Source organism: Bos indicus, chromosome 21 (assembly GCF_029378745.1).
Source record: "Bos indicus isolate NIAB-ARS_2022 breed Sahiwal x Tharparkar chromosome 21, NIAB-ARS_B.indTharparkar_mat_pri_1.0, whole genome shotgun sequence".
Lineage (NCBI taxonomy): Eukaryota > Metazoa > Chordata > Mammalia > Artiodactyla > Bovidae > Bos > Bos indicus.
In genome coordinates, this window is record NC_091780.1 from 33,299,609 (window position 1) to 33,817,235 (window position 517,627).

The 517,627-nt window shown below is 47.8% G+C and overlaps 12 protein-coding genes, 3 long non-coding RNA genes and 2 pseudogenes across 31 annotated transcripts; 8 read left to right on the top strand and 9 right to left on the bottom strand.

Moving 5' to 3' along the window:
• Nucleotides 1-1,121: 1,121 nt before the first annotated feature.
• On the top strand, nt 1,122-13,346 carry LOC139178210 (uncharacterized). 2 transcript variants are annotated; one of them, XR_011562633.1, is made up of 4 exons: nt 1,122-1,271; nt 4,368-4,545; nt 5,686-5,742; nt 6,067-13,346. It is a non-coding gene; the product is annotated as an uncharacterized lncRNA (long non-coding RNA). The 2 variants fall into 2 exon arrangements; XR_011562632.1 differs by having other exon boundaries at nt 5,686-13,346.
• On the bottom strand, nt 9,751-39,898 carry CIMAP1C (ciliary microtubule associated protein 1C). The gene is made up of 5 exons (XM_070775358.1): nt 38,965-39,898; nt 37,883-37,993; nt 36,674-36,787; nt 35,057-36,042; nt 9,751-11,818 (listed from the first exon to the last, which is right to left on the bottom strand). Exons 1-4 carry the CDS (start codon nt 39,083-39,085, stop codon nt 35,564-35,566), a joined length of 825 nt encoding a protein of 274 aa, XP_070631459.1. The 5' UTR covers nt 39,086-39,898; the 3' UTR covers nt 9,751-11,818; nt 35,057-35,563.
• A 10,382-nt stretch (nt 39,899-50,280) lies between these two features.
• CSPG4 (chondroitin sulfate proteoglycan 4) lies at nt 50,281-86,041 on the top strand. The gene is made up of 10 exons (XM_019983581.2): nt 50,281-50,508; nt 69,387-69,550; nt 71,251-74,778; nt 75,931-76,413; nt 76,735-76,911; nt 78,550-78,748; nt 78,828-78,962; nt 79,062-79,228; nt 82,837-83,020; nt 83,297-86,041. Exons 1-10 carry the CDS (start codon nt 50,421-50,423, stop codon nt 85,129-85,131), a joined length of 6,960 nt encoding a protein of 2,319 aa, XP_019839140.2. The 5' UTR covers nt 50,281-50,420; the 3' UTR covers nt 85,132-86,041.
• Nucleotides 86,042-96,714: 10,673 nt separating this feature from the next.
• SNX33 (sorting nexin 33) lies at nt 96,715-111,198 on the bottom strand. The gene is made up of 2 exons (XM_019983523.2): nt 108,143-111,198; nt 96,715-101,618 (listed from the first exon to the last, which is right to left on the bottom strand). The coding sequence occupies exons 1-2, from the start codon at nt 109,602-109,604 to the stop codon at nt 101,365-101,367; spliced, it is 1,716 nt and encodes a 571-aa protein (XP_019839082.1). The 5' UTR covers nt 109,605-111,198; the 3' UTR covers nt 96,715-101,364.
• A 10,833-nt stretch (nt 111,199-122,031) lies between these two features.
• On the top strand, nt 122,032-123,167 carry IMP3 (IMP U3 small nucleolar ribonucleoprotein 3). Its single transcript, XM_019983901.2, has one exon. It carries the CDS (start codon nt 122,124-122,126, stop codon nt 122,676-122,678), a length of 555 nt encoding a protein of 184 aa, XP_019839460.2. The 5' UTR covers nt 122,032-122,123; the 3' UTR covers nt 122,679-123,167.
• Nucleotides 123,168-132,417: 9,250 nt separating this feature from the next.
• Nucleotides 132,418-141,209, bottom strand: LOC139178211 (uncharacterized). Its single transcript, XR_011562634.1, has 2 exons — nt 141,090-141,209; nt 132,418-135,273 (listed from the first exon to the last, which is right to left on the bottom strand). It is a non-coding gene; the product is annotated as an uncharacterized lncRNA (long non-coding RNA).
• A 290-nt stretch (nt 141,210-141,499) lies between these two features.
• SNUPN (snurportin 1) lies at nt 141,500-159,224 on the top strand. Of its 4 annotated transcripts, none has more exons than XM_019983787.2 (10): nt 141,763-141,854; nt 143,988-144,030; nt 144,530-144,692; nt 146,288-146,435; nt 150,936-151,040; nt 151,274-151,370; nt 152,829-152,926; nt 155,282-155,359; nt 156,878-156,958; nt 158,637-159,224. In XM_019983787.2, exons 3-10 carry the CDS (start codon nt 144,535-144,537, stop codon nt 158,958-158,960), a joined length of 1,089 nt encoding a protein of 362 aa, XP_019839346.2. In that variant the 5' UTR covers nt 141,763-141,854; nt 143,988-144,030; nt 144,530-144,534; the 3' UTR covers nt 158,961-159,224. The 4 variants fall into 4 exon arrangements, with proteins under 4 accessions (XP_019839344.2, XP_019839343.2, XP_019839346.2 ...); XM_019983786.2 differs by having other exon boundaries at nt 141,854-141,950; XM_019983785.2 differs by lacking the exons at nt 141,763-141,854; nt 143,988-144,030 and adding an exon at nt 141,500-141,643.
• A 13,704-nt stretch (nt 159,225-172,928) lies between these two features.
• Nucleotides 172,929-242,562, top strand: PTPN9 (protein tyrosine phosphatase non-receptor type 9). 3 transcript variants are annotated; one of them, XM_019983752.2, is made up of 13 exons: nt 172,929-173,684; nt 204,730-204,873; nt 207,182-207,271; nt 207,991-208,115; nt 213,207-213,312; nt 222,229-222,339; nt 224,117-224,445; nt 228,294-228,387; nt 233,375-233,441; nt 238,292-238,370; nt 240,126-240,276; nt 240,696-240,903; nt 241,714-242,562. In XM_019983752.2, the coding sequence occupies exons 1-13, from the start codon at nt 173,622-173,624 to the stop codon at nt 241,926-241,928; spliced, it is 1,782 nt and encodes a 593-aa protein (XP_019839311.2). In that variant the 5' UTR covers nt 172,929-173,621; the 3' UTR covers nt 241,929-242,562. The 3 variants fall into 3 exon arrangements, with proteins under 3 accessions (XP_019839311.2, XP_070631462.1, XP_070631463.1); XM_070775361.1 differs by lacking the exon at nt 172,929-173,684 and adding an exon at nt 182,632-182,652; XM_070775362.1 differs by lacking the exon at nt 172,929-173,684 and adding an exon at nt 191,734-193,829.
• Nucleotides 240,263-255,886, bottom strand: LOC139178212 (uncharacterized). Its single transcript, XR_011562635.1, has 2 exons — nt 255,504-255,886; nt 240,263-240,942 (listed from the first exon to the last, which is right to left on the bottom strand). It is a non-coding gene; the product is annotated as an uncharacterized lncRNA (long non-coding RNA).
• Nucleotides 251,803-319,899, top strand: SIN3A (SIN3 transcription regulator family member A). 2 transcript variants are annotated; one of them, XM_070775360.1, is made up of 21 exons: nt 251,803-251,875; nt 273,259-273,480; nt 278,500-278,676; nt 282,667-282,773; nt 283,445-283,727; nt 284,746-284,997; nt 285,572-285,724; nt 285,859-286,017; nt 287,860-287,949; nt 289,891-290,009; nt 290,595-290,805; nt 291,145-291,261; nt 294,443-294,681; nt 296,008-296,191; nt 297,263-297,836; nt 299,999-300,168; nt 304,011-304,184; nt 309,813-309,905; nt 310,833-310,927; nt 314,897-315,104; nt 317,345-319,899. In XM_070775360.1, exons 2-21 carry the CDS (start codon nt 273,292-273,294, stop codon nt 317,573-317,575), a joined length of 3,825 nt encoding a protein of 1,274 aa, XP_070631461.1. In that variant the 5' UTR covers nt 251,803-251,875; nt 273,259-273,291; the 3' UTR covers nt 317,576-319,899. The 2 variants fall into 2 exon arrangements, with proteins under 2 accessions (XP_070631461.1, XP_070631460.1); XM_070775359.1 differs by lacking the exon at nt 251,803-251,875 and adding an exon at nt 255,986-256,188.
• A 639-nt stretch (nt 319,900-320,538) lies between these two features.
• MAN2C1 (mannosidase alpha class 2C member 1) lies at nt 320,539-332,233 on the top strand. 3 transcript variants are annotated; one of them, XM_019983477.2, is made up of 26 exons: nt 320,539-320,782; nt 321,037-321,162; nt 321,816-321,939; nt 323,271-323,341; nt 324,409-324,586; nt 324,893-325,082; nt 326,161-326,267; nt 326,423-326,533; nt 326,896-326,988; nt 327,117-327,233; nt 327,461-327,556; nt 327,650-327,795; nt 328,154-328,277; nt 328,603-328,724; nt 328,854-328,939; nt 329,061-329,235; nt 329,415-329,524; nt 329,666-329,798; nt 330,015-330,119; nt 330,229-330,385; nt 330,475-330,618; nt 330,983-331,092; nt 331,195-331,274; nt 331,393-331,541; nt 331,622-331,731; nt 331,805-332,233. In XM_019983477.2, the coding sequence occupies exons 1-26, from the start codon at nt 320,682-320,684 to the stop codon at nt 331,929-331,931; spliced, it is 3,192 nt and encodes a 1,063-aa protein (XP_019839036.2). In that variant the 5' UTR covers nt 320,539-320,681; the 3' UTR covers nt 331,932-332,233. The 3 variants fall into 3 exon arrangements, with proteins under 3 accessions (XP_019839036.2, XP_019839034.2, XP_019839035.2); XM_019983475.2 differs by having other exon boundaries at nt 320,624-320,782; nt 329,061-329,216; nt 329,427-329,524; nt 329,704-329,798; XM_019983476.2 differs by lacking the exon at nt 320,539-320,782 and having other exon boundaries at nt 321,031-321,139; nt 329,061-329,216; nt 329,427-329,524; nt 329,704-329,798.
• Nucleotides 332,234-332,662: 429 nt separating this feature from the next.
• NEIL1 (nei like DNA glycosylase 1) lies at nt 332,663-339,506 on the bottom strand. Of its 7 annotated transcripts, XM_070775364.1 has the most exons (11): nt 339,404-339,506; nt 339,057-339,314; nt 337,120-337,576; nt 335,077-335,196; nt 334,923-334,986; nt 334,542-334,641; nt 334,037-334,164; nt 333,684-333,711; nt 333,438-333,499; nt 333,107-333,305; nt 332,663-332,937 (listed from the first exon to the last, which is right to left on the bottom strand). In XM_070775364.1, exons 3-11 carry the CDS (start codon nt 337,551-337,553, stop codon nt 332,867-332,869), a joined length of 1,206 nt encoding a protein of 401 aa, XP_070631465.1. In that variant the 5' UTR covers nt 337,554-337,576; nt 339,057-339,314; nt 339,404-339,506; the 3' UTR covers nt 332,663-332,866. The 7 variants fall into 7 exon arrangements, with proteins under 7 accessions (XP_070631465.1, XP_019839040.2, XP_019839037.2 ...); XM_019983481.2 differs by lacking the exon at nt 339,404-339,506 and having other exon boundaries at nt 339,057-339,382; XM_019983478.2 differs by lacking the exons at nt 339,057-339,314; nt 339,404-339,506 and adding an exon at nt 338,865-339,014.
• A 10,066-nt stretch (nt 339,507-349,572) lies between these two features.
• Nucleotides 349,573-355,108, bottom strand: COMMD4 (COMM domain containing 4). Its single transcript, XM_019983928.2, has 8 exons — nt 355,018-355,108; nt 351,583-351,654; nt 351,293-351,358; nt 351,060-351,099; nt 350,657-350,776; nt 350,411-350,491; nt 349,939-350,115; nt 349,573-349,853 (listed from the first exon to the last, which is right to left on the bottom strand). The coding sequence occupies exons 1-8, from the start codon at nt 355,018-355,020 to the stop codon at nt 349,813-349,815; spliced, it is 600 nt and encodes a 199-aa protein (XP_019839487.1). The 5' UTR covers nt 355,021-355,108; the 3' UTR covers nt 349,573-349,812.
• A 26,386-nt stretch (nt 355,109-381,494) lies between these two features.
• Nucleotides 381,495-390,876, bottom strand: LOC109575198 (stress-induced-phosphoprotein 1-like; annotated as a pseudogene).
• Nucleotides 390,877-395,237: 4,361 nt separating this feature from the next.
• On the top strand, nt 395,238-397,938 carry LOC109575273 (taste receptor cell protein 1-like). The gene is made up of 7 exons (XM_019983268.2): nt 395,238-395,294; nt 395,733-395,927; nt 396,035-396,093; nt 396,235-396,380; nt 396,712-396,788; nt 396,949-396,992; nt 397,451-397,938. The coding sequence occupies exons 1-7, from the start codon at nt 395,238-395,240 to the stop codon at nt 397,479-397,481; spliced, it is 609 nt and encodes a 202-aa protein (XP_019838827.2). The 3' UTR covers nt 397,482-397,938.
• An 11,441-nt stretch (nt 397,939-409,379) lies between these two features.
• On the bottom strand, nt 409,380-420,778 carry C21H15orf39 (chromosome 21 C15orf39 homolog). 2 transcript variants are annotated; one of them, XM_019983841.2, is made up of 3 exons: nt 420,598-420,777; nt 412,677-415,532; nt 409,380-410,782 (listed from the first exon to the last, which is right to left on the bottom strand). In XM_019983841.2, the coding sequence occupies exons 2-3, from the start codon at nt 415,480-415,482 to the stop codon at nt 410,415-410,417; spliced, it is 3,174 nt and encodes a 1,057-aa protein (XP_019839400.2). In that variant the 5' UTR covers nt 415,483-415,532; nt 420,598-420,777; the 3' UTR covers nt 409,380-410,414. The 2 variants fall into 2 exon arrangements, with proteins under 2 accessions (XP_019839400.2, XP_019839401.2); XM_019983842.2 differs by having other exon boundaries at nt 410,562-410,782; nt 412,625-415,532; nt 420,598-420,778.
• A 92,028-nt stretch (nt 420,779-512,806) lies between these two features.
• Nucleotides 512,807-514,858, bottom strand: LOC109575199 (14-3-3 protein epsilon pseudogene; annotated as a pseudogene).
• Nucleotides 514,859-517,627: the final 2,769 nt, after the last annotated feature.

Sequence of the window (517,627 nt, forward strand, 5' to 3'; positions counted from 1 at the left end):
CTCAGTGGGCCCTTTTGATTGAGGTGCAGGAGCAGGGCCCCTGGGCCCAGAAGAGGTAAAACTGGGTGGCGAGAGGGAAAGAATAGGGGATTAGATTGGATTTTCTCCATTTGGAGGCAATGTTAGCTCCACTGTGCACTGCTCTCATCATTATTTTTTATCCAGAAGTTGATACATTGGCTGGAGTGGGGACTAGGTGGGGATCAGGTTCAGGGGCCCGGACCCCCAGGGAGCTAGCCAGGCTTTTCAAGGAGAGACCACAGCAGGGGGTGGGATGGTAGGGAGAGGAGGTAAGAAAATCCACAAATCTGAGACAAGGAGGCACTGATGTCCTTTCTCAGCTTTTTACACACATGCACACATGTGCCCAAGACTTATTCATGGAATCAACACATGCACACATGTGTGTATATGGGCAGAGAGACATGCAAACATTTTCACACATGCCCCCAAAGCCTTTGCTTACACTGTGCTCCCCACCTAGGATACTCTTCCCTTGTCTCTGAGTCCTCTTGTTTCATTTCTTGGGCCGCCTCCATTCCTAGTGTCTGGAGCCAGAGAGGGGTGTTTGGATTAGGCCTGGGGGTACTGGGCCCTGGGTGTGTGTAAGAGAGAAAGGAAGGGGGTCCTAGGGCAGGCGGAGCTCAGGGATGAGGACCATGCCAGGACTGGCAGTGGGGCTGGGAGGTGTCCCACCGCTGCCAGAAGGGAAGTGCAGAGGCTGCCGGCAGGGCACTGAGAAGGGTCTGCTGTTTGCAGAAAGGGACACCGAAGGTGGACCTGAAAATCTTCCTTCCGCCCCCGCCCCCCGGTGGAAGTCTTCCAGGATCACCCCGGGTCGGGTGCTCTCTCCTCCCTTCTAGCTCCGAGAACCGTGATGGTATGCTGAACCTACTGGATACTGCGCTCAAGAAATCTTAAATCTATCTCCCCGGAGCAGCTAACCTCCTGGAACAGCTCCAGACCTAGGACTGTACTTTTAAAACCCAAGCCCTTTGGCGACGGGGAGGCAGCCTTCAGCACCTAGCAACGGAGAAACCAGGCCGAGTGTGATTGGTCAGTTCCAGCTCAAAGGCGGGACGTCGTGAACCGATTGGGTGGCGATGCTTATAAAAGGGAGATGCCAGTGATCGCGAAGAAGCAAGTTCATGGAGGTCTGCTGTCCTGAGAGCCAGAGAACCAGAGAACCAGCCAGAAGGAGGAAGGACAGTCTGCAGTTCAGAATTCCCGCTCCTGCCAGGGCAGGTCAGAGAGCAGCACTCCAGGTGGAGGTAGGTGTCCAGTTTCAGATCCTAACGTTGGTGTTCCAGGAAGATGGTCTCAATTCTTAGTCTGCTCATGAAGGCAGCACTATTGGCAATAAACAGGTGTCTGGCACCCAAACGGTTACGCCTGAATTAACCAGAACAGCCCCAGAAGCATTCCCCGGGGACTTCCCTGGCAGTCCAGTGGCCCAATACAGGGGACAGGAGTTCAATCCCTGGTCAGGGAACTAGACCCTGCATGCTTCAACTAAGAGCCCACGTGCCCCTTCCTCAGGTTTTCCTAGCAGTTGCAGAGCCTTGCGATTGCTACCCTGAAGAGTTCTCATGTCTCAGCTGCACACCTCCAGGAGCCTTACTCATGTTGTTTTCCACTAATTGCATCCCCCCAGAGCCCAACTCCACAGACTGTAACGTGAATGGTGCCCCCTGGAGCTGGGTGCCCCCTGGTGGCACTGGGTGCTCAGTGCAGCCCAGCTGATGGTGGGCTCCAGAGGGAGGCTTTAGTCTCAGCTGAGCAGTCTCCCTCCTGGCGGTCATGGGTAGGGGCTGAATAAAGACTGCCAGCTTAGGTGCCTGTACAAGACAGCCCAGACCCTGCCAGCCCCAAACCTCTCTTCCCAGCCTTTCCCCCTCAGCAGTCACCAGCCATCTGGCTGGACAGGCCCATGGATGGCATGTCTGCAGCACCCTGGTGGCAGCCAGGCAGTTCATAACTACAAGATGCCCATTTACTTCAGGGCAATATTTACATTTTCCAAAACCAGGCAAAGGGGTTTGTAATGTAACAATAAGGGGAGCATAGAGGCTGTTCCATATACTAGTGACACCATTTTAGGAGTACCCTCTGTGGGTCAGACACCATGTAGCATTTCTGATTCTCACAAAAATCTTGAGAAAGAAATATAAATCATTCCCATTTCACATATGAGGAAACTGAGGCTCCAAGAGGCTCAGGAACTTGCCAGGCCACACTGCGTCATAGCAGAACAGGATTGGAGGGTGTCCTGCCTGACACCAGGGCTTTCCACATGCCTTCTTCTAGCCCAGCCCCCAGTAACTTTCTGTCCTCAAGGGCTATAAAGGCAGCAGTAACTTAGGTCAGAAGTAGCTTTGGCCAGTCCAGTGTGATGAGAGGGCTTCCCTGTAAGGGTCCCCTCCCTGAGGCTATGGGCATCCTTTCCTGCAGCAGACAGGAGCTGCCTTTGTGCCACATGCTTATGTGACCGCCTATACCTGTGACTGTATGTACATGTGCTACATGAAACAGTCATGTGCTCTGGTCCCTAACAGGCTGGCCTCAAGTCTCACTCATTCACACAGTAGCATGGCCCCTGGGGAGTCACGTCCCAGCTCTGCCACTTACACCCTGTGTGACCTTGTGCTGTGCTTAGTCACTCAGTCATGTCCGACTCTTTGCAACCCCATGGACTGTAGCCCACCAGGCTCCTCTGTCCATAGGGATTCTCCAAGCAAGAATACTGGAGTGGGTTGCCATGCCCTCCTCCAGGGGATCTTCCCAACCCATGGATCAAACCTAGGTCTCCTGCATTGCAGGTGGATTCTTTACCATCTTAGCCACCAGGAAAGCCCAAGAACACTGGAGTGGGTAGCCTATCCCTTCTTCAGGGGATCTTCCCAACCCAGGAATCAAACCAGGGTCTCCTGCATTGCAGGCAGATTCTTTATCAGCTGAGCTACCAGGGAAGCCCCCTGTGTGATCTTAGTGGGCTACTTAACCTCTCTGTGCCCCTGAGTCTCCATCTGTACAGTGGGGATAATAATAGCACCTTCTTCAGAGGTAAAAGAGTCTAATGCAGTGCCTGGTGCATGGTGGATGCCATAAGGGTGTTAGCTAGTCTATTTTTCAGCAAAGGTTTACTGAGTGCTTACTATGTACCTGGGAGTCTGATAGGTGCTAGGACCACCCCCAGCTGCCTGCTCAACCCCTGTACCTGGGTGTCCACCATGTTCAGACCAGGTCTGCCCTCTTTCTGGGTGCCCATCTAAGAACTTAGCACCCCCAGCTATCCAGTCACCCAAACCAGTAACCTGCAAGCCCCCTTGTCACCTTGCTCTCCATCATCCCCTCATTCAACTAAGTTCTATCAACTCTATCTCCTAAATCACCATGAATCCATCCACTTCTCTGCAACCCACCAGACTCCCCCTCCCCCAGTAACAGTAATAGGTGCTACTGGCACCTCACCCAGATCCCTTCCACCAGTGTATCCCCGCCATCCTCACCCCCACCCCCCACCCTCTGAGCACTGCTGTGAGTTCTGGCTGTCAACAGCTCACAGCTGTCCTTCTCTAGAGCATTGCCCTCAGCCAAGGGAGACCGACCTTATCGGGAAATGCTTGAAGGTTTACAACCCACAGCCAATGGCTGACAGATCCAGGAACAAAAGCCCACCCCCCTGCCCCCAGCCCCTTTGCCTCCTGACAACTCTGATGCTATTCAAGCTCCAGGGCTCCCCTGGGATCAGGCAGAGAGCAGACTTCAACTGACCCCTCATCCTTGCCTAGCTTCCTCCCCGTCCTGTCCCACTCTCTTGGCATCACTTGAAAGCACTCGTTTAATAAACCTCTAGCCCTCGGACCTCCTTTTCCTGCTCTGCTTTTCAGGAACCCTGTCTAAGAGACCCTCTCCCTTGCTAGGTTAGTCACAGTGACATGTTCTGGCCCTGGAGGAAAACTTGAAGGACAGGTGGGGCTCTGGCTGGGGCAGGGGACAGTGGGGTCCTAAGAAGGGAAAGCAGATAAGCTCTGGCCCTCCCCACCCATCCTGAATCGGCTGGCCTGAAGGAGTGGCCAGCACCCACCTGGCCTCCGAGACGCTGTGATTAACTTTTGTGCCAGAAGGAGAATGGGGACCTGGGGCTTTCCCTCCTCCTTTTTGTCTTTTCACTTCTCTTTTGCTTTCTTCAAAAGCTGAGCCCAAGTTAATCAGATAAATTCTCGCCAGTCGCACCAACCATTTTTCTAAGGTTCAATCTCCCCAGAGTGACTCATAATTACTCCAGACTGAGACATTAAAGCAAAAGGGGAAAGAAGAGGGGGAGAAAAAGATGTTTTTAATTAAAAAATTAATTTTTCCAACAGACCCATGGATGGCTGCCTGGCTGTGGTGCTTCACTGCCTCCGAGACAATCCCCTTCCATCCGTCTTTTCCTCATTAAATCTCAAGGAAGGGGAGGGGGGCCTGGAGAGGGCAGCCCCTCCCCGAACAAAGCTTTCTCTCCCTCCAGCAGAAGCATCCAACCCTCTGCCGTCCTGAAAAGTAAGTGGTTAGACTGCAGGAATCTAGGTGAGAACTGCAGACGCGGGGTGCAAGCTTGGAGTCAGACTCGGGCCCCATTCACTCCCTTAGGACGTGTACAATGTGGCAGCGCTCCCTGGCACCTCCCTCTTCAAGTAAGGTCCTTAGACCAGCAGCATTGACATCACCTGTTAGAAACCAGAATCTTAGATCACCTGAATCCAAATCTGTGTTTTAGTAAGATCTCTGGTGACTCATGTGCACACTGCATTTTAAGAAACACTGTCCAAGTGGCTCTGAGCCTCAGTCAGCTCCTCTGGAAAATGGGGAGAATAAGGACCTCCGCCTTGCAGTTTAGTTTGCAAGGATTATGGAGGCGTAGAAGAAAACAGTTCAGCAAACCGTAAAGCGGGAACCTCAGAAAACATTCACTACATAAAACCTTGAGCCTTTTTGTCGTTAGGTGTCAAAGCTCACATCTGGCAGCCTTTCAGAAACTTGATTTGGTGAGCCAGAGGCCTTCCCACTCACTCGGGTACTTCATTCCCCGTATCTGGGGCCCAACCAGGAGTTTCTTAAAGCAACGAAAGAGTTTGTAATCAGGGAACTCTTGACCAGAGGAAATAAAGTCACTCACTGTCTGAAGCATCATCTAGGTGCCTTCCCTGCTCACAGCAAGCCGGGAGCTACTGGGGGTGAGTAGGCTGGGGTGAGGGCAGCTCAAATCCCAATGTCACCAGGATGCAAGCACCCACTCTAGACAGACATCAATAGCCAGAGCCTCTGACTTTTATTAATTAAATTTTACTGGAGTATAGATTATGCTTCCCTGGTGGCTCAGTAATAAAGAATCCTCCTGCAATGCAGGAGCTGCAGAAGTGGTTTTGACCCCTGGGTTGGGAAGATCCCCTGGAGGAGGACATGGCACCCCACTCCAGTATTCTTGCCTGGAGAATCCCATGGGCAAAGGAGCCTGGCAGGCTGCAGTCCCATGGGTTGCAAGGAGGTGGACATGCCTGAAATGACTATCCACGCATGCGCTGGAGTATAGTTGCTTTACTATGTTATGGTGGTTCCTACTGTACAACAAAGTGAATCAGTTACACATATATGTGTGTGTGTGTGTATACATATATTATATATATATATCCTCTTTTTCAGATTTCCTTCCGATTTAGGTCGCCACAGAGCAGCCAGTGGAGTTCCCTGTGCTACACGGTAGGTTCTCATTAGTTATCCATTTTATATGTAGTATCAATAGTGTCAATATATTGATTTTTACATTCTCATTCCCTTCTGGGGTCTTTCCTGAAGACATAATCTAAAGTGTGGACAAAACCTTGGGTCATCAGATTACCTCTTAATTAAGAGTGACTGGAAATAACACTGAAGGAAAGACTGAGTAAATGGTAGTAAGCACCTTTGAAATATTAAAGAACTACTAATGACAAGAAGACGTGTTTATAATGTAATGTAGGATATAGAACAGCTATAAACATACCTGTGTTTTAAAAAATTGTTCATATGTTTGTGTGTCTGCAGGTGTGTGTGTCTAGGCTTCTGGCCAGACAATGCTATAGTTCTGGTTTCCAGGGCCTCTGTAAATCCAAGTCCCCTACGCCAGGGGATCCTGTGAGCAAGGCTCTGCGCCAGTAGAAGAGGACTGAGGGAGGAAGAGAAAATAATAGAGGAGAAGCACTGAGGCCACAGCAGACAGAGCCAGAGTTCAGGGCTCATCTCCAGCACCTGCAGAGTACTGCAAGACCCAGAGAAGGAAATTAGAGAATGAGGCAGGCATGGACCACACTGCAGGGGTGTGAAGGAAGGCTGAAGCTCCACGATGGAGCTCACTCCAAGACATAGGATGCAGGGCAGAGCATCTCCAGGCCTGGATCCTGGAGCTGGGGCCAAACCTGCAGCAGCAAGCCTGGAACTGACACTATGTCACAATATTCAAAGGTCTTTGTTGGCTACATTTAGGGAGAAAGGCGCTAGAGTTATATTAACAGTGGACCTTCAGTTAGGATGCTTCTCTAAACTTGGGCTCTGTGGGCCTACCACTAACTCCCTCCACTTTTATGCAAAACTTTAACAGTGACAGAGTAAACTTAAAAATAAAAAAAAATAATAAAGAATGTACAACCCAGCAAAGCCAGAGGAAGCTGACCCAGCAAAGCCGCATGCTGGTTTAGGGATGGAATTCGCAATACCTACAAGATCACCAAGGGATAGAGCCTTAAGCAGGATATAAAAGAAGGGTAAAACCAACATTTTAGACAATAAGAAAAAAATAAGACCTGGTTTTGCACTCAGGACTTCAGGGGATTAAAGGAGCAACTACAAAACCAACAGTTGCCAGGAAAAATACAGAGAAAAACTGCCCCCTCAGGATGTGCTTATAGAGCAAATTTTCAAAATGCATAAAGAACATTGATGTTAAAGCAAAATCAACAGTTAGAAGATGAACTTATTGCAGAGAAAATAACTAATATAATAATCTTTAAATGGCTTAGCATTGTTACCAAACTGAACTTGGGGCAACTGGCCTGTTGCACAGTAAAGCCGATCTACTGATCCCAGGTTGTGGTGAAGGAAAACTTGACATTTATTGCAGGGGCCAAGCAAGGAGGTTGGGCAGCTTGTGCTCAAAAGACCTGAACTCCTGCATGGCTTTCAGGGAAGGGTTTTTTAAGACAGTGCAAGGGAGAGTCACAGGTGTGTGATCAGCTCATACACAATTCTCTAATTGCTTGATGGTGAGGTGACAGGGTGATGTTTCTGGAATCTCAGTCATCATCCTTCTGGTTTCAATGGACCTGGGGTCTACATGCTGGTGGTCAGCGTGCAATTAACTTCTTCCACCTGGGGGGTTTTATTTGCAAAATAAATTAAAGATATGGCTGAGAATATTCATCTATAGCCCTGGGGAGGAACGAAAGGCACTTGACTTTGTCTTGTGGCTTAACTATTATTACTTTTGTCTTGCTTGACTGCTTTCCTTTGCTTCTGCATTTTCTCACTTTTCTGATTAAATTTTTTCTTTGAAACTCCATGAAGACATAGGACGTGCATGTGTGGTAAGTAGCTTCAGTCGTGTCCAACTCTTCACGACCCTGTGGACTGTAGCCCTCCAGGCTCCTCTGTCCATGGGATTTTCCAGGCAAGAATACTGGAATGTGTTGCCATTTCCTCCTCCAGGGGATCTTCCTGACCCAAGGATCGAACCAGCATCTCATGGGTCTCCTGCATTGGCAGGTGGTTCTTTACCACAAGCGCCATCTGGGAAGTGCTTGAAGACCTAGGAGCCTAAAGCTTTACTACAAACAGGAGGCAGGGGACATGATGAGGGAGGGGGTTTGTCCCCAAGAAGGCCAACACACAGGGTCCTGCTCAGTTTCAACAAAAGCCTGTTTAGAAACCTTTAAAAAATGGAAGAAAAGACAGCATCTGCCAAAAGGAACAAAAATAAGCATAAATATAACAAGAGTAGATAGATGTAAAAATAACCCATTGAAAATCTTAGAAGTGAAATGATATACTCATTGGGGGAAAACCCTCCAAACTTGGATAAATTCTAAACTACACCTGGCCAAAGAGAAACTTAGTGAATTGGAAGCTAGTGCTAAGGAATTTAAGTAGAACACAGCATAGAAAGGTAAAGATATAAACAGTCCATTAAGAAAAATGGAAAGTAAATTGAGTTGCTGTTGTTCAGTTGCTAAGTCATGTCCCACTCGTTGTAACCCCATGGACGGCAGCATGCCATTTGTTGGGAGGATCCAACAAATGCCTAATAGGAGAAGAGAATCAAGGGATGGAAGAGAAGTAATAGTCAGAAATATAAAAGCAGATTATTTACTAGAATTAAAGGAAAAGATAAGTTCTCAGGGTGAAGTGAACATGGAATGTCTGGCATCATAAATACAGCTGAATCACAGCTAGACACACGGTAGTGCAGCTGCAGAACACCAAAGATAAGGATTAAAATGTAGAGGCTTCCAGAGAGCAAAGACCTTTCGCCTATCAAAGTACTGACAACAAGACATACAGACCTCTCATCAGTAAGAGGCCAGAAATCCCTGGAGCAAATGCTTCAAAGTACTGAGTATAAAAAAAAAATGGAGGTTAAAATTCCATGTGCAGCTAAATAATCACTCGAGATTAAAACAAAATAAAACTTTTGTCAGACTTACAAAGACTAGAAAATTTATACCCAAGGACCTCCACTGAAAGAAGTTCTAAAGGATGTACTTCAGCAAAATGATAAGTGGACCTAATGGAAAAGGTAGGCTGTACAAACATAAGAATGAGTCCAGAAATTAGTATACATATATGTATATATGCACATACACATGTGCATATACATATATATTAGGGTTTCCTGTGTATAAGCATGCATACATACATACATATACACTAACTGAAATGTTGACCATAAAGGCTTCCCCAGTGGCTCAGCAATAAAGAATCCACCTGCAATGCAGGAGACACAGGTTTGATCCCTGGGTTGGGAAGATCCCCTGAAGAAGGAAATGGCAACCCACTCCAATATTCTTGCCTGGAGAAACCCATAGACAGAGGAGCCTGGCAAGTTACAGTCCATGCTTCTGCTGCTGCTGCTGCTGCTACGTTGCTTCGGTCATGTCTGACTGTGTGCAACCCCATAGACGCAGCCCACCAGGCTCCCCCATCCCTGGGGGATCGCAAAAAGAGTCGGACGTGACTGAGCAACTAAACAACAAAATTTGACCATAAAATGATAATAATAATAATAGCTACAGTTATCTTTTTTAAAAAAAGACGTAATATTTTAGACAATGAAATTGAGTACTTGTCCAGAGGATAATAAAGATACTGAATAACCCATGAACTTTGTTTTAAAAAAATAAGTAAATATGTATATTGAAAATGTAAGAGTGCCACTAAAGATTATAAATACAATTTATAGGTTGTGATATGCAACTAAAGCAATATTTAGAAGTAAATGTATAATCTTAAATGAATTCATTAAAACATGGAAAAATTTTAAACACCTTAAGTTCTTAAATTCCAAAACAGAGGTAAAAAAAAAAAAAAGTAAAAGGAAGAAAACAATAAAGAAAAGATTTTTTAAAATTATTTTAATAGGAAACAAAAGCAACAGAGAGATACAACAGTCAAATTATTTCATCACATCTGCTCTGCAGAGTTACATCTTTACATGCTATAAAAACTTTCTAAATTTGTTTTTAAAAGTTATCACTTAGCTGGCTTAAAACTCAACATTCAAAAAACTAAGATCATGGCATCCAGTCCCATCACTTCATGGTGAACAGATGGGGGAAAAGTGGGAACAGTGACAGATTTTATTTTCCTGGGCTCCAAAATCACTGCAGACAATGACTGCAGCCACGAAATTAAAAAAACACTTAGTCCTTGGAAGAAAAGCTATGAAAAACCTAGACAATATATTAAAAAACAGAGACATCACTTTGACAACAAAGGTCTGTATAGTCAAAGCTTTTTTTCCCAGTAGTCATGTATGGATGTGAGAATTGGCCCACAAAGAAGTCTAAGCACCAAAGAATTGATGCCTTCAAATTGTGGTCCTGGAGAAGACTCTTGAGAGTCCCTTGGACTGCAAGGAAATCAAACCAGGCAATCCTAAAGGAAATCAACCCTGAATATTCATTGGAAAAACTGATGCTGAAGCTGAAGCTCCAATACTTTGGCCACCTGATGTGAAGTGCCTCATTGGAAAAGGCCCTGATGCTGGGAAAGATAGAGGGCAACAGGAGAAGGGGGCAAAAGAGGATGAGATGGTTGGATGACATCACTGACTCAGTGGACATGAGTTTGAGCAAACTCCAGGAGATGGTGAAGGACAGAGAAGCCTGGCATGTTGCAGTCCATGGGGTGGCAAAGAGTTTGACATGACTTAGCGACCGAAAACAACATACAATTTGCTTGGGTAATCCCATTATAGCTGATCTTTTTCTTTTCGGGTGGTTTGATGATGGACTTTAAATGCAGGCCTGAATGTTTTGACCAGGAAATGGGGGTAGAAATCTTTGCCAGATGCTTTCAGGTTTCCTACCTCATTTGCATCCTCTGAACACCCAGTGAAGTGGGGAGGGCGGGGCTGTCACTGAGGGTCAGAGAGGCAGAGATTGTGGATGGTGTTGAGTGGCACAGCCAGAAACAGAACCCACATCCCCACCCCACTCCCACAACCCCAGTTTTTCGTGTCTCCCCAAGTCACCTCCTAGTTGCAGGGGGACTATGAAGTATCTTTCCTTGAAGCCTCCTCCCTGAGGCTGATTCAGACCAATCTTGTGCCTATAACCTCATTCAAGATGCCAGAGGTGGGACTTCCCTGGTGGTCCAGTGATTAAGAATCTGCCTTCCAATGCAAGGGATGTGGGTTTGAGCCCTGGTCGGGGAACTAAAGTTTCACATGCCAGGGGACAACTAAGCCTGATCTCCGCATTTAAAGAGATGCCCTAGTGCTACAAGGAAGACCTATCACAGCCAAAACATAAAACAGATTAAAATTTTTTTTAATATTTTTTTAAATAGCAAAAGAAAAAAAAAACAGATGCCAGAGATGAGAGAAAGCCAATGTCCCTGGGGAACACTGCCAAGCAGTCCAGGCTCCCCTCACTCTCCCTTGGGGAGAACAACAGATCTTAGAACAGGAGGCTATGCATCTACAGAGCAGTCTCTAGCACTGGTGTTTGAGGTTCACCTTTGCAGGCAGACAGTGAGGAGGGGCTGCCTAACAAGACCAGAGTCAGCGTTTTCCAGGTGGGGAGAAAAAAAGCTCTTGTGAAGAAAATTATCGTTCTTTGGATCTGCTTAAGATGGGGCCCAGCCGTTCTTTAGTTAATCTCTCCACATACTTAGAAAGAAAGTTAAATCACTGACGACTTCTCAGTAGAATGACTTGGCCCAATATTGTGGTTATAAAACTCTAGACTGGTAAATTTCCTCGTCTGTGAAATGTCCTTCCCCAGAGAGCTTCCGGAGCACAGCAGACATGCAGCAATGTGAGAGTGGGCACAGTTAGATCCAGCCTGAGATGGGGGCCAGAGGTGGGCTCTGGGTTCCCTGCCCAGCCTGCTCAGGGAGCCCTCTCCCTGGGTGGGCTGCTCCGTGTTTATTGCATCAGGATTGGCATCTGGTTCTCCCACAAGCTCTGACCTAATGGGCTGGACTCTAAGACAACCTTGGGGCGAGTCACCAGCCACTGGCCTGGCGCTAGTACCATGTTTCCCGGGAGGAGAAAAAAGGATGTCCTCATTGCCCGGGGTCCCTGTGGAGTGAAGGAAAGACAGAAATTAGCATGCCCACCCAATTCCGTCACACTGTCACGCTCTTGAAAGAAAATACTCTGTAATTTGCTTTGAAATCTTAAAGAAAGAAAAATACTAAGTCACAGAGTATTCAAGGCTGAAAGGAACCTCAGACAACAACTGGCCCAACCCCCTGACTGTTCGGAGAAGGAAACTGAGGCCCAGGGTCACACGATGAGGATTCGGGGGACCTGAGTCCGCAGCCCCCCAGGGTTGGCCTCCGTGGCCTGCTGCTCTCACACCAGGGCCCTTGCAGCAAGGGGGGGCCAAATCTCCACCGCCCGGAGGGGAAGCCTGAGGAGCAAGAGAGAGAGGAAGCGAAAGGGGAGGACAGAACACAGGGTGGCAGGAAGCAGAGAGAATTTGCTCAGCCTAACCGTACTTGATCAATCGCCAGCGGGGCGTGCGGAGCGGCTGCTGGAACCACAGCTCCCCGGAGCCCCATCACTCAGCGATATGGTAATAAAGTGGCCGGGGCTGGAAAAATGCTATGAGACTCCAGAGAGCTCAGTCGCATCCCGCCGGATTATAACCCTGTTATCGACACCCCTGAGGCTTGTTCTGTCTCCTTCAGCACCAGCTCTGGAGATGAAAGCTCCAGCGGGATGCAGTCTGACCCAAGCATCCAGGGCTGGGAGCAAAAGGAGGTAGGTGGCAGGAAAGACTGACTCCTCCAGGGCCACACCTGCCATCGATGTCCCCTCTTCCTGAATCCCAACTCCTGTGTCCACTGAGGCCTCTGCAGGGCACTGGGCTGTGTGCCGTGGGGGACTGAGGGAGGAGAAACTGGGGTCAGGCTTGAGGGTCCTAGAGTGCTGGAAGCATAGTCATCACCTGCCCAAAGCTTAGCAGATAACAGAGATTGTGTGGTTCAGCTGTTGATACTCTGAAGACAGACAGGGCCCTGGGGGTTTCAGAGCGGAAGACAAGCTTCCTGAGGGAGTTGCAGCTACATCAGGCTGCAAGGGTCATAATTCTACTACTGAACGAACTATCGCCACAGGTGCCTGCAGACCACCACCCTCCTCCCCATCCTCCCACACACGGGTCTGAGAGCATCCTGAACACCAGGCACTCACTGTCATCCTACGTAACCCTCCCCAGCATGTCAATACTTCCAGGAGAAAGTCAAAATCCCACTGTGTCATAATAATATTCAGCCATGAACAGAAATGAAATTCTGATATGTGCTACAGCATGGGCGAATCTTGAAATCATTATGCCAAGTGAAAGAAGCCAGACACAAAAGGACAAATATTGTATGATTCTGCTTGTAAGCGGTACCTAGCATAGGCAAATTTGTAGAGACAGAAAGTAGAACCGTGGTTGTCAGGGGCTGGAGGTGGGGGAGAGGGGAGGGGAATTATTGCTCCGTGGGGACAGAGTTTCTGTTTGGGAAGATGAATTTCTTGAAATGGATGTGGTGATGGTTGTACAACATTGCGAATGTACCTAATGCCAATAAATTGTACACTTAAAATGGTGAAATGGCAAACTTCACATTATACATTTTACTACAACTTTTTAAAAATTCTTACCCCTGAAACTAATGTTATCTGTCAATTATACCTCAATTTTTAAAACACCTATCACACACTGCCGTGCAAGGCGCCGCCGCTTCCCCCTAGTTTCAAGAGGGCACATCCCTAGAATGAGGGGAGAACCAGAAGTCTTGCTGAGCACAGGGAGGCACACAGCTCATCCCCTGAATGACTTCTGTCCTGGCCTCTGCAACCTGGTGCTGCCTCCTTTAGGTACTATGCCCTGTCCTGTCTCTGTGCCTTTGCACAGGCTGTTCCTTGGCTTGGAATTCCAGCCCCCACTTCACTCTCTGGCTAATGCCAGCTGATTCTTCAGGGCACCACAGATGTGCCACCCTCTCTGTGAATTCTCCCCCACCAGCCACAAGCAGAGTTACAGCAGTCCTCCTCTGGGCAACCATATCTCCTCAGATGCCTGCATCAGGGAGCCTCTGCTGCTGAATTTGTGGGCCCACCGGGGCTTCCCAGGTGGCTCAGTGGTAAAGAATCCTCCTGCCAATGCAGGAGACACAGGAGATGCAGGTTCGATCCCTAGGTCAGGAAGATCCCCTGGAGGAGGAAATGGCAACCCACTCCAGTGTTCTTGCCTGGGAAATCCCAAGGACAGGCTACGGTCCATGGGGTCGCAAAGAGTCAGACACGACTGAGCAACTGAGCACAAGCAGGGAAATAATACCATCCTCCTGAAGTGAAGCTGGGCAAGGCAGCCCAAGACATCACAGCAAAGACTCCGGTGTCACTTCCTGTGGGAATTCTTAATTAAAGCAACAACAACAAGCCACATTGCTGATCAGAGGTAGAATCTGGGTTACTTCCCCGGCATTTTCCATTTGAATGTAAGCCATGGGTCAAAAGTGGTAGAGCCATTGCTAGGGTCAAGCTTATTATTAACTTCCCAAGAGAATGTAGTGATATTTTGGTCCACCAGCAACAGAGAATAGAATAAAAAAGAAGACAGGACTTAGAGAAAAATCAAAAGAGCAGCTAAAAGCTGGCGCTATCCATCTCTCTAGGAGAACTTTTAAGTGGCCCCCAACTAGAAGAACTTAAAACATGGATTTTAGCTTAAAACTCTTATGATCTATAAAAATGATACTCTACCAATCAAGATTTGATTTCCTATTCTATCCTGGTACAGAGGATGCTGAATTTACTTAAAATCATATTCACTACATGGATAGACAATAGATACATACATACCTAGACAGACAGAGATATGGAGACATAGAGCCGTAGACATCAGTTCAGTTCAGTTCAGTTCAGTTGCTCAGTCATGTCCGACTCTTTGCAACCCCATGAATCGCAGCACGCCAGGCCTCCTTGTCCATCATCAACTCCCGGAGTTCACCCAGACTCACATCCATTGAGTCAGTGATGCCATCCAGCCATCTCATCCTCTGTCGTCCCCTTCTCCTCCTGCCCCCAATCCCTCCCAGCATCAGAGTCTTTTCCAACGAGTCAACTCTTTGCATGAGGTTGCCAAAGTACTGGAGTTTCAGCTTTAGCATCATTCCTTCCAAAGAAATCCCAGGGCTGATCTCCTTCAGAATGGACTGGTTGGATCTCCTTGCAGTCCAAGGGACTCTCAAGAGTCTTCTCCAACACCACAGTTCAAAAGCATCAATTCTTCAGTGCTCAGCTTTCTTCACAGTCCAACTCTCACATCCATACATGACCACTGGAAAAACCATAGCCTTGACTAGATGGACCTTTGTTGGCAAAGTAATGTCTCTGCTTTTGAATATGCTATCTAGGTTGGTCATAACTTTCCTTCCAAGGAGTAAGCGTCTTTTAATTTCATGGCTGCAGTCACCATCTGCAGTGACCATAGACATACATGTAAGTAAAAATACTTAGGTTATTTGAATCCTTGTATTTACAAGAATGTACGATGTGACTTGTAAAGCAGCACATCTTCTACATCAGCAAGTCTAGGACTGTGTCTATGTCCTCTGTTTCCTCATCTAGACTGTGAACTTTTTTTTTTTAACATTTATTTATTTATTATTTACTTGGTTGTGCTGGGTCTTATCTGGCTGAGTCATTGTAGCACGCGGGATATTTAGTTGCAGCCTGCAGACTCTTAGTTGTGGCAAGCGGGATCTAGTTCCCCAACCAGGGATCAAACCCAGGCATCCTGCATTGGGAGCGTGGACCCTTAGCCACTGGGCCACCAGGGAAGTCCCTAGACGGTGAACTCCTTGAGGATAGGTCTCTCTGTTTGCGGTCTCAGCCCAGCAGAGTTTGGCGCATAAACCAAAATAAATAAATGTCTGCTTTGTAATTGAATGAGTCAGTCTGTTTCTCCAGCACCCAGCATAGGCCATGATTCTCAGCCAAAGCCTAGTACGTACTGGGGGGAAAAAAGGAAGGAAGGACCACTGATACAGTGTCCCCGCTGTAGACTGACCTACCTCCTAGCGTTAAGCGCTTGGAGAAGCAGAAGTGTCACTGCAGACAGAGAGCCAGGTGGCCCTGCTCACTAGTCTGCCCCCGTGGGGAAGACGGCAGGAAGGCGAGGAGGCCCAGCAGAGTTGCCTCCATCACTGAGAGGCCAGACCGCCTGGGCTGTGGGGTCACGAAGGCTGAGGCAGGAGCTGCATGGAACTCTCCGTGAACTGCAAGTAGCTCAAAGTCCACAGTTTAGGATGATGAAATCCAAGCGAAATTTCAAGATGAGACTGTTCGCTGTAGCAGTGTGTGTAATAGCAAAAACCAAAACAAACGCAAATAAAAACTGAACGATCCAAATACCCTTTGAAAGGAAAATGGGTACGTGGGGATAGAATCACTCTGTGAAGCACTAAACTGTAATAAAATGGGAGAAGTCACAGCTACATACAGTCAAGTGAATAAATCTTAGCAACACTTAACAATGTTGAGTGAAGAAGTAAATCTCAGAAGATCACATATAACGTGATGGATGCCTTTCTATAAGGTTCACAACTAAAATCAAAAGCATATTGCTCACTCATCCCAAGAAAAAAATGTTTCTATTTCTTTAATGTTGAAGCTACATGAGATGATGGATGTTCACTAAGCCTACTGTGGTCATCATTTCATGATGTGTGTAAATCAAATCATTATGTTCTACACCTTAAACTTACACAGTGCTGTATGTCAATTATCTCTCAATAAAAACAAAAGAACAATGATATTATTTCAGTATCCACAGGTATGTGACTGTGGTATCCAAGCTGCGAGCTCACCAAAAATTCCAATTTTTCCTCCTTTGTAGGTACCTCCCCTCTTGAAATTAGGGAGAGCCATGGGAAGAGCTTTGGCCAGTGAAATGTCACCAAAGTGTTCAATGTCAGTTTAGGACAGAAACACCTAAGTATGGGTGCTTAGTTCTTACTCTCTTCCCCTGCCAAAGCAAACCCCAGATCTTAGTGTTGAATAGCAATCTCATAGGATGGTGGCTGCGCCGTGCCTGGGGTCCGTGTCTGCAGTGTCCTTGGCTAATCTACACTGGCCATGTGGCATGAGTAAGAAATAAAATTTTGTTGGGTAAAGCTACTGAGATGAGGGATTATTTGTTACTGCAGCATAACCTGGTTCATCCTGATTGATACCATAATAAAATTATATTTAAAGTCAAGATGGTGTTAAACACAAAATTGAGCATTGTGATTACCCTCTGAGAGGGAGGCAGGGGAATAAGATAAGGGAGGAAGAGCACAAGATTAGAGCAAATATTGTTAAAGCTATAGATCTTAGGTTGAGTTCTGAGTTCACACCTGTTCACTATATTATTGTAAACAAAAATAGGTCATTGTAAGACTTCCCTGGTAATCCAGTGGCTAAGCCTCCACGCTCCCAGTGCAGGGGGCCTGGGTTCAATCCCTGGTCAGGGAGCTAGATCTCACATGCCACAGCTAAGAATTTCCATGCTGTAACTAAAAATCCCACATGCCCCAACTAAAGATTCCACATGCCATAATGGAGATTGAAGATCCCACAAGTGCAAATAAGACACAGCACAGTCAGATAAATAAATAAATATATTTTTTAATAGAAAAGCTTTTTTTAAAAATAAACCATTGTAAACAAACTGCTTAATTAAAGGGGCCCTGTATAGGCCAATAAGGAGTGTGTCATAACCAGGGGTTGTGATTACCCAGCTCCGTGTATCTGAGGCCCATTTAAAACTGAAAAGAAAAGAGAGTGTCACTCAGATATGAGCCAGAAACCCAGCCACTCTACCTGCCACAGGGTGCTTGCATCTCACCTTGTAGAATACGTGTTAGTCACTCAGTCGTGTCCGGCTCTTTGCAACCCCATGGACTGTAGCCTGCCAGGCTTCTCTGTCCATGGAATTCTCCAGGCAAGAATACTGGAGTGGATTGCCATTTCCTTCTCCAGAGGAACTTCCCAACCCAGGGATCGAACCCTGGTCTCCTGCATCGCAGGCAGATTCTTTACCACACCTTGTAGCATAACAGCCAACAAAGTGTGGAAGGAGGGCAGGGAATGAGCTCAGGTGTGCCATTTCCCCCTAATTCCCTGAGGTCCAGGGCCTGAGACGTCACTCTCCACAACCCCTCCTCCAGACTCCCCCAAGGAAACTGTCAGGCCAGCTGGTTGGGGAGGTGGGAGACAGGAGCATCACAGAGCCTTTGTTCCTGCCAGCTCCACAAACCAGCCCAAAGCCTCATTTCAATATATTTGCATGAAATGGTTTAATCCCGGGGTTGCCCCCTCCTTACCCCCATCCCCCACTCTGGAGTGCCCGCAGGCCCCTGGACCAGCCCCAGGCCCCCTTGGATGATGTCATGTTTACCAGGAAGAATTTTTGCTTTTTATGCACCCCAGATATCATAAATCTTACATAACTTTTTCTCCCTCAACCTTGATGCTAAATTCACTGCATTCGATGGGGAGTCACCGGGGAGTTTTCAGCCGGAGAGGGTGTGGTGGGATTTGCAACTTGAAAGCTGCTCTAGTTACCAGTGAGGGACAAGGGTGGAGGCAGGAGGACCACTCGGGGAACAAACAAGGCATCGGAAGCTGGGGTGGGGCGTCCGAGGAAGCACAGCAGTGGGAGGCCCCAGGACAGTCTCCAGAGCCTCTCAGACGGGGGGATCAAGAACTTGGCAGGGAGTCAGACGGGCACAGCCTGACTCCATGGTCACTGGGGAAGACAAGGGAGGGGACCTGCCACCCACCTGCTCCCGACACCACTCGGGGTGCAGAGAGGGAGAGAAATGTCCTGGGAAATGCCTGCGTGGGGCTGTGGCCTCTGGAGGAGCCTGGGCTGGAAGTGGGGGTGAAGCAGGGCCAGCCATTTATCTTTGAACTTTTAAAACTAGTCGCATATATTAATTTAACCAAACAAAATCAAATGAAAACATAATGAGTCAGAATGCCTCAGTCACATGTTCCAATACATGCGAGCTTCCAGGAGTTCACAGCCCTAGAAATTATGCACCAACTTGAACAAGTGGGTGCAGGTTTTTTTTCTGAAAGAGTCTCTATATTTTATTGAATTCTCTAAAGAGCCTGTGACCTGGGAATACTAATGACCATTTATGTAACACCATACTTCAGGCTCTACACTATATATATATATATATATATATTCGTTTAATCTTCACAGCAGCCCTGTGAGAGACAGTCTGTTGTCATCCCCATTTTACATTTGTAGGGACTGAGGCGCAAAAAGACAAAGCAAGAGGAAGTTTGCTCAGGTTAGTGAGACTGGAGCCTCCAGAGTGTCAGCCACTAGGACCCGGTCTGGTTCAACTCTGAACCTGCCCAGATGGACAAGTCAGGCCCCAGGGAGCAAAGGCCCCAGGTCCTGAGCACAGACAAAGCTGGGAAGCCAGGACATGCGGACCTCTGTACTCACAGCCCTTCTTGGGATCAAGTTCAGGAGAAATAGGACAGCGGACCCTCGCTGTCATCCTGGCCCACGGCAGGGAAGGCGGTTTCGCGCCAGGGTCATCTCAGGAGCGGGTATGGGGGAGGGAAGCCCCCCAGCCATCGCAGAGGCTAGCCCAGCCTGATCAACCCCTTGCAGGGACAGGGACCCTCCTTCCCCCATAACCAGGCCCTGTATCTCCCTGGCCTCTCCTCACACTTCGGCTCGCAGCCCCACCTGCAGCTGAGGATGAGCACCAGGCTATCCACGGTTGGGGGTGCAGTGGGGTACCTCCAGCCTCACTTTCCCTGTCTCTCCTCTCTGTTGTCCAGCCCCAGCAGGGGTCGGCCCCTGGGGCTTGTCCTCTAAAGCCTCGTCCTGGATCTAGCCCCCTCCCCTCAGCCAGGCTGGAGGCCACCCCCAGGGAACTGTGGCAGAGGCAGGGCCCAGAGCAGAGGCAGGGTGGGGCTGTCCCAGGAAGTGGTGAGGGCCCTGCCCTAGGAGGCACGTGAGCAGAGGCTGGACCACCCCCCCCCCGCCCCCTGCCCCAGTCGTCTCTGAGAGGCATCTGGACCAGCGGTCACACCCAGATCTCCAGTTCTCCCGTTCTAAGGCCCCATGATGACGTTCTAGGGGCATGGTGACACTTACAGGCTATCACAAAATCAGGTACAATGGGCTCCAACCAGATGGACCTCAGAGTAGGGGTCCAGCTTGATTCTGCAGAGGGTCAGTGGCTTGTCCAAGGTGCCACAGCATCTTGAGGTGCCCTAGGGTAAGGGCAGCCCTGGGGGCGGAGGGATAGGCTGGGAGGAGGGGCCGCTGACTTGAGTAGGATGAGGTGAGTGGCCTCCCAGAGAATGGAAGGCACACGAGGGTCCCTCAAGGTAGACAGGACATCTCTAGGCAGCACAGGAGATGGATGGAGTCAGACATCCTCATTGCGGGGAGAGGTGTTTCAGGGGGGACTTTGAGAATTTGAGCCCTAGGAGGAGAGGCCCCTGTTGACACCCCCACACCAGCCCACCTAGGACAGACGCATCCTGGTGCCCCACCTGAGCCTGACGGTGGGAGGGTTGGGGGGGTACTAGGTTATCCTAACAGCGTGCAGTTGGGGTGGCAGGCCAGGGCCTCCCCACACCCACCCTCAGTCAGGGGCCCTCAACTCCGAGCTCTCTCTGCTCCCCACCGTCTTCCCAGAACAGGGCCCTGGCTCCCACCCATCCCCGCCACCTCCCCCCGCACCTCTGGGCCCAGCAGGCAGCGCCAACACAGGAGGGGTTGCCCCAGCCGCGGCTCCTGAGTGGATTTTCCCGGGTGCCAGCGTCAGGCGAGAGGGAACGAGCTATTTTTAGCGGACTCTCCGCAGCAGCGAGCAGTCTCAGAAGTGCCCGCATGTCGCTCCCACACTGCTCTCAGGTTTTAGCTCCTGCAGGCACTGATTCTTGCACCCAGCACGCTCCGATTGCCAGGGTGACCTGAGCAGCTGCTGTGCGTCTCCTCATGAGCCGAGTCCACAGGCAGACGACGTGAGAGCAGCCGGGGTAGGCCTCCCACCACCAGCCCCACAGCGCCGCCCCCGACCCTGTGTGCCCCCCTCAGGCACCCGTCACCTTCCAGGAACGTGGGCGCTGAGGGTGGACTTCACTGGACCTCGCTGACTTGATTTGCATAGCATGCCTGGTGCTTCCCAGGATGTGAGGACCACTCCAGGAGCCCATCCTGCCTCCGTCCTTGCAGAAAGACACGCCGTGGAGGGGGTGGACATAGGTCACCCCTTTGAAGAGGCACTCATTTGAAAAGGGGCCCCCCCTCCCCTTGACGGAGATCAGACACTGGAATGTTTTCAGCGGGGGTTCAGCAGGTACAGGAGTGAACCGATCTGCTTTGCATGTAAATGGTTCCTGCCATTCTTCAATTCCACAGACGGTTGGATGCACGCTGTGTTGATAGGTCTCCTCGGTTTTGTTTTGTGTTTTTTTAAGAGAACTTTAAAATTCAGAATCTGTTGTGGAATCTCCCAGGTTTTAAATGTTGGCAACCAGGTCAAATCTTAAAAGAACACTGTGCGGTTTAAACAAAGCTCATTCCGGAACCACACCCGATTCACAGGCCAGGAGGTGGGAGTGGTGTTAACAGTGGGGCCAGCTTTCCAAGGCCTACCTTGGTCCAAGATGTCTGCATGGGAGGCCCCTCCGTACCAAGGGGGAGCAGACCTCAGGACCCCAGATCGTTAAGGACAGGGTAGCATCCTTTAGGGCCCATTCAGCACTTTTCAAACTGCAGTCCAGGGAGACTAATTCTTAGAACTGTTCAAAGATGTTCCTTATTGATGAGCAAACACTCTGGGAATCTCTGGCTTAAATAAAGCAAAACAGACTTCTTTACTACAGGACTTGTCTGAGGCTTTTACGCGCAACAAAATGCCTTGTGCATTTTGAGGGGCCTGAACATAGGCAGAGCTTCTCAAAAGAGTTCCACACGGACCCCATTTTCAAGGCAAACACATTAACTCCGGAAAGACACTGTTGTTGCGTGGAACGTGGTTCTAGAAGTAGGGCTCGCCACACTAACCTAGGCAGTCCACAAACCAACATCCCAGGGTGGCTGCAGCCTGTGAAGGGGGTGGAGAGGGGCATCGGAGAAGCTGAGCCCAGCAGGCAGCGGTCAGGAGTGTGGCTTTGTCCTCGGGACATGGAGCCACCAAGGGTAGTAGGCAGACAGGGATGTGGTTGATGGAGTGCTCCCGTCGTGTGCAGACCAGACTGAAGAAGGGAGACTAGGCCAGAGACAAGGAAGCCAGTGCAGAGGGGAAGGGTCCCAGGGACGTTTTGCAAGTGGAACAAATGGTCAGGACTAGGTGGCTGAACGGTGGAGAGTCCACCTGTCAATGCGGCAGATGCAAGAGACATCGCTTCGATCCCTGGGTCGGGAAGAGCCCCTGGAGAAGGAAATGGCAACCTGTTCCAGTATTCTGGCCTGGAGAATCCCATGGACAGAGGAACCTAGTGGGCTACAGTCCATGGGGTCGCAAAGAGTTGGACACGACTGAGCGTGTGACACACACACGCAGGTGCCTGAAGGGCTGTGGGGAGTGCTGGGGAGGGAGGAGGTGAAGACAAGGCCAGGCGGCAGGCCGAAAAGGCAGAGCCCAGACAGAGGCTGTGAGCCAAAGGAAGCGTGAAGCTCAGCGCGCAGGCTGGGAATAGTTCCCCTTGCCCTGCCTTGCCCATCTCTTCAGGAAGCCGGGTTCAGGTAAACCTCAGCCACCCAGGGTTCCCATGGCAACCTGGAGACAAAATCAGCTGAGCACCTGAGCAAGCAGAAGGTGGAGAAGGGGTGGGGAGGAGCTGCTGACCTGATCAGGGTACTGTGGGCTCCTGGGGTTCAGAACCTGCCACCCGTTCCCCCAGGCAGCTGGAAGTGGCCAAGGGGTGGCCAGGAAAGAAAGGCTCCTACCCGCCAAGGCTCCTGATCTGAGAGCCAAGTTAGGAGGGCTGTGCGGTTTCTTGCTGCTGCAGTAAATCCAACCCCACTCTGGGTCCAGGCCTGTGTCCATCATCTTCCAGCTGCCCTGGGCACTGCCTCTGAGAGAGAAGGCAGGGCGACTCCCATGACTGTGTCTCCTGCCGCCCTCAGAGCCATAAGGCTAATTTTAGCCCTGACATCAGGCTGTAGCCAGGGTGTTGGGTGGAGAGGGCTGTGTGTCTGCCCAGTTCTAAATTCAGGCCCTGGGAACCCAGCAGGAGGGCCTGATGGCTGGCCATCCCTACCCTCAAACAAGCAAAGCAGCTCAGCCCAACAAGCCCTTCTAATACTCCCACCCCACCCCCATACCCCCCACCTCTTTCTCCACACCCGGGCCATGCCCTCAGCCCTCCAGGAGCTGACCTTGCCCACTTTGGGGTCAACTCCCAAAGTCTGGGCTCTCTCACCAACCAAGTCAAACTGGTTCACAGTCAGCTCCCCAGCCTCTGCTCCCCCATGCAGAGCAGACATGCTACACCATCTATGACAACAAAGATATGGTGCTTCCAGCAACCCCAGAACCATGTGCTAAAATCCCAGTTTGTGGCTCAGATCAGATATCACCCGCTCCATGAGGTAGACCCACGCCTCAGTCAAAGCTGAGTTCTCCCTCCTCATACACCCCAAGCTACTTGTGTCGCTTGGACAGACTGTCTCCCACACGAGACTCTCAGCCCCTGAGAGCAGGGACTGAGTCTTGTTCCTCTCTGCCCCACCCCACCCCCGTAAGCCCAGCATGGTGCTTGGCACACAGTAGGCATTGCTGGGACCAGATCAAGGAGGCCGGGGTGGGGGCTGCGAGTGTGGCCTCTGAGCCAGAGGGGACACGGCCAAGCCCAGCTCAGACACTAGCTTGTCCTGTGGTCATGGTCCCCTGTCCCCACTCCCACCCTCTTCTAAGGAAGACAGCCCCACTCCCAGGTCCGTTCTGGGTCACCGTGGAGCGACCATGCCTATGAACATCGGACCTCTGAGGCCACACTGTGGGCTGACCATTGGCCTGGTGGGAAATGACTGGACCAGACTGTCCCCCTAAGTAACTTGACCTGGGAACTTCCTCGTGTCTTAGTCCATTCACAGCAGAGGCAGAAGCGAAGAGCATGTGTCTAGAGCAGCCAGGAGGTAGATCCAGAGCCTTGGTGGAGATGCAGGAGGTAAAGGTGAAGAGCGGGCAAGGAAGAGAAGGAACACTTCTGTCCCAGGCCCAGCCTCAGCCCTCCCCCCGCAGGTGCCCCCACCCACCCACTCAGTGGCACCTGGCCCCGCCCCAACCCTGCTCTTTGCTGAGGCCACTCTGCCTGGCAGGTTGGTGATGCCATTTCTAGTGCCTGCAAGCCCCATCAACAGGCTCTGCACGCAGCCCAGGTGGTGGGTGACTGCCCAGCTCCCTCTTGCCCTGGGTGGGAGGGGGGCTCTCGCTCAGGGCAGGGAAGCCCGACCTCGCCTCTCCCTGGAAGAAGAGGCTCAGGGACCCCAAAAGGAACGCAGCCCGGAGAACACTGTACCCTCCCCTGGAGGTCAGTGGCTTCTCTGCTGTGGGGCAGTGGGCTCTCAAACACAGCTGTGGGCCCCCGCCCAAAGGAAAAGACACCCTCAGCTGTGCAGGCCACAGAGCTCAGGGTCTCCAAGTCCATGTTCCCACTCTGGGAGGAGAGACAGGGAGGGGCCCCGGACCTCCACCTGCCAGCCCACAGAGATGGGTGCAGACAAAGCCCCATCTGGCAAGGTCTATGACGTCTCCAGGGGGCGCCAGAGAGCTCCCAGCCCGCCAGCAGTGGCCTCTGCGGTCTAAATCTGCAGCAAGGCCCCTGCTGTTTAGCTTCCTAGGCTGGGGGCCGTGGTCATGCTGGGCTAAGTCCGGATATGAGCAGCCACCACTGGCCACACAGTCCTCTTTCTGGGCCTCAGTTGCCCCTTGTGCGAGGGCAGGACCCAAGGTGGCCCCTCTGCTCCCAGTCTGGACGCTCTCCCAGTCAGGTTTGGAGCTTCTCCGAGTCCATCCAAGGGCACCAGGGCTGGGCACACACCAGGCCAAGCAGAGATGTGTCCCCTCCCTCCCCTCAAGCCAGGCGATGCTGGAGGAGGGGAAGATCAGAGAGGCCCAGAGGCCCAGAATGGAGCTGGCCCAGGAATGACCACCCCCGCCGTGCCCCACCCCCACCACGGGCGGCAATCCCGGAGGAGCCACTTCTGCAGGAGAAGGGACCCAGGTGGCAGCCGGCAGTCATAAAGCCATCTCAAAAAAGGCTCCTGGCAGCCAAGCGTAAGTGCCCGTGCCACTGTGAGTAGCAGAGCCGGTAAATTACCACTGAGGGCTGCACACACACCCCCTCTGTATTTATATCTGCCTTGGTGCCTGAAAATGGATATTTATGCATTTTCAATATTCAGGGCAAACGCTCCATCACTCAGCGCTGCGTGGCTGCAGCACATTACACCGGTCCCGCCGAGATATTCCTCTTCCACCTGGCTTGCCAGCTCAGGAGCTTCCAGGTCAAGCCTGGACCCCAAGCACTTGCAGAGCCCCCACCCCATTTGCAGGCCTGTTGTGCCCCAAGGGGAAGTGGAGGGAACAAAGGGCCAAGCCAGCCTCTCCTGCTAGCCCCAGGGCTCACTTTACAGACCAGCAGCCAAAGCTCAGAGAGGTTGGGTGGCCTGGGCAAGGTCACACAGCATCCCCTCTAAGCTATGGTTACTGTCCCCAGGTGGAATGACTCCCTCGTCACCAAGGAAAGTGGCGGCATTGGGCTGTCTCTGCTGATCTCCCTCTCTTTGCATCCTTTGCTTGAGATCTGTCTCATCCTGGCTCTGATACTCTCTCCAGATTCCACTGTGTCTCTGCACCTGCCTGGCGCTCACCAGCTCGGTCTCAGTCTCTCTCGCCTCTTTCTCTGACTCCTTTCTCAGTGCCTCCACCTCCGTCATCTCCGGGCCCTGTGTCTCTCTGTCTCAGCCCACCCACACTCCACACACACCCCCTTTCTCTGCCTCAGAGCCTCTGTCTTTGTCCAGCCCTGCCTCCCGACTTTGTCTTGGGTCTGAGATCAGGGCAACAGGGCAGGGAGCTGTCCCGTTGTCCAGGAGGGGCCTCCTTGGGGAGTCACGTCTCCCCCACACTGGCCCTGTAAAGGCGAGCCCCACACCCCCTGAGCTGGAAGACCCACAGAGCAGAGTGGAGCTGTAGTGGGAGGTTCCGGAAGCACGGAATGAGACTCACTGGAAACAAGGGAAAGATGGGGTGAATTCCCCGTGTTGGGCCCTGCGAGGTTTCCGATCTGCCGTCCACTGTGACTTTAAAGGGCCCACCTAGTTTGTGACTGAGGTTGAGTGATGGGGTCCCTGGGTCTGCCCTTAGCTGAAAGGGTTAACACACCTGCCCAGCTCCCCGCTTCCCCTTCACCCCACCAGCTGCTCCTTTTCCTGTCTCCCTCTCTTTCTCTCTCTCCATCCATCCATCCCTTTCTCCCTCTGTCAGGAATGATAAGAATTAATTAAATGTGTCCTCAGCTCCTGTCTCCTCACTTCCCTCAGGGAATTTAACCAGTGCCAGCACCTCAGGCCTTGTTAGATTCCAAGAAGAACATAACCGCTGGTGTACTCTGTTACATGTATGTGTGCACGTGGCAGTCCCTGCCCACAGACACACACGCGGGGGCATGCAGTGTGCTACTGCATGTTTCAGAGCGTCCGGTCTGCTGGTTCATCGACACGTACACGACTGTGTACAGCTGCATATGAGCTCCTGAATCTGGAGACACATGTCAGGATGTTGGTGTGAATACACATACGAGTCTCTTGGTGTGGGCGTGGCATGCGTGCATCATGCGTCTTCACATTTAGGTCCGCTCTATTGAATCTATCCACTTGTGCTGTGAGTCTGGGTAGACCTCATTACCATGCAAGTCTGTTTGGAGGTAGGCATACATGCCTCTGTATTCTGGGTGTGGCTGTGTGTGTGTGTGTGTGTGTGCACGCAAGCACACAAATCCCTATGTGTGCACATCTAATGGCATGCGTGCACTGGCGCATGAGCATGTCTGGGGGCACATGGGCCATGCGTGTGCAGTGTACACACACCCACACACCCTGGCTGCCCTGCACGCACACCTCCTTCCTGGCTCCCTGGGGGCCGGCAGCCGTGTCCCCTGCAGGAGCCATTGTGCTGCGTCTCAGGGGTGATGTCGTGGCAGTATGGGTGGCAGGAGCCTGAAGGTAGGAAGGTGGAAGTGGTGCAGGGGAAGGCGCTCGCTAATGAGGCCACCCTCATTGCCAGCCTGGGAGCTGCTGCCACTAATTATCACCTCAGTAAGCAGCTCCCCAGGGAAGGGCTGCTGACGGAGCCCTGCTCTCTCCCTCCCCCCGAGACCTCTTTCCCCACCTCCTGCAGTCCTGAGATGCTGCAGGAGCCCTGGGCACCAATAGAAGGGCAGAGAGGAGGGCCAGTGCTTAGTCCACCAGGAGACCCAGGATGCCCGCCTGCCTGCCCACCAGCCTGCTGCCAGGAGCTCACATTTCAGGGTACTCCTCTGTGTTAGGGCACAGTCACCAAAAGGCCTCTGGGAATCCAAATGTGCTCCTGGATAAAGGAAAGTCTACACACCCTGACCCTCACAGACACCAAGCATGCCCCTGTAACACGAGCACTAGACTGGGAGTCTACTGGGTCGGCTGATAACCCCGGTGCTGTGTGACTTTAGGCAAGTTCCCATACCTCTCTGGGTCTTGGTTTCCTTGTCTGTTAAGGAGGGGAAGAAGACTTGCAATGCAGGGGACACGGGTTTGGTCCCTGGTCAGGACCCCACATGCCACAGGGCAACTAAGCCTGCAGTGGGCAACTAGGAGCCTGCGCGCTCTGGTGCCCTCATGCCACTACTGGAGAGTCCATGTGCTGCAAGGAAAAATCCCGCGTGCGACCCGCATGCTGCAGTGAGGACCCTGCAGGCCACGACTAAGACCCGACACGGCCAAATAAATAAATATTTTTTTAAAAGAACGGTGAGACACAAGACGTTTCAGACAGTACAGAGATGGGCATCTGCTCTGTGTTTATTTTCATGTGTGTGTTCTCATGCGTATGTGTGTTTGTGTGTGCTTAGCACATCAGACCCCTGATTTCACAAATATTGCTTAAGAGAAGGCAGTGAGCCAGTTTAAAGAAAAATGTTCAGTAAATGAGAAGAAAACCTGGCATCTGAGTACGACAAAGTCCTAATGGAAGTTGACAAGTGCCTGTGGTCCCAGGCCAGAGGGTCTCTGAGGCCCTTCCCTCTCCAAGAAGCGGTGGGTTCAGACCCCCCGGCCCCCTAGAATGAGAAACACACAGACCAGGCCCTGGTTTCCACCTTGTCCTCATCAGCACCAAGATATACCATCACCAGGAGCGGCAGGAGAAGTTGCTATGAAGTAAGTGGGGTGGTCCTTCCTGGCCACAGGCCCCCATATGACCTCAGAGGACACAGACAGTGTCCACACACATGACCCCTGGTGTGATTCAGGCCAGATGAGGCCAGGGCACAGGACTGACCCAGACTGAAGGCAGATGTGGCCGGAGTCTTAACAGAGATGGCTCAGGCTGGGCCTGGCGTGTCCGGGGGGTCAGCAGCCACACCTCCCTTAGAGGCTAGGGGGAGGTTCTGAGCTCCCCTGGGCAGGCGAATAAGCTCTTCCACCTGTGCTGCCCAGGGGAGAGCCGCCTGTCCCACAGCCCCAATGTCTCTGTCCTCCAAGTGGCCGGGTATGAATCACAGGGATTTACAGCCCAGCCTCGAGTGGGATTTATGGGTCTGTCTCAAGCCCGGCCAGCGGGGAGTGGCCGCCCGTCAGTCCCCCATTGCAGCTGATTGATGAGGATGTTTCCTGCCAAGAAAAATCCCCTCTGTGGCAGGCAGCCGAGAGAAAGGCTTCCAGGCCCAGGGGCCAGCCCCTCACCCCATACCTGTCCCCAGTCTGGTCCCTCTCCTGCGCTTACAGCTCACACCTTCCCACGATCCCCCCAGCCCCACACGCTGACAGCCTAACAGTAGGTGCACCCAAGGGCCCCAGCTTCCAGGGAGCATTCCACCTTCCCAGACCTGCCACTTGCTCATCCCTGGGAACAGTGTGCTTTGAACAAATCCATCCCAGGGCTCGAGGCTGGACATGCCAAATTCCAGAATGAATTTCTGAAGGAATCCAGAACACACACACACACACACACACACACACACACACTTCACAGATGAAGAACCAGAAGTCCAGAGAGGGACGGGCCTTGCCCAGAGTCACACAGCAGCACAATGGTGTAGCTGAGACCTGAGCCCACAAGACCCTGGACTAGTCAAGTCAGTGTCTGATCCCAGCTGATTGTCCTATAGCCTCAGGGATAGTTTTCACCTCCAGATAAGGGCTCCTCTTCTCCAGAGAATTCACAGCCCTGAGTTTGAATTCCTGTTCTATCACTTTGTATCTGAGAGTCACCATTTCTCTGTGGCTGCTTCCTCACCTGAAAAGTGAGGCTCAAAAATAGTCCTGACCTCTTGGGGTCATTATGAGGTTCAAGTGCTACAATATAGGTGAAGTCCCAGGGCAGAGCTGGATTCCTGGCAGTGCTTGATAGGTGTTGGAAATTGTCCTCCTTCATCTCTGACGTCTCAAAAGGCCCCCTGCTCCCTGATTTGTTAGGGGGTGGGGGTAGGGCAGTTTAGGGCAGGTGGAGCAAGAGGAAAAGGAGAGGATATATGTAGGGCTACAGAACAGGAGTGACACCCTTTCCTGCTAAAGGAAATCCTGGAAGGCTGCCTGGAAGAGGTGACATCAAGCAGAGGATGCAGAGCTCTACCTCTCTTGCTCTGAGGCTATCTGGGGACTTCCTGAACACCACAGGGCTAAGGGGAAGTACCCTGCCCTGAAAGCCAATCCCAGCCCTAGACCAGCCCCAGCACAAGCTGCTTCCTTGAGTGATCTTGGGGCAAGTCCCTCTCCTCTGTAGGCACCTGCAAAACAGGGCCAGGCAGGACCAGACCACACTCTCTAGAAGGCATCTTCCAGTTCTGACCTTTAGACAAGCCCATCCAGACCCATCCCATGCAGTACCCAAATCTTGCCACTGGGTGGCAGCAGGGAGCAAAGCCAGAATCTGGCCTCCCCGTGGCTGCTGCTGACCAGTCCCTCCCCGCAGAACCAGATGTTCTTTGCTTCCCCACGCCCTCAGCTGACTCTCCCGCGAACCAGAGCTGAGGGATCACCCGCATCCAGACATGCGCTGCAGAGCAGCCTGCATTCTCAACTTCTCAGATGAGAAAACTGAGGCCAGAAGAGGGAAGGATCTGTTCAAGGTCACACATCACACAGGGCTGAGCCAGGTCTCTAACCCTTTTTCCCAGCCCCCGATCCCTAGCAGAAGCCATGTGAAGGGAGGACTGGAGTCAGAGAGGCTTGGGCTGGAATCCTGGTGCCCCCACCCCTAGCTGTGCATTATCACGAGACAGGCTCCCCACCCTGTCTGATCCTCAGCTTATGTAGATGCGTGGTGCCTGGCAAGAACTGAACACACGAAGCTACTTCTTTGTTTCCAGTATATTTGACACCCCACGAGAGCAGACACGTGTCTATCTGACTCACCTTGGCGTTCCCAGAGCCTGGCATGGGGAGGATGTTCAGAGAACAACAGCTGCCCAGAGGCTCTCTCCCTCCTGGCCCTGTCTGGCACTTAGTATAAGGGTTTCCCCCTCCTCAAGTCCCTTCTACCCTCTGGGAGATAGCCCTTTCCCTTCCCCCTCCCCTTGGCAGCCCACACCCACCCAGGCCCTGAAGCGATGGCCCCTGGCCCCCCACCTTTTCTCCCCATGTCTCTCAGCCCCCGCTGTTCTCTGTCCCTGCCTCTCCTTCAGTCCCTCTCTCCTGCTGAGTCCCTGCTCTGCACCATACTCTGTGTTTACAAGAAAACCATGACAGTTTTTTATTTCTCTCTTTTGTCTCCCGTCCTCCCCTGAAGGGAAACGTGCTTCCACTCTCCCAGGAAAAAATGAAGCCTCCAGAAGAGAAACCGCAAACAAAGGACAGTAGGCCCCGTGGGTGCCCCCCAGCCCCACCCATGGGCCACATGCACACACGCCTATCCAATCCTCCTCTTATGCGGGGCTCCAAGAACGGCTCTGTTATTTTGGGGGTAATTGAAAGTGTCAATCTTTATTCTAGAGGATAAACTAGGCAGAGAGACTTGTAGAGCAAGAGGCAGAGAGAAGAGAGCGGAGGGAGGCAGAAAGACAGGGGAGAAGAGCCAGATGGAAGAACGTGGACTCCACAAGGAAAGAGGAGAAGCCGGAAGGAACAGGTCGGCAGCAGATTCTGCCTCCAGCGAACTTGGAGAGGCAGCGTCTGACCCCTCCGGGAAGCCAGGGGCATTTGTCCATCAACTAGCTTCCCGTCCCCACCCCGGCCAAGAACCAGGAACAGGAGGGGTGGGGGCAGGGAGAAGGGGTCTGACTTGTCTTGGTCAGTGAGGGCTCACCAACCAGGTGACTGGAGGGCTGAGAGCCAGGCAGCGGCTCCTCAGCCTCCCACCCTGGGCTGGGAATCACGCCCCATGCCATCCTGAGCCCAGAGACCCTCCTGAGCTCCCTGCCTGCAGCCCACCCTACCCAATCTGCACCTGGGCATGTTGAGTGGCGGGGAGAGGGGGGTTCTCATGGTGTATCTGCTCTGATTCTCCTGGGCAGTGGGCTGTGAAGGAGCCTGGGGGCAGGTGAGTACGTGCGTGAGATAAGGAGGTGCTTGGAGAGAGCAGGGTGTGGGACGGTAAGCGTGCATGTGTCTAGTGTGTGTGTGTCTGGGTGTTTAAGTGGGTTTGGTGTCGGGGCATGTGTGCGAAGTAGGGTGTGTGGTCTGAGCATGTGCGTGCATGCGTGTGCACGTGTGAGCAGTGCTGTAAGGAGCGTCTGTGCCTTGTCCCCACGCATGTGTGGGTGAAAGACAAGTGTGTGCACACAACCCCTACCTGTGAGCCTGTGAGCGGTGTGGCAGAGTGTTCCCACGAGCAGGGCCCCTCTTTGACTCCTGGCCCAGGGCCACCATCCCCCCAGCTCCTGGGAGCCAGAGTAACCTCTGGCCCTCAAGGTCCCTCCAGCAACAACAGAAGGACGGCCACCTACCCACTCCGCACCAACCTGGTCACATGACTGCAGTTTCACCACCAAGCCCAGGCAGGGGTGGGCCCCCCAACCCCCTGGAGAGATGGGCAGAAGCTCTGGTAGGCGTCCTGCCGTGCACATGACCCTCACCTACCTTCCTATGTCTGCCCACACCTGGAGAGCACTTTCTCATCCTCCCACCCAGCCACCCTCTGAACTCCTGGAAGGCATGGCTGGGACTCTGAGGCACAGTCAGAGCTTGGCACAGGGCAGGAGCTCAGCAAATGTTTGCTGAATGAATGAATGACTGTGTCTGTGTGATCTGGGACCTAACTACCTGAGGACACAGGCTGAAGTCCTGCAAGGGTCAGACCAGGGCTTCCACCCAGGTCAAGCGTGGCCCCCAAGTTGTTCAGAAGGGGTGCGCTCAGCACCCAGACAGGCCTGAGAGGCAATGCCCACTGACCTTCTCCAGGTCATCTACCTGGTCACCACCACAGGGGAGACAAGGCCAAGAGCTGGGGACCGCTTTGTCGAAAGGTTTGGCTCAAGCTAAATGACCCTCTCACTTTGTGGGCTGAGGCACCAGGGAAGCCCCATTTATCTTCTCTGGAGGCCACAGCCCGTTATTGGCGGGGCCATCTCTTTCATACATCTTCATCCCCCTGGGGCTTCCCTGGCAGTCCAATGGTGCTTCCCTGGCAGTCCAATGGTTAAGACTCTGCGTTGCCAATGCAGGGGGCACAGCTTCAATCTCCTGGTCAGGGAACTAGGATCCTACATGCTCCATGGTGCAGCCAAAAAAAGAAGGAAAAAATCTACATGCGCCAAAGATTCATACTGAATCCTCCAGCCTGCTACCCTTGCTTGGGAACCACAAACCAAGGGTTAGTTCTAGCTCTGGGGCGAACACCCAGCCCCGGCCCATCCTTATCTGGTAGCAGCTGGGGCCACTAGACTGAAGGTCTGCCCCAGACCGAGCCCCAGCGGCAAAAACTAACATTTATTCCTAATATAATATAATATATTAAGACTATGTAAGTCCTAAAATAACTCATCCCAAACTGAGCCCTGACTCTGCTTACCAAACCCGATCACACTCTGAGTCCTGACCCTGTAACACATTGAGCCCTGACCCTGATCACATACTGAGCCCTGATCCTGGTCACACAGTGAGCCGTGACCTTGGTCATGAACTGAGCCTGGACCTTTATTTAGAGACAGGCCATTATTTTTTCATCTGGCCAAAGCTATTTCCCTGGCTCTGGGCCTCAGTTTTCTTCTTTTTTCTAATGGAGAGCCTTGGGATAAACTGATCATTAAATCAGAAAAGCCCTACTCAGAGGTTGGCCTGTAGTTTCCCTGACCTGGTGACACTGGAGAGCATCAGCCACTGCCACCTGCCAGCCCCCACCCCCAACCAACACATTCAGCCCAAGCATCACTAATTTTTGCAGCCACCATGATAAATGGCATTGTCGGCAAAACGACGTCTTTCTAATCTGCTGCAAGACAGATGGGTCCCCGAGCTCACTGGCTGTCTCTCGAGCCTGCCCAGACCAGACTTGTGGAGGAGTCGGGAGGACAGGACAGACACAGTACCCGAGGCCTGCATGCCGGGGAGGGAAGGGGAGGACATTTCAGGTCCAGAGTCAGGAATGACCCCAGTGGGGTTTTCTACAAGCCTCCCTTTTAAAATATTCAGTTGTTTGTTTCTTTTTAATATTCCAAAGATAGTCTCTACTCCTTTCTACCTAAAGTTAGTTCTTCAATACCATTTTCATTTTCAGTTAAAACTTGAATATTGGACTTCCCTGGTGGATCAATGGTAAAGAATCCTCCTGCCAAAGCAGGAGACGCAGGTTCGATCCCTGGTACAGGAAGATCCTACATGCTGCAGAGCAACTAAGCCCGTGCACCACAACTACTAAGCCAGTCCTCTAGGGTCCAAGAACCACAACTACTGAGCCCACGTGCCGTGACTAATGAGCCCACGTGCCCTAGAGCCCGTGCTCCACAGCAGTAGAAGCCACCGCAGCGAGAAGCCCGTGCAGCATGAGAGTAGCCCCCACTCACGGCAGCTAGAGACAAGAGCCCATGCGGCAACAAAGACCCAGCACAGCCAAAAGTGAATAGTAACGTTTAAAAATAAAGATAAAACTTGAATATTGCTCAAATTCACAGGGATGAACCATCAGACACTGGTTCCTAGTGGCCCCTTGCTCCTGCCTCCCTCTGCTTCGGGGACAGTGGCTGCAGAGGAACATGCCTCTGCCTGAACCATCAGGTCTGGGGCAGATTCAGCCTCCCCTCGTCCTTCCCTAAGCCCCCCCACCTCCCTCCACAGATCCTGCTGCCCTTTCCTCACTTTCAGGGGCTGCAGAGCAGCAGGGGCAGTACTCCCCACATCTCCTGTGGCCAGGGGAGCTAGGAGAGGGGCTTGTCCCAGGGGTGAGGGCAAGCAGAACAGAGAATCTGGATACCAAGAATTAAGGAAGGACAAACACCAGCCCCCAAGACCCCAGCCTCCTCAGAGACCAGCAGGAGAGCAGGCACCAGGCAATTCAAAAGCAGCCAAGCCAGAAGGGGTGGGGGCTCTGGGCACTGCCTGGACTCATGAGTGAGGCAACACTGCCCCCTACTGGTCAGTTCACAGCTCTCTCCTCTCCTCTGCCACCAGACACTAGAGGGCTAAGCGGTTGGGGTGGGGACACAGAGGTGACTCTCCAAAGACAGCATGTGACATATAGACCCTCCCCACAGCAGCTTTCCGTCCCCCCTACGCTGATCCCTAGCCTCCAGGCTCTGCCCGTCTTGCCCAACCTGCTCTCACTGCCCAAGGAATTCTGAAAAGACCATATCTCCTCCAGCCCCATCACCCTGAGGACAAACCCCAAGTCCCCTTCAAGCTGCCCACCATCTGGTCTCATTACAGGCCAGCCTCCAAGAGCCCAGGTGCCCGCCCTCTGCGCCTGCCCTGGTTCCCTGCTCTTGTACCCTTTGGTCCCACCCGCGTGCCATCCTCTTCATCTTTACCTCCACCAAGAATACCCTCCATGCTACTCACTGTCTCATTCCTGGGATTCCTCCCCCAGGGAAACTTCCCTCCCCCATCCCCAACCCGCACGGCCCCTCCTTCCTGGGCTCACATCCACTCACCCTGCTCCTCACTCCGCTCTCAGATGCGGGTCACCATCAGGGATCAGAATCAAACAGTTCAGGAGCTGGAGGGAAACTGGCCATTCTCTAGGTGCCTCCTCCCCGCTCACCAAGGTCCAGTGAGGTGTGGGAGCTGCACAAGGCCAGACAGCACACTAGGGGCAGATGCGGGGCTGGAACTCAGCTCCCCGGAGCCTCTACCCGGGGCTCCTTGGAGGACACAGAGCTGCCTCTCCTGGTGAGCCACAGCAGAACATCTCCTGGACAAGGACCCCTCCCACACCTCCCAGCATCCCCAGCTCCTCACCCAGGGCAGGGCCCAAAGAGAGCAGCTGTGTTTGCAAAACCAAGGAATAAATAAATGAAAATATTTATCTAACGCCTTCTTTGTGCTGGACACAGCAGGCACCAGCTCTGCTACTTAAAATCTGGGTAAGTTGCTCAATTCGGTATAGAAAAAATAACTTCTGGGGACAGGGTGGGGGGAGGAGTGCACCAGGAGGGGCCTCAGTCACGAATGTCGACGATCAGCGGGCATAGGTGGGGCGAGTGCTTGATGCCCATGGTGAAAGCAGGCGGGCGGGGCTTGTGTGCCCTGACCTGCTGGACATTGTGGGAGCCGGGGCCAGGCCGAGGTGTGTGGTCCACCGGGTAGCCAAAGCGTTTGGCCATGCTATAGACAGGGCTGCGGTTCTGATAGACGGACGGCTCTGGCCGGGTGTGTGCGGCCGGTCCGGGGCCTCTTGACATATTCTTGTAGAACCAGTTCTTGTCCAAGGGGGCCAAGCTATAGCAAGGAGCAGCTTTGTTGGCCGGGAGGTTGGGCCCCAGCAGGATTGGCATCTGGTACCGGTTGGGGCCCGGATTGGGGTCCATCACTCGGTATGGGCACCGGAAGCCAAAGGAGTACCCAGGAGCCCTGCGTTCCCCAGGGAGGTGGGTCTTCTCCAGGTGGTAATGGCAGGGGGCCGGGGTGGGGCTCAGACCTGAATGTAGGTGAATGAAGGGAAGGGGTCTCAGGGCCGAAACCAGGCTGAATCTCCTGGTGACCAATTAACTAGTCTAGGGAGAGGGAAAGGTCTTGGTGAGCCTGGTGTGACTTTACTATAACCATCTTAGCATCAGGCGGGAACATCACCTCCCTGCATGAGGCTCTGGGACGAGGGTGGGTAGGGACTTCGCCGTCCTGGCATCAGGATTATGACACTGTCTTCATAATATAAAAACCCCAGCATCATCAGAACGTCACCCTTGGCTGTCATTGACCCCATGACAGCACCAAGAAAATATGCTGGAATCACTAGTCTGCGAGCTCATTAGCATAACACAAGCCCTGTGATATTTTTACCGTATCACCCTGCAACATACATGGAACATCGGCCTTCAGATATTAAGTACTGTGACCCAGACACGGTGACATGGGTGTCTTGAAGTGACCTTGCAGGGAGGTGCCAGCATCTGCAGACACACCTGGCGAAGGGAGTCATGACCCCTTTGCTCCTGCTTGTGTCCTAAGCGTGGACCCCCAGCCTCAAACCTCCCACCCCCCAACCTCCCAACCCCAACCTCCCACCCCCAACCTCCCATCCCCGACCTCCCTCTTCCGGCCCATCTTACGCAGGTTAGAGATGTGCTCTGCCATGGGAACCTGAGGACAGCTGGCCATCCCAAACCGAGTTATCTTAGGATCCAAGAAATAGCAAGGCCCGGGGCTACGTATGTCCATGATCCCTGCAAGGCAGCCAAGGAAAGAGCCGGTCACCCCAGAGGCTGCCCCAGGGTGAGTCTGGCCTCTGTCTCCAGGCAAGATCCCCCTCCCCCAGAAAAGGACCGAGGGCGCCTTCCTAATGCCTTGGGCTCTTGGGGATTTGGGGAGCCTTTACTTCCTCATCTGTAAAATGGATCTTTTAACACATGACCTAACATTCTCTAGAACTTGTTCAGAGGAACAGATAAAGTAACAGCTGCCAGGGACTGGTGCCAAGGGGACAATAACAGGCGTGTGTGTGTGTGTGTGTGTGTGTGTGTGTGTAAGTCGCTTCAGTTGTGTCCAACTCTTGGCGACCCCATGGACTGTAGCCTTCCAGGCTTCTCTGTCCATGGGATTCTCCAGGCAAAAATACTGAAGTGGGCTGCCATACCCTCCTCCAGGGAATCTTCCCAACCCAGGGATCGAACCCATGTCTCCTGAGGCTCCTGCATTGCAGGTAGAATCTTTGCTGCTGAGCCACCAGGAAAGCCCATGGTGGCTATTATTAGTATGAAGAAAGGACGCAGCCCCAAAAAGAGGGGGCTCCCCTGCTGAGAAGGGTATGTCACCCCAGCGAGGTGCCTGGATCTCAGATCCCCAGCCACCCTCTCACCAGCTATGGCCATCAGCCTCAGCTCTTCACCGGCCCTTGGGTCCCTGCCTTCCAGGGGGTTCTAAGCCTCCTGGGAGGCCCTCAGTCCACCACACCACCCCCTTCCCTCCACCCCATCCTCCAGTTATTCCTGCTTTGGCAAGTGAGACCACAGCAGTCAAAGCTGAAGGGTGCCAGCCGAAGACCAGTCAGAAAGGAGACCCTGCCAGCTGGATGCAACAGGTCACTTCACAGCTCCCTCAGGAGGGCCAGCTGGGAGGTGCCTTCAGAGGGACGGGTAACTTGGCCCCCTGCTGACTTCCTTCTGGACCTAGCAGGCCACCTGGGTGTCCCACTCAGGGCAGGCCTGGGCTCCCAGGGGCCTGTGGCTACAGGTGATGACTCCTCCCCTCTCACACCGCCCCAAACATCCAATAGTAATAATCCTACGCCCGCAGGGACAACGGGTGTGGCAAGCACTCACGCTTCTCCGGGTGCCAGGCATGCAGGGTATAGGCCGGCTCCTGGAACATGGAGACGTCATGGTCTATGTAGCCCGTGCAGGATGGCCGGAGGTACTTGGCAGGCCCCGGACCTGTGAGCATGGAGAGAGAAGCCCTCAGCCTGGGCCTGCGAGATCAGAGGCAGGGAAAGCCCTGAATACAGTGTGCTTAAGACCACTGCAGGGACTTCCCTGGTGGTCCAGTGGCCAAGACTCTGCGCGCCCAGTGCAGGGGGCCTGGGTTCAGTCCCTGGTCAGGGAGCTAGATCCTGCATACGGCAACCAAGAGTTCACATGCAACGACTAAATATCTCACGTGCCGCAACTAAGACCTGGTGCAGCCAAATAAATTAATATTAAAAAAAAAAAAAGAACACTGGGGTCTTTGCTCCTGCTAATGTCTCACTGCCACAAATCCCACTATTGAGACGCTTCCTTTGGGGAAAGCCAATGTTCCTAGATAAAATGCAATTTCTCTTGGACAGGCAATGCATAATAAGAAAAGTAATAAAGTTACAAGTAACTGAGAACTTATTCTGTGCCGAGCACTATACTAAGCATTTTCTAGGGGTTATCTCAGTTAAGCCTCTCAAGAGGCTTAGAAATAGCAATTCACACAAAGTCACACAAGCTGGTACTGTGAAAATTCTAAGACAGCAGCCAACAGAGCCCAAACATTTAATCACATACTAAACAACCCCAAGTACAGCAACAGTCAGTCATCAACAATGTAGTAAGAATTCATTTGTCTGCTTTCGGTTGAGAGTAAGATTCAGGGGAAGTGAGGAAAGCTAATATGGACTAAAGATGCCACTGAATCCCTAGTCTTTTTCCAAAACTGACCTCACTTCAAACCCCTTCCCACCCAAATTCCCAGCAACCCTCCCCAAATTCCCAGCAGTTAATTCTGCTTGTGGAGTTTAGCTTAGAAGTGCAGATCTTCTGTGGTTTTGAGAAGAGCCTGAAGGGGTTTTGCAGGAGGCAGGGCTGCAAGGTTAGCACAACTTCAGCCTCTCTTCAGAGAGAGGAATGAGCCCAAGTCCAGGTCAGGGGCCCGCTCTCACCTTTGAGCATCGCCAGGACCACAGGGGTCTGCTTTATCTCGTGCCCTGAGGACATTGGCACCTTTTTCTCTGGCTGCTGCCCATAGAACACAGGGTTCTTGACACCCTTGGGCAGTTTCATGTCTGGGGCCAAGCAGGGAGCAAGAGCAGCTACTGAAAGATGTGGAGCACCGGGCGAGGAGCTGGGCCTGGGTGAGACCTGTTCCGGGCACCCCTGCCCAAGCCCCTGTGTCCACTCTCTCTCCCCGACGCCACAGGCGGCGTGAGGACTGAGAAGCAAAGCAGTCCTCCTACTTCAGCAGCTGAGGCTGTCTGGGGTGCAGCCAGCTGCAGGGCCCCGCAGGCAGGAGCGAAGGATGACCTCACTGCAGAACTTGGACTGTGAAACCCAGAGTGTTTATTTCCTCCAGTTGCCGTGGCGCCTGGACTGTGGTGTAGAAATTCTATGCTGGCAGTTCAGCTGTGGAACCCTGAGAACTCAACCCCACTGTCCCTGTTCCCAACCTGGCTAAGTAGCCTGAGGGGCCCCAGGACCCTGGATCAGGAAGCAGAAAGGGAGAGTGGAGTGACAGATCCAGCTGTTAACTCCGGGTTTGTTGTTATTCAGTCTCTCAGTCGTGTCTGACTCTTTGCAACCCCATGGACTGCAGCACACAGGCTTCCCTGTCCTTCACCGTCTCCCGGAGCTTGCTCAAACTCATGTCCATCAAGTCGGTGATGCCATCCAACCATCTCATCCTCTGTCATCCCCTTGTCCTCTTGCCCTCTATCTTTCCCAGCATCAGGGTCTTTTCCAATGAGTCAGCTCTTCATGTCAGATAGCCAAAGTATTGGAGCTTCAGCTTCAGCATCAGTCCTTCCAATGAATACTCAGGGTTGATTTCCTTTAGGACGGACTGGTTTGATCTCCTTGCAATCCAAGGGACTCTCACTCCTGCTGGGTGCCCTGGAGGTGGTGAAAGAGTGGACAGGTCATGGGTGAAGGATTCTTGCTACCTGCACAGCCCCCTGGAGTGGTCGTCTACTCTCCGCCCCTCCCACCTATCCCCCAGATTCTGGACATGTCCCACCCCCTTCTATCGCAGTCTATTTTCTTCTCAGCAAAGTATCAAGCCAATTACTTTACAGTAAGGTGTGACTGTCTGATAACTTCTCAGATTCCTATCCCAGGGATGGTGTCTTTAGAGATCTGTGTCTAGGAATATTTGGCTGCTGCTGACATCTCGGGCAGGGGATGGGTGCAAATGAGGATGGAGGCTGGGGCTGAGGCCTCAAGAAGCTGCTTCCTGGGGCTTCCCTGGTGGCTCAGCGATAAAGAATCCGCCTGCCAACTCAGGAGATGCGGGTTTGATCCCTGGTCCGGGAAGATGCCACACACCTCAAAGCAACTGAGCCCATGCACCACAACTACTGAGCCTGTACTCTAGAGCGTGGGAACTACAACGATTGAGCCCACGTGCCGCAGCTACTGAAGCCCATGCACCCCAGAGCCTGTGCTGCGTGACAAGAGAAGCCACCGCCACGAGAAGCCCGCGCACTGCAACTACAGAGTAAGCCCCCCACGCTGCAACTAGAGAAAAGCTCGCGTGCTTCAATGCATAGCCAAAAAATAAATAAAATTATTTTTTTAAAAGAGAAGAAGCTACTTCCTGTGCTTGTGGTCAAGAGCATCCCCTGAGTGGTGGGGCTGCAAGAGAAAACATTGACGAATAGGGAAGATGTTTAGCTGCCATGTGATTGATGGATGAGCCCCAGGGCTGAGGAAATGCTCGACACCCCCTCACCCCAAAAAAACAGGAGGCTCAGGGGCCCTGGGGCCTGCCTCACCTACCAGTTCATAGCTCAGACCAGAGATATGATCTAGAGTGGTTTCCATCTTGGGCACAGACGACCACTGGCTTTAGAGAGGGTGTCTGTCGTAGCCCCGGTACACAGATAACACAGTTGAGGACTCGAAAGGGCACAAGACTTGCCCAAAGCTTCCCATCACATTAGTAGCAGAGACGGAACCAGAACACAAGCCCCAGAGCTCTCTTTGGATCACAGCCTCTGATCTAATGGAAACCAAACCACGCTCTGAACTCATTCCAACCAGCAGGCACAATGAGAACTCAGAGCAGACCAGCCAGGTGTGCCGCATGCCTCAGTCCCCGACTTGTGGGTGCCCACACCCAGCACAGCAGTTCCTTCCTGTGTCTTTCTCATCACCCGAGGGCAGCAAAGCCTTTGATTTCTGGAGGGGAAGAGCTGGGCAAGGCTGGGATTGGCCCAGCCTCAGTTGGCCTCAGGCCACAGGCGGTGCCGCCTCCTCACCCTCATCCTTGCCAGCTTTTCCTGTTGGAAGTTGCGGCCTTCTGGGCCCAAGTCCTGATGGTCCCCTCGTACTAATAGGGGCCAGATGTTGGGCTGCAGCCTTCACCATCCTGGGCTGGTGGAGAGTGGTGGTCTCCAAGTGTCTCAGGCCCAAGGAGCCTTTCTGACCCCGCTACACACGCTGCTGCTGTCTGCCATCCTTGTGCCTGGTTCTTTTAGGGAAACTGAGACACTCTCCACCCTGGAAGGTCACCCCATTTCTGCTCCAAAGGCTCCCTTCCCTCCAACTTTAACTGAAACTTAGTTGACCCTGGAGACAGCCCTCGGTTGTCTTCAAAGCTACTGCTGTGTCCCTCCGAGCTCAAAGTGGAGCAGATCACTGATCTCCTGGGTATCCACCCAGGCAGTGTCACCTCCCTGACAAGGGCATGGCTCCATGAAGACCCCAGTATCCAGGGTGTCCCTCCTCCTCTCTCAGGATTCCCATCTGTCCTGATTTACAAACCTGGCAGCCTTGGCTCATGGTCTTCTTCCCCACCCCCAACTCCTGCCATTACCCTGGTCACTTAGGCCTCCCCAGGGACCACTCACCACTCCCTGGGCCTCCCAGTTTCCAGACCTCCTTCTCCCAGAGTCTCCAAATGCCTTCTCTCCACTCCCTCCCAGCCACCCTCCCCAGCACATTCTGGGTTTCTCACCCTCCTATCAGGAACACCATCCCCTGTTCTCACCATTTACCACGTCTGACGTGCCCTCCTGCAAGACCTGCTGGGAACAGACTCATGGCCCCCAGACCCTGGACTTGAGTCCATGCCACCCAGCCACCCACCTCCGTGCTGGTCAGCTTGCAGATCTCCCCAGAGATCATTTCAAACATGGCTTATTCCCCTCCTGGTACCTGGCCCTCCCTGCAGCCCCCTGCTCTGCGTCTTGCTCACAGAGCGCACAGAGGCCGTCAGACTGACCTTGGATTCAAAGCCTCCCTCCCACACTGTCAGAACCACCAGCTTCCATTGGCACCTGCTCCTGCTTCCCTCCTGGGGCTTAGGAGGGAAGACCCTCTCCCATCTCCTCTGCGTCTCGAGAATATTTCACTGTCCACTTCCATCCCCTCCTTGCTTTAACCTGTCATCTGGCCCTTCCCATCATGCTCTATATACTCTGCATCCCTCCCATCTATTAAAAACCATCTAGCGCAGGGAGCTATATTCAATATCCTATGATAAACCACAGCGGAAAAGAATATTTTTTGAAAAAAATAATGTCTATTTGTGTATAACTGTTTCACTTTGCTCTACAGCAGAGATTGGCACACATTGGAAATCAACCACACTTGAATAAAAAAAATTTTTTTAATTACTGCTATAAACAAAAAGATAAATTTTTTATAGAAAAAAAGATAATTAAAAAAATAAAAAGTATCTCCCTGGTCGCACACACTCTCCCCAGTCAACTTCCCCTAAGAGGCATTTTCCCTGCTGTCTCATTCTCACCTCCCTTTAACACTGACTCCCTACAAGCTGGCTTCAGACCCATCGCTCCACCTCACCTGTGACCTGCATGTGGAAGCTGCCGCCAGTGGCTGCTTCTCACCCTCGTCAGATTGGCCTCCCAGGAGCACTGGACCACAGTGAGCCACCACTCCCTCCTTCTTGCAATACCTCTTCCTGGTTCCAAGATGTTCTGGTCTTCCTCCCATATCCCCACTGCCCCTTCACAATCTCTGGCTCTTCTTCCTCAACCTGACATTTCAATGCTGGCACATGCTCATTAATTGCAAAGGGAAAAATAAGAAAATACAGGGAGAATCCTGGCAGGCATCACCTCAACCAACTGTTGTAAGTTAACATCACCGACAATGGGACAAAATAGATGCTGTGTACCTCCTGAGAGGATGGACTGAGAAGGACACAGAATCAAGACTTCCCTGGTGGTCCAGTGGCTAAGATCCCACACTCCCAATGCAAGGGTCCCGGGTTCCATCCCTGGTCAGGGAACTAGATTCCATGCACCACAGCTGAGAGCTTGCATGTTGCAACTAAAGCTCCTTCATGCCACAACAAATACTCGCACAACCAAATAAAACGCTTTTTAAAAAAGGACATAGGATCACTTCTGGGGTGTTTCCCACCGAAGGTACATAACCTGAATCTACAAAGAAATCAGATAAACTCAAATCAACATGCTTGTTACAAAATAACAGGTCTATACTTGCCCAAAATGACAATATCATGAAAGACAAAGAAATACTGAAGAGCTTTTCTACAGTAATGGAAACTCAAGAAACAGGACAACTAAGTGTAACGTAGGAGCCAGGATTTTCTTTTGCTATCAAGGATATTATTGGGGAATTGACAAAACCAGAAAAAAAAAGTCTGGCTAGTTTAAAGTATAATACCAACCTTAATTTCCTGATTTGGGTCATTGCACTCTGGTTCAGAAAGAGAAGGTCCTTGTTCCCAGGAAATACACAGTGTAGCATTTAAGTATAAGTAGCATTATGTCTGGAGAAGGCAATGGCACCCCACTCCAGTACTCTTGCCTGGAAACTCCCATGGATGGAGGAGCCTGGTAGGCTGCAGTCCATGGAGTCTTGAAGAGTTGGACATGACTGAGTGACTTCACTTTCACTTTTCACTTTCATGCATTGGAGAAGGAAATGGCAACCCACTCCAGTGTTCTTGCCTGGAGAATCCCAGGGAAAAGGGAGCCTGGTGGGCTGCTGTCTATGGGGTCGCACAGAGTCAGACACGACTGAAGCGACTTAGCAGCAGCAGCATTATGTCTGTGACTTACTCTCAAAAAATTCTTATAGGCAAAAAATATGTCTATACATAGAAAATAATTTAAAATGTGATAAAATATTACCATTTGGGAAATCTTGGTGAAGAGTATGTGGGAAATATTTGTAATGTCCTTCCTACTTTTCTGTAAGTCTGAAATAATGTAAAAAAAAAAATTTTTTTTTAGAAAAAAATGTCCGTGTCTCAGAGTTCAGTCTTGGGAACTTCCTCTCCCTTTCCACCATTCTCCTCTTTCTGGGAACTCTCGTCTCCTCTGTTGCTTCATTCCCATTATCTTTATCCCAACAATTCCCAAATATATATATATCTCTGGCTCAGCCCTTCTTAGGAGTTTAAATCCATGTATCTGACAGCCTGCACAGTGTCACTTGAAATTCTCAAAACATCTAAAAATTAACATGCTCAGAGCTCTTCTCATGAGATGCCCCCTGACCCCATTTATCTCAATGAATGATGCCATAACCCATCTAAGTATCCAAGCAAGAAATCTGGGCTTGTCCTGGACATCCTTGCCCTCACTCCCCACATCCAATAATCATCAAGTCACTTAGGGAGACTATGAGTTCCCAAAGGCAGGGCTCCTGTCACTTACCCTTGTGCTCTAGTCCCCAACAAAGTGTCCTGACATATGGTAAGTGCTTAAGAAGTGTTTGTGGAATAAATGAATGAGTCGATCCATTGATTGATCAAGAAAAAGATCACTCCTCATGGGAACAGAGTCCTACTTTCTGAACCCAGACACAGGCCCAGTCTTGCTGAATAGACTACAATTTACATTCATGGAAGTTTGTACCAGTCATCTCTTACTGTGTAACAAATTATCCTCAAAGCTTAAGAACTTAAAAGAGCGATAAACATTTATCATCACACACAGTTTCTGTGGGTCAGGAGTTTAGAAGTGGCTTAGCTGGATGGTTCTGGCTACAGATGTCTCCAGAAGTGGCCGTCAGGAGCTACAGTCATCCGAAAGTGTGACAGGGGCTGGCAGATACAGTTCCAAGATGGCTCACTCACATTGAATGGTGAGTTGGTGCTCACTGTTGACAAAAGGCCTCAGTTCTTCTCCATAGGCGCTCTCTGCAGGCTGCTCAACTGTCCTCAGGTCTTGGTGGCTGGCTTTCCCCAGAGCAAGTAATCAGAAGAGAAGAAGGCAGAGGTCGCCATGTCTTTTGTGACTTAGCCTGGAAATCATACTCCATCATTTCTGCAAAGTCCTGTTGGCCATTCCCTGGCAGCTCACATGGTAAAGAATCCGCCTACAATGCAAGAGACCTGGGTTTGATTCCTGGGTCGGGAAGATTCCTTGGAGAAGGGAATGGAAATCCACTCCAGTGTTATCACCTGGAAAATCCCAAGGACAGAGGAGCCTGGTGGGCTATATAGTCCAGGCTGTCGCAAAGAGTAGGACACGACTGAGCGACTGACATGTTCATTGGCCATTCAGGTCAGCCCTATTCAGTGTGGGCAGTGACTCCACAGGGTTGCGAATGTCAGAAGATGAGAGCCATCTTGGAGGCTGGCTTCCACGGAGTTGTCACTGTACAAGGACCCCGAGCTAATGGGACCAACAGGGGCTGAAATCCAAGCTATACACCCTTAGGTGAAGCGGGACACGCACGAAGCCCCACACAGGCTGCAGACAGCCCTGTCAGCTCACTCCAGCCGCCTCTTGGTTGTGAGTCTTACCTCTCCTTCAAAGGATTCCTGGGAGATGGGCAGAGAACACAACCCTGGCATCAGGAGTTGCCCTCATCATAACCAACAGGTGCCACCCTTCACAGTTTATAAAGCCGCTGCGCCCTGTTGGAGGGCGTCATCCAAGCACCATAGCGGTTCTAGTTTACAGATGAGGGTGTAGGTGCTGAGAGGTGAAGTGACTCGCCTGAGGCCACACAGAAAAGGCTTGGCAGGACCAGACCTCTGGCTCCTAACCCCACATTCTTTCCACTGCCCTGCCCAGCTGCCAGCTCAGACCCATGTCTCCTAACACCCACTGAAGCCTCATCCCCGGTCCTAAGCAGGTATTTCTCACCCTTCTTTTGGGAGCCCCACCCCAGCCCCCAAAAGGATCTGCCCCACACCAGACCCTGAGCAAATACGTTCACGAATATTTTCCATCCAAACGAGGACTCCCAGAGGCTCTCTCTGCAGCCAAGCTGAATATGCACAGATGGAGCAGAGCAGGGGTTAACAGCCTGAGCCAATATTTAGAAATAGCACAACCCCAGGAGGAGTCAGCTGCGGCCAGCTGGTCACAGCCACTGAAGCCACGAGCCTTTGTGGACGTGGTGTGGAAGATGAATGCTGCTCCTGGGAACAGAGGCCCTGAGAGGGTCCTCGACCTCCCCAACCCCCATCTCCCCAGGACAGCTTGGACCCAGGGAGAGCCTGCCCCTGGCCAGGAGAAACCCTGCCACAGGCCTCCCATCCACAGCCCACAGCCGGCTCCCAAGGGCAGCAAACAACTTTTCAGCTCCTGAACTGTGTAATTGTTGGGAATAGCAGGCCCCACCCCTCCCGTCCTGGCTGCCTTGCGCTTGGAGGAGCCCCATGGATGCCTCCAGCCAGGAGCGGGAGCAAGGCCACTCCTAGCCGACCCAGGAGCCCAGGCCTGGGGCCCACCACTATGGAGCTCCTTGTCATGTGACTGTGGGGTCACAGAATTGACAGCAAAAGCCCCGACTGCACAGTAGTGGCCTGGGTTCTAGATCTTTCATGGTGGAAGGCCACTTCCCTGAGGTGAGGACCTGGGCAACAGGAGCTGGGGCTCTGCCCCACTGGGGCACAAGCACCCGCCATTTACCCCCAATCTGGCTTTGGCCACAGGCTCCCTGGGTGGGGCCCAGGCAGTCAGGGTACAAAACACAGAGGCACTCAGAGTGCCAGGCCCCACCCAAGGCATGGCACGGCCACGACCACAGCCAGAGCAGGCACTCTTCATCCAAGCAGCGTAAGGATGGGCGTGACCGGGAGGACCCGGCCAGCACGCCTGACTGAACTCTGCAGCGGAGAAGCCCGTGACGCGAGGCTCTATCATCTGTCCTCCCGGAGGTCCACCATTTGGAGAAACTGAGGCGGCATTTTGACTTCTCCTTCAGCCCTCAGCCGTGGGCATCCTTCTTCATCCAAGTGTGTCCTGGGCCTTCCTCTTCCCCCATCCTGGGTGTCCTGTCCTGTGCTTTGCTGGGAAGAAATCTACCGAGAGGACAGGAAGTATTGTGTCAACTCTGTGCCCTGGGGAGGCGGCGGGGAGGCAGCGGCACTAGGAGAATACAGAGGGCGTCTGTGAAAAGGGAGCTCAGGGTGGGAAGGAAGGCTGGGAGGACTTCCTGGAGGACGGTGAGACCGCCCCAGAGAGGCAGGGGCGGTCAGGGATGGCCACCAGGGACCCCTGGCCAACCCAAGCCAGAGAAAGTCAGAAGGCAGAGGAAGAAGTTTGAGGATGCTAAGGAGGTCCTGGTGGGCTCTACTCAAGATGAGGATGTAGGGGTCTTAGTGGGGGGCACGCTGAGGAGGCTGGTGGGGAGGGGGGAAAATTCAGGAGCAGGCACTGCCCAACAGTGGCCTTTGTTCTGAGATGAAAAGAGGCGGTCAGGGATCAGTTTCAAGACAAAAGGCCTCACCTTTCCCCCAGTCTTCCTGGTATGATGCCGCTCAGCAGCAATCCGGGGCTCAAGTCCCAGGCTACAGGCTGAACAAAGGCCCGGCAGGTACGCTCCAGTGCCCCAGCATCCCTTTACCGCTAGAGCCTCAGTTTTCTCATCAGTGAAAAGGGAACACTGTCCCCCAACACACACGCTTCCCAGGGTTGTCAAGAGACCAGGTGAATGTTTTGTAAACTGAGAAGCCCGAGCAGGGAAGTGACATTGGGTTATTACTGCCCTGCCGGTTGCCATTATTTTTCCAGGCCTGTGTTTCTCTCCCCAGCTAGCAACCAGGCAGGGGGAGGCTGCAAGCTAATCCCGACTTGAATCTAAGCTGTGGGTGGGAGGCTCCACAGACAGACTAATAACTCCTGGTAGTTGTGGGTAAATCTGAGTGGGCGGGGATCAGGAGGAGATGGGAGAAGAGGGGGAGGGGGAAGGATCGGCAGATGGGGTGGCTGGAAATCTCCACCCATATTTTTGATTCATAAAGAAGCAAGAGTCCTCTCCTCCTTTCTTTTTTTTCATTCCTAAGAAGAAAGCTCTTTTCCTCCAAATGTTGTCTTCTCAGCAGCCCCAGCAACTTGGGGCCCATACTTGGCCAGTAATTAGTCCCTAACAAGGACCGGGTGCCTTGCTGACTTGGAGAGAAGGAAAAACAAGGGACAAGTATGGAATTGATGGCTTTACTGCCACCAAGACCAGCTGAGAACAGCCCAGCCACCCCAGGCCTCCTAGGGTGAACTGGATGGGAGCTGTTAGGTTTGCCAAAATTCCCCCAGAACAGCAGCAACTGGCTTCTAAGTCAATCCCAGCATGCATTTATTGGGTACCTACTGTGTGCAGCTGCCTCTGGAAGTTACATGCAAAACTGTGAGACCCAGGGAGGATGTGCAGCAGGCCTACAGGGCAAGGAGGGAAAAAAAGACATGCATTCATTGAGCACCTGCTGTATACCCCAGGCTAGGCACTTGAGGTACATTAAAGCCTTTAATCCTCACAAAGCCAATTTTACAAAGAAGGAAACCACAGAGAAGTGAAGTGATTTGCTCAAGTCGAACAGCTAAGCAGGAGAGCTGGGATTTGAACCCAGAGCCCCAGTCACCACTGTGCTGTGGGCTTGGGGCCAAAGACCTGGCTCTACCTCCTAGCAGCTGTGTTTCAGTTAAAGTGTTTATCGCTCAGTCGTGTTCAATTCTTTGTGATCCCATGGACTGTAGCCCACCAGGCTCCTCTGGCCATGGTATTCTCCAGGCAAGAATACTGGAGTGGGTTGCCATTCCCTTCTATAGGGAATCCTCCCAACCCAGGAATGAAAACTGGGTCTCCTGCATTGCAAGCAGATTCTTTATCGTCTGAGCCACCAGGGAAGCTGTGTAGACTTGCTCAAGTCCCTTAACCTCCCTCTGCCTCAGTTTCTTCATTTGCAGAACGGGGCACAATTTTGTTGCAAACTTTGAAGGGCTGTACACACACACATTAGGACCTTCACTGGGCAAGGGGAGGGGTTGAGGAGAGAGTGAGTGGTGGGATGGGGTTTGGGGTGGGCTAAAGCAGGCAAGGGTAACAGATTCTGATGGAGGAAGAGAGGGGAGACACTCCAGGGGTTCTCTTCCACCCACTCGCTGGACAAAGAAACCGAGGCCAGGCGATGCCAATGCTGGGATTAGACAGAGGGCAAGCAGAGCCTCTTGACGCCAGAAGCTCTACAGTAACATTGCCCTTTCTCCTGTTTGGGACAGGGCTGAGATTGTTGCCTGGGAGGGAGCCAAGGGCAGCAGGGCCCCAGCCTGAAACTGTTAGGTAGGTGCTAAATCCAGGGCCAGATTTCCAGGAGGCAGCCCCAGAGGAAGTTGAAACACCAGATTCAGGAGGCCTTGGGTTCTGGTCCCATAAAGACCAGGTACCTACTGTCCAACTGGGGGCCTCTTGAGAACCACTTCCAGCTCTCAGCCAGTCTTCTCCTCCATGAAACGGGGGCAGGAGTGGTTGACAGCCACTTGGCAGATCCCATGGAGTTGAGAATCCCTCCTGCCTTGTGGGAGAACCTAAAACATCTCTCCTTTACTGACTGAGTCATTGAGGCAGAAAAGGTCAAAGAGGCAATGTCAGTGGGCACAGAGCTGTACAGAACTTCAGGCTGGTGCTTCTCTGACCAAATGGCATTCTGAAGACACCTCAGAGGCAAAGCAGCCCCAGAGCAGTCCGTGGGGTGGAGAGCATCTGTCTTTCCTCCCGGGCCTGGCGAGAGGACGCCCCCCACCCACAATCCTTGCAAGAGAAGAGGGCAGAGAAGCGAGGGGACCAGCCCAGCTCACATCTCCTCCCAGAGGAGTTCTCCGGGGAACCCTTGAGTCGGAGCCCCGGGGAATCCGGGCTCCTCTGGGATTTTGTTCTGAATCTCTAAGGTGGAGCCTGGGTCTGACCGAGCTGTAAGGATCCTCTCACCCTCGACGGGGAGGAGAACCAGCACGGGCCCTTTAAGACGGCTGAGGGTGGGGGGGGCCGCCGGGAGAGCCCCGGCCTGAAACCGGAGCGCGGGTCGGCGCCTGCCCCGCCCCAGCGTTAAGTAGGCGGCGGGACGCCCGGGAGCGCCAGCCCGCGCCAGTTCTCTCAACTCGAAGACTCTGGCGTCCAAGCTCCAGGCTCCGGACTCCACTCCTCACAAGTTCCCGCTGCCCAGCCCGCCGCCGCGATGCGCTGGGGTCCCCGGCTCCCGCTCCCAGCCCTCGCCCTGGCCCTGGCTCTGACCTTCGCTGTGTTGGTGGGACCAGCATCCACAGGTGAGTGAGGGGCCGGAGACCCCAGCCCAGACTGGCGGAGTGGTGGAGGGTTTCTTAGGCAGAGAAAAGGGACAGGAAGACCCAGGAGTGGCCCCCAGACGGGGAAATGAAGGGGCTGCTCTTCTGCCATCCCCGGCCAGGGGAGGCAGGATCCCCAGCGACGTCTCTCCATCTGGGGGTCCAGTGGACTCTGGTTATCTGAGGTTGGCTCCTGGGTCGCTTGCCTAGGGCGTGGCTCTGTGCAGGATTGTCCTCTAGACCCAGAGGGGACGCCCCGGTGCCACCTGGGCTCCCCGTGTCCAGCAGGCTCTCTCTGACCGAGTCAGGGCCCAAAGGACGCCTGGTGACAGGGCGTCCCCCACCTCCAACACCCAGGCCAGGAACGGGAAGTGCTGCAAGGTGGGCATTGGGGAGGAAGCCACCCTCCCCACCCCGTGTGGGACCCCGAATGCACCCCAGCTGCCACCTCCTCCAGCATCCTTGGGTATCCTCCAGCTGCGCCCCACTCTGCTCCTGCTCCCCTTTGCCGGGTGCATTCTCTGTCTTCACCACCACCCCCTCCTCCCCTTTCTGTCTTCTCTCTCCTCACTGAGAAAGCCTAGCTGGTGACAGGACCACCCACTCTTCAGCCTCCTAGAGGCAGGGCTGGCGCCCCTCAGATATCCTGTGCCCCTCAGACAGCCCTGGGCGACCCTCTGCACACCTCCCTGTCCCAGCCATTGGTGCTTGACTCCAGCAGAAATGGAATGCCTTCTGAGAGGTGCTAGGACATATCCAGTCTCTATTCCAATGCCAGAAATCCCACCATTATGGCATTCTTCCCTTAGTGAAGGCATGGTCTAGTTATGCCATAAGAACTGTGGCCTCAGGGCCCATCAGTCATTAATACCCATGTATGTATGAATCAGTGCTTCAGCCTACATCTTTTGGGACCATTCCCAAGAACAACTTTGAGCTGAAGAAGGGCCTGAGTCTCCCTTCCAAGTTCCCTAGGCCACACTCCTCTCCCCATCAGATGGGGAAGCCAGTTCAAATGGACAGTAATCATGCGGTACCCAAAAGGGAAATGAGTCAGGGGAGAGCCCCCCACTGGAGTGAGTCAGAGCTGGATCCCCAGGCTCCCTGTTCCCATCTCCAGGGACCCCATCCTTCAAGGTCTCAGGGGGTGGGTGATAGGCTGAGCCTCTAGAGAGATGGGAAGGGGGCATCTAGGCTGCTAGAGAGATGGGTACACACCCAGCCCCCAGCCTCTAGTCAAAGGAGCGACTCCAGGACCCACCTCCTTGGGCTTCAACTGAGAGCCATTCCCAAATTCCTTCCCAGCATCAACAATGTGCAGACATTGTGCTGGGCAGTCGGGAGCGCACAGAAATAGAGACTGGACTTGGACTCATTCAGAAGGCAGAAAAGCAAATTAAAACGCAACAGCAACTCCTATCGTGTCTGCAAAGATCCAGACGAGGAGTGTGGTGAAAAGAAATTCAGAGGCAAACTAGGGCGGGACAGAGGGTGATCCTTGAGCTAAGCCTTGGAGGATGGGAAGCGGGTCAGGGAGCACAGGCTCAGAGATGGGTATGAGCAGAGATAAGGAGGCCAGTAGCCTGGATGGAAGGCATATATATTTTGAGCACAAGCCAGTAAGAGCCATTGGGGTGGGGCACGGAAACCTGAAATGGCAAAATGCAGCTCACAGCCTAAGCCCTGCTGGCAGTAGGGAGCCAGTGCAGGTTTTAGAGAGGAGAGCAGCCCGTGGGGTTAAAAACATCAAGCAACCCCTTCCTCTAGGAGGGATTTGGAAGTGGTGAGGGGGTGGGCAAGCTAGTACCCTCTCCCCCTCCCAGTCTGAGCTCCCCTCCAGCAGCCCACCTCTGTCCCCAGGCCTGGCTTAGCTCCCTGTCCTGGTCTCTGTGATAGGGGCAGCCCCTACCCGCAGAAGGTATCACTCCCACCCCTCTTGGACACCAAAAGCCTCCGAGTCTCAGGTACCAGAGTGAGGCACACTGGGATGCTTTCCCCACACTCGTCAACATTCCAGAGCATCCAGGTCATGGGGCCTGAGAGTCAAGCACCTTTGGAGACCACCTGGGCCAACCTTCCAATTGTACACACAGGGAAACTAAGGGCCCAGGGAGGAAGCAAAGTGGTCTAACCCACAAAGAAGCCCAGCTGCCCAGGAGGAAACCCCCAGTCCCACTTTGTGGGAGCTCCCCACCTGCGTAGTCAGCTAGGCTTGGGCCCATATGCCAGTGTGCATGATAAGTGTGGGGTCCATTGCCTTCTAAGCCCTATGGGAGTCCTGGCAGAGCCACAAGCATTGGGAGATTGAGTTGGAGCTGATGTGGTTTCAGTAGGGGGGCATAGCACAAGCAAAACTGGGAGGTCAGAGTGGCCACAGAGCATACAAGGCTAGCGGCTTCTGCACCTCTTCCCTGCCTGGTATAGCTGACTTTGAAAGGCAGAAGATGAGGGGCACAAGTGGGACTCAGGAGGGAGTGCCAGGTGGAGAGGGTTCTTGTACCATCTGGGTGGGGGCCCTGAACTGATGGGGGTGTCTTAGAGAGCAGGGCTAGGGTTGGGGCAGGGGAGCATCAGAAGCAAGGAACTGAGCCAGGGTAGACTGTTGCCTCTAAGAATGGTCTGAGGGACCATCTCTGACTGGAGACAGAGACAGCCTCTGAGTCGTGCGTGTGTGTGTGTGTGTGTGTGTGTGTGTGTGTGTGTGTGTGTGTGTGTGTGTACACTGGGGCTCCAGCACTCTAGAGTGGGGCAGGGACCAGTGCCCTCGGCCCAGCCCACCCGGACTCTGCAAGTGCTGTTCCAGAACCAAGTATAACTGAGCCCCCCTTACCAACATTTGCCCGCCTGCCTGCATAGCCAAGACAAGAAGAGCCTTTCAGTGCTGCCCGCCTGGGGGGCCCAAGGAGGGGGCTGCGCCAGGTGGGCCAGGCGGCCAATGAAGGGCGGGAGGGGAGTAGGGTTTGCAGAACGCTCAGAGGAAGTGTATAGGGAACTGGGCGTGCTGCCCAGGAGGGGGCGGGCGGGGCGGGGGTGGGGAGGGGGGTACTGGAAACAGCCCTCACACACACACACACACACACACACACACACACACACACACAGGCACACACAGCTGTGGGCCCGTGCGCAACCATGTACAAAACCAGCTCCCAGACCTGGGCTGGGTGGAGCCTTCAGGGAAAGAGGCGAGGACAAGATGGGGGGCAGGGGGTGCTGAGCTGCACTGGGGCTCCTCTTCAGTGCCAGGAGCAAGTAAATAAGGAGGCCTTTGGGTCTGGGGTTTGGGTCTCCTCCCTTCCAGGTCCCTCAGCTCTTTCAGTACCGCTCCCCGACTCCCGCCCCATCTAGCTGCCCTTTTGCTTCTAACATGCGCTGACCCAGCATGTACCCGGTACTGTAGAGCCTTTAACAGTTAAGATTCCTTCTCCAGGGACTTCCCTGGTGGTCCAGTGGTTAAGACTCTGCACTTACAATGAAAAAGGCATAGGTTTGATCCCTGGTTGGGGAACTAAGATCCCACATGCTTTGAGATGAGACGAAGAAAATATAATTAAAGACTCCTTCTCCAGTGGGTTTAGGGTGTGTTTCAAAAGAACACTAGTACTATTATTACTGAATATATGTGAGTAATTTTTGAATGAACTGAATTCATATGAACAATTTTGAACTTGGATTCTCCCTGGGGTAGGGTCTTGTGGCTCTTTCTGCTTCTCAGAAGGGTCCACAACTCCAAACACGGTCCATAACTCCAGAGAAAGCCCCTGAGTGAGCACTGGCCATGTTGTCCTGCAGCCCTATGGCAGCTCTGCAAGTCACCAAACATTCTCATTTTACAGATATGGAAACTGAGACTCTGAGAACATCAGGAACTAGCCTCAGGCCACTCTTTGGGCACACGGGCTATGGTGTTCTCACTCACCCCAACAAAAGTCACCTTTCCCAGCTCAGGCCAGGTGTGCAGCCCCCCACCAGAGGAGAGAGAGACATGTCTTTAGGAGAAAGTCCCCTGAGGACCCCAGATCTCTGTGTCCATCTCCACAGACCCCTCCAGCAAGTGCCCCTCACCTTTCTAAACCCTCCCCACTTCCTCACGGCACAAGCAGATCCTCTTCAAGAATGCCTACCACCGCACCCCCAACAGCTGGGATGGCAAATGAAGCCACATTTGCCTCAGATGCAGGGGAGTGCCCTGGGGCTGCCGTCACGGTGGCTTGGTGGCATTGCTCACCCATGTTCTGGACAGTGCTTCTCCTGTTGACCATTCCTTCTTCCCACTCAGCTCCTGCCCACACCCCTGCCGCTCCCAGCCTGCCAAAGCACCAGCTCTCCCAGTGCTGATGGGTATCAGCCAGGCGTCCCGCCACTGCTCAGGCTAAACTGTTTCAGTGTGTGTCTCTCGTGGTTTAAGTGTCCTGGCGGTCAGTGAGGTGGCTTCCCCTCCCAGACCTCACTGCAGAGACTCCCCAGCCCAGGCCAGCTCCCCGAGGATGTTCATAGGGAAATCAGGACCCAGAGAGGGGCTGCTGTTTTCTGAGTCAGACAGCAAGTGCTTAGCAGGATGAGTGGTAGGCCTCTTGGCTCCTTGTCCTTGTATCCTGGTTTGGATGTGGCCTCCCCCATATGGCCAGCAGCTTCCAGAGGGCGGACCTCCCCTCTGCTTTTCTCTGAGGTCGCCACGATCTTGCAGAGCCCAGGACGGGGCCCACAGGGGCGTAGAGATCACTGAGCCAACCAGGGATTTTCAGACTGTGTCCGAGGTGCTCCGGGACTCTACATTCCCATATCTGGGAATACAGGATGCTTGTGCCACCCTGATTCATGCATAGCAGTCCCATGAACATGTGTTTATAGATGGAGGTTTTGTGTAAGATACAGTTTTGATAAAGCGTTCTGTGGCTTTGTAAAAAAGGCTTGCTCCTGCTGCTGCTTCTAAGTCACATCAGTCGTGTCCAACTCTGTGTGACCCCATAGATGGCAGCCCACCAGGCTCCCCCGTCCCTGGGATTCTCCAGGCAAGAACACTGGAGTGGGTTGCCATTTCCTTCTCCAGTGCATGGAAGTGAAAAGTGAAGGTGAAGTCACTTGGTCGTGTCTGACTCTTTGCGACCCCATGGACTGCAGCCTACCAGGCTCCTCCGTCCATGGGATTTTCCAGGCAAAAGTACTGGAGTGGGGTGCCATTGTCTTCTCCTTAAAAACTAATTAATTGCTTTGAGTTAAAACATTCTGAGAGCAGGGGAGAGCCAGGTCAAAAACAAGAGAGGACTTCCCGACTTACAAAGAATCGAAATCAAGATTACAGCACCCGCCATGGTGCCACCTGCCTGCAGGACCCAGGGCTGTGGCTGGGCCCTCTCTCTCCCCAGTAGATCAGCTGGGATCCACGTTCAAGGATTATGCCGTGTCCCATCGTCTGGCTGGTGCACTAGACCATCAGATAACAATCCGTAATCCCTGGGACCCTTCCACCGCTGCCCATGCTGTTGCCTACAACTGGTCTCTCTTTTTCTCTCCATCCTTCAAGGTTCAGCTCCAGCACCATCCCCTGCTTGGGCTGCCTTTTCCCACTGATTATTGAGGGCTGCAGCCTAGTCTACCACCCTTCTGGGGCCCCACCCTCCATCTCTGTGGGGTGACAGGCCTTTCTCCCCCTACTCTTACCTGGCCCCTGCCCTTGTTCTGTGACCTCCATCAGTGTGACACCTAGTAGGTATGTGTGCATGTGTATGTGTGCATGCTTGCACACACGTGCACACACACACAGAGTGCTTTCAACAGCCTGGCTAAGGGCCTAACAAGGAGAGTGTCCAGCCCCCAAGCCAGCAGCCTGGGGGAAGCCCCCAGCTCAGGATACAGCCCCCAGCTCCACCACCCAGCCAGGGCCCCTAGCCTGGGCCCTCCTGCTCTCTGGGAAGATCGAGGGGGCGGAGAGAAGGAGACCAACTTCCGTTCCCACCTAAGAGCAGCCCCTCCTCCCCGTATTTCAAGAGGGGGCAGCTATAAATATCAGTGGGCCCAGGATGTTGATTCCCACGACACCAGCCCCTCCCTGCCTCTTCCCTGTGTACAGCAACTGGGGCCGGCGCAGCTCTCCTACAGCTGGAGGCCAGCCAGGCCAGTCTCAGGCCCAGACACACTCATACACACACACACACACATTCTCACCGTAGTGAGGGAAGGAACCAATCACCCTTTTTGGGCGTCTTGGAGCAGCTCAGAGTAAGCTTCCCTCCCGCCCGCCTCACAGTCCTGACTCAGGCCCCACCTCTCCCTCCTCTTGAGTCCTCAGCTCTGCAGGGCTGGGGGAGGCAGGAGGCCAGGCTCACCTGGTCAAGAACACAGTAGAAGACAGCTCAGAATTCAGTTCCCACCCAGCCACTCGATGCAAGTGACCAGGCCTTTCTGAGCCTCAGAAAAGGCTCTAAAATGGCATAAATAATTCCTGCCTCCTGCATGCTGAGGATTTGTCTGGAGTAAATGCTCAGTAGGTGCCTGCTCCTGAGGTTGCTAATATTCCATTATTACCATCTTCTTCTGGAGTGGGGCAGGCGCATCATTGGAGCAGGGCGGGAGTGCGGGGTTCCTGCTTAGAAATCTTTGAGAAAGTTTCCAAAGCAGGGGACTGGATGAGGTGGCCCTAGGAGAGGGTCTGTCTGGGGCAAAGTGATGTGGAAAATGGAGCTGTCAAGCCAGCCTCTGACTGCCAGCCAGCCCAGGACCCCTCAAAAGGAGGGGAGTGGGAAGGCTACATCTGATTGACTCACTGGGCTGAGGTCCACACACCTCTCCTGTGTGAGGAGAAGCAGAAAAGCCCCTCCGAGCTCCACCCCAAAGCCTAATGGCCCCTTAGATAGAGACAATTGAGCCAAGATGCAGCACAACCAATCTGTTGAATGAGTGACCAAATGACTCCCGTCCCAGGAGTAGATGGATGGGGATGGAGAGAAGGAGCAGGCAGCAAGACCTTTATAGGGTGGGGATCCTGGAAGCCTGTCTTCTCCCTGGTCTCTGCCCACCCTTCTCGGGCTCCTGTGATGGTAGGGGCTGGAGGCCAGGGCCCGGTGACATGAGATGGTTCCCCCGGAGCTCCTGGGGGGCTATTACTGCCACTCAGCAAGCAGCAGTGGCTGAATCTGTATCAAGAGGATCTAGAATGAAGAACTGAGGATTCTCTCTGCCCTGCCTAGGCTGCTTGGACCCACCAGAGGTATAGGTGATGCCTGAGTCTGTGGATGTGTGAGATCAGAGTTGGTAGAGATGAGAGAGGGTCTCAGGAAATAGCTTCAGACTGGGGTGAGCAGCCTAGGGGAGTGCCAACTGGACAGATTCTCTGGGTAAAGAGCCTTGGCCCCCGCAAGCCATGATCCCAGTGTGGGGCATCCTCTGCCTTCATCCCCTGAATAGACTGTTGGGCAAAGACTGGCCAGCTCCCTGGTAGTGTGCTAATAGAGTCCAGGCTCCTGTCCCCAGCTCAGGCTCCATCTCTGAGCATCTGGCCCTTATACTTCCAGACACTCATCTGGAGCCCAGCTGAGCCCTTCCAGGGAGAAGGTACTCAAACAGGGGCCTGCCCCTCCAACTATTGACAGCCCTGGGATAGGAGAGATGTTGGAGGAACTTGAGCCAAATGTGTAATGTCAGCCCTTGGGATACCTGGCCCTGCTGTGTGGCCTTGAGCAAACCTCTGTCTGTCTCTGGGTCTCTGGGTCAGATGTCCATTCTCCAAGGTCAGCTCTAAAATTCTGAGCTCAAGCCTCTTCGGAGCAGGAGAATTATCTCTGCTTCTATCTGGAGAGAGCCGGCTTTTTGTCTGGGTCCACACAGCAAGGCAGGCTGGGCTTAGAACAGGACTGAGAGGCGGCCCGGGTTGCCAGAGCTCCCTGGCATGGAGAAACCGTTTCTCTAAGTTGGCACAGAGCCCTGGGGTTCTCCTGGGATGAGAGCAACGGCTCCTCTCCACCCCCGGTTCCCATCTTCCAGCCCCCTGGCCCCAGCCCCACCCCACCAAAAATAAACCCAGACCACCCCATCCTGTACCAGCCAGACCCACCCAGCCCCTCCAGAGCCAGTTGAGTCATTGCTCAGAGCTGCTCCTTTTTTAACTGTCTGAGTCACCGGTTGTGGCTATAACTCCATGACACATGACCAGGGCTATAGACACCCCCTAGCCCCCAGCAGCCCAACCAAGGGAGGGGCCTGAATAGAAGCCGGCTGCAGGTGTGAGCCTGGGCCACCGCCTCAGCTTGGAACCCCTCCAAGCCCAGGGAACTCCCCACCCAGCACCTCAGAACCCAGACCTGTCCCCAGCAGTCCTGGAACAACCCCGCTCCCCTGTTCAGGACAGCCCTTCAGAGACCTTGGCCTCAAAGCCCTTCAGCATCAGCTCTGCCCCCACAGCTTTGCTTTGCCTCCAAAGAGACCCTGGGGCCTCTCAGCTGTAGACTGCCAGGCACACAGGGTCTCCAGCCCTGGGGGTGGTGGGAGCGGGCAGAGGCCTGGCCTTCTGGGGTACAGGCCACAGAGATGCCTGATTCCTGCCCTTCCTGACCTGGATCCGACGTGCACTGACCAGTCTGCCCAGAGCACCGTGAAGATTTTCTGTGGAACAGAACCCGCACTTCAGTTCTTCCCCTGCTCCCCCCGTCTCCCCTCTATTCACCATGTCAGCTGGCCTGCGGCTTGGCCCCCCACCCCCGCCTCTCCCCAAGGCTGTCTCTCCATCTCACTCCCCACCGCTGCCTGGCCCTCTCTGGCTGCCCCATCTCTGTGGCCCCGGCCTGTTCTCTTTCCATCACCCAGTCACAGTGGCAGATGGCACCCCCACCCTCCGCAGGCCCTTCTCCGCCTCCTAGACTCCTAGACATCACACACCCTCACCTCCAGCCATTCCCACCACGGACTCTGGGCCCCAGGGACCCATGCTGCGAGAAAATTTCCTTCCTCATTACCCAAGCCCCCACCGTCTCACCCCAGAGCACAGGCTACATCCTGTCCCAGGGAATGTTAGGATCCCTCAGACAGTTTGCTTGGAGGCTGAGAAAGGGGGGCAGGGGGCCTGGGAATGGCTCCACCCCCGGCCCCTGCCTGCACACAGGCCTGTACAGCCTCAAACACCATCCATCTCCTGTCTGTGGCTATGGCCTCCAGCTATAAATAGGGGCTCAGGGTCTATTTTCTTTCAAAACAAGCACCAGACTGTCACCACAGGCCCAGAAAAGCACTCCCCGGCTGGGGCAGTGCCCCACTGCGCCCCAGTCATTGTGTCCCACCCTACCCCACCCTGCCCCAACCTGCAGGCACCGGGCCCCGGAGGGCAGGGGAGAGCTGGAAGCAAGCCTGGAGGTAAGACAGGTTGGAGGGGCCGAGCTGGGGCAAGCCTCCTAGGTGCAGCCCCTCCCGGCTGGGTGAGCCAGGGAACACGGCCCCCTCCTGCCCTGCCAGGCCTTCTCCTCCCTTTCTCGCCACCTCCCATCACCAGTCTTGTCCCTGAGACTCACAGTGTTAACAGAGAGAGGTGACAGTCACACAGCTCCTCAAGCTGCGGTGGAGTCTCTTTGTACCCCAAATGCGGGAGAAGGCGCTATGGGCTGCGGGGAAGGGTGGGGAGCCTGTCTTTCCTGAAGGAGCGTGAGGGCATTTCACAGGCAAAAGGGAAAGGAGAGCTTGCTGGGCAGAAGGCCCAGCCTGAGCAAAGGCCGGAGTGCAGACCTGTCAGGTATGGAGGGAAAACAGCCCAGGTCTGGTGAGGCTGGCACCTTTGGGTGTTTGGAGGAGTGAACAGGGGAGCCTGGTGGGGTGGGAACAAGGTCATCCAGCATCTTCAGTGCCACACCAGAGGACTGGGGGCTTGGTAGGAGGCACTGGGGAGCCATAGAAGGCATCCAGGCAAGCGAGGATGATGGAGCGACTCAGTTTAGGCTAACTGTGGCTGCGATTAACAAAGGGAGGCAGGAAATTCATTAAGCCAGGCGAGGGATGGTGACCATCTGTCTTGCGGAATGGCACAGGGAAGCAGGATGGGAGACACATTTGAAGGACGATGAATGGGCTGAATGGATGGGAAGTTCATTCAAGGTCAGGAGGAGGGAGAGGGTCAGAGGAACTTTCAGATTTCTGCCCAGCAGTGGGTGCCCGTGGGCCCTTCACTGGGTGGTGAGCAGGTTGGAGGATAGATGATGCTGAGTCTGGCTTGAACAAGTGTGCTTGGGTTTGGGGGCCTCCCCATGGGTGTTCCTGGTGTAAATGTCCAGGGAGCATTGGCAGGCAGGCCCAGAGCCCTGGAGACTTGGTGCTGGAGACAGAGATAGGCATACCAGAGCAAAGAGGCAGTGCCCGAACCCTGGGGAGAAGTGGGGGGCTGGAGAGAGGGGGCCAGGGATGGAGCACAGCTCAGTGGGTGCTGGCAGACTGGAGGGGTCTACAAAGCTGGCAGGTGAGAGTGCCAGGAACTATTCCAAGAGGAGTCAGGCCTGCCCAGCGGTGGGGCAGGGGGTGTCAGTCTGGGGATCTTGGTGGATCCTGGTTAGCACAGAGGCCTCTGGCCAGGGCACTGAGGTTTCCTGGTCCACCCTCTGAGGCCACACACTCCTGCGGGCACAGCACCAGTGCCAGGGACTTGCTTCTCGGCCTGTCTGCTGTCAGACAGCAGTGCTGATGGGAAAGCCATCCTGTGGGCACCATCACTGTCCCTGCATGCCCCTGGGTGCCGATGTTTCCTCCGCTGGTGCACGTGTGCATGGCAGATGAGCTGACCTGCGGATGTAGGCGCTGGGTCCTGCCCTCCAGAGCCTCCACTCTAGCCAGGCCTGTGGCCACTCAGGCTGGAGGCGGCCGTGCTCTGCCTGCTGTAGTGATCACACCTCTCCACCAGCCACTTTCTGCTGGCCTGGGCTGGCCAGAGGCCAAGGGTGTGTGTATAGGTTTGTGGGTGATCCCTGATCCAAGCCTCTGCTTCCCCCAGTCTCCTGGATGTGGGGCTTCTGTCTGTGGGGTCACCCCACCCCTCTATCGTATATTTCAGGTGGGGGGACTGAGGCACCGATGGTGGTGGCTTCTTCGAGACACTCGGCCTGTTAAACATAATCTGAGTCAAATGGGGCCAGGCCTCTGTCCAAACCCACAGTCACTGCTTCCAGAATCCCCATCCTAGCTTGCACACTCACTGTCTCCAAGATCTGCCTGCCAGGCTGGGGGAAGCCCTGAGACATCTCTCCGGCAGCCCTGCCCTCAGTGGTTTCTCAGCCCAGAATGGGGAGACTCGGAGATGAGCAACAGGCGTCCAGGCTCTGGCTTCTGGCCACAACAGGGGCTGGCCCGCCAGAGAGCCCCATCTCACCCTGGGCAGAGCCCACACCCCTGCCTCTCCACCCTCTTCTCTGACCTCCAAGACCCCAGTGGGCATGAGTAGCACTTATCACTGGTTTCTGGAACGTGCCGCCTTCAGCCAGCCTTGAAGAAGGTCCTTCCCTGGTCCGGTCGGCCCCAAGCCAGCCACACTGGGAAAGGCCGGCTGCCAAACCACCCATGGCAAGCAGATGCTCCCCGCCCCACTCACTCCCTCCCACCTCCACCCCCAACCCTGAGAGAGGGAGCCCCCAAGGACAGGAAGGGAAGGGAAAAAGTGTGTTTTGCCCAGGCAGGGGGCCAGCTCTCACACCCTCCTCCCCCTGGGGCCAGAAGCCGATGCTCCACTTCCGATTCACAGACAGTAACTAACCCCACTCCCCTCCGTGCCTCTGTGGGCACACACCCCTCCCTGAATCCACAGCACCCAGCTCTGGAGCCACACGCACAGGGGCTTGAGTCCCAGCCCGGCCACAGCCCATCTTGACACCCTAACACAGACGACTGCCGTCTTCGAGCTTCAGTTTCCTCACCTGTAAAATGGGAGCAACCTCACAAGGACCCTATTGGGGGCTGGGGGCTGCAGGCCCAACGCCAGGCGAGGGTCCTTCCCTCTCTTTCTTCCCAGCCCAGGCCTACTGAGATGAGGATCCCACCTTGCTTCTGCAGCCAAGAAAGCCAGAGGGATGGGGATGTGGGAAAGGGCATGGAAATCCACCCAGCCGCCCTAGAAGGAGGCAAATTACAAGGCAAGGAAAAGCCGCTGGGAATTGCTCCGCACCACGGCCGCCCCACCCTGGGGAGCAGAAGAGTCTCCACAAAGACTTCATTGAGGGCCCTGCTTCCTCTCCACCCCAGCCCTCCAGCCTGGGTGGACGCTGGGCTGCTGCTTCCAGCAAAACCTCTCATTTTCCCTCCCACTTCCTCTGTGCCCCACGTGGGCCCCGGGGTTGGAACACGTGACTGGGCGCCCAGGGCACCAGCCCTGCCCCAGTTGGTGCCTGTGGACCAAGCTCTGCATCTCCCACCCCCACCCATCCCCTGCTTCCTCTCCAGGGGTGCTCACCTTCCACAGGGGGTCTGTGAATTGGAAATGCTCCCCAGCGAATGCCGAATGCCGCTCAGCACGGGTGGCCTCCGGATGCTTGATTAGATGATAGCCAAGGCCAGTGATCAGGGTCAGAGATCAGCCAATAGCTAAGGAAACTGTTGTCCCGCCTTGGCCTTTCGGGCCTTGCAAGAAACCAGAAAGGCAACTGAAGTGGTTAAGTCCCCGAGAGGGAGTCTCAGAGCTCAAGAGTTCTTGGAGTGAGGAAGGGCGGGGTCGTCTTGACCCCAGTGAGGTCTCTGTAGTGTTGAGATGGGGAGGTGGGCAGGAGGACCCAGCATTCCTGCACTCTATGGAGACGGCTATTGTCTCTCCCAAGAAGGCTGCTTTTTTAACTCCCATGAAAGCAAAAGTGAAAGTTGCTCCGTGGTGCCTGACTCTTTGTGACCCCATGGACTGTAGCCCACCAGGCTCCTCTGTCCATGGGATTCTCCAGGCAAGAATACTGGAGCAGATAGCTGTTCCCTTCTCCAGGGGATCTTCCCAACCCAGGGACTGCACCCAGGTCTCCCGCATTCCAGGTGGATTCTCTACCATGAGCCGCCAGGGAAGACACCACGGAAGTTGACTCCTATAAGCTATTGTTCCTACAGCCGAGGCTTGCGGGGCAGGAGAGGCGCGGGTGGTTGGCGGGCCACTGGGGTGGCTCTGGGTCACTCTCTGGTCTGGAATCAGGGCAGCAGAGCCAGTGCCATGAGGTGAGTGAGCATCTCCTGCTCACTGCAGGTGAGTGAGCATCTCCTAGGCGCCAGCCCCGGCAGGTGCTAAGCCACCTAGCCTTGGCTCTATGACCCCAGTGTCATCACCATGGGCAGGTTACATTGTCCTTTTGGTCTCATCTGAAGTCATCCCTCTAACTTTCCCCCCTTGTTATCTTCAGTGGAAACAGCCTGGGTGGAAGGTCATAGCTCGGTTTGGGAGGGCTGAGGCTTGGGGGACTGTGGGATGTGATGAGGGAAGGTCGGGCACCTGAGTAGATGCGGTGGCAGCTTCTCCCTCACCTGGGAGCCCTAGGAGCAGGTGTAGCCAGGGAGTCATGGTCCAACATCCGGAGCCAGACTGGGCCCACGCCGCCGAATCCTCACCTGCCCACACGCCTGCCCTCAACCCGCCATGATGCATGGCGCTGACTTGCACTCAGGCACACTCATGCCCACATGCAGCCCGCTGAGGTCGTTCGGGGGTCTGCCGTGCTCTGTGGGGTCGAGTTCTCATCCCCACACTTTCACTTTCCCAGCTCTGAAATGGTAGGGGGTGGTGGCGGGAACATCAGCCTCGCTGCCAATCCTGGGGGCGGAAACTCTGGTTCTGAATCAGAGGGAACTTTCCACCCAACCCGGGCCTCCCCAGAGGTTCCCTGGCTTGGGAACAGTGCTAGTAAAGTAAAAATGAGCCCCTTGGAGGCGCGAGAGGAGGGGATCAGGCATGAGGTCCAGAGAGCCTGGGTGACGGGGCAGAGCACCCGGCCCATCCCTGCTCACACACAGGGCCGCATTCAGCCCGCAGGTGGGCCACACACACACCCCAGCGAGGGGAGACAGAGAGCCCTTCAGCCCTGCCTTGGCGCTCTCTGCAGCCCCTCAGACTCCCTCAGAGGGATTCTCCCAGCCTCACCGCTGCCTACCCAGGATCTGGTTAGAAACAGGATCTGTCACCCCTGGGGCCAAACCCAGAGAAGTCCTGGAGGAGAAGCCCAGCTTCACCCCAGAGCAGGACCCCTCCTCCCCCAGCTGGCTGGGGTCTCCCTGCCTCCTCACCCTCCCTGCTCCTGTCCCACATCCTGCCTGCTCTCTCTTGGTTTTTATTCCTCCATCTCCTACCTCAGGCCTCCATCTGGATTCTGAATTCAGTCTTTGCAGAGGAGAGGGGGGTCTTTATTTTTTAAGCTCACTTTTAATACCTTCCTCAGGCTTTCTGTGTCTCTCGACTTAGTTCCCCTTTTCCATTCCCATCGCTACGTTGTTATATTGGTGAATGAATGATGAGTGAATGAATGTATGGGCTCCCACTTTTCTCCCCGCCCACCTCTCACCTCCTGCTCCATCTCAGTGTCACTAGCTGAACCTCCCCTACATCCACTGGTTTAGGTCTCCCACCACCCACCCTTGACTGCAGGGCCAGGCATTCCCCACTGGCCATCCTGCCCAGCAGCTCTGGGCTCCCGAACTTTCTCCCTTATAAAGTCAGGCGGCAGCAGACACCCAGGAATGCTGCTGCTGCCCATGACGCATGCCGCTGCGGGGCTGCCTGGCTGCCCCCAGGCGACCGGGAATGTGATGGAAACGGGGCACAAAGAAATTGATTGCCCAGGGTGGGTGGGGTGGGGGTGCCCAGGCAGACAGGGCTCTGATAGGCGGCAAGGCCCGGAGCTACAGGCTTTCTGCTTCTGTCAAATTGCTTCTCCTCTGAAGCTTCAGTTGTCTGTCTGATAAGTGGAAGCCAAGTGCCCTCCTCCAAGCAAGGGCCACAGAGAGCCTTGATATTGTGCACCCATCACCAAGGGATGGGGGTCCCAGGGCTGGGTGGGGGAGGGGGACAGGTCTGGCTCTCTGGACTGTCCTAGAGCAAGGGTGGTGCCCCGAGTTACAGCCAGGATGGGAAGGGGAAGAGGGGCCTGAAGACCAAGAGAAGGAGAGAAGTAGATGAGCAGAGGCAGAGAAAGGGAGTCGTGGGACAGAGACAGGGAGAGACAAACTTGGCCAGCCCCAGGGGTTCCGAGGAGCTGGGTCTGCAGCAGCCCCAGGACTGGAAAGGTACCTTTGCTTGAGCCCCTGGCCCTGGCCTGGGGGGTGGTTGGGGAGCCTGAGAGAGACTGAGAGGCCAAAATCCTGCTGCCAGGCGGAGGGTTGAACGCCACAATGCAAGTAAGCCTCATGTTTGGGGTCCCCCAGGGACTGGGACCCGGTCCTCACTCATAAACATCCCAGGAGTGGCCCAGGGAGCCAGGAGATGCCAGCATGAGCCATGCTCTGCCAGGGGGTGGCTTGTTGGGGGACCTTGACCTAGGCTTCATCTCCGTGTGTAAGGAAGGGGCGCGGCGGGGATGGAGACAGACTCCTTCTGTGCCCCCAGCCCTCGTCTCAGGAAGAGGGATGGAGGCGCCCGCCCTGGACCCAGACAGCAGCGCCCTGTTCGTGGGCAGGAAGGGCGGGAAGCTGCGGGATTCTCCACCTTCGGCAAACCTCTCGGGCGGATGGGTGCTGGGCGGGAGGGGTGGCAGCCCTCCAGGAATACACTGCCCCTTTCATGGAGCCCAGAGCAGCCAAGTCACGGCAGGCGGGCACCGAGGGGCAGGACAGGCCTGGGCACAATCATTGCTCTGTCCTGGCAGCTCCCGGCCCACACGCGCACACATGCACAAACACACCGCCTTACGCAAACCCAAAACACACTCCCAGCAGCCACCCACACACTCGCACACACAGGCGAGTACACAGCTACGCAGCCCAGGACACCCACCTGTGTGCCTTCTTCCAGGCAGAGAAACTCATACCTGGGGCACTCATCCTGCCCCTCCTGCTTGTCCCTCAGGCCCTCTAGGCATCCTGATCCCCCCATGCCAAAAGCTTGGAGCTGCCCAAGCAGCCCATACCATTGACCTTCTGCACATTCACCTTTGAGAGCAGACCTCAGGCCAGAAAGGGACTTCCAGGACTAATCCCTACAGACAGGAGGGGGAGAGAGTGGGAAGGGGTGCCCATTTTACAGAGTGGTGACACTGAGGCCTGAATTGGGCCCCTTCTGGCCCAGAGGAGAGCCCACATGGCTGCTGCAGGCCTAAACTGGTGTTTTGATGAATCACGGGTCTTCTTGACCCAGGAACGTCAAGGCCAGGCCTCCAGGCTGTAATGAGGCCTCCTCTCTCCCCCGCACTGCCCTGACATCCCTATCAGGCTGCCAAGCCTGGTGTGGCCCCTACTGCTTTCCTCTCTACTCCTCTGTCTTCAGCATTTCCAGAACCTGTACATCCCCGCCAGCCTCTTGGCCTTGCTTCCCTCTGAGAGTGCCCATTTCCCTCCCTCTCCGCGCCTCTACATAACCCTCACCTCCCCCAGGAAGCCCTCCAGGATTGATGCCTAGCTCATGCCGTCTTTATCCTGCCTGCCTTCTCCATTTGAAGGCCCTCTCCAACTGTTCCCCTGGCCCACCGCCCAGGACAGGGACTCTTGGTTCTTACCACTGCCACCCATCAGAAACAGAGAGGCAGCAGCAGAAGACCAGGAGATGGAGGGAATGGCACTGTCAGAGTTTCCAAAACCCCAGCCAGCAAGGCCTCAGAGGCCTCTGTTGGGGTGAGGGGGCTTCCCGGCCTGTGCGCTCCCGGCTGTACAAGGCAGCCTGTGTGAGCCCTTCCCGCGTGGCCCCACAGGAAACAGCAGGGCCCAGCCCCTCAATGGGCCCATTCAGACCCCAGCTCTCTCTGGAAAGCACCTCTGCTTCCTGTCGCCCTCCCACTCTGGCCTGGAGAACCGGACCAAACAGGCTGCTATTCCCCCGTGCCAGGAGGGCGCTGCGGGCGGGTGGTTCAATGGCTAGAGCCAGCCAGCTGCTTCAGTTCCTGCCTGGTCCCCAGCTGGACCGCGCCCTGGCAGGTTGACATCCACCTTTAGTGAAAGGGAGTGTGGGTGAGGGCCTGTGCTCACTCGCACACGGTTGGGAAGCAAACGGGCCCCCAGCCAGTGCATGTTAGGCAGGTGAGGGTTTAACAGCAGGCTCTCCGGGAGAGAGGGAGCCCCAATCGGTGTGTTTTGCCTCTTTCCGTGGTATGAATAGGCTCACTGGGCAGCATCACCTGGCTTACAAAATTCCTGAAAATGTAACGGTCATCTCTTGCCAGCCATTCTGAGCTTTGCCATGGTGGCGGCTCCATCCTACGGGGGGCCACCTGCCTCCGCTCCTTGCGCTGTAGCTGCCCCCAGCTTAGTGTGCTGCATTTTGTTCCTCAGAGTCCTTGACCTTGCAGATAAAACACCCCTGTAGGTGCCTGCCAGCTGCCAGTTCCCTGGTCTGTCCGTCGCGGACACTGAGATGAGCTGGGCCCACCGGGCTGTGTCCACCTAGATGGCCTGGCACTTTTGCTTTGATTTCTTTAGCTTTCTAGAGAAGGCTCTGGTGTGGCCAGCAAGTGCTGGCAAGAGGGGATAAGTAGAAGGGATTTCAGCTCAGCCTGAAGGGGAGAGCTTCCTCTTTCTTGGGCATCCCTCCATCTCTACAGGCCGTGTTGACTGCCCTCAGGGCACACAAGTCTGGGACGCCTCCAGGGGCTGATGCAGCTTCCTCAGGTGTATGTGAGCTGGCTCAGACCCCCCGGGAAACAGATCCTCCCTAACGAGGCCAACAGCCTTGACTGACTCACAGAGGATTTAAGAGAAGCCCAAGGAGGATGAATCATCTTTATGACCCTCTCCTGTCTCCCCTTACCCTACCCCAGCCCTGGACATCAAGGGGGCGGAGTCAGTATTTGGCACTAGTCTCCATGAAAGGAATGGACCAGAAATTGTGGCAGCAGGCTAGAGGCCAAGGGAAGCTCATTTGGAGAAATTTCCTGGAGGGGGTGACAACTTAAAAAGAGGAGGTGTCCCAGTGTAGGGTCTACACAGTGACCCTGGGAAACCCCAAATATGACCTCCTGTCTTGGGAGGCCCATCAGACTGTCAGCCCCTCCCAGGCCTTGCCTTCAGTCTGAGACCCAGGCTTGGAGAACTCAGCTGAACCCTGGCTTCTGGGCCACGGTGGAAATAATGGGGCCGGATCTGACAGCTCACCAGGGACCATTAATAGCTAAGCAGCAGGAAGCAATACAGGGTGATGGAGGAAGCTTTGGCCCCTTTTGGTTCTGGCATCGCACGTGGTGTCCATCTGGGCTCAGAGCCTTTGCTCTTCTGTGGACTCACTGCCACCAGGGCTCAGCCGTGGCCAGCCAGTCCAGGAGCTAAACCAGATGGGCACCTTGGAGAAGGAATCTGAGCAGGGATCAGTTTGGGTAGCAATGGTTCTCCTAGAGCTTCATTTCTGGGGGTTGTGGCCATCGGGCCACTTGATTAAGCCAGTGATGGTTTCCCTTTGAGCCAGAAAGGAGCCAGACCCAGGATGGGGATTCCTCTAGGGCCCAGGGGAAGAGAGCCGGAGCTGGCAGAAGCCTCTGGCCCCAGAAACCCATCGAGGAGAAGACCTCGATGCTTGGGATGCTGGGTCTGACCTCCTTCAGAGCCAGGGTCCAGGCTGGACATGAAGCAAGGCCGTGCCTTCTGCTGCCAGGACCAGCTGAGGCCACAGGGGGCACCGTGGAGAACCAAGGGGGAGCCCCGGCCTGAAGCGCCCTCCCTACGGCCCAGCCGTCCACGCTGAGGCTCCTTTCCTCCTCCAGGCACAGGGCCGCACTTCACCACAGCTCTCTCTTGTCACACAGCCTCCTTCTTTGGAGAGAACCACTTGGAGGTCCCCGTGGCCACGGCTCTGACCGACATAGACCTACAGCTGGAGTTTTCCACGGCACAGCCCGAGGCCCTGCTTCTCCTGGCAGCAGGCCCGGCTGACTACCTACTCCTGCAGCTCTACTCCGGACGCCTGCAGGTCAGTGATGTCGCCCTGCTGGACTCCTTCTCTAGCTTCCAGTGCACACCCCCCACCCACCAGCTGTGACCTTGAGCATGTCGCTTTCACCTTGAGGCCTCAAGGGCCCCCCACCCACTGCCCCCGCTCTGAGATGGACAGAAGTGTGAGCCCCTCAGGAACCCGTTCTGTCCGTTTGCTCTCCAGCCACGCTTCTCACCACAACCCCTCGCCGGTCCTTGGTGTTCTGAGCACGCTGACCACTCTCCATTCTCTGCCATCCCGTGGTCTCTTGCTCTTGCCAAGCCTTTGCTCACTACTCTGCCTGATGCAAGCTTCATTCATTCCCTGCACCTGCCTCACTACAGCCTCCCCTTGAAGTCTCAGCATGGGCACCCCTATCCTCACCTGGGCGGATTCCCCTCTCCTGGGTCCCAGCACCCTGTGCGTTCCTCTGGCAAAGCCCTGGCCACCCTCTATCACCACTATGACAGTATCACCGCTGTCTGTCGGTGATGGAACAACCAGGAATGCTACTGCCATTCTTCAATCACTAAGTCATGTCCAACTTTTTTGTGAGCCCATGGATTGTAGCCTGCCAGGCTCCTCTGTCCATGGGATTCTCCAGGCAACAGTACTGGAACAGGTAGCCATTTCCTTCTCCAGGGGACCTTCCTGACCCAGGGATTGAACCCATGTCTCCTACATTGGCAGGAGGAGTCTTTACCACTGAGCTACTAGGGAAGCCCCACAGCTTCCTTAATTTTATTTCATTGTTCAAGTTACCACAAGTTTTATTTGCAAAGAGTCTTCTGGCTGTCTCTGGAGGCTTTCCCCTGACCATGAAGAGTTTGAGGACACGAAGTCTTAGTCCATCTTTGGGAGAGCCATTTGTTTCCACACTCCAGTGGGGAGAGGACTCTGGTCCCCTCTGTCCATCTGATGCTGCCATTGCTTCTCGCTGCCACAAGGTGTCACTGTTGAACATGGCCTGGTACAACCTGGCACTGATGTTCTTTCTTTCTGCCAGGTATATTGATGACACACTCCTAGAAAGGGGCTCCATACATGGACTCCCAAGGCCATAAGTTCATAGTGCTCTGCTCTTTCAGTTTCCATACTCTGCCACCACCCATTCTACCATCTGGCTGTGGGAGCCCTGCACCAGAGCCAGTTCTGTGTCAGTGCCCTAGAGACAACTTTCTCTCCCCAAGGACTACCCCTCTTGGACAAGTCAAAACACCGAGCATTGGGTGCCCCCTCCCTGAACAATGAGCCTAGCTGCCTCAGTGACTCCAAGGTGTTTTGCTCTACTTGGGGGACACAGCAAGGGTTTCTCAGGTGCCCATTATTCCAGGGGAGGAATCCTCTGTATTCCAAGGTGGTTTTTCTGGCACCTCTCACCTATGGAAAGGGGGGAGACATACAAGAATTTAGGCTGAATCTCTAGGAAAGCATCTTGCTGTGTGACAGGTCTGCGTGGGCAGGGACCACATCTGATTCACATCAGGGTCCCCTGCGCCCATCCAGGCCTGGTTCAGAAATCACTTTGGGGAGGGTTTGGGGGATGAGTAAAGAGCTGGCAGGAAAGAGGGGACTGGCTTGAGAAGCACTTGTCCTAGGCCCTCTGCTCGGAGGACCCCAAGTGTGGGGAGCCAGTTACGCTTTTACCGCAGAAGTGCTGGTTGCAATCTGCTTCCTTTCCCACCGTGTCTCCTCAGGTCCGACTTCTCCTGGGCCAGGAAGAGGTGAGGGTGCAGACCCCGGCAGAGATGCTGCTGAGCGACTCTGTCCCCCACATCGTGGAGCTGACCGTGTCAGACAGCTGGGCTTTGCTGTCAGTCGATGGGCTCCTGAATGACTCAGCCCCAGTCCAGGGCGCTCCCCTGGAGGTCCCCTATGGGCTCTTCCTGGGGGGCACGGGGAGCCTTGACCTGCCCTACCTGACGAGAGCCAGCCGACCCCTGCGGGGTTGCCTCCACTCGGCCACCCTCAATGGCCGCAGCCTCCTCCGGCCGCTGACGGCAGATGTGCCTGAGGGCTGTGCCGAGGAGTTCTCTGCTGGTGATGATGTGGCCGTGGGCTTCTCTGGGCCCTACTCGCTGGCCGCCTTCCCTGCCTGGGGCACTCGGCATGAAGGCACCCTGGAGTTTACACTCACCACACGGAGCCAAAAGGCGCCCCTGGCCTTCCAGGCCGGGGGCCGGCAGGGGGACTTCATCTACGTGGACATATTTGAGGGCCACCTGCGGGCCGTGGTGGAGAAGGGCCAGGGCACCGTACTGCTCCACAACAGCATGCCTGTGGCCGATGGGCAGCCCCACGAGGTCAGCGTCCACGTGGATGTTCACCGGCTGGAAATCTCCGTGGACCAGTACCCCACACGGACTTCCAACCGTGGGGTCCTCAGCTACCTGGAGCCACGAGGCAATCTCCTCCTCGGGGGGCTGGATGCCGAGGCCTCTCGCCACCTCCAAGAGCACCGCCTGGGCTTGGCTGTCAACGTCTCCCTCCTGGGCTGCATGGAGGATCTCAGCGTCAACGGTCAGAGGCAGGGGCTCCGGGAAGCCTTGCTGACCCGCAACATGGCAGCTGGCTGCAGGCTAGAGGAAGACGAGTATGAGGAGGACGCCTACGGCCCATACGAAGCTTTCTCCACCCTGGCACCCGAGGTGTGGTCGGCCATGGAGCTGCCCGTGCCCTGCGTGCCAGAACCGGGGCTGCCCCCGGTCTTTGCCAATTTCACCCAGCTGCTGACCGTCAGCCCGCTGGTGGTGGCTGAGGGCGGCACAGCCTGGCTGGAGTGGCGGCACGTGCAGCCCACACTGGACCTGAATGAGGCCGAGCTGCGCAAGTCCCAGGTGCTGTTCAGCGTGAGCCGCGGGGCCCGTCATGGCGAGCTGGAACTGGACATTCCGGGCGCCCAGGCACGGAAGATGTTCACCCTTCTGGACGTGGTGAACCGCAAGGCCCGCTTCGTCCACGATGGCTCCGAGGACCCCTCCGACCAGCTGGTGCTCGAGGTGTCAGTGACATCTCGGGGGGCCGTGCCTTCCTGCCTTCGCAGGGGCCAAACATACATCCTGCCCATTCAGGTGAACCCTGTCAATGACCCACCTCGCGTCATCTTCCCGCACGGCAGCCTCATGGTGATCCTGGAACACACTCAGAAGCCCCTGGGGCCAGAGGTCTTCCAGGCCTACGACCCAGACTCCGTCTGCGAGGGCCTCACCTTCCAGCTCCTCGGTGCCCCCGCCGGCCTACCCGTGGAGCGCCGAGACCAGCCCGGGGAGCCAGCAACCGAGTTTTCCTGCCGGGAGCTGGAGGCAGGCAGCCTAGTCTATGTCCATCGCGGCGGGCCCGCCCCAGACCTGACATTCCGGGTCAGCGATGGGCTGCAAGCCAGCCCCCCAGTCACGCTGAAGGTGGTGGCCGTCAGGCCAGCCATTCAAGTCCTCCACAACACGGGGCTGCGCCTGGCCCAGGGCTTCGCTGCACCCGTCTTGCCTGCCAACCTGTCGGTGGAGACCAATGCCGTGGGGCAGGATGTGAGCGTGCTGTTCCGAGTCACCGAGGCCCTGCGGTTGGGGGAGCTGCAGAAGCAGGGGGCAGGCGGGGCAGAGGGCACCGAGTGGCGATCTACACGGGCCTTCCACCAGCGGGACGTGGAGCAGGGCCGTATAAGGTACCTGAGCACCGACCCGCAGCACCACGCTGAGGACACAGTGGAGAGCGTGGCCCTGGAGGTGCAGGTGGGCCAGGAGGCCTTGAGCAATCTGACCTTCCCAGTGATGATCCAGAGAGCCACCGTGCGGCTGCTGCGGCTGGAGCCGCTGCACACCCAGAACACCCAGCAGGAGGCCCTCACCACAGCCCACCTGGAGGCCACCCTGGAGGAGGCAGGCCCGAACCCCACCACTTTCCACTATGAGGTGGTTCAGGCCCCCAGGAAGGGCAATCTTCAGCTTCAGGGCACGCGGCTGTCAGACGGCCAGAGCTTCACCCAGGACGACCTGCGGGCTGGCCGGGTGACTTATGGGGCCACAGCTCGTGCCTCAGAGGCAGTCGAGGACGCCTTCCGTTTCCGCGTCACAGCCCCGCCGCACTTCTCCCCGTTGTATACCTTCCCCATCCACATTGGCGGTGATCCGGACGCCCCCGTCCTCACCAATGTCCTCCTCTCGGTGCCCGAGGGCGGGAAGGGCATCCTCTCTGCTGACCACCTCTTTGTCAAGAGTCTCAACAGCGCCAACTACCTCTACGAGGTCATGGAGCGACCCCGCCACGGCAGGTTGGTGTGGCGAGACACACAAGATGAAGCCACCATGGTGACATCCTTCACCAATGAGGACCTGCTGCACGGCCGGCTGGTCTACCAGCACGACAACTCCGAGACCACAGAAGATGACATCCCCTTTGTGGCTACCCGCCAGGGCGAGGGCAGCAGTGACATGGCCTGGGAGGAGGTACGGGGTGTCTTCCGCGTGGCCATCCAGCCCGTGAATGACCACGCTCCTGTGCAGACCATCAGCCGCATCTTCCACGTGGCTCGTGGCGGGCAGCGGCTGCTGACCACGGACGATGTGGCCTTCAGCGACGCCGACTCTGGCTTTGCAGATGCTCAGCTGGTGCTGACCCGCAAGGACCTCCTCTTTGGCAGTATCGTAGCTGTGGACGAGCCCTCTCGGCCCATATACCGCTTCACCCAGGAGGATCTCAGGAACCGGCGGGTCTTGTTTGTACACTCAGGGGCCGACCGCGGCTGGATCCAGCTGCAGGTGTCCGACGGGCAGCACCAGGCCACCGCGCTGCTCGAAGTGCAGGCCTCGGAACCCTACCTCCGTGTGACCAATGGCTCTGGCCTGGTGGTCCCTCAAGGAGGCCAGGGCACCATTGACACAGACGTGCTCCCCCTGGACACCAATCTAGATATCCGCAGTGGTGATGAGGTCCACTACCAGGTCACAGCCGGTCCACGCTGGGGGCAGCTGCTCCGGGCCGGCCAGCCGGTCACCAGCTTCACCCAGCAGGACCTGCTGGAGAGGGCCATTCTCTACAACCACAACGGCAGCCTCAGTCCCCGTGATACCCTGGCCTTTTCTGTGGAGTCAGGGCCTGTGCACACAGAAGCCACCCTGCAAGTGACCATTGCCGTCGAGGGGCCAGTGGCCCCCCTGCACCTGGCCCAGCACAAGAAGATCTACGTCTTCCAGGGAGAGGCAGCTGAAATCAGAAGGGACCTGCTGGAGGTAAAGGGCTGGGGGCCTGAGCAGGGGTCTGGGCCGAGTAAACAGGGCCCCTAACCCGAGCAATCATGGCAGGCATGCTTGCTCAGATGGTTTGGGGTGTAACTGTGGTGGCTTCTGGGCCAGGTGTGTGTATGTGCCTTGGGTGTGTACCTGTACCTCTGTATGTTGTGTGCCTGAGGGTTTCTGGACAGTGTTTGGTGTGCACGGCTGCCTGTGGGTTGCATATCCCTCCACATGTCACATGCACACGTGTACACGCTGTGCTCGACATGCAGATTCCTGGGCTCTACCCAGACCACAGACTCTGATTTGGAGCCTGAGAATCTGCACTCTAATAGGAGTAGGCTGTCTGAAGGGTTTTGACGGGTGCTGACTTTGAGGATTACAGGCCTTAGAGACAGGTTTGGCTCCCCCCACACCCATCCTGCCAGCCAGCTCCTGTGTCCTCTGTTCTTTTCCTGTGCCTCAGACCAGGCCTTGAGGGCCACTGACCACCCAGGAACCTCACTGAGCAACCACAGGCCATCCGGTAGGTCCATTGCCTTGCTGTGTGATCTCACACCAGTCGCTTGCCCTCTCTGGGCTTTATTCTCCTACTGAGAATAAGCTGCCAGCTTCTGAGCCTCTTGTGGTTTTTGAGGCTGTCGAGACTTCGGGGCAGATGGTGACTAAACATATCTGGTGGCTGGAAGTCTTTGCCCAGGAGAAGGCAGCTTTGAAGAGCTAGGCTTTGAAGAGTCTGGGGTTTAACAGCAGGGAGCAGGGGGACAGTCTTCCAGGCAGGGGGACAGAATAAAACATGTGAGCTTGGGGTGGTGTGTAGCCTGTTATGACTGGGTCATCAGATGAGGGGGCACTTCCCTCCAGGCTGTGGACTGGACTCGGGTCTGCAAGCTCCAAAGAGCCCCGTAGTGTAGGAATCCAGGTCGCGCAGAAGGATGGGGCGCCCTCTGGTGGCAATAGCATGTCATGGACAGTCAGTGTGTATATCCGTGTGTGACATACGTGTCTGGGTGCACACATTGGCGTGTGGTAAGACTGTATGTCCGTGTCACTGAACCTGAGGCCATGTGGTTGTGTACATCTCGGAGAGAGTGTGTGTGTGTCTCAGAGGCCTCAACAGGCTCCCCCTGTGACCCCTCTGATAACCAGGCAGCCCAGGAGGCAGTGCCACCAGCGGATATTGTGTTCTCAGTGAAGACCCAGCCGAGCGCCGGCTACCTGGTGATGCTGTCGCCTGGCGCCGTGGCAGCTGAGCCGCCGAGCCTGGACCCCGTGAACCGTTTCTCCCAGGAGGCAGTGGATGCGGGCAGGGTCCTGTACCTGCACTCCCGTCCTGAGGTCTGGAGCGACACCTTCTCCCTGGATGTGTCCTCAGGCCTGGGTGCTCCCCTCGAGGGCGTCCGCGTGGAGCTGGAGGTGCTGCCCGCCGCCATCCCCCTGGAGGCACAGAACTTCAGTGTCCCGGAGGGCGGGGCCCGCACCCTGGCCCCGCCTCTGCTCCGCATCGCGGGGTCCTACTTCCCCACGCTGCCGGCCCTCCTCCTGCAGGTGCTGGAGCCGCCCCGGCATGGGGCCCTGCAGAGAGAGGAGGGACCTCAAGACGGGAGCCTCAGCGCCTTCTCCTGGAGAGAGGTACGGTCAGGGAGGCCCAGGGTACAGCCCAGCTCTGGGGGCCAAGTCTGAGGGTATGCAAGGAAAGGAGGCAGGAGCCCACATTTACAGAGCACCTCATCTCACCCTCCTTCACCAGCAGAGAGAAATGAGTGTCCCCATTTCCATCATTCTTTCACTCTGGGGGAAATGACAGTCCCCTTCACTGCCCGCAGAAGCAGAGGCTCTGAAGGAGTCAGTCTCCCGTGCCCAAAGGCAGGGCATGAAGGGTGCTGGGCCTGAGACCCACCAGGGGACTCAGGCCTGCTGGGGCCTGACCTCCGGCCCGGGGCCTGCCCACAGGTGGAACAGCAGCTGATCCGCTACGTGCATGATGGGAGCGAGACAGTGGAAGACAGTTTTGTCCTGGTGGCCAACGCCTCAGAGATGGACCGCCAGAGCCACCCCGTGGTCCTCACCATCACCATCCTGCCTGTCAACGACCAGCCCCCCATCCTCACCACAAACACAGGCCTGCAGGTGAGAGCATTGTAGGACCACCTCCCGCTGTCCCCGTCCCCACCAGAGAGGCCCAGCACCGAGCTCCCCTTCTGTGAGCCTCAGTTTCCTCCTCTGTAAAATGGGGATCCTGCCCCATGCCACCCTAGGTTTTTGGGAGGAGAGAAGAGCTACTGCACTGAAAATAGAACACAGCTGTGAGGCTTTGTAATTGGTCACTTACAAATGCAGTAGACAGCCTTGTGAATGGACATGAGCTTAGTCCCATTGCTCCCTGGACTCACCCTCATCAGGAAGCTATTGCTCCCTGGACTCACCCTCATCAGGAAGCTTTTGCTCTGGCTCAGCACCAGGACTCCTGAGGAAAACTGTTTCAAACCCTTAGGGGTGGACTCCAACTGCTCCCCACTTCCACCCCCAGCAAGTGCAGGCCACAGCTGGACCCCCCAATCCCCTGACTCTTACACTACTGCAGGATAGTGGGGTCCCCATCCAGCAGAAGTGAAGGCTGAGGCCCAGACAGGTGACAGGACTTCTCCAGGGTCACAGTGGAAGTCACCGATGGAAAAGAAAGAGTGTGGCTTGACCAGGGCCGCACAGCAGGATAGCGAACGGGCAGGGCACTGAATGCTGACCTCTAGGGTATAGCCTCTGGCTCAGCAGCAGCTATGGAAGATTTCAGAAGAGGGCCGATTTGGGCTGCCTGTGACATGAGAATCTTTGGTGTATAGGATGTACCTGTGGGGAACAGCCCGGTGCCGGGGAGGCCTGCAGAGGGTAGGTTTCAGGCAGAGGGCTGCCGGGAGACCACAGTCAGATGGTGCTGTGTGCCATTTCGCCACCAGGTGGTGCTGTCCACTGTGTTTGTACCAGGAGCCCTGTGCTAAGGCCTGGTCTATACATTACGCCCTCCTTCCAGAGCTCTGGCTGAGGTCAGCCTTGGGTTGGGAGAGGAAACCCCAGAGTGCTTGGTTTTCTAGGTACCCCCTCCCCAATACTGCTCATGAGTTGCTGACCCAACAGGACCCTCGGAATAGGATCCTGTCCTGCTAACAGGAGAGAGGCTTGTGGGGTCTCCCCTTCACTCTGAGCATGGGGAGGGGCTGCCTGCACCCAGGAAGCCTTCACCCACCGGGCTCGGGGCTCGTGATTGCTCTGGGAGCACCTGCGCCCCCATCAAGTGCTGCAAGGCAGTGGTCTGCCGCCAGCCTCTCCAGCTCACCAAGCCTCCCACCCCATCCTTCACCTGGAAGGGGAGCCCATTTCTAAGTATCCTGATCCGATTCCCATCCTGTGCCCCTGCCCAGATTCACCATGGAGGGTCTGAAGGGAGACCCCTGCCCTGCCGGTGAACCACAGAAGTGGCACTGTGGGTCAGGGTGGGGAGACTCTCTGATGGGTGAAAGCTGGTGGCTTCCTGGAGTAGGGGTACATGAGCTGGCCCTGAGGGACAAGCTGGACTAGGGCAGATGGAGAGCAGGGAGCCTGGGCGTGGGAACCTTGGGCCAACAGGGGAAAGTGAATGGGGTGGAGGGCCCCTTTGTGCGGGGGAGCCCCGGATGGCAGTGCGGTTGGAGCCCTGATGATGCCTCCAGGCCAGGGAGGAATGAAGTGGGTAGGCTTGGTGGGATCAGATCCCTCACAGGCCTGTATCCCCAGATGTGGGAGGGGGCCACGGTGCCCATCCCAGCGGAGGCCCTTAGGGGCACAGACAGCGACTCTGGACCCGAGGACCTGGTCTACACCCTGGAGCAGCCCAGCAACGGACGGGTGGTGCTGAGTACGGCGCCGGGCACCGAGACCCACAGCTTCACCCAGGCCCAGCTCGATGGCGGGCTCGTGCTCTTCTCACACAGAGGTGGGCGCCAAGAGGTGGGGGTGCCCCGAGGCTGGGTGCCGGCGCGGGCCGGCGAGGCTCAACTCCCTTCCTGTCCCAGGAGCCCTGGACGGAGGCTTCCGCTTCAGCCTGTCTGACGGCGAGCACAGCTCCGCGGGACACTTCTTCCGGGTGACGGCCCAGAAGCAGCTGCTCCTCTCCCTGGAGGGCAGCCGGACGCTGACCGTCTGCCCAGGTGGGTGAGCCACACCAGGGCCCTTCTGCCTCCCCAGCGGCCGCGGGTCTGGCCCTGCCTCCTGGTCAGAGGCCGACAGTCCCCCTTGGCCTCTCGCAGGGTCCGTCCAGCCGCTCAGCAGCCAGAGCCTGAGAGCCAGTTCCAGTGCGGGCACTGACCCCCACCACCTGCTCTACCGGGTGTTGCGGGGTCCCCAGCTTGGCCGGCTCTTCCACACCCAGCGGGGCAGCACCAGGGAGGCCCTGGAGAACTTCACTCAGGCAGAGGTAAGGGCCGCTCTCTTCAGCCACTCGAGGCTTAGACTCCATCCAGTCTAAGGCCCACTGCCCCCCTGAACACACTTGTGGGCACGGGTACCAGCTCCAGCCTCCCCGGGCCCGCCATGGTCCAGGCCCTGCATGCCTCACCTTCCAGAAGCCGCCAGGCTGGGGGATGGGGGAGGGATGGGGCTTAGTGTTCCAGGGGAAGGAAGAAGGATGCAGGAGACCAGGGCTCTAGGGCCCTGGTTCTCCTGGGATCAGGTTCTCAGACTTGGCTTCCAGAAGGAACTGCACTCGGACCCTAGGGGACTAGGGCAAAGGTATACTGCATAGAATACACCAGACACCCCAGTGGCTGGTGGGGGACAGTGTTTGGTTTGGGGTGGGTAGAGTTTGGGATGAAGGCAGTTGGTGGGCTTGTGGGCAGAGATGTGAGCCCGGGGCTCAGGTGAAGAGCCAGAAAGGAGCAGGGTGGGTCCTGAAAGCAGACGAATGGACACAAGCAGCTGAGTAAGTCGAGCTGGGGATGAAGCTGCCATCCATGCTTCAGGGCAGCTTCAGGACACAGCTGCCCCCGAGCAGAGGCCACCAGTGAAAGCTAGAACTCTCAGCCATGGGAAGAGGCAGACCACCAGGCTGCTTCTGCTGGGGTCCCAGAGCGCTCTGTGCTACCTGGGCCAGTGAGGCCAGCAGCCATCATTTAAATTAAGGTCCCTGTAAGTGCAGGAGGCGCCCAGCATTCAAGGGCAGCCTTGGCTCGCCCTGAAGGCTCTCCCTGTGGCGGCGCGGGGTGGTGGGGGGAATGTCTTACACATGAGGGCAGGAAGGAACTTTAATGAGGGTGGGAAGAGGTTCTCAGGTCTCTCACATCACCATCCCCCAGGCTGGGGTTCTCTGTGCTCCCAGCATCTGCTATGGCCCCCCTTCCCACCTCTCCCCACAATTAAATATTCAGCAGGCCAGCTGTGCACCCTGAATCCCTGGGATGCCCAGGGAGAGGGGTGGAGCAGGAGGAGGACTTCAGGCCCCTCCCCCACCCTGTGGACTAGATTGAATGGCCACCAGGGGGCCAGGGTGGCAGCGCCACCCAGGGAAGCTGGAGGAGGCTTTGAGGCAGACACACCCTCCCCTTGGTGAAGGGGGCAGGGCAGAACTGGGTGGGATCTGACAGCGCCATGGTGGCCCAGTACTCTTAGCCGGGGGCAGTGGAGAGAAGACAGGGACCAGGTGTCCCCATTCTACAGATAAGGAAACTGAGGCTTACAGAGGTCAAGGGACTTAAGGGACCTTATTCAGATCCCATGGCTAGCGAGAAGCCATCCCGGGGCTATGCCTTCGGATTGCTAGTCCAAGATTCTTTCAGCAAAGGATGCTGCTGGTTCCCAGAGGTCAGGAACCCCTCCCCACCTCGCCTGTGATTTGCCTCATCCCCAACCGGACAGCCCCCCCACCCACAAGCACCTCGTGTACTCAGACCTCCAGCTTCCCACCACCCAGCTCCCGAGGGTCTCTGCTTCCTTCCTGCTCATCGGTCAGCCCCGGGCCAGAGGTCACAGCTGGCAGTCCTTGTGGACCACAGCTGGCCCGCAGATGTGTTTTATTTGGCTTGCGCATGCAATTAATAGTTTTAAATTAGTGATCAAGATAGAACCGTTGGGGTATTTCACCCACACGCAACCTGATTTCCAGTTTCTTAAAAAGCTTGTGTTCCCCTCTCCCGGACAGCCTCTGAAGAGCACCTCCAGCTCTGCTCCCCCTCCTGACCAGGCAGGGGGCCCCACTTCACCACAACCCCGGTGCAACAGTGAGAAGGAAGCCTCGAACCTCCCACACACTGTGACCCCAGTCGGCTTCCTTCGCACTATTGCACAAGTCCTGTTTTTCCACGAGAAGGAAAATAGTTCCCTGTGTCTCCTAAAAGGGGAAAACAAAAGATAAGCCAAGAGGACACATTGGGATTAGAAGGGGAGGGAGTGGATTTCTTGATGGAAGTGGAGACTATTCCTTGGTGTTTAACACACAGCTGGCCCTAGAGAACAGCAGGCGTGGCTGGAATGGAGAGGGAGGAGGTGAGGTCGCAGGTAACGGGTCACACAGGGTCTTTGAAGGTAAAGGGTGGTGAGCCATTGTACTGTCTGAGCAAGACTGACAGAACCCAACTTAGATTTTTAAAGGCTCACCCTGACTTCTGTGTTAGAACCCACCTGTGAATCCAGGAGACCTAAGAGACCCAGGTTCAGTCCCTGGGTCAGAAAGATCCCCTGGAGGAGGCCTGGCAACCCACTCCAGTATCCTTGCCTGGAGAATCCCCATGGACAGAGGAGCCTGGCGGGCTAGGGTCATAGGGTTGCAAAGAGTTGGACACGACTGAAGTGACTTAGCACGCATGCGTGGTGGGCAGAGAGAGAGCCAGTACACAGTTAGGAGGCTCCAGGAATGATCCAGGCCAGAGATGACACTGTAAGAGAGGAAGCGAGGAATCAGGGGTGACTCAGGGTCTGGGGACCCGAGCCACAGGACGAACAGAGCCATGCCCTCCGCAGTGGGAAGGCTGGGAGAGGCAGAGGAGGTCAGGGGTTGTCTCGGATATGCTGAGTTTGAGATGTCCTTCAGACATCCCAGTGGAGCTGCCCAGGAAGCAGGTAGCTATGAGCCTGGAGTTCAGGAGAGCAAAGCCTGGGGTTGGAGAGACAAATAAAGGGGTCGTCTCATGGCTGGCATCTGAGGACGTGAGACCCAGTGAGAGCACGTGGGTAGTGCCTGTAGGCAGAGTGTCAAGGCCAAACCACAGACATGGGGTCGGGGGGCAGCGGGCGAGGAAGGGGCGGGACCAGTAGGAGAGTCTGTGAAGAAGCAACTAGTGAAGCTGGAGGTCAACCAAGGGAGCAGAACCGCGTGGAAGCCATCGGGTGGGCTGGAGGAAGGGCCGCTCACTTGTGTCCAGGGCTGCTGAGAACTGGCCTCTGGATTCAGTGACATGGAGGCCATGGTCCCCTTGGCAACAGCAGGAACCAAAGTCGGGGGGGAGTGTGCTCAAGACCGCATAGGGGAGAGTATAGACTATTCCTTCTGGCTTTTTGCTGCAAAGAGCCTAAAAGGTGGAAGGACATATGTTGGTGTAAAAAGTAAAGTCAGGAGAAGTTTCTTCTTTAAGATGGGTGGATAGCATAGTTACCTAATGATTGGGACTAATGCCTTTGAGGGGACACTGACGCCGTGGGAAAAAGATGGGCATTGGTAGAAGCCGCGGCTTCAGTAGGGAAGAGGGACAGGGATTTCATACAAAAGAGGACCGAACTGCTGTGGAGAGAAGCACAGATAGAGTACTGCTTTCCCAGGGGCTCAGAGAGATGAGGTGACTCACCCAAGGTGGCAGAGCTGGGATTTGACAGAGGCGTCCGGATCCAGAGCCTAGTTCTTCACTGTTGTGTGACAGTTTTATGGTGACCCCCTGAGTTGATGGAGACATAGACGGAGGCACACTGGGGAGAGCCGCGAGGGTGGCTGAGCTCTGGGTGTCTGCCAGGGAGACCCCAGTGCCCTGTATTGGTGCCAGCCTCGGAGGGGGTTCCAGGCCCTGCAGGATCTCATCCAACCAGTGGGTGTCCCTGCAGGTATATGCTGGGAACATTCTGTATGAGCACGAGATGCCTTCCGAGCCCTTCTGGGAGGCCCATGACGCCCTGGAGCTCCAGCTGTCCTCACCCCCTGCCCCCGACATGGTCGCCACCCTTGCCGTGACCGTGACTTTCGAGGCTGCCTGTCCCCAGCGCCCCAGCCGCCTCTGGAGGAACAAAGGTGAACAGCATGATGGGCTGGCAGATTTGGGGGTGGAGGGCACAAGGCCAAAAGTCAGCAGCTCATGTCAGCTCTGAGGGCCTGGTACATTACAGGGAGGATGGGCAGGTGGGCTGAGCAGGGGGATATATACCGGTCCTCATGGGACCCGGAGCCCCAGGCTGGGGTGCCTGGTCTAAGCAGGGAGGGACATCCCGGCCTTGAAGACTCTGGTCTGAAGGTCCACGGCTCTCCCTTCGGTGGACGGGACTTTCACAGCCTGTGTCCCGTCCCCAGGTCTCTGGGTCTCCGAAGGCCAGAGGGCTGAGATCACCACCGCAGCCCTCGACGCTGCCAACCTCCTGGCCAGCATCCCATCGCCCCGACGCCTGGAGCACGACGTGCTTTTCCAGATCACGCAGTTCCCCACGCGGGGCCAGCTGTTGGTGTCCGAGAAGCCCCTCCACGCCGGGCGGCCCCACTTCCTGCAGTCTGAGCTGGCCAGAGGGCAGCTGGTGTACGCCCACGGAGGCGGGGGCACCCAGCAGGATGGCTTCCGTTTCCGCGCCCACCTCCAGGGGCCGGCGGGGGCCTCCGTGGTAGGACCGCAGACCTCAGAGGTCTTCGCCATCACAGTGCGCGATGTGAATGAGCGGCCGCCGCAGCCTCAGGCTTCCATCCCGCTCCGGCTCACCCGGGGCTCCCGTAGCCCTGTCTCCCGGGCCCAGCTGAGCGTGGTGGACCCAGACTCCGCTCCCGGAGAGATTGAGTATGAGGTGCAGCGGGCCCCCCACAACGGCTTCCTGAGCCTGGCGGGGGCCAGCCCGGGGCCGGTGACCCGCTTCACGCAGGCTGACGTGGATGCAGGACGCCTGGTATTCGTGGCCAACGGGAGCAGTGTGGTGGGCGTGTTCCAGCTGAGCGTGTCCGACGGGGCCAGCCCGCCCCTGCTCATGTCCCTGGCCGTGGACGTCCTTCCCTCAGCCATTGAGGTGCAGCTGCGGGCACCCCTGGAGGTGCCCCAAGCTTTAGGGCGCTCCTCCCTGAGCCGGCAGCAGCTCCGAGTGGTTTCCGATCGGGAGGAGCCGGACGCAGCCTACCGCCTCACCCAGGGGCCCCGTTACGGGCATCTGTTGGTGGGCGGGCAGCCTGCCACAGCCTTCAGCCAGCTCCAGGTAGACCAAGGAGACGTGGTCTTTGCCTTCACCAACTTCTCCTCCTCTCAGGATCAGTTCAGCATCCTGGCACTGGCCAGGGGTGCCAACGCATCTGCCACGGTGAACGTCACCGTGAGGGCTCTGCTGCATGTGTGGACAGGTGGGCCGTGGCCCCAGGGTGCCACCCTGCGCCTGGACCCCACTGTCTTAGATGCGGGAGAGCTGGCCAACCGCACGGGCAGTGTGCCGCGTTTCCGGCTCTTGGCAGGACCCCGGCACGGCCGCGTGGTACGAGTGCCCCGGGCCAGGACAGAGCCGCGGGGCGGCCAGCTTGTGGAGCAGTTCACTCAGCGGGACCTTGAGGATGGACGGCTGGGGCTGGAGGTGGGAAGGCCAGAGGGTAGCTCTCCCGGCCCCACGGGCGACAGTCTCACTCTGGAGCTGTGGGCAAGGGGTGTCCCTCCCGCTGTGGCCTCGCTGGACTTTGCCACGGAGCCTTTCAACGCAGCCCGGACCTACAGAGTGGCCCTGCTCAGTCTGCCTGAGGCTGCTCGGACCGAAGCCGGGGAGCCAGAGAGCAGCACCCCCACAGGCGGGCCAAGCCCAGCAACCCCCAGCCCCGTGCCCCCCGTGGCCAGCGGGGACTTCCTGGGCTTCCTGGAGGCCAACATGTTCAGCATCATCATCCCCATCTGCCTGGTCCTCCTGCTCCTGGCGCTCATCGTGCCTCTGCTCTTCTACCTCCGCAAACGCAACAAGACAGGCAAGCACAACGTCCAGGTGCTGACCGCCAAGCCCCGAAACGGCCTGGCCAGTGACGCCGAGACCTTCCGCAAGGTGGAACCAGGCCAGGCCATCCCCCTGACGGCCGTGCCTGGCCAGGGGCCCCCACCGGGGGGCCAGCCTGACCCCGAGCTGCTGCAGTTCTGCCGGACAGCCAACCCTGCCCTCAAGAACGGCCAGTACTGGGTGTGAGGCCTGGCCTGGGCCAGATGCCGATTGGGCCAGGGACAGGCTTGCTCGGGCCCCGGCCCCATTGCTCCCATGCCCTGGTGCTGTCTGAGTCTCCCCTGGGCCAGAGAGTCCTGGGGACACCAGGGTATGGAGGGTGCTGGGAGGAAGGCCCAGGGATCCAGGACCAAGTGGAGTCAAGAGCTGGAACTTCTCCGGCTCACTTCTGGCCAAGAGAACTGCAAGGGGCCAAGAACAGAGTCAGTCCCCTGCCCTGGAGCTAGTGTGGGTGATCAAAACTAGAGCCACCTCCTAGATGAGCAGGACTCTGAGTCCTGGGTCTGTGACCTTGGGTAAGTCACACTTGACCTAGGCTGCTAAGAGGGCAAGGAACAGAGAGGGATGGCGGGGACAGATGGGGATTCCTGGATTTTCCACTCCGTGCCAGGCCTCCCCTCATCTCTGCCCCAGGATGGGGAGGAAAACTTCTTCCCCTGGTTTTTCAGGGAGATGCTATTCCCTGGAGCAGAGGGCAGGAAGAGAGGGTCCCCCCTACTTTCTCAAAAGCATAAGCAGTGGAATCATATAGCCAGGGTACCAGGTGGGTGGGTTGCTCTGGGATGGTTTTATTTAAGGGGGATTGCAAGGAAGCTATTTAACATGGTGCTGAGCCAGCCCAGACTGATGGAGCCCCTGGGGTAAGGGATGGAGAAAGGTCTGAGGCCAGCTCACTCCCAAGGCCCCACCTTGATGGGCTGATGGCTAGGCGAAAGTGGGTCTGTGGCCCCAGAGAGGGCTGGGCTGGGGAGCATACAGGGTCTCAAGCCCTGGAGTGCTGCAATGCCTGTGCCCATTGAGGACTGTTGGGGGTGGGGGTACTTGGGGGCACTGGGCTCTGTGAGGCCTGGATAAAAGGTGCTTCAGAGGTTCTGGACAGCTGTGTGTTGTTTTTCTGACCATGCACTGGGCCCCTGTCCACACTAGGCTGCACTTCCCCAGGCCAGTCACCAGGATAGATGGGGCCTGAATTTCCACCTCCTGGAGCCTTTCAGATCTCCTCTGCCTCCACCTGTGCGAGCAGGTGGGCCAGTCTTTGTGGGATGGGGCTTTGGTTCGGTAGAGATAAGCTAGGCCCTCTCCAAGGAGCTTGAAGAAAAGAAAAACAAAACCAAGAAACATTCAGAGCCCCAGCTGTAGATGTCTTAGCCTGAGTTTGAGGCTCCACAGCCTTGTTTCTCTGTCCACCTCTCAAGAGGTTGGAACAGCAAAGATGGGGAGAGAGGGGGACTTGGGGATCCCAAGGCTGGGGCATGGGGAGAGGGAGAGAGGGGGACTTGGGGATCCCAAGGCTGGGGCATGGGGAGAGGGATAGAGGAGGACCCCACAGGTGCATCTGCTCGGTTCCCTGGAGATTTTCCCATGGAAGGTTTCTGCTGGTCTCTGCCCTTCCAACAGGGTTTCCCTAGTGGCTCAAAGGTAAAGAACCCCTCTGTCGTTGGACGAGACACGGGTTCAATCCATGGGTGGGAAGATCCCCTGGAGAAGGAAATGGCACCCCACTCCAGTATATTCTTGCCTAGGCAGTCCCATCGACAGAGGAGCCTGGCAGGCTACAGTCCATGGGGTCACAAAGAGTCGGACACGACTGAGGGACTAAACGACAAACGCTTCCAACGAGAGGACCAAGAGTGCCTTTCCAAAGGCAGAGCAAGCAGCAAGTGTGCCAGCAAGTCACCTGTCCCTGTAGTCAGAGAGAGATCTGAGACAAAGCCTCCTCAGACGGGCTTCCACCACTCTCTGGTCCTTTCCCTTCAGAGGGTCTCCCAGGGTCGTGGGCAATGGAGACAGATTCGAGGTCCCAGAGAAGAGCCCAGGCCCTGGGAGCAGGTTGAAGTCCTCAGGAGAAAAGCAGCAGGAAAGTGGTCTGAGCTGTGGGGGGACGTGGGAGGGCAGGGGAGGGGAGGGTGAAGGGAGGGGTGTCTGGGACCTGAGCACAGCTGCACTGGGGGTGGAGGGCCCCAGCCAGCCTCTGGCAGCTCAGCAGCATCACTTCTCTGCCGTTCTCCACATCTGTAGCATCTGAACCAGGAATTAGGACAAGAGAGGAGATTCCCTCCCCTCCACACTGCTGTCCCTGCACCACCCCTCCCCACGATGCCCTTCACATCTCAGCATCCAGCCTCCTAGGACTTCCCCTACTCTCAGAAGTTTTGGGAAGGAAACCTGGAATCCTGGTAGGTCACTGCAGGAAGGGCCCCCAGAGGACCCGGGGGGACTAAGAGGGCAAGAGGCTTGTCTAGAGTCTCGCACAGCAGACAGCCATGCATGCTTGCTAAGTCACTTCATTCTGACTCTTTGCAACCTTACGGACTGTAGCCCACCAGGCTCCTCTGTCCATGGGGATTCTCCAGGCAAGAATTCTGGAGTGGGTTGCCATTTCCTACTCCCGGGGATCTTTCCAAACCAGAGTTCGAACCTGTGTCTCATGTCTCCTGCATTGGGTAGACCAGAACCCTGAGCACAGCCAGCTCCTCTTGCCACATTGAAAGCCTCCCCCTCATGGAAGGTGGCCAGGACCTATAAGTAGCAGCTCTGCAGAGATTCCTCTGTACCCAGAGCTCAAAGTCCTGGCTCCAGCTTCCTTTTCAAGCCTGGCCTCTCCAATCCACCCCACGCCAGCCTCACCCAGGGGCCCTGCCAAGGGCGTCTCCATGCCATGCCCCACTCTCTGGTCTGCTTCTCTCTGGAGTTCAAGGCTGCATCCTCGGGGCCCTGATATCTGGGGCCAGCCTCCACCCAGAGCAGCCAGTTTCCCTGGGAGTGTAAGCTGAGATGAAGGTGACAGACCCGCCAGGCAGGATCTCGCTCGGCTCAGGTTCCCCCAAGAGGCCTGACGACACCCTCTCTGTTCACGTGGCCCAGCCTGCCCTGCCCCCAGCGAGCTGGCACAGGCCTATACTGCTCTTGCTCCTTCAAGCCTGGGCTGGACAGTGGGCTGGCACCCAGGCATTGTGCCAGCGGCTCTGCCAGGACCTGGGAGAGGGTCTTTGACTGGCACGCCATCCTCAGAGTCCATTCTAAATATGGGGCCTCAGTTTATTAGGTAAATCCCTTGCAGATTTCAGATAAGCACCCCCAACTTAAGGAGGTTGCTACCCACTTTACAAAATAACTCACCATTCCTTCATTTAAGGAGCTGGTTCCTCCCAGGCACTGAGAATAGTAGCCAGCCTGTGTACAAGCACTCAGGAATGTCCGGGAGCCTCTGACCCTGTTAGACACACACACACACACACACACATACAATGTGGGCTTGTGCTCACAGCTGAGTACTTTCAGACCTTCAGAAACACAACCCAGAGATACATACTTGCCTATGTATCCCCTTCACACACACAAACACGTACTTACAGGTACACAAACTCCAGAGTTGAGTGCCCCTTGCCTATAGTCCTCCCACAGTCCCAGAAGCTGGCCATGTGGGACCCGGGACATGCGGCCCAGCACCAGGTCCGAACTCACTTCCGCACAGTGGGGAAGTGACCCCACTGCGGGAAAGATGGTGGAAAGGGGTGTGGGGAGCAGGGTAGGGCACAGAGGGGCCCAGGTCCCCAGCTCAGAAGAAGCCTTGCCCACCACTCTCAGTGGTTTTGCCTCTTAGATGCTAAAAAAAAGGGGGGGGCTTCCTTTGAGCCCCTCTCCTCATTCTATGATCTGGCCCTTTAAGTCGAGTTGCTGGGGCGGCTGTAGAACCCACAGAGATGGAACCATTGTCCTCCAATAGGAAGCAAGATAAATGGTCCTCCTTCCCCACAACCAATCTCTCCTGACCAGTGGGAACTGCCAAGGGTGTTAGTATCTTCCTCTGGGCCCTGAAGATTCCAGATCTTAAAGGGCTGGAGGTACCTGGGCAGCAACGCCTCTCCCCAACTTCTCAGGTTGGGTCTGCTGTTCCTGGCTGGCACATGTGAGGAAGCCCTGGCAAGTGAGTGGAACCAAGATGGGGGAACCAGACATGCTGGACTCCTCTCTCTGCAGCCCCTGTCCCATCCTAGGTCCTTTCATAGTTAATGTCATCCCTGGGTAATCACCGCTGGGATTAGTCAGGCATTGGCAAGGGCATTTGGTGTCAAAAATCCTGTGGGAGATGCAAATAGTTATATACCCAGCCCTTCCTGAAGAGCCCCAGACATGCCAGTGAGTAACTACCACACCACGTGTGCCCCAACCTAGCGGCGTGAGCTGGCTGGTGCGGGGGAGCCCAGAGTGGGAGGGCCTCTGGCTCTGGCTGCTTCGTTTCTCCTTACAGAGCGCCGGGTCTTTCCATGGCAGGAGCAGGCACGCAGTGCTAATGCCGAGCATGCCCAGCCCACCTCCTGCTCACATGTCCATGCTCAGTGCAATGAGGTACAGTATTTAACTGATGGCTGAGTCGTCATGAAAGGTGCCAGCTCCTCGGAGAGCCCCGTGTGGCCACCAGGATAACTGGTGGGTTGTACTGTGCTCCTTCACACTTCAGATGTCCTGGGAGTCCCTAAAGACAGAAGCAGCTCTTGCTTAAATCAACCAGTGGCCCAGAAGTGACTTTTCTACCTTAACAGAGCTCCCTGGCCCCCAATCTAGGAACCGCCAGCTCAGGTAGCCCTTAGCCTGGAGCTAAACCCGAGGCTTCCTTCTGAAGCTTTGTGAGGTCATGAAGGGCTCAGGTGTCAGTCCTGAAGTCCAAATTAGCTAGGTTGTCTAAGTCCTTGAAGCAGGGGAGGGTGAGGCTGGCAGGGAGGTCAGATCCAGCGAAAAGAGTCGGCAAGGAGTTGCCCACTCCCACCCTTACCTCCCAGCGACAGACAGGTGCCTGGACAGTGCAGCAGCTCTGTGCACCAAGCTGGCTGTGATCTAGCCCATCCTTCCCTCTCTGGCCCCTCCCCACCTGCAGAGGGAGGGACAAAGAAGGGAGGTGTCCAGCTAGGGTTACCGGTCAGTGCATCGGGTCTCCTCCAGGGCAGGGCACAGCAGTCAGGAGAAGAGGGAAGAAGCCGCTGGCGCGTCTACCTCCCAGCCTGATCAGGAAGTGGGGCTGGGCCTCCCCAGAACTCTCCATCCTGTAGAGGGTGGGGAGCAGGAGAGGCTGGACGGAGGCTTCCAGGCTAACTCTTCTGCCCCCCCAAAATAAACGCTGACTCTAACCTCCAGCCTGTGTGCTGCCCTGCTACTGGGACTGTCTTTGGAGCACGCAGGTCCCCTCCCCTCCCAGGTCTCAGAGGCCCCCAGCCTGGGAGAAGATCCCAGCCTTGCAGCCCCTCCCTGCAGAAGGTCTACACCTTATAGGAAACAGTTCAACGCTATGTGCTCCCTCGGGGCAGGGTCATGCCAGCCCAATGCTAGGCATGCAGAGATGGTCAAGAAACATCTATTGCCAGAATACAGCCCCTCCCCACAGACCCAGAGGTCTCGCATACCAGTCCCACCCAGACCTCCTTTCCCAGCTCCCCTTATCCCCCAGGAGAGCTGATGAGGCTCCCCGCTGCTGCTCCGGCTCCGCCTCCCCTCTAGAGCCCAGGCAGATCTCAGGTTTCTAAGGGGCAAGTTTGACTCTCTCCCTCCCAGACTCTTCTCTGTCCCTCCATACCTGAACCATGGCTCCCTCCCACCCAGACACCTGGAGTCTATCTGCTCAGAATCTCATGGGCAGAACACTTTGACCAAGTTAAATGTGGAAGCCCACCAGAGAGAGTCAAAATGAATTACACAGGGCAGGAGGGGGGAGACAAACTAGAACCCTACCACTCAGGCTCCCCTGCTACTCCAACCCCTCAACAGAACCTTCCTGGCCCAGCTGGTCTAACCACTGCTGGATAGCCTGCATTCAGCTTGGGGGCTCAGAGTCGCAACCTTACAGGAGTGCCTTGCCACAGTCACACAGCAATCCGCTGGCAGAGCTGGGCCTCCTTGAGTCTCCAAACCCTCCAGATGCCAAGGATGCCTCTCCCAGCAGTGGGATTCCTGGTTCCCACAAAGGCAGCAGAGCAAACGCAGGTGGGCCAGGGCTGCCAGCCATGCTGACCAGGGCAGAGACCGCCAAGAACCAGAGAGCGGCAGGGGGAACCATGCTGGGTCTTGTTGAGGAAGGTGGAGCCTGTTGTAAAGGGCTGTTGAGCAAGCAAGCAGGTGGGCGAGGCTGGCAGAGCCTGGGCACTCCTGGAAGGCGGTGACTCAGGCCGGAAAGGCCCCTTCTGAGTCAACCCGGCTAAAAGGTTGCCTTGTGAGCATGTCACCTGCAAAGATGGCTGGGGCAAGGTCTGAGGACTCCGAGAAGGTTCCAGACCTCAGGACCTTCGCCCTTCTGCCCCACGGTCTGCCCTGAGGACCTCAGAGTCTGGGGGCAGAATCCATGAACTGAAGGAGGGAGGGCAGAGGTGGTGACTGTGCCCGCCCAGTGAACTTGTACAAGTCCACCCACCTGTTGTAACTCGTGATGGGATCATTGACACCGGAGAGGACAGAGCCAGCTGGGAGGAGCAGGCCACCCGCTCTCTGCCTAGAGCCCCACTGCTTCATTTCTGCCCCATCTCCTATCCCTTCCAGCATCTGTGCAATGTGTCCAGCCAGAGGCCCAGGCCAGCTCCCGCTTCTCTGCCTGAGTTAGGACCTAGCAGAGAAACTGACCAAGGCTTTGTTTCAAAGGGTCATGGCTGTTGCAAAGCTCTTAGAAGAGCCCCGGACACACAGTGAACACTCAGTACGTGTGTAAACAGTCAGTAAATGTCGACGCTGTGATGAGTCGCTGTTGTAACAGAAGTTGTTGAATTGCCTGGCGTGGATCTGGCATGTTGTAGGTGCTTCCAGGTTGGTGTTGCTGTGATCTTTGTAATTTATCACAGCCGTCACAGTGCCTGCTGCACAGTAGGTGCTGAACAAATGTTCAGTCTTTCTGGAAGGCCAGATGCATGCATCCCTCACCTGAAGAAGATGGACGTGGGAGCATGTGCTTTGCTGGGCTTGGGCAGGGAGAGTGAGGGGTGCAGCAATGGGCCAGGTTCTGGGTAGGAGAAGCCAGCAGCCCCACTCTGACCTCCCGCCTCCCCATTGAGTCAGAGGACTTACCTGAGGTTAAGTAGGAGTATTAAGAGGGAGGAAGATGATGCAGAGCTTGAGCGAGGAAGAGACAGGCCCTGGAGCAGACAGGGCTCTGGGAGGAGGCTGAGAGACGCTCCTGTGGAAGCCAGGTCTGAGCAGAAGCTGCCCCCAAGAGTAAGCCCGGTGCTGGGCTGGAAGCACTCCTTCCCACTGCCCGTGACCCCAGGGCCCACCCCTTATGACACAGAACCAGGGTAGGAAGTTGGGGGGCTCTGAGACCTGGACCAGAGCTCTGCACCCAGTCACCCACAGTGTGAGTGGCCCTGTCTGCCCAATTACCCAGGAGTCACCCGAGGAGCCTGAAGAGTAGGTCAGGTTGGGACACCACCACCCTCATACGTATGTACCCCACACCTCACCCAGCCAAGGCCAACAGGGCAGGGTTCCAGTGCCAGGGAGGGAAGGAGGCTGCCCGCTCGGCCGGCTAGGACAGCACAGCCTCCTGCTAACCAGAGAGGAACAGGGAGGGGCTCTCTGCTCTGGCCTTGAACCCAGCCCTCTAAAGTGGGGGCGGGGTTGGGGTGGGGGCAGTGGATACGATCTGATCCCTCCCACCCATTCGCACCCACACTTTGCTTAGGAAGAGGGAACGGCTCCCCAGAGCAAGTCACTGGCTCCTAGCGGGTGTGGGAGATGACATCAGGGGAGAAGCATGCATTCAGCCACCAGCTGCTGTGGCAACACACACGTGTGTGCACACACACACAATTTAAGGGACTGCCACATGCGGCTGTGCACGCAGACATGTGCCAATTCACTCCCTGAGAGCAGCCGACCTGTGCAAACCAGAACCCACACACACCTTCTCCCCAGAGACCCGAGACACAGCCATGTAGACATTCTGGGTCACCGGCTATGAGCCAGGCACCATGCTGGGCACGACAGAGTGACCCCAGGTCCCCTGAAGGCTATCTTCTAACAAACAGATACATTTAACATCTAACTTGCAGAGGAGATTGTGTGATATCTTGAGTTTTCTGGAAGCAACAAACATGGGGAGTAAGATACCAGCCCAGGGTTGATAATTGTTGAAGCTCAGGCATGGATACACAGCGATCCATGATACTGTATTAGCTTCTCTATTTTGTATATGCTGGAAACTTTCCAAAATAAAAAGTTAAATACATGTACATATATAATTGGCAATTGATAATAAGTAAAATGAAGAGGGGAAAAGGCAGGGTAAAGATACAAAGCACTAGAACTAAGAAGTCAAGGAAGGCTTCTCCAAGGAGGTGATGTTTTAAGCAAAGACCTGAATTAACTGAGGTTCAAACCACACAGACATTTGGGAGGAAGAACAATGATCAACCCTGGGCCAGTGTCTCACTCCCAGCACCCGTTGCTTCCAGCAAACTCTAGATATCACACAGTCTCCTCTACAAGTACTTAAAAGTGCCCAAGTTAGATGCGAAATATAGCTTTTTGTTAGAAGGCAGAAAAAAAACATTCCAGACAGAGGAGACCCACAAATGCAAAGGTCCTGTGGTATAACAAGCTTGAGAAATAGCAGCTCAGTAGGTCTGGAAATCTGTGGCCAAAATACACAGGATTCCACAGTGAGATCAAAGGGGCCTTGTGGCTGTGATAAGAGTTAGGAATCTCTCTTAAGAACAGCAGGATGCCCTGGAGGTCAAAAGCATGGGACAGATGTGATTTGACTTATAATATGGTCTTAAAAAGCACTCTGGAGACTTCCGTGATGATCCAGTAACTGTTAAGAATCTGCCTCCCAATGGAGGGGACACGGGTTCAATCCCTGGTCAGGGAACTGAGATCCCATGTGCCGAGGGGCAACTAAGCCCGCAAACTACAACTGGAGTATTTGTAGTAGCCGCAAGGAGGTGCTCACGTGCGGCAGCTACACATATATACACCCAACACAGCCAAACAAATAAATATTAAAAAAAAAAAAAAAAAAGCTCACCCTGGCTCCTGTTAGATCTTTGGGAGGAGGAGACAACAGAAGTGTATGGAGACTACTCAGTAGTCTGGGCAAGCATGGCACTGGCTTGGGACTCTTGGTGAGATGGTGAGACAGATCCAATGTGGAATTTCTTTTGAGGAACTTTGCTCACGGGTGGATGTGAAGCGAGAAAAAGAGAGGAGCTAAGCATGATTCCCTGATAGCTCAGTTGGTAAAGAATCTGCCTGCAATGCAGGAGACCCTGGTTCAATTCCTGAGTCAGGAAGATCCCCTGGAGATGGGAGAGGCTACCCACTCCAGTATTCTTGGGCTTCCCCTGTGGCTTAGTTGGTAAAGAATCTGCCTGCAATGTGGGAGACCTGGGTTTGATCCCTGGGTTGGGAAGATCCCCTGGAAAAGGGAAAGGCTACCCACTCCAGTATTCTGGCCTGGATAGAACATGGGGTTGCAAAGAGTCGGACACCCCTGAGTGACTTTCACGTTCACTTTCAAGCATGATTCCGAAGCAGGACCTGAGCTTGGAAGTGAGGGCTGGGGACACAGTGGGGAGCATGTGTAGCCGGTTGACTACAGGCACAGAGCGCCCCGGTGGGGACCTCACACCTAGCGTCAGCCCCCCAGCAAGCACACAGGGGGATGCACACACTCTGGGACACCAGGCATACAGCCCTAAAACCACCCCTGCCTGCCCCATACAGAAGCCCCAGGACTACAGCCCCCGTGCTCTCCAGCTCAGCCTCAGCACCCACAGGGTCCCCAGTCCTAGCATTTCCTTACCAACCCTCACCACCACCTCCCATGTCGGCCCCTTGAGCAAGGAGACTCCTGACTCACTTTCTTCCTGGACACCAGAACCCAGCCCCCTGCCCCTAGCCTCATCTGTCCAGTCGCCTCCAGATCCTGCTCCCATACCCCAGCCTAAGGCAGATTCTTTTACCGCTTGAGCCATCAGAGAAGCCCACAGAAAATTATCGCTCAATATTTGCTTAGCGCTCACTGTGGGCCAAGCCCTCTGCCTTTCCTTGAAGGCGCATGGTCACCTCCACCAATCCCCACCACCTCCCCACTGATTCCCCTTGATTCCTAGCACTCCTGCACTCGCTCTACCACAGGACAGTTGCCCACCTACCCCAGCCCACCAACCAGCCTGCCAGCCTTGGAAGGGCACCTGGTGCCGTGGGAAGGGCACAGCTATGTCCACACAGAAGTCAGTCCTGCCTGCCACCAAGCAGCTGCGCCGTCTCACGCAGGTGACTCGTTGCCTCTGAGTCTCCGTCTGCTGGAGAAATCCAGAAGTGGTTCTCACCTTCCAGACCGTGGTGAGCAAGGAGACAGTTCCCGGGAATACTGAGGCTGATGCCCACCACGGAGCAGCACGTGGCAGCCATTCAGTGGCTGCTGTTGTGCACTCGGGCCCAGCCCTGACATCCACCCACTGGGTGGCCTTCGAGGGCTCGTCCAATCAGTTTTCTCACTCATGTAGCGGGGTAACGGTATTCCTGGTCTTGCCTGTCTCTAGGGCTGCTTGGCGGTTGGTAATCCCAGCTTCTCCTTACTGGGCCGTTGGCTATGTGCAGGCACTGTCCTGCTGACGTGTTTGGCTCATAAATCCCCCCTAACAGCCATCTGGAATTCCTGTTATAAATGGAGAAGCGGAAGCATGGCAGCATTAAGTAACATCCTGACAACAAGCAGGTGTGGAGTGGTTTGTACTCAGGCTCAGCCACGTCGGTCCTGCCTCTGAGTGGTGGAGGGAAAGGGGCTTTGTGTCTGGGGGGCAGCAGGGTTGTCTGCCAGAGCCTCATGCTACCCTCACCCAGAGCACTCCTTCCAATGGCAGCCAAGGGACTAAGTCAGCCCAGAAGAGACCTCAGGTACCTCCAGGCACCAGCCAGCCCCCAGCTCCTACCTCGGGCATCAGTCATTTGCCTCCCCACCAGAGGCAGCCCAGACCCTGGGTACCACTCACACCAGCTCTGCTACTCTGCACCTCCCTCACTGGGCCCTATTTCCCGGTCTATGAAATGATGTTGATTATCTCTTGCATATTGGGTGGTTGTGAAACACTGGCCATCCATTGTCCACCACAGTACCCCTTGCCCAGGGGATGGTGGATGCCCCAGATGTTGGGAGATCCAGACGCAGTGGGGACTTGAACCCCTTCCCAGGCAGAACCAGACTAAGAAAGGGTTGCACAGGGTCTGTAAGCAGCTTCCCAGAGCGCCTCGTGCTTGAATGTGCGGTGGAGGCTATGGAATGATTTTCCAGCCCCTTGAGGTTCCCTGAGGCCCACGAGGCACAGGGACAATTGAAGGAACCTGGAGTGCCCCAAACTGAAAAAGGGCCAGACCCATGGAGGCTTAAGGGTGGGATCAAAGGAGCAGGTGGTGGGAAGGCAGGAGACTGGGGAGGATGAGCCGAAGGTCCAGTCTAACCTGGGACCACGGTGGGCACACAGGCCCAGTGCCAGGGTCCACAGCCATGTTTGTAGCCAAGTAGACAAAAAGTAGCAAAACACCAAAAAACAGAAGAAAATAAAGACAAAATCAAAATGAATAAAATTTAATTAAATATCTACACGACAACACGTTGTCAAGTAATTAACTGAACCCAACTCAAGTAAGTATATATGAATGACCTTTAATGAGGAATGCAGGCAAAATTTCACACGAGTGATAGGATCAGGGATTCAGCTTCTAAAATTCAAAGTGCCAGGGGCCTGCCTAGAGTCTTCAAACGTGCCAACCCCAAAACTTACATGCCTCCCTGGGGAAAGGAGGGTCCCAAGATTGATTTCAGATTACTTTTCTATTGGGTGGGTTAACGAGAAAGCAAAAGGGAAATTCAGGTCATTACAGAAAAATGAAGTGATGTTCCCTCGCACGTGTTCATTTGTAAATGGAGACCCTGAGTCACTGCAGACCTCGCTGTGCAATGCCACCCTCAGCCTCTTCATCCCTGGGGGGCTGGCGGGACTCACCCCACCCTCACAGTCCCTGCACATTTCAGCAGTTAGTTTGCCAGCCTCCCATTCTTTCACACCTCTGGAGCTAAGATCTGCCAACCCCTCTGGAGTTAATCAAGGTGACTTTAGGGAATGAGGCCAGAGAGCTGGGTTCAAGTCTATCCGCACCTCTGACCCACTGTGTGATCCTAGCCAGGTCGCATCCTCTTTCAGGCCAAGCCTCAGCCTCTTTGTCTGTGAAATGGCATAACTGCCTACCAGGGCTGCCATGTGGACCACGGAGGACGCAACCGTGTGAGACACTGCTTTTTAAACAGACTAGACTGCACTGGGGTTTGACTAACCAAACAAAACCAAAGGAAAAAAGCTTTGCCAAAGCCCGGAGCAGGGTTTCACAATCAGCCCTTCTGAGCTATATCTGGGGGAGGTGAATTTTTATGCTTCCTCATGGTCTTTTTGCCAAGGCCTCACCATCTCCTCTTGCCCCAAGCAGCAGAGAGAGGGATCAGAGCTGCAGTGGTGGGGAAGCAGGTTGGGGTGGGTTGGGGTGGGTGAGGGAGCCAAGCCGGCTTGGCTCCTGGAGGCCTGAGTCAGCGGGCGGGCAGGCAGGGCGGGCCCAGTCCTTGCAGGCTTGGGGAGGAGATGGTGCAGGAATGTTCCTCCCGCCCAGGCCTGGGACTTGCCCACCACATCCTGGCTCTTAGATGTGAGATGCCTGGAGCTTAGTTGAGTGGGTTCAGCCAGGGGCCTTCAGAGGCAGTCTGGCCCCAGGAACTGCCCAGGAGTGGCCAAGGCCAGGCCACAGAGCCTACTGGGAACTGGTCTCTGACCCCAGAGCATACCCCATCCCCACTGGGTGATATAGACAGGTTTCCCGTCTGTGCAACGAGGAACTGCACTTGGTGGTGTCAGATAATGAAGGATCCGGACTGGTTCCCCCAGGAGGTGATGCTGGCCGACTCTAAGAGCATCTATGTGTGTGACACCTTCGCTACGTGCACGTGCGACTTTGTGGCCACGCATGGCTTGAGTGTGTGTGCCACTGGGTGAGTCCTGCGTGCACAGGACTATGGTGGGGCCATGAGTGACAAAGTGACTGAGAGAGACGACGTGCATGTGGGTGTGGGCAAGTGTGGACGTGGCTGGGGATGTGTGACTGCTGCACTGTGGCTAGGAGTACAGGTGTGTCAGCATGTGACCATGCGAGTGTGTGTGTGTGTGTGTGTGTGGAGCCAGGTGTGACCTGTGTGCCCATGGGCAGGCTGTGTGGCTGTATCTGCTTTGGGTTGGGCAACCGTGTCTGTGACCAGACCTGGCTCTGCTACAGCCGTGGCCCAGCAGTGGCCCCATGGTCCATGGCCCTCCTGTGCCCAGGAAGCAATAGGGTGCAGGATCACAGAGCCATCCCCATTCTCCAACCCCCATTTGAGGCCACAAAGCAGACTCCTTCCCTGGGCTGGGCCAAGACAGGCTCAGGGTCCCCTGCCCCCCACCTCCAGGTCCTGGTAGCTGCCCAGGGCAGAAAGAGAGGCCTTGTTTTCCACCCTCCTCCCAAGGGAGGAAACTAGAGGCAGCTGGGCCCAGCTCAGTCTGGAACATCTGCCTGGTGTGTGACTAAGGCCGGCCAGTAGCCCCAGCCACCACCAGACTGGGCCCCCACGCACACTGGTCCCCCGGCCCTTGCTGAAAGAGGCTGGCCAGCCCAAATCAATCTCAAATTCCCCCAGCACCCTGATCCTCACAGAGAGAAGGGCTGTGACATCCCCGCTTCCACCACACAGACGTCCGTCCCAGCCTAGAGACCTCAGAGGCTTGGCCCGTCCTTCCCTTCCCTTACTTCACATCTCGATACTTTTCCTGCGTGCAGCCCCTCCTGAGAAACGTGTCAGACTAAGCCCCCTCACCCTGAGGACGGAAGGTGTGGGAGGTGGTCACCCCTCTCAAGAGACACAAGAGGCGACACTCTTCCCAGGGCAGGAAGCATGAACAGGGGACTCTCCAGGCACTGGTGTTAAGAGCATTCCCATCACTCAACACAGACGAGCCCTGGGAAGACCACCCCCTCACTCTCGCCTCTCCCCATAGTCAGAGAGCTCACTGCAGAAGGCTGCCTAGAGGTTGAAGTGAGAAGAGGTTAAGGGTGGGAAGGGCCTCAGATGGGCTGGAAAATGAAAGGAGGACAGGGAGGAGAGAGGGGAAAATTCCACAGAAAGTCCCAAATCTGACCTAATTTTGACCCAGGGCCAGGGGCCCATTCCAGAAGTTCCTCTGAGGACGCTCTGCCCCAATCAGGGAGCCTCTGCTGCCTCTACCCGCTGTACCTGCCGCCCCTTATTCTATCTCACTGCCGTGAGCTCCCGCAGCCCCCAGCCCAGCCAAAGCCTCCCCTGATGCCCTGACCCCAGCCTCCCTTCCTCCGCCCAGTCTCCACTGCCCCCAAGAGAACCTTGACCCTCCAGCCCTCCTCTTTCCTGTGTGCAGATTCCTGTCCATCCTGCCTAGGATACATCCAAGGGCACAGCTTGGGGGTCCACCTCAGTTTCCAACCAGGAAGCCACTGCAGGTCTGGGCACCCTGGACTGGACGGCCCAGGGAAGGACACAGGGTCTGAGTCCCACCCCCTCCCCTGGACTGGGCTTTCCTGGGGACAAGGCTGGGATATGCCCTCCTGGAGATGAACCCCCTGTCTAGACTGTCCCTTCCTCATGTGACCCTCAGTCCTGGATCACAGAGCAGCAGGGCCAAAGCCCTGGCAGGACTCCACCCGTTTGAGAAAAGAGGAGAGTGAGGTCTCGAAAGGGTGTGCATTGAGCTGGGGTCCATGGCCACCCAGAGGCCCCCAGCTAGCCCCGACCACCAGCACTGCCCTCCCCCCACCAACTTTTGAGGTTCTGGAGTGAATGCTGTGCCCATCACGACCTCAGAATCTGGTCCAGCTGCTCCCAGGGACAACTAGGGCTCCACCCTTCCCTCCACCCTCATCCCCTGCCCCGGGATCCAAATAAGGAGTCATACTTTTGTTATCTTAATTGGAAAAGGTTTATCAAGAAAACAAGAAAGAATGAAGATTGAAGCAGCAGCAGCCAGAAATAGCCATGACCTCCTGGGAAGGCCAGCAGTGGCATCTGTCAGTTTCTGACCATACCCCGACCTGGGGGTGTGGGAAGAGCCCCCTTGAGGATGTAAACATTAGTGGGAGACAGCACAATCCCACCAGGACCTGGATGGCATCACAGTGAGCCTGGTGATGGGCAGGTGGGTCCGGGATCCCTGGGGCGACGGGTAAGCTGGCCCCTGGGAGCCGGAGGTCCAAGCCTGCCAGGAGTGTGAGAGCGATGGCTGGTGAACTCAAATACCCAGTAACCTGCGGGTGTCCCCTCCAGGCAGGTACCACCAAAATCCTGGGGTCTGTGGCTTGTCTCAGCACCTTGAGCCCAGGGCAAAGATGCTGCATGGTCCCCTAGCCAGGGGGTGAGGGGGCTCAGCTGGTGAAGGGGGAGTCGGGAGGGAGTTGGCCTGCAGCCCCTCCTGTGGGGTCGGGGGGAGCGGGGCAGGGCCAGGGCCATGGGAGCCAGGCAGATCCCCACCCTCTGTCACACAAGGGGACACACCAAGGGGGCACCAAACTTGCTGGGGAAAGACAAAGGAGAGGAGAAGAGGTGTTTCTTTCTCTGAATGCCTTCCCCCTTCACTGTCCCCACTTACTGTCTGGCAGTTCCTTGTCATCTTTCAAGACACACTGCTCACATGTCACCTGCTCCATGGAGTTATCCCTGACCGGCAGAACGAGTGGTCCCTTCCGCGAGCTTCCAGAAGCCCATTCCTTACCATCGATCATTCTGTATTGCCCCCGCCTGTTTCTGCGTCTGACCCCCACCTCAACTGGGTACAAGAGCAGGCGTGTCACAGCCCTGGATGCCCAGTGTCTGACTGCAGCAGGCCTGCGTGTCTACTGAACGAATGAGGGGGAAGTGGCCAGGTGGGCATGTGCTATAGGCTCCGGGGAAGCTAAGACCCTGGCCTGGCCTCAAGTGACTGACCAGCAGCCCAGGCCTGGGCCTGGAGGGCTCCTGGCCCCGTTCCCATCCCTGCTGTGCCCCCAGCTCTAAGGGGTGGGGGACTTTCCCAGGGATATTCATGACTCCTCCAAAGGCCACCCCCAACTCCCCGCCCTCCAGGCACTGCTGGTGTGGGAAGGCCCTGGGGGCGGGGCGAGGGCCTGGGCCAGCGGTCAGAGGCTGTCATACATGCGCAGCGTCTTCTCCAGCTGCTGGCCGACCCGCTGGTAGAACAGGATCTGCTGGCGCAGGTAGTTCTGCATCATGTGCTTGAAGTCGAGCTCGCGGCGCTGGTGGAAGTGGTTCATCTCGGCCTGCAGGGCAAAGCCCACCACGCGGCAGCGCCGGCGAATGCCATCAGCCTCCTCCTGCGCCATGCGGCCCTCGTCACTCATGCGCTGGCTCTCCTTCACCTTGGCGAAGGCGCCTGGCACAGGCAGAGCGGAGGTCAAGGGCGGTTAGGGCTCCGGTCTCTCCCATTCGCTCCCTAACCCCGCCCTGAGACCCTTCGAGGGCAGACAGTACCGTCATCGGCTCAACTCAGTCCTCCCTCCTGGACTCCAGACCCACGGTCCAGCCACTTGATGTCTCCACAGGGATGTTCCCCGAACCCTCACCTTCAGCATGTCCTAAGCCAGATGTACCATCTTCCCTCCAAACATGAGGCACTGCCAGCAGCGTACACCTGACTGGTCACAGCCCTGTTAGCTGTACTGACTTCTACGACCAGGCTGTCCCCATCCACCACAGGCCTCATCAGCCCTCATGCTGGTTCCCCATTCAGCTCAGATATCACCTCTCCAGGAAGCCTTCTGGGCAGTCCCACTGCATCAGGTGCCTCGCCTGCTCCCAGGTGTCCTGGGCTTCCCTCTACCACAGCTCTTACCTCTCTGTGGTTTTTCTGACTGCGTCCCTCCAGGTATGAGCTCAATGTCTCTAGCACCTAGAACAAAGCCTAGCCCACGCAGATTCTGACATGTGTCTGCTAAACAGATTCAATCTCACTGGACTGCTGCAACAGGCCCCCCACGGGTCTCCCCACTTCAGTCCCAACCTCTGAGAGGTTCTCCATAGAACCTGAAGAGCAGCCAAGCTGGCACCCATAGCTCTAGGTCTCCCCTGGCTTCCTTCTGGCCTGCAGAGCAAGGTCCCCCGTTCTCCTGGCCTGGGAGGCCCTCTGGGAGTTGACCCCTGCACCTGTTCTGCACTGACCCCATATTCATCAAACGCACCCTTTCTCTCTCTGCCTCCCAGATCCTTATGCATAATTCAAGGCTCTGATCAGGTGCCACTCCCACAGGGAGCATCCTTCTCCCTGCCACCATCACACTGCTGATTCTAAAACAGAGACCACCTGGAGTTTTCCTTTGTGTGCGTCTCTCATATAGGCTCTGCTCCCTCCTCACCCCAGTCCCCAGGCGACTAGAGCAGGCCATTGTCATAACCAGGTGACAGACGGGGAACCAGGGGATGAACCTGCAGAAGGGACCCAATTTGGAAGAACCTGAGTGAATCAACAAGCAATTGGTGAAAGGATTTCAGTTCTGAATTAACGGGCACTTGACTGATTCTGCGCTGAAGCCAGTGGGCAGTTGCTGAGCCGGGGAGGCAGTCTGCCTGTGCCTGGCAGGCACTCCTCGCAGGGCTGTAGGGAATCCACAGTGTGAAGAAGAGTGTGGAGGTGGGCAGGCTTGGTACAGAGGACAGCATGCTCCCGGAGTGCTTCAAAAGCACCCACCGCTCATGAGTAACAGGCTTGTTTTTAATGCTTCTCACCTCTTCCTTAAGGGGGAGCCTCTCAGGGACCTTTGAAACATAATCTGTTTACTCTCAAGTTGTTGGCTGCATTCAGGACGCATTTACTGAACATTTACTATGTGCTGGAAATAACCCTGCCTTTAGAAGGAGCAGTACCCACGGAAGACGGCAAGTGTGTGCTAATCGGCAAATAGTGGCATTTCGGGCAAGCCAACTCACATTTGCAACACTTCCAGGACTGCCAACACAGCACCCAAAAGAACTCCGCAGTGCCCAGCTCCCAGCCCGCTCAGCCCTTTCAGCACCTTCCTTGAACCACCTCTTCTTGCCTCTTGTTCCATCCTTATTGATTCATTCAGATTCTTCCAAATTGTGTCCCTTCCCTAGGTTGATCGCCCAGACCTGGGCAGAAGGAGAGGGACTGACCATGGGACCAAGACGAAACCCCCCTGAGAGGCTTCAGAACTAGAGCAGCCTTAGAGGACAGCTGTCCAGCCCCTACCCCCAGGGCCACCTTCACCTCCACCACCACGCCAGTACTCTTCAGAGGAAACTCAGGCCCTGGTGGGAAAGGACTTGTCCAGGGGCTCCCAGCCTCCTTCCTGCCCACAAAGTGTGGGATATCTGGCCCTGAGGGAGCCCTGCAGAGCGGGGAGTGGACACCACTTCTACTGCAGGGGGCCCAGGCCAAGTCCTCCAGGCACATACGTGAGGCGTCCAGACAATGGACTCAGGAATTTGAGAAGGTCCCAAGAGGTAGAAAGAACCAGAAGAAGAAAGGTAGAAAATAGCTGGACAAAGAAACTAGAGTTAGGCTTCAGCAAAGGAAACATATCAGCCTGGATTCCACCTTCCTGAGAAAGTCTGGGTGCAGTGGGGATGGACCTGCATTTAAGAAGCTATTTAAGGCCTTAAATAGCCCATGGCCTTGGGCTTCCCTGGTGGCTCAAATGGTAAAGAATCCACCTGCAATGCAGGAGACCTAGGTTCGATCCCTGGGTTAGGAAGATCCCCTGGAGAAGGGAATGGTTACCCACTCCAGTATTCTTGCCTGGAGAATCCCATGGACAGAGGAGTCTGGTGGGTTACAAAGTCCATGGGGTCACAAAGTGTCAGACCTGACTGAGCGAGTAAGCACAAGCCCATGGCCTTAGAGGAAGGAAATCGAGGCCCAGATATAGGAATGAATCTATTGCAATTGCTAGGTATCCACAGACAGGCAGGGAGCCAGGGATGGGGGGCGAAGGCTCTGGGGGCCAGAGGAGGCCCCACCCTGCTCTCTGTCACCCTCCACCCTGTGACTCAGATGTGGGACTGGTACCAGCTAACACTAACGCACCCCAGAGACAAACCGGGAGTCAGGGCTTGGGCCAGTCCCCCCTCACCCCACCACATTCCACCTAGGACTCACCATGAGAGCTGAGGAGCCCGGGCACCTCCTGCCATGGCAGTTGTCCTATAGACCGGATCCCAGGAACAGGGACGGGAAGGTTGGAGTTTCAGATCCCCAGGGTCTCAGGCATATTCCCTAAACTCCCCCTGAATCCACCTTGTCCCTACCCTAGGTTGAGGGCAGGAGGTCTGGGTCCTAGTCCACTGTGTCACCTCCAACAAGGACTGCAGGTCTCCCCACTGTAAACAGGACAGGCTGGACTACATACGATGCTGCTGACAGCTGCTCAGGGCAGTATAGCACTTTAGAGTTTCCACATCAGTAAAATGGGATCATGATGGTCCTCGCCCTCTAATTAGAGCAGAGGTTTAATTGAACTAATATGTTTAAAGTACTTGGGATGGAGCTCCAGGAGCTCCAGGATAAGAGCTCCAGAAGCTATGTGCAGCTAGGTGCAAACTGCTTTTCAGTCACAGCCAAGACCCAGCTGGTGGTGGCTCAGGGCCATATGATTCTCTGTTCCTGGGAGCCTAGGAGGGGAGGCAGAAGGAGAGCTTGTGATGGCCCAGAGCACAGAGGCTAGACCCACCTATTCCCCCAGGGTAGAACTTGGTCCTGCAAGGGCCACTTTGCCTTGGCCAACCTGTGAGCACTGTGACCCCTCCATGCATGCTGTGTGGTCCAGGGCCTGCCTTCTGGAGGGCCTCCGTCCATCCTCCACAGAGGATGCCAGCTGAGTTGGTGCGAGAGCACCAACTCCCTCCCTGGTCCTTCCCCTCTGGCTCATCTACCCCAGGCATCCACCCCTTAGGGAGCCCCCTCTCCCATCTGTCTGGCACAGTGGCTACAACCTGGCTGTGGAGTTAGAGACACTGGGGCTCCAATCCTGCTCTGATGATCAGCCCACCTCACTGCCCCTCATCGGAGAATGGGGGGACCCACACTGACCTCCGTGGTTTGTGACGAGTCTTAGGACAGAGTCCTGCCCTGGCTGGCTCTCAGGCAGGGGCCCTGGACAGCCACTGTTTCCCCTTGCTGTCCCAGATTAACTATTATCAAGGCTCTCTTTTCCCCCCAAAAGACTGCCTTGGTTTGAATGATTAATCACATGGTTACCCTTCTCCCTTTAGGAGAAACCCCTGGACTGAGCTCCAGGGACTGGGCTGGTGGGCAGACAAGGCTGATAGGCTTCACCTCTGCACCAAATGGGTTCCATGGCCCATTTTCCTAAGCTTTCTCAGGGGAGGAAATTCAATCAGGGTCACCTCAAAGACAACATTTGTCCAAATTCTGGTCTCCTAAACCCTACCAGGCCTCCTGTCTCCTTCCTTCCAAAGCCTCTCCCACATGCACGCCATGCTTTAGAAAGTGTATGAACAGGCTGACAGCATCCTGGGCACCCAGGGCCCAACTTTCCTGCTCCTCCCTCTGTGAAAGGTCTCTATCCACAGGGCCACCATGGGACTTCTTCTCCCCATAGCAGGCTGTGGCTCCCCAAAGCCGGCCCAACTCTGTCTCAGCCAGAGTCCAGCCCCGCTCCCTAACCACTGTAGTACCTGCCCCATACAGGGCTGGGAGTGGTGGTACAGAGCCTAGAAAGTGGAATAGTAAGCCCCAAAGCCCTTGGCCAAATGGGGAGGGGTCCTCTGGGTAAGGGAAGGTGGATGTGGCATCTGTCTGAAGTTGAATACATCACCCCCAGAGGACCACTGACCCCTCATCTTAGCCTCCAGTGGAAACTCAGAAGTGGCCCTCTCAGCTCTGTGCCCCTGATCCAGGGCCAGAAAGGCCAGACTGCCTTTATCCCTCCTGCTCTAATGGGAGCCTGGGAGCCCTGAATCCAGGGTTGCCTTCCTGCCCCTAGCTCTGTCCTAGATGGAGGGTCCCCAGCCACACATGTGGCAGCTATTTCATCACTGCCCCTGCTCACCTTTCTCCTGCTGCCCACACAGGAACACGCCATCCGAGGAGCTGGTTCAACCAGCTTTCCCAGGCCCTAGAGCAGCAGAGCGTGGCTCTACTTAAGGCGACACTTGCCCCAGTGGGCCAGCCGGCCCCAGCCACCACCCCTGCCCTGTCCCTGCCCAGAACTCAGAGCCGAAACTAAGGCATCGTTCTGTCCTCGACCAGACCCTCCCCAGGACTCTCTTCCCCACCCCACCCCCCTGAAGGCCTGAGAGCTCACAGTGTCCACTCTGTGTTACAGACTGAGGAACTAATGCCCAGAGAGAGGAAGGCACTGCCCAGGGACACACAGCAAATTGGGGGCAGAGCCAGGACCAGAACTCAGGTCATGTCTCCTGAAGCTGAAAGAAGGGAAGGAGGAAGAGAGGAATGTGGAGAAGGAAAAAAAGAACAGAGAGGAGAAGGAGGAAGAAGAGACAGTAAGGGGAGAAAAGAGTCTGGAAGCTGGAGAAGTTCTAGAAGTTAACTTCCTAAAGATGGTTGGATGGCATCACTGACTCAATGGACATGAGTCTGAGCAAATTCCGGTAGATAGAGCAGGACAGGCAAGCCCGGCGTGCTGTAGTCCATGGGGTTGCAAAGAATCAGACTGAATAGTCTGATAGTGACTGAACAACAACAACAAAAGGAAAACAAGGCTGGTTTACGAGCAGTGACCAGGGTAGGGCGGTGATGTTTGCTGTCCCCCAGGCTCAGTGCAGAGCCGGCTTCCTGGCCCCGCCCAGAGGAAAACTCTCCACCAAGCCAGGCCTGACCTCAGGGCTCAGGGGCCTGGGAGCCAGCCCCACGCCCTGCAGACGTTCTTCCTGAGTTACCAAGCAGCCCTGGGGAGGACCACACCTCCCTCCTGCCCTGCCTGTAGTCCACAAGACTCAGCCACCTGCCGGTCAGCTCCTGACTCAGTGCTCAGGCAAGAAGAGAAGCCAGGCTCAGGAAGGGGGAATCGGATGGACCATGTGGGCAGTGCCCTGGACCCCCGGTTTCTCCTTCAGCCCAGTCCGGGTGCCCCTCGGTGACCCGGCTATGAGTCACTTCCCTGGCAGTTCCTTGATAGCCCCACAGTAACAGGGACCCATCCTGTCCCTCCCCTAGGGAGGAGACCGTGAGAACTGAACACACAGCTGAGCTTGGGAGGTGGCCAAAATGCATGTGTCCTTGGGGAGGTGCAAAAGGAAGGGACAGTCCCAGCTAGGCCATGGACTCCTTGTGCAGCCACCCTTGTGTGGACACAGCTTGTTCATCTGCAAAATGGGGAGAGCCAACCCTCCTGAACACAGATAGGGAGGAAGCTCACAGATAGGATGTGTAGCCATGAGAACAGTCTCTGAAGTTGCAAAGGCAGGGAGGTGAGCTGCTGACAAGCGTTATGCTCTGATAGGTACGCTCTGTGCTCTCGTTATCTGGGTCTGTGTCCATGTCCCCCACAAGCCTGTGGGCTCCTCAAGGGCAAGGCCTGGGCCCTGGTCAGCTCTGTGTTCCCAGAACCCAGCCTAATAACTTGGAGGACTCGATGTATAATGGGTAAATGAGTAAATGAGACAGAAACAGAGAAAATGAATGAATGAATGAATGAGTGAGTGAGTGAATGAATGAACAGACAAGAAGGTAAACAGTGAACTCCATGAGGACAGGGACCAGCCCTGCCCATAAATATCCCTGTACCTAGAATAGCACCTGTCATCTGCTAGGTGCTCAACACCCTTGCTGAATGAACGGATGAGACAGAGACCGAAAGACTAGCTGAGCCGCTCTGCTCCATCTAGGCCATCCTCATAGCCCCTGTGCCCTGCAGAGCGCAGACGCTGTCAGAGTCTCCAGCCCACACTGGCTCTTACCTTTCTGCAGGTGAATGATGTCGGGGAAGTTGGAGAGCAGTCCCTGGTAGAGAGACAGTGTGTCGAGCATCCGGAAGAGGTCATTCTTGGGCTGCTCAGCGAACATTTCACCAACCATTTCATAGGTTCGGCCCGTGTGAGAGATGGCGCTGTTGAGGGCCTCGGAGCTGAAGGGGGGGTCCATCTGGAAGGCATGGCTGATGGCCTGGAAGGCATTGCCCAGCTTCTGGAATTCCTTGCGGAAGCCCCCCACATGCTTGCGCACCAGCTCTGAGGCCACCGTGCTGAGCTGCAGGACGCTGTCGTCCATCTTCTTGCTGAAGGCTTTGAAGGTGTCCACGCGGTCCTCCACGTCCTGCAGGTCCTGGTGCTCTGTGGGGATCTGGAAGGTGAGCAGGAAGCTGGCGCCCACCATCTCATCCTTCTCAGCCCGGCGTTTGCCCATCTTCCACTGCTTGTCATCCAGGCAGCTGAGGAAATGCTGGAAACCCTCATACTGGGACAGCACAGGGTGGCTGGTCATGTGGTCCATCCAGAGGATGAGCCGCCGCTTCCGCTTCTCAATAAAGTCCTCCTCAAAGCGACCTGTGGCCTGCTTCTCTGGGAGGTGGGGCACCGAAATGACAGTGAATTTGTGCAGCAGGCGGTTGTAGAGCCAGTCGAAGTGTTTGTAGCGCCGGTAGACAGGTGAGCTGGCGTGGGTGGGTGTGAGCTTGTAGGAGATGTAGCTTTTGATGCCCTTGAATTTGGTCTGTTTGGTTGGGTCCTCCACGGAGCACGAAAACGGATGGGGGTTGGCCTTCCACTGGGGGCCGTGAGGGCCCATTTCAATGGAGTATGTCTCAGCGATCTTGGCCATCATGGGCACGTCACCCAGGATGAAGGCCTCCACGCCAGAGCGCACGAAGCACGAGAAGCGGTTGAGGTTGCGCCCCACCACGCTGCCTCTCTTGGCAGATGCCAGGCTGTCCTGCCGCTCCAGGGGTGGCTTGGGCCGGAAGGCCATGTGTTGGCTGGGGTAGGCACCAGGGTAGGAGAGGTTGAGCGGAGGGTGCCCATTGGTGCCCAGCCCACCGGCCCGTGGCTCCTCCACCACCGTGCATCCGTCATCCCAGTCATCCCAGTCATCGTCATCGTCCTCCTCGAAACTACCCTGGTTTGACAGAAAGCCACTGCCGCCGCCACTCCTGGAAGTGTTGGAGCTGTCATATAAGCTCACCTGGGTGCCCAGAGAGCCTGCGGGGCTGCTGGAGTAGTTGGCATGGTTGGAGCCGGTGTCAGAACGGAGGATCTCCACGTAAGAGGCAGGGAAGAGCCCAGTCTCCCCACGGCTGTTCTGGCCCTGCAGCCAGCCATCCAGCGAGGTCTCACTGAAGATGACCAGGTCCTCGTCCTGCCAGATGCTGATCTCCTCCTTGTTCTCGCTGCGGAAGTCATAAAGGGCTCGCCCTTTGAGTGCCATGTCTGGGCCAGTGGTAGAGACGATGAGGAGAGTCCCACCCAGAACTGAGGACACTTGTTAGGGTGTCCAAGGATGCACGAGCAACAGCCCTCAGTCTCTCAGCCCTTACTGTGGGGTCTGAGCACCCACAGAAGGTATCCAGCCTCCCTCTCTTCAAAGCAATGTCCACGGCCCAGAATCGGCCCTACCAGGTCTGCCCGCACTCGCCTGTGAGCCGGGCCGGCTCATGTCCCTGGTCTTCCTCCCTTCCTTCCGCAGCCCCTGCAGGGGAGAGTCTCTCCTCCCACTCCTAGAAGAAAAGTCAAATGACTCGGAGAAAACCAGCCCTGAGCAGGCAAGAATTCGACACTCTCCGCTGGAACAATGTTCTAAAATAGAAGAGAATCACTCGGAAACCACCGTCCCAGAAACTCCGGCAGCTCTGGCTCCCAGCTCCTTCTGGCTCCTCCAGCCTGGGCCTCGGGAGGCTCTCACATTCCTCTGCAGATCTCCTTCCTCCTTCCTCCTCCTCTTCCTGGACCACTGGGTTTTTAAAAATCCAGAAAATCCAAGAGGGGCAAGGAGAAAAGCGGCAGCCTCCTGAATCGAATCCAGGGGTGGATGTGTCCGGCTTCACAACAAGCCAGGCCGGGAAAACAAGGACTAAGGCTTACACAACAGGCCGGCCAACTCTGCGACCCGGCGGCCCGGCCCGGCCCCCAGCCCCCAGCCGGCTCGGGTGCCCTCTCCCCGCCCCCAAGCGGCCAGCCCCAACCCGGGGGAAAGGAGGGGACGCGACGAGGCGCTCGGACGACTCTTGGCCACTAACTGAGTGGCCTCTTTTGTTTGTCTAATTCCTCAGCAGTTTCTGAGCCTGAAGATGACCCTGATCCGAGTCCAAGGACCCTCGTCCAAAGGTAATCCTTTGGTAACCCGCCCCGGCTCGCCGGACGTAGACCCCGCACCCCTCGCGTGCACGCACACACTCAACAGGAGTTTGGAGAGTGAGCTCGGAGAGCTGACCGTGCGGCCGGCAGTCAGTCCCGCCGCCTGTCCGTCCGTCCTCCGCTCTGCCCTGCGGGATCCCGCCGGTGGGCGGCGGGCTGCGCCCCGAGCCCGCGTTCTTCTCTAGCGTTCGCGGCTCCTCGGCGCCGCCAGCGAGAAGCCAGATCCAAAACAACAGAAAAAAAGGCGATTCCGGGAGGTGGCGTCCCGAGGAAGGAGGGAATAGCCGGCGGGTGAAGGGGAGGGGGGGTTGAGGGGTGGGGAGAGGGAGGGAGAAGGAAAAGCAGGCTGGGGAATTGGGCAAACTCCGCGGCACTTCCTTGCGTCCTGGCTGGCCAGGGACGGCCGGGCTCCGCCCTCCCGCGGGCCTGGGACGCAGCAGCCTGGCTCCCGCCTACTCCTCTCTTTTCTGTTGTGGCGGGCGCCTTCACTCACTCGCGGGGAGATCGGGATGCGAGAGCAAGGAGACGATCGATCGCGGACGAGAGGCAGCCTCCGGGGCCAGACCCTAGGGCATCCGCACCCCCGCAGCCTGTCCGAGCTCTCAGAGAGACACCTCTCGCCCCGAGGGGCTCAAGCGCCGCGCGGGGGAGCTCTCCAGCCGCCGCCTAGCCTCCCGGGCTCCGTCACCCTCTTGCCTTTTCCGTGACGCAAGTGAGGAAAACTCTGAGTGTTTGCCACGTGCGGGGCTACAAGGAGAGCGCCAGAGCCGGGACCCGGGAGGTGGAGGAAGGGTGCGCGGAAACCCGCAGACCCCCGCTCCCGCTTCCCCGCCCCGCCACCGCCCCGGCGGAACGCCGCCGTGGCGCCGCCTGGGGATTGTTTTCTGGAGGGGGCCCCAGAGCCAGCGATGCCCTCACGGAAAAAGCTTTCCTAGTACCCTATACGGACAGGGCCAGGAGAACCCCTGTCCTGGGCGACTCCCTTCAGGGAGAAAGACAAGACTGTACATCTGTAGTGACGGGGAACAAGAGTAGGCACGATCAGGTTCCGCCGTGCTTTGTGCGGCGGCTGGCGGAGACCGGTGTCTTGTCTGCTAGCACCACGGAGACTAGAGGAATGGTCGGGCTGGGGCTCTGGGAAGAGGTAAAGGGTACTTGACCCTGGTCATTGATTCTGCCAGACATTGTGCTAGGCACTGGGGATCAGGGTACCAGAAGGTAGTGGGGGTGCCTGCCCTGGAGAGTTTACAATCTCCCCTCTTGTCTTATAAGAAGAGCTGGCACATTGAAAGAGCCCCTGATGCTGGGAAAGATTGAGCGCAGGAGGAGAAGAGGGTGACAGAGGATGAGACGGTTGGATGACATCACCGACTAAATGAACATGAGTTTGAGCAAACTCCAGGAGATAGTGAAGGACAGGGAAGCCTGGCATTCTGCAGTTCATGGTGTACCAAAGAGTTGGACACGCCTGAGCGACCTAACAACTCTTGTCCTCTGTTCATTCATTCTGTCTTTGTCTCATTCATTTGATCATGCACTCAAGGAAACATTAACTGAGTATTCTGTACCAGGCCTCCTGGGCTACAAAGACGAACAAGGCATTGTTTTCACCTACCAGAAGTTCAGACGGATCAGGAAAATAAAGCGACGTTCCCTGCCCAGTGTGGTCAGTGCCATGAAATGTGACTGGAAGGGCACCTATCCTAACCTGGGTTGAACAAGGATCAAGGAACACTTCCTGGAGGAGGAGTGTCAACTACAAATTGGCACTTGCCATCTACCTATCTAACTATAAGGATTAAAGCATGTGCTGCTACAGCACTGGCCTTCAACACCCCTGAAGGAGTTCAGGGTGGAAAGCAGAAATGAGGCACTCTGTGCTCAGGGAAAAACTGGCAGGACAGGTCTTCAGATAGATATTCTCGGGAGCTGATTTTATGAGCCCAATTCTTGTGTCTCCTCATATTAAGAAAAGCACTAAAACTAAAATCCTTAATGCTGATGAAAAGAAGCTTCACAAGACTAGCAGAAACCTACAAAAAATATTTGCTTGATTACAATGTACTCCCCCTTTACCAAAATCACATATATACTGTCCTCCCCCCAGCCCCTACCTCTGTGGAACAGTTTCTCAGAGCTATCTGAGGTGCTGTCTCCCAGGCTACAATCTGCATTTTGCCCCAGATAAAACTTAACTTGCAACTCTCATGTTGTCCAATTTTTTTAAGTAGACAGGAGGTACCTAAGATGAACAAAGGCTTCAGCCCCTACTCCCCTTCCTGGCTATGCCCTGAGCCTTGTCTAGATAGCCTCCTCTATCTAGAACCTCCTTCCCCCCTCATGCTCATACTCCCCACTTATAGATTGACTGGCACAAGGTGGTGCTGTAAAGGTGGGTACCTTGGGCTGATGTTTTATTTTGTTTTTTCCTTTTGGCGGCTTGGCATGCAGGATCTTAGTTTCCCAACAGAAATAGAACCTATGCCCCCTGCACTAGAAGCACAGAGCCCTAACCCCTAAACTGCCAGGGAATTCCCCACCTTGAGTTGTTTTGAAGGGTGTAATTTGCAGGCTTCTGGCTCCAAAAGCCAATTTAACTGGTTCAGTGAGTTGATCCAATGCCCCACACAGAGCTGGCATTTGACCAGAATAAAGGTTTATGTGCAAACCCCAAAAGCCCAGGTATTACTTTGCAAAGAGAAATTGAACTGTCCAGGCACACCTGAATTTATGCATCAATAGATCAAGGCAATTTGAGCTGCTCCCTGGGAAGCCCAGTTACCAGAAGTTGAGTCCAGTGAAACTGAATGCCCCAGGATGGGAAGAACCAATGGTTCTCTCAGCCAAGAAACCTTGAGGTCTGGTCCCCTCAACCATAGGTGCAGCCTTGATTCTAAGGACTCAGTTCAGCCTAGGATGGCCAGGACCAGAGCCTGAATATGTTTCCCACAGCTAGTTTCAGGACACCCCTTTTCTGTGATCTTTCTTCTGTTTGCAGAACCTCTCTCCAAACTTGTTAAGAAGCAGCTACTCCCTTAGTGTTTGTTGAGTGCTGCTGCTGCTACTGCTAAGTCGCTTCAGTCGTGTCCGACTCTGCGTGACCCCATAGATGGCAGCCTACCAGGCTCCTCCGTCCCTGAGATTCTCCAGGCAAGAACACTGGAGTGGGTTGCCATTTCCTTCTCCAATGCATGAAAGTGAAAAGTGAAAGTGAAGTCGCTCAGTCGTGTCCGACTCTTTGCGACACCATGGACTGCAGCCTACCAGGCTCCTCCGTCCATGGGATTCTCCAGGCAAGAGTACTGGAGTGGGTTGCCATTCTCCTGTTGAGTGCTAGACTGTTGTAAACATTTTACCTTTATTTCAATTTAGTTCAGTCGCTCAGTCGTGTCCGACTATTTGCGACCCCGTGAATCGCAGCACGCCAGGCCTCCCTGTCCATCACCAACTCCCAGACTTTACTCAAACTCATGTCCATCAAGTCAGTGATGCCATCCAGCCATCTCATCCTCCATTGTCCCCTTCTCCTCCTGCCCCCAATCCCTCCCACCGTCAGAGTCTTTTCCAATGAGTCAACTCTTCACATGAGGTGGCCAAAGTATTGGAGTTTCAGCTTTAGCATCAGTGCTTCCAAGGAACACCCAGGACTGATCTCCTTTAGAATGGACTGGTTGGATCTCCTTGCAGTCCAAGGGACTCTCAAGAGTCTCCTCCAGCACCACAGCTCAAAAGCATCAATTCTTCGGCGCTCAGCTTTCTTCACAGTCCAACTCTCACATCCATACATGACCACTGGAAAAACCATAGCCCTAACTAGATGGACCTTTGTTGGCAAAGAAATGTCTCTGCTTTTGAATATGCTATCTAGGTTGGTCATAACTTTCCTTCCAAAGAGTAAGCGTCTTTTAATTTCATGACTGCAGTCACCATCTGCAGTGATTTTGGAGCCCCAAAATATAAAGTCTGACACTATTTCCACTGTTTCCCCATCTATTTCCCATGAAGTGATGGGACCAGATGCCATGATCTTCGTTTTCTGAATGTTGAGTTTTAAGCCAACTTTTTCACTCTCCTCTTTCACTTTCATCAAGAGGCTTTTTAGTTCCTCTTCACTTTCTGCCATAAGGGTGGTGTCATCTGCATATCTGGGGTTATTGATATTTCTCCCAGCAACCTTGATTCCAGCTTGTGCTTCTTCCAGCCCAGCGTTTCTCATGATGTACTCTGCATATAAGTTAAATAAACAGGGTGACAATATACAGCCTTGACGTACTCCTTTTCCTATTTGGAACTAGTCTGTTGTTCCATGTCCAGTTCTAACTGTTGCTCCTGACAATCGATCGGATTTCTACTCACCCGACTAGTTGTTGTTCAGTTACTCAGTTGTGTCCAGCTCTTTGTGACCCCATGGACTGCAGCATGCCAGGCTTCCCTGTCCTTCACTGTCTCCCAGCATTTGCTCAAACTCATGTCCATTAAGTTGATGATGCCACCCAACCATCTCGTCCTCTGTCACTCCCTTCTTCTCCTGCCCTCAATCTTTCCCAGCATCAGGGTCTTTTCCAATGAGTTGGCTCTTTGCATCAGGTGGCCAAGGCATTGGACCTTCGGTATCAGTCCTTCCAGTGAATATTCAGGGTTAATTTCCTGTAGGATTGACTGGTTTCATCTCCTCGCGGTCCAAGGGACTCTCAAGAATCTTCTCCAACACCATAGTTTGAAAGTATCTTCGGCGCTCGGCCTAACCCCTAGTCCAACCCCACCCCTCAGAGGGACCCCCAGCCACCACCTTGATGGTCTTTAGTTGGTTCCCAAATACTTCCGTCACATATTGCTAATTTATTTATTTTGGTTGTGCTAGGTCTTTGTTGCTGCACGCAGGCTTTCTCTAGTTGCAGCTAGTGGGGCTACTCTCTAGTGGCGGTGCGCAAGCTTCTAGAGCGGTTGCAATGGCTTCTGTTGTGGAGCACCGGCTCTAGAGCACAGGCTTAATAGTTGTGGCACACGGGCTTAGTTGCTCCATGGCATATGGGATCTTCCCAGATTAGGGGTCAAACCTGTAACTCCTTCATTGCCAGATGGATTCTTTACCACTGAGCCACCAGGGAAGCCCAAGTCACATATGTATACACATTCACACCTTGGATTTACTTCCATATCTGTTGAGGGAGGAGGTGGTTTCTGTCTCACAGTGGCCACCCTATTTTCAGGTTCTTGAGGAAAACTCACTCTTAAGCTTCACAGAGATTTCCAGAACCTATATCTTCTATTCCCAACTCTCTTCAAACCTGTGGGTAACAGGACCCACAGTTACTACTCTCAGGCAACTGCACTAACCTTTGCGGTTTCCCCACACCCTGCCCATTCCTTTGGGAAATTTTTTATTAAATTCTCCTCATGTAATTCTAATTGGAGTGTGTTCTCTCTTTCCTGCTGGGACCCTGACTCAGACACAGGAAACAGCATCCATCCCCATCCCAGCTTTCCTCCTTTAGAAAAGGAATCGGCAAGGGAGAACTATGGCCAGTGGCTTCCAGGCTGATTCTGCTGGTGGCTAGCATGGTAGACACACTGGACTATTACTACAGAAATGCATTCAAGAGATGATGAAGGCCTGCGGTAATGGTCTGGGGAGAAGTAAATTTGGGATTTTATGGGGGTAGAAGAGACTGGAATGACAACCAACAAGATGTCGATATTGAGGGAAGAGTCAATCCACACCTTTAAAAAATAGATTCTTGACTCCACTTCCCCCGCCACAACTACTCCCCCCCACACCCCACCTCTGCTTTTTTTCTTTTGGCTGCATCAGGTCTTACTTGTGGCATGCAGGATCTTTGTTATGGCATGTTATGGGCTCCAGAGCACAAGGGCTCTGAAGTTGCTGCTTGCAGCCTTAGTTGCCCTGAGCACGTAAGATCTTAGTTCCCTGACCAGGGATTGAATTCATGCCCCCTGCATTGCAAGGCAGATTCGTAACTACTGGACCATCTAGCAAGTCCCTTTATCTGCTCACCTTTGCAGCAAATTCCTCAAAATAGCCATCTCTAACAGGTGCTTCCAACATTTTTCCTCCCTTTCTCTTCTTAAACCCCTCTAGCCATTCTTTCAATCTCACACTCCACTGAAACTCTTATCAGTCATCAATGACCTAATGGTTATTCTCAGCCCTTCTCTTGTACTTAGGCTCTCTGTAGCATTTGACCAGGTTGATCACTCCTTCCCCCTGGATACACTTTCTTCATTTGCACTGGCCAGCCACACTCTCCTGGTTTCCCTTCTACTACACTGGTTCATCCGCTTCTCTCCAATAATTCTGTTTTGTTTTGTTTTTCCGGGGGGGGGGGGCAGGGAATAATTTTTATTTTACTTCTTTTTTACAAATACATCGAAGAAGCGTGCAATGCTGCCAGCACTGGATGTAATCCTGGGCCACACTCTGCACACTCCTTTTCAACTCGTCCTATAACAGCAGAACCTTTCATCTTGCTTTTACTGTTTACTATGTGCTCTGTTGCTCAATCGTGTCAGACTATTTGTGACCACGTGAACTGTAGCCCACCAAGTTCCTCTGTCCGTGCACAGACAGAATACTGGAGTGGATTGCCATTTCCTCCTCCAGGGATTGTTTACACTGACCCCTGCATTATCTTCAGAATAAAGAAACACAGCATCTTTTCTCAGTATGAGTTTCATTGTCAAATTACCATCACTGGATGTATGTTCTTTCTCAGCTCTGATTTGCCTTTCTTGATTGTGGCCATCACCATGTCGCCCACACCAGCAGCAGGAAGTCTATTCAGTCATTCGTTGATTGCCTTCACAGAGATGATATACAGATTTTTGGCTCCCGTGTTGTCAGCACAGTTGATCATGGCTCCAGCTGTAAGACCCAAGGAAATCCAGAATTTCACACCTTGCTTCGACATCTTGAATGCCGGAAATGGACAAAGTCAATAATTCTTGACACCAGAGTGCCTACTAGTAGCGTGGTCCTCTTGTCTTTTTCTATTTTCACTTCTTCAAACACCATCTTTCTGCCAATAATATCCAAAATTTTAAATCTTCAGCCCAGGCCTTTCTCTGGGCTGATACCAAACTGAGGGAACTCTCTGGTGGTCCAGTGGTTAAGACTTGATGTTTCCACTGCAGGGGGCATAAGTTCTATCCCTGGTTGGGGAACTAAGATCCTGCATGCCTCAAGGTTTGGCAAAAAAGAAAAATAAAAAATAAAACCCCAGACTTACCAGACTTACAAGTCGCTCTCCTTGCCATCTCTCTTTGCATGTCTAGTAGACATCTCCAACCCAACATGTCCAAAGCTGAATTTCTAATCTTGCCACCCAAATCTGTTCTATTTGGCAATCTCCCCCATCTCAGGTAATGAGTACTTTCTGCCACTTGCTTAGGTCCAAAACTGGAGCCATTCTTTGACCTTTCTCCTTATTCTGGAACTCCTCTCTCATTGGCATCTCACAACTGCTTTCCTGGTCCCAGCTACCACCCTTCTCACTTGCATCACCACAACTTCCTAATTGCCTCAATGTTTCCACCTCTGCCTCCTGACAGTCTGTTCTCAACACAGCAGTCAGAGTGGTTCTTTTAAAACATAAGTTAGATGTCAGTTCTCAGTTCAAAACCCTCCAGTGTCCTCATCTCACTCAACCTAAAAACCAAAGACCTTAAGAGAGCCTTTGGAGCCTCTGTTATCTGAGCCCCCTTTCCTCACCTACTAGCCCACTCTGCTCCAGCCAAGATGGCTTTGTTATTCCTCTTCTGAGATGCCAGGCACATTTCTATCTTAAGGCATTTGCACTCACTGCTTCCTCTTCTTGAAATGCTCTTCCTCTAGATAGCCACATGGCTAACCCACCATGAAATATTACCTTCTCAGTAAGACCTACCTTCACATGCCCTGTTTAAAATTACAGCCCATCCTCACCCCAAGCTCTCCTATATCCTGCTCAATTTTGTTTCATGACACTTATCATCTGCTAACAAATATAATTTACTTATTTATTATGTGTATTGTCTGGGGAGAAGGGAGTTAACCAAGAGTCCTCCCCCACACACTGAACAAAGGCTGAAGATGGAAGGGAGTGAGGCTGGGGGAATATGAAGGGTGAGGACGAAGTGCAAACTGTGAAAATATATTTGCACACCATAGATAACTAGCTAAGGATTACTATCCAGAATATACAAAGAACACCTTCAAATAAAGTAGAAAAAAAAAAAAGTAAATAATCTGTATGTTTCCTATTGCAGCTACAACAAATTACCACAAACTTAGTGGCTTTAAACAACACAGATTTATTCTTTCACGGTGTTCAAGATCAGAAAACCAAAGTGGATCTCACTGGGTTCAAATCAAAGTGTCAGCAAGGGCCATGTTCCTCCTGAAGGCTCTAGGTAAAACATCCATTTCTTTGCCTTTTCCAGCTTCTAGAGGTTGCCCACATTCCTCTGCTCCTGGCTCCCAATCATCCTCAAAGTCAGAAATCACACCTCAGACTTGTGCATGCATCATCATATCTCCCTGACTCTTCTGCCTCCCTCTTTCACTTCTAAGGACACTTGTGATTAATGAGACTGACTCAGTTAATCCAGGACCATGTCATTATCTCAAGATCCTTAATTTAATCACATCTGCAAAATCCCTTTTCTCCTATAAGGTAACATTCACAGGCTCTGGGTGGACATCTTGGGAGGGGGGGTCACTATGCTACCTACTCCACAAACCAATAGAAAAATACACAAAGAGGCATTCCACAGAGGAAGAAACATATATGAAACCTTTATTCATCAGGAAATGTAAATTAAAATCACAGTAAAATGCCATCACACACTCATCAGATTCACAAATATTCAAAAAGTCTACCAACCAAGCACTGTCAAGAATGAGGAGCAAAGGGAACTCTCATATAGTGACAAAGGAATATAAATTGGTACAGCCCCTTTGGAAAACAATTTGACAATAGCTAGTAAAGCTGAGCATGCACTTTACATGTTCACGGATCCTTTACAACTCAGTAATTCAACTTCAAGATGTATACTAGAAGTTACTGCATAGGTGCAACAGGAAACCTACAGGAATGTAGTACTGCTAAAAAATAGTCACTCCAAAAAAAGAAAAATCCAACAGGAGATGGATTAATAAATTGGATAGAACCAAACAATGGTTTTTCTAGTAGTCATATATGGATGTGAGAGATGGACCATAAAGAAGGCTGAGTGCTGAAGAATTGATGCTTTCAAACTGTGACGTTGGAGAAGACTCTTGAGAGTCCCTTGGACTGCAAGGAGATCAAACCAGTCAACTCTAAAGGAAATCAACCCTGAATATTAACTGGAAGGACTGATGCTGAAGCTGAAGCTCCAATACTTTGGCCACCTTATTCGAAGAGCCAACTCATTGGGAAAGACACTGATGCTAGGAAAGATTGAAGGCAGGAGGATAAGGGAACAATAGGGTATGAGATGATTGGACGGCATCATCAACTCAACGGACATGAGTTTAAGCAAACTCAAGGAGATAGTGAAGGACAGGGAAGCCTGGCGTCCATGGGGTCGCAAAGAGTTGGACACAACTGAGCAATGAACAACAACAAAACAATGGAATATAATGCAGCAGTTTTTTAAAAAGCAACTGCAGCTATATATAAAAAAATTCCATATGTGATATCATCTAAGCAACACTTCTCAAATATCATGCATGCAAATTACCTGGGGATCTGGTTAAATGCAGATTCTGTTTCTGTAAATCCGGAATGGGGTCTGAAATTCTGCATTTTCAACAGCTCTCTGCTGATCCATGGGCTATGCTTCAAGTAAGAAAATTCTCAGTATACTTCAGTTCAGTTCAGTTCAGTTGCTCAGTCGTGTCCAACTCTTTGCGACCCCATGAATCGCAGCACGTCAGGCCTCCCTGTCCATCACAAACTCGGACTCAAGTCCATTGAGTCAGTGATGCCATCCAGCCATCTCATCCTCTGTCGTCCCCTTCTCCTCCTGCCCCCAATCCCTCCCAGTATCAGAGTCTTTTCCAATGAATCAACTCTTTGCATGAGGTGGCCAAAGTATTGGAGTTTCAGCATCATTCCCTCCAAAGAAATACCAGGGCTGATCTCCTTCAGAATGGACTGGTTGGATCTCCTTCCAGTCCAAGGGACTCTCACGAGTCTTCTCCAACACCACAGTTCAAAAGCATCAATTCTTCAGCGCTCAGCCTTCTTCACAGTCCAACTCTCACATCCATACATGACCACAGGAAAAACCATAGCCTTGACTAGACGGACCTTTGTTGGCAAAGTAATGTCTCTGCTTTTGAATATGCTATCTAAGTTGGTCATAACTTTCCTTCCAAGGAGTAAGCGTCTTTTAATTTCATGGCTGCAGTCACCATCTGCAGTATACTTAGGGATGCATAAAATGATAAAACTATTTTTCTTTTTAAACAAAAGGCAAAGATAAACACTAAATTCAGGAGAGCAGATATCTTTACCTCTGACTGGGAGAGTGGTTGAATAGGTCCTGGTGATGCTTTCTTAAACTGGCTGTTGGGTCCACAAGTATTCTTTGTATCTCACATATGTTACATATAGTATCGCCCATATCAAATATTGTATCTTTAAAAAACAATGAAAAGCATACAAAAATAAAATTATAGGCAAAGAAGCTAGGTGGCGTCAAAGTCTTGGGTAAATAAAGAAGTTAGTCCTGTTAGCGCTACACTAAACTAAAACAGACATAATTTGCAGGAAAAGTGTTGTGTGTTCACTAAATACTCCAGAAATCCAACCTGTCAGGCTAATTCTTTTCAGCCCGGATTAAAGAGTCAGGATTTGTACTATCCAAGCTTTTCAAATTTACTGGATTTTATGAATCACGTGGCATTCTTGTTAACAATACAGATTTTCAAGTGACTCCTGCGTAGATCCTGATTCTGGGCATGCAGGAAGTAGCCTGGGAATCAGTACTGAATAGGTTCAGTGGCTTCAAGCACCAATTGGTAGGCTGAAAAACCTCCGCCCGCCTCGTAATGGACTTGCGGTTAGTAGGCTGTGGGGATACCCGATCAGCCCCTGTCGGCTCAGAGAAGCCCCCACAAGGTGGGAGGACAGCACCCCCCCCGCCCCGCCCCGGCCAAGGTCAGTTAGCACATTAAATCCATATTAGCGCGGCGGTCACCCCTCTTTCCCGGAACTATCCCCTTTAGCTCTTCTGTTAGAGGCTCTCCAGAGAGGCCCTAAATGACAGAAACCTAAACGAGAGGAAATAATTACGGCACTAGGTAATTAATTCTCGGCAACTTAAAACCGCGCAGACTCGCCTAGGAGGCCGCTCCTCCCATCCCCGGCCTCTCCAGGCGTTTCTTCCCTCCGCCTCCCTCAGAGAACGCGGAGAAGAAACGCGAGATACGATCACGGGGCGTGGCCTCATCCTGACCAATGGACATGGGAGGCCTGGCCCTGAGTCTTCCTTTCATTGGCGCAGGATCCCCAAGGCGGCCGGGTCTAGCCGTACTGAGGCGGAAGTCGCGCGGCAGCTGGAATGCGCGCTGAGCCTCTGGTCTGGCAGCGTTTGAGCCGCCATCATGGTGCGGAAGCTTAAGTTTCACGAGCAGAAGCTGCTCAAGCAGGTGGACTTCTTGAATTGGGAGGTCACAGATCACAACCTGCATGAGCTACGCGTGTTGCGGCGCTATCGGCTGCAGCGGCGCGAGGACTATACGCGCTACAACCAGCTGAGCCGTGCTGTGCGCGAGCTGGCCCGGCGCCTGCGCGATCTGCCTGAGCGCGACCCGTTTCGCGTGCGCTCCTCTGCCGCGCTGCTGGATAAGCTGTATGCTCTCGGCCTAGTGCCCACGCGGGGATCGCTGGAGCTCTGCGATTTCGTCACGGCCTCGTCCTTTTGCCGCCGCCGGCTGCCCACCGTGCTGCTTAAGCTGCGCATGGCGCAGCACCTCCAGGCCGCTGTGGCATTCGTGGAGCAGGGCCACGTGCGCGTGGGCCCCGACGTGGTCACCGACCCCGCCTTCCTTGTCACGCGAAGCATGGAGGACTTTGTCACCTGGGTTGACTCGTCCAAGATCAAGCGGCACGTGCTGGAGTACAATGAGGAGCGTGACGACTTCGATTTGGATGCCTAGCGGATCTCCCCTCGCCAGGACTGCATGTATCAGCCAGTCGTGGGTTCTTAAGAACTTGCCTCCTCAGCTACAGGCCACGCACGGAGCCAAAGGGTACGCCCTTTTTCCACGAAATTTTCTTAGCCTTCGGACAATTGGTAATTCAGTGACTGCCGTAAGAAACAATGGGAAGCGGTTTTGGTGCTGCACTGGGGAATTGTTATGTTCTTGTATCTGAAACAGTGGTGTGAATACAAGGATTTGGGATGGGGGAGGACCTACCCCCGCCTCCAGCTTTCCTTTCATTTCCTTGTAACAGGACAGTGTGGTTTAATTTATTTAACTGGAATCCTTGCTCTTGTTCGTGATTAAACTGTGTACAGATGTCATAGAGGTTGGTCTCAAGTTTTCATAAAATAGATGCGATTTTATTGTTCAGAGTTCTTTCTGTTGTTTAAAGGAATGCTTTCCTAATGCCAATAAATGGCCTAACTGCTTTTTAAGTGCAAATTTTTGTCTGGGTTTGTCACACAGAGTCGCATCTATAGGTCTCCTTGAATTCAGGAACCCACAGAAGAATAGTGATGGCAGCTAGCTGCCTGTGGGTGAGACCTGCCCTGAGTTCCACGTGTGGAGGTTGCAGGATGTTGTACAGGGCTGAGCAGATTTGTCAGTTTACTGATCCCTTCCTCAGAAAGAGTGTTTTGGCAGAACTCTTCCCCACAGGACTTCCTGTTGCTATTCCAGCCTCAGGAAATACCATATTAGAGGGCTGAAGTGTTTGCTTGCCTAAGGAAATAATCACCCTGTAGCTTGTCTATCTAGCGGTTAGAAGTAGCCCAGGAGGGTCTTGGAAAAATCTTAGGAGTGGAGACCTCAGCAGGCTCCAGGGCTGCCTGCCCAAAGCAGCAGCTGCACAGCTCCTATCCATCACAGCCCACCATCACTACCTGCCCAGCCTTTAATTTAGAGAAAGGTTTGTTGCCCAATTAGAGTGGGTTTTATTGAGGGACACAAAGGGTGGATTGGGAGTCAGGGAGCCTAGCCTGTTGACAATGGAGGAACATGAAGGGAGAGGATCTGTTCTAATGCAGCCAGCTCACTGGTAGGAAGACTATCGCATTTACTCAGTACCACTACAAGGAAAATAACAGAACGCCAAGACCAGTGGGTTGCTTTTCCCTGGACCATCTGCATTTCCCCAGGTGTAAAGCAACATTTGGTGAAGAAACGAGAAGGTGACACTGGAGATGACAATAATAGCAAATGCTTCTACTGTATGTCAGACACTTAGTGCGTTACATATCTTAATCCGTTTAACCCAACAATTCAGTGATGTGGGGAGCCCAGTTCTCTACTGTTCAAATAAGGGAACTGAGGCAGAGATGGGTCAAACTACCCCAGATTGCATAGCCAATAAGTGGTGGAGCTGGAATGCTTCTTTTAAGAGTTAGAACTGCCATATGACCCAGCAATCCCACCGCTGGGCATACACACCAAGGAAACCAGAATTGAAAGAGACACGTGTACCCCAGTGTTCATCGCAGCACTGTTTATAATAGCCAGGACATGGAAGCAACCTAGATGCCCATCAGCAGATGAATAGATAAGAAAGCTATGGTACATATACACAATGGAGTATTACTCAGCCATTAAAAAGAATACATTTGAATCAGTTCTAATGAGGTACTGAAACTGGAGCCTATTATACAGAGTGAACTAAGCCAGAAAGAAAAACGCCAATACAGTATATTAATGCATATATATGGACTTTAGAAAGATGGTAACGATAACCCTGTATGTGATACAGCAAAAGAGACACAGATGTATAGAACAGTCTTGGACTCTGGGAGAGGGCGAGGGTGGGATGATTTGGGAGAATGGCATTGAAACATGTATATTATCATATGTGTAATGAATCACCAGTCCAGGTGTGATGTATGGTACGGGGTGCTCGGGGCTGGTGCACTGGGATGACCCAGAGGGATGGGATGGGGAGGGAGGTGGGAGGGGGGTTCAGGATGGGGAACACATGTACACCCATGGTGGATTCATGTCAATATATGGCAAAACCAATACAATATTGTAAAGTAATTAGCCTCCAAAAAAAAAAAAGAGTCATGCGGGGACTTCCCTGGCGAGCCAGTGGTTAAGACTGTGCTTCCAAAGCAGGGGCTGGTGGTTCGATCCCTGGTCAAGAACAAAGATGTCCCATGGCACAGGGTGTGTCCAAACAAACAAAGTACAAACATTGTCACAGCCAGCCTGTGGGAAACATCAGGGTTTAGAAAGAGTTCCTGAACCTCAGTTTCCAAGCCAGCAGAGAAGCAGCAGCTCTAGACAACATGGTTGGTCCCCAACAGGGTGTAAAGGTTTGAATTGAACAAGGAACAGGCATTGAGTTGCCAAGGTTTGACTAACATTCATTGAGGTCCTGTCTATGCTAGGCTGCCGTTTCTTTTCCTAACAATCCTTACAGGTAGGTGGTGGTATTTAGACATTTTCAGTTTGGCAAACAAATTTGGGAGGATAACTTGTCCAAAGCTGGGGTTCGGGTCTAGGCTCATGCAGCTCCAAAGGCCGTATTCTTTTCAGTGCCATTCCTTTAAGAAAGGAAGAAGAAAGAATCCCACTCCTCAGCTCTGGTGGCTGAGCAGAATCTCTTGCCCATTTGAGGAGTGTCCTCAGGGCTCTTAAAATTAGGGATCTTATGGGGGAGAATTTGGTGGTTCTAGAAGGCAGAAACCGCCTATAGCCCTCCAGCTCTCACTAGACCCCACAGGGCAAGGCAGACTGGTCCCTTTGGAGTAGTTGAATCCTGCCTTTATCACTCAAGCAGATACAACTTCAAAGTTCTCATGAAGGAAACTGGGTTTAGAAAGTTAGGAGTAAAATTCAAGATTCTTTAGAAAAGCTATTTCTTCTCTCTTTGGGGGGAAAGAGTGGAAAGAAATAACTTACTAGAACCTGTAACCAGAAACTTTGGGCTTAAAAAACAAACCCAAAAAAAAAAAAAAAAAAATCACTGCAAAACAAGTGATTCGGAAGGCTACCAGGTCTGTGCCCAACTAGCTGTGTAACGATTATTTTACTTGGCCTCTATGTGCTTCCATTTTCCTTGTCACAAATATGGTAATATAGAGTGGGGGGAAAGAATGGGAAATATTATTTAATGGGTCCAGAGTTTCTGATTGGGGCAGTGAAAAAAAATTGGAAATAGATAGTGATAATGGTTGTACAACATTGCAAATATAATGCCACTGAATTGTACACTTAAAAATAGCTAAAATGACAAATTTTGTTATACACACACACACACACACACACACACACACACCTGGGGAAGGAAATGGCAACCCACTCCAGTATTCTTTCTTGGAGAATTCCATGGACAGAGGAGCCTGGCAGGCTACAGTCCATGAAGTGGCAAGAGTCAGACGACTTAGCAACTAAGCAACAACAAGTTTATGACTTTCCAGGCAACAAACTGATGAACCCAAATGAGCAACATCCTCAAACACACGCAACAACAATATAAATTTTCTTACCTGTGACATCTAGTTTGACAGAATGGCTCCAGATTAAACTTGTAAAAAGTTTAATTTTTCATGTTCTCTCTGCTGCCTTTGATTAGTCCTTTACTCTCTTCCCACTTACTTGCCTATTTTTGGTGGGGCTTTGAAACATGTCTTTCTTTACAAAATGACTTGGAGAAATTTCCAATATAGTTCTTTCTTTTTGGAAAGAATAATATCTCACTGGTACATCAGGTCATTTTATCACCGTATGGCTCTATTATTTTCCTGAGTCTTTCCAACTGACTGCTACCTATGGCAACAGCGCCACAATCCGAACCTCTGGAAACTGACCAAGAATTTGGAATCAAGCATGCTAAGGAGGAAACTGAAACTTACAGAAAATATAATGGGCATTCTGTCTCTGATCTCTTAACCACAGAGAAGTAAAGAAGATTCTGTGGTAATTCAGTTTAGGTCAGTCGCTCAGTCAGGTCCGACTCTTGGTGACCTGCAGCACACCAGGCTTCCCTGTCCATCACCAATTCCCAGAGCTTACTCAAAATCATGTCCATCGAGTCAGTGATGCCATCCAACCATCTCATCCTCTGTCGTCCCCTTTTCCTCCTGTCCTCAATCTTTCCCAGCATCAGGGTCTTTTCAAATGAGTCAGCTCTTCTCATCAGGTGACCAAAGTATTGGAGTTTCAGCTTCAACATCAGTCCTTCCAACGAACACTCAGGACTGATCTTTAGAATGGACTGGTTGTATCTCCTTGCAGTCCAAGGGACTCTCAAGAGTCTTCTCCAACACCACAGTTCAAAAGCATCAATTCTTCATCGCTCAGCTTTCTTTATAATCCAACTCTCACATCCATACATGACCACTGGAAAAACCATAGCCTTGACTAGATGGACCTTTGTTGACAAAGTAATGTCTCTGTGGTAATATATAAGGCAAAATTGATATTAAGACTAGGGAGGTGGGAGAGGAGTTCAGGATGGGGGATGTATGTATACCTGTGGCTGATTCATGTTGATGTATGGCAAAAACCATCATAATATTGTCAAGTAATTATCTTCCAATTAAAATAAATAATTTAAAAAAATTTATTACACAGGGGGCAGGAGGGCAAGTTTGTACAAGCTCTCAGGAGAGCGGTTTTACATGTATCAAGAACTTTAGAAACATACATTATACACCTTCTGACCTAGAACTGCCCCTTTTAAGAATTCAGCATAAATAATGGATATTTGCAAAAAATTAATTACAGGGATCTTCATCACCATGTATGTGTGTGTTTAAGTTGCTCAGTCGTGTCCAACTCTGCGACCCCATGGACTGTAGCCTGCCAGGCTCCTCTGTCCATGGAATTCTCCAGGCTAGAGTACTGGAGTAGGTTGCCATTCCCTTCTTCAGGGGAATTCTCCAGGATCTTCCCAACCCGGGGTTTGAAACTGGGTCTCCTACATTGCAGGCAGATTCTTTACTGTCTGAGCCACCAGGGAAGCCCCCAAAATAGAATATAATAGGGAAGAATTGAAAATACGTCTAAAGGGGACCTATTAAATTACCGGATATCTTTATGATGAAGCACAACTATTAAAAATTATTGTAACAAGATATTTAAGGACTCAAAAAGTTAATAAATAAAACGTAAAACAGTACTAATAGTGTCCGCATTTTTTTGAAGACATATAAGCATAGACAAAATAATGGAAAAAATATTGTCTCTGGGTAGTAGTAGTATTGGGTTTTAATCTTTTTCTTTGTGCTTTTCAGTATTTTCCAACTTTTCTATGAAGATTGTGCATTATGCTAAGATAAATTACAGTTTTGTATGATCTCAGTCCGACGTTTATACCTGCAGCAAGTTTTTGGAAAAGAAACAGCTTTAAAAAGCAGTGTTCTTAATCAAAGAGTGACTGAAATGCTCTCGTTAAAGAGAAAAGCAGTGACACTAACCTCTCTTAGAAAGAGGCTTGGACAAAGAGCTCAGGGAACTGAAAGTCATTTCTTCCCCAAATTCAGTGAATCAAGGAAAGGGCAGCTTGGGAATTAATTCCCTGTTGCTGGTGGTTAGGACTCAGCACTTTCACTGCTGGGGCCTGGGTTTGATCCCTACTCTGCATGCTGCTGCAGTGCAGCCAAAATAAATAAATAACTAGGTAGATACTAAAAGTTTCTCATCACAAGGGGAAAAAAAAAAGAATGGTCAGCTTTCCTCAGCCTCTGGGAGCCTGGTGTGCCATCACAACTTAGGCCAGCTTCCTAAGTATTAATATGTAGATAACTGAAACAAAAGTTTTATAAAACTATGTGTCATTATTAATTTTTTTAAATGCTGGTCCCAACCTACTAAGTTAATTTCACAATCCACTGATGAGTCAAAACCTTTGTTAAAGTTTGAAAAAGTGCCCTTAATAACACTTCAACCTTTTTCAAATTACTATGGTATTTTAACTTGGAATATTTAAGAAATTGTTGTTTCCAGGGGCGGAACATAGGCTCCATCTTTTATTGACTGTTTAATCACAAATAAGCTTCCTCCCACCTCAGAGCCTTGTTTGCTCATCTGTGAAATGAAGATGTGACGGTATCACAAAGCCCTCTAATGAGCTTGTGTGCCCAGATGGACTCTTGGGCAGGCCTCATTGTCAAGGGATGTCCAAGAGACTCTGGCTGGATCTGAAGAATCAAAACGATAGGACCGGGATTTCCCTGGCAGCCTGGTGGTTAAGACTTCTGAGCTTCCAAAACAGGGGCCGAGGGTTCGATCCCTGGTTGGGAAATTAGGATCCCACATGCCCTGTGGCATAGCAAAAAAAAAAAAAAAAATTACAGGACCAAGCTGACCTGGGAACGTTGTGGACAAAAGCAGGTCCCAGGCTGCCATTTCCCCCTGAGGCCTTTGCACATGATTTTGCATGTGAGCTATGTCGAGGTAAAAATGCCTCTGACCACAGTAGTCAAGAGCAACTGAGGGTTTGGGGGCTGTACAAGCCAGAGGAGTAGCAACAAAAGGAAAGAAGAGAGCTCAGGCCTCATTCTGTAAGTACTTAGGTCAGAGCTTTTGGCATTGCCCAGTTCTGTGCCTACTTAGTCACATGCACCTCTGGTCTGAGCAATTTTTTTTTAATTTATTTATTTTTAATCAAAGGATAGTTGCTTCCTATTATTGTGTTGGTTTGGTCTGGCCAATTTCTGTATCAGTTATCTATTGCCTCAATAACGGTGTATAACAAACCCAACCCAAAACTCAGAGTTAAAACAGTAAGGATTGATTTAGCTCATGAATTTGCAGGTCACCTGGCACTTCAGATCTTTGCTGGGCTCACTTAGATTCTGTGATTGAGTGTGTATTGGATTAATGACTCTGCTGACTTTGACTATGCTGTCTCAAGTCTGGAGGTAGGCTGGCTGGCTGTCAGCTGGTCTAGGATGCCTTGGCTGTGAAAACTGGCAACTTGGCTGAACTGCATTTGTCTCATCCCCCAGCAGCAGCAGTTAACTTGCATGGTATTTTAATATTAGTCTTAAGTTGCCTGTGGCTAGTGTGACTGCCCAAGAGTGTGGCTCAGGCATGATGGAAAATTAGCTGTGTCACCACCATGGGCCCCAGGATGAGGACTTGCATACAGTAGGTGTTTAATAAATGCTTCAAATTTAACCTCTTTGTAGTGACCAGCTGGGCTGGATCAAGGTGAGGCAAAGGAGGGACTTCCCTAGTGGTCTAGTGAGCTCCCAACGCAGGGAGCACAGGTTTGATCCCTGGTCGGGGAACCAAGATCCTGCATGCCTCACAACTCAGCCTTAAATGTGGGCTTCCCATGTGGCTCAGTGGTAAAGAAACCACCTGCCAAGCAAAAGACACAGGTTCGATCCCTAGGTTGGGAAAATCCTCTTGAGAAAGAAATGGTAACCTACTCCAGTATTCTTGCCTGGAAAATCCCATGGACAGAAGAGCCTGGCAGGCTATGGTCCATAGGGTCGCAAAGAGTTGGACACGACTTAGCAACTAAGCAACAACAGGGAACTGTATCCTGCATGCTGCAACTAAGATCTGGTGCAGCCATATAAATATTTTTTTTAAAGGGGAGGAGGCACCCAGGGCACTTGCTAGACCCCAAAAATGAGCACCTGCTTAAATTTTGCACCCTTCATTTGTCTCTCCTTAGCTCCTGCCCTGGTGATAGGCATGGTGCTCTCAAAGCTCGTGAGAAATTAATACAGAGAAGTCCCGGTCCCTATCTGAAGAAGACAGAGGCTACAGTAAGTTGGCTGTTTACATCTCTGGACTTACTAGCAGCTGAGGATTTGGGAGCTGAGCAAGCCAGAGGAGAATCTAACAGGCTTCACTCTGGGTCTCCCAGGGTCTGGTCATTCTGAACAGTTATCACACTTATTTGCCATAGCCACTTCTCACTGGTATTATGGTGTAGTAAAGAATTTAACTTTGGGGACTTCCATGGTGGTTCTGTGGCTGACACTCTGTGTTCCCAATGCCAGGGCCCTGGGTTCAATCCCTGGTCAGGAAACTAAATTCCATGAGCCACAACTCAGAGTTCTCATACTGCAACTAAAAAAAAAAAAACCTCACATGTCACAACAAATAAAGATCCACCACCACAGCTAAAATAAACCAAAAAAAGTGAAATCGCTCAGTCGTGTCTGACTCTTTGAGACCCCATGGACTGTAGCCTACCAGTCTCCTCAGTCTATGGAATTTTCCAGGCAAGAATACTGGAGTGGGTTGCCATTTCCTTCTCCAGGGGATCTTCCCAACCCAGGGATCAAACCCAGGTCTCCGGCACTGCAGGCAGACGCTTTACCGTCTGAGCCACCAGGAAGTCAAAATAACAAATATTTAAAAAAAAAAAAGAAGAATATAACTTTGCCCCAAAAGGTCATCACCCTTTCTTCTGGGAGGTAATCCCTAAACCTTTGGACTGTCATGTCTGATAGGAATGTCTTTGTTTGCCTGGTGCCCTTGGCACAGTCAGATAACTGCAGTGTGAGTTAGGGTGGGGCTCTGAGCCACACCCACACCATGATGAAGGGTGGGAGTTTTGGAATAATAGCTGTTGTCTTGAAGGGGCTGAAAACTGCCCCGAGGTGGACAGTTAACCATTCATTTTTTAATTTATTTTTAATTGAAGGATAATTGCTTTACAATGTTGTATTGATTTCTGCCATACCTCAATATGGATCAGCCATGGGTATACATATGCCCCTTCTCTCTTGAACCTCCCTCCCACCTCCCACCCCTTCCCACCCCTCCATGTTGTCAGAGAGCACCGGTTTGAGTCCCCTGAGTCATAGAGCAAATTCCACTAGCTACCTATTTTGACAGTTAACCATTTCTATGTAATGGAGCCCCAATAAAGGCTCTGGCCTGGTGATCTTCGCTGGGGGGCAGCATTCTGTGCATATTGTCATCCATGGAAGCTAGCAGAAGAATGCTGTCCTGACCCCATAGGGAGAGGACAATGGAAATTCTTAGATCTGAGCTTCTTCCCTTGGGTTACTTTGTTTATTTTTTTTTATGGCTGTGCTGGATTCTCCCTGCTGCTTGAGGGCTTTCTCTAGTGTCGAGAGGGGGCTACTCTCTAGATGTGGTATGCAGGCTTCTCATGACTGTGGTTTCTCTTGTTTCAGAGCACCAGTTCTAGGGCATGCTGGCTTCAGTAGCTGCAGCTCGTAGGCTCTAGAGCATGGGCTTAGTTGTCTGAGGCACGTGGTATCTCCCTAGAGCCCGGACCAAATCCATGTCCCCTGCATTGGCAGGCAGACTCATCCACTGTACCAACAAGGAAGTCCTCTCCTGCCTGTTTTAAGATAGGTCTTTTTGGTTGAGCTGTAGTTCTTTTTTATATTCTGGATACTAGCCATTTGTCAGATATTTGATTTACAAAATTTTCTCTGTAGGTTGTCTATTCACTCTTGACAACGTCCTTATTTTTGCTTTCTGGGTTTTTTTTTTTTGGCCATGCCATGCGGCTTTAGGGAATCTTAGTTCCCCAACCAGGATTGAACCTGGGCCCCTGGGAGTGGAAGCACAGAGTCCTAATCACTGGACTGCCAGGGAATTCCCCATAGTGTCCTTTGATGTACAGAAGTTTTTACTTTTGATGGAGTCCAATTTATCTACTTTTTTCTGTTGCCTGTGCTTTCGGTGTCGTAACCAAGAAACCACTGGCAAATTCAATGTCATAAAGATTTTCCCTTGTGGTTTCTTCTACAAGTTTTACAGTTTCAGTTGTTTCAGTTCTGGTTCTTTTTTTTTTTTTTTTCTCAGTTCTAGTTATTTAAGTTTTTAAAGTATTTTTATTTATTTTGGCTGTGCCGGGTCTTCCTTGCTGCTCAAGCTTTTCTTCAGTTGTGGCAAGCAAGGGCTACTCTCTAGTTTCAGTGCACAGACTTCGCATTGTGCCTTCTCTTGTTGGAGCACAGGCTCTAGAGCCTGCAGGCTTCAGTAACTGCGGCTCCCAGGTTCCATAGCACAGGCTCAACAGTTCTGGGCCACAGGCTCAGTTGCTCCGTGGCATGTGGGATCTTCCCAGATCAGGGATCGAACCCATGTCTCACGTATTGACAGGCGGATTCTTTACCACTGAGCCACTATCGAAACCCCAGTCACTTATTTACACACACATGCACCTTGGATTTGCTTGCTGCTGGCTCCAAGTTCCATACACTTATGGCTTAGAGCAGTTCTCAACTTGAGCAGGCATCAGACTCACTCGGAGAGCCCGTGAAAACAGATGCTTCCCATTCCTTCTGAATTTCTGATTTAAGAGGTCTGGAGTGGGCCTGAGAATTTGCTTTTTTTTTTTTTGGTCATGTCTCGAGGCTTATGGGATTCTGGGTGGTGAAAGATCAGAGTTCTAACAGACTTCTCAGGTGGTCCAGTGGTTGGGAGTCTGCTTGCCAGTTTGATCCCCAGTCTGGGAAGATGCTGAAGTTCCAATACTTTGGCCACCTGATGCGAAGAGCCTACTCATTAGAAAAGACCCTGATGCTGGGAAAGACTGAAGGCAGGAGAAGGGGACGACAGAGTGACAGTCCGACATGACTGAGTGACTAAACTAGGAAGATTCCACACGCCTCAGGGCAGCTAAGCCGGTGCACAGCAACTACAGAGCCTGCATGCCCTAGAGCCCAAGTTCTGCAACAAGAGAAGCCAAGGCAGTGAGTGGCCCCTGCTTGCCACAACTTGCCGCCACTCACGGCGATGAAGACCCAGCGCAGCCAATAAACAAACAACAAAAATGAATCCAAATAGAAAAAACAAAACTCAAGAGTCCTAACCACTGGTTGTTCGGTTGATCTTGCAGAGTAAAGATTAGGACGTTGGAATCAGTGGGGCCTGGATTAAAATCCTGGCCCTATGGCTTTCTGGCTGTACATAACTTGGACAAGCTGCTTCAAACCCTTTAATCTGGGTAAGCACTACTGTCTGCAGTTTTTAAAAAAAATATATATTTACTTATTTATTTGGCTGTGCTGGGTCTTAGATGTGGCACTTGGGACCTTTAGCTGCAGCCTGTGGGATCTAGTACCCTGACCAGGCAAACCCAGGCCCCCTGCACTGGGAGCATGGAATCTTAGCCTCTGGACTACCAGGGAAGTCCTGGAAGCAGAGCCTTAACCACTGGACCACCAGGGAAGTTGGAGAAAGGTTATCTTATTCAGTTCAGTTCAGTTCAGTCGCTCGGTCGTGTCTGACTCTTTGCGACCCCATGAATCGCAGCACGCCAGGCCTCCCTGTCCATCACCAACTCCTGGAGTTCACCCAAACCCATGTGCATCGAGTCGGTAGTGCCATCCAGCCATCTCATCCTCTGTCATCCCCTTCTCCTCCTGCCCCCAATCCCTCCCAGCATCAGGGTCTTTTCCAATGAGTCAACTCTTTGCATGAGGTGGCCAAAGTATTGGAGTTTCAGCCTCAGCATCAGTCCTTCCAGTGAACACCCAGGACTGGTCTCCTTTAGGATGGACTGGTTGGATCTCCTTGCAGTCCAAGGGACTCTCAAGAGTCTTCTCTAACACCACAGTTCAAAAGCATCAATTTTTCAGTGCTCAGCTTTCTTCACAGTCCAACTCTCACATCCATACATGACCACTGGAAAAACCATAGCCTTGACTAGACGGACCTTTGTTGGCAAAGTAATGTCTCTGCTTTCGAATATGTTATCTAGGTTGGTCATAACTTTCCTTCCAAGGAGTAAGCATCTTTTAATTTCATGGCTGCAATCACCATCTGCAGTGATTTTGGAGCCCCAAAATATAAAGTCTGACACTGTTTCCCCATCTATTTGCCAAGAAGTGATGAGACCAGATGCCATGATCTTTGCTGTCTGAATGTTGAGCTTTAAGCCAACTTTTTCACCCTCCTTTTTCACCCTCCTCTTTCACTTTCATCAAGAGGCTTTTTAGTTCCTCTTCACTTTCTGCCATAAGGGTGGTGTCATCTGGGTATCTGAGGTTATTGATATTTCTCCTGGCAATCTTGATTCCAGTTTGTTCTTCTTCCAGCCCAGTGTTTCTCATGATGTACTCTGCATAGAAGTTAAATAAACAGGGTGACAATATACAGCCTTGACGTACTCCTTTTCCTATTTGGAACCAGTCTGTTGTTCCATGTCCAGTTCTAACTGTTGCTTCCTGACCTGCATATAGGTTTCTCAAGAGGCAGGTCAGGCGGTCTGTGTTCCCATCTCTTTCATAATTTTCCACAGTTTATTGTGATCCACACAGTACTCTTGCCTGGAAAATCCCATGGGCGGAGGAGCCTGGTAGGCTGCAGTCCATGGGGTCACTAAGAGTTGGACATGACTGAGTGACTTCACTTTCACTTTTCACTTTCATGTATTGGAGAAGGAAATGGCAACCCACTCCAGTGTTCTTGCCTGGAGAATCCCAGGGACAGGGGAGCATGGTGGGCTGCCGTCTATGGGGTCGCAGAGTCAGACACGACTGAAGTGCCTTAGCAGCAGTAGCAGCACACAGTCAAAGGCAGAAATAGATGTTTTTCTGGAACTCTCTTGCTTTTTCGATGATCCAGAGGATGTTGGCAATTGGATCTCTGGTTCCTCTGCCTACAAACAAAACAACATTTTTGAGGACTTAGCCTGTGCCAGGTACTGTTCTAAAGACCTTCCCTGGAATGACTCACTTAACTATAATAATCTTATGAGGTAGGTGCTATTAGCCACATTTTACAAAGTGGGAAACTGAGGCATATGGAGATGAAATAAACATGCAGGCCCCAGAGCCAGCGAGTAACTGAGTTAAAATTTAGACCCAAGCCATCCAACTCCAGAGCCTAAAACCTTAATCACTCTGACATGCTTCCTGCAACCCAGAGCTGAGCCCCAGGAACCATGCTGGGGTGGAGAAGAGGTTTGCCATGTCCCAGAACTTAATAGTCTCCTATGACTGAGTTTCTGCATCCTGGCTCATGGGACCCCTCCCACTGATACACGACTTTGTCACGCTCTCAGTTCAACTTCTCCTTCCTGCCACAAACAGCTGAAAAAGCCCCCTCCTGCAGGTGTCTCCAAGTGGGCAGTGAGAAGCACTGGTCCTTAAGATGGCGTAGGTGATGGCCTCAGGGAGTTATTTCAACTCCACAGTCTCAGTTTCCCCCTCCAGGCCTTAAATATTGAATTACATAGGGGAAAGCAGTTCCCTTTTCAATTTCAGTAACTTCAAGGGGAAAGTCTTCGCTGGGGGCTAGACTTTTACACATGTATAATTCTTAGTGACATCTTCCTTTTAAGAACAGTAAGCCCTCTTGGTTTCTTTTCTAGACTATATCCCCAATCCAGCCCTTCCCATAATGTCCACTGCCACAACTTGAGTGCTAGTGCTGCTTACTGACCTCCTGACCTCCATGCTCGCTTGGCTGAATTCAGTTCTCTATCCAATAGCCAGTGTACTCTCTCTGCAGCTCAATTTTGGTTATGTTATAGCTGTTTAAAAACCTTTGTAACAGAGGTAAAATCTGAACTCCTTTTGGCCCACAGGCCTGTGTCCCACCTGCCTCTGTGACTCCCTTTGCCTCCTGCTTCCCCCTCCTGCTGGCTTTCTGTCTGTTGTTGTTGTTCAGTCACCCAGTCGTATATGACTCTTTGCGACCCCGTCGACTGCAGCACGCCAGGCCTCCCTGTCCCTCACCATCTCCCGAAGTTTGCCCAAGTTCAGGTCCATTGCATCGGTGATGCCATCCAGCCATCTCATCCTCTGACGCCCTCTTCTCCAGCCCTCAATCTTTCCCAGCATCAGAGACTTTCCCAATGAGTAGGCTGTTCAAATCAGATGACCAAAATACTGGTGCTTCAGCTTCAGCAGCATCAGTCCTTCCAGTCAGTATTCAGGGTTGATTTCCCTTAAGGTTGATGACTGATTGATCTCTTTGCTGTCCAAGGGACTTTCAGAAGTCTTCTCTAGCACCACAGTTCGAAGGCGTCAATTCTTTGGTGTTCTACCTTCTTTACAGTTCACCCCTTCATGGATCACTGCCTTGTCATGGTGAAGGGGCCTGCATAACTCAGTGAAGCTATGAGCCCTGCAGTGTAGCGCCAACCAAGACGAACGGGTCATGGCACAGAGTTCTGACAAACATGATCCACTGGAGGAGGGAATGGCAAACCATCCTGTATACTTGCCGAGGGAACCTCATGAACCGTATAAAGGCTTTCTGTCTACCCTTCACACAAAGCCTCTCTTTGCACCCATGGTGCCTTCCACTGGAAATGGTTGGTCTTCCTATCCTTATGACTGGCTCCTTTTTTCATTATTTAGGTCTAGATTCAGATGTTACCTCCTGGGAGAAGAGTTTCCCAAACACTGTAGCTTCAGCAGCTCCACCCAACTCATTCTCTGCCCAGTTACCTGAGCTCCCTGGTACTGGTCTGCATTCAGCTATGGCATCTATGTTTATCGTTCCTACCACAGTTGGGCTGTGAGTTCCTGAAAGGCAGGCATCAACTCAGTCTTGGTCATTATGGTATCTCTTGGGCCTGGCACAGTACCTGACCAACAGCAGGCATTAAACACATATTTGTTAATTGAGTGACACTCAGGGTGCTTCTTTGGGAAAAGGGTGGACACCTTTCTGCCCTCAATCTCCTATTTTCTTTTTTTTTTTTTTCTTTTTATTAAAAAAAAAATTTTCAACCCTCCCCCAAGAGTCGCTAGAGGCTCTGTCCCTGGCACCATTCACAGTTTCAAAGGGAAGGAGCCGACCTCGGGGACCCCCAAGATTCCACAGGTTGGAATTCCCTTTTCTTCCCCACCCCCCCGCCCTCTCCTGTAGCCTCGGCCCCGCCCCCTCTGGAAAGACTCTCAATCTCCTATTTTCAAGGTAGAGATTCTTCTGCCTGTAGGTGCTTACTAGATTTTGTGTGCTCAGTCACTCAGTCCTGTCCGACTCTTCTGCAACCCCAAGGACAGTAACCCACCATGTCCCTCTGTCCATTGGATTTCCCAGGCAAGAATGCTGGAGTGGGTTGCCATTTCCTTCTCCAGGGGATCTTCCTGACACAGGAATAGAACCCGAGTTCTCTGGTGTCTCCTACATCGCCAGGTAGATTCTTTACCACTGCACCACCTGGGAAACCCTACCAGATTTTAGGGGGTACACAAATTCCACCTTTTTTTTTTTTGGCCATGTGGCTCAGCATGCAGGATCTTAGTTCCCTGACTAGGGATGGAACCAGAGTCTTAACTACTAGACTGCTAGGGAAATCCCCAAATTACACCTTAAATAATATTAAGTCTTAACTTGAGAAAGTAGATGTTTGCTGTGAATTTTCTAATTATATAAAAGAAGAATTCTGTGTTACTCCTTATGACTTCTCCAACATTTGCTAATCTGATTTTTACAAAGTCTACAGCCTTACACTTTTTTGTATACATCAGTATCTAGATTATAACATTATACTATCTTCACTATTGAGTTCATAGGTACTTTCTATTAAAGTGGGAAGTGATTTAAGGTAATTTTATGGTGTTCTTCTTTCAAATAAATGTACTCAGTTAGTTCAGTTCAGTCGCTCAGCTGTGTCGGACTCTTTGCGATCCCATGGACTGCAGCATGCCAAACTTCCCTGTCCATTACCAACTCCCGGAGCTTACTCAAACTCATGTCCATCGAGTTGGTGATGCCAATCCAACCATCTCATCCTCTGTCATCCCCTTCTCTGGCCTTCAATTTTTCCCAGCATCAGGATCTTTTCCAAAGAGTCAGTTCTGTGCATCAGGTGGCCAAAGTATGGGAGTTTCAGCTTCAGCATCAATCTTTCCAATGAATATTCAGGACTGATTTCCTTTAGGATGGACTGGTTGGAACTCCTTGCAGTCCAAGGGACTCTCAAGAGTCTTCTCCAACACCACAGTTCAAAAGCATCAATTTTTCAGCACTTGGCTTTCTTTATAGTCCAAATCTCACATCCATACATGACCACTGGAAAAACCATAGCTTTAGACGGACCTTTGCAAAGTAATGTCTCTGCTTTTTAATATGCTATCTAGGTTGGTCATAGCTTTTCTTCCAAGGAGCAAGCATCTTTTAATTTCATGGCTGCAGTCACCATCTGCAGTGATTTTGGAGCCCCCAAATATAAAGTCTTTCACTGTTTCCACTGTTTCCCCATCTATTTGTCATGAAGTGATGGGACCAGATGCCATGATCTTAGTTTTCTGAATGTTGAGTTTTAAGCCAACTTTTTAATTTTCCTCTTTCACTTTCATCATGAGGCTCTTTAGTTCCTCTTCACTTTCTGCCATAAGGGTGGTGTCATCTGGGTATCTAAGGTTATTGATATTTCTCCCAGCAATCTTGATTCCAGTTTGTGCTTCATTCGAGTGATGTACTCTGCATGTAAATTAAATAAGCAGGGTGATAGCCTTGACATACTTCTTTTCTTATTTGGAACCAGTCTGTTGTTCCATGTCCAGTTCTAACTGTTGCTTCCTGACAGACTTCTCAGGAGGCAGATAAGGTGGTCTGGTATTCCCATCTCTTGACGAATTTTCCAATTTGTTGTGATCCACAGTCAAAGGCTTTGGCATAGTCAATAAAGCAGAAATATATGTTTTTCTGGAACTCTCTTGCTTTTTCAATGATTCAACAGATGTTAGAACTTTAATGTCTGGTTTCTCTGCCTTTCTAAATCAAGCTTGAACATCTGGAAGTTCCCAGTTCATGTACTATTGAAGCCTGGCTTGGAGAATTTTGAGCATTACTTTGCTAGCATGTGAGATGAGTGCAACTGTGTGGTAGTTTGAGCATTCTTTGGCATTGCCTTTCTTTGGGATTGGAATGAAAACTGACCTTTTCCAGTCCTGTGGCCACTGCTGTTTTCCAAATTTGCTGGCAACATCATCTTTTAGGATTTGAAATAGCTCAACTGGAATTCCATCTCTTCCACTAGCATTGTTTGTAGTGATGCTTCCTAAGGCCCACTTGACTTTAAATTCCAGGATGTCTGGCTCTAGGTGAGTGATCACACCATTGTGGTTATCTGGGTCATGAAGATCTTTTTTGTATAGTTGTTCTGTGTATTCTTGCCACCTCTTCTTAATATTTCTGCTTCTGTTAGGTCCACATCATTTCTGTCCTTTATTGATAGAGTGCCTGAAGAACCATGGACAGAGGTTTGTGACATTGTACAGGAGGCAGTGATCAAGACCATCCCCAAGGAAAAGAAATACAAAGGCAAAATGGTTGTCTGAGGAGGCCTTACAAATACCTGAAAAAAGAAGTTAAAGGCAAAGGAGAAAAGGAAAGATATACCCATTTGAATGCAGAATTCCAAAGAATAGCAAGGAGAGATAAGAAAGCCTTCCTTAGTGACCAATGCAAAGAAATAGAGGAAAACAATGGAATGAGAAAGACTAGAGATCTCAAGAAAATTAGAGAAACCAAGGGAACATGTCATGCAAAGATGGGCACAATTAAAGTACTAGGCTTTTCTAAAAAGTAAATTGGTTTAAAGACATTAAATACAGGTGTATGTGGCCAACCTTGTGGAGTGCAAGAGTCTACAGTTACGGTATCATTGTTGCAGGTAGAGCATAGTTCCCCTTATGGTAAACTGGCCCCAAATGAGCTCCTGGGCTGAGTGCCATTTAGTTTGTTTTTTTCAGTGACATGGGAAGTTATTCATCTGGTGTGAATGATGGACTGGAGCCGTTCTCCTGGACCTCAGTGTGTGAGTTTGTCCATGTCAGTCTATTTTCCTCCAATGTATAGGGCTTTTATTTTCTGTGACCTCCGTGGTGGTGGGTAGAGAATTGTGGTTCTAAGACACAAAATACTTAATATCCTGGTATCAAAGTCGGTCTCATAAATCAGCTTTTATCTGCCAATGCATCAAATAACCTAGTGCACAGCCTAATCATTGCAAGTTAAAGCTCACCTATATAAATTCTAAATTTTTTTTTTTTTTAATTGGTCTTCCGGGACCCCTCTACCCTTCCATCAATCTTACCTCCAAATGGATGGAATCGTGTATATAAAATATGCAACACATCCACACCTTGGCATTCCTTGGACTCAAAACGTGCCAACACTGTTTCTGTAGTATAGTAATAATCAACTTCCTTGTGAGACAACCATGCCGCAAACTTAACTATTTGGCTCAAAAGCTGTGTGACTTCCACCGTTACTCAACCTCTCTCGCTTCAGTCTCTACTTCCTTGTATTATTTTAAGTTGAAATAAGATAGGGCGTGTGAAACTCGGTATCCACTTCAACGTAAGTATTCAATAAATGGCTATTCACATTTCTATTTTGCATCTCTACGGTCCTAGTTTACAAAGGCCGCTGTCTAGTTTGATTAACTTCCTAAACCTCAGCTGCTTCCCTCTACCCTTAGCACCAATTCAATCATTCCTTCACCAGTACCTTGCCGTTTGCCGGAGGCAGAAATCAAACCAGGTCCCTACCATTGCCAAGCTCACAGCCGGCTAACGGGCTGTAATCAAGGTTTCCAGTGTTCTAAGGAAACCTTGAACTGAAATGGGGAGGGGACGACTGAGACTTAGGGATCCGCGGGCGGGTGAGGAGGAGCAGTCATTCAGGGCAACTTGCATTGCCCGTATAAGCACGGGCACGGGAGTGGAAGCGGACTGCAGCTGGACCCTTAAGGACTGTGCGGATCTGGGGGAGGCGACAGGACGCAGGCGCTGGAGGAACTTGAATGCCCGGGCACGAGATCGGAGTTCCTGTTGTTAGCCGAAGAAACCTGGAGCAGCTTGTGCCAAGGAGTGAGGCCTCGGCCCAGCCAAGTCACCTTGCAGGCGGGTCACAACACAGGAGGAGAAGGCGGACCCCAAATCCGAGCGGACTGGAAAATACCCGGCCGTTGAGGACGGAAGTAACCGCAAACCTGTGACCGAATCCCCGAGTAACTCCCAGAGTTCTCAACGGCGAGAGGAGCCGGAAACTACCAGCGCAAGGTGGGTGGGCCCGGCGGCGGCCAAGGGGGCGGGGCTAGCTCTCTCACAGCAGCTGATTGGTCGGCCCGGCGGTGGTGGAGGCTGCCCGTGGAATCGTCACCTCGGCCTGGTGAGTCCTGAGTTCGAGCCTGGGCCTCGTCGGCTCGGAAATTGTCCCTAGGCTCCCGGCCGTGACTCCCTCGGGCCGGCTTCACGCTCCCGGCCTCCCGAGGCATGGTCTGGGTTGGGTCGCCGAGCGAGACCGGGGCCTCTCCTTGGGCGGGCTTCAACTCTCAAGTTCCCGGCTGTCTAGCCAGGACCCCTCGGGGTACTTTTGTGGGGGAGGGACGAGTCATGCACTCGTCCATAGAGAAAAACAGTGCGGGGATGTGGCGGGGAGGACTGTCGAGTGGAGCAGGTAGAGGCCCCCGAACTGAAGCCCAGTGGGAGACGCCGAGGAGGCCCAAATCCTGGTCTGGGGGATTCGACGCGGGGGTCCCTGGAGGGGGAGGGAAAGGAGGAAGGAGCCATGGCGGGGAACACGCGGGGTCTGGAGCTCGGAGGGGAGGTCTGAGCCGGTCGGAAATTGAGAGTGAGAGGATGAATGGAGATGGAGGTTGAGACCGCCAAGTCATCTCCATCCGAAGAATGGGTTGAAAGAGCAGGATCTAGCCAAGGACAGCCATAAAAGCGTGGTACAGGGGAGCGGGGCGGGGGTGGGGTGGTGTGGGGGTGGGGGAGGGGAGTCGCCCCACCCCAGTGTACAACGCATCAATTTTAAGGATTTTATAGTTCTTGGCAGAGCATGAGCCCACACCACGATAAGGCATGATGAGGCCTAACGTATTTTTGGTTTGGTCATTACTTGGTAAACCGAAGACATAATGAATATTTTAAAATTTTTATTATGGAAGTGTTCAGACTTACACAAAAGTATAGAAAAATACAGAAAATAGCATACAATTTAGAATCCTAAGTACTTACCACCTAGCCTCAACCATGAATGGCCACCCCCAGTTGCATAACATATGTGTGTCAGTACGCCTCAAATCCATACTGATAAACTTTAAGTTTTTTTTGTTTTCCATTCATGTTTAGTGAGTATAAAGGTTCCATTTTTCAAGAGTAGAGAGTTCTGGAAATTGCTTGCACAACGGTGAATGTAATTAACACAGCTGGATTATACACTTAATGATTAAGTGGTAAACTTTATGTCATGTGTTTTTAACCACACACACACAAAATGTCCTTTCAAATTAGAAAAAAAACCAAAAAACTAGGGAATTCTCTGGCTGTCCAGTGGTTAGGACTTGGTGCTTTCACAGTGGGGTTCCATCCCTGGTTGAGGAACTAAGATCCCACAAACCCTGCGGTAGGCATTTAAAAAAAAAAACCTAATGCTGTAAATTAAGAAATAAAATCTGAGTTCAAGTGTGCAGTGGAAAATAACTCGTTGCCAAGTAGAGGCCCATAGAGTGTATTTCTCACTATGGAGGCTCTGAAATGAACCTGTTGGTTTTGATGCTGAGAGGACTGGAGCTGGCCTGGGGCGGAGCTGAGCACTAGTGGTGCCCTCTGGTTTGTACCAGAACTTGAAGGGTTGGGCCAGCCCAGCTGTGTGAGTCCAGTTTCTCCCAAATATTCCTGTTTTCTTCCAGTCTGAGGCACACTTTTTTTTCCTGGCCGTAGCAGCTTGTGAGATCTTAGTTCCCAGACCTCGGATTGAGCCCTGGGCAGGGAAAGCAGAGTCCTAACCTTTGGACTACCAGGGAATTCCCTGAGGCGCACATTTAATCCTTGGGTAAGCGCCTGTGCCGGGCTTCTTGGGTGGCTCAATAATAAAGAATACACCTGCTAAGCAGGAGACTTGAGTTCCATCCCTGGGTGGGGAAGATCCCTGGAGCAGGAAGTGGCAACCCACTCCAGTATTCTTGCCTGGGAAATCCCGTGAACAGAGGAGCCTGGTGGGCTACAAACAGTCCATAGGGTTGTAAAGAATCAGATTTGACTGAGCGACAAGCTTCTGTACTGCCCCATGCTTTCATTCAGGGAAGGGTGAGTGAAGTGTGAAGTCGTCTCTTTCCGCTCCCATTCTTGAGGGTTGCCCTTGGTGGTCTGTCTGTAGTGTGACATCCACCCTCTGTCTCCCGAATGTGCCACGGGTTAGTCCTTTACACTCTTAGGGCAGCTGGTGTTCACTGAACTGGGAGGTGGCCTTCCATATTCTAGTTCTTTTCCAAGTGAGTCCTGCATATGTGACCTTGAAACTTTGCTTCTGCCTGCCCCAAACAAACATACAAAACAAACTACAGACCAAGAAAGTAACTGCCATGTTTGGGTTTTTGGCTCCTTGTCTTCCTCCCAGGGCTTCAGAACCAGCACTTCTCCTGGAGCTCGATTTTCTTGATGTGAGTTCGCATTTATTAGAAAACTAAACAGCCCATCAAACTGCATCTGAAATTACTTTTTAAAAAATTGTCTTAAAAAGACAATTACATTAGTTATCGAAAAACAGATTTTTAGAACTATTCAGGAAAAAACTAGATACTTGATCACGTCACTGAATGTCAGTGATAGTAAGAAGGAATTAGTGACAAGATCCTTGGTGAATGATGACAAAGAGCAAAAATTAGATTCAGTCACCAGGTGGATTTGCTTAGTGATTGATGTTGAAGTTTATACACTCAGAACTATCAAAATGACCATTATTAAAATATCTGTGAGGGAAAAAGTTTTTGCTCATATGTAACTCACCCTTTAATTTCCTTTTTTCCCCAATGGAAATAATTGTGATTTTGGATTAAGTGAGGTTTCTTAGGAATGTAGCCATCATGTTACATCATAACTGCCTGTACCCAGGAGGTGATACAAAATGAATGAACCATTTTCTTATGTTTTCCTTTGTAGGGAAGATGGAAGAACTGAGTCAAGCCCTGGCTGGTAGCTTTTCTGTGTCTCAAGATCTGAACAGCACAGCCGCCCCACACCCCCGCCTGTCCCAGTACAAGTCCAAGTACAGTTCCTTGGAGCAGAGTGAGCGGCGGCGCCAGTTACTGGAACTGCAGAAATTGTAAGAGATGTTTTAACTCCTTAGCTTCTCTCTGTAGGCTGGCAGCTGTGAACCACACAGGAGGCTCCAGGCTTGTCTCTACAGAACCCCCTTCAAAGTGGACCCTTTGTAGATTGTTCTTGCTCACAAGGTCGGGAGGTATAAATCCCGGCAGAGGTAGACATCCTTGACATCCAGAGCTTGGGAAAAGATGAGGAAGTAGAAAGAGACTGAAGTTTGAAAGCAAAAGCTCAACTATCTGGTTAACTTTTTCTTTTCTTTTTTCCTGGCAGCAGTACTGAGCTTTGCAGTTTAAGGGCTTATGAAAGTCACGCCCAGACTTCCATTCCCCACATTCCCTGTGTGGCTTCTCCTGCACTCTGACTTCTGGCTTTGGTTGGTGTGGGCTTCCTGTCTTCCTTCAGCCCAGATGTTTCTGTGGAACCCTTGGGAGTTCCAGACAAATAATTCCACAGGGAATCTGAGGAAATGTCTTCCATACACTTCAGTCTCAGTGCCAAGCTGAGCAAACAGGGAAAGAGAGTTTATAGAATAGCGAGCGTTTGAGGCTGGGCTGCTCTGAAGGCAAGGCCTGTCCTTTTATTCTCAGTGCAACACAGGCCTCCTCTGGGTAAGGAATTAAGGATTAGGAGAAACTGTCAACAGCTGCAGTTTCGATGCAGTCTCCATTTTGCACACTGCTTCCTCGCTAGACGTGTGTAGCAGAGATGGTTCCCTGGGGCTTCTGGGTTGCTTGCAGATTACATTCTCAGATCGCTCCTTCTCCATAACCTCCACAGTTAATTAATTGTGATTAATTAGTTTGGAATAGATAATACATTCATATGGTTCAAAATTCACAATACATAAGAGTACATGGTGAAAAATCTGTCTTCTAGACATCAAGTTCCTTTCTCTCCCTCACTCTTTTTTTTTTTGGTCATACTGAGCGGCTTGCAGGGTCTTAGTTCCCTGACCTGGGATTGAACCTAGGCCCACAGTGGTGAACATGCCTAGTCCTAACCACTGGACTGCCAGGGAATTTCCCACATCTTATAGTATACTTGTTATGGCTGATGAATAAATGTTGATACATTATTATTAGATTTCCTTAGCTCTTCTAAGTGGTCTTTTTTGAAAGTTAGGAGAGATGCATTGCTGTTCCTCAGAAAGCCACAGAAGCTGTACCTGTCTCAGACTTCTCACTGCATCCCAGCGTTTCCTCCTTGCAGTCCCTGAGAGCCTTCAGACTGATGTCTGCCAGGCAGAGAAGTGTCAGCTCTCACCTACGTGGAGATGGGCGTCTAGGGCGGAGTGGGAGGGAGTGGGATCAGCCACTAGCAAAACTTGAAAATTCCTTTAAATATTGTACTTTGCTTGTTCCTAGGAAACTCTGAAGAAAGCCGAGTGTGCTTAAACTGGGTTTCCTATTTAGGATCTGTGAGGAGGTGGTCACTAGTTAAGGCTTACAAAGGAAATTCTATCATCTCTTACTCCCACCACAATTTCCAAATTGCTCCTGAATTTAGAGACTTTGAATTACATCTGTCACATTATAGGGTGTCTTCCTGTGAGACATAAAGACCTGGCCTTATGCCTTTTTTTTTCCCCCTCAGAAAGCGTCTGGATTATGTGAACCATGCCAGAAGACTGGCTGAAGATGACTGGACGGGGATGGAGAGTGAAGAAGAAGAAGAAAAGAAAGATGATGAGGAAATGGACGTTGACACTGGCAAGGAGTTACCAAAACGCTATGCTAATCAAGTGAGTGGTCCAGAGAAGATTAGGTGTAGCTGGTCCTGCTCCATTTACTGTGCAGTCAGAGCTCTTTACTTACCATGAACAGAGAGCAACGAGATAGGAAGAACAGGAACTGCTTTGAAAGTGCTGATGTACAGAACATTTCCGAGATGAAGAGATGGCTTACAGCTCTGTGTGCTGATGGGTGTCGCTGATGGAATCTGAATAGTGGGTTTCAGAATCATCACCCCATGCTGTTAGCAAAGGCTTCTGACCTGCTACCAAAACCCGCTGAGCTATTGATATGCTAGTTGATTCCATTCTTGTCTTTCTTTACTAGTCATTGTACAGATGTTTTGGATTAGGCCTGCCCATCCCAGCACTGTGCCCCACCCCTCCCCCCAGGTTAGTAATCTTTCTCAAGTGGTGGACTAATATGCCAGTCTTGGACCTTTACATTCAGGTGGTTGGAGGTTGGAAGTACAGCTGCCCTTGAACACTGGGAACTGCCCAGCACCCCCAGGCTAGCCAGCTGAGGTTGAGACCACTATAACAGACACTACGGCAAACTTGACTTAGTGCCCTGCTGATTCCAGAGGAGAAGCCACTGTGGCTTGTGGTGCCATAGGGGAGGCAGGCATGGAGACTGTCCAGTGCTCTAGGCAACCCAGGTATTCCAGAGGTAGGGCATGTATCTGAGTGGGGCCAGGGGTCTACCCTGCTATTGCATACTTCTCTCTGTAACCCGAGTGTCTTGTCACCTCAGCGTCCTCTCCTACTTTTAGAATATGGTTTCTGGGTACACACACTCCCATCCTCTTTCTCTGCCTCAAATATAGCACAGACGACGTCTTCTGTGACAAAGTACAGTTGAGTTCTATTGAACTTTGTGCAAGGAACTTGTGCAAGCCTTGTACATGCAGAATCTTAGTTCCAGGGATCAAACCTGTGCAGTGGAAGCATGACTCTTAACCACTGGACCACTGGGCAAGTCCCCAGCAAACATTGTTGAAGGCCCTGTTCTTTGTTAAGCTAGGCTATGCTCAGAAAGTACACATGGGCTGGAAATAGCCCGTGCATGTCTAGAGTAAGTGTAGAGTATGTTTTTTTTTTTTTTTTCAGTAAGAAAGTGATATTAACTTCCAGCAGGGAAGGAAGCAGGGTTTCAAAATCAGGAAAAGGTTAATGAAAGAGAAGACAGCTTTGAATCGTGGGTAGGACAGGCAGAGGTACAGAGCATTTCAGGGTGTTTCAGGCAGCACAATAAGGCTGAACAAGAGCCCAGAGGTGGGAGAGGAATATATGATGTGTTCAGGAGGGATGTACAGAGGGTATGTGTGGATGGAGCAACATAGGGTTGGGGGCGGTATATAGCAGAAATATGTACAGGGATTTAGACTCTGGCCTAGACTGTGAGGAAGCACTGAGAATTTTTGAGCCAGGGGCAGAGGTGGGACTTCATGGGATGACTCCCACATCAGTGTGTAGAAAGGCCTGGAAGAGAGAGATTGTGGTAGGGAGCTAGGTTTGCTAAAAGAGCTGATGGTGAGTTTATTGAGGGCAGTAAAAGTGTGTCTGGCTTTTTTCATTTAGCAAAAGGATTCATTTATGTTGCAGCATGTGTCAGAACTTCATTCCTTTTCAAGTAATATTTTGTTGTATAGATATACCACATTTGTTTTTCCATCCATCAGTTGATGGCCATTTGAATTGTTCCACTTTGGGGCTATTATGAATATTGCTGCTATGAATATTTGTTGACCATGTTTTTGTGAGGACATACGTTTTCATTTCTATTGGATATATACCTGGGAGGGAGTCACTAGGCTGTATGATAACTCTGTGTTTAGCCTTTTGAGGAACTGCCAGACTGTTTTCCAAAGTGACTATACCATTTTACATTCCCATCAACGATGTGTGAGAGTTCGTTTCTCCGCATATTTGCCAATACTTGTTATGGTCCAGCGTTTTGATTTAGCCATCCTAGTGGGTGTGAAGTGCTGTTCCATAGTTTTGATTTGCATTTCTCTAGTGACTAATGATGTTGAGCTTCTTTTCATGTGTTTATTAGCCAGTATCTTTGGAGAAATGTCTGTTCAAATTCTTTGCCTATATAAAAGTGGAGTTATTTGTCTTCTGTTATTGAGTTGTAAGAGTTCTTTATAGGTTCTGTGTGAGATACATCTTTATAAGTTCTGTATGAGATACATGATTTGCAGATATTTTCCATTATGTGGGTTGTCTTCACTTTCTTTTTTATTTTATTTTTAAACTTTACAATATTGTATTAGTTTTGCCAAATATTGAAATGAATCCACCACAGGTATACATGTGTTCCCCATCCTGAACCCTCCTCACTCCTCTCTCCGTTGTCTTCACTTTCTTAATATTTTTGGTAGCACAGAAGTTTTACAGCTTGATGTAATCTTAATTTATCTTTTGTTTCGTCATTTGTGCTTTTGATGTTGCATTACTACTGTTGTTTAAGGGATTGTTGATTATGCCTTGGGTTTAAGATTGAATAACACAGAGGGAGGTGATGATATTATTAATAGGGCACAGAATGCAGAAGGGGAAGGGTGGGTGTTTCAGGGATGGGAAGTACTTAGGGTACAGAAGGGAGTGAATTCTGTTTTGGATATGCTGAGTTTAAGGTACAGAGAGGACCAGCAGAGAAAGAGATACCAAGTGGACAGCTGGAAATACAAAATTGGAGCAAAGGAAAGAATTCTGGAGATGAAAAAGAAGAGAATTAGGAGGCATCTTCTTTGGAATGACAAGTAAAGCTACAGAAGTAGATGAGATTCACCCTAACAGGGGATAGCATCTAAGAGGAAAAGAAAAGGGGGACCTAAAACAGCCCTCTGAAGATTATTTACATGTTTGGGAGAGTGTGTGGAGGACTGTTTGGAGGAAAAACAGAAAAGTGGTGTGTCACGGAGCCAAGGAAGTATGTGTCAAGGAGAATACGACTGGCAGCATCGCACCAGGTGCGGAGGAAGGAGGGGGAGATGAGGGAATAGAGATGCTCAGCTGCGGGGAGGTCAGGCAGGGATGTGAGGCAGCGAATCTGGACTGAGGGTGTCAGAGTGGGTGGGAAGGCAGCAGCAGGAAATATGAAGTATTCATAGTTAAAGAGAAAGTGGAAGAGCTTAATAGAAATGTAGAGTATAAAGTTTTATTTTTGCCTTGGATTTGAGGATTAGGGGTTGTGTATTTTGTGGCCTACAGGGAAGGAGAGATGGGAGAGACGATAGATTCAGTGGGAGGGATTACCTGATAGGTGGTATCAATGGGAGGAACCAGTGATGAACGAAAGAGCAGATCTTTTCAAACTCCTTTTACCACAGCCTTTTTTCTTCTTTTTTTGAGGTAGATTTCCTTACATCTTTTGGTGTAGTATTTGGGTCAGTAGTTTGGGACTTGATCCAGTTGAGAGCATCTCAAGGTAAAGGATTTTATTCATCTCTGAGGTATAATCCCTAGAACATAATGGTGTGATAAAGGTAGTTGGGGGGACAAAGTAAGGAAAGAAAGAGGGTTGCATCCTCCAGTATAGTAGGTGAGGTAGTAAGAATGTATATGGATGCAGATAATGAAGGTGAGAAGTTGAAGTTCAGGGTGAACAGGAGATGAGTTGATTACTAAGAGCGAGTGAGGTGGAGGCTCCACTGTCGGTTTTCTGTTCTCATTCTTTTACGTGTATTTTCATTATAATATGTACATGCAGTGAAAGTGTTAGTCACTCACTCCTGTCCGACTCTTTGCAGCCCGTGGACTGTAGCCCTCCAGGCTCCTCTGTCAGTGGAGTTCTCCAGGCAAGGATACTGGAGCAGGTTGCCATTTCCTGTTCCAGGGGATCTTTCTGACCCAGCAGTTGAACCTGGGTCTCCTGCCTTGCAGCAGATTCTTTACCATCTGAGCCACCAGGGAAGCCATATATATATATTTCTTTTCCTTTTAATATTTATTTATTTGCTGCATCGAGTTCTTAGTTGTCAGGCAGGATCTTTAGTTGCATCCATCTTGTGGGATCTTCCCTAACCAGGGATTGAACCTGGACCTCCTGCATTGGGAAGGAGAAGTCTTAGCCACTGAACCAGCAGGGAAGTCCCAGGACATAAATTCTTTGTCACTGTAAACACAGGAGCAGCACACTCCTGTTGACTGTTTTTTGTTTGTTTGTTTTTTTAATTTGTGGAAAATTGCTTTACAATGTTGTGTTGGTTTCTGCCATACAACAACTCGAATCGTCATAATTATATATATATCTACACCCTCCCTCTTGAGCCTCCCTCCTACCCCCATCCCACACCTTTGGATCATCACAGCGCCAGGTGGGGCTCCCGTGTTAAATATTCATGGCGGCTTCCCACCACTGTCTCTTTTACACACGATAGTGTGTGTGTCAGCGCTGGCTCTCAGTTCATCCCGTCTTCACCTTTCGCCATTCTCACCACAAGTCCATTCTCTACTCGGATCATCAGCCTCGTTCACTTTCAACACCATTTTTTGTGTTCCCAGTTAATGCTGTCAGAGTGGTTAATTGACGTCCCTTCAGATTTGGGGCAGGAATGGATTGTGGTCGTGTGCCCTGTTGGAAAAAGATCCCTTATCGTGGCTTCCCAGGTGAGTAGCCGCTCCCACGCGTGTACCAGCGTGCCTGGCCTGCAACTTGAGGGGTTCTCTGCACGCTCTGTGTTCCTTATCTGTCAGGCAGCTGTGCTCGCCCAGGGATTGAAACGCTTTCCTGCGGGAGGGATTTGGTGAGAGCCATCCTTGGACGGATGGCACTCGTACAGAGTGTGGAAGCAAAAAGGGGAGGAGACCTTGATGCCTGATGTAACTGCCTTTCCCCACAGGGTCTTACCAGTGCCTACACCAAGAGTGGCTACTGTGTCAACACGTTTCCTTCCCTTCTGCCAGGAGGCAACAGGCGAAACTCAACAACAGAGAAAGGTGCCTACGTAAAGTTGTCTGTTTTTTAAGTTTTATAATCAGTAAGAGACAGTGCTCGGTTACTTGCCTAGTTGTTTTAAAGACCCACTTTGAAAGAACACCTTTGGAACTGTACAAAGATACTGTTCTGCCCACTGGGCTCTCCTTCAAGGTCAGGCCGCCTCAGTTGCAGAATAGTTGCCACTTGTGAGGCCTGCTGAATTAAACCCCTGAATTAAAGTCAGTGTACCTTTCCCACGGAGAAGGCAATGGCACCCTACTCCAGTACTTTTGCCCGGAAAATCCCATGGATGGAGGAGCCTGGTGGGCTGCAGTCCATGAGGTCGCTAGAGTTGGACACGACTGAGCGACTTCCCTTTCACTTTTAACTTAACTGAATTAAAGTCAGTGTACCTTTCCCACGGAGACGGAAATGGCAACCCACTCCAGTGTTCTTGCCTGGAGAATCCCAGGGACGGGGGACCTGGTGGGCTGCCGTCCATGGGGTCGCACAGAGTCGGACACGACTGAAGCGACTCAACAGCAGCAGCAGCAGCAGCACTTTCCCATGGACTTCGTCACAAGGTGACAGGTGTGATTTTCTGGGGAAAGGTCCCTCAGAAGACCAAGTGTAACATACAGTAAGCTGTTTCTGGGGCTTCCTGCCAAATTCCCTTTTCTCCTTTATCTTTGTCCTCATCTTAGCTTCTCCCTCCCACCTGGGCCCAGGCAAGGAGACTAAAGGTTAAATAACTTGCCTGCAGTCATTCAGCGAGGAGTTGGCAGAGCTGGGCCTACACAGTTCTCTTGTCTCTACCGGCTCAGACTCCCTTAGTGCTTCCTGCTGTCCTCTGTCCTAAGCCCAGATCCCTCCGTTGTTTTTTTTTTCACTCTGGCCTGAAATGGGCCCTCCCCTGCCCCCCGCCCTGTTATTTCAGTCCTCTGATCCCACCAGACTGTTCGTATCCTATTTGTTCATGAAGCATGTCCTGATGTTCCAGTCCCCTTTTCCTGGAACTCTCATTTATCTTGGTTTGGGCTACACATTGCAGTGCTGGGTTTTCTCCTCTTCGATCACTTTATCTCCTCAACTGGACTATAACTTCCCTAAAGGCAGGGAGGACTTACAGTTAATACTCCCCACAGAACGCAGTACCTATGATGGGAACTCAAAAGTAATCGTCAACTAAAATGGAAGGTTACTTGCCTTCAAACTTGAGCTTCTCTTAAACCTTACCTAAAGGTTCAGAGATCCCATGTGGCATGGCCTTGACCCCTCCTATACTCACACACCTCAGGCCACCTTTGGGCTATACCAGGCGGCCAGAAAAGGCTGTGAAGACTTTGTCCCTTAGTGCTGGGCCTTCCTGGGATCACTGAGGGTTGTTGGATGTGGTTCCCAAGCCCCGAAGATGGGGCTCCCTAGATTATGGTGGAGGGAGCCCTGATGGGAACCCTGTACTGACTTTCTGCCCACAGACTACACCATTCTGGACTGCATTTACAGTGAGGTGAACCAAACCTACTACGTTCTGGACGTGATGTGCTGGCGGGGACACCCGTTTTATGACTGCCAGGTGAGGACTGACGCTCGCCTCATGTCTTCTCCTGCTTTCTCCTCTTTTCCCAGGAAAGTGGCTCAGCACGTGGGTTTAGTCCGTGACCAGCTTCTTGGTGTTCACAGGATGTGGTATATCAAGAACATCACCTAATGTTCCTTGCATCTTTGAGTGTGTTTAAATTAGCTTCATTTCTAAAAAGAGGTAGGAGGAACTAAGGGAAGCATAGCCATTCTCTAGGGGAGGAAGGAGAAACAGAGCGGAGGCATAGGCTGGGGCTTCGTGGAAGCTGTAGCCACCCCTCTCTCCAGAGTGTGGGAGGCTTGCTGGCAGGGAAGACTGCTGGTGGCGGGGATGCTGCCTCGTGCAGGCGGCACCAGGAGAGAAGGTGCAGTGGTAAGCAGCACCAGGTAGACTTCTGCCACCTCTGCTCCTTGCCAGCCGCATCCTGACCCTGAATGTCAAGGCCTCCTTAGTATGATGGCCACCCCCACCAATATTCTCCCCTCAAGTTTCAGCTTCCCACAACATTTTTCTCAGATTGGTGATACTTACAAGTGACAAGCAGTCATCGAGAGAGAGGCCAGGTCTCCCCACAGGGTCTGTCTCTTCCCCCGTGCTCCCTGTCCTTGTCCCGGTTTTGTTTGTTGTTGTTTAGTCACTAAGTCATGTCCAGCTCTGTGCAATGACCAGCTTCAGGCTTCTTTGGAATTTTCCAGGCAAGCACACTGGAGTGGGTTGCCACTTCCTACTCCAGGGGACCTTCCCAACTCAGGGATTGTACCCACATCTCCTGCATTGGCAGGTGGCTTCTTTACCCCCTGAGCCACCTGGCAAGCTCTGTCCAGTTTTATAGTAGTGGGTTTTTAATGCTCCCTCTCAGCTGTTAATAGTTTATCATTGTAGTTCTCAATGTGTTCTCAGAAAGTTGTTCAAAATGCAGATTCTTCAACCTCTTGAATCAGAAATTATGGGCATGGGGCTTATGTTTTAATAAGCCTCCAGGTGATCCTCACAGAGGCCCAAGCATGCGAATCACAGGTTATCACCATAGGCTGCTTCTTTCCATAGCCATTACCCCAACCTAGGTTTCCAAATCATGCCAGATGGTGGTAGTTCAGAATTTTAACATGCATCTAATTCAAAAAATAATAGCCAAGACCTGCATCGCTAAGCACTTTGTGAGCATGATCTCACTGAATCCCTTACAACAACTCTAAAAGATAAGTATGTACTATTGTTTTTACTCCTGATCGTTTAGATATGAAAGCTGAGAGCCACAGATGTTAAGTACCTTGCCCAAACACAGAGCCAAGCCCCAAACTCAGAATTCACAAATTCAATCCAGGATCTATTTTTCTTTAATTCTGTTGAAGGATGTTTCGTAACATACATTCACAGCCTACACATTTGATAACTAAAGCCACCTATATTTTGATAATATAAAGAAAAAAGACTGTGGGTTATTTATTTATTTTTTTTTTTGGTTTTGGAAATTTGAAAAGAAAAAGAAAAGCCCCTAAATATCAACAGAAGGGTATGTATCAGAAGTAGTAGTTTATGAGAAGTTACAACTACAAAGTCGTTTCTAACCCTCAGGTAAAGTAAGACAGAGGTTAACACAGTGTGCTCTGGAGTTGCAGAGTCCTGGGCCTGTGGTAATGCTGTGTGCACCCGGGTGAGTGACGCAATCTCTCTGAGCCTGAGTCCTCACCCGTAAAATGGAGATAGTCATGATGCAACTTGGAGAGGATGGTTGATGATTAATACGATTATGTGCGTAAGGTCCTTAGTATGGAGCCTGAGACATAGTAGGCCTTCACTGATAAATATTGGCATTACTGCTATTAATAATCCTGTTGGATTTAAGGAAAATATATCCAAAGATTTTATGACATCTTCCTGACCTTAAAGCAGTGTTTAACAGAATTGAGGGTAATGAGAGGAGGGCTTAGGTTTTCATCCATCAGGTGACTATTTTTCACAGTTTCATTGAAGTGTAACTGACATACAGCACTGTGTAAGTTCAAGGTGCACAGCACAATGATTTGACTTACATAGATGGTACAGTAAGTTAACACCCATCATCTCATATAGATACCAAAAAAAAATAAGAAAAAATAGTTTTTTTTTCCTTGCCATGAGAACTCTTAGGATCAACAACTCGCAACAGCTGTCACGTATACCAGGCGGCAAAGCTGACCGTAGTCACCGTGTTGCGCTGTCAGTGTCTAGCACTTATTTATCTTATAACGACATCTGTGCCTTTTGACCCTCAAGCAGATTTTTAGAATGGGGTGTTTTTGTTCATAAAACAATATTTTGTTCATGAAACAGTGAGCCTTATTTCATCTTTCCCTGTCTCTTTGGCAGACTGATTTCCGATTCTACTGGTTGCATTCAAAGCTACCAGAAGAAGAAGGACTGGGAGAGAAAACCAAGCGCAATCCAGTAAGGCCTGGTGCTAGGACTGCAGAGTTCGTTCTGGGGATCAGTTTGGAGTGCTCTGTTGTCTGAATTCAATCATTATGGATAAAATTATCTTTATTTTGTCTTTTTGAGGCAGCATGGCATAGTGGGAAAAGTATGGACTTAATAGTTATCCAGATTCCAGTTTTGGCTTTTAACAATTATTTGGTTAAGTTAATATCTTCACTTGGCTTTCATTTCTTCATCTGTTTAACAGGGTTAATAACACCTACCTTACAGAGCTGTTCTGTGAACCAAATGATGTAAATGTGCAAGTCTTTCTAGTGAGCACTCAATAAATAGCAGTTGATAGAAAATGCTAATACCTTCTTTTATTAATAATGCTATTTAGGATGCTAGTACGGTGGTTCTCAAACTATAGGTTGCATCCATAGCCACTGGAGGCTTGTTGAAATTCAAGCTCCTGGGCTTCACCCCCAGAGTTTCTGATTCAGTAGGTCTGGGGTAAAGCCTGAGAGTGCATTTCTAACAAGTTTCCCAGTGAAATTGATACTGCTGGTCCATGGACCACACTTTGAGAACCCCTGCTTTTATATCTGAGCTAAGAGTGACCTCATCTAGTGAGTTCCCTCTTTTTATAGATGAGGATGCAGGCTCAGAGAAAGAGTGCTGCCTTCCCCAAGGTCCCACGGTCCAGGATGATAGCCCAAGTGTCTTTGCTGTTCCTTCAGGGATTAAACACAGGACGGCTATTTTCATTGCGTTTTATTTGTTAAGCTCTATAGACTGGCATTTGCTTGGGTTGCTTACAGCATTTTTAAAGGCAACTAGATAGCCAGTTACAGGACATTAAATGGAGCCAGTACTTCAGTGACATTGTCAATAAGGCCCAGAAAGAACACGGGCGCTGCTTCCTCTGAGACGCTGGTCTGTGTGCTCTGCATGTACTGTCTCACTGAGTCTGCCTGACAGCCCTGTGCAGTAGATGCTTTTATTATCCCTTTTTATAGACAGGAAAATGGAGGCATATGGAGATTAAATGATGGACAGAGGTGCACTTCAGACCCAAGCAATCTGACTGAGAGGTTGTCATAATCCTCATCACTTTGTTATGTTGCTTTAGTATAGAATTTTTTGCTGTTGTGGCATTTCACCAGCACTTCATTTGGGGTAGCGGTCATAAGGTTGGGAGAATAACAGAATCCCCACACCTAGTACCTGGTGGTTCAGTCTTGACCATATGTTAAAATCAACTGGAGAGCTTAAAAAACAAAAATGCTTGGGTCCCACCCCAGAGCAGTTCACTCAGAATTTCAGGGGGAGGCCTGGGCATCAGTAATTTTTAAGAGTTTCCCAGATGGTTCTCCTGTAAAAAACAAGGTTGAGAATTCTATGCCTAGTAATTCAGAGGATAGGTAGAGGGGGCCGGTTAGGCTGAGATTGAAAATTTTCTTCTTTGATATATTTTTAGGTCTTCAACTGCTGAAACCAGTATTGTTTGTAACATATAGTAATTATTTGTTCTAATTTATGTTTCAGTTTAAATTTGTGGGACTGAAGAATTTCCCTTGTACCCCTGAGAGCCTGTGTAAGGTGCTATCTATGGACTTCCCTTTTGAGGTAACAAAACCATTGTCTTTATTGCTCTGATGTGATTGTGGGACACAGGGAAACTCGGCTACATGGAGTCTTAAGAGTGCCTCTGACTTTGCTGTGTCAAAGCATCAGAAAAAGGGCTGAAAGCTGACTCTTGGGAAAGGATGTGCTCGTGACCCTTCAGAGTCAGGTAAGTCAGATGGCCAGAGCTGGAAGGGCCCTGAAAGGAAAGCTCATCTCACTCCCTCGTTTTACAGATGGAGAAACTGAGGCCCAGAGAGAGGTGAGGGCTCCATTGCTGGGTCCTTGTGTCCTCTGTGCTACAAGCGTGAGAATCAGCCCCATGTTTGACTGCCACTGCTGATTGTGATGTAAAGGCGCTTCTGTGGTCGACAGACTACAGGGCTTTGAACTCCTAATCCTTCCTTCTTCCCACCAGCAGATGGTCCCCAGGGATGGCAGTGCATGCTGAGCAGTGGCAGGGCAGCAGAGTGACTGACTTGTCCCAGGTTGCCTAGGACCTCCAGGGTTTTAGTGCTCAACTCAGAGTCTCAGGTCCTCAGGGTCTGCTCAGCCCTGGGGCCTTTTGTCCTCCTCAGAATGTGCCTGTACCCTCTACACAGACTTCCTTTGCCCATCGTACCCTTTAAAATACTGCCTAGTCACCCACAAGTATTTGCTTGAACTGAATATAATTTTGCTAAAAGGATCACAGCTTCCCGAATAAGGAAATAGCAAAGGCTGAGCTGCCTTCATTTCTGGGAGTCAATTAAGAAGGTGGTAAGAACACCATCTTTATTTATAACCCTTATGCCCCAGTGACAATAAATGCTTTTTAGAGATGAGTCACTGAATCACAGAAAAGAAAATATGGAACTGTGGGAGGTCTTCCCGTTGAGAAAAACTGAGTTTCCCAGAATGTAGCATTCAAACAATTTAGGGGGAGGTTCAGGCAGCCAGAAATGCTGGCTGCTTGACCGCTGCTTCCCTTGCACTCAGCAGTCTGGCATCTTGGAGGGGCTTGTCTAGTTTCCCTGATTTGTTCCCTGCATGGAGCACATCCCCCACTCCTGGGACCTCCAGGTGGTAGGAAGTACATGGAATCAGAGGAGAGAAGACCTGGGCTCAAGGTGGATTTCTCCTTCATCCTCAGTGTGTTTGGGGGATGCCCCAGAACTCCTGGAGCTGGAGCAGCCCCAACTCTCAGACACTTTCATGGTGGGTAAGAGAGTGAAATGGGGCTTTCCTGGTGGCTCAGACGGTAAAAAATCTGCCTGCAGTGCAGGAGACAGATTCCATCCCTGGGTCTGGAAGATCTCTTGGAGAAGGGAATGGCTACCCACTCCAGTATTCTTGCCTGGAACATTCCATGGACAGAGGAGCCTGGTGGGCTATAGTCCATAGGGTCACAAGGAGTCGGACACAACTGAGTGACTAACACGTACTTCAAGAGGGTGAAATAGTGGGTAGGAAAGCACCCTGTGAACGGGAAAGTACTTTGTATGTTTCTATATATTAGAATTTCGTTTTCTAGGCCATTTCTTCATTTAGAGAAATGCATGTCTGAGAATGAGGACTCTCTGTCATCCGGCAGTGACCCAGGAAGAAAGAACTGGACCAGAGGAACGGCCGCAGTGTACATAGCTCTCCTGGAGACATGAGCCCCAGAGTCCCTTCTCATCCCAGGTTTCCTCTCTCGTAGGTGGATGGGCTTCTCTTCTACCACAAGCAGACCCACTACAGCCCTGGAAGCACTCCTCTGGTGGGCTGGCTGCGCCCCTACATGGTGTCAGATGTTCTTGGCGTAGCTGTGCCAGCCTGCCCACTGACTACCAAGCCAGAATATGCTGGCTACCAGCTCCAGCAGATTATTGAGCACAAGAAGAGCAAGAAGGAGGGCATAATGGGGAAGCTCACACCCAGGGCCTCTGAGAATGGACACTATGAGTTGGAGCACCTGTCTACCCCCAAGCTGAAGAGCCCTCCCCAGAGCCCCAACCACCCGGAGAGCCTCATGGAGAACTAGGCAGGGCAGCCTCCTCTGGGAGCCACAGGATGGTGGTTGGCTCAGAGGAAGGCTGGGGAGGTGGACAGTCACAAGAACAAAGTGACTTCATTTTAGGGCAGACCTTCCAAAGCCATTCCAGCTGGGAAGAGCTTGTCTACTATCTGAAATGCTGGCTTTAACAGTAGGGAGGGTTCCCACATTGAGTGGTCCTCGGATTTGAGCAGCAACTCCTGTGAAAATGTATCACAGATCCACAGTGTAAATATATGTCATTCTTAAGAAGTTATTTGTGGTTCTTAAACTTTAGACTGTCAGGAATCTCCCCCACCTCCACTCCTTCAGGCTACCCAAACCATGACTGTCAAGTGTTGGCCCATTTCACTGTTTAGCGCTTAAGCATTCTGCTGAGTTTCTAGTTGCTGCTGTTGGTAACGTCATTTTCTAAAAGGTCTTACCAGGAACTGCAGTTCTTGGTATTTGAATATGTTCCCTCTTCTGAGAAGACAAGTGTGATTTTCTCTGGTTTCGACACAGCCAGAGATAAAATGCAAATAGAGTTCATTCACTGCTTCCACCAACATTTGAACATCTTCCAGAAAATAAGCCTTGTGCTAGGTCCAGGGGTGTAGAGTGGGCTGTAATAGGATTTCATCCCTGCCCTTGAGCTCAGGATCCAGTGAGGAAATAAACTCACCAGCATCTAGATGGTGGGATGATGGCTTTAGTGCAGAAAGGGGGGCGGGGGAGAGTGGGAGGAGCAGAGGGAGGTTTCAGAGCTGGGCTGAGACTCAGGAGGGACAGAAATGTGCTCTGTGGACAAGGAGCGGGGAGTTTCTCACAGAAGCAGGAGTTGATGCAGTTGCATCCCTCCAGAGCTGAGCAGGACTTGCTCTGGGGCCTGAAGTTGGTTCAGCATGGCTCGAGGGTGAAGTGGGGCTGGGAGGCTGTGGGAAAGGAGGCTGGAAAGAGATGGCCCTGACCCTAAGTGGCCTGTGTGTGTAAGGTGTGTTATACAGAGGTTTTGGATTTTATATCATGGATGAAAGAGAGCTGATGAAGCGCTTTGTGCAGGCGGCATCCACTCAGATTTGTGGACGAGAGCTCTGTGGCAGCTGCGGGGGTGGAAGGCGGCCTCTAACACCAACCAGTTAGTTTCTGCTCTTTGTTCAGGAAATGTGTCCCATTTCCCATGGCCTCAATCTGCTTCCCATACTGCTTTCCACTCTTCTAGGACTTCTCTTAGTAGACAAAAGGTCTTCACTATTCCACTCCAGTGTACTAGTATCCTGCGGAGAAATGTTCAGAGGGATCCAGGTCAGATCTTGTCTGACATGCAGTTGTTTCTTTGTGTTGATCAATTCTGGGAACGGATCTGGGCAGAAGCTGTGGTTAAGCAGAGCCTAATTACAAAAATTCAGCACCCCATTGGAACTAGCCTCAGTGTTGGGCTCTTAGAGGGCCACTCAGGCTGACACTGTAAAATTGGAGAAGGAAGAAACCCCCTTCCCTACCCAGTAATGACCCAGCTGGCCGCAGATTTAAGCATGCCTACATCAGTAAGCTGCTTCCTGAATTTAGGTCAATTCTGTAATAGGAACATCGTGTTCCCCTTGCCAAAAAGCATGTTGTAGGCTGCTTAGAGGTTTAGTCTCTGTTTAATGATCTTCTGAATGCTCTAGTTTGTGCTCTCAGCAGCCAACTGTATCATTTCAGGAGCTGTGCATGCCAGTATCAGTAGAGACTTGACCAGGCTCTGCCCAAAAATAATCGGGTCTGGAAGGACTACTTCCCTCAAAGAATGCTCTCTGGGGACAGATGCAGGAATCAAAGAACGTAGCCAAACATCACCACGTACAACTTGATACTGTTAAATGGTACCTTGAAGGATGTTTCTCAGGGGTATGCCCTCATATTTTTAAATGAGCCAGTATGATTTATCAATCACTGAATAGAATGTGTCTCCTGGTCATATTTCTCTGTGAATTATGAAATCACCCCCTGCCACCCATTTCAAAGACGGTTGTGTTGTCAGTTTCTGTGATTGGATACTACTTATTTTAAGGTTAACTCCAAATTTAGATTGTAGAGGAAATGGAGAAGAGAGAGGTGGGACTTAAGGACATGGTGACTCGCTAGCTGTGAAATGAAAGAAATGGACAGGAGGAGGAGGAAATGGCAACCCACTCCAGTATTCTTGCCTGGGAAATCCCATGGACAGAGGAGCCTGGCGTGCTACAGTCCATGGGGTCGCAAAATAGTCGGACATGACCGAGTCATGTCCAACAACGACAAAATGTGAATGAGTGTAAAAAGTGTGAAGTGTTGATTTGGGAGGTTTCCGGTTTTGGCAAGTAGGCAAATTTACAAATACCAAATCTGTGAAAAAGGAGGACTGAGTAATTGTCTTGCCATAAATTATGCATAAAGACATTAAGAAAAAAAAAAAGAAATGGACAGGAATCATCAGAATGATTCTTAAGTTCCTAACTTGGGTGCCTAAATGCTATTAACAAGGACAAGCATTTCAGGAAGAACATGACTGGGAGGGACTCCGGGGCTGAAGGATAATGAGCTCAGTTTGGGACAAGCCGAGTTTGAAATGAGTGGGAGAGTGACTCGTCAGTAGTCAGGCTTTAATTCAAGTCTTCATCATTTCTCTGCTGCAGCAGTACCAGTGTCTCTCACCTGGGTTTCCTGCCACCAGTCTTCCCCACCTCCCCCTCAGCTCTAGTCAGTCTCTGTTACAACAACTGGCAGAGTGACCCTTTGTAAAAATGCAAATCTGACCATGTTACTTCAAGGACTTCCCATGGCCTGCAGTGTACACGTAAAGCTCCTCGGCCTGCTGTGCGAGTTTCTTCATGACCTGGCCTTAGTATATCTGTCTCGTCTCATGGAGTACCTTGCCGCTTTTACTGCCTCCTTTCTAGCCATGCTGCTTTATGGTTTAGTACAAACACGTGTTTAATACTTCTCCCCCCCAACCCCCAAGCCAGCCCTCCTCGCTCTGATTTCATCCACTTGATGGATATACCTACCCATCTGTGTTTTTGGCTGCTCCAGGTCTTAGTTGTAGCACACGGGATCTTTTGAGTTGTAGCATGCAAACTTTTAGTTGCGGCGTGTGGGGTCTAGTTCCCTGACCAGGGATCAAACCCAGGCCTCTTGTGTTGGGAACATGAAGTCCTAGCCACTGGACCACCAGGGAAGTCCCTACCTATCTACATGTTGAATAGACAAGATACCTGTTTGGAACATTACCTCTGCAGGTGGAATTAGCCATTCTCGTCTTTGTGCCCTCCCCATTCCATTACATATCTATTTCCCAAAGTCAGGATAGTCTCCAAGACTGTCCTTTGATTTGATAATTCACCAGAAGGACTCAGCACACTCACCGAAAACTGTTTGACTCCCAGTTACAGTTTATCACAGTGAAATGAAACATTTAAGTCAACCAAGGGAAGAAATGCATGGAGTGGAGTCCAGAAAACTTCTGAACAAGGATCTTGCCCACTGGTCTTCTCCCAGTAGCATCATGGACAGCTTTAAATTTCCTAGTAATTGTGTGACAAAACTCATGGAATATTGCCAACCAGAGAATCTCACCTGTACCTTGGTGTTGAAAGTTTGTTATTGAACTTGGTCATACAGACCTGGTTGGCCGACCTCATTCTCCAGCCGCTCCTGAGGTCTGGCTGATAACATGTCACATTGCTGGATTATCTGGTGAGGCAAAAGATACCCATGCAAACAAAGACATTATTGTTAGTCAAGACATTCCAAGGGCTTAGAGGTTACTTCCCAGGAGCCAAGGGCAAAGGCCAGCCTCTCTTTGGGCAAGGTTGAATTATTTATGACATCCTCTATTAGATGGTAAGCACTTTGAGGTCAGGGACTTGGTTTTATTCATCTTTCAGTGCCTGGTGCCTGGCACTATGACTGGTACTTGCACCAATATGTGTTTGCTGAGTGAATGAAATGATGAGCTGGAATGAGAATGCAGTCTGGAGGGGAACCCCTCCCCCCTCTCTCATGCCCAGGGCAGTGACCCTGGGGAGAAGATTGAGAGGAGGTGTGTAAGCTGCTAACAGGTGGTTGGATATGCTACAGACTTCTAAGAATAAGAACTGTATTTAACTCGTGAATGTGATTAAAAGGAGAGCCATAAAAGGGGACATCCTGGGCAGTCCAGTGTTTAAGTCCTACTGCAGAGGGTGCAAGTTCCTTGATCCCTGGTGGGGGAAACTAAGATCCTGCACTTGCCACCTGGTGTGGCCAAAAAAAAGGGCAGCCACAAAAACCACACTGCATACCTTGGAGGAGGGAAAGAAATGACCTTCCCAGCTATAGACTTCCTTTCTAACAGAGAAATCAATAAAAAGCTCAGCTGGTAAAGAATCCATCTGCAATGCAGGAGACCCCAGTTCGATTCCTGGGTCAGGAAGATCCGCTGGAAAAGGGAGAGGCTACCCACTCCAGTATTCTTGGGCGTCCCTTGTGGCTCAGCTGGTAAAGAATCCACCTGCAATGTGGGAGACCTGGATTCAATCCTTGGGTTGGGAAGATCCCCTGGAGGAGGGAACAGCTACCCACTCCATTATTCAGTTCCATGAAGTGTATAGTCCGTGGGGTCACAAACAGTCGGACACGACTGAGTGACTTTCACTTATATATGTATTTAATTTATTTTAGGCTGCGTTGAGTCTTCATTGTTGCGCTTGGGCTTTCTCTAGTTGTGGTCGGGGCTTACTCTTCACTGTGATCACAGGCTTCTCTCTGTGGTGGCTTCTCTTGTTGCAGAGCATGGGCTCAGTAGTTGCAGCTCCCAGGCTCTAGAGCACAGGTCAGCATTTGTGGTGCACAGGCTTAGTTGCTCCATGGCATGTGGGATCTCCCTGGACCAGGGATCAAATGTCCGCTGCATTGGCAGGTGGAGTCTTAACCACTGGACCACCAGGGAAGCCCAAATGTGTCTTTTTGAATTATGATTCTCTCTGGATATATGCCCAGTAGTAGGATTGCTGGGTCACATGAGAGTAGTTCTATTTTTAGTTTTTGAGGGAACCTCCATAGTGGCTGTACCAGTTTATATTCCCACCAACAGTATAGGAGGGTTCCCTTTTCTGCACACTTTTCCCAGCATTTATTGTTTGTAGATTTTTTGATGATGGCCATTCTGATGGGTTTGAGGTAACACCTAATGTGCTTTTTAGCTATCTGTATGTCTTTGGAGAAACATCTATGTAGATCTTCCACCCATTTTTTTAAATTGGGTTGTTCATTTTTTTGATATTGAGCTGCAAGAGCTGTTTGTATATTTTACAGATTAATCCCTTGTAAGTTGCTTCATTTGCAAATATTTTCTCCTGAGGATTGTCTCTTTGTGTTGTTGATGGTTTCCTTTGCTGTGTAAAAGTTTTAAAATTTAATTAGGTCCCATTTGTTTATTTTTATTTTTATTACTCAAGGAGGTGGGTCAAAAAAGAAAGTGTTCTGCCTATGGTTTCCTTTAAGAATTTTATAGTATCTGGCCTTACATTTAGGACTTTAATCCATTTTGAGTTTATTGAAATGGTTGAATGGCATCACTGACTCAATGCACATGAGTTTGAGCAAGCTCCGGGAGTTGGTGAAGGACAGGGAATCCTGGCATGCTGCAGTCCATGGGGTCACGAAGTGTCGGACATGACTGAGTGACTGAACTGAGTTTATTTTTGTGCATGGTGTCAGGGAGTGTTCTAATTCATTCATTCCCACGGAGTTGTCCAGTTTTCCCAGCACCGAGGATTGATGAGACTGTATTTTCTCCACTGTATATTCTTGCTGAGGCTGTTCTTAATACACTTTCACTACTGCTAGCTTCCCAGCACTCTCAGGCCCCTCTACACCTCACGTCTGCCTTGTTATTAGATAGCAGATACTCTTCGGGGAAGACGGAGCAGGAGGTAAGTCACAATCAATCAGGGCCCAAGATCAAACTTCTCAGTACTTGGAGGGGGAAACAGAATTTAAAAATTAATCTGGTTCTTCTTTTGATGTAAAGATTGAGTATAATAACAAAAGCCTAAGACAAAGTGGGACTCAAAAATCAGCTCATCTTACCAAAGGAACCAGTCATACGCTGGCTAAAAGCTCAAAGCTTATCAATCTTTCCTGCCCTGCGTATGTGAAGGCATAAAACAAAAGATCATGCTTGCTTAAAAATATATGTTGGACTTTGCTGGTGGTCTACTGGTTAAGAATCCACCTGGCAACACAGGGGACATGGGTTTGATCCCTGGTCCAGGAAGATCCCACATGCCCTGGAACAACTGCTGCCTGTGCTCTGGAGCCTGGGAGCCACAATGACTGAGCCCAGTTGCTGAAAGTACTGAAGCTCAAAAACCTTAGAGCCTGTGCTCCACATCAAAAGAAGCCACAGCAATGAGAAGCTTGTGTGCTACAATGGAGAGTAGCCCCTCTTCTGCAACTAGGAAAAGCCTGCCTGCAGCAACAAAGACCCAGTGCAACAAAAACTAATAAAAAAATATATAAAAAAAGACACATGTACCCCAATGTACATTGCAGCACTATTTCCAATAGCCAGGGCATGGAAACAATGTAAATGTCTATCACAGAGGAACGAATAAAGATGTGTGCATGTATATAATGGAATATTACTCAGCCGTAAAAAGGAATGGAATTTAGGTCATTTATAGAGACTGGCAAACACAGTGAAGCAAGTCAGAAAGAAAAACAAATACCATATATTAATACATGTGGAATCTGAAAAAAATGGTATAGATGATCTTATTTACAAAGAAGAAATAGAGACACAGACATAGGGAACAAACATGGATAGCAAGGGAGAAAGGGTGGATAGGATGAATTGGGAGATTTGGACTGACTGACACATATCTATATATACACTATTGATACTAAGTATAAAATAGATAACTAATGAGAACCTACTGTATAACATAGGGAACTCTGCTCAATGCTTTGTGGTGACCTAAATGAGAAGGGAATCCTTCTCTAAATCCCCCAAAAGAGGGGATATGTGTATGGCTAATTCACTTTGCTGTAGAGCAGAAACTAACACAATATTGTAAAGCAACTATACTACTATACTCCAATAAGATTTAAAAAAAACAAAATGATTAAACAAGGGGAAAAAAGACAAACCTAAAGACTTAAAAACAGAGCTACCATATGGTCCTGAAATCCTACTCTTAGACATGTATATAGAGAAAGCCATAATTCAAAAAGATACATGTACCCCAGTGTTCACTGCAGTGCTATTTACAATAGCCAGGACACGGAAGCAACCTAAATGTCCACTGACGAGTAATGGATAAAGATGTGGCACGTATATACAATGGAATATTACTCAGCCTGAGAAAATGAAATAATACCATCTGCAGCAACATGGATGTACCTAGAGATTGCCAGGCTGAGTGAAGTAAGTCAGAAAAAGACAAATATCATATGATATGATATTACTTATAGGTGGAATCTAAAAAAAAAAAGAGTGCAAATAAACTTATCTACAAAACACAAATAGAGTTACAGATGTAGAAAATATATTTATGGTTACCAGGGGGTGAGGGTAGAGGGAAGGTACATTGAGAGATTGGGATTGACATATATACACTGCTGCTGCTGCTAAGTCGTTTCAGTCGTGTCCGACTCTGTGTGACCCCATAGACGGCAGCCCACCAGGCTCCCCCGTCCCTAGGATTCTCCAGGCAAGAACACTGGAGTGGGTTGCCATTTCCTTCTCCAATATATACACTAATATATATAAAATAGATAATTAATCAGGACCTACTGCTGCAGGGGATCCCAACCCCCAGGCAGGACTGGTACTAACCAGTCCGTGGCCTGTTAAGAGCGAGGCTCCACAACAGGAGGTGAGCAGTGGGTAAAGCCGAAACCATCTCCCCCACCCCTAGTCCATGGAAAAACTGTCTTCCACAAAACCTGTCCCTTTCCTCAAGAAGGCTGGGGACTCCTGACCTACTGTATAGCACAGGAAACTACAATACTCTGTAATGGCCTATATTGGAAAAGAATCTAAAAAGAATGGATATATGTATATGTATCACTGATTCACTTTGCTTTAGACCTGAAACTAACACAACATTATAAATCAACTATAGTCCAATAATCATAAGAGAATGGCCTCAGGCAGCAAATAACTGAGGGAAGGGACAGAGTCCCCAAAAGTAGGATGCGTACATTTGTTTCTCACATCCATTTCACGAGATGGTGAGTATTTTGAAAAGTTGATTTTTTAAAATCTGCTTTGATGAGGCACAAAAATGACCCCAGAGGCAGCCTTGGAAACTGGGAGGTAGGCCTCACTTTTGGATCCAGCCCAGGAGCATACTTCCCATCTTCAGGGACAATGTGGAACTGGAAGAGGCAAATTTTGAAACCTAGAGAGCTCTTCTGGCTGGGGCTTTGCACAGACCATCAACATTTTTAGCAAACTTCCTCCATTCCTCCCTCCGAGGGGGTTGGCAGTCTTTCAAGTCTTCTGTCTCTCCCTCTGTTTTTGCCCTTCAGGTTTTCTCTGCACTCAGTCTGGGAAATAAACGATGGAACTCAAATCTGTCAGTTCTGCTTCTCATTAACAAAACTTTTAACAAAACTTTTTAAAAGGAAGTTGAAACTGGCTCAAATAAAGATCTATCTATGGACCTTATGCATTCTTCTCTGGCCTCCCCACTAACACAGGTAAGTCAAAGAGTAAAGTAACTAATTGGTACCTTGCACCTGTATTGAATATTTTCCCAGGAGCAATTAAGTATCCAAGGTAACCAAACCTATTTGGCACTCTTTGACAGGAAATGGACCTTGTTTAGGGCTTCCCTGGTGGCTCAGTGGTAAAGAACTCACCTGCAAAGCAGAAGATGCAGGAAACGCAGGTTCAATCCCTGGGTTGGGAAGATACCCTGGAGGAGGGCATGGCAACCCACTCCAGTATTCTTGCCTGGAGAATCCCATGGACAGAGGAGCCTGATGGGCTTCAGTACATAGGCTCACAAAGATTCTGATTCAATTGAAGCAACTGAGCATGAACGCATGGACCTTGTTTGCAAAAAAGGATGGGTCCATTCTTTTAGCAAACTTTGGTTGAGTACCAGCTTCTCTGAACTATATATTATGCCAGGTTCTGAAGGGACAGCAATGAGTAAGACATTAAGGAACCCTCAAGGAACTCATGGTGCCCTCAAGGAACTCATGGTGCCTTCAAGGAACTCATGGTCTAGTGGGGGAGACCAGACAAATAAGCAAATAATTACAATTCAGACTGTTGGGTAAACTCTAGACAATGGGTATCAGGTATAGACGTAACCGACTCAGTTCAGTTCAGTTCAGTCGCTCAGTTGTGTCTGACTCTTTGCGACCCCATGAATTGCAGCACACCAGGCCTCCCTGTACATCACCAACTCCCAGAGTTCACTCAAACTCATGTCCATTGACTTGATGATGCCTTCCAGCCATCTCATCCGACATAGACTAGTAACCGATAAATCCGTGATCTGGGAGTGGTAGATAGGGGTGTTGGATAAGAAAACTGTGTGATGAAGAAGACAGATCATATTTTAGCTTAGAGAAAAAGGAAAAGAATAGAAAAAAGCAGAGAATAGCAGTAGGTAAATACCAGGCCCTAAGGTATTTGGTAATGGGGAACTGTTATCTATACAAGATTTTTCACCTTCCTTACTTTGGCCATCCTAGTGATTATAGATTTGGCCTATGAATAAACGAGAACAAATTTTTACCCTAGATATTGGTTAGTAGTATGACCTTATTCAGAGAAGGCAATGGCACCTCACTCCAGTACTCTTGCCTGGAAAATCACATGGACAGAGGATCCTGGTAGGCTGTAGTCCATGGGGTCGCTAAGAGTCAGACACGACTGAGCAACTTCACTTTCTCTTTTCACCTTCATGCATTGGAGAAGGAAATGGCAACCCACTCCAATGTTCTTGCCTGGAGAATCCCAGGGACAGGGGAGCCTAGTGGGCAGCCGACTATGGGGTTGTGCAGAGTCGGACACGATTGAAGCGACTTAGCAGCAGCAGCAGCAGCAGCATGACCTTGTTATTTTTTTATGTTTTTGATGTGGACCATTTTTAAAATCTTTATTGAATTTGTTACAATATTGCTTCTGTTCTATGTTTTGGCTTTTTGGTCTCAAGGCATGTGGAATCTTAGCTCCCTGACCAGAGATTGAACCCACACTGCCTGTATTGGAAGGCAAAATCTTAACCACTGGACAGCCAGGGTAGTCCCTGGCCTTACTTAATCTGTATCTGTCTTTTACACATGTCTTTCATAGGCAGTAGATATTTTGGAGCGATATTTAAGAGAACCTTTAGATTTTAGAAGTAAAGGTATTATGGGGGAAACTTTACAAAATTCTAATCACAGCTTTGGAAATACTTCTATGCCTAGACTCAAACAAATATTTAAAAAGGCAGGAGAAAATGGTAAGACAGAGCTCTCAGTGTTAAGGTGGCTGTCTTATTGATTCAGTCATTCAACACATATTCATGAAGGACCTGCCTACTAGGTACTAGGCTCTAGGCACTGAAGGTACCAGGGCCAGCAAGACAGATGTGGCTCCTGCCTTCCTGGCTAAGCAGGCAGACACGAGGCCAGTGAACATGGAAACTCATGCATAATTACTGATTGTGATCAGCTCTCTAATAAAGGATAAGAAGGTGCTAGGAGAGAGTAACAGGGAGCAGTTCAGGGAGTAGTCAAGGAAGATCTTACTGAGGAAGTGACTTTTGAGCGAGACCTTAAGGATGAGTCAGATTCGTCTGGTGAAGGAGGTGGGAGGAAGGAGAGAGTAAGCTTTCTAGAGACAGACTTGAAACCTGTGCTTTCAAAGCAAAAAACAAATGTACAACCCCTAACACTCCTCTTCCTAAGGTTCCCTCTTTGTAATTTATTTTCCACTTTCAGATTTCAGTTCATGTTAATTTAATAAAACTGTGATTTTTTTTCCTGTCGCTTATACTCCTTCAACCCTCTAGCCTTCCTTTTGAGGCCCTGCAGCCAAGCACTGAAAAATCCAAGCCTTTGTCAATACATATGGATCTACTTTATACACACACACACACACATGTATATATATTTATGCTTTTTGGAAGATCAAAACTTCAGCTACCTCATACTGTGATGGTGAGATTAATGAATGAAAAGAAGAGTGTGTGGCACTTGGTAAGGCTAAATAAATGTGAACTATTAGTTCAGTATATGTGTGTATCATGATTTATTTACTGAGTATCTTATTGATGGGCCATTACATTGTTTCCAATCTTTTGTATTACAAATCGTTTTGTAGTTTCTAAGATTTGAGTGAACAGAAAGACAGTATTGCACTTGATTTTGTTAGCTCAAGCGTGCAGTTCAAGGCAAGACTTTGTACTCTGATTCTCCAAAGATTTTGCACTTAGAGCAAATCCAGCCAGCTGCCTTGCACTTGGTTCTGTTCCTTATGTCTCTGCTCAGAAACTTCCAAACATTATCCTGTTTGGACTGTGATAGGCAACAGTTCCAGAAAACTGTTCCCTTACACACCCACACGCCCACACACACAGCTGTGCTTCTGAAAACTCTGCTGATCTCTCTCTCCTAGCTCACTCAGTTCAACCTCCCCCTTTTAAAATTTCTGTCACCAGATACCTGCATGAGGAGTCAGAATGCTAGGATTCAAGTTTGAGTTCAATACTAATTAATTAGCTGTGTTGCACCAACTCCTGGTATCCTGAGGGTCATTGGCAAAAACAAGTGAAAATAGTGGGTTGAGAAACTTCAATCTCTTCTACTTCCACTCGGTGATTTGTGCTACTCAGGTTTGCCATTTCCTACTCCAGCTTAGCCCTAGAGCCATTTGCCTGCTTTGGGATAACAACCATATTTAAGTTACTATTAAAAAAATTTTTTTGGAAAAGGTTATACATACATGTGCAAAATTTAAACACACACACAATGTTGTTAGAAGTCAAAATAGTGGTAACTCAAGTAGTGACCGGGAGGGGACATAGGAGGACTTTGACAAGTTGGGAATTTCTTGATCTCTGTGCTGGTTACATGGGTGTGTTCAGTTTACAAAAATCATGCTGTACACATATTTTCACCTTTATGTATATATATTATACATCACTAAAAAGTTCTTAAAAGAAACTTAAAATGTATAATTGATCATATAGGGGAAAGTCTCCCTCTTCCCTTCTGTTCCCAAGAAACCCAGTTCCCCTCTGGGAGACCACCACTGCTCTCTTTCTTGCGTATCCCCTCAAACCTTTTCGGTGTATAAATAAATTTACAAATACATATTCATTTCTTTCTTTATACAAGTGACAGCATGATATACCCACTATTTGGGTCTTGCTTTTTTCTCACTTACTAACATAGCTTACGATGTTCCATTCCTTACATGTGGAAGAGACCACTGTCTTGTTCATGGTTGTAACCCTAGGGCAGACTCAGTGCCAGGCATATAAAATACTTGTTAAATAGTCCTCCAGAGGAGCATCCGGTTACAACACTGAAACGAACTTCTTCATGGGGTAATGAACTCAACCTGGAGTCATCCTTACTGGTCCAAACATCTGCTGCTGCTGCTAAGTCGCTTCAGTCGTGTCCGACTCTGTGCGACCCCATAGACGGCAGCCCACCAGGCTCCCCCGTCCCTGGGATTCTCCAGGCAAGAACACTGGAGTGGGTTGCCATTTCCATCTGAGACAGAAACAAATCCAACCACCAGGGGTTTCTTCTCTAATCAAAGGCAGCCTGAAGTTTATATTGCAATGATGTAGAAATAAGGTGAGGTCAGCGGTTACTTTTAACTTATTTTTAAAAAATATTTATTTAGGCTGTGCTACGTCTTCTTTGCAGCAGGCAGTCTTTCTCTAGCTGCCTCCAGCGGGGGCTCCTCTCTAGTTGTGGCCTGAGGGCTTCACATTGTGGTAGCTTCTCTTACGGCAGAGCTCAGGCTCTAGGGCGGGTGGGTTTCAGTAGTTGTTGTCTACGGGCTCCATTGCCTTGCAGCATGTGGGGTCTTAGTTCCCTGACCAAGTCTGGAGTCCAATGTCCAAGGTCTCCTGCGTTGGACCACTGGACCACCAGGGAAGTCCCACCAGAGGTTACTTTTTAAGTTCCAGAAGGAGCATCAGAACTCAGAGCATCTTCCTCTGTTGTCTGAGGACCCCTCCTGTTGGCCTCTGTGACCTCTCCAGCCCTCTGCCCTTGGCACTAGCTGTGGCACTACTTGTTAGCTGCATCCCTTTCAGAGTATTTTTGGTCTGGAATGATGCAAAAACATACTAGACCCAGTCCTGCCTTCCCAGTGCCCTCTCTATTCCCAAACTGACACCCAAGACCTTCCCCAAGCTCTTTGCTGCTCTCGCCTTCATGAAAATCAAACGCTTGCATACACTGCGTGATTCCTGCAAGGGGTTCGAAATTGAATGGTGTTTCTTTTGAAGCACTAAATTTAACCACGCGGATAATGGATTACCGGATACCCGTGGCAAGGAGTGAGAGCGAGCTAGGGCTGCGAGCAGCTAGCTAATAGGATCTGTTTCTTCTACCTGCGGACCCTGGACTTCGTAAGCAACCTTTCCAGGGGTCTTCCAGTCAGCAAGTGACGTGGAAGTGGGTAACGACTGTGGATTCCTCACAAGGAAGTAATAGCAGCAACCTCAGTCCAGGTGCCTATGGCAGCTAGTTTTCAAACACTTGTATTTTTCTTCCTCCTCCACGGAGCTTAACCTCTCGAAACTCACACCCTTTTTCTTCCTTTTTCTCGCTCCGCGCGCTGCAGAAGTCCCCGAAGCCCCTCCCCCGCCCCGGTTCCTCTGGGTCTCCGCTCCCCGCGCCGGCCTCTCCCCGCCCCCGCCCCCTCTTCGCGTCCCCCTCCTCGCGCTCCGCAGCCCCCGCCCCTGGGCTCCTCTCTGTCTCCCCCTCCCGGACGGCGTCGGCGCTCGGCCGGGCCCTCCGCGTCGCCAGTTTGTGAATGAGACGCTCAGTTTCTCAATGGAGCCGCGGGGGGCTCGGGCGGGCGCAGTGCGGCCGCAGCGCTGGCAGTGAGCCGGGAGGGGGGCGCCTTTCCCTCGCTCCCTCCTTCTCTCCCTCCCTCCCGCCACCGCGGCTTTTGAGGAACGGGGCTGAGAGGCCGCGGCGCAGGTCGCAGGGCCCCGCATCCCCGAGGACGCCTCCGTCGCGTTCTGCTGGAGCCGGAGCGCCGCCGACGAAGCTGGACGCCGAGGAGGCCGGTGGCCTTCGGGATATTTCCCCCTACTCCCCGCGGTCCTTTGCTCTGGGTTTAGAAACTTCTTGATTTCCCATTTCCTTTTTTAAATCCCGATTAGCTCCTTGCCTGCACTGTTTTTTTTTTTTTTTCCGGGAGAGGTGGGGGAGTGTGAGGAAAGGAACGAAGAAAATAAAAAAGAATTTCCGCCCAGAAGACAGCGACAGTTCTGAGAGCTTTTTCTTAAGGAAACAGAAGCGGCGTTTGCGGCCGCCGCGGGCGCGGGGCCCCGCCGGCCCAGCCATGCGCGAGCCGGCCCCGGGCTGCTGAGGCGCGGGCACGCGGAAGCGGAGGCCCACCGCACCGGGCTCCCCGCGCTCCCGGGCGACTTCTGTCCGCCGGGCGGCGGCAGCGGCGGTGGGATGGAGCCCGCGACCGCGCCCCAGCCCGACATGGCGCCGGAGCTGACCCCGGAGGAGGAGCAGGTAAGCCGGGCTGCGGCCGCGGCGGTGGGTGTGTCCGGACCCCCGAGGCCTAGCAGGGCTGCGCTCTTCGCGGCCCCGGGTCCGCGATGGCCTCCAACCCCCTCCCCCCCGCGGCCGCGCCCCAGGCCGTCATCCCCCAAGCCAGGGGCGCCGCTGGCCGCTGCTTCTGCTCCCGGCCTCTTCAGTCTGCTGCTTACGGGCCGCGTATTGCCCCCTCCCCGTATTCCGATGATGATTGCAGTTTCTCCAGTTGGGGGCCTCCCTTTACCCTTACCAACATCCCCCGACGTTTTTAAGAACACCTACGTTGCCTCTGGCCCTTCCACCCTTAAACGTGTTTTGCTTCATTCCGTGAGGGTTTGTGGTTTTCTAAGGTCAGAGAAAGCCCACTTTGGGGGCCGGATTCCTTCGAGGACTGTCTCTCCTCCCCAGGACAGTGAGAACTCCACAGATGCTCTAGATTTTCAGACGAGCCCCTCGGGCTTCTTAGAGGGCTGTGGCCTACTTGGACATCATTCTGGAAGATCCAGGCCTTCTCAGGCTCCCAAAGTCCCTGGCCTTGACCGTCCTGTTTAGTTTTCTCTGGCTGGGCGCATCCCTTCACCCCCACTTACCTACCCCCGTCTCATCTCACTGTCTCCATCTTTCTGAAGTCTACATTGAGCCCCATTGTCCTTTAAAGCTTTAAGCTCCTAGAAGGAAACGCTTTGCGGTGTCATTTGAGGGCCTCGGATAAGGAAAGAGCCCAGGGTCGTTATAACTTTCCCTCACCCACATTACTGTTAGGGAGACATGGACCACTCCTCTGAGGACGGTAGGAAAATCTGCTAGCTGAGATTGGAACCCTAAAGTCTTTTTGCTCTTTCTTCCTTAGCACTGCCCACATCCATGGTCAGATATAGCCATGCTCTGATTCTATGTTTAAAAACAAAACAAATAAACAGAAAAAAACCCTAAAAAAAGAAAAAAGATGAACCATGCTGGTAACCATTTCATGCTTGCCAGGCCTTGTTTCCAAGGACCACATTTGGTAGTACAGTCTCTAGTGTGAAGACAGTCTGGTTTTACAAACTAATATTGGTTAATAGGCTTGTTTAAGACCAGGTTTTTAAAATGCCCTTGACTTTTCTCCTCATTTGTGGAGATGACTTTTTTCATATTTGGCTTCAGACCACAGTTTTGTCTTTTGACACCTAGAGATAAAATCAGCATGAGGAAAAAAAAAATTCTGCTGCTCTGTACAAGCAGTGGTAACATCCTGGTAACTGTAGTGTACTGCAAGCAGGTGGCCAAGGAGACCACCCTGCCAAAATTAGGGAAATACTACTTCAGTACCAAGATGCCATGTGTTTGGTTGATTTTAAATGGGCAAAACTCTTTCACTTCTTTTCTTTTGGTTAGTCAGATTTGAAGTTTTTATATTTCTGAGACTTGAGGGCATCAGTATTCCACTATGAAAATGCCATTTGGTTGCAAATTAAAAAATTTAAACTGAGAGAAGTAAATTAAAGTGTACGTAGTATTGATAAAGTATTAACTTTATTCTGAACATATATACAATGTATATACATATATACAACTGTGTTTAAACTAGAAATAATGTTGAATGAATGTGATGGAATTAACAAGGACTAGATGGAAATAGTAAAATGTACATATATTAAGATCAACAAGTTCTGTGGGTTTTTTAACCATAACTTTTCCTACAAAACAACAAGTTTTCTACAGTCACTTCAAAATGTTGAGACATAAACATAAAAGCATAATTCCAATTGTGGTAATGCCTGATGAAATATCATATTTTAATTTAATATCACATAAGAGTACTCTTAACTGGTAAGATTACTTTAAACTATTTTAGGCTTATCAAAGTAGTTATCATGGGAAATAACACTTCATTCCATAATGCCCCATTGCTCAAACCAATTTTAGAACTCATTTGGAGTTTATTTCAAACTTTGTATCAGAATCTTTGAAATATATTTAATGTTGGGAAAATCTTGTACATTTGAGCATCCATCTGATTTTGGGAAATAGAAAAAAAATTTTTGGAATCCTATTTCATAGGTAAAGGAGGATATCAAAATGTTTAACATAGTTTCAGGCTCTTTATGAGGTGTGTAAACTGTCTTAAAGATGTTTCTGGAACAGATCCCTCTCAAATAGTACCTCTTTCTATACAGTCGTGCAAATCATAAACCCAAAAGTTTTCTTGGATACTCTGCTCTCTTTCAGCCCCTGTATGTTGTACATCATCACGTTTTCCTGAATATCTTGAATTCTTTGACTTCTTCCACCCTCACCACCACCATATTGTCACCCTAGTTCAAGCTGCTGTCATATCCTGACAGAACTTTTGTTTCCTACTTGATACATCTGCATTCCTTAGCTCTTTTTCCAAGAAACAAAGGCAAATCGCAAATCTGATTGCATCTTCCCTTCCCTGTGTGTGTTAGTCACTCAGATGTGTCTGACTCTGTGACCCCCATGAACTTTAGCCCACTAAGCTCCTCTCTCCAGGCAAGATACTGGAGTGGGTAGCCATTCCTTTCTGTAGGGGATCTTCCCGACACAGGGATTGAACCTGAGTCTCCTGCATTGCAGGCAGATTCTTTATCATCTGAGCCACCAGGGAAGCTCAAAATGTAAGCATTTATAAAAGCCTCAGTGGTTTTTCATAGTTCTTGGGATTGTTAACAGCTCGTGAATGATGTGTTACAGCTCTTGAATGTGGTCTGCAGTGCCTCAGCCCTTGTATGGTTTAGAGCCCTAGCTTATTCTCACAGTTCATCTTTGCTCCAGGAGCACTGTCCTTTTGGTCCTGCATTCTCGCCTGTTTCCTCCTGCTCCAAGGTCTTGGCACAAGTTGCTTTCCTCTGTCTGGAAATACCCTCCACTGTTAATTCCCTCTTCATCCTTCAGCTCATGGGAAGACCTTCCTTGTTCTCCTCAGTTAGGTTAGATCTGTTATTGGCTCTTGGAGTACCGTGTACTGTCCTCTACATCACTTGTCACAAGTATACACCATTTGTATCCGGGAGTTGGTGATGGACAGGGCGGCCTGGCGTGCTGCAGTTCATGGGGTCGCAAAGAGTCGGACACGACTGAGTGACTGAACTGAACTGAACTGATGATTGTATGGGGCTTCCCAGGTGGCACTAGTGGTAAAGAACCCTTCTGGCTAATGCAAGAGATAAGAGATGCTGGTTTGATCCCTGGGTTGGGAAGATCCCCTGGAGGAGGGCATGGCAACCCACTCCAGTATTCTTGCCTGGAGAATCCCCATGGCCAGAGGAGCCTGGCGGGCTACAGTCCATAGGGTTGCAAAGAGTTGGACACAACTAAAGCGACCTAGCATGCACATGATTGTATGATGGGAAGCTCCATGAGGCTTGAACTGTGTCTGGTTTTGCTCACCATCATATGAACATTGCTGAGCATGACTGGCACTTAATGAACTATTAGGAAGTATAGTACTGGTGGAATGAAGAGTAGTTCTATTTGTGATATGTATACAGACAGCAGCATCTTTCCAAGTGGCTTATAAAAATAAGGGCACTGTTCATTTTTATATATGTTTTGAAGGTCATCATTACTTAGTAGTCTCATTTCCTATCTACTCATGTTTTGAACTGATATTATACCCAGTCCTTTGTAACCTTGATGTTTCTTGCCTTTATGTTTTCAGTTCTCAATATTATAAAGCCTACAATTGAGTTATAAGAAAAAGCATGCTTTGCCTTTAAGAAGTTCACATGAATAACAACAGGGTAATAACAGTAACTGTTTCCTGTGCTCCTGCTTTGAGTCAGGCTCTGTGCTGGGCATTGCACATACAGTTAATCCTCATAAGATTGGAATTATTACCTCATTTTGCAAACGAGAAAACTCAGACTGAGAGAAGGAAATTGCCCAAATGCACATAGTTGGCAGGTAATGGGGGCTTCCCTGATGGTTCAGTGGTAAAAGACCCACCTGCAATGCAGGAGACTGGGATTGATCCCTCTCTGGGTTGGGAAGCTCCCCTGGAGAAGGAAGTGGCAACCAACTCCAGTATTCTTGCCTGGGAAATCCCGTGGACAGAGGAACTTGACAGGCTGCAGTCCATGGGATCTCAAAAGAGTTGGACATGACTCAGAGACTAAACAACGACAGCAGCAAGCAAGTGATGGAGCTTTGGTTTCCACTCAGCTCTAGGTTATTCTGCCTCCACTGCAGATGTTCGGTCTGTTACACTCACTACATTACATCTTGTGAAGCAGTTAACCAGCTTAATAAGATGCCTACATGGATATGTAATAGCTAATTTTGGGTTTGGGTATTGATACATATATGCACATATGTACATGTATTGATATGTGTTTGAGTTTGAAGTTTTTTTTTTTAATGAAAAGAGTTCTATTTGTTTATTTGGCTGTACCAGGTCTTGGTTGCAGCACAAGGGATCTTTGATCTTCACTGTAGCATGCAGGATCTTTAGTTGTAGCATGTGGGATCTAGTTCCCTGACCAGGGATGGAACCTGAGCTTCTTGCATTGGGAGCTCAGAGTCTTAGCCACTGGACTACCAGAGAAATCCTTGATGATGCTTCTTAAAATATAGTATTAAAAATTCAGGGGCTTTCTTGGTGGTCCCGTGGCTGGGACTCCACACTCCCAGTGCTGGGGGCCCGAGTCCATCCCTGGTCAGGGAACTAGATCCCACATGCTGCAACTAAAGATTGAAGATTTGGTGTGCTGCAAATAAGACCCTACACAGCCAAATATATTAAAAAAAAATGCAGACAGAAAAATTTGGAAAACCTTATTCAGACCTGTTTATTTCCAGCAGAAACATATTGTACAGTCTGTGCAAGAAATTATGATGAAATTACTCTTGGAAAAAATTTGTTCCTTAAGATAGAGTTGGCAACTCTCCATTTTGAGGTGTGGTTACAATAAAAATTTACTTTTTAAAATATTTTCTTTTTCTTTTGTATATGAGAGATAGCTATTCTTAGAGCCAAATATGAAGGATATTATTTCTCCAAACTGTAAAAGCCAAGGTGTTTTTGTGTCAGAAATATATTCTTTTTTTGATATGTTTATATGTGAATATAAAAGCCTTTCTTAATAGGCTGGCAAAATTGTAAATTTGCCAGTGTGAAGGGTAATTTCTGCATTTCAGTACTAATCTTCATTCTTATTATTGTAATTGTCTTAGTTTTACTTTTCCAAAGCAGGTGCTCTCACATTTGTAACTTGACCTGAAGTTGGTAATTTTATCAGATATGCTAAATTATAATTAACTTGACCACCAGGGTTAGTTAAGGGTGTCTTACTTATCTGTTCTGTGTCCACATAACCTACAGAAAGTGGGATATCTTGGATTGCATCAATTTAGGATAAGTTATGAGGAAAACTTCCTCTTTGCAATAAACCTTAAAAGAAAGATGTTTAACAAGGATTATAAACCTATTTGATGGGCTGTCTAAAGAATTACAGCCTTTAGGGTCTTTTGGTTTCTCACAGATTTCCCAGTAATGGCCAGTAGATTAATTGTTTTCTAAAATAGTTACGCTTTTATTCATATTTTCATTTTAGTTGGTTCTAATAACTTACAGAATCCTTCTGTCACATTATAAATAATGCGTGTTTTTTAAAGTTGTTGTAACAGATAATCTACTAATACTTACTTTCAAAGCTTCCAAAGAAAATTTTTATTTTCAGAGTTCATGTTGTTTAGAGCTAATTTGTAAGAATTAATAAGCTAATGCATATAGATAGTAATGCATTACACAGTAAGCACTCCGTTACATTAGCCATTATATTCTCTGTCTTTGGATAGTGAAAGAGTTTAGAGCCAAGTTAGCTTAAACCAGTCCTAAGGGAAAAGAATATTCATGTTTCACACTGAGGACCATCACTTAGCATGGATTCTTTTCAATGCCAGAAAATAGTTATCTTGCAACTTCATAGTGTAATTTTCAAAAAGCTATTCTGATTCTGTGCCATGATTTGTGTTCTTATAACAGGATTTTCTGAAATTAAAATTTTAACTGCCTTGCAGTGGACTTTAGAGATTTTTGGCATTTTTCCCAAGGGCAGGGGTTTTGTCCTGGTTCTTGTGGCCAAGAACTTCCCTTTTCCCACAGCCTCACATGTCCTGTGCTAAATGTCATCTGTCCCCCTGGAAGTAACCATACGTCAAAGACCAAATGATTCATAATGTTGAGTCCTTCCAGAAAGGGGAAGGAGAGGAGGGGTAGATGCAGAATTCTCATTCCTTTCCTTATTGCCAGTAGCTAAAGATATTGTAATTAGCACTTAGGCAAGATCTCGTTTGGATGTGAAAATTTGCTTCTTTTAAAACTTCTGAGTGTATCAGGGGTCTTGGGCTTTAGTTGTGAATGTTAAAGAGACCTGCAGATTTTCCCCAAGGAACCTAACTTCTATTACTTACTAATGAATTGAAAAGTAAGACAAACACTCTAAAAAGGAACTGAACTGTTTAACAGAGGTAAAAGTTAAAACTCATTGTAGGTCAGTACAGCTAAATCTCATTTTATGACATATATATCTTTATTATCATGGAAAAGACATAGTAATGTTGGGATTCTCCAACTTTGTTATCTAAATATTCAGTTCAAAAAAAAATAAATATTCAGTTCAATTCCGTCACTGTGTCCAATTCTTTGTGACCCCATGGACTGCAGCATGCCAGGCTTCCCTGTCCATCACCAACTCCCGGAGCTTGCTCAAATTCATGTCCATTGAGTTGGTGATACCATCATCGTCCCCTTCTCCTCCTGCCTTCACTCTTTCCCAGCCTCAGGGCGTTTTCCAATAAGTCCACATATTAAGACCTATTTTATAGCAGAATGGCTGATCCACTGCAGTGTCAATATTATACATCAGAGCCCCTAACTCTAGTTATTTGTTCAGGTACTTGGGTGTTCAGTGCAATTTCAGCCATTTCGCACCTGTTTTATCACTCTGTCTTGATGTCTTAGACAGTTAGGGCTACTTTCTTTTTCCAAATCAATCATTATTACATTTCCGGTGCTCCCCCGTATGCCTCCACACTGGAATAGTCACTGTTTTTTATTCCTCTTCCTCTGGAGTAGGGGCAGATATCCCTAGAATAGGTAGTTAAGCTTGCGCTGCTCAGTGCTGGAGGGCCTGTGCTTACTGGAATGAGCACTTTCATATATGATTTTGAAAAGACCTCATTAGAACCTAACTGAGATGGCTGGGGGCTGGGAATAGGAGACAGAAAAGCTTCAGAGCCCGTGGGAAGAGTTGTTTATTAAGGACTGGTTATCTCTTAGGTCCAGACTATAAAACGATGAAACCCAAACAGTAGATTAGAGGTGGCTTTTTCTTTAGTTTCTGCTTCTGAGAAAAGCATTCCATTCTTTTCTCTGGGAAAGACAATTTCTGTTACGTACTGGTTGCCTCTAAAATACCAGATCCATTCAAAACAAACATGCACACTTCTTGTCTTTTTATCCAGCATGGGTGGCACAGATCTAACTAGCCTAGTAGCATTATTATGAGACCAGAATTTATTCTCAGTATTGATGGGCACATTCTAAAGAGAATCATCCATGACTTTAATCCTGAAGTGTCTGGGGATATTAATCCATTAATTACTTTTTCATTGAACACATGGCTAATCTTTCCTTTTGCATTTACTTTTCTATACCTCATTGTAACACGATAGACATCATTATTAAAATGCACCTATTTTGAAATAGGTTTTTTATATTATCTACAATGATCATGTTTCCTTTATCATTAAAACCAGTAACTTTCTGTAGAAAGTGTTGCATGCTCTGTACAGGTTTGGGATTATGTTATTAACTGGTGAGATCCCAGTATTTAAGATTAATGCAAATCTGGCTTTTTTTCTAAACAATATTTACAGGTGAAATCTGGGCCTTTGGAGAGTTGATGGCAATGAGTCTCAGGTAAACTTCAGGAATCCTTGGCTTCCTTTGTGGCTCCAGCCATTTTATCTAATACTTTATTAATTTTATTTAAGTCCCTTACAGGCTTCCCTTGTGGCTCAGATAGTAAAGAATTTGCCTGCAGTGCAGGAGACCCAGGTTTGATTTCTGCATCGGGAAGATCCCCTGGAGAATGGAATAGCTAACTACTCTAGTATTCTTGCTTGGAGAATGGAATGGACAGAGGAGCTTGGTGGGCTGCAGTCCATGGGATCACAAAGAGTCAGACATGACTGAGCAGCTATCACTTTAAACTCCCTTACAGTTACAAAACGCTCAATAAATATCTGTGATAATAGTATTCTTACCCTTTGTGCTGTAGGAAATCATGTTTTTCAAATAAGAATAGGAGGAAAAATAAAGAATCTTACTTTGTAGCAATGAAATAGAAGATTTCTAGGTGGCCTAAGACTTCTAACAACTGAATACTGTATCTCGAAGATGGTAGTGAGGCTGCCTATGCTCATTTTATGCTAGTAGCACTTAATGCACCATCCATTGGTCCGTTGGTTTATTTCCTCTTGGTTAATAGATTTCTTGTTTAAGTGCACTGATTATCATCTTTTTGTTTTTTCCAGATAAAACTTGAAAAGGTCATCTGATGATCTAAAAATGACATGTTTAGAGTACAAAGAATTATAGTTTATGTCATCTTTCATATTTTAGTTCAACAGCTTTTGTGAAAAAATTCCCATTCCATTGTTCATATCAGTGGTTCTCAACCAGGGTGATTTTATTTATTTCCAAACTTAAAACCTTTTATTTTGTGTTTGGGTATAGCCAATTATGGAGAAGGAAATGGCAACCCACTCCAGTATTCTTGCCTGGAAAATGCCATGGACAGAGAAACCTGGCGGGCTGCAGTCCATGGTGTCACCAAGAGCTGGCCACGACTGAGGACGCACACACACAGAGCCAGTTAACATTATTGTGGTAGCTGCAGGTGAACGGCAGAGGCACTCAGCCATATATATGCAGGTATCCATTCTCCCCTAAACCCCCTCCCATATATTTACATTTTTTAAAATTTATTTTTGGCTGTACTGGATCTTTGTTGCTGCAAGAGGGCTTTCTCTAATTGTGGCGAGAGGACTTCTCATTGCGGCGGCTTCTCTTATTGCACGAGCACAAGCTCTAGGGCTCTCAGGCATCCAGTGGCTCGTGGGCTCTAGAGTGCAGGCTCAGTAGTTGTGGCTCATGGGCTTAGTTACCCGTGGCATGTAGAATCTTCCCAGACCAGGGATCAAACCCATGTCCTTTGCATTGACAAACAGATTCTTAACCACTGGACCACCAGGGAAGTTTGTCAATCACTAGGGTGTTCTTTTGAAAGAATGATGCTACAGCTGAAACTCCAGTACTTTGGCCACCTCATGAGAAGAGTTGACTCATTGGAAAAGACTCTGATGCTGGGAGGGATTGGGGGCAGGGGGAGAAAGGGACGACAGAGGGTGAGATGGCTGGATGGCATCACCGACTTGATGGATGTGAGTTTGGGTGAACTCCTGGAGTTGGTAATGAACAGGGAGGCCTGGCGTGCTACAATTCATGGGGTCTCAGAGTCAGACACGACTGAGCGACTGAACTGAACTGAACTGAGATACATTTGATTGTCCCAACTGGGGATGCTACTGGGATCTAGTGGGTAGAGGCCAGTAATACTGCCAGTATAATGATGGGCATAGAGCCCGCCACAACCAAAGGTGAACTGGCCCAAAATGTCAGTAGTGCCAAGGTTGAGAAACCCGTTTATATCTGAAGAATTTTGTAGTTCTTAGGAACAGAGTTACAAGTTCCTACTTTTTAGTTCAAGGCAGGTCTTTGGTTAACACAGTAAATATTTATTCAAATTCTGTGTCCCTAAATACTGGTTTTTGCAATTGACTTCACATACTGAAAAACTCCAGTCTAGAACATAATTATTTTGCAGCATAACCATCACACAGGATAGAATGAGACATCTCCACAGCCTTTGCTGGGGTTTTCAGAGATGAGAGATTTTATGTGACTAGCAGAACGCTACTTGAGTCCTGCCATGGGATGATAATGGGAATTGTGATTTTTACTTTCCCTTCCAAGTATTTCTGTGTTGCTACTAAGTGTCTATGTTCTCCCAGTGAGTGAGGTGATTATTATGTATCAACCTCTTTCCCTTTTCATGTTAATGTCTACAAAGAGGAAAGTTTTACAGATCATAAACAGAAATACAGTTTGTTCATTCAGCAGTCATTTGTTCTCTGTCACTGTGTGCCAGGTTCTTGTTCAGCATGGATTGAGGGCTCTTTGTCCTTGAGGAATTGCCCTCCAGTTATTTGTGGGCAGGTCTTGAACTGGGGGGTATATACCAAGGAGGAGGACCTCTTATCTTCAGCGCGGGCAGACACTTAATCTTATACATCTTTCATGTATACATCTTTCGTGTACATTGTGAGAGTTCAAAATATGTTTGCTGAAGAATGAGTGAAACTGTGTATGTTGAAATTATTTATTCCTCACCCACCCATGAAGTGAGTATTATTTTGTTTAGGATGATTATCTTCCTGATATAGAGATTAAGTTCAGAAGCTTTCAGCAATCCACCAGGGAGGCAACCTGGGACTCAAGCTCTCTGATTAAATGCAGTGCTGTCTCTAGTAAATGTCATCTGTGTTAATCACGTGTTTCTATGTATGACACAGTACATACATATATACCAGAAACAGCTCTCTCTTGGCATTTGTATGTTAAATATTCCTGGTTTCAACCATTTACAGATTTCTCTACAGACATGTGATTCCATTGTTCCTAGCTGCTTGTTGTACATTTATGAAAGAAATTATATATGTTAATGGGATTAGTGAACTTGAAGTTTCATATAAGTCTCTGGTTGTACCTCTCAGAATGTTGTGGGTCTATTGTTTGCCTTTATAAAGCTAGTGTTTAGTCTTGTCTATGTGGAGTTTAATCTTTCAGATACTATTATCAGCATCATGGGAAAGTATATATGGTGTATTTGCCTACCAGTAATTAGGATGAGACTACAGCTTTTTAAATTGTTTTGTCCATGATACCTTCAGTTTACCCACGTTTTTGTCTGTACTTACACTACTACTGGGGCTTCCCTGGTAGCTCAGCTGGTAACGAATCCACCTGCAATGCAGAAGAGCCCGGTTTGATTCTTGGGTCAGGAAAATCCCCTGGAGAAGGGATAGGCTACCCACTCCAGTATTCTTGGGCTTCCCTGGTGGCCCAGATGGTAAAGAATCCGCCTGCAATGCAGGAGACCTGGGTTCGATCTCTGGGTTGGGAAGAACCCCTGGAGGAGGGCATGGCAGCTCACTCCGTATTCTTACCTGGAGACTCCCCATGGACTGAGGAGCTGGTTGGGCTACAGTCCATGGGGTTGCAAAGAGTCAGACACAGCTGAGCGACTAAGCACGAGCACAAACTACTACTAGATTTCCCTTTCCAGCTCTTGCCAAGCGTTAAAGTTGAGGAAGACATTTTTTCCAAAAAAAGGGTTTTTTCCCCTTGATTTTACTTTCTGTACTTATAAATTTTCTTATGTTTGTAAAGGAAGAAAAACAGTTATTAAGAGAGACCTAAAACCTTGAACATAAAACATAAGCACAAGAAAACAGTTTTAGTTGGGAATGAGACAGTTTGTCTCATTGATTTTACCTCCTCTATGCCAGGAAACCCCGGAAGTGAAGAGAAAAAGGTATTTCTGGCAAGGTTAGGGATATAGCTAGCAAGATTAAAATACACAGAAATTCCCAGCATACTTTTTTTTTAATCTTTTTAGATTAGGATTCTGAATGTTTTAGAGAAACCATCTGATGTTTCTTCATACTGAATGCTGGTGCATCATTTTGTTCATAGGAAATAAACTGCATTGTTATGGAATTAATAGTAACATTAAAAAAAATTGAAAACCATTCATTTTCTTTTCTTTAACCACCCAAAGCATCATTTTCTTTCATAGTTTATATCAGGCTAGGGAAGTGCTAGCTTTGGAGGTGATTTTTGTGAGAAAATTAGAAACAACTGGAAATTTGTGTTTTGAATAAAATTGCTAGGACCACTGGAACATGGAAACTAGTCAGAACCTCTCATTGTTGTCATGCTGTCCTTACAGTGCTGGAAGTATTGGTGAAAGCCCACATCAAACTTGTGATAATAGTAGTGGCTAAGCACTAACTAGGACTTCCCTGGTGGTGCAGACGGTAAAGCATCTGTCTACAATTCGGGAGACCCTGGTTCGATCCATGGGTCGGGAAGATCCCCTGGAGAAGGCAGTGGCACCCCGCTCTAGTACTCTTGCCTGGAAAATCCCATGGACAGAGGAGCCTGGTAGGCTGCAGTCTGTGGGGTTGCTAGAGTCGGACACGACTGAGCAACTTCACTTTCAAGCACTAGGGTGGCTACAATTAAAAAAGAAAAAACACCAAAAAAGAGAGAGAGAGGAAGAAAGAAAGAAAATAAGTGTTGGCATTGCTGGTGGGAATGTAATATGGTACAGCTACTGTGAAAAACAATTTGGTGGTTTCTCAAAAGGTTAAACATAGAAGTACCCATGTGATGCAACAATTTCATTTGTAGGTATGTATGCAAAAGATTAAAAGTAGGCATTCAAATAGACACATGTATGTGCATTCATAGCAACGTTATTCCCAATACCAAAAGGTAGAAGCAGCCTGACTATCCAATGATAAATGAATAGCTAAACAGAATGTAGTATATACATATAATGGAGTATTATTCAGCTTTAAAAAGAAATGAAATGTTGATATATGCTATAATATGGATAGGTCTTAAAAACATTATGCTTACTGAAATAAGCCAGACACAGAAGTCAAATGTATGATTCCACTTGTATAAGGTACAGATTCATGGAGACAGTAGAATACCAGGGACTGGGAGGAGGTGGAAAGGAATTACTGTTTGAAGAGTATACAGGTTTTGTTGAGGGTTATGGAGAAGTTTTGGGACTCGACAGTGGTGATGTTTCACCCAACTTTGTGAAAGCATTTAATGCCACTGAATTGTGTACTTACAAATGGTGAGAAAAATCAAAAGTATTTTGTGTATTATATCATAGTAAAAAAAACAGTTAAGCACCTTTCAAAGTGTTTTATGAATCTTAATTCATTTAGTGAATAACGCAGCTGGTGAGTCAAAGGAAAGAGAATAGGTGTTACTTCCGCTTCTCCTTGGCTCCTGATCTTAAGCCTAGAATCTCTTATATAAGTACCATTTATTGTTTCTGGGTGTATGTATGTTAATGATTTGTTAGAATGTGAATTGTCATGTGTTTAAACGCCTGAATATTTCACCTGTGAGATCCCAGTTCACTTCTACTCTGTAGGAAAATAAGGAGTTTTCTGTGAGGAACAAAGTTCTGAGTGTCATGGTATGAATGGACCCTGTATGTATAGCGTTCTCGTCTCCTCCCCCTGCCCCATTTCCAGTACAGTTCTGGGAATGACTTGAAATATTGTTGATCTAGAGCCCTGGTTCTCAACGTGTAGTCTCCAGATCAGCGGCATAGGCTTGCCTTGGGAGCTTGTTAAAAATGCAAATATTCACGTCTTATCCCAGACCTACTGAGTCAGGAACTCTAGGGCTGAGGTCTAACAGTGTGTATTTTAACAAGTCTCCAAATGCATGCTCAAGTTGGAGAACTAGTAGTCCAGAAAATAACTAGGGTGCTGTTGCGCTGGTTGGGGAATCATTTAGAACTGAGTTTAAACATTTCAGTTCACTTAGGAAAGGGAAGATTTACAAATTGCTTACAAATTGCTCTGGAACTCCAGGTATTGTCTGAACTGGCTGAAAGCTGCAGGAATCATCTCATTCTGTACTAGAACTGTGTTGTTCCAAAGACTAGCATTTACCACGATCCGATCCAAAGAAAGAGCAGAGCCTTACTACTTGAGAAGTAGAAAGGGAACCAGGATGTCTGCAAAACAAGGCATTGAGACACCTGATGTCCACTGCAGATGGCATTCCCTAGAGAGATGCTCAGCTTCCAAGGAAGTATTGAATGAAAGAAGACACAGGCTGTTCAGATTTAGCCAGGAAAAACCTGCCAGCTTTGACAGGGCCAGTCCATAAGAAGCTTGTGTTACTTCGGTGTCAGTTACCCTGAGAATCTGGACCTAGGAGTTACCAGATTTTCCTGTCTGGGTCCTGTACAGGAGCTGAGCTAGTTATGTTTGGAGTTGAAAATGGAATATTGCAGTGAGGACGGCCAGATTGTAGGCAGCTTTTCCAGGCTTCATTCTTTGTAGGCCTCTTCGGTACAATAAACTGATCTGCTTGTATTGTTTTATGAATGTGAATAAGTTTGTCCTTTAGTTAGTGAGAGGCCTCCTTGGATTTGGAAGTATTAATCCAGCAAGTTTGAGATGAGTGGATGACTGACATTGCCTAATTTGCAGTCTCCCAGCCAGATTTCATTTGAGGTCATGGTCCCAGTTTCTTCAATGTGTGACAGTCAAGATTCAGTAACCTAAGGCTTGGCCATAGGAAGAAAACTAGGCCAGTTAAATTTGGTGTCGATAAGCAACAGCTGGTCTAATATGCAGGCCAGGGCCAGGTTAGCCACAGATCTGAGGTGCTGAATCCTAAAGTGTTGGATTAGAAATTGTCAAATCAGCCCTGTTAGATCCATTTGACATTGGCAAAACTGAGCCTGAGGGGTGTGAGAGAGAGGAGAGGGGGATGGAGATGAAGATGGGGGGAGGAGATATATGGGGGTGATGTGCTAGTTATTAGGGAATGGAAGCAGTTGAGAGGGTAGCTTCATTGTGTGAAGTGGAGGGAATATAAAACCAAAAAAGAAGGAACTAGCTATTACATTTTCAAAGCATCTCACCACTCTGATCTTTTCTTGGACTGATTTTTATTTGCCAGTGACCATCTTAAAGTTTAGCATCTGAACTGAAGACAGTATTACAAACAATGTCTGATAGGCCCCCTTGTTTTGGGCACCACGCTTCTGTAATGTGCTCCAAATTCAAAACAGTTTTTGGCAGTTTTAGTAAACTGTTGACTAAGAGATTCAAGTCAACTAAGATTCCTAAGTCTTTTCTTATGAGCTTCTGTTAAATTTCATCTGATGCTTCTAAAATTTATTTTCTTGCCTTTATCCTTAAATATCATATTGTTAGATTTAATATTCACTACCACTTGTTGAGCTTTAAGAGTCAAAAACTTTACAAATATTACTTTTTCTTCCCTCTTAAACCACTTCTGTGGGAGTGTTATTCCCATTTTATTTGTTTGTGTGATTTATTTTATTTTTGGCTGTACTGGGTCTTCACCGCTTCATTTGCGAGGGCTTTCTCTAGTTGCAGCAAGCAGGGGCTTCTCTCGTTGCGGAGCATGGGCTTTAGGCACGGGGGCTTCAGTAGTTGGGGCTGAGGGGCTGCAGAGCATGGGCTCTGTAGTTGTGGTGCATGGGCTTAGTTGCTCCAGGGCACGTGGAGTCTTCCCAGGCCGGGGATGGAATCCCTGTCTGGCGGGCGGATTCTTACCTGCTGCACCACCAGGGAAGTCCCATTACTCGCTTTTTAAAGGTGTGGAGTCTTTAAGGCTCAAAGAAGTAAGTTGCTTGCGTTCTAAACACTAAGTGCTAGAACCTGGTATTCCAACCCTGTCTGTCTGACCCCAAAGCTTCACTTCTGAGTACCATTCTAGCCCATTGTTCTATCCTGTTTTGATCTTTTAGATCTGTTTTCTCTTTTACAATATGTTTGTTGTCTAAGCTTAGCTCTCCTCTTACATGGTCAGCCTGGCCCAGTGCCCCTATCTAGGTCATTTGTAGGCCAGGGAGGGATGTAGAGCAAGTCAAGGAACAGAGTGTGAGCTTTACAATCAGGCTTGGTTTTGGAATCTTGGTTGAATCATCAGGAGTTGTGTGAATTGGCAAAGTACTTAACTTGTCTGGGCCTCCATTTCCTCACACATAAAACGTCTCAATACCTGCCATTGGAAAAGCTGAATATAAACAACATGGATGCAAAGTGCTTGACGCATGGGCTAGCAAGCAGACTGTAGGCTTTCAGTAAACAGTAGTCTATCTGTCTCCCTTCTTTCAGAGAATTCTTTAACATCTTTTTTTTTTTTTTTTAATATCCTTTAAAATCCTCCACTTCAGGTCCCACTCATTTTTTTAAAAATTGACTGTCTTTGGGTGTAATTGTTTATTGTTTCTCGCAGGGTTTATCATAAGCCCCACTGTGGCAGCACACTTGGCTGTAGAAAGAAGTGGTTAAGAACTGTACCATAAGTTCTGTGTGATTATGAGTAAGCAGCTTAATCCCTTTTTGCCTTAGTTTCATCATATGTAAAATGTAGGTAACACTAGTAAAGAATTGTTATGAGGATTAAATAAGTTAATATATATGAAATCCTTGAAACAATTTAATCTTTGCTACTATGAATATCTGCAAATTACAGATAATAATGGCCACTTTGTAGGGTTATTAGCGAATTAAATAAGTAGTCACCTGCTTAACATTTAACATTTTTTAATTTACTTATTTTTGGCTGCACTGGATCTTCGTTGCTGCGTGCGGGCTTTCTGTAGTTGTTGCAAGTGGAGGCTTCTGTCTCTAGTTGCGGTTCTCAGGCTTCTCATTGTGGTGGCGTCTCTTGTTGCCGAGTACAGACTCTAGGCATGTGAGCTTTCGTATTTGTGGGCTCAGTAGTTGTGGTGCATGGGCTTATCATTTGCCCTTTGGCATGTGGAATCTTCCCAGATTGGAGATTGAACCCTGTACCCTGCATTGGCAGGCAGATTCTTAACCACCAGGGAGTCCTGCTTAACATTTTGATTGGCAAATATACAGAAATTAATAGAAGGAAATCTTTCTTTCCACGAAGATAGCATGAAATGCTCATCAGATGCCTTGCTAAAAGTAGATCTGTTTTGTACATCAATGATTTTCAAACGTAATCACACAGAAGAATCATCTAGGATCTTGTTAACATGAGGATTCTGATTAAATGTGGTGAGGCCTGTGGTCTGCATTTCTGACTTCCTTGGTGATTCCACTACTACTTGTCTACAAGATGTCACTTTTGAGTATCACTGCTAAATAGTACATTCATTACTTTTCAGTCTACTGTATTCTTTCTTTAAAGACTTGTTTTCAGTAAATCGCTTCTGGTGATCAGTATTCCCCTGCCTAAAAGCTCAAAGCTCACTTTATTTTTTGGCCTTACCACTTAGTTTGTGGGATCTTAGTTTCCTGACTAGGGATCAAACCTGGGCCCCAGCAGTGAAAGCAAAAGCACTGAGCCCTAATCAGTGGACCACCAGGGAACTCCTCAAAGCCAACTTAAAAAAAAATGTTGGCCAGGGCTAGGTTTATGTGTAAACGATCTGTCTGCTAATGCAGGGGACACAGGTTTGATCCCTGATCTGGGAAGATTCCACATGCCAAGGAACAACTAAGTCCGTGTGCCACAACTGTTGAACTTATACTCTGGAGCCCAGGAGCCACAACCGCTGACGCCTGCACGCCCTAGAGCCCGTGCTCTGCAACAAGAGAAGCTGCCACAATTAGAAGCCCATGCACTGGAGCTAAAGAGTAGCCGCAGCTCACTCACTGCAACTAGAGAAAAGCCTACGTAGCAGTAAAGACCCAGCACAGCCAGAAATAAATAAATTACATATAGAAAAAAGATTTGAGTGAGATTTGCCCATCCATTGGCATACAGCATTCACAAATTCATTATACTCAGATTTTCATGGGTAGGAACCATGTCTTACTTCATAAAATTTGTAAACTTTAACTTATTTTGGACATCTCTCTTATAGATGTCTTTTTAAAAAAAATAATAAATCTCCTTTATTCCTTTGCATTTTCTCTTTTCTTCAGTCCTTTTTATTTTATTTATTTATTTTCTGGTTGCTCTGCATGGCTTGCAGGATCTCAATTCCCCACTGAAGGACTGAACTGCCCTCTGCAGTGGAAGCATGAGGTCCTAACCACTGGACCACCAGGAAGTTCCCTAGATGTCTTTGGACCACCAGGAAGTTCCCTAGATGTCTTAAGATAGTGGCAGTTTAATTTTCAGATATTTTCTTTTGTGACTTCATAGTTTACTCTCTCATTGCTTTTCTTATGTCATTCCTGGTATTCTTTGCCAGTTTTATCCAGGAATTTTTCTCACTCAGTTTTCAGTTTTAAACTCTCATAATCAGATCAGCAAGCATTCAGACGAATATATTCTTCCTACTACTTGTCAACACCACTCTTTTAGCAAGCTGAGAGCCCATCATCATTCGTACGTTCACTCATCAGAATGGTGCCATGCAGTGTGCTTGGTGTTGCGTATGCATCTGTGAGCATGTGAGACTGGGCCCTTTCACCTCCCTAAACTTACAGGCCAACAGGAGCAGGTAGACAATGGCTTTTATAATACTGTGTGCCTGGGTGGAAGACAGTGAAGACTTCCAGGATGAAGAAGTGGGATTTAGACTGACACATTAGAAAAGACCCTGATGATGGGAAAGATTGAAGGTGGGAGGAGAAGGGGACAACAGAGGATGAGATGGTTGGATAGCATCACCGACTCAATGGACATGAGTTTGAGTAAGCTCTGGGGGGTGGCGAAGGACAGGGAAGCCTGGTGTGCTGCAGTCCATGGGGTCGCAAAGAGTTGGACACGACTGAGCAACTGAACACAAACAACAAATAAAGGGTGAATAGAAGTAAGCCAGGGTTGGGAGGAGGGAAAGGAGAAGAATGTTCCAGCAGGATCTGGCATATCTGATTTACTGATAGTCATTCACATCCTCCTTTCTTCTCTGATGTCTCAGCCAGCAATTGAAAGAAGAGAGAATTGTTACTAAAGGCCTCCCCCATCGCCTGGGTTCCACAAATCCTTTGGATTTTTTTTTTTCTCTAGAAATACATTCTAGGTTCTTCTGGTTGTGTAGTTCACCCTCTTATTAACCAGCTGGAATGGGTAGCAGTTGGCAGGCTGCCTTTGGGTTTGTTCTTATGGAGAGTGACCAATTATATACTCACCCCCAGTCCCCACAACCCCTGTTTCCCCCTGGAAACATGGATGGCTTTGCTCTTGTTGATGGTGAGGAGCTTCCTGTTTATTCTCCAGATTTCTGTTTTGTTTTGTTTTGTTTTTCCTGTGTTTCTTGCCTGTGTTATATTCTTCTGCCCCTGTACCTCTGGACATGAATTTTTTCCTATGAGAATTCAGAAATGTTTGCTTCTTTATTTTCTTGTTGAATTATTTCCTCCATTGTCTCTGGGAGTTCTTTATCCTCTTTGATAACTGTTGTCTGGAGAATGGTATTTATAAGCCTGAGAGGAGAGATGCCAGCTTGTGTTTAGTAAACATGCTTTTGGCAAAGACCTCCATCAGGAAAGCGAACGTGGCACAATTCTGCAGTGCCTTGGAACATCCTGTTTAGGGCTTGTTGTTGTTTAGTCGCTAAGTTGTGTCCGACTTTTGCAGCCCCATGGGCTGTAGCACACTAGGCTCCTCTCTCCTCCACTATCTCTTGGAGTTTGCTCAAAGTCCCGTCCCTTGAGCTGGTATTGCTATCTAACCATCTCATTCTCTTCCACCCGCTTCTCCTTTGCCTTCAATCTTTCCTAGCATCAGAGTCTTTTTCAGTGAGTCAGTTCTTCTGTTTAGTCCTGAAGGTTCCAAAAAGCAGCTATAATCCTTTATCCCTTTGTAGAGCTCACTAACTCATCATCTTTGGCCTTGATAGGAAGACTGATAGACTATCAACAAACTCATCATTTGGTGGCATTGTGTTCAGATAACCTTATTATATATATTTTAGTTAAAGACTATATAAAATTAATATATTCTATTTTGGGGGTAGATAATGTAGTCACGTGATTTAAACTTAAAAAGGTACAGAGAAGAATTTGGTAAATATCCTCCCTCTTGCCATATCTCTCAGCCACCTAATTCTTCTCTGAGACAAGCAGTGTTACCAGTTTATTATATATCCTTCCAGAGTAATTTTGTGCATAGACAAACACACGACATACTATGTATGTCATAATATATATTTCAGGTAATGTCCCAGCCAGTACTGGTCTGTGGCCTGTTAGGAACCAGGTCACATAGCAGGAGGTGAACACTTGTCTTCCACAAAACTGGTCCCTGGTATCAAAAAGGTTGGGAACTGCTGATACAATATATATGTTGATGAGATGAATGATGTGTATCCAGTATTTCTCAAGGCCACTTAGTGGGTAGAAAGACTGTAGGATTTGAAAAATTTTGAATTCAAGCCTCAAAACCTCAGCTATGCCATTTATTAGTTGAGTGACCTTGAACAGCTTCCTTAGGCTCTATGTGCTTTGATTTCTTTAAGTGGTTGAGTATGATATATTCCAGGCTTCCTGGGTGGTGCTAGTGGTAAAGAACCTGCCTGCCAATGCAGGCGATGTAGGAGTTCAATCGCTGGGTCAGGAAGATCCCCTGGAGGAGGGCATGGCAACTTACTCCAATATTCTTGCCTGGAGAATCCCATGGACGGAGGATCCCGGCAGGCTGCCATTCATAGGGTCATAAAGAGTCGGACACAGCTGGAGCAGCTGAGCACACACACGCTGTACGCACGCTCCTTCTTTGGTGCGTGTTAAATGCTTCTCAAGCGCTTGCTTCTTGCTGGACCACACTCTTTGGCCTATGTGAACAGGGAGGGGCGGAGTCTTGCTGTACAAAAAGGAATGGATTGAACTGCCTTCTTTACTGTAATGTGTGACCAGTGCTCTCTACTTATGAAGGGGACCATGAGCCAGGGGAGACAGAAAGAGCACTTTGAAAAGAATAGAGCATTTCTTGTTCATCAGGAATTGGTGAACAGCTATTCCTGGTCTGAGGCCTTCATGCTTGACTGTTGGAGTGCTAATAAACCCTAGGACTTCACTTCTTCTGGTAGGAAGTTACTAAGGTTGAGGAGCTTTTCATGTTTAATAACTCAATTAGCTCTGGTTCTTCAGTATTGCTTGAAGCTTTGGACTCTTAGGGGAAGCTTTGTTTGGTCAGCCCTACTTTAGGTTTCTTGCTATTCAGTTCCCATTGTGATGTTAATCCTATAATAGCAATTAGTTTTTATTCTTTTTGGTTCTTGCACAACGCTTGATTAGTAGATGGAAGAGTCTGAATTTCAGAACCAGTCCCATGTGGTTTTATCAGGAGGATGGTGTTAAGCCCTCTTTCCTGGTTATCTGGACTTAGCATTTTTGATGGGATTTGTAGGCCTTTGAATCTGAGGTTTCCTTGGTCTCTTAATGAGTGAAAGAAAGAGATTTTTTAATAATTAATTATTTTGGTCGCACCATGCAGCATGTAGGATCTTAGTTTCCCAGCCAGGGATCGAACCCACATCCCCTGCATTGCAAAGAGGATTCTTAACTGCTGAACTACCAGGGGAGTCCCAAGAAAGAGATTTTATATAGTTTAACACATGGATACCAGAATAGAGACAACTGCTGATATGGGGATATCTTTAAAGTAAGGAAAATTTCAGGACTTCCTGGCGGTCCATCAGTTAAGACTCTGTGCATCCTGTAGGGGGCCCAGGTTCAATCCCTGGTGGGAGAACTAAGATCCTGCATGCCATGGCCAAGAAAAAAGTAAGAAAAAATTTGAATATCCACTGTGCAAGATTCTAAGTGTTTTTAAGTCACTGGTTGTGAGTTCCCAAATTACTGTTCTCCAGATTGCTATTAATGATTTATCTTTTATAAACAAATTACATTTACTATCTCTTCTCTGAAGAAGCTTTGTATTTAGTATATTGCTAGAGAAAACTGGGGAACCACTGAAAGGTAGAAATGTCTATCTATTTGAATATGTGGATTTAAGAATTGTATGTCATGTTTTATATATTAGGAAGTGTGAAATACAGAATTTCTGATAGCTAAGGCCCAAGGAATCAAAATTTAGAGACATTAAAATATCCCATAGTTTCTCTGACTTTTTGAAAGAAAGCATTAAAAATAAAAAACGAATGAAAGTGAAATTAATTTTTTTAAAGTTTGATCCATTGAAATAGAGAAAATAAAGGAGGACAATGAAGCAAAAGTGAATAGAAATCAGACTTGAGTGCATTGTGAGTACTTACAAAAGAAAGTGAAGCAGATCTGATTGCAGTCACCACCTCTATTGCCTTCTTGTATTTTTCAACTGCTGTAAGAATGATCCTAGAGCTGACCCCAGTGGGAGGTAGACTAGGAGTTGTTGTTCAGTCTCTAAGTTGTGTCCGACTCTTTGCAACCCCGTGAAATGTAGCATGCCAGGCTTCCCTGTCCTTTGCTATCTGCTTGAGTTTGTTCAAACTCATGTCCATTGAGTCTATGATGCCGTCCAAACATCTCATTCTCTGTTGCCATCTTCTCCTCCTGCCCTCAGTCTTCCCAGCATCAGGGTCTTTTCCAATGAGTCTGCACTTTGCATCATGTGGCCAAAGGATTGGAGCTTCAGATTCAGCATCAGTTCTTCCGGTGAATATTCAGGGTTGATTTCCTTTAGGATTGACTGATTTGATCTCCTTGCTGTCCAAGGGACTCTCAAGAGTCTTCTCAAGCACCACAGTTCAGAAGCATCAATTCTTTGGCGCTCAGTCTTCTTTATGGTCCAACTCCCACATCTGTACATACTGGAAAAATCATAGCTTTGACTGTAGGGACCTTTGTCAGCAAAGTGATATCTCTGCTTTTTAATACACTGTCTAGGTTTGTCATAGCTTTTCTTCCAAGGAGCAAGTGTCTTTTAATTTTGTGGCTGCAGTCACTGTCTGAAGTGAATTTGGAGCCCAATAAAATAAAATCTGTCACTGTTTCCACTTTTTGATAAATCACTGAGATGTTAACAGCTTTTTACTTGGTTAATTGATCTGAGGTAAGTTCACTTTTCTATGGGAAAAAGTTATGTATTTTTCTTTTTAAAAAATAAATGAAAAGTTCAGTTATTGCATTTAAAATGAGGACCACTTATAGTTTGGAATGGCTGCACAGATTTGGTTTTCATTTCTAACCATGTTTTTTTTTTGGTTAGGAATTTTTGGTTAGGAATTTGGTCAGGCTGCCATTGGAGGATCTTTTTTTCATTTTAAGAAAGTTTTTGGAGGCAGTAATTATAGTATAATTTAAGTAACATTGGTAGTAATTTAAGTAAACAAATAGAACTATTTTGGATCGATTTGAAATTCATATATATTTTTCCTTTTTTTTTTCTGAAAGAAAAGTATTAGCATGGAACAAAAGGATAAAAGGTGTTTGGTTCTGTGTTTTACAGATTGATGCCATGTTTGTGGTGTCTCAGTGTTTTTAACAGAAAACTGATGTACTTTGGGTATGTGGTGGTCCTGTGTGTGAACGTTCCATAATTTATTCATGACCTTATTTATTGGTCATTTAGGTTATTTCTAACATTTTGTCATTAGACACAGTGCTGCAGTAAATAAATGTTTGTCTGGTATTCATTGCAGCATTATTTCTAATGGCAAAATATTAGAAACAACTCTGGGTGTGTATTTGTCTTTTACAATTCATGTTTATATTTCTGTACAGTGGATTCCTGGAAGTGGTTGTGTGGGTCATAAGATTTGCACATTTAGAACTATGCTAGATAAGTGCCAAATTGATTTTTTAAAAAAGTGTTATAAATTATATAGTTGCCACATTGTGTGAAAGCATTCATTTCTTACATTCTCTCTCTCTTTTTTTTTTTTTGGCTGCCCTTTGCCACTTGCTGGGTCTTAGTTCCCAGACCAGGAATTGAACCCAGGTCCCCACAGTGAAAGCACCAAGTTCTATCACTGGCCCACCAAGGAGTTCCCCCATATTCTTGTCAATACTATATATGTCAGTCTTGCAAACTATCATCAGTTGACAGAAGAAAATGGTATCCCTTTTTATTTATCTTTTAATATCTATAAATTTTATTTACTTTTTGACTAGGTTGGACTTCCCTGGTGGCTACATGGTAAAGAATCTGCCTGCAACACGGAAGACCTGGATTCAATCCAGATGTAGTTTAAAAGATGTGAAAGTTTATAGTTTACCTTATTTCCTAGTCTCAGTTCATTTCCTCTCCTCAGAGATGATCAATATTATCAGTTTTTTTTTTCTGTTGTATTCTGCTACAAATACTTTATGCATGTATGAACAGATTCATATAATACACTTTTCCTATTAATTGACATATCATTTGTATCATATACACAAGGATTATGTATACAAATTCTGCATATACTTAAGATTATTTTTGGATTGTATTCTCTTCTTAAAAGTCCTGTCTCTATGAGTCAGGTTTCTCTTTTTTTTTCAAGAATTATTTTAACTCTTTATGTATTTATTCATGACTGCGCTGGGTCTTTGTTGCCCTTGGGCTTCCTCTGGCTGAGGCGTGCTGGCTTCTCATGGTGCTGGTTTCCTTCGTTGTGGAGCGAGCTCTAGGCTCGTGGGCTTCAGTCGTTGGAGCACATGAGCTCAGCAGTTGATCCCTCTATCCCTCGAGGGAAGTTTGCTCAGTTTAAAAAAAAAAAATCATAATGGGTGTTGAATTTTATACGGTGCATTTTCTCCATCTCTTAAGAAGGTTATATACTTTTTCTCCATTAGTATCTGTTTATATAGAAAGTTGCTCTGGTAGATGTCCTTATGTTAAACTGTCTTTTCATTCCTGGGAAGAGTTTTCTTTGGTTATGATGTATTTGTTCTCTATTATATTGGTGTTTCTACAACAAGAGCATTATCTGTACCATGAAGCTTTAATAGAATATAGCATAAAAACCATCTGAGTCTGTAGGTAATTGTGTATGTTTGTGTGTAGGGGATATTTCACAACTCTTGTTTTTTCATTCACATTTGATACTCAGTGGTCATTTGTACTTCTAAAAGTGAATCTTAAAAGTTCCTTGGTTCTTCCTCCTCTGCCCTCTAAATGTTAATATTGTTTAGAGTTCTTTTGTTCATTACTCATTCATACATATTTATTAGATATTATTAGAGATGTTTATTTATGCCAGGCACAGTGCTAGGAGCTAAGTGAATAAAAATAAATATGATCCTTGACTTCGGCTTCCCAGGTGGCTCAGTGGTAAAGAATCCACCTGCCAGTCTGGGAGCCACAGATGTGGGTTCCATCCTTGGGTTGGGAAGATCCCCTCAAGGAGGAAATGGCAACCCACTGCAGTCTTCTTGCCTGGGAAATCTCATGGAAGAGGAGCCTGGTGGGCTACAGTCCATGGGGTCCAAAGAGTTGGACACAACTGAGTGAGCACAATCCTTGACTTAACAGAACTTCCCTCCCTACTGCAGTTTTTTCCTTCTGTCTGGCTTCCCCACTGCTGGAAGAGTCATTTTTAGCTGGGAGAGGAGAACTAAACTTATTTCATCCCTTCTCTTAAAGATCTCTGTTGAATCCTTCATGGGTATAGAATTACGGACCTTTCCTGTGTGGCTCAGCCTCCCTGTCAGCTCATCTTCTGCCAATCTCTGTCATATACACTGGGCACACGGCTACACTGTATCCCCCAGTAACCCCCATTCCATCATGACTCAGCCTTTACACATTAAAAAAAAAAAAAAAAAGCCTTGCTTTTCTTTTTAAAAAAATACTGTGTTTTTAAAAAATATTTATTTTTATTTACCTGGCTGCACCAGGTCTTAGTTGAGACATGTGGGATCTTTGGTTTTTGCTGCAGCATTTGGGATTTTTAGTTGCAGCATGCATATTCTTAGCTGTGGCATGTGGGCTCTAGTCCCCTGACCAGGGATTGAACCTGGGCCCCCTGCACTGGGAGTGCAGTCTTAGCCTCTGAACCACCAGGGAAGTCCACTTTTACACACATTTTGTTTTCTCTAATGAGAATTCTTATCTCTTCCTGGCAAAGTTTTACTCATCCTTCAAGGCACTCTTTTAAAAAGATTTATTTTTAATTTTCCTGAGAGTTTGAATCCCACAGTACTCTGTTCATACATCTTAGAACTTAAACTATGTGATGCTGACCTATTCATGTCTCCGTGTTTAAATGATTGTAACCTGCTCAGAATGGGTCTTTTTCTCTCTGAGTTATGTCTGAACAGCTACTGTACTGCTTAGCACAAAGTGTGTGTGTGTGTGTGTGTGTGTGTGTGTGTGTGTGTGTGTGTGTGTGTGCTTAGTCGCTCAGTCATGTCTGACTCTTGCGACTTAGATACTGTAGCCTACCAGGCTCCACTGTCCATGGGATTCTCCAGGCAAGAATACTGGAGTGGGTTGCCATTTCCTTCTCCAGGGGATCTTCCAGACCCAGGAATCCCGACCCAGGTCTCCTGCATTGCAGTCAGACTCTTTACTGACTGAGCTATGAGGGAAGCCCCTAGCACAAAGTAGTTCCTCAGCAAATACTTGTAAATGCTTGAGTGACCACATGAGTGGATGCCTGAAAGAGCTCTGCTGTGCTGTTGCCTTGAAGAGAGATGCTACTGCTACTAGTCATGGAAGGTTGCCAGGGAGGAAACAAGTCTCTGAACCAACACAGTGTATACTTTCTTCTTGCCTCTCCCCAAAATGTGTGTGTGTGTTGGGGGGTCGGGGGGCAGAGTGAGGTGGTTGTAGGGACATAAACTTAAAAAAGTATATATATTTAGTAGTATTTTTCTGTTGATTTTAACTTTTAAATTATTAAATACATGAGAACAGCTGGATTTTGATTGACCTTTTCCCTTTTTTTGCAGATTTTCTTTATTACCTTATTTCATAACATGATAAAATCAGAAGTTGTTCTTAGAACTTTTTCCTTTCACGAAACAGTAAAACCCTGTTTAAGGAAACACTGGCTCTTTTAAAATCACATTTTAAGAAAAGGCAAAATTTTCCTGATAAAATGAAAGTATTTGAGAGTAACCAGTAAATACTAATTCAAAGAGACTAGGTTTATTTCCCTGTTTGACACAATAACAGAGGGCTAAAGGGAAGATGGTAGTTTTTAGTTTGAAAATTCAACAGGCTTCACCTTGTTGCATTAAAGCAATCTAGTGTATTTTAGTTCAGATTCTGTTTCCCGGCAGATTTATATGGACTAAAGGGATTAACATACAATTCACAATGAAGGAAAGGTGGGAAAACAGGCAAAAGAGGAAGGTAAATTTACTAATGCGTTTGTCACTGAAATTAATGGGAAAATGGCATATTTGCCAAAATACAGAGGTAACCTCACAATTGGTGAAAGGCAGACACTGAGTCTTATATTGAATCACTTTTCTTATTTAGGTATTCAATGCCTTTTTTTTTTTTTTGCTTCAGTGCACGTGTTTGCCCTGCACAAAGTTGTTCCTGTATTATGATGAGAAATACTCTCAAGTCAGTTTGATGCTGTTGAAAAGGATTTGTGCTCAGGATGGCAGTGTTAATCTCCAGAGCTGCCAGTGTAGGGACAAAAGCATTTAGAGTTGGGAGCAAGGGTATAAATACCTCTGGATCTGGCTTTTTCTATGTTGTCACAGAGCCCTGAATGAGGATAAGTTGCTCCTTTCAAGACTTTTGTCTTGCAGTTGAACACGTATTGGAAATTTCCAATTTAAATTTATGCTTTTGGATAAAAAGGATTAGAGAGATTGAATTGCTGCAGGCTAACGAGAAGCAACAGTGGTTACTTGATTTTGAGGAGCTCTATCTCTGTTGAAAGAAGTTTTAGTGTGAAATGACTGGAGTAAGAAAAAAAAGAATGAACATCCATTCAGAGACTACCTATCAAGGACCAGGTACTGTGGTGAATGCTTCCTATCCATTGTCTTATTCAAGCCTTATCCTTTCATGAGGAAATAGAGACTCAGAGAGAAGTATATAATTACAGTAAGCTTTTTAAAAAAATTTGGCTATACCAGGTCTTAATTGCAATATGTGGCATCTAGCTCCCCAACCAAAGATTGAACCTAAGGCCTCTTGCACTGGGAACACGAAATCCCAGCCACTGGACCACCAGGGAATTCCCCTACAATAAGCTTTGACTATGCTGAAACAAATTTGCCTATGCTGAACAAGTTGATTGAGGAAGGTTATAAGTGGTAAGGTTAGTTTTTCTGCACATCAGTTCAGACCTTTTCCCAGAGGAAGACCAAGGCTGTTTGAACTGTGACCACTCCTTAGTCGCCAGATGTTAACAACTTGTGGTTACTTATAAGCCTAGATAGATTCAAACCATTGACCTTGAGCTGAAGTATTTTGTAAGCTGTGATTGACCTTTTGGTTAGTTCATTCTTTCACCAGGAAATATACTGAGTATTAATTTCTGGAATTTCAGTGATCCCTTCTGAAGAGTGTACTGCTCATTAAAATATCTGGGTCTTGTTTTTCTGGTAACAAACAGAACCACAAATTAGTCTATCCTTAGTGGTTGTGCCAAATCCTTGTTTAAACAGAGGAAGAGATCTGATAACTATCTGGAGAGATGCTGTTAAAGATCTGATTAACTGTTTGGAGAGAGGCTGTTGTTGAAAGGTCATCCTTTCTAGCTTCTGTAAGAGGTTCATCTCTTCCTCCAGAGGAGTGGGGATACAGGAGAGTGAATCCGAGGCTGAACATAACAGGTGGTGTATGTGTGTATTTGTATCTGTGAATACCACATCTCTGTTTATCGGACACTGGACTCTCTTCATGCAAAGCCTAGTCAGGCCAAATCTGGAGGAATTGTTCCCGTGCTTAAAGCCAAGAATAACATCCTGACCAGCAGGGAACAGAGGTCAGCTCAAGGCAGCAGCTCTTGGGAGCTACACGACATCAAGAACCTGAAGGAACTTAGTCTAATAAGAAGGAAGCCAGTATGTACCTTGAAGGAGGTGTGTGAAACCTTGTCTCTTGTTGTTGTTGTTGTTCAGTTACTAGGTCATGTCCAACTCTTGGCGACTCTTCGCGTGAACTGCAGCGTGCCAGGCTTCTCTGTCCATCTCTGTCTCCCGGAGTTTGCTCAAACTCATGTCCATTGAGTTGGTGATGCCATACAACCATCTCATCCTCTGTCGTCCCCTTCTCCTCTTGGGCTTAGTCTTTCTCACCATCAGGGTCTTTTCCAATGAGTCAGTTCATTGGGATATAAGAAATAAAAAACAATCATCCTAACAGGTGATTCATATTACCTCCTGGTCATCTAACTATATTTTCCCCTCCTACTTGGATATTGATTTATCTGTTTATTGTTTTTATTAGAAAAGGAGGAAAAATATATTCTGTTATTCTGGTGTTTTATTCTACAGGCAGCTTTGGAGACGTCCAGAAGTGCTGGCTTTAAAAGATGATATGTTAAACAAATAGCCTTTACAAAATCTCCTGGAACCTTCCAGTTTTCCTGAAGTTTTGTCTCTGGGATCTTTATGCTCCAGTTTCTCTTCCGTCTTTCCTCATTCTGATGCTGACCACTCATCCCACAGAGGCAACTCCAACTGTTTTCTGGTGGAGCATTCTAAGTTTGTCCTGTTGTCTTCTCTGAGACTCATTTCTCTGGTCTGACTTCAAGTGGTTCTGAGCCAAAGTGATTGTAAAAGCTTTTCTTCATAGCCTTTATTTCTTGGCTCTTTCTATTTATGCACTTTGTCTGATTAGTTTTGCTGGTTTCCTCCTTTTCTAGCTGATGTGAGGTATATTGCCTCAGCTGCAGGGTTCTAAAGCTCAGATGCAGCCCCAGGCCTCTTAGATTTTGCTCCACTTTGTAAAGTGCCTTTTTCCTTTCCTAGAAATGGGGGCTGTGGTATGAGCTATTGCTGACTCTTCCGGGACTCTAGTTTGCTATTTGTTTAAACACGTATGTAGCAATTTGGATTGTATTTGCAAGGTAGAACTTGTTGCCAAGACTCTGAACAGGTCATTGCTGTTACCCTTTCTCCCCTATTTTTGAACTGAAAAATTAGAGACCATGGTCACATAGTAGGTTGGTCTTATACCTCTTGAAACAAACCTCATTTTTGCATTCCTTATATGTAGCACAACAGTTGGCCTTTAGGTGTTAACAAATAGTTAAATGCATAATAGTTTAATTAATACATCTTAACTGTGGGGTTGATTGATCAATTAAATCTCAGAATTCTCATCAAGTTGATCACATTTTGGATCCATATGTGAGAGAAGTTTCTGGTTGGAAGGGACCAAACAGCAATGTAGGAAGTGTTTGGCAATTTAAAGTATGCAAGCCAAAAAATCCTGATGTAAATCCTGTTCTAAAATGAAGAAAAGAAGGGTGGTTTGGCTAGAGCAGAGACTGGTTAAAACATAAGGAGAAGTAGGGTGAGGCAGGATAAAAGAACGTGGATTAAAAAACAGCAACAATTATGGAGGTAGGCATCCTGTCGGTTTGGGATTAAACCATGAGAATGAAACTTTCCCACCCTTCCCCCAGTAGCAGGCCCTCCACCTTCACTCCCCTCCCTCCAACCGCTATCCAGAGGAGCTGCTAATGACCCTGTGGCCACTAGTGTCCAGCTTTGAGGGCTGCTGTATGAAGCACAGAGAGGTCCTGTGAGGTCAGTCAGTGCAAAGAGCAGTTGGCCTTTAGATTCATTAAATTCTTCGTAATCGTTTTGCTGCTCTCAACAGTATTGCTAATTCCAAAGCCAAAACCATTTTCTAATTGTTTTACTGTGTGTGACCAGCTTACGGGACCAAAACAGCAGCTGAGACTGCGTTACTGCCCTGTGCATTATGCAGTAACCCTTCAGAGGGGCCCTTTACTTCTTTTTTAGCCTTAAAAACAAACAAACAAAAAAAAACTCTGCTTATTTTTTTGCTTTGGGGCCAGTAATTTGCATCTTATTTGGGAACTTTGCTCTCCCCCCTCATTATTTCTTCATATATCCTTGTGCTAAGTAAGCCCTGCTCTCTGAAACTGGCTCTGGCTTCTGGCCTCATTGAATTGTATGAATTGTAATCATTTCTGATTTCAGATCTGTTTCCAACTTTTGTTTTTCCCTGCTGCCTTGGGGTTCAAACTTGCTTGGGCTTGGAGAAAGGTTTTTTTTTTTTTCTTGTTTATTTTTTTGTTTCTGTAAATATATTCTCTGATAATTACTCTTTATTTTCTTTTTCAAACAGGCCACCAAGCAGTTTCTTGAAGAGATTAACAAGTGGACAGTTCAGTACAACGTATCCCCCCTCTCTTGGAATGTGGCCGTCAAATTCCTCATGGCCCGGAAGTTTGATGTGCTTCGTGCTATTGAGTTGTTTCACTCCTACAGAGTACGTAGCTCAGAGATGGACTTGCTGTGTGCCACTGGGGCTGTTTATGTTGCTGTTGTCTCTGCCAGTCTGTACACATGGTGTTTCTCCCCACTCCCATAAAAAAAAAAAAAGAAGAAGAAGTGGAGCAGTATCCAAGAGCCCTACCTTGAAGTCAGAAAATCCTTCTGAAGATATTTAGACTCTCCCTAAATAAATTAAAAAAAAAAAAAAGGAGAGGGGGATAAGAGGCACTGGGATTAGTTTATGAGTTTAAGACTAAAGCTCACTTACACCCATTTTATGGATCATCTTGTTCAATATTCATTTATTCAACAGTTATTTATTATATACCTACTATGTTCTAGATGCAGAGATTACTGTTTAGAAAGAGAGAGTAAGCAAATAATTACAGAAAAGCTATGATAGGACAAAACTGTGTTCCGTGGAAAGAAAATTTAGTTAGGAGACTCAAGGAAGCTTTCCTGAAGGAAATGACTTCTAAAGTAAGAAGAGTGAGTAGGAATCGGACAGTGGGGGAGTATGGCAGAGAGAACAGCAAGTTCAGATGCCTAGTGGCAAGAGGGAAATTGAGCTGAGCGGAAATGCTCAGTAGGGGTGGGAGTATGGCAGGAGATTGAGCAACAGAGGTAAACAAGGCCAGATCAGAGAGTATCTGCTTTTTCTTAAGGGCAGAGACATTCATTGACAGTATAAACAGTAAAATGTGTTGATCAAACATGCTTTCTGGAAAGATTTTTTTCACTGTGCTTTAGAGGATGGATCAGAAAGGCTATAGCGGAGACAGATCCATTAGAAGGCTGCTGTACTTATTAGGAAACGATTGTCATGTCATTAAGCATAGTGTTAGTGGGAATAGAGAAAAAGTGGGTAGATTCTAGAAGTGAAATTGATAGAATAAGTTACTTAAATTGGTGTGTGAGGAAAGGGGAGTGGTGGATTCCAGGTCTCTGAGTTGGGCAACAGGGTGGTAAATGGTGGCGGCATTTACTAATTAAGAGACACTGAAGGGGTATGGGTATGTGAACAGAGTAGGCCGTGAGTTCAGTTTGGCCATGTTAAGGTTGAAGTGCCAGTGGGATAGCCAAATAGACATGTCCTCCAAGCAGTTGGGATATGAGTCTAGGGTTTGGGAAAGAAGGCTGGACTGGAAGTAGAGACTTCAGAGTGACCACAGTAGAATATTGCAGCTAAATATTGGAGCCATGAGAATGGGGGTGGGCATCTGGGGAGAGAGTGAGGAGTAGGGATATGTGTAGAGCAGAACCTCATTTCATACTTTTTGCTTTTTTCTCACTAGTGTTTGTTAAAGTTAAATTTTCATGGTTTAGGGAAGGCACGCACTCTCCTGTGATTCCAGCATGCATACTATCTTCACTTGCTGCCTTGCCTCTGCAGGCATTTGAATTTGATTTGGGGATGAATTGGGGAAGAATGTGAACAAAGACCTAGTTTGTTGTATTCACCACAGTGTTCTTAACACTTAGTTCAGGGCCCGGCACATAATAGTTGCTCTACACATATTGGCAGAATGAATGAATGAGTCAGTGAGTGAAATGAGTGAACAAATGAATGATAAAAAGCCCACAAAAGACTCTTAGAAGGAGTAGCTGAAGAAATAGAAAAACCAAGAGAGTATTTTTTTTTTTTTTAATAAAAAATAGAGAATCTCTTAGGAAAAAGAGAATGTGAGTGGTCAACCTTATTAAAAGGAGGACTAAAGATGCGCACTGGATTCAGTGACTGGAAGGTCCTGGTCACTGGGGCAGGAGCTCTGGGTGGTATGGTTAGACTGGGAGGAAATGAGAATGTGATGGAATGAGTGTTGAGGGAGCTGAGGGTGAGCTTAAAGAATGTGGCTGTGAAGATGAATTAAAATGAAATCATGGTAGCTATTGTTGCAGAGGATACTAAGTGGGGGGATGGGTCCTGTTTAAGACAGAAGAAGCCTAAGCCTGGATGAGGTGTTAGGATATATGCTTCCAGGCAGTTTAGGTGCATATTTTAATATCAGTGCTGCTGCATGTTTAAGAAGTTTAGCTTTGTACTCTAATGATTGATATATATTGATTGGTCTTCAGGGTTAAGCTTATCACTCATTCAAAGGAAAGATCCTAAGCTCTGAGGGGCTGATAAGGTAGCATTAGACAAGAATTCTGCTAACAGTTGGCCTAGAGGAAGGTTACAAAGGAATTCATGTTTCAATAAGCTGATTTCTAAAATCCCTTATCTGTGAGATTTGGTGGTTACATAAAGCTGTCGTAAGTATACAGTATTTTTATATTAATTTATCTTGTTTTATTTTTAGGAAACACGAAGGAAGGAGGGCATTGTGAAGCTGAAACCTCATGAGGAACCTCTCCGTTCTGAGATCCTTAGTGGAAAATTCACCATCTTAGTGAGTATTTATGAAACCCTCTTGTAACATCTCTTTATTTCCTTTTGTAGCTATTATTCTCTTTGGACTTTGTTCCTAGATGTCTTATCCTGAATCTAGAGTCTTAATAGTGGGGAATAGATGTAAAACAGCTGTGAAGTTTGGCATAAAATTATTCTAGTAATAATTGAAAAAATTGAAACTCAGTTGTTTAGTAGTTTTAGAAAAGTTTCCTCACTGGTCCATTAAGGTCAGTCAGGACCTTTGGGAGTTGTATACAGCGTGTCAGAGCCCTGTCCTTCCTTATTTAACGTAAGTTCTCTCCACTTAGAGACCACAGCCTTTCAGGTAAGTGTCCAGTGGTACTTTTAAGGCAGAGCGTGGAAACCATGGTCGTATTCTATGGTTTTCTCCTGTTGCTTTTTCTTCACTATCCTGCCTGGGAAATTAGCTAGGCAGCCAATATAGACCATTGTTTAATTTAATTTCTCTGTACTTGAAGAGTTAAGAGAACATAGTTTTTTCCTTCCATAGGAATATGATCCTGGGAGTGCTGAGAGTCAGACATGGGATGATTAAAAACTTTTTTTCCTTTTCTGGAGCAATTGATGCAAGTCAGAGAAGTATTTTCAGCATCTGTGCTCTTTATGGCAAACCTTTGTCCAGCCTATAAGAAGCCTTAGTGATTTCTGTAATTTTTCTATTTGATATCTAAATATTTCTTGTTTTGTTTGCTCTAGAATGTTCGGGACCCAACAGGAGCCTCTATCGCCCTCTTCACTGCCAGATTACATCATCCCCACAAGTCAGTCCAACATGTGGTACTTCAGGCTCTGTTTTACTTGCTGGACAGAGCTGTGGATAGGTGAGCTTGGACATTATCTTTTGGGTGTTCTACATCCAGATGGGAAAGTGACAGTGTTTGATTTGATTAAACTCAGCAGTGCATTCACCGTGCTCCTAGGATGTGCCTTAGGCAGTGCTATGAATAGAAAACACTCCATGTCCTTAAGGGCTTGGCGTGTTTCCAGGTACTATCAAGATGATGAGTATTCTGCATCCTTACCTGCTTGGCTCTATTTCAGGGTAACAGAAGCTAAGAAAGCTAATTAACTAGCCATTCTTAGTGTACTGAGAATTACTTATTGAAAGAATGTGAAGGTAAGATGACCTGTGCTGGTTCTTTCTGACCATTCTCCCCTGGTGTTGATTTTCAAAACCGTCTGGAGCCTCAGTTTCTTTATCTGTAAAAGTGGAATAATGCTGAGGATTTTAAGAATCAGCATTCAGGAGAGAGGAGTCCAAGAGCATAAGTTAAGCAGAATCATCTTTATAAATAGTGTGCTGTGTGTTCAGTCGCTCAGTCGTGTCTGATTCTTTGCAATCCCGTGGACTGTGGCCCACCAGGCTCCTCTATAAGCCAAAAGAACCAGCTTGGGTCATGTCTCCATTCCTGCTCTTAGGTAAATAGTATTTTTACTGTTCTATGGACAAAGAAACTTAGGCCCCAGGAAGTTTTGTGGCTTTTTTACAGTCATCACATATTGACTGAACTAAGTCTAAGACCCTGGTTTCTTCACTCTTGGTCAGAACTATCTGTACTCCTACTATGTCATCTTTCTCTCTTACATCCTTTTTTCCCTCGTGCCCACCATTTACAGTGTGTTATTGCTCCCAGCGTCATTCACTGGTCCTCTGGCTTAGAAGTCATATATCGAGGGCTGAGACTGGAGATAGTGAGAGGCAGCTAAGCACCTTAGTCATACTTCTGTACTTAGAGGATGGGGATAGCCGAAGGATTTTCTGAGGTGGGGCTCTGTGTCTAGTTCACTTTGCTCCTGCCTTGTTATTATTACTTTCATGTACTTAGCTTCTGCTGGTGGTGTTCAGGGGGAGATATATCCAAACCACACCCACAGCATTATTCTAAAAACGAGAAGTTACTAAGGAGAAAGGATTTCTCAGTTCTTCTTTCTTATGATTGTTCTTCAGACATAATTTCTGGACTATAATTCCCTTTGAAATGTTTCTTTACCTCAGGGGGTTGAGTGGAAGGCTCTTTTACCGGAAATTTAGCATTGGCTTCCTCTTTGAGCAGCTTAGAGTCAGAGCTTTCATACAGGCATGACAGTGACCAAAGCTTGCTTTTTCCAGTGAGAGTATTGAATCCCATAGGAATACCACAAAGGTAAACGTAATTAAAACTTTGTTCTCATGATCTCCATCACTTTCTTAAAAATCCTCAGTGACTCCTCGTTTTTCAGAGGGTGCATGTAGGCTAAATAAATGTGAGCCCTTTTCTTCCCCTAAATGAAATATTCTACCAGTGAGTAGAAACTTTTGTTTTCCTTTGTTACCTTGGAAGAGGAGGAAACCCTCTTCACTAAATCTTGCCCTTCTGTGAAGGCCCATTTCTGTGCCTGGCTCCCTCACCCCTCCAACTAGTCATAAAATTCTTTCTACTCTGACTTTAATAGCAGTTATTACTAATACCAATCATTTTGTATTTAATTATACATAGCTTTATGATGTCATTTATCTTATGCTTTTTTTTTTAACCTACCACTGGGTGGTAAGCTCTAGGAGGGCAGGGAACCTTCTTTTCAACATCATATGATGGAAAATTCCTAAATCCCCATGGTGGAGAGCAAATCATATCAACTTTCACATGCCTATCATTCATCTTCTTTCACAGTGATCTGAAACCAGTCTTGTTTTGTTGATAGCTCCTCACCCACCCTTTTGGAGAAGGCAATGGCAACCCACTCCAGTACTCTTGCCTGGAAAATCCCGTGGATGGAGGAGCCCGGTAGGCTGCAGTCCATGGGGTCGATAAGAGTTGGACATGACTGAGCGACTTCACTTTCACTTCTCACTTTCATGCATTGGAGAAGGAAATGGCAACCCACTCCAGTGTTCTTGCCTGGAGAATCCCCAGGGACGGGGAAGCCTGGTGGGCTGCCGTCTATGGAGTCGCACAGAGTCGGACACGACTGAAGCGACTTAGCAGCAGCAGCACCCACCCTTTTACTTTTGATTATTTTGAAGCAAATGTCAGGGGCAGCAGTAGTCTTCTTGGTGTTCCCAGTTATATCCTAGTTCAGGAATCAGTCTCAATAGGGTAGGGAAGCAGTTATTCTTAGTAGGGAATTAGCGTTGTTGTTGAATAATGAACCTTATATTCTGTACCCAGGGAAGTAAAAATGCTATTGCATTTGTATTTCATATGACTTCAAAGGATGAGCAGTTTCAGGTCTAGGAATATAGAATCTGCATCATTATGCACTATAACTTCTTTTATTAAATTCTGTTTTCTCTGGTGCTGATTTCTCTTTGTTTCAATCCCCTGCCACGGGCTGGAGCTATGAGGGGGAAACCTGTAATTCTTCTGGTTTGGCCCTTATTGAGCCTGTGGAGAGAATCGAAATCTCTAGATGTGGGTGGTCTTCTCAATGCTGGGCCACTCATTTAACACAGCATCTTTGATCTTGGTAAATTAGTCTCTCTGGGGTCGTGAAAAAAGGAGACAAGATATAGCTCTCACTTTAACATGTGAGGGGCCATTTGAAATTAAGTCCGTATAGAAACTTGGTTCTACTTCAGAGATTTTTGAAGTGCTACTTCATGGATAGGTGCTTCTGTCTGGTATTATGTTGAAAGGATGAAGTTATGGAGGTTTCCAGGAGGTAATGCCAGAAACAAAAAATAAGGATACAAAGTAACATTGAGATTCCTGATTTCAGGAATTTGTTTTGTATCAAAAAGTTTTCTTGAATGTCAATACATGTGAAAACTATTGTTCTCATCTGTGAATAGTCCAATCAAATAGTTTATTTCTAACAGTCATGTAGGTGTGCAGATCAGAAGCAGGTGAAGATCGGGCTTGGTGGAAGAGTGCAACTTTAGGAATTAAGGAGATTGGACCAAGTGATATTTTTTGTCCCTAACTTCAATCTGGGAATAGGCCCACCAGCTCTTTATCTACTTTTTAAGATGCCTCCCAAAGACCATTAGTAGGTTTTTCTCTTCCTTCATTAAAGTCATCAGAGATAAATACATCATCATTGAGTTTAGAATTTTGTTTTACAGTTTTTCATAGACCCACAGTGTTTTCTTAGTGATGGGCTTCGAGCCCACTGAATTACAATTCTGTGACCATTCATTATATTTGCAAGGACTGTGCTGTGGACTGTGGAGGGTAATGAGGTGAACAAAACATGTTTTTGCCCTCTAGGAGAGAATGAGATTGCTATACAAAATTGGAGTATATTAAGAGACACTAGAAAAATCCACAGAAAGATTTGTGGGGCTTCGAGGGATGTGAATGATGGTAGTACATTTGGTGACAATTATCAGGGAGACTTTCATGGAAGAGAAAAGTTTTTGAGTTAAACATAGTATGGTACAGAATTTGGATAGTCAGATTCAGAAATAAAGGAGAAAACAGTTCAAATTTTGATAACCTAGATGCTCTGGAACATTCTCAGACTATGAGTTTGGTACTTGATGAATCTGGATAAATATGCATCAATAAGTATAATTCAATTTCCAACATGTGGGCTTCTTCCTCCGTAGTATCAAGCAGTTCTCCCCCACCAACTGGGCATTTGGCAGTTCAACTCGACTCTGACACTATATAACTGGAGATAGCCTCAGATTACACAAGTTAAGGGTTCAGTCCGAAAAGACTGTCCCTTCAGACGCCAGTGGCAAGTCCAGGTTGTCATCTCTGCTTCTGATCATAGATCAAAGGGTCCAGTGCCCCCTCCTTGGGTTTGATTAATTTGCTGGAGCAGTTTATAGAACTCAAACATTGTACTTAATATGTTACCAGTTTATTATAAGAGGGTATAATTTAGGAAGAGCCAAATGGAAGAGATGGCACCCCACTCCAGTACTCTTGCCTGGAAAATCCCATGGACGGAGGAGCCTGGTAGGCTGCAGTCCATGGGGTCACTAAGAGTCCACACGACCGAGCAACTTCACTTTCACGCATTGGAGAAGGAAATGGCAACCCACTCCAGTGTTCTTGCCTGGAGAATCCCGGGGACAGGGGAGCCTGGCGGGCTGCTGTCTGTGGGGTCGCACAGAGACGGACACGACTGAAACGACTTAGCAGCAGCAAATGGAAGAGATGCATAGAGGGAAGGTTTGGGGAAAGGGGCATGGAGCTTCCATGCCCTCTCTGAGAGGAAGTCGCTCAGTCATGTCTGACTCTTTGCAACCCCATGGACTATAGCCTACCAGGCTCCTCTGTCCATGGAATTCTCCAGGCAAGAGTACTGGAGTGGGTTGCCATTTCCTTCTCCAGGGGATCTTGCCAACCCAGGGATCGAATCCGGGTCTCCTGCATAGAGATGCAGGAGAGATGCATGGAGGTAAAGGTATGGGGAAAGGGGCATGGAGCTCCCATGCCCTCTCTGAAAGGGCTACATGTGTTCATCTGCGTGTGTTCATGTGTTCATCAACCTGGAAGTTCTCCAAAATCATATCCTTTTGGCATTTTCTGGAGGCTTCATTCATTGCAAGGCATGATTGATTAAATCATTGGCCATTGGTGACTGAGCTCAGTCCCAGTGCCGGTCCTCTTCCTGGGTGTGGGAGGGTGGGACTAGAAGTTCCAACCCTTTCTAATCACGTGGTTGGTTCCTCTGGCAAACAGCCCGAATCCTTAGATGTCCTAAGAGCATTCCAAGGGTCACCTCGTTCATATAGCAGTGGATACCTTCCTTGCTTTCCTAGGAAATTCCAAGTTTTAGGAATTCTGCCGGGAAACAGGGTCAAAGTACAAATATGTATTTCTTATTATAAATTCTTTGTAAGGCCGGTGTTCAGGGAAGGCAGTTATTTCAGTCCCACACACACTCTCTGTGTTCTTTGTTTTTGAGCCAGGTTTTCAATCTGCCTCATCCATCTTATTACTTATAAATATTTTTGTTCAATGATTGGTTTACAGCTTTGAAACTCAGAGGAATGGACTGGTGTTTATCTATGACATGTGCGGTTCTAATTACACCAACTTTGAGCTGGATCTTGGCAAGAAAGTCCTGAACTTGCTAAAGGTAAGGAAGGGCTATGGGAGGACCCTTTCAACCCTCCTTCAGTGGCTACTTTTTTCTATTCTTTGTGAGGTTTAGGAATGATGTAAGCTTCAGAATTATGTTCAATGTAAAGGTCACCTGTAAATGATGACCAATACCTGCTTCCTCAGAATAAAAAACAGTCTTAAAAGTAAAGTGGGAGGAATTAAAATGCACAGGAACAATGAGTTGTAAAGATGGAATGTCTCTTTCTTGGAGTTTTATAGAATAAAAATTAATGAAGGTTAGGGATGGTCATTGTCTGTGAAAAATGTAACCTAGCCAGTGATTTTCAGACTTTTTGTTTTAGTCTAGTCGGAACCATGTTTTCCATTGCAATTTAGTTCACAAAGGTATATGTACACTAAGTCTACACATACATATAAAGTTATATACAGAGATAGTTTCTTATTCTCTTATCTCAAACTCTTAGGTCCAGAGTGTTATGTAATATTTTGAACTTTAAAAGATAATGTGGTATGTATGTCTCTCTAGTATCAAGTATTTCTGCAATGAAATGTATTATTCATAATGAGTGGAGAAGAACAAAGGTCATAAATAACCTGTGAAATTTCAGGTCAGAGTTTGCTGTCGCATGGATTTTTGCACCAAACTAACAATAGAAACCAGTGGTTTCAGAGATGTTTAGATTTCAGAACCCAAGGATATAGGTGTATAGATCTTTGTGTACATATTTATAAAACAAAAATGTTTCATAAAACAAACTTTACCTTTGCTCTGTATAGTCATTTTGATTATTCTATTCTATATCATATTTCTAAAGTGTTAGTCGTGACTTACTAAATTGATTTCAGGACCCGATGCATGACAACCTGCAGTGGGAAAAACATTCACCCAGGAGTCTGTGTAGTCTTTGTTCTAGTACCTCACTTGGGAGTATTGTGGAACTGGATGTTTAGAAGTGTTCATTTACTACTACAGCTTTACAGCAGAAATTATAGAAAGAGAATATTATAATGCATGTTGTTCACTGGGACTTACATTTTTACACTCATCACTGTGTTGCTAAAATTGCTAGTGTGGTTTGTAGCTGATATTCATTCCTTTTTAATTGATGGTTGAAGGATTCATGCCTTTTAATTCCTCATCCATTGGTGAATATACCATTTTGTTTATCCACTTCTATTGATGGCTCCTTGGGTGGTTTTATGATTTTTGCTATTAATATTAGAAACAGTGCTGCCGCGAACATTCTTATACATGTCTTCTGGTGAGTGTGTGGGAGAGTATCTCTAAGGCAGAATGTGTATCTGTGCTTTGTGTGCAAAGAGAGCAGGTATGTTTGGACCATTTTTCCCATTCCCAGTCTTCTCAGAACTAATTTCACCCTCTGGGGGCGATACCACCCCCACTGAAAATGCTCTAGAGTATACATCTAGGAGTAGAGTTACTGGGTCATAAGGCCTGGGAAGATTCAGTTTTATAAGATAGTGTTTAATTGTTTTCCAAAATGGTTGTGCCTACCTGCTATGTGTAAATTTTCCACATCCTTTCCAATACATGATAATGTTGTACTTCTTAATTTTTCCCAATCAACAGGTATAAAATGGTATCTTGTGATATAACTCAAAATCTCTTTTATTAGTGAGATTAAGTATCTCTTCATATATTTATTGGCCATTTATGTTTTCTTCTGCACAGTGCCTATTTATGACTTTTACCCATTTTCCTATCATCCATTTATGTAGTTGTTTATGTATTAGTACTAATCTCTTTGTGTGTATGTCAGGCTTCTCTGGTAGCTCAGAGGGTAAAGAATCTGCCTGCAATGCAGGATACCCGGGTTTAATCCCTGGGTCGGAAACATCCCCTGGACGAAGGCATGGCAACCCACTCCAGTATTCTTGCCTGGAGAATCTCATGGATAGAGGCGCCTGGTGGGCTACAGGCTATGGGGTCGCAAAGAGTCAGACACAACTGAGCAACTAACACACACACACACTTGTATATGTACATACATACACATCTATATACATACATACACATGTATGTACATATACACACATATACTCAGTTTATAGCTTGCTTTTTCACTTTTTGTAGAGTCCTTTTGACTAACAAAAGTTCTTCATTTTAATATGGTTAAATGTGTCTGTGTTTAATTTCTGCTTAATACATTTTGCATCATAAGTCCTTCCCTATTCTAAAGTCAGAAAAATAATATTAAATATTTATTTTTTTACTGCTCTACCACTGATTGCACCATATGCATTAATTTTTTATTGTGATAAAATACACACTTATACACAATCTTATGGTTACTGTTGTTAACAATTTTGAGTGTACAGTTCAGTAGCATTAAGTACATTCACAATGTAACCCTTTACCACTATCCATTTTCAGAACTGTTCATCATCCCACACAGAAACTCAGTGCTCATTAAACAGTATATCCCCACTCTGCCCCCACAGTCCCCGGTGACCTCTCTTCTACTTTCTGTCTCTATGAATTTGCCTATTCTAGGTCCTCATGTAAATGGAGTCATGCAATATTTGCCCTTTGTGTCTGTTTTATTTCACTTAGCCTGATATTTTAAAGATTCATCTGTATTGGAGCATGTATCAGAATTTCATTCCTTCTTAAGGCTGAATAATATTCTATCATATGTATATACCTTGTGTTGTTAATCCATTCATTTGTCAAATGACAGTTGGGTTGTTTCCACGCTTTGGCTATTGTGAACGATGCTGCTGTGGACACTGGTGTTACAGCATCTGTTTGAGTCCTTGCTTTCAATTCTTCGGTGTGTATGCCTACATGTGGAATTGTTAGATCATATGGTGATTCTACATTTAATTTTTTGAGGAACTATTTTCTTTCAAAAGTTTAAAATTTTGTTTTTGTCATTTAAGACCTTAATCCATCTGGAGTTGATTTTCGAATATGGTATGAGATGTAGGAATCTGACTTTTTTTCCATATGGATAGCTATTTTTTTTTTCCAGTTCTGCATACTAAATAGCCTCTCCTTTCCACAACATAGGCCTTTTACTTATCAGTTTTAATAGAGTCACAATAACTTGGTAAGTTAATATATCATAGACACTTTAACTATCTAACCACCTTTCTGTATTACTCAGATTGTTTTCAGGTTTAATAATACTATTATGATTATTTTCACTCTTTCTCTTAACTTATTTTAAGAAGATATTTCTGAGAGTTGGATTATTTGGCTAAAGATTATGAATATTCTTGTGTCTCTCTTATACATCACTAGGTTACCCTTGATAAAAATGGAAAAGAAATATACATTGTCACCAACAAATAAGAGTATCTGTTTCCTTTAACTGTCCCACTACTGAATTCTATAATTTTTCTCCTTTTTTGAATATAGAATTTTAAAATAATAGTATCCTTTTTTTGTTGTTTGAACTCCTTAAAAACATGATATCTTTTTCTTCAAATGTTTTTTTGCTGTTTGTATGTCCTCCTTTATTTGCTGCAAAATAATAAAAATACTGTAGATGTTTTGTTATATAAATTCAAACAATGAAATAAAAGTTTGGTTGCTTTAAAATCCATATATCTATATGTTCTCTTTAGTGACTTGTTGCTCCATCATTGGGAATAGATAAAATTTTAAATGCAGTCCCCTACCATCCTCATTCTTGTGAAAGTTATAAATAGAAGTTTGTCTTTAATGCACAGTCTCACACTTTAGATTTCTATTCAGTGTGAATTAATTTCCAATAGTTACTGTGACACTAGAATAAAAGTATAAATAATCTATGACTTCGTAAGTTGCTCTGAATAGATTTTCCCCATCTTGGTAACTTTCTTAGGAGTAATCCTTGTTTTAAATTTTAAAATGTCATAACCTATTTTAGTAGCCATCATATGGACTCTTAACTATTGTTTTAGATGAACCATTTAAACCATGCAGTGTGAAATTTACCTTTACTAGACAATGTGGAATTTGTCTAGCCCAAAGAATAAATGTTTATTTTTCTGATTATGAAACACATGACTGGGACTTCCTGGTGGTCCAGTGGTTAAGAGTCTGCCGGCTAATGCAGGGCACACAGGTTCGATCCCTGGTTCAGGAGGATTGCACATGCTGTGGGGAAACTGAGCCCGTGCACCACGGCTACTGGCAGCGCTCTAGATCCCGCGCATCACAACTGGAGAGTAGCCCTACTTGCTGCAATGAGAGAAAGCCCGCACGCTGCAGCAAAGAAGATGAAGTGCAGCCGACAGTAAAAATAAATGAGTGAGTTAAAAAAAAGAGAAATACATGACTAAAAGTACATGAATGTTCAGAAAATTTATTAATGCTGGCACTTATAAAGTAATATTTGTTAACACTTACTGAATGTTTTGAATACAGTTCTAACTTCATGTTTAAATTAATTAATCCTGATATCATTTAATCCTCAATTAATCCTAATATCATTCCCGTGAGTTGTGATGGCTATTACTATTATTGTACCCATTTTATAGATCTAGAAACTTAGGCCTAGAAAATACAAGAACTTGCTGAAGGTAATACAGCTAATAAGTACAGCTGCTGCTGCTGCTAAGTCGCTTCAGTCGTCTCCGACTCTGTGCGACCCCATAGACAGTAGCCCACCAGGCTCCCCCATCCCTGGGATTCTCCAGGCAAGAACACTGGAGTGGGTTGCCATTTCCTTCTCCAATGCATGAAAGTGAAAAGTCAAAGTGAAGTCACTCAGTCGTGTCCGACTCCCAGCGACCCCATGGACTGCAGCCTACCAGGCTCCTCCATCCATGGGATTCTCCAGGCAGGAGTACTGGAGTGGGTTGCCATTGCCTTCTCCAATAAGTACAGAGCTATTACTTATAATTCCACCCCTTGAAAATTATCAGTATAAAGAACTTAGGGTATGTATGTCCAAGGTCCAAGCTTTTAAAATGTGTACATGTGTATGTAGGTATACATACATATGGGATGAGGATAATTACTTTTCTTTACAAGTATGGCATATTATATTCAGCAGTTGTAATTTGCCATTTTTTTACTTAACAATGTATCTTTGTCGTCTATATGTCAGTACGTATAGCTCTGAGCTCATTTTTTCCCTCACTTTTTTAAATGGCTGCACAACTTTTGTTTTTTTCTGTGCTGGGTCTTCACTGCTGCGTGGGCTTTCTCTAGTTGCAGCAAGTGGGGGCTGCTCTTTTTTGTGGTGTGTGGGCTTCTCATTGTGTGACTTCTCTTGTTGCAGAGCGCAGGCTCTAGGGCCTGGGGGGCTTCAGTATTTGGGGCACATAGGCTCACTAGTTGTGACACCTAGGCTTAACTGCTCCACAGAATGTGGGATCTTCCCGGACCAGGGATTGAACCCATGTCCCCCTTCATTGGCTGGCTTCCCAGGTGGCGCTAGTGGTAAAGAACCCGGTTGCTAATGCAGGAGACATAATGAGACATCAGTTCGATCCCTGGGTTGGAAAGATCCCCTGGACAAGGGCATGGCAACCCACTCCAGTATTCTTGCCTTGAGAATCTCATGGATAGAGGAACCTGGTGGACTACAGTCCATGGGGTCACAAAGAGTCAGACACCATTGAAGTGACTTAGCAGCACTGCCTGCATTGTCAGGCAGATTCTTAACCACTGGGAACACCAGAGAAGTCCCTTGCAAAAAGTGTTCCTGTTGTTGATATACCAAGCAGAAAAAATGAAGTTTATTCTATTTTTTTATGTTGTTATAAAGGTTTCAGTGAACATTGTTTTACATTTATTTTTGTATATTTGGTGAATTATTTCCTCAGGATAAATTTCTGTAAGCAGATATTTATGGTCAAAAGGTAGGCACATTTAAAATTTGCTAAATATTGCCAAATAGTCCTCTAAAACCTTAGTTCAGATTTATACTCCCATCAGCATCCTTGTTTGCTAGATTCTCATCATCATTTATTATTTGGATTTTAATTATATTCATGTCTTTATTTGGTGTTTTTTTATTACTGATGAACTTTAACTTATTTTCACATTTAACATCAGTGTTTCTTTAAAAAATTTTTTCTGCTTATATATTCTACCCATTTTTCTGTTGAAGTGTTTGTCTCATTAATTTGCAAGATTTGTTATTAAGAATATTAGGAATATTATTAAGTATGTGTTACCAGCATTTTTGCAGTTTATAATTTGCTCAATATGACTATGTCTCGTCATATAGTACTATGTTTTCTCAATTTTTCATTACAGTTTTAATATACTGTATTACATATTTTACATTTAATAATATGCATAGTACATAATATTATGGACAAAATAATTTGTTTTCAAATAACTGTCTTGGTGATATTTGTTAACTAATACACTTTTTTCCCTACTTACTTCGGATAACACCTTTATCTTACACTAAATTTCCATATGGTAAGTGTGTCTATTTCTAGACTCCCTGTTCTATTGATCTAGGCATCCAGACCAACATACTCACTTTTTAAATTTATTGTAGCCTTATAATGAAGTTTAACAGTTTATAGGATAAGCTTCCCTATATTCTTTTATTTCTAAAAATTGTTCTATTTTTACACTTTTGTTCTTTTACATGCACTTGTGTGTGCTTTTACTTAAATTTTTACTGGTATATAACATGCATACTAAAAACAAACTTTATACCTTTTTTTAAATTATAAAAACAAACAAAAAAGGTAATTCAAGGAAAAGTCTCTAACCCCTCCTTCATACACCCCAGTGCCATTCCACAGAGGTAATCACTTTTTCAAAATTATAAATCTGTTGAGAAAATGCTTTTAAAAAATCATCATCTTTTGATTAGATGAACATTAGAGTCATTCAGTCAAGTTCTGGTAGATAAGACACTTTAGGATTTAATTTGGATATAATGAATTAGTTTAAGGAGAATTGACTTTACAGCCTCATCTTCACCTATCCAGGAATGCTTTGTTTTATGGATTTTTTAAAGTCTTTTGTTATGTCTTTCAATAAAATTTAAAAACTACGTGTCTTACATGTTTCTTATGATGTATATTCTTAGGCTAAAAAATGTACATGTATATATGTATAAACATAGTAAACTCCAAGGATAAATCATCTTTTTTGTAAGACCAGTATCATACAGGGAGAGAGATGGTGCTTTTGTGTACAAATACTATTATAAACCAGAGTCTTTTTACCATTATACTTTTATGGTGATTAGTATTTATAGGGTGGCTGATTTTCTCATATTTTTCATATTTTAAAATGCTATTACAGTACTTTAAAATACTATTATAAAGCTGGGAATAATTTCTTCCCAGGAGAAGTACAGTATTACTCATTATCCCTGCCTATGAGCAGGACTGGAGTGTTGAGAAACTAAATGAAACAAAGAGCTGTGGCTTAAAAAGAAATAATATTTAGTTCTATGCCTTGTGCAGATCAGGGTGTCTCCTTTCTTTTAGACCTCATTTGTCCTCATGCCCAGGAGATCATATTGTTTGACTGAATGAATGAATATATAAATAGATGAAGAGATGAGTCAAAAATGATTATAAACACACAGATATCAATATAAAGGAAAGATTATGAGAAATGTTTCATGTTCATTTTATTTGTGATCTAATTGTTCCTTAAAGTTTTAATAATTAAAACATAAGGATGTATACATTTATGCTGACAAGAAAAGTCAGAGTAGTTTTGATCTATAAAGCTTATATTGACAAGAACATAATATTATTACTTTTTTAGTTTGTTTATTTGTTTTACAAATAAGAGTTTCTTTGAAAATGTGGTGTTGTACTGACAATAAAAATCATAGAGAACTCACTTGATCAAGGGAATATAATCCCAGAAAAAAAAGGTAAGGAGATACTCATCTGTTTCCTTTGAGATTCCTCTTTCAGATCTGCAGGGAGACTTGAGAATCTTTAGGGTATATCTTACTTACTAATGTAACCAAAAGTTCTGAAGTCGTTCTCAGGCATTAAATGGATCCAGATCAAATAACTCAAAGCTCATGCATTTCAATGTGTGGATTCCAACATACGCACCTATAATTCTTAGGTGTCCCAGGCTGAACTTTTGCCCCCATCTATGTCTCCATAATATGATTACTTTGAACGGTAAATCAGCTTTTAATTTCTTTTTTTGAACTTTATTGAACTGTAGTTGACTTATAATGCTGTGTTAGTTTCAGGTGTACAGCAAAGTGAATCAGTTACATGTTTTATATATAGGATTGTGTTTATGTCAATCCCAACCTCCCAATTTATCCCTCCCCTACCCTTACCCCCTAGTAACCATTAGTTTGTTTTCTATATCTGTGGCTCTACTTCGGTTTTGGGAATAAGTTTCTTTGTACCCTTTTTTTTTTTTAAGATTCCACATATAAGTGGTATATTTGTGTCTGACTCACTCAGTATGAGAGTCTCTTGGTCCACCCATGTTGCTGCAAATGGCATTGTTTTGTTCTTTTTAATGGCCGAGTGATATTCCATTGTATACATGTACCACATCTTTATCCATTCCTCTGTTGATGGACTTTTAGGTTGCTTTCATTTCTTTCTTTTTAACTACTTTTTCTCTAGCCACTAAGTGAAATCTGAATTAGGCTGTAGACTCCCCCTGCTGGGTAAGAATGGTGAAAAGAGCAGAAAACCTAAATTTTGGATTTAAATAATCAAAGGTCCCACTAGGCACTGTTGAAGTGCCCTAATTGGTGTATTAAATCCTTGTATGTGTTCTCCACAGGGCTTCCCTGGTGGCTCAGACGGTAATCTGCCTGCAGTGCAGGAGACCCGGGTTTGATCCCTGGGTTAGGAAGATCCCCTGGAGAAGGGAATGGCAACCCACTCCAGTATTTCTGCTGAGAGAATTCTGTGGACAGAGGAGCCTGGCAGGCTGTAGTCCATGGGGTCACAGAGAGTCAGACACGACTGAGTGACTAACACACACATGTATTCTCCACAGGGAGCTTTTCCAGCTCGTTTGAAGAAAGTGCTGATTGTGGGAGCACCCATATGGTTCCGAGTGCCCTATTCCATCATCAGCCTCCTTCTGAAGGATAAAGTTCGGGAGAGGGTAAGGCAAGCTAACTTTATTATTTGGAGGTTGGATAGGTACAGTTCCATCTCTGCTGTTGAAACTTGCCAGTTAATTCTCTACCTTCAAAACCTTCCTGGCTTGTCTCTCTTCCTGCTTCTGTTAGTGTGTTCACTTACATTTTCTGCTTTATTCTTTACTCAGCTCTGTACAAGCTGCCTTTTTGACTGTACTACAAGTTCCTTGAAGTTTGTACCTTGACATAATTTGGGCACTTCCCCTCGATATAGAACCTTGCATGCAGCTAGTATCGAAGAAATGTGTCCCATGCGTAACTTAGAGATAGCTACCACTTCCCAAATTTAGATTTGTACAGCTTCTAATATAATTACATCAGCTGAGCTGGTATTTGATTTTGTTCAACTGGAAGTATCACTCGGTCCCTTTGACCACCAGGGTGGTAAAGGAAAATCTCAGACTCTTTTTACTCCTGGCATTTTCTCATAAAACAGCTTGTTGCTTCCTAACTTCAAAAGTGTTGTCTAATATCATCTTAATTCTATTATCATTCCCCGAATATTCCATGACACAAAGATTATGGTTTTAGTCATTCACTCATTCATTTCTTACCCTTAAAAGAAAGGGTATAGGAAACATTGATATACTAGAATAAGATAATAATGTAAAATATTGTCAGAGGATTTTTTTTTAAAAAGAATATGAGATTATATGAATACTAACAATTCAGATCTTTGTAGCTGAGGCAACTTGGGTTGGAGGGAAAAAACTAAAGACAGTTGGTTTTGTAGAAGCTTAGGGACTTAGTGACCCCAGAGTAGGAGAGGTACTCTCCCAGGTGACTCTTTGAGAGGACTCCTTGGGTGAGTTCTTAACACTTGAATTTTATACAAGTGTATATACATGCATGTATAAGCTCAAAATATATTGAGCACCTTTACAGTTCAGGTGCTGAGCCTTAGGAATTAAAACTGGAGTGCCATAGCCGTTACTCCTGTGGAGTTCATGGTTGTGAAAGGGGACAAGACATGTTCAGAGGACTGTGGCTCGACGGGAACACAGAGGAGAATATTGCCTCAGACAGTCAGGGAAGGCTTCACAAAAGAGGTGAGCCATAAGCTGGTCCTTGAAGAGGCCATAGAGAAAAAGACAGCATTCCAGGAAGCAGCAGCAGCAAGCAAGGCAAACATCCCATTCCACACAGATTTCAAAAGGAACGAACTAGGCTAATTTGCTCCAATATGGCTGTGTCCACTATGGCAGCAAAGAGAGGAATTGAGTATTATAGTTCTCTAGCATTTTTCCTGGGCTTCCCTGCCTCTGGGTGGCTAGTCTTATCTTGCTCTCATTTAGAAATCTATTTTTGAGAACATCCATACCAAGCTGTGAGTAAAGGACAAGTTAGCTTAGAATTGGTTACCTTAGTATGGGGTTGACAGAAACCACCACTTTCTATGCATTCTTGGTAGTCAAAAAGGCCAGGACCCATGTGAGATGGAACTGGAAAGCCTTGTATATAGTATAAAGCCTTGGTTCTCTATACCTACCTTTATGTTTATAACAGGGCCCCTAATTCCAGGAATGAATTTGGTATACATTGTGGAAAATCAAACCTTTCCTGGGAAATTCCTAGGATTTCAATGTTAAACAGATGAAACTGCATTTACGTCTTTTCTAAGTATACCACATGTTTCAAGCCAATCTCATCTCATTCTCTGAAGTACTTTGGTTCTTTACCTTCACTGTCTGTATGCCCCTCCCTCCCCACAGACTCACGTGGTTCTCTCTTACTTTCCAGATTCAGATATTGAAGACGTCTGAGGTCACCCAGCACCTGCCCAGAGAGTGCCTCCCGGAAAACCTGGGTGGATATGTCAAAATTGACCTCGCCACTTGGAATTTCCAGTTTCTATCCCAGATGAATGGCCACCCAGATCCCTTCGATGAGATCATCCTGTTCTCCCTCCCTCCGGCCTTAGACTGGGACTCAGTGCATGTCCCAGACCCCCAAGCCATGACCATCCAGGAGTTGATGGACTATGTTAGCACCAGGCAGAAGCGGGGTATATACGAGGAGTACGAAGACATCCGTCGTGAGAACCCAGTTGGTACTTTCCACTGTTCCATGTAAGTAGGAAAGGTTTGGGCCAGCAATCACTTTCCAAGATGCTTGTGACACGTGTTAGTACACCTTCCACACCTCACATCCTTAAGAGAGGCTCTTCCTTAGGTTAAGGAGCACCACTTTCACTTAGATCATCATTTCTCTCATCCAGAAAGAGGCACCTGTTGGCGCTTGTTGCCAGCAGCATACGCTGTGAAGTTTCTGAAGGTCTTTGGTAACAATGGAGAAACTGTGTACTAAAGGATGCATTTTTTGATGTGTTCCTGATATGCAAGTGCTTTTAGGGAAAAAAAAAAAGTAGAGGCCCAAAAGGTAGGCTGTTGATTCTTGTTCTAAGTGTGATCTCTGGTCCTTGCTTTTGGGCAGCTTCTGCCTAGAGCATTTATGGTGTTACATTACTTTCTGAGGAGGAGTACTGGTCCATTTAAAATAACACACAGTCAGTAAGAGAGAAGAGTTGCCTCTTAGGAATTTAGCCTGTGGGATTTTCCTTCTACCTAAATTCTATAACTGGTTTGTAACTACTTGATAACTCTTGTTGGCAGTAGAGCACTGATCATTTCTCTTACTGCTGCTGTCATTTATCCTAACATGTTTTCATTGGCTGCAGCAAAAACTTCTTTTCCTCCAAGTTTTGAGATCTGTTTGTTAAAAATTAAGGAAGCTGTCTCCAGTGGGTCTTAGGCTCAAGTTCCAGCTTAGCCAAAAATATCCTCTGTGACTTACCCAAGTTATTTCCCTACTCTGTACCTCAGTTTTCCTGTTTGTAATATTTTATGTTAGACTCGCTGATATCCACTGATTATTTTATAGCTTAAATGTTTTAGGGATCTGTGAGTACCTCTCTCCCCTTGTAATTCCTCTCCAGCTTAGTCAGTGTGCTGTAAAAAAAAAATATGCAAAGAGTGAGGAAAGAGAGAGAAGGAAAAAGAAAGAGAAAAATAACCAGTTAGGAAACAGATAAGGAAGGTAAGAGAGAAGAAGCAATTGAGAAAAAAAAAAATCAATAAAACAAGAATGCAAAGAAAAATAAGGGAAAAAGAGAGAAAGCAGAACATGTATCATGTGGGGAGAATGTTCTTCCCTACCGGTTCTAGACCCCTATATGTGTCCAGTCCTTTTCCCAGCCAGAGCAGAGGGTGTACCCTTGTTCTGGGAATTCCTGACTCTGCTCTGGTGCTTCTACTGAAGGGGCCTTAAGGTGTCATTTCTACCATGGTTCCCCTTCACCACATTAAAAATGTGTGTTTGGATTGTCCTCTTTGCATCTCCAAGTCAGCTATCATGTTATAATCAGAGAATATATCCCGATGTTATGGAAGGATTCCCAGTCTTGCCTCTTTATTTATTGAATGAATGAAAACATCCTACTTCAGGAGCTGGAAACCAGAACACTCAACATCTTCAGGCCTGTGTCTCACCCCCAGTTCCAGTAGAACTACTTACACACAACAAACTGTTTTCCTTGGAATTCTAGTTTAAGAAGTAGGTATCAAGAGTATTCACTGCGGTCCAGGATGCCCACGGACTGTGAGACTTTACCTTTTTTTTCCCCTCATTCTTTCAAAGGATTTTTTTTAATAAATAAAAATTTAATTTTTATTATGAGAAAATTATAGATTCAAAGATCATGTATACCCTTTCCACACCTATCCCATGGTAACATTTTCCAGAAGCTTTGTATAGTATCACAACTGGGATATTGATAAGTAAGTAAGTGAAAGTTGCTCAGTCGTGTCTGACTCTTTGCAACCCCATGGACTGTACAGTCCGTGGAATTCTCCAGGCCAGAATAGTGGAGTGGGTTAGGGTTGGAGATCTTCCCAACCCAGGGATTGAACCCAGGTCTTCCACACTGCAGGTCCACCAATCTTATTCAGATTTCCCCAGTTTTTGTTTGTGTGTTTGTGTATTTAGTTCTTTGCAATTTTTATCACTCAGGTAGGTTTGTGTATACAAAAGCACAGTCAAGATACAGAATTCCATAGCCATATACCTCTCCATTCTGTCCCTCCCCATCCCCCACCCCTGTAACTACTAATCAGTTTTCCATTACTATGATTTTGTCATCTCAAGAATGTTATTATATAGATGGAATCATACTGTATATAGACTTTTGGGATTGCCTTTTTTCACTCAGTATAATTCTCTGGAGTTTCACCCAAGTTGTTATTTGTATCAAGTTTGTTCCTTTTTATTGCTGAATAATATTCCATGATATGAATGAACCACAGTGTAAACTGTTAACCAGTTAACCACTTACCTGTTGAAGGACATCTGGGTTGTTTCCAGTTCTAGCTATTACGAGTAAAGCTGCTGTGAACATTCATGTCTAGGTTTTGTGTAAAAATAAGTTTCTGTTTCTCTGGGATAAATGGCTAAGGGTGGAATTGCTAGGTTATATGTTAATTAAGTGTTTAGTTTTATGAAAAACTGTCCAGCTGTTTTCCAGAGTGGCTATATTCTTCTGCATTTCCCCCCAGCAATATATGAATGGGCTGTTTCTTTTTTTAAAATATGTATTAGTTCTTTTTTTGACTCTGCTGGGTCTCTGACCGTCATTGTGGCATATGGGATTCTTAGTTGCAGCATGTGGGCTTCAGTTCCCTGACCAGGGACCAAACCCGGGCCACCTGCGTTGGGAGCTCGGAGTCTTAGCCACTGGACTACCAGGGAAGTCCCAGAGTGATCCATTTTCTTTGCATCCTCACCAGTGTTCAGTGTTGTCACTTTTTTTTTTTTTTTATTTTGGCTGTTCTGATAGGTATGTAGTGATACCTCTAAGTTAAAATTAAAATTGTGGTCTTAATTTACCTTTTTCTACTAGCTAATGTTATTGAACATTTTTTCATGTACTTATTTGCCATCTGTATATCCTCTTTGTAAAAATGTCTTTTGCCCATTTTCTATTTGGATTTTTTTTTTTTTTAAACTCTTGATACTTGAGAGTTCTTTATGTTCTAGGTACTGGTTCTTTGTTGGATGCATAGTTTGAAAATATTTTCTTTCAGTCTGTAGCTTTTCTTTCTTTTTTTCTTTTCTGGTTCTCTTGTGAAGCAGAAGTTTATTTTGATGAAGTTCCTTTAATCATTTTTTCCTCTATGGCTCATACTCTTGATGTCAAGCCTAAGAACACATTGCTTTGCCTTAGAATCCAAAGATTTTTCTACTTTTTTCCCTTAAATTTTTATAGTTTATGTTTTACATTTAACTTAAATTTGTGATCCATTTTGAATTAATTTTTTGTGTAAGGTTTAGTTTGGTGTTCAGATTTTTTCCCTATAGATATCTAATTGTTCCAGCACCATTGGTCGAAAAGAGTATTCCTTCTTCTGTTAAATTGTTCTTGGAACTTTTTAAAATATCAGCTGGGTTTCTTTGTGTGGGAAGATTCCTCTAAGAGTATAACCTTACTAACAACTATTTCTTACCATCAAGAATTAATAACTGGCAGTTTTTAGTATTTTGTTGTATTTGCTTTATCTTTTTATATAAAAGAAAGAGTTAATTGTAAAGTTGAAATCTCTTCTAATCGTCACCATCAATTCTCACTCAGAAGTAGTCATGTGGTATGTTTCCTTCCAGATCATTATGTTTATATCCTTACATATACATTCATACCCATAAATAATATAGACTATTAGTTTATGTGTGTGGTCTTTGTAAAAACTTTTTTGCTTTTAATCAATATATATGCAGATGACTTTTTCAGAATCAAATAATACCAAAGAAAAAAAGTAATGAATGACAAATAGCAGTCTCCCGCCTTACCCTCAGTTCCACTCCCGTTGTCATCCATTTTCAACTCTTGTAGTTGTTTCTTTATTTCAGTTCGTTTCATCTCTTTCAGGTCTCCAGGAAACCTAGAGAAGAACCGCTATGGGGATGTACCCTGCCTGGACCAAACTAGAGTGAAGCTGACAAAACGAAGCGGCCACACTCAGGTAGAAAGATAAATGTCTTTCAGAAGCACTGGGGGAAATGTAAGCCTCTTCCAAAGTGAAGCTTACTAATACTGTAGTAGAAAGAACATGAACTCTAAGCCAGAGAGAGAGAGTTTGAGTTTTAGACTACATACTAGTCTGTTACCATATGAAAGTCCTTTTATGCCCATCTCACAGTATTAAGTGGAAATTAAATGAAATACTTGATGTACATGCTGATAGCCCAAAGTCTGGTATATTACTGTAGGTACTCAATAAATTATTTCTCCTTTTACTCTTTAGTTATAAAGTCATAGACATGTCATCTACCTTACTGGTGTGAGGTTATATATTGCATCAATACCAGAGGACTCATTATAAGTGACCTCTGATTTTTCCATCTAGAAGATCTGACAAAAATTTTAGACAACTAGTGTATGCATGGACTTCCCTGGTGGCTCAGATGGTAAAGAATCTGCCTGAATGCGGGAGACCTGTGTTTGATCCCTGGGTTGGGAAGATCCCCTGGAGGAGGGCATGGCAACCCACTTCAGTATTGTTGCCTGGAGAATCCCTATGGACAGAGGAGCCTGGTGGGCTACAGTTCATGGGGTCGCAAAGAGTCGGACATGACTGAGCACCTGAGCACAAAAGAGATGAATTGGTCAAATGCCTATATTATTTAGTATTGATTCAATCATATCTGTACATATTAAAAATCATATATGTTTAGTAGGGATATTTAGTGAAAATGTTATTCAGACTCTTCACATACATCTGTCCTTATTTGAGCTACTTTTTGAGTCAATCTAACACGGTTTTCCAGAACACATCTTTTTATTTCTTTTTTTAAGTATATTGTCACTGGAAAATTTATCCTAAATCAGAAAAAAAATCTATAACATTAGCACAGTTTTTTCTTTTCTTTCATTCTGTATCTCATGCATCCTCTAAAGCATAATCACTTACTTCTTTTTAAAGTCCTCTTTAGTATGACTTGATTACAGCGACATCCAAAACTTAGAATTTTGAGGTCAGCAATTAAATAGGTGTTATATTTCCTTTTTTTTCCTTCTGATACAACAGTTCTGTCTGGTGACCTCTATATACATCAAAAAACAGCATTGATTGAGCTTCCTGTTCACAGTTAAAGGAGTTTAAATAGTGCCCCTTAACATCACACACAGTATAAGGACTTGTTATATCCCTCCTCTTGTTTCTGGAGGATAATTCTTAGGAAGATGATTGCTTTATATTTGGGCATATATGATATATGAATCAGGACCGTGGGATCATGGTTTTAATCTCTTTGATCCTACTGTTTCAATTCATAAACTGAATTCATAACCCTGTCTAGGGTCCTTACAGAGGGTTTTTGTGCAGTGGTATTAGCTGAGAGTCTGCCTGATTGAAGGCAAATTCATCAGTATTACTGAGTTTTGTCTTTGTTGAATTGAGGCTCTAGAGTCAGAGATATCTGAACGCATCTGTCTTGTTGACTGCTCTGTCTCTAAGACCTAGAACAGTGCCTATCATGTATCAGACATTCAGTAAATTATTTGTGAGTGAATGAGTGAACCCACCCCAGTGTACCAGGAGACTATTCTAGTCATCGTGTAATTAATCTGAAGATCATCACTTGAGTTAATACTCCCTCTCCATACTACAAATATTGGTAGAGGCTTTTTTCCACAGTAAGTGGAGGATTCAGGTTTGTTAGTGAATTGTTTAGCAGGTTTATATATACCTGGAATTATGTTTCTATTGAACCTGGCCCATAACATAATGTGTGTGCTGCTTTGGTTCTTCCTGCTGTTTCAGTTTGCCCCCAAGTCTGCACTTTATCTCTGAGGTCGTTTTCAGTTTTTAATATCTAATGATTCTTCTGAAATTGCTGGTTTTAATTCCCAGTGCTCTCAGAGACAAGGATGCTAAAAACTGGTATCCTTAGTTATAAAGAAATAAGTCCCCTTTAAAGAAGTGCCATTTCTTTTCAAAGCATGAAGGTAACTCCAAGTGTGACAGCTTATATATTACTTATACAATAGTGTTGATTGACATGTACCAGCTAAATCATTTGTACTTTTCTATGCCTTCTCACATGGGCCCTTTAGGGTCCCATCTGAGTGTGCCAGGCAGAACAGAGGATGGGCTTTGGCTGACTGTGGGTGAGGCCTGGATTAAGAGGCCTGGTTGGGGTGAATGTGACTTTTAGCTTGCTGGGTCCACTGCATGTTTCATTAGCTTAGTGAAGGTGTCCTAATCAGGGTAGAGCACTAGTATTAATAGTATGAGGTCACTACCAGTTGCTGTGGGAGAAGAAAAGAGCAGGAAACTTGACTAAATAATCAGTGGGAGGATAAGTTGGTAGACTGACTATCTAATGGACATGCATCCAAATAACATGGGTTTGACCGTGAGATAGAGATGTTTTCTTTTTGTGGTTGAGCCATGCAGCTTACATGATCTTAGTTCCCTGATCAGGGATTGAACCCGGCTCACATCAGTGAAAGACCTAGGTCCTAATCACTGGACCACTCAGGGAATTCCTCAGAGATGTTTTCTGAGGGTGGCTGTGGGGGTACTGACAGCTCAGACTATTCTCCAAGTGTTGGAACCAGTGGCGAAAGGGTTGATGGGGAGTCGTTTTGATCTCTTTAGACTGGAGTGGAGTATGAATTTTCCCTAGTTTCTTGTTGAAACATCTTTACTTTTGCCCTGTAACCCTTCATATCCTCTAATATCCATCCATCCTAGCTGCTAGATACTCTCAACTAGTTATATTGTGACTTGAGGCTGTAGCTGCATCCGTTTGGCTTTTTTATCAGTTTGGACTAAATAGTGTTGACAGAGATCTTGTGAGGAGGTAGAATAAAAACAATAAAAATTTAAGCCTATTTAATTTTCCTGATGGCTAATGATGTAAATAGACGGAGGACATTGGGAGGTGGGAGAAGGCCCGCAGAAGAGAGTGCATCATGAACTGTTCATTGAGATTCTTCTGAAGGTGTGTGGCTTTTGCTTTGTGTCAATTTAGGCAGTAACAGAGCCTGGGTGTTTGGCCCATGCTGTTGATGGTCCTAGGTGTGAGGTGTAACTTTCTTCCTTCTCCAGTCACACTTTGCCTTTTGTGTGTCACCACGTGGACAGGATGTTCCTGCTCAGGTTGCTTGGCTTGCCTCCCTTCTGAGTTTGGTTTTGAGCTGCAGTGCTGTAGTCCTAAGGGACTTTTTTTTTTTTTTTTTAATAGCGGCTTTTCTGAGATATAATACACACACCATACGGTTCACTCTTTTAAAGTGTACAAATCATTGGTTTTTAATATATTCTGAGTTGTGCAACTGTCACCACAATCAACTTTAGAACATTTTTATCACCTAAAAAAGAAACTCACCTTGGTAGTCACTCCCCATTTCCCCCAAGGACATCTGCTCTTTGTGTACTCTTTTGGCCTTTTGTGGACATCTTACGTAGAGTCATGCAATATGTGACCCTTTATGTCTGGTTTCTCTCACTTAGCACGTTTTCAAGGTTCATTCATATTGTAGTATGTATCAGTATTTCTTTTTTATTGCTGAATAATATTCCATTGTGTGTGTGTGTGTGTATACACATCTTATAAAATATTTATTCATTTGTTTATTTTTGGTTGTGCTGGTCTTTGTTGCTGCACTCAGGCTTTCTCTAGTTTCAGCAGGCAGGGGCTACTCTCTAGTTGCCGTGCACAGGCTTCTCGCTGCAGTGGTTTCTCTGGTTGCGGAGCATGGGCTCAGTGGTTGTGGCACATGGACTTAGTTGTCCCATGGCATGTGGGAGCTTTCCAGACCAGGGATCGAACCCATGGTCCCCTACATTGGCAGCTGAATTCTTAACCACTGGACCACCAGGGAAATCCCTACACCACATTTTATTTATCCATTCCATTAGCTGATAAACAATTGAGTTGTTTCTATTTTTTGGCTACTATGAATGATGCTGCTATGAATATTTGTATATGAGTTTTTTTTATGTAGATCTATGTTTTCATTTCCCTAGGGTTTAGAATTGCCAGGTCATATGGTAGCTTTAACCTTTTGAGGAAATGTCAGACTGTTTTCTAAAGTGACTGCACCATTTTATATTACCACTAGTGATGTATGAGGATTCCAGTTTCTTCACATCTTTGCCAATATTCGTTATTATCTTTGACCTGTAGCGATTCTAGTGGGTGTGAAGTGGTATCTCATTGTGGATTTGATTTGCATTTCTCTGATAACTAATGATGTTGAGCAACTTTTCAGGTACACATTGTCCATTTGTATATTCTCTTGGCGAAATGGCTATTCTGATTCTTTGCCCATTTTAAAATTGAATTGTCTTTTTACTGTTTATTTGTGAGAATTCTTTATATAGTCTAGCTACAAATCCCTTATAAAATGTGTGCATTCTGTGGGTTGTTTTTTCACTTTCTTGATGGTGTCCTTTGAAGCACAAAAGTTTTCTATTTTACTGTAGTTCGATTTATCTGTGTTTTTCTTCTGTTGCTTGTGTTTTTGATGTCGTATCTAAGGAGGCTTTGCCTAACCCAAGGTCACAAACATTTATTACTATGTTTTCTTCTACGAGTTTTATAGTTTTAGCTCTTATGTTAGGTCTGCAATCCATTTGGAGTTAGGTTTTGTTTTGGCTGTGCTGTGTAGCCTGCAGAACCTTAATTCCTTGACCAGGGACTGAACCATGCCCACAGCAATGACAGCTCAGAGTTCTAAGCACTGGACTGCCAGGAAGTTCCCTGGAGTTAGGCTTTTGTGTATGCTGTAAGAGGGTAGGCTTGATTTTTCTGCATGTGGATATCCAGTTGTTTCAGTAACATTTGTGCAGGTGAGGTTTTGAATTGGTCCTTTCACTTCTTCACTGCCTGACAAGAAGAGAAAATCCATACCTTGAGTTTTATGTACCTAGTACATCATTTTCGTACCCAATTGGTATATTCCACACAATTGCAATGATATTTCCTTTTTATCATTAGACAGATTACATCAATGCCAGTTTCATGGATGGCTACAAGCAGAAGAATGCTTACATTGGTACACAAGGTAAGTTAGTCTGCCATTCACAAATTGGTTTTGTATCATCTACCTGTGATTGTTTGCACCAGGGGATAGCATAATTTTTAAAGGAAATGGTAACTTGTGGTGATGTTGCAGCCTTTAGATCTTGTGAAAGTGAAAGTCACTCAGTCGTGTCTGACTCTTTGCGACCCCATGGACTGTATAGTCCATGGAATTCTCTAGGCCAGAATACTGGAGTGGGTAGCTTTTCCCTTCTCTAGATCTTGGTCTTTCATAAAGATTGAGGGTTCTTGAAGAAGGCAGATGAGAGGTGTAGAGTTTCTTTATCAAATGTGCCTGGAAACTCACTGCATAGAGATAAACTAGAGATTTGAACACACAACATTTCTACAAGTTTTTGGATTGAGTCTTAGTGTTGCAGACCCAGGGGAATGGACATCAGAATTGACTGGCTAGTGAGATTGTCTTTATGTCAAGTAGGACATAAAGGGATGGCAGTGGACTTCCCAGAGATAGAATTCAGCCTGTGAATGGGTGTTGCTGGCTTAAGAGACTTTCGCTGGTCTGTGTACCATTACAGAGTACACCAGCCTCTAACATGGATAGTCTTTGCTAAGTCTGACAGTGAAGTATTGGGCTCTAGGAGGATTTCAGATGGAGTTTCTATTAATGCTCTTGTGGGCCCTAGTACTATTAATGACTTGTTCTCTGCCATCTCAAGAATACCAGGTTTCCTTCAAAGAGAGTGGTAAGAAATCATAACATAGGAGGATAAGAGAGGCCATCATATGGATTTAAGGGCCATTGACCATTGTGGAGTATGGCCAGCAAGAGATCTGGCTGGTACCTCCTTAATCAAGCGATCACACTTAGTATCACCAATAATGGAGAAACAGATATATGCCTCCTATTCTGATACAATGAGAACTACACAATGTAACCTTTGTTGTATGTTGCCAGTTTTTAAGTGAATCAATCGGATCATGAGAAACAAACCTGAGAAATCCAGATTGTGGAACATTGCTGGAGAACTGGCTTAGATTTTTTCAAGTTAATGCCCTGGGGAAAAAAAAGTGGGGGAGGGATTAAAGGACACTAAAGAGTCACTGATAACCAAAGGCAGTGTGTCATCCATAACTCAATTTGGAAAAATAATTTTTAAGGACAAAATATTGGCACAGTTGGAGACTGTATATTAGATAGTATTGTTGTATTAATGTGTAATTGCTGCAGTGTGATAATGATATTGTTCTATGGAGAATGTTCTTCTAAATACGTGTTCAGGTATTTAGGAGTGAAATGTCATAATGTCTGAAACACATTTTTAAATAGCAAAAAAGAAAATATGTGTTGTGTATATATAGAGAAGGCTTTGTAAAATAATAGCTAAAAATGATAGCCTTCAAGCTAAAGAATGTATGCATACATTGTGCTGTGGTTATTTTTTTTTTTTTTTACTTTCTGTAGGTTTCAAATTTTTCAAAATAGAAATTGAGGGAGAATAAAAAGGAAAAGGGCCTTTGGATTTTTGGTACATTATTAACTGGTCTGATGGTCACAGTCTTACTTTTCCTTAGGGGGGACTACTACCTCCAGAAAGCATCCTTTAAGACCTTAGGAAGAAGTAAGAGAACTATCAGGAAAGATTTTTGGCACGTATAGAATAGGATGTGATCTGCCTGAGAGTAAGGAGATGTCTTTGTTGAGGAGGGTATCTGTGGCATGAGTGGGCTTCTGGAGGGTAAAGTTTGGCTCTAGGGGTCTCAGAGTGCTCCTTTCTCTGGTTTAGACGGCAAATGCACTTCCTAGAGTTGTTAGCTATGCAGGGATTGGATCCTTTAGGCTGGCTCTGAAGGCCCTGTCTGGGAGAGGAAACTCATCCAGAAGTATGAGAGAGTTCAGCACTGATCACTTAGAAGGCATCAGCACTGTTAGGACTGGAAAATGGGTTGGTTTGATATATCTGGTTAACCTTCTTGGCTATATTCCGTGTTCTGATTTTTATTCATAATAGTTCTACTGTTATTTATAAAAGTATCTATTTTAAATATAATAGATATATAATTGCCATCTAATTATTATAGAGACTCTGCAAGGAAGGTTTATAAATCCATGAACAAACTGAAGCTCAAAAAGGTTAAGTGACCTTGGATCACACAGCTAGTAAGTGGCAGAGCCAGGATTTGAGCACATGTCTGCTTGATTCAAACAGACAAGCCAGGTTAGTGGATTGTTTCACCCACATCTGCATAAACTGCTGACTTTGTTTCTTTAGAGATGTCTACTGTTAAAGAATCTAACCTGGGGAAGCATAACTTTCCCTTCTAAATCTCTCTCTTATGCTTCTGAGGAAATTATGACCCTTCTCTGTCCAGCCTGAGTCTTGAGTGGTATTGTCAGGTGCTCTGTGTGGCAACACCAGCTTTGCCCGTGGTTTAAATGTAGAAAATAAAGTCTGTGAGAGCTACTGTGATGCAGAATAGTGAGATGCAAACAAGGCTAAGAGTCAGAGGTAGGGAAAGGCTGTTTTTATTATCTTCTTGACATGCATGCTATAGTAATGCCATGTCCGTTGTGGAAAAGGAAGATGAAAATCACTCATAACCCTGAGACTCAGAGAAAGTGCTGGCATTTTGCAGCATCTCCTTCTAAACCTCATTCTGTGCATACAAATAGATGTGGACATATAAAATACCTAAAAAAACAGGCGTTTTCTATACATTATTTCTTTTTTCTTTTGATGGTTATCTTGTGAATACCTTTCCATAGCAAAAATACAGATCTTACAGTATCACCTTTATGGACTGCTAAAATTCGGGGTATGCCATAATTTAACATCCTCTCTTGTTAAACATTTAGCTTGTTTTCAAGACTTCACATGCTTCTGGCAGTGTCCCCTTCTGCATAGAGGGAATTCTAGTATCATAAAATGTTTGTGCTTCCTAACAGACTTGAGCAAAAATGGCAGTAAAATTAGCAGACTTCCAGGACCAAATCAACCCGTGGTTCTGCCCTGCTTCCTTGAAAGCAAAGGCGGAAAAGGCACTGGAAAAGTATAAGGAATTATCCTGAGCCATTACTCACTTGATTGAAAGGGAGTTATTGGCTCTGAAGCATCTTCAAAGTTCCTGCTGCGTGCCCAGCCCTGTACAGGTTCTAACTCTAAAAGGGGAAGTTGATGACACGGCCCTTGCCCTCAGCACCATGTTTGGCTGAGATATGATTGCTTCTCACAAAGTAAAATGCCTGATGTAAGACCATGTACATCAAATGGTTAAGCTGTTTTGATCCAGCTGTGCCATCGAGAACTGAGAGGAGAGGGAGCCCTACAAAGAATGTGATGTTAAAAGAAAGATTTAGGGAAGAGGCAGTACTTGAATGGAGAAGGACATGGCAACCCACTCCAGTATTCTTGCCTGGAGAATCCCATGGACAGAGGAGCCTGGCGGGCTACAGTCCATAGGGTCGCACAGAGTCAGACATGACTCAAGCGACTTAGCGTGCATGCATGCAGCACTTGAAAATGGGCGGCATGGTGATCATTTTGCAGTGCATAGGAATACTGAATCAGCATCTTGTGCACTGGGAGCTAACATAGTGTTGTAGGCCAGTTATACTTCAAAACAAACAAACTCATAGGAAAAGAGATCATATTTGTGGTTAGAGGGGCAGGGGTTGGGGGAGGGGGAAACTGGATGAAGACAGTCAGAGGTACAAATTCAGTATAGGCTGAATAAGTACTGGGGATGCAATGTGCAGTGTGATAAATGTAATTAACACTGCTGTGTGTTATACCTCAAAGTTAAAATAAAACCTGAGTCCTCATGATGAGGAAAAAAGTGGGTTTTTTTTTTTCTTTTTAAATTTTGTATCTATGTGAAATGATGGGTGTTCACTAAACTTTCTGTGGTAATCATGTCATGATATACTTAAGTCAAATCGTTATGCTTCCTATACCTTAAACTTACACAGTGCTGCAGGCTGACTATATCTCAAAAAAACTAGAAGGGGGAAGAAAAAATGGGTAGAAAGTCAGTGGCAGTAGAGGTGAAACAGAGAGCATGAAAAAAGTCAGAAGTGAGCATGTGTGTCTATATTGTGATGAAGCAAAACTGGCAGAGGTATCCAGAAGAGACTGGAAGAGAAATTCCTATTGAGAAAAGTAAACCAAAATGATATTATAGGAACTTAGAAAAAAAATGATGTAGTCCTTGTGACAGTGAATTTTGGTAGGAAGACAAAAAGATAAAAATCAAAAAATTCCAAAGGCAAAAATAATCTAGGACTTGTGGCTACTTCTGGGAGATGAAAGAAATGAGTGAGTCAGAGTTGGAATTTCCAACTTTTTGAAATGGAATGATTTAAGAATGCAGTACTGTTAACAGAGTTGAGAAAGTATAGAGAGAAGACTAACTTTGAAGGACACTGGATTGCAGACATCCAGGGTCTGAGGATATCGGGTGATGGCACATGGGAGGGGAATGGTTAGGTAGGCAGCTGGTGATTATAAGGCTTAGACGGGGTGAAAACAGCTGGAGACATGTACACAGGTGACACTGTCAGGCTGGATGTGGTAGCTGAGGCCCTGACGATGAGGCTATAAGAGGCTATAAAACAGTGCTTCTTAAGTGGTAGCCTACCTACAGCTTTACCTGGGAATTTTGTTCAAATGCAGAGTGTGCATTTCTGACACTCTCCCGTATGATGCTGGTGCTTCTTGCCCAAGCCCCTCCCTGAATAGCAGGGATGTAGTCAAAAAGGCAGGGAGCCAGCATATGTGCTTTGGAGTTAGTATCTAGGAAAAAACAGAAGAGCCTGAGGAGGAAAGAAGTGCTTGCCAGGGTTATGTTCCTTGTTTTGTTCTTACATTGTAGGCCCTTTGGAGAATACCTACCGAGATTTCTGGCTTATGGTATGGGAGCAAAAAGTCTTGGTGATTGTCATGACCACCCGGTGAGTTCATCCCTTTCCTACCGATTGCCCTTCTTTTCTACCCACCCCCCAACCCCCAAGCATGGGTGATTATAGAGGGGAGTTTAGCTCTTAGAAACAGGGAGGGTTAGGAAAGCAAAGAGTTTGAGCTTTTCCTTAGCTGACCCAGGGTTAACAGAGCCAGGGTATGGTGGAAGTTGGTAGATCTAACGTGTCAGAGCTTTAATCCTTGGCTCTGGTGACGTTGTGTGAGGTATAGCCTATCCTTAGGTCCTGGCCTTAACTACTTACTAGAGGAAGCACTGGGAAACACATGGGGCAGGCCACTTCCAGCCTCCTTCCTGCTTATAAAGGTCAGCTGTCTTCCTGGCTTCTGAATTACCAGTTCCCCATAGTTCTCCCTGGGAGAAGGTGACGGCACCCCACTCCAGTACTCCTGCCTGGAAAATCCCATGGACGGAGGAGCGTGGTGGGCTGCAGTCCATGGGGTCGCGAAGAGTCGGACATGACTGAGCGACTTCCCTTTCACTTTTCACTTTCATGCATTGAAGAAGGAAATGGCAACCCACTCCAGTGTTCTTGCCTGGAGAATCCCAGGGACAGGGTAGCCTGGTGGGCTGCCGTCTATGGGGTCTCACAGGGTCAGACACGACTGAAGTGACTTAGCAGCACCATAGTTCTCCCTTTCCCTGCTACTTTGGACCAGTTTTCTTCTGGTTCATATTTGCACCTGCTGCTGCTGCTGCTAAGTCGCTTCAGTCGTGTCCGACTCTGTGTGACCCCATAGACAGCAGCCCACCAGGCTCCCCGTCCCTGGGATTCTCCAGGCAAGAACACTGGAGTGGGTTGCCATTTCCTTCTCCAAAGCACGAAAGTGAAAAGTGAAAGGGAAGTCGCACAGTCGTGTCTGACTCTTCTCGACCCCATGGACTGCAGCCTACCAGGCTCCTCTGTCCATGGGATTCTCCAGGCAAGAGTACGGGAGTGGGGTGCCATTGCCTTTTCCATGGTTGCACCTAGAGGTGAACTTACCAAAAGGACATGTAACACGTAATAGGTCTGCAGGAAGCTCTTGATGAAAGGAATAGTTTTGAAATTTTGTTGTACATATCTGCCAAAATTCAGGAACTACTATTTCATTAGTATCATTATTATTATGATTATTATAACCCATTTTGGATGAGGAGAAAAAAATTCATGAGAATGTTTGCTTAGATCCCTTCCTCATGGCATTGTTACAAGCCGCCTTTGACTTGGAGAGGAGGTAGTGGAGGAAGTGCCCCCCTGGCGCACTTTGGAGCCACTGAAGAGTAGTGAGGGCTGACTTGAGGCCTTTACATAAACCTTCTGTGGCATTCCAGGAACCATGCCTTTCCCAGTCCTCTGTCCACCAAGGGCTCTCACTGGGGAACAGAATGCACAGTAGCTGAGGTACAGGGCAGGGTTCAGTCTGGCCCACCATATTTTCTCAACTGTCTTTCTTTGTCCACCCAGTATTTATGCCAGGTATGTGCGGAGTACCAAGAGGTATCAGGAAAGGGACCAAATGGATGTAACTGGCGCTCAGTAAATGTTTGCTTAATGGGTACATGCGGAAAATTTAGCTGTTGTCTAGAAGGAAGGTTTTCTTTTTCTGCCAAAAAGCAAGGGGATAAATAGACAGAAGCAGTGCAAGAGATGACATTTCTGCCTAGGGGTACAGCAGGTTCATGGGCAAGCAAGGTTACTGCTGTGGAGAAGAAGGATGGAGGCTTATTTTTCTCTCTGTGTCTTCAGCTTTGAGGAGGGCGGCAGGAGAAAGTGTGGCCAATACTGGCCTTTAGAAAAAGACTCTCGGATCCGATTTGGCTTCCTCACCGTGACCAATCTAGGCGTGGAGAATATGACCCATTATAAGAAAACAACCCTAGAAATTCACAACATAGAGGTAAATTTTATTTTCTCACTGTCTTAAAACTGGGAGAAAATGTTTACTATAAAGAAAATCTCCAAAGGGAATAGGCAGGATTCCAGAGAGCTTAGAAGTGGCTTCCATTCTTCTGGAAGCAGGATTAGGATATTCAGCTCAGAGCCAAAATAGCCATATTGTCTCAACACGTAGTGGCTTTACTTAGGGATGAAGCTTTCTATAACGTATGAAGTCTGGATCGTTTAACATAGGAATTCTGCCCTCTCCAGACAGTTAATCTTCCCTTTGGGTTTGCAGAGAAGCAGTTGTGGAGAAAGTTGAGAGTGTTACAACCTTGATGGAGGGAACTCCAGAGGGCTGAGAATCTGGAAAAGCCAAAGGTAGTCAGGGGCACAGAGCAATGACCTCATTAACTTTTGCTTCTTTTTCCATCCAAGGAACGGCAGAAACGCCAGGTGACCCACTTTCAGTTCCTGAGCTGGCCAGATTATGGTGTCCCTTCCTCGGCAGCCTCCCTCATTGATTTCTTGAGAGCCGTCAGGAACCAGCAGAGGTTGGCCGTCAGCAGCATGGGAGCACGCACCAAAGGGCAGTGCCCTGAGCCGCCCATTGTGGTCCACTGCAGTGCGGGCATCGGCCGGACAGGTACTGCACTGGGTGCAGCTCTTGGAGCGTCCAATGGTGCTAAGGGTGGGGGAGGAATAACAGAGCTCTTAGTCGCCAGAATGTGAGTCTTTGATCCGCTGGTGGTGAATTGCCATGAAAACAATTCCTCTTTAATGTCCTCTTAGTATTCCTAGTGCTAGGTGTACTGGCCAGAATGTACAGTTCATGAGCCAGGTCCTCTAGGGGTTGATGCGTTATACAGCCCATCAACATGATTATCTTCTGATCCCATCACAGTCACTGGGTGTCCCAGAGAGCTGATCTGGGCTGTTGCTCTCTTCGCATCCCTCTGCCCGGGGAGGTCCCACCCTGGGCCGTGCTCTCCATTCTGGAACCAGTTAGCAGCTTTTGCCTTAAGGGGATGAAGATTGCAGGGACTGCTGGCCTTCTAGCTCAGAGGTTCCTTTGGGGGAAAGTCAGGAAGAATAGGTTTGTGTTAGGTCTCTGTGGAGAAGTTGTAGTCTGAAAATTGGGGCCCAGGTATGGAAGCAGGGCAGGTATGGGAGTGCTGTCATTCTCTGTGTCTGGGATTGAAGTAGAAGTCCTGCTTCCCACCTACTGATCCTATTACCCTCAGATGCCCTGGGAGACAAGAGGCCTTCTCATTTCTCTGGCCTTCTGCACTCCCTGAGACTCCTCCTGAGTCTTCTCAGGCCTAAGGCCAACTGGCCACCTGCCATGAGGCACCTTGCCATTGAATTCATTCATCCAGTCCTGCCTGGGTCATTTGGTAGAGGGAGGAAAAGAGGAGAGGTAGATCAGGTGTGACCACTTCCTTCCTTCCTTCAGGTACCTTCTGCTCACTGGACATCTGCCTGGCACAGCTGGAGGAGCTTGGCACCCTTAATGTGTTCCAGACAGTGTCCCGCATGAGGACCCAGAGGGCCTTCAGCATCCAGACCCCTGAGCAGTACTATTTCTGCTACAAGGCAATCCTGGAGTTTGCAGAGAGGGAGGGCATGGTGCCCCCCAGCCACAACCTCCTGGCCATGGAGGGTCAGTAACTGTCCCACGAGCCTCCTGTCTGCTGGCCAGCCATCCTTAAACTACCCTGGACACTGCTGAGCCTGTAGGTTGCCATCAGTTACGCTGAAGCCATGGACCAACCTCTTTCTTGTGTCTCCCGGCGCACGCGTGCACGCAAGGCAGCCTTTCCCTTTGGCTAGATAGATGTGGTGAAATTGCCTCTGGAAAGGGCCAGCAGCAATGTGTTCTTAATTCCTAGCACCTGCTATCGAACTGTGCCTTATTAAAACCAAATTGTGGCTATCGATATTTGCCAGGGGCCCCGAGGTAAGTGGGGAAGGAACCTCCCTCCCCCTTTCCCAATGCCATTCTCCTTCTCAAGATCTGTTTCCATTCCTTCCATTCCTTCCCTTTGCTAGGATTTTGGTGGGGAGGTTTGGTGAGCATCCACCTCCTTCCCAGAGAGCTTGACCAAGTTACATATTCTAGAGAACGTCCCGAGTGCCAAGCACGTTTATACCTAGGGCGTGTATTCCAGTCTTTTCTGTCATTCTGTGTGTGTGCGTGTGTGTATGTGCACTTATGTGTATGAGTCCATATGTACGTGTGTATATAATATATATTGTATGTGATAATATGGTCGTATTCTATAAATACATATACACAGAGATACTCCTTTGTAGAAGTTCCTGGGGCTTCTTGTTGCAGTTCAGGACTCCTTGCTTCTTGGTTCTACTGTTTATCCTGGACTAGCTGGGGTTGGGGGATCATGTCTCCTGTTGTCAGACCACAGAGTGGTAGAAGAGGAGGACACACACATCCACTCTCCGTGCTCCTGCCACAGGCCCTCATCCTTACATAATGACTTCTCTCTCTCCAGGATGCTGCCTGTTGGAACCAGGAATACTGGTTTGTGGTGACACTGGTTTAATTCAGCATGGATTGCCCTTATCTAATGAGTTTTCTCTGTTTACTTTGCCAATTTTGGGAGTAGACCTCCACTGTGATTCCAGACTGTCTGTCCCCTCTCCCTCTTCCTCAGGGATGGGGATCTGGGCAGAGATGAATTCACTGAGCAGTGAGAGCCAAAAGCAATCGGTACGAAGTCTTAGAAGGAAAGAGAGGGAGCCCAGGTGTGAGAGAAAGGAAACTCCATACTCTGAGGCTCCCTCCCTGAAAGATTGAGCTGGGGCCCCTTTCTCTCTTGCTGGAAGGTTCTTTTTCTTATGCAACTTGGCCCTGTCTACTCAGATGCCCATCTCTTCCCTGCCTACTAGCCTCCCAGACCCTGGAGCTCAGGCTTGGTGGGTTCTGTGTCAATAAAAAGCTTAACCCCTGTCTGGGTGAAACAGTCCCCTACACTCACCGTTTTCCCCCCTATTCACCCTACCTGTCTCTGTCTGCTCCCGGCCTACCAAGCCCATTATGCCAGGGATGGGGCCAAGAATCCCCAGCATTCCACGTTCCCAAGAAAACCCCAGGAGCCCCTAAAATTTTTTCCCCATCACAGATGAGGTTGGCAGCTGATCAGACCTCAATAATTTTATACTGTAATAAGCTCTTTGAATGTATATATTCTTATTTTTACAATCTTTTCATTTTGTATTTAACGTCAATGGACTGAGTCAGATTCAGAAAATAATTGTAATGTTCATATTCAATATCTTACAGCGATACAGTTTTGTATTTACATATAAATATACCGACGTGATCAAATCCTTTTAGCTTCATCAATTTAGTAGCAGTCTGGGGCTGGGAAGGTGAGGAGGGGCTCCAAGAGCTGGTCTGGGAGGGATGGGGAGGCAGGGAGCAACCCAAGACTTAGAGCCTTTCAGTTCTGAGAGCTGTCCACCTTGCCCCAGGCCATGGCCCAGCTCTGGGCAGACAAGGGGAACCAGCACCAGTTGACCGCTTGCCAAGTTCCAGTTTCCATGCTTGGTGCTTCCCCCACTCCCATACTTCATTTAAACCTCACAACAGTCCAGTGAGATGTTATTCCCCCTCCCTTCTGTTTCTGTGTTGATGAGGAAGGTAAAGTCCCAGGGGTTACAGAGAGTGTCACAGTGAAGCTAAGGCTTATTAGCAGGTCCAGCTCTAGAACTGCAGCTCTAGTTGGTTCGCTCACAAAGCCTTTGACCTCTTTACAGCATGTTTTGTGTTTGGAAATTAGTTTTAAAATGTTCTTTTCAAAGTATGGACAGTTCTTAGGTTCCAGCTAGTTGATTTTGAGCCCCATGATGTATGTAGAAGACTAGAAGGGTTTCTGACAGAGCTGGTGACTGATTCTCCCAGATGGGACCTCCTGTTATAGGTCCTCAAGTCTGCAGCATACCAGAGGGGTCATTCTCTCAGGGATACCCCATACATGTGGATATACTGGTACCTCTGTGGGAAGATCTTGAGTCATTTGCATCTCTCTCTTAGAGCAGAACCAGAAGCATTGTCCACATAGGACCACTCCCCATGCTGTGTAGTTACTTTCTGTCGGCCAGTGATACCTGCCCAGTTGGAGCCATTCTGGCCTGGGGTGTTCTTAATAAGAGTGACAGCAGCAGGCATTTACTGGTTAACCCTGTTCCAGGTACTTTTCAAAGTGCTTTCTAGATATTATTTCATGCACCCTCAAACCAAACTTTTGACAGAAGTATTGACAGAAGAGAAAAACTGAGGCACAGGAAAATTAATCTGCCACAGCAAGAACTCAGACCTTTACGGTTCCATCTCCTGATTTTCCAACAAAATTTCCTTGCGTTTTTACCTTAATCAAGAGCTGAATTATATAATAAAAATTAAGCCAAACCTTTCTTTGGATGCAGGCAAGCATAATAGGTAAAGAGAGACATGTGAAATCTGGGAAATTAGTGGTTGGGGTTTGGTGAAATATGTAGGAAACAGAATTAATGATAAAAGATTTGGAGGAGGTAGCTTTGAACTGTCACTTCTTTGAAGAGACTGTAGCCCAATAGCTGTGTAAACTCAGAAGTTATGCTTGAGTTCCTCATTGCACATCTAAGGATTGGTGAGGTTATCACTTGCGAGAGCTCCATAAAAATGCAGTTTCCTGGGTCCTACCCAATAGGTGGTTGAGTGAGTGGCAGGATGAGCAAGCTTGTTGAACTACTGTTCAGGCCCCGGACATAAATCTGAGAGAAAAGGATCAATGGCTTTCCCCTGCTATAGTCTACTTGTAGCCCTTTACCCGTGAGATAATACTCAGTGTGAGCCTACCTGTGTTAGGTGTGAAGGTGAACTCTCTGTCGTGTCCGACTCTTTGCGACCCCATGGACTGTAGCCTACCAGGCTTCTCCATCCAAGATTCTCCATCCAGGATTCTCCAAGCAAGAATACTGGAGTGGGTTACCATTTCCTTCTCCAGGGGATCTTCCCAACCCAGGGATCGAACCTGGGTCTCCCACATTGGAGGCAGATGCTTTAACCTCTGAGCCACCGGGGAAGCGTTAGATGTACAAGGAGGTAAAGAAAGGGGAAGACACGGGAAGAGCCCTGAATCTGTCCAGAAGTCAAGGCTGTCACATAGGAGATTTGGTGAACAAAGCCAGAGAACCCACAATCAAATGCTGGATTGCACAGTTGAGAAAATACGATGAAGAAAGTGTTGACAGGAGAGAGAGTATTGTACAGAACTCAGGCTTTTGCTAGGATGAGGATTCCTGAGGTGTGAAGGGTACCCCAGCGTCCTCAGCATAGAAGGTTCTTCTCTGTCGTGTGCAGGTAAATGGCAGAATGTGACTGGTTCTTATGAGACTGGGCTATTTAGCATCATACCTTGAGGAAGATGGGGCTCCTGCCTTATGATCTTCCCATCTCTAGAGAACCAGACACATACGGAAACTCTCACAAGTCAGACCACTGCAGGGAGGTGGGGCAGGAAGTATGGCCAGGTAGAAAAGTCTTCCTAGAGTAACTGAGCTCTTCGGTAGTTCTGAGGTCTCACCACTCAACTCAAGGCAGGTCCTAGCTTTTATGAAAAAAGGTGCTGTATTAATTGATCCTACTATAGGCCCTCCGACACTAAGGGTCTAGTTCTTTACTGGACAGTGCAAAATACCTATAGAGGAACCATCAGACCCTTCTCTGGTTGGGTCAGCTGCCTCTTGGAATCCCCAGTTTTAGTTTATTTTCAAAGTCTCCTCTTTCAAGGTGCGTCCACCTCCCTATAATCCCTCAGTTCCCTATCCAAGGGTGCCAACCCATGGACCTTTAAGGCTTTTGTGTTATTACATGTGGGACAGACTGGGTGACTCAGAGCAGAGCTACCAGAGCTCCCAACCAAGGTCTTCGGTTTGTTTCCATTCTTGGTTACTACCAAGACTACTATCCACACACAATCATTAACTTACCAAGGACAGGAGCTAAAAGATCCACCAGTTTGGGAATCAGATTTAGTCTTGGGAGATACCCACTCTACAGTTACCATCACACAGACAGTTGTGAATATCGAGTGTTTTAAGACTGCACTGCTTTTAACTGACCACAGAGAAAACAGCTCCACAAATAGAAATCTAGCACTCTCAGAAACCTGTTGCAGTGTTCAGCCTTCTTTTCCCTCTCACCATAGCTTTCATAAAATCTGTTTTAGCTAAGTCTGGTGTTCTGCAGTCTTAAATACTCTCAGTTTTTTTTCTGGCTAAACCCAACATGGACAAAGCTAACTAAACCAGAAACCTAGAGTGTGTTGGATGGAATGGGGAGCCATTGATTCCTTCTCAACAACTCAGGGTAATAATATGCTCCTCCTAACATGGTAATATGTTCCTGATAGTTTGGGGGACTAAGATGAAGGTGAAAATAGGAAAGCAAGACAGTGAGTTGTGTAGAGAAAGTAGTAAAAAAAGACACAGCACGCTCTTCCCCACTAGGCTCACTTCTACCCTTCCCCTCGCATCAGAACCTGGTTCTTTTCTAAGCTAATGTATCAATAGTTGTCTTAGCCTCGTGACTGGCCAGATGGATAGCTGAGTCCAGCTCACCCATTTCATCCTGTGAAGTCTGTTTTACCTCCTTGACCTTTAATGATACCTGTTCTGTGGCCAGCAATGAGTGGACTACAGAGTAGGATGTTCAGAGCTAGTCTGGAGATAGCAACTGGTGACTTAGTTTAGATATAAGCTAGGAGCCTTGGAAGTGGGTGAGAACAAAGAACAATGAGGAGGGCAAGAAGAGAGGCGAGACCCTTGGGAGCCACTGATATTTAGGGGAGGATGGGGAAAGAAGCCTGGGAAAGATTCTGATTACTAGGCAGAAGTAACCAAGGACAAGACCAGGCTGTCTTCGCACACACGGGTGAGAGATGGGGAGTGGCTGGGATGAATGACCAGGATTCAGAAATGGAACTTCACTAGTGATCCTGAGGCAGGAGGTGACAAGGAGGAGACATGAGTGGGAAGTGAAGGAATAGTGCTTGGGCTCCACTTCAACCAAAGCAAGGACCAATTTTTACATATTAGACCTCTGAGTAAGATTTCATTCAAACAAAGGAAACTGCTACCTTAAAAAAAAATCAAGAGCAAATACCCAAAAGCAAACAGTTTGAAAGCATAAAGCAGAGTAAACTGAACATATTGTTAACATCTTTTTTCTAGATTTGGGCTGAAGTGACCTAGAGGGGTAAACAATGCCAAGTGAGAGCAAGACATTTCAAGGTACTGAATAGCCATCTTAAAACCCAGTTTAAAAATTCCAAGCTTTCAAAGTCACCTAGAAACCAAAACATGGCATTGTTCAGTCGCTAAATCATGTCCGACTTTTGCGACCCCATGAGCTGCAGCACATCAGGCTTCCCTGTCCTTCACTATCTCCCTAAGTTTGCTCAAACTCATGTCCATTGAGTCAGGGATGCTCAAAATATGGCATATGTACAACCATATAAGCTATCTTGGCTGCCAGAGAAATGTGGTTTCTAATTTATACAGTGGAATTTTGGGGTCCTTTAAGCCTGTCCTGGTCTCCTGTCAAACTGGAACACCAGGGACTTTGAATGGCCAGGAAGAGGGAGTGTTGACAAAATAAAGGAAAAAAGGACAACCTTTGAGTGCTAGGCATACTTTATTTTTAATCTCACAATAACCCACTGCAGTAGGTATTCTTAGTTTGGTGGTGTTTAGTTGCTAAGTCGTGTTGGACTCATTGTGACTCAATGGACTGTAGCCTGCCAGGCTCCTCCGTCCATGGGATTTCCCGGGCAAGAACACTCAAGTGGGTTGCTGTTTCCTTTTCCAGGGGGATCTTCCCAACCCAGGAAGGGATGGAACCCGAGTCTCCTGCATTGCAGGTGGATTCTTTACCACTGAACAACAATCAGGGAAGCCCTATTCTTAGTTTACAGATAAGGAAATTGAAAAGATTAATGCCTTGCTAAAGACAGTACTAGAATGACTTAGCTACTAGACTTAGCTAGGAAGTGGCTAAACTGGAATTCTGACCAATACCTTAAGCTTTTCCCTTTAAACCTATCAGACGCTTTGGGTTGGGAGTGGGAAGCAAGCCTTAGACGCCCCTCACCTGGATATTCCCAAACTGCCAGTGGTCTTTAGCTGGCAGAAATTGTGTCAGCAGGGCCCTAGCACTGACATCTTTTTGGCAGAGCTACTAAAGTGCAGACCCTAAATATCTCTCAATCACCACCTACCATAAGCACCCTAAAAACTGTGATTGAGGGTGTGTGTGTGTGATGCCTAGGAGGCAGGGTGTCAGAAAATGTGACAGTTTTGAGTCTATGTGTTGTGAGTTGAGGATGCATGTATGTGATTTGGAGACAAATTGCTTCTTTGGAGAAATTTTTTTTGAAAAGGGCCAGAAATCATTTCAAACTGGCACAAGCTGCTCTTGGAGTCCGGAAGGGAAGGAGTATGGGACAAGAGGGGAGGCTGTTTTTCTCAGAAGTCCCAACTTGAATCACGGGTCCTAGTATGTCTAGAAACAGCACGTGGTGGAATGGACAAAGCTCAGGCAGACTCGGTTTGGCAGCTTGGTTTGGGCAAGTCATTCTAGTACTGTGAGCCTCCAGTTTGCTCAACTACAAATATAATTCAACACAAAAGAGGACTCCTGGGAATCAGAACCTGGCTTCCCCCTTGACTTCTCCAAGGCCTTCACACAGATTCATTCACTCTTTTGTTCTCACTGATAATCAGAGTAGGGGTGAGGTGGGGGTGGATGCAACTGTTAGTGAAGCTGGAGGGCCAGTGTCTCCAAATCAAACTTACTAATTTCCCAGAGTCTGGGAGTGGCTGTGTTCTACAGGGATCAATGTACCGAGCCAGAAACAATCACAGGACCTCTTTCAAGGGGCCCCCTTGCCTGATTGCTGGGGACACTGGGGGCTCAGGGGTGCATTAGAGTTACTGTCCTTGAGGAACTCAGTCTAGGGGGTATTCAAGAGGGGATTCCCACCAGGGTGGTACACTTAGGAGGGTAAGGAGTTATCAGTGAAGTCTGGTTCTCTGAGCAGGAGTAACTGTCCTAGTTTGCAAATGCTCCATAAGTAACCTCATTTACAGTATACCCACTGTAGTCGAGGCTTACAGTCAGATGCTTGGGCCTTTGGCCTCCACAGAAGTTCCAAACCTCACTAGGTGTATTAAAACACGTTTTTATCATCACATGTGATCTGCATAACGGTGTGGACTGCTCTGTGAACTTCTTGTACGGGACAGGAGGGTGAACCACAGGAAATAAGAAGACCAAGTGGAAACCATGGGGCTCAACTTCCAAACGAATGTTCTTTCTGCGCTATTACTCTCCCTCATCTTACATTCACACAGTATCTGTTATGGTTTCATTTAGGGCAGAGCATCTTGGGAAATAAAGCCCAAATCTGAGATAGGGCTCCAAACACCATGAGATCTCTGTTCTGATATAGAAAAACTTGGTCTTCAGTCTAAGGGTCCCCCAGGCTGAGAATGTACTCCAGCCTCCATGGCCCTGCCAGATGCTGGGCCTCTCCCACTGAATACACAATCTTCACCTCCTGGTTTTTCCTTCTTTACTCCCTTTCCTTCAGTAATTCCAACCAAGCTGCCACCCAGATTCTAGTCCCTATACCTGAGATGACCTACTTCCCTTCCCAAATCAGTGTTTCTTCCCACCTGCTCTCCTTAGTAGCAAACTTCCCTCCCCATTAGAGTCCCCCCACCCCCATGAACTCTGAGGGAGGGAAGGGTCCTTACAGACTATCTTTCTACTCCAATTTTTCACCCACCCCTATTTTTGCAGAAGAAAAACAGGCCCAGAGGGAGAAAGGGACTTGCCTAAGGATATACTGCTAAATCACTGGCCTTGCTACCCAGATGGCTGAAGCACTAGCCTTAAGCTCTTGTACCTCTTGGCACACCAGCCACTGCCAACTTTCCCTCCATAACCCACAGTGATCAGTCACCCAGTCCTCTTGAGGCTTTCTCAAACACATCTCCCCATTTTTATTCCTGCTTACCCATTGCCACTGCCCTAGTCAGGTCTTCCTTGTATTTCACCTGAATTGTTGGGGCAGCCTAACTGGCAGCAGGCTACCCTATTCTGCCACAGGATTTAAAGGCCCTTTGCATTCTGACACCCCACCTTATCCACACTAGCTTCCTTTACTGAATATCTCAACTGGTCTTGCTCATTCACTGTGTAACCTGGCCCCAGGGTCAGCTCTGTTGAGCACAGGCATGTGGCGTAGCCTCACCATCCCCCCCCCCCCCCCCGCCCCCTCCCCCCCGGCCATACACACACACACACACATTACAAATGATCCAGGGAAGCATCTGAGTCAGAATTTTGATTTTAGGGCTGCTGAAAGTAGGAAGGGTTTCTGGATTGGGGGACCAGGAGAGAGAGAAGAAACATCTTGGCTCCCTCCACTCCCTCCCACCAGAATATGTACCTCTGTAGTCTTCAACCCGGTCATTACAAGCCTTTCTGCCTCACCTTGCTGCTTGTAGGCACCCTTCTTTCAACCCACCCTCAGAATTCATCCAGCTGCTGGGATGTTGAGCATCTTAAATGGTAGTTCTGGGCCTGTGGTCCTGTGACCCAGCATGCTGCTTGTATATTCTGCTATACAAGTCTAAGAATTTTAACAAGGTAGAAAAGTCTTCTGCTCTTTGACTCCATCTTTCCAACTCTGGTTTTCGTTACTATAGCCACACTTGGAGAAGCTTTTAATACGGCTTTGCATTTATCATTTTGTGTGTTTTGCTGAAAATGAGTTAGTTGCCCCTCCGTTTCTGCCTGAGTGCCACCTCCTCCATGAAGGCTTCACCCAGTTTTCCTCAGCTAGAAGAATCTCCCTGCTCTGAGCCTCTGGAGGCGTCTCTACATACATTTCCAAATTGCCTTAGCTCTTTCTGTATCCTCTCTTCAGCTAGGTCTGAAGCCCTACGAGGGCACAGAGTGAGCATCTCATTCAGTTTCTGTAATGGCAAAAAGCAGCAGGTGCGGTATGAATGTGTCTGCCTCACCCCTGTAGGTGCTCAGGCAAGTGCCTGTTACCCCGAAGGCAGGACTTCCCGCGTACACAGCTCAGTTTTTAGGCAGGCGCCGGACACGGTTAGGTTACACAGCCAGGGGAGTCGGGACATTCCAGTCAGTCGCTAGGGTATCCTCACCCGCCCCCTCTGCCCAGTTCCAAATGGGGTGTGTGTAAGAAGGTTGTGGGGGCCGGGTAGCCCCAATAGCTCCTCCTCCAGGTTCACCCAGCGGATCTTCGAGTCCCAGGAGGTCTCCTTCCAGTCCAAGGGCCTCAAGTAACTCCAAGCGGCGGTGCGGTAGAGAAGGGGCCCTCTGCCATGGTTGCGCCTCCCACTCAGAGCTAGTTTAATTAATTTATTTCTATTTTTTGGAGGGAGGGGGCGTTCAATGAAGGGGAAGAGGTGGAGCAAGGGGAGGAGGCGGGCCCAGGATGACTGACGCGAGCACCAGGGAGCCAATGGCCCGTGGGGGGCGTTCCCCCCCATTCAGGACTCCTCGCCTGGCTCGGAAGGTATGTTAAACAGCTGCTTTTAATTTGGTCTCCCCAATCTCGGGCGTTTGGGGGGCTTGTTTGCCGGCCGGTCCCTTTGACCAGTCAGCCATGGTGCAGGCGCCGCGGGCCCTGGGACGGAGCTAGGGGAGGCTTGGAGTCCGGCGGCCGAGGGAGGCGAGGGGCAGGCCAGGAAGGAGAGCTCTTGGCGCCGCCCGCTCGCCAGTGTGTGTTTCCAAGCCGGGCCAGATCCGCGGGGAGGGGGTCGGCCCGACCCGGGGTCGCCAGTGTGCCGGCCGTGCTGCCTAGTTTATTTCACCGAGCGGTCGGTTTCGGTAGGTTTCGGCGGCGGGCTGGGTAAGGGGCCGGCAGGAGGAGATCCCTCGCGCTCCTGGAATGCCTTAAAAAATTATTGTAAAGAAGAAAAAAGGGGAGATTCCGTACACCGACTGGAACCGGGCCCGAGCTGCGGCGCGCGGGCTCGGCAGGGGGCGGCGGCCTGAGCTCAGCCGGCCGGGCCCACCAAACCGCCCGGAGTTGGTCGAGAGCTGGAGTTAGCGAGCGAGCCCAGGCCCGCAGCTTTCCCCGCTAACCACGCTGGGCGAGGGCGGCAGCCGCCCAAGGGTTTTGTTTCTGTCCGCAAACTTGTCGGAGGGGGCGGTGGGCGCGCTCAGAAGAGGCGCGGGCTCCTGGGCCCGCGGTTGTTATGGACTCTGGGGGCGGGGGCAACGCCGGACTTGCGGGAGGGGCGGTCGGGGGCGGGGGAGGCCACCGGAAAGAGCCCCAGCGCCTCGGCAGTAGACCCATGCGCCGGTGTGAGCTCTCCGAACTCCAGGGCCGTGGCAGGAGAGCCAACGTTCGGCGCCGGAACCCGGCCCGGGGGTGTGGAAAACCTCCAGGAACTCGTCGGCTTCGACCCGCAGCCCCAGCTGATCCTTTGCAAACATGGAGCTGCCTCCTTCCCCGCCCACCCCAAGGCGGCGACGGCGGCTCCTTTCCCCTCCCCCTGCCGTGCTGCTCGCCCGCGGAAGGGGCGGGGGCGGGGGCACCGGCGAGTGAGCGCGCCCACGAGGGGGTAGCCTGAAAGGGGCAGTGAAGGTCGGAAACTGGGCAAACAGTCTCCACGCTCGGAATCGGGAAAAGGAAATGCATCAGCGGGCGGGAGGGGCGCGGGGGGCGCGCCTGTCAACCGGGATGGCGGCCGCGGGCTGGGGGGCGGGGCGCCGGCGCGAACCGCGGAGCTCGGGCGGGGCGACGCCAGGAGAGAAGGCGCAGGGGCCCGGCCCTTGGAGCGCCAGACTACCCCTGCTTCCACTCCTTGGCCTAGCCTGTTTACTATACTCCGGCGACGGCTTGTGCAACCGGCCTGGAGGCGAACTGAGGGGCGGGGCCTTCCCTTCTCTCTTCCACCCGTCTCGGGCTTCTTCAGAGGGCCCGCCTTCTCTTGTTTTCCACTGGCTGGGCGAGGCTCCCTTTTTTCCTGCTCGGTTGTTGATTGGACGACATTCTTCCCAGCTCCGCCTATCGGAGGCCGGGCTGGAGTTTAAGTTGCTAGGATTTTTTTCCGTGAAGGGCGGAGGGAGGATTCCTGCGGCTTACGTGAGGCGCAAGGGTCCGCCCCTACTTCTGATTGGTGGGGTGGATAGTCCCGCCCCCTACGGGGGAGCGAGCTTGGAGGGGGAAGTCCAACCCTGTTCCCCGCCCCCTCCCCTAGCGTGTGTGCGCGCTCAGCACATGTGTAAGGCGCGCCTTGCTCCTTCGAACAGTCCTCCCGCCCGGAAGTCCCGGGCTTGGAGCTCTTGGCAAGGGGGGCGGGGAGAGCCGAGAAGGCACACGATGTTTCCTCCAAGGCTCGAGATCTGGTAGCCTTCGCTTTGAAGTTAGGGGTTGACGGTGTAGGGTGGCTTTGGGGGGCTTTGCTCTCGCGGTTCTGCAAGGGTTGGGAGGAGGAGGTGTGGTCTGTCCTTCCTCGCCAAGTACTAAAGTTCTGACCCTGCATCTTGGCTTTTCTCGCGACTCAACTTCCCGGAGACCGCCCTAAGCCTAAGGTTCAGAACGCTGCAGACGCTGCCAAGTGCGTTTTCCTTCCAGCACAAGGCAGCCGCTGTCCTTACTAAGCTTTATCAAAACCTCTGAGCAACCTAGGATTGCCGTGGATGCTTTAGGCAATATCCAGGGCAGCTCATCCCCTGCTGACAGAGAAGTCGAGAGCGGCCCAATTCTGCTAGAGTTCCAAATGGTTCTTGATGTCCAGGTGGGAACGCCGTGTGGCACCCAGTGCAAGGAGAGGAGGAAGACCCAGTTCTGCATATTTGCCTCTTCTTCGTAACCTCCTAGAGGTTTGGCCTGGGGGTCTCGTTTGTTTCGTACGTGTGACTTGTTTTTTGAGCTCCGTCCTGGGGCAGGGTTTGGCTCCCAGGGAGATTGTTCCCATCTGTCGGCTATTGATGAAGTTCACAGTTCGCTGCCTTGTCCTTCCGGTTTGGAGTCCGGCCCACCTGTTGCCAGCGCTCATTTCTTGTGGTCTCCGGCGGATTACGGAGGAAGGACAAGAAAGGACCTGGGAGTGAGCTACCTGGGGCCTGCCTCTTGGATACGGACTCGGCTCTCTTAGGGGAGTAGCCTTTTTGCGGAAGAGAGCGGGAAAACTCTAGTCCCGCCCCCTCCTCTCCTGGCGCTCCATGAGCGCCCCCCAAAGCAAAGCCAGCGTCAGTTCGCCCTATTTAGTGAATAAATAAAAGCCACCTAGATATCGCTAGCACCTCGTCTGTGTTCAAGACCATATTACCTAAACTGAGAGGGCCTAGGAACTGTCCTTAACACTCACTGACCAAGGAGGAGGGAACAGCTGTTCTTATTCCGTTTCCAACTCTGGAGTTTTTATCATTTCTCTGAAGTGTGGTGCAAGATTCATTTATGCCATGGCCTGTTTGGTCTCCTCAGTTCGTCGAGTCTGATGCCTCCAGATCTACCCTGGAGATCGCAATTGCCGTACGCTTCACGCTCCGCCTTTCAGAGGCTTGCCAGGGCGTTGGCTGTTAGAGCCCTGCCCTCATTTTGGTTATCTCCGCCCTCTTAGGACTGCATATTCAGGTTTAGGGAGTGTCGGTGTTAAAAGTATGCAGCCACCCCTAGCTGCGGGCTGAACAACCGCTGGAGCTCTTCCTCGACTTTGATCTCCAGCCCTTAATTCTGTATTCTACTTACTGAAAGGAGCTGTCGGCTGCTCTGCGTATTTGTGTCTACAAAGAGGCATTCTGCAGAAATGTAAATTGTAGAGAACTGGATGGGAAGGATGAGATTCTCTTTCCCTTTGTAAGGGGGTCCTCCACGGTGGCAATGCTGCTGCCTCTCCCTTTCAGATCCCAAGGCATCGGATTCCCGCTGCTGCGCTCCGCATCACCTCCTGTTACAGGCCCTGGAACTCTCTGCGCTTCAGTCTCTAGTGTAAACATTCCACAAAAGGACTGCTAAGGTTCAGCCTCCTCGCGCAGGGCGGAGTCAGCTGCTTCCTAGACGGGCATCCTGGCCAATAGAGGCTCCTACCGGCGCCGAGATAGCCAGTCTGATGGTTGGAGGCGGGGCCTGGCCCGGCAGTGCGGTAGGAGGAGCCTGCTCACGGACATTTTACCCCACATCGGTTACTTACCTTCCTGGGGCAGCCGGAGAGCTAGGGGTAGCCTTCCAATGCGGTGACCGGCGAGGGCGGGAGCCGAGTTTTTGGGCCTGTAGCTGAGACGGCACGGGGCGGGACATGTAGAGTCCTCCAATAAGATGCGAAGAGCTTCCCTGTTTCCTCCAATAGTATTGTGGCTTGGGGGTGGGATTCAGCAATTCGTCTCCAATAGGCGGGGTTGAGTTAGGGAAGCTCCCCGCCAATAGGGGCGTGGAGAAGGTGAGCGGCTCCCCCCCTCTACCCTCCCAGCCGGGGGGGAAGGGGCGGGCATCAGAAGGCAGAGCACAGCGATTGGCTATATCTTTGACGGGCGGATAGTACGGCCTGTGCGGAGCGAAGTTGAGTCTTCCCTCTGCGGGGCGGGCCGGGCGAGTGGGCGGGATTTCCCGGGTAACAGAGAAGCGGCCGCGGCGGTAGAGGCGGCGGAGACGGTTTCTCCATCTTCCCCCCCTCCCCTTCCCCCCTCGGAGTTTCCCTCCCTCCCTCCCTCCCTCCTTCCCAGTCTGGGCACTGGGGCCTGTGACCGCTCCGTTAGCGGAGGGGCGGCTGCCAGTCCGCTTTGGCGGGCCTGTGCTCCGCGCGGTTCTTGGGGCCTCCCTGCCCCAGAGGCTCACGCCGAGAGGGACACGCAGTGAGGAGCGGCCGAGGCAGCTTTGCGGTGAGAGCACGCCGGGCCGGGGTCGGGGCGGGGAGCCTGGTGGCGGGTAACGCCGGAGCGAGGGTGTGTATTTGGGGGGGGCTGACCTCCTCGGCTTCCCGTAGAGCAGGAGGGCGGGAGGCGTGTGGATGTGTGAGGGGGGTGGGGGGCGGAGCGGGGTAGCTCTCGGTGCGGGAGGGGGAGGAGAGCGTAGTCCCGGTGCGCGCGGAGGGGGCGGGCTCTCGCGCCGCCGCTCAGGGGCGGGGCCGGCGCGCGCGTGCGATTGTGGAGAAAGGGGCGGGGCTGGGCCCTATGCTGAGTGCTCTTTGCCGCCGACCACCCCTCCAGTCTTCCCTGGTTGGGCGGGGCCTCGGCTGGGCGGCCTAGCACTGGCCTGCTGGGGCTGGGACACGGGCTGGGGGTCTCCCGCCTGTGGCTTCGGGGCGCGGCAGGGAGGGGGCGTGAAATCTGGCTTCCTCCGCCTTCCTGGGATCCGGTTGGCCGGAGGGGCCGTACGGAGCGGCGATGCCACTCCCCCTGGCCGTCCTCCCCCTTTCCCGGGTTTCCGCCTCCTTGGCAAGTGAGGCGGGGCTCGGGAAAGCCCGCTGTCCTGTCTGGCTGAGAGTCGCGGCGCCTAGATCTGCCCCGCCCTACGTCTCCTTGGGGTGGGAGGAGCCCCCAGACTGCGATCTGTAGAGGTGTCAGGACTTTCTCTTGTGGCTCGGCCAAGCCTTTTGCCGGGGCCCGAGAGTCAGGTGCCAGAGCTGTTGTCTCTGCTTTACTCGGTGCAGCATGGATGGCACTGTGCAGCCTGGAGAGTGGGAGCGTGGTCCACTTCACTGCCCTCTTGGTTGTAATTCTTGGGGCGAGGTGCTCAAGGTCCTTTCGTTGCAGTCTGCGGTCGAGGGCTGCTCGTGCTGAGACCGTGCTTCCGCAGCGGTGCTGGTTGGGGGGAGGGGCGGAGAGTCATCAGAGACTAGAAATGTGGCCGGGGACAACCTTTCCTGGAGTTCCCTTGATGTTGGGTTACCGAGGCTGAACGGGGCGGGGCTTCCTCTAAGCCAATGGGATGGTGGGTAGTTAGTTAGACTTGGCCACTGTTTCTTTGCCATAGAACTTCAAATCCAGTTAGCCAAGGGAAGGCTGAGAAAGCTTCTCTTCACAAGACTGAGATTTAGAAAAGGAAGTGTTGGATTTGCATTTTACTAAATGATTTTTTTTTTATCAAAAACGGTAATTAAAAAAAAACCCTGAGACTTTGAATAAAATATTCCAGTTTCTTCAGCTCCTGCATTTTTTGAATGCCCTAATTGTACAGCTGGTCTGCTACTTAATTTCACAAATAAGTAAGTTGCCCTTTAGGTAACTTTAGGTGTTCTTGAAAAATCTGGTTTTATGTAATTCTGTTAGAACATCTAGACCACTTTCTATTTATATTTATAAAGCATAATGTTCTTACCCTATTTTATTAGAGAAGGGTGAATTTGAGGCTAGTGTATTGAGCCTTATGTATGTGACTTACGTACTCTTGCCCTGCAGTCTGTATTTGGAAATTGCTTTAGGACATTTCAAGGTTAATGAACCACTTTATTTGAGGATTTTGCGTGGAGTTGAGACATTCTTTTTTTTTTTTTAATTTATTTTAATTGGAGGCTAATTACAATATTGTAGTGGGTTTTGCCATACATTGACATGAACCAGCCGTGGGTATACATGTGTCCCCCATCCTGAACCCCCCTCCCACCTCCCTCCCCATCCCATCTCTCAGGGTCATCCCAGTGTACCGGCCCTGAGCGCCGGAGACATTCTCTTTTCTTAAGAGGAAATTACTTGTGTTTTCGATATTTTTCATGAGAAAATAAACATGGGACAGATATGTTTGTTTATTCCTTAATATCTTATCAAGCCCTCTGGCTAGTTAGCTGAAGTGAAGTGAAGTTGCTCAGCCGTGTCCGACTCTGCGACCCCATAGACTGTAGCCTATCAGGCTCCTCTGTCCATGGGATTTTCCAGGCAAGAGTGCTGGAGTGGATTGCCATTTCCTTCTCCAGGGGATCTTCCCTACCCAGGAATCGAACACAGGTCTCCCGCGTTGCAGGCAGACGCTTTACCGTCTGAGCCACCAGGGAAGCTAAACTGAAGTTGGATTCTGGATTTGTGCTTTGCTCATTTGGGACTGAGAGCTTGGTGTCCTGTGCTATACTCATGTGAAGAGATTGAGTCCCACCTTCTTAGCTAAAGAAGTAGCAGTGGCAACAGTAACTTTAATTTGGTTAGTGGTGACTGTAGTAGAGTGTGTTAGTGCTGTGGAGACACGAAACCTGGGTATTTTCCCTGTTTCTATAAACTGATAAAGTTGGTGAAAATAGCAGAGAATTTCCATTGAGGAAAGTTTGGTCAGCACATAATTCCCACTATTTGTAATGCTGTGTGCTGGGAAACATAGAAGACCTAATTCATGCCCTTGAAGACTGAGCCAGGGTCAGAAGTCCCACGTAGACTTTAAGATTTCAAGTAAGAGCCTAAATAACGCTGTATTAAGAAAGTTAATATCAAATATCAGTATCATATAGTTTTGTCAAAGACCCTAGATAGATTTGCATTTTGTAATTAAGGTTTCACCTAAACAGTTTAGAAAAAAAAAAACTTTTTTTTTTTTTTAGGACGGAGTTATGTAGTAATTTGATAAGATTCCTGGCAAAACATAATCCTGTTTGCATCTTCAGTGCAAACAGACAAGATGCTGAAGATCTTTGCCAGGCTGATGTTAATGGCTGTGAATTTTAGTTGGAATTAAAAGATTGTATCCATGGCATTCAGTAATCTAGGGCAGTGCTTTCAAAGGCTTTCTTACTCTTCTGGATAACTCTATCAATCAAGAATTTGTTAAGCTTTATTTTCTATAGAGTCTTATAAAGATGATGTTAAATGCTTTTTCAAACTACACTTTGTCTCTCTTCTTGAGTAATAATAAGAACTTAACACTTACTGAGCCCTTTACTATGCCCCAGGCACTGACTTAAGTATTAAACATTTATTAATGTTTAATGCTGACTACAGCACTGTGTAGTAGGTACTATGAAATCTGTTTTAAAGATGAGGAAACAGTGGGACAGAGAAGTTAGACATATGGTAAATGGCTAATGCAGAATCTGAACCCAGGCATTCTGGTTATAGAGTCCAGGCTCTTAATGCTATACTCCAGCTGCCTCTGGTCTAAGGATAGTAAATGGAGAAGGAGCAGTGTGGTGTTTGTTTTTTTTCTGGTTGTAGTAAAACATATAATATAAAATTTACAATTTTATCTATTTTTAAATGTGTGATTCAGTGACATTAAGTGCATATACATTGTTGCGCAATCATCACTTCCATCCACATTTCGTCTATCCATATGATAGATGTTTGGTTGTTTCCACTTCTTGTCTAAGTGGAATAGTGTCTATTCCACTTCTTGTCTATGCTGCTGTGAACATGGATGGATAAATATCTCTTCAAGTACCTACTTCGCATTCTTCTATGTATATACCCGGAAGTGAAATTGCTAAGACATATGATAATTTTATGTGTAATTTTTGGAAGAAGCAGGAATGTGCTTTTGAAGGCACGTTTGAAGGGTAAGATTGAGCTTCAGATTCTAAAGGTAAAATGAGTCAACATGCATTGTTGACCACCTTTTTTAAGTTCAGGTATAGTTGATGTACAGTATTGTATAAATTTCAAGTGTACAACACAATGATTCACAATTTTTTTTAAGGTTATTGAGCATCTTCTTAAATAGCTCTGGATTGACACAGGAAGAGTCTTTGTCCCTGAAAAGTTTACATTCTTAGAAGGAAAGGTAAATATACATATAATGTGATTTTTACTACACGCCAGTATAGTTTGAATGTATAAGAGGCAAGTACAGAGAGCTGTAAGGAATTCAGCGGAGAGCCCAGCTTTTGGTGGGAAGAGGAAGAAGGGACACTGAATAAGAAACAGGAGGGAGGAGTCTGAAATCAGAGCCAGTTTAAGGGAGTTGTTAGACATCTCTCAAAATACCCCAGAGAATGCTTTGGAGTGTTAAAAAGGATGGCATTGTATTGAAAATGGCACGTGGATTGTCTGTCTTCCAGAGTTTGTGAATCCTTTTCTCTTCAGTTGGCAGATGTGATTGCTTCCCCTGCTTAGGAAGGTAGTTAAGAAGCACAGGGAAGAAATTATGAACTTCGGGTAACTTCTTGTTACTCTGTTAAGCTCAAGATACTTTATTAATATGGGCAACTGTTATTTCCTAATACTTCTTTTCCTCCACCTACCTTCCTGTTTCTGTTACTTTAATAAGTGAGTAGTCAAAGTAGTATCTTAGGATTTTAATATTTTTCTTGTTACAGTTTAATTAATTCCTGGTTTTTGTTTTTTGTTGAGATGAAGGTCAAATAATGAGATGCATCCAGCAACATACTTGGGTAGTCTGAGTTCTGAATATTTCAAGGAGTTTTGTTTTTCTGGCAGATATCTTTTAAATTTTGAATTTTAATTATCTTTATACAATTATCTGTCCAATTGTCTTTTAACAACACATTAAAAACCTTTGACTTCTCTTCAGTTATGTAATTTTCTTTTGGGGTCTGTTTCTTCAAAAGGGAAGCCCTTCTCCCCTAAAGTCCCTAAAGACATGCCCAGTGGAATTTGTTGTCAGATATAACCAAATGCATATTTTTTTTGTCCTTGTATATTTGCAGGACAGCAACCTGATACTGATTTTCCTCAGGGAGAGCTGCACCAGCAGCTCACAGTTCATATAGATTGGGACTATTTTCTCCATAGCCTCAGTGTCTAGGACAGTCCTGGCATACAATAGGTCATAGATAAGTAGTTTACAAACTGAACTCTGATGACATTTTATAGTTTGATAACTAGAGGACATCCTGGAGTGTGAAGTCAAGTGGGCCTTAGGAAGCACTACTGTGAACAAAGCTAGTGGAGGTGATGGAGTTCCAGCTGAGCTATTTCAAATCCTAAAAATGATGCTGTTAAAGTGAGATGGTTACATGACATCACTGACTCAATGGACATGAGTTTGAGTAAGCTTTGGGAGTTGGTGATGGACAAGGAATCCTGGCATACTGCAGTCCATGGGGTCGCAAAGATTTGAACACAACTGAACAACTCAACTGAACTGAAAGTGCTGCACTCAATATGTCAATAAATTTGGAAAACTCAGTAGTGGCCACAGGACTGGAAAAGGTCAGTTTTCATTCCAGTCCCAAAGAATGTTCACACTACCACACAGTTGCGCACATTTCACATGCTAGCAAGGTAATGCTTAAAATACTTCAAGTTAGACTTCAACTGTACATGAACCAAGAAGTTCCAGGTGTACGGGCTGGGTTTAGAAGAGACAGAGGAACTGGAGATCAAATTGCCAACATCCGTTGGGTCATAGAGAGAGCTATGGAATTCCAAACAAACATCTACTGCTTCATTGCCTATGGTAAAGCTTTTGACTGGATCACAACAAACTGTGGAAAATTCTTGAAGAGATGGGAATATCAGACCATCTTACCTTCCTCCTGAGAAACTTGTCAAGTCATTCAGGTCAAGAAGCAACAGTTAGAACCAGAAATGGAACAATGAACTGGTTCAAAATTTTCAAAGGAGTACATCAAGGTTGTGCATTATCACTCTGCTTATTTAACTTATATACAGAGTACATCATGCAAGATACCAAGCTGGATGAAGCACAATCTGGAATCAAGATTGCCGGGAGAAATATCAATAACCTCAGGTATGCAGAAGACACCACCCTTATGGCAGGAAGCAAAGAGAAACTAAAGAGCCTCTTGATGAGGGTGAAAGAGGAGAGTGAAAAAGCGGGCATAAAACTCAACATTCAAAAAATTAAGATCGAGGCATCCAGTCCCATCACTTGATGGCAAATAGATGGGGGAAAAAAATGGAAACAGTGGCAGATTTATTTTCTTGGGCTCCAAAATCACTACGGATGATGACTGCAGCCATGAAATTAAAAGACGCTTGCTCCTTGGAAGAAAAGCTCTGACAAACCTAGACAGTGTATTAAAAAGCAGTGACATCACTTTGCCGACAAAGGTCCATCTAGTCAAAGCTTTGGTTTTTCCAGTAGTCATGTACAGATGTGAGAGCTGGACCATAAAGAAGGCTGAGCACCAAAGGATTGATGCTTTCAAATTGTGGTGCTAGAGAAGACTGAGAGTCCCTTGGTCTGCAAGGAAGTCAAACCAGTCAATCCTAAAGGAAATCAACTCTGAATATTCATTGAAAGAACTGAAGCTGAAGCTCCAAAGCTTTGGCCACCTGATGCGAAGTGCCGAGTCATTGGAAAAAACCCTGATGCTGGGAAAGATAGAGGGCAAGAGAAGAAGGAGGTGACAGAGTATAAGATGGTTGGATGGCATCACTGACTTAATGGACATGAGTTTGAGCAGACTGTAGGAGATAGTGGAAGACAGGAAAGCCTAGCGTGCTGTTGTCCATTGGATTGCAAAGAGTCAGACATGGCTTAGTGACTAAACAACTAGAGGATACCTCTGTTTAGTTGGCAGTTGGCTTCAAAATTAGTTGGGCTTTTATTGGTAGGAATTTCTAACTGATCCATCTCCTTTTAGCTCCTCCCTTTTGCTTTTGTTTTCCTCACGCACACTTCTTTGTGAGTGCCTGCATGTTAGTTGTATTTACCAGCATCGTGGTGGTGAATGTTTCCTCAGTCCTGTTGATACCCTCCAGGGCTAGGCTTGCTGACTTGCAGGCTGTCGAAGGATATACAGAGACACAATCCCTTATTTGCAGCTCTGAAATACAAGTATTTTTGTTTGTTTTGGTAAGTTTGGAATTCAGAGGCACAACTTCCAAATTTTGGTAAGTTTGGAATCTGGTAATAAGGAATTCAGAGGCACAGCCTGATCTGAGCTGTCCCACTTGGTGCAGAAATGCGAATGTGCTTGATTATGGAGAGCTACACTGTGCACCATACGCCTTTCCAAATCTAGGCAATACTGATAACTCAAATTTCTATCACTGGAAACCTCTCCTCTCTACTGTAGAGGAACAAATCCAGTTGCCCACTTCATACTTCCTCTTGGATAGCAAATAGGCATCTTTGACCTCTTTCTTATTCACAGCAGAAAAATACTATTTGCTCTATATTCAAAAAATTATCCAGAATTTGACCACTTAATTCCACCCCCTACCCCCAGCTACAGCAGTGAATGTCACTAACATCTCTCTTTCTAGCTTGGATTATTTCAGTAGCACCTTAACTGTTCTGTTTTGTTACTGCCACTCTTCAATCTGTTTTTAACATAGCAACCCAAGTGATTCTCTGCTTAAAACCCTCCAATGGCTTCCCATTTCAGTATGAGTCTTTATTATGACCTCTGAGAACAAAAGTGTACTCTCTACCCATAACCCCCAACTCCATTACCTTTCTGACTTCATTTCCTACTAGTCTGTCTTTCCTCCATTCTACTCCAACTACATGGCTCTTTCCCTTTTCTTGGAAAATGCCAAGCACATATGTACGTCAGAGTCTGCACTTGCTGTCCCCTCTGCCTGTAATGCTTCTTCTACTGATCCACACATGGCCAGCCCCTTACTTCATTTACTTCATTTCATAAGTTACCTTATTAGTGAGATATTCTTTGGTCATTATTACCTAAAATTTCAAAAATTCTCCTCTGCTTTTTCTTCTTAGCATGTGTCACTGTCTAATATTTTGAACACTGTTATCTTATTTCTCCCACTACAATGTAAACTTCTGGGACTGACTTCTCTGGTGGTCCAGTGCAGGGGGTCTGGGTTTGATCCCTTGGCAGGTAACTGTATCGCACGTGCCGCAGTGGAGAGTTCGCATGCCACAAGTAACTATCCCGCCTGCTGTAAGTAAGACCTGACACAGGCAAGTAAATAAATATATTTTTTTAAACATGTAAACTTCCTGAGGAAGGAGAAGTTTGTTTTATTTTATTTACATCTATATCCCTGGCTCCTAGAACAATGCCCGACACATAGTATGTGCTTACTAAATATTAGAGGCTGCATTCATATGTGAATGAATGATTTGGTTTCCATCACAGCAAAACACTATCCTAAGCACAGTGGAGGACTGTGATGCTTAAAGATTTGTGTGCCCATGTCTGTGTGGGGGCAGAAATAGAGTGAATAGAATAGAGGGAATATGAGGTGAGTGGCACATCTATCATCCACAGAACCACCTTGAGTTCTGTTCTTTATAATACTTTCTTTAAAGCTGCAGCTTAATCTGTTGTTTTATACTTGCCAGTTAATTTATAGAAACCTTGTCACACGAAGTAAATGTTAATGTCCTTGAGAAGAAGGATACACAATGATTTCCTTTTTTAAAATTCCTCTACTGTTAATATTCAGTTTTTAAAACTTTTCATTTTGAAATAATTTTAGACTTTAAAAACTTGAGAAAATAATACAAAGAATTGCCATATAACCTTCACCCAGATCTCCCAAATGCATCTTACATAAAACTACAATACAGTGATCAAATCAGAAAATGATTTCTTGTCCATTTTTTGCCTATAACATCAGTGTCAGTTAGACCCAATTTTAGTTTTTGAGTTTCTTTTTTGAGCAGTATTAACTACCTGTAAAAATTTATATTTCATGACTTTATTCTTTATTAAAGGTCTTAAAGAATGGAAATCTACTTATTTTCTTTTTAATGGAATAAACTGGCTCTAGCTTTTACCGTTTATACATCTGACCTACGTTGTAGGATCTTGATGACCTTAGTTATCCTATATCTTGAAGCATTTTGGTCTTTCATCATCTTAGGAATTACTTTATTATTACTGATCAATTATTCCCAACTATGCTAAAAAAAACACCTAAAATAATAAGTGGAAGAATGATGAATTGCCTAGAAGGATGTGTTGTGTGCATGCGTGCCTACTCAGTTGTGTCCGACTTTTTGTGACCCCATGGACTATAGCCCACCAGGCTCCTTGTCCATGGGATTTCCCAGGCAAGAATGCTGGAGTGGGTTGCCACTTCCTACTCCAGGGGATCTTCCCTTATCCAGAGATCGAATCTGTATTTTTTCATCTCCTGCATTGCAGGTGGATTCTTTACCACTATACCACCTAGGAAACCCTAGAAGAATGATACAATAGTAAATTTTTAAGTCATCGTTACTGTAGTTTTCTTACTGCTTTGCCCAAAGCATTACAGCATCTTTCAAAAAAGTATAAAAGAAGTTGGGGGATGCCATCTGAAACATTATGTAAGATATTACCAATTGAGTTATCTGAGTGAAGAGTAGATGACAGTTCTTTATGCTGCTATTTTTATAGTTTTTTATAAGCTTTCATTCAACATATTTCATAACCTGTAATCTTTTATTTTCCTCCAATAATGGCAAAGAGGAAAACTAACAGAGGAAGACGTTTCACAGTTATCAGAGGAACTAACAGATGAAAGTAATGGGCACAGTGGGCATCCCTGGTGGCTGGTGGTAAAGAATCCGCCTGCCAATGCAGGAGATGTGGGTTCAGTCCCTGGGTCAGGAAGACCCCCTGGAAAAGGAAATGGCAACTCCAGTATTCTTGCCTGGAAAATTCCGTGGACAGAGGAGCCTGGTGAGCCACAGTCTGTGGGGTCGCAAAAGAGTTAAACATGACTTAGTGAGTAAACAATAACAATGCAACAGATAGCAACACTCTTGGCTATGATGGTGATGGTAGAATTGATTGCATAAGCCAAGCTGATGACTTTGAGGCTTTAGCTGATGATATCCTAGATGAATATTCTCAAACTGAAGAGTTTATGAGTGGACAATATATTTCTGAGGGTAGGGTGCAGGCTAGAATATGATGTCCTCATCCAGGAATCATTCAACTAGAAGGACTTAGGAATGCAGTATTTTCAACAAGAGTGTAAACCATTCCAATTTGCTAAAAGGATGTACAATGGTATTCTTCTACCAAAACTTACTTGACACAGTTTGTAAATGGACAGATGCCCAAAGTTGTGTTTGATGATATGAGGGCAAAAACCAATAAAAACCCCAAAGTAATAATAAGCTAGAACTTTACTTGAGATAAGTCTGTGCATGACAGTTGATGGCTAGTCAGTTGCATTTTAAAGGATATTGCTTATTTTGGTTATATATATCTTCAAATGGAGAAGGAAATGGCAACCCACTCCAGTGTTCTTGCCTGGAGAATCCCAGGGATGGGGGAGCTGCCGTCTATGGGGTCGCACAGAGTCGGACACGACTGAAGCGACTTAGCAGCAGCAGCAGCATATCTTCAAAATCAGAGAGATGTGGACTAAAAATTTGGATTTGCAGCTTAAATTCTCACTGAAATTTCTAATAAAGGTGTTTCTAGCTCAAATGTTTAATGATAAGTTTTTCTGGCATACTGGGGTTAAAGGTAAATCACATGTTGTAAAGAAAGCAGTGTTAGCATCTGCACATACAAGATGATTGTCCTGAATCACCTTTTTAAAAATTGTTGTCACGCTGTAGTATGACATAACTTCACCAAAGCTCACAAAAGGTATATATCAAATGGGATTGTCATTATATTAATCCAGGTTTCTCAGCCGTGGCTCTATTAATATTTGGGACTGAATCACTCTCTGTCGTGGGGAACTGTCCTGTACACTGCAGTGTGTGGTCCCTGGTCTCCATTCATAAGATGCACCCCTCTTCTGGAATTGTGACAACAAAAAATGTCTTCTAACATTGCCAGATGCACCCTGGAGGGGGCAGAATCTCCCCAGATTGGGGAACTGCCTCTTCAGGGAAATGTGAAACTACGTTTCAGGGGAGGCTTGGGCATCGTATCTTGTGGTATTTTGAGGAAAATGGGTTGTTAATTTTGTTGAGTGATTCTTCTAAGTAATGTGGGAAATCTAAATGGATTGACTTTTTCATTCTGGAAACATTTTTTTCACTTTCTAGCAGATTTAAATCCAGAAGTGGATTTTTTGGACAGATTTTGAAGTAGAATGTGACAGGAGTTTTACTGGGTTGAAGTAATTATAGTCACTTGTGCTTTGGCAAAAATTTCTTTACTTTTTAAGAGAAACTTTCCATTTTTTCAAGAGTATTCATTGAAATAAAACTGACCAGGACACATTTTATGTGATTTCATGTGATGTAGTAGGAGAGAATAATTTTAGATTTTTCTTTTACTCTATAAATAAAAGATCTTTAAAGTATGCCTAATTCAAGATAATACTGACACAAAAGCAAGAGGCACTAAAGGGTCAGCCATAAGTTAAGTGCATTTCAAAAAGAAGGTTGTGTGTTAAAACCCTCCATAATAAGGTGGTATGTTCCATGCACACTATTACTTTGAACTTATCTTGACTGAAAAAATTGTTGTTTGCATTTAAGCCAATGTGTGAAATTTAATCTAAATTAAAAGATTCTTTAAAGTTGGACTTTTCCATTTAGATTTTAGTAATTATGAAGAAATTTCTGGATTTCTCAGAGGCCAACACTTTATTGTGGTTAAAGACATTTAGTTTGTAAAACTAGAAAATTGGCTTTTATTTTTCTTGTCCTGAGTGGGTCAGCTTTTACCCTGCCCTTCTGTCTGAACTGTGTCCTGTTCGCGCCTCGTTGTCCTGTCCTGCTCCAGAAGACTCCCCTGCAATGTCAGAATTATCCTGCTCTACTTACTTTATTTGGGAATTATGATTACTTTGCCTGATGATCTGGAGCTGTTCCCACTTTTTATTATAACAAATGACCTGATGACTTTTTAGTGTTCTGTGCTATTGTTTGTTCACATTTGGCTTTCTTTACTAGTTTCTATCCCTTAGAGTGCTTTTTTTTTTTTTTTTTCTTTTTAAATTCTGCCTTCTTAGATTAGAGCTTTGATAACAGGGTAACCTCCAAATCTGAAACAGTTGGAGACCATAGTCGCAGATGAAAATCATGTCAACTGAATCGGGGCTTGAAAGTAGTTTTCTAACTCTTGCGGCTCCATCATCTGGTGTTCAGATACTTTATGGTTTCGAATTATACTGTACCTCTCTATAGGGAGGATCCTCTGGTCTGTCCAGTATTTCTACTCCAGATACATCATGTATTCCAAGGAGAAAGAGTATCGACCTTTTTGTTCCTTTAACCAGCTATGTGACCTTGAATAAGTCGCTTAATTTCTTTGATTATCAGTTTCCCTTCAGATAGAAGGCTTTTGAGTGTGCTCAGTCCACAGCAGGGTTGTGAGGAGCTGGTAGCAATCAGATGGGCAGGACTTGGCTGTTGTGGATCAGGGAACGTCCTTGTCGGTGCTGGGGCCCCCACCCTAAGCACAGGGCTTGGCACTCAGGAACTATTTGTAGGATGGATAAATTGACAAAAATTTTATATAGCTATTTACTGCCTATAAGTCCAAGTTACTATAATATTTTAATTCATCCTGTATACTCCCATGGTTCATCCCTAATTTTCAAAATATAACTATTACCTGCTCCGTATAGGATCTTTCTCAGTGTACACATTTCTACTCCCTTCCCAGTTGATAGTGCTTGTTTGTATCACTTGTGAACTAGTTTGTATTATTAGCTTTTCCTCCCACGACTTGATACAACTTTATAGTTGACACCCACATACACACACTACCTGAATTTTACTATTTCCGTTTTTACAGTACTTGTTTTATTATATATCCATCTTTCCATTCCATCATCTGTTAATCCAAACTAATTTCTTGGTGATATTCTAAGAACATTTCGGACATTGGTACACTCTCTTGGGGCCCTCTGCAGTGAAAATACAGAGTCCTAATCACTGGACCTCCAGGGAGTTCTCTATACTTTTATCTAAGTGCTTGAGCATGCATCTCCTTATCTAGACTTCAATACTTGTTTCTAGAATTTACACACAATGAAATGCGAAATCTAAAAAGTACATTGTGTCTGTGTTGAGAGCACACTGTATATACTCTGTAGCTCATTTTTTTCACTATTCTGCCTTTCCCTGTAGATGAACCCTAATCCTTCTAATTACTACATCGTTTTCTAAATATGGATGATCCAGTTTACTTAGCTATTGATAGACATTTAAAATTTTCATACTTTGCTGCAGTGAATTTTGCTGCAGTAAATATACTTGGCAGATATATAGGATAGGGACCTAGAAGTGGAATTGTTAGGTGGTTAAAGGGTATGCACATTTTCAATTTGCTTTAAAAATTTAATAAAAGCCTGGAAGTTGCCAACCAAATAGTCTTTACCAATTACCACCAGTAGTGTCTCCATGTACTCTCACCTACACTGAATATCATCATTCTCTTTTTAATTTTTGCTAGTTCCTTTGGGTAATCATTTTACTTTATATTACTAGTGAGGTTGTATATGGTCTTTCCAACTAGCGTTTTGTTTTTAATCTTTCTGTCGCATCTCATGGTAGCTGAGATCTTAATTCCATGACCAGGGATTGAACCCACCCCCACCACCCACCCACATTGGCAGCATGGAGTCTTAATTAACCATTGAACCATCAGGAAAGTCCCTCCAACTAGCTTTCAAAGTTTTCTAGGGCATGGGTTGAAATCACCTTCATATCTTCATATACCACCTTCATATCTAAATATTTGCTAAATGAATGAATGAGTGTTGCCAGAGCATGCCTGCTGTTGGGTAAGGCTGAAGAAAGGATGAATGAGTAAGTAAGTAAGTAAGTGTGTGAGAAGTTAAAGCAGAAGTTGCTCAACGTGTGTGTGTGTTAAATTAGTAAAGGAACTCTTCTTTCCTGTTTGTCTTCTCTTCTGTGTGAGGTAGGATTGTGAGATGGTTAAGAATCCAGGCTCTGGAGGCAGGTTTCGTGGATTCATAGCTGTGCAACATTGGGCAATTTACTTAATCTTTGTGTTTCAGTTTCCTTATTTATAAAATAGAGAATAGTAGCACCTTGCTTACAGGGTTATTGAATGGATTAAATTATTACTAGTAAATTGACACTCAATATATGCTGCTGTTATGTTAATTATTATCTTTCCCTTCTGCATATGCAGCATTTGAGCATCTGTGATGAGTGTCTGGAAGGTGAGAAATACAGACAAAGTTGGGAAGGACTCTGTCTTGAAGAAGCTTACAGACTTCAGGCTTCTTTAGGGAAGTGGAAAGTCATTTTGACAACCTGGATGATAGGGTGGGATTGAAAGGATATAATTGGTGAGTTAAATTGTCCTCACAATCCGTGAGAAAGAATTTTGAAGGCTAACTTAAGGAATTTGGGTTTTTTTTTTTTCTTTTGCTGTACTGTGTGACTTGTGGGATTTTAGTTCCCCAACCAGGGATTGAACCCAGGCCCCTCAGCAGTAAGGGGCCGAGTCCTAACTACTGGACCACCAGGGAAATCCTGGATTGATGGATTTACAACTGGATTGGATTTGCAGTTGAAGCCAACCATTTTAAAAGCAGTGTAGACTGGATGGGAGAGAGGCTGGAAGGTGTTGGTAACAAAGGACGATAAGGTCCCAAAATGAGGGGTTGCCTGTATGACTAGGGGAGAAGCAATTGATTTGAGAATCATTTCAGGAATAGAATTAAGAGTGACAATTGTTAAAGAAGCAAAGGGCAGTTCACAGAAAGTACAGACCTTGGGCAGCCTCTTCAGTATCATAGAGATGGTCTGGAAGGCAAACTCTAGAGGCAAATTAAGTTAACTACTTTATAGAATCACAGTCACTTTATAAAGGAAATGATATTTTAATAGCTAAAAGATAGGACATGATCTCAGAATAAAGCATAGTTCTCTAATACTTAACCTTTGGAAAATTCACTGCAGCCTCCTCCCCCTTCTTTTTCATCTCCCCATAGACTTGTCCGCAGACCAGCATTTGGGAATAGCTTCCCAGGTGGGGCAGTGGTAAAGAAGCTGCCTGCCAATCCAGGTGACTCAGGTTCAATTTCTGAGTCAGAAAGGGCCTCTGAAGAAGGAAATGGCAACCCCCTCCAGTATTCTTGCCTGGAGAATTCCATGGACAGAAGGGAGCTAGGCGGGCTACAGTCCATGGGATGGCAAGGAGTTGGACATGTCTAGTGTGCACGCACAGAGTAGTCTAATTACATCCTTTTGCAAATAAGAAGACAGGACCAAAGTTACATAGCTTCAAGTCAGTTCAGACTAGAATCCAGGTCTTGACAGGTACTCTAGTTTTTTTTCCATAGTCTGTGCCTTCATCTTCTGATCTAAATTTGGTTTTCCATTTATGAGGTATTGACTGGCTTTTGGTTCTGGGGATTAATCTCAGGTGTGTTTAAGCATCTAGGTTCCACGCCAGTAGAACCCAAGAGCAAACTGTGATCTAGATCATGGGTTTTACATAGAAGTAACAGCCAAAAAGTCTTTAAGACTTTTTACTCTGTCCATTTATTAGACTTACTCCCAAATAGGTTGAGATTGAGTGTTCATAGTTGACTGGTAGTTCTTAAGTACCAAATAGCATGTGTAAGTCTATATTTCTAACTTATTATGTCTTAAAAATTTTGAAATACTGTGCTAAATATGCTACTTCATACTAAAAAGCCTAGGAAGACATAATCAGTTAAGACATTTTAAATTATTTCCCCTCGGCAGCCATCAGCAGTATGTTTTCAACTCCAGTTAACTGAATTCAACATATTATCATATAAATTTGGGAGACAGTCCTTTGATCTAAATTTATAGTCAATAGGAACTTCCTGGTGATTAAGTGGTTAAGACTCCACGCTTCCTATGCAGAGGGCTTGGGTTCAATCCCTGGTAGGGGGACTAAGATCTCATATCCCTCACAGCAAAAAATACAGTATCATCAGCAGAAAGATTAATTATGGCTTGAGATTTACAGAAAGATAATACTGAAAATGGCTGGCTTGCAGATGAAACAGTTGTGCTCCTGTGTCAGAGTCTAACTTAGGTTTGTGAGAGTGTGAGAACAACCCAAGACGCCCTTTCAGGGGCGAGCACCCGAGTGACAGGCATGCCGAAGATGATGGCGAGGCTGGAGAAGAGGGGAAGCAGCCTCGAGGTGAAGCAGCCTTGAGGAGTCCTTGTGAGGAGTGCTTCCCCTCACGGCAAGCACACTCCCCGGGAAGTGAGGAGAAGAGATTTGGGTGTGTTTAGAAAGTAGGTAACCCACTCCCCGCCCCCCCCACCCCCCGACTTTAAAAAGAATCTTGCTTTAGATGGAAAAGGAGTGGCTTGTGAAGTCTATTACTGTATTTTTAATCTTACCACCACAGCAGCGGTATCTTTCTTAAGCTATGTTTTGTGACCAGAAAAGTGGTAGGGCTTGGCCCCATTTTGTCTTTGGCTGACTAGAGCTCTCTTTCTTATTGATATGCTTGTATTAATGATACCAATGTTGGAAAAGCTCCGAAAAGACCCATCTGGATTCCTGGCCAGAGTGTTACTAGACTTAGTGTGCTGCGGGAAAGGAAGTATTCCCATCCAGGGGGATTATTAAACTGGGGGGTTCTGGAATCACTTTAGGATTTGAGAATATAAGGAGAAACCTTATTAATGGTCAGTTTCAACCTTATTTCATTTTTGAAGAAATAAATTTACATGGAAGGAGGAGCTTATTGGGATGTACATAGTTTCTTGAATTGGCAAGTTTACAACCATTGTCCTCTTACTACTGGCCTAGTATTCTTTCTGTGATACCATTTAATTGTTGAAACATTTCATACTTTAAAAATTAGACCACAATTATAGTGCTAGCTTTTGAGAGGAGTTAGGAAGAAACACTTGAATGTTTTTAGAGCTGGTGAATAATTAATATTAGGGATGATGGCACTTGAGAAAACCAGAGAATAAAGAAAGCTGTATTTGTGTGTTTCTAAATTGGAGGCTATTTTTCAACTCTGCAGTATCAAGGTAATTCAAACTGGGTTATTATTTACATTTTTGTCTCTCGGCTATCGGTCCACTGTTGGGAGTGTGTGGTCCCCATGCACTTAAACTACCCGGTGATCATCTCTAGATGCAGTAGACAGTCACTGACTCCAGGAGTTGAACTTTTGGATAACTGGTTGTACACGTTATATTGGAGTGCGAATTGGTTTGCATGTGGTTGCTTTTGGTTTCTGCAGGTTTTGTAGTGCATCCCTGAGCATGAGCGCAGAATGAAGCGACGTTTGGATGACCAGGAGTCACCGGTGTATGCGGCCCAGCAGCGTCGGATTCCTGGTAGCGCAGAGGCTTTTCCTCACCAGCACCGGGTGCTTGCCCCTGCCCCTCCCGTGTATGAAGCGGTGTCTGAGACCATGCAGTCAGCCACAGGGATTCAGTACTCTGTGACACCCAGTTATCAGGTAAGCTGGAGCCCAGCAAGGGACTAGGGTGAAGGAGGAACACTGGTGATTCATCCAGTTACAGAGTTTTTATTAAGTATTCAGGTATTAAAAATCTATTTATGGGCTATATGTAAGGTATAAAAAATAATGTAAACAATGTACACTTGTGTATTTACCACACACATTTTTTTTAAAAGAGTGTTGTTGTTGTAACCTTTAAGTTCATCCTGAATTTCCGTGGTCCCTTTTGCTTCAATAAAGTTGTTTAGTTTGGGTATTTTTGAACTTGTATCTAAAGTAAAAATGTATATTTTCTTCTTTGATTCATTTTTTTTAACCCATTCTTTGTGGAAACGGCAACCCACTCCAGTATTCATGCCTGGAAAATCCCATGGACCGAAGAGCCTGGTGGGCTACAATCCATGGGGTCGCAAAGAGTCGGACACGACTGAGCGACTTCTGTGTGTATGTGTGTGTGTGTTTCCTAAGACTTACCCATTTTCATGTATGTGACCAATTAAGTAGAATTTTCACTTGGTTATGAATTACATGAATATATTCAATTAATTTATCCATTCTTCTGTTGATAGAATATCAAGCTGTTTCCAGACTTTTCCTGTTAGGGGCTTCAGTGAGTGTTCGCAGGTTTTCCTAGTGCAGTGGTACTCACAGCGGCAATCCCCGGTGAGATAAGCTTGCACCAGACTGTGAGCTGGTGCGGTACATATTTTATCAAGAAGGTCTTGCTATGGAAACTAAAAAAAAAGGCAGTGGAATTAAACAGCGTGTTTATTAGTGAAGTAGGTGGTTTGCATTCTGGTGCAAGCTGCTTATTTTTGCAGACCATTCTGGAGGTCTGCTTATTTAACTTATATGCAGAGTACATCATGAGAAATGCTGGGCTGTATGAAGCACAAGCTGGAATCAAGATTGCTGGGAGAAATATCAATAACCTCAGATATGCAGATGACACCACCCTTACGGCAGAAAGTGAAGAATTAAAGAGCCTCTTGATGAAAGTGAAAGAGGAGCATGAAAAAGTTGGCTTAAAGCTCAACATTCAGAAAACTAAGATCATGGCATCCAGTCCCATCACTTCATGGCAAATAGATGGGGAAACAGTGGCTGACTATTTTTTGGGGGCTCCAAATTCACTGCAGATGGTGATTGGCAGCCACGAAATTAAAAGATGCTTACTCCTTGGAAGCAAAGTTATGACCAACCTAGACAGCATATTAAAAAGCAGAGACATTACTTTGCCAACAAAAGTCCATCTAGTCAAGGCTATGGTTTTTCCTGTGGTCATGTATGGATGTGAGAGTTGAACTATAAAGCTGAGCGCCAAAGAATTGATGCTTTTGAACTGTGGTGTTGGAGAAGACTCTTGAGAGTCCCTTACACTGCAAGGAGATCCAACCAGTCCATCCTAAAGGAGATCAGTCCTGGGTATTCATTGGAAGGACTGATATTGAAGCTGAAACTCCAATACTTTGGCCACCTAATGCGAAGAACTGACTCATTTGTAAAGACCCTGATGCTGGGTAAGATTGAGGGCAGGAGGAGAAGGGGGTGACAGAGGATGAGATGGTTGGATGGCATCACCGACTTGATGGTCAAGGGTTTGGGTAGATTCTGGCAGTTGGTGATGGATAGGGAGGCCTGGCGTCCTGCGGTTCATGGGGTCGCAAAGAGTAGGACACGACTGAGCAACTGAACTAAACTGCAGGTCTGAGGACACAGTAGGAAGTTTGAGTGTCTAGGAGAGGGTTTGCTGGGCCATAGGATGCATACATTTTCACCTTTAGCAGGTAACGTCAAATTGTATTTCAGAGCTATCCCACGTTTATTTCTATTTACTCCAGCACTGTATATTCCTGTCATTGCATATCCTGATCAACACTGATCATTTATCTCGTGTCTCTTCACTCTTTTTTGTAAAAATATAAATTTGTGTTTTGCCCTTTTTAATTATGAAAGTAAATATCACGGTTTAAAAAAAAAGATATAATGTGACTTTCTCCTCTGAGCCCTCAGACTTAACCCCACTGGGTGCATTTCTCGGGTATTCAGAGTTTTCTCTGCATATGCAGGCATGTTTATTTACCTTTCTAAGTATTTAGATGCACTTCCCTCTTTGCATAATTTAGGCCATATTGTGTATACTGTTCTGTTATTTCTTTGCACTTAATATGTAGTGGACAACTTTCCACTTGAATATATGTATAGATCCAAGTAATTAAAAAATATATTTATATATATATATATTTATTTACTCGTCTGCTCCAGGTCTTAGCTGCAGCGTGTGGGATCTTTAGTTGTGGCATGTGAGCTCTTAGTTGTGGCATGTGGGATCTAGTTCTCTGAGCAGAGATTGAGCCTGGGCCCCTGCATTGGGAGCTTGGAGTCTTAGCCACTGGACCACCAGTGCACATCCCAAGTAATTTTTAAAAAATCATTGCCTATATAATATTCCATTCCAGGTCAGTCAGAACCATAACTTATGTAACTAGTCTAGAGAGGCACAGGTTGGGCTGGCACAGGAGTTCCCTGGTAGCCTGGTGGTTAGAATTCTGGGTTTTCACTGCTGTGGCACGGATTCAGTCCCTTGTCAAGGAACTAAGCCCCTGCAAGCCATGTGGTGCAGCCAGAAAAAATAAAGTAAAAATGAAAAAAATAAAAAGGTTTGGCTGGTACTGGTAATATAAATTGGTTTAATCTTCCTTGACAGCGAGTTGATAGTTTGTATCAAAGTTGTTATTTTTTTACCTAGCAACTCCATATCTAGGAATTTATAAGAAAACAGTCAAGGAAGAGGGAAAGCTGGATGAAGTAGGAAATGGTAATTCCTTAGCTGTCACTCCTCCTAGTGCCTTCGTATGGGGCCGGGTGGGGCAGTCAGAGGACTGCTACAGATCACATCGTTAGATTAGGACTTGGAGGAAAGGAAGGTGGCGTGTTTTCCTTGGGTGATTACTTTCGTCTGAACTAGTTCACGACTTTCTCCTACACCTGGGATAATCACATTTATTCCTATACCAGAAACTATAATGTGCTCTTATAAAACCAGCCATCACAAATATTTGTAAATGCTAGTTAAGTCTTAGAAAAACCCGTTCAGTATATGCATGTTATAATATTAAAAGCTCAGAAACATATAACTCTTCTTACAAGTGTTAGAGCTTTCCGAATCGTCTAGTTTCTTTTTACTTCTAATGTTTATTGTTTCTGTGGATTTGTAAACAGTTGCTCTATTTCCCACCTTCTGCTCTGCCCAGGGTAATCTTTGTAAATCTGTGGGGACTTGGGGAAAAAACATTCTTAAGTTGTAGTACTTAGTTTACATTGTTTTAAAGTGTCATATTATTTAGTCTCCTTACCTTGGAGATGTGGCATATCAGGTGTATTGTCCTTAGTTGTTTTCTGTAGTGATTAAAGTTCTGAAATAGGAAAATTTTTAAAGCTTTGGAAATTTTATATAACACTTCTTGCAATAGAAATAGAAGGAAAGGGGTCTGTACTTCTATTTTAACCCTAACCTTTAAGAGGACAAGAGAGAATAGATAAGAAATATGTTTCATGTTAGACCACGAACAGGTTGGAAAATTTAAAAATTCTTTATTTTAAAATAGTAAATGAGGGGAATTACCTGAGTCCTAGTCCAGTGGCTAGAGACTTGGAGTTTTCACTCCAGGAACAAATAAGAATATACAGAATAAAACAAAATAAAAATATTCTATAACCTTACCATCACAAAATAAAATGGTCACATTTTACTATATATTTGTTGTCTAGGATTTAAAATGTTACTGTGTTTTTTCCTGAATGTTAATTTTTTATGCCAGTATAGTTGATTTGCAGTGTTGTGTTAGTTTCAGATGTACAGCACAGTGCATGTGTGTGTGTGTACAGGATTCTTTTCCATTACAGTTTATTACCAGATCCTGAGTATAGTCCCCTGTGCTATACAGTAGGTCTTTGTTGGTTATCTGATTTATCTATCAGATCAGATCAGTCGCTCAGTCGTGTCTGACTCTGTGACCCCATGAATCGCAGCACGCCAGGCCTCCCTGTCCATCACCAACTCCCGGAGTTCACTCAGACTCACGTCCATCGAGTCAGTGATTCCATCCAGCCATCTCATCCTCTGTCGTCCCCTTCTCCTCCTGCCCCCAATCCCTCCCAGCGTCAGAGTCTTTTCCAATGAGTCAACTCTTTTCATGAGGTGGCCAAAGTACTGGAGTTTCAGCTTTAGCATCATTCCTTCCAAAGAAATCCCAGGGTTGATCTCCTTCAGAATGGACTGGTTGGATCTCCTTGCAGTCCAAGACACTCTCAAGAGTCTTCTCCAACACCACAGTTCAAAAGCATCAATTCTTCTGCGCTTGTATGTGTATATGTTAATTCCAAACTCCTAATTTATCCTTAGTATATTATATATACTGCCTTGTGTAATGTGCTTTAAAAAATTATTTAAAAGTTTAAATCCATATGCAACACATGAATACATTCAGTTTATGGATTGTGAACATTTTTAAGTGTTAAAATATTTGCCTCTCTATCAGTGCTATTCAAACTGTGGTCCACAGATGGTTGATGTGAATACTTTCATACTAGTCTGTAATGAGATAAGTACAGAAATGGAGTGTTTAGAAACTTCTTTAGTAATTGGACATTGTAATTTTGTGTCTGTAGAACCTTGTAATAAAAAATAGGGGCTTATGTATTTTTATCTCACATTATATATAGTAATTCATTTTTATTGTATTTCATAAAAGTAGTAGTCCATGAAGAATCGGAACTTAAGAAACAAGAAAAACTGGTCCTTTGCCACAGATAGTTTGAGATATACCAAGCTATATAATTTTTAATAGCTGTAGAATTCTGCTATAAGATGGATGGGCTATAATTTTTTCACCAATTCCCTTTTGTGGGAAATTTGGGTTTCTGGTAATCTTTTCTGTGTGTGTGTTCGTTAGAGGCATTTGGGGAAGAATGCACAGGCCTTGAAGCTTCTCATCAGTGTTTTGTCCGTTCTAGGTTTCAGCAGTGCCGCAGAGCTCTAGCAGTCATGGGCCCACCATCGCAGCGGTGCATAGCAGCCATCATCACCCCACTGCTGTGCAGCCCCACGGAGGCCAGGTGGTCCAGAGCCACGCTCATCCAGCTCCACCAGTTGCACCAGTGCAGGGACAGCAGCAGTTTCAGAGACTCAAGGTGGTGTTCCGCCCCTTCCATTTCTCTCTTAGCAGGCAACATTGGCTTCAGCTTGTTACTAGTGGTGTTACAGCTGTTCACAGTAGGCCGGGGGGTGAATGACAAGAAGTCTTCCTTTGTTTTTGTTTTGAAACCTATTTATATTTCCTGTCTTAGCACCTTGTGCCTGATCCAGAGAATACATTCAAGAGATGTTTTGGGGATGAATGTGTGGTGTTCAAACGTTCCAGGATTGAGGAGCTATTTTCATATGAAATAATGTCCATTTTTTGGATGCCTACTTTTGAACTCTTTAGTTCTTAGCATGGAATAAGGTTTTATTAACATACACATGGTTGACTACAGTCCTGTATGGTAAATGGAGCCAAGTATTATGGTTTAATCTTATTCTTTATGACTAGCTGAATTGGCTAGCATCATCAAGTCCATCCTTAGTAAATCACATGCTCCTTTGGGGAAACCATTATGAAGTTTGGGAAAGGCTATCGTTGTAAATAAAAAGTCAGTGTTTTCATCTGATCTACTGAGTATAGATCTACTGTAGGTTTTCAACACTTTGAAATTCATGAGGCATCTGTGGAGAAATGAAACTTTCATTTCCAGCTAACCTTCTCTCTCTGTTTACTTGAGGCTTACTTTTCCAAATGTGTGATTATGGTAGTAAGTTTTCCAGATTTCTTTTTTTTCCCCTAGTTTTTATATAAAATTTGAAATCAAGTGCAAGAAGTATAAAACTGAAGACCTATAAAGAGATAAGATGTTGGATCTTTATTTGGTCATACAATTGTAATTATATCAAGTAGCTTGCAAGTAGGAATGAACAATGTACCCTTAAAAGACACATCATGTGTAGCAGATACTTCATCTCTCTCATTTTTTGGTACTTAATCTAGTTCTCCCTGACTCCTGCCCTCATTGTTTGGGTTCTCAAGAACTTTAACATTGGCCTAAAGAAATTAAATGTTGCATAAATAAAAGCACACCAAAGCTAAGCTATATAGAGGGATTTTGTGAAATTTACTCTGTATATTAGCTTAAGTCATTACGAGTTGACTATGCATAAACATAGTCCTAAAGAGAGTAGAAATTATCTGGGCCTGGAACTTTACTCTGGGCTCTGTCTTTGGGAAAATATTTATAAGCTATATCAATGTTTTCCTTAAAACATTTTTACTCTCTGTTTGTAGAGTGGTGGCTGTATACCAAAATGTATTATTGTTACAGACTTAGCACTTCACTGAGTCCTGAAAAAAATGTTTAAGTTGGTTTGGTGTGACTAAATTCCATATTAATATTGTATTCAGCAATTAATACCTTAATGTTGCAAAAGCACCTATAACTTACTTATTAAACTAACAAAAAATATATATTTATTTCTGTATCCTTTTTCCAGTCAGCCCTGTCAAAGCATAGCACCTATTTTATTCTCCTTCCTCACTTGGCTATGAGTATATAGAGTGTGCTTTGTATGTTTTACAGGTGCTGTCAAGGAAGCAAGAAAGGGCTTTAGAGTTGGGGTTATAGAGTGAGTCACAGGTCCAGTTAGGTGTTCTTGCTCTGTTCTCTTAGTTACAAGCTCCTGAATGTGATTCCTGAACATAATAACTTGTTGAATTTCCTTTCTAACAAGGAGAGGTAAAATGGTTTCTTGTGCCTCCATGTTAATTTCATTTAATATTCTCATATTGCTTGCTATTTTGGGGTCAGTCTTAAAATGTTTTACAAGCATTTGAACCAACTTCAATAAACCATTTATATTCTATAATAAGGAAATGTTCAGTGAGAACTCTTAGCTTATTTCATACTTCAACATTGTCTGTACTTTCTTCTTTGTCTTTGGCAGATTGATGACAAGGAAGATTTGAATAATTTGAGACATGCTTGGTGTGATTTAGTTATTTGTTGAATGCCAGCAGCATACATATTTGGCACATATTTAGCAAGTTCTCTTTACAGTTGTTTGCTTGTCTCCCCAACAAGATTGTGAACTTCAGGAGGTTGGGGACTTTACTAATAAATGCCTGTTGAAGTGAGCCAGGAAGATGCATCAGCAGAATCTGAGACCTTCCCCACATGCCTCCTTAAACCTGTAGCTTTCAAATGATTTGTTCCAAGTTGTGTTCTTCTAAGTAATGATTTCTAGAACTGTATACATGCTTTTATAAAAGAGTTGTACTATACTAATTTTTAAACAGTGGTTCATTATGACCTGTACCTTTTTCTTCCAGACACACATACATCACATATACTTTCCTTCTTCAGGTTTCAGCATTTTTGCTCTCTGTGTATTTATTATATTACACCATAGGGTGCTTGTTTTTGTTTCTGATTTTTTGTATGTTTATTTTTGATAACTCTTCTGTTGTGACTGTAAATACTATTCTTCATTATCTTCCAAAGTCTTTCCCTTCTGCAAACTTACTGAGTTTTAGGTTCCATCAATTTGGTCACTAATGAAACATTTCAATATGGAAAATTGTGAATATTGAATTTCAACAAAAATTGTCATGTTATTTATAAAGTACCAAAAGACCAACCTCCAATGAGTTGGTATTGACCAGGTATACACACTGTGCTCTGGCAGCACAAATGCTCTCATTAACCATGGCTATAAGTGGAAGTTGGGGCAACTCTTGACCTACTGCTCTTTAATGGCCTATTTGATCATAAAGATTCTGTTTCACAATATGTCACCAGAGTAGTGCTTGTCAAATCAGATGTTTACTTGTGAAACTTTACTAAACTTGATGTTATATAGAATTAAAAATAATCCCAGAGTATGTAGGATACACCTAGTGGGCAGTTCCCTTAGATATCTCCTGAGTAACTAAAACTTAAGTTATCCTAGATCACACTTGTAACTTTGTAGCCCTTCAAACTTGTTCCTCTTTGTGAATGCCCACATGGTATATAATTTAGTGAATGCCCTCTCTGCCTTATCTTCCATGTACAGTCAGTCAGCCCCAAAACCCTGTCACTTCTGTCTCCTAAAAAGCTTTTGAATCTGTCCAGTTCTCTCTTTTTGTTTGGTCAGTACTATAATTTATGCCACTCCTGTTCACACATCAGTTAATCTTATAGCATGACTGGTTTTCCTACCTCCTCTTCATCGTCTATTTTTCCTGCACCAACTCGTTCTCAACACTGTAGCCAAATTGATACACTAAAGTGCAGATGATAAAAATCTGAATTGCTTTCTAACAAGATCCTTTCAGAATCTAGATCTTGCATTGTCTCCTGTGTTATCTCTTATCATTCTTCCTACCACCATTTCTTCTTTTCACCACAGATCCTCTAGCCAAACTAAACTGTTTTCACATTTCCACATATACCAGATGGTGTCCCGTCTGCAGTTTTGCCCTTGCTGCTTCCTCTGACTTTCTTCATGGGTCTTCATTTTTGCTAACTTGTACTCATCCATAAGACTCAGTTTAGACACCATTTCTTAAGGAAGCCCTCCGGTATGTCCCCATAGGTTGGTTGATTGGTTTATTTTCTTGTGTGTGGAGGGGTGCCCTTCCCATGTGCTCTCTGGGCATTTGGTGACTGCCCACTTGCCCACTGTGTTATGACTCCCAACTGGATGTGGAATGAACTTCTGTACAGCAGGGCATACCGTGGCTTGTTTGTCATTAATTCCTTGGGACCTCACGTTGGGCCTGGCCTAGCATGTTGTTGCTTCTTAGTAAATATTTGTGAAATGAATAAATGAATGAATAAGTGAATGACATATGGATGTGATTATCCTTCACTAATAATTCTATGCAAAACTATTCAAAGCAAGGTTACAGATTTTATGAGTTAATTTTAATTTTAAGCTTGAGTTATATTACTGGTACACATATTAATTTTTAGTGTTTTTAATGTATGTTTACTATATGTTTCTATTTCATTTAATATGCTGATTTTATTTAGGTATAAATCAGTCTTTTAGAAGTAATTCTTGGCTGGCTTTTCTCTTAATAACCTTGAGATTTGTCCCTGCCTCAGGTGGAGGATGCACTGTCCTACCTTGACCAAGTGAAGCTGCAGTTTGGTAGTCAGCCTCAGGTCTACAATGACTTCCTTGACATCATGAAGGAGTTTAAATCTCAGAGGTAAAAGATACATGTGGTTGTACTCGAGAATTTTGCTTGTTATGTTGGTTCTGGAAGGAGGATATAGCTTATTCTCATCCGCTGAATGATAAAGGGCTCTTTGGAGGGAGTTGTGCTTTTATTTCCATGGGTCATGTTTTTGTTTTATATATTGTATAAAAATTAAAGTCCCAACACCTTTATTTTTTGCATACTGATAAATTTTTCTTAGTACTTAATCTCAGTCAGGGAAGTAAACTGGTAATGATTAGGCTACTTGCTTTTTGGATTAGCTTAAGATACCCTAATATTCTGGCGTGGTTCACTATTATAAAAGAGTAACTCATCTGAACAATGTATATAGATACATGATGATTTATACTGGTGTATCAGGGGTTGGGTCTTGCATGGCAATTGGAGTTGAAGACTTACTGCCTGGGTATCTGCTTGATAGGACTGGTAGCATGCTTGAATGTCTATTCTGTTTAAAATTTTGACCAAGCCTCTTTGGTTATGAAGATAAATGGCTTTGAATTTCAGAGGTCTTTGGGTGTGGTTAATTTTGTAATATTCAGGTTGATTTTTATTTTCCTGTGTAGAGAACCTAGTGGAATGTGAATTTTGTCTTGCCAGAGTGCTTTGTCAGGCTTGCCACTTTAATATTTGTGTTTCTTTTCTTTTTTTTTAATTAGCATCGACACTCCAGGAGTGATTAGTCGCGTGTCCCAGCTGTTCAAAGGCCACCCTGACCTGATCATGGGCTTCAATACCTTCTTGCCCCCTGGCTACAAGATTGAGGTGCAAACCAATGACATGGTGAATGTGACAACTCCTGGCCAGGTTCATCAGATCCCAACCCATGGCATCCAGCCCCAGCCTCAGCCACCACCCCAGCATCCTTCCCAGCCTTCAGCCCAGTCAGCCCCAGCACCTGCCCAGCCAGCTCCTCAGCCCCCACCTGCCAAAGTCAGCAAGGTGAGCACTTGGAAAACTCTGCACCATGTGAAATGCATCCCTAGAAAGAACCCTCCTTTGACATTTTCCCTTCGTATATAAGGCTTAGGTAGATAACACAAGTTTAAATTTCATCAGAGAAGATGCAAGTCACATTCCTATAAAGTGGCTCACATTTACACACCACGTAGTTATATATCTATTTAAGTCTACACATCGGCAACATACATGGACTCTCTTGCCCCCAACTTCTGCTGTTTGAACCCGTGAGCATCCCAAGAAGTGACAGCTTTGTGTAATAGTACTTTGATAACACAGGCAGAAATAGTCAGCTTACACTGTTTTCTGCATGGTCATCATTTTACAAAAGTTACTCTGTTTACCAGATTAGACCATGCCAAGCTAAGCAGAAGATCTTGATGATGATGAGGTGTTCTTAGTATAGAACTCTACTGATACAGTAGCCATTAGTCACATATGGCTATATTTAAATTTAAATTAATTAAAATAAATTTAGTTTTTCAGTTGCACCAGCTACATTTCAAGTGCTCACTGGTTTCGTGTGGCTAGTGGCTATTGTGCAAAATAATGCAAATAAAGAACATTTCCATCACCTCAGAGAGTCTGTTGGGCAGAGTTGGTTTAGAAGACTTTATGTGGGGTTAACTGCAGCAATTGAATTGTCTTTTTTGACATTAAAGATCTATGTAGAATAAGGTTTTTTCCTATTCTGTTTGCACCTGTTGAGCAAGTAAGCTTAAAAATTACGTATGAAAATTCTTCCCTGTAATTGGAGATGTCGCCCACTTTTAAGATTGTGTTTAGAAAACTTAAGGCTGGAATTTTTGTATTAGAATGTGTGAACCCTCTGCTCTTGCCACCCCTGCTCAGTGTGATCTGAGCTGGGCTAAGATGGCCTAGCCAGAGTGAATAAAGTATATATGTTAATCAGACACCTTGTTTCTCTTTACTTTGAACTTTCTTTCCTGTGTTAAACCATCTGTATTCCTGAGGAGAATAAAGACTTTTTTCTTTTTAGCCTTCCCAACTACAAGCACATACTCCAGCCAGTCAGCAGACTCCCCCACTCCCACCATACGCGTCCCCACGTTCTCCACCTGTCCAGCCTCATACACCAGTGACAATCTCGTTGGGAACAGCCCCGCCCTTGCAGAACAATCAGCCTGTGGAGTTTAACCATGCCATCAACTATGTTAATAAGATCAAGAACAGGTTCCAGGGCCAACCAGACATCTACAAAGCGTTCCTGGAGATTTTGCACACATATCAGGTAAGACAGTTGCCCTTCCAGCCTGTCTTAACCAGGTTGCCTTCTGGGAACAACTAGTCTGAGAAGAACTAGTTATTCTGGACACAGTTGTGTCCACTAATTCTTACTGGTAGTTAACCAGTTAGAAATTGTGATGTGTGTTTGTAAAGCCAGTTTGATTTACCTGACTTTAATTGCCTTGTAGCAGCCAGTTAGGATTTTTAAAGTCACTGCTCTGTGAAACAGTGCTGTTTATCTGAAAGTTTAAAGAATAATTTGTGTAATATAGTTAAAGTACAATATAGAAGGAGAAATTTCTCTAATATTTTGTGTTTTATCAGTCGGTAGTGGTCCCCTGAGCATTCACATATACTGCCCTGGTTTTCGAAAGGAATTGTCAGCCACCATCTTCCACTCCTTTCTCAACTTCAAAGCTTAAAGCCAAAAACAAGTGCTAAGAACATAGACTTTCCTCCTAACTGCGGTCCAAATAGATAACATACAAAGCCAGACATCTCAGAAGGTGTGCAAAAGCAAGTCATTCAAAACAGTGCCCCTTTAATATGATCTCTTCCCATTTGCAATTTCCTATCAGAAAGAGCAGCGAAATGCCAAGGAAGCTGGAGGAAACTACACTCCAGCATTGACTGAGCAGGAGGTGTATGCCCAGGTGGCTCGTCTTTTTAAAAATCAGGAAGATCTGTTGTCAGAATTTGGACAGTTCCTACCAGATGCCAACAGCTCTGTGGTAAGTTATTTAGAAGAACTACACAATTGAGAACGGTTGTGATAAGTTAGGAAGCTGGAATCAGAAGGAGACTTTTTCGAAATGATAACTTGCTTTTATAAGAGCACTCATCTCTTTCATGTGTTCTTAATTAGCTTTTAAGCAAAACAACTGCTGAGAAGGTCGATTCCGTGAGAAATGACCACGGAGGCACGGTGAAGAAACCTCAGCTGAACAACAAGCCACAGAGGCCCAGCCAGAATGGCTGCCAGATTCGCAGGCACTCTGGAACAGGGGCCACCCCTCCAGTGAAGGTGAGGAGGGCACAACTGCTCGTTGTGACTTTCAGGAACGGTAGTAGCAGACAGTGTGCAAGGCTGACACTTGGATCCTGGATATTTGAAGTTAGTTGGTGTATGTCACATAAACTCAGTGCGAAGCTTTTTATCTGGCCCTGTGAAGGAATGTTAGAGTACTAATTGCTCCGATTACTTTTGAGTTCTTACAGGTTTTCTTTATAGTTTCTCCCTTCTTTGTTATTAGCTCTCATCTATTTCTTTGTTTCCTGCCAAGGGTTTCTGAGACTTAATTTGTCCTGCCTTGTACTAAGAAAGAAGCTGATTAAATTGATAACTGTTTCCAAAATAAGTCAGTGGTCTCTGAGGTCCTCTTGTGAGTAAAGTGCAAATGCTTTGTGGGATCTCCTTGGTCTAGAGGCCTGTCCTGCCCAAGGTTCTTTGTTGGGTTGCCAGATCTTATCTGTATCATCTTAATCTCCAGGGAAGGACCTTGGGGGTGCAGCAGAAGGCGGTCTTAAACTCCTGTTAGTGACTTAAACCCTGATGATCTGCCTGCAGAAAGCTGAGCCCACTCTCCCTCATTGACGTAGGGCAGCAGTGGTAGGGAGTGGGCTCTGTGTATGCATTGAGTGTTGCTTCAGTGAATTATGAAGCTGTATATGATGTTGAAGAGGTAGATAGTCTTTAGAATTTAAAGAAGAACAAAAGCTAGTGGGATATCTTCTGGTAAGAAGTGACTGGTAAATAAGCAAATACCCACTAAGAGTGACCTGTAAGGTGCTGACACTTTTGAAGGGCTGTTGAACTATTTTTCCATGTTTGTAATGGTTTCTCCCTTTGAAACCAGCTGAACATAGTAATCGTGTATGTTTCTTCCCTTTAGTAAGGAGTTTTAGTAATACAAGTAGCAAGAATCAGGTCAGCAGATAGGTGCCAATCTTTGTCTCCTCCCACACTTGATTACCCGCAGGTGGAAATCCTATATTGGGAGATTAGGATTCCCTGTCTGTCTTTTCCTTAGGCAGTATAGGCAGAGGCTGTGGCTCTTAAGAGAATGCAGTCCAATGGCAAAGGTAAATGTGCTGCTTCTCCCGGACTGTGCATTTCTTCACAGGCAGTTGAGAGGTCATTTCTTTATAGTAAATTTTCTGCGTGGAGTTATGTATGACCCATTTATTTGCTTTAAAAGAGCAATCTTAAATTGGGCTGAGTGGATGTTACTGACAAGGTAGTTATTCCTTCTGTGAGGAAAATAAACTTTTTTTTTCCCCCCCATGATTTTTTCAGTTGAACTATTTAAAGGTAAAGGTTAAAGATTGATTACTGTGTATTCCAGATATTTTTATAGCCTCTTCTGCCTCCACAGCTAGGAAGATAAAGCAATAGCATTTGGTTCCTAATAAAGTTACTTTTAGCCCATAGAAAAAAATAAGGATATTAATTCTAACATCGCAGTAATGCTGTGACCATTTATGGAAAGAGTTATTGGCAAGTAGAATGACCTGTGAACCTCTAGGGGGGAATGACAGGCAATCTGAGAAATAGGGAAGATGAGTAGAAATCTTTTGTAAAGCAAGTTAGTGACTTGAATTCTCTCATTTGTTGCGAATTATTAATCAGTGGTGGTCAGGGATGGAACCTTAGAACAGAGATGATAATAAAACTCAGGGGATTCCCTGGCAGTTCAGTGGTTAGGATTCGGCCCTCTCACTGCCGGAAGCCCAGGTTCAGTATCTGGTTGGGGAACAAAGATCCCACTATGGGGCACAGCCAAGAAAGCAAAAACAGAAAAGAACAAAAAGCCTAGAGAAACCCTCTCTTTGAATCGTACATGTTTATATTTTTCCTTTTTTATAGAAGAAACCTAAACTGCTCAGCCTCAAAGATTCTTCTATGGCAGATGCCAGCAAGCATGGTGTAGGAACGGAATCATTATTTTTTGATAAGGTGAGTAATAAATGAAGTGGATTTGATTGAACCCGTGTCTCTCATGCCTCCTGCATTGGCATGCAGGTTGTTTACCACTAGCACCGCCTGGGAAGCCCTGCATCACTTTGAAAAACAATGCATCAAATTGGAAGACCCCTAATATTAGCTACTAATGCCCAAAGAAAATCACCTTGTCCCCAAGAAGATTTTGTTTTAGAGGCATCAAGCTGGTTAGGACTTTCTACTTTCTAACGTAGATTTCAAATTGTAGGTCCTTGCCATCTTTGAGAACTGTTAGCAGAACTAGAGAAATGGTAACACTGTTTGCTTTAATTTTGTGAAATAGTTTGCAGCAAAATATAGCATTTGCCTTGTGGAAAAAAGCTATAAAAGAAGTGCATGATATTACTCTCTAAAACTACTGCGCTCCTATTGTAGATACCCAGGTGTATATAGTGAAGCATGTCAGTGCACCAATTGTCGAGGACTTAAAATGATTTGTAACCTTCTGATTGCTTGTGAAACTTATTTGTGGTATAAATATTGGGTCATGGGAATTCTGATTTAATTGTATGTTGTCAAAGCTCCCCAGGTGATTTTTATTTTTTTTTTTAAGTTTTGGTTGTGCTGGGTCTTTGTTGTCATGAGGGCTTTTCTTTAATTATGAGCAGGGGCTACTCTCTAGTTGCGATGCACGGGCTTCTCATTGCCGTGGCTCTCTTGTTTTGGAGCACTAGCCCCAGAGTGCGTGGACTCAGTAGTTGTGGCCCACAGGCTTAGTTTCTCTGAGGCATGTGGGATCTTCCCAGATTGTGGATCGAACCATGTTTCCTGCACTGGCAGGCGGATTCTTTACCACTGAGCCGCCAGAAAAGTCCTGCACCTCTGGGTTTTTGTGAAAGGGCAAATCACTTAGCATCTCCATGATTGGTGCCTCCTGAGTCCATGGCTCTGATCTGAACCAATTTCTGAGGGCTGCCTGGGCACTTGGTGCTTGCTTTTGAGGCAATTGTAAAAGTCCATGTCACAGCCAACAGATAGCAAGGAAAGGGTGAGGGAGGGGGACTGAACAGTTAATTTTTAAAATAGGGATAGTGTTTGTTGTTGTTGTTGTTTTCGAGGTACTTATTTCTTAGACATACTAAAAAAGTCTGGAGTTTGCTTGATAATTCAGGAAAATGCTTAGTGTTTTGGGTTATTAAAATTCTCAGCACTCTAAAGAAAGGAGAAATGAAGAAAGGAAACAGATCAAGTCAGAGAACAAAAGTACCTTATTTTAAAAGGTTATTAGTCAGGATTACCAGAGTTTGAAAAGAGTGTTGAATAGTTCTGTAAACATCCATTAGGCAAAGCAACAAAACCTTGGGCAACACTCTTACGGTTCAGAGAATCAGGCTTGTGAGAAGTAAATGTCTTATTTACTCCAGGATCTCTTTTTTCAGAATTTTTATTATAGGCATTTTTAAACATGTGAAATTAAAGAGAATGGTGAAATGACCCACGTGCACCTGTCATCCTGCCTCAGCAGGTCTCAGTTCCTAGCTGCTGGGCTTGTTTCATGTGTACTCTCGCCTACCCCAGGTTATTTGGAGACAAGTCTCATGTAATATATTATTTCACCCATAAGTACTAAGTTTTCTTTCTTTTTTTAATATTTGTTTATTTGGCTGCATCTGGTCTTAGTTGTGGCACGTGGGATCTAGTTCCCTGATCAGGAATCGAACCTGGTCTTCCTTCATTGGGAGCACAGAGTCTTAGCCACTGGACCATCAGGGAAGTCCCTAAGTTTCCTTTTTAAATGACTCCTTTTTTCAAACATAAGCATTAACACATCTAAAAAAAACAAAATTGATTCTTAATATTATCAAATAACAGTTCAAGTTTCCCCAGTCTTTTAAAAGCGATCCAGGATCTCTTGATTTCTCACTTAATTATTTTTCTTTCGGTTGTCTCCATAAGGTCCGAAAGGCTCTGCGGAGTGCAGAGGCCTATGAAAATTTCCTGCGCTGTCTTGTTATCTTTAACCAGGAGGTGATCTCTCGGGCGGAGCTTGTGCAGTTAGTCTCTCCATTCCTGGGGTAAGTGGAGTCAGGAGCTTGGCCCTGGTGCATGATATGAAAGTAAAATAAAATTTAGTTTGTGGGAGTATATGATAGACAAAACTAATTTGATTGTGGTGGGTCAGTTGACTCATAAAATGTTAGTGCTAAGAGAGTCCTCTGCAAAGTCTTCTAGTTCAGCTTTGGAGATGAAAAGATTGGTAGAGGGCACATTGGCCAAGACTAGTGGTCTCCTGATCCCCTGACCAATGTTGGATGTTTTATATAGACCAGTCTCTCCCAGGGTTCTAGAATCTTGACTTTGACAACCAAAGAATTATCTGAACTTTGAAACAATATTCTTGATTAGAAGAATGGCTGGTTATTGCCTTGTTTCAGGACAGTTCTTGCATCACCACCTTAACTGATCTTAGAGCACTCTGTAAGAAAAGGAGAAGCCAGGTATTCAAAAGCAGTTCTTCTTAGGCAAGAAGTAATAATTGTCACTGGAATTTGTCCAATGATAGCAGAGTTCTGACTCTACATCAAATAGTGGTAGTCATACCTCAGCATTACTGCATAATGCTTCTAATTGCTCACCAGTTTTTTGGTTTGATTCTTTAGGAAATTCCCAGAATTGTTTAATTGGTTTAAAAACTTTCTGGGCTATAAGGAGTCTGTACATCTGGAAACCTTTCCAAAAGAACGGGCCACAGAGGGCATTGCCATGGAGATAGATTATGCCTCTTGTAAACGGTTGGGCTCCAGCTATCGAGCCCTACCAAAGAGTTACCAGCAGCCCAAGTGTACGGGACGGACTCCTCTCTGTAAAGAGGTAAGGCCTTCCAGGGAAGGTATCAGCCCTGAGTCCTCGGCTTCCTCCAGAAGGAAGTGGTACCTGGAATGGAGAATTTGTACGAATGAAGAAATCAAAATCCTTTTCTGTCTTTTTTCAAAAGAAAATGTTTTGTACTTATATTGAGAACCTTTTTCTAACTGTCTTTTTAAACTTGCTACAGGTGAAACTTGCTACAGTTTCACTTGCCAGGGGTGAAACCTGTAATGTTAACTGTTTCTTCCCTCCCCTAAAGTTTTGTCTTTTTTAATTGAGAAAGCTTAATCACCAGAAAATTTCGTTACACTTTTGTTTCAATGTCTCTTCTTTTACCCAAAGGTTTTAAATGATACCTGGGTTTCCTTCCCTTCCTGGTCTGAGGACTCCACCTTTGTTAGTTCCAAGAAAACTCAGTATGAAGAACATATCTATCGTTGTGAAGATGAACGTTTTGAGGTACAAGCTCCTTTATCATTTGAAGTTTGGGGAAATGAGAGATTCTGAAAGAGAGGATATCTTAAATACCTACTTGAGAGGATTGGCTTTTAAGACCAAAGAGCAAGAGGCTCATATTCTTTGTGGTAAATGCTTGTTGTATTTACCATGTTTTGTGACTTTGTCAGATATATTGGTAATATTTTCATAACAAATGTGACTTATCTAGGCCACTTTAGCCCTTTTAACTGAAATTATCCATTGATGGCTGAATAATACTCCTTTGAATTTTTAATGACATTTTAAAGGTTATTGTGTTCTACGTAGTATTTAAAATCAGTATTTTAAGACCTGGTGGGCTTTCTTGCAGCTGTTTTAAATTACTTATCTTAAAGTGTATATTTTTTTTTTTAGCAGCTGTCTTACTAACATGGTTAGCAAACTAGCTCTCCTGTGAGAACTGGAACTCTTCTGTCATATTTCTGATGTTGATTTGTCTCCTTTTGAAAGAAAGTTGAGTTAGGGACTTCATTTTAAAGTAGTTGGGAAGGGAAGAGCTGGAGTGAAGAAATGAGCTGGTCGAGAGCCCTGATACCAGGAGTGGGAGTACTGGAAACAGACTCAGTTCCCAGTGTGTTTAAATGTCTGGTTCACTGATACCAACAAAAAGGGAATGTTAAATGTGTCTAGAGAAAGAAAATTACATGCCTCCTTTTTAATGTATTTATTATATAAAACTGACTGTCCCTGCTCTTCCTATGGATGGGAGATGTTTTTCTCCTTTTTAATCCATACTGATTTAGCTCTCTGCCAGTTATCCCCATTCACACTTGCTTCCTCTGTTTCTGGCATGCTTTGAATGAAGAACCACGTGTTGGTTGGTCCTCTGGGCCCCAGTGTTTATGAGGAGCTTCGACCATTTGCAGAAAACTCAGTCATGACAGATATTAACTTCTGTGAAAAGTTTTATCAAGCTGAAGAAAGCATTTCTTTTTTTATTTTTTACCTGTGTTTAGTCAGTTTCAGTGATGTGTTAGCAGAGATTGACGCCTGTTTTTCACAGGATATTCTATTCTCAACTAGTATGCCTGCACAGGAGAGAAGCATCAGCCTCATTTCCTGCTTGTTACTGCAGTAGTGAGGATGAAGGAAATGTGTGCATGTATGCACATGTGCATGCTGAGGATTGGATGCGGTAGACTAATTTGAATCCTTTATAGATCAGGATTGGTTAATATTCCTGTAATATAGTCAACCCCTAAATCCCAATGACTTGAAAAAGACCTATTTATTTCCTTGTCATACTGCATGTGCATTGGTGTTCAGCTGAAGATTCCACTCATCAGAATTGCTTGGGGACCTGCGTTGGCAGAGTGCCACCATCAGGAACACTACCAGTGACTATAGGGGAAAAGCTCAGATGGATCTTGCACCCTTAAATGCTCTAGCCTAGAAGTAATGGATGTTACTTTGACTCACCTGTTAACAGCTCATAGGTCAGAACTAGTTACACGGCCCTACAACCCACTCCAGTACTCTTGCCTGGAGAATCCTGTGGACGGAAGAGCCTGGTAGGCTGTAGTCCATGGGGTCGCAAAGAGTTGGACACGACTGAGTGATTTCAGTTTCACTTTTCACTTTCATGCATTGGAGAAGGAAATGGCAACCCACTCCAGTGTTCTTGCCTGGAGAATCCCAGGGACGGGGGAGCCTGGTGGGCTGCCGTCTATGGGGTCACACAGAGTCGAACACAACTGAAGCGACTCAGCAGCAGCAGCAGCTAATCTCAAGGCAGCCAGGAAGTCCAAGCCATCATTTATCCATAACTGGGGAAAAGGGGGCATTAAAAGTTTTGACAAAATGACTACCATAGCCCTCAAACTAGAAAATTAGGAAACACTTATACAGAGTTATAGACCCTTGAGACTGCTCATTTCCTTTATTTTCTGTTTCTCATCTAGAAAATTTTGTGTTAAGCTTTGGAAAAAAGTTAACTCAGGGTTGCTAGTCATGTCTTTAACCAGGTTAGGCTTGGCCCTTGCCAGAAAATAAAGTGTCAGAAATATTCAGTGAAAATTTAAATGGTTACCCACAAATACAACATTGAAGCCCTTAAGTAATACTCTTATTATTAGTAGATGTGGAACAAGACATTAAACATTTAAACATTTCAAGTTACTCTGAAAAACTTTACTCATGAGATTGATTTACTATCTTGAATGGTCTTTTTGGGATTTGGTGGTAGTGGTGGTTATTGTCTGTAACAGATCTGAGTAATTGACAAAAGTTCAGAGAAAAGTGTCAGTAAGGTTGCCTCCTCCTAGGTCCCTCTGGCGTGAGGGCCAGTCGTCCTCAATAAACCACGTTGGTGGCACCAGAAGTATTAACCACTGCTTTGTTGTTGTTTTTCCGTTGCTAAGATGACTCTTTGTGACCCCATGGGCTGGGGCACGTCAGGCTTCCCTGTCCTTCACTTATCTCCCTGAATTTGCTCAAATTCATGTCCATTGAGTTGGTGATGCTATCCAACCATCTCATTCTCTGTCACTCCCTTTCTTTTCCTGCTCTCAATGTTTCCCAGCATCAGAGTCTTCCAGTGAGTCAGCTCTTCACATCAAGTGGCCAACGTTTTAGAGCTTCAGCTTCATCATCAGTCCTTTCAGTGAATATTCAGGGTTTGGATGTTTGCTGTGTGCCTGGTATTGTGCTAAATCCTTTATGTGGGTTGTATTATTAAATCCAGAACACAACCTTGTGAGAGTAGGTGGTGGTATTCCTGTCTTACTGATAAGCTAACAGTTTTATATGGCCATGGTATGAGAAGGCATGGCACCCAACTCCAGTACTCTTGCCTGGAGAATCCCATGGACGGAGGAGCCTGGTAGGCTGCAGTCCATGGGGTCGCAAAGAGTCAGACACGACTGAGCGACTTCACTTTCACTTTTCACTTTCATGCATCGGAGCAGGAAATGGCAACCCATTCCAGTGTTCTTGCCTGGAGAATCCCAGGGACGGGGAGCCTGGTGGGCTGCTGTCTATGGGGTCGCACAGAGTCGGACACGACTGAAGCGACTTAGCAGCGGCAGCAGCATGGCAGAGCCCAGATTCAAATCAGGGAGTTTGACTTCTACCTTCTACTCCCGACAGCTATTCTGTTCTGATTTGGGTCCTGAACACACTTTTGTCTTTTTTTTTTTTATAGCTTGATGTAGTTTTAGAGACCAATCTGGCAACTATCCGGGTTCTGGAAGCAATACAAAAGAAACTTTCCCGCTTGTCTGCTGAAGAACAAGCTAAATTTCGCTTGGACAACACCCTCGGGGGCACATCGGAAGTCATCCACCGAAAAGCACTCCAAAGGATATATGCTGACAAAGCAGCTGACATCATTGATGGTCTGAGGAAGAACCCTTCCATTGCCGTCCCAATTGTCCTTAAAAGGTACCTGAGTGCATATGCCCTTCATGCTTTAGTGTGCTTCTCAACAGATTTAGTGTCCCATTAAATAAGATTCTCCTTTTTAGCCCAGTTATTCCATGAGACCTCCATTTCTCCCCAACCTCGGCTGTAGGAAGTCAGGTGGATAGTGTGGGATAGTGGAGCTTCTTGATGGGGTTCTGTGTCACCAACAGCAGAGAACAAACCTTTCCAGTCCATACTGGAATGCTCTGTGTGTTTAGGGGGATATTTTAAAAGAGAGAACAGAGAAGAAAACAGCCGCCCACCTTCCTGCCACTCAGTACTAACCAGTGTTCACATCTTTTGTTTTTTAGTAAGAAAAATCACTTTGTCTTTATAAAATTGATATGTTACTTAAAAAACCTTAGCGTCCCATAAACTTCCAAGAATGTCTTCTTTCTCCTAACCAACCTTCAAACCAAGTATAGAGGGGCCATTGAACCCACCTAAATAAGGCTGTAGTATCAAAGAGGAGGCCAGGGCTGAGCCCCAGGCGCCTCCAAGACCGTGGCACTCCTATAAATCTGGTCCTCCCTCTGTATCACCTGGTGAAAACTTATCCGCTGCACAGTTCACACGTGCCCAGATTTTCTTGTTCCTCCTCAGTCTTCCTCTCAAGAGCTGGCAGAAGGTGTTTGCCTTCTTGCCAGTAGTGTTTAACTTTTGTCTTCGAGGTGGAGGATATCCTTCAGTTCTAGTGCTGGTTTTGATTTTATTCTCCTCTCTTCTAGAGAATCAGAATCAGTTGTTTTCATTGGAACTTCCAAGCTCTGTCTAGAGGAGCATTCATTGTTGTGCAAGTTCTCTGCTCTTGAACATTTACGTTAGCATAGTAACCATTCTCAGAAGTCCTGTAGCAAAGAAACTTGTTTCTCTTTGTTTTAGCTGGCCAAGGAAGAGAATCTACTCTTCTAGGGTATTCTGTGGAATGTTGTTTGAGAAACAACTGTTCTCGGCAAGATTTCTGACTTTGGGATAAATTCCCCATACTAAGTCCTGAATGAGTAGTTTTCTTGTGTATCAGAGTTCAAGACTAGTTTGAATAAATTTACCCCAGAGTTGCCAACAGATCTGACAGATCTGCTGTACCTGTTGACCTTTGAAATAAAGTAAACCTGACATATTTCTTACTTCTAAGCCCTTGTGGGATGAGGTGCTCTTATCCCCTTTTTATGGATAAGGAGGCAGTTTTACATGGCTAATGTGGCAGAGTCAGGATTCCAGTCTGCAATTGTAATATGACTCCTTGCCTTAAAATTCCCTCCTCTGGACTCTGCTGTCTTTCTTTTCCACCCTCCACCCCACTAGGTTGAAGATGAAAGAGGAAGAATGGCGAGAAGCTCAGAGAGGCTTTAACAAGGTGTGGAGAGAGCAAAATGAGAAATACTACTTGAAATCTCTGGACCACCAAGGCATCAACTTTAAACAAAACGACACCAAGGTCCTGAGGTCCAAGAGCTTACTCAATGAGATTGAGAGTATCTATGATGAGGTGAGTCAGGGATCCCAACATTTGTGAGAAGTCTCCAGTCTGTATGCTCAGCATAGCTGTGACTCCTGCAAATTACCTTTGTTACATGAGCATGAGACCCTCCAAGGTTTGTTGATTGTTGCTTCATAGGATAGACTTCTATTCCCAGTTCTTCTACCATTTTAAATCTAAGGCTCACTAAGCTGTTTTACTGGTTTTCCAGTTTTCCATCCTGGTTATAGTTAATGCCCACTGCCACCCTTCCACTTCTCTCCATATTTTCTTCCAACAGTACCTTATATTCCTTCTTGTAGCCTATCTCAACCTTCCACAACTTAAAATACTATCTTCAATCCCCACACTCTTTCTCTCTCTGTTTTTGACCATGCTGTGTGGCTTGTGGGATTTCAGTTCCCCCACCAGGGACTGAACCCAGGCCTTTGGCACTGAGAACAGGGAGTCTTAACCACTGGACCACCAGAGAATTGCCCCCAGACTCTTGCTAATCCCTTGTTTATTCAGCATCCTTCAGGATTATGTAGAGTACTGGGAGCTAGGATACAGAGATGAATAAGAAGTTAATCCTTCTTTCTTTGAGCTCATAGTCTTAGGGGATGGATAGAAACAAATAGAGTATGATTGAGAATTTCTAGAAGGGTGTGATCTTGAGTTTTAAACTTTATTATGAAAATATCAAGCATACATGAAAAGGGAGAGAGCAGTAAAATGAACTGACATAAATTTAATTTCCTCTCTGTCTTGCCAGTTTTGTTATATCTGCCACCTTCCTCACTCCCAGAAGTATTTTAAAGGAAATTTTAGACCTCCTATCGTATCCTCCATAAGTACTAATGTAAAATTTTAGAAGATGGTCTTCTTTCTGTCCTATTGTCTGGGAGGTACCATGTCATGGTACCTCCAGTCATTTTGGTATCAAACCACATCTTGCACATTATCTTTTTGTTTCTGGAAGTTTTCGATTGGAAAATAGTGGCCATTATGGTTAGTAGAACATACTGCTGGTGTAATCTCGTAGGTCTGTTTGTTGCTTTTGTAGCTGTCACATAATACTTTGTCTCTCTCTCCTGGTAGAGGCAAGAGCAGGCTACGGAAGAAAACGCTGGTGTACCTGTTGGCCCACACCTCTCACTTGCCTATGAAGACAAACAGATTCTGGAAGATGCTGCTGCTCTGATTATCCACCACGTGAAGAGGCAGACAGGCATTCAGAAGGAAGACAAATACAAAATCAAGCAAATCATGCATCATTTTATTCCAGATCTGCTCTTTGCTCAGAGAGGTGATCTCTCAGATGTGGAGGAAGAGGAAGAAGAAGAGATGGATGTAGATGAAGCCACAGGGGCGGCTAAGAAGCACAATGGTGTTGGGGGCAGTCCCCCTAAGTCCAAGCTACTATTTAGTAACACAGCAGCTCAGAAGTTAAGAGGGATGGATGAAGTGTACAACCTCTTCTATGTTAATAATAACTGGTATATCTTTATGCGGCTGCACCAGATACTCTGCTTGAGGCTGCTGCGGATTTGTTCCCAAGCTGAACGGCAAATTGAAGAAGAAAACCGAGAAAGAGAGTGGGAACGGGAAGTGCTGGGCATCAAGCGAGACAAGAGTGACAGCCCTGCCATCCAGCTGCGTCTCAAAGAACCTAGTGAGTGCTAGGGTTGTCGGTCTGCAGAAGGTGTGAGAGCTCGGGGATGCAGGACCTAGTTAGACTCAGGACTGCTTTCTTTTATGTTAATGCATAGAGCACAGGCAGTCCGTAGAGGCTGGCTGGGTTCAAATCCTAGCACTGCAATTTACTGGTTGCGTGACCTTACTTAAACTCTCTGAACCTGTTTCTCTGTAAACTGGAGGTGCTACTTGTTATCTTGTGGGGCTGCTGGGAGAATTGGGGGAAATATGCAAAGCACCCTGTGCCTTGCTTAGATCATAGACCCTCAGTAGCTGGTACTGTGGACACCAAGGAAGTGGGTGTCAGTTACCGTCGTCAGTTTCCCAAATGGAAGGTCTCTCTGAAAGGACAGAGAATGACTGAAGCATCATAGTTGGTTCCACTCCACGACGGAACAACTGTTCATGCCTGAGACAATTGCAAAAAAAAGAGATGGGGACTCAGGAGATGGTTTGAGACAGCAGAACAGGAATGAAGATAGAAAACTCAGAAAAAGGAAAATAAGGGAAGGTTAAGGAAGCCTCCACATGCTCTACGTGATTCTGTGCTGCTTGCTTCTAGATCTCCCTTCAGGTTGTAAGTTAGGTACTTAATCTGTTAGCCAAAGCTCTTCTGTGAAACCTTCTTGTGTGTTCTTTAGGAAATAACCCATTTTTGGAATGAATTATCTTTTTTTTCTTAACTGTTAGTCATGTAAGAAGCCCATGTGAAGCCCTGGCCATCTATCTATTGGAGAGCTAATGACCTTGGAAATTAATTCTAAAAGCCTTTATCTGGATTAATCCTAGCTTGAGAGAGACATCTTTTAGACTTCAGTGTGGCGATTCCCTCTGCTTGGGAGGAAACAAGAAAGATGACCTAATCTTGGCTTGACCATTGACTTAACCTGATTTTTGAGGCTAACAGTTTGTTCTTGAGTAATAATGCCAAGCCTCCACTGATCATGGCTCACGTGGTTTGCACCAGTAGAACTCATAGCTTTATTCTGACGTGAAAGCATTTTTCACAGCAATAACACAGCCCATGCCTCTGCTGTGGATCTGAACAAGGTAATGTTCTGTCAGGAAACTCAAGCCAGTTGCTTCTCTTAAATAGTAGTTGTCCTGTTTTGCCTGTCTTGAATGAATCCATCACACTTCAAATAAATGGAAATGGACTCAATTTTTGTTCTCAGAGCCTTTTTTCCCCTGTATAAACTTACAAAGAGGTAGCTAAATGTCAAAGACAAAGAGTTCTCTTTATAATTTTTCTCATTGTAGTGAACTTTTGGTTGAAGTATACAACACATACAGAATTGCGTAGCTCAGTAAGTTTTTACAAAGCAAACACACCTGTGTAACCTGCCCCCAGATCAGGAAACCACATAATCAGTAGCCCCCTTGCACTGCTGTCTGGATTGCCAGCACTGGAGATGAGATTTGCCATCTGCATGTAAATAGGTCTTATTTTAGTAAGCTAAAGGTGGAGCCCTTTCACCTTTCCTCGTGCGCTGTTAGTTGCCAAATGTCTGTAACAACTGATAAGGTTTCTATCTGGTGGTTGAGGTGATTCATATGCAGCAAGTATAGATCATTTGATGTAATTTGTGAACTACAGTGTTGGGAATCCACTTTTAAACAAAAGGACTTTGACAAATGCAGACACTTCATTATTCATAAAAGATTAATCTGCCCTCCTAGTTTCCTGTTCTGAGAGGCTTCTCAGTGCTAGTGTTCGGGTCTGTCTGCCTTTTCTCTTCAGCCTTCATGCTTTGTGAAATAGCTCTTTGAGCAAGCAGCCCACCCACGTGGGGGATACTCCCTTTGCAGGCTCCTCTCCTAGCAGGGAGCCGACAGCTTTTTGAAGAAACTTCTTTCCTGGGATGTTTTGCTCTCATGTCACGCATTGCCAGCCGTACTGTAAATAAGTGTTTTGGTCAGTCAGAGGGTTAGAGGCCGCTGTTGAAATTGCAGCGTCACTCTCCTTTGATAGACAGTGCTGGGGTTGTGGCCACCTGTCAGATCTCATCTGTTTGCAGCACACTGAATACTGAGGGTTGGTTCTGTGCAGTGCTTTTCAGGCAGCTGTGGGATTTGCCCTGCCCTCTTCCCATCTTTTCTTAGCAGGGTAAGGCCTCACCTCTCCCCTCTTTCCCACAGTGGATGTTGATGTAGAAGATTATTACCCAGCTTTCCTGGACATGGTGCGGAGCCTGCTGGATGGCAACATAGACTCGTCCCAGTACGAAGATTCGCTGAGAGAGATGTTCACCATTCATGCCTACATTGCCTTTACCATGGACAAACTCATCCAGAGCATTGTCAGACAGGTGAGGGTGTGGTGCGGGCGAGGGTTGGGGAGGGAGATAGTCCTCATCTACAGGTGGGGCAGGTTTTCTTCTGGGAACAGATGGGCAGTTTTCTCATGTGATAATGTTAACGAACACGTGGTTGTAGAGGGGAGGGAGAGGTTAATGTGATGTTGGATCTCTCCTGTTAACTGAGTGGAAGGGCTGCAGCCATGTGACTGACTGCTTTGCTCAGTGTGCCCTGGGAGGAGGAACCTACCTCACATGTGAGGTTTTGCCCCCAGCTCCTGTCCCATCTTCCCAGCTCTTACGTTATGTACCAGGTGTGAGCTATTTCCTCTTCTGTGAAAAGTGAAAGTGTTAGTCACGTAATCGTGTCTGACTCTTTGTGACCCCATGGACTGGAGCCCGCCAGACTCCTCTGTCCATGGAATTCTCCAGGCAAGAATACTGGAGTGGGTTGCCATTTCCTTCTCCAGGGGATCTTCCTGACCCAGGGATCGAACCCCAGACTCCTGCATTGCAGGTGGATTTTTTTTTACTGTCTGAATAGGTGTTGGTAATTCTATGGACTTTCCTCATTTAACATTTGAAGTTCTTTTTACAGGAAGGGTTTTGTATAACATCTTTTATAATACTCTGTCAGCCTCACTATCTGAGACTCCCTCTGAGTTAGGTTTATAGTTGGCTTTGTGGTTTATTCTTGGGGTACCCTGGGAGTTTGTAGATATGTTGTTCTTTACAACAATGATAATTTTATAGCAAATAACATATAATAGATTTCCATTCCTTTGCCTTTTGTTCTGAGTTCTCAAAGGTATCAGTCTGTTGTTAGTACGCTTTTTTCTTTAATTAATGAATTTATTTATTTTTGGTTGCACTGGGTCTTTGTTGCTGCACATGAGCTTTCTTTCATTATGGCAAGCGGGGGGCTGTTCTTCATTGCGGTGATCAGGCTTCTCATTGCAGTGGCTTCTCTTGTTGCAGAGCACGTGCTCTAGGGCACACGGGCTTAGTTGCTCTGAGGCATGTGGAATCTTCCCGGACAAGGGATTGAACCTGTGTCCCCTGTGTTGGCAGGCAGATGCCTATTCACTGCCCCGCCAGGGAAGTCCCACTTTTTTCTTTAAAGTGGAAAGTGCCTTCCTTAGGTAAAATCACAAAGGAGTCCTTTGTGAGGTACTCTTGCTTTTGTCTTGAGTTTCGAAGGATGTGTGGCTTTGCACCCGTCTCGTAGGATCTACTCAAAGTCAAGGAATAACTGAATCTTGGCATCTTCACAAAAGTTGTCAGGGAGGGAGCTGCAAGTTGAAGCGGTTATTAGGCCTTCCCTTAAGGGGTCTTTATGTTGACAGACAGAAATCTTTACATGGATATAATCAGCTATGGTCATAATTTTTGAGAGGCTAATGCCTATTAATGTCCCCTAAATTTATGTAAGAGTCCACTTACCATACCATGTGCTTATGTTTCTGTTTACAAGTTTGCTGTTGCTGTAGCTAGAAGTAAAGTCTTGCATACTATCAGCTCAACTTTAAAAATCCAATACAACCAGCCTTTTCTTTTTTTGTAAGCCCACAGTTGATTTTTTAAACAATAGATTAGTGATTAGTCCATTTACTAGAAGCACCTGGTGATTATTTTGAGTCAGTAATACATAAGGTCCAGTCTTTTTTTTTATGGAGACAGATTGTATCCAGAAATCCAAATCTAGTGTTTTAAAAACATATGTTTATGCTTCTCAGCTTAACTCCTGAATTGGAGGCATAACATTTCTCCTTAAATCCTTTGCTGTTCTCCCAGAGTTCATTATTGACTGGAGGTCGAATATACATTGCAGGGTCAAACCATATATTTAGCTTACTTTTCCAAACTAGTTTAATACAGGTTTGCTTAAGAATACAATAGGCAGTCTCACAAATGTCTAGTGTGGGACTGAAAGTATGGCCAGACCAGGTAGGGACTAGACTAGGAAGGTTTTTTCCCTCTCCAGCATGCCTCTTTTCTGGACATCTTCCCCATCCTCACACTTCTCTCTGCAGATGAACGTCCGGCCCCCTGAGTGTTTTCAGTGCTGACATGACCAACCTTTCCAATCCAGGTGCTCCTCTGTGAAATGTCTGTCTACCAGACACACTCATTGTGTCATTTCAGTTTAGCAGGAGAGAGAATTTGACAAGCCTAACATTGGGTTGGGAGTTGCCTGTTTGTGCCTAGATTTATAATGCTACCCTTTCCAAAGACTGGGTGGGGCCAGAAATCCAAGAAGAGGGTGTGGAAGGAGTCGGTGACCTTTAACAGGGAAGTATAAAAATGTATCTACATAGTAGAGACCATGCTTTGTATACTTTTTTTTTTTTGCACTGCTTTTTTCTCTTAAACACTGTGTTTTAAGCTTACCCCTGTATTTTCAAGTTATAAGCATTATTTTAACAGTCACATTAAAAGCTGTTGTATGGCCTAATTGTAATTTAACCATTTCCAGTTGCTGGCCTTTCTACCACCATCAGGTCACTCACTGTCTGACCTTACATTTTGTCCATTTATCTACAAATACACATACTTGTCATTTAAGACTTTTTCAAATGTTAAAAATAAGTAGTTGTCATAGTTACTAGTGCTTCAAAAAGAGTGTATCTTCCTAAAAATAGAATGGCTCAGTGGTTATGAGAATTTTAAAGTAAAATAAATTGTTATTGCAATTAACATTTTGCTTTCTTTATCTGTTTTTCACAGCCTTTGGCGTTTTTAAGGGGTAAAATTTCATTTGAAGGAATTTTTATTTTTTGATAGATGATATCATCATGACCTATAAGAATGGAATCTCCGAAGGGTTCAACTTGCTAGTCATCAGAGAGTTTAACAAGATAGTCACCGAAGTTACCAGTAGTCAATCATGATTGACATGTATTGAAAATGAGTTAATTTGCATAAAGTTTAAATACTATGCTTTTATTATCAGATGTGGAAAAATAGGGAATGTGTTAGAAAGAATATTGGCCTGGGGTCCAGAAACTTGAATATTTGTTCTGACTTAGCTCCTTCAGCTGAGTGCCAATGACAGATTAATTCAGCAACAGCTTCTTCGAGGCCTGTTGAATTTCTCTTTGTACCAGGGCTTTGACTATAGGAATGGATCTTGTTTTCATGGTTCTCCAAGTTCCCTCTCCTCACCTTAGCACACAGTGAGTTTTCTTATCTAAAATGTACGTTTGTCTCATATATAACAGGGCACCCCTGTCCAGACTGCTTCCCAGGGTAGTTGTGTGGATCAAATGAGAGTATGTGTGAAAGCAAATTATAAATGGTAAAGAAGTGCCATAAAGGTAGCAAGCCATAGAAATTTTCTTTCATGTAAAAAAAAATTTTAAGTACCTTAAATGGCTTCCCTGGTGGCTCAGTCGGTAAAGAGTCTGTCTGCGATGTGGCAGACCCAGGTTCAATCCCTGGGTGGGAAAGATCCCCTGGAGAAGGAAGTGACAACCCACTCTAGTATTCTTGCCTGGAGAACTCCATGGACAGAGGAGCCTGGTGGGCTCCATGGGGTCACAAAGAGTCAGACACAACCGAGTGACCAACACTAGAACTTTAAATAGTACCATGTTAACCTGAGTTACCTATGGTTTTTCTCTTAAATATATATGAACATTTTAGTCGTGGACCAATGATATGGTTGAAGATTTTGGCTCGGTTATTCTCTAAGAAAATAAGATAGTGATTTTATATGATTAATTTTCTAAAATTTTCAACCAGAAAAAAACCTTTTTTTAACTGAATGATTGGAACCACCAAAGGAAGGCTGAGTGTATGACGGGGAGAACTGTATTTTTGGTTCCTGATGACTTGCCTTTGCTTGATTCCAGCTGCAGCATATCGTGAGTGATGAGATCTGTGTACAAGTGACGGACCTATACCTGGCAGAAAACAATAATGGGGCCACAGGAGGCCAGCTGAACACACAGACGTCAAGGAGCCTCCTGGAGTCAACATATCAGCGGAAAGCTGAGCAGCTCATGTCAGATGAAAATTGCTTTAAGGTGAGAGTTACTCATGTAGTCAGGGAACATGCTGATGCCAGTGTAAACTGTTGGGACTCTACCCTGCAGAAGTCAGAGCCATACCAGGGTGCTTCGACCCAGTGTCTCCACTCCTAGAATGCCTTGGAGTTCCTTTGAACTCATTAGAAGAAATATAAAAAACATGGAAAAGTAAAGTCTCGTAGGCAGTCTGTTTCTTGCCTTTAAAAAAAAATTAGTTCTTATATATGATTTTCATTTTCTCTGAACTGGTTTTTTTTTTTTTTTTTTTTGGTATTAAATGCTTTGTGAATATTGTTTAAAAATGTAATCCATGGTCATTGTAGAAAAGATGGGAAATGTAGAGAAAAGAAAAACTAGTTGTCTACAGTTTTCCCCAGAAAGAATCATTGATGGCATTTCTAAACTTTTCTATGTTTGTATATATTTTGAAAGAGATTATACTGGGCAAAGCATTCTGTGTAACTTATTTTGCTCAATTAGCAGCACCTCTGGGTCTTCATCTTTTTATGACTATTCAGTATTTTATAAAAAATTATGCCCGTCTCTTTGGACATTTAGGTTGTTCCCAGTTTTCCACCATTATAATAGCTAATTAGAAAAGCCAATAGCTGGAGACTGGGAACAATCTAGATGTCCAGCCCTTAATGGGAATAGTTAATGGCAGCCTGCTGTGTGACTGCTAGATGGCAGATTTTGCAGCTCTTAAAAGTTAATTATATGTTAGTAAAAATACTGAAGCAAATAAAAGGACACAAAATTATGTATACTATTATTGCACCTGTGTAATATGTATAGTTGAACAAAGCCTGTATGTATTAATGTAAGGATAGGTTTAGGTGGCCCAGAGTAAGGTTTGCAGTTGGTGGAGCAGAGAGAGCTAAGCTAAACAAAATTTTAACTTGGTGAGCATGTCCTTTAGTGATCTGACCCTCACTCTTCACTTGGCTGTGTGTGCTTCTGCTTTCAGCCTGCTGTTGGCTTAATTTAGAATCAGAGACCTGGAAATGAGTTTTCTAGTTCAGTCACAGTTGTGATGCTCTACTACCTGAGGACTTTCCCACTACAGAGGAGAGTTCCTAAGCCTTTCATAGTTTTAGATCTATAAATGTTTATCATGAATTTAATGTGTGCTTATTTCATGGTGACAGAATTACCACCCCCACCGACAGTGAGTTAACAGATTGTGTGGTGAGGGCCTATGAAGGAATGGGTAGACTCACCCTGTAGATAACACATTTGTCAGAATAGCAGAGGGAACAGAAGGTTTGGTAACCAGGAATATTGGGTCATCACAGTGACCTTGTTCTTTAAAATGTTTTACATAGAGAGTGAAAGTCCATAGTATGAGCATCAAGCAAAGCATAAGCAGCCCTTCAAATCCCCTGCCCAGTCCTACCTCCAGCCTCCTCTCCCTTCATTTTTTTCTAGACATATTCTCTAGTGCTTTTTAAAAATTAGACATGTTTAACTCTCCATATAACCACTCAAACCCTTTTCTATGCACTTAAATATACCTGTGTATTTATGTAGAAATAAATTTTTTAACTAAACTATGTACTTTACATCTTGCTTTTTTCCACTTAATGTCTTAGAATTTGCTCTATTTTGGTTTATATAGACATAACTCATGTTTTTCAGCTGCTGTGTCACACTTAAAACTATGAATGTGCCATAGTTTTTTGTGGTTTGCTTGTTTGTTTGTTTAGGGTATTAGCTCCCTCACCATGGCTCAAACTTGAGCCCCCAACAGTGAGAGCACAAGAGTCCTAAACACTGGACCACCAGGGAATTTCCTGTGCCATAGTTGTGTTTTTTTTTTTAAATCATTCCCCTATGGGTGAACGTTTTAAGCTATTTCTGTTTTTACTATCTCAAATAGTGCTTCATTGAACAACATTTACAATTTATATTCTTGTGTGCATGTGGTAATGTTAAGGGTAGAGACATAGAAATGAAATTACTGGGTTAAAAGGGCAGGATATGCATATTTTAGGGCTTCCCAGGTGGTGCAGTGGTAAGTGAAGTGAAAGTCCCTCAGTTGCTTCCGACTCTTTGCAACCTCATGGACTATACAGTTCATAGAATTCTCTAGGCCAGAATACTGGAGTGTGTAGCTTTTCCCGTCTCCAGGCGATCTTCCCAACCCAGGGATTGAACCCAGGTCTCCCACATTGCAGGTGGATTCTTTACTGTCTGAGCCACCAGGGAAGCCCAAGAATACTGGAGTGGGTAGCCTATCCCTTCTCCAGGGGATCTTCCCAACTCGGGAATCAAACCAAGGTCTCATGCATTGCAGGCGTATTTACCAACTGAGCTATCAGGGAAGCCCCGTGCAGTGGTAAAGAAACCGCCCAACAGTGCAGACACTGCAGGAGACAGGTTTAGTTCCTGGGTTGGGAACGTTCCCTAGAGGAAGAAATGGCAATCAACTCCAGTATTCTTTCCTGAAAAATTCAATGGACAGAAGAGCCTGGTGGGCTACACTCCACAGGGTCGCAAAGAGTCAGACACAACTGAGCATGTACTCACATGCATGTTTTAAAATTTAAACTTTAATGGATATTCTCATTTCTCTGTCAAAGTGACAGGATATACCAGTGTGCACTTTGGTAAGAGCATTTATTTCTCTGTAACACTTAGTATTATCAAGCTCATTTTTGACAATTAGATGATTAGAAAAATATTTTAATTCATGTTTCCCTATTTCCTGTTGTCACCCATTTTCCCTCTTCTGTGTATTGTGTACTCATATGCACGTCCTTCACCGTTTCTGGGGGAGCAGGATTGTAGTTCTTTTTATGTACTTTTTCAAATATTTTTGTTATGATTTGTTTGATTTTCTTTGTTATGATTTCTCTGAAATCGATTGGTCTTCCCCTTTGTCTTGTTTTTCAGGGCCCAGCTAAGTGTCACTTCAGTAAAGTGGAATCTTTCTCAATTCACTGAGCAGGGAATAGCATATTGCTCATGTTTCTAGAATAGTACCTTTGTAGTTATTTTGTTGTAATGTAAATATAGCTATTTGTATGTATTCTTTTTCCTTTACTAAATTAAGTTCCTCCATGCAAGAAACTGGGGATTTCCAGTGGCTCAGCTGGTAAAGCACCAACCTACCACTGCAGGGGATGTAAGAGGCACAGATTCGATCCCTGGGTTGGAAAGATCCCCTGGAGGAGGGCATGGCAACCCACTCCAATATTCTCTCCTGGAGAATTCCACGGACAGAGGAGCCTGGTGGGCTGCAGTCCATGGGGTCACAAGAGTCAGGCACAATTGAGTGCACATGCGCACATGCATGTGTGTGTGCACAAGAAACCATGCTCTCTTCTGAGTGTGCCCCTGACAGATAAACAGCAAGCATTCAGTGACTTGACTTTGTGTTAGTTGAATGAAGCAAAGGAGGTATGTAGAAAAAGGAGAGGAGGGTGGTGTCCAAATGGTAGAGGATCTTCATAGCCATAGTAAGTAAGAGGTGTGAATTTTGTTGTGGTTGGTGAGCAGTGAGGCATTTTTAAGGACTAAATAGCCCACTGGATTTGAGCTTTCAGGAAGATCAGTTTAGTAGCACTGAGTAAGGAGAAGGGGAGGAATCGAGGCATATTTACAACTGGAGGCCATTACCAAATTGGGGTGATGGACGTGGGCAGTCTAATGAGAAAGCTAGTCAAGCCTTGGAGTGGTGCGGAGGTCAGAGAGTTGGGGTGAACACATGGTAAAGGACCTAGCAAGATATGTGTCAAACACATGAGGAGCCAGTTGGGGTGAAATCGAGTTCAGTTTTAGGCATGTAGAGGATGCTCTTCTCAGTATTACTTTGAAGGGTGGCTTCCTTACAGCCATAGGACAGATCTTGACTCTAGGTTATTCATCCTAAATCCAGGGGGTTTTAGCAAACTCCTAGAAACAGTTTTTTTCAAATCTATTTTGAAAGTAATTATGTTTGTGTTTATATGTGTATATGTTATATTCTTGTCATTTTAAAAAATTTATTAGCTAAGAGGAGTTTTTAAAGGCTGCTCTAGAAAAACTGTGAACCAGAACTGGTTTCTGGTTCTGTTTGCTTATTGACTAGCTGTGTGGCCTTGAGAAATCAGAACTCTGAATTTTAGGTTTTTACCTATGTAAAATGAAGAATGTTGAAATAAATGATTCTCAAGCTTTTTTTTAATCTCTGATCTTTACCATGTAATTCTGATAGTGATCTTTTTTTATGTTTTTAATTTTAATTTTTTTGAATTATGAAAGTATGATAACACATTTACAGGAAGTTTGGAAAATATAGAACAAGGTTACATACAGTTCCACTATATATTATAATTATATTTTTAAGTAGATAAGTTCAGTATCAAACTCTCGAAAATTAATAGAATGAGTATACAGAGAAGTAGAAGGATATAGTAAAGCACTGTGAACCAATTCAATGTAATTACGATTTATACAGTTTTCATGTTAAGAGTAGGATACAAATTCTATTCAAGTTCCCACAGACTGTAAACTTGGAGACACTGAAGCATGCTATGCTAAGTCGCTTCAGTCGTGTCCGACTCTGTACGACCCCATAGTCGGCAGCCCACCAGGCTCCATCGTCCCTGGGATTCTCCAGGCAAGAACACTGGAGTGGGTTGCCATTGCCTTCTCCAGTGCATGAAAGAGAAAAGTGAAAGTGAAATTGTTCAGTCGTGTCCGACTCTTAGCGACCCCATGGACTGCAGCCTACCAGGCTCCTCCATCCATGGGATTTTCCAGGCAAGAGTACTGGAGTGGGATGCCATTGCCTTCTCCAGGGACATAAAACAAGGTGCAAAGCTTTGATGGTCTAAAGGTAGTGAAAACATAGAGTCTGTTCTCTTATCACTGTGGAGTTAGGATAGAGATCAATCCGATACTGATTTATCTGCAGCAGTTCCTCAGGATAAGGGCGTTGAGAGTCCTGGGATTCCCAGCAGGGAACTCTGTGTGCCATCACCACTTGATACTTCTTTTGTGCAAAACATGACTTGGTTTTGCCCCTATGAGTGTATTGCTTTTAAATATGAATTTTTAAAAAAATCACACAAATAATATTAGCAAAACTCAAAATTTCAAATATCATTGGTTTCATTGCAACAGATCACTTCTTAATGTTGATGGTTTGTGTTCCTTACCCCATGGTATGTGTGATTTCTTGGGTAGTTTTTATTGTGGTGAAACGTGATTGCTGCTATCTGATGTTTTCCACTTCAGTTTGGTATGGGAAGTTTCTTTTTAAAAAAAATAAAAAACACTGTAGACTTGTTTACATCTTTGCATTAAGTTCCATAAATGAGATTATCAAGTGAAATGGCATTGACGTTTTGTGGTTCTGACTTTTGAGCACTTTCTGATATTGATTACTGTTTTAGCTAATTCAAGAAGTATGAAACATGAAATGTCAGCAAGAAGCTCTTATATTTCATTTTGCTGGTAGCAAGATGAACAACCTTTGCCTTTTAATCACCTCTTAAGCTTTTGAGTATCTTCCTCATCTCTTCAACTGGAGCAAAATTTTTTTTTTAACTCTCTTGCCTCCCCACTTCTCAACCCTTGAGAATCTAATTACAGCTTTGGAGATGGTCTTTTGTTTACACTAAGGTTTCTTATTTGCAGCTTATGTTCATTCAGAGCCAAGGCCAGGTTCAGCTGACAATTGAGCTTCTGGACACAGAAGAGGAGAACTCGGATGATCCTGTAGAAGCAGAGGTATGGATGAACATACTGCAGAAACTGTGCTGAGAGTGTGTTGTGCTCTGAGAGTCTGCGTAGGGACTGTCTGCTAGAAGCCCAGCCAGCATTAGCCTGTTTAAGGGTCAGGACCTGATGCTTAAAGTATAGGTCGTGTCAGCCATGTCTTCGACTGAAGAGACTGCCTGGGGGTAGATTTTTTTTTGGGGGGGGGGTAGATATTTAGAATTAATGGCAGTCTCTCATCTAGCTTTTAGTAAAGCCCTCTCCTCAGAGGAAATCTCATGGTTGGCAGCTTGTTTTTCTCCTAAAGCGTAAGAAACAGCAAATGAGGTGCCATCTGCCCAGTATTATCTTGATTCTTTTGAGTCATGTTTACTTTCTGTTGGGATAGATGGAGCCAGGAGTTCAGTCCCACAGAGTAGATGGAGAGTGAGTCGGTTGTCACAGCTGGGTCTAGCAGATAATATTAATGAGAGAGGCAAGCATCGTGCAAGACATTGAGGGCATATGGAGGGGAGGAGACAGTTGTTTTATGGGAATACGGATGTCGAATCTTTAATTTTTTAAAAAAGTTTCCAGAAATTCAGATTTTGATGTGAAAGGTACTGATTTTCAAACATTTGCCACTATACATTTTGTTCTTTACAAGAACCCTCTGTGGGGAAATAAAACTTGTCAGTGAGCTACCTTCTAACCATTTACGACTTCTGATAACTCTAAAGTGTCTCAGAGAAGCTTTAAGTTTTGCATTCTCACAGCTTTTTTAAACTGTGTTTCAGTACCACTTAACAAGCATGTCATTATGGGAAGAGATTTTTTTTTTTTGATCTTGAAATTTAAGGATTTCAGACGTTTCAGTCATAGAATTTGCTAACCCACCTGTTGAGGTTGGAGTTCAGGTTTTTTGCCTTCCCCACACCCATGTTGTGTTCACCCTTCTAGCGCTGGTCAGACTACGTGGAGCGATACATGAATTCTGATACTACCTCTCCTGAGCTTCGTGAGCATCTGGCACGGAAACCAGTATTTCTCCCACGGTGAGTGAACCATGTCGTGTATCGGCAGCAGGACACTTCTTTCTGCGTGTCCAGGAACGAGGAGTTAGCTCACTTTTAGGTTCTTAGTTTTCATTTTATCTATTGTTCTATTTACCGAGGACAGTAATTTGAAGTTTGTGTGGCTTTTACACCGTGCTCTTACCTGGAGCGTATGCCCAAGCATCAGGGAGGTAAGAGTTTTAGGAATCAGTAATAACTTCCCTTTAGAAATATGTGTCAGAGTCTCCAGGGTTTGATGATTCACTGGGAGGACTCACAGGACGCAGTCATACCCACAGTAATGATTTGCCATAATGAAAGGATACACAGCTAAATCAGCAAAGGCAGAAGGTGCCTGTGACAAAAATCAGAGGCGCAAGCTTCTAGAGAGTCTGTGGCTTCCATTGGAGTCACAAGGACACTCTTAATTCCTCCAGCAGCAAATTACAATATGTTTGAAATGCTGCCTACCAGAGAAGCTTGCTGGAGACTTGGTGACGTGAGTTTTTTTATTGGTTGTTAGTCCTGTAAGTACCCTCTGCCTAACTTGTACCAAAATTCCAGACTTCCAGAAGGAAAGCGGGTTTTCAGCTTTCCATTTACTTTGTACAAACAGTTTAGGTACAGTGAAGCACTCTTAGCATTTAGAGAATGGTGGAAACTCTCCCACGATCCACAGTCCCAGAACCCACCCAGGGGACAACCTTGTAAGCAAGGTGTTCAAAGGATGGCAGCCTTAGTTAGGCTGGCTGTGTTGCTCTTAGCAGAATTTTTGAAATTTCCTCCCTGTATATGGGGAAATTGTGTATGTTGGACCTCTATCTGAAGATGAAAACAAAGTTGCAGAAGTAGAAAACAGGTTTTGCTGTAGTTGAGCAGCTTTCTTCCTTTTCCAAAGTTTGGGAATTGAAATCTCATGTCTTATATTCCCAGAAAGGTATTATGATAGTGTGATTAGACTCATTCCTGATTGGAACATGGAAAGAGGTGTGAACAGAAGGACGCTGCCAGCTTCTTCTACTCCTTGAGTCATTTAGCAGACTTCAAGCAGCTGCTCTGTGCCAGGCCCCTTTCTCAACAAAACAGATTTAGTCTCCATGCTTATGAAACAGTACGAATAAACATAAGATCGTATATCTCTCACCAGATTGGCAAAATTCTTAAAAGATTTGTAAACTGTATTATAGCAGGTGTAGGGAAGAGGGGAGCGACTTTCACATACTTTAGGGGGAAATATTGATACAATCATTCTGAGGTCAGAGCAGTTAAAATGCAGAAGACTTTACCCTGGACCTTTGGTTTTTAATAATTTGCCTTACAGCTATTATTACAGCTGAGGTTATTTTTCAGTCTTTTTCTTTGAAACCCTTAAATTCTTAGAGATTGAATACCCGCCAAAGCTCTTGTTTATGTGAATTATATATAGTAATATTTATCACATTTAGAAATTAAAACTGAAAAATGTTTATGAATTCATTAAAAAACAATACTAGATGCATTCCATGTTATTTTCATAAATAGAATTTTAATGAAACAGTGCTTCAAATTAGTGAAAAGAGTGGCATTGCTCTGCATTTTTGTGACTGTTTCATGTCTGGCTTGGGATAACAACTGGGCTCTCAGAGCTGCTTCTGTATTCAGTCTGTTGCACTGCTTTGTTTGGTTGTACTATGTGAAGAAAATCTGGCTAGAAAAGGAAGTATTTTCATATCCTTTCAGATAATTGTAGATATTCTTTGATATGACAACAAAACTCTCCAAGTAGTAGTTTCTTAAAGGTTAGTTGCAGTATCACTGAAAATACCAACAAGCCTGTCAAAATCCATTCGCTTATCTTGTACTTTGAATTTTTTCTTGCATGGTTTTATAACTTCATACAGTCAGTTATTTGGAAAATGTGAATTCACTGAGTTATGCAGACCTACCATATGTTGACATGTTTTCCTTTTACAATATTCCCACCCGTGCCTCCACACCACCCCTGAAAAAAGCCACATTTAAAAAAAAAAAAAGCCACATTTACTAATATTGCCGTTGACTTCATCAGTCACATCTTTAAGTAGTGGGAAGTTGTCACTTGTCATGCTGGCCGGTACCAATTTATCAAAATTCAGAATTTTACTTGAAATCTGAAAATTTATCTTTAACAACAAATATGCTCAGTTGTTTTTCCTTGAGGTACCAGGCTCCCTTGTTCATTTTTGAGAAAATATCTGCCAAACATCCCAGACTGGCTAGTCAGCTATTCTTCCGGGTAAAAAGTGTGAACATTTGCAGTTCAAGTGGTGCTCAAGTGCTTTCCTTCATGAGTGCATTGTACTTTAGCATACAGAGGTGCTTTATATGTAGTTCCCATTTCATCACCCAGCATATTAAAAAGATGTGAAATAAGGGGTTTTAATTTCATAAGAAATGTTACTGCTTCACAAGGACATTCTTAAGTCAGACCAGCTTTCCTTTTGGTTTAGTTGCCAGTATGTGGCCAAAGAGTACAAAGATGGCTAAGGAGGTTGGTGCCACCATCAGCTTTTTTTTTTAATCACTGTTATTTTTATACCGCTAATGCTAATGTTAGTACTTTGTGTCTTGTTTTTTTAGAAAGAAAGACAATGTTTTAGTATTATGAAAATAGTTTTGATCTCACAACTTCCTCAAAAATGTCTTGGGCCCTCCGACAGTCCTTGGACCAAAGAAATGCTGTTCTACGGAAATGTATATGCACAAAGATATTCACTGAAGCAGTTTTTAATAGCAAAGTGTAGGAAACAATAGAATTGTCAAGCTGACAACCTTTCTCTGCTTATTGTTGAGGGGATAAGCTCTAAATACCTGCCAAGGCATCCACTGATGTGAATTATCTTTTTTCATACGTAGAATGGCACTGATTATGTACCGTCTTTGGGAGAACTGAAAAAATAGACATTTGAATAATTTTTTGTGCTCTGTGGTTCAGGTGAAGAGCCCTGATTGATTCCTGTTAAGGAAATGTTAAATTAAGACATATTTCTCTGTAGCAGCTAAAGAGAATGACACAAATCTATGTTTAATGAAATGAAAAAATAAAACCTTTATGGCATTAAGTGAAAAATTGAGAGAGACCTAGAAGATTTTAAGCCAAAACTGCTAACAGCGGGGCTTCCTTGGTGTCCAGTGGTTAAGAATCCGCCTGCCAATGCAGGGGACAGTAGTTCAATCCCTGGTCCAGGAAGATCCCACATGCCAAGGGGCAACTAAGCCCATGTGCCACAGACACTGAGCCCGTGCTCCACGACGAGAGAAGCCCCCACAGTGAGAAGCCGGCGCACCACAACTAGAGAGCAGCCCCCAACGCTGCAACTAGAGAAAGCCCACGTGGGGTCACCAAGACCTAGCGCAGCCAAAGATAAATAGATTTAAAAAAACAAGAACCCAAACTGCCTGGAGAAGGAAATGGCAACCCACTCCAGTGTTCTTGCTTGGAGAATCCCAGGGATGGGGGAGCCTTTTGGGCTGCCGTCTCTGGGGTCGCACAGAGTTGGACACGACTGAAGCGACTTAGCAGCAGCAGTGACTATATAACATCCAGCTGAAGACTAGCCAGGGGGATACTCTTTCTGCCCCCTTCTGATGCCTATGTCAGAAGCTTTCTCTGTCTCCTTTATAGTTTAATAAAACTTTATTACACAAAAGCGCTGAGCAATCAAAAAAAAAAAAAACAAAACCCAAACTGCCAACAGTGGCTACCCCTGCCAAGGCAAGTGGGATTTTGAGAATTGGGGTAAGGGGTAGTTGGCAATTTCTACCTTTTATCCCATGTATCTCTGCAGTTGAAAAAAGATTTTTTTAACAGTGAAACCATTGAACATTTTTTTAAATGTATGTAGTTGTGATCAGCTTCATGAAGGCATATAAGAAGGAAAAATTGGGGGGCATTCATGGGGATCTGCATCTGGAGGAACTCTCACACTGCAGGGCTTTGCTGCTTTGTAGGAATCTGCGGCGGATCCGGAAGTGTCAGCGTGGTCGAGAGCAGCAGGAAAAGGAAGGGAAGGAAGGAAACAGCAAGAAGACCATGGAGAATGCAGATAGCCTGGATAAACTGGAGTGTAGATTCAAGCTGAATTCCTACAAGATGGTATATGTGATCAAGTCAGAGGACTACATGTATCGGAGGACCGCCTTGCTGCGGGCTCATCAGGTGAGAACCAGTATTTGGAATTTCTCCACACGCCTCCCTCCTCAGCCAGTACCAGGATGCTGTTACAAAGTACCACAGACTGCATGACTTAACAACAAAAACTTACTATTTTAACACTTGTAGAGGCTGGAAGTCCAAAGTCGAAGTGTTGGCAGAATTGCTTCGAAACTTCTGAGGACTGTGAGGGAAAATCTGTTTCTTGCCTTTCCTAGCCTCTGGTGGTTTTCCGGCAATTACCAGCATTACAGGGCTTGAATATTTCTGCCTTCATTTTTACATGGTATTCTCCCTAAGTGTACATCTGTCCAAATTTCCCCCTTTTTAAAGAACGCCAGCCATACTGGATTATGGGTCCACCCTCCGACAGTATGAGCTCATCTTAACTAATTGTATCTGCAACAACCTTATTTCCAAATAAGGTCACATTCTGAGGGGTGGAAGTTAGGATTTCTGCTTGTGAATTTGTGGGGGGACAGCTTAGTCAGTAACAGCACCTTCTAGTGAACAGAAGCTTCTAGTGAAGCTACTCCCAGCATTCACACTTCCGGTAGTATTGCTTGTGTGAGTCCTGTCTGTGTTCACATGTGAAAGTCCTAGTGCTGTTATGTACCAGGTATTGTGCCTGAGACTACAGCCACGAGATAAGAGCATATAAGGTAGTGTGATGATGTGCATTTCCAAGGAAAGAGATGAGGTGATCAAGGTTGACTGGCACACAGAGCCCTGCTTTTGTTGGGAAGACCTCTCTAAGGAGGTGACCCCTGAGGCCTGTAGAGTGGTGAGGATCCAGCCTGGTGCAGAGTTGGGTTGGTACTTTTTAGGCAAAGGAAACAAGCAGGTGCAAGGCTGGGAGGGAGGAAAGGACTTCACGTGTTCAAAAAACTAACATCAGTTGTGGGGGACTTGCTTGGTGATCTAGTAGTTGAGGCTGCACACTTCCAGTGCAGGGGGTGCATGTTCAGTCTCTGGTCAGGGAACTAGAATCCCAAATGCCAAATATGGCAGGGCCTTTAAAAAATAAGTAAAACATCATCGTGTTTTGAGCCATAGGGGAAGTGGGATGCATGAAGTTGGAAAGGTGGGCAGAGGCCACATTACTTATTTTTACAGGCTATGGTTTGGATTTTGAGGTACATTGAGACTTTGTTGACAAAGATGTAGACTGATGGGAGTGAGCGAGCGCACCAAGTTGGATGGGCAGAGACCACTCACGAGACTGCTCATCCAATTGAGAGATGATGACTGCCCAGACTACCAGGGTTGTAGAGGGATTTTAATTAGATTGGAGGGACTTCCCTGGTGGTCCAGTGGTTAAGACCCTGGAGCTTCCAGTGCAAGAGGCATGGTTTTGATCCCTGGTTAGGGAACTAGGATCCCATATGCCATGCTATATGCCAAAAAAGGATTGGAGATATAATTGTCAGGATGTGCTAATGATTGGATGTGGGGAGGTTAAGAGAAAGGAGAACATTAAAGATGCTACCTGGTGGTTTTTGTTTTTTAATTTTGTTTCTTTGTTTATTTTGCTTGAGTAACTGGGAAGCTTAGGGGTATGTCTGTTAACAGGAAAGGGTTATTACCAGGTTTGGGAGGCAGATCAAAGGACTACAGAACATTCAAGTGGGAAGCACAGGGTGGGCAATTTAATGTACTTCTCTCTCGGTGCTGTGTGTTATATGTCTGCATGTCTGATTCAAATGATGTAGGGAGCTGGGAAACACCTAATTCATCTTTGTATCACCTTCCCTTCCTTGCTTATGGGCACCAACAAGTACGTTGGAGGTAGGAACAAAAAACCTCCACTGAAGATCTGCTGTGCCCAACAATCTGATGGACAGAGTGGGATAACAGCAGGAAGGGATAGTGGGTTTTAAACCCTTTGCCTTGCGCTGTGACAGAAATGACCAACAGCCTCATTGTCTCACTCAGAGTACATTAGAATCGGCTGGGTTGCTGGTTTAAAAATACAGGTTGATGGAAACAAGGAACTCTGTACACGTTTTTTCCAAGACCTCCTCCTTCCCCAACACGCCACCACGTGGTGATGCTGCAGACTAAAATCGAGAAAGCACTGAGCTAGTTCTGACCAGACCTTGGGTTGGCATTTCTCTGGGGGCTTTATGATCTGTAACTTGAGCCCACATCTTTCCTCTGCTACTTTAGAAGAAAATTGGATTTTGTATTTGAAGGGTTTTTTAGTCCTAGTTCATGGAGGATTTCTTCTTTGTTCTATTTTTCAGTCCCATGAGCGTGTAAGCAAGCGGCTACATCAGAGGTTCCAGGCCTGGGTAGATAAATGGACCAAGGAGCATGTGCCCCGTGAAATGGCAGCGGAGACCAGCAAGTGGCTTATGGGTGAGGGGCTGGAGGGCCTGGTGCCCTGCACCACCACCTGTGACACAGAGACCCTGCACTTTGTGAGCATTAACAAGTACCGTGTCAAATATGGCACAGTGTTCAAAACCCCGTAACTGCAAAGCCAGAGCAGATAACTGGAGGGGGGTGGTGTGTGTGGGGGGGCGCGTGTACTCGCACACACTGAAGAAACAAGGAAGATGCCTTTCAAGCCTCACTGGGCCTCTCTGGGACATGGCCACCTGATCTGTGCGTGGCTGGTGCAACCTGGCACCAAGTGGGCTACATATAAGGAACGTGTGATCCCTTACAAAGCCGGAGTTGGAACTTTTCCCAGGGGTTTTGGGTATTAGCCTGCCCTGGAGGGGAGGAAACCCACGCAAGCACAGGGACACGCAGCTTGCACACACCAGCAGAGCGGAGACTGGAGCCTTCTGGGGCGACCTTCAGTGAGGGAACCGGATGCTGTTCACACCTGGACTGGATGGGCGAGCATCGACTGACAGACTTGAGGAGTCAACGCTTAGATGGATTGTAACTCTGATGGTCACTGCTCCTTTCCTCTTCCCCCCAAAAAGGAAAAAAAACTGGATTGGATTTTTTCTCCTGGTCACTTGAGCACATCTAGATCACCCATTAGGTTTTCTCTGGGACCTGCAGTTTGGCTTTGGGATTGATCATCTTGTGGATTTGATTCCTGATGAAAGCTTGCTGCCCACCCTTTCTTCTCTCCTCTGGTTCTCAGCCTCAACAAATTCAAATCAGTCGTCCTTTTTAGCTCCCGTGGAACTGTTTTGTACCTGCTTCTTTACTAGTCTACCCTAGTGCCATCCACCAGCTTTACTCACACACACACACAAACACAATTTTAACTTGGTTTTTCTTTTTTTTTTTTTTTTGTAAATAATGTACATACTGTCAATTTTTTATTAAAAGAAATATGCTTTGATGTGCTAGCATAACTGCTCTAGCTTCTTGTGTACCATAGTTCTATGTGGCTTCAGGTTTAGTACCTGTGAACAGGTGTACAAGACATTTATTACACTTTTTACCAAAGGGAGTTACCGTTGTAGTACTTTTGTGTAAAACTTGTCTTCCTTCTTGCCCCAACTTTTTTTTTTTTTTTTTGTAAATAAATAAAGCTTGGTTCTTAAGGAATGAACTCTCAACACAAGTCCCTTGTCCTCACCAGAGAATACTGTGAAGCAGGGATTTGGGCTTCGGTTCCTTATCTACATACAGTACAAAAACAGGATTTTGCTTTAAATAGTTAGCAGTCAGTTGTACTTGTCCCAAATCAAAATATCTCAGATTTTAAAAATAGAATTATTCATTCTTTTGGTACATATTCTACCCCCTTCAGCTGTTTGGAAATATTTTATATATGGGTATATTGTGCAGCTGTATAGTTTGTGCTTCTCTATTTTTTACCTTTATTGGAAATGGGAGTGAACAGCTTAAATACCAAACCAGTGTTTGAAAGAAGTGTGTACACAGTGTGTGGTATAAATGGGGTTAGGAGGGAGAAGACTTGATACATTAGCAACTGCAAATGGAATATATATGTATATATATATTTTTAATTACATAAATTTAAAGCAGCAGATATTTAAACATGAGTGATTAGGATTTTTGTATGTGGGCAGCCTGGCTTTTCTGAACAAACACCAACTGAGCCCCTCCCAGGACTTTGGTGAATTTTTCTCCAGCAACCATTACTCTAGTCAAAGTAAACAACAGTGTTCCTGTGTGGTTTTGTTTGCTTTTTAATTAAAAATCCCTAATATCACCACCACAAAACCAAGTTTTTTTTGCTCTGGACTTTCCTTATGAATGGTAAGCTTATCTGACTTTTAGACTTTTGTTGGGGGGCGAGCATTGGAGGGATGGCACAACTATAGGAGACTCAGCTCACATGTGTGAGGTGGCAGGAAAGGCTTGTGGGAGGAGATTCTGGTGAAGCTGCAGCACTGCCTCACTTGGAAGGTGGAGTGATACTGATGGGTTGGGTAGGATCTTCAGGTTTTCCACCAGTAACTCAACCCATCCCCATCTGCTTGCTTAAGAAAGATCATGTTGACTTGGAGTTAATAGGGGGAATTGATTGAACCTCACCCAGGCAGCCCCAGCTATTGCTGTATCTGCAGAGGGTTATGACCAGAGCAGCTGCCTGCAGGTCAGGATAGGGTTTCAGGACCAGTCCTACTAGTGCAACCAGAAGAAGGGAGCTTCACCTACAGCCAGGATTTACAAACAGCATTTTTATGTCTCCTGCCTTCTGACATCTGAGCTCCAAGCTCGGCTCAGCCTGTCTTAGAGCAGCAAGTTATATTTTAAGTCGTGTTTGGTATTCTGTACTTAAGTCACTTTTCCCTATGATTTGCATTTGAAGTGTTGTAAACTTGGTCAGTATTTCTATTAAAATATCAGGGGTCGGTCATGTTGTGTATATACTTTTCTTCCTAATGATTTTATAGAGAAGATTTCATCCCATTCCCAGGAGGGAGGTGGGGGAAAGTTGCCAATAGACCACCAGAGTAACATGAGGGTGAAACTGGAGGTGTTTCTGGTATTATGGCGTCTCTGAACTCATCAGTCCCTGTAGAGAAATGCATTATTCTGTTACGCTCATGAATTCTATGTCTGATCTGCCATCTCAAAGTCGTAAGCTTCTGGCGATGGGCAGCAATTAGCCATATACATAAAATAGAACACGTAGTAGAGGAAGCTGAGGTTACTGGGGTATAAAGCACTCCCTATTTAACACATGTCCGCCGAACGGCTTGAAGGCACCGGTCCCTGGCGCCACCTGAAGCAGACACAAGGACCACAGGCAAGGAGGTTCCGCTTGTAGCTTCTGAGACTAGGTGACCTGCATCTGCACAACCGAAGCTCCCACCAATCGTGCCTTCGGTCAGTCTCTGTACTAGGCTTTTCTCAGAATCAAAGCGTCAGACTTCTGTTTTACTTAAGGATTTGCCCAGTGGCGACCAGCTCGGACCGAGATAAGAGTAAAGCCTCAGAAGCGCAGCTTTTAGCTTTAAGCTTGCTGCTCAAAAGTTCGGAGCAGCGGGGCTTCACTGAGCCGCTGGTGTTCCACGGAAAGCTGCCCGGGCCTGGAAGGCGCCTTTGAGGCGCCGGAACCCTTGGTTCCAGGCCGTGGACCGCGCCGGCAGCGCCGGGGGCCTTCCGGGGAGAAGAGAGAGGAGCGAACGCGCGGCGATGGCGGCGGCGCCGGCCCTGAAGCACTGGCGCACTACGCTGGAGCGGGTGGAGAAATTCGTGTCGCCGCTCTACTTTACCGATTGTAATCTCCGCGGCAGGTGTGGCCCCCTTGCCCAGGGCACCCGCCAGCCGCATCCACGAGTCTCTAGCCTTCCCTTCCGGGGGAAACCCAAGCTTCGGCCACATGGACCGAGGGACAAAATATCCGCCTCAGATAGTGCTGGGGCCCAGGAGGAGGGAGTGGGGAGAGACTGTGTCGTGGGGCAGCCCTCTCGGCGGTGGATGGAGGGAACGCGCATCCCCACCCGCCGGATGGCCCACGAGCGCGCGCCAACCTGCCCCTCCCGCCCAGGCTCTTCGGAGACAGCTGCCCAGTGGCCGAGCTTTCCAGCTTCTTGACGCCCGAAAGACTTCCCTACCAGGAGGCAGTCCAGCAGGACTTCCGCCCCGCGCAGGTCGGCGACAGCTTCGGACCCACGTGGGTAACGCTCCAGAGAGAGGGCGGAGCCCCTGGGCCCCACCTCCCAGCTTGCTTGCCGCCCCTAAAAACCCCTATTGTCGGCTCTCTGCCCTAGACAGTCACTTGGGGCAGAGCAGCACCCTTTGCTGGAGATAGCTCCCTGGTTCCTCAAGCCTTCATGGAAGAATTTTCTCTTCCTCACTTCTCCCCACGGGCTTCCCTGGTGGGTCAGATGGTAAAGAATCCGTCCGCAATGCGAGAGACTTGGGTTCGATCCCTGGGTTGGGAAGATCCCCTAGAGAAGGGAACGGCAACCCACTCCAGTATTCTTGCCTGGAGAATTCCATGGACAGAGGAGCCTGGCGGGCTACAGTCCATGGGGTCACAAAGAGTCAGACACGACTGAGCAACTTCCACTTCACTTCTCCCAGCTCGGTGACATCCCTTAGGAAGGGCACTCTAGGACATATCACAGACCCCTGATTCTCTGCCTCATTCCCTCACCTTGCTGCACACTCCATCGCTTCTTTCTTGCTGATCAAAGCTGAATATCTTGTGGTGCTGCAGATTCTGGCAGAAAGTCTCAAGCCCTTGCTGACCCTTAATCATAGGAAGTATGTCGAAAGGACAGGGCTTTGACCCCTAGGCTCATCTTAGTGGTTCTGTTGCAGATGGTGGACCTGTTGGTTCCGTGTAGAGCTGACCATCCCAGAGGCATGGGTGGGTCAGGAAGTTCATCTTCGCTGGGAAAGTGATGGAGAAGGCCTGGTGTGGCGTGATGGGGAACCTGTCCAGGTGAGGAGCCCTGCCCTGGGTCAGGTGTGGCCACATTTCAGCCCTGGTCTCTGGCAAAGCCACAGCTGAGTGGCTATGCCTGCAGGGTGGTATGAGTTTTTGCTTAGGCCCCTGTGTAATTGTTCCTTCTTATATTTAAGCGGATCACTTAAGGTCACAACATAATGCTAAGCTAACTCTGCCACTGACTGGTCACCCTCCCATTCTGGAATGAAACTAGTTACTAATCAAATACAATAATATGTACAGCAGATGGACTTCTTAAGCCTTTACTAGGTGCTAGGTGCCAGACTAGTGGCTTTTCAGACTGTATCACTTTTTATTTTTAATAAACTAGTTTTTATTATATGTAATAGATGCTTATGGCAGATGGGGAGGAGGACTTTGAAACAGTTATGGATAGTATAAAGTTTACAAAGTCTCTTTACCTGAAATAATGGGTCTGTCCTTCCACCTCACCCCCAGTTGCCCAGATAGAGCCACTATGAAGTGCCTTGTCTATGTATCCAACTTTATCAGGTTTAACCTTTATAATTCTATGTGATAGGTTTTTATGGCCAGTGGCACAGACAGTAAAGAATCTGCCTGCAGTGCAGGAGACCTGGGTTCGATCCCTGAGTCAGGAAGATCCTTGGAGAAGGGAAGCTACCCACTCCAGTATTCTTGCTTGGAGAATTCCATGGACAGAGGAGCCTGGCGGGCTACAGTCCATGCAATTGCAAAGAGTCAGACACCACTAAGTGACTAACACTTTCACTTTTCACAGACAGAAACTGAGATATATAGAGGTTAGCACACTTGCTTGGATTCATACAGCTTCCATTTCAGTTTGACTAACCCTCAGTCTTGGGTTAGGACTGTTGCTCTTCCTGTGCAGAAAGGCAGCAGACCCCTCCCTCCCTCCCTCCCTTCCTTGGCTCAGTGGATATCTCCTGAGTGCCCTCTCTGCACAGGTCCCTGTGCTAAGCACTGGGGGTATAGTGGAGAATGAAGCAAACCTTTCCCTGACCTCATAGAGTTTCCCTTCAAATGCTTATTCAGGGGTACAGAGGCCATCAGAAGCCACCAAGGACCTGACACCTACCTAAGACCCCACAAGACCAGTGGCTTTTCTGCTGGTCAGCAGGTGCCATTTGGTGGTCATGGTGCCGACTGCCTTGGGGGGTGGGGGGCACTTGCTACCAGAGGTCCCTGATTTGTCAATCTTGGCCTTGGGAGAGAGGAGCTAGTACTGGAGGTCCAACAGAGGGGCCTGGCCCCCTTCAGCTTGTACTCCAGCAGAACTGTCCACAAGCCTCAGGCCTTGTCTCTTTCATTCTGCTCCTCACCAGGGTTTGACCAAAGAGGGAGAGAAAACCAGCTACATTCTGACTGACAAGCTGGGGGAGAAAGACCCCCGGAGGTGAGTGAGTCCCTGGACTATGGCTGACCAGTGCTGTAGGGGAAGGGGGCACCAGAGGGAGAGGAGCCGCCGAGGTCCAGAGAAACACATCCACTTTCAACACCACCATCTTCTACATAGTTTGTTTTTAAAAAGCAGGATTTTTCTGACCAAAAAGATAGCATTTTAGTTCCTACATTAAATGCAAAAAAGCACAAAGAAGTAAATATTGATAATTCCCATTACCCCATCACCTAGAGATATCCATTATTAACAGCTCAATTCTTCCCAGAAATTTTTTCAGAGGTGGCGTTCACTAGCTGAGGTGGTATTTCTTTGATATTTTGCATCCTGAGTTTTTAAAATTCCATATTGTGCATTTTATGACACCATCAAAAAACTCTGCTTAGATGTTATATTTTATTATATTCAGTGTTTATTAAACATTGTGTATCTGATGTTTCCAGACATGGGGACTATGATGGTGAATGATGTGATCTTTGATAGCAAGGGGGACTCACATGTCCATATACAATTACAAACTGATGAGGGCTCTGAAAGACAACACTCTGAGTGGGAGAAATCTGTTCTAGACTAAGGAGAGCACTAGGGGAAGAGTCCCAGAAGGCTTCCTGAAGGAAGTCATGTTTGCTTTCTGAAGATTGAGCAGAACAGCACCACAGCTTACCACACTGCTCCGAACAATGGCCTGCCTCTGTTGGCTGACAGATCGTTGCTCTGAAAGCTGGACCTGGGAGATCCAATCATGTTTTTAACGTGCTAAGAGGGTTCTGAGACCCAGGCAGTGCTTTGTATAGACAGCTTTGGAAATAAGTCTAAACAACATAATTCACACACTTCCAAACTCAGCTACTTACCCTCCTCAGCCGAGGCAGAATGTGGGTTTAGTCTGCTGTTTCCACCGTGGCCCTCTGTCATACGTCCCTGACATAACTGAGATCCTCTGGGTGGTAGATCCTGAGGGCACATGAGGAGGGGTCTGTCGGGTGCCTCTCTGGTACTCCTTCCCCAAGCCCCAGAGTCCTCTGCCAGTCCCTTGGCCTGAGGCTGCCTCCCCACATTTGTAGCCTGACCCTCTATGTGGAAGTAGCCTGCAACGGGCTCCTGGGGGCTGGAAAGGGATCCATGATCGCAGCCCCTGATCCAGAGAAGATGTTCCAGGTGAGCCGGGCTGAGCTTGCCGTGTTCCACCGGGATGTCTACAAGCTCCTAGTGGACCTGGAGCTCCTGCTAGGCATCGCCAAGGTACTCAACACCTCCACCCCACCTGGATACTCTCTCGAGCCCTGTTTCAGGCAGGCTGTTTCTTGGGTCGGATAGCTGGGGCTCTGGGAATCCAGAATAGAGAGTGTTTTGTGCCTGCCTGAGTGTTGAGAGGACTTCCCTGTGTAAAGGGGAAGAGGGAGACAGTGCTGAGCAGCAGGACCAGCAGGACACAGAGTTGGTTGTAGGGAGGAACTCTGCTGAGAACCCATGGGAGATCAGCTGGGGTCTGATTCTGGAGCCTCTGCTTGCTTGAGATGGGGATTAAGGGGCAGAACCTTGCTGCAGGGCCTCGGAGAGGACAACCAGCGCAGCTTCCAGGCCCTATACACTGCCAACCAGATGGTGAACGTATGTGACCCTGCCCAGCCTGAGACCTTCCCAGTGGCCCAGGCCCTGGCCTCCAAGTTCTTTGGCCAACGTTGGGGTGAAAGCCAGCATACGATCCATGCCATGGGGCACTGCCACATTGACACAGGTAGGGCAGCAGCTGGCTGGGTTGGCTCAGCGGGGGGGGGGGGTCAGGAGTGGTCTTGAAGACCTTGTTGCGCCCTGAAAGCACTGTGTGATCCACATCAAGTTCTTGGACCTCAGTTTTTCCCCATGTGTAAAATGGGGAAAGGGGAATGGACTGTAGGTTTTGCTAAATGTGCCCTGGATGGCATCATGCTAGATATTGGGGGGAGGATTATTGAGACTGATGATCACAAAATAGGCAGAGACAGTTGCTGCCATGATGGAGGGAAGTATGGGGAGCTGGGGAGCCCAAGAGAGGCACTTAACCCAGCTGGGTCTGGCAGATTCAAGAAGGGCTTCCTAGAGGAGGTGACCTTTGAACAGAATGAGGATGAGTAAGAATTTGACAAGGGTGCCCGAGTCCTCGGACAGGAGTGATGTGGAAGTAGTTGAGATGGGGATGCAAACACAGGGGGAGGCTTCCTGGGGAGGATCAGGAGTTCAGTTCGGAACCTGATGAGTCTGCAATGTCAGGCTTACAGGAAATAACATTTTTAATGAACTTCCCAAGGTATTGATTCTGATGCAGCTGAAGTTTCTGAGCCACAGAATCAGGGCTTTCTCTGCTGTGCCAAAGCGTGGGATGTGGAGTTCTGGGCTGGTAAAGAAGGAACTAGGAGGCCTAGGTTATGGAAGGCAGCAGTGCCTCAGGCAGGACAGCTGGCCCAGGCGGGTCCATCCAGGGAAGCGGTGCCCTCTGTTCCAGGATGTGTTCCGGGTGTGTAGGGGAGGGGCCACACCTGCCGCTTCCTAAAGGATCCTCTCTAAACCCCAGAATAAGGCCAATCCAGGGACTGGGGCCCCAGCTTCCTGACTATAAAACTGCCCCACTAGCTCCAGCCATGTAAAAGTGACAGCTCAGGAGAGATGCCACAGGACTCAGCAGGGAATGGGATGGGATGGGAGGAAGGCTACGGTGACCCTCTGGTGGCCCAGGAGGGGCCTGGTTGGGTGCTAGGGGACAGGGGTGCAGCTGGAGGTCTGTGAGGGGCTGGGGACCTGGCTGCTCTCCTTCTATCCTCACCCTCCTCCCCGCCTAGCCTGGCTCTGGCCCTTCAAGGAGACTGTGCGGAAATGTGCCCGAAGCTGGGTGACGGTCGTTCAGCTCATGGAGCGGAACCCCGAGTTCATCTTTGCCTGCTCCCAGGTCAGAGGGACGGCTGTGTGAGTGGTACCTGGAGCCCAGGGGGTGCTAGTGTGGGGTTCCCAGGGCTTCTCAGCCCACCCCCTGAGCCCCAGGCGCTCAGCCCTGGGTGGGGTTCATGTTGCTCCTGGCCAGCCCCCACCCCATCTGCCCCACAGGCGCAGCAGCTCGAGTGGGTGAGGAGCCACTACCCTGGCCTGCATGCCCGGCTCCAGGAGTTCGCCTGCCGCGGGCAGTTTGTGCCCGTGGGGGGCACTTGGGTGGAAATGGTGAGTGCCGTCTGCAGCCCCTCAGCCTCAGGCCTTACCATCAAGGACTCTGTCCTCTGCTGTGCTGGTGACTTTCTGCAGGTCCTTCATGCCCTCTTATCAGTCCCTGGAATCCTAGGGCTCGGGACTCCCAGGGGGGTGGGGGTGTCAAGCACTGTGACGGGCCATCTGTGTGACCCGGCCCCAGATACCTCCTGTCTGGCAGACAGACGGTTAGGCTGAAGTGAGGAGATCGAAGCTTCCAGGGCACTGGCTTCCCCCAGTGTCAGAGCCCTGGCTTCTCTGGATGGGGTGGTTTCCTGAGTCCCTGCCCATCTTGTCTGATGCTGACCCCAGTGGCCCCCTTCTTCCCTCATGGCCAGGATGGGAACCTTCCCAGTGGAGAGTCCATGGTGAGGCAGTTCCTGCAGGGTCAGAACTTCTTCCGTCAGGAGTTCGGGAAGATGTGCTCGGAGGTAGGCGGGGAGCTGCTGCACCTGCAGGCAGAGGGGACCAGAGCTTGCCCTTGAGTGAGGAGGGGCTGCAGCTGGGCCGCTCTGCCGAGCTCCCGGGTCCCCGTGCCGCAGATGCCTTCTCCCTGCAGTTCTGGCTGCCAGACACATTCGGCTACTCCGCGCAGCTGCCCCAGATCATGCGTAGCTGTGGCATCAAGCGCTTCCTCACCCAAAAGCTGAGCTGGAACTTGGTGAACTCCTTCCCGGTGAGCAGGCCCCAGGGGGCCAGGCTTGGAGCAGGCTTGGGTCCCTCCTGGCCCGAACATCTCGTCCAGGCTTATTATTGAGGGGTCCTGGACAAACCACCCAGCCCCCACCCAGGGAAGGCATGCCTCTCCCGGGGTCACACAACAGGAGGGGCAGGTGAGGGAGGCCCGGCTCTGCCTCAGCCCTGACTCTGGCCTCTTTCTTCCACCTGTCTCCCTGCCTGCAGCACCATACCTTTTTCTGGGAGGGGCTGGATGGCTCCCAGGTGCTGGCCCACTTCCCACCCGGTGACTCCTATGGGATGCAGGGCAGTGTGGAGGAGGTGAGAGGGCATCTTGTGGCCAAGGTCGGGAAAGGAGGCAGGCTGGAGTGGGCCAGGTATCCAGCCGAAGCTGACCGGTGTGAACCTGCCCAGGTGCTGAAGACAGTGGCCAAAAACCGGGACAAGGGACGGACCAACCACAGCGCCTTCCTCTTTGGCTTTGGGGATGGAGGTGGTGGCCCCACCCAGACCATGGTGGACCGCTTGAAGCGGCTATGCAATACCGACGGGCTGCCCAGGTCAGGCCTGGGTTCACTCTACCCCATTCTCTGCCCTTGCCCTGAGCCCTTCCTCTGCTCAAACTTTGGGCCCAGCGCCCCCCCTCAACCTTGTTCCCGCCAATTGCAGACCATGGGCACCTCCCAGCTTCGACCCTGGAGGTGGGGTGGGAGAAAAGCCAAAGGTGGGAAGGGGCTTAAAGCCACTGAGGCAGAACTCTCCTGGGGGAGGAAGGGTCCAGACCTGCCTTTGTCTGGACAGGGAGTCTTCTAGGGGTGGCTCCTTTCTGTCGGGGCTGGACCTCTTGTCACACTTTCATGGAAGAAGGGTAAGTCACATGGCCCAGGCCGGGAGACCCAAGCTTGCAGTCTCCCTCAGGGTGCAGCTATCCTCTCCGGAGCGACTCTTCTCAGCGCTGGAGGGCCACTCGGGGCAGCTGTGCACCTGGGTTGGGGAGCTCTTCCTGGAGCTACACAACGGCACCTACACCACCCATGCCCAGGTCAGGGACTGGCTGCTGAGCCAGCGAGGAGGGGGCACCCTACAGTGGCCCAGACCGGGGGAAGAGGCTTGTGTTCCATGGAAGAGCTGAGAGGAGTGCAAGAGCTGGGTGCTCAGGAGCCTGGAGGTGGCAGGACTCAGCATCTCTGAGGGGGGAGTGTCCTGGGCAGAGGGGAGAGGAGGCAGGCTTTGGGGGCAGATAACACATGAGGCTTTATCCAGGAGTTCCTGGAGAGCATCAGGGGTTCTAAGCAAGAGGCTTTGGCAGGGGGACCCTGGGATGCTTGCCCAGGCTCTAGACTGAGTCCCCCCTCCCTTGGGCTCAGATCAAGAAGGGGAACCGGGAGTGTGAGCGGATCCTGCATGACGTGGAGCTGCTCAGCAGCCTGGCCCTGGCCCGCAGCACCCAGTTCCTCTACCCGGCTGCCCTGCTGCAGGATCTCTGGAGGTCAGCCTGTTTTCTGTCCCCTGCCACCTGCTAACCTCACCCAGACGCCTCTGTGGTTGCCGCAGCCTCCCTGCCTTCCCCACCCCACCCACCTCAAACACCTCCCAGCCCTGCCCTTGGCCCCTGCAGGCTCCTGCTCCTGAACCAGTTCCATGATGTGGTGACTGGGAGCTGCATCCAGCTGGTGGCAGAGGAAGCCATGTGCCACTACGAAGGTGAGGCTGACAACATTTCCACGGCTCTCGCATCCAGTGCAGTGCCCAGAATGTCCCCCGTGGGACATTCAGGGGTCACCCCGATCCCCTGCCCACTCATAACCAACCAGTCTCTCCCCAGACATCCGTTCCCATGGCAACACACTGCTCAGTGCTGCAGCTGCAGCCCTGTGTGCTGGGGAGCCAGGTCCCGAGGGCCTTCTCATTGTCAACACGCTGCCCTGGAAGCGCACCGAAGTGCTGGCCCTGCCCCGGCCTGGCGGGGCCCACTGCTTAGGTATGAGCTGGGGAGAAGAGTGGCTACTGTGGCAGGAGGGATCAAGGCCAAACTGAGAGTCAGGGACATTCTCCTGGGGGTCTCTGCCCTGGGGTGCCCCAGGCTAGAGAGGAGGAGTAGTGTTCAGCCCCTATACCCAACCCTACCCTGGCCCAAGCATGGTTCCTGAAAGGTCAGGGAGGCTGCACTGACGCCCAGGCTCCTCCCCAGCCCTGGTCACCGTCCCCGGCATGGGCTATGCTCCTGCCCCCACCCCCACCTCACTGCAGCCCCTGCCGCCCCAGCAGCCTGTGTTCGTAGTGCAAGAGGTGAGTGCCGGCGCATGGCGGTGGGGCGGGGGCTGTCCTGGGCTGTCCCTAACAATGTGGAAGTGCTGAGCCCCCCAATCTGGAGCAAGTGGTGAGGCAGAGCTGGGGCTGGGGGTCGGGTGGGCTGTTGGTTGTGGGAAGCTCCTGCAGACCTAGCCTCAAGGCCCCCTCCCACCAAGACTGACGGTTCTGTGACTCTGGACAACGGCATCATCCGAGTGAGGCTGGACCCAACTGGCCGCCTGACATCCCTGGTGCTGGTGGCCTCCGGCAGGTGCTAACCCCTTGCCCTCTCCCACTGCCTGGCAGGTGGACCCCAGACCTCTCGTTCCCTCTGTCCCGTGGCCACAGCTGACCACAGCAGCCCACGAGTGGCTCTGGACTGGGACCCACACATGGAACAGGGCCTACCCTCCACCCCACCCACCTCAAACATCTGGGGAGACCAAAGTCATTCGGTTATAAAGTACTGATGTCCATGTCCTTCCAGGGAGGCCATTGCTGAGGGCGCCGTGGGGAACCAGTTTGTGCTGTTTGACGACGTCCCCCTGTACTGGGACGCATGGGACGTCATGGACTACCACCTAGAAACACGGTGCGGGGTGGGCAGGACTCCGGGTGGCAGTGGTAGAAATACGAACAAGTGTACTGGGCCCACTCTGCCAGGCTGTCCTGGCTCAGTGCCTCTCCCCTCTATTCCACAGGAAGCCAGTGCTGGGCCAGGCAGGGACCCTGGCAGTGGGCACTGAGGGTGGCGTGCGGGGCAGCGCCTGGTTCCTGCTACAGATCAGTCCTAATAGTCGGCTCAGCCAGGAGGTTGTGCTGGACGTTGGCTGCCCCTATGTCCGCTTCCACACTGAGGTAGCAGGGGGCAGGGTGGTGGGTGTCTTCCCTGGGTGTGGCTGGTGAAGAGGGGCCAGCCCCTTGTACCCCACCCCCACCCCCCACAGGTGCACTGGCACGAGGCCCACAAGTTCCTGAAGGTGGAGTTCCCTGCCCGTGTGCGCAGTCCCCAGGCCACCTATGAGGTCCAGTTTGGACATCTGCAGCGGCCCACCCACTACAATACCTCTTGGGACTGGGCTCGATTTGAGGTCTGCCATGGGGTGGTGTGGGGTGGAAGGTTTGGCTCTTCCCTGGCTGGGGAACGACTAGTTGTGTGGTATGGGGTGAGGAGGCACGTGATGGTTCCTAGCATGTATGCCAGGCATTGTGCCAAATGCTTTATGTTCAGTTTGATATTCATGCCCATTTGGTGGGGTAAGTACTCTTAATCCACCTTTCCCAGATGAGGGACTGAGGCTTAGACAGGCTGTGTGGTGTGCCCAGGGCCTCCCGAGGTAAGAGCTGGAATTCAATCAGTCGTGAGGTCCCAAAGCATCCCTCAGTCTAGGACTAGGAGCTCTGGAGCACACGGAGGAGGGGGACCACCAAGTGGGTCTCTGATCTACGCTCCAGGTGTGGGCCCACCGCTGGATGGATCTGTCAGAGCATGGCTTTGGGCTGGCTCTGCTCAATGACTGCAAGTACGGCGCATCAGTACGGGGCAACGTCCTCAGCCTCTCGCTGTGAGTGGGGGGCTGCCCCAGGGACTGGTATGGGATCCTGGTCTTGCCAGGATAGAACTGCAGCAGCTCCGGTCTGTCCCTTTCCCACCCTTCCCACCCCAGCTTGCGGGCGCCTAAGTCCCCTGACGCCACCGTGGACATGGGGCGCCACGAGTTCACCTACGCGCTGATGCCGCACAAGGGTGAGTGCTACGCCCCATACCCCTCTGCCCTTCTCGGCCTCCGCTACGGGAAAACGCCCCTAGTCCGGCGCTCTGACCACATGTTCCACCACACGTCCCTTTTCCGGTCTGCTCCCAGGCTCGTTCCAGGATGCTGGCGTTATCCCCGCTGCTTACAGCCTCAACTTCCCCCTCCTGGCGCTGCCCGCCCCGGGCCCGGCGCCCGCCGCCGCCTGGAGTGCCTTCTCAGTGTCCTCGCCCGCGGTGGTGCTGGAGACGGTCAAGCAGGCAAGGGGCGGGATGGGGCGGTGGCGGGTTCGGGGCGGGGCCTGGTGTCGGCCCCACCCACCACTCACCTTCCTCCGCAGGCGGAGACCAGCCCCCAGGGCCGCACGCTCCTGCTGCGGCTCTACGAGGCCCACGGCAGTCACAGCGACTGCTGGCTGCACACGTCGCTGCCGGTTCAAGAGGCTGTCCTGTGAGTTGGGGCGTGGGGTGGCAGTGGGGGTCTTGCCCTTGCAGGGCCCTCATGACCACCTCCTGTTCTGCAGCTGTGACCTCCTGGAGCGCCGCGACCCTACTGGCCCCCTGCTCCTCCGGGACAACCGCCTGAAGCTCACCTTTGCTCCTTTCCAAGTGCAATCCCTGTTGCTCCTTCTGCAGCCCCCACCGAACTGAGTCCCTGAGGGTGGGGTTTTGTTTGTGGAAGGCTTTGGCAGCGCCTCAATTCTGCCTCCTGAGCCTGATGCAAGGGTCAGTTACCTCTTAATAAACCCTTGGCTCAGGAGCCCTGCCGGTAGCCCCTGCTCAATCCCCTCAGGGCCCATCCTCAGGCTTTGAGGGGACAGTTTTTACCCCAGGTATTTGGGTGCAGGGGCAAGACCTAAGGTTATTTGTGCATGCAGCGTCTGGATTGCAGCCCCCATGAGAGAGACCCGGGATACTGGTAACCATAAGATGACTAAAAGACCATGACACAAGATGGTGTTCTGGGACTTCATGGTAGTCCAGCGGTTAAGACTATGCGCTTCCAATGCAGGGGGCATGGGTTCAATCCCTAGTCAGGGAATTTAGATCCCACATGGGAAAAAAAACAAGAAGGGGTGCTTCCGCCTGTACCCACAGATAGAGGGCTTGGGGCTGAGGAGGAGGCCTGGTGGGTGGGTTCTGGCTGACCCCCACTAGGAGGAGAGCACTGCTCCCCACTAGGGGAGCAGCCACAGGCCCTGAGGAGTCCTGGACTGGAGGAACTGTAGAGTCTGGGCTAATTGGGCAGGGGGTCTCTGCACCACCCATGAGGGGCCATCCCTGCAGAGGCCATGGCCCTCCTGTCCTCAGGACTGGGCAGCAGGCCCTTCACACTGAGCCTTCCCAGACCTTCTGCAGTCAGCCCAAGAAGTGCCAAGAAGTTCAAGTTTATGCTTTTACTAAAAATTAGCATTTTTCACATGGGCTTAAAAAATGAGGATAGTGGGGTACAATTAAAAACGTAATTGTGTAGGGAATGGCCATAGGGTCAGAGCATCCAGTTCCCTGCAACCTCCAGGAAGCCACACAGGCCCAGATCCAGGGTGCCAGGAGGAGGGGTGGATACAAGCAAGAAGAGCCTTTTGCTAGGAGGCTGAGGTCCCCTCAGGCTCCAAGGATGGGGTGTCAGCCTTGATCTTCCGGGTTCTGTGGCGGCCTAGGGAAGGACAGGTGAGATGGTAGTCCCTGGCCGAGGACTCCCCAAGAGCCTCCCTTCCGCCTTTGTCCACGTGTTTCTCCCACCCACACTGCCATCCCTTCCTCTCCTGGGGAGCTCGCTGTGGCAGTCCGTCCCTCCCCAGAGGAAGTTGCTGAGGAAAGCCCACCTGAGGTTGCTGGCCGCCTCCTTCTTTTCCCTTTGTCAGGGACCGGGGGGACTTCTGGGTCCTGTTGGAGGCTGGTCCCCTCGGGCACCTGAGCTGTAGTCTGTTTAGGAAGGCCTCTCTGTGCCCTCCGTGTCCTTGAAGGGGCTTTGTTTGGAGATGGAGGGTCCTGGGTGGAGAAGACGCAGGGCCATGAGGAGCCCTGCAGGTCAGGCAGGTGAGGACCCACCTTTGCCCTCCATTGTCAAGGAAAGGAGCTGCCTGAGAGCCTGGCCTGGGAGGTGTGGCCAGACTAGGAGAGAGTGCAGGGACGGGGAGGAGCAGGGAGCCATACCTCCACTCTGTCCTCAGGACCCTGCTGTGCTTCCTGGGACTTCTTCTTGCGGGACTTGCCCCCTGTAGGACATTGATGCTGATGGGCTTGGAGGGTTCTGTGGCCTCAGCCCCCTTTCTCTAGACTCCCACACTCCCACTCTGGAGTGACTCCCAGGGTGGGAGAGGGGGACTGGGATGGAGAAGGTGCTGCAGCCCTTGCACAGCTAGTTGTTTCTGCTCTCTTGTTACGTTAGGAGTAGTTTACCTTTGGGTGCCAGGGGTCCAGGATCCCCCTAAAATGGAATCAAGAGAATTCAGGAGTCAGCCTGGTAGGGGTAGTTTCCTTGCAGAGGCAGAATCACACCTGTCCTTCCAGATCAGTGAAGCCCTTCCCCAAGGAAGCCTGACTGTCCCCTCCTGACCCCCCAGGTCAGCGCCAGCAGCAAGGTCCCCCCTGCTCTGGGGCTGCGCCACTAGCGGGGACCCTAGGACTCAGAGGAGGGGCAGAACATAGCACAGGGAAGGCTTAGACCCTCAGGACCAGTGTGACCCCAGGTTTTTCCATCCCACCGGTTTCCTTGGGTCTCTGTTTGCCTGTACAAGCGTGAGAGCCCAAACCTGGAACCAGATGGTGCGGCCATGCCGGTCCCGCAGGGAGCTCATGCCTGGTGTGCTGTAACACTGCAGCCAGGCTCGGAAGGCAGCAAAGTCCTCCTCCCCGCTCTCCGACCCGTAGCCTTTGCCCCCTGTGGGACAGAGGAACCAGGTGGAGATCAGAGGGGGGACTTAGGCTGGGAGGAGGGGGAGCCCAGTTAGACCTGGCTTAGACCTCAGCTTCACAAGCTGATAGACTGAGTCAGGGGGCCAAAGCTCTCCCTCCTCCAGCTGTGTGACCTCAAGCTGGTGTCTTCCCCACTCTGGGCCATGGCTTTCCCATCCTGAAGTCGGATTAAGAATCCTTGTCCTGCCTGCCTGGAGGTATAGTCCATTTAGAAATGACTAGGTCAACAAACTTCCATTCTCCAGGCAGGGAACCAGGCCCAGACAGGGGCAGGAACTGTCCCAGGTTACACAATATGCCAAAGCAGAGCTAGCCAGCCATCTTTGCCTCCCAGGCCCTCACCCAGCTGGACCACTTCCTTGGGCACCGAGTGGCACAGCTCCAGCAGGTCAGGGTTCTGCAGCTTGGCCCTAATCTTCTGGCTCAGGGTCAGCTCCGGGCTCTGGAGAAGGGGCAGGGGTGGGACCGGGATGTCAGCATGAGGCAATGCTGCTCAGAAGGCCGCTAGTCCCTCAGGGAACAGACCCCTTCTGAGCTTGGCAGGACATGGACAGTTCATCGGCACCCCCCATCACCTCCCATATGCACGCACACACACACATTGTAGACACAGGCTGGAACTGAGAAGGGACCTGCTCGAGCTGAGCTGCAGACACCTCACCCAGCCCCAACCCTCGTCCGCCTGCCTGACAGGGGCAGGCGCATCCCTCCCAGTGCCCTCACCGGCCTGCGCTGCTGCAGGGCCTCCAGAACTGTGCGGGCCTTCTCGAAGGGGGGGATCCTCAGCCTGCAGGGAGGTGGAGAGGGGTGCTAAGCAGAGGGGAACGTGAGCACACCCAGACACCCCCGCCCTCATGCCCAAGGCCTGCCTGCTGACCGGTACAGGATCTCCGCCCGCAGATAGTTGCCGATGCCATTAAAGAACCTCTGGTCCAGCAGGGCCTCACAGATGGGCCGGTCAAAGGCCTTGTCTGCTAGGTTTCGTAACACATTCTCCCTGGAGGGACACAGGCCGGTCACATAAGACCCATTCTGCCTGCCTGCCCCCTGCCCCTCCCTGCCTCCCAATGGGGTAGGGGAGAGGAGCTGGGGGAAGCAATTTCTGGGTGCAAGGGAAGGAAACAATAAGTCCCAATTTCCCATTATCGCATCCTCTGTGGTATTTGGCAGCAGGAACCTCCATTTTCTGTTAAAAATGGGAACAATGTGGGATTTCAATTCATCACAAAAGGTTAAAAATGCCAATTTAAAGGAACATGCTCAAGAAAACACTTGAATCTATGTATATGGTTTGCATGTCACCAGAGTGGCTCAGATTCAAGATACTTTTGGGAACAAGGTGATCACAGGACCTTGGGTGTGCCTGCAGTCTGGAACGCCTTGTCTAGGACTTCCAGTTGCTTAGACATGAAGATCTGACATTGGTGGGGTCAGCTATTTTCAAGATGCTGAAGATCTTCTTGGAAGCTGACACTGGCTCTGTTTAGCAGGAGTGAAGGGGGCAAGTCCTGGCTGGTGAGTGCCTAGCACCCCCACGGGTCTCCTCACTACCATGAAGAGGAAATGAATCTTGCTTCTTTGAGAACATGGTCATGACAAGACTGACTCAGTGATGGGCATGAGAAGCAAATGATACAGGGCCCAGAAGACAGTTGGGGGGTAAAACTGGAAGGTCAACCTGGGTGGTCAGCTCCCAGAGGGAGGCAGATCCCCACAGGCTTTGCAGCTGGAGGACCAAACAAGCCAAAATGCTCATCATGCAAGAGAAACTTCAGAACCAGCTGGCAAAGAGTTAACTTGTGGCCTGACCCTCCCAGGAAAGGTGAAGTGGGAGAAATCTAAGACAACACAGACACTTCCCTGGGAGTGCACTTGGGGTCACGCCTGGGAAGGCCAGGAATCCGCTGCCTTCTGGGGGCCAGAGATGACCTGATCCACCCCAATGGGCAGCCAAAGACATGCCTTCCCCAAGAAAGGATTTGCCAAGTCCCACTCCATGCCTTCCTGTTTGAATCTTGTCAGAATGCTTTTACTTTAGAGCTTTGCACTTCCCTGGTAGCTCAGCTGGTAAAGAATTTGCCTGCAATGGAGGAGACCTCGGTTTGATTCCTGGGTTGGGAAGATCCCCTGGAGAAGGGAATGGCTACCCACTCCAGTATTCTTGCTTGGAGAATTCCATGGACAGAGGAGCCTGGTGGGGCCCCAGTCCGTGAGGTCGCAGAGTCAGACATGACTGAGTGACTTTCACTTCACTTTCACTTTCCCTTCCCCCTGCCCCACCTGAACTAGCTCTGTGGGAGCAGGGACCACATCCCTCTTGATCACTGCTGAACCCTCAACACTTAGAACTGGACTAGCACCAAGCAGAGACACATGCATGTTTTATCTTTAGAGGAAAGGAAGTGGCTGACGCTGGGCCATCTTATGTGACCGGCATTCCACCCCAGGTGGGGCTCTTAGCCTGCCTCAGGCAGAAGACAGGCACGGAGAGCATGGGACACAGACCGGTGGGCAGGCACGATGTGGGAGACCACAGCCTGCTTCAGAAGCCATGCCATTAAGTGGTCCCCTCCCCACCCCCTTGACGCAGTTCCTTCCTGCTCAGCCTCCCTTCTTGGGCTGTTAAAGCCTCTCTACTTTTCTTCTTAGCCTTCTGAGGGCACCAAGCAGTGTGGGATGCTGATGAGAGCCCCAGCTCTGACACAGTCGGCCATGTCCTCCACCTCTTGCCCCCCCCCTCCTCTGGGTTTCCAGGTCCATTAGCTCGGAGTTGTCCCTAGGAAAGGACACTGCCTTGGTCTACAGATGAAAGGACTGAAGCCCAGAGGGGCTGGAACTCGCTTCTCATTGGCCAACAAGGCACTAATAAGCCACATCTGAAGCCCAGGACTGTATTCCTCACACCTGGTGCTGGCCCTACCTGAACTGCTCATACTCCAGCAAGACACACGGCCCGCGGCCTGGCTGCCACTCGCCCCCGAGGTCCCAGCGGCCGAATCGGCGGATGTCCACAAAGCAGAGGGCAAGTCGGGGGCCAGGTGGAGCTGTGTAAAACCGCAGGTGGGCGTGGGGTGGCAGTGCATCGCTGGGCACCAGCTGGAAGGAGCCAGTCATGCCAAAGCGGAAGACAAGGGCCAGTGGCTCCCGGTGGGGCTGGGCCCCAGGCAGGGGGCTCAGGGTCAGGCGCAGCTCCTTGCCGCGGGCCAAAGCAGAGATGCTGTAGGCGCTGCTCTCAAAGGGTACCTCAGGGTTCCGGCTGACGGGTGACTTCTCCACACACCCGCCAAAGACCAGCTCCCTGCATGCCTCGTTCACAAAGTGGCTGGCCAGATGCAGTTCAGGGCCCTCGGGCATTCTGTGGGAGGGGTGGCCAGGCCCTGTGGGGAGGATGACAGCAGGTTGGGCCAGGTGTGCCTCCAGTGAGGTGGCAATATCACTCCCAGTTTTCAGAGGCGAGCCCAGAGGGTCAGAGGGGGCATGGTCAATGGGAATTGGCAGGAAATCAACTGGCTTGGCCACAGCCCCTGCTCTGTCCCTCCCCTGCTCCATCCCCACCCCCAGCCCTGAAAATGCTGAGAAAGCCCAGGACCCTGGGGAGCTCTGACTAGGGAAACATGACTACCTTGTTCATTAACACCTTCCATGGGCTTCCAGGAACACTCTGATTTTAGAATAAAGTCCATATCCTTCCAGGGCCCAGGCTGTCATCTCATTTCCTCCCATGTGCCCCACCCCCCTTGCTCCAAGCACACAGCTCTCCCTCACACCCCTCACCCCCCTTCCCCACCCCCTCCCCGCCTTTGCCGTCCTCCTCGGTCTAGAAACAGCATCCTCCATCCCCTGATCCCCTTCATGGCACTCCCAGACCCTGAAATTATTAGCTCCTGTCTGCCTCTGTCTCCACTCCCACCCCACAATGGGAACTGTGCACGCTCATCTCCCCAAGAATCAGGCCCACCTCGGTTGCCACAGTGACTAAGGGAATGAGCCTGGAAGATAAGAGCTGGGATAACGGTGGCTCACAGGCTCTGCCGGCAGACAAGGTGGAGGAGCCTGCTCACCACCCACTGGTCAGGACCGAGGCCTCGGACAAGTAAGAGGGAATGTAGTTGTCTTCAGGTACCTTAGAGCTGGAGTCAGGGACACACGACATTGAGGGAGGAGGATGGGGCGCCAGGAAGGGCTCCCCACGCTCCAGGCCATGGTCCAGGGGGACACAGGAAACTCCCGGGTCAGCGTCTCGGGCCGAAAGGGTGTCCCCCTTCCCACCCTCGCGGGTTCCCATCTGGCTGAGGCAGGAAGAGTTTGCCACTTTTCTCAATCCAGGGTCGGGAGATCGGAGGCCAAAGTAGGTGTTGGGCAGGGGGAAGCATTTGGCCAGGACGGACTCCTTTGTCCTCCGTACCCGCAACCTCGGCACCGCCCGGGGCCTGGCACCCAAAAAGGTTCGTTTTGCGGGAAAAGGTAAACTTACAGGTTCCTAATTTAGCGAGGGGCGGACGCTCAATGGCTCGCCTCCTACCCACCCCCCTCCTCCAGCTCCCGCTGCCTGTCCTCGGTTAACCCTGGCTCCCTTCCTCCCCAAGGCCCCTATTCCAGTCCTCTTCTCAGTTCTGCTGCACACACACACACATACACCCCGGCCCCCGGCCCGCCGCCGGCTACCTGCGCCCAGCGCCGCTCCCGCAAGCCTGCAGCCACCAAGGGGTTAATGCCGGAGGCGGAGCGGCGCCTAAGAGCATGTTGGGAGCTGCGTGCGCTGTTGGGAAGTGTAGTTCCTCTTGTAGACGGTAAAGCTTGTATGGGGTGGAGTCCCAGAGTAGGTGCTAGGGTGTGGGAAAGGCTTCGGTCAGTCACCTGGCTGAGAGATGGCTGAAGAACCTGGTTCCCGCTGCCCGGCGCCGGCGGGTTCCGGGGTCAGGTCTGAGGTCCTGGGTTGCAGCCGACTCTGGCTGTGAGAAGCCAACCGGCTAAGTCCAGGACCCGGTGGGCAATCCCAGCGGTAAACAGCAGCAACTTCCCGAAACCGAGACGCTTACAGCTGGGCGCAGGGCGCGAACAGGTGCGCGATCAGTGCAGGCTCTGGGGACCCGGTGGTGGCCTTACGTTTCAGCGCTAGTCAGACAGAACACATAAACAGCGTCACTGCGGGTGGTAGAGTGCAGCCCGGCAACCAAAAGCAGGGGCGGAGAAGCGGAACCTACTTCCGATGTGGGGAAAGGTCTCTCTGCGGTGACATTTAGGCTGAAACCTCAGAAGAAGCCATCTGGAGAAGAGAGGGGACCAGTCTATAGGGCAGGTGGAAGGAACTGCTAGGGAGGTGGCTAGGGGGAGTGCTGAGAGGGGAGGACGGACACACGAGCAAGGGCCGGTCCCTTCCGACCTCTGGAGGCCTCTATAAGGAGCTGGCATTTCATCCTAAGTGCCGCAGGCTCGGTGCCTGACCCACAGCCAATTCTCCCCCTTCATACTACTACTCCTTCCTCTCCCTTCATCTGTTTATTCGTGTATTTTGCCAAAAGTGGACTTCCCTGGTGGCTCAGATGGTAAAGCGTCTGTCTACAATGAGGGAGACCTGGGTTCTATCCCTGGGTCGGGAAGATTCCCTGGAGAAGGAAATGGCAACCCACTCCAGTACTCTTTCCTGGAAAATCCCATGGACGGAGGAGCTTGGTGCAGGCTAATGTCCATGGGGTCGCAAAGAGTCGGGCACGACTGAGTGATTTCACTTTCACTTTTGCCAAAAGTACTTTAAAGTAAATTAAACAATGCATGCATGCATGCATGCATGCTAAGTCACTTCAGTTGTGTCCGACTCTGTGTGACCCTATGGACTGTAGCCTGCCAGGCTCCACTGTCCATGGAATTCTCCAGACAAGAATACTGGAGTGGGTTGCCCTACCCTTCTTCAGGGGATCTTCCTAGCCCAGGGACTGAACCTGCCTCTCTTACATCTCCTGCATTGGCAGGCGGGTTCTTTACCACTAGCGCCACCTGGGAAACTCATTAGATAATACTTTTTACCAAACCTAGTAAAGTTAACAATAACTTTTTAAAAATATGTATTTGTTTATTTGGCTTGGGGGGGGGTGTCTTAGTTGTAGCATGTGGCTCTTTAGTTGCAGCATGCGAGATCTAATTCCCTAATCTAGTTCCCTCATCAGGGATGGAACCCAGGCCCCCGCTGCATTGGGAGCACAGAGTCTTAGCCTCTGGACCACCAGAAAAGTCCCCAACATAACATCTTAATATTATCTAATACCTCCCACATTCAAATTTCCCTAGTTGTCCTCAAAATGTCTTTTATAGCTAGTTTGTTCAAAGCAGAGACCAAACACGGATTATATATCTCTTCAGTCACTTCCAGTCTAGATGAAACCATCCTTCCCACCTCCTACCCATGTCACTTGCCTTTTTTTGGTCTTCATGATATTTACTTACCCTTCTGAAGAGTCCTTTGAGATGCCCCCATCAACATTCTGGATATGTTTGATGTTTCCTTGGGTGTTGTTAACTTGTTCCTCTATCTCTAGTTCTCCCTGCACACCAGAAATTAGATCTAAAGGCTTGGAAGTGGAAGTGAAAGTCACTCAGTCGTGTCCAACTCTTTGGGATCCCATGGACTGTCCATGGAATTCTCCAGGCCAGAATACTGGAGTAGGTAGCCTTTTCCTTCTCCAGGGGATCTTCCCAACCCAGGGATCGAACCCAGGTCTCCCGCATTGCAGGTGGATTGTTTACCAGCTAAGCCACAAGGAAAGCCCAAGAATACTGGGGTAGGTAGCCTATCCCCGTCCAGGGGATCTTCCCGATGCAGGAATCGAACTGGGGTCTCCTGCATTGCAGGCGGATTCTTTACCAAGTGAGTTATCAGGGAAGCCCCAGTATCTCCTAGATGCTGTTCTATACTCCGAACTGCATGACTTTAGGAGCCACCCAGCCTCTGGTTGTCTCACTCTAGTGGGGATGAATTGATCACTGGTAAGGCTGTGACAGCCAGACTTCTGTGTTGTAAAGGTGTGTTTCATACCGTGGGACCATTGAGTAATCTATGGGGGGATTTCTGTTCACTTAGTTCTGTTTGTTTAAATGAAGTTATATTTTACATACAGTAAAATTCATCCGTTTTAGAGTGTGAGGGCTTTTTTGTTGTTGTTGTTTTGGGGGTTTTTTTGGCCATGACAAGGCATGCCAGATCTTAGTTCCCCAACCAGGGAACCCTGGTTGGAACCCTGCATTGGAAGCGTAGAGCCCTAACCACTGGACCACCAGGGAAGTCCCTAGAGTGTGACTTTTGACAAATTCATACACTTATGACAATCATCACCACAGTCAAGAGATAATACATTTCTATCATGCCCCCATCCCAAAATTTGCCCACGTACGTTTTTAGTCGATATTTACATTGTACCTGTTGACAACCGCTGATCTGTTTTCTGCCCATATCGTTTTTGCCAGTGTCATACACAGGCATATCTTGTTTTATTGCACTCCACTTTATTGCACCTCACAGATGATGGCATTTTTTCTAAACAAATTGAAGGTCTGTGGCAATCCTGCTTTGTCAAGATGATGGTTAGCATTTTTTGGCAATAAAGCATTTTAAAAATTTATTTTATTAAAGTATAATTGGTTTACAATGTTGTATTAGTTTCTGCTGTATAGTAAAATGATTCCGTTATATATTTACATATATTATTTTTCATATTCTTTTCCATTGTGGTTTATTACAGGATATTGCCTATTTTCTTGTGCCATACAGTAGGCTCTTGTTTATTCTGTATATGATGGTTTGCATCTGCCAATCCCAAACTCCCAATCCATCCTCCCCACCACCCCCAGCAATAAAGTATTTTTTAATTACAAAAGAGTTTTTACAATGTACAGTAAAGCTCGTACATTGCTTTTTAAACACAATGTGGTGGTAGTGTAGTTGCTCGTCGTGTCCAACTCTTTGCGACCCCAGGGACTGTAGCCCACCAGGCTCCTCTGTCCATGGGATTCTTTGGGATCCTCCAGGCAAGAATACTGGAGTGGGTAGCCATTCCCTTCTCCAGGGGGTCTTCCGGATCCAGGGATTGAACCCAGGTCTCCTGCATTGCAGGCATACCAGGGAAGCCCTTAAACAGAATGTATTGCACACTTAATAAACTAAAGTACAGTGTAAACAAACTTTTCTATGCACTGGGAAACCAAAAAGTTCATGGGACTTGCTTTATGGCCATACTCACTGTACTTCAGTGTTCTGGAACTGAATCTGCAGTATCTCCAAGGTGTGCCTGTACATGGAATCTTTAGTATGTAGCCTTTTGTGTCTTCTTTTGTCCTCATAGCATAATGCATTTGAGATCCATCTATGTTGGGATGCTTATCAATCCTTCTTATTGCTGAGTAGTGTTCCACTGTGTAGACATACCAGCATGTTTATCCACTTACCAGCTGAAGGACATTGAGTTGTTTACATGAGGTTATTCTTTACCACCATGCAAATACCCAGTTTCACATTACATCAACCTTTCACCTAATGCTTTCTGGTCATTGGTGATCTTTGCCTCAATCAAGTACTTAATTGGGTGTTACAAAATGGTGATTTTCTAATGCTGTCATTCCCCCTACATTAACTTGAATTCTTCTGTAAAAAAGAGCTTTATTTCATTGATTAGGGTTATTTGGGTATTATGAAATACTAAAAAGACAGGATAAATTCTGAAATACTTCTCTTCAATTATCAATTTTTAGACTAAGAATTTGGTGCAATAAAGTCCAATGGGGACAAATTAAGGTTGATTTTTTGCAGGAAAGGGGTTAGTTATCTTTTATGGACTCATAGATTTTTTTTACATTCAATAGCTAAATCTGTTCTCTGCCAAATCTTTAACTTTTCCCCCACTTATTGAAAGAATACTGTTTTAGTCTTTCAGTTCAGTTCAGTTCAGTCGCTCAGTCGTGTCCGACTCTTTGCAACCCCATTAATCACAGCACGCCAGGCCTCCCTGTCCATCACCAACTCCCGGAGTTCATTCAAACTCACGTCCATCGAAGCAGTGATGCCATCCAGCCATCTCATCCTCCATCGTCCCCTTCTCCTCCTGCCCTCAATCCCTCCCAGCATCAGAGTCTTTTCCAATGAGTCAACTCTTCGCATGAGGTGGCCAAAGTATTGGAGTTTCAGCTTTAGCATCGATGAACACCCAGGACTGATCCCCTTTAGAATGGACCGGTTGGATCTCGTTGCAGTCCAAGGGACTCTCAAAAGTCTTCTCCAACACCACAGTTCAAAAGCATCAGTTCTTCAGCACTCAGCTTTCTTCACAGTCCAACTCTCACATCCATGCATGACCATTGGAAAAACCATAGCCTTGACTAGACAGGCTATACAAACAGGTAATCTTAAGAAAGATTGGTAAAAGGCAAGTGAGTTTTACTCACTCACACTACAATGCTGTGCTACAATAGCAATGAGAGGAGATTCTGTGATGACACAGAAGAGGGAATGCTACCTGGGTAACCAAGCTTATATTACACATTTGATGAGACTTGGAGTTTTTTTTGTGACTGCCACTTAATTTGCATTTTATTCCATGTTTTTTGCTTTTGTCTTCTTTTTCTTGCCCTCACATGGGCTACTTGAACATCTTTTAGAATTCCAGTTTGACTTAACTATATTGAGTGCATTACATTGTATATAGCCTTTGAAGTGGTTGCTGTAGGTATTACTCTATACATATATTATACGTGTGTATATACTTGTCACAGTTCACTGATATTGACATTTTATCAGTTTGAGTAAAGTGTAGAAACCTTACCTCTTTTTTCCTTCACTAGTTTATAACAACCTTCAGTATCTCCTGTACATACATTGAAAACCACATCTAACAGTATTATATTTTGCTTCAAATATGTTGAACATATTTCAGAATACTCAAGAGAAGGAAAGTCTACTGCACCCATGTTTTTATTCTTTCCATTATTCTTCATTCCTAATGTTTCAAGATTTCTTCTATCATGTTCTTTCTGTTTAGAGATCCTCCTTTAGACTTAATTTTTTTTAATTTTATGCTGGAGTATAGTTGATTTACAATCTTGTTTAGTTTCAGGTATACGGCAAAGTGATTCAGTTGCATACATATATATATCTCCATTCTTTTTCAGATTCTTTTCGAATATAGGTTATTACAGAGTATTGAATGGTGTTCCCTGTGCTATACAGTAGGTCCTTGTTGACTATTTTATATAGTGGTGTTTATATGGTAATCCCAACCTCTTAATCTATCTCTGCCTCCCAGCCTTTCCCTTTTGGTAACCAAAAGTGTATTTTCTATGTTTGTGAGTCTGATGGTTCTGTTTTGTAAATAAGTTCATTTGTATCACTTTTTTTAGATTCCACGTATAAGTACTATCATATGACGCTTGCCTTTCTTTGTCTAACTTACTTCATTTAGTATAATAACATCTAGGTCCATGTTGCTGCAAATGGCATTACTTAATTTTTATGGCTGAGTAATATTCCACTGTGTATATGCCCCACAGCTTCTTTATCCACTCATCTGTCAATGGACATTTAGGTTGCCTCCTATCTTGGCTATTGTGAGTCGTGCTTCCATGTACACTGGAGTGCATGTATCTTTTCAAATCATGCTTTCTTCCAGATATAGACCCAGGAATGGGACTACTGGATCATATTGTAGCTCTGTTTAATTTTAAAAGGAAGCACCATACTGTTCTCCATAGTGTTTGTACCAATTTACTTTCCCACCAACAGTGCATGAGGGTTCCTTTTTCTCCACACCCTCTCCAGCATTTACTGTTAGTAGACTTTTTGATGGTGGCCATTCTGACTGATGTGAGATGATACCTCATTGTAGTTTTGATTTGCATTTCTCTAATAATTAGCGATGTTGAGCATAGGTTTTCATGTGCTCTTTGGCCATCTGTATGTCTTTGGGAAAATGTCTGTTTAGATCTTTTGCCCATTTTTTTGATTCAGTTGTTTATTTGATATTGAGCTGCATGAGTTTATGTATTTTGGAGATTAATCCCTGTTGGTCACATCATTTGCAAACATTTTCTCTTGTCTTTTTATTTATGGTTTCCTTTTAGCCTTTTGAATTTTATATTAGAACTTCTGTAACAATTTTACTAGTTATTCCTCATCTGCAAATGTCTTGATCTCCCCCTTTACTCTTTAAAATATCTTACAATTTTGTCATTTTTAAAAATTGAAATATATTTATATTAGTTTCAGGTATGCAACAGAGTGATTCAATATTTTTACAGTTATACTCCATTTAAAGTTATTATAAGATATTGACTGTACACTCTGTGCTATTTTATTTTATTTTATTTTACACATAAAATAAAGATGTTTGTACCTCTTAATCCCCTACTCCTGTCTTATTCTTCCCCTCTTCATCTTTCCACTGGTAACTATTAGTTTATTCTCTATGTCTATGGATCTGTTTATTTTCTTCTATTCATTCATTTCTTGGATTCTACATGTAAGTGATATCATACACTATTTTGTCTTTCTCTGATTTATTTTACTAAGCATAATACTCTCCTAGGTCCATCTGTATTTTTGTAAAAAGCAAAATTTCATTAATTTTTATGGATGCGTGACATGTATAATATATTATGAACATTGGGGTACATGTATCTTTTTGAATTAGTGTCTTTATTTCCTGCAGATAAATACCCATAAGTCAGATTGCTGGATTATATGATAGTTCTATTGCTATTTTTTTTTTTGAGGAAACTCAATATAACTTCCACAGTGGCTGCACCAATTTATATTCCCACCAACAATGAACAAGGGTTCCCTTTTCTCCACATCCTTGCCAACATTTGTTATTTGTAGTCTTTTTGGTGATAGCCATTCTGACAGGTGGGAGGTGATATCTCATTGCGGTTGTGATTTGCATTTCTTTAATAATTAGTGATGCTGAGCATCTTTTCATTGCTGGTTGGCCATTCCTATGTCTTCTTTGGAAAAATAATTATTCAAGTTTTCTGCTCATTTTTAAATCGAGTTGTTTCCTTTTTTGATATTGAGTTCTGTGGGCTATTTATATATTTTGGATATTAATCCCTTACCAGTCATATCACTTGCAATTATTTTCTCCCATTCTGTAGACTTGTCAGTGGTTTCCTTTGCTGTGCCAAAGCTCTTAAGTTTAATTATATGCCATTTGTTTATTTTTGCTTTTGTTTCCTTTGCCTTAGGAAGAAAAAAAATCCCTCCCCCCAAATTGCTACAATTTATGTCAGAGTATTCTGCCTATGTTTTCTTCAAGTTTTATCACATCTGGTCTTACATTTAGGTCTTTAATCCATTTTGATTTTTTTTATGGTATGACAAATGTTCTAATTTCATTCTTTTACTCACCCTTTACTCTTAAAAAAATATTTGTATATATATATATATATTTCTTTGGCTGTGCTAGGTCTTACTTACAGCATGCAGGATCTTCAGTTGTCCCATGTGGGATCTTTATTATTTATCTATTTTTGGCTGTGCTGGGTCTTCGTTGCTGCATGGGCTTTCTTTTTACAGTGTGCAGGCTTCTCATTGCAATGGCTTCTCTTGTTGTGGAGCACAGGCTCTAGATGGTGGGCTTCAGGAGTTGCAACTTGTGGACTCAGTAATTGTGACACGCAGGCCCAATTTTCCTGCAACATGTGGGAACTTCCCGGACCTGGAATCGAGCCCATGCCCCCTGCATCGGCAGGTGGACTCTCAACTACTGGACCACCAGGGAAGTCCCCATGTGGGATCTTTAGTTGTAGCCTGTGAACTCTTAGTTGCAGCCCGTGGGGTCTAGTTCCCTGACCAGGGGTGGAACTCGGGCCCCCTGCATTGGGAGTGTGGCATCTTAGCCACTGGACCCCCAGGGAAGTCCCTTGGCCTTTACTCTTGAGGTGACTTTCTCTGAATATAGAATTCTGGGTTGACATTTCTTGTCTTTCAGGGCCTGAAACGTGTTGTGTTTGTTATCTTTGGCCTCTGTGGTTTCTGATGAGATATTCAGTCATTCGAATGGTTTTCTGCTTATATGTAAGGTGTCATCTCTGTCTTGCTGCTTTCAGGATTCTTTTTCTTTAGTTCTCAGAAGTTTGATTATGATGGATCTTGACATAAATTTCTTTAGATTCAACCTGTATGGAGTTCATTCAACTTCTTGGCTCTATACATTTGTGTCCTTTGCCATATTATGGAAAATTTTAGTCATTATTTCTTGGAGTACTTCTCTGTTTCTACCCTCCTTCTCCTTACCTTCTGGGACTCTGACACCACAAGTACTAGATCTTTTGTTAATAGTCCTACGGGTCCTTGAGGCTCTATTTTATTTTTTGTTCTTGTTGTTTTCCAAGTTATCGTCCCTCTGTTGTTAAGACTGGGTAATTTCTATTGATTTACCTTCAAATCCACTGATTCTTTCTTCTGTTGTTAAGTTCACCCATTGAGATTTTTACTTGGGCTATTGTAGTTTTTGGTTCTAAAATGTTTATCTTGTTCTTTATATCTTGTATTTCTCTGCTGAGACTTGAGGCATTTTTAAGATGGCTGCTTTAAAATCCTTAGTATAGACTTGTAACATCTGAGACATTCTAGTGTTCACATTTGTCTTTTTTGAGTTGAAATTTTGTTGGTTCTTGATACAATGATTTTTTAAAATTGAATTCTAAACATTTTGGGTATTACGAGACTGGATTGTATTTAAATCTTCTCTTTTAGCAGGCCTTCTCTGACATGGTGCTAGTGGGGAAAGGGCTATGCCACCTCCTGCCAGCTTGGGTAGGGCCTAAGCTCCCACTCAGCCTTTGTAGGCAGGGGTGGAAGGGGGACTGCAGTTCGCAGGGTGTGGCTGGAGGACAGCCCTTACTGTCTCTAACTTTTCTGTGCTGCTGGACTGTCCTTTTCCTCGTCCACTGCTTAGAGAAAGCAGGCTTTTGTCGGGGCTTCCTTTGTGTGTTGGTGTTTCTAGGCAGTCAGCTTCTCCATCACTCAGCTTGGGATACATGAAACAAAATCTAAGGAACTTTTTGCTGTGTTGTTCTTCAGGTCTTGAGGATCCTAGCCAGTCTGCTGTCTCATCACCTTTCGTAGTCTTATGTTTTATAAAAGTCCAAGGTTTTTAGCTGCACTTAGTGGGAGGAACAGAGAAAAGACCATCTGTTCCATTTCTCCAGAAGCAGAAGCCAGGAGGGGAGTCCGGCCTTACCTCTTTAAATTGTCCCATCTTTAGCCAGTGGATCAAGCTGGCTCCTGTTGATATGACTCATTTTTAATAGTTTCCTTGGACCCTGAGACTTGCCTGGTGGCTCAGGTGGTAAAAGCATCTGCCTACAATGTGGGAGAAACCAGGTTCGATCCCTGGGTCAGGAAGATCCCCTGGAGAAGGCAATGGCACCCCACTCCAGTACTCTTGCCTGGAAAACCCCATGGACAGAGGAGCCTGATAGGCTACAGTCCATGCCTAATAGGCAGAGTCGGACACGACTGAGTGACTTCACTTTCACTTTAGGACCCTGAGATGTTCTAGGCTCCCCCTATACTCTCCCTGCTGCAGACCTGGGATCGGTCTTTTCTACAAGCAGCCCTGGATGGCCTAAGACAGTCCTGGGAATCCCTTTGTCTTAGTCTGTTCAGGCTGCTGTAGCAAAATACCATGGACTGGGTGGGTTAAACGACATGTATTTCTCACAGTTCCAGAGACTGTGAAGTCCACATTCAACTCAGAATGAGTTCTTGGTGAGGGCTCTCTCCTGCTCTGTGGGACAGCTGTTTTCTTGCTATGTTCTTATATGGCCTTTCCTCAGTACATGTTTATAGCGAGAGAGTCTGTCTTCCTTTTTTCATAAGAACACTAATCCCATCATGCAGGTCTCAAGACTTCATGTGAACCTAATTACTTCCCGAAGGCCCCACCTCCTAAAACCCTCTCACTGGGGTTGGGGCTTGGACATAGGAATTTAGGGGTGGGGTCACAATCATTCAGCCCATTATCCCATTCCCCTTGCCAATGAGTGGTTCAGGCATGGGCCTTCTCTCTTCCTAGAGAAGATGACACGGAGCCAAGGGCTCTCTCCTTTCTCTACTTGGGGCATCTGGTGTTGGGGCCACCTACTTGCTGCCAGCTTCAAGACAAGGCCAGCACAGAGAGGGCACAGCCAAGAGCATCCTAGGACCGGGAGCTGGAGCCCTGATTCTTCTGTCTAAAGACAAGCTGTCTCGTTTTGGTCCTCATTCTGCCTCACCCCTGACCAGCCTCAGCCAGCAGCCGAGAAAAGAAAACGGACCATAGGTCAGTGTATCACTTGGTCTCTGTCACGAAAACCTCTGATCTGAACCCTAAAGAAATTACGCACACACTTCTTTACACTTTTCCCACTTCTGTTTATTCTTCCTTCTCAGGAAAACCATTGATAAGTGCCTTTCACAGGGGAGGGAAGGCAATGCTGGAAGTGTTCTCAGGATCCCAGGCTGGATTCTCAGGTGGTAACCTAGGAAGCCAGAGATCCAGGAGACCAGACCCTCAGGGTCCTGGAGCTGGGGCCACCCCCTAATGAGAAGTTCGAGGGCAGCTCCACATGGGGCCCTGTGCTCTTCTTCTCAGCCCACGTTGCTCATCAGGGTCTGGGCCTGCTTTAAGTCTGCAGTGGGGAGAGGCAGGCAGGTGGCAGCAGTTAGGCGGGACCTCAGGGCGCCCCTTACCCTCCCGATACAGCCGAGCCTCACCTGCCAGGAGGACCTGGAACTTGTCTGCTGAGAGGGACATGGCAACAGGCTGGGCCGGGGCACCTGGGGAAGCGGCCACCTCCAGCCGCAGGTGTACCAAAGGCTCTTCCACGGTGCGCAGCAGGCTAGAGCTCAGGGTGTAGTCCACCCGCCAGCCCACGCCTACCAGCCTGTTCACTGCGAGACCGAGAGGGGCTTGAGGTGACAGGCCGGGGAGCCAGGCGGCCCAAGCCCTCACCTTGGCTCAGCCCCAAACCCTCCAGGGCTCTGTGGCCTTTGAGCTCTCATCCCTCTGACCCAGGAAGTCAGATTACCCAGGGCAGGTCTCAGAGCAGAGAAACCCGGGCTGGAGCCAGGAATCCCAGCCCTGTGACTGCTTGACGTGACGTGGTTAAGTATCCTTTCTGAGGATAAACACCTCCCAAACCACAGGCGCCTTCCAGAAGGAAGCCCAGCCCCACCCTGCACTCACCCCGCAAGCTGCAGGCCCGCAGGCGTGCCTGCAGGGAGCTCTGCTTCTCCTCGTAGCAGCGACAGAGGCTGGCCGCGTGCTCTGGGGACAAAAGGAGGCCCCCTGAGCTAGCAGGTGGGGGCTCGGGCTCAGGTGGCTCAGAGCGCAGGTCTCAGGCTCCTGGCCCAGAGAAGGCAAGGTGTGTCCCAGGGTCACACAGCCTGCCCTCTGCCCAGGTCACCCTCCTGCCTGCCCTCGTCCCCGTACCTTTGGGCAGCCCCAGCTGCTGCAGTTCGCTGGACAAGGACTCGCCATCCACACTGTGCTTGGCTGCACTGGACAGGATGAAACTCAGCACTGCCACCGTGGCCTTCACATCGCCTGACTCTGGGGGGAGCCGTGGGTGGAGTGGGGTGTCACTGGGGCCCCAAACACCTCCTTGTGACCCCACTATCTTCAGCTCAGAGTCCCCAGGCCTCCTAAAGCCACGAGCACTGCCACTGCCGCACCGGGAGCTGGTGGAGGCCCTGGGGTGGCAGTGGCTTTCCTCCCTTATCTCCTCCGCTGGGACAAGCGGGTCAGAGCGGGCCGGAGGAGGGGCCTCTGTGCCAGGCCCCAGGCTGAGTACCCAGGGTCACCCAAAGGTCTGTGGAGCCAGTGGGGTGCTCACCAAACCTGGCGTCCATGGTAAGCTTCAGGATCTTCTCATACTGTGAAGAAAGGAGGCTCTCAGGGCGGGGCTGGTCCCCTGCTCACCAGCCCCCTGGCCTGGACCCTATGGTTCGGACACGAGGTATCCAGGGAAGGTGGGAGCTGATCATCCACCCACCTCGGTCTGGTGCACTTTCAGGGCAGTGGGGTCACAGGGTCATGGGACCGTGGCAGGCTGGGTCCTGTACTCACGTCAATGCCCCCTCCCAGGAGGTCCTTCAGCACCTGGCCACATAGCAGCCTCAGCTTCACGGAGGACTGGAGGGGGAGGCCTTATATCAGTCAGACTGACCCACCTCACACAGGCACACTGAGGGGCTGGCTCAGAGAGGGCTGGCCACGTGATCAGTCACACAGCGTGTGAGAATGGCCCAAGAGGGCTGAGACCCCAACTCAAGAGAGACCTCACCACCCTCCACCCCCCAAGAGCCCCCAGCTGCAATCTCTTCCTGCCCCCGCCCCCAAGATCCCATGCACTCAACAATCTTGGCAAGTGTGCTGATCTCTGCCAGGACCCAGTCAGGACAGTCCAGGTCACCACAGAATCGGAACCGCTGCAAGAGAGTGAGGTAGGTGGTCAGGCTGCAGGGCGGGCTGACATATGCCCAGGTGTCTCCCGTGCTACTGCTCCGCAGGGTTCCTGCTCCCTGATAAGATGGACAAGCTCTGGCCACTTGTTCTCCCCTACTACCAGGCTGCTTAGAGAACATTCTCCCTGTCTCTTCCTGCCACCAAACCTTGTTCTGATGCGTGTCCCAGGCATTCACCTGCTCTGCGGACATGCCTGGGTGCCTGCTCTGTGGGAGAACCCACTGTAAGCGCTGGGGGTGCCGCATGGAACCCATGACCCTCTCACCTCCTCTTCCTTTCCCTCTCCAGCTGCAGCTATACTGGCCTCCCTGTTGCTTCTGTTGCAAATTAAACGTGGCTTGCTCTCTCATGTCACTCAGGTCTGTGCCCAAATGACACCTATTCTGATGGGCTTTCTCTGACTATTTGCTTTCTTAAATAGCCCCTCACACAAGGTAATTTGGAAAGGCCAGCGGATGTATTCATTATCTTGATCGTGGTAATGTTTTCATGAGCATACACATCAAAACTTATTGAACCATACATTTACACATGTATGATTTATGTTGATTTTATCCCAAAGAAGCCGTTTAAACAGCTCTTCACCATCACGTCCTAGCTCCTTCTCTTCCTTTTTGATCTCCACAGCGTTTATTACATATCACATTTTATTACTTATCCAAGGTCCAGTCAACCACATATTGATAATATCCTCCACCCGCCTGACCCACTGTCCTTTGCCCTGTTTCTGCAGCAAAGCTCTAATGCACACAATGTCCATGTTCATCTCTCCACACCTTTACCTGCGCTGCTTTCAGATACTGGAAACAAAGCCTGCAAACTTGAGACACGGTGAACCCACGTTCTCCTGATTCTGTCAGGCCCTCAAGGCAGCCCCATTAACTCCATGTCTTCTACTTTGCCCCACTGTTCACTGTTCACTTCAGACCTGCTCCATGACCCTTCCACCTCCAGTCCTCCTTTCTGGCCTGCCACCCCCTTGATCACATGTGACCCCAGTGAATTCCTCTAGCCATGGTCACAAATGACTTTTGTTACTAAACCTAGTCTTCCTCTTCCTTAGCTCATCCACAACAGCAGACACAAACCCATCCTTCTTGAAGAAACATCCTCTTCTGGATTTCTCCCTCTGGTCTGGCCTCTGTCTCATTTGCTGGCTCACCCCTCCCCATCCCCAGCCCCCAAATGGTGATCTCAGCAGGCTGCCTGCTGTCATTACTCTGAGGCAAGGCACTGGGGCCGCTGGTGAGGTGGTGGGGTGTTAAGGAAAGTCTGGGGCTTCTTTCCCTACTTCAGGAATTTTTAACTGTTTTGTGGCATGGACTCATCAGGCATCTGGTGAAGTCTACAGGCCTCTCTCAAAACAATGTCTTCAAATGAATAAAGTACGTAGGAAAAACTACATAGTAAAAGATACTAATTAAAAGTTATCAAAATACATAGTTCCCTGGTGGCCTAGTGGTTAGGATCCTGGGCTTTCACTGCTGTGGCCCTCGGTTCAATCCCTGATTGGGGAACAAAGATCCCTCAAGCCACATGGTGTGGCAGGGGGAAAAAAAAGTTATCAAAATATTCAAAACCAATTGGTGATGTGACATACGTTTCAAGTGATGTCAGTAATTTGGAAATGAGCATACATATGTAAATAATGCCAACAGCTGTGACATGAAAATATCTGGTTTCTATTAGTGACAAAGTCAGAGGTGCTGCTAATAACACTGAGGTCTGTTGCCAACATTCATAAATGGAGGAAATATTAAATTTCAGTTTGAAGTTAGTGAAAATTGAGATATAATATTTTCCTAAGTTTCTGGGCCCCTGACTTCTACCCACTGGACTGTTTTATCATCTCTGGACTTTCTCTGACTTCTACCATCTCTGTATTATTTACATTTTTACCATAAGAATGTGTTCCTTGTGTAACTTCTTAAAATACCAACATTTCTCTAGGTTCTGTCCTAGGCCCTTTCTCCTGAACTCACACTGTGGCTGAGACACATCATCCTGCTGACGACTCCCGAATTTATAACCGCCATCGTATTGTAGATTCTCTTCTGAGCTCCAGACCCTTAAATCCAGACTGTCTCCTACCTGGTGCACCTGGTCGCTTAGAGGCCTCACTAAGCATGTGTCACACTGACTGGTTCTCTTCCCTCTGAAACCTGCCCCTACCTGTCCCACCACCACTGAGCACCAGTACCTGGGAACCAAACCCAGCTCCCTCCCTCTCCCTTCTCCCTCATGCATTTAGTCTCTGAGCCCCACTGATCTCCTCCACTTCTATCTCCACTCTCTCTCAAGTCACTACCATCTCCTGGGTGGGGGAGTGTCTGCTGCCCCAGGCTGTTCCCCTCTTCCTCCCTCAACAAATCAGCTGAAAGGCTCTTCCTCATTTCCCTGCCGCCCTTTCTTAAAAAGTCCAAACTCCTCTCAAGACCCAGCAAGCTGTGGTCTTTGCTTATCTGTCGAGCCTCATCGTTCACTAGCCTCTAGTTTCTACTCTTCCAGGTGATGAAATGCATTCATTCCTTCAGGTGAGCTCTCACTCACCTGAAGTCTTTGAATGCTGTCCCCTATCTGAAGATACAGCCTCCCACCAGCCCCCTTCCATGCCTCCCAATTCCTGGTACACTAGCTGCTTTCTTTCTGCCCCAGCAAGCTTTCTTCCCGGCTCGCAGGCCCTCAGGTGATGTCATCCTTGGGAAGCCTTCTGGCGCTATGCACAAGATGAGTTTAGTCCCTCCCGGCTCTGGTCTTAACTATGACTGCCCATTCAAGCCTCCAACTCTGCCCTTCCCTCCTGCAGCCCAAGTCCTAGTGCCTGGCACAGTCCCGGTATACAGTAGGCACTCACAATCTGTTAAAGGAATGAATGAATGGATAAGTTGAGAAGTTTCCACCCCGTATATACTCTTTTCTGCCTCTGGGAAGAGCAAAGGGATTTCCTAACAGTGCAGAAGACTGAGCGAAATTGTCAGCAAGTTTTCCTCCAAGTTCCACAGGAAGGCTGGGAGGTGGGCGTCTTCGGGACGTCCTACTCAGGGGCAGAGAAAAGCCTGGAGAGACAAGCCCCAGCTCCTGCCCCCGAGAGTTCGGGCCCTTCCTTCCAGTCAAGACACTCCAAGCCTGCCGTCCCGCCCTGCTGGAGGAGGATGGAGGGAGGCTTTTCTTTACCAGACCCTCGGCTTTAACGACCGCACCCAAGTGTCCGCTCCGCGGCCCGGGCAGATTTCCCATCTCCTTCCCGCAGCAGCGGCGGGGGAATTTGGAGTCCTACCATGCCCGCCCTCAGCAACCACAGCCTCGTATCAACCCTCGTCCCTCACCATTGCTCCAGGAAGCCCGCGCCCAGGACTTTCACCTTCCTGTCGCGCCGGGTCAGCTGATGCAGCGATCACGTGGCGCTTGGGCGGGGCTTCCTGGGGCGGGGCTTACTGGGATCGAGGCGGGAGCGAGTCGCCCAGCCTCGAGTTGCTGGAGCGAAACACGGGGTCCCTTTGTCAGTCACCAGAACCTTTCCCCGGAAAGGACCAGCACCAACCCCCAGGTTAACTGAAAACAGAACCAAAGCAGCAGGAAGAGGGAGTGGAAGCCGTTTCATTTGTTCTCTTTAAGGCAGGGGAGGCCTTCCTTTCTGCAGTGGTGTTCAGGTCTTTTCCATGTTTTGCATCAAAAGTAGTGCCCTTACTATACAGGTGTGGGTTGTGGCAAAAGATATATTTGTAAAACTTTATTGGAGTAGAATGCCCATACAGGAAATTGTACATAGTACAAATACAGAGTTTAATGAATTTTCATAAACCGTACGCCCCGTGTAACCAACACCCAAATAAGGAAACATTACCAGTACCCCAGATACCTCCTTCAAGTGCCCGGTAGCGCCTGGGTATTTTATTTCATTTTGATGAATCCCTTTAGTTGGATAGCAAAAAGCCTGTAAGAGTTGACATGCTCAGAATGCTTTTGCAGCTTCACCAGCATGAGCTGTTTATCTTAATTTTTCTCAATCTAATGGGAGAGGAAAATGTTGCTTTAAATTGTATTAGTCTGCTTACTGGTGAACTTGAGGTAATGAATAGACCAGGAAAACTTAAGTTTCCAGTATTCACTTAAATAGATAAAAACAAACAAAAGATAGCAACAACAAAAATACACTAGAGTATAAACTAATGACCAAAAAAGAAATTGAAAAGTTTGATTTCTCTCTTCATTTCTATGCCTCTCTCCTATACGGTAGGCCCTGATTGTTTTTTGTTGTTGCAGCCTTTCAAGCTATGAAAGGACAGATAGAGCCCCTGACAATTAAACCACTCCATAAATAGAAACAGATGGAAAATTAATTCTTGCTAAAATTGATCACACTTAAAAAAATCTTTTTAAAAATCATGAACATCAGTACAATGAAATCAATGGTGTTGCAATATCAAAAATTTTTTTTCTTTTAAGAGGACAAGAATAGTTCCAAAAGAAGAAATGAATTGACACACTTAGGAAATCATTATTAAAAAGAAGAAAAAATTAGTAATAGATGAAAACTGCCCTAAGTTGATAGGGTATTTGAAAGACAAAACAGCAAACATCAAACAGACAATTTATTTAAATTTGGAAATAAGGCAAAAGGCAGATGGCATGTCCTTTTAATGTCATACTAGAGTATTGTCAAACAGATTTGTTTCACAAATAAAGATTATTTGACTATTTAGACCAGTAGTTATCAAACTTTTAGAGTGTTTAAGAATCACCTGCTGGGCTTGTTACAACAGTACTAGGCTCCACCCCCAGAGTTTCTCTAATCAATTAGCTCTGGAATGAGACCTGAAAAATTGCATTTCCAACAGGTTCCCTGGTCTGCTGAGATTTCCAGTTTGGGGACTACACTTTGAAAGCCACTAATGTAGGAAAATGTACCTGAGAAATTACATGTTAACTCATGATTTTCTGTCCAGTAGAAAAGATAACCCCAAAGATTACAATTTTATTGCCCCATATGTAATTATCAGGTTTTTGTCTCTCAGCACACACTTTGAAATGCCTTTGCCTGTGCACTAGAATACTTTTCAACACAGACATAGGAAACAGACTTAAGGACACGACAGGGGGGTGGGGGAGAGGGTGAGAAGTATGGCGAGAGTAACATGGAAACTTACATTACCATATGTAAAATAGATAGCCAATGAGAATGTGACTCAGGAAACTCAGACAGGGACTGTATATCAACCAAGAGGGGTAGGGTGGGGAGGGAGATGGGAAGGAGGTTCAGAGGGAGGGGAAATATGTATACCTATGGCTGATTCATGTTGATGTATGGCAGAAACCAACAAAATTCTGTAAAGTGATTATCCTTCAATTAAAAAAAAAAAACTTCTCAAAATGTTCCTTGGGGACCTTACTGGTGGTCCAATGTTTAAGACTCTGTGCTGCCAATGCAGGGGGTGTTGGTTGGATCCCTGGTTGGAAACTAAGGTCCCACATGCCGTGTGGCCAAAAGATTTTTTATTAAGTTCTTTGAATTAGCTTTACCATCTTACTGTTCCCTGATTAATTAAATATTTGACATGCTTTCCTCCACTTGTATGAAAGTCATGTTTTTCACTTTTTTGCAAATTAAACTTTGATACAGTATACTCATATACTAGCCTTGGACAGGAGTACACAGATACTATATTCTAATACTAGATGTATTGCCCTTCCAGTCAGGAGCAGTAATGCACTCTCATTATGACCCAGCATTATCCTAGAGGTGCTATGGCCTGGGCTTCTCAACCGGGGGTGATTTTGCCTTCCGAGGGGATATTTGATAATGTCTGGAGATATTTTTAGTGGTCACAACTATAGAATTCTGGCATCCAGAGGACAGAGGGCAGAGGCCAGGAACACTGCTAAGCAGCCTGCAAGGCATGAGATGGTCCCCAGTAACAAAGAAAAGATGGCCAGGTGGTAGTGGAGGGCGCTGGGACATTGCGTATAGACCAGGCTCTCCAGACCCACCTGGGGCAGCGGAGTCAGAAGCCCACAGGTGAACACCTGCTCATCCCAGCCCCACACCCCCCGCAGGTGGAGAGAGGAAGGCTTCATAAGGAGGTGGAGGCAAGCAGGCAAGCATGGATCTCATCTGTCTGCCTGAGAGAAAGCCCAGATCAGCACTGGGAGGGTCAGCCCACGTTCCTGAGCGAGTAAGGGGGTAGTCCTGGCCAGAACTCTGGAACCCCGGCTAGTTGCAGACCCCCCTCTTGCCCCACAGATCATCATGGGATTCCTGTCCAGCCTCTGGCCATGAGGTGATTTTTTTGGCTTCTAACGCCGAGGCTCACCTTGCCTTTCTCTCTCACTTGCCGCTCTCATGCAGCCCCGCATTGAAGGTGAGTGTCTCTCTGGGGTGGTCTGAGGGGCTAGGGGTGCAGGCCCAGGGTCAGTGGCTCGGGCTGGGTCAGGGGCCAGTCCCAGATAAGTCCCCGTGCACCTTCACCCTCAGCCAGGGCCTCCCCACACTGCACAGCACAGCCACAGCTGTGGGCCAGGGGGACCCCAAGGACCAGGGACTGACCTCACTGAGACTGGCCACTCCCTTGTAGCCCCCACAGCAGCTCTGCACTCCCTCTCCAAGTCCCACACACACCCCGGGTCCATCCAGTCTGCTTCTCCTGACTTCCAAAAACACTGGGTTTTGTACCCGCTACCCCTCACACCAGGTTCTCTGCTAGGAGGCTGCTGAAAGGGGAACTGGCTGCACCTGCTGGAGAAAGGCCTTACGAAATCCGCTTCTTTGGGATTCGTTCCACCTTCATTCATTCACTTCCCAAATGCTGTTTTTCTCTATGCCAGGCTCTAGCGTGATAGGTCAAGCAGGGTGTGTGCCTTGAGGAGTTCCCCTCTTTAGAGACAGGCAGACAGACTCTCAGGCCTTGATTGTGTGGGCGCCCAGGATTGGGAAGGGGAGGACCTCACCCACAAGAGGTGATGGTGGGTGTGAATATGGAGGGTGCGGGGGCAACCACAGGCCAAGGGTGTCCAGGCGAGCTCAGCTTGTGAAACTGGGGTGCGTGCAGGCGCTGCTCTGTCTGGAAGGCCTCCTGACCTTGCCAACAGTTGGCCCTGGCTGGATCACAGGTAAAGGCTTCATGTTGATTTTTTTGTGCTCATTCAGTCGTGCCCAACTCTGTATGACCCCATGGACTGTAGCTCACCAGGCTCCTCTGTCCATGGGATTCTCCAGGCAAGAATACTGGAGTGGGGTGCCATTTCTGACTCCAGGGGATCTTCCTGACTCAGGGATCGAACCCGCTTCTCTTGTGTCTCCTGCATTGGCAGGTGGATTCTTTACCGTGAGCGCCACCTGGGAAGTAATATTTAGTACATTCGAATTACATAACTAAACATGATAATTGTAATAAAAAAAAAATCACAAAATACAGGACTTCTCTGGTGGTCCAGTGGTTAAGACTCCACGATACCAATGCAGGGGGCACATGTTCGATTCCTGGTTGGGGAACTAAGATCCCATATGCCATGTGGTGCAGCCGAAAGGTTTTTTTAAAAATTACAAAATACAGAGAAGTTAAGCAAAAATCTGTAAACCCTTTTTCTCCCCCCAAAAAACTGCTGTAACAGCCCTTTACAACTTTTTCCCCATGCATGTACAACTGTGACCTAATAAAAAATATACATTTGGTCTTTACCATGGGTTCCTGATACAGAACTCCTAAATCCCTTGATGTTTCCTGGACAATAGCAGCCTCTTTTGCTCTAATGAGGTGACTCTGGGTGGGGTCCTGGATAGCTTCAGGATGGGGGCTGGTCACCAGGAAGACCGAGCCATGATTAGAAGCTTGGATGGAACTTCCCCCAGTAGCTAAGACTCTGCACTCCCCAATACAGGAAGCCTAGGTTCGATCCCTGGTCAGGGAACTAGATCCCACATGCTACAGCTAAGAGTTCACCTGCTACAGCTAAGACCCAAGTGCATTCAAATAAATAAATTAATTTTTAGAAAAGAATCTTGGAAAGGGGCTGCTGAGCGAATTAACCGTTGATTATGGCCACGTGATGAAGCCTCCATAATGATCTGTGAACCACAGAGCTTCCAGGTTGGTGTGTGGGGAGGTGGCACACCCCAACTCCGCTGGGATAGAAGCTCCTGTCTTTGGAACCTCCCAGGCCTTGCCCAGTGCGTCTCTTCATTTTACTGTTTAACTGTGTCATTTATCATGTTCTTTATCATATAGCACATTGGTGAGCATGAGTGTTTGCCTAACTTCTGTGAATCATTACGACAAATTATTTCACCTGAGGAGGCAATTGTGAGAATGCTGATTTGTAGCCAACCTGGACCTACTGGGGGGTCAACTCTTTGGTGATCGGTGTCTGAGGTAAGGGGAAATCTTGGGTACTCCTGCATGGTTTGGTGCTATCCCCAGGTAGACAGTGTCAGAGCAGGATTGTAGGACATTCAGCCAGAGAGTGGGTTGGTGAGGGGAGAAACCCACACTTTTGATGTCAGAGTATTCAGTGTGTGGAGGCATAGTTTTTCCTCTTAGTCTCTATAAATATAACCATATTCTATTTTGGAATCTAAGTTTTCACCCAGCAGTGACTAGTGGCAGGCTTTGAACAGGTTAGGAATCGTGCGGGCCCTGCCCTGGGCTCCAGCAGGGATAAGAGCACTATAAGAGGAGTCTGGGCAGGCTGCTGGGTGACCTTGGGTAAGCCTCTACCATCCTCAGAGCCTCCATTTTCTTGGTCAGATTAAGAGTGTGGGTAGTACAGGGTCAGTGTCTGAAAGGCAGAACTCCGTGTAAAGCTGGGCAGGCTGTGCACTGCACAATTTTAGGAGGAGAAGGAAGGGTATTCTTGTCATAATATGTGTGAAGGGAGCCCCCAGAGCTGAGGAAAAAATGGGCCCTGCCCGAAATGTGGTGTGTAAACCTGTTGGTACACCAGATGATTTTAGGTGGTATGCAAATGCATTCCTTCCTACAGTTACTTTCTATTTGTAGTAAATGATACCGACTTTCCACTTGAAGAGCTTGTTAAACCACAATTTTGTCTGTTTGTTTTGGCCTTGCCGTGCAGCTTGAGGGATCTTAGTTCCCCAACAAGGGATTGAACCCTGGACCCTCAGTAGTGAAAGCACTGAATCCTAACCTCTGGTGTGCATGCTGAGCCCCTTCAACCGTGTCCAACTCTTTGCGACCCCACAGACCATAGCCCACCAGGCTGCTCTGTCCATGGGCTTCTCCAGGCAAGAATACTGGAGTGGGTTGCCATGCCCTGCTCCAGGGGATCTTCCCGACCCAGGGATTGAACGCATGTCTCTTACATCTCCTGCATTGGAAGGCAGGTTCTTTACCACTGGTGCCACCTGGGAAGCCCCATAACTGCTGGACCACCAGGGAATTCCCTCCCTAGAGTTTCTGATCAGTAGATCAGAGGTGGAGCCTGATGATTTGAATTTCGAGCATGTTCCCAAGTGATGCTTTGCTGCTGGTTCAGGGACGACACTTTGAGGACCACTTACCAAATTGTTTTCTTTTTAATACAGTTGTTTAGCTTTTAAAAATGAGTACACGTTCAACATCACTAACCATTAAGGAAATTCAAATTCAGACCATGGTAAGAGAACACAACATACTTACTAGAACAACTGAACTAAAACGAGGGGAACTGAAAAGTAGTGAGCATATAAATACAAATAAAACTATCTATCATATGCGTCTGGTGGAAATATAATGTGGTCCAAACATTCTGGGAAACAGTTTGGCAGTTTGTTTTAAAAACTAAACATATACCTTAATATGACCTACCAATTGTACTCCTGGGTATTTATCCCAGAAAGATAGAAACTTACATCTACACAAAAATCTGTATATGAGTGTTCATGGCAGATTTATTTGTAAGAGCCCCAAGCTGGAAACAGCCAAATATCCCTCAAATGATGGCTAAGCAAAGTGTTTTTACAACAATATTACAAATTACTATTGTTCACCTTAAAAATAAGTTATTTTACTAGCAGAAAATGCATTTCTTTGGAAATGGCAAAGGAACTGAAATTCTGGATAAGCAAGCTACAGCAAAAGGCATAATCAAGTCCAGTAAAGAAAGAGGTTGAGAGGATTTGTTTTGAATGAAAGTCCATCAGAGAGAAATGGGGGTTCAGGGTGATGATGGTTTTCTGTTTGGCTGTTGCTGAGGTAGTAAATTTCTTGTAGAAGATGCAATGTACATCTTTTCCCCTTGGGGTCAAATTCACCCGGGTCCTGTAATAGGCATGGAGTGGTACTGGGGAAGAGCTCCCTCTTCTGGCCTCTGAACTCCATTTTAGTGAGGTTTGCAGACTCAGTTGCTCAGTCATGTCCAATTCTTTGCAACTCTGTGGACGGAAGCCTGTTAGGCTCTTGTATTCATGGAATTTTCCAGGCAAGAATACTGGAGTGGGTTGCCGTTTCTCCTCCAGGGGAATCTTCCCGACCCGGGGATCGAACCCACATCCCTTCCACCTCATGCATTGACAGATGGCTTCTTTACCACCGTGCCACCTGGAAATCCCTTTTTCACACTATTTGGCAACAACGGACAAGCCATTGATACATGCAATAACATGGATGGGTCTAAAGGGTATTGTTCTGAATAGAAAAAAAAACCGATCTCAAAAGGTCACATGACATATGATTTTATATAACAGTCTTGAAATGACAGAATTATAGAGGTGGAAAAAAGACCAGTGGCTGCCAGGGGACAGGGATGGTGGGAGAGGAGAGATAAGGTGTGACCATAAAGGAGTAGCAGAGGAGCTCTTTATAGTGGTGGGATAGTTCTGAATCTTGATCATAGGTGGTTACATGAATCTACATGGGATAAAATGATAGAACTATACCTTTGGCATTGTGTGGATTTTGTATTACATGTAATCGCTGGAGGAAACAGAGAAGGGTACACAGAACCTCTCTGCACTATCTTTGAAATCTTTGAATCTATAATGATTTCAAATGAGCTTTAAAAAATGAAAAGTAATTTGTCGTGGTCCCTGCGTGAGTTGGAAAAAAATTTCCAGACACAAGGCAGAACAAGAACAGACTGGAATTTATTAGAGCTGGAGATGCTGTTAGAACAGCATGTTGGCTCAATGGAGAGCCCCTTTGTGGGCTAGTAGCCAATTCTTAGGAGAAGGCATTGGCACCCCATTCCAGTACTCTTGCCTGGAAAATCCCATGGATGGAGGAGCCTGGTAGACTGCAGTCCATGGGGTCGCTGAGAGTCAGACACGACTGAGCGACTTCACTTTCACTTTTCACTTTCATGCATTGGAGAAGGAAATGGCAACCCACTCCAGTGTTCTTGCCTGGAGAATCCCAGGGATGGGGGAGCCTGGTGGGCTGCTGTCCATGGGGTCGCACAGAGTTGGACACGACTGAAGCCACTTAGCAGCAGCAGCAGCAGCCAATTCTTATGGCCTCAAGACAGAAAAATCATGCTGGAAGGGTGGCAGTAGGTGATTAGTTATGATGCTCTAGGGGGGATATTCTATTTAATATGGAGTCGGGGAGCTGGCTGGTTTAGATCAGGAGGCTCATGGCAGTAGTTGCTATGCTGTTGTTCAGCCGCTAAGTTATGTCCAACTCTTTGCCCCTGAGAGGGTAACAGGCAGAAAGGCCAGGGGTCTCCAAATGGAGGAAATGCAAGCGTCAGACATTTTTTATTTCTCCCTTAAGCCGCAGAAGGAAACAAACTACAAGTGTCAGATTTTTTTCTCTTAAATTTCTGTGTTGCCATGAGGACACCTGGTTCCACCCGAACTTAACTTTTCTCAAACCTTGAGCTAACCAATGCATTTTCCTTTTGGAAATGTTTTTCTTAAGCTATGTTAATAAAACTATGTATTTGCTTTTGGAATTTGCTTTTCTTCAAAATGGTTCTACCTAAGAATAACTTTTTTTCTTTTCTCAAATCTTGGGCTGATAATAGGTCAACAAACCAGTATTCACATCAGCTGTTTTATGGCTGGGAGATGACACACCTCGTGCCATCCTGTCTCAAAAATGCATATTGTGGGAGAGGGGCCGGTGAAACTCCGTCACCCTTGAGGTGTCTCTTTTATCTGATTAATAGCTTTTTAACAGACATAAAACAAACGGCTAAAGACTAGCAGGGGGGCACTCTTTCTGCCCCCTTCTGATGTCTATGTCAAAGGCTTTCTCTACCTCTTTTATACTTTACTAAAACTTTATTACACAAAAGCTCTGAGTGATCAAGCCTCATCACTGGCCCCGTATTGAATTCCTCTCCTCCAGAAGCCAAGAATCCAGGCAGCGTCTTTCGCAGCTCAACAACAACCTTTCATCTTGGGGGCTCACCCGGGGTTCTTCAGGACAAATTAAGGACGCTTGGAGCTCTAGTCGTTTGTTCTCCTAGCAAACACGTTTTCTGCTGTATTTTACTAACTCTATGGTGTGCTTGTGTGTGTGATCGATTAAAAGAGACACATATGCGAACCAAGGGCTGTGTCTTAATCTGCGATTCTGAGGTGACCTCATAACGGTTTATGGCAGAAACCCTGTCAGGGGATTATACCGACCTTCTAATGTCGAGAGGCACCCAATGTCTCCTTCGGGGAGCGGCAGAGATGGTCGAAGTGTGTGGGCCGAACTCTCCTTTCTCGGTCAAACTTTCTGGTCTCTCTGACCATTTCATAACTTCTGGGAATTAGAACAAACTACTAACCTACTCTGTTGGATCATAGATTTTCAAGGGACTTGTGATCTGTGCTGTTACTGTGTACTGTTACTTAGGTCCCAAATTTAGACTGGTAATCAGGAATTGCCTAGTCTCACTGGGAGTTGAAAGTTCAGAAGCTAGATGGAGCTCTAGCCCCAAGAGCATCTCTCAGGTTAAAGGTTACTCGGGTTACTCAGACACGACTGAAGCGACTTAGCAGCAGCAGCAGGAAGCACAGCGGGCTTCTTCCTTTGGTAAGGCTAGCTCTTAGTGGACCAGAGGAGACTCTCCAGTGGCTTTTGTCCCAACTCGTTAGATATTCTTTCTGTGGAATCTGTAGAAATACTGGTGTAGTGACGCTCAGAAGGAACGTATTGGTTTTATGTTTGTACCCGTCTTATTGTGGTCAGAAATATATTCAGGGTTGTGCAGAGGCACTCAGGAGATGAATGTTTCCCCCAGTGGTCTTAGTGTGGGAGGCATTCCGGAAGGTTACTCTGATTGCACCCCAGGTGGCATCAGAGGCATGCAAGGTTTTAATGGTGAGGACCTGGACATTAGTCTGGGATGCCATTAGGTCCCCTTGGTGCAACTCCATCCCGCCTCGGTGGTAGAGCCGGGAGGGATGAGTAAGGTGCCTGAGTCAGTAAGGGACAGACGAAGTCCAACCAGGGAAGGAAAGCTTCAGTGTAAAGTCTGCCTATACCCCCATCTAGAGCAGGGAGCGGAGAAGGCAAGGACAACCCACTCCAGTACTCTTGCCTGGAAAATCCGATGGATGGAGGAGCCCGGTAGGCTGCAGTCCATGGGGTCGCTAAGAGTCGGGCACCACTGAGCGACTTTACTTTCACTTTTCACTTTCATGCGTTGGAGAAGGAAATGGCAACCCATTCCAGTGTTCTTGCCTGGAGAATCCCAGGGACGGGGGAGCCTGGTGGGCTGCTGTCTCTGAGGTCGCACAGAGTCAGACATGACTGAAGCGACTTAGCAGCAGCAGAGCAGGGAGGAACGCCTCCAGTAGAAAGATGGCACCAATCGATTTTTTTCCTCTCTTACAGTTGGGAGCTAACAATTCCAGACTGGCTCCTTTGAACTGTATCCTGAAAAACTGGGATAGATTTGATCCCCAGGGCTTAAAGAAAAACGGATAGATTTGATCTTCCTGTGTGATGCCATGGTATCCATTGGAGGATGGCGAATGGTGACCAGTTGGAGGGTCTCTTAATGCCGTTTTACAATTCGAGCGGTTCTGTAGAAAACAAGGGAAATGGGTAGAAGTAGCGTATGTGTCGGAGAAGGCAATGGCGACCCCACTCCCGTACTCTTGCCTGGAAATTCCCATGGGCAGAGGAGCCTGGTAGGCTGCAGTCCATGGAGTCGAAAAGAATTGGACACGACTGAGTGACTTCACTTTCAATTTTCACTTTCATGCATTGGAGAAGGAAATGGCAACCCACTCCAGTGTTCTTGCCTGGAGAATCCCAGGGATGGGGGAGCCTGGTGGGCTGCCATCTATGGGGTCGCACAGAGTCGGACACGACTGGAGCGACTTAGCAGCAGTAGCAGCATATGTGTTGCCCTTTTTTCTCTCTGCAAGACATGCCAGATTTATGTCCTCAGGGTATAGATTTGGGCATGAAACCTTCAGCTCCCTTCTGTCCTCCTACTTTGCCCCCATACCCGGGCTCCAAACTGACCAAACTGAAAGTCAGGGAACCTCCCCCCTACACCCCCGCCAGGAAAGGTTGCCTTGGTCTTGGTAAAAATCCAAACTGAGATTCAAATTGCCCAAGTACGGGGCCAAAAGACCCCTGTCTCAGTACAACCTCAGATTACTCTGGTTTCAATAGAAACCCAGGCAATCCAAGTAAGAGAAGCTCCGACAGCAAAACTAAGGGTGATTAAATACAAGGTGAGATGGAGGACAGGAGACAAAGAGATAAAGAAAAACAGGTTTCTCCAATCTATCCCTGGGATCATATGCGCTGAATAGCCAGAGAGGCTGGGGAACAGGCACACCAGCTGTTGCCTCTTCATGAAGCATCCACTGGGAGAAAAAAACCTGACACTTGTAGTTTGTTTCCTCCTGCCGCTTAAGGGAGAGAGAAAACATGTCTGACACTTGTAGCCTGTTTCCTCCGTTTGGACACCCCTGGCCTTCCTGCCTGTTACCCTCTCACCACCCCATGGACTGCAGCACGCCAGGCTTCCCTGTCCTTCACTATCTCCTCGAGCTTGCTCAGACTCATGTCCATTGAGTCAATGATATCATCCAACCATTTTATCCTCTTGTCATCCCCTTCTCCTCCTGCCCTCAATCTTTCCCAGCATCAGGGTCTTTTCCAATGAGTTGGCTCTTCTCATCAGGTGGCCAAAGTAGTGGAGCTTCAGCATCAGTCCTTTCAATGAATATTCAGGGTTGATTTCCTTTAGGCTTAACTGGTTTGATCTTCTTGCTGTCCAAGGGACTCTCAAGAGTCTTTTCCAATACCACAGTTCAAAGGCATCGGTTTTTTGGTGCTCAGCCCTCTTTATGGTCCAACTCAGGGCTCTTCCAAGGTACTTCTACCCCTCAGTGGTCCGAGGGCATGCAGTCCTTTCAGTTAATATTCAGAGTTGATTTCCTTTAGGCTTGATTGTTTTGATCTCTTTGCTGTCCAAGGGACTCTCGAGTGTCTTCGCCAGTACCACAGTTTGAAAGGATCAATTCTTCAGTGCTCAGCCTTTTTTATGGTCCAGCTCTCATATCTGTACATAACTAGTGGAATGTAGTTGCTATGGGACTTGGTTAATTCCAGAGATTTTTGTTTAAATCCTGTCTTCCAATGCTCTTATCTCAGCCATTTATGAGTCTGCTTGTGTTGACTGGTTTTTCTCTTAATTTTAGAATACATTTTCTTGCTTCATATATTTAGTAAATATTTCTTTATATGCTGGACTTGGAACATACACTGTAGAGATTTGGCTTGTGTTATCTCACTCTAAATGTGTTGAGTTTTGTTCTGGTCAGCAGTTAAATTACTAATGAATTAACTTGATCATGTATGTCATGGCTTGGCTTTAGGTTTTGTTTTCCTATTTTGTCCTCATAGCCTTCAAGTCTCTCATGTCAGTTTATGGGAATGTCCTTCCTTGATACTTTCAGAAAGTAGTTATATGATCTCCACCTAATTTACTATAGCAAATGTCACGTCCAGGCTTCAAGGAGTCATTCTAGCAGGATGTTGGAGCTCCAGATGTTGACAGATATTAAACTCATGGGAGAGTGCTCCCAGGTAAATAAATTCTCATGTCTTCTCTTATACTTCCTCTCCCAGATTCTTCCAGTACATAATAGCCCCTGCAACTCTTTTGGTAAATAAATGGTTTCATCCGGAGCAGGACTGTACTTTTGATCTTGGGCCGTGATGAGGACTAACTCTAGGTATTGGGCTGGTGGCAGTGTGGGGCAGCAAAGAGGAGGGGGCACATTATCATTCTGTAAGGGAAGATTCTACCTCAGGGAAGTTCTTCGCCTCATCTCTAGGGAGCAGGAGGCTGCTCTGCTTACTAAGGTTTGAGGTGAGGGGTTTTTATAGCCTAACCTGTTCAGGGAAAACTGGAGGTTCAAGTTTCTTGAGCGTATCCATTCAAATTTTCCCATAGCAGTCATCTGAATCCCATTGCTTTTCTATCAGGGACACTGCCTTTAGGATAGGAGATCAATTATGGTTGATCATACGGCCTCCTTTGCAGTTCTGCCACCCTTATGATTCAATTCCGTGTCTGATTTTCTGCCCATTCTACTCTCCAGGGGCAAGAGAACAGGGTTTTGAGGAGCCACCATACCATTTTCCACAGTGGCTGTACCACTTTACATTCCCGCAGTGCACAAGGACTCCAACTTCTTCACATCCTAAAAGGGAACTCTCCTACATTGTCAGTGGAAACTGCAAATCGTGCAGCCACTGTGGAAAGCAGTATGGAGTTTGCTAAAAAAAGACTAAAAGAAGCGTTGCCATATGATCCATCAGCCCCACTCCTGGGCATATATCCAGAAAAAAATTTAATTTGAAAAGATGCATGCACCCCAGAGTTCACAGCAGCACTGTTTACAATGGCCAAGACGTGGAAGCAACCTAAATGTCCATCAACAGATGAACACATAAAGAAGGTGTGGTATATACACGTGATAGAATATTACTCACCCATGAAAAAGAAATAATGCCATTTGCAACAACATGGATGGACCTAGAGGTATCATAGTAAGTGAAGCAAGTCAGAGAAAGACAAATGGCCTATGATGTTACTGATAGTGGAATCTAAAATATGATACAAATGAACTTATTTACAAAACAGAAACAGGTTCATAAGCATAGAAAGCAAACTTACAGCTACCAAAGCAGGGAAATGTGGGTAGGGGTAAATTAGGAGTTTGGGATTAGCAGATACAAACTACTGTATATAAAATAGATAACACCGTGCTCCACCACTGTACTGCACTATTCCCCGCTGGATAGCACAGGGACTAGATTCAGCATCCTCTAATAAGCTATAATGGAAAAGAATATGTATGTATATATAACTGAATAACTTTGCTGTACATCAGAAACTAGCACAACTTTGTAAATCTACTTCAATTTAAAAAAAAATTCCCCACATCCTTGCCAATGCTTGCTGTATTATGGGGGTTTTGTGTGTGTTTTAATAACAGCCCCCCTAACGGGTGTGAGTTATCTTATTATAGTTCTGATTCGTGCTTCACTAATGATTAGTGAGGCTGAGTATCTTTCATATGCTTGTTGGCCAATTGCATATGTTCTTTGGAGAAATTTCTATTCAGTTCCTTTGCCTATTTCTGAATCTGGTTTTTTGTTGAGTTTGGGGAGTTTTCTATATACTCTGGATATTAATCCCTTATCAGGTAAATGATCTGCAGATATTTTCTCCCATTCTGTGGCTTTTGCATTTTTACTCTGTGGACAGTGTCTTCTGACACTTTAAATTTTCATGAATTTCAACTTGCCTGTTTTTTCTTTTTTTAAACTTGTACCATTGTAGCATCTAAGAAATCATTGTCAAATCCAGTGCTGTGAAACTTCTGTGTTGTCTTTAAGAATGTATTGCATTAGGTCTTACATTTCTGTCTTTGATCTATTTTTAACTATTTTTATATGATGTTAGATAAGCATCTAACTTCTTTCATTTGTATATGGATGTCTAATTCTCTCAGCACCATTTGTTGAAAAGACTATCCTTTCCCCATTGAGTAATCTTGGCACCCTTTTAAAAATCATTTTACCATGCAAGGGTTTATTTCTGGGTTTTCTATTCTGTTCGAGTCGTCTAAATGTCTGTCTCTATGCCAGTACCACCCTGTTTTGATTGCTGTAGCTTTAGAGTAGGTTTTTAAATCAGAATGTGAGTACTCCAACTTTGTTCTTTTTAAAGATTGTTTTGGTTATTTGGGGGTCCCTTGAGATTCCCTATGAATTTTAGGATGGGATTTTCTTTCTTCTTTTTTATTTACTTATTTTATTTAGGCTGCACTGGGTCTTCACTTTGGTACTAGGGCTTGGTTGCCCTGTGGCATGTGGGATCTTAGTTCCCTGACCAGGGATTGAACCTTCATTCCCTGAATTGGAAGGCAGGGTCTTAACCACTGGACCACGAAGGAAACCCCAGGATGGGATTTTTTTTCTATCTCGGCAAAAAAAGTCATTGAAATTTTTGATAGGGATTGCATTGAATCTATAGATCACTTTGGGTAGTATTGACATTTTAACAATATGAAGTCTTCCAATCCATAAATATGGAATATATTTTTATTTATATCTCTGTAATTTCTTTCAACAATGTTTTGTATCTTTTACTGTACAAATCTTTCACCTTCTTGGTTAAATCAATTTCTAAGTATTATTCTTTTCGATGCCACTGTAAATGGAATTGCTTTTATGATTTTCATTTCAAATCACTCATTGCATATAGAAATGCAACTGATTTTGTGCATTGACTTAGTATCCTGCTACTTTGCTGAATTCATTTATTAGTTCTACCAGATTTTTTGTGGAATCTTTATGATTTTAAACTTATAAGGTTATCTAGAAATAGACATAATGGTACTGCTTTCTTTCCAACTTGGACGCCTTTTATTTTTACTTTATTTTTCTTGCATTAAAAAAAATGTCTTGGCTGTGCCGCTTGGGATGGGGGAACTTAGTTCTCTGGGCAGGGGTTGAAACTGTACCCGCTGCGGTGGAAGCTCAGAGTTTTAACCACTGGACTGACAGGGAAGTCCTTTCATTTCTTTTTCTTGCTAAACTGCTCTGCCTAGAACTTCTGCTGCTGCTGAGTCGCTTCAGTCGTGTCCGACTCTGTGCTACCCCATAGACAGCAGCCCACCAGGCTCCCCCGTCCCTGGGATTCTCCAGGCAAGAACACTGGAGTGGGTTGCCATTTCCTTCTCCAATGCATGAAAGTGAAAAGTGAAAGTGAAGTCGCTCAGTCGTGTCCGACCCTCAGGGACCCCATGGACTGCAGCCTACGAGGCTCCTCCGTCCATGGGATTTTCCAGGCAAGAGTACTAGAACTTCTAGTACTATGTTGAATAGAAGTAGTGAAAGTGGTCATCCTTGCCTTTCTATTCCCATTTTGTCGAGTGTTTTTATTATGAAAGCATTTTATTATGAACTTTGTCAAATGCTTTTTATTTTTGCATCAATGAAAATGATTGTGTGGTTTTTCTCCCTTCATTCTGTTGATGTGGCTTAATGATCGATTTTTCCTGTGTTGAATCATCCTTGACTTCCATGAATAAACCCTATGGGTTTATTGGTGTATAATTCTTTCAATATGCTGCTGAATTCTATTTTGTTGTGGATTTTTGCATCAATGTTCATAAGCAATACCACTTCTGGGTCTGTGGTTTTCTTATAGTGTCTTTTTTTATCAGGGTAATGCTGGCCTCAGAATGAGTTAGGAAGTATCCGTCCTGTTCAATTTTTTTTTTTTTTAATTTGAGGAAGATTGGTATTAGTTCTTTACATATTTGGGAACATTCACCAGTGAGTCCATCAGGTCCAGGGCTTTTCTTTGTTAATAGACTTGTGATTCCTTTTTCAATCCCCTTACTATTTGTCGGCCTGTTCAGATTTTTAAGTTTCTTAATGATTTAATCTTGGTAGATTTTGTGTTTTAGGAAATTTTCCATTTCATCTAGGCTATCCAATTTAGTGGCGTACAATTGTCCATAGTACCTTTATAACCCTTATTTCTGTAGAGTTAGTAATGTCACCACTTTCATTTCCAATTTTAGTAATCTGAGTTTTTTTTCCTCAGTCTGCTAGCTAAAGTTTTGTCACTTTTGTTGATTATTCTGAGGAATCAGTTTTTTTGGTCTCGCTGATTTTTCTGTATTGCTTTTCTAATCTGTATTTCAGCTATTTCCGCTTCATCTTTATTTTTCTTTTCCTTCTGTTTGTTCTTTTTCTAGTTTCTTACATTGTAAAGTTAGCTTATTGACTTGAGATCATTCTTGTTTGGTTTGGTTTTTTTGTTTGTCTGTTTTTTGGCCATGCTGCATGTGGGATTATAATTCCCTGACCAGAGATCAAACACTCGCCCCCTATCCTGGAAGCTTGGAGTCTTAACTATTGGGCCACCAGAGAAGTCTCCCTCTTTGTTTTCTAATGTAAGCAATTATAGCTATAAATTCCCCACTTTGTACCCATTTTTGCTGAGTCCTATAAGTGTTGGTTATTGTTTTTTTTCTTAATATGTATATTTTTTGAAGTATAGTTGACTTACAACGTTCCAGGTGTACAGCATAGTGATTCAGTTATATATACACACATATATTATTTTTCAAATTGTTTTCCATGATAGGTTATTACAAAATCTTGACTGTAGTTCCCTGTGCTATACAGTAAACCTTTGTTGCTTGCTGCATATCTGTTTTTTTAATTAGAAATCTATCATGATAAATGTGGGTTGTTGTGTTTTCATACTCATTTGACTAAGTATTTTCTAAAAAATTAGAATGGAATGGAAAACCTGATTTCTTCTTTGATCCGTTGCTTGCTTAAAAGTGTGTTGTTTAATTCCTACAATTTTGTGAATTTTCCGGTTTTCTTTATATTTTTGATTTCTAACTTCATCCCATTTTTGGTCAGAGAAGATACATTGTATGATATCTTTTAGAGCCTGCTGCTCCTGCTAAGTCGCTTCAGTCGTGTCTGACTCTGTGCGACCCCACAGATGGCAGCCCACCAGGCTCCCCCGTCCCTGGAATTCTCCAGGCAAGAACACTGGAGTGGGTTGCCGTTTCCTTCTCCAATGCATGAAAGTGAAAAGTGAAAGTGAAGTCGCTCAGTCGTGTCTGACTCTTTGCGACCCCATGGACTGCAGCCCACCAGGCTCCTCCATCCATGGGATTTTCCAGGCAAGAGTACTAGAGTGGGGTGCCATTGCCTTCTCCACTTTTAGAGTCTGCTGCTGCTGCTAAGTCGCTTCAGTCGTGTCTGACTCTGTGCGACCCCATAGACGGCAGCCCACCAGGCTCCCTCGTCCCTGGGATTCTCCAGGCAAGAACACTGGAGTGGGTTGCCGTTTCCTTCTCCAATGCATGAAAGTGAAAAGTGAAAGTGAAGTCGCTCAGTCGTGTCTGACTCTTTGCGACCCCATGGACTGCAGCCTACCAGGCTCCTCCGTCCATGGGATTTTCCAGGCGAGAGTACTGGAGTGGCTTGCTATTGCCTTCTCCTTTAGAGCCCACTGAGACTTAGTTTTTGCCCTAGCATATGATCTATCCTGGAAAATATCTCATATGCACTTGAAAAGAATGTGTATGCTGTTGTTCGGTGGAGTGTTCAGCTACACCAGGTTGAACATTGGGTTGTTTTACTGTGTTGTTTAAACCCTTGATTTCTTTACTTATCCTCTGTCTAGTTGCTCTATTACTCAGAGGTATTGAGGTCTCCAACTGTTATTGTAGAACTGTCTATTTTGCCCTTTAGTTCTGACAGTTTTGCTTCACATATTTGACCTGTTATTAGGTGCATAAATTTTATAATTGTTAAATATTTTTCTGTATTGAACATTTTATTAATATATAGTGTTGTTCTTTGTCTCTTGTAAACTGCTTGATTTAAAGTCTTTTTTGCCTGATATTAGTATAGCCAGTCTTGCTCTCTTTGGTTTACGATTCACAGGGAATGTCTTTTTCTATCCTTTCACTTTCAACCTGTTTGTGTCTTTGATTCTTGAGTGAGTCTCTTATAGACAGTATATAGTTGGGCCACGTACTTTTCCCCTTCTTCCATCCTGTCTTTTGACTGGAGAACTTAATCTACTTACATTTGAAGTAATTACTGATAAGGAGGGACTTATTTCTGTCATTGTATTATTTGTTTTCTGTAAGTTTTTTTGTCTCTTTATTTCCTGCATTCCTGTCTCTTTTCAGTCAACTTTTTTTGTGGTGAAATGTTTAAATTCCTTTCTCATTATCTTTTGTGTATATTCTCTAGCTATTTTCTTTGTAACTACCATGGGGATTATATTTAACATCTTAAAGTTATAACACTCTAGTTTAAATTTATACAACTTTAACCTCAATAATCTGGAATCAAAATAGCTGGGAGAAATATCAATAACCTCAGATATGCAGATAATACCACCCTTATGGCAGAAAGTGAAGAAGAACTAAAGAGCCTCATGATGAAAGTGAAAGAGGAGACTGAAAAAGTTGGCTTAAAACTCAACATTCAGAAAACTAAGATCAAGGCATCCAGTCCCATCACTTCATGGCAAATAGATGGGGAAACAGTGGCAGACTTTATTTTGGGGGGCTCCAAAATCACTGCAGATGGTGACTGCAGCCATGAAATTGAAGGACACTTACTCCTTGGAAGGAAAGTTATGACCAACCTAGACTGCATACTAAAAAGCAGAGACATTACTTTGCCAACAAAGGTCCATTTAGTCAAGGCTATGGTTTTTCCAGTAGTCATGTATGGATGTGAGAATTGGACTATAAAGAAAGCTGATCTCCAAAGAATTGATGCCTTTGAACTGTGGTGATGGAGAAGACTCTTGAGAGTCCCTTGGACTGCAAGGAGATCAGTCCTGAGTGTTCACTGGAAGGATTGATGTTGAAGCTGAAACTCCAATACTTTGGCCACCTGATTTGAAGAGCTGACTCATTTGAAAAGACCCTGATGCTGGGAAAGATTGAAGGTGGGAGGAGAAGGGGACAACAGAGAATGAGATGGTTGGATGGCATCAGCGGCTCAATGGACATGAGTTTGGGTAAACTCTGGGAGTTGATGATAGACAGGGAGGCCTGGCAAGCTGCAGTCCATGGGGTCAGAAAGAGTCAGACACGACTGAGCGACTGAACTGAACTCAACCTCAATAACATGCAGAATCTCTGTTATTTTACAGTTCTGTCCTAACTCTTTTAGTTGTTGTCACAAAATGAATCTGTATTCATCGTGTTGTTGTTCAGTTACTCAGACGTGTCTGATTCTCTGTGACCCCATGGACTGCAGCATGCCAGGCTTCCCTGTCCTTCAGTATCTCCTGGAGTTTGCTCAAACTCACGTCCATTGAGTCAGTGATGCCCTCCAACCATCTCATCTTCTGTCGTCCCCTTCTCTTCCTGCCTTCAATCTTTCCCAGCATCAGGGTCTTCTCTAATGAGTCAGCTCTTTGCATCAGGTGGCCAAAGTATTGGAGCTTCAGCATCAGTCTTTCCAATGAATATTCAGGATTGATTGCCTTTAGGATTGACTGGTTTGATCTCCTTGCAGTCCAGGGGACTCCAAAAAGTCTTCTCCAGCACCAGAGTTCAAAAGAATCAATCCTTCAGCGCTCAGCCCCTAAGCAAAAAGCTAATAATTCTCTTAAATGTATTAGTCTCTTAAATCATGTAGAAAACAAAAAGTATAGCTGCAAATCTCTGTTACAATAATACTAGGTTTTATAATTGCCTATATATTTATTTATGGGCTTTCCAGGTGGCTCAGATAGTAAAGAATCCACCTGCAATGCAGGGGACCTGGGTTCGATCTCTGGGTCAGGAAGATTCCCTGGAGAAGGCAATGGCAACCCACTCCAGTATTCTTGCCTGGGAAATCCCATGGACAGAGGAGCCCGGTAGGGTATAGTCCATGGGGTCACAACAGTCAGACACAACTTAGTGACTAAACCACCACCACCATATATTTACTTACATTATGATCTTTATTTGTATGGCTTTGAGTTACTGTCTAGTTTCCTTTCATTTCACCTTGCAGGACTCTCTCGAGCATTTCTTCATCAGGACAGGTCTAGTGGTCACAAACTCCCTCTGCTTTTGTTTATCTGGGAATGTCTTGATTTCTTGCCTCCCCCTCCCTTTTTTTGCTTTCTTATTTTTGCTGTACTATGCAGCTTATAGGATTTCAGTTCCCTAACCAGGGACTGACCCCAGACCATGCTAGTGAAAGCCTGGGATCCTAACCACTAGGCTACCAGGGGACTTCCTCTCCCTCCCTTTTTAAGTACCATTTTTGTGGACATAGGATTTTTCATTGACAGTTTGCCTTTTTCTTTGAGTATAAGAGCCCACTGTCTTCTTTGGCTCCAAATCTTCTGAAGAAAAATCTGTAGATAATCTTTTGGAGGATCCCATGTTGATAATTATTAAAGATGAGTAGTGGGATTATTATATTATTTTCTTCTATGTAGATAGAAAATTTTCATTAAAGCAGGGTAAAAATATTCACTTAGATGCACATGTGGGTGAATTTGTAAACAAATCTTTCTGTACATCTACCTATTTAATCTTTATTCCCTATTGCAATCTGACCTCCGCCTGAAAGTACCTCTTATGCCTGCTAGTGACAAATTCAGTTTTTGTTTTTGTTTTTGTTTTGTTGGTATATGTGCTGCCGAAGCGAGCACACAAATTCAGTTTTTATATATCTACAAGTATCTTCTGTTGAGTCCTGCACCACGGCCACAGAAGTGGAGCTCAGAACCGAGGTCACCTCCAAAGCTGACTGAGCCCCTTGGTAACCATTGCCAAAAGCCCCCCCGATCATCACCAGCAGGTTTCCTGACCCATATTAGGCAAAAATGCCCACCCCAGTGCTCATCCCATAGCACCCTAACCAATTACCTAATGCCAGTTTCCCAGCAGGATTTTTCTTTGCCTTGAGGCTATAAAAATTGGCTGCTGCTGCCGCTGCTAAGTTGCTTCAGTCGTGTCCGACTCTGTGCGACCCCACAGACGGCAGCCCACCAGGCTTCCCCGTCCCTGGGATTCTCCAGGCAAGAACACTGGAGTGGGTGGCCATTTCCTTCTCCAATGCATGAAAGTGAAAAGTGAAAATGAAGTCACTCAGTCGTGTCTGACTCGTAGCGACCCCATGGACTGCAGCCTACCAGGCTCTTCCATCCATGGGATTCTCCAGGCAAGAGTACTGGAGTGGGTTGCCATTGCCTTCTCCAATGCATGAAAGTGAAAAGTGAAAGTGAAGTTGTTCAGTCGTGTCCGACTTCTTAACGACCCCATGGACTGCAGCCCACCAGGCTCCTCCGTCCATGGGATTCTCCAGGCAAGAGTACTGGAGTGGGTTTCCATTGCTAGCCCACAAAAATGGTCGACTTTCCCAGGTCTGTCAGGGGGTTGGAGTGCTGTGCTCATAGCACCTTCAGTATCTCTGCTCCTTGCTCTTAATAAACTCACTCCCTTCTGAAATACTCTGTGTCTGGAAATTCTTTTCCAACCTGTGCTCAGACTGCCTCAATATCTTCTTTTGTGTCTCCTTTTCTGACATACGTTTTTGCTGTCTTGAACTTGACACGGCAGTCATTTTCTTTTAGCTCATTGAAGGTCATGGATGGTCTTCTCTTTCCAGCTGTTTCTGTTGAGAAGTCAGCTTTCAACCTAATTTTTGCTCCTTTGAAGGCAAGTTGACTTTTCCCCTCAAATTCTGTTAAGATTTTAAAAAATTGTCTTTGGTTTTCTGATATTTTACCATAATGTAGCTAGGAGTATAATTAATTTTATTTATTTTGCTTGGAATTTATAAAGCTTCATTATTTAAAAAAATCCTGTCATTTTTAAAAATATTGCTTCAACTTCATGATCTCTTTCCCCTCTTTGATTCTAATTGAAGGCATATTTTATTTACTTAGTGTAGCCTCCGTATCTCCTATTCTCTCTTCCACATGTGTTATTCTTTAGTCTCTTTATGTTTAATTCAGAATATTTTCTTCTGACCTATCTACAAACTCACTAATTCTCTCTTCAGTTTTGTCTAATTGACTGTGAAAACCATTAATTATTGTATTTTTCTATTTAGGGTTTTTTCTAACCTGCTGTGCCTTTTTTTATACTTTGGTAGTTTTAAATTTTTTCTCAGTCTTGCACATAGCATGGTTATTTTTTAGTCTGATAATTCCAATATCTGATCTCTCTGGGGGTGTTTATTTTTTCTTCTCTCTCTCTCTTTTAAATAACCATTCCTGACTGGCTTATTTTGTTGGAAGAGAACATAGAATTAACAATGTGAAGACAGTTGGTTCTTATTTCAGAGAGACAGCAGTGAGCAGTCCTGAAGAGAGACTTTAGTTCCCTGCCCAGGAATTGGACCTGAGCAGCCTGGATGAAAATCAGGACTCTTAGTCACTAGACACCAGAGGCTAGAAGCTGGAAGCAAAGTTGCCCTGGCTCTTACCCCCACTGAAAGCAAAAATATTTCACGGAGGCAAAAACTGTAATAGGTACAAAGTTTATTATTAGAGACACAGCACAACAAGTGGAAGAGCACAGAGAGAAAGTTTGTTTATTTAGGACAGAAGCTGGGCAGAAATACAAACCTAGAGAGAAAGGGTGTGGGTGTCCTTCCTAATGAGAAAGAGTACAGTGAAGAGGTGGTTTAATCCCTTATATAGGACAGTTCTTCAGGGTTTTTGTTTTCCTTTGGCCAGTTTTTTCTTTTCCCATGACTGACCTGTTCTAGGACTCTCCCCAACACGCATGCACATTTTCCTAAGATGGGTTCTGCTGCAGAAGGCAGTGGGGATATTATTGTTATGGGGTACACCTATTATGGGGTGGTGTCCCCTCCATTTTTGATACCCAAGGAGCCTCCCTGTGCATGTGCAGATGGGGAAGTTTTCCTTGACCTCAGGAGTGGTCATCTTATCTCTTTACTTCAACAAAGTTCAGCTTCTACCACTAGCTTTGTCCTTGGAGTGTCTGGGTGAGAACAAAGCTTCAATTTTACTCCACTTGACAAATACCAGCTGTCCAGCCCAGGGGCACATCTATTTCCTACCTCAGTATCTGAGGTTGGGAAAAACATCCTCTCCTCCCTATACATGCCCGCTGGCACAAGTGAAAAGTAACCAACTGTGAAGGAGCAGCTGAGACAGTGAGTGGGAGTCAGGAGAGAGAGACGTGGAACCCCAGGGCAGCAGGAGAGGCCATGCATGTGCTGGGAGGGCCCAGAGGCAGTGTGCCATGAACATCTGAGTACATGCCTCTGTGTCTTCCACATAGATCTGTGTAAGTATTTAAAGGTAAGTTGGCACTCCCCACCTGCCCTCTCTCCCTCCTGCTTCATGTTGGTTACTGCAATCCCGGCTCCTCTTTCCACGTGAGGGTGAAAGGATGGAGGATCCTGAGTACATCATCCCTAGACTTCAATCAGATCCATATCCATCAGTTTCTGAATCTTCTGTGCCATGACAATATTCTTGAATGTTCACTTAGTGCCTCCTGCATTGGCAGGCGGGTTCTTTACCACTAGCACCGCCTAAATGTACTTCTTTAATGCTATTGAAGGATTATTGTTCAGTCACTCGGTCATGTCCGGCTCTTTGCGACCCCACGGACTGTAGCACGCCAGACTTCCTGTCCTTCCCCATCTCCCAGAGCTTGCTCAAACTCATGTCCATTGAGTCAGTGATGCCATCCAACCATCTCATCCTCTGTCGTCCCCTTCTCTTCCTGCCTTCAATCTTTCCCAGCATCAGGGTCTTTTCCAAGGACCCTTTCATCAGGTGGCAAAAGTATTGGAGCTTCAGCTTCAGCATCAATACTTCCAATGAATATTCAGGGTGGATTGAAGCATAGTTGATTTAAAATGCTGTGTTAACTTCTTATGTACAATAAAGTGACTCAGTTATACATATGTTACCAACCAGAGTTCTTGGTCTCCTTAATCAATAGAAATTGATCAGAGGCCAGACAAGAAATTCAGGCAAGGCTTTACTGGGGCCCCTGCTGTAGCAGGGAGGAGCGAGAACAAGTAACAGATTCCCTTGCTTTCTCACTCACTGGGGAGTGGGCAAGCTGGTTCCTTATATGAGGTGAGGGTGGGGTGTGTCCAAGGGTGGCTTAGGTGGATTACCCACCCTTTAGGTGGTGGTGTGTGCAGGGGGCATGCACAGTACCCTGCTTTTGCTCCTGAGCCCCTACTTTTTCCCCCAGCTCTTCAGAATTGGCAGTTGGTCTTTTTGTGTCTTGTTGAGAATTTGCCCCAACAGGGCATGCAAACTTGCTAAAAATAAGTATTTTTAGTCCCCATAGTTTCCTTGTATCTTGTTGCTCTGGGAGATGTTTGTTCAGGTGCAAGCATTGTAGCAAGGGTCCCAGGTCTTAGGGCCGTCTCACCTGTGTGTGTGTGTGTGTGTGTGTGTGTGTGTGTGTGTGTGTGTGTGTGTGTGTGTGCTTTCCTGTGCTTTTCCATTATGGTTTGTCGCAGGGTATTGAATATAGTTCCCTGTGTGATACAGTAGGACCTTGTTGTTTATCCATCTTATATATAAGAGTTTGCCTCTGCTAACCCACACCGCCAGTCCTTCCCTCACCTACCTTTTGGCAACCAAAAGTCTGTTCTCTGTATCTGTGAGTCTGTTTTTGTTTCACAGATATATTGATTTATATCATATATTAGATTCCACATACTGTTTTTGTTCAATTGCTCAGTCGTGTCCAACTCTTTGCAACCCCATGGACTGCAGCACGCCGGCCTTCCCTGTCCTTCCCCATCTCCCAGATCTTGCTCAAACTCATGTCCATTGAGTCAGTGATGCCATCCAACCATCTCATCCTCTGTTGTCCCCCTCTCCTCCTGCCTTCAATCTTTCCCAGCATCAGGGTCTTTTCTAATGAGTCAGCTTTTCACATCAGGTGGCCAAAGTATTGGAGCCTCAGCTTCAGCATCAGTCCTTCTAATGAATATTCAAGATTCATTTCCTTTAGGATTGACTGGTTTGATCTCCTTATAGTCCAAGGGACTCTCAAGAGTCTTCTCTAACACCACAGTTCAAAAGCATCAATTCTTCAGCACTCAGCCTATTTATGGCTCGACTTTCACATCCATACATGACTACTGGAAAAACCGTTGCTTTGACTATATGGGCCTTTGTTGGCAAAGTAATATCTCTGCTTTTTAATATGTTGTCTAGGTTTACCATAAGTGATATCATATGGTATTTGTCTTTCTCTTTCTGACTGACTTTGCTTAGCGTGATCATCTGTAGGTCCATCCATGTTGCTGTAAGTGGCATTTTTTGATGACTGATTAAAATTTCATTATATGTATTATATATATAATATACACACACACACACACACACGTGCGCGCATGCGCACACATAAACCACATCTCTATCCATTCATCTGCTGATGGACATTTAGGTTGTTTCCATGTCTTGGCTATTGGGAACAGTTCTGCTTATGAACATAGGGGTATGTCTGTCCTTTTTCTTTTTTTTGGACATGCTGTGTGGCATGTGAGGTTGTAGTTCCCTGACCAGAGATCAAACCTGTGGCCCCTGCAGTGGAAGCATGGAGTCCTAACCACTGGACCACCAGGGAATTCCTATGCATGTATCTTTTCTAATTATAGTTTTTTCAGGGTATATGGCCAGGAGTGGGCTTGCTGGGTCATATGGCAACTCTTTTTTGTTTTGTTTTTTGAGGAACCTCCATAGTGTCTCCCACTGTAAATTGTAGCTGCACCAATTTACATTCCTAGAGGCACTTCTGCATCTGTCCCAGGATGAGGCAGGGCCCCTTGTCATCTGCTGCACCTTCAGGCGGCCATGGCCCCTCACCTCACACCTTCAGGCTGTCATGTCAGTTGTCCTGGGCCATCACGTAGCATTGGTAACCATATATCACCTCCTTTATGATTGGAGTCCAGGTATGGTGCCTTCTGGTTGGACATTTGTGACCTGTCTGTAGTCTTTCATCACTTCGAGGGCAACTACTTTCCATGGAAAACCCTTGATGAAGGTTGGTTCTGGCTGAATACAGTCTTCACAGTTCTTGAGTACCACCTAAAACCACAGGAGTTTGCTATAGCGGGCTGGATCACTGTACAATTTGTACACTGTACAGTCACTGTACAATCTGGCATTGTTTGGGTTCTGTTTGATGGATTCTGTCTAAATGCTTCCTGGGGTGGGGAGAGTCCCTGTCCTGAAAACATTCATTGCCTTTGTTCTTCTCCTCTGAAGCCAACTCAGAGCGTATGGAGGCTCTTGCTCCTTCAGGATTTTCTCTTTCTGTTGGCACTCTTTTTTAATTGGAGTATAATTGCTTTACAATGCTGTGTTAGTTTCTGCTGTACAACATTGTGAATCACCCATGTGTTTACATGTATCCCCTCCCCCCAAGCCTCCCTCCCACCCCACTCCCCATTCCACCCGTCTAGATTATCACAGAGCACCGAGCTGAGTAGTATTGACATGTATACCCCTACCATATGTAAACTAGCTAGTGGGAAGCTGCTGGATAGCAGAGGGAGCTCAGTTCAGTGCTCGGTTGACATGTTTGGAGCACACCTGGGATTCAGTGCTCTGCTGGAGACTTATAAAAATGGACGGCGTCCTTGTACTTTTCTTCTTCGAAATAAGAGTTGCCAATTCGAGCATAAGCTCTGGCCATCTGTTGATAGTCCTTCTGGCCCACTTCAGTGGTCTTCTCACAAAGCTCCTGGCATTCACCGTAGTCACCCTTTGCAAAGAACATGACTGCTTGATTGGTCACATAAACCATGTTGGTGGAGTCCAGGCCCATGGCTCTGTCATGGAGCTTCAAGGCTGTGTCAAAACCTTTCTCGTTATCATCCCCTGGTTCTTTGTCTTTCAGTGCCTGCTTCTTCTCTGGAAAAATCTTCTTCCTTTGGCTCCGGCTTGGTCTGCTTTTGGGGAGGAGGTGATGGTGCAGGTGTCACAACGTCCTCCTCCTCAGGCATCCTGCCCACACTGACTCTGAGGAGGACGCTGAGAGTAGAGTAGTCATGATCAGGGATTTTGAAGTTTTGTGTCTAGGTTCAATGGCTTGTTTCATAGTTGCTCTGTTAGTTCCTGGTAGGTAGGGTTAGTGAGCTGTGTCCTTGTCCTGGGATCACTCTCCAGCTCCCAGGACAGAATGAGTGTATTGAAAGGGTTCATGCATTTCTTCTCTGCCAACCAAGCCTCCATGGTCTGTAAACCTTCTTTGAGCTGAGGAATGTTTGCCTTATGTTTTAAACCCGCCTCAGAGGTTTGCTTGGCTTCTTCAAATTCATTTGAGAACTCAAGAGTCTCTAGTTTTCACGAATAGCCCTTGCCCCAGTCAGGCTTGAAGTTGAGAGTTTTGCAGCCATCCTCTGAGGGGCTTTCTATTGTCTGCTGCTTTCATTAATTCTTGGTTTGTGTTTTCTTGTCTCCTTCTGGGCCTCATTGCTTTAGCTGTGTGCCAAACATTTTAAAAACAGTAGCTTGTAAAATGTTTTGAGGATTAAGATAATGTTATCTTCCACCAGAGACAATTTCATTTTCCTATCCCAGGGCCTGAATTCAAGAGCAATTCAAGATAATTGTAATCCAATTTTATGAATTGAGACTGAAAACTGGGCTGCAGTTTATGTGAGATTTGGCTTACTTCCAGATCACCCTTACTCCCAAGATACAGCCGTCTATAGCCATCCAGAGTTCCATACCAATGGTCTGTAGGTTTATAAGAACATACGCACACCCTACCCCAAACTTTGGCAGGTCCTGGACTTCAACCTTTGTCTCTATAGTAACCTAGAAGCTCTTCAAAGTACTGATCAGCTTCTCAGCCACCTTTTTAGAATCGACAAACACCCCCATGGGAAATGCAGCTCCAAATGCTGAACCGTTTTCATCTCGTACTTGTATCTTGGTCTAGGAATTCTTCACTGTTGAGTTGACTCTCTGATGCCTTCATGCAGATTTCTATTTCTCTGCAGCCAGTGTTTTTATTAAAGGTAGACATTGTGCTGGTTTTCCAATTTTTTCCTTGGTTAATGGGATTCCCTTGTGGTTCGGCCGGTAAAGAATCCGCCTGCAATGGGGGAGACCTGGGTTCAATCCCTGGGTTTGGAAGATCACCTGGAGAAGAGAAAGGCTACCCACTCCAATATTCTGGCCTAGAGAATGCCATGGACTCTATAGTCCATGGGATCACAAAGAGTCGGACACGACTGAGCAACTTTCACTTCACTTCAATCGGCGGTTCATAGTACCTACCCCTTGAGTCAGGAGCAAAAGCATGGAGTTGGAAATGTACCTGGAAAGAATGAGTGTTCCCACTTAGCCCAAGTGGAGGGTGCTTGTTGGGGAGACATGGCGAAGTATGAAGAAAGCAAAATCATAAAGGGCTAAGAGCGCCTAAAAGTGTGGGTTGCCTGGAAGGGATGTGTGCCCCCAAAGACTGCCCACTGCTCCCACTGAGTGAGCTCTGTTCATGTCAGCTGAGTCGGGTGCTGCCAAGTCAGAGAAGGAAGGCCAGGCATAGTTTCTACCCAATACAGGTGTAAAGTCAGGGCTAGGGCAGTGAAAAATAGAAAGCCCCAAATAACAGTGGCTTGAATAACATAGACATCTATTTCCCTCTCATACCCAAACAAGTTTGGAGGTAGATAGTCCACAACTGGTCAGGTGACTTCACAAGGATGTCTAGGACCTTCCTGTTTGCTTCACCATTTGACATTTACAGTCTCTACTTCATGGTTCAAGAGCTTGAGTTTCACATTTCAGTCGGCAAGAAGGAGAATGACGAAGAGTAACACTTTTTCCTGTCGAGGACATCCCTCATGGTGCTCTGCAGTCCATGGGGTTGCAAAGAGTTGGACTGAGCGACTGAACTGAAATCATGGTGCTCTTATCCTATTGGCCGGAACCAGATCACATGGTCACACCTACTGCAAGTGAGGCTGGGATATGTAGTCTTTATTCCGGACCACTGCATCCCAGCTAAGAATAAGGGATAGTTGGGAATTTCCCTGGCAGTCCAGTGGTTAGGACTCTGTGCTTCCAATGAGGGGGTGCAGGTTCAATCCCTGGTTGGGGAGCTAAGACCCCACATCCCATGCAGTATGAAAAAAGAAGAACAAGAAGAAGAGATAGTAATGAAAAATAGGAGAAGTATTCGGGGACAACTAGCGGTCTCTGCTAGTGCCCTCCCCTTTCCTATCCTGTCCAGTCCCTCTCCTCCAGGAAGCCTTCCCTGATATCTCCAGTACTTACTAAGCCCCATTTCCTTTGCTGCACAGTTCAGAGAATCTGACCACTGTAAGGAAATTTTGAATAAAAAAAATTACTAGATGTTTCCAGTGGAAAACTATGCGTTGCTTTGATTAAAACCATTCTTCTGAAACTATATATATATATATATATAATTTTTTTACAATCTTTTTTTTACAATCTTATGTTGAGGATGACTGATAGCAATGCAAAATAATTGTTTATAATCAAGCAAATAAAAAGTTTTACAAGTATTTATAAATCTATTTAAACATTTCTTTATTCCATATAAATTAAGGCTTCTTTGAATTCTCCCCTGAACTGGTCATAATGCCTGCCTGGTTCCCTCATTAATACTGAGTTAAACACAATCTCTAACATGTTCATTTTTCCATCTGCATGAGAGCCATGATTTTCCTTTCATTCAACTTTCAACACCACACACAGCCTGACTTGGTAAGCGGGGGAATCCAGCCAGAGGTTCCAGCAGGAGAGAGGCCAATCTGGGTAGAAAAACCCAGGAAAAATGGCATTAGGTATCAGACCCCTGACCCTCCTTAGAGGATGTACCTTTGGAGATAAAGGGCAGGTCTGGGGCCAGGTTTCCTACTTGGGCACTGTCATTGCCCGGGGCTGAAGGACAGGTAGCGGGTGAGGCAGAGACTGGGGAGAGGCAGGCCAGAGGCAGGAAGGCAGTCAGTTGACCTGATTCAGCTGGGATTTCTGCTTGTCACTTGCTCCTGACAGGGCCTCACAGAGTGATTCTGACCCTGTCAACATGCTTGGAATGGGTGGGTTGACACCCTGGGTACCTGAGTGATGTGATGATGGGCAGAGCTGTAAACTGAGACCCTGGGGGAGCCTGGGCTGGGCCCCAGAGGGAGCTGGGGAAGTGGGGGCTCTGGAAAGTGTCTGGACGGCGGGGAGGGGTCTACCCTTCCTCCTGTGCATGAACTGAGTTAGCTGTAGAGCTTTGCTAAGGCTGTTCTCTCGGCCTAGAACACCGTCCCTGGAAGCACAATGGAGTGGAAGGTGCCACTTCTCTCACACCGCTTCTCCTGTCCCTTCCCAGAGCTAGCACGTGGCCACCTCAGCAGCCATGGGCAGGGGTGGGAGTGGAGAGAAGCATGGGCTGCCGCTGGTCTGGGGAGTGGGCCAGGATGAACGTCAGCCAGGCAGGAGAGCCAGAGGCTCATGGAGAATTGAGAATTCAGCAGAGGATGCAGAGGGCCCTGCCTTCCCCTACTCTTCTCCCTGTTCCTCCCATGAGCCTCCTGTTCTGTCCTGGTCAAGTGGCCAGAGCCCTCAACCATGAAAGCAGCCCTTCTCTAAGGAGCAAAGTAACGGGGGATTAAGGTCTGGATGGGCAGGCACCTGCCAAGGGGCACATGAGTCATATAAGCTGGTCCCCACCCCACCCCACCCCCACTCCTCTACTAGAGGATTGGGAGCCCGGAAGAGACAGCCAGGAAGGGAGGACCAGCTTCATACCCACCTTTGAAGCCAGAGAGGCCTTACCTCCGGAAGGCACAGAGGCAAAGCTGAGCATCCACCGGCCCCACTCCCGGTGTGTCTAGGCAAATGTCTGCCCGGTCAGTCCTGGGAGGACCTGTCCTGTTTCTCCTCTTGGGATCCCCCTCTCACTCACTGCTTTATAGATCTCCAGGACTCTTTGGGTCTCCATACACCCTCTCTTTTGGTGCTGGACTAGGGTCATGGGATGACCGCCAGTGTAGCCCTCCTCCTGCCCCAGGAAGCCACTGCCCCAGTGATCACAGAGAGAGAGGGCTCCCCTCTTTACTCAGCTGTGTTAGGGAGCAGGGCATGGAGAGGGAGCAGAGCTCTTACACAGAACAGCAGACTATATAACTGGGCTAGACTGTGGTCCTCTCAGGGCTGTGGAGCTGGGAGGAGGGGAGGTCCTGATGGAGGGGCCTGAGCTGGCCCATGAGAAGAGGAATATTACCCAACACTTGGCTCCGGATCCTGCCCCAGAGGTTGTGAATCTTCTAAAAGTTTTTATTGAAATCCTTGATCTAGGGTTAAGATTCCCGCTCATTTTATTTCAAGGAGGAAGACAGGTTATTTCAGGTGTTGGGATGGCCTTCCTACTGAAGTGCAGGGGAAGAGTGGAGACAGCCCAGGTCTAGCTCAGCTCAAGTGCAAGTCCCAGCACCGATGCGGACACAGATTGAGCCTCATTCCCATGCATATCCTAAACCCTGATCCTAGACATAGACCTGAGCCCCAGTCCCTAGTTCTTGATTGAACTTTCTCTGAGATTGGTCTCGATCAGCAGGGGCTTGATGGAGAGAGAGAGCATGTCCTCATCTCCCACCTCTGGAGCCTAAGCCCATAGCCTTGCCCAGTGACGTGGAGTGGACCTCAGGCACGTTTCTGTCCCTCACCCCTCTTCTGTCCCTGGGAGCTCACGTTTTGACCTCACTGTTAAGCCAGTCTCAGTGCTGAAAGAGTCCAGTCCAGCCTAGCCTGGGGTGTGAGTGGCCTTTACTCTTGGACCAGAGCCATCAGAAACCAAACCTTCCTGGTCCTGAGGGTGCCTGGGAAAGGGGCGGCCCTGCCCATCTAGGTAGAGTTTGGGATTGCTGCGTTCACCATCTCCTTTGTGGAACACTGACATCTCCCGAGACAGAGGCTTCCTGGCATCACCAGGTAAGACCTGGGCATCCTGGGTGCACAGGCAAGGGAGATGGAATGGGGGTGCCGGAGTGGGTGATGGGGTCATGGGCCAGAATTTAGACCTGTGGAAGGGCAGGGGGGAGAAAGGGGGCAATGAAACTAGGCCTGGAGGCAGTTGTCGTCAAAGAACAAAGCCTGCCCTTAGGAGGACATCCACCCCAGAGCCTGGGGGGTCTGGACCCTTAACGTCTTCACGCAGAAGGGGCTGGGTGCAGATGGCTGTCTCTGGGTATGTGGACAGAATAGCTTGGGTTTACAAAGCAGTTGAGCTGTGGTTGAACGGCAGGAAAAGGGCTGGGCTGGGGCGTTTGCCTGATCCTGGGATGATATATGTGTTAGGGTGATGTTGGGTCATGGGGGAATTTTTCCCTTAGAAAGGGGAAGGGGTGCATTCAGGAAGGAGTTGCTGGGTGGTGGCTAGAGGCAGGCAAGGAGGGCGGGAGTTTCTGGTCTGATTTCCTGTTCTGAAGGGTTCTAGGGATTCTCTTCCCTTGAGGGGTTTCTGCGGCCTGCCTGTCCTGAGTGACCTGGGACAGGTCTTGGACCCTCCTGGAGGTCACATACAAGCCAGGAGCCTGGTAGGAGAGGCTTTGAAAGAGCTGAGAACCTCCTACGGCTGCCAGGTGTAGGGAGAGTTGTGGAGCATGGTCTGGGCCCCAGGCCTAACTGGCTCCCATGAAGGCAGCAGACCCCTGCCCTTCCTGCCCTCAGTAGCTCAAAGCTTCTTAGGGCCACCCTCTTCCTTCTCCTCCTGTGTCTTCGGGGGCGAGGGGAGGAAGGAGGCGGTGAGAGGAAAGCAGGACTGACCACAGCAAGGACCAATAGGAGGCTCTGGGTCTGCCTAGAATGCCGGGTCTGCAGGGGAACCTGGGGAGAACCCTTGACCTAAAGCCCACCCACCTCCACATTCAACATCCCCAGTCCAGGCCTCTGGCCAGGATTCCACGTGGGCCCAGTGTAGGGGGCATGATGGGGACTATTCTCTGATCTGCTCTCCTCCAGACTCCCCTCCTAGCCTGATGGGGTGGGAGCTGGGGCAGGGAACGGGCATCACTGCCCTCCACCAGGTCCCATCCCACATGGACACTTGCAGGGCTCCCACCACAGTTACTACCTCCACCACCATCACGAGTCTGCCATGACTGCCACTGTCGCCACAGCCACCCCCACCCCACCATCAGCACCACTAATACCCCTCCTACCCCTACCCAGATCATCTCCATCACTGAGACCCTCACCACCTCCATGAAGACCACCCCACCCCTAGACCGGACAGAACTTTTCACTCTTCTTCAATAGATTGTCAAGCCTATAACCTCTCAGGCTGTGGGGCTGGCACACAAAGTCCCCATTCAACAGAGCCTGCCGCCCAAGGGGAGAAGGGCTTTGCTGGAGGACACAGGGACTTGCGCCTGAGCTGCAGAGCAGGACTGTGGAAGGAGGCCAGGCAGACGCAGCTCAGGGCATAGCTGGAGGCGTCGGCTGACCAGAGCTCACGGCTGGGCCGCACTTCTTTCCTGAAGGGACATCTGGAGGGAATCTTCCACCTGCCTCCTCCCATCTGGTTCTGGGCTTGGCAGCCTGAGCAGGAGCCTTCAGCATGGCTGGGCAGTGGCTTCCATCTGCTGGGATTCTCCTGGCTGGTAAGTGGGGGTGTGGCCCAGGGGGGCCCATCCCAGACCCCGCCAGCTCACTTCGGGGACTCCCATGGCTCCCACATCAGGGCTAACCTTCCTTATCTTCATGTCAGCCTGGCTTTGTCAGCTCAAAGGATCCCCTCCTCAGTCCCCCAGGCTTGGGTCTCCCCAAGGGCACTCAGTGTCACTCACTGGGGAAACGTGGCGTTGGGCTGGCCCCATGGGGCTCAGTGCGCCCCAGCATTATGGCTTTCAGAGATGGGGCCCTCCCCATCCCTCACCCCTTTCAGCCCTCAAGCATCCTGGGTTCTGGAAATGTGACGAGGTGATTGCCTCGTTCCCTTGCTGGACGCTGAACAGCACTTGTCAGCCCCCTCCAGTAGCCTGGGTCTCACCAGAAAGGACTTTCCTTGGGACAGGGTCCTGCTACAGGGTGGAAGAAAAGAGTGGGACCCTTGAGGTATACCCTCTTATCCTCACAGTCCCCCTTTCTGGTGGCAGGGCAGGGTTGCCTTGTCTCTGGTGGGCTTGGATCAGAGAGGGGAAAAGTCTCTGGAGGTAGACCAGTGGTTCGGGGCAGAGCCAGGGCCAGGGTTTGGGTCTCCTCGGGTCCCCTGAAGCAGGGAGGTGGCAGGGAGAGCAGGCACCTGAGACTGTGGGCCAGTTCCCAGCCCACCAAGCGGCTGATAGAAAAGGGCTCTCCTGGTTTGCAGCTGTCCTGGTGGTCTCGGCTCCTGCCCTGCCCCTTCCTCCTGCTCACGAAGACCTGGGCCCATCTCCCTGGACCTCTGGCACATCTGCTTTGCAAGGTGGCAGCAAGAAGATACTCCTCTCATCATTAAACCACTTGGTGCCAGTCCCTGCAGGGGTCTCTCCCTCAGTCGAGAGGTCAGGGGAGGCTCCTAGCAGGAGGGCAAGAGGCCTTTTCCCAGAGGCCCCCGGGGACCAGCAAGGTCTCCTAGGCTTCCTCCTGGACTCGCAGCTCCTCCCGAACCAGACTGCCCCTTTGGGACCCTCTGGCACCCCAGGAGGCGCCACACACAGAGCAGCTCTATCCGCAGTAGCTGAGCCTGCAGCCTACGGCGCCCCCAAGTCCCAGCCAGTGTCCCATGTGGCTGCACCTGGAGATGGAGAGGAGATCTTGGTCCCTGGGTCTCCAGAGAGCGCTGCCACATCACCACTGCAGGCTTCTCCCCAACCGCAGTCCCAGCCTGTGAGCAGGCACCTCTTCAACCCCAAGGTCTGGACACCATCTGCATCAGGGCCCAGCAACTTCAGGCCAGGGAACGCCCCACTTCTGACGTTGGCTCCAAGGGCCCCAGAGAAGGCCGTGTCCTCAGCACCCCAGGGCCCACTTGCGTTTGCATCGATCAGTCACATGTTGGCTGCGACAGAGCTGCTTCCTCCTGTAGCAACAGTGCGGTCAGTGCTGGACACGGCTTCTGCAGCCCTCACGGTGGTCTCGGGCTCCCCTAGAAATGGTCTGGAGTCCAGTCTGGGCCTGGGTCCTTCAGTGTCGCCGTTGCTCTCAACAGTACCCTCTTCACAGTTGTCATCAGCATTACCGCCACCATCATACCCACTTACATCTCCGTCACCCACATTGGCATCACTGTCCCCCATCGTGGGCCCAGGTTCCCCCTTCACCGCCAGAGCCAGAACCTCCCAGGACACTTCTGCATCTGTGCTCCCCCACACAACCGCAGGCCGTCTCGTCAATGTTTCCAGCTTTCCACCTGCCCAGCCACCTCCGGCGGTTACAGGGATGGCTGCTCTTCAGTGGACAGTCCAGCCTAGGCCATTGGTCCCTGCTAGCCCAGCCTCCTTGGCCACCCTCTCCCTCAGATGTGCCCTTGGCCTTCCTGCTGGCTGTCCCAGAGTCCCAGGAGCTGTGGCCTCCCCCCAGTCGCCTTCCCTGTCTCATCCCCGCCAGACTGTCTCATTGCAGGACTCGAGATCCTCCTCCCCACGACCCAGCCGTGTGACTCACTTTGTGACCTTTAGGATCACCAATGAAGCCTTAGTGGTGGCACTTGGGAACCCTTCCTCTCCAGAGTACCAGCTGCTGCGTGACAACATCCGACATCAGGTGTGGGCTTCTTCCTTCATCTCAGGAGTGCTGACCCCAGCCCACCCAACCTCGCTAGCCTCTGAGCACACAGGCCTGTCTCTATTCTGTTTTGGCTCCTGCTATTCCTCCACTACCCTGGCCCTTGGAGGGGCCTCCCCCCACAACTCAGACCCTGGCCCCACGGAGCTGGCATCTCTCCCTCTGTTGGCTCCCTTCCCCACACTGTCCCATCCCAGCTTGCCTCTCCCTGTGAACCACAGCTCCATGCGGGCAGCTGGGCCCAGGGTGGGGTGCCCATGGGGGCTCTGGAAGCATGGAGTGAGTGAAACCCGCCCTGGGCTTCTCGTCAGTGTGGGGAGGAACATGTGGGGTGCACAGTGGGAGCCCAAGAGGTAGAAAGCTGACCCTGTCCTGTGAGAGGCTCCAGCAGGAAGCGGAGCCAGGCAGAGACTCTTGCAGAGACGGAGTGTGGGGAACTCTAACAGGATAAGCAGAAGACTGGATTAGATAGCTGGGGTCAGGGGGGTGCCCAGAGAACACCTTTCTGAGGAAGGAGAATTTTAACTGGGATGGACAGAAGGCTAAGCCAGATGAAATGAGCAAACGTTTCCTAGACAGAGGAAACGGATGTGTGAGGACCTTGGGGTGGAAAGGTGGGTAGAGGCTGAGGTCCAGGGTCACAGGTGAGAGGCTGTCTGGAGAAGACTTGAGGCCCGGGCTGGGCGGGGGGGAATTAGGAGGGGCTGCCGCCTGCAGGGTGGTGGCTGCGGGCATACAGGCTAATCGGATTGGAGAGCCATTTTCAGTAAAACTGCAGTGAAGGAAAGGCCTGGGAAGGCTGTGTGTTTGCTGGATAGCTGAGGGTACCCTGCGGTTCTCAGTAAAGGGTGGTGGGCAAGTGGTCTCTGGTAGCCATGCGGGGAAGTCTTGGGTGGCCCCGGGCTATCCAGGTGGACAGTGAGGCCACTGCAGGGCCCGGACCAGAGATAATGAGGGGGAGCTGGCGCTGTGGAGAAGGGGGCGCCGTGAGGGCCCTCACCTGGCTCTGTCTGCCCCTAGCTCCAGTCCCTGTATCATGAGGCCTTCTCCAGCTTTGAAGGCATCGGCGTCCTGCAATTCAGGTGAGTGAGTCTCTCAGGGTCCGCCACCCGTCTGCCAGGCGGTCTGCACCTTCTCAGGCCACATGTGTACCCGGCCAGGCTGCCCTGCCCTGCCCTGCCCCACCACAGCGCCTTGAGGGCCAGAAAAGCCCTCAGTGGGCAGGCAGGAGGCCCACATCTGGCTGCACCTCTGGCTGTGTAAACTTAGGGGACCTCTTGCCTGCTCTGAGCTCCAATTCCAGCTGCAGGATTGTGGCAGGGGTGCCAGGTTTTGCCTGAATCTGGTAGATAAGGCAGAGGACTTCCCTGGGCCAAGAGCCCTTAAATGACATGCCTGTGTGCTAAGTCACTTCCGTCATGTCTGGCTCTGTGGAACCCTGTGGACTGTAACTCACCAGGCTCCTCTGTCCATGGGACTCTCCAGGCAACAATACTGGAGTGGGTTGCCATGCCCTCCTCCAGGGGATCTTCGCAACCCAGAGACTGAACCCACGTCTCTTACATCTACCTGCATTGGCAGGTGGGTTCTTTACCACTAGCACCACATGGGAAATTAAATGACATGTAAGCAGGTGCAAATTCTCTGGGGTGGGGGGGTGGGGCTCTCTGGTTCTGAGCCTCTGAGGATGCTGTGGGAGTCCTAAAGCCAGATTTGGTCAGCAGATGCCAGTCCTGAAATCTTATAGAAAAGGTTGAGAAAGTCCAAATCATCAAGCCCCATATGAGTTGTGAGCTCAGTGTGGACCTGGATGGAAGCTTGGTTATACTTAGTGACGGGAAGTTCACCACCACTATCTTTCCTTGACCCAAGTTGGTTAGAAAGTTTCCCCTGTGAACTGAAATCAGTCTCTGGATTCCCTGCCCTGGGTCTGAACAGAGGCTTTGTCTTCCCAAACCCAGGAGGGCACAGCACAAAACGGGTACTCTGGGGAAGGATGAAGGAAGTCTGGGTCCTGAGGCTGCTTGTTTTCAGATCTTTCCCCACAAACTCCTTCAACCCCGTGCTCAGGCCAGGCTGCTTCCTTGGGATGTGGCCACATGGCCCACCTCCCACAGGCTTACAGAGATTCCTCAGGCCTGTCACCTCCCTCTCTCCCGACCCCCTGCTCCTTGTGATACCACCGAAGATGTTTTTCTCAGCCTGACTCAGGCTGACTTCCTGCTTGCTCACAGCGGCTCTTTCCCTGGGCGGGATTCCCAGTGTTCCCATCAGAGCCAGTTTGTTGGGCTGTTCAAGGGGACTGGCTTTCCCAAGCACCTGCTGTGTGCTCTCCTGGCTGCACCATTAGTCCCCACGCAGCCCTGCTGAAAGGAATCATTATCCCTACTTTAGCCAGGAGCTCAGCTGAGGCCCAGAGGGGTGATGTCACACAGCAACCCGGTCCACAGCTCCCTCCTTCCTCAGGACCCTGGTCCTGTGCACCAGCCGGGTCTTCATCCGTCCCCCAGGGGTCTCCCTGTCCCGCCTGGACCCCTGGTAAGGAGGAGTCTGTCCACAGGCCCAACTCCGCAGCTGTGAATGCCTCCCTTGTGTTTGGGGGCCACATCCCGGGCCCCTCTGCCCGTGAAGTCCTCTGGACCCTGCACCACTCAGTGAAGGCCGCAGGGCAGATGCTGGGGAACCTGTCCTTGGATGAGAGCAGCCTCGCCTCGGATGGTGAGTCTCTGCCCACCCCTCTTCCCCCACCCCTCCTTGGTGCCCATGGACAGATGGGGGTGCTCCTTAGGTGTACCCCCTTTCCCAACCATGAGGCAGGGGGTGGTGGGTCAGGAGGCTCCCAGGGCCTCCTGAACTCCTAGCCATGGCTCTCAGGGTCCAACCTGACTGACCTGGCCCTGGAGACCCTCAGCGTCCATCTCACAGCCATGGAGCCCTTCCATCCCCTGCTCCTCCTGCCCGGCTCTGCCCCCTTTGTCCTACTGGAAAAGAAGATCCTCCCACAGGTGAGGTGGCCTCTGGCCTGTCCTCCAAGGTCTGGGACTCACTTTGCCTTCCTTGACTGCAGGCCTCTGTGGCTTGGGGGTGAGGGGTGGGGCAGCCCCAGCCATGGCCCTATGGGAGGAGGCAGGCATGAAGGGCACACAGCCCTACCCACTGGGCCCCAGTTTGAGGGATGACATTCTGCCTGGCACTGGGGAGGTTGTCTGGGGCAGGCAACAGGTCATCTCAGGGGGTTATGGTCAGGCTCTGTAACCAGACACCCCTACCCAGGGCCAGCACTAGTGTGAGTGAGGGAGGCACCCAGAATGCAAGGTTTAAGGAGCTGCTCAGTCACCTCACCCCAGTCCTGCCCCTCCCCACCCCATGCTGAGTCTCGGGAGAGAGCTCCAGGCCCACTCTGACTTCCAAGACTCCCCACAGGTCACAGCTGTGGTGGCAGAATTCTATTCAGCGCATCCCCAGGAGGGCCCCCTGCTCCTCTTCAGGTGGGTGGGGCTCTCCCCCTGCAGCCCAGCCTACCTTCCTCCTCTCCTGGGGGCCGCCCTGGGGCAGAGGGGGCTGTGAGCCAGGCCATGGGAGCTGTGGGCTCAGGGGCCACCAGGGGAGGGCTTTGTCCTGGGTAGCCCCAACTGGCCCTGTAAAGCTCTGCCTTAGGAGGCAGGGAGCCCTAAGCCTGAGGATGTGCTGGGGTGGGAGGCTGGATGCCTGCTTCTAGAAACACGTGCTGGCCAAGCCTGTAACCCTTGCACTCCCTCCTCGTACTTGCCCTAGTAACGCGGACCAGTGGGTGGGCGTTTACATCGAATACAAGTTTCAGACCCCCATAGGTACCCACCTCCCTGGCTTGGCCAATTTCCTGGCCCAGAACATAATGGATCCTGCTGTCCAGAAATCCAGCATCATGGCCAATGGTGAGTCAGGGCCAACAGTGAGTCAGGGCTGGGATCCCTGGGTGTCCTTGGCCGGCAGCCTCTTAATCTCTCGGGTCTCAGTGTTCCTCCTTTGGAGAATGGACAGAATTTCATCTCAGTCACACATACTCTTGTCCTGGGGCCACAGAGAATCAGATGTGGGACCTTAGATGGGGAGCTGGAGAGAGAGGCTCTGTGGGCCATCGTGTCTGTCATAACTACTCGACTGCTCCCTTATAGGGAGAAGGCAGCCACAGACATCACATAGACAGATGGGCATGGCTGTGCGCCAGTACGACTAGACAGATACGGAGACTTGAATGTCATGTAATTGTGCCACAGGATGTTTTTCAACTATCTGAAAAATGTAAAAGTATTTTTAGCTCATGGGCTAAGGCAGCAGGGCTGAACTGAGCCTCAGACTGGATTTGGCTGATTGCTGGCTGAGAGTGTAGAGGTGGGGTGTGCAGCCCAGGGCTCCCAGGAGAGGGGTGCGGGCTGATGCCCACCTCCTCGCCCATCTAGGGGAGAAAGCAGAGCTGGTGCTTTGTGAAGTGTGGCTGCAGATCCTGGACCAACACTTCACCGAGGCCTTGAAGGACAAAACCAGCCCTGACTCCCGGAAACTTCGGGGGCAACTGACGAGATGGGTGAAGTGGGGAGGGGGAGGGAAGAGCAGGAGGCTGGAGGCCTCAGGGAGGGGCCCCAACAAGGCTGCAGTAAGGCCATGACCCTCTTCACCTTCTCTGCTCCCCAGCTGACCACCATCCTCAGGCCTCTGCGGCCCTTCAGCCAAGTGGTGGTGGAGAAGTTCCAGTAAGTCCTTGATGGCTCTGGGTGACCAGGGGCCCAGGGCTGGCCTCTGTGGGTGGGGTCAGGGGCTCAGAGAAACGGCCTTCCTGAGTGAGGCCCCTAGGTTCTCTAGCCTCCTGACACAGGTGGTGATCCTCTGGCCAGGCCTGACCCATTGACCGCCAGGGTGGCCACCACCTTCTTCAGGCCTGCGCCGGCCCGAGCCATCGTGCAGGACTGCGTGCTCCGGGGTCTGCGAGCCCTGCGGGAAACGGAGGGCCTCTCTGTGAAGATGGTCATCCCAGGCCTCGGTCAGTGCCTCCCTCTCTATCTTCTATCCATCTGCCTCCTGCCTCAGGCCTGTTGCCTTGCTGCCCCTGGTTGCCCTGACTCTGCAGCCTGCTGCCCCTCCTCCCCTCCCTTCTTCCTGCTGCAGATCTGTAGGGTCCAAGCCCAGCCTTCTCTTCCTGGGAGCCCTCCAAGGTGGCCCCACCTTCAGAGCTCTGTTCTTGTAGCATTTCTGGGCAAGGACCCCTCACTTGGGACTTCTCTGCAGGCCTGGCTGTGCCTTCTCAGGGGTCTGTGGTCTCGAAGAATGGTGACCAGCCCCAGCCATCTCCCTGCTTTGTTCTGCATCCTCAGGTCAGCCTGACGCCTCCATCCCCTGCTATGCTCTGGCACTCATCATCCTGGGTCTCCTGTTTATTGCACTGGTCCTGGTGAGTGTCTGTCTGGGCCAGGGGCGTTTTCCTGAGAGACATGCTGGACCCTTGACCCTCTGAGTCAAGGTGAGGGCTCGTTTCCCTCCTGAGCCCACCCAAGGGAGCTGAGGGTCTTCCAGCTGGAAAGCTTGGCCTGACCCCAGCCTTCCCATTTCAGGTGTGGAAGCGGAAGACCTGCTTTGGCGTGTCCAGCCAGACACGGTAAGGCACAGGGGTCAGTCCCTCTGGGATGTTTACTCTGGGTGGGGTCTGCCTCCCAGCTGCCAAGGCTTTGTGCAGACATTTCCCAGTGGGTGTTGACAGAGCCTGGGCGGTACAATCACTGTGCCCCAAAAGTTTACCCACTAATGGGGGCTGATCCCAGGGTGGTCAAGCAGAATCCTCTAAATGGGTTCCACTTACCCTCAGAAATGCTGCAGTGGGTGGGTGGACAGAGACAGAACTCGGGGCCCCACGTGGCCAGAAGAGTTGGGACAGGGAAAGAGATCTGGGAGTGGGGGGGTTGCCTCCACCACTGGAGCACCAGGCAGTGACTCCTCCTTAGCCTGGGAGAAGTGGGGACCCCAGGGCCAGGTGGATGCGGAGGAGGGTGGGGAGCGCCATGCTGGGGTACCTTGTGATTCCTGGATCCCGGTTTTTGTCCTTTCCTCCACCCCCAGGTGCCCCTTCCTGCTGTTGCTCCTCCAGTGAAACCAAATTCCAGACCTCTCCTCCTGCCCCAACCTGCTCCCAGCCTTCCAGAGTCAGCGCTCAGCCCTGAGAAGCAGAGCCAGAGCAGAAAGGCCCTAGCCTGAGGTCCCCACAGCACGGGGGGCTTCCTCCCTTCCAGCTCCGCCAAGGACTAGACTCCGAGGGAGCAACAGAGGTGGGCTGAGGGGAACAGCACCTCACTGCCCCCACCAGGGAGACCAGCATGCATTAGCCACGGCAGCCACCTCCACCCAAGGTCTGGGAAAACCCTCCAGGTCACCGTCATACTCAGGTCAGGCCCTGAGGAGCGGAACATGGCAAGATGGAGGCTGCAGAAGATGCGGGAAGGGGAACAGAGCTGGCTTCCTCGTACCTGGCCTGACACGGTAGTGGGGCTAGAGGTATTACTGGCCTCAAGACAAACTCTGGTTGTTTAGGGTATGGGAAATTAAATAACAGGAGCAATCAGAAGTTGGTATAAGAGATTGCTTTTGTTTCTAGGCAGTCATCTGACAGGAAGACATGGGAGAGGTTCGGAGTGGAGGAGGAGGAGGAGAGGCAGAGGACTGACAGGTTCAGGGTGGGGATGGGGACTCCTGGGGGGCAAAGTGTGGTCCCAGTGTCACCTCCGCCTTAGGGCCGGCCACCCTCAGACCAAAGGGCTTTGGGGGCTGGTGGCCAAGGTGAGGCCTGGTTGCTACTCAGCAAACTAGAGCACTGGGTGTGCGCCAGGGAAGGTGGGAGCTGTGGGGCAGGCCCAGTGCAGAGAACAGACTGCCTGGCTGGGGAGACCGAGGAGGGAAGCCAAGCTAAGAGCCCCTCAGAGGCCTGAGGATAGGGCCGTGAAGGCAGCTTTCCTGGAGGACACAGGCAGGTGAAGGCCTTGACTCACAAAGCTCAAGCAGCTCCTGGGCCCCCTGGGATGTGAGAAATTTGGTAGCACAGAGGGATGGCCTTTTTAAGTCTTTACAATATTGCTTCTGTTTTATGTCTGGGTTTTGGCCGGGAGGCAATTGAGATCTTAGCTCTGAGACCAGGGATTGAACCCACACCCTCTTCATTGGAAGGCGGATTCTTAACCACTGGACCACCAGGGAAGTCCCTGTGGGCTTTGAAACCGTTACCTAAAGTGGAAGGGGACTCCAGCTTAGTCTTACCTGAAAGGCTCCCTCTACCTAGAGAAGAGCCAGCAGGCCCAGTGAGAGGACCCAGGAGCCTAGAGCCCAGACCATGGGATTACCCAGCCGAAGACAGCAACTGACACCAGGATGCCAGAGAAGGTCAACTGTAGGTTGGCAGCTACAGCTACTCAGGGCCCCACAAGGCCAGGAGATTCCTCTGTACTTCTGGAATAGGCAATCATTCATTCATACCCCTGAAGGGCCCCTGCCCCCCAAGGCCCTACCCCTTGGTACCCAGAAGACCAGCACCCATCTTGGGTCAGCCCCTTCTTTCTACAACTTTTGACTCAAGGGCCAGAGCAGGCCAAGGACTAGGAACAGGCCCTGGTAGATGGTCTCCTGGCAGTCAGGATACCTAAAACATCCCTCCTAATGGTTTTCTTTTTTAAAAAGTTGTTATTTGACAGTGCTGGGTCTTAGTTATGGCATTCTAGTTCCCCAACCAGGGATTGAAGCTGGGCCCCCTGCATTGCGAGTGGACCACTGGACCACCAGGGAAGCCCCTATTCCTGCTACTGTTTTTCTTAGGGAGGGAGGGCTATGCCAGCCTTGCTCTCCGGAGCTGCCGCCCTTACCATCAGAGTCATTTTAGGGATAAAGGAGAGACGGAGAAGATAATGGCAACCCACTCCAGTACTCTTGCCTGGAAAATCCCATGGACGGAGGAGCCTGGTAGGCTGCAGTCCATGGAGTCACGAAGAGTCGGATACGACTGAGCGACTTCACTTTCACTTTTCATTTTCCTGCGTTGGAGAAGGAAACGGCAACCCACTCCAGTGTTCTTGCCTGGAGAATCCCAGGGACGGGGGAGCCTGGTGGGCTGCCGTCTATGGGGTCGCTCAGATTTGGACACGACTAAAGGAGAGAAGGGGGTGAGATAAGCAGGAACGAGCCTGAGGGCCAAGGTTGGCGGTAAAGCTTAGTCTCCCTGATCTTCAGGTTTTGGTTGCCTGATCCTCCACAAACCAGGCTGCTGAGCATCATGTGAGGCCTTGTATGAAGGTAGAGTTCAGACACACCCAGTGACTTCTGTGGGTTTGAGGGAGAGGGTACAGGGAAGGGAACCCACACGTGGGGACCTAGCTTGGTGTCTCTGGAGGTAAGGTGACAATGCCTGCACCACATAAGGAGAAAGGGTCCACCTGGCAACGTGAGCCGGCCAGATGGACGCCGGGCTGGGCAGACATCACCAGGGTCTGCCAGAGGGCGGAAGGGCCGGCAAGCTATCTCTGCAACACAGACGATAGAGTCTGTCCTAAGCCAGTCTTCCCTGTGGGCCTGATGGTGCCTGCAAAATACTTCCCACGATCCATCATCACACAGACTTGTTTCTCAGCAACTCTGGAGCTGTGCCTCCCCATCATCCAGCTAAATAGAGGCTCAGAGGTGAATGTGCAATGCTACCTTGATCACAACCGCTGCCACCTCCAGAACTCAGTTCATTCTAACAACCTAGCATTCACCAAGTACCTGTGACACAGGGGCTACCATCCCCCCATCACAGCTGAGGAAAGGGAGGCAGAGAGAAGTGACAGTCACAGGGCTGGGCTCAGAACCCAGGCTCCTAACTCCAGAGTCTGCGTTCTTGACTGCGTGCCTATGGCAGAGGTGGGCTAGCATCTGCACCAGAAAGGTGAAAATTCTGCTGCCCACCCAGGGGCAGGGCCTGCAGCCCCAGGTTTGCGGAGGTGGCAGGGCAGGGAACAAGGCAGCCCACTGGGCCAGGCTTCTCCAGGGCCTGCACGCCAGGGAAAGTGCTGTCAGCTGAAACCCCCACCCCACACCATGCACTGGGAATGTTGAATCGGCACCTGCTGGAGGCCAGGGAAGGGACTCAGCTCCCACTGCACCTGAAGGAGTGGGAGGCGGGCAGGGATGGGCACTCGGCCTCCAAGGAAAGCATGACCCCCCGGCTACTCCAAGGCCAGACCCGGGCCTATCAAGGTGGCTGTGTCTCTGGTGAGGGGCTGGTAGACAAGAGATGCAATGTCCGTGAGGGTTAAGGACAGATGAGGCAATAGGCAAGGCAGTTATGTTCAGAGGGAGCCTGGAGGGGCCAGAAGTAGACAAAGGTCAGCTGGGTCCAGGCCTGGCCCCCTGGAGGGACAGCAGGCTGGGGGAGGGGTGTCACTCACCAGCCACAGTGAGGGAGCTCAGCTCCACAAGCAGTTGGCCAAGGTCATCAGCACCTGGGGACCATCTACCAGGCCTGGCTCTGTGCTCAGGCTTCTGCTGGCCTGAAGTACGGAGGGTGGCATGCACACATGCTAAGTCATTTCAGTCGTGTCCACTCTTTGCAACCCCATGGACTGTAGCCTGCTAGGCGTCTCTGTCCATGGGATTCTCCAGGCAAGCATACTAGAGTAGGCTGCCATGCCCTCCTCCAGGGGATCTTCCCGACCCAGGGAGTGAACCCAGGTCTCTTGTGTCTCCTGCATTGGCAGGCAGGTTCTTTACCACTAGCTCCAGCTGAGAAGCCCAGGGCTGGTGGCAGGGCGGGGGCAGGGGGGCGGCTTGCCCAAAAGAGACTACAGGGGCCACGAGCTTAAACAAGTTTCCTCCTGGGACATCTTGTCCACATAAGTGAGACCTTATCCCCACCCTCAGCCTATAGCCTGGTCGAGGCTTGACAAACAGATGTCATTGCTGCAGGGAGGGGCCTAACCTCGCCTGAGACATCCAGCAAAGCTGTGTCTTGCATCTGCCAAGAAGATTCATCAACAGAAAGACCTTCAGGTCTAAGTCCAGGGCCCAAGAACTATGGGCTAGATGTCCATCCAGGGGCTGGGAGGTGGCAAGGCGATGGCCCCAAGGCTCCAGCAGGAAGCTGTGGTAACCAGAGCCAGTCTTGATGGGGCAGCCCTGGGATAGCTGTGCCCTGGGTCCCTCAGGGTTAGGAGAGGGGAATGCCAGGGGAGGGGTTTAAGGACTTCTAGGGTACCTGGATTAGGAAGCAAGTGTGGGTATCCTGCCCAAGGCCAGGTAAGAACCAGGGGGCTTCCCTGGTGGCTCAGATGGTAAAGAATCTGCCTACAATGCAGGAGACTGGGGTTAGATCCCTGGATCGGGAAGATCCCCTAGAGAAGGAAATGGCTACCCACTCCAGTATTCTTGCCTGGAGTTTTCCATGGACAGAGGAGCCTGGCGAGCTACAGTCCACGGGGTCGCAAAGAGCTGGACATGACTGAGCAACTAACACTTTGATTTTTCACTTTTCTCATCTAAGAACGAGATGCTGCAGCCCAGATGTCATCTCTCCCCGAACAAGAGATGAGCTGGCAGGGAAGCCAACCCATCTCCTCCCTCCCCCTCCTAACCAGCTCTGAAGGGAGATGAGAGGCTTTCGCAGGGCCCGTTCTGGCTGACTTCTCTAGCACCTGGTGGGGGTGGGGAAAGTGCAGTTGAGTGAGAAAGAATCCAAGGTTCCACTCTGCCCCTGGACAAGCTGCTTGCTATCTCTGGGGCCAGGAGACTCATAGGAGAACGGCCAGGTTTGGCGGTCCTGAGCCCAGAACCCAGAACTACCCATCGAGAGGACAGCCTATGGAGTCTTGTCCTCCTGATTCTGCCCCCAGCCCCTGGGAACAGCGTCCTCCCAGCTCAGAGGCCGTGGAGATGCAGGGGCTGCACCTGCTTTCGGCTTTCATTCTGAGCAGGGTTAAAAAGGTGACAGGCAGCTTCGCGGGCTCCAGGTGCTCCGAGGTATACACTGAAGGGCACAACACCGTCAGAGTATTAAGACGGTGAATAGGGGCCCCAGGCCATTCTGGATCAATACTCTAGCTTTGTTTTGCCACAGAGACTCTAACCAGGGAAAACCCCTGCTGTCGTAAGAGGATGTCGATATTGCCTTGGAAGGCAAACAAGGGCAACCTCAGCTCCCAGCAGGCCCGAGACCAAAGGAGGCAGGGTTTTGGGCTGTTCTAGAAGGTGAGTCTGGGGCAGACGAGGGCCTTACCCTGAAGGGATCACAGCCATCTGGGCCCTAGTTTCGACTCACCTGCTGCTGCTGCTAAGTCACTTCAGTCGTATCCAACTCTGTGCGACCCCATAGACAGCAGCCCACCAGGCTCCCCCGTCCCTTAAAACCCAGCCCTAACATGAACACCTACAGAAAGCTGTACAGTGAGGAGGCAAGAAGTGAAGGATGACCCGTGGGGAAAAGGTTCGTAGGGCTAGGGGAAGGTTTGAGCTGGGCCACGGGGCAGTCAGGAGGGTAAGTGACAGGCATCCTCGCAGGGTCAGCCAGGGAAGCCAGGAGGGACAAACGTGCGGTAATGGGCATGTTCCAGGAAAGAGTGGGCAGCACTTCCCCCACACACATCACTGGGGCTGAGCGAGGCCAGCCCATGCACCAGGGGCAGTAGGTACCCATGCGCTGGCCCACCTTGGCTGCCACGGTGCTAGGAAGATCTGAGGTGGCAGGCAGAATCTGCCCCCAGCCTCCACCGACACTCACTCTGGCTGCAGAGAGCCAGTGTGGCAAGGACTCTGCTGGTGGGCTAGCCAGTAGGGGAGGCCAGGCCCCTCCCCCGCCTGGAAGGGGCTTTAGAGATGGGCGGGGACCCAAACTTAGGCTTAGCAGCCTACCCAATCCATGGAGCCAAGAAGACGTACTAGAAACAGACTGGATTTTAGGAGGCCAGCAAGGAGGACAGGAAGCACCTGGACAGAGGAGAGGGAGGCCTCGAAGCGTGGACTCCACTAGGCATGGCCGCCAGGGAAGGACTGGGCTCGCTTCTGTCATTAACAGCTGGGGCCATGGGGGATCTATCCATCTCGCTGCCTCAGCTGGCCTTTGAAGAGGAAAGGAGGGATAATTGCCTCTCACATGGAACCCAGGACAAAACAAAGCATCAATCCCACAAGGGTAGGGAGAGAAAGGCCAGGGGCAGCAATGGGTGTTTGGGGCTGGGCAGGAGAAAACTACCTTCTTTGGGGGCCAAGGAGAAAGGAAAATGAGCAGGGAGGAACTCCCAGACATTCGGCCTCAGGCCCTTTTCCAGCCACCCCCTAAGCAGGCTTCTCCTTGCTCAGCCCGTAACTTGGGTGGCACTATTCTTACTGTCAGGATGACTTCCAGGCTGAGCTGGGGCTGGGGTTGTGGGATGAGCAGTGCGTAGATGATGTGCATGGAAGTGGAGAAGGGCATGGGAGCCTTGGTGGCCAGGCCCTGGGTACAGGCAGGCCATGCTGTAACAACCTGCCATCTGTGACCTCCAACTGTAAGGTACCCACATTCCAGGCCAGGACTGGAGCCAGGGACAGAGTGGAATGGGACACAGGCCACCCAACCAATACCAGGGCTTTGGGCCTGTTGGTCGGCTGGAAAGACAGAGGGACTCTGCTCGAGGGAAGAGCAGAGTCCCTCTGTCTTTGGGCCTGGACTGCTCAGACCTGCCTGTGGGACAGGGGCGGTCCCACAAGTCTGACCAGAGGGGACTTGTAGTCCCCCCAAAGCGCCCAGCCCTTCACACCCAAAAAAGAGGGACAGAAACACCAGGCACTCCCTGCTGCTGGCTACAGCCTCCTGCGGTGGTCTCCAGGACTCCTGAATGAGTCGAGTTGGGGGCCCCAACAGCCAAGGCAGAAGGACAGCTGGGTCCTCAGGACTGAGCCCTCTGCCCAGGGACACTCCCACTGCCTGGCTAAACCCTGAGAGCCAGGGCCTGGTGCCGGTAGGCTCTGCTTGTGATGTCCTGGGGGTCATTATACCTCTATGCCCAGGGGCTCCAGTGTCCAGGTTGTGGATGGGCCAGCAGTCAAAAAGCAGGAGGCTGTGGATCTAGACTGGTCTGAGGGCCTGGTGTGGGTTCCCCAGCCACAGAGCCAAGGGGGAAGGGGCACTGGGCTCTCCCTCACTGAAGTCCGTGTCATCAAACTCCAGAAGGGTCCCCGGGAGGAAGACCAGCATGAGAGGAAGTATTGCAGGAGCCTCAGGGTGGGCCCAGCTGAAGCTTAGGACCCACATCAGGGAGGTCAGCCTCGGGGCCACAAGGAAACAGGGAGACCTGCTGGGGCTGCGTGGAAAGCACGCCGGTACACAGAACGTGGCATCAGCCGAGCAGGGAGAGGTCTCCTCGAGGCAGGCCAGGCACCCTTTGCTGCAGTGCTGCAATGCGGGCACCCAGACACACATCTCTGCGCAGCTGGGGGCAAATTCTGGATGACACAGAAAGAGACCGAAAAGCCCAACTGCCACTTCTGAAGAACCGGGAACAAAAGCAGGATACTGCTCATGCCCTCTGCACACAGCACCACCTAAGGGGTGGGCAAACCACCTAAGCCACCCCTCCGACCCAACCCCCGAACACACATCTACCCTCATCCCATATAAGTAACCTGCTCGCCCCCACCACCACCATCCTGAGAGCAAGCAAGCAAGGGAAACTTACTTGTTCTGGCTCCTCCCTGCTGCAGCAGGGGCCCTAATAAAGACTGGCCTGAATTTCCCGTCTGGCCTCTGATCAATTTCTATTGATTAAGGAGGCCAAGAATCCTGGTCGGCACCATCCCCACCAGTCCTGAGGAGTGTTGGAGGAAACCAGGCTGCCAGGGGCTGGGGCCAGGGGTACCCAGGCCAGAAGAGGGGCCTGAGCTACCTTCAGTTGGGGCAGCATCAGGTCCAGAGAGGCTCTAAGCTGGACAACTGGCAAAGGCTGGGGAACCAGAGACTGGGGGCCTGGAACACCCACCGGGCTAGAAGCAGCAGGCAGAGCCGGTGGGGACCAGGTATAGCGGCTGGGATTCATGCCACCTGTGGGGCTTAGCAATGCCAGGGTGCTGGTAGACGGGGCTGGGGAAGACAGGCCCCCTGGAAGCTGGCGTCTATGTGTCCTCAGAGCCAGCAGGTGGCAAGCTGAGAGGGGAAGGGAAGTCCAGTCAGGGTGGCCCTGGCTCTCCCATATTGAGGAGGCTCCAAGTTTTGCAGAAAGGCGGGCAGGGCCCAGGGCTGTTGGAGGACCCAGGCCTCCCCAAGCAGGGGCTTTCATCACCATTTATGGTGGATGGGAGCCCAGGCCTCACTGAGGACCCTTCAGAAGGAGGGCCGAGCCCTCAGCAGGCAACAGGCTGGTGGAAGCTTCTAGATTTTCTGCTGTGGGGCCCCAAGCCAAACCCCAGTCCCTCTGACAGTGGGGCTTGGGGAAGGAGGTTTAGTAGGTTTGAGGAGAAGCAGCCACCACTCTTGGAATCCCAGGCTGTGAACCATCAGGAGAGAGGACTGCCCCAACCTCACTACCCCTGCGTGCGAAGGACAGGGGCTTGTTAATGATTTTATCTGGGGGCTGGTGCAAAGAGGAGCAGGGGACCCCCTGCCAGGCCTGGCAGTCATTGGAGGGGCCTCTTGAGGTCCTTCCATGGAGCTCAGAGGTTCAGCACCTGCTTTCCAGGAGCCTAGGTCCCTACTGCCCTGAGAAGGCACAGGGGCCTGGGAATTGGGCCCCTGGAAGACAGAGGTGGGGATGCAGGAAGCAGAGTGGCCAGTGCAGGCTGAGGCCGGGGCAGGGTGAGGGGGGCCAGATGGGGTGGCTACAAGCCTCTGAGTGGGCAGCAGCTAGAATGCCCATGACTGGCGTCCCCAAGGAGCCCCCCACCTACCTGCCAACCTCAGTCCAGCCAAGGGAGAGAAGAGGAGGGCCCTGTGGCCCCTCCCCTGCCTTGGGGGCTGGAGGCTGGCCCTGCACTGGGCTGGGCAACCTCTTGGGGAGTACGAGGGGTGGGGGCTGGGGAAGCTTCCCTGGGCAGAGGTCCAGAGGGCAGAGAAAACAGCAGCCAGCAGCAGGGCCCAGTGCCCACCGGCCAGAGATCCCCACTGCCTTCCCCACACCCACCAGCGCTCACCTCTGCTTCCTCAGCTGGGGCCAGGCCTACGGGGCAGCAGGCAGGGTTGGGGGGTGGCCCCAGGGGCTGAGGCAACCACTCCCACCTCTAGAGGGGCCTCTGGGGTCAGCAGAGGCATGTTCCATCAGGTGGGAACACATGCGCCATTTCCCCTGCGGGGACCAAGGGAAAACAGCCCCTTCACTCAACGCCTCAGTGACAACAAGCCTGGGAGGAAGCCGTGGAGGTTGGGAGTGGGGTGTCTTCATGTCCCTCACCCCCCCACAGCCCCGCCCCGCTCTCCTCCCTCACCCATGACACCCTGCAGAGCTGCCCCCTCACTCACCTTCTTGCAGGCTTAACTCCTGGCTGCAAAACCAGTGGGTTGGGACCCTCGGCTGTTGGTACTGAGCTGTGGAGCCAGAAGGGCAGCCAGGGGGCAGGGCCGCAAGCAAACCGAAGGCTCACCTGAGCACCTGCCTCCTTTTATTAGTAAAAGGAAAGAGGCCGCACATAGTGGGGCCACCTGGGCGGAGAGAAGCCAGGCCAAGGCAGGTCTGGGCCCAGCCAACAGAGGGCGGAGCAGAGCCAGGTACAGAACGTTCCCCGCTCCCCACTGGCCCCGAATCCTCAGGACTGGACACGGCCCCTGGTCTGCTCAAGGTCTGGACACAGTGCCTGACTTGATGCGACCATCAGCAACTTCCTGGACCGCTTTCCCCACCTGTGACCCAGAGGGAGTAGTAGTCCGTGTTACTAGAAATGATTCCTGACTCTGTGTCCCCTTGGGAGTTCAACTGAAACCTAGATTCCAGGGCTTTGCCTAAGACCCTTCTCCATGAGGCCCAGGAGAGCATTTTCCAGGTGATTGCTTGAAAAGTCCTGCCTGGTTGCAGCCCAGCCCAGGAGACTTAGCTGGCTGCAGGGGAACTGTGGGGTCAGAAGAGCCACTTGGATGAAACCACAGTGGAGTGGGCCCCGTTCCAGTCTCCTCAAGGGGTGCAGGCAGCCACCACACTCGCTTACACACCCTACCCTGGCTTCCTTGCCCTCAGCTCTTAGCCATCAATATTCCTATCAAAGAATGCAACGGGCTTAGTGAACAATTGTGACGGGTGGTAGCACTGTCTCCCGGACAGGAGGCCTGGGGTAGAGCTTTGGACCCGTCCCCACCACTTAGGCTGGGGCTCCTTGGAACACTGTGGTATCTCCTCCCTTAATAGAGCCCTCAGGCCAGGGCTGTCTCTCCCCTCAGGCTGGGCTCCCAGGTCAGAGCTGTCCCAAGAGATGCAGCCACCCCCACCGCCGCTCCAGCTCTGCTCCGCCCTCGCCCCGCCCCGGGGCCCCAGGTGGACACATGGACTCGGGTGCAGAGTCCTGTCCCTGGGGCCTCAGTTCCTGCCCTGGAATGGCTGGCAGGATGTGCACTCTGGCAGGTAACAAGGGACGCTGTAGGTGTACAAGGCAGGCAGGAAAGAAGGGACAGACGGAGGGGGGCAAGGAAGGAGGGAAAAGAAAATAAGAAAGTAAAGAAGCAAGAATCAGAGCCAAATCCACCAAGGGGCTGGCAACTGTGGACAAAACCCAAGGCTTTCAGTGCAGTCCTGTCTCTCCCTCTAGTAGCCCCGAGTGATTCAGACTCTCTGCTCTTCACCTTCCTAGAAACAACACGAACCACACCCCAGCTCTTCAGGTTGCAGGACTGACTGAGCTGCCAGCAGGATGGACTGAGCCGTAACCAGGCCCCACCCTCTCCACCTTGCTCCCACACTCCCGCCACACTTCTAATCCTTCCCAGATACTTTGCCCGAGCCTCCGCACGTGGTCTTCCTCAGGCCACACCTGGCACTCCCTTCACCTGCATCTTCCTACGTGGCTTCCACGCAGGAAGCATCTCGTCTGGAACCCAAGGACACCTTCTCACTGAGCCCCTTCTGAGCTTCCACTGCACTCTCCCCCTGGGTTCTGCCCTATAGTCACGTGTGTCAGAGTTGCCTGTTTCCTGGTTAGCTCAGTTGACTAGAGCGTGGTGCAATTAATGCCAAGGTCGTGGGTTCAATTCCTGTACAGTCCACAGAGGCGACTCACATTTTGGGTTTCCCTGATGGCCCATACACTGAAGAATCCACCTGCAACGCAGAAGACCTGGGTTTGATTCCTGCGTCAGGAAGATCCCCTGAAGAAGGGAATGGTGACCCACTCCAGTATTCTTGCCTGGAGAATTTCATGGACAGAGAAGCTTGGCAAGCTACACCATCCGTGGGGTCAAAAAGAGTTGTACACGACTGAACACACACTTCCCTTCCCCCATCAAAGGCCAGGGCACTCCTCAGGCCTGTGTGGTTAGACTACAGGAGCCAACGGGTCTACACAATAATGTAGCTGAGCTCAGTGAAAACCCACAGGTACTAGGGTTGATGCTGGTAGGTGTGACCAGCTCTCATGGACTGGTCCTGCCCAGATGGATGGTTAGGAAGCACCTCGGCAGCCCTGAGAACAAACCTGTAGGAATACAGGCCAGCAGAGGCAAGGTGTCTGAAGGGAACCTAAGCCCAGCTAAGATGTGAGAGGGGCTGTCCCAGGGGTGGGGTGGGGGGATGGGGACAGCTCTGTCCTACCTAGAACTTGGCAGGCATGTCCTTGGTCCTGGGAGAGGGGTATGCGATGGTGTCTGGTGACCAGCATTTCTCACTGGGCAGTGGGCTACAGACTAGTAACCCCCAGGACCCACATGGCCAGAGCTAGCGGGCAGAGGGTGCTGGAGAGCCTCGGCACGTGTGGGCTGGGAGCAGAGAGCTGCAGACTGTGAATGAAGGGCGAGGGACCTGGTGATGACACATGGAACCAACCTGTGACACATACCCCTACCCTCATTAAGACAAAGTCAAGCCTCAGGTCCAAAACAACCCAAATGTTTTTAATGTTTAATGGCCTGTCTCCAGGGCCCACAGCCTTATTACAAACCTTAACTAGGCCAGGGGCCCAACTTGCCAGTCTCTGGCTCAGTTCAGCACTCTGCAAGGAGCTAACCACAGCAGGCCTGGCTGCTGGGACCCTGGTGTGGGGAGGGCCAAAGTCCTTACTTAGTTGACATCTTCGGAGACTTCCAGGGCTGAGCTGTCACTCAGCCTGTCCCTTTGAGTCCCTGAGTCCCTGTAGCTGCTTGGCTTCCTGCAAACACATAACTTCTGGGGGAAATGCACCAGGTCACGGCAGCAGCACAGGGAAGTCACTGGGTCAGTTCATCACAGGCCAGGGCCCCCCAGGGGCAAAAGCAGCAGGGCAAGGATGCCAGCCCCGGGCTGTATCCCTATGCCCCTGTGGAAGGGGAAGAGCTCCCTCAGGGAGCTCCAGACTGGGGGGTTAGGGTCAAACCCCCAATGCTGGGGCTGCAGCTCTAAGCTTCCCTCAGAAATGACTCTAGAAAGTGTGTGAGCCACATACACTAGACAAGGGACCACTCTAAGATGACACCAAGACTTTCTGGAGGAAGGCCCCAGCTGAGATCCCGTCTCCTGTCCTGGGGCAGGAAGCAGAGAGCAAACCGTGACGGGTGTGTGTCGGGCACCACTCCACAACAACCCTCTGAGGTAGGCTGTGTTGTGCTATTTTACAAATGGAGAACCATGGGCACAAGAGAGGCAGGGGCCCGCCCAGTTACACAGCCAGGAACAGGAGCCAGGACTCAAGCCCAAGTCTGTTGTGCTCCAAGGCCCACACGTTTTCTCTAATAGGAAATATCCTTTCTGATAAACACCCTCAAGTTAAAAGTTCAGGGGCTCTCAGCCCAGCCTGGGGTGAGGGGCGGGGAGCAGGGTAAAAGCTGGAAAAACCGCAAGGCTGTGTCCGCTCCTAGTCCTCAGTAGCTGGAATGGCAGAAGCGGGGCTTAGAGCGATCCACAGATCTCCAAACAGCAGTGGTGATCCAAGGCTACAGCTGGTGGCTCTGGCTGCCCAACAGCTGCGGGCGTGGTGCGGTCCGGTCCGGTCCTGAGGCCTTGTGGCCCCAAGTGGGCAGTGCCAGGCCATTGAGCCAGGCAGATTCGAGCAGGCTGCGGAAGCGTGCCTTCACCGTGGGGCCGGGCAAGCTGGCGCCAGCAGCAGGGGTGGGGGAGGCACCTCGGGACCCCCCCGCAGCGGTAGCCTCTGCTTTCTCTGGGCCAGGGGTCGGTGGCTTCCTCCCTGGCTTTTTGGCTTTGGGGGCAGCCGACTTCCAAGTCAGGTCTAGGCTCCCCGGCTCCTCTCTGGCCATGGTGGATTCTGAAGAGGGCACTGATCCAGGCTCAGTGTTAAAGTCACCTGGAAAATGAACAGACTGTCAGACCGCAGACCCAGAACACCCTCAGGTCCCATCTTTGGGCCCCCAAAACCAGCTAAACCAGTGGTTCTGCTGTCCCGGGTGAGGGCAGCCCTGGTAAGGTCACAGACATCACGACCCTTCCCAGCACATGCCCACGGACAAGACTGTCGAGCCCGTCAAGCCAAAAAGGCGGGCCTCTCCCCAGGTGATGCCAGCACTATATCTAATGAGGGCCCCCCGCCAGGGCCTGTCTGGGAACAAGGACGAGAGGAAAGGGGCGCAACAGGCCAGATACCACTGGTCTGATCTAAAGGCTCAATGAATAGCTGTGGGAACTGGGGAACAGAGGGGGCCCTGACACATCACCCCCAGAGCCAGAACAAGGGCCAGAGCCCAGGCAAGGCTGGGCTGAGAGCACTGCCCGGGGGGAGGGGTGGGAGGGGGCTCCTGCTTGGAAGGCAGGCTGTCAGGGGAGCCCTGTCTAAGGACACCTCTGAGGAGCAGCTCCACAAAGATACGGAAGGGTGGAGATGGGGCCCCAAAATGCAGCCTGAGGCAGGAAGCTGGACCCCACTTTCATAGACTCGGTCTGGACCCCACTGCCCAGCAGGCAGCACAGGAAAAATGACCCGCCCCTCTGTGGGCCCCAGAGAGCCCAAATGTAGAGATAAGACTGGCTGGGGGGCTTGTGAGTGAGGCATCAACACCCATCCACCTTCATTCCTTCTCATCCAAGAATAGAATACTTGCATTTGCATGTTCTTTGCACCCCATTAGGGCAAATAACTCAATCTCTTAAGTGCTCAGGGGTCAGCAATGCTCGTCACTCAGACCCCAAGCTCCACATCTATACCTTGTTGCCTCAGGTCTCCTCTCTATGGAGCCTGGACCAGATGGAAGTCCAGGGGAAGGCTGCCAGGATGGGAAGGGGACAGGAAAGAGTTTCTGCGGAGACAGAGCCAGAGGCCTGGAGGACGGAAGGTCAGGTGGGCGCGGACTACAGAGGGGGCCTCAGCCTTCGATGCCAAATGTCCCGAAGCAGGACAGGCAGCGACAGACACCACTTGGTGCCATCACCAAAGCCCTGGCTAAGTACGATGGCCACGGTCCACCCGGGCGGCACTCAGCCCCTCCTGAGAGCAAGGTCCAGCTGCCTGACCTGATGCAGAAGATGCCCTCAGACACAAGGTCACAGGCGAGCATACCACGCACAGACTTCATGTGGCAGGGAAAAGCAAACCACAGAACAGCACTCCGACTCACAGGCAACTCCAGTGTCTGCCTGGGAGGACGGGGGAACTACTGAGTGCTGGGTGAGCACAGTGCTGCTCGCTGAGCTGGGACAGACTGGGGTGGGAAGCAAGTCAGGCAGATGCTCAGGAGTGGGGTTGGGTGAAGCTAAGGGTCGGGAGAGACCCCAGGTGCAGAAGCCCAGCAAGCAATCGGGGACTTGGGGTTTGAGCTCAGAAATGTGGAGCTGGGGCAGGACACACACAAGGGGAAATGACCTCAGACAGAACTCAGGGCCTGGTCAGAGCCCCAGGAACACCAGAGGAGAGACTTGCACCAAAGATGGAAAAGGCACAACGGAGGAAGAAGCGGGGCAGGGATCCGGGAAGGAAGGCCAAGTTTCCCTGGGGACACAGCAGCTGGCAAGCTGACATGCTCAGGGGCTCACAGAGGAGGCTGTGAAGGTGCTTGTTGACACTGGGGGTGAAGAGGGATGGGGGCCCCCCCCAGGAAGCCAGCCCCTGCCTTTCCCCCGTACCAGGCATGAGTCCTTCCCAGAGGCCCAGGAATCCCTCAGCCCCCAGCGGTGACCACTCACACAGCCCACACACCTGTCACTCGCTCACACAGCTCCGGCGGCTACGGGGGTGGCCCCATGCTCACCCAGCTGGCGGCGGACGCAGTCCCGCCACTGCAGGCCCAGCAGGTCTGGGTAGATGTCGGGCAGCTGGCGCAGCGCCAGCAGCTTCAGCATGCGCGAGGTGCAGCCGTGCAGGGCCCGCTCCCGCAGGGCCCGCTCCTCCGACAGTGTGGTGGGCCGCAGCTCCACGCGGTGCTCCTGCAGCACGTGGTCCACGGAGGCGGGCGGCAGCCGCGGGAACAGCCGCTCCTTCACCAGGTGGATGGGTACGAAGATGGCTCCGGCCCGCACCACGTGGGGGAAGGGGCACTGCTGCGTGCACACGAAGCTCTGCAGCTGCGACAGCAGCTTGCCCAGCAGCCCCTGCACGCCCTGGCAGTCCTGCCACGCCGCCCGGCCCCAGGGCCCAGACGTCGCGAGCCATTCGCGCAGCTTTTCAGGTGGGGAGTGGGCCACGGAGCCTGAGATGGCATCACACAAGGATGCGTGCAGTCCTGCGAAGTGCTGCTCTGAGGAGTCGGCCGTGGTGGGGGTAGAAGCTGGGGAGGGGCCAGCAACTGGAGCGGGAGCTGGAGCCGGAGCCGGTGCGGGCGACGGAGCTGGGGCAGGCATGGAGGCAGGGGAGGCCATGGCTACAGCTGGAGGGCTGGGCAGTGTCAGGCCAAAGCAGGCCATGGGCAAGGGCTGGGTGAGCATCTGTAGTCCAGGGGGCACGGGAGTGGGGGTGGGTACGGGCTGGGCTGGGGCAGGGGCCAGCGTGGGCACAGAGGGGACCACAGTTGCAGGCAAGGGTGCTGGCCGGATGATCTTGAACTTTCGAAACATGAAGGCCACCGAGCTGTGGAAGTTGGTCCTTGGGGTGGCCTCTGTGGTCACTGGTAGCCCAGGTGGTTCTGGCACCTCTGTGACTGCCTTTTGCAGGCCCTGCGGATCGGAGACCGTGTCCCCTGTACCTGGCACGTTGGAGACATTGCTTCCTGTGGCCGGCATATCCACGGCTGCGGTGGGCTTGGCACGTCCCATGGGATGAGGGACCTTGGTGGGGGAGGCCTCGGCGGTGGTCTTCTTCACACTCAAGTCCAGAGCCACCTCCTCCTTAAGTGAGGGGTGCTCACTGGAAGGGGCTTCCTGGGCAGGCAGGGACCTTCCACAGTCTCTGTCGTGGCTCTCATTGGGGGCTGGGGCCAGTTCAGGCTCAGCTGGGGCCTCGGGTGCTGGCACATCCAGGTAGTCACGGTAGGGGGCCAGGCTGAAGACATTGTCGATGACCGGCATGGGTGGAGAGCTGGGGGGCAGTGAGCCCTCATTCTGTGGCAGAGACTGGCGCTCCTGGGCACAGGGTGGGAGCGGCGGTGGGGTGCGCGGAACTGGACTATCTCCGATGACAATGGGTGCCCCGGGGTGCTCATCAAGCCGGGGCGGGGGCTGGGGCTGGGGCTGGGCCTGTGGCTGGGGCTGGGCCTGGGCCTGTGGCTGTGGCTGGGGATGTTCCTTTCTGCAGCTGGGCAGCCACATCTTCTCCTCGGCTTCCTGCACGGGCTTCTCTGCAGGCCTCATGGGCTCTGAGCACGGCCGGCTGGCAGGCAGAGGCTGGCATGCCCGCTGGAATGCCCCGGGCTTTGGCAAGGCCTGCACACTGTTCTGGGAAGGTGGCATCCCTCCAAGTCCTGGGGATGCTCCATAGAGAGAGAGGTCCTCCCGGGCATAGGGGAAGCCCAGCGTTTGGGGGGCAAAGTCCAGTGGGCAGCGTGGGGTGAGAGGCGGCTCCAGCTTGAGGCCTGGCGAGGGTGCCGGGAGTGGGGCGGAGGGGTAGGCGTAAGGGTCCAGCCCCACTGGGGGCATATAGGGTGTCTGAATGGCCTGCTGCCTCAGGTAGGGGCTGTTTAGCCCACCAGCTGGGTACCCGGCCCCCTTGGGGGCTCCCAGTGGCTGCAGTGGGAGCACTGAGCTGTAGCTGCCTGGCTTCTCTGGGTGGCGACAGGCTGGCGGGCAAGGCACGGGCTGTGTGGGGTGGGGCAGCGGATAGTGTGGGGGCGCTGCATCCTGGCAGGCTGGTCCTAGGGGTTGGGCCAGCTGGGTCCAAGGACTCGGGGGGCCCTCAGACAATGCCTGCTTGGGGTCCCCAGAGTAAGGACTTGCATACTTCGAGGCCAGGAAGCCTGTGCCATGGAGGGCCCGGTACTTCTCCAAGAAGGCCTGGCAGGGGGAGAAGCTCACCGAGGAGTCTTTGTCAGATGCCCCAGCTGGCACCCCACGCAAGAAGGTGCCATCCAGGAACTGGCCCTTGCCAGAGGCTGGGGGCAGAGAACAAGATGGGCCCACTGGTGGTAACAAGGACCCGGTCACCAGCGTCCAGTCAACATCCAGAGGCTTCTTCGGTGCCCCCGCTCCCAGGCAAGTCGCGAGCCCGTAACACAGGGGGCTACGGTAGACAGGTTTGGGTGCTGCCAGTGGGGGACCTGGGTAGGAGTGAGACTGGGGACCAAAGGGCAGGAGCTCGACAGGGCCAGAGTCCTGCACCTTCTCAGAGCTTTCTGTGGACGGGCGGTAGAGCAGGCAGCTGGTCAGAAGATTGTTTGCTCGGAGTGGGGGTCCTGCCATGCTGGTAGGGTACAAGGGTGGGTACGGGGTCCAAGGTGCCAATCGCTCAGACCCTGTCTTAGGAGGAGCCCCCATGGGGCAGGAGAAGTAGGCACCCTTGTAGCTGCAGGAGTCCTGGTTTCCAGCAGAGGGGGGCAGGCTGTGGCCGGGCCCGGAGTCTGCCTCCAGGCGGGGCAGCTTCCCATACATCACAGGCCCCAGGGTCCCCAGTGGCCGCTTCTCCGCCATCACTGTGAAGGCTTCAAGCCCTCCAGGGCCCCAGCTACTCAAACGCTGACCTGGGAGAGAGAAGAGGCAGGGGCTGTCAAAACACAGGCCACAGGCAAGCAGCAGAGAACTGCTGTTCTCACTGACTCACTGCCATGCCTAAGAACTTGGCACTTGGTAGATGCTCACTGAGTACAATCACATATGGACACGAAGTACACCCATTCATGTATGGGTTCACATATGCTAAGTACACCCATTCATGTATGGATGAATGAATGCATGCAGGAGCCAACTTTATTTCTAAAGCTGTAAAACCCTTGGCTTAAAGAATTCTTACACAGTAGCTCTACTATACCCCTACCCCACTCCGGGAGTCCCTTCAGTTCAGCTTTACTCCACTGACTCCCAAGACCCCTTCTGAAGTTTCAGACTCTGGGGTCACTTTGCTTGGTTACTCCTCCTGCTCCTGCTTCCATCCGTGTATAGATGAGGAGTCCTGTTTATCCCAGTCACTGATGGAAGAGATGGCATGAGAAGCAGGCTTCCTACTTCCCACTACAAGCTCTGAAGTCTTAGATGCCACAGTGATTTCCAGATTCCTACAGCAGCCAAGGTGTGGAATCAGGCACTGTCTAGAAATCCAGACTTCCTGCGACACTCTAGATCTCATTTTCTGACCTCTCAGTCTTCTTAAAAAATGGCAGACAGACCTGGAACCAAGTCCCTAGGCCCAGAAGGACACATACTGGCTTGGTTTTATTATTACTTTTTATTATTATTATCTTTTCTTAAAATTTATTTATTTTATATATATATACTTTTTTTTCTGCTAATGCAGAAGACGTGGGTTCAATCCCTGGGTTAGGAAAATCCGCTGGAGAAGGAAATGGCAACCCACTCCAGTATTCTTTTTTTTTTTTTTAATTTATTTTATTTTATTTTTAAACTTTACAAATTGTATTAGTTTTGCCAAATATCAAAATGAATCCGCCACAGGTATACATGTGTTCCCCATCCTGAACCTTCCTCCCTCCTCCCTCCCCATACCATCCCTCTGGGTCATCCCAGCGCACTAGCCCCAAGCATCCAGTATCGTGCATCGAACCTGGACTGGCAACTCGTTTCATACGTGATATTATACATGTTTCAATGCCATTCTCCAAAATCTTCCCACCCTCTCCCTCTGCAACAGAGTCCATAAGACTGTTCTATACATCAGTGATTCTTTTGCTGTCTCGTACACAGGGTTATTGTTAGCATCTTTCTAAATTCCATATATATGCGTTAGTATACTGTATTGGTGTTTTTCTTTCTGGCTTGCTTCACTCTGTATAATAGGCTCCAGTTTCATCCACCTCATTAGAACTGATTCAAATGTATTCTTTTTAATGGCTGAGTAATACTCCATTGTGTATATGCACCACAGCTTTCTTATCCATTCATCTGCTGATGGACATCTAGGTTGCTTCCATGTCCTGGCTATTATAAACAGTGCTGCGATGAACACTGGGGTACACGTGTCTCTTTCCCTTCCGGTTTCCTCAGTGTGTATGCCCAGCAGTGGGATTGCTGGATCATAAGGCAGTTCTACTTCCAGTTTTTTAAGGAATCTCCACACTGTTCTCCATAGTGGCTGTACTAGTTTGCATTCCCACCAACAGTGTAAGAGGGTTCCCTTTTCTCCACACCCTCTCCAGCATTTATTGCTTGTAGACTTTTGGATCGCAGTCATTCTGACTGGTGTGAAATGGTACTTCATAGTGGTTTTGATTTGCATTTCTCTGATAATGAGTGATGTTGAGCATCTTTTCATGTGTTTGTTAGCCATCTGTATGTCTTCTTTGGAGAAATGTCTGTTTAGTTCTTTGGCCCATTTTTTGATTGGGTCGTTTATTTTTCTGGAATTGAGCTGCAGGAGTTGCCTGTATATTTTTGAGATTAGTTGTTTGTCAGTTGCTTCATTTGCTATTATTTTCTCCCAGGTGAAGGCTGTCTTTTCACCTTGCTTATAGTTTCCTTTGTTGTGCAGAAGCTTTTAATTTTAATTAGGTCCCATTTGTCTATTTTTGCTTTTATTTCCAATATTCTGGGAGGTGGGTCATAGAGGATCCTGCTGTGATTTATGTCACAGAGTGTTTTGCCTATGTTCTCCTCTAAGAGTTTAATAGTTTCTGGTCTTACGTTTAGATCTTTAATCCATTTTGAGTTTATTTCTGTGTATGGTATTAGAAAGTGTTCTAGTTTCATTCTTTTACAAGTGGTTGACCAGTTTTCCCAGCACCACTTGTTAAAGAGACTGTCTTTTCTCCATTGTATATTCTTGCCTCCTTTGTCAAAGATAAGGTGTCCAAGGTGCGTGGATTTATCTCTGGGCTTTCTGTTTTGTTCCATTGATCTATGTTTCTGTCTCTGTGACTGGCTTGGTTTTAGAGAGTAGCAGTCCCCAGGAGAGGTGGCCCAGGGGAACCTTTGGTGTAACCCCCACCCTCACCCAAGAACAAACCCCAGCAGGAGAGCAAAGACTGTCCAGCAGATGGCGCTGTGGCACCAACAGGAAGCTCCCACAAAAGTGCAGGAGGAGAGCCTGTGTCCATCCCAGCCCCCAAGCTGCAGTTGTCCCAAGGCACACGGGGGCAGCACAGGACCATGGAGCAGGTGGAGAGGCGAGAAGCTGTGAATATCCAGGGAGGAGCTTCTATGGGTCACAAAGTGCTAGTTGGCAATGACCCCCTTGTACTGAAGGAAAAACCGAATGCCAGAGAAAGACTCTAAGGTCCCCAAGCAAGGCCAGGCAAGGCCCAGAGAGGTCAACACGGATTTCCTCAAGGTAGCAGGTACCCCGTGGCCCAGGCGAGGTCATCTGAGGCCAGTCTGCTAGAACCACACTGACCTGCTTCTACCTCCCCCAGTGCCCTGTTCCCCGAAACCCTCAGGTGGCTTAAGAAGGATGAATAAGCTCAATCTTGCTATGATTAGGCCGTGGGCCAGGTGTCACAGGTTTCTGTCACCAAGCCAAGACCAACCTCCACCCCCCCCTCCCAACCCCTGCAGTTCTCTCCCTTCAGCTGGTGACCAATGACACCCACAGGCTCAGAGTTAGACTGGCACATTTTGAAAATATGCCAAGAAAAGCCAAGGGTATTATGGGAGCCAGTGACCACCCTTATTCCAGCCTAAGTGCACCAAGGAAGCCGGGCAACACTCAGACAGTTGTCTCACCTCCTGGCCAGACTAACCTCAGACCAGCCTGAAGCAGCAGATGCTCCTGAGAAGACAGGAAGGGGCAGCGGGGCCACAATACCGATGGCAGTGCCCTACAACAGGGCGCTGCATCCCAAGGGGAAAGCCTCCCACCCCGGTGCGCAGCGGCTTTGCAAGAGGTGGTTGTATGGTTGGGGGGGGGGGGGGTGGTGTTGAGACCCCTGCCCTTGGGGAGCTCTGGGTTAATTAAGTGTAGGCTCTAGTCTCACTTCCCCCACCCCACCACTCCTTGGGACCTTCTCCATACCCAGCCCCGGCCCCCAAGAGCCATTCTCTCCTGGGCTCTGCCCATTGTGTGCCCTTCGCCCTGGGGACTTCCTGTGACACCCCTGGGACTCATCCAATAAAGGTGAGGCCACTTGGGACCCCCCAAGTCATTGGGGGAGAGATGAGGGCTCCAGGGAACCAGCAGAGGGCTATGAAGGGTATGGGGGTAACACGACCTCCTGCTATTAGGAGGTGGAGAGCCCAGCACACAACCCCTCAAGGCAAGGCTCCTCTCCACACCAAGTGGTAGCCCAAATGTAGGTGCCTCCTTCCCTCACACAACCCAAGAGGCAAGCAATTGTTTGAAGAAGGGCAGGGCTCCAGGGAGCAGGGCCACATCACCCTTGGGGCCACCCAGCGGCTTCCTGACAAGTTGGAGCTGGGCTGGTAGGCCCATTCTCAAGCAGCGCCCAGGAGAGAAGCCCACTGCCGCCGTGCCATCCCTGCCCTAAACAGCAGGGGGCGCAAACAGCTCTCTGGCCCAGTTCCAACGCCTAAGGGGTCTCCTGATAGACATTGGGCAAGACCAGGAAGAAGAGAGCGATCCTGCCCAGCTGTGGCCAGCGCCTCTTAAAGGCTGAATCGGCTCCGCTTCCCGTGTTATCACACCTCCCCCGGCTGAGGTTTTGGGCCCTGCGTACGCTACAACCGCATCTAGGGGCAGCCCAGGCTCTAGCGGTGGGGGAAGGGTGGCGGGATCCGCTCCACGCCCCTGGCCTCTACCTGCCTCGCCCTGAACTCCAGTGCCTGGGGCCCTCAACCGACCGACCTGGCCTTGGGGCTGCCGCCGCACCCGACCCCGGCGGCTTCCGGCCGGCCCCATGCTCTATTCGGTGGCGCTGGGGCGCACGTGCACCCCAGCAGGCCGATACACAGGCCGCCACCCATGCAAACCCGTGCCTGCAAGTACATGCCTGGCCCGTATCTGCACACACTCCCCTCCAGAACTGCGTTCTCCCCTCGCTCGGGGTCCCGCACACGTGTGCACGCGGGCAGGTCGGCGCACCGGGCCCCACGGACCGACATCTAAAAACTGGCGGGAGGGCCGGGGCAGGGGGCGGCCCGGCAGCAGAGTTCGGGCAGCCACCGCCTCCGGGCGATCCCGCCAGCCTGGGCTGCGGCCAGAGGGTGAGTCAAGCCTTAGCGAGGAAACCGCAGGGCCGTCCCGTCCCAGCAGGGCGCGTCCAGGGCCCCAAGGCGTCTCAGTGCCAGCCGCCCCCAGGCCAGGCCCCCGCCGCCCCCTCATCTCCGCCCGGGCAGTCCACGTGAGCCGGGCCCCGCGGGAGGCCCGAGGGCTCGGCCTTAGCTCCTCTTCGCCAGCCCCGCGCCGGATCGGTTACCCGAGCTCCAGAGCGCTACCAGGCCCCCGGGGCCTCGAAATCCAGGGAAAGTCGGGGCAGCGGCGCGACCCTTGCCCGCAGCCCGCCCGCCGGGGTCCCCCTCCGCGGCAAGTAGGAGCCACGCCACATCGGCCCAGGCCCAGCGTGCTCCATCCCGGGACCGGCCGGTAGGGGCGCCCTGGGGCAGCGCCACCCGCCCCTTCCCCACGCGCCGCCCGCAAACTCGGCCCAAGTTTCCGCGCCCGCCGAGTGGGCGAGCTCCTACCTGCAGGGCACCCGGCTTCCCGCTGCTGCTGCCCGGCACCGCGGCCGCATCCTCCAGCGCCGCTGAGGACGCGCGTCCTGGTCCGGCCGGGCCCTGCGCGGGAAGTCGCGGTGAGCACCGAGCCCGGAGCCACCCTCCTCGCTGCCGTTCGCGCCGCCGCCGGGCGCCGTCTGCGGTCCCGGGCGGGGCGGGCTGGGGGCGGAGCGGGGGCGGGGCGGCCCGCGCAGCAGGGGCAGAGCCGGGCCGCGCCTCTGGGAGCTTGTGCTCCCCTGAGCCCCGGGGTGCAGAGGGCCTGCCTCTGCCAGCCCTCCGGGAACCGGGCCGCCGGCGCTGTGCACACTCTGTAACCCCCCGCTCTCCGCGAAGCCATCGCCCGGCGCGCCCATCACACGCCTCCGTTAGACCCTTCATTCATTGCCACTTTTTAGTTCTGTGAACTTGGGCCTGCCACTTGACCTCGCTGAGCCTTAGTTTCCTCATTTCGGTAAAACTGGGATTACATTATATTATAATGGTGGTGTCGTAAGGCTTAGAAGTGTTGGTATTAAATATGTGACTCTCTTGGCTAGTACAGTTGCGTTGCTGCTGCTGCTGCTAGGTCGCCCCAGTCGTGTCCGACTCTGTGCGACCCCATAGACGGCAGCCCACCAGGCTCCTCCGTCCCTGGGATTCTCCAGGCAAGAACACTGGAGTGGGTTGTCATTTCCTTCTCCAAAGCATGAAAGTGGAAAATGAAAGTGAAGTTGCTCAGTCATGTCCAACTCTTCGCGACCCCATGAACTGCACCCCACCAGGCTCCTCCATCCATGGGATTTTCCAGGCAAAAGTACTGGAGTGGGTTGCCATCACCCTCTCCGTTAGGAGCCTGGAGAAGGGCTCCTTAGTCTGTCCCCTCATTCTCGGTGCAGCCGGTGAGGGCAAATTCCTACAAACCTATCTCAGTTCGGGTTATGCCCCATACCTTCTGAGGAAGGGGTGATTTCCCCATCCCTAAAGAGAACCAGGGCTTCCCTGGTGGCTCAGATGATAAAGAATTCGCCTGTAATGTGAAGACCTGGGTTTGATCCCTGGGTCAGGAAGATTCCCTAGAGAAGGAACTGGCAACCCACTCCAGTATTCTGGCTTGGAGAATCCTATGCACAAAGGAGCCTGGCGGGCTGTAGCCTATAGAGTTGTAAAGAGTCGTACACAACTGAGCAACTAACACATGCAAAGTGAACCAGGTATAAGGATGCTGGGAGGTTCGCTAAGTGGCTTCAGTGAATCCGCTTGTCCTTTAGGACAAATCTCCCTCAGTAAAACAGGCCTGTGCACGTTTGGCCTGGGAGGTCAGATGGGGTGGAGCATTCCCAGCCAGGATTGGGCCATTACCTAGGGAGGAGCTGGAGGGGTGGAAGGGCTACCTCTCTGGGCCATCTCATGATAGATGACAAGCCCCTTGGTGCAGTGCTGCTGCCTTCTCTGAAAAACCTGGTCCCTTGCATTTCCTGGGCTGTCCTAGGACTGGGGACAGGTGTGTGCCATGGAGGAGGGAGGGACCAGGTGGACATGCCAAAGGTCAAAGCACGATCACGGGGCAAAACCACCCAGGTCACCTGCTTAGATCCCAAAGTTCAGGCCTGCCTGAGTCAGAGGGCAGAGCAGGCCTAGGACTGCAGGTTCCAAGAGTAAGGATGACGCTTGAGCCACTGGAGCTGGGCAGCAGAGACTGGGCACAACATGGAGGAAGAGGAAGTAAAGGCCACCCGGGGGCTGCAGAAAGGGTGCCACTCAACTGAGAGCTGGAGGATCCTTAGGAATTGAGTTTGGAGAGAGCTGGGAAGCAGGGACTCAGAGAAGGTTGGGGCTTTCCCAAAGTCACCCAGCAGGTTGGGATCAGGAAAGTGCATTTGTGTGCTGACAACCAGGGGTCATGGCCCAGTCTCAGCTCACAGGCTGTACTTCCCCACTCTTGCTCCTCACCAACTCTGCCCTCCCCTCTAAGACACCCACTTCCCTGTCTTTGCCCTGTAATTAGGAGTTGGGTGGAGGGCAGTGTTCTCAGCATTCGGGGTCTAGTCTCAGGACTGTCAAGTTGTATGCTCAGCTGGCCAGGTGTTCTCTCCAATCTCTCTGAGCATGAGCGGGGCCCACTCAGGCCAGGATAAGGCTGGTGAGACCCAACGGGGTCACAAGATTCTGCAGTCCCAGCCCCAGTGAGGCTTGTCTTAGTTCAGAGACACATCACAAAGTGTCTTCACTTAATCAGCATCTTGTCCATTCCTTTTCAGCATCACTTAGATGCTACCTTTGTAACTTTCTGAACCTCAGTTTCCTTATCTGCAAAATGGGAACCATGAAACCTGCCTCACAGACTGAAGTGAATGTTGAACAAAATCAGTGTGGGAAATTGCTGTAAACCCTAAAATGTTTGTAGAGTGTCAGCTGACTATGAGCTCCTGAAGGCATGACCTTGCCCCCTTCTTCTCTACCCTAAGGGTCATGTGCAGAGCCTGTAGAGAGAGATGCCTATCAAGCCTTTGTTGGATGAAAAAAGGTAACCAGTACAAGGTGGCTGCCTTGGGATCCCCCCTCCCTTCCACTGCCCAGTGTGATTCTTAGCCTGTGGTCATGGAGAGGAGAAATGGTATTGCCGTTGGAAGGAACAGTGTGAGCCAAAGCAGAGAAGAGAATACTGCCCTTACATGGGTTTCCTGGCTGGAGGCACAGTAGAATATAAAAGCCTGGAAGGAAGGACATTCCTCCCCACCCTACCCCCAACACACACACACCCTAGAACTGCATAGACTCCGAAGGCAGATTCTCCTTCTCTACCCGACCCTAGACACTGACTACTCCTCCTGGCTCTCTGGGAAGGCAAGGTCAGCTTCCTGAACCTCAGCTTGTTACCTACACATGGTTATTAATAACAATGTCCCTCACTATAATGAGGCCACACCTGCTATTTACAAATCTCCTTTCTTTCTCACAGGAGCTCCTTCTATATGCAGAGAGACAGAGCAATGTTGTGCCTTTCCCCAAGGCACACAGCAACATGCTCCCCAGTCCTTTCAGACCTAGCTATAGGCATTGCCTCCTTCAGGGAGACCCCCAGATTGCCTTAAGGTGCTCGGTCCTCTATACTTCCTCATGCTTCCCCTCCTTCCACCCAGCAGAGGAACAGCTAGCTCCGTGCTGGTGGTGTTACTGAGTCCAAGCCCGCTCTGTTCCCTGAAAGACAGGCCAATGAATTGGGGACGAGATGCTGAGGCAAGGAACATGACTTTATTTGGAAAGCTGGCTGATGGAAAAGATGGTGGACTAATGTCTCAAAATAACCATCTTATTGGGGTCTGGGTGCCAGGTTCTTTTATAGATCAGAGATGGGGGAGGTGAGGAAACAAAGGCTGTTAATCTTGCAAATATCTCGTAGAATGGCAAGCTTCAGAAAAAGAATGTGTTAATTTCTTCCTTCCTGCCATCCACAGGTGTACGGGGTCCTGAACAGAGACACTTGGGTTTATCGGTCAGGGGTTCTCCGAGGCAGGCCATTATGTACGATTATAGTAACAAAGCAATGAAAGGCAAGACAATGAAACAGTTCCAACATGGAGTCAGAATCAGCTTTTCCCTGCAACAGTGGGTGAGCAAGGCTAGAAGGCAAGCAGTTCACACTCCTTGAATGTGGCCCTGTGCCGTACATCACATGATAGATGTGATCTCATTTAAATCTCACAACAAGCATATGAGGCAGGAGTGTGAAAAACAACCAAACTGAGGTGTGACCTGCTGGGCTGTGTCACCTTAGGCAAGCCCCTTAACCTCTCAGTTTGCTCATCAGTCAAATGGTCATGATTAGAACATGTCACAGAGTGCCTGCAGATCCAAGGAGTTCACAGTTGGTTTTTGATAATAAATCCTCAATCAGTAGTAGTTCTGGAGGGGAAGGGGGAAGCGGCTTGCCCACACAGCCAAAAAATAGAGGAGCTGGGACTTTCCCTGCCAACCCCAGACTGTGTGACCCTGAACCCTTCTGAGAGAAGGCTTAGGCACAGCTGGTGGTCAGGAAGTCTCTGCCACCCAAGTACAGAGTCTGAGGAGGGCCCTGTCCCAGTGGCTGCTGGCTTGGGCACCAGGCATCTCAGGGGGTCTGGACTGGATAGGACCTGGGGTGGGGAAGATTCACAGGATCTGATCAGTGTGTGGTGAGCCACTTCCCAAAACTGTGCTGGTAAACCAGAGTTTCCTTCTGCATGGAGGGCCAGGTTGGGGGAGGAGGGCAGAACTTGCTATTATGCCTGGGTAAGCAGGGAATTGGGAGTCCTCCCAAATTCTGGAGGAGCCTGAACTCCTCTCCAGAGGAAATCAGAGTCTCTCAGAGGGGGATCCCAAAGATCAAGAAAAAGGGAAGGCCTTTCACTAGGCCACTTTGGGACCATGTACTGCAGGGGAGTAGGGGGGTGGTGGCGGGCACCCTCTGATTAATTGGCAGCCAGGATGGATGGACTGTCCTTCCTCTCCTTCCTGCCACTATTGAGCTTTGTGCTGAGTAGAATCCTGGTGCTGTTTTCCTGTCAGTGAGAGAGATGCCTGTAAAACAGACCATGGCATTCCAGCATGACGTGTGCTTGTGTGGGGTGAGGGCTGCTGTGGCCCAAGAAGCCCAAGAAATAGGGTCCTGGGCCTTGAATCAGGAAAGGCCCCCTATCTGGCTGTGCCAGAGCCAAGCCACTTGTCGGTGGGGTGGGGGTGGGGGTGTGTGGGTAGGGGTCTGGCTAGGTGCTGGAAGCAGTGGGAAACATTCCCTCCCTAACTCCAGGAAGGTGGTTCTAACGCCCACATCTGACCCTGTGTCACACGCTCCCCAGTGCCCTCAGGGTCCAGTTTTCCACTCTGGCTTCTGCCTGTCTCTTGACTGACCCTCTCCAGCCAGCCTGCCACTGCAGCTCCCAAAGTCCAACTTCCTAGCCGGGTGACACCTCCAAGTTTTGGAAGATTCTCTCCCTGGACCTTGGCTGCCTGTCTAGCTCCTTTTTTTGCTAACTCCTATTGGCCTTCAAGGCTCAGCTCAGGTCCCTTCTTCCAAGAAGCCTTCCAGAGCTCCAGGCTCAATCTGGTCACCTCTTCTGAGGCCTCTTAGCATTCCACTAAACTGGCTGGTGGCAAGCCGGGCTCCCCTACTAACCTGGAGATGGACCTTGGTCCTGGGCAGGGCCTGGGTCTACCTGAGAGCTGGGACTCCAGTACCTAGCACAAAGCTAAGTCAAGCCATGGTCGTGGAGAGATGGGTTCATGGCAAAGCAGGACTCTGCACATCTGAAAGGGAGAAAAGGCAGAAAAACCTCCCCAGGCCCAGAGGTGAGAGCCTAAGAGGAGCCTTTGCTGCAAAGCCTCCCCTGCACGCCCCCCCTCTGCCTCTCAGGACCAGAGACTGCAAACCCCAGACTATTGGCAGCCCATTGGTCGACATGGGGAAACTAAGGAGCTGGGTTCAGGTCTCCTGAAGGCCTGTTCCAGTCTGAACACTGGCTTCCTTCTTGTTCCACCCCCTACCCCCAGACCTAGGAGGGAGAAACACCTGGCTAAGCTCCACCTGGATGCCTGCAGCCCCTTCCTTGGAGGCCCCCAACCTGGGGCTGGGGTTGTAAGGAGGAGAGAAGAGCCCCTGAGAGACAGGGAGAGGCTGACGCACTTCCCCCTCGGTGTTGCAGGAGGCTGCTCCCCTCCACCAGAGCCTGGACTCTTGCCAGCCTCTCTAATCACCTCCTTTCCTTTCCCCATCCAGGGCCTCTCTCTGGGGGTTCCCTCCCCCGGCCTCCATGCCCTGGGCAGAACAGCACAGCTGTTTCCAGGATGGTGGTTTGGGCCTGAGCGAGCTGTACCCACAACCCTGACTCCTGCCCAGTGCTCACCTCACCTCGGTCAGGCCTTGGACTCCATAGGGAATTACCTTCGCCCAGCTCCCCAATTCAAAGGTCTTGGGAGATTGCCAACCCAGTTCCTCCTGGCCCTGCCTGGGCCCCTCCCTTACTGCTGGAGCACCCTCTTGTCCTCCCGTGGGCAGGCCAGGTGGACTGTCCGTCGAAGCCTTCCTAAAGCCAGCTGGGGCAGTGGGGTTTGGGCCGGGCTGTTGGCACTGTGCCCTCGTTAATGGCCCACTGGGGTTTCCATCACTTAGGGCTGGTTACCAGGCAACTGCATCCGAGGGCTCGGCTCTGGCTTCGGGCTGGCACAGCTATTGCTGCTGAAGGGGGAGCCTTGCAGTCAGATCAGTTGAGGCCAGGGTCACTTCAGGAGGCTTCATGTGCCTGGAGGAGAGGGGGTGATGCTTCAGATTTGCAGCCTCAGAAACTCCTGGTCATTTTCTCAGCTTAGACCCACAGCCCTGCCCCATTAAGGGGGTCTCCAGGGTCTCCCACACAAACACCTATACTCAGGTTTCCGGGAGGCTGAGTGGGAGCAGAGAGGGGCACTTTTCCCTCTTTAGGGACTGAGGGCACTACCCTGTGGCCTGAGGTGGGGACACGAGGAGTCTGTTTGCCCAGGTTACAGGGTTTAGGCTTTGCCTTTAAATCCTGCCCTGCCTCTCAGTGGTTGTGTGACCCTGGACATGTTGATTTGCCTGAGACTCAGTTGCCTCAATGTAGAAGACACGGGTTCGATGCCTAGGTTGGGAAGATCCCCTGGAGAAGGAAATGGCAACCCACCCCAGTATCCTTGCCTGGGAGATTCCAGGGACAGAGGAGCAGGGCAGCTTACAATCCATGGGGTCACAAAAGAGTCAGACATGTAGAATGGGATTGTAACCCTTGTCTCATTAGGCAGTGCGCAGTTTATAATATGCTCAGCGTAGCGCCCGGCACATAGCCTCCTCTCCACACCTGCTCATCCCCTTCCTCCAAGCCCCGCCATGTACTCAGTCGCAACCTTCCTGCATTCCTAGGAGGCAAGTATCACAGATGCTGACAGCCCACACATGGTTCACCCAGTATTGCTAGGTGAGCCCAGAATGTGCCATCTTCATGTCCAAGAATAGCTTTGTGCCCTGCCCTTGCCCCTTCCTTGCCTTACTCCTGTGGAGTTGATTTTTTTTTTTTAAGACTCAATGAGTTTTAGATTATGTCCTAGGCACTGATTTAAATGTATCAGCTCTATAAATATTAAGGGCTTCCCTGGTGACTCAGTGGTAAAGAACCCGCCTGCCAATGTAGAAGACACAGTTTCGATGCCTGGGTTGGGAAGATCCCCTGGAGAAGGAAATGGCAACCCACCCCAGTATTCTTGCCTGGGGGATTCCATGGACACAGGAACGGGGCAGGTTACAGTCCATGGGGTCACAAAAGAGTCAGACATGACTTAGCAACTAAACAACAATAATAAATATTAATGTGATCAACTTATGTAATCCATTTAATGGGTTAGGTCACTTCATTCATTTATTATATTAATCCACTTAATGGATTAAAGAACATAAGTTGAGGTGAACCTATAGGAGCTGTGCAGAGATGGGAACCAGGCATGCTTCCCTCCCAAACGAGGGTTGCTTCAGCTGTGCTGCTGGGTTGGGTGCCAGTCCTGCCTCTTGCCACAGAGCCAGCCTGGCTGGTATCACCATGGGCAAGTCAGAGTTTCAGGAAGAGCAGTGATGGCTAATTAAAACTTTGGCTCAGGGAGGCCCCCTTGGGATAGGGATTGCCTCAGGCAGCTCCCTTGAGGAGGTCCCCTAATTGGACCCCTGAGCCCTAGTAATGATGCAAACTCACCAGGCAGAGGGTAACAGGCAGGGAGGGAGGGGAAAGGGGGAAGGAAACAGGTTGGCAAAAAAATAATAACAACCCCCCGCCCCATTGTGAGGGAGGGACTCAAGAGTCCCCAGACTGTCACTTAGTTGCTGTTTAACTTTGGATGGGTTGCTTGACCTCGCTGAGCCTCCAGTTCCTCCTTGAAAAGTACAGACAGAAACTCCAGCCCTGGAGGGTTGCTGTGAGAAGATAAGCATGGAAAGTACCTAATGTGGTGCCTGGCCCAGAAGTGGGGACTTGGAAAATTGGAATAATTGTCATCATGTTATTAAACCTGTATTACTACCAATGGCCTTTCACACCCACTATCTCACTGAGCTCTGAGAGCATCCTAGGAGGAAGGAGAAGTGGGGACAAGCATTCACCTGGGGGAGGTTTAGCCTCCCAGCTTTCTCTCCTGATTACCTGGTCTGGGTCCTGGGCCCCCTGAGGAAATGGAGTGGAGAAGCCAGGGCTGCAGGTCAAGCAGAAGGTCACAGAGCTGTCTGAGATGCAGATGGAACCAGAGCCTGCAGAGTGGAGAGGACTTAACTAGGCAGAAAGGAGCAGAGAGGGTATGCTTTGGGGGGTTGTGGTGGTGGGAAGGTTGGGGACAGCTTTATAAAGGCCTGGAGACCAGACAGAATGCAGGATGTGGTCAGGAGCCACGGGGCGTCATCAATGGGGCTAGAGCTGCTATGGGCTGACGTGAATGACAGTCACATACTGTTCTACTGAGGCCTGGGTTCTGGCCCTAGGTGAACAAAGACCCTCTCACTCCAGGCTGCTGAGAACTACTGTGCCAGAAAGGTGGGCTGTGAAGAGAATCCTTAAAAGTTGCATCAACATGGCCATACTAACTCCCCCACCCTCTGTCTGGGCATCAGTCTCATCCCTTATCTGTGAGCCTCCTTCATTACAGAGCACAAATCCACCTCCTCGGGCTCTCCAGGCCACACGGGTCTGTTCTTGAGGGACAGGGCCCAGGCTAAGGTCCAGAAAGCGTCAGGGCTGGCAAGAGCCCCAGACCCCTTCGCAATGATGCAGCTCAGTGACTGCACCCCAAGGGGCCCCAGCCCCACACCTGCCACCCCAGAGAAACTGTTCACCACAGACTGGGACTTGAGCCCATGTGCATGGGACTCAAACCCAGCCAAAACCCATGGTACCTGGTTTCAGGACCTAATGAAGCTCAGATTCTTGATGTCTCATGGCAGAAAGAATTCAGTGAGAGAGAAAGTGATAAGTAAGAAGGGGTTTATTCAGATTTAGAGAGAAGCACACTTCATAGACAGAGTGTGGGCCATTGCAGAGGGTGAGTGCAGCCGCCAAATATGGCATGGTTAGTTTTTATAGGCTGGGTAATTTCAAATGCAATGACCAGTGCATTCTCTTGGCAAAACTCTATTAGCCTTTGCCCTGCTTCATTCTGTACTCCAAGGCCAAATTTGCCTGTTACTCCAGGTGTTTCTTGACTTCCTACTTTTGCATTCCAGTCCCGTATAATTAAGAGGACATCTTTTGGGGGTGTTAGTTAGAACCGTTCAACTTTAGCTTCTTCAGCATTACTGGTCAGGGTGTACACTTGGATTACCGTGATATTGAATTATTTGCTTTGGAAACAAATAGAGATCATTCTGTTGCTTTTGAGATTGCATCCAAGTACTGCATTTTGGACTCTTTTGTTGACTATGATGGCTACTCCATTTCTTCTAAGGGATTCCTGCCCACAGTAGTAGATACAATGGTCATCTTAGACAAAGAGCCTCTTGATGAAAGTGAAAGAGGAGAGTGAAAAAGTTGGCTTAAAGCTCAACATTCAGAAAACTAAGATCATGGCATCTGGTCCCATCACTTCATGGGAAATAGATGGGGAAACAGTGGCTGACTTTATTTTGGGGGGCTCCAAAATCACTGCAGATGGTGACTGCAGCCATGAAATTAAAAGACGCTTACTCCTTGGAAGGAAAGTTATGACCAACCTAGATAGCATATTAAAAAGCAGAGACATTACTTTGCCAACAAAGGTCCATCTAGTCAAGGTTTTTCAGTGGTCATGTATGGATGTGAGAGTTGGACTATAAAGAAAGCTGAGAGCCAAAGAATTGATGCTTTTGAACTGTGGTGTTGGAGAAGACTCTTGAGAGTCCCTTGGACTGCAAGGAAATCCAACCAATCCATCTTAAAGGAGATCAGTCCTGAGTGTTCATTGGAAGGACTGATGTTGAAGCTGAAACTCCAGTACTTTGGCCACCTGATGCAAAGAGCTGACTCATTGGAAGAGACCCTCATGCTGGGAAAGACTGAGGGTAGGAGGAAAAGGGGACCACAGAGGATGAGATGGTTGGATGGCATCACCGACTCAATGGACATGAGTTTGGGTGGACTCCGGGAGTTGGTGATGGACAGGGAGGCCTGGCGTGCTGTGGTTCATGGGGTCACAAAGAGTCAGACAGGACTGAGCGACTGAACTGAACTGAATTTCATATGCTAATGAGTGGGAGGATTATTCCATCTATTTTGAGGAAGGAGTGGAGATTTCCAAGATTCGGGTCATGCCCACTCCTTGGTCTTTTGACAGTGCCTTGGAACTATCATGACACCTCTGGGTGTGTCATTTCACTTGCTGATTGAGCATCAAGGTCTAGCTTGTCTGCCGTCTTGGTCCCATTTGATTCTAATTGGTTTATGTTGTGTCCTTGGGCTATATCATTCTTTCAAAAGTTTGTGCCCTGTCCCTTTCCTTTCTGTTACACCAGGACAGGGTTGACCTCCCTCCTCCTCCAGTCTCCCTGGAGCAGAGCACTCTGCTCCCCAGTGCTCAGGAAAGATCCCTTCCAACATGTGTGGCCTCAGAGCACAAGTCTTCCTGTGGAGAGAAAGCCAGGCCAGGGCTGAGGTGTGGAGGAGACCAGGATGCGTCGCAAGACAGCTGGCCAGGGCTGGTAAATCAACAATTCCTGAACAAACACAGCCGACTCTGGTCCTGGGCCTCCTCCTCACCCTCTGTGGGCAGCCCCCTCCCCTGGGCAGTTCCTCCCTCCTGTCAGCCAGGCCATCTGTAGCTCACTCAGCTCCAATTAGCTCAGTAATTAGCACCTCATCAGGCCTGTCTGCCTTTGAACAGCACCCCCGGGAAGGGGTTTGAGGAGGTCTCCATGACCTCAGGGCCCAGGGCTGGGCAGGTTCAGGCAGGCCCAGGGGCCAGGCTGCAAGGCCCCATCAGTCTCCCTGCACCCAGAGGTGCCCTCAGCTGATGTGGGCTTCCCAGCACTGGGCAAAGGAGCCATCTGAAGAACCCCTCTGGGATTGGAGTAGGGGGCTAGAAGCCTTGTAGGGGGCTAGAAGGCTTCTCCCAGCAATCCCTGGGACCCTTCTCAGCACCCACACACACCTTCTCACCAGCTCTGCTTATTTAGGGACCCCTGGCTGGCTGGGATATCAGGGTGATAGGCAGGGGAAGTTAAGAGGACAGCTGAGTCCCCAAGGGAAGGGGGCAAAAGGGTAGGGTCAGATCAGGGAGCTAAGGGTGGGGTGGGGACAGCTTGTGGCTGGTGGGGTCAGAAAGGCCCCACTGTAGGAGACAAAAGGAAGTGGCGCAATGTGAGAGGTTGTCAGGGTGTGTGAGGCCGCACGCAGCACAGTGGAGAGTCTCTGGGGTCAGGGGCAGGCCGAGATGTCCCCTGACTGAGCTCAGTTTCCACATCTTTAACAGTGGGACAGTCATAGGAATAGTTCCCAGGTTCCAGAGAGAATCACAGGATGTGAGGTGTGGGGCGAGCCATAGTGCTATGGAAGTGGCAGGCAGGCAAGTGGCGTGCAGGGACCCAGGCCATGGGGCAGGAGATGAGGGTCACAGCCTTTGTCTCCGTCTCCCAGACTCAGAGCAGCACTGACCCAGGGAGAGAGGTCTTGACAGGGATGGGGGTCCCACCAGGTACTGCTCAGGCTTAGGGGAGGATGTGAGCGAGGGCATGTCAGGCCCAGGTAATCAGCCAGCTTGGACAGCGCAGGGGACACAGACAAACAGGAAGTCAGCCTCATCCCAAGCCAGAACCCACAGACCGGGGTGGCTTGGGGCTGATACCAGGCTGCGGTCAACCCTGAGACTGGAGCCCCAGCAGCCGGAAAGGCAAATACAGAGCAACCTGGGGAGGATACTTGGCCAGGGCCTGGTCTGCCCCTGCAATGAGTCTCCAGTTCAGTCTAGAAAAGTCCCACTGCTTTGAAACTCCTGCCTCACTGTTATGGTGCCAAAACTCCCCATCAGTGCCTCCTTCCTGGGGATAAGCATGGCTTTCTTAAGCATGCTCTGGTGGAAAAAAAAAAAGCCACCAGCCACTTAACCCCGTCCCAAATCCCAACTTGCCACTCGTGGCTGTGGGACCTCAGGCAAGGAGGCCCTTCACCTGGCTGAGCTACAGGGTCTTTGACTGTTGAACTGATGCTCCTGCCCCAGGTAAGGCTCAAGTGCCCAGTGTTCTCAGGTGTTTGATCGGGCCCGGAAGGCCATAAGCACTTGGGGAGACTGTGTTCCCATGCCTTCCTCAGGCCAGTTCCTGAGAAAGCCTCGGGACCCCGAGAAAGTGCAGGGTCGAGGTCTGCTTTCCCTTCTCTAGAAAGGAGAAGTCCTGTAAGTCATGGTGGGAAGGCCAGAAAGCCAACCCCCACCATCCCTCCTCCCTCTAGAGGCTCCCTGCTGGAGGGGAGGGCCAGGCAGACCCTTCCAATAAAGTCTCCTGCTCTTAAGCCTCCAGTTCCCAGCCCATCTTCATCCCCACTCCAGTTCCAGCTCCATCCTCATTCCTGTCCCAAGTCTGAGGAAAGAGCCAGGAAACACACCATGGTGATCCTAGTAGGGCAAAAGGCCTTGCAGGGGGTTTGTTCAGTTAAGGCAAAGGGACTCAGACCCCCCATGGCTCCTTGCCTCCAGGGGGCAATCTGAGGGCTCCCACTGCCCCTGGCCGGATCCTCCTTACGCACCCTCAAGTCCATGGGGGCATCCTCTGACCTGCACCATGGGTGCTGATGGTGGAGGGCAGAAGTATGAGGCTCTGGTCACCCTGTGCCCTGCCTGTGACCGTGGCCCTAGTTTTCCCTAGAAGGGGCAGCATAAAGCCTTGAGTGCCAAGGGCAAATGTGAAGGCATTTGGGGGGCAACTGTTCCCACTACTCAGCTCGACTGTGGGGGTGGTGGGAGGCAGCAGGGGAAGCTGGTGAACCCAGGAAGAGGATCTGGCTTGGATGTGAAAGACCTGGGCAGCTCCCTGGGCCCATCTGACCACAGCCTGTGTCTGCCCTCTACGAACAGTCTGCTTCAGTCCTCAATCAGGGCCGGCCCAGAACCGGGGCCACCTCTCATCCACTCCTGCAATCCCTTCAGTCCCACGCACTCCTGTGGACTTTGAGGGGCCCTCTGACTGGCTGACCTAAGATTCCAGTCAGGGTGGGTGGAGTGCTAACCACCACCCCACCCCCAGGGCTATGGCTGGGAGCCAGTCCCTGGGGAGCCAGGACCATCACTGTGATCTGATACACTTCTACCACGGTGCGGGGCTTTTCACCCATGGCAAGTCGAGACAGGCCTCAGAGTAGACTGAGGACCCTCCCTAAACTTAAGAATGTGCTCCCAGGACCAGGGCACTGAAGGTCAGAGGCCCACACTCTGGGCTGGAGGTGCCCCGTCCTCAGCTCACATCCTGCCTGTGCTGCTTTTTAGTTGTGTTGCCTTAGGTGAGTCATTTTACCTCCCTGAAGCACAGCTTCTGCAGGTATAAAATTAGGATAACTGCCCCCCCTACCTTGTGGGGCAATCAGGCAGACTAGGCAAGAGTGTGGATGTGAGGAACCCAGAGTGAGCTGGAGGTGAACCCAAGGGGTGGAGGGCACCAAACTGGGCTGTGCAGCTGGGGGTGTGCGTGCAAGTGGGGGTCTATCCTGGAACAGCCAAGAGCACCCCGTCTCCACAGTACTGGAGGCCTGCCCCCTCCCTAGCCCTCACTCAGCCTCTACCCCTCCCCATTTCCCATCCAATCTCCTGCCCAGCCTGCTGCCTGTGGACTCTGTCCAGGGCTGTTGACTCTTCTCATTAGCAAGGACAACATGGGTCTAGAGCCTTACAGGTCATGGAGCTCAGTGGACTGTAGTGGATAGCAGTTGCCAGAGCTGTGGGCTAGTAGGCCAGTCGTGCAGATGGGGCAGCCCGGGTGAAGGGACCTGCTCAAGCTCTCACTGCCAGGGAGCAACAGAAGCAGACCCCAAGCTGGAGTTCCTCACTCCCAGCCCTGCGCTCCCGCCAGCGTGCCTGGAATGGAGCCTTCCCAGCCCGGCCAGACTCACAGGAGCTTGGAGGACCAGGAGCAGACGTTGCAACCGCTCAGAAGCACAGCCACACACGAACAGACACACCTTCAAACATGGCTTTTCATTCATTCTTTTCCCATTCATTTACACATTCATTGGCTCACCCCCTTGTTCTTTTTTTTTTCAAGGCTGAGCCCACACAGCATGCAGGAATCTTAGTTCCCTGACCAGGGATGGAACCCATACCCCCTGCAGTGGAAGTATGGAATCCTAACCACTGTACTGCCAGGGAATTTCCCCTTTGTTCTGTGTCCTGCACTCTGCCACGCCTGTTATGCCAAGGTATGCATGGCCTCTGTGTGTGTCCACAGGACCCACTAGTCACTCAGGGTCCTGAAAGCCCTCTAGCCTGGGATAAGGAAGTGTGGAGAGGGTGGGTGTTGGGATGGGGGTGTCCACGGCCCTCTACTCTGATTTTGTTCCCCTAACTCCATGCCCAGGCCTGCCCCTGCACTCACTGCTTTGGGGGTTACACTGAGTTCCTCTGCCAGACGAGCAAAGGCGAGTTTGCATCCTGGCTGCACCCCAGCCAAGCTTTGTGAGCTCAGGCCAGTCCTTGGACACAGTTGGCCGGTTTTCTCATCTCTGAAACGAACTCTTCCTTTCTTATAGTGGAAGCAAATGAAAAGCACAGCCCTCATTGGTTCCCCTTTTCCCACTTGAAGCCCAGGCTGCTGCGTCCCCATCTATACCAAACTGGAAGACGTGTACCATATAGACAGGGGTTGGGTCCCCTGACTCTGTTTTCTCATCTGTAATTTAGGAGTAAAAATACTCAATGGTATGTTGTGAGACTAAATTAGAAAATCAATGTATCTGGTGCACAGGTTCATTATAAACAATAGGAATGGATAAATAAAAACAAACCCTCGAGTCTGCTCTAACTTCAAAACCAAAGCAAACCAAACTCTGATCAGAAAATGCAGATCCTGTATGGCTCGTAGTATACCCCTTGGGACTCCCATTGTGGGCCCCATTTCTGTCCTTGACGTCCCACAGGCTGGACGCATTTGTGGAGGCAGGCTGCCCAGAGGAGGTGGGCCTACGGCAGCCCCAGAAAGAGGCAGGAGGCGGAATTAGGAGTTAGGATGAGGCCCTATGGGTCTTTCTCTGACTCAGGATGGTCTAGAGCAGCAGCCCAGGACCTGCACTGTGTGAGGGACCCAAGCAGTTGCTGCCGGAGAGGCCTTAAGGCTTCAGCTTTCAGCAGAGGCTCCACACAGGGCTGCTGCCAGCCCACACAGCCTGGGGAAAGGCGCCACGCTAGGCAGACAGAGCCCTGAGCCAGAGCATCTGACAGGGGGAACAGAGCATGTGCTGGACTTCAGGGGCTGGACATCCTTACACACTGCCCAGCCTGCAGCTGGCAGGGACCAGTGACCTCCCCAGTAACTCGGAGGCTGGCAGAGCAACTTCTCTTTCTCCACACAGCAGCTCTCCCTGTGCCCATCGCCTCCAGGCCCACTCCTCCCCAAGCTGGATCCCGATACCTACTCCAGCCCCTTAGCTCCTCAGCACTGTCGGGCACAAAGCAGTATCAGTGTTGGATTTCCACCAAAGGTCAGGAGGGTGGAGAGGAACATCACAGCTAAGCACTGCAGGCAACCAAACGGTGGCCATCTTGTTTTAAAACCCATCAGCCGTTTCCTGTCCTGCCACACCTGACTCAGGCCACAGCTTGCAGACATCTGCTGCTGCTGCTGCTAAGTCGCTTCAGTCGTGTCCGACTCTGTGCGACCCCATAGACGGCAGCCCACCAGGCTCCCCCGTCCCTGGGATTCTCCAGGCAAGAACACTGGAATGGGTTGCCATTTCCTTCTCCAATGCATGAAAGTGAAAAGTGAAAGGGAAGTCGCTGAGTCGTGTCCGATTCTTCACGACCCCATGGACTGCAGCCCACCAGACTCCTCAGTCCATAGGATTTTCCAGGCAAGAGTACTGGAGTGACATCTTCTAGGGTTTCCCCAACCCCTGTCTCAAATGCTTGTTCTCCCACCCTCATTTGTAGCAATTTAGCCTTTTCCCCCCACCCCCACCCCGGCCCCCGCCCCCGCCCCCGCCCCAACCCCAGCAAACGAGCTATGTCTCTGCATTTCTAAGCCCGCCCAGGCAGCTTGCTAAACTAAGGACACCTATCAGCCCAGGCCTCTGCAACCTTCAGCTACAATGTCTCTTTTAACAAGCTACACCCGTTCACAGACAGTGCTTTCCTGCCCACCCACGTAGAGAAATGGACAAAGAAAGATAGGAAGATTTATTCCTCTGGGATTTATTTCTTCTCCCGCATGAGTTTGGTCACTTTGCTACCTCATTTTTAATACGTGAAAGGCGATCTCAGGTTTTAGACAGTGAGCATGTGTTAGAGGTTTATCATAAACTGGTTAGCAAAGGAAGCAGTCAAGGAAAACAAAACACAATAGATTCCTCCAGTATCGGGGGAGAAGCTGTGTAATGAAGTGATTTGCAGCACAAACACAAAGCCAGACAGCCTAGTTCCCATCCAAGTTTTGCCTCTTTCTAGCTCTGTGACCTTGAGCAAGTTGATTTAACGATTCTGTGCCTCGGTTTCCTCACCCATGAACAATGGATAATAACTCTTCGGACGTCATAGGGTGGTTGTTGTGCCTGAAATCCAACTGAATTCAAATTAAGTTAATTAATATGTGTAAGCCACTAGCACAGTGCCTGGCACACAATAAACACGATAAGAGTGGTAGCTATTATTATTATGAGCAAGTTTATATAGGAGAAGAAAAAAGGAATGTTAGATAAGGTTGTTTAACTATGTACAGGTCTGGTTAGCTTTACAGAGCTGTAAAGCTGTCACCTTCATATCAGCTGCATGGGCTAAACCTGGGTCATACCAACTAGGACAGCCCTCAAATGACCAGGTGTGGGTTGTTAATCAGAAATAACCAGCTGCAGAAGTGGTGTCGGGTTTTGTATGTGTATGTGTGCATCTGGGCTATCTTTCTTGCCCAGACATCAGCCTGTACCCCTTTGATGATCAGGCACATCTTTTAATCAAGTAGAGCCTGGGGAACAGGAGGAGGCAGAGAGGATGAGAGAGCTGGGGAACCTGTTGCAATACTGCCAGGTGCTACTGGGAGGGCTTGTAGAGAGAGGGCTTTGCTGCCACTAATTGATGGGCAGGAGGTGCTGTGTAGTGAGGCTGGGGAATGGGCAGCTGAAAGGCTCTTCTGTGGTCCTGGCTACGGGAATAGCTCTCAAGGGCCAGCCATGGTTTCTGGCCACTGGCCACACTGTCTTCTGAACCCTTGGCCTGTGTGGAGCTCCCTCCCTGAGTTCCCAGAGCCCTGGCAGGCCCCAGGTTCCTCTGCCCAGCCTTCTGCTGGCCTGAGTGTCCTGTGGAGGAGGGGAGGCAGGACTGCAGGAGGACCCAGCCAGGCTGAGCTGGGAGCCAAGAGGGGCTTGGCAACTTCTTGAGGACTGGCACAGTGCCTCTGCCTTCTCCAACAACCCTCTGCCTCGCCCCAGGGAGCTGCTCAGGACCTGACCGAGCATTCAGTTAATAAAGCCGTGTTGATGTTGCCTGGTAAAAGTAAACCCAAAGACACAAGGTCACCTGACATTTAGTAGTTCTGGCCAATAGAAATATAATACCAGCCACATGTTTTTAAAAAATTTTCTAGTGGACACGGAGAGAGAAGAAAACAGGTGAAATTAATTTGAATATATTTTATTTAACCCAATTTATCCAAAATATTGTATGTAATCAATACATGAAAATTTTAATGACATTTTAAAATTATTCATGACGTTCTTTTACTTCAAACTAAGTCTTTGAAATCCTGTATTTTACACTCTTGCACATATTCATGCCGACTAGCCCCTGCATGGGAGGAAAAAAAGTTTCCTCTGCCCTCCCAAGGTTCAGTTGCAGAGGCCAGAGAATTAAATTGACAAAGGACAGATTAACAGAAGAAAAAAGTGTATTTCGTATGCATTCGGGAGCCAACAAAGGAAGTAGCTGGCTCATTAAATGATTAAAGGTTTACAAACCTAACTGAGGAAAGAATCGAGGGGAAATAATGGCTTCTATGGGAAAAAAAACAAATAGATTTCTTCAGGAATGATAAATGGGTTTTTAGGCGAACCATTGTAAGAAAGTTTGTGGTAATAATTGTCTATACAAGTATGAATGGTCTCTTGTCTTCTTTAGGGCCGTGAAACTCCCCTGGAGAGGGGATTTATGGTAGCCTCATTTCCCAGAAGCTGCTGCTTTTCGTCAGATAAGGGACGCTCCCAGGAGACTATTTTCCTGCATCTGTTGAATCTCAAATATCCTCAGCTTAAAAGGATCTTCATGCCAACTCTGTGGTTCCAAGTGGGTCCCCCACACTATATTTCAAGTGCTCAACAGCCACAAGTGGCTAGTGTTTACCTTATTGGAGAGCGCAGGTGCAGAATCACCAAACCGTGGAGTCCCCGGACCGGGCACCTCCTGGGGCTCGATGGGGCCAGCGTCCCTTCTGCGGCCTTCCGGACCTGTTCTGGCCCATCTAGTGTCTGCCACAGGCGGGGACTCATTGCCTCCTCGGGCGCCTGAGGCTCAACTCAGGCTCCGACGTGCAAGCTGTGGATATTGCGCCGCAACACCTTTTTCAGAGCGCAAACCCGCTGTGGGGGTGGCGGGCAGGTCTTCCTTCTACCCAGAGGGTCGTTGTCCCGCCGCAAATCGGGAGAGGGGAGATGCTAGGATACTACAAAGTCATCTTTTTGTTCTGTGCGACTCACGGTCACCCAGGCCCCTCGGAGGGGAGGGTCTGCGTTCTGGGACACCTGGCTTTTTGCGAGCTCCACCGCTCAAGGAGAAAGCTCGGCTCTGGCCGCAGCCATTTCTTTCGGGGGTCGGCCCCTCGCCCCGGGCTCAGGGCGCACCTCTCCTGCCCCTAGTTGGATGGCACAGAACCCTCACGCAGCCCCCTGGTTTCACAGGTGGGGAAACTGAGGTGCAGTTCCTGTGCAGCCACGCCGTGACCCCTTCCCTCCAGCTGAATCGGTTTCCACGAAGTCCCAGGGGCCGCCCGAGAAAACCTGGAGGCCTTCCAGAAAACCTGCCCTGAGGAGCCTGGGGAGGGAGACCCCTCGCTGACTCTCCGCTCCTCGGACACAGGCGGCGGGCGGGCAGGCGAGGGCCGCGGGGACCAGGCGGCCGGGGCTTGAAACTCCAGGGGACCGTGATGTAACTCGGCGCCGGGCTTGCACGAGAAGCCCCAGGCGCGCACAAGAAGCCCCAGGCGCCGCAGCGGCTTGTTTACCGAGTCGGGAGTTTACTGGGGGCGGAGTCATAGGCGCCTCGGCCCCGCCCCCGGTGCGCCCCGCCCCCTGGAGCCCCCACTCTGGTCTCTGAGAGCGCGCGACTCTGTCCTCCGTGGGATCCCAAGAGTCCGGAGCCTCGAAACAGAGCTCCAGTGGATTGGTCTTGTTTCAGTCTTAGATGTTTGAAGACCTAAAGCGGTGCCCAGGGGTGACTATGATCAGCTGAGCCCCCAAAGCAACTCAGAATAGCGTTAAAACTAAGTAAAAAGCTGGAGCTTGCACCTTCAAGGCGAGGTCCCGCCTTTCTGTACGTACTAGCGTCTCCCCTGCAAGTGGTGGTGATTGTTAAGTCGCTCAGTGCCCGACTCTTTGTGACCCCATGGACTGCAGCACGCCAGGCCTCCCTGTCCTTCGCCATCTCCCGGAGCTTGCTCAAACTCATGTCCATGGAGTCGGTGATACCATCCAACCATCTCATCCTCTGTCACCCCCTTCTCCCACCTTCAATCTTTCGCAGCATCAGGATCTTTTCCAATGAGTCAGGTCTTCGCATCAGGTGGCCAAAGTTTTGGAGCTTCAGCTACCTGCAGTGGTATCAAGTCCCTGAATCTGTCTAGGTGTCGGTTTTCTCATCTGTACTATGGGAAGCAGGCTTCTATACGATGCATTGCCACGACAGTCTCTGATTCTAGGCATTATGGGGAGCACTTATCTGGACCTTCCAAAATTGGCCTCCAAGGGAAAAAACCTCCAGTATTTCCCAGGGGTCCTTCCTAGTCTTGCTGCCATGGAGATGGAGTTTGCTCTTGATTGGGAAAAGTCATTAATACCCCGGAGGATTGAAGGGCAGAGCTGTGGGGGTCTGAGACTCAAGGTGGCCTCCAACTTCTCTATCTGCAGCCCCTCCCAGCTCCATGCCTGGGCCTGGTTCACTGGGGCCAGTGGAGGAGAGCAAGAGTCCCTGTGTGCCCAGCACTCACCCCAGCTGAGCTCTCAGGCTAGGCTCAGGCCTCCTACCCCTGGAGGAGCGGCTGAAGGCGATACACTGTATGGTTGGATGACAGTGGGTCTGGATGGAGCCCAAGGCTTGGACAGTGCTGATGCCAACAAGAACTCTAGCAGCTGTGACCTGTGCCCACAGTCAAGGTTTTCCCACCCAGAGTCTCAGCGCCCTGGTGGGGCAGGCAAACAGTCCAGATGAGGCAACCCAGGCTCAGAGAGAACAGGGTAGCCCCAGATCACCCTGTGAGTTGGTAACAGAGTTGCAAGTAGGCCCCAAGCCCCTGTTTTACTCCCACTTCTGAGAAGGACTCAGATCCCTCATGCTTTCACTCCTGAGAGGGCAAGAGCTCTGTGAGCAGCAAGCATTCCTGGAGGGCTTTCTGGACTGGAGGCCAGGTCCAAGCTAGGTAGGGCAAGAGGGTCAAGATTTGCTGAGGGTGTAAGGCAGGAAGGGCTCCCTGACCTGGGAGGTAAGAAGAGAGGGGAGGCTCCCCATGGGAGAGAGTAGCCCTTGAGAGCTGTAAGAAGCAAAGGTACAGGAGCTCTGGCCAGATATGAGAGACTAGAAAATAATACTCCAGGCCAGTGAAGTTCAAGGGCACTTCTTGAGTAGGAGGGCCATAGACCAGATGCAGGAGACTATTGATATTGGGGGTGAGCTTTCCCTTCCTACCTCCACTTTAAGCTCCCCCATTTCCCAGCCATTGAGCATGTTCTCTTCCCTCAGTGGGCCTCAGTTTTCTCATCTGTAAAGTGGGGGTCATCTCCCTGTTCTGCTCACGGCTGAGAAGGTGCTTTGTAGTTGGGCTTGACATACTTGAGGGTGTAAGGGACTCAAATATAAGTGTGATAATGCAAATGGCATCAGTGAGAACCTCTCTGAGGGGCTTCTTCCTCTCCTGGATTCCCTGGCTCCAGAAGAAGAGCCTCCATATACCTGCTTCCCTGAACCCTGCCAGCGTGTCTGGGAGGCCTCTGGGCTTAGCAAATATTTGTGCCTCTGATCTAGTCAGTGGCTGCTGGAACATTCTGTCCTGCTGCCCATTCGTCTAGGCCTCTGCCTCAGGCTGTGAGGATCCTGGAAGAGGACAAAAGTGTAGGCTTTGAGACTTATGGGTCCTTCTCCGACTCCCCTCTTGCTTTTCGTCCTGAGCCCCTCACCTCAGTTTATTCTTGAAGTTCAGAACCCTGTGCTGGACACAGGGGACATGTGGCTCTAAAGAACTTCTCCTAAGAGCGAGGACCTTGGGCCCAATGTGAGCTCAGTAGCTGTCCTGCTGTGTGGCTTGGGTGAGTCCATTGCCTCTCTGAACTTGTCTCTTCATGCCGGAAATGGTGGTGAAATGGTCTGGGCACTTAGTAAGCTGTTTTGTTTTTTTTTTGCCCCTAGCTTTCCTTCTGTGGCTCTGCACTGTCCCCTTAGAAGTTTGGGCCTGCCCAGCATAGCCGATAAAAATAACAAGAGGAAGAAGTTTCCAGCGTTATTGAGTGCTCTGTGCAGTGGAGTACTGGTAAATGTTTAACAACCAGTTCTAAAAAAAACAAAACAAAAAACAGTCCTGGTTTGCAGCATTTGCCTGATTTCTGTCTTGTTAATATTATCACCAGGGCCCTTTCAAGTTTCTAACATGACATCACTGGATGTGGAGTGGGCAGCCAGTGAGAGCTGGCTCCAGCACAACCCTGCATACACAATTGGCTATGTAATCCACCAGGCTCAGTGCAAAATGAAATGGCAGGGTCCTTTGCTCAGAAAGCAGGGGAAAAGCTAAAGCGTTTTCCTTCTTTCTGCGATTTCTCTCTCAATCCATCCTATGCTCCTTTGATTTAATTAATGTCACCCTCCTTCCAGCATGTGGATACTCACAGGCGATGCTCAGACCCTCACAAATGCGCAGCAGGATAGGCAAGTCTCAAGACTTGATACACCCATCTGGGATCCACTGATGACCAGGTTGCCCCTCCTGTCAGCCACCGGGTAGATGCTCCGGGGAGTCAAGTCAGGCATCTAACCTTTCCACAGGACTACAGTCCCATCCTTGTCCCACACCTCCAAGTCAGGATATGCTCAGCACCTGTGTGGGAGTGGGAAAAAGGCTTGCCCTGGCCAGGTCACCCTGCTGAGCACACCACATTGCTGCCTGTCTAGAGAAGGATGGCCAGGTGAAGCCAGGTGTACCAGAGGATGAGAACATGTTCCAAAGAGACAGGAAGGTGGCAGGATGCAAGACCATGTGTGAGCAGGAGGCCCCAAGTGCATGGCACTGGCCCCATTACCCCACTGGACTTTCCTTACAAGACACAAATTCAAAGACAAAATTATGAAGAATTTCAAGATGCTGATCAATTCCAGTGCATTAAACCAAACTCGGTGCCCTTCTGAGTGAGGGTCCTGGGGCCTGCCCTGGCCTCAGGCCCATGAAGCCAGCTCTAACTGTGTGTGTCATCCACATGAGAGAGGGCCAGCCCAACAGGCTCAAGTCTCAGATGCCTGCAGATCCTGGGCCAAAGAAGCCAAGGAGACCCACAGACCCTCACTACTCAGAGAGAAATCTCTCCTGTTTCATGGAAAGCATTCACAGGGCATTGCAAACTTGGCAAAAACTTGTTCAACAACAGCAGAAATACAGCCTGTTGTGGAACATTTATCATCAAGGCTTTGCAAGTCTCATATTTGCATTGTGCCACTTTTCCTTTTTTTGTACTTTATAAAAATTCATCTTTTGGGGACTTCCCTGTGGTCCAGTGGCTAAGACTCTGTGCTGCAATGCAGGGTTGGTTGGTTTGTTTGTTTGAATATTATTTGTTTATTTTTAGCTGTGCTGGATCTCCCTTGCTGCGAGGGCTTTTCTCTAGTTGTGGTGAGCAGGGGCTCTCTAGTTGTGGCTTCTTTGTTGCTGAGCACAGGCTCTAGGGTGCGTGGGCTTCAGTAGTTGTGGCACGTGGACTCACTAGCTGTGGCTCCGGGGATTGAGAGTACAGGCTCAGTAGTTGTGGCGCATGGGCTTAGTTGTTCTGCAGCACATGGGATCTTCCCGGATCAGGGATCGAACCTGTGTCTCCCACATTGGCGGGTGGATTCTTTACCACTGAGACACCAGGGAAGCCCCAATGCAGGGTTTGATCCCTGGTCACAGAACTAGATCCCACATGCCATACTAAGAGTGCATATATTGCAAATCAGATCAAAGCTCCCACATGCTGCAACTAAGACCTATGGCAGCCAAATAAGTAAGTAGCTATATATACATGTATATATATATATATTTAAAATGCTTCTTTTGCTTCCAATCAAGTGAAAGAGGGGAATTCCCTGGTGGTCCAATGGTTAGGACTCAGCGTTTTCATTGCTGGGGCCCAGGCTTCAACCTCTGGTCGGGGAACTAAGATCTCACAAACTGAGCTGTGAGACAAAAAAAAAAAAAAAAAAAAAAACGAAACAAATGAAAGATAACAGTTTCAAACATCCAATTCATTGCCCATGTGCAAAACATACAATTGGCAGCGTTCGTTTGTCTACAGAGCATCCGCAACTCTAAAAGTTTTCTCTATACTGTTATTTGTCCTGGGGATTGAAGACCAATATTGACTCAGTTTTAGCAACTTTAGAGCAGCAGCTTCTTAGCTTAAAAAAATATTTCAACTTGTCAAGAATGGTTGTTTGTTCCCTTAAAGGGAGTGACTGTGGTATCCTAGGCATCTACTTCCTGATGATGAGAATTTCGAAGGGACTCTTTTCACACCACACCACAGCAGCCTCAGACCAGGGTGATACGGGTTTCATTTCTCAGGAGTGGCCAGGTGCTCAGGCATGCTGGAGGGTGCACCTCACCAGAGAAGAGGGCCGGAAAGTGAGGGCAAAGGACGAGAGGACCCCACAGCTCTGTCCAAGTGATACCCCATCTCTGGGGGTCCAGGCTCAGCCCATGAGCTCCCAGGCCATGCTGCACTGGGGGAGGGGAAGAGGGCTTCGCTGTTCCAGGTGAGCCCTCATCTGGACACACAAGTAGCCAGACAGGAAGCCACACAGAAACCTTAGCCTGAAGTGCATTGCAGTGCATTGGTCATACAGCACTATAGCATATTGAGAAAACCTGGTGATTAAGGAACAAAGACCGTCCCTCTAGCATATTCTTCGATTGACTTCTTCATATAAATTCAAACCGTGTTTTGAGCCTAACCCAGGCCCTCTTAACCCTTTGGTGCTCTTGGGCAAGGTCTAGAACACATCTGAGCCTCAGTTTATCCATCTTCACAATGGAAAAGTGATGTATATTGTCAAGGTTGTGGTCAGAATTAAACAAGATGCATATGTAATGTGTGTGTGTTTATGTTTATATGCCAGACACAAATCTGGTGCTATAGTAGCTGATGGCAATAGGGGTGGCTATTATTATTATTAGCAGTCAAATAGTAAAGACAAGGTCTGCTTCACTTCTGGGCTCCTGCTGCACCATAGGTGGTACTGGGTGATGTAAATTCAACTATTGGGCCTTGGCTGGGCTCTCGGGGGTGCGGCCACAGGCAGCAGAAGGTAGAGGTGTGAGTGAGCTGTGCTGGGCCCCTGGCAGCCCTTCCCCTCTAAGAAACACTCAGAAATGGAGGAAGGAGGCCTGTGGGGGAAAGGTCACCATCAACCAGCTCCATCCCAAGGCCATGATGGGATGTCCCTCTGTTTCTATGACGGACACGGGATGAAACTGTGTCCATCTGCAGTGAATGTATTACACTAATTCCACTGGCTTCAAAGTAACTTTGTAACCCAACCCTAACGGCATCTTGGGGTACAAACCTTAGGTGCTTGCTCAGATTCTCCCAAGAATCTTCTTTATTCCACCTTTCCCAGCCTTACTTATCTTTTCTTTACCCTTGCTACCATGGGCTTGAACCTCCCCAATTAACACCTTAATCCTTGCATTAAGCTCTGTTTTCTCAGAGAACCCACCATAAGATGGACAGCATTTCCAAATTCTTTGTATTTATTATAGGATTATGCAACGTCAAAGATCCCCCATATAGAACTATTCCATCTTTTCAGATAAAAGGATTCTTTATTGCTTTAGTTCAGATGGTAAGGAATCTGCCTGCAATGCAGGAGACCCAGGTTCGATCCCTGGGGCAGGATGATCCCCTGGAGGAGGAAATGGTAACCCATTTCAGTATTCTTGCCTGGGAAAATCCCATGGACAGAGGAGCCTGGTGGTCTACAGTCCATGGGGTTGCAGAGTCAGACACCACTGAGCATGTTATAGGAGTTATATTATAGGGTTATTCAACATAAAAGAACTCCACATAGAAATATTCCATCTTTTCAGATAAAGGTCTCTATTAATATGTACTACACACATACACATTTCTTTGGAGCAAAATAACCATGGTGCCTTAAGCTCCAGATGGATGCCAGTGGTGATCAACTTGCTGGTATAGATGCTGTCTCTCTCATCAACAATGGGGAGGGTCTAGAATGCCATTCTGCACTGGATCTCCTGTGAAGCTCTTTATAGTAATACACAGAGCCTCCTGCCAGAAATTTGCCTTTTATTTCAAACTTTTTTTTTTTTTGCATATTATCGATAAATAGAGGATGGTGGTAAGAAAGTTCTGGGTCTTTATACTCTGCAGTGGGGAACTCTGTTTTTGTTATTGGTTCCTTTGTGGAGATTTTCCCCACATTAACAACACATTTCCTAACACCACCTGGGTGCCCAACAATTCAATTCCTACACTATCTACCTGGTGTGAGTGTCACATCCTACAAGTTGAAGGGCTCAGTCCCATAAGATTGACCCTATTTCAGATGTCAGTTGCAAATGGGGTACCTGGGGCATACATACTTCTTCTGGGCTGACCACAAATTCTTGGGTTCCCACAACTCCCCACTCCCAAGATCAATAATTAGCTAGAATGACTCACAGGACTAAGGTTTATTTTACAGGCTCAAACAAACAACCAGAGGGAAGAGACGTATAGAGCAAGACATGGAGGATGAGATAGGCGCTTCCAAGCCCTCTCCAGGTGTGCCACCCTACCAGCACCTTGGAAGGTCTCGGAACCTCATTGGGTAAGAGTTTATATAATCCGATTTCCAGGGCCCCTTCCCCTTCCTGGAGGTCCGAATCAGGTGGGTGGAGTGGAAAATTCCCACCCCCTCATCACATATTTGGCCTTTCTGGTGACCAGAAAGCCACCGCATTAACATGAATTCAGGTATAATCAAAAGAGCTTGTTACAAATAATAAAAGACACTGCTATCAGTCGGGAAATTCCAAGGGTTTGTCATGAAGTCGTGTTCAACTCTTTGAGGCCCCATGGACTCTAGCCTGCCGGGCTCTGCTGTCCATGGAATTTCCCAGGCAAGAATACTGGAGTAAGTTGCCATTTCTTATTCCAGGGGATCTTCCTGACCCAGGGATCGGACCCAGGGATCAACCCAAGTCTTTTGCATCTCCTGCATTGGCAGGAGGATTCTTTATCACTAGTACCACCTGGGAAACCCCTTAGAAGCTCTATGACAAGAATAAATTAATATATCCAAACCTCCAAGTCACAGCACAGCAATAGCACAGTGGAAGCTTTAGGTTCTTTTAATGCAATTATAGCATCCCTGTGAAGTTGCTCAGTTGTGTTCGACTCTGTGATCCCATGGACTATAGCCTACCAGGCTCCTCCGTTCATGGAATTTTCCAGGCAAGAGTACTAGAGGGGGTTACCATGTCCTACTTCAGGGGATCTTCCCTACCCAGGGATCGAACCCAGGTCTCCTGCATTGCAGGCAGACACTTAACCCTCTGAGCCACCAGGGAAGCCCTAAATTAATATATAGATATATTTAAATTTATATAAACATATGTATCTATAATTATATTTAAATAATAAACATACAATTCAGAGATATATTACATGTGCATTATATGTAAAATATTATTTCACATGTAAAGTATATACTGTATATAAATACTATATGAAGTACATAATATTTTTAATCACACACAGTTCCCCTAAGGGCATTGCCATTCATTTCTTCACTGTGATTGGCTACATGCAAATTAACTAAATTTTTAGGTGTGACTGTTGACAGGAGAGCTGGACCGTAAAGAAGGCAGAATGCCAAAGAACTGATGCCTTCGACCTATGGTGCTGGAGAAGATTCCTGAAAGTCCCTTGGATAGCAAGGAGATCAAACGAGTCAATCTTAAGGGAGATCAAACTTGAATGTTCACTGAAAGGACTGATGCTGCTCCAGTATTCTGGTCATCTGATGCAAACAGACGACTCTTTGGAAAAGTCCCTGATGCTGGGAAAGATCAAGGGCAGAAGGAGAAGAGGGCATCAGAGCATGAGATGCCTGGATGGCATCACCAATGCAATGAACATGAACTTGGGCAAACTCCGGGAGATGCTGAGGACAGGGAGACCTGGTGGGCTGCAGTTCATGTGGTTGCAAAGATTCAGACACAACTGGGCGACTGGACAACAACAACAACGTGACAGATTAGTGCATAAATGCTGCTTCTGCAACCCCATCACAGTTGGCTGTAGGTCTGATAGGTATGCAAATTAGGCAACCTTCATCCATTGATGCTGATAAGATGCTGTGGTCACCATCTCTCTGGGACTTGGGAGTCATAATTCCTGCAGTCATATATACTGCATGGTAGATGCAGTATAAAAATGTATACATATAGAAAAAGTTATTGGGAGGATTAAATTAGGTAACACATCTTCAGTCAGTTCAGTCGCTCAGTCATGTCCAACTCTTTGCAATCCCATGGACTGCAGCATGCCAGGCTTCCTTGTCCATCATCAACTCCCAGAGCTTGCTCAAATTCATGTCCATTGAGTTACTGATGCCATCCAACCATCTCATCCTCTGTCTTCCCCTTCTCCTCCTGCCTTCAATCTTTCCCAGCACCAGGTTCTTTTCCAATGAGTCAGTTCTTTGCAGCAGGTGGCCAAAGTATTGGAGCCTCAGCTTCAGCATAAGTCCTTCCAATGAATATTCAGGACTGATTTCCTTTAGGGTTGACTGGTTTGATCTCCTTGCTGTCCAAGGGACTCTCAGGAGTTTTCTCCAACACCACAGTTCAAAAGTATCAGTTCTTTGGTGCTCAGTCTTCTTTATGGTCCTACTCTCAAATCCATACATAACTACTGGAAAAACCATAGCTTTGACTATAGGGACCTTTGTCGACAAAGAAATGTCTCTGCTTTTTAACATGCTGTCTAGGTTTGTCATAGTTTTTCTTCCAAGGAGCAAGTGTCTTTTAATTTCATGGCTGCAGTCACCATCTGCAGTGATTTTGGAGCCCAAGAAAATAAGTCTGTCACTGTTTCCATTGTTTCCCCATCTGTTTGCCATGAAGTGATGGGACCAGATGCCACAATCTTAGTATTTTGAATGTTGAGTTTTAAGCCAGTTTTTTCACTCTACTCTTTCACTTTCATCAAGAGGCTCTTTAGTTCCTCTTCACTTTCTGCCATAAGGGTGGAGTCATCTGCATATCTGAAATTATTGATATTTCTCCTGGCAATCTTGATTTCAGCTTGTGCTTCATCTGGTTCAGCATTTCATGTGATATACTGTGCATAGAAGTTAAATAAGAAAAGTGACAATATACAGCTTTGATGTACTCCTTTCCCAATTTGGAACCGGTCCATTGTTGCATGTCCGGTTCTAATTGTTGCTTCTTGATCTGCATACAGAATTCTCAGGAGGCACGTAAGGTGGTCTGGTATTCCCATCTCTTTAAGAATTTTCCACAGTTTGTTGTGATCCACACACTGAAAGGCTTTAGTGTAGTCAATGAAGCAGAAGTAGATTTTTTTTTTTTAATTCTCTTGATTTTTCTATCATCCAATGGATGTTGGTAATTTGATGTCTGGTTCCTCTGCCTTTTCTAAATCCAGCTTGTACATCTGGAAGTTCTCAGTTCACTTACTGTTGAAGGCTATCTTGAAGGATTTTGAGCATTACCTTGCTAGCATTTGAAATGAATGCAACCGTATAGTAGTTTGAACATTCTTTATATGCAAGTATATAACACAGCATTCTTATCTATAATCATCATACTATACATTAGGTCCCCAGTATTTATTCATCTTATGCATGGAAGTTTATACTCTTTGACCATCATCTGCTCATTCCACTCCACCCTGCTGCCCCAACCCCTAGCAACCACCACTCTACTCTGTTTCTAGGAGTTCAACTCTAGACTCCACACTTAAGTGATATCATATTGTATTTCTCTTTTGTTATCTTATTAGCATAATGTCCTCAAGGTCTATCCTTGCTGTCACAAATGGCAGGATCGTCTTCTGTCTCATAGCTAAATAATATTCCACGGTGTATTTACACATACACCACATCTTCATCCATTCATCCATTGACAGACACTTAGGTTATTATCATGTCTTGGCTATTGTGTATAACACTGCAGGAAACCTAGGTCTATAGCTGTCTGTGCAAGTTCTCACTTTCATTTCCTTTGCCAAGATGTGGAATTGCTGGATCGTAGGGTAGTTCTGTTTTTAACTTGGTGAGGATCCTATAGACTGTTTTCCATAATGACAGCACCAATGTTCATTCCCAAGAACAGTGTAGAGAATTCCCTTTTCTCCATATCCTCACCAACAATGTTATTTCTTTTATTGAAAAAGTATTTATTTTTAATAAAAGGATAATTGTTTTACAATACTGCATCTGTTTCTGACATTCATCAACATGCATCAGTCATTTGTACACATGACTGCCATTCTAACAGGTGTGAAGTGGTATCTCACTGAAGTCCAAGCACCTTCTTGTGTACCTTTTGGCCATCTGTATGTCTCCTTTGGGAAAATTTCTACTCAGTTCTTCTGTCCATTTTTAAATTGGATCTTTTTTTTTCCTTTTTGCTATTGAGTTGTATGAGTTCTTTGGATATTATCCCGTTATCAGATATTATATACCGTCTTAACAGGGGAAGAGAAGAAAGTGCACTTAGGGGAAAACAAACAGCTTTTAGGAAAGATAAATGGGCTCTTAGGAGAATAGATGGGAGAAGTGAGAGGATTGTGATAAGATCTGTTTCGGTGAATTCTGGTCCCTGTCCCAGGTGACTGGAGTCCATCTTCTCTGCTTGTGAAACTCCCAGGAGGGAATTTATGACATTGGAATTCTTTTGGGAGGCTCTGCTTTTAGGCAGATAAGGGAAAGTTCAGAGAAAGGCCTCTTCCTGCATCTGTTGTTTCTCAAATATCTTCAGCTCAAAATAATTCTTAGGACATAGTGGTAGATTTGGTACCCCTTCACTCATTACAGGGATGGGAGATGTAAGCCCAGGCTGGAGGGCATCTGTCAGTTTTCTAGACAACTTCCAGATTGTTCTTCCAGGCTGAGGTTGGGGCCTCTGCTCCTCATCAGAGCTTGCTCAGGACTAAGCTGCAGCCTGCGCCTCTCCCACCTGGGGCAATGGAGTGTCTGCAGGCTACACTAGGGAACTTCATCCACTGGTGAATAACACTGAGACGGGGGAGGAGGACCTGCTGCCTGGCTGCAAAAGTCCCCAGGCCATTCCTCTACCAGCGAGGCTGACCCCTTTCCCTGCCTTCCCTATGAGGTCAAGGTCCCCAGGATAGAAAACTGGCTAGGTCCCCCTCCGCAGAGCTGCACAAACCAGCGATGTACTAAGCACATTTGACTCATGGTGGACCATTCTTTAACACTTCCCTCCTCACTGTGATTACACGGAAAGGATCATGAAATGAAATGAATGCATTCGTAATGAACTAACATTTGCATTTATCAAACAAAAATATTACGAGTGCGAGTGTGCTAAGTCACTTCAGTTGTGCGAGTGTGCTAAGTCACTTCAGTTGTGTCCGACTCTTTGCAACCCCATGACCTGTAACCAGCCAGGTTCCTCTGTCCATGGGATTCTCCAAGCATGAATACTGGAGTGGGTTGCCATTTCCTTCTCTAGGGGATCTTCCTGACCCAGGGATTGAACCCACCTATCTTGCATCTCCTGCATTATGTTATTTAATAATAATATTAAATAATATTTAATTTAAAACCTGGGAAGCCCATTACACCTCCTACTTGGCTCTAATTTCACAAATAAAACCTCCAAGCTGTTACACAGAGTGGCAGAATCGGAGGTCATTAAGTTCCGTTGCTTTGTCTTTACAGTCAGTGTGCTGTCCTTGCTGATTCAGAGTAGTAGTAGGGTTAGTTGCTCAGTCGTGTCCGACTCTGTGACCCCATGGACTGAAGCCTGCCAGGCTCCTCTGTCCTTGGGATTCTCCAGGCACGAAAACTGGAGTGGGTTGCCATTCCCTTCTCCAGGGTATCTTCCCACCCCAAGCATTGAACCTGGTCTCCTGCATTGCAGGCAGATTCTATACGGTCCGAGCTACCAGGGAAGCCCTGCTGATTCAGAAGCCACTGTTTAAACACAGGATTATGTGCCATCAGGACTAGCGATGAGGCGAGCCAGTTAGGAATGATTAGGGAAACCATGCTGGAAGCTTGGCAGGTGTGTGTAACAGGGAATTCTCTGAGTAGGCTTCTCAGTAGAACAAAAGTGAAAATGGGGGTTGCTCAGTCATGTCCTACTCTTTGACCCCATGGACTATACAGTCCATGGAATCCTCCAGGCCAGAATACTGGAGTGGGTAGCCTTTCCCTTCTTCAGGGGACCTTTCCAACCCAGGGATCGAACCCAGGTCTCCCGCATTGCGGGCAGAATCTTTTACCAACTGAGCCACAGTTCAGTTCAGTTCAGTAGCTCAGTTGTTTGCAACCCCATGGACTGCAGCACGCCAGGCCTTCCTGTCCATCACCAGCTCCCGGAGTTTACTCATACTCATGTCCATTGAGTCAGTGATGCCATCCAACCATCTCATTCTCTATAGTCCCCTTTTCCTCCTGCCTTCAATCTTTCCCAGCATCAGGGTCTTTACAAATGAGTCAGCTCTTCAAATCAGGTGGCCAAAGTATTGGAGTTTCAGCTTCAACATCAGTCCTTCCAGTGAACATTCAGGACTGATTTCCTTTAGGAGGGACTGGTTGGATCTCCTTGCAGTCCAAGGGACTCTAAAGAGTCTTCCTCAACATCGTAGTTCAAAAGCATCAATTCTTCGGCGCTCAGCTTTCTTTATAGCCCAACTCTCACATCCATACATGACCACTGGAAAAACCATAGCCTTGACTAGACAGACCTTTGTTGGCAAAGTAATGTCTCTGCTTTTTAATATGCTGTCTAGGTTGGTCATAACTTTTCTTCCAAGGAGTAAGCGTCTTTTAATTTCATGGCTGCAGTCACCATCTGCAGTGATTTTGGAGCCCAAAAAAATAAAGTCAGCCACTGTTTCCACTGTTTCTCCATCTACTTGCCATGAAGTGATGGGACCAGATGTCATGATCTTTGTTTTCTGAATGCTGAGCTTTAAGCCAAGGGGAAGCCCAAGAATTTTGTTCAGTAGAACAAAACACTTATTAATGAATATGCAGTAAAAGTACTAATTTGAAGCTTATTTTACTTATTACAGAAAATTCAACAGTAACTGAAATAATTATTTAAAACTTCAACCAATAAAAGACTTTCAGAGTGAAGTATTTTATCACTGACAGAGTTTAGAACTGCTAGCACATGGCAAGAATAAAAGGCAGACAGACTTTATTCTGTTACTGTTTTAAAATTCTCTACACACACCCCTTGCACTGCCTACACTTGGAGTATATGGCTCCCACCATCCTGACCTTTGTACATCACTAGCACAAGCTGTCCCACCCTCATGACCACCCTCAGGCCCATCACCTGTCAGCCCTGAGCCGGAGGCTGACTGGTCACATTGCTGGGATGGTAGGCCCTGAGGCCAAGACTGCTTTTAACTTTCTCTGGCCTCCAAGACCTCCCCCTTCCCTAGACTTTAATTCACTTGAAACAAGCTCTTAGCAATAATTCAAGTGGGGAAACTTGAGGCTGCAAGTGGGAAGAAACTTCTCCTGGGGGTGAAGCTGAGGGCAGGACCCTGACCCAGCTCCCAGCCCCTTTGGTGATGGCTCAGCCCCAGCTTGGCTTCCCTGTGATGGTCAGGCAGGAGGAAGGGGAAGAGAGGCCCTGGGACTGGCTGGGGCACCACAGGGTTGATTTTCATCTCATCTGAATGGGCCCCTGCATGTCACACCCAGAGCAGGTCCACTTATAGGCTCCCAGGGCTCAGGAAGATCCCTTCTGGCACCCATCACTTCCCCTGTGCAGTGTCACGGAACCCCACTCCCTATCAGTGCCCATCCATGACACAGCCTCACCCTTCCTGAGCCTGGCTGTGAAGCAGTAAAAGGTGCCAATTTGGGAGCAGCACGGGAGGGGCAAGGGAGGGGCAAGGTCTCTTGGTCCATCCCTAGACACTCCACCTGAGCAACAGGTCTGGGTCTTGAGAACCGAAGCCATCACTCACCTGAATCCAAGAAGCACTGAACACAGGAGGCCTGTGGATGTCGGTCCTGCTCTTGTCTGGCTCTGAGAGTGAGTTGAGTCAGGTGACAGGAGCTGGGCAAAAGCAGAGCTGGGAGGGGAAACTAAAGACCAACTGCTGATGCCCAGAGAAGCCTGTCCTGAGAGTGGGATATCCAGGCAATGCCCATCCCTCTAGCCCCCAGCTTTTGTTCAGACAGGTCAGCTGGATTTGGGGAAGAGATACCCTTCCTGGACGTGCTCCCAGAGAAGAGTCGGGTCCCAGCACCCGGGACCCTTCTCAGGGGCCTTCAGAAAACCATCACAACTCTGCTAATGGGCCACGATCTACTTGCACTTCGCCAGTGACAGAAAGCTCATTAGCTCCCCCAAAGCTTGATCACAGCCGCTAGAGAAACCTCACAGGGCCTGCTGGGCCTTTCAGTTCAGTCAGTTCAGTCGCTCAGTTGTGTCCGACTCTTTGCGACCCGATGAATCGCAGCACGCCAGGCCTCCCTGTCCATCACCAACTCCCGGAGTTCACTCAGACTCATGTCTGAGTGCTGGGCCTTTCAGACAACTGTAAATCAGGAAAGGGAGGGAATGTAGAAAAAAGGGAGGAGCAGAAAAGAAGCAGTAGTGCAGTCTTGGGGCAGGGTCCTGGTTCTACCAAGGGGTACACAGAACAATTATTTGAGCTCTTTTCCAGAACTAAAGCCCCAACAAATGGAAGATGTTACCCCTCCTTCATTCCAGAGAAGCTCATCAGGAGACCACCTGAGGCCAGATTAAAGGAGCTTTAATCTGTGAGGCTTTACACACACCCTAATCCTTATCAGCAACCCCACCCTTGAACTATTACTATAAAACAGTTCAGTTCAGTCGCTCAGTCCTGTCCGACTCTTTGTGACCCCATGAATCACAGCATGCCAGGCCTCCCTGTCCATCACCAACTCCCGGAGTTCACCCAGACTCACGTCCATCGAGTCAGTGATGCCATCCAGCCATCTCATCCTCTGTCGTCCCCTTCTCCTCCTGCCCTCAATCCCTCCCAGCATCAGAGTCTTTTCCAATGAGTCAACTCTTTGCATGAGGTGGCCAAAGTACTGGAGTTTCAGCTTTAGCATCATTCCTTCCAAAGAAATCCCAGGGCTGATCTCCTTTAGAATGGACTGGTTGGATTTCCTTTCAGTCCAAGGGACTCTCAAGACTCTTCTCCAACATCACAGTTCAAAAACTCCTTACTATAAAAATCTTTCAGTGTTGGGACACACAGTTTTTGAGGGCATGCAGTGCATTGCTGTCCCCTTTGCCTGGCAAAGCAATAAAGCTATTCTTTTCTACTTCACTCAAGACTCTGTCTCAGATTTGATTCAGCACTAGTATACAGAGGTCACGTTTTTGGCATCATTAGCTCTGCTGAGAAAAGGTTCTTCTTTTTGAGCTGAAACTTCTCTCCCTGGAACTCACCCCATTGGCTGACATGGCCCCAAACAAAACAGAAAACTTTCCCCTTTTCCCCTTCTAGTTTCTTGGCTGTGTTAATCATTAAATTGACATAGGGTAGATTAATAGGAGAAAAACAAAATTTCATACATATGGGAGACCCATAAAAATATGAGAAATGGAATATTTCTTATTGTATCAGTAAACTAGGATGTCACAGTCATGCAATTGTAGCCACCATGAATGGTAAGCTGGTGAGGCCCAAGGGAACTCAGGAAGGAAAGAATATCTGCCATCTAGCAGCCATCAAACTGCAGCCACTCCCTATGGTGAGCCCCAAGGAAACTCAGGATGTGAAAACACAGGATACTGCCCCAGACAGCTGAGGTACAGATCAAAGAAATAATTTCAGTGAGCCTGGACTCTTGCTTTTTCCCATATATAGAAATACACTAAATTCTGTAACTTGGGGTATCTGGTTTTCTTTCATTTACAAAAATTTTTGATGTTCGGACTATCTGTCCCTTGTTACAAAACTTCTATATAACCTGGCTCCTCTTCACCCCCAACCCCACCTCCTAGGAGCAGTTCTATCAGGGTTACTTGAGATGCTGGCTCTCAGGCTTAAGTCATAAAATTGTCTACTGAATAAAGCATAACTGTCCATTTTTAGGGCTTTTCTGGTGACTTATTGGTAAAGAATTCACCAACCAATGCAGGAGACACAAGTTCAGTCTCTGGTTCAGGAAGATTTCCTGGAGAAGGAAATGGCAACTTACTCCAGGATTCTAGCCTGGGTAATCCCATGGACAGAGGAGTCTGGTGGGCTACAGTCCATAGGGTCACAAGAGAGTCAGACACAATTTAGTGACTAAACAAGAACAACTCAAACTTTAGATTGTGTGTATTTTTTCAGTCAACAAATATGAGACTCCCAAGGGCAGTCAGGAATAACTGAGGTTTATATACATAACCGTCCCAAGCTAAGGAGAATAGGGTAGTGGTCAGGGGCTTCAAAGGGAAGAGAGAAAATTCATAGGAAGATGGGAACAGCAGATGTTTGGTAAAGAAATGCTTGTCATGCCCTGCAAATAAATCTTCCTGATATGAAAAGTTATCTCTTCTTGGTTCAGGCCCCTCTCTAGATTCCCTTAGGCCATTGTGAGGGGAGATAAAAGCTCTTCCTGAGCCCACCGAGGGGGCCCCCACTGTGTTCAGTTCAAAGTAGTCCACGCGTGACAGGGGCACCTTCTGGCATGTCATATCCTGCTCTGGTCACTGGCAAAGGTGTGTGTGTGAGGGCGGGGGGGGGTATGGTGCCTGCCTCCAGTTCTGATTTATGATCAGTTCCCTCCAGCCTCCCCAGGCCACTACCTTCTCAGCCAGTCTCTGAAGTCTGTTCTGTTTTTTTATCACCTCATACCCTCTGGGGGGGCATAAGTCACTAGCGAGCCACAAGACAAGGCTAGAGGCTGGCCTATCTCATACGTATCATGTCGGAAGCCTCCTGGGTTCCCCAGCCCTGGGGGAGGTGGGAGGACACATATGGGAGGCAGGGTGTTTGGGATCACTTCATACTCTGGGAGGTAGGCTCAGAACCACGAGTCAACTCTTTGTTTTCACCTTTCCCAAAGAGAAGTGAGGAAACACCTTTGGAAAACAATGTCCTGCCAGCCAGTTGCCACCGGTGATGTTTGTCCAGTGAGCTCAGGACTCCCAGACACGCAGGGAATGCAGAAGACCCAGCCTGGAATAATCTGGGGGCACCTCCACGCACACATGTACACACCTCCCAGAGCTGCTCAGCACCACCCAACACAGGAGGATGCTCACCCCGCACTGGCTTTACCCCTCATTCTGCCCACGTGGGCCTGTGGACCACCTCCACCCAACCACTGAAAGAGGTCAGTGAGCAGGGGCACACTCTCCTCTAGCTAGACTTAAAAAAAAACACATTTGTTTGGGGGGTTTTTTTTGCCCATGCTGTGTGACTTGAGAGATCTTAGTTTCCCAAGCAGGGATCAAACACGGGCCACAGCATTGAAAGTGTGAAAGCACCAAGTCCTAACCACTAGACCTCCAGGGAATTCCCAAGAAAACATACCCTGAAGCCACAAACAGTGACCTAGGCACAGAGGGGTTTCAGGTTCTGGATAAGCTTTGAAAGCAGGAGGGATGTCCAAAGGGTCAGGCAAGATAAAGTTCTCTGCAGAGTGGGGAACAGGCAGGGCTGAGAGAGGGGGGATGTTTGGCCGGGGCCTGAGAGATTCTGAGGCCTAGGCATGGAGACGGAGGCACGTTACCACCACCAACGCCTGAAGCACAGGTGGATCTTTACTGCCTGTCTCCTGGTCTCACAACAGTCCCCTTTCTACGGCTAACCTATGAGAGACATGGAGTTCAAACCTCCTGCTTCAGCCCAGCCTTCCCTAGAGTCTTTTAGACCTCTCTGGGAAGGGCCAGGTGGTCCCCAGGATAGGTTGTGGTGACGGTCAAGTTCAGTTCCGGGTGCTGAGTTTCACATCAGCATCGTCCCCGCTCACCGGCCTGCTTGGTTCCCTCTGACGGCAGGTCACTCCAAGTTTCCTTCAATGTGGTTTTCAGTTCCTGGGGTGGTGTTGTGGGGGCGGTTCCCCTCTGATTCTTGATCCTGATATTGATCTCACAGTGCCACCAACCTCAGACCCCTTCTTCCCTCTTCCCCTCCAAGAGGGGTTGGAGGCAGACTCAGGATTAACAGCTTTTAGGGCACATTTGATAAGATTTGATTTCAGATCCTGGGGGCCTGAACACCCCCAGCAGGGGCTCCAGTAAGGCAAGTGAGGCATCTCGTGGGCAAAAGTTCAGGAGGCTCTCACCCTCAGGATCTTGCAAGGACAGGGTCAGCACCTAAGAGTGAGTGTCTCTTCAAAATATTCTCTGATATAAATTGTACCAATGTTTTCTTAGGTCAGTCTCCCAGGCACTAGAAATAAAAACAAAAATAAACAAATGAGACCTAATCAAGCTTACAAGTTTTGTGGAGTGAAGAAGACCATTTGAAAAATGAAAAGACAACCTACGAATGGGAGAAAATAATTGCAGATGATGCAACCAACAAGGGCTTAATCTCCAAAATATACAAACAGCTCATACAACTCAACAACAGAAAGACAAACAATCCAATCAAGAAGTGGGCAGAAGAACTTAATAGTTATTTCTCAAAAGAAGACGTACAGATGGCCAGTGGGCATGTAAAAGATGCTCACCGTCACTAATTATTAGAGAAATGTAAATCAAAACTACACTGAGGTAGCCCCTCACACTGGTCAGAATGGCCATCATTAAAAAGTCTACAAACAAAAAATGCTGGAAAAGGTGTGGAGAAAAGGGAACCCTCTTACATGGTTGGTGGGAATGTAAGTTGATGCAGCCACTATGGAAAACAGCATGGAGGTCCCCCAGAAAACTAAAAATAGGATTACCATATGTCAACTGAAAAAATACACGCAACCTAAAAGTTGAGAGCTATGTTTTATTTGGCAGAAAATTTTAGGACTCAAGCCCAGGAGGCAGCATCTCAAGTAACCCTGAGAGAACTGCTCTGAGGAGGTGGGGAGGGGGATGAACCAGGTAATATAGAAATTTTGCAACAAAAGGCAGGTAGTCTGAATGTTAAAAGTTGTTTGTAAATTAAAGAAGACCAGATATCCCAGGTTAAAGAATTTAGTGCTTTTCTATGCATGGGAAGATGCAAGAGTCTGGGCTCACTGAAATAATTCCTTTGATATGCACCTCGGCTATGTGGGGCCAGTGTCCTGTGTTTTCCACATTCTGAGCTTCCTTAGGGCTCACCGTAGGGAGTGGCTGCACTTTGATGACTGCTGCTGCTGCTGACTGCTAGATGGCAGGTATTTTATCCTTCCTGAGTTCCCTCAGGGCTCACCAGCTCACTGTCAGCGGTGGCTGCAATTGCGGATTACTGTGATATTCTTTGTTTACTATACGGCAGGAGATATTCCATTTTCTCATGTATGATATAGCAGTCTCACTCCTGGGAATATACCAGACAAAACTATAATTCAGAAACTATAATTCAAAGATACAGGCACTCCTTTGTGCACAGCAGCTCCAATCGCAATAGCCAGGATACGGAACCAACCTAAATGGTCATCGACAGATAAACAGTTAAGGAGATGCAGTAGATCTATACAATGGAATACTCCTCAGCCATAAAAAAGAACAGAATAATGCCATTTGCAGCGACGGATGGACTGAGAGAATCTCATACTAAGTAAGTAAAAAAAAAAAAAAGACAAATATCATGTGCTATCACGTACAGGTGGAATCTAAAATATGATGTGAATGAACCTATCTACAAAACAGACTCTCAGACACAGAGAAGAGACGTGTGGTTGCCACGGGGGAAGGGAGGTGGGAGGGGGATGGACTGGGAGTCTGGGCTTAGCAGCTGCAAACTATTACATTTAGAATAGGAAACCACAAGGTCATACTGTATAACACAGGGAGCTATATTCAATCTCCTGGAATAAACCATAGTGGAAAAGAATACGTTAAATAAGTGTGTATAACTGGTTCACTTTGCACAGCAGAAATTAGCACAATATTGTAAACCAACTTTACCTCAATTGAAAAAAAAAGAGGGGGTATTCCCTGAGGGTCTAGTGGTTAGGGCTCCATGCTTTTACTGCTAAAGGCTGGGCTTTGATCCCTGGTAGGGGAACTAAGATCCCAAAAGTCACGTGATGCAGCCAAAAAAAAAGAAGGAAAGAATGAGTGCCTCTTTAATATTTCTGCTGTGCGCACTTTTGGGCCTTGCTTTAGTCCCAGCCTAATTCTGGGGAGAATTGAGGAACCTACTCATCCTGCAGGCAGGCGTGGAGGAGCAGAGCTCCTGGCAGCCAAAACCCAGGAGTTCCAGGCTGGCTCCAAAAGGAGAGAGGAGCCACCAGGCAAACACAGGCAAAATGTTATGCAAATCAGCCTTTTGGAGGTTTGCATGGGGTTGAGGGTAGGAGGTCAAGGGAAGAAGAACCGGTAGCCAGACTGTAGGAAGGGCACATGGGTGGCTGCTGCACCCATTGCACAAGGAGAAGTCCCAAATCACTGCAGACTCCCAACAGACCAGGACTTGATACAGCAGAACTTACTGAGATAGTTGGTTGCCACATCAGGTCTATTCCAGTAAATGGAAAAGGCACCTTAATATATGTCACCTAGCCAGTGAAGGCAGGTGTGGCGACAGGTGTTTGTATGGAGAAGCAGAGTGGGGCAAAGCAGGCAGAACTCACAGACTCTTCACAGAGACTGACTCTGCTTACTGTAGCGTCACTCCAAGTGTCCCGACCAGGCCCTCTTCAGGCCAACCCAGGCCCCTATTCCAAGAAGTTCTCCACTGAAAGAATCTCCTGCCTTGGGTTCACACTGTAACTAGGCAGGACACTGCAGGGCCTTCCCAGGACAGACCTCACTCCTAAACCCTCTGCTGTAGCTCCTCTCTGAAGTATCCAGATAATAGTATCTCATGTGCATTCCTTTAGTTTTTCAGATGCTAAAACCCACCACCAAATGGAAGAAATTAACTATTTAATGATCCTGAGCACGGAGCCCCCAGGCCTACTGGCACCTAAGGACTGACAACATTAATCACTGTTACTTCAACATCCAACCAGAGAATTGTGCAGTAGCTGAGTGCATACCCTGGTAGGACTCTCCCCCACCTGGCCATTAAAAATGCATCGCTGAAACCCTGTGGGGAGTTCTGGGGGTTTTTTGAGCACAAACCACCATTTTTCCTTGCATGGCTTTGCAATAAACCTTTCTCTGCTTCAAACTTCGACATTTTGGTTCAGCTTATTTGACCTTTACTGTGTCAAGCACACAAACTTGTGCTCAGTAACAACCCCATCACTGGCTTAGCCTGTGGGATAGTGGGGGACAGCACTGGGAGAAGATAAAGATGAGGAGCTGTGCTCGCCTCTTTGTTTCCCTGACCTAAAGTGCTGGCCAGTAATGTCAGCACAAGTGGGAGAGGCACTCTGGCCCCCTGAACCTCACTCCCCATGGGAACCACTCCCAGACTTACCCTCCCCTCACTCCTCAGGACTTACTGCATCCCATGAAAGAGGGGCCCCGCTGGGTATGGCTCAGGAGCTCTAGTTCTGCTGATTGCTCTTACTGTCCTGCCGCCTCCATCAGATCATGTCATTCCAATCAGTTGTGATGTCATGGATGTCTCGCTATCCATTAATGGCCCTCTCATAGCAGCCCTGGAAGAGCAGGGCTGTTTGTGCCATGGATCCCTCTTAGGTTGAACCCTCTTCCCCTGCCTGTGGGGCCCCACAGAGGACCTTGTGAAGATACCCTACATACACTCTCTCCTTAGTCAAAGCCTTGTTCCCCAGTTCTCAAAACATCTCTGGGGCAAGAAGAGGACAGGGTTACAGAGAAGTGGCCCAGTGGCCCAGAAACCACCAGTCACGTATGGACCTGTGCACTGAGTGCAACTCTTCCTCCCAGGGAAGCTGTATTTATTGCAGAAAGAGAAACACACACACACACACACACACACACACACACACAGAACTTTACTTGCTAAGCAAGCGCAAAATCCGCACAACGCTGGAACTGATCTTGTACAGGGCATGGAAAGCAGGCTCTTCAGTAATTGGCTGACTTTCAGAAGCCCGGCTGTTTGTAGATTGGCTGACTTTCAACGTTAAAGCTTAGGAATTGGTTGTCTTTCAGAAGTGGGAGTTATGGGGAATAAGGCTGGTACTGATTGGCTGGTTCTCAGAAGCGTGGTCCCTGGAACGAGGCCGCCACTGATTGGCTGGCCCTGAGGGTACTGACGTAAGACTGTCTGTGGTTACTTCCGCCAGGTTTAAAATGAACCTGTTCGTGGCTAAGAGCTTGGCCCCGGAAGTCTTTTCCTTTCTTGAGTTTAGAGAATGGAAAGTTTTTTCACCTTTCCCATACACCTGACTTCTTTCCTTTCTGATCAGCTGAGCACTGATGATCTATGCCTCAACTTTGTCCAGAAGTTAGTCTGCCCAGGCCTGGTCATTCATTCCTTCAACACTCCTTTCTTGGGTGCCCACAATGGGGACCAGAGCTCTAGAAAATAGGCCATCCCTTCCCTCCTGGGGCTGGATACACTCTCCTGAACCCAGAGCTGGGCACCCAGCGGGTGTTTCAATATTTGTTGAGGGGAGATATGGCCGGATCTATCTCCCATGCCTCCGGGCCAAGCAGAGTGGTCCGTTTTGGGGCTCCACTAGAGACTAATTCAGGGTTTCCCAGGTGGCACTAGTGGTAAAGAACCCGTCTGCCAATGCAGAAGACATAAGACACACAGGTTTGATCCCTGGGTGGGGAAGATCCCCTGGATGGGGCATGGCAATCCACTCCAGTATTCTTGCTTAGAGAATTCCATGGACAGAGGAGCCTGACGGGCTACGGTCCATAGGGTTTCACAGAGTCAGACACGACTGAAGCGACTTAGCATGCATGCATGCAGAGACTGATCAGATGGAGCCCAGAGCAGCTGGCTGAGAACTCAGCTACCGGAGGAGAGAGGAGCCCTGGGGAAGTTGGGGAAGTTTAGAGAACAGCAGAGCACTGCCGGTTGCAGGCTCAAATAACCACTGGCTTGGGCATTGGTCCCCGAGCAAGGAGAGGGCTGCCTTTAAAGACAGCAGAAGCCCCGAAGGTGCATCTGTGCAACCTCCATCCAGTGCAGGGAGCCAACTGGGCACCAGAGGCTTCTTTCCAACATACTATTTATAGACTCTACCTTGTTCCAAAGAAGACTGGGTTCTAAGCATTAAAAAGATTGGAATCGGGACTTCCCTGGTGGTCCAGTGGTTAAGACTCTGCGCTTCCACTGCAGGAGGTATGGGTTCCATCCCTGGTGGGGGAACTAGGATCCCACATGCCATTTGTACAGTCAGGAAAAAAAAAAACGACAACTTTGGGATCTGTCAGTCTTCCTCACTAGACATCCCCTGCATACGTGGATGAATGAATGAATGAAAGACTGTAAGGGGATTTCATGGAGGATTTGGCAGAACTGGTATAAGCCATACCCTTCTTTTCTTTGCTCCTATGAAATCTAGCCTCAGCACATGCCACTCCCCCTGGTCACAGCTTACCAGTTCCTCACATCTGGGTCCCAGATATACTGGGTCCATCATGACCCAGCAGGGCCCTAGTCCACCTTGGGTGGTGTTTTTGTCCTCATTCTGACCTTACACCTCCCAGCCCTGGAGAGATGAGGGTGTTCTGATGTTCTGGATTAGTTGATCTTAACTCCTCTAGAAAATGGTAGAGTACCTTTGGGAAAAAACAAAACATGTTAATTTGGGTCCTAGGTCAGAAAAACAAATTTCTGTTTGGCTTTGGTCTGGGTTGGTTTTGGCCTTTGGCCACTGGTCAGGAGAGCAAGAGGGCGGGGAAGATTGTCTTGGCCCCAAAGCAAGAGAAGTGTGTTGAAGCCCAGCTCTGGCCAGAATCACATAAGGAACAGGGCCGGTCCTTTGCCGGACTGTTTATGTCAACACACGTTTACTGAGCACCTGCCATGTACTAAGTACAGTGCGGGGCTCATGTAGACTCTGTCCCAGACCTCAGGAGGTTCAGAGACTTGTGAGGAGACAAATAAGCAAGTAGGGCTTTCAAGGGAGAGTGATTGGGGAGTAAGCAGAGCGGCTGTCTGAGGCCTCAGACTCAGTTTAGAGTGAGAGATGACATTAGCAAGGTGTTGTGGAAGCAAGACTGGCTACATAATCTGTATGGCCTCTTGCAGATGAAAATGCAAGGCCGTTTGCTCAGATTTTGAGATAGCAAAGGCAGAGCGTGAAACCAAGCACTGGGCCCTTCTCAGCACAGAGCCTGTGTGACCACACAGATCTCACACCCACAAAGCAGGCTTTGCGTAGAGGAGGAGACGGCTGGGCTGTGTCTGCAGCGTGAGTGTGGGTGTCGGGGGGAGGGGATGGGGATTCAGGGCAAGCGAAGGTGCTATGCAGGCCCTGAGACAGCCATGTGTGTGCTAGGACCTGGCAGCTCTGTGGAATTCCCAGAGCCTCAATTCCTTAAATCTGAGTCTCAATACCTATCTAGGAGCTGATGCAACCCAGACAAGGTTTTCACAAGCCTCAGAGATCATGTCAGGCTGCCAGGCATCCTTTCTTGTCAGAGGGTAGGTCTGGGAATGCGGGGCCACCATCATTTTAATCTGACTTTATAGCCTTCCTACTCACTGGGAGTTGGGTTTGTTGTTTGTTTTGTTTTTTGGCTGCGCTGTGCAGCTTGTGGGATCCTAGTTCCCTGACCAAGGATTGAACCCAGGCCCTCGGTAGCGAAAGCACAGATCCCAACCACCAGGCCACCAGGGAATTTGCCTCATTGGGAGTTAAAACATCCTTTCTTAAGAAATAAAAGAAGCTGCTTTCTATAATGTATCTGGCAAATAAATAAGCAATACAAAAGTAAAGTGAGAAGCCTACACTGGTTGGTTTGTTTGTTTGTTTGTAAGTGGTTGCTCTGTGAACTCCCCAAATCTAGGTTCCATGAGGCTTACCCTCATGATGTCATACATCCCTGGAGAAGCCATGGGTGACACCCAGCCAGCCTTGTTGAGTGCCCAGGTGGGCGAGGGGCAGACAAGTTCCAGGAATTGGGACTCAGGAAGGACTGACTGGAAGGGAGAGCTCCTGCCCCTCCAGCTGTCTAGTCTCTGCAGGGTGGGGCACCCAGGAGCTGCTGAGGGCAGCTTTGAAACCCAGCAGGGAGATAACAGGAGAAGGAGAAACCAAAGCTTCCCCTGATAACCCACCAGGAAGCCAACACAGAACAAAACAGAGTGATAAGGGGCAGACTGCCTTTCTCAAGGCCAAATGGTTTTAAAAGACATTCCTCAGGGTGAACATTGGGTTTAAGGACTGGGCAGCTGATAAAGAGATCCCTTGGTGGGGAGCTAAAGAGATAAATGCGTCTCCACCAGCTGGTTTGGTGACCTCCAACAGGACTGGGCTCCTGGATGGATGGCAGCTGGACGCTTCCAGCCCTCTGACTTCCCGTGTCATCCCCCATGGTCAAGGCTGGGTTCTCCTATTTCAGGCTTCCTTGGCCTCCCCATTTAGTCTAAAGTGGGTACAGTTTTGTTTGGTTTTTAAATAAAGGTAGGTAGACTACATGTCTGAGAAATGCTCAATCAAGTGTCTTTGAACCAAGGAGGGCCGTGGGAGCCTTGTGGTTTGACAAAGGCTATCATCTGACCTTGGCTGCTGCTGGCGTATCCGTACCTTGTGACTTACTCTCTGCGAAACTGTGTGTTCTCATGGGCAACAGAGACAATGAGCCCAGTGGGGCAGGGCTGGGGGAGGATCAAGAGAGAGCAGATAGGGCTTCCCTGGTGGCTCAGTGGTAAAGAATCTGCCTGCCAATGCAGGGGACATGAGTTCGATCTCTGATCCAGGAAGATCCCACATGCTGCAGAGCAACTAAGCCCGAGCACCATAACTATTGAACCCGTGCTCCAGAGCTCGAGAACTGCAACTACTGAGCCATGTGCAGCAACTCCTGAAACTTATGCGCCCTAGAGCCCATGCTCCGCAACAAGAGAAGCCCCTGCAATGAGAAGCCTGTACACAACAGCAAAGAATAGCTCCCGCTCTGCACAAGTAGAAAAAGCCTTACAGCAACAAAGACCCAGCACAGCCAAAATATACAAGACCTGGCACAGCCAAATTAATAAGAATTAAAAAAAAAAAAAGAAAAGAAATGGCAGATATAAAGTACTCATCCAGTACTGCCCTTGGGTTCTGTGCTTCAGAAGCCCTCACTCTGGTCCTGCCCTGCCTGCTCCCAGCCCCACTGGGACCAAGAGTAGAGCCCATGACCCATTTTAGACCACACTCTGGGTCCCTGGCTTCCAGATCTCCAGCCCACTTTCCAGACCTGAGCTGGTTTCTGCCCACCTTATCTCCCCTAGGGCAGCAAGGATGGGTATTTCTAAGCCCAAGGGCTGGCCAATGGTGCCTGTTGTGCAGGGGGACCCAAGGAGCATGTAGAGTTTGAACAGAGGTTCTGGAGTGCTGAGGCCGCTCATGGTGCAGGATGGAGCCTGGAATAGAATATACTCCAATTACTATTGGGTAACCAACCACCCCAAAACTTTGTGATATGAAACAAGAACAGTATCTCTCATGGTTCTGGAGTTTGATTGGACTCAGCTGGACTGTTCTGTCTTGGAGTCTTTTGTGTGTTTTCATTCCAATCTCAAAGACAGGTGATGCCAAAGAATGTTCAAACTACGGCACAATTGCAATCATTTCACATGCTAGCAAGGTAATGCTCAAAGTCCTTCAGCAGTACATGAACTGAGAACTTTCAGATGTACAAGCTGGGTTTACAAAAGGCAGAGGAACCAGAGATCAAATTGCCAACACCTGTCAGATCATAGAAAAAGCAAGGGAATTCCAGAAAAACATCTACTTCTGCTTCCTTGACTGCACTCAAGCCTTTGACTGTGTGGATCACAACAAAATGTGGAAAATTCTTCAAGAGATGGGAATATGAGATCACTCTACCTGCCTGCTGAGATACCAGTATGCGGGTCAAGTCAGATGGTGGCTGGGGCAAAAGTCAGGGCAAAAGTTGCTCACTCAGATGCTGGCTGCAGGCATTGCACCTCCCCCTATGCTGGCCGGGCCTGGGCTTTCTTGCAGCCTAGCAGTTAGGGTCTAAGAGCAAGAGTCCTGAAAAGAATCAGGCAGAAGCTGTATCGCCTTTCATGACTCGGTTATAGAAGTCATATAGCATTGTTTCTGCGGTAGTCATAAGGTTGCCCAAATGAGAGGGCAGGGCATACAGACTGCATGTCTTAATGGGACATGTGTCAAAACACATTGTAAGAAGGCACTGGGGTATGCTGTGGGAGCTGCCTCTGAAATATGCAACAGGCCACCATAGAGAAGGGACGCCAGCCCAGTAGCAGCCTCTGTGTATACTCCTGCTCCAGGCCTGCAAAGAGTGGCCTGAGTGCCACTCTGCAAAGGCTGATACAGGTGGCAGTAGTCTTGTGCCACCCAGCTTCCTCTGCTCTAGGTGTCCACACTTGTGGGAAGCCATCCTGCTTAAACCAGAAGGTGTCCAGCCAGGACCCCAGAGCGTCTCCCTGATCTTTTAAGTCCAATAGCAGCAGCTAGGGTTCAGGCCTGGGAGGGGAGGAGTGACTGAATTAGCCCCAAGAGTCCTTTCTGACATAAGGCTCACCAGGAAATTCCACCCTTCCCCACTCCAGAAGTAGAGGGAGAATCTGCCACCTAACCCTGAGGCCTCCTATCCCAATGGAGAACCCAAAGCCCTGAGCTCTAGGCCTCAGTCACTGCGAGATCTTGGACAACTCACTTGTCTTCCAACCTCACTCTCTCTTCCCCTGTGAATCAGGAGGGCAGGTTGAAAGCACCAGCCCTGGAACCTCCACCCATTTCTTCCTACCCACCTTCTCACACACACCCAGCTCCCCTGTTACCTCCTTAGGAGAACACATCACTGCTTCCAGAATACACCCATTCCCACCTCTATGGGGAAAAGCCTACTCTGGTTCTGAGCAAAGCTATTTCCCCAGATCAGTGCCCAGCAATGGGAGAGGTTTGCTGCACCCGACCCTATACAGCCTCTCCTAGAGACTGGTCCATGGCTGGGGCCACCTCATCCAAACCTCTCCCTCTGTGGCCTTCTTCTCAGAGGGGAACCGTGGGCTGGAGCCATTTGGCTGGAACCAACCCTGGGCAGATTGGCGCCATTTGATCAGACGGTTCAGCAGCAAGCATTCAGTTTCTGGGATGCTGGGAATGGCAACCCAGAAGGAGTGCAAGGCATCTTAATATGGTGGGGGCTGTCCTCCCAGAAGGGAATAGGTCAAGGTCATGTTAGCTGGAGAGAAATCAGGGCCTCAAGCAGGGAATATCCCCCACTCTGTGATCTTGGGACGAAGAAGTTCTCCCAGCAGGGAGGAGAGTTTGCTCTCAGGTCCTTAACGGGAGAGAAAAACGGCAGCAGCTGTGTCTGGTGGAGAGCAACAGACTGTGAGGGAGGACCCATCACCATCACCCGCCTCAGACCGGAGCCCCCCTACCAGGGGGATTGCAGACACCCAGGGGCCTTCCAGAAGGTGGAACCATATTTCAGAACTCTGTGGGGAGTGGTGGTCCGTTCTATGGGGGGAGAGTTTGCAGAGATACCAGCCTTGGTTAGAGACAGGACTGGCGAGAGGGTGGGGAGAAGAGATGGGTTGAGAAAGGAGCTTGTGGGACTTCCCTGGTGGTCCAGTGGCTTAAGACTCCTTGCTCCCAGTGCAGGGGCCTGGGCTTGACCCCTGGTCAGAGAACTGGATTCCACATGCTACAACAAAGAGTTTGCATGCTGCAAGGAAGACCTGGCACAGCCAAAAAGACAGGAGCTTGTGACCAAGCTGAAATGGAGACCCTCCCCCTGTCCTTTACAGGAAGACGCATGTCCTTACCTCTAGTGTCCATCCCAGCCCACAGTTTGCCTCTGTCCTCTGAGTCTTTGCAGTTTGGGGACTGAAAGTATTCATTTCAGTAAGCGTTTTAAGATTCTCATGGAGGCAGCAAGGGTTAACAAAGAGTTAACATGGTGTATAAAAAGAGGTTTACCTCGCATGGGGTGCTAAATAGTAATGTCTTGCTTAGGGTTGCTGCTGCTGCTAAGTCACGTCAGTCGTGTCTGACTCTGTGCGACCCCACAGACGGCAGCCCACCTGGCTCCCCCGTCCCTGGGATTCTCCAGGCAAGAACACTGGAGTGGGTTGCCATTTCCTTCTCCAATCATGAAAGTGAAAAGTGAAAGTGAAGTCACTCAGTCATGTCCGACTCTTAGCGACCCCATGGACTGCAGCCTACCGGGCCCCTCCATCCATGGGATTTTCCAGGCAAAAGTACTGGAGTGGGGTGCCATTGCCTTCTCCCTTAGGGTTGCTAGATCTAGCAAATGAAAATACAAAACTCCTTTTACCAAAAACAAATTCATGTACTCAACACATGGTGAGACCAAACTAACCAAAACGTCAGAGTTTGGAGCCAAGAAAAGTTTGTTGCAGGGCCAAGAAAGGACAAGTAGCTTGTGCTCAAAAAATCCCCAACTCCTCAATGGGTTTCAGGGAGTTTTTATAGGCAAAATTTGGGGCGGGGTTACATAGTGACTGCAGCCATGAAATTAAAAGATGCTTGCTCTTTGGAAGAAAAGCTATGACCAACCTAGACAGCATATTAAAAAGCAGAGACATTACTCTACTAACAAAGGTCCATCTAGTCAAAGCTGTGTTTTTTCCAATAGTCATGTATGGATGTAAGAGTTGGACTGTAAAGAAAGCTGAGTGCCAACTAATTGATACTTTCAAACTGTAGTGTTGGAGAAGACTCTTGAGAGTCCCTTGGACTGCAAGGAGATCTAACCAGTCCATCCTAAAGGAGCTCAGTCCTGAGTGTTCTTTGGAAGGACTGATATTGAAGCTGAAACTCCAATACTTTGGCTACCTGATGTGAAGAACTGACTCTTTGGAAAAGACCTTGATTCTGGGAGACTGAAGGCAGGAGGAGAAGGGGACAACAGAGGATGAGATGGTTGGATGGCATCACTGACTTGATGGACATGAGTTTGAGTAAGCTCCGGGAGTTGATGATGGACAGGGAAGCCTGGCATACTGCAGTCCATGGGGTCTCAGAGTTGAACACACTGTGTGACTGAACTGAGCTACAGGGTGTGTGACTTTCTCCTGATTGGTTGCTGGTAAGGCAACAGGGTGATGCTCCAGGAATCTTGTGGTCCACCTGAAGTTATTCATCATCCACATCGGTGGGGGCCTTATTTCATGCAGATCAGAGAGATCAGATCAGATCAGTCGCTCAGTCATGTCCGACTCTTTGCGACCCCATGAATCGCAGCACGCCAGGCCTCCCTGTCCATCACCAACTCCCAGAGTTCACTGAGACTCATGTCCATCGAGTCAGTGATGCCATCCAGCCATCTCATCCTCTGTTGTCCCCTTCTCCTCTTGCCCCCAATCCCTCCTAGCATCAGAGTCTTTTCCAATGAGTCAACTCTTTGCATGAGGTGGCCAAAGTACTGGAGTTTCAGCTTTAGCATCATTCCTTCCAAGGAAATCCCAGGGCTGATCTCCTTCAGAATGGACTGGTTGGATCTCCTTGCAGTCCAAGGGACTCTCAAGAGTCTTCTCCAACACCACAGTTCAAGAGCATCAATTCTTCAGTGCTCAGCCTTCTTCACAGTCCAACTCTCACATCCATACAGGACCACAGGAAAAACCATAGCCTTGACTAGACGAACCTTGTTGGCAAAGTAATGTCTCTGCTTTTGAATATGCTGTCTAGGTTGGTCATAACTGTCCTTCCAAGGAGTAAATGTCTTTTAATTTCATGGCTACAATCACCATCTGCAGTGACTTTGGAGCCCAGAAAAATAGTCAGCCACTGTTTCCACTGTTTCTCCATCTATTTGCCATGAAGTGATGGCCCCAGATGCCATGATCTTAGTTGTCTGAATGTTGAGCTTTGAACCAACTTTTTCACTCTCCTCTTTCACTTTCATCAAGAGGCTCTTTAGTTCTTCTTCACTTTCTGCCATAAGGGTGGTGTCATCTGCATATCTGAGGTTATTGATGTTTCTCCTGGCAATCTTGATTCCAGCTTGTGCTTCATCTAGCCCAGTGTTTCTCATGATTTACTCTGCATATAAGTTAAATAAGCAGGGTGACAATATACAGCCTTGACAAAATCCTTTTCCTATTTGGAACCAGTCTGTTGTTCCATGTCCAGTTCCAACTGTTGCTTCCTGACCTGCATACAAATTTCTCAAGAGGCAGATCAGGTGGTCTGGTATTCTTCTTATTTCATGCAGAAGAATCCAAAGATAGTGTTATGTATGCTCCTTGGGGAGGAACCAGGATCCTGCTTTAATCACTGCACTAAAATTTCTTGACTGTTTCTCCTTTGTTTCTGCATTCCCTTGCTGCCCTGATGAGCAACTGTTTGAATCTGCTCCCTGGAACTCAGGGACATCTAGGAGCCTAAAGCCTTTATCCTGAAAACAAAAAACAAGGGGAGAGGGTGAGGGGTGGGACACAGAAAGGCTTCTTGTGCCCAGGAGGACCTGCACAGGGCTGTGCTCAGTTATAGTAATACTCTAAGACCTTTTTACCCTTTGACCATGTTACCATCTCACTGACCACTCAGAAGAATGGTGGGCAAAGCTGTTGGTCCCTTCGCACTCACTAAGGCGGTGGCACGTGAAGGGACTGGGGTGTTGTCGCTCAGTCGCTCAGTCATGCTGTTTGCAACCCCAAAGTAATGTCTCTGCTTTTTAATGTGCTGTCTAGGTTGGTCATACCTTTTCTTCCAAGGAGCAAGCATCTTTTAATTTCATGGCTGCAGTCACCATCTGCAGTGATTTTGGAGCCCCCCAAAATAAAGTCTGTCACTGTTTCCATTGTTTTACCACCTATTTGCCATGAAGTGATGGGACCAGATGCCATGATATTCATTTTTTGAATGTTGAGTTTTAAGTCAGCTTTTTCACTCTCCTCTTCCACCTTCATCAAAAGGCTCTTTAGTTCCTCTTTGCTTTCTGCCATAAGGGTGCTATTATTTGCATATCTGAGGTTATTGATATTTCTCCTGGCAATCTTGATTCCAGCTTGTGCTTCATCCAGCCTGGCATTTTGAATGATGTACTCTGCATATAAGTTAAATAAGCAGGGTGACAATATACAGCCTTGATGTACTCTTTTTCCAATTCGGAACCAGTCTGTTTTTCCATGTCCGGTTCTAACTGTTGCTTCTTGACCTGCATACAGATTTCTCAGGAGGCAGGTCAGGTGGTCTGGTATTCCCATCTCTTTAAGAATTTTCCACAGTTTATTGTGATCCACACAGTCAAAGGCTTTGGCATAGTCAAGGAAGCAGAAATAGATGTTTTTCTGGAATTCTCTTGCTTTTTGTATGATCTAACGGATGTTGGCAATTTGATCTCTAGTTCCTCTGCCTTTTCTAAATACAGCTTGAACATCTGGAATTTCTCAGTTCACATACTGTTGAAGCCTTGCTTGGAGAATTTTGAGCATTACTTTGCTAGTGAGTAAGATGAGTGCACTTGTGCAGTAGCTTGAACATTCATTGGCGTTGTCTTTCTTCGGGATAGGAATGAAAACTGATCTTTTCCAGTCCTGTGGCCACTGCTGAGTTTTCCATATTTGCTGGCATATTGAGTGCAGCACTTTAACAACATCTTTTAGGATTTGAAATATGCCACCCCAAAATTTAGCGTTTTGGCATGAGGATTATTTTGACCTGAAGGCAATTGGTAATTGACTGATGCAGGAAGAAGTCTTTATCCTCCCTTTATCTACCTAAAGGCAGGGCATCAATTTCCCTTGCAAAGATGTTTCCCTCAGTACCTGGAAGGGAGGAGGGTGTCTTATCACTGGAGATGACGAATGGACACAAAGGTAAGTCCACATGTTATGTTAAGTCACTTCAATCATGTCTGACTCTTTGGGACCCTAGGGACTATAGCTTTCCAGGCTCCTCTGTCTATGGGATTCACCAGGCAAGAATACTGGAGTGGGTTGCCATTTCCTCTGCCAGGGGATCTTCCTGACCCAAGGATTAAACCCGCGTCTCTTGTCTCCTGCATTGGCAGGAGCGGGCTCTTTACCACTAGTGCCACCCATCAGTTCAGTTCAGTTCAGTCACTCAGTCGTGTCCGACTCTTTGCAACCCCATAAATCGCAGCACGCCAGGCCTCCCTGTCCATCACCATCTCCTGGAGTTCACTCAAACTCACATCCATCGAGTCGGTGATGCCATCCAGCCATCTCATCCTCTGTTGTCCCCTTCTCCTCCTGCCCCCAATCCCTCCCAGCATCAGAGTCTTTTCCTGAGTCAACTCTTCGCATGAGGTGGCCAAAGTACTGGAGTTTCAGCTTTAGCATCATTCCTTCCAAAGAATACCCAAGGCTGATCTCCTTTAGGATGGACTGGTTGGATCTCCTTGCAGTCCAAGGGACTCTCAAGAGTCTTCTCCAACACCACAGTTCAAAAGCATCAATTCTTCGGTGCTCAGCTTTCTTCACAGTCCAACTCTCGCATCCATACATGACCACTGGAAAAACCATAGCCTTGACTAGACAGACCTTTTTTGGCAAAGTAATGTCTCTGCTTTTGAATATGCTATCTAGGTTGGTCATAACTTTTCTTCCAAGGAGTGAGTGTCTTTTAATTTCATGGCTGCAGTCACCATCTGCAGTGATTTTGGAGCCCCAAAAAATAAAGTCTGACACTGTTTCCCTGTCCCCCCATCTATTTCCCATGTAGTCATGGAACCAGATGCCATGATCTTCGTTTTCTGAATGTTGAGCTTTAAGCCAACTTTTTCACTCTCCTCTTTCACTTTCATCAAGAGGCTCTTTAGTTCCTCTTCACTTTCTGCCATAAGGGTGGTGTCATCTGCATATCTGAGGTTATTGATATTTCTCCCGGCCACCCATAGATAGATCTTACAAGAATAACCCTTATCTTTCATCAGTTCCTTCATATATTTAGTAGCCACTTTCCCATGGTTTGTGTGTGTGTGCTAAATTGCTTCAGTCATGTCTGACTCTTCTCGACCCTATGGACTGTAGCCCACCAGGCTTCTCTGTCCATGGGATTCTCCAGGCAAGAATACTGGAGAGGGTTGCCATGCCCTCCTCCAGGGGATCTTCCTGACCCAGGGATCAAACTGACGACTCTTATGTCTCCTGCTTTGGCAGGCACGTTCTTTACCACTAGTGCCACCTGAGAAGCCTCCAGAACTGAAACCCCCAACAAATTAAAGATAATAGTGTTCTTCACTCCAAAGAAGATCATAGTTTGATAACCTGGACAACCTCATCAAGAGACCACCTGAGCCCAGTTTTAAGGACTCAGAGAAGCTCATTAGGAGGAAACTGCCTAAGGCCAGATTAAATGATTGCTTACCTTGCTGTGTGCCTGAAACATTGTAAGTCAACTATTCTTCAATTTTTTTTTTTCAAGAAAAAAAATGAGTGCAGGCCCTGCACACACCTTTGAGGGGCACAACCCTTCTGTGTCCCTCTTTGCCTGGCAAAGCAATTGTTGTTTTTCAGTTGCTTAATCATGTCTGACTCTTTGAGACCCTGTGAATTGCAGCCTGCAAGGCTTCCCTGTCCTTCACCATTTCCTAGACCTTGCTCATCAAGTTGGTGATGGCAAAGCAATAAAGCTATTCTTTTCTATGTCACCCAAAACTCTTGTCTCCAAGATTCAATTTGGCACCAGCACACAGAGGCTCAGATTTTGACATCAAAACTGTGATGTAATAAGAAGTATGTATTTGGTCTTCCTCCCTTTCTTGGACAGAGCTTCTAAAACCTTTGGAAATTCTAGAGTGGTAGGGGTGAGAGGAGGTCTTTTGTTATTCATAACAAGTCCCTTTCATCCACACCTGAGTTTATGCTAATGAGGTGACTCCTGAAAGATGTTGGACTGGTTGCCAGAGGAACCAATCAGAAGATTAGAGAGGGTTGGAATTTTTGGTCCATCCCTTATCTCTGGGAAATACAGCAGGGCTTGAGGCTGACTTAATCTTCAGTGGTCAATGATTTAATCAATCTTGCTATATAATGGGGCTTCCCAAGTGGTAAAGAACCTGCCTGCCAAGGCGGGAGACAGAAGAGATGAGGGTTTGATCTCTGTGTTGGGAAGATCCCCTGGAGGAGGGCATGGCAACCCACTCCGGTAATCTTGTGTGGAGAATCCCATGGTCAGAGGAGCCTGGCGGACTACAATCTATAGAGTCGCAAAGAGTTGGACACACCTGAAGCGACTTAGCACACATACATGCATGCCTATGTAATGAAACCTGCATAAAAACCCTTAACCAAAGGAATTTAGAGAGCTTTTGGGTTGATAAAAATATCCATGTGCTGCAAGATGGTGCACCCCAACTCCATGCAGATGAAACCCTGCATTCAGGACACTTCCAGATCTTGCCTATGTACTTCTTTATCTGGCTGTTCATCTTTTGTTTTATCCTTTTTATTTATCCTATAATAAACCAGTAAATGTAAATAAGTGTTTCCCTGAATTCTGTGAGCCATTATAGCAAATTATCTAAAAGGGGGTTATGGGAACCCTAGACTTAATAGCTGATTAGTTGAAAGTACAAGTAACAGCTTAGGATTTGTGGCTGGCATCTAAAGTGGTGGCAGTCTGTGGGACTGAGCCCTTAACCTCTAGGGTCTGCTGTAACTCCAAGTAGTTAGTGTCAGAGAACAGGTGATGTAGGGGAAAAAATCCATACATCTGGTATCAGAAGTGTGAGTAGAGAGGAAACAGCAGTTTCTTCTTTTACTAGTACTTAAACGAAGAAGGCAATGGCACCCCACTGCAGTAATTTTGCCTGGAAAATCCCATGGACGGAGGAGCCCGGTGGGCTGCAGTCCATGGGGTCGCTAGAGTCGGACACGACTGAGCGACTTCACTTTCACTTTTTACTTTCATGCATTGGAGAAGGAAATGGCAACCAGTGTTCTTGCCTGGAGAATCCCAGGGATGGAGGAGCCTGGTGGGCTGCTGTCTATGGGGTTGCACAGAGCTGGACACGACTGAAGCTACTTAGCAGCAGCAGAAGCAGCAGTACTTTTCTGATGAGATTAGTGGTGATAGTAACATATGTGATTTTTCAATATTGTATAGTAAAAACGTGTTAAAATTTGGAAGATCTGCATAACTCAATCAATATTTTCCAAATGACAAATACATGATGTTATAAAATCATGCCCATATAAAAGATTCATTCAAAGTGCCAGACAGAACAATATATTTTAAGGTAACAGAGGATAAAAATGTCCTTGCTATGGTTTTAGATTCTACATTGCAACTAACCTTTAAGAAACTTCCACTTGTCAAATTTTGACATGCTATCAAAGAAGAATATCTGCAAAAGTCTATTAAAAGTTTCCTCCTTTTTCTAGCTATATATCTTTGTGACACTGAATTTTCTTCACTTTCTTCAGCCAAAACAATGCATTGCAATAGACTGAATGCAGAAACAGATATGAAAATCAAGCTGTTTTTTACTAAGCCAAGGATTAAAGAGGTTCTCAAAAACAAAACAAAGCCATTCTTCTCACTAATTTTTTTAAAATAGTTTCTTTTCATAAAAATGTTCCTTATATTAACAAATAATTGGTTTATTGTAGTTATTTTTTAATGATTAAAAGTAAATATTTAAAAATTTTCTGAGTCCCTGGTGGCCAAGTGGTAAGGAATCTACCTGCCAATTCAGGAGGCCTGGGTTCGATCCCTGGGTTGGAAAGATCCCCTGGAGAAGAAAATGGCAACCCACTGCAGTATTCGTGCCTGGGAAATCCCGTGGACCGAGGAGCCTGGCAGGCTACAGTCCATGGAGCTGCAAAGAGTCAGACATAACTGAGTGACTAAACAACAACAATTTCTAAGCCTTCATTAACAAAAGTGCTTGGGGTCTTCAATACTTTTGAATATAAAAGGGTCCCAGAGAAGTCTGAGAACTGCTGCAAAAGAGAATGAATGTCTTTGTCTCACTCCTGAATCTCAGTTCTGCATCTTGCTCTTCTCAGTAGGAAAATAATGGACCATATCAGTATATACACAGCCGCTATGTTCTTTTTAATGGCTGCATTGTATGCTACATTTTTAAAAAATAAATTTGTTTATGATTTATTTGGGGCCGTGCTGGGTCTCCGCCGCTGCTTGGGCTTTTCTCTAGTTGCAGTGAGTGGGAACTACTCCCTAGTTTCAGCGTTCGGGCTTTTTGTTGTGGTGGGTCCTCTTGTTCCACAGCACACGCTCTAGGGGGCATGGACTTCAGTAGTTGTGGTGCACGGGCTCAGCAGTTGCAGCTTCTGGGCTCTAGAGCACAGGCTCAATAGTTGTAGCGCAGGTCCTAGCTGCTCCACGGAATTTGGGATCTTCCCTGACAAGGAATTGAAACTGTGTCTCCTGTGTTGGCAGGCAGATTCTTTACCACTGAGCCACCAGGAAAACTCTTGTATGCCTATTACATGAGTGATGTAATCTATTAAGCTGTTCCTCTATTGCTGAACATTTGTCATTGTTTCTAATTTTTATTTTATTTTAAAAATAATCTAAACAATGATACACTGAACATCCTTAGAAAAGTTTTAAACAACAAAGTCAGGGGCTTCCTGGTGGTCCAGTGGTTAAGACTCCATGCTTCTAATGCAGGGGGCACGGGTTTGATTGCTGGTCAGGGAACTAACATCCCATAGGTCACTCAGTCAACAAAACAAACAAAGGGAAACCAAGGAAGTGATATGATCAGATTCATCTGTTTAAAAACATCATGTAAAATGCTGAAATCTGAAGACTGGTGGATTGTAACAATTTCAGTTTCCAGGGTGTAGCTATCTTTGTATTAACAGATGTCATCACTGGTGAAGGCTGGAAGCAAATGAAGGAAATGTCTTTATTATTTCTTATAACTGCATGTGAATCTACAATCATAGCAAAATAAAAAGTTTTATTAAAAAAAATCTGACACCATTAGGATGGACACTACCAAAACAAACAAAGACACAAAACAGAAAATAACAAGTGTGGGTGAGGATGCAAAGAAATTGGAACCTGTGTGCACCACTGGTAGGAATGCAAAATGGTACAGACACTGTGGGAAACAGTACAAAGGTTCCTCAAAAAGTCAGAAATAGAATTACCATGTGATCCAGCAATTCCACTTCTGGGTATACACTAAAAAGAATTTAAAACAGGGTCTCAAAGGGATATTTGTACACCCTCGTTCACAGCAGCATTATTTACAAAAGCTAAAACGTGGAACAATTTCCCTGGTGGCTCAGGGGTAAAGTATCCACCTACCAAAGCAAGAGATCTGGGTTCAATTCCCTAGTTGGGACGATCCCCTGGAGAAGGAGATGGCAATCCACTTCAGTACTCTTGCCTGGGAAATTCCATGGACAGGGGAGCCTGGTGGGCTCCAGTCTGTGGGGTTTCAGAGAGCTGGACCTGATTGAGCGAGTAAACAACAGTAACAAAACATGGAAGCAATTCAAGTGTATGTCAGCAGATGAATGGATAAACAAAATGTGATTCTATGCATCCAAAGGAATAGTACTCAGACTAAAAAAAGAAGGAAATTCTGACATATGGTACAACGGGGATGAATTATTATGCTAAGTGAAATAAGCCGGTCACAAAGAGACAAATGTGATTCCGCTGATAGGGGGTTTCTAGAGTAGTTAAACTAATAGAAACAGAAAGAACTGTGGCTGCCAGGGACTTGGTAGGGGATGGGACATGGGGTGTTGTTATTTAATAATGTGTATGGAGTTTTGGTTTTGCAAGATGACAGAAATTTGGAGACTGGTAGCACAACAATGTAGATATATTGTACTTAACACTATAACTTAGAAATTATATTCTTAGAAATTATTAAAATGGTCAATTTTATGTTATGTGTTTTTTTTAACCTCAATTAGGAAATAAAAATGGAGAACTAGTGAAAAAAAAAAGTTACTCTGACTGAAGCAAAGTTTGGAATGACCAGACTAGAGGCAGGCAGGGTTCCTAGCAGAATGTTCCCATACTCCGGTGCTGGGGCTTGAACCAAGCAATTGGCAAGGAGCTAAAGGGGCTGCGATAGATTGGATGACTGGGCCAAGCCTTTGCTCCCCTGCAATAGAATTCTCCATCCACACCCTTGTCATAGTGGGCAGTGAATTCTTTCCCACTTTTGACTTTGTGTTTGGCTAGGTGACTTGCTTTGGCCAGTAGGAAGTTTGTGAATCTGACAAGAGAGGTTTTGAAACGTGTTTGCTCAATAGGACATGCCCTTTTGTGCTGCAGTTATCTGTCACGATAAGAACATTCCCCAAATAGCTGCTGCTCCTTCAGTCTGGGTCCTGGAATGAGTGTCCAGGAACAGACCATATGCCCCGGGTAGCACAGATCTGAGGAGAATGAGCGATATGCAGAGTACACCTGAACTCAGTCTGGCTTGGAGCCTGAAGCTAGATGATTCAGGGCACAGCTGACTCACAGACTCATGAGCATGACAGTGTGATTATTGCTTTAAGCTTCTGAATGGTTTTGGTTTGCTTTGGTTTTTGGTATAGAACAAGTAATCATTTTATAATGGCTCTTTAGGTACACCTTCAGCTTTATACAGTGTTTTATGTTAATTACATCTCAAAAGCTGGGGAAAAAAGGCATTTAGCAGGCTTTTATAAATGTAAGTACCATTTTGCTGATAACAAAGCTTACCAGCAACACCCAATCCCTAAACACAGAAGACATTCCAAAGGTAGTCAGCAGAGTGCCGAGATGGTTTAACAGACAGCTAGCAAAAGCACAGAGTAAAGAATCCCAGGAGATCATTTCACAGATGGGAGTACAGAAGCCTAAGACCTTAGCTGTAGTTCAAATCAGGGTGTTGGTATAATTACTGTAGGAAAACACAATCAATGTGTTTAGAATAATCTTTCTGGAGTGTCCTGAGTCTGGGCATTGTAATAAATATAAATATTTCTTACTGGTTGGGATTATTTGGTTCAGTTCAGTTCAGTCACTAAGTCATGTCTGACTCTTTGAGACCCAATGGACTGCAGCATGCCAGGCTTCCCTGTCCATCACCAACTCCTGGAGCTTACTCAAACTCATGTCCATCAAGTCAGTGATGCCATCCAACCATCTCGTCCTTTGTCGTCCCCTTTTCTTCCTGACTTCAATCTTTCCCAGCATCAGGGTCTTTTCCAATGAGTCAGTTCTTCACATCAGGTGGCCAAAGTATTGGAGTTTCAGCTTTAGCATCAGTTCTTCCAATGAATATTCAAGACTGATTTCTTTTAGGATGGACTGGTTGGATCTCCTTGCAGTCCAAGGGACTCTCAAGAGTCTTCTCCAACACCACAGTTCAAAAGCATCAATTCTTTGGCGCTCAGTTTTCTTTATAGCCCAACTCTCACATCCACACATGACTACTGGAAAAACCATAGCCTTGACTAGATGGACCTTTGTTGGCAAAGTAATGTCTCTGCTTTTTAATATGCTGTCTGGGCTGGTCATAGCTTTCCTTCCAAGGAGCAAGCATCTTTTACTTTTATGGCTGCAGTCAACATCTGCAGTGATTTTGGAGCCCCCTCCCCAAAAAGTCTGTCACTGTTTTCATTGCTTCCCCATCTATTTGACATGAAGTGATGGAACTGGATGCCATGATCTTAGCTGTCTGAATGTTGAGTTTTAAGCCAACTTTTTCAGTCTCCTCTTTCACTTTCATCAAGAGGCTCTTTAGTTCTTCTTCACTTTCTGCCATAAGGGTGATGTTATCTGCATATCTGCTGCTGCTACTGCTAAGTCACTTCAGTTGTGTCCAATCTGTGCGACCCCATAGACGGTAGCCCACCAGGCTCCCCCGTCCCTGGGATTCTCCAGGCAATGCATATCTGAGGTTATTGATATTTCTCCTGGCAATCTTGATTCCAGCATGTGCTTCATCCAGCCCGGCATTTGACATGATGTACTCTGCATATAAGTTAAATAAGCAAGGTGACAATATACAGCCTTGACGTACTTAATTATTTGGTTAAGATGCTATTTAGAATAAACGTTATCCTTTGTAATGAGTCACTGGTCCTTGAAGGATGGAAGGGGCTCAGAATAGTTAAGTTGCCCCCAGCAAGGCAGTTGGTCTTCTGGAGAAATGGTGTTAAATGGGGGACTTGGTACACATCTCTGTTTCTGGCAGTTCAGATATTTGTTAGCAGCAGTAGCTAAGACAGCCTCGGTTAGTGGGAACCGGCACTTTTTGTTGGGTTCGTACATGGCCTCCATCCCTCTGACTATGGCTACTTCCTTCATGTGACCATTGTGACGGCACCCTGGTGGCCAGTGACTAAAGCTGGCTAATGTCAGATGGTCAAGTCATCTTGGTGCCTTCTCCATGGTGAATAACTTCTGCTTCTGAGTTTTAGGGGTCATTTGTTACACAGCCTCATTTTAGCTCTAACAGACTAATATAGAGCCATTAAAATTTTATTATGGAAAATTTCAGACATATACAAAAGCAGAAGAAATACTATGATGAAACTCTGGTTACCCCTGTCTCATGTGGTCAGTCTTGTTTTCACCTACACCCTTGCCCACTTTTCCCTCAACTCTGGATTATCTTTTTTTTTTAATGAACTAATTTATTTGTTTTTGGCTGTGCTGGGTCTTCCTTGCTGTGCAGGCTTCTCTAGTTGCAGCGAGTAGGGGCTACTCTCTGGTTGCGATTTGCGGGCTTCTCACTGCGGAGGTTTTTGTTGCAGAGCATGGGCTCTAGGGCGTGCAGGCTTCAGTAGGTTCAGCGCGTGGGCTCAGTAGTTGTGGCGCCTGGACTCTAGAGCACAGGCTCAGTAGTTGTGGCGCACGGACTTAGTCGTCCTGTGCAGCAAGTGGGATCTTCCTGGACCAGGGATTTAACCCATGTCTTCTGCATTGGCAGGCAGATTCTTTACCACTGAGCCATCAGGGAAGCCACTGGATTATCTTGAAGCAAGTTCAAAAGATCATGTATTTTCTCTGTAAATATTTCAGTATGTAGCTCCAAAAGATAAGGAATTAAACAAAATAATACAAAAAATCAATAGTAATTCATTAATAGAAACAGCAATCTATTCAGTGTTCATACTTCTTTGATTATCTTATAATTTTCCTCTCTTTCATTTTCTCTTTTAAATTGTTGTTTGAATTGGGCTCCAAATAATATCTGTGTACTGTGCTTGGTTGATGAACCTTAAATCTCTAGGTTCCCCCACCGTCTATCTTGTAAAGCTGTTTTGTTAAATAAATTGGACCATTCATCATTGTAGTTTGCCACAGTCTGAACTTGGCTGATTTTATCCCTGTGGCACCATTTAATATGTTCTGTAAATTGAACAAATTCAAAAAAAATTTTTTGAAAGATTGCTTCCTAGGTGGTAATGTGTGCTTCCATCAGGAGCACCTAATCTCTGGTTGGCTCTCTTTTTTTTTGATATTTGCAACCATTGATGTTCATTGCCTGGATTCATGAGGGTCTGCAAAATGGTGATATTTTAACCACATCATTTATTCTTCCTTTATTAGTAGGCATACTTCTACAAAGTGAAACTTCCCCTCATTGATTATTTAGTTACCTAGAGGGAGAGATAATATACACAAGAGAGGATAAATATTTGATGCTTTCCTTTTATTTCCTAGTTGCCTAGCAGCCTCCTAAAGGGACTGTGGGAAAATTAACAAAATGGCGCCAGAGAGGCTCTCTTGCTCTATGCTCCCATGGCCTCTTGCCCCGTGTTCTGTAAACAATAACTTTGGGTGGTTATGTAACAGCTGAGATTACTTATGGCACTGCACATGCACATCATGAGGTACTCCTTTGGTCATGGGTTACTTTGTGTGGTTATCATGGTTATGTTATGTGAGGATGTATTATGGCTACATTCAGTTCAGCTCAATTCAGTCACTCAGTCGTGTCCAACTCTTTGCAACCTCATGGACTACAGCATGCCAGGCCTCCCTGTCCATCACCAACTCCTGGAGTTTACCCAAACTCATGTCCATTGAGTTGGTGATGCCATCCAACCATCTCATCCTCCGTTGTCCCCTTCTCCTCCTGCCTTCAATCTTTCCCAGCATCAGGGTCTTTTCAAATGAGTCAGCTCTTCAAATCAGGTGGCCAAAGTATTGGAGTTTCAGCTTCAACATCAGTCCTTCCAATGAACACTCAGGACTCATCTCTTAAAGGAGATGAGTCCTTTAAGATGGACTGGTTGGATCTCCTTGCAGTCCAAGAGACTCTCAAGAGTCTTCTCCAACACCACAGTTCAAAAGCATCAATTCTTCGGCGCTCAGCTTTTGTTCTAGTTCAACTCTCACATCCATACATGACCACTGGAAAAACCATAGCCTTGACTAGATGGACCTTTGTTGGCAAAGTAATGTCTCTGCTTTTGAATATGCTGTCTAGGTTGGTCATAACTTTCCTCCCACGGAGTAAGCATCTTTTAATTTCATGGCTACAGTCACCATCTGCAATGACTTCAGAGCCCAGAAAAAGTCAGCCACTGTTTCCACTGTTTCCCCATCTATTTGCCATGAAGTGATGGGACCGGATGCCATGATCTTAGTTTTCTGAATGTTGAGCTTTAAGCCAACTTTTTCAGTCTCCTCTTTCACTTTCACCAAGAGGCTCTTTAGTTCTTCACTTTCTGCCATAAGGGTGGTGTCATCTGCATATTTGAGGTTATTGATATTTCTCCCAGCAATCTTGATTCCAGCTTGTGCTTCCTCCAGCCCAGTGTTTCTCATGATGTACTCTACATATAAGTTAAATAAGCAGATTCAGAATAGGAAATAAATATTTTAATATATCTGAAGAAGTTTAAAAAGATATTGAAAATATGATGACAGAATAATAAATTAACAAAATTAGCCATGTTTAAATACAAATCAGATAAAAGTTCTAGAAATGAAAATTGTGATAATAAAAATAAAAAAATAATTGAAATTATAAACATCAAAGGACAAGGTGAAAAGCAGAATAAGACAAAGTTGAAGAAAGTATTAGTAAATTGAAATACAAAGCTTAAGAAATTACCAAGAATTCAGCAATGAATGATAAAAATGTGAAATAAAGAGAAATTAAGAGGCAGGGAAGAAATTTAACATTTATTCATGATAAAAACATCTCAGCAAACTAAGAATTAAAGGGAACTTCCACAACTCAGTAAAAGACATCCACCAAAAACCGACACCTATTGTCTAATTTATGGTGACAGACTGAATGCTTTCTATTCAAGATCAAGAAAAAGCAAAGATGTATGCTCTTGGGACTTCCCTGGTGGTTCGGTGGCTAAGACTTCACGCTCCCAGTGCAGGGGGCCTGGGTTTGATCTCTGGTCAGGAAACTAGATCCCACGAACTGCAACTAAGAGTTCGCATGTCACAACTAAAGATCCCATGTGCTGCAACTAAGACCCACTGCAGCAAATAAACAAATATTTTTTAAAAACATGTACACTCTCTTCACTCCTATTGAACATTTAACCAGATGTCCTTACCAGTGCAATGCCACGGAAAAGAGATAAAAATCATGCAGGTTGTAAAGGAAGAAATAAAACTGTTTCTAATACCAAAAAATCATAATTGACTGTATATAAAAATACAAATATCTACAAAAAACTATTATAATAAGTGAATTTAGCAACTGTACAGGATACAAGGTCATCATAGAAAGAGTTATTGTATTTCTATTTATTTATTTTTTTGGCTGTTCTGTGTAGCATGTGGGATCTTAGTTCCCCAACCAGGAATTGAACCTGGACTCCCTGCAGTGGAAGTATAGAGTCTTAACCATTGGACTTCCAGGGAAGTCCCACCAATTGTATTTCTATAAATATTAAAATTTTTAAAAATTTATATAGTATCATTTACAATAGCATAAAGAACATGAAATACTTGGTATAATTCTTGATATAAATACTTGGCATAAACCATGCAGGAAATGCAGGTTTGATTCCTAGGTCAGGAAGATTCTCTGGAGAAGGAAATGGCAACCCACTCCAGTATTCTTGACTGGAAAATCCCATGGACAGAAGACCCTGGTAGGCTATGTCCATGGGGTTGCAAAGAGTTGGATATGACTTAGCAACTAAACAACAATAACAAATTTACAGTAGCATAAAACCTTGAAATACTTGGTATAAATGCAGCAAAATATATGCAAGCTTGGTATGCTGATATCAGCATGATGATAAAAACTAAAGAAGACCTAAATAAATGTTGAGGGATTAGAAACATCAATAGACCAATCTTTCCCAACTTAATCTATAGATTTAAGGCAATTCCAACAAAAATTCCAGCATGTTCTTTCATAGAAATCAACAAGATGATTCTAAAATAAGTATAGAAATACAAAGGACCTTGAATATCCAAAACAGCTTTGAAAAAAAAGAACTTTGCCACCTTTATTTCAAGATTTACTATAAAGCTACAATATTCAAGAGAGTATAGAAAAGAAGAAAGAAAGTGAAGTCGCTCAGTCGTGTCCAACTCTTTGCGACCCCATGGACTGTAGCCTATCGGGCTCCTCCATTCATGGGATTTTCCAGGCAAGAGTGCTGGAGTGGATTGCCATTTCCTTCTCCAGAGAATCTTCCCGACCCAGGAATTGAACCCGGGTCTCCCACATTGGGGGCAGACACTTTACTGTCTGAGCCACCAGATACAGATGTCAGTGGAATTGTTAAAGTAATTAAACAAAGAGGCCATTAGATTGAGGTGGCTCTAGTGCCTTACGTAAGCACACCAAAACCTAATTCAGAGTAAATTCCTGTGAGTGCCTCAAGGTTAAGAAATTGAAACTAAAGAACAACCAATCACAAACAGCCAAATAAGGCAACTGCTTAAGTTATAGCATATCAAATAATTTCCTTGCTTTGCTTCCATGTATGCACGACTGAGGGACTTCACTTTCACTTTTCACTTTCATATATTGGAGAAGGAAATGGCAACCCACTCCAGTGTTCTTGCCTGGAGAATCCCAGGGACGGGGAGCCTGCTGGGCTGCTGTCTATTGGGTCACACAGAGTCGGACATGACTGAAGTGACTTAGCAGCAGCAGCAGCAGCATGCTCTATAAAAGCTTTTGTGCATAGCTCCTGCTTGTAGAGAGCTCCTAACCACTTGAGTTTGTGCTGCCCAATCTGAATGAATATTTGCTCAAATAAACTCTTCCAAATTTTACTGTACTTTAGTTTATCTTTTAACAGGTTAGAACTGAGAATAAAAAGGTAAGCTCACACATAAGCAGCAGCAGCAGTAGCACACATATATGGTCAACTGATTTTTGATAAAGGTGTCAAGTCAACTCAATGGACAAATAATATTCTTTTAAACAAATTATACTGGAACAATTGGACATTCATTAAAAAAAAAAGAAGAACCTCAACTCATAAATCACACCATATTTAAAAATTAACTCAAAATGGACCACAGATAGAAATGTAAATCTAAACTATAAATCTTCTAAAAAACAGTAGAAAAATCTTTGTGAACATAGGTCAGGCAAAGCTTTCTTAGATATTATACCAAAAGCACAATCAATAAGGAAAAAATCAATAAACTGTATTTCATGGATGCTTTTAGGGTTTGCTTTTCAAACACTATTAAACAGATGAAAAGGCAAGCCTCAGGCTGAGAGAAAATATTTGCAATATACCTATTTGTTATAGGACTAGTATCCAGAGTGTATGAAGAATTCCCAAAAGTCACTAACAGGAAGGGGAATTTCTGTCTGAGGTGGCATGAAGAGGCTAGCAAATATTTTCCCTAAAAAACAAATATAAAACTGGACACATAAAAAACAAAATAACCTTTGCAGTGGTTCTGTGATTAGCCAAAGGCAAACAACAAATTGAGAATCATATATTCATGAAAAAAATGCTACAACTTTGAGCAATAACAGTAGAATTTTGCCATCGTTTCGCCTGGGGCTGCACCCAGTGCCCCTAGCTCGGTCACTGACAGTGACAGTGTTAGCAGGGTGTGGATAGCATGAAAACCAGAAGTATATCCACAAAAGGGGATGTACTTGAACTGAAGTAGGCAAAAACTTAAACCAGCATCACTGCTAATAAAAGTAGGTAACATTGGAAAATCTGCAGTTTTGCTAGCCTGGTTGGGAGAGCAGCACACCAGCAAGAAACTTAATGGGGAGATCCTGGAAATCGGACAGCTGTAGAAGGGCTAGATCAGTTCTCCATACAAGCCTGGCTGACGGGGAAAGTAAGCGCATTCACAGAGGAGATCTACAAGGGCCCTAGCAGAAAGTGAAGACCAAGGCAGTCTTGAGAACTAGATGAACTTTGAATAGACTCCCCAGTCCACACACAGATCAATTGGCAGAATGGAAATCTTATGGATTCAAGGTGTTTGCACACATCCTCATAAAAATGGAATCAGACAGTATTTGTCCTTTAGCAACTGATTCATCTCACTTAATTTCTTTTAGAAAGCATAAAATTAAATAAAGCAATAATTACAACATTGTATCATCCAGTTCATAACATATGTAAATTACATATAAAACTAGCAACATGCAAGAGGAGAGTAGCAGTGGAGCTGTATTGGAGGAAGTCGCTATATTTAAGCAGAATTAAGTCAATACAAAAGTAGATAGTTGTAAGTTAGGATCTTAATCCTTAAGAAACTACTAAGAAAATAACATTAAAAATGTAGTTAAAACAATCAGCAGAAGAATGATGAAAGTACATTAAGAATATTTGCTTAACATAAATGAAGGCAACAAAGGGGAACAGAGGAACAAAAAGGACATAAGAAAATAAATAGCAAAATGGACTGACATAACATCATATCAATACCTACATTAAATATGAATGGTCTAAACATTCCAGTAAAAAGATGTGGATTGTCAGAATATCTAATAAAGCAAGATCCAACTGTACACTGTCTACAAGAGGCACATTTTTAAATGCTGTATTTCTTTTGGCCGTGCTGGGTCTTCGTTGCTGCTCACCAGCTTTCTTTAGATGCAGGGCATGGGGCTACTCCCTAGTTGCGGTGCACAGGCTTTCTCGTTGCAGCGGATTCTCTTGGTGCAGAGCACGGGCTCCAGAGCGTGGGCTCAGTAGTTGTGGCACGTGGTTTTCGTTACCCTTTGGCATGTGGAATCTTCCTGGGTCAGGGATCAAAACCATGTCCCCTGCATTGGCAGATGTATTCTTAACCACTGGACCACCAGGGAAGTCCAGGAGTCACATTACATTCAAAAAATATAAATAAATTGAATGGAAAAGAATGGAAAAACATATATCATGTAAAAAGTATTGTTAATGACATTAATATCAGGCAAAATTAGACTTTAAAACAAGAAACACTACTGCAAGCAAAAAGCTACTCCACAGTGATGAAAGAATCAATGCGTCAAGAAAATGAAACAATTATAAGCAAATAAGCAGTTAATAAAAGAGCCCCGATACTTGTGAACCAAAAATCGACAGAAATGAAAGGAGATATAGACAGTTCAATAACTATAGTAGGGGATTTCAATTTGCCTCTTTTGGTAACTGATGAACAAATAATCAGAAAGTCAGTAAGGATATAGAAGACGTGAACAATGGTCTTCAAGCGATTTGACCTAACTTTGATAGAAAATCCAAACCAATAGAAGCAGAATACACATTATCTCCAAGCAAACATGTACCATTCTCTAGTCTCTAAGACTCTATAAATTTTAGTCCAGAAAAGAAGACTTAAGAAACAACACAATTTTTACCAGGGATGTATTACCGCCACAGGCATTAATTTCTGCAAAAATCCCCCAGTCAATAATATGTTAAAAAGACTGAGGTCACACAAGGTATGTTCTTTTTTTTTTTTAATTTTATTTTTAAACTTTACAATATTGTATTAGTTTTGCCAAATATCGAAATGAATCTGCCACAGGTATACCTGTGTTCCCCATCCTGAACCCTCCTCCCTCCTCCCTCAAGGTATGTTCTTCATACACAACAGAATTAAATTAGAAATCAAAAGGAGCAGAAAATTGAGAAGCCTCCAAGTATTTGAAAATTAAAGAAGATACTTCTTTTTTTTAGAAATATTTTATTATGATTTATTTATTTTTGATCATGTTAGGTCTTTGTTGCTGTGCATTGGCTTTCAATAGTTGCAGCAAGCAGGGGCTACCCTTCACTGTGGCGCACAGCCTTCTCATTGCAGGGACCTCTGGTTTCAGAGCACAGGCTCTAGGCACACGGGCCTTGGTGGTTGTGGCATCAGGCTCGATAGTTTCAGCTTGCAGGCTCAGTAGCTGTGGCACAAGGGTTTAGTTGCTCTGAGGCGTGTGGAAATTTCCCAGACCAGGGATTAAAACTGTCCCCTGCGTTGGCAGGTGGATTCCTATCCACTGTACCAACAGGGAAATTCTAAACAAGACACTTCTTAAAAAAAGAAAACAAAGTGGAATAAATTGAATTGAATGAAAATTCAAACACAGTATATCTATATTTATTGCACATCATTGAATCAATGCTTAAAGAATAATTCATAGCTTTAAATGCTTAGGTTAGAATAGGAGAAAAATAAAATATTAATAATCTAAGTTTTTGCTTCAAAAAGTCTGAAAAAGAAAAGCAATGTTATACAACGTATTAATAGAAAAAAGAACAAAACCTGTATGATAATTTCAATGATGTGGATAAGCCATTTGATAAAATCCAACACCCTTTCATGATGAAAACACTCAGAAAACTATGAATAGAAGGGAACTTCCTCAATCTGATAAAGGGCATCTATGAAAAACCCATATTTAGTGGTAAAAGACTGAAAGCTCTCCCCCTAAGATCAGGAACAAGACAAAGGTGTTCAATTTCACCATTTCTATTTAAACATCATAGTAGAGATAATAGCCAGGATAATTACAAAAGTAAAGGGTGGAGGGAGAGGAAGAGTATTCTTTTGGAAAGCAAGAAAGTAAAACTATCTGTATTTTCAAATAACATGATCTTGTATACAGAAAATCCTATGGAAGCCACAGAAAAACCTATTTAAAATAATAAATAAATTCAGAAAAATTTCTTTGAACAAAACTCAAGCGAATTCAATAGCAATGACCAATTCAAAAGTGAAACTAAGAAAGTAATTCCATTTAGAATAGCATAAAAAAGAGTAAATTACTTGCAAATAAATTTAAAGAAAAGTACAAGATTCACACACTGAAATCTATAAAACATCACTGAAAGAAATTAAAGACCTTTATATGTTTATGGAAAGATATTTCATGTTCATGGATTGGATGAAGACAATATTCTTAAGATGGCAATACTCCCCAAATTGGTCTACAGATTTAGTGGAATCAAAATCAAAATCCCAGCTGTGTTTTTTGCAGAAACTGAAAAGCTGATTCTAAAACTTATATGGAAATGCAAGTGACTCAGAATAGTCAAAACAATCTTGAAAAAGAAGAACGAAGTTGGAGGAATCACACTTTCTGATGTTAAAACACTTACAACAAAGCTACAGTAATCATGACTTTTTAGTATGACAGAAGAATAGACATATAGATCAATGGAATAGAATTTAGAGTCCAGAAATAAACCCTGACATTTATGGTCAACTGATTTTCAGCAAGGGTGCCTAGGCATTCAGTGTGGAAAAAATAGTCTTTAAAAAAAGATGATACTAGGATACTGGATAACTACATGTAAAAGAAAAAAGTTAACCCCTTCCTTATACCTTACAAAAAAGTTAACTCCAAATGGATTATATTCCTAAGCGTAAGACCTAAAAATCTAAAACTTTTAGAAGAAAACATGGGCATAAACTTTCATGACCTTGGATTAGGCAAAGCCTTCTAAGATGCAACAGCAAAAGGATAAGCAACAAAAAAAACAAGGAAATTGTACTTCATCAAATTTTAAAACTTTGGGGTTCAAAGGATACTGTCAAGTAAGTGAAATGATAACTGAGAGAGAGAAGTTTTTTGTAAATCATGTATCTGCTAAGGTACGTGTATCCAGAATACATAAAGAACTCTTGCTGCTGCTGCTGCTAAGTCGCTTCAGTCGTGTCCGACTCCGTGCAACACCATAGATGGCAGCCCACCAAGCTCCCCAGTCCCTGGGATTCTCCAGGCAAGAACACTGGAGTGGGTTGCCATTTCCTTCTCCAACGCGTGAAAGTGAAAAGTGAAAGTGAAGTCGTTCAGTCGTGTCCGACCCTCAGCAACCCCATGGACTGCAGCCTTCCAGGCTCCTCCGTCCGTGGGATTTTCCAGGCAAGAGTAGGGGTGCCATTGCCTTCTCTACAACTCAACAATAAGAAGACAAACAATCCAATTAAAAATTTGGCAAAATGTTGAAGAGATATTTCATCAAAGAAATAAAACATGTACTTAATACACAATCAAGCATTTCTACTCCTAGTTATCTACCCAAGTGAAATGAAAACATATGTTTACCACACAAAGACTTGTTTATGGGGAGTTTCCTGGTGATACAGTGGTCAAGAGTCCATGCTTCCAATGCAGGGGATGTGGGTTTGAGCCTTAGTCAAGAAACTAAGGTTCTGCATGCTGCATGGTGTGGCAAAAAACAATAACAACAACAAAAACTTATTTATGAACATTCATGGTAACATTATTCATAATAATCTAAAACTGGTAACAATCCAAATGCCCATCAAATGGTAGATGAATAAACAAAATGTGATATAGCCTTATAATGCATTCAGTTCAGTTCAGTTCAGTCACTCAGTCGTGTCCGACTCTTTGTGACCCCATGAACCACAGCACATCAGACCTCCCTGTCCATCACCAACAGCTGGAGTCTACCCAAACCCATGTCCATTGAGTTGGTGATGCCATCCAACCATCTCATCCTCTGTCGTCCCCTTCTCCTCCTGCCCTCAATCTTTCCCAGCATCAGGGTCTTTTCCAATGAGTCAGCTCTTCACATCAGGTGGCCAAAGTATTGGAGTTTCAGCTTCAACATCAGTTCTTCCAATGAACACCCAGGACTGATCTCCTTTAGGATGGACTGGTTGGATCTCCTTGCAGTCCAAGGGACTCTCAAGAGTCTTCTCCAACACCACAGTCCAAAAGCATCAATTCTTCTGCACTTAGCTTTCTTTATAGTCCAACTCTCACATCCATCCATGACGGCTGGAAAAACCATAGCCTTGACTAGACGGACCTTTGTTGACAAAGTAATGTCTCTGCTTTTTAATATGCTGTCTAGGTTGGTCATAACTTTCCTTCCAAAGAGTAAGTGTCTTTTAATTTCATGGCTACAATCACCATCTGCAGTGATTTTGGAGCCCAGAAAAATAAAGTCAGCCACTGTTTCCACTGGTTTCCCATCTATTTACCACAAAGTGATGGGACTGGATGCCATGATCTTCGTTTTCTGAATGTTGAGCTTTAAGCCAACTTTTTCACTCTCTTCTTTCACTTTCATCAAGAGGCTCTTTAGTTCCTCTTCACTTTCTGCCATAAGGGTGGTCATCTGCATATCTGAGGTTATTGATATTTCTCCTGGCAATCTTGATTCCAGCTTCTGCTTCTTCCAGCCCAGCATTTCTCATGATGTACTCTGCATATAAGTTAAATAAGCAGGGTGACAATATACAACCTTGACATACTCCTTTTCCTATTTGGAACCAGTCTGTTGTTCCATGTCCAGTTCTAACTGTTGCTTCCTGACCTGCATACAGGTTTCTCAAGAGGCAGGTCAGGTGGTCTGGTATTCCCATCTCTTTCAGAATTTTCCTCAGTTTATTCTGATCCACACAGTCAAAGGCTTTGGCATAGTCAATAAAGCAGAAATAGATGTTTTTCTGGAACTCTCTTCCTTTTCCATGACCCAGCAGATGTTGGCTATTTGATCTCTGGTTCCTCTGCCTTTTCGAAAACCAGCTTGAACATCTGGAAGTTCATGGTTCACATATTGCTGAAGCCTGGCTTGGAGAATTTTGAGCATTACTTTACTAGCGTGTGAGATGAGTGCAATTGTGCAGTAGTTTGAGTATTCTTTGGCATTGCCTTTCTTTGGGATTGGAATGAAAACTGATCTTTTCCAGTCCTGTAGCCACTGCTGAGTTTTCCAAATTTGCTGACATATTGAGTGCAGCACTTTCACAACATCATCTTTTAGGATTTGAAATAACTCAACTGGAATTCCATCACCTCCACTAACTTTGTTCGTAGTGATGCTTCCTAAGGCCCACTTGACTTCACATTCCAGGATGTCTGGCTCTAGGTGAATGTGAGTGATCACACCATCATGATTATCTTGGTCATAAAGCTCTTTTTTGTACAGTTCTTCTGTGCATTCTTGCCACCTCTTCTTAATATCTTCTGCTTCTGTTAGGTCCATACCATTTCTGTCCTTTACTGAGCCCATCTGTGCATGAAATGTTCCCTTGGTATCTCTCATTTTCTTGAAGAGATCTCTAGTGTTTCCCATTCTATTGTTTTCCTCTATTTCTTTGCATTGATCACTAAGGAAGGCTTTCTTATCTCTCCTTGCTATTCTTTGGAACTCTGCATTCAAATGGATTACTATATATAATGCATTAATGCATTACTATATATCAATAGAAAATAAACAAACTATTGGTAAATGCTATAACATTAAAGAATCTCAAAAACATTATGCTAAACAGAGAAAAACAGAAACAAAATATTACTTACACATTGAATCATTTCATTTGTGCAAAATTCAAATAATGCAACTCTATGAAGATATAAAACAGATCTCCAGTTGCCTTGGTCTTGGGATGGGAGCAGAGACTGAGGACAGATGGGCACAAGGGAATTTCTGAAGTGATGAAAAATTTCTAAAACTATATGGTGGTGATAATAGTACAAGTTTATTTTCTTTCCTTTTTTTTTTTTTTTTTGGTTGTACAAGTTAAACGGAGTGAGTTTGATAGCATGTAAATGAAAAATTCTTAATTAAAAGCCAAAAATCACACAACTTTAAAAATGTGGAAAATATTTTAATAGAAACCTCATCAAAGAAGATATGTAGATGACAATAAGCACAGTTTAAATGCTCAATATCATCATTAAGAATATGAAAACTAAAACTACAATGTGATGCCATTACATACTTGTTGGAATAGCTGAAAGAAAAATGGAGAGAATGAAGAGTATTTGGAATTTTTATATGTTACACTGCAATCATTTTGCTGGGTGCACTCGGTGCAGCCACTTGGAACATAATTCGGCAGTTTCTCATAGGGTGAAACATACACTTACCATATGCCCCAGAAATCTGACTCCTAGGCATTTACTCGTGAGAAGTGAAAATATACACCTACCCCTTAAAATCTGTATACTAATATTTATACGAGAGTTGAAGAGAAAGTTGAGAGTTTGGGAAGTTGAAGGTGGCTGGAACATGCAGAGTACTGGAATAAGAAACCTTTACAGAGAAAGAGAGCTCCCATAATCTGCAGTCTTCAACTGAGTACTAAGTAGCACATTACATGAGGATGCTGCCAAAGCAAAGGACAAGAGGAACAATAACCAGAACCAACAAAACTGGGAATAGTTCATGTTCTCAACAGCTGGGTGCAAGGATCTCTTGACAAAGTAGACATCAGAGAGATGTCTCAGAAGAGTATTGCCAAATGAGTCCTAGAATAAAGACTACTCTGGCTCTGTGAGAAAAAAAAAGAAATCACAAGCAAGTCTCAAAGGAGTCACACTGTTAACAAATAACTAACTGCACGTAAGATCAAAATCAAAGAAATACAAAGAACTCCAAAACACAATTGTAAATGACAACATCTGGTGTCCAACAAAAAAGCACCAGGTATAGAGGAAGATTGTAGGACGACATCAAAATAGGAAGCACCAGGAATCTAGAGTTGCACCAGCAAATTCTGTCTGATGTATCTATTCTGGAAATCTGGAATCTGTTGAAGGCTTTCAGCTTCCAGTGGGAGGACTTGGATGCTGAATTGTGGCTAATTTCAGTCAATTTTAGCTCTTAGCACAGTAGCAGCTACCCATCTTCCACCCCACAGCCACATGGCAGGCAGCTGTGCACATATTTCTGCAATAGCTTGCATGCAGTATGTAGAAACAAATATCAGGGGTCCTGTCCTCCATATATCAGGGATCTCTTTTGTGATGGCTGATTGCTGTTTCTGATTACAGAGGTAGAGACAAAGAGGTTGGCATTGTTGTTGCATCTTTCCCATTGTTGCAAGCTCCTCCCTCTCTAGCTGAAGTGACATACATAGGACTTAAAGGTATGGTATCTTTTTATCTACCCTTCATTTTTATCTTTTTCCCCTCTCAGAAACCAGACATTAAAGACTGCTGCTGCTGCTAAGTCGCTTCAGTCGTGTCCGACTCTGTGAGACCCCATAGACGGCAGCCCACCAGGCTCCGCAGTCCCCGGGATTCTCTAGGCAAGAATACTGGAGTGGGTTGCCATTTCCTTCTCCAATGCATGAAAGAGAAAAGTGAAAGTGAAGTCGCTCAGTCGTGTCCGACTCTTTGCGACCCCATGGACTGCAGCCTACCAGGCTCCTCTGTCCATGGATTTTCCAGGAAAGAGTACTGGAGTAGGGTGCCATTGCCTTCTCCACATTAAAGACTAGGATATTTAAAAATATATGCATATACAAGGAAAATTAGAAAATGAACATGCATGCCCAGGGAGTCTCAGAAAAGATATGAGAAGACATTGAATTTATACCTCAGACTGATCCTCAGCACAAAGACAGCCTACAACAATTAAAAAAATAAAACAAAAAAACCCCAGTAAACTCTTGGAAAAGGGGATAATCTGATTTCCAGAATTATCACATTAATTGATTCGTATATCCAGTGTTCATAAAAAATGACAAGGCACACAAAGAAACAGTAAGTATGTTTCTCAAAGGAAAAAAAAATCAATGGAAACTATCTCTGAAAAAGATATAATGGCAGATATACTACACAAAGACTTCAAAACGATTGTCTTAAAGATGCTCAAAGAACTCAAGGAAAATGGGATAAAGTCAAGAAAACAATGTGTGAACAAAATGGAAATATCAGTAAAGAGACAGAAAACACAAAGGAACCAAAAAGAAATTCTGGAGCTATAAAATACAATAACTGAAATGAAAAACTCACTACAGGGATTCAAAGGCAGATTGAGCAGGAAGAAGAAAGAGTTAGCCAACTCGAAGATAGGACAATGAAAATTATTGAGTCTGAGGAGAAGAAAGAAAAGAGGTTGAAGAAAAGTAAACAGATCCTAAGAGACCTGTGGGACACCGTCAAGAGGACCAAAACAAGCCCTGTGGCAGTCCCAGCAGGAGGTGAGAGAGAGAAAGGGGCAGAAAGAATCTGAAGACATAATAACTGGAAACTTCACAAAGTTGATGAAAGACATAAATATGAACATCCAGGAAGCTCAACAAACTCCAATAAGATGAACTCAAAGAGAGTTCACATCAAGAGTCATAATTAAACTATAAAAAGGTAGGCAAAGAGAATCTTAAGAGCAGCAGGAGAGAAGCAAATCATCACACACAAAGGAACCTTAATAAGATAATTGTCAGATTTCTGACAATTTTTGAGCCATAAGACAGTAGGCCCATACATTTGAAGTACTAAAAGGAAAAAAATGTCAACCAAAAGCCCTGTATCCACCAAAACTGTTCTCTAAAAGTAAGGGAGAAATCTAGAAATTCCCAGATAGTTGAAAATTGAGGGACTTTGTGACCAATAGACCTGCCCTGCAAGGAAGGGATAGTTGGGGAGTTTGGGATGGGCATGTCCACATGGCTATGTTTAAAATGGATAGCCAACAAGGACCTACTGTATAGCACATGGAACTCTGCTCAATGTTATATGGTAGCCTGGATGGGAGGGGAGTTTGGGAGAGAATGGATACATGTGTTTGTATGGCTGGGTCCTTTTCTGCTCATCTAAATCTGTCACATTGTTTATTAATCTTCTATACTCCAATACAAAATAAAAAGTTTAAAAATAGATAAATAAAAGAAAAAAAAAGAAAGACATGCTCAAGACAGTCCTGCAAGTTGAAAAGAAGATACTAGGCAGTAACTTAAAGTCAAAGACAGAAATAAAGATATTAACAAATGTAGATACATGGGCAATTATAAATGCTAGTATCGTTGTAACAGTGGTTTGTAACTGTGTTTTTTGCTTTCTATATGATTTCAGGGACTAAAACATTAAAAAAAAATCAATTGTTACTACAAATGCTAATATTAATGTAAATACTCTAATTCAAATCAGAGTATCTCAACTTTAAAATGTTAAATGTAATCCCCATTGTAAACACAAAAAATAGCTATAGAATATATACGAAAGGAAATGAGAAAGGAATTCAAATATTTTACTACCAAGAAAGAACTAAACACAAAAGACAAGAATGCAGAAAATAAGAAGCAAAAAGGCTATAAGGCATTCAGAAAACAAACAGCACGATGACGAATAATTCACTCTTATATGTAGTTACATTAATATAAACACTCCAATCAAAGACAGAGATTGGAAGACAGATAAAAATATATGATCCAATCATATGCTGTCTACAAGAGATTCACTTGAGATCCAAAGACACAAACAGGTTAAAACTGAAAGGATGCAAAAAGATTTTTCATGCAAATTGTAACCAAAAGAGAGCAAGAGTGGCAACACTAATATCATGCAAAATAGATTTAATTGAAAAAAATTATAAGAGACAATGAAGGATGTTATGCATTAACAAAAGATTCAATACAGCAAGAATATGTAACCAGTATAAACATTTGTACACCTAATGACAGACCATCAAAATATATGAAACAAAAATGACAGAACTGAAGGGAGAAATAGGTATTATTACAATAATAGTTGGAGGCTTTAATATCTCATTCACCATAATGGACGGAATAACCAGACAGAACATAAGTAAAGAAATAAAGGGTTAAACAACACAATAAACCAACTAGCTCTAACACACACTCTACCGAACAGCAGAATACACCTTCTCTGCAAAAGCACATGGGACATCTTTCAGTGTAGACTATATACTAGGCCACAAATTAAGTCTCAATAGATTTAAAAAAATAGATATCATACAAAGTATCTTCTCTGCTCAAAAGGGGATGAAGTTAGAATTCAAAAAAAGAAAAGTTCACAAGTTGTGGAGATTAAACAACATATTTTTAAACAACCAATGGATCAAAGAAGAAATCACAAAGGAAATTAGAAAATACTTAGAGGGACTTCCCTGGTGGTCCAGTAGTTAGAGTTCACCTGCTAATGCAGGGGACATGGGCTCAGTCCTTGGTCTGAGAATTAGGATCCCACATGCCAGGGGGCAACCGAGTCTGTGCCCTAGAGCCCGTGAGTTGAAACTACTGAAACCTGTGTGCCCCAGAGCCTGTGCTCTGCAACAGGAGAAGCCACCGCTATGAGAAACTTACCCACTGAAACTAGAGAGTAGCCCTCGCTTGCTGCAACTAGAGAAAATCCCGTTGCAGCAACAAAAATCCCGTGCGCTGCAATGAAGACCCAGTACAACCATAAATAAATAAAAATAAAAAGAGAAAATACTTAGAGATAAATGAAAATACAGCATACAAAAACTTAGGATGCAGCAAAAGTAGAGCTAAGGGGGAATTTATAACTATAAATGCTTACATTAAAAAAAACAAAACAGAAAATAGCTCAAAACAACTGAACTTTATAACTCAAGGAACTAAAAAAGAAGAACAAACTAAATGCAAAGCTAGCAGAAGGAAGGAAATAATAAAGATTAGAGCAGCAATAACCAAAATACAGAATAGAAAAATAACAGAAAAGCAATGAAACCAAAAGTTGGCTCTTTGAAAAAAATCAACAAAATTGTCAAACTTTTAGCTATATGGACTAAGGAAAAAATAGAGATTCAAATGACTAAAAAAAAAAAAAAAGATTACTACCAATTCTATAGGGGAAAAAAGGATTATAAAATAGTACTTACAATTGTACATCAATAAATTGGATAGCCTAGATAAAAATTCTCTAGAAACACAAAGCCTACCAAGGTCAAAGCATGAAGAAATAGAAAATCTGAATAGACCCATAACTAGTAAGGGGATTGAATTAGAAATCCAAAATCTGCCAACTAAGAAAAGCCCTGGACCTGACAGATTCACTGGTAAATTCCATCAAAGATTTTATTTTATTTCCATCAAAGATTTTAGAATACATGGTGCTGAAGTGAGCACTCCATCAAAGATTTAAAGAACTAATACCAATCCTTCAAATCTTTCCAAAGACGTGAACAGGAGGGACGCTTTGTAACTCATTCTACGAGATCAGGATAACCCTGATACCAAAGACAAAGATACAATAAGAAAAGAAAACTACAGATCAACATCCCTATAAACATTCTGCAAAAAGTCCTCAGGAAAATACTAGCAAACAGAATTCTGCAGCATATTAAAAAGATTATATATCATAGACAAGTGAAATTTATTTCTGGAATGCAAGGATGGTCCAACGTAGCAAAACCAATGAATGTAATATCCCACATTAACAGAATGAAGGGGAAAAAAACACATGATCATCTCAACTGATGCAGAAAAGAATTTGAAAAAAATCCAACTCTTTTATAATGAAACAAACTAAGAAACTACCTCAACATAATAAAAGTCATATAAAAAATATACAGTAAGCATCACACTCAACTGTGAAAGACTGAAAGCTTTTCCTCCAAGATCAGGAGTACAGCAAGGATGTCTGCTTTTATCACTTCTATTCAACATGGCACTGAAAGTTGTAGCCAGAGCAATTAGATGAGAAAAAGAAATAAAAGCATCCAAATTGAAAAGGAAGAAGTAAAATTACCTGTTTGCAGATAATATGATCTTATATGTTGAGAAACCTAATTTTGTTGAGATTTAACAACAACAAAAAATCCTGAAAGATTCAATAAATTGATTCAGTAGGTAGCAGGATATAAATCAACACACAAAGATCAGTTGTGTTTTTATACACAAACAATGACCAATCTGAAAAAGAAGTTACAAAAATAATTCCATTTACAATTGCTCCAAAAAATAAAATACTTTGGAATTTACTTAATCAAGGAGGAGAAAGATTTGTACAATGGATACTACAAAACACTGAGGAAATAAATTAAAGATATAAATAAATGTAAATACATCTCATACTCATTGATCAGAAGACTTTATATTGTTAAAATGTCAGTATTACCTAACACAACCTACAGATTCAATGCTGTTGCTGTCGCATCGCTTCAGTTATGTCCGACTATGTGTGACCCCATAGACGGCAGCCCACCAGGCTCTCCCGTCCCTGGGATTCTCCAGGCAAGAACACTGGAGTGGGTTGCCATTTCCTTCTCCAATGCATGAAAGTGAAAAGTGAGAGTGAAGTCGCTCAGTCGTGTCCGACTCTTAGCGACCCCATGGACTGCAGCCTACCAGGCTCCTCCTTCCATGGGATTTTCCAGGCAAGAGTACTGGAGTGGGGTGCCATTGCCTTCTCCTACAGATTCAGTGCAATTCCTATAAAAAATCCCAATGGCTTCTTTGTGAAAATAGGAGGAAAAAATCCTAAAATTCATATGCAATCTTAAAAGACCCTGAATGCCCAAAACAATCTTGAAAAAGAAAAATAAAACTAGGTAACTCACGCTTCCTGATTTCAAAACTTAAAGCTACAGTCATCAAAACATGTGGTATTGGCATAAAGATAGACCTGAAGACCAACGGAATAGGATAGAGACCCCAGAAACAAACTCTGATATATACGATCAAATGATTTTTTATAAAGGTGCCAAGACCATTTAGTGAGGTAAAGTAGAGCCTTTTCAACAAATGGTGCTGAGAAAATTGGATAGCCACATGCAAAAGAATGAAGGAGAATTCTTAACACCATATGTAAAAACTCACTCAAAATGGATGAAGGACCCAAATGTAAGACTGGAAACAATAAAACTCTTGGAAGAAAGCATAGGACCAAACCTTCACAACACTGGATTTGGCAATGATTTCTTGGCTATGACACTGAAGGTACAGATAACAACAACAAAAAAATAGACAAATCAGATTTCATGAATATTTTTAAAGATGCATCTCTTGCCTCTCCTGCATTGGCAGGTGGATTCTTAACCACTGCGCCACTTGGGAAGCCCCAAAGCAACAGGAGGGAATTATAAACAGGCAGGCCACCCTCTGCATTTTCTCAGCCTCAGAGGATGCAGAGGATGCAGGTTGCCCATCCTTGAGTTTGCAGACAAGCAGATCCTCCTGTGCAACATCCTTTGTTGGCTGGAATCCCTATCGGTGCATCGCTGTGGGTGCCCTGGAGAGGGTTCTGATGCACCGCAGCAGCCCACTTCTGTCGGTTTCTCCTCAGTGTGCCTCTCTTCCTGGCAGCCCTGTGTGGTCCATCGCCACTTTCAGGGTGAGAGCACTAAAGCCTCCTCCAGGTCTGGCTCCAGCCCAGATACAGCATCTCTCTCCTGGCACATCCCTTCTTGCAACACACAGTCTCTTGGCACCAGACACCTTGCCTTGCCTCGCGTGATCCCCTCCAACAGCCCCAAGGCCCAGACTGGACCCTAACGGTCAGATGCTGTGGCGCAGTACCTGCCCGTCCTAAGTATTTGGTGAGTGGACAAGGGAAGAGAGAGAAACGCGTTTACAACGGCATTAGATAACCAGCTTCTCTTCTGAACTCGTGTCGGGAAAGTAGGATTTGACGAGCATGTGTGGGATCCTAAGAACTCTGTTTCTGTTGGTGATGGTCCCTTCAGAAAACTCTTGATTCCTCTCTGCTTTTTCTTCTACAGGCCTGCCATTTTTCTCTCACTAAATCATTGCCTCTCTCCCACTCCTTGCCTTCCTTCTTTCCTTTCCTACTTTTTCTACTTCCCCTACATCTTAGTTCAGGTTCTTTGTGCTCAGCCTCTAACAGGTTGCTCCATCCACTCCCCCTTACATGCTATCTTTCGGATGACCATTTAAAAAATATCACAACTAGTGATGTCTGCAGAAGCGTCTTGCTCTGACTATGCAATAGAATTTTTTGAACCTTTCCAGCCTTACCTCTGTTCTTCTCAGCCTGGCCTCCTCCAGTCTCCAGTGTCCCTAGGAGCCAGGCTCTTTCTCTCTCCTTCTCATCATTGCTAAATCGTCCTTCCAGACACACACAGAAGTCTTCTATGCAGCCCATTGTGCTTGTAGTCCTACAGGGTAGCCCCCAAAGTTCTCCAGTTTTGTGATTTTTTTTTATTGTGGTAAAATACCTCTAATATAATGTCTATCATTTTAACCATGTTTAAGTCCACAGTTCAGTGATATTAAGTACATTCACGTTGTTGTGAAACCATCACCAACTTTCATCTCCATAACTCTCTTCATCTTGTAAAACCAAAACTCCAGACCCTTTAAATAATAACTCCTCATTCTTCCCTAGCCCCAACCCCTGGTTAACCACCATTTTACCTTCCATCTCTATGAATTCAATTCCCCTAAGTACCTCATCTAAGTGGAATCATACAGTATTTATCCTTTTTGTGATTGGCTTATTTCACTTAGTGTAATATCCCTGAGGTTTATCTATGTTATACCATATTGCAGAATTTCCTTTCTTTTTAAGGCTGAATTATATTCCATTGTGTGCATATACCACATTTTGGTCATCTATTCATTCATCAATGCAGACCTGGTTTGCTTCTGTGTTTCAGCTGTAGTGAATAAAGCTGCTATGAACATGTGTGTACAAATATGGTTTTGATACCCTACTTTCAATTACTTTGGGTATATACCCAAAAGAAAATTTCTGGGTCATATGCTTCCCTGGTGACTCAGACAGTAATGAATCTGCCTGCAGTGCAGGAGACCCAGGTTCGCTCCCTGGGTAGGGAAGATCCCCTGGCGAAGGGAATGGCAACTCACTCCAGTTTTCTTGCCTGGAGAATCCCATGGACAGAGGAGCCTGGAGGGTTACAGTCCATGGCGTCACGAAGAGTCAGACACGACTGAGCAACTGAGCACACACACACACATACACACACACACACATGCACACACACACACTTGTTGCTCTGAGGCTGGCTGCTTCTCGGAGGCGACACTGTTTCCTGCCTTCTGCTAATCGGCCAGTGAGATGCACCTAGGAGGAGGGATGAGCTTAGTGGTTTCAATTCACACACAAATGTGTCTGCTCTTGATGGTAGGTACCTCAGACCACTCGCCACAAAGGCCCTCTCTGTGACAGTTGATAAAATGATAGAGACCACCTTGCCAAAAGACCCCACTCTCTTTCCTGCTTAGGCAACATTCCATTTAGGGGAATGGTCTGTGCCCCTACTATCTCACTCCTCCTGCTCATACCCTCTCTGAAACAGCATACTTTGGTCATCTTGCTAGTTCCTTGCTAGTAAGTTAGTAAATTTGACATATTCTCAAGAAAGAAAAAATTAACAGGTATATGAAGAAGTATGAAAATATTACCCATAATGATAAGAAAAATAAGTCAATAGAGACAGACTAAAATATGACAGAGACAATAGAATTAGTAGATAAGAACATTAAACTAAAACAGCAATTATAAATATATCCCATATCTTAAAAAAAAAATAGACAAAGCCTGAGCATAAAAAGAGACCTGAAAAGTAATTCTAAAAATGCAAATTTAATTACTAGATAAGAAAAATATTATATTGATACTGTTATTCAGTCACTAAGTCATGTCTGACTCTCTGCAACCCCATGGACTATGGCATGCCAGGCTTCCACATCATTTACTATTTCCCAGAGTTAGCTCAAATTATGAGCCATACTCTGTAAAGCCACCCAAGATGGTAGGTGAACTCTCCACTGGTGGAGAGTTCTGACAAAATGTGGTCCATTGGAGAAGGGAATGGCAAACCACTTCAGTATTCTTGCCTTGAGAACCCCATGAACATTATGAAAAGGCAAAACGATATGACACTGAAAGATGAATTCCCCAGGTCGGTAGGTGCCGAATATGCTACTGGAGAAGAGCAGAGATAGCTCCAGAAGGAATGAAGAGGCTGAGCTAAAGCGGAAACACCACCCAGCTGTGGATGTGTCTGGTGGTGAAAGTAAAGTTCGATGCTGTAAAGAACAATACTGCATAGGAACCTGGAATGCTAGGTCCATGAATCAAGGTAAATTGGAGGTAGTCAAACAGGAGATGGCAAGAGACATTTTAGGAATCATAAAATGGATGGGAATAGGCAAATTTAATTCAGATTATCATTATATCTACTACTATGGGCAAGAATCCCTTAGAAGAAATGGAGTAGCCCTCATAGCAAAAGAGTCTGAAATGCAGTATTTGGGTGTAGTCTCAAAAAGACAGAATAATCTGTTTGTTTCTGAGGCAAACCATTCAATATCACAGTAATCCAAGTCTATGCCCCAAGCACTAATGCCAAAGAAGTTGACATTGAACAGTTCTATGAGGCCTATAAGATCTGGAACTAACACCAAAGAAAGATGTCCTTTTCATCATAGGGGACTAGAATGCAAAATAGGAAGTCAAGAGATACCCAAAGTAACAGGCTAGTTTGGCCTTGGAATACAAAGTGAAGCAGGGCAAAGGCTAACAGAGTTTGCCAAGAGAATGTACTGGTCATAGCAAACACCCTCTTCCAACAGCACAAGAGACGATTCTATACATGGACATCACCAGATGGTCAATACTGAAATCAGATTGATTATATTCTTTGTACCCGAAGATGGAGAAGCTCTATACAGTCAGCAAAAACAAGACCAGGAGCTGACTGTAGCTCAGATCGTGAACTCCTTATTGCAGAATTTAGATTTAAATTGAAGAAAGTAGGGAAGATCACTAGGCCATTCAGGTGTGACCTAAATCAAATCCCTTATGATTATATGTAGAAGTGACAAATAGATTCAAGGGATTAGATCTGATAGACAGAAGGCCTGAAGAACTGTGGAGGGAGGTTCATAACTGTATAGGAGGCAGTGATCAAAATCATCCCCAAGAAAAAGAAATGTAAAAAGGCAAATGACTGTCTGAGGAGGCCTTAAAAATAGCTGAGAAAAGAAGAGAAGTGAAAGGCAAAGGAGAAAAGTAAAAATATACCCATCTGAATGCAGAGTTCCAAAGAGTAGCAAGAAGAGATGAGAAAGCCTTCCGAAGCGAACAATGAAAAAAATAAAGGAAAACAATAGAATGGGAAGGACTAGAGACATCTTCAAGAAAATTAGTGATACCAAGGGAACATTTCATGCAAAGATGGGCACAATAAAGGACACAACTGGTATGGACCTAACAGAAGCAGAAGATATTAAGAAGAGATGGTAAGAATATACAGAAGAACTATACAAAAAAGACCTTAATGACCTGGATAATCATGATGGTATGATCACTCACCTAGAGCCACACATTGGAGTATGAACTCAAGTGGGCCTTAGGAAGCGTCACTGTAAACAAAGTTAGTGGAGGTGATGGAATTCTAGCTAAACTATTTAAAATCCTAAAAGATGATGCTGTTAAAGTGTTGCACTCAATATGCCAGCAATTTTGGAAAACTCAGCAGTGGCCACAGGACTAGAAAAGGTCACTTTTCATTCCAATCCCAAGGAAGGGAAATTCCAATGAATGCTCATACTATAGCACAATTGCTCTAATTTGATTTGCCTGGAGAATCCCAGGGATGGAGGAGCCTGGTGGGCTGCCATCTGTGGGGTTGCACAGAGACAGACACGACTGAAGTGACTTAGCAGCAGGAGCATATGCTAGCAAGTTAACGCTCAAAATCCTTCAAGTTAAGCTTCAACTGTATGTGAACCAAGAACTTCCAGATGTTCAAGCTGGATTTAGAAAAGGCAGAGGAACCAGAGAACAAATTGCTGACATCCAATGGACCATACAAAAAGCAAGAGAATTTCAGAAAAACATCTACTTCCGCTTCATTGACTATGCTAAAGCCTTTGACTGTGTGGATCACAACAAACTGTGGAAAATTCTTCAAGAGATGGGAATACCAGACCATTTTAGCTGCCTCCTGAGAAACCTGTATGCAGGTCAAGAAGTAACAGTTAGAATCGTACATGGAACAACAGACTGGCTCCAAACTGGGAAAGGAGTACATCAAGGCTGTATATTGTCACCCTACTTATTTAACTGATATGCAGAGTATATCATATGAGATGGCAGGCTGGATGAAGCACAAGCTGGAATCAAGATGGCCAGGAGAAATATCAATAACCTCAGATATGCAGATGATATCACCCTATGGCAGAAAGCAAAAAGGAACTAGAACCTCTTGATGAAAATGAAAGAGGAGAGTAAAAATGCCAACTTGAAACTCAACATTCAAAAAACGAAGATCATGGCATCCAGTCCCATGAATTCATGGCAAATAGACTTTATTTTCTTGGGCTCCAAAATCACTGCAGATGGTGACTGCAGCCATGAAATCAAAAGATGCTTGCTCCTTGGAAGAAAAGCTGTGAAAACCTAGACAGCACATTAAAAAGCAGAGACATTACTTGCTGACAAAGGTCTGTATAGCCAAAGCTATGAATTTTCCAGTAGTCAAGTATAGATGTGAGAGTTGGACCATAAAGAAGGCTTGATTGCTGGAGAATTGATGCTTTTGAACTGTGGTGTTGGAGAAGACTCTTGAAAGTCCCTCGGACAGCAAGGAGATCAAACCAGTCAATCCTAAAGGAAATCAACCCTGAATATCCATTGGAACGACTGATGCTGAAGTTGAAGTTTCAGTCCTTTGGCCACCTGATGTGAAGAACTGACTCATTGGAAAAGACCCTGATACTGGGAAAGACTGAAGGCAAGAGGAGAAAGGGGCGACAGAGGAAGAGATGGTTGGATGGCATCACCGACTCAATGAACGTGAATTTGAGCAAACTCTGGGAGATAGTGAAGGACAGGGAATGCTGGCATGCTGTAGTCCATGGGGTTGCAGAGAATCAGACATGACTGAGTGACTGAACAACAGTTCAAACTCATGTCCATTGAGTTAATGATGCCATCCAACCATCTAATCCTGCCTACAATCTTTACCAGCATCCGGGTCTTTTCCAATGAGTTGGCTCTTCTCATCAGGTGGCCAAGGCTCTTCTCATCAGGTGGCCAAGGCTCTTCTCATCAGGTGGCCAAAGTATTGGGAGTTTCAGCTTCAGCATCAGTCCTTCCAATGAATATTCAGGACTGATTTCCTTTAGGATTGACTGACTTGATCTCCTTGCAGACCAATGGACTCTCAAGAGTCATCTCCTGCACCACAATTTGAAAGCATCAATTCTTTGGTGCTCAGCCTTCTTTATGGTCCAACTCCAACTCACATTTGTATATGAACTATGGGAAAAACCATAGCTTTGAGAGAGAGAGAGACAAACATTTGAAGAATCCAAATTTGATGAAAAGTACCAATAGCTACAAAAACACTCAATGAACTCCAAATAGAAGAAATATGAAGGAAACCACACTGAGGTACATCAATAATTGCTTAAAATCAGTGATCTTCAAAACGCACTATTTACAAAATGAAAAGTCAATTGACAGCCTGGGAAATATATCAACTCGGTTTCCAATAAATATGTCTAATGAATTTATAAACATCAGCAATAAAGTCAGAAAATACAATTAAAGATTTACAATAGCAATGAAAAATATAGTGAAAGTGAAAGTCGCTCAGTTGTGTCCGACTCTTTGCAACCCCATAGACTATACAGTCCATGGAGTTCTCCAGGCCAGAATACTGGAGTGGGTAGCCTTTCCCTTCTCCAGGGGATCTTCCCAACCCAGGGTTCAAACCCAGGTCTCCTGCATTGCAGGCAGATTCTTTACCAGCTGAGCCACAAGGGTTGAAAATAAATCTAACAAAAGATGTGCAAAATATTTATGTAGAAAACTAAAGGACCTTATTGAAAGGCAATAAGAAAACCAAACGGAGCAACACCATGTTCATGGATAGAAAGTTTCAATACTGTAAAGTTGTACAGTATTGTACAAATGGATGTACAGCTTTATTACTTTTCCAATCAAGTCCTAATGGAATTTTTTACATAAAGCCAAAAAAGATTAGTAGCCAGATCCTATAAATCAATTAGAAAGACAAACAACTCAATAGAAAAAGTTTCAAAAACACAAACAAGCATTTCACAGAAAACACAAATGGCCTGTTAAGTTTATGAAAATACACTTGGCCTTGTTAGTAGAAAAGGAAATGCAAATAAAACCACAAATTACCATTTCATGCCCACTGGTTTGGAAACATTTTTAAAGACTGACAAAACGTTGGCAAAATGTAACTAGTACACCGCTGTGGGTCTAGAAATTAGTACACTCACTTTGAAGAAGAATTTTACATTATTTGTGAAGGTGAACATTCACATACCCTTTGACCCAGCAATTCCACTCCTGGAGACATGAACAGAATATTCCCAGAAGCACTGTTTAAAATAGCAATAAAAATGGCAACAACCCAAATGTCCTTTACAGTAGAATGAATAAAAGCTTATGGTTCAGTCACACAATAGAACATTAAAATGGAACAGAAGACTACAGCGACTATAGCTCTGTGCAGCGTGGATTGCATTTTCTAAGGACGACCGTCACAATACATCCTGTTTTACATGTTCTCTCCTTCTTAAATGCCAATGACATGAATACTAGATCTTTTTTTATAGTCCCCTGGGTCTCTGGGGTCCTTTTCACTCTTTTTTTTTCCAGTTTATTTTCTCTCTGTTGTCCAGATTGGGTAGCTTCGTGGATTCTTTCTTCTATCCCCTTCCATTTTGCTACTGAACACATCTACCAAGCTTTTTATTTTGGTTATTGAATTTTTCAGTTCTAAAATATCCATTTGGTTCTTCTTTGTATATTTCTTTGCTGAGATTTTCTCTTTTTTCCATTTGTTTCGGATGTGCTCACAGTCTCTTACTAAAGCATTGTATAATGCCTGGTTTTAAATCTTAATCAGATAACATCACTGGAATCTTGAGTGTGGTATCTATTAATATTTTTTTTTCCTTCAGTGTGAGATCTTCTTGGCTATTGGTGTCACAAGTAATTTTCTACTAAAACCTGGGTGTTTTGGCTATTATATTATGAGACTCTGGATCTTCTTTAAACTTTTGGTTTCAGCTGGTTTCCTCTAACACTGGTCCAGCAGAGGAGGGGAGGTGCTACCTCATTAAGGCAAGGCAGGGTTAGACATCCAGGTTCCCCACTCTGCCTCCATATTAATCAGCTCAGGCTTCCATAGCAAAACACCAGAGACTGCGTGTCTTAAACAACAGAAATTTATTGTCTCACATTCTGGAGATTGGAAAGTCCAAGATCAAGGTGTTGGAGTTTGATTTCTGGTGAGAACTCTCTCCTTGGCTTGCAGTTGACCACCTACTCACTCTGTCCTCCCATGGCCTTTTCTCTGTGCGTTTACATCCGAGGTGTCTCTTCCTCTTCTTATAAGAACATCTATTGGACTAGGACCTCACCTTTATGACCTTGTTTAACCTTAATTACCCCCTTAACAGCCCCATCTCCAAATATTGTCTTATCAAGGGTTACAGCTTCAGCTTATGAATGGGGGTGGCACAATTCAGTTCATAACAGCCTCCACTGACTCTGGAGTGGGGGTATTATCTGTTATTGCTGGGAGGGCATGAGAGTATCTGGCTTCCACTAGACCTCCCTGGCTCTGAGGAGTGGGTGTGCTGCCCCTGACAAGACCACAGGATAGTGGCAACCTCTGGAGTGGTGAGAGGAGATATGATTTGGGAAAAGACACAAAAGGCTCCAAGGAATTGGATGTGTTTTATTTTCTAGTTGTGAAATAAGTATCTTGGTATTAATTATATTATTATTATTTAAACTGTAAATACGTTATCTATGGTATAGTCTCTTTTTTCTTTTTAAAATTTATTTTTTAATTGAAGGATAATTGCTTTACAGAATTTTGTTGTTTTTTGTCAAACCTCAACATGAATCAGCCGTATGGCTGATTATGTTACAGAACAACAAAATTCTGTAAAGCAATTATCCTTCAATTAAAATATTCCAGAATTCAAAAAAGAAAAAAAAAAAGAAAAACCCAACCACAACAAAATAGAAATATGGTCTCTCTACTTAGAATATTTATAACATAGCTGAGATGCTCAGAAATAACGATCTACCATCTGTGGTATTAAGCATTATCTATGTGCCAGGCAGGGCTTCCCAGGTGGTGCTAGTGGGAAAGAACCTGCCTGCTAACACAGGAGATGTGAGAAACTCAGGTTAGACCCCTGGGTTGGGAAGATCCCCTGGAGGAGGGCATGACAACCCACTCCAGTATTCTTGCCTGGAGAATCCCCATGGACAGAGGAGGCTGGCAGGCTATAGACCATGGGGTCATAAAGAGTCAGACATGACTGAAGCAACTTAGCATGCACGCATACATGGGCCAGGCATTGTGGCCCTATACATCACCTATATCGTTTTACTTATTCTACACAATCCATTTTACGGATGAGGATGCTCAGGCTCCAAAGAAGTCAGAATCACAGAGATGAAATTCAAGCCCAGGCCTGTCTGCAGAGCCCATACTCTTCAAGCCCATAGCACCTTGAATGAAGTTAAAACTAATTAATATCATTTATCACAATTGTCATGTGCCACTCACCTGCCACCACTAATAAAATCTGACAGAGAACATTAGACTTTACCATTTCAGCCACAAGGGAAGCCTCCAAGTTTAGGCTGTGTTGTGAAAGTCGCTCAGTCATGTCTAACTCTTTGAGATCCCATGGATCTCTAGCCTGCCAGGCTCGTCTGTCCATGGAATTCTCCAGGCCAGAATACTGGGGTAGATAACCATTCCCTGCTGTAGGGGATCTTCTCAACCCGGGGATTGAACCCAGGTCTCCTGCATTGCAGGCAGATTCTTTCCCATCTGAACCACCAGGGAAGCCTGTGTGTGTGTATAATTTTATTTATATATTTAAATATATATTTGTATTTTTATATACTGACGTGGATTTACTTTTATGTTAAAAATCTTATGATTTTTATGTATGCACTACTGTATGTAAAACAGGTAGCTGGTGGAAAGCTGCTGTACAGCACAGGGAGCTTGGCTTGGTGCTCCATGATGACCTAGAGCAGTAAAGGAGGGGGTAGAGATTAATGGCCTTACAGAGTTGTGTTCATTTCTGCTGCACAACAAAGTAAATCAGCTCCAATAAAAACTTAAAATTAAAAAAAAATTTATATTATTGTTAGCTTTAAGTTGGTTTTTTTAAATTAATTGGTTAATTTATTAACCTTGTGACTGTGGAATCTTAGTTCTCTGACCAGGGATTGAATCTTGGCCCTTGGCAAGTGAAAATGTGGAGTCCTAACTATGGGACTGCCAGGGAATTCCCTATTGTTATTTTAGTAAATATTCATTTATAAGTATATACATTTTAATCTTTTGCTATGCCTTTATTCCTTCCTGAAGTTCACTCAAGGATCATTTTCCTTCATCCTGAAGAATTCCCATAAAAACTTCCTGTATTGCCAATGTGTGCTAGTGACAAACCAATTTCTTTGAATTTTTGTCCACTTGACAAAATTTTGAACACATTTATTTTCCCTTCATTTCTGAAGGATATTTTTCTGGGCATAGAATTCTAGATTGGTAGGGTTTTTTTTCTTTAGCACTTTAAAGATGTCATTTCATTGTCTTCTGGCTTCCACAGTTAGCCATCAATTGTACTGTTAACTGGTTACTAACTCTCTCTCTCTAAAAATATGATCACTTTAACAAAGAGCTAATGTGCCTCAGTGAGGACCCAGTGTAGCCAAAAACAAATTAATTTTTTAAAATTTGGCTGCTTTTGAGATTTTTGATGGGCCTAGGTATAGTTTTCTTTATACTTCTAATATTTGGAGTTTGTTTTATTCAAGTTTAGCTTTGTTTTATTTAAATTTAGGTTTGTTTTATTTAGGTTTCTTTTATTTCAGTTTAATGTTAATCCATGCTGTGTTTCAGTAAGAACAATACAGATTCTGTATCTATGGCTCAAGTCATATATCCACTAATACAAATTAGTTTCAAGTTACACATACTGAATAAAGAGGCTGAGGGAGCAAAGGAGGGAAGGGCTGGGGCCCAGTGGGAGAAGAAACAAAGAATTGAACATGCAAGCTGGCTTTTCCATAACACCTTCAATGCTAACCTGCTTCAGAAGAAGAATAAAAGGAGGCAAGAATGAGCAGCCACAATTGTTAAACTGTTACCAGCATCATACTTTTCAACATTTCAACAGTTTGAAACACTTTTTAATAGCAAAACCATTACAAAAAACTTCCCAGACAAACTTTAACCACCTCAAGCTAAGATCCAATTAAACATTGGCTTAAAATTCAAAGAATTAGAAAAAGGGAAAATGATACCACATACACCTCAGTAGTGTGATTAACCTTTCTCTTAGATGCTTGCAGCACACAAAATTCTAATAGCTTTTGAATGTAACTTCCATTGCTAATGGTGATCCTGCCACGTCTTCAGGAAACAATACAGTAATCCTGAAAAAGCCTCTATGCAGTCCTGTTAGTGTTCTTAAAGATTCTAAAAGCTGGGACCAGTAAAATCCACAGAAATTCACTCTTGCCTTTACAAACTTTAGAAAACCATGGGGAAAAAAAAAACCAACAGGGCAGGAACATATGTAAAAGTCAGATTTGGTGGTTCTTAGTAACAATGGGGGAATTTCCAAGATGGGTAGGATGGGAATGTCTGGGGTAGTCAGAGATGGTTTCTCATGTTGGCTTTTATGTGTCATTGATTATCATCTTCCACATCCTGCAGTGCTTCTTTATTCCGCTCTTCACCATCACCCTGCATGTCTGAAGTCCATAGTGTCAGATTATCGCTAACAACTGTGTGATAAGTGTTGAGTCCTTATAGCTTTCCTCACTCAGTGTGTCCAGTTCTGCAACTGCATCATTAAAAGCTGCTTTGTCAACCTGCAGGTATGCTCAGGGGAATTAAATATGGAAAAATTGAGAGCAAGACCTAAGTGAATGGGATGTGAAGATGAAAGTTCTGTCATTGCAACAACAGTAGCAGCTTTATAAGCCATCAAGCTGTTCTCCACAGCCTCCTTCCTGTCATTTCTTGTGGCAAATTCAGCCAGATACCTGTAGTAGTCCCCTTTCATTTTATAATAGAAAAGCTTGGACTCAGCCATTGTTAGGGGCTGGAATAAGGTGTTTGCCCAGCACACCCAGAATGGCACAACGGATTAACTGCATCTCAGTCTCAACCATTTGCCGATATTCCCAAATCATTTTTAGTTTGTCTCTCCTCCCCTGTTTTCTTCTTTGTTGCTGATTATTCTCCAGGAAGCTCTTCTAGTTCTAATCACATTTTTTATATGCAGAGATAGGAGGTTTCTTCCTTCAACTGTCAACTCCACACGCATCCCTGCTACTTTCTTCATTGATTGCACCATCTCATCGCATTGCTCAGCCTGCTCGGCCAGCTTCGCCTGATGCACCAGATTGTGAAGGATGGAAGCAGGTAGTGCCTCCCACTCCCAGCCTCTCACTCCATGTCTGAGCAACAGAAATGGCAGTGTCTCAGTCCTCAGTGATACTCATGAATCTGTGGCTTGATGCCTTCCATCATATTTAGAAAATTCTCAGTCATTATTTATTCAAATATTTGAGCATGTCCTACATATCTCTTATGCTCAGCTCTGTTTATTCCTCAATTCCTTTTCACTCTGTGCTTCAATCCAGATAATATCTATTGATTGGTCACTAATCTTGTCTTCTCTGTGTACAGTGTCCTGTTAGACCCATTCAGTGAGTTCTTAATTTCAGATATTTTGCAGTCTAAAACACCAATTTTTTTCATTCTTATAGATTCAAGTTTTCTCTTTAAATACTCAAGCTTTTCACCCATTTTGTCCATCTTTTGCTCTATTCTCTTTAACATATTATCCTTACTTATTTTAAAACCTTTGTTTGAGATGTCACCTCCTGTTTGGTCTAGTTCGCTGCATCTCAGTTTGGAAAATGGCCTCAGGAAGAAAGTTGGTTAGATATGGGGTTCACTTCGTGTGCCCTCCATCTGTCAAAGATCATAGCCCTGTTTTGCCTGATGTCCAGCCCCTGCAAACTATTGTTGTTTAGACTGCTGTGAGGAAGAGAAAAGTTGAACAGATGGCATGGGGGTGGGGGTGGGGGCTGTGTGAGAGAAGTAGACAGACCTTGAAGGATCAGGAGGTGCCCTAGAATATCCGCCATGCCCTGTTGTCCTGACTCCATGGTGCCCTGAACCCAGCACCATACTCCAGCCCCAGGGCCCACACAGCAGGCAGAGTAGAGTGGCAAGAAAGTGGCTCCAATGGGCCCCAGGGGTCTCTGCAAATGACTGGAAGAGGGAACAGAGCAGCAAGAATAGTCTTTGGGCCTAAGTTTCTGAGCCAGAGGGGCCACGCGGGAGACCCTAGGAGGAGGATGGGGCAGCTTTCTTAGAACTACCATCCAACGGGAGGAAGCCAGTGTTCCATTCTACCCCTAGCACTAGGGCCCTCCCTACTGTCTTCGTTTATTTGCATCTTTTTGCATGTCATTTGTCATTTGCATAGGGTCTCATTTTATGTCAAATTCACAGTCTCTGCTTATTCCTCCCTATTTGGGTATAGGGAAAAGTGGACCTTCAGCTAAATCCCCCTTGGGGAATTTTAACTCTTAGTATACCACCAAGGTCATTTAGACTGAATTTTAATTTTTAAGCTCCTTTTCTGAGCAGCTTTAACTATTAATAAGGATTGATTATTTTATGACTTTTATCCTTTCACAGGGGTCTTCCAAAAACCAGAGAGAGATTTAAATTATTTTTTAATAGAATAAAGCTTGTTCTCTTACAATTACCACAATGATCCACTGGATTCTTTATAAGTCCAAAATACATCAATTACTGTATTGATCCATTGGATTCTTTGTAAATTCAAAACATATCCTAGATCTTAAAACCTTTTGCTATTTCATCCTCTTAGGAAATATTTTTCATCATCACTCATTAATTATTCTCAATCATGCTTTTTAAAAACAGAGACTAAAGTAATAAGAAAACGAAAGAATGGTGGAATTGCCCGGGCAATTCAGTGGAGATATGAATCATTGCTATTCTACCACCTTTCAGCTTTCTTGTTGCTCTGTCTGAAACATTAGATATCTTTCAAGAAGGTATAAACAAGTCGGTCTGCAAACATTATCTTTGTTCATTTGTTTGTTTTAGCTTTCATCACACAAGATGAGAGTCCAGAATATTTCATTTTCCTACAAAGAAGAAAGAGAAAAAACCAGACATTTCACAGTTACTGAGGTATCAGTAGATGAATGCAATGTGAAGCAGGCTGTCTAGACTACAGTCATGATGGCACATGTGTGCTCAGTCACTCAGTCGTGTCCAACTCTTTGCAACCCCATGGACTGTAGCCTGCCAGGCTCCTCTGTCCATGGGATTTTCCAGGCAAGAACACTGGAGTGGGTTGCCATTTCCTTTTCCAGGGGATCTTCCCAACCCAGGGATCGAACCCAAGTTTCCTGTGGCCCCTGAATTGACAGGCAGATTCTTAACCACTGAGCCACTTCGGAAGCCTAAAGATGATGGTAAATTTATATATAAGCAAAGTTGAAGTCTATGAATCTTCAGATATCTTAGAAGAATTTTCTCAAATTCAAGAATTGCCCCCATTTCCCCAGAGAGTGGGGAGCTGGAGACCAGAGAGGAGTGGTTCTTTTTCAGGGTCACTCTGTTCTCGGTCTGTCCAGTTTCACAGCAATGGGTGACTCAGCCTGCCTTTATCATGGCGTATGGTAGGTGCTGCCCTGCAAGCTGGAACAGGGCTGGCCCTAGGAGTAAGGAGGCTGTCCAAATCCCCACTCCTGAGACCTGGCACTCGCCCAGCTCATCTGCCACCCTTCCTCGGGCCTTGGGGCCCTTGAAGCTGTGGTTTTCCTCTGGGTGGTGACTCAGTGCCCAATGCCTGCCCTGCATATGAACCTCCCCTTCCTTGGGCCTCACTGACCGCCCTGAACCAGAGGCAGCTGTGGTTTCCCCTAAAACAGCAACCACAAACTGCCAAGCCCACCCCACCTACCCTCCACTACCCACTCCACCCCTCAGGGCCCTAGACCTAACCTTGGGGTGCCAAAGGAAAAAGAACAGAAGGGGGGCTGCAGACTCCCGTGAGACGTGGAGTTTATGATGAGCTTTGCCTTTTATAGCTTGAGTGTCAAAGATATATCCATTTCATAGATGGGGAGAATAAGGCCAAAATGTTTTAGGGGCTTCTTTCAAATCAATCTATTCATTCCTTCAACTAGCATTCCTCAAAAGCCCACAAGAACACAGGAGAGTAGACGCTGAGATGTGATGCCCACATTTCCCTTCAGGGAAGGACTTGGTGTCTGGGGGCAGGGCAGGAGGACTGTAGCTGTCAGCCCATCCAGGGATCACTTCAGCTGCAGATACTTGCTTTACCCTGGGCCATGCCCTTCTCTGGGTGATCTGTATCCAAAGACTAATCTAGCTGGGGTGCAAAGGCCCAGCTATTTCAGCTCAGTGTGGGACTGTGAGGGGCCGTTCCATGCCAAGCTCCCAGTGAGGAGCCCAGGCTGGGTGGGGCCTGCAGTACAGTTCAGCTTCTCCGTCTGCCCAGTGCTGCCTCTTCCCCCTCCCTTCTACATGCATCAATCTCCAGAGCTCTCCCTGAAGAACATCCAGCATGCTACCCTTTGAGCCACAGTCTGCTTCCTGGAGAACCCACCCTGCAATACTTAACTTTCAAAGAGCTGCCAGCCCAGGGGCAGAGAGACAAGTAAGCAACCAAAGTGCAGGAAGGATGGCCCCAGGGGGGACGCAGCCAGCAAAGGCCCCGAAACAGGCTTCGGTGCACAGGCAGAGAGGGTCTGGGAGGCCCTGGCTAACAGCACTGAGGCCAGAGCCTAAGTGCCTCTCACCACCTGAAAGCTGCAGCACAGACCCTTGGTTTGGAGGAGGGACACCTACCTACTACAATTTTCTCT

Excerpts from the sequence above, each read along its gene's own strand:
- SIN3A (XM_070775360.1), top strand. The coding sequence starts at position 273,292 with ATGAAGCGACGTTTGGATGACCAGGAGTCACCGGTGTATGCGGCCCAG. Across the intron at positions 283,728-284,745 it reads CACCTGCCAAAGTCAGCAAG|CCTTCCCAACTACAAGCACA; the intron begins GTGAGCACTTGG and ends TTTTCTTTTTAG. Across the intron at positions 284,998-285,571 it reads AGATTTTGCACACATATCAG|AAAGAGCAGCGAAATGCCAA; the intron begins GTAAGACAGTTG and ends ATTTCCTATCAG.
- SNUPN (XM_019983785.2), top strand. The coding sequence starts at position 144,535 with ATGGAAGAACTGAGTCAAGCCCTGGCTGGTAGCTTTTCTGTGTCTCAA. Across the intron at positions 155,360-156,877 it reads AGAAAACCAAGCGCAATCCA|TTTAAATTTGTGGGACTGAA; the intron begins GTAAGGCCTGGT and ends TTTATGTTTCAG. Across the intron at positions 156,959-158,636 it reads CTATGGACTTCCCTTTTGAG|GTGGATGGGCTTCTCTTCTA; the intron begins GTAACAAAACCA and ends CCTCTCTCGTAG.
- IMP3 (XM_019983901.2), top strand. The coding sequence starts at position 122,124 with ATGGTGCGGAAGCTTAAGTTTCACGAGCAGAAGCTGCTCAAGCAGGTG.
- COMMD4 (XM_019983928.2), bottom strand. Across the intron at positions 350,116-350,410 it reads GCGGGCCTGCAGCTTGCGGG|TGAACAGGCTGGTAGGCGTG; the intron begins GTGAGTGCAGGG and ends TCGGTCTCGCAG. Across the intron at positions 349,854-349,938 it reads GTTCCAGGTCCTCCTGGCAG|ACTTAAAGCAGGCCCAGACC; the intron begins GTGAGGCTCGGC and ends TCCCCACTGCAG.
- MAN2C1 (XM_019983477.2), top strand. The coding sequence starts at position 320,682 with ATGGCGGCGGCGCCGGCCCTGAAGCACTGGCGCACTACGCTGGAGCGG. Across the intron at positions 323,342-324,408 it reads GGGGAGAAAGACCCCCGGAG|CCTGACCCTCTATGTGGAAG; the intron begins GTGAGTGAGTCC and ends CCACATTTGTAG. Across the intron at positions 329,525-329,665 it reads CTGTGTTCGTAGTGCAAGAG|CTCCTGCAGACCTAGCCTCA; the intron begins GTGAGTGCCGGC and ends GGTTGTGGGAAG.
- PTPN9 (XM_019983752.2), top strand. The coding sequence starts at position 173,622 with ATGGAGCCCGCGACCGCGCCCCAGCCCGACATGGCGCCGGAGCTGACC. Across the intron at positions 204,874-207,181 it reads AGTTGTTTCACTCCTACAGA|GAAACACGAAGGAAGGAGGG; the intron begins GTACGTAGCTCA and ends TTTTATTTTTAG. Across the intron at positions 233,442-238,291 it reads TGCTTACATTGGTACACAAG|GCCCTTTGGAGAATACCTAC; the intron begins GTAAGTTAGTCT and ends CTTACATTGTAG.
- CIMAP1C (XM_070775358.1), bottom strand. The coding sequence starts at position 39,085 with ATGAAACTGCCCAAGGGTGTCAAGAACCCTGTGTTCTATGGGCAGCAG. Across the intron at positions 37,994-38,964 it reads GGTCCTGGCGATGCTCAAAG|GTCCGGGGCCTGCCAAGTAC; the intron begins GTGAGAGCGGGC and ends CCATGCTCACAG. Across the intron at positions 36,043-36,673 it reads AGAGCACATCTCTAACCTGC|GTCTGAGCCCCACCCCGGCC; the intron begins GTAAGATGGGCC and ends ACCTACATTCAG.
- CSPG4 (XM_019983581.2), top strand. The coding sequence starts at position 50,421 with ATGCGCTGGGGTCCCCGGCTCCCGCTCCCAGCCCTCGCCCTGGCCCTG. Across the intron at positions 78,749-78,827 it reads CGTGCTCTTCTCACACAGAG|GAGCCCTGGACGGAGGCTTC; the intron begins GTGGGCGCCAAG and ends TTCCTGTCCCAG. Across the intron at positions 78,963-79,061 it reads GACGCTGACCGTCTGCCCAG|GGTCCGTCCAGCCGCTCAGC; the intron begins GTGGGTGAGCCA and ends GGCCTCTCGCAG.
- SNX33 (XM_019983523.2), bottom strand. The coding sequence starts at position 109,604 with ATGGCACTCAAAGGGCGAGCCCTTTATGACTTCCGCAGCGAGAACAAG. Across the intron at positions 101,619-108,142 it reads CATCATTCACCTGCAGAAAG|GCGCCTTCGCCAAGGTGAAG; the intron begins GTAAGAGCCAGT and ends TGCCTGTGCCAG.
- NEIL1 (XM_070775363.1), bottom strand. The coding sequence starts at position 337,748 with ATGGAGCAGGGGAGGGACAGAGCAGGGGCTGTGGCCAAGCCAGTTGAT. Across the intron at positions 333,712-334,036 it reads GCCGCACCATCTGGTTCCAG|GGGGATCCTGGACCCCTGGC; the intron begins GTTTGGGCTCTC and ends ATTCCATTTTAG. Across the intron at positions 333,500-333,683 it reads TGGACCCCTGGCACCCAAAG|GGGGCAAGTCCCGCAAGAAG; the intron begins GTAAACTACTCC and ends AATGTCCTACAG.
- LOC109575273 (XM_019983268.2), top strand. The coding sequence starts at position 395,238 with ATGGATCCTGCTGTCCAGAAATCCAGCATCATGGCCAATGGTGAGTCA. Across the intron at positions 395,928-396,034 it reads GGGGGCAACTGACGAGATGG|CTGACCACCATCCTCAGGCC; the intron begins GTGAAGTGGGGA and ends TCTGCTCCCCAG. Across the intron at positions 396,789-396,948 it reads TGTTTATTGCACTGGTCCTG|GTGTGGAAGCGGAAGACCTG; the intron begins GTGAGTGTCTGT and ends TTCCCATTTCAG.
- C21H15orf39 (XM_019983841.2), bottom strand. The coding sequence starts at position 415,482 with ATGGCGGAGAAGCGGCCACTGGGGACCCTGGGGCCTGTGATGTATGGG. Across the intron at positions 410,783-412,676 it reads CTGCGTCCGCCGCCAGCTGG|GTGACTTTAACACTGAGCCT; the intron begins GTGAGCATGGGG and ends TTCATTTTCCAG.